This window comes from Pseudophryne corroboree, chromosome 6 (genome assembly GCF_028390025.1).
Source record: "Pseudophryne corroboree isolate aPseCor3 chromosome 6, aPseCor3.hap2, whole genome shotgun sequence".
NCBI lineage: Eukaryota > Metazoa > Chordata > Amphibia > Anura > Myobatrachidae > Pseudophryne > Pseudophryne corroboree.
In genome coordinates this window covers 242,047,640-242,624,355 of record NC_086449.1, presented here as the reverse complement: position 1 = coordinate 242,624,355, position 576,716 = coordinate 242,047,640, and the positions used below count along the sequence as shown (strand labels likewise).

Sequence of the window (576,716 nt, the reverse complement as noted above, 5' to 3'; positions counted from 1 at the left end):
TCTGAAAACCCCCCATGCAAATCCTGCGTTTGCCACTGATCACCTTTACATTGTGAACATCCTGCTGTTGTGTGCCTGGATGCTGTGCCAGAGAGAATAGAGGAGACTGCACCTTCACAGGGTACATCATCTGCCACATCACCTTTACATTGTGAATCTCCTGCTTTTGTGTGCCTGGATGCTGTGCCAGAGAGAATAGAGGAGACTGCACCTTCACAGGGTACATCATCTGCCACATCACCTTTACATTGTGAACCTCCTGCTGTTGTGTGCCTGGATGCTGTGCCAGAGAGAATAGAGGAGACTGCACCTTCACAGGGTACATCATCTGCCACATCACCTTTACATTGTGAACCTCCTGCTGTTGTGTGCCTGGATGCTGTGCCAGAGAGAATAGAGGAGACTGCACCTTCACAGGGTACATCATCTGCCACATCACATTTACATTGTGAATCTCCTGCTTTTGTGTGCCTGGATGCTGTGCCAGAGAGAATAGAGGAGACTGCACCTTCACAGGGTACATCATCTGCCACATCACCTTTACATTGTGAATCTCCTGCTGTTGTGTGCTTGGATGCTGTGCCAGAGAGAATAGAGGAGACTGCACCTTCACAGGGTACATCATCTGCCACATCACCTTTACATTGTGAACCTCCTGCTGTTGTGTGCCTGGATGCTGTGCCAGAGAGAATAGAGGAGACTGCACCTTCACAGGGTACATCATCTGCCACATCACCTTTACATTGTGAATCTCCTGCTGTTGTGTGCCTGGATGCTGTGCCAGAGAGAATAGAGGAGACTGCACCTTCACAGGGTACATCATCTGCGACATCACCTTTACATTGTGAACCTCCTGCTGTTGTGTGCCTGGATGCTGTGCCAGAGAGAATAGAGGAGACTGCACCTTCACAGGGTACATCATCTGCCACATCACCTTTACATTGTGAACCTCCTTCTGTTGTGTGCCTGGATGCTGTGCCAGAGAGAATAGAGGAGACTGCACCTTCACAGGGTACATCATCTGCCACATCACCTTTACATTGTGAATCTCCTGCTGTTGTGTGCCTGGATGCTGTGCCAGAGAGAATAGAGGAGACCAGTGGCGTAACTAGAAATTTTTCTCCCCCAAGCCAAAAAATTCTTTGGCGCCCCCCACCCCCACCCCCACCCGCCGCATAATTGGGAGCAAGAAAGGGATAAATATGCGCGCGCCTTCGGCGCGCGCTGCAAAAAAGGGGGCGTGGTTTTGTTGGAATGGGCGTGGTTTCTCATAAAGGGGCGTGGTATTGCAGGAAAAGACTACCTTATACCCCAGTTTTGCAACCTGCACGCCCAGACGTTAGCCACCACAGGAAAGAAAAATAATCCTGATTCATGCCCCTTACATTATTTGTCATTTTTCCTCCTTATAGTAATGCCCAGTATACATTATGCCACATACTGCAATGGCCCTTAGACATTATTCCACACACAATAATGCACATGACACATTATGCCACACACCGTAATGCCCCCGACACATTATGCCACACACCGTAATGCCTGTGACACATTATGCCACACACCGTAATGCCTGTGACACATTATGCCACACACCGTAATGCCTGTGACACATTATGCCACACACCGTAATGCCCCCGACACATTATGACAGGAATCGCAATGCCCGTTATACATTATGCTACACACTGCAATGCCCCTGATACATTATAGCACATACAATGCCTGTGACACATTATGACACACACCGCAATGACCTTGAGACATTATACCACAATGCCCGTGATATAGTATACCATACACTGTAATGCCTGTGACACATACCGCAATGCCCTGCCCGTTATACCCTATGCCACACACCGCAATGCCCGTTATGTATTATGCCACACTGCAATGACCCTGAGACATTATACCACATACCACAATGCCCGTGATATAGTATACCACACACCGTAATGCCTGACACATTATGACACACACCGCAATGTCCGTGATACATTATGCCACACACTGCAATGACCCTGAGACATTATACCACATTGCCCGCGATATAGTATACCATACACCGTAATGCCTGTGACACATTATGACACACACCGCAATGTCCGTGATACATTATGCCACACACCGTAATGCCCATTACACATTAAGTCCTACAGTAAGGCTTCTAATTACTTTTCAATTACCTTCTCGTTGTCAGGGGTTTCATGCACTGGGTGTCATGCTCGTTGCCAGGTGTTTCATGCACTGGGTGTCATGCTCGTTGTCAGGTGTTTCATGCACTGGGTGTCATGCTCGTTGCTAGGAGGTAGTCCTTGTTGCTAGGGCTGTGCTCCCAGTGCCACATATGACCCCAGTGCCAGATATTCCCCCACGGTGCCAGGTACTCACATGCCCCCGGTGCCAAATATAGCCCCCCCCCATGTGCCAGGTACACATATACCCCCCCCCAGTGCCACATATGCCCCCAGTGCCAGATATTCCCCCCCAGTGCCACATATGCCCCCAGTGCCAGATATTCCCCCCGTGCCAGATATGCCGCCAGTGCCATATATTCCCCCCCAGTGCCACATATGCCCCCAGTGCCAGATATTCCCCCAGTGCCAGATATCCCCCCTAGTGCCAGACATCCCCCCCCAGTGCCAGACATCCCCCCCAGTGCCATATATGCCCCAGTGCCAGACATCCCCCCCCAGTGCCAGATATCCCCCAGTGCCAGACATCCCCCCCCCCCAGTGCCATATATGCCCCAGTGCCAGACATCCCCCCCCAGTGCCATATATGCCCCAGTGCCAGACATCCCCCCCCCCAGTGCCAGATATCCCCCCAGTGCCAGACATCCCCCCCCCCCAGTGCCAGATATCCCCCCCCAGTGCCATATATGCCCCAGTGCCAGATATCCCCCCTAGTGCCAGACATCTCCCCCCCAGTGCCATATATGCCCCAGTGCCAGACATCCCCCCCCAGTGCCAGATATCCCCCCCAGTGCCAGACATCCCCCCCCAGTACCATATATGCCCCAGTGCCAGACATCCCCCCCCAGTGCCATATATGCCCCAGTGCCAGACATCCCCCCCCAGTGCCAGATATCCCCCCCAGTGCCAGACATCCCCCCCCCAGTGCCAGACAGTGCCATATATGCCCCAGTGCCAGATATCCCCCCTAGTGCCAGACATCTCCCCCCCAGTGCCATATATGCCCCAGTGCCAGACATCCCCCCCCAGTGCCAGATATCCCCCCCAGTGCCAGACATCCCCCCCCAGTGCCAGATATCCCCCCCCCAGTGCCATATATGCCCCAGTGCCAGATATCCCCCCTAGTGCCATACATGCCCCAGTGCCAGACATCCCCCCCCAGTGCCAGATATCCCCCCCAGTGCCAGACATCCCCCCCCCCCGTGCCAGATATCCCCCCCCCAGTGCCATATATGCCCCAGTGCCAGATATCCCCCCTAGTGCCAGACATCTCCCCTCCAGTGCCATATATGCCCCAGTGCCAGACATCCCCCCCCCCAGTGCCAGATATTCCCCCCAGTGCCGCCATCGCCGCCGCCGCTTTTTGGAGGGACACGGAGGGTACAGCCTCTCCTGTGTCCCTCCTGCTGCATCATCTCCGGCGGCCGCGGGTCTAATAGGGGGAAGTGCCGTCCGTGAGCCAATTAGAGCTCACGGACGGCACTTCCCCCTATTAGACCCGCGGCCGCCGGAGATGATGCAGGAGGGACACAGGAGAGGCACACGCTGTGCCGTCCGTGTCCCTCCAACAAGCGGCGGCGGGAAGGAGAAAGCAGACTGACATGCGGGCGCTCGTCCGCATGTCAGTCTGCTGTAATCAGTGGCGCCCCCGCAGCCCCTCGCCCCCAAGCCACCGCGAGGACTGCGGGGGCAGTAGTTACGCCACTGGAGGAGACTGCACCTCACAGGGTACATCATCTGCCACATCACCTTTACATTGTGAACCTCCTGCTGTTGTGTGCCTGGATGATGTGCCAGAGAGAATAGAGGAGACTGCACCTTCACAGGGTACATCATCTGCCACATCACCTTTACATTGTGAATCTCCTGCTTTTGTGTGCGTGGATGCTGTGCCAGAGAGAATAGAGGAGACTGCACCTTCACAGGGTACATCATCTGCCACATCACCTTTACATTGTGAATCTCCTGCTGTTGTGTGCCTGGATGCTGTGCCAGAGAGAATAGAGGAGACTGCACCTTCACAGGGTACATCATCTGCCACATCACCTTTACATTGTGAATCTCCTGCTGTTGTGTGCCTGGATGCTGTGCCAGAGAGAATAGAGGAGACTGCATCTTCACAGGGTACATCATCTGCGACATCACCTTTACATTGTGAACCTCCTGCTGTTGTGTGCCTGGATGCTGTGCCAGAGAGAATAGAGGAGACTGCACCTTCACAGGGTACATCATCTGCCACATCACCTTTACATTGTGAATCTCCTGCTTTTGTGTGCGTGGATGCTGTGCCAGAGAGAATAGAGGAGACTGCACCTTCACAGGGTACATCATCTGCCACATCACCTTTACATTGTGAATCTCCTGCTGTTGTGTGCCTGGATGCTGTGCCAGAGAGAATAGAGGAGACTGCACCTTCACAGGGTACATCATCTGCCACATCACCTTTACATTGTGAATCTCCTGCTGTTGTGTGCCTGGATGCTGTGCCAGAGAGAATAGAGGAGACTGCATCTTCACAGGGTACATCATCTGCGACATCACCTTTACATTGTGAACCTCCTGCTGTTGTGTGCCTGGATGCTGTGCCAGAGAGAATAGAGGAGACTGCATCTTCACAGGGTACATCATCTGCCACATCACCTTTCAATTGTGAATCTCCTGCTTTTGTGTGCCTGGATGCTGTGCCAGAGAGAATAGAGGAGACTGCACCTCACAGGGTACATCATCTGCCACATCACCTTTACATTGTGAACCTCCTGCTGTTGTGTGCCTGGATGCTGTGCCAGAGAGAATAGAGGAGACTGCACCTCACAGGGTACATCATCTGCCACATCACCTTTACATTGTGAACCTCCTGCTGTTGTGTGCCTGGATGCTGTGCCAGAGAGAATAGAGGAGACTGCACCTTCACAGGGTACATCATCTGCCACATCACCTTTACATTGTGAATCTCCTGCTTTTGTGTGCCTGGATGCTGTGCCAGAGAGAATAGAGGAGACTGCACCTTCACAGGGTACATCATCTGCCACATCACCTTTACATTGTGAATCTCCTGCTGTTGTGTGCCTGGATGATGTGCCAGAGAGAATAGAGGAGACTGCACCTTCACAGGATACATCATCTGCCACATCACCTTTACATTGTGAATCTCCTGCTGTTGTGTGCCTGGATGCTGTGCCAGAGAGAATAGAGGAGACTGCACCTTCACAGGGTACATCATCTGCCACATCACCTTTACATTGTGAATCTCCTGCTTTTGTGTGCGTGGATGCTGTGCCAGAGAGAATAGAGGAGACTGCACCTTCACAGGGTACATCATCTGCCACATCACCTTTACATTGTGAATCTCCTGCTGTTGTGTGCCTGGATGCTGTGCCAGAGAGAATAGAGGAGACTGCACCTCACAGGGTACATCATCTGCCACATCACCTTTACATTGTGAACCTCCTGCTGTTGTGTGCCTGGATGCTGTGCCAGAGAGAATAGAGGAGACTGCACCTCACAGGGTACATCATCTGCCACATCACCTTTACATTGTGAACCTCCTTCTGTTGTGTGCCTGGATGCTGTGCCAGAGAGAATAGAGGAGACTGCACCTTCACAGGGTACATCATCTGCCACATCACCTTTCAATTGTGAATCTCCTGCTTTTGTGTGCCTGGATGCTGTGCCAGAGAGAATAGAGGAGACTGCACCTTCACAGGGTACATCATCTGCCACATCACCTTTACATTGTGAATCTCCTGCTGTTGTGTGCCTGGATGCTGTGCCAGAGAGAATAGAGGAGACTGCACCTCACAGGGTACATCATCTGCCACATCACCTTTACATTGTGAACCTCCTGCTGTTGTGTGCCTGGATGCTGTGCCAGAGAGAATAGAGGAGACTGCACCTTCACAGGGTACATCATCTGCCACATCACCTTTACATTGTGAATCTCCTGCTTTTGTGTGCGTGGATGCTGTGCCAGAGAGAATAGAGGAGACTGCACCTTCACAGGGTACATCATCTGCCACATCACCTTTACATTGTGAATCTCCTGCTGTTGTGTGCCTGGATGCTGTGCCAGAGAGAATAGAGGAGACTGCATCTTCACAGGGTACATCATCTGCGACATCACCTTTACATTGTGAACCTCCTGCTGTTGTGTGCCTGGATGCTGTGCCAGAGAGAATAGAGGAGAATGCACCTTCACAGGGTACATCATCTGCCACATCACCTTTACATTGTGAACCTCCTGCTGTTGTGTGCCTCGATGCTGTGCCAGAGAGAATAGAGGAGACTGCACCTTCACAGTGTACATCATCTGCCACATCACCTTTCAATTGTGAATCTCCTGCTTTTGTGTGCCTGGATGCTGTGCCAGAGAGAATAGAGGAGACTGCACCTCACAGGGTACATCATCTGCCACATCACCTTTACATTGTGAACCTCCTGCTGTTGTGTGCCTGGATGCTGTGCCAGAGAGAATAGAGGAGACTGCACCTCACAGGGTACATCATCTGCCACATCACCTTTACATTGTGAACCTCCTGCTGTTGTGTGCCTGGATGCTGTGCCAGAGAGAATAGAGGAGACTGCACCTTCACAGGGTACATCATCTGCCACATCACCTTTACATTGTGAATCTCCTGCTTTTGTGTGCCTGGATGCTGTGCCAGAGAGAATAGAGGAGACTGCACCTTCACAGGGTACATCATCTGCCACATCACCTTTACATTGTGAATCTACTGCTGTTGTGTGCCTGGATGATGTGCCAGAGAGAATAGAGGAGACTGCACCTTCACAGGGTACATCATCTGCCACATCACCTTTACATTGTGAACCTCCTGCTGTGGTGTGCCTGGATGCTGTGCCAGAGAGAATAGAGGAGACTGCACCTTCACAGGGTACATCATCTGCCACATCACCTTTACATTGTGAACCTCCTGCTGTTGTGTGCCTGGATGCTGTGCCAGAGAGAATAGAGGAGACTGCACCTTCACAGGGTACATCATCTACCACATCACCTTTCAATTGTGAATCTCCTGCTTTTGTGTGCCTGGATGCTGTGCCAGAGAGAATAGAGGAGACTGCACCTTCACAGGGTACATCATGTGCCACATCACCTTTACATTGTGAATCTCCTGCTGTTGTGTGCCTGGATGCTGTGCCAGAGAGAATAGAGGAGACTGCACCTTCACAGGGTACATCATCTGCCACATCACCTTTACATTGTGAACATCCTGCTGTTGTGTGCCTGGATGCTGTGCCAGAGAGAATAGAGGAGACTGCACCTTCACAGGGTACATCATCTGCCACATCACCTTTACATTGTGAATCTCCTGCTTTTGTGTGCCTGGATGCTGTGCCAGAGAGAATAGAGGAGACTGCACCTTCACAGGGTACATCATCTGCCACATCACCTTTACATTGTGAATCTCCTGCTGTTGTGTGCCTGGATGCTGTGCCAGAGAGAATAGAGGAGACTGCACCTTCACAGGGTACATCATCTGCCACATCACCTTTACATTGTGAACCTCCTGCTGTTGTGTGCCTGGATGCTGTGCCAGAGAGAATAGAGGAGACTGCACCTTCACAGGGTACATCATCTGCCACATCACCTTTACATTGTGAACCTCCTGCTGTTGTGTGCCTGGATGCTGTGCCAGAGAGAATAGAGGAGACTGCACCTTCACAGGGTACATCATCTGCCACATCACCTTTACATTGTGAATCTCCTGCTTTTGTGTGCCTGGATGCTGTGCCAGAGAGAATAGAGGAGACTGCACCTTCACAGGGTACATCATCTGCCACATCACCTTTACATTGTGAACCTCCTGCTGTTGTGTGCCTGGATGCTGTGCCAGAGAGAATAGAGGAGACTGCACCTTCACAGGGTACATCATCTGCCACATCACCTTTACATTGTGAACCTCCTGCTGTTGTGTGCCTGGATGCTGTGCCAGAGAGAATAGAGGAGACTGCACCTTCACAGGGTACATCATCTGCCACATCACATTTACATTGTGAACCTCCTGCTGTTGTGTGCCTGGATGCTGTGCCAGAGAGAATAGAGGATACTGCACCTTCACAGGGTACACTATCTGCTACATCACCTTTCAATTGTGAATCTCCTGCTTTTGTGTGCATGGATGCTATGCCAAAGAGTGTGGAGGTGACTGCACCCTCGCAGGGTACATCATCTGCCACATCACCTTTACATTGTGAACCTCCTGCTGTTGTGTGCCTGGATGCTGTGCCAGAGAGAATAGAGGAGACTGCACCTTCACAGGGTACATCATCTGCCACATCACCTTTACATTGTGAATCTCCTGCTTTTGTGTGCCTGGATGCTGTGCCAGAGAGAATAGAGGAGACTGCACCTTCACAGGGTACATCATCTGCCACATCACCTTTACATTGTGAACCTCCTGCTGTTGTGTGCCTGGATGCTGTGCCAGAGAGAATAGAGGAGACTGCACCTCACAGGGTACATCATCTGCCACATCACCTTTACATTGTGAACATCCTGCTGTTGTGTGCCTGGATGCTGTGCCAGAGAGAATAGAGGAGACTGCACCTTCACAGGGTACATCATCTGCCACATCACCTTTACATTGTGAATCTCCTGCTTTTGTGTGCCTGGATGCTGTGCCAGAGAGAATAGAGGAGACTGCACCTTCACAGGGTACATCATCTGCCACATCACCTTTACATTGTGAATCTCCTGCTTTTGTGTGCCTGGATGCTGTGCCAGAGAGAATAGAGGAGACTGCACCTTCACAGGGTACATCATCTGCCACAAGAGATGTGCACTTGAAATTTTTCGGGTTTTGTGTTTTGGTTTTGGGTTCGGTTCCGCGGCCGTGTTTTGGGTTCGACCGCGTTTTGGCAAAACCTCACCGAATTTTTTTTGTCGGATTCGGGTGTGTTTTGGATTCGGGTGTTTTTTTTAAAAAAACACTAAAAAACAGCTTAAATCATAGAATTTGGGGGTCATTTTGATCCCAAAGTATTATTAACCTCAAAAACCATAATTTCCACTCATTTTCAGTCTATTCTGAATACCTCACACCTCACAATATTATTTTTAGTCCTAAAATTTGCACCTAGGTCGCTGGATGACTAAGCTAAGCGACCCTAGTGGCCGACACAAGCACCGTGCCCATCTAGGAGTGGCACTGCAGTGTCACGCAGGATGGCCCTTCCAAAAAACACTCCCCAAACAGCACATGACGCAAAGAAAAAAAGAGGCGCAATGAGGTAGCTGTGTGAGTAAGATAAGCGACCCTAGTGGCCGACACAAACACCGTGCCCATCTAGGAGTGGCACTGCAGTGTCACGCAGGATGGCCCTTCCAAAAAACCCTCCCCAAACAGCACACGACGCAAAGAAAAAAAGAGGCGCAATGAGGTAGCTGTGTGAGTAAGATAAGCGACCCTAGTGGCCGACACAAACACCGGGCCCATCTAGGAGTGGCACTGCAGTGTCACGCAGGATGGCCCTTCCAAAAAACCCTCCCCAAACAGCACATGACGCAAAGAAAAAAAGAGGCGCAATGAGGTAGCTGTGTGAGTAAGATAAGCGACCCTAGTGGCCGACACAAACACCGGGCCCATCTAGGAGTGGCACTGCAGTGTCACGCAGGATGGCCCTTCCAAAAAACCCTCCCCAAACAGCACATGACGCAAAGAAAAAAAGAGGCGCAATGAGGTAGCTGTGTGAGTAAGATAAGCGACCCTAGTGGCCGACACAAACACCGGGCCCATCTAGGAGTGGCACTGCAGTGTCACGCAGGATGGCCCTTCCAAAAAACACTCCCCAAACAGCACATGACGCAAAGAAAAAAAGAGGCGCAATGAGGTAGCTGTGTGAGTAAGATAAGCGACCCTAGTGGCCGACACAAACACCGGGCCCATCTAGGAGTGGCACTGCAGTGTCACGCAGGATGGCCCTTCCAAAAAACCCTCCCCAAACAGCACATGACGCAAAGAAAAAAAGAGGCGCAATGAGGTAGCTGTGTGAGTAAGATAAGCGACCCTAGTGGCCGACACAAACACCGGGCCCATCTAGGAGTGGCACTGCAGTGTCACGCAGGATGGCCCTTCCAAAAAACCCTCCCCAAACAGCACATGACGCAAAGAAAAAAAGAGGCGCAATGAGGTAGCTGTGTGAGTAAGATAAGCGACCCTAGTGGCCGACACAAACACCGGGCCCATCTAGGAGTGGCACTGCAGTGCCACGCAGGATGGCCCTTCCAAAAAACCCTCCCCAAACAGCACATGACGCAAAGAAAAAAAGAGGCGCAATGAGGTAGCTGTGTGAGTAAGATAAGCGACCCTAGTGGCCGACACAAACACCGGGCCCATCTAGGAGTGGCACTGCAGTGTCACGCAGGATGGCCCTTCCAAAAAACCCTCCCCAAACAGCACATGACGCAAAGAAAAAAAGAGGCGCAATGAGGTAGCTGTGTGAGTAAGATAAGCGACCCTAGTGGCCGACACAAACACCGTGCCCATCTAGGAGTGGCACTGCAGTGTCACGCAGGATGGCCCTTCCAAAAAACCCTCCCCAAACAGCACATGACGCAAAGAAAAAAAGAGGCGCAATGAGGTAGCTGTGTGAGTAAGATAAGCGACCCTAGTGGCCGACACAAACACCGTGCCCATCTAGGAGTGGCACTGCAGTGTCACGCAGGATGGCCCTTCCAAAAAACCCTCCCCAAACAGCACATGACACAAAGAAAAAAAGAGGCGCAATGAGGTAGCTGTGTGAGTAAGATAAGCGACCCTAGTGGCCGACACAAACACCGGGCCCATCTAGGAGTGGCACTGCAGTGTCACGCAGGATGGCCCTTCCAAAAAACCCTCCCCAAACAGCACATGACGCAAAGAAAAAAAGAGGCGCAATGAGGTAGCTGTGTGAGTAAGATAAGCGACCCTAGTGGCCGACACAAACACCGGGCCCATCTAGGAGTGGCACTGCAGTGTCACGCAGGATGGCCCTTCCAAAACACATTCCACAAACAGCACATGACGCAAAGAAAAATGAAAGAAAAAAGAGGTGCAAGATGGAATTGTCCTTGGGCCCTCCCACCCACCCTTATGTTGTATAAACAGGACATGCACACTTTAACCAACCCATCATTTCAGTGACAGGGTCTGCCACACGACTGTGACTGAAATGACGGGTTGGTTTGGACCCCCACCAAAAAAGAAGCAATTAATCTCTCCTTGCACAAACTGGCTCTACAGAGGCAAGATGTCCACCTCATCATCATCCTCCGATATATCACCGTGTACATCCCCCTCCTCACAGATTATCAATTCGTCCCCACTGGAATCCACCATCTCAGCTCCCTGTGCACTTTGTGGAGGCAATTGCTGCTGGTCAATGTCTCCACAGAGGAATTGATTATAATTCATTTTAATGAACATCATCTTCTCCACATTTTCTGGATGTAACCTCGTACGCCGATTGCTGACAAGGTGAGCGGCGGCACTAAACACTCTTTCGGAGTACACACTTGTGGGAGGGCAACTTAGGTAGAATAAAGCCAGTTTGTGCAAGGGCCTCCAAATTGCCTCTTTTTCCTGCCAGTATAAGTACGGACTGTGTGACGTGCCTACTTGGATGCGGTCACTCATATAATCCTCCACCATTCTTTCAATGGTGAGAGAATCATATGCAGTGACAGTAGACGACATGTCCGTAATCGTTGTCAGGTCCTTCAGTCCGGACCAGATGTCAGCATCAGCAGTCGCTCCAGACTGCCCTGCATCACCGCCAGCGGGTGGGCTCGGAATTCTGAGCCTTTTCCTCGCACCCCCAGTTGCGGGAGAATGTGAAGGAGGAGATGTTGACAGGTCGCATTCCGCTTGACTTGACAATTTTGTCACCAGCAGGTCTTTGAACCCCAGCAGACTTGTGTCTGCCGGAAAGAGAGATCCAAGGTAGGCTTTAAATCTAGGATCGAGCACGGTGGCCAAAATGTAGTGCTCTGATTTCAACAGATTGACCACCCGTGAATCCTTGTTAAGCGAATTAAGGGCTCCATCCACAAGTCCCACATGCCTAGCGGAATCGCTCCGTGTTAGCTCCTCCTTCAATGTCTCCAGCTTCTTCTGCAAAAGCCTGATGAGGGGAATGACCTGACTCAGGCTGGCAGTGTCTGAACTGACTTCACGTGTGGCAAGTTCAAAGGGCATCAGAACCTTGCACAACGTTGAAATCATTCTCCACTGCGCTTGAGACAGGTGCATTCCACCTCCTATATCGTGCTCAATTGTATAGGCTTGAATGGCCTTTTGCTGCTCCTCCAACCTCTGAAGCATATAGAGGGTTGAATTCCACCTCGTTACCACTTCTTGCTTCAGATGATGGCAGGGCAGGTTCAGTAGTTTTTGGTGGTGCTCCAGTCTTCTGTACGTGGTGCCTGTACGCCGAAAGTGTCCCGCAATTCTTCTGGCCACCGACAGCATCTCTTGCACGCCCCTGTCGTTTTTTAAAAAATTCTGCACCACCAAATTCAAGGTATGTGCAAAACATGGCACGTGCTGGAATTTGCCCATATTTAATGCACACACAATATTGCTGGCGTTGTCCGATGCCACAAATACACAGGAGAGTCCAATTGGGGTAAGCCATTCCGCGATGATCTTCCTCAGTTGCCGTAAGAGGTTTTCAGCTGTGTGCGTATTCTGGAAAGCGGTGATACAAAGCGTAGCCTGCCTAGGAAAGAGTTGGCGTTTGCAAGATGCTGCTACTGGTGCCGCCGCTGCTGTTCTTGCGGCGGGAGTCCATACATCTACCCAGTGGGCTGTCACAGTCATATAGTCCTGACCCTGCCCTGCTCCACTTGTCCACATGTCCGTGGTTAAGTGGACATTGGGTACAACTGCATTTTTTAGGACACTGGTGAGTCTTTTTCTGACGTCCGTGTACATTCTCGGTATCGCCTGCCTAGAGAAGTGGAACCTAGATGGTATTTGGTAACGGGGGCACACTGCCTCAATAAATTGTCTAGTTCCCTGTGAACTAACGGCGGATACCGGACGCACGTCTAACACCAACATAGTTGTCAAGGCCTCAGTTATCCGCTTTGCAGCAGGATGACTGCTGTGATATTTCATCTTCCTCGCAAAGGACTGTTGGACAGTCAATTGCTTACTGGAAGTAGTACAAGTGGGCTTACGACTTCCCCTCTGGGATGACGATCGACTCCCAGCAGCAACAACAGCAGCGCCAGCAGCAGTAGGCATTACACTCAAGGATGCATCGGAGGAATCCCAGGCAGGAGAGGACTCGTCAGAATTGCCAGTGACATGGCCTGCAGGACTATTGGCATTCCTGGGTAAGGAGGAAATTGACACTGAGGGAGTTGGTGGGGTGGTTTGCGTGAGCTTGGTTACAAGAGGAAGGGATTTACTGGTCAGTGGACTGCTTCCGCTGTCACCCAAAGTTTTTGAACTTGTCACTGACTTATTATGAATGCGCTGCAGGTGACGTATAAGGGAGGATGTTCCGAGGTGGTTAACGTCCTTACCCCTACTTATTACAGCTTGACAAAGGCAACACACGGCTTGACAAATGTTGTCCGCATTTCTGGTGAAATACTTCCACACCGAAGAGCTGATTTTTTTTGTATTTTGACCAGGCATGTCAATGGCCCTATTCCTCCCACGGACAACAGGTGTCTCCCCGGGTGCCTGACTTAAACAAACCACCTCACCATCAGAATCCTCCTGGTCAATTTCCTCCCCAGCGCCAGCAACACCCATATCCTCCTCATCCTGGTGTACTTCAACACTGACATCTTCAATCTGACTATCAGGAACTGGACTGCGGGTGCTCCTTCCAGCACTTGCAGGGGGCGTGCAAATGGTGGAAGGCGCATGCTCTTCACGTCCAGTGTTGGGAAGGTCAGGCATCGCAACCGACACAATTGGACTCTCCTTGTGGATTTGGGATTTCGAAGAACGCACAGTTCTTTGCGGTGCTTTTGCCAGCTTGAGTCTTTTCAGTTTTCTAGCGAGAGGCTGAGTGCTTCCATCCTCATGTGAAGCTGAACCACTAGCCATGAACATAGGCCAGGGCCTCAGCCGTTCCTTGCCACTCCGTGTGGTAAATGGCATATTGGCAAGTTTACGCTTCTCCTCCGACAATTTTATTTTAGGTTTTGGAGTCCTTTTTTTACTGATATTTGGTGTTTTGGATTTGACATGCTCTGTACTATGACATTGGGCATCGGCCTTGCCAGACGACGTTGCTGGCGTTTCATCGTCTCGGCCATGACTAGTGGCAGCAGCTTCAGCACGAGGTGGAAGTGGATCTTGATCTTTCCCTAATTTTGGAACCTCAACATTTTTGTTCTCCATATTTTAATAGGCACAACTAAAAGGCACCTCAGGTAAACAATGGAGATGGATGGATACTAGTATACTTATGGATGGACTGCCGAGTGCCGACACAGAGGTAGCTACAGCCGTGGACTACCGTACTGTGTCTGCTGCTAATATAGACTGGATGATAATGAGATGAAATCAATATATATATATGTATGTATATATAATATCACTAGTACTGCAGCCGGACAGGTAGATAATATATTTATTAGGTAATGATGACTGATGACGGACCTGCTGGACACTGTCAGCTCAGCAGCACCGCAGACTGCTACAGTAAGCTACTATACTATAGTAGTATGTACAAAGAAGAAAGAAAAAAAAAAAACCACGGGTAGGTGGTATACAATTATGGATGGACTGCCGAGTGCCGACACAGAGGTAGCTACAGCCGTGGACTACCGTACTGTGTCTGCTGCTAATATAGACTGGATGATAATGAGATGAAATCAATATATATATATGTATGTATATATAATATCACTAGTACTGCAGCCGGACAGGTAGATAATATATTTATTAGGTAATGATGACTGATGACGGACCTGCTGGACACTGTCAGCTCAGCAGCACCGCAGACTGCTACAGTAAGCTACTATACTATAGTAGTATGTACAAAGAAGAAAGAAAAAAAAAACCACGGGTAGGTGGTATACAATTATGGATGGACTGCCGAGTGCCGACACAGAGGTAGCTACAGCCGTGGACTAACGTACTGTGTCTGCTGCTAATATAGACTGGATGATTGATAATGAGATGAAATCAATATATATATGTATGTATATATAATATCACTAGTACTGCAGCCGGACAGGTAGATAATATATTTATTAGGTAATGATGACTGATGACGGACCTGCTGGACACTGTCAGCTCAGCAGCACCGCAGACTGCTACAGTAAGCTACTATACTATAGTAGTATGTACAAAGAAGAAAGAAAAAAAAAAAACCACGGGTAGGTGGTATACAATTATGGATGGACTGCCGAGTGCCGACACAGAGGTAGCTACAGCCGTGGACTACCGTACTGTGTCTGCTGCTAATATAGACTGGATGATAATGAGATGAAATCAATATATATATATGTATGTATAACATCTCATGTCCACGCAATAACATAGACAGGACCAGCACACTGTAGTTTTGTCAAAAAATGCTGTATTAATTCCTTAAACGTGAATGAAAATACAAGGCTCGTCATATACTCATCGTTTGATCAGCACAGAGAAACACAGTAGACCACCCAAACAGCCGTTTTCGGACTTAATCCTTCATCAGGGGAACAGTCATCAAAGTGCCATAGTGCCATGTGCAAAATAAGCCTGTATAAAGTGCCAAAAAATTCTATTCACTTGTGTGCTCTATTTAAACACACCTAATGGTGCTTACCTGTCACACCTGCGGTCCCCGCCATCCCCCTCCTCCGTTCAGACCCATCACCCCGCCCGGCCGGGGCACACCGCAGCTGGAGCGCACGCCAGCGACCCGTCAGGCCGGAAGTCCGGACACGCGACACGCACGCGTCACCCAACCGGAAGTCCGGACCCGTGGACCGCATCATGCGTCCCACCCACGATGCAAACACCAGCCGTTCAGGGCAACCTAAGTCCAAACCCAAGGGGAGCATGTCAGGGACCCAGTGCCACAGGCTACACTCATAACAGTATACAGATAACATATCATAATGCCCCAATCATATTCACCACCTAACACAGTGAATCCCCCTCAATACTGTCATGTATCGGGTCCATATATTGGTAAAATGTCAACTCTAATAATTACAACAAAAAGAAGTCGATCATCACATACCCCGATCCACGACAATATTGACGGAGCTAACAACCTAAAAATCTAAAACCTGGAGAATGATAATGAAATAACCCATTGGTTAAGCCCAGAGTACCTGCATTAACTCATTATGCATAACCTTATATTACCATTGGGATCTTCAGTCTATCACCAGTGCCAGCATTACAAAAAAGAAGCAAATGAACATTTCTCATTAAGTCCATTAGGGACCATCGCATCAAGTGTGTAAATCCACCGGCACTCTTGTTGTAATAACAGTCTATGCCTATCTCCTCCTCTTCTCAAAGGTGGTACATGGTCAATAGGCATAAATTTAAATTCACTTAACTTGTGTCCCATAGCCACAAAGTGCCTAGCTACCGGTGGCGTGCTTCCATCCATTTTTTGATACGCCTTTTTTATAGAGGATCTGTGCATCGCTATCCTCTCCTTCAACATACGTATCGTCTTCCCTATATAGATTTTCCCACAGGGACAGAGTATCAAGTATGTCACAAATTTAGTGTCGCATGACATCCGAAACCGTAGCGGGTACACTGTTCCTTTAGTAGGATGACTGCATGTCTTTCCTGTCATCATAAAGCTGCAATTCACACAGCCATGGCACTTAAAGGCACCCTTTTGTAGCTGCAGCCATCTGTTACCCCTGCCAACTCTGGGGCTGATATCAGAAAAAGTCACCTCCTCTTTCAGATTATGGCTACGGCGGTAGCCAAATAAAGGTGTATCTTTGCAAAAGTGTTTCATCACTGGATCGGTCTGCAGAATATGCCAGTGTTTCAAGATAGACTGACGAGCCTTGTTTGAGGAAATTGAGTATGTGCTGGCATACACCATTCTGTTATTCTTTTGTCTCTGTTGGGGTATCAATAGTTCTTCCCGGGGTAATTGTAAGCAACGAGTTATCGCCTCTTTCACTTCCCTCACATCATAACCCCTCTCGACAAATTTATCACCCATGGAATGTAGAGCCTCAGGCAATGCAGTTCTATCAGAGACTATTCTTGCGACCCGAATCAGCTGCGAATATGGCAGTCCTTTCTTTAATGCTACCGGATGGAAGCTCGAGGCAAGCAAAAGAGAGTTTTTATCAGTGGGCTTCCTGTACATGCCGGTCGTCAATGTCCCTTGTACTATACTATAGTAGTATGTACAAAGAAGAAAGAAAAAAAAAACCACGGGTAGGTGGTATACAATTATGGATGGACTGCCGAGTGCCGACACAGAGGTAGCTACAGCCGTGGACTACCGTACTGTGTCTGCTGCTAATATAGACTGGATGATAATGAGATGAAATCAATATATATATATGTATGTATATATAATATCACTAGTACTGCAGCCGGACAGGTAGATAATATATTTATTAGGTAATGATGACTGATGACGGACCTGCTGGACACTGTCAGCTCAGCAGCACCGCAGACTGCTACAGTAAGCTACTATACTCTATAGTAGTATGTACAAAGAAGAAAGAAAAAAAAAAACCACGGGTAGGTGGTATACAATTATGGATGGACTGCCGAGTGCCGACACAGAGGTAGCTACAGCCGTGGACTAACGTACTGTGTCTGCTGCTAATATAGACTGGATGATTGATAATGAGATGAAATCAATATATATATGTATGTATATATAATATCACTAGTACTGCAGCCGGACAGGTAGATAATATATTTATTAGGTAATGATGACTGATGACGGACCTGCTGGACACTGTCAGCTCAGCAGCACCGCAGACTGCTACAGTAAGCTACTATACTCTATAGTAGTATGTACAAAGAAGAAAGAAAAAAAAAAACCACGGGTAGGTGGTATACAATTATGGATGGACTGCCGAGTGCCGACACAGAGGTAGCTACAGCCGTGGACTAACGTACTGTGTCTGCTGCTAATATAGAGTCTAGACTGGATGATAAATTATTGATAATGAGATGAAATCAATATAATATCACTAGTACTGCAGCCGGACAGGTACTATATATATTTATTATGTAATGACTGATGACGGACCTGCTGGACACTGTCAGGTCAGCACAGCACCGCAGACTGCTACAGTAAGCTACTATAGTAGTATGTATAAAGAAGAATGAAAAAAAAAAACCACGGGTAGGTGGTATACAATATTATATATATATATATATATATTATATACAATTATATATATATATATATATATATATATTAAACTGGTGGTGATTGATTATTAAACTGGTGGTCACTTCAGGTCACGTTGCAACTTGCAACTAGTACTCCGAGGCCTAAGCAGACAATCACAAAATATATTATTATACTGGTGGTCAGTGTGGTCACAACAATGGCAGTGTGGCACTGACTCTGGCAGCAAAAGTGTGCACTGTACGTTATATGTACTCCTGAGTCCTGCTCTCAGACTCTAACTGCTCCCCACTGTCAGTGTCTCCCCCACAAGTCAGATAATACACTTACAGTCACACTATCTATTATCTAATCTATAAATATCACTTCAGCAAGTAGTATAGTAGTATACAGTATAGTAGTACTCCTCCTAATAATGCTCCCCAAAATACTGTGTCTCTCTCTTCTCTAAACGGAGAGGACGCCAGCCACGTCCTCTCCCTATGACTCTCAATGCACGTGTGAAAATGGCGGCGACGCGCGGCTCCTTATATAGAATCCGAGTCTCGCGATAGAATCCGAGCCTCGCGAGAATCCGACAGCGTGATGATGACGTTCGGGCGCGCTCGGGTTAGCCGAGCAAGGCGGGAACATCCGAGCCTGCTCGGACCCGTGTAAAAAACCTGAAGTTCGGGCGGGTTCGGATTCAGAGGAACCGAACCCGCTCATCTCTATCTGCCACATCACCTTTACATTGTGAACCTCCTGCTGTTGTGTGCCTGGATGCTGTGCCAGAGAGAATAGAGGAGACTGCACCTCACAGGGTACATCATCTGCCACATCACCTTTACATTGTGAATCTCCTGCTTTTGTGTGCCTGGATGCTGTGCCAGAGAGAATAGAGGAGACTGCACCTTCACAGGGTACATCATCTGCCACATCACCTTTACATTGTGAACCTCCTGCTGTTGTGTGCCTGGATGCTGTGCCAGAGAGAATAGAGGAGACTGCACCTCACAGGGTACATCATCTGCCACATCACCTTTACATTGTGAACCTCCTGCTGTTGTGTGCCTGGATGCTGTGCCAGAGAGAATAGAGGAGACTGCACCTTCACAGGGTACACTATCTGCCACATCACCTTTCAATTGTGAATCTCCTGCTTTTGTGTGCATGGATGCTATGCCAAAGAGTGTGGAGGTGACTGCACCCTCGCAGGGTGCAACATTTGCCACTTCACCCCAATATTGTGAATCTCCTGCTGTTGTGTGCCTGGATGTTGCGCCCAAGAGAATGGCAGGGAATGCTCCTGCGCAATTTCTGGACTCCTGGTCGATACCATTGCAAGTGCTCCTCCTGATTTTCCGACTACTTCTATTTGGAGACTTCCCTTGCCTGCTGTTGGATTTTATGCTGGGAGGACATCGTTCTTGACAGTTGGGGAAATGTGTTTCTTCTGAATTTATCTGTTGGGACTCATTCTCCTTTATGTGTCTGTCTGTGGGGCATTATGGTGCTGCTGGTCATGCGCGTTGATCCACCTTGAAGGATTTTGCTGCACTTCAGTTATGCCTCTTATTGCCACTGAATGCATTACCCTTTATTATGTTTGTTTGTTGTTTGCTATATTATCCTTTGTGTTTGTTAGAAGGCTTTGTCTTCCATATCTCGGAGTCTGCACACTGGCTCTTTGATCCGAGGCTGGGGTCACCACTCCTTTGTGGGGGGGTTTTGCGATATGTGTATGAGGGGTGTTTGGGGATCCAGGTAGACCATAAGTTGGGGGGTTCATTCTACAGGGTGGGGGGATTTTTTTGGGGGGGGTTTGTCTAGTCCATGCTTTAGGGATGTTGGGTTGACGCACATTTGTCGTACTCAGCTTTAATGGCAACACATTACTTATGGTCTGTGTAAGGGTTTGGGAGGACATGGTTACAGTGAACCACTGTACTCCTGTTCCAGTGAAGTGGGGGCTTGGATGGCGCCTCTCAGCCCCTGACTCGCTTCTTACATATATATTTGGGGGTTTTACTCACCGGTAAATCTATTTCTCGTAGTCCGTAGTGGATGCAGGGGACTCCGTAAGGACCATGGGGAATAGACGGGCTCCGCAGGAGACTGGGCACTCTAAGAAAGAATTAGGACTACTGGTGTGCACTGGCTCCTCCCTCTATGTCCCTCCTCCAGACCTCAGTTAAGGAAACTGTGCCCGGAAGAGCTGACATTACAAGGAAAGGATTTTGGAATCCAGGGTAAGACTCATACCAGCCACACCAATCACACCGTATAACTTGTGATAACCTATCCAGTCAACAGTATGAACAACAACAGAGCATCAAACAAACGGATGCCAACAAAACATAACCCTTAATTAAGCAATAACTATATACAAGTATTGCAGAAGAAGTCCGCACTTGGGACGGGCGCCCAGCATCCACTACGAACTACGAGAAATAGATTTACCGGTGAGTAAAATCTTATTTTCTCTAACGTCCTAGTGGATGCTGGGGACTCCGTAAGGACCATGGGGATTATACCAAAGCTCCCAAACGGGCGGGAGAGTGCGGATGACTCTGCAGCACCGAATGGGCAAACACAAGGTCCTCCTCAGCCAGGGTATCAAACTTGTAAAATTTTGCAAAAGTGTTTGAACCCGACCTGACGGCCTCTGCGCTGTAGGATCAGGCATGGGTTGAGACCCTGACTGTCCCAAGGCTTCAGCTTTATCCAACCTTTTATGCAAGGAGTTCACATTATCATTTAACACCTTCCACATATCCATCCAATCAGGTGTCGGCGCCGTCGGCGGAGACACCACATTCAACTGCACCTGCTCTGCTTCCACATAGCCTTCCTCGTCAAACATGTCGACACAATCGTACCGACACACCACACACACAGGGGATGCTCTATTTGAGGACAGAACCCCCACAAGGCCTTTTGGAGAGACAGAGAGACAGTATGCCAGCACACACCTCAGCGCTATATGACCCAGGAATCACACAGTAACTTAGTGTTTACCCAGTAGCTGCTGTATATATGATTAATGTGCTAAATTTATGTGCCCCCCCTCTCTTTTTACCCTCTTTCTACCGTGAGTCTGCAGGGGAGAGCCTGGGGAGCTTCCTCTCAGCGGAGCTGTGGAGAGAAAATGGCGCTGGTGAGTGCTGAGGAAGAAGCCCCGCCCCCTCAGCGGCGGGCTTCTGTCCCGCGATTTTGTGAAAAATAATGGTGGGGGCTCATGCAAATATACAGTGCCCAGCTGTATATATGCTCTATTTTTGCCAAGAGGTACTCAATTGCTGCCCAGGGTGCCCCCCCTGCGCCCTGCACCCTACAGTGACCGGAGTGTGTGGGTTAGTGTGGGAGCAATGGCGCACAGCTGCAGTGCTGTGCGCTACCTGATATGAAGACAGGAGTCTTCTGCTGCCGATTTTGATGTCTTCTTGCTTCACTCGCCGGCTTCTGTCTTCTGGCTCTGCGAGTGGGACGGCGGCGCGGCTCCGGGAACGGACGACCAAGGTTAAGTTCCTGTGTTCGATCCCTCTGGAGCTAATGGTGTCCAGTAGCCTAAGAAGCGCAACCTATCCGCAGTTAGTAGGTTTGCTTCTCTCTCCTCAGTCCCACGTAGCAGAGAGTCTGTTGCCAGCAGATCTCTCTGAAAATAAAAAACCTAACAAAATACTTTCTTATTAGCAAGCTCAGGAGAGCTCACTAAAATGCACCCAGCTCCTTCCGGGCACAGATTCTAACTGAGGTCTGGAGGAGGGGCATAGAGGGAGGAGCCAGTGCACACCAGTAGACCTAATTCTTTCTTAGAGTGCCCAGTCTCCTGCGGAGCCCATCTATTCCCCATGGTCCTTACGGAGTCCCCAGCATCCACTAGGACGTTAGATAAATATATATATAATGCAGTATTGGTAAACCTGACCCTATAGGTAAGTGCACAGTGGATCACATGCTTGTATCCTTCTAATGCGACACACAATTCAGTGGCTGACGATGTTGCAGTCTGCTGTTTCCTAAAGCATGGCTGCAAGACACATCACACACTTACACTGTCAACCCATATCTATCTCCTACCTTATAGCTATATAGATCATATCTACCTCCCTACCTTATATCTATATAGGTCATATCTATCTCATATCTATCTCCCTACCTTATATCTGTAAAGGTCGTATCTATCTCATATCTATCTCCTACCTTATATCTGTATAGATCATATCTATCTCATATCTATCTCCCTACCTTATATCTATATAGGTCATATCTCATATCTATCTCCTACCTTATATCTGTATAGATCATATCTATCTCATATCTATCTGCCTACCTTATATCTATATAGGTCATATCTATCTCATATCTATCTCCCTACCTTATATCTATATAGGTCATATCTATCTCATATCTCCCTACCTTATATCTATATAGGTCATATATATTTCATATCTATCTCCCTACCTTATATCTGTATAGATCATATCTTTCTCATATCTATCTATCTCCCTACCTTATATCTATATAGGTCATATCTATCTCATATCTATCTCCCTACCTTATATCTGTATAGATCATATCTTTCTCATATCTATCTCAATACCTTATATCGGTATAGATCATATCTTTATCATATCTATCTATCTCCCTACCTTATATCTATATAGGTCATATCTATCTCATATCTATCTCCATACCTTATATCTATATAGGTCACATCTATCTCATATCTATCTCCATACCTTATATCTATATAGGTCACATCTATCTCATATCTATCTCCCTACCTTATATCTGTATAGGTCATATCTATCTCATATCTATCTCCCTACCTTATATCTATATAGGTCATATCTATCTCATATCTATCTCCCTACCTTATATCTGTATAGATCATATCTTTCTCATATCTATCTATCTCCCTACCTTATATCTATATAGGTCATATCTATCTCATATCTATCTCCATACCTTATATCTATATAGGTCACATCTATCTCATATCTATCTCCCTACCTTATATTTGTATAGGTCACATCTATCTCATATCTATCTCCCTACCTTATATCTGTATAGGTCATATCTATCTCATATCTATCTCCCTACCTTATATCTATATAGGTCATATATATTTCATATCTATCTCCATACCTTATATCTATGTAGATCATATCTATCTCTCATATCTATCTCCCTACCTTATATCTATATAGATCATATCTATCTCATATCTATCTCCCTACCTTATATCTATATAGATCATATCTATCTCTCATATCTATCTCCCTACCTTATATCTATATAGATCATATCTATCTCATATCTATCTCCCTACCCAGAGCCGGCCCTAACCAATATGATGCCCTAGGCAAGATTTTGGCTGGTGCCCCCTAGCACCGCCACTAGTTCTTGCAGGAGATGCCTGGCATGAGTCAGTTGGCAGCTCTGCTAACGTCGGGCGCCTTTTGTTTATGAAAATGCATCTTATTTGCATTACTATGTGGCTAGGGTGCACAAGCAGCTTCTGCTGATTAAAATGATATGCAGCATACCTATATTTCTGTGTGTGACTGTGGCTGTATCTGCATACGAAATGCTACATTACAGTGATTTCCAGGAATACACTGCAACGTAGCATTTCGTATGCAGATACAGCTGCAGTCACACACAGAATATAGGCATGCCGCATATCATTTTAATCAGCAGAAGCTGCTGGTGCCCCTAAGCATACCAAATGCCCTAGGCATTTGGCTAGTTTGCCTATGGCCGGCTCTGTCCCTACCTTATATCTATGTAGATCATATCTATCTCTCATATCTATCTCCCTACCTTATATCTATATAGATCATATCTATCTCATATCTATCTCCCTACCTTATATCTATGTAGATCATATCTATCTCTCATATCTATCTCCCTACCTTATATCTATATACATCATATCTATCTCATATCTATCTCCTTACCTTATATCTATATAGATCATATCTATCTCATATCTATCTCCCTACCTTATATCTATATAGGTCATATCTATCTCATATCTATCTCCCTACCTTATATCTGTATAGGTCATATATATTTCATATCTATCTCCCTACCTTATATCTATATAGATCATATCTATCTCTCATATCTATCTCCCTACCTTATATCTATATAGATCATATCTATCTCATATCTATCTCCCTACCTTATATCTATATAGATCATATCTATCTCATATCTATCTCCCTACCTTATATCTATGTAGATCATATCTATCTCTCATATCTATCTCCCTACCTTATATCTATATACATCATATCTATCTCATATCTATCTCCCTACCTTATATCTATATAGGTCATATCTATCTCATATCTATCTCCATACCTTATATCTATATAGGTCACATCTATCTCATATCTATCTCCATACCTTATATCTATATAGATCATATCTATCTCATATCTATCTCCCTACCTTATATCTGTATAGGTCATATCTATCTCATATCTATCTCCCTACCTTATATCTGTATAGATCATATCTATCTCATATCTATCTCCCTACCTTATATCTGTATAGATCATATCTATCTCATATCTATCTCCATACCTTATATCTATGTAGATCATATCTATCTCTCATATCTATCTCCCTACCTTATATCTATATACATCATATCTATCTCATATCTATCTCCCTACCTTATATCTATATAGGTCATATCTATCTCATATCTATCTCCATACCTTATATCTATATAGGTCACATCTATCTCATATCTATCTCCATACCTTATATCTATATAGATCATATCTATCTCTCATATCTATCTCCCTACCTTATATCTATATAGATCATATCTATCTCATATCTATCTCCCTACCTTATATCTATATAGATCATATCTATCTCTCATATCTATCTCCCTACCTTATATCTATATAGATCATATCTATCTCATATCTATCTCCCTACCCAGAGCCGGCCCTAACCAATATGATGCCCTAGGCAAGATTTTGGCTGGTGCCCCCTAGCACCGCCACTAGTTCTTGCAGGAGATGCCTGGCATGAGTCAGCTGGCAGCTCTGCTAACGTCGGGCGCCTTTTGTTTATGAAAATGCATCTTATTTGCATTACTATGTGGCTAGGGTGCACAAGCAGCTTCTGCTGATTAAAATGATATGCAGCATACCTATATTTCTGTGTGTGACTGTGGCTGTATCTGCATACGAAATGCTACATTACAGTGATTTCCAAGAATACACTGCAACGTAGCATTTCGTATGCAGATACAGCCGCAGTCACACACAGAATATAGGCATGCCGCATATCATTTTAATCAGCAGAAGCTGCTGGTGCCCCTAAGCATACCAAATGCCCTAGGCATTTGCCTAGTTTGCCTATGGCCGGCTCTGTCCCTACCTTATATCTATGTAGATCATATCTATCTCTCATATCTGTCTCCCTACCTTATATCTATATAGATCATATCTATCTCATATCTATCTCCCTACCTTATATCTATGTAGATCATATCTATCTCCCTACCTTATATCTATATACATCATATCTATCTCATATCTATCTCCCTACCTTATATCTATATAGATCATATCTATCTCATATCTATCTCCCTACCTTATATCTATATAGGTCATATCTATCTCATATCTATCTCCCTACCTTATATCTGTATAGGTCATATATATTTCATATCTATCTCCCTACCTTATATCTATATAGATCATATCTATCTCTCATATCTATCTCCCTACCTTATATCTATATAGATCATATCTATCTCATATCTATCTCCCTACCTTATATCTATATAGATCATATCTATCTCATATCTATCTCCCTACCTTATATCTATGTAGATCATATCTATCTCTCATATCTATCTCCCTACTTTATATCTATATACATCATATCTATCTCCCTACCTTATATCTATATAGGTCATATCTATCTCATATCTATCTCCATACCTTATATCTATATAGGTCACATCTATCTCATATCTATCTCCATACCTTATATCTATATAGATCATATCTATCTCATATCTATCTCCCTACCTTATATCTGTATAGGTCATATCTATCTCATATCTATCTCCCTACCTTATATCTGTATAGATCATATCTATCTCATATCTATCTCCATACCTTATATCTATGTAGATCATATCTATCTCTCATATATATCTCCCTACCTTATATCTATATACATCATATCTATCTCATATCTATCTCCCTACCTTATATCTATATAGGTCATATCTATCTCATATCTATCTCCATACCTTATATCTATATAGGTCACATCTATCTCATATCTATCTCCATACCTTATATCTATATAGATCATATCTATCTCATATCTATCTCCCTACCTTATATCTGTATAGGTCATATCTATCTCATATCTATCTCCATACCTTATATCTATATAGGTCATATCTATCTCATATCTATCTCCCTACCTTATATCTATGTAGATCATATCTATCTCTCATATCTATCTCCCTACCTTATATCTATATAGGTCATATCTATCTCATATCTATCTCCCTACCTTATATCTATATAGATCATATCTATCTCATATCTATTTCCCTACCTTATATCTGTATAGGTCATATCTATCTCATATCTATCTCCCTACCTTATATCTGTATAGATCATATCTATCTCATATCTATCTCCCTACCTTATACTGGGTAATAACAGTCATAGCGATAGGAAGGCCCTGCTTGAGTCCCCGTGAGGTCCAGTGACATGCAAAAGCATCTCACCGCTGTGATCGCCTCTGCCTGATTGACAGGCGGAGGCAGTCACGGGGCAGGAGGGGGGCGTGCCAACAGCGTTAGAATGCCCTTGGTGGGGCACAGTTTGGACAGTGCAGGCGTGTCCAGACTGTTGCGGGGGCGGACAGAGACCTGGAACGCAGTGGGTAGCCGCCTGCCAGCACAGTTAGGCTGCGCAGGGAGGGAGCTACTTGGCGGGTGCAAAAGCATCGCCGCCGTGCAATACTTTCGTACCCGTGAGGGGGGGCAGGGCCTGGCATGGCCTGGCATGCGGGGCGGACTAGCCCTCTGTTGGGCGTCCCCCTGCATGTCAGAGAAACTGAACATAGATGTGCTAAATTTACCACATCTACGATCAGGTCTGAATCACCCCCCTGGTTATGTGTCTCCAGTGTTAACTGCAGTGTGAATATCAGTTGCATGGTGGATCTGGCTACAGAGCACAACATAAGCTCAGACTACACTGCTTTTTGCTGATAAAGAGTTAAACAGTACAATTAGAGCAATTGGGAGTCAGCAACTGTAATCATAGCTGTGCTTAGTTATTGTATTGTGATCTTCCATTATCCAAATAAACATCTGGATTGTCTGTGCTCAGCGTGCTTTATAATCTACAATGTCAAATAATCAGCCCATTTATATAATTCAATGTTTTTATTCCTGCACAGCTTGGTCCCCCCTTTTCGCCCACGTGTGACAGGTTCTAATTGCAATATTGAGAGCAAATAAATACAGAGAATGTATATATCCTGGGCCACAAAAGGGAGTTTGTGTGGTTTAGAATGATGTTTAGATTTCAGATTTCATCTTGTTATTGAAAACTGCTGTAGAGATGGCTGTTACATTTACATTATGAACACAATTACGTGTGATACACACCTCATGTCACAAAATATAAATCTTAGATACATAAGAAGTAAATATATATATATATATTATATATATTATATATATATATATATATACCGGCCCATCAACTTCAGCTAGCAAAAACTCTAATTGTGTGTAAGGTAACATAGAGCCCCAGTATGGCAGCTGTTCAGCCTCATAGGAAGAAAATTTCTTCTTGACCCCATAATGGCAATCAGATAAATTTGCTGGACTACTCATGTCATGTCCCTACTGAGACAGCTGTTTTCCCCATACTGAGCTACTGCTTTGATACATGCACCTAGAAAATCAATTCCACCTCATACTGTATATTTCACAGTGTGTTGTTCCACAAATATATTTAGTGTGGAAGGCAATTTGTTCTAAACTCGCGAGACCTAACACCTCTTCTAAATATGTCCCTTTTACTGGAAACCCTATGTTTCCACCAAGATTGGAGAATCCTAACTTCCAACAATGGAAACAGAAAGGAATTGAATTAATTAAAGACATATTTGATCCAGGAGGAGTTATTCTCCCATTTACTGCTCTCCACACTGAAGCAAATATTCCGCACAAGCAGGTTTATATGTATCTCCAAGCCACTCACTTTGTTCGGTCTCTTAAATCCCATTTTCATCTTTATAGTGACCCATTGACCTTATTATGGCCCTCATTCCGAGTTGTTCGCTCGCAAGCTGCTTTTAGCAGCTTTGCACACGCTAAGCCGCCGCCTACTGGGAGTGAATCTTAGCATAGTAAAATTGCGAACAAAAGATTCTCAAAATTGCGATTACACACCTCTTAGCAGTTTCTGAGTAGCTTCAAACTTACTCGGCATCAGCGATCAGTTCAGTGCTTGTCGTTCCTGGTTTGACGTCATAAACACACCCAGCGTTCGCCCAGACACTCCTCCGTTTCTTCAGCCACTCCCGCGTTTTTCCCAGAAACGGTAGCGTTTTTTCGCACACACCCATAAAACGGCCTGTTTCCGCCCAGAAACACCCACTTCCTGTCAATCACATTACGATCACCAGAACGAAGAAAAAAACGTGAGTAAAATTCCTAACTGCATAGCAAATTTACTTGGCGCAGTCGCACTGCGGACATTGCGCATGCGCATTCGCGACTAATCGCTCCGTTGCAAAAAAAAAATAACGAGCGAACAACTCGGAATGACCCCCTATGTGCTAACTTTACTAATTGGAATTTAGGCTCTGAAAAAATTAGCATAATCCATTTGCTATTATTGTCACTGTAGACGAGAAAGTTGTTTTATGCAGTTGGATCTCCTCTTCGTCCCCTTTTCTGGGTGCCGTTAAATCCATTATACTTTAGACTTTATATTTTGACAGGCAAGCAGTTTTTCCTGCAGGCTGGAGTTGCATCCATCTACAAGAAATGGGGCGCATATATTGAATCGCTCGACTCGCCTGCACAATCTCAGATCCTAAAAGTGTTTGAAACTACTTCTTGGTATTTACATAGACAACTGTCTTGATGTTTTGTGAGACTTCACCCAGAATTTGTTTTAAGTAAGCCCTAGGCTTGGATGTCTTTATTTATATATAATTGTTGATCACGTCCTGACCCTCTGCCTGGTCATGATTGCCTACTTCTTGCATCAATTACACTACGATGCTGCCTCTCTATTCCCCCCCCCCCCCCCCTTATTTTTATTTTTCCCTGTTAGGTCCCCATGTCCTGGTTTAGACATTTGTATGTAGTATTATTTTGATGTTATGGGATTACTTCTTGATTTTATTTGTGGTACTATAAGACCATCATTTGAATGGGAACCACTGTTTTGTTGCCCATATGGATTTCTTTACCTCTGATTATATATGCATGTCTGGTATTTTAATTTATCATTGTAAAACCATTGAATATTCTATTTTGATGTTTTTGACATCTGTCTGTAATCCTTTTCCCTACTTGTTTAACAAAACAAAATAAACAGATCTTTAAAAAAAATTGCTGGACTAATGAAGCTCACAAGTCCTCTACTTATAGCTAAAAGACACGGCCGGCCAGGCACACAAAGGTTCAGTAGAAGTCCCTGGTGGGGATTGATGCAGGCCATCACGGCCTCTAAGAAGAGGTTTATACTGACATTTCCTTGCTCCGCCAGCATAAGAAGATGTGTGAACGTGTTGTGTGAACGTGTTGATCAGGCTGTTGCTGGGAGGCTTCCCACTTTAGTCTCATTGATGTTCTGTTGTTCTAAGCTGTCTATGAAGGAGGTCAGTTTGTGGGATTGCCTGAGAAAGCTGAGGGTTCTCATCCACGGATATATCTAGAGAAATGGTTGAAGGACACTTCTGGTCATGAAAAATTCAAAACCCATTTTGCGGTGGAGAGGTCCCATTATCTTCCTACCTGGGCACAGCCCCCTAGTGCCCCTCCTCGCACCTTCATTGCCAAGCTGCTGCTTTACAAGAACAGAGATGCCTTGCTTTGCTTGACCCATCTGCAATATAATGGTGAAAGAGTTCTAGTCTGGATGTTTGTGTGAACAAAGATAATTCCCAGTCTCAATTCGTGTGTCAGGACCTGAATTTTTGCACGATGGTACATACCATTGCACTGGTGTGTTGACCTTGTCACGATCCGGGTAACTAAACACGTTTACTTACCATCCAAGTGCCTTCTGAGACTGTCCTTGCGCTCCAAGCCTGGATTCCATCTGCACTGTCTGCGTGCAGCACGCTGCACGGCATCTCCACAGTCTCTCCTCAGCGATCCTGACGACGCTGACCTGCCAGCCATCCAGCATGTCTCTCTTGTCATAATGGATGGCGTCTCCTGTTCTCCGCGGCCTCTGCCGTCGCCGCCATTGCCACAAGTTTCCACATGCTGTTTACAAACAGACTTTTCCCTCCAGTGCCAAACATGGGTGCAGCCATGTTTGGGCTAATCACATGACTCTCCACAGCCAATCTGCTGTACACAGAATCCTCTCTGATTGCTCAGCCAATACCTACTTCCCAGCAGGTATAAGTATCCTAGACCAAGGCTGCCTGTTGTCAATGCTATGGTTGTCTAACCCAGTGTTGGATGTCTCTGCATTCTGTGGTTGTTCCTGCTTGCTGTCTCAAGGTATTCCAGCTCCTGTGACCTTGCTCCACTTAACGAGACCTGCACCTATTTCCATCCTGCGGTGCTGCCTGACTCCAGCGGTGTTTCCACATTGCCTTCTGTTACCAGCAGTGTTCCATCACCGTCTCCAGCTCTCAGCCGTGTGCCCACATCGTTTCCAGCTATCATCGGTGCTTCCACATTGCCTTCGGTTAGCAGCAGTGTTTCTACACCGTCTCCAGTCGTCAGCGGTGTTCCTACATCGCTTCCATTCGTCAGTGGTGTTCCTACATCGCTTCCATTCGTCAGTGGTTTTCCCACATCAAACTCCAGTTCGGTGCTCCAACATCGAACTTTGTCACCATCTGTGAATTCCACTGCATCCTCACCATCTGTGCCAGTTCTACCCAGCATCCTTGGCAGTCCTCCAGCTCTCAGCCTACCTCGGTGCTCTGTCATCGACTCCAGCTTCCAGTGTGTCATCCTCTGGTCAGTATCAGTTTATCTCATCAGTACAGTGGTTAGCTGTTATTTCTATGTACTTACCATCTCAGTGTCTTCCAAGACTGTGCCATAGTGATTTCTTACCATACCAAACAGCATACTTATTACCACCACATCTGAGGGACTGTGCTGCTATAATTATACTGTGACTTCCAATTGCTGAGCTTTGATTCTTGCATCTAACTGCCGTGGTGATTATTGGACTGTGTGCATAATAAAGAACTTAACTTTTACTACGTTGTCGTCTTGGTTACGTCTTCTGGCGTCTGTGCTAAGGGTACCTTGTATGTCCAGGAATCCCATACTGCCACCCAGGTTCACATACACGTTAGCCCCTATGCCTGAGGCTTCCCCAGGTCAGCCTCAGCCCTCAGGTGTGACAGACCTGTGGAGATCAGGTGGGTGCACTTGATGTTCATTCCTTGGAGCCCTCTGCTGCCTGCAGTGTACCCCATTTTCCCCTGTGCGTACCCTGTAGCATGTCCTGCCATCTCCGGTGTGTGGACGTCACCATGAAACTTGCGGTCAGCTGATTCCTGATCCTCCAACCACAAGCACCGCAATGGTCAGTTGATTGAGTCCTTCAATCACCGCAAGGCAAGGGGGATAAATGTTGCTCACCATAGTTGCATCCCTCGGCCTGTGATTCTGTCTCAGTCTACAGTAGTTCTGTTCTCCTGCTTGTTGAACTGCAAGTCCCAGTCGGCACCACTCTGCTGAGTTCCCAGTACTTTAGCCTTAGTCTGCAATTATCATCAGCCTGCTGCCAGTTCCAGCCTGACTTCAGCATAATCTGCGATAAGTGCCCCTTAGACTCGCAATAAGTGGCGTGAGAATACATAGGTCCACGGCTTTAAAAGGGACATATGTATTTTCGCACGAAAAACAGGTGTTTTTCGCATGACCTAACTGATATGGGTGATAAAAAACGTGAAAAATAAGTTTTTCATGGCCGCGGCACTATCGCTGGTAATTGGATACTTCCCTATGTCTCTCTGGTAACTGGCCACCACACCCCCTTTTGTGACTGGTCACATCCCTTTGTGGGTCCCTATTAAGGCTTTTGCCATGTGAGCCTTGCATGCTGCAGTCCACCACTCTCTACCTTTAGTGAGTGGTGTCGGCTGATGAATGAAGTCATGGAAAGTTTATGTACACTAGATGTAATTGTTTCCATGAGTTTGATCGCATCTGGGGCTTTGGAACACTTCCCCCTATGGTATGGGTAATGCAGTCTTCACAGAGGGTTTGGCATCCGGAGATGCAGATATTTGACATTGCAGACCATATACATCTTCGTTTTTGTTTTCCTTAGCTTTCTGGCACTAGTGGACAGATTGTTCTATTACTCGTCTCTATTAAGTACAGTCATATTTTATTTTGAATGCACTTCTTTTGCATATTTCTAATTGTTCCACTACTATGGTGGTAATTCAGACCTGATCGCTGCTGTGCATTTTCACACAGCGGGCGATCAGGTCTGAACTGCGCATGCGTATGCACCGCAACGCACAGGCGCGATGGACCGCAGCAATGGGGATCGGCACGCTGCGACGGGATGGTGTGAAGGATCTATTCGCATGGGCGTTTGCAAAGAGATTGACAGGAAGAGGCCGTTTGTGGGTGTCAACTGACCGTTTCCAGGGAGTGTCTGGAAAAACGCAGACGGGACTCAGTGTTTTGAAGAAGGGTTTTTGACTTCAGCTCCGGCCCCGATCATCGCAGCAGCTGAGTAAGTCCCGGGCAGAGGAGAGACAGCACAAACTTATGTTTGTGCAGCTCTGCCAACGAATGCGATCGCACAACTGCAAAAAGGTAATACCCTCCCCCTGTAGGCGGCAAATACCTGATTGCAGGGATGCAAAAAATGCACCCCAGCGATCAGGTCTGAATTAGGCCCTATGGGGGTAATTCTGAGTTGATCATAGCAGGAACTTTGTTAGCAGTTGGGCAAAACCATGTGCACTGCAGGGGAGGCATATATAACATGTGCAGAGAGTTAGATTTGGGTATGGTGTGTTCAATCTGCAATCTAAATTGCAGTGTAAAAATAAAGCAGCAAGTATTTACCCTGCACAGAAACAAAATAACCCACCGAAATCTAACTCTCTCTGCACATGTTATATCTGCCTCCCCTGCCGTGCACATGGTTTTGCCCAACTGCTAACAAAGGGGGTCATTCCGAGTTGTTTGCTCGCTAGCTGCTTTTAACAGCATTGCACACGCTAGGCCGCCGCCCTCTGGGAGTGTATCTTAGCTTAGCAGAATAGCGAACGAAAGATTAGCAGAATTGCGAATAGAAAATTCTTAGCAGTTTCTGAGTAGCTCCAGAGCTACTCACAGATTGCGATCAGCTCAGGCCGTTTCCTTCCTGGTTTGATGTCACAAACACGCCCTGCGTTCGGCCAGCCACTCCCCCCGTTTCTCCAGACACTCCCGCGTTTTTTCCTGGCATGCCTGTGTTTTTCCGCACACTCCCAGAAAAACGGTCAGTTTCCGCCCAGAAGCACCCACTTCCTGTCACTCACACTCTGATCACTTCAACGATGAAAATTCTTCGTTCGGACGTGAGTAAATTTACTAAGTTTTGTGCTAAAATACTTAGCGCATGCTCACTGCGTACCATGCGCATTTTTGCCTTAATCGCTCCGTTGCGAAAATCGGCAACGAGCGAACAACTCGGAATGACCCCCAAAGTTCCTGCTGCGATCAACTCAGAATTACCCCCTATATACGGATCTGTGTTGAATGATATAAACCCAATCTGTTCTTCATGTTTGTTTTTCTCACATGGCAAGAGTTCTGATTATCTATTTCTTATATATTTGGCGGGTTTTGTGGAAGGTGGGTGGGAATGTGTTTTTTTTGTGTTTCTTTTATATTCTTTTCTGAAACTTTAATAAAAATATACCTAAAAAGAAAATGGACACAACTCACATACAGTAAAAGCAAACGCAAACGTGGCGTATTTTCTAACACATGCAGAGTGTAGACTATGGCATAAATGTGTCCCAAATGTTGGGCCTAATTCAGACCTGATTGCAGCAGCAATGTTTTTCTATAATGGGCAAAACCATGTGCACTGCATGTGGGGCAGATATAGCATGTGCAGAGAGAGTTAGATTTGGGTGGGGTGTGTTCAAACTGAAATCTAATTTGCAGTGTAAAAATAAAGCAGCCAGTATTTACCCTGCACAGAAACAATATAACCCACCCAAATCTAACTCTCTCTGCACGTTACATCTGCCCTACCTGCACTGCACATGGTTTTGCCCATTAGAGAAAGATTTTGCTGCTGCGATCAGGTCTGAATTAGGACCAACATTTGGGACACATTTATGCCAACTGATATAGGGGGTCATTCCGAGTTAATCGCTAGCTGCCATTGTTCGCAGCGCAGCGATCAGGCTAAAAAACAGCATTTCTGCGCATGTAGTCCTTTGTGGTTTTGCACTGGTTCTAGTGACGATTCCAAACGCACAGTCGATCGCAAGGAGATTGACATGAAGTGGGCGTTTCTGGGTGGCAACTGAACGTTTTCAGGGAGTGTTTGGAAAAACGCAGGCGTGGCTGGGCGGGTGTGTGACGTCAAAAGCCGTCCCTCCATCGTTAGAATCAACGCACACGAAGAGTAACTACAGGGTTGGTCTTGTTTTGCACAAAACGATTTTGCAGGCGCTCTGCTGCACAAGCGTTCGCACTTCTGCAAAGCGGAAAAATACACACCCCAGTAGGTGGCGACAATGCGTTTGCACGGCTGCTGTAAACTGCTAGCGAGCAATCAACTTGGAATGACCCCCTTAGTGCAGCTCTGCTGAGCTACTTACACATCACTTCAGTTAAGAGAGCTCACTCTCCTCATGCTTGCAACTGAATTAAGCTTGTGAGCAATCACACCCACAAACAGAATAAATATATTACTCAATTGGCTCAATATTGGAATGTTACACAAATTTCCCAAAAACAAAAAATAAGAATTTACTTACCGATAATTCTATTTCTCGGAGTCCGTAGTGGATGCTGGGGTTCCTGAAAGGACCATGGGGAATAGCGGCTCCGCAGGAGACAGGGCACAAAAAGTAAAGCTTTTCCAGATCAGGTGGTGTGCACTGGCTCCTCCCCCTATGACCCTCCTCCAGACTCCAGTTAGGTACTGTGCCCGGACGAGCGTACACAATAAGGGAGGATTTTGAATCCCGGGTAAGACTCATACCAGCCACACCAATCACACCGTACAACTTGTGATCTAAACCCAGTTAACAGTATGATAACAGAGGAGCCTCTGAAAGATGGCTCCCTAAACAATAACCCGAATTAGTTAACAATAACTATGTACAAGTATTGCAGATAATCCGCACTTGGGATGGGCGCCCAGCATCCACTACGGACTCCGAGAAATAGAATTATCGGTAAGTAAATTCTTATTTTCTCTATCGTCCTAGTGGATGCTGGGGTTCCTGAAAGGACCATGGGGATTATACCAAAGCTCCCAAACGGGCGGGAGAGTGCGGATGACTCTGCAGCACCGAATGAGAGAACTCCAGGTCCTCCTTTGCCAGGGTATCAAATTTGTAGAATTTTACAAACGTGTTCTCCCCTGACCACGTAGCTGCTCGGCAGAGTTGTAATGCCGAGACCCCTCGGGCAGCCGCCCAAGATGAGCCCACCTTCCTTGTGGAATGGGCCTTAACAGATTTAGGCTGTGGCAGGCCTGCCACAGAATGTGCAAGTTGAATTGTGTTACAAATTCAACGAGCAATCGACTGCTTAGAAGCAGGCGCACCCAACTTGTTGGGTGCATACAGTATAAACAGCGAGTCAGATTTTCTGACTCCAGCCGTCCTTGAAATGTATATTTTTAAAGCTCTGACAACGTCCAACAACTTGGAGTCCTCCAAGTCGCTTGTAGCCGCAGGCACTACAATAGGCTGGTTCAGGTGAAACGCTGATACCACCTTAGGGAGAAAATGCGGACGCGTCCGCAGCTCTGCCCTATCCGAATGGAAAATTAAATAAGGGCTTTTATAAGATAAAGCCGCCAGTTCAGATACTCTCCTGGCGGACGCCAGGGCCAGTAACATAGTCACTTTCCATGTGAGATATTTCAAATCCACATTTTTTAGTGGTTCAAACCAATGGGATTTGAGGAAATCTAAAACTACATTTAGATCCCACGGTGCCACCGGAGGCACCACAGGAGGCTGTATATGCAGTACTCCTTTGACAAAAGTCTGGACCTCAGGAACTGAGGCCAATTCTTTTTGGAAGAATATTGACAGGGCCGAAATTTGAACCTTAATAGATCCCAATTTGAGACCCATAGACAATCCTGATTGCAGGAAATGTAGGAAACGACCCAGTTGAAAATCCTCCGTCGGAGCACTCCGATCCTCGCACCACGCAACATATTTCCGCCAAATGCGGTGATAATGCTTCGCGGTGACTTCCTTTCTTGCCTTAATCAAGGTAGGAATGACTTCTTCTGGAATGCCTTTTCCTTTTAGGATCTGGCGTTCAACCGCCATGCCGTCAAACGCAGCCGCGGTAAGTCTTGGAATAGACACGGTCCCTGCTGAAGCAGGTCCTGTCTTAGAGGTAGAGGCCACGGATCGTCCGTGACCATCTCTTGAAATTCCGGGTACCAAGACCTTCTTGGCCAATCCGGAGCCACTAGTATCGTTCTTACTCCGCTTTGCCGTATGATTCTCAATACCCTTGGTATGAGAGGCAGAGGAGGAAACACATACACCGACTGGTACACCCAAGGTGTTACCAGCGCGTCCACAGCTATTGCCTGCGGATCTCTTGACCTGGCGCAATACCTGTCCAGTTTTTTGTTGAGGCGAGACGCCATCATGTCCACCATTGGTCTTTCCCAACGGTTTATTAGCATGTGGAAAACTTCTGGATGAAGTCCCCACTCTCCCGGGTGAAGATCGTGTCTGCTGAGGAAGTCTGCTTCCCAGTTGTCCACTCCCGGGATGAACACTGCTGACAGTGCTATCACGTGATTCTCCGCCCAGCGAAGGATCCTGGCAGCTTCTGCCATTGCACTCCTGCTTCTTGTGCCGCCCTGTCTGTTTACATGGGCGACTGCCGTGATGTTGTCCGACTGGATCAACACCGGTCTTCCTTGAAGCAGAGGTTCCGCCTGGCTTAGAGCATTGTAGATTGCTCTTAGTTCCAGAATGTTTATGTGAAGAGACTTTTCCAGGCTCGACCACACTCCCTGGAAGTTTCTTCCTTGTGTGACTGCTCCCCAGCCTCTCAGGCTGGCGTCCGTGGTCACCAGGATCCAATCCTGTATGCCGAATCTGCGGCCCTCCAATAGATGAGCCCTCTGCAACCACCACAGAAGAGATACCCTTGTCCTTGGAGACAGGGTTATCCGCAGGTGCATCTGAAGATGCGTGCATTGATGTACAGACACCTTTCCTGGTTTTAGGAGATTCCTGACCAGGTCGGATAACTCCTTGGCTTTTTCCTCGGGAAGAAAAACCTGTTTCTGAACCGTGTCCAGAATCATCCCTAGGAACAGCAGACGAGTTGTCGGCATTAATTGGGATTTTGGAATATTCAGAATCCATCCGTGCTGCTTTAGCACCTCTTGAGATATTGCTAATCCCATCTCTAGCTGTTCTCTGGACCTTGCCCTTATTAGGAGATCGTCCAAGTATGGGATAATTAATACGCCTTTTCTTCGAAGAAGAATCATCATCTCGGCCATTACCTTTGTAAAGACCCGAGGTGCCGTGGACAAACCAAACGGCAGCGACTGAAACTGATAGTGACAGTTTTGTACAACGAACCTGAGGTACCCCTGGTGTGAGGGGTAAATTGGAACGTGAAGATACGCATCCTTGATGTCCAAGGATACCATAAAGTCCCCTTCTTCCAGGTTCGCTATCACTGCTCTGAGTGACTCCATCTTGAACTTGAACTTCTTTATGTACAGGTTCAAGGACTTCAGATTTAGAATAGGCCTTACCGAGCCATCCGGCTTCGGTACCACAAATAGAGTGGAATAATACCCCTTCCCTTGTTGTAGAAGAGGTACCTTGACTATCACCTGCTGAGAGTACAGCTTGTGAATGGCTTCCAAAACCGTCTCCCTTTCGGAAGGGGACGTTGGTAAAGCAGACTTCAGGAAACGGCGAGGTGGATCTGTCTCTAATTCCAACCTGTACCCCTGAGATATTATCTGCAGGATCCAGGGATCTACCTGCGAGTGAGCCCACTGCGCGCTGTAATTTTTGAGACGACCTCCCACCGTCCCCGAGTCCGCTTGAGAAGCCCCAGCGTCATGCTGAGGCTTTTGTAGAAGCCGGGGAGGGCTTCTGTTCCTGGGAAGGAGCTGCCTGTTGCTGTTTCTTCCCTCGACCTCTGCCTCGTGGCAGATATGAATAGCCCTTTGCTCTCTTATTTTTAAAGGAACGAAAGGGCTGCGGTTGAAAAGTCGGTGCCTTTTTTTGTTGGGGAGTGACTTGAGGTAGAAAGGTGGATTTCCCGGCTGTAGCCGTGGCCACCAAATCTGATAGACCGACTCCAAATAACTCCTCCCCTTTATACGGCAAAACTTCCATATGCCGTTTTGAATCCGCATCGCCTGTCCACTGTCGCGTCCATAAAGCTCTTCTGGCCGAAATGGACATAGCACTTACCCGTGATGCCAGTGTGCAGATATCCCTCTGTGCATCACGCATATAAAGAAATGCATCCTTTATTTGTTCTAACGACAGTAAAATATTGTCCCTGTCCAGGGTATCAATATTTTCAATCAGGGACTCTGACCAAACTACCCCAGCACTGCACATCCAGGCAGTCGCTATAGCTGGTCGTAGTATAACACCTGCATGTGTGTATATACTTTTTTGGATATTTTCCATCCTCCTATCTGATGGATCTTTAAGTGCGGCCGTCTCAGGAGAAGGTAACGCCACTTGTTTTGATAAGCGTGTTAGCGCCTTGTCCACCCTAGGAGGTGTTTCCCAGCGCTCCCTAACCTCTGGCGGGAAAGGGTATAATGCCAATAATTTCTTTGAAATTATCAGCTTTTTATCAGGGGCAACCCACGCTTCATCACACACGTCATTTAATTCTTCTGATTCAGGAAAAACTATATGTAGTTTTTTCACACCCCACATAATACCCTGTTTAGTGGTACCTGTAGTATCAGCTAAATGTAACGCCTCCTTCATTGCCAAAATCATATAACGTGTGGCCCTACTGGAAAATACGGTTGATTCGTCACCGTCACCACTGGAATCAGTGCCTGTGTCTGGGTCTGTGTCGACCGACTGAGGCAAAGGGCGTTTTACAGCCCCTGACGGTGTTTGAGGCGCCTGGACAGGCACTAATTGATTGTCCGGCCGCCTCATGTCGTCAAACGACTGCTTTAGCGTGTTGACACTATCCCGTAATTCCATAAATAAAGGCATCCATTCTGGTGTCGACCCCCTAGGAGGTGACATCCCCATATTTGGCAATTGCTCCGCCTCCACACCAATATCGTCCTCATACATGTCGACACACACGTACCGACACACAGCAGACACACAGGGAATGCTCTAAACGAAGACAGGACCCACTAGCCCTTTGGGGAGACAGAGGGAGAGTCTGCCAGCACACACCAAAAAGCGCTATATATGACAGGGATAGCCTTATAATAAGTGCTCCCTTATAGCTGCTTTATATATATCAAGATATTGCCATTAAATTTGCCCCCCCTCTCTGTTTTACCCTGTTTCTGTAGTGCAGTGCAGGGGAGAGACCTGGGAGCCGTCCTGACCAGCGGAGCTGTGAGAGGAAATGGCGCCGTGTGCTGAGGAGATAGGCCCCGCCCCTTTCCGGCGGGCTCGTCTCCCGCTATTTTGTGAATACAGCCAGGGGTTAAATATCTCCATATAGCCTCTGGGGGCTATATGTGAGGTATTTTTAGCCTTTAATAAGAATTTACTTACCGATAATTCTATTTCTCGGAGTCCGTAGTGGATGCTGGGGTTCCTGAAAGGACCATGGGGAATAGCGGCTCCGCAGGAGACAGGGCACAAAAGTAAAGCTTTTACAGGTCAGGTGGTGTGTACTGGCTCCTCCCCCCATGACCCTCCTCCAGACTCCAGTTAGGTACTGTGCCCGGACGAGCGTACACAATAAGGGAGGATTTTGAATCCCGGGTAAGACTCATACCAGCCACACCAATCACACCGTACAACTTGTGATCTAAACCCAGTTAACAGTATGATAACAGAGGAGCCTCTGAAAGATGGCTTCCTAAACAATAACCCGAATTAGTTAACAATAACTATGTACAAGTATTGCAGATAATCCGCACTTGGGATGGGCGCCCAGCATCCACTACGGACTCCGAGAAATAGAATTATCGGTAAGTAAATTCTTATTTTCTCTATCGTCCTAAGTGGATGCTGGGGTTCCTGAAAGGACCATGGGGATTATACCAAAGCTCCCAAACGGGCGGGAGAGTGCGGATGACTCTGCAGCACCGAATGAGAGAACTCCAGGTCCTCCTTTGTCAGGGTATCAAATTTGTAAAAATTTACAAACGTGTTCTCCCCTGACCACGTAGCTGCTCGGCAGAGTAGTAATGCCGAGACCCCTCGGGCAGCCGCCCAAGATGAGCCCACCTTCCTTGCGGAATGGGCCTTAACAGATTTAGGCTGTGGCAGGCCTGCCACAGAATGTACAAGTTGAATTTTGTTACAAATCCAACGAGCAATCGACTGCTTAGAAGCAGGTGCACCCAACTTGTTGGGTGCATACAGTATAAACAGCGAGTCAGATTTTCTGACTCCAGCCGTCCTTTAAATGTATATTTTTAAGGCTCTGACAACGTCCAACAACTTGGAGTCCTTCAAGTCGTCTGTAGCCGCAGGCACTACAATAGGCTGGTTCAGGTGAAACGCTGATACCACCTTAGGGAGAAAATGCGGACGCGTCCGCAGCTCTGCCCTATGTCGAATGGAAAATTTAAATAAGGGCTTTTATAAAACAAAGCCGCCAGTTCAGATACTCTCCCGGCCGAAGCCAGGGCCAGTAACATAGTCACTTTCCATGTGAGATATTTCAAATCCACCTTCTTTAGTGGTTCAAACCAATTTGATTTGAGGAAATCTAAAACTACATTTAGATCCCACGGTGCCACCTTAGGCACCACAGGAGGCTGTATATGCAGTACTCCTTTGATAAAAATCTGGACCTCAGGGACTGAGGCCAATTCTTTTTGGAAGAATATTGATAGGGCCGAAATTTGAACCTTAATAGATCCCAATTTGAGACCCATAGACAATCCTGATTGCAGGAAATGTAGGAAAACGACCCAGTTGAAATTCCTCCATCGGAGCACTCCGCTGCTCGCACCACGCAACATATTTTCGCCAAATACGGCGATAATGCTTCGCGGTGACTTCCTTCCTTGCCTTTATCAAGGTAGGAATGACTTCTTCTGGAATGCCTTTTCCTTTTAGGATCTGGCATTCAAAACGCCATGCCGTCAAACGCAGCCGCGGTAAGTCTTGAAAAAGACAAGTACCCTGCTGAAGCAGGTCCCTTCTCAGAAGTAGAGGCCACGGATCGTCCGTGACCATCTCTTGAAGTTCCGGGTACCAAGTCCTTCTTGGCCAATCCGGAGCCACTAGTCTTACTCCACTTTGCCGTATAATCCTCAATACCTTTGGTATGAGAGGCAGAGGAGGAAACACATATACCGACTGGTACACCCAAGGTGTTACCAGCGCGTCCACAGCTATTGCCTGCGGATCTCTTGACCTGGCGCAATACCTGTCCAGTGTTTTGTTGAGGCGAGACGCCATCATGTCCACCATTGGTTTTACCCAACGGTTTAATAGCATGTGGAAAACTTCTGGATGAAGTCTCCACTCTCCCGGGTGAAGGTCGTGTCTGCTGAGGAAGTCTGCTTCCCAGTTGTCCACGCCCGGGATGAATACTGCTGACAGTGCTATCACGTGATTCTCCGCCCAGCGAAGGATCCTGGCAGCTTCTGCCATTGCCCTCCTGCTTCTTGTGCCGCCCTGTCTGTTTACATGGGCGACTGCCGTGATGTTGTCCGACTGGATCAACACCGGTCTTCCTTGAAGCAGAGGTTCCGCCTGGCTTAGAGCATTGTAGATTGCTCTTAGTTCCAGAATGCTTATGTGAAGAGACTTTTTCAGGCTCGACCACACTCCCTGGAAATTTCTTCCCTGTGTGACTGCTCCCCAGCCTCTCTGGCTGGCACCCGTGGTCACCAGGATCCAATCCTGCATGCCGAATCTGCGGCCCTCCAATAGATGTGCCTCCTGCAACCACCACAGAAGGGATACCCTTGTCCTCGGCGACAGGGTTATCCGCAGGTGCATCTGAAGATGCGACCCTGACCATTTGTCCAACAGATCCCTTTGCATGGAATCTGCCGAAAGGGATTGCTTCGTAAGAAGCTACCATTTTTTCCCAGGACTCTTGTGCATTGATGTACAGACACCTTTCCTGGTTTTAGGAGGTTCCTGACCAGGTCAGATAACTCCTTGGCTTTTTCTTCGGGAAGAAAAACCTTTTCTGAACTGTGTCCAGAATCATCCCCAGGAACAGCAGACGAGTTGTCGGCATTAATTGGGATTTTGGAATATTCAGAATCCATCCGTGCTGCTTTAGCACCTCTTGAGATAGTGCTAAACCCATCTCTAGCTGTTCTCTGGACCTTGCCCTTATTAGGAGATCGTCCAAGTATGGGATAATTAATACGCCTTTTCTTCGAAGAAGAAATATTATCTCGGCCATTACCTTTGTAAAGACCCGAGGTGCCGTGGACAAACCAAACGGCAGCGTCTGAAACTGATAGTGACAGTTTTGTACAACGAACCTGAGGTACCCCTGGTGTGAGGGGTAATTGGAACGTGGAGATACGCATCCTTGATGTCCAAGGATACCATAAAGTCCCCTTCTTCCAGGTTCGCTATCACTGCTCTGAGTGACTCCATCTTGAACTTGAACTTCTTTATGTACAGGTTCAAGGACTTCAGATTTAGAATAGGCCTTACCGAGCCATCCGGCTTCGGTACCACAAAAAGAGTGGAATAATACCCCTTCCCTTGTTGTAGAAGAGGTACCTTGACTATCACCTGCTGAGAATACAGCTTGTGAATGGCTTCCAAAACCGTCTCCCTTTCTGAGGGGGACGTTGGTAAAGCAGACTTCAGGAAACGGCGAGGTGGCTCTGTCTCTAATTTCAACCTGTACCCCTGAGATATTATCTGCAGGATCCAGGGATTTACCTGCGAGTGAGCCCACTGCGCGCTGTAATACTTGAGACGACCGCCTACCGCCCCCGAGTCCGCTTGCGAAGCCCCAGCGTCATGCTGAGGCTTTTGTAGAAGCCGGGGAGGGCTTCTGTTCCTGGGAAGGAGCTGCCTGTTGCTGTCTCTTCCCTCGTCCTCTGCCTCGTGGCAGATATGAATAGCCCTTTGCTCTCTTATTTTTAAAGGAACGAAAAGGCTGCGATTGAAAGGTCGGTGCCTTTTTCTGTTGGGGAGTGACTTGAGGTAGAAAGGTGGATTTCCCGGCCGTAGCCGTGGCCACCAAATCCGATAGACCGACCCCAAATAACTCCTCTACGCATCGCCTGTCCACTGTCGTGTCCATAAAGCTCTTCTGGCCGAAATGGACATAGCACTTACCCGTGATGCCAGTGTGCAGATATCTCTCTGTGCATCACGCATATAAAGAAATGCATCTTTATTTGTTCTAACGACAGTAAAATATTGTCCCTGTCCAGGGTATCAATATTTTCGATCAGGGACTCTGACCAAACTACCCCAGCACTGCACATCCAGGCAGTCGCAATAGCTGGTCGTAGTATAACACCTGCATGTGTGTATATACCTTTTTGGATATTTTCCATCCTCCTATCTGATGGATCTTTAAGTGCGGCCGTCTCAGGAGAGGGTAACGCCACTTGTTTTGATAAGCGTGTTAGCGCTTTGTCCACCCTAGGAGGTGTTTCCCAGCGCTCCCTAACCTCTGGCGGGAAAGGGTATAAAGCCAATAACTTCTTTGAAATTAGCAGTTTTTTATCGGGGCACCCCACGCTTCATCACACACGTCATTTAATTCTTCTGATTCGGTAAAAACTACTGGTAGTTTTTTCACACCCCACATAATACCCTGTTTAGTGGTACCTGTAGTATCAGCTAAATGTAACATCTCCTTTATTGCCAAAATCATATAACGTGTGGCCCTTTTGGAAAATACGGTTGATTCGTCACCTTCACTACCGGAATCAGTGCCTGTGTCTGGGTCTGTGTCGACCGACTGAGGCAAGGGGCGTTTTACAGCCCCTGACGGTGTTTGAGGCGCCTGGACAGGCACTAAGTGAGTGTCCGGCCGCCTCATGTCGGCAAACGACTGCTTAAGCGAGTTGACGCTATCCCGTAATTCCACAAATAAAGGCATCCATTCTGGTGTCGACCCCCTAGAAGGTGACATCCTCATATTTGGCAATTGCTCCGCCTCCACACCAATAACGTCCTCATACATGTCGACACACACGTACCGACACACAGCAGACACACAGGGAATGCTCTATACGAAGACAGGACCCACTAGCCCTTTGGGGAGACAGAGGGAGAGTCTGCCAGCACACACCAAAAAGCGCTATATATGACAGGGATAGCCTTATGATTAAGTGCTCCCTTATAGCTGCTTTTATATTAATATATTGCCATTTATTTTGCCCCCCCTCTCTGTTATACCCTGTTTCTGTAGTGCAGTGCAGGGGAGAGACCTGGGAGCCTTCCTGACCAGCGGAGCTGTGACAGAAAATGGCGCCGTGTGCTGAGGAGATAGGCCCCGCCCCTTTTCCGGCGGGCTCGTCTCCCGCTATTTAGTACATTTAGGCAGGGGTAAATATCTCCATATAGCCTCTGGGGCTATATGTGAGGTATTTTTAGCCTTTTTAAAGGTTTACATTTGCCTCCCAGGGCGCCCCCCCCCAGCGCCCTGCACCCTCAGTGACTGCCGTGTGAAGTGTGCTGAGAGGAAAATGGCGCACAGCTGCAGTGCTGTGCGCTACCTTAAGAAGACTGCAGGAGTCTTCAGCCGCCGATTCTGGACCTCTTCTTGCTTCAGCATCTGTGAGGGGGCCGGCGGCGTGGCTCCGGTGACCATCCAGGCTGTACCTGTGATCGTCCCTCTGGAGCTTCATGTCCAGTAGCCAAGAAGCCAATCCATCCTGCACGCAGGTGAGTTCACTTCTTCTCCCCTCTGTCCCTCGTTGCAGTGATCCTGTTGCCAGCAGGAATCACTGTAAAATAAAAAACCTAAGCTAAACTCTCTAAGCAGCTCTTTATGAGAGCCACCTAGAATTGCACCCTTCTCGGCCGGGCACAAAAATCTAACTGGAGTCTGGAGGAGGGTCATGGGGGGAGGAGCCAGTACACACCACCTGACCTGTAAAAGCTTTACTTTTGTGCCCTGTCTCCTGCGGAGCCGCTATTCCCCATGGTCCTTTCAGGAACCCCAGCATCCACTTAGGACGATAGAGAAATATAGGTTTACATTTGCCTCCCAGGGCGCCCCCCCCCAGCGCCCTGCACCCTCAGTGACTGCGTGTGAAGTGTGCTGAGAGGAAAATGGCGCACAGCTGCAGTGCTGTGCGCTACCTTTAGAAGACTGCAGGAGTCTTCAGCCGCCGATTCTGGACCTCTTCTTACTTCAGCATCTGCAAGGGGGCCGGCGGCGCGGCTCCGGTGACCATCCAGGCTGTACCTGTGATCGTCCCTCTGGAGCTGATGTCCAGTAGCCAAGAAGCCAATCCATCCTGCACGCAGGTGAGTTCACTTCTTCTCCCCTCTGTCCCTCGTTGCAGTGATCCTGTTGCCAGCAGGAATCACTGTAAAATAAAAAACCTAAGCTAAACTTTCTCTAAGCAGCTCTTTATGAGAGCCACCTAGAATTGCACCCTTCTCGGCCGGGCACAAAAATCTAACTGGAGTCTGGAGGAGGGTCATAGGGGGAGGAGCCAGTGCACACCACCTGATCTGGAAAAGCTTTACTTTTTGTGCCCTGTCTCCTGCGGAGCCGCTATTCCCCATGGTCCTTTCAGGAACCCCAGCATCCACTAGGACGATAGAGAAATAAATATTATCAGAATAAATAAATATTTCACAGCCCAAGGATGATGGAAATCCCCCCACCCCACCACAAAGTGTTGCTGTCCAATTGCAGTTGCACAGGAATTGAGGTGCTAGTGAAGCTGCTGGTATTGGAGAAGCTGCGCCATACTAGCAGGCAAGTCCTGGCAAGGTAAAAGCAACGCATCTGGGACGATATTGTCCAACACATCAATGCTGTGGCCTCCATTTATTGTAGCAATCATGATATAAAGAAGTATGGGTGGAAATACAGGAGACAGTGGAAGTCGCCAGCCCTGAAGGGGGCACATTGACCTCTTCTATTGCTCCAGGTTCTGCTTTTTGTGCTGCAGCGCAAAAATAAGCAGTGAGCCCAGGGGACATGTGCCGCAGTCCTCCCTCTGTCAGATATGTTGCTGAGGTGGTGGAAGTGAATGTGGAGGGGGAAGGTTTTTCACGTGCTGCACCACTTCTCTGGAATTCCCTACCTCTCCCCCTCAGACTCTACACCTCTCTACAAAACTTCAAACGGGCTCTTAAGACCCACTTCTTCCCCAAACCCAGCCAAATCTCATCCTAACCCTCTGTTCTACGCTCTCTATGTACCCCATCTGTGTCACCCCTGTCTGTCTACCCCTCCCCTTTAGAATGTAAGCTCTCACGAGCAGGGCCCTCTTCCCTCATGTGCTTATCCTTTCTTACTTTAATAATCTTCAACTGCACCAAATCCAGCAGTCTTCTGTCACCTGATACTTATTCCAGTGTCATCTGCTGATGTAACTATGTTTATTTACCCTGTACTTGTCCTATATTGTCATCAACTGTAAGTTGCTTTTTTCCTGTTTGATTATTTGTTTATGTACTCTGTAATTGGGCGCTGCGGAACCCTTGTGGCGCCATATAAATAAAGGCACAAATGGGGAGAGACCTCCTCTTGACTGCACACTCCCCCTCACCTTAACGTCCCCTCCTCCACGCAGTTGTACAGGGTGCACAGGCAGCCACACAGGGGGTCCATGTCCATCTTAGCAGGTGACCTGGGCTGGGAGCCTCTAACAAGGCTGGGCCCAGGTAATTAGTACCCACCCCCCATCTTGGCACCCCTGGAGAGAGTGTGTGTCTCGGTCCTGCTGGGACAGGGTATTGGTAGTGAATGCAAGCGGTAGGGGTGGGGGAGCACCAAAAACTATCTCGTCTCCAATGCTCCTAGTATGAATTTATGCCCCTGTAAAGAATAGGTATGTACAGTGAACACGTGTGCCAATAATGGGGGTCATTCCGAGTTGTTCGCTCGCAAGCTGCTTTTAGCAGCATTGCACACGCTAAGCCGCCGCCTGCTGGGAGTGAATCTTAGCTTATCAAAATTGCGAACGAAAGATTAGCAAAATTGCGAAAATACATCTCTGTGCAGTTTCTGAGTAGCTCGAGACTTACTCGGCATCTGCGATCAGTTCAGTGCTTGTCGTTCCTGGTTTGACGTCACAAACACACCCAGCGTTCGCCCAGACACTCCTCCGTTTCTCCAGCCACTCCCGCGTTTTTCCCAGAAACGGTAGCGTTTTTTCACACACTCCCATAAAACGGCCAGTTTCCGCCCAGAAACACCCACTTCCTGTCAATCACATTACGATCACCAGAACGAAGAAAAAACCGTGAGTAAAATTCCTAACTGCATAGCAAATTTACTTGGCGCAGTCGCAGTGCGGACATTGCGCATGCGCACTAAGCGGAAAATCGCTGCGATGCGAAAAAATTTACCGAGCGAACAACTCGGAATGACCACCAATGTACTTTGCAATGTGCACCTAGATTTCTTTTGAGTTTGCAGATGTAACAATAAAATGTTAGATTGGTGGAATAATGCTATCTCAGGTGTCAGTGAGATAAATACTATAGGGGGAATTTAGTTGTGGTCGAATGGATTCACCTGGCCAAATTAGCACAAACTCGTTGTGAGATCTTGCTTACAAGTGTTTACTACCCTATAGGGTAGCGAGCACTTCTAAGCTAAAAGGGCCGTTTAAACTGTTTCCCCCTTCACCCACAATTGAATTCCCCCCTATGAAAACATATGGGTGTTGGGCAGCACTAATTTATGTTTCTTGTTCATGTCATCAGTGGCAGGATTTAAAGAGAAGCTGTTCCATCTAGAGATGAGCGGGTTCGGTTCCTCGGAATCCGAACCCCCCCGAACTTCACCCATTTTACACGGGTCCGAGGCAGACTCGGATTCTCCCGTATGGCTCGGTTAACCCGAGCGCGCCCGAACGTCATCATCCCGCTGTCGGATTCTCGCGAGATTCGGATTCTATATAAGGAGCCGCGCGTCGCCACCATTTTTCATTCGTGCATTGGAAATGATAGTGAGAGGACGTGGCTGGCGTCCTCTCACTTTGTTTCAGGGGGCTGCATATCTTTATTCTGGGGACCAACAGTATTATAGGAGGAGTACAGTGCAGAGTTTTGCTGACCAGTGACCACCAGTATTATAAGTTGTCTGCCTGAAAAACGCTCCATATCTGTGCTCAGTGTGCTGCATATATCTGTGCTCACACTGCTTTATTGTGGGGACTGGGGACCAGCAGTATTATATAGGAGGAGTACAGTGCAGAGTTTTGCTGACCAGTGACCACCAGTATACGTTGTCTGCCTGAAAAACGCTCCATATCTGTGCTCACACTGCTTTATTGTGGGGACTGGGGACCAGCAGTATTATATAGGAGTACAGTGCAGAGTTTTGCTGACCAGTGACCACCAGTATACGTTGTCTGCCTGAAAAACGCTCCATATCTGTGCTCAGTGTGCTGCATATATCTGTGCTCACACTGCTTTATTGTGGGGACTGGGGACCAGCAGTATTATATAGGAGTACAGTGCAGAGTTTCGCTGACCAGTGACCACCAGTATACGTTGTCTGCCTGAAAAACGCTCCATATCTGTGCTCAGTGTGCTGCATATATCTGTGCTCACACTGCTTTATTCTGGGAACTGGGGACCAGCAGTATTATATAGGAGGAGTACAGTGCATAGTTTTGCTGACCAGTGACCACCAGTATTATAGGTTCTCTGCCTGAAAAACGCTCCATATCTGTGCTGCATTGTAGTATATAGTAGGAGTACAGTGCATAATTTTGCTGATCACCAGTATATAATATATAGGAGTACGGTACAGAAGGCCACTGCTCTACCTACCTCTGTGTCGTCAAGTATACTATCCATCCATACCTGTGGTGCATTTCAGTTTTGCACAGTTTGCTGACCACCAGTATATAATATATAGCAGTACGGTACAGTAGGCCACTGCTCTACCTACCTCTGTGTCGTCAAGTATACTATCCATCCATACCTGTGGTGCATTTCAGTTTTGCACAGTTTGCTGACCACCAGTATATAATATATAGCAGTACGGTACAGTAGGCCACTGCTCTACCTACCTCTGTGTCGTCAAGTATACTATCCACCCGTATATAATATATAGCAGTACGGTACAGTAGGCCACTGCTCTACCTACCTCTGTGTTGTCAAGTATACTATCCATCCATACCTGTGGTGCATTTAAGTTTTGCACAGTTTGCTGACCACCAGTATATAATATATAGCAGTACGGTACAGTAGGCCACTGCTCTACCTACCTCTGTGTCGTCAAGTATGCTATCCATCCATACCTGTGGTTCATTTAAGTTTTGCACAGTTTGCTGACCACCAGTATATAATATATAGCATTACGGTACAGTAGGCCACTGCTCTACCTACCTCTGTGTCGTCAAGTATACTATCCATCCATACCTGTGGCGCATTTCAGTTGTGCGCAGTATATATAGTAGTAGGCCATTGCTATTGATACTGGCATATAATTCCACACATTAAAAAATGGAGAACAAAAATGTGGAGGGTAAAATAGGGAAAGATCAAGATCCACTTCCACCTCGTGCTGAAGCTGCTGCCACTAGTCATGGCCGAGACGATGAAATGCCATCAACGTCGTCTGCCAAGGCCGATGCCCAATGTCATAGTAGAGAGCATGTAAAATCCAAAAAACAAAAGTTCAGTAAAATGACCCAAAAATCAAAATTAAAAGCGTCTGAGGAGAAGCATAAACTTGCCAATGTGCCATTTACGACACGGAGTGGCAAGGAACGACTGAGGCCCTGGCCTATGTTCATGGCTAGTGGATCAGCTTCACATGAGGATGGAAGCACTCATCCTCTCGCTAGAAAACTGCAGTGCCACTCCTAGATGGGCCAGGTGTTTGTGTCGGCCACTTGGGTCGCTTAGCTTAGTCACACAGCTACCTCATTGCGCCTCTTTTTTCTTTGCTTCATGTGCTGTTTGGGGACTATTTTTTTGAAGTGCCATCCTGCCAGACACTGCAGTGCCACTCCTAGATGGGCCAGGTGTTTGTTTTGGCCACTTGTGTCGCTTAGCTTAGCCATCCAGCGACCTTGGTGCACCTCTTTTTTTCTTTGCATCATGTGCTGTTTGGGGACTATTTTTTAAATATGCCATCCTGTCTGACACTGCAGTGCCACTCCTAGATGGGCCAGGTGTTTGTGTCGGCCACTTGGGTCGCTTAGCTTAGTCACACAGCTACCTCATTGCGCCTCTTTTTTTCTTTGCTTCATGTGCTGTTTGGGGACTATTTTTTTTAAGTGCCATCCTGCCAGACACTGCAGTGCCACTCCTAGATGGGCCAGGTGTTTGTGTCGGCCACTTGTGTCGCTTAGCTTAGCCATCCAGCGACCTTGGTGCACCTCTTTTTTTCTTTGCATCATGTGCTGTTTGGGGACTGTTTTTAAATCTGCCATCCTGTCTGACACTGCAGTGCCACTCCTAGATGGGCCAGGTGTTTGTGTCGGCCACTTGGGTCACTTAGCTTAGTCACACAGCTACCTCATTGCGCCTCTTTTTTTCTTTGCTTCATGTGCTGTTTGGGGACTATTTTTTTGAAGTGCCATCCTGCCTGACACTGCAGTGCCACTCCTAGATGGGCCAGGTGTTTGTGTCGGCCACTTGGTTCGCTTAGCTTAGTCATCCAGCGACCTCGGTGCAAATTTTAGGATTACAAATAATATTGTGAGGTGTGAGGTGTTCAGAATAGACTGAAAATGAGTGGAAATTATGGTTATTGAGGTTAATAATTCTATGGGATCAAAATGACCCCCAAATTCTATGATTTAAGCTGTTTTTGAGGGTTTTTTGTAAAAAACACCCGAATCCAAAACACACCCGAATCCGACAAAAAATTTTCAGGGAGGTTTTGCCATAACGCGTCCGAATCCAAAACACGGCCGCGGAACCGAATCCAAAACCAAAACACAAAACCCGAAAAATGTTCGGTGCACATCACTATTCCATCTCGAGTTGGACCATGTTTATCTATATTGAGGACCAGGAGGTTTATGGGGTCAGACAGAAGGCCGAACAGTGACGCAGGTCCCCCCGAATATCCATCCTCGCCAGCTAGACTCAGCACACCCCATGAAATTATACTATTATAAAAAAACAAAACAAAAACAAAGACTGTGCCCTTTGCATAAACATTAACTCACTGAATACCCATTTGGTTTATAATATAACTAACTACTACGCTGGTATATTAATTATAGCTGGACAGTGTTTTACTATAGTCCTTCTATACATAGCATGTACTGTGTGTCTCGACTCGTCCTATAGAGAGACCGGAATACATAATAGATACTTCCATGTGTATAGAAAAACAAGTAAAAGGTACATAAGAGTAAAGACTGCCTTATAGAAACATACAGTAAGACATAATTACTTGTTATTCCTCATAGATGCGGATGAAGCACTCACCGTGGTAGACCAGCATGATGATAATAAGCCCATACCACTAGCACTGGAGACTGAGGGGCACACCATCTGCCTAACTATCATATCTATTCAGCCACAAAAGACAGCAAGGCACTTCCTGGAGGCAGTAAGAGGTATCACAATAGAGGCTGGATAACATCAACATCAATTCAGAAACCCTAAGCACCACCATTGGAGATATCAAGTGCAGTCTCCAGGGGATCAAGGTAAACATGACCAACGTTATAATGGAGTTTTGCGTAACATTGACAAAACTCTGCAATAGACTAGTACCCGCAGATCCAGGTCCTGTGCCCGCATCTGTCCCTAAGGATTCTGAGCTGCTTGCATCTACAACTGCACCCCCTAGTGCTTGGCACACTCAGGAAAAATGCAGACAGGCAAATCTAACATTGCCCTGGAGCCAGTTACTAAGCTCTTCGATGTTGCTACTTGCTGCCGTTTCTGCCCACGGTATTTACAGGGTAATAATATTAAATGCAAAACCAGGAGTATTTGCCTTTTAATAGCATTGTCCTTTGAAATCCCGGAGTGAGAACTATTGATGAGCGGCAACTTTAAAAAAAAGCTGCTTAGTAAATATAGGTGTAGCTATCATGGGTGCAGGGGGTGCGGCTGCTATGGGGCCACAGCCAGTCCACCCAGGGCCCGCATTTCCCCTGCACCCAATCACACTGCAGCATACCTGGCCTGCTGAGAGTAAGTGACAACCAGGGGCCACTCCATCCAGCATCAGAGAGATGGACCGTACAGGGCAGCTCAGAGACTGAAGCTGAACGCACCTAGACGAGACTGTGGGCCTGGCCTGAAAGTATGCTGTAAAGACTCTCTAGCAGCTGCAGGGGGTAAGGGTTGTTTGTCCTTGCCCTTTCTCTATCTGGGGATCGGCAGCGCTGCGTGTCTTCCAGCCGTCGCTGAACCCGGAATGCTGCATTGGGCTCCACTCTCCTTCTAAGCCCGCCCCCAGACGCTTGTAAAAACTAGTGGGCTTAGCAAGAGGTGTTATGCTAAATGCCGAGTCCCGTGTTCAGCAGCGGCTGTAAGAAGACACGCAGCTCTGGTAATTCTCGGATACCTGCAGCCAGCACATATGTTACATACATCCCTGCATGTTTATATGGTGTTCAGGGGGGGCGTGGGGCTAGAAATACTTACACCCTCCGAATTAGGGATCTTCAATGTTGATACGCCGTGGTCGGTCTTGTGACCGCCGCCATCTCGACCGACGGGATATAGTATGTATTCCAGTATAAAGTCTGTGGCCACTTACGGCAGAAATTTATATTGTGTCCTTCAATAAGACTTACTCTGTACCATATCCTGGTCTTCTAGATGGGAACCAACCTAATAAGTCCCTTAGGACACGGGCATTTCAGAGTAATCCAAGCATAGTGGGTACTGGATTTCAGGTAATCCCATGCCCCATGCTGTGTCTCTGATAACATAAGAGTTATTTGGGTCACCTAATAGTTAAGATATTGAACTGTGTGTAAATAAAGCACCAGTAAATACTGGTGTTGTCTGACCTAGAATCTACATTGCTGAGTTGACTCACGAATGAGGCAGTCCTGTACAGACTCCTGGCTGGGGTGTACCAAACACCGGAATATAGCAGAGATGTGCACACAGAGCAAAAGGTCACCGCAGAGATGAATGATGATTGCTGTGTGATTTTCAAATAGACATTTTGATCTAAAAATAGAAAACAAGAGTTGCTAAACGTTCTTTAAATATCCAAATGTTTTGCAAACAGGAATATCTCCTCATACTAGTAAGTAAACAACTTGCTGAGCACAATGTGTACTAACACTGCACAGACACGTATTCTGAGAGCCATTTCTGCTGCAGACCTGATGGAGAGGAGCTCATCTGTCATGTGCTGTAACCGCTTACTGCTGGGATGGAATTCCGGTAACAAAGCTCCTTGTTGTATCTGATCCAGCACTGTGATATGCAAAACAAACCCAGCCAAACAGAACAAAACAAGTTCAATTTTTAATGTTAGGATTTGCTTAAGAGGCAAAAATGTGTTATGTCTCAATTAGTACATGACATAAGGATAACAAAAGCTAATAGGGGTATTTATGAAAGCTGGTACAGGTTGAGTATACCTTATACAAAATGCTTGGGACCAGAGGTATTTTGGATATCGGATTTTTCCGTATTTTGGAATAATTGCATACCATAATGAGATATAATGGCGATGGGACCTAAATCTAAGCACAGAATACATTTATGTTACATATACACCTTATACACACAGCATGAAGGTCATTTTAGCCAATATTTTTTTTATAACTTTGTGCATTAAACAAAGTGTGTTTACATTCACACAATTCATTTATGTTTCATATACACCTTATACACACAGCCTGAAGGTCATTTAATACAATATTTTTAATAACTTTGTGTATAAAACAAAGTTTGTGTACATTGAGCCATCAGAAAGCAAAAGTTTCACTATCTCACTCAAAAAAGTTTGTTTTTCGGAATATTACGTATTTCGGAATATTTGGATATGGGATACTCAACCTGTACAGAGAAATACTGTACATATTGCACATAGCAACCAACTGGTTCAAAGGCGTGAAAAGGTGGTACTGCCCATAGCAGCTAATCAGATTGGATCGGAATCTGCAGTTAAGAAAATTATGGTATTGTTATAACATCAGTTTTGACTCAACCATAGGGGCTCATTTATCAATGAGTGATAACACTCACTGTGAATGATGCAGTAGAACTCGTTGCGTGAGTTAAATGGTGCTCCAGCCAATCAGCTCCTGTCGTATTCGGTTCCTGTCATGTGTTTGAAAAATGACAATTGGGAGCTAATTAACTGGAGCTCCATTTATCATACACAACAAGTTTTATCATTCATAGCCAGAATCAAGTTCTTTATTCCCTCTGAAGATCTGCCAAAATGCATACATGCATTTGTATCATTTCTATTAGACTACTGTAATGCCCTCTACCTTGGTCTCCCAGCAAAAGAATTGCCTCACAGCTGGTACAAAATTCAGCTGCCAGGCTGTTAACCGACCAGCCCCGTTCTAGCCACATAACACCCTTTCACTACCCCCTCCAATGACTGCCTGTAAAATGGGGAATCATCTTCAAGATTGGCTTACTGACTTTCAAAGCACTGCACGACCAGGGCCCCAGGTACCTAAAGCAGCTTCTGATTCTATACTGAGCCACTCGATGACTGCGATCTGTAGATGAAGGACTATTAGCAGTACCTAGAAACTCCCGTAATTCATCTTGGGGCTCAAGCTTTTAGCCATGCGGCTCCAACTCTATGGAACTCACTTCCCTGTACAGTTCGAGAAGCCCCAACTCTAAAATCCTTGAAAAATTAACTCAAGACTTTCCTGTTTACTCAATCATTTCCATAATTGTCCCTTTAGTATCTCCATGCTCTCTGTATCTTATGAAACACTTTTCTGTTCTTCAGTGTTTCTGTAATGTATTATGTTAATTCTGTTAAGTGCCTTGAGTCCTATTGGAGAAAGAGCGCTATATAAATAAAAATAAGAGTTTACTCACCGGTAAATCTATTTCTCGTAGTCCGTAGTGGATGCTGGGAACTCCGTAAGGACCATGGGGAATAGCGGCTCAGCAGGAGACTGGGCACAACTAAAGAAAGCTTTAGGACTACCTGGTGTGCACTGGCTCCTCCCTCTATGACCCTCCTCCAGACCTCAGTTAGGATACTGTGCCCGGAAGAGCTGACACAATAAGGAAAGGATTTGGAATCCCGGGTAAGACTCATACCAGCCACACCAATCACACCGTATAACTCGTAATATTATACCCAGTTAACAGTATGAAATATAACTGAGCCTCACTAACAGATGGCTCATAACAATAACCCTTTAGTTAGGCAATAACTATATACAAGTATTGCAGACAATCCGCACTTGGGACGGGCGCCCAGCATCCACTACGGACTACGAGAAATAGATTTACCGGTGAGTAAAATCTTATTTTCTCTGACGTCCTAGTGGATGCTGGGAACTCCGTAAGGACCATGGGGATTATACCAAAGCTCCCAAACGGGCGGGAGAGTGCGGATGACTCTGCAGCACCGAATGAGCAAACTCAAGGTCCTCCTCAGCCAGGGTATCAAACTTGTAGACTTTTGCAAAAATGTTTGAACCCGACCAAGTAACAGCTCGGCAAAGTTGTAAAGCCGAGACCCCTCGGGCAGCCGCCCAAGAAGAGCCCACTTTCCTCGTGGAATGGGCTTTTACAGATTGAGGGTGCGGCAGTCCAGCCGCAGAATGTGCAAGTTGAATCGTGCTACAGATCCAGCGAGCAATAGTCTGCTTAGAAGCAGGAGCACCCAGCTTGTTGGGTGCATACAGGATAAATAGCGAGTCAGTTTTCCTGTCTCCAGCCGTCCTGGAAACATCTATTTTCAGGGCCCTGACTACGTCCAGTAACTTGGAGTCCTCCAAGTCCCACGTAGCCGCAGGCACCACAATAGGTTGGTTCACATGAAAAGCTGATACCACCTTAGGAAGGAATTGGGAACGAGTCCTCAATTCCGCCCTATCCATATGAAAGGGGGAAGAGAGATGCAGATGCACACTCTTAGCACTAAAAACACTGATAATAAAAATAATTTAAATAAACCCTCACAATTAACATGGAGTATAATTGAAGTTCTTAGCACACATTTGCGCAAATATGCGGGCCCATGTACCGCGGCCAGGTGACTTCATCACATGGGTCCCTAACATCCCTAATACTATCACATTCTATAAATTTATACAGGACTTACCTCTAAATAGGGCCTTATCAATGTGTGATCTGAAATGCAGGAACCCAGCTAATTAAAACACCTGAGGGTGAATGGGAGGAGTGCCAATCCAGAGGAAGGAAGCCTTGCCTTCCAGTGTACAATATATACACAAATATAGTGGAAAAAGGGGGGAACCTGGATTGCACATCCTATTACTAAAGATATCAAGAGGTGCTATCATGCTGAGGCTTCTAATACTATGCTGGGGGAAGAGAGATGCAGATGCACACTCTTAGCACTAAGAACACTGATAATAAAAATAATTTAAATAAACCCTCACAATTAACATGGAGTATAATTGAAGTTCTTAGCACACATTTGCGCAAATATGCGGGCCCATGTACCGCGGCCAGGTGACTTCATCACATGGGTCCCTAACATCCCTAATACTATCACATTCTATAAATTTATACAGGACTTACCTCTAAATAGGGCCTTATCAATGTGTGATCTGAAATGCAGGAACCCAGCTAATTAAAACACCTGAGGGTGAATGGGAGGAGTGCCAATCCAGAGGAAGGAAGCCTCGCCTTCCAGTGTACAATATATACACAAATATAGTGGAAAAAGGGGGGAACCTGGATTGCACATCCTATTACTAAAGATATCAAGAGGTGCTATCATGCTGAGGCTTCTAATACTATGCTGGGGGAAGAGAGATGCAGATGCACACTCTTAGCACTAAGAACACTGATAATAAAAATAATTTAAATAAACCCTCACAATTAACATGGAGTATAATTGAAGTTCTTAGCACACATTTGCGCAAATATGCGGGCCCATGTACCGCGGCCAGGTGACTTCATCACATGGGTCCCTAACATCCCTAATACTATCACATTCTATAAATTTATACAGGACTTACCTCTAAATAGGGCCTTATCAATGTGTGATCTGAAATGCAGGAACCCAGCTAATTAAAACACCTGAGGGTGAATGGGAGGAGTGCCAATCCAGAGGAAGGAAGCCTTGCCTTCCAGTGTACAATATATACACAAATATAGTGGAAAAAGGGGGGAACCTGGATTGCACATCCTATTACTAAAGATATCAAGAGGTGCTATCATGCTGAGGCTTCTAATACTATGCTGGGGGAAGAGAGATGCAGATGCACACTCTTAGCACTAAGAACACTGATAATAAAAATAATTTAAATAAACCCTCACAATTAACATGGAGTATAATTGAAGTTCTTAGCACACATTTGCGCAAATATGCGGGCCCATGTACCGCGGCCAGGTGACTTCATCACATGGGTCCCTAACATCCCTAATTGCTAAGAGTGTGCATCTGCATCTCTCTTCCCCCAGCATAGTATTAGAAGCCTCAGCATGATAGCACCTCTTGATATCTTTAGTAATAGGATGTGCAATCCAGGTTCCCCCCTTTTTCCACTATCCATATGAAAATCAGATAAGAGCTTTTGCATGACAAAACCGCCAATTCTGATACACGCCTGGCCGACGCCAAGGCCAACAGCATGACCACTTTCCACGTGAGGTATTTTAGCTCTACGGATTTAAGTGGCTCAACCCAATGCGACTTTAGGAAATCCAACACCACGTTGAGATCCCACGGTGCCACTAGAGGCACAAACTGGGGCTGAATATGCAGCACTCCCTTAACAAAAGTCTGAACTTCAGGCAGTGAAGCCAGTTCTTTTTGGAAGAAAATGTACAGAGCCGAAATCTGGACCTTAACGTAACCCAATTTTAGGCCCGTAGTCACTCCTGACTGTAGGAAGTGCAGAAATCGACCCAGTTGAAATTCCTCCGTTGGGGCCTTCCTGGCCTCACACCAAGTAACATATTTTTGCCATATGCGGTGATAATATTTTGCGATCACATCTTTCCTAGCCTTAATCAGCGTAGGAATGACTTCCTCCGGAATGCCTTTTTCCTTTAGGATCCGGTGTTCAACCGCCATGCCGTCAAACACAGCCGTGGTAAGTCTTGGAACAGGCAGGGCCCCTGCTGCAGCAGGTCCTGTCTGAGCGGCAGAGGCCATGGGTCCTCTGAGATCATTTCTTGAAGTTCTGGGTACCAAGCTCTTCTTGGCCAATCCAGAACCACGAGTATAGTTCTTACTACTCTCCTTCTTAGTATTCTCAGTACCTTGGGTATGAGAGGCAAAGGAAGGAACACATACACCGACTGGTACACCCACGGTGTTACCAGAGCGTCCACAGCTATCGCCTGAGGGTCCCTTGACCTGGCGCAATATCTTTTTAGCTTTTTGTTGAGGCGGGACGCCATCATGTCCACCTGTGGCCTTTCCCAATGGTGTACAATCATTTTGAAGACTTCTGGATGAAGTCCCCACTCTCCCTGGTGGAGGTCATGCCTGCTGAGAAAGTCTGCTTCCCAGTTGTCCACTCCGGGAATGAACACTGCTGACAGTGCTAACACATGATTTTCCGCCCATCGGAAAATCCTTGTGGCTTCTGCCATCACCATCCTGCTTCTTGTGCCGCCCTGCTGGTTTACATGGGCGACCGCCGTGATGTTGTCTGACTGGATCAGCACCGGCTGGTGTTGAAGCAGGGGTCTAGCCTGACTTAGGGCATTGTGAATGGCCCTTAGTCCCTGAATATTTATGTGTAGGGAAGTCTCCTGACTTGACCATAGTCCTTGGAAGTTTCTTCCCTGTGTGACTGCCCCCCAGCCTCGAAGGCTGGCATCCGTGGTCACCAGGACCCAGTCCTGTATGCCGAATCTGCGGCCCTCTAGAAGATGAGCACTCTGCAACCACCACAACAGCGACACCCTGGCCCTTGGAGACAGGGTTATCAGCCGATGCATCTGAAGATGCGACCTGGACCACTTGTCCAACAGATCCCACTGGAAGATCCTTGCATGGAACCTGCCGAATGGAATTTCTTCGTAAGAAGCTACCATCTTTCCCAGGACTCGCGTGCATTGATGCACTGACACCTGTATTTGTATTAGGAGGTCTCTGACTAGAGATGACAACTCCTTAGCCTTCTCCTCTGGGAGAAACCCTTTTTCCTGTTCTGTTTCCAGAACCATACCCAGGAACAGTAGACGCGTTGTAGGAACCAGCTGCGACTTTGGACTATTCAGAATCCAGCCATGCTGTTGTAGCACTTCCCGAGATAGTGCTACTCCGACGAACAACTGCTCCCTGGACTTCGCCTTTATAAGGAGATCGTCCAAGTACGGGATAATTATAACTCCCTTTTTTCGAAGGAGTATCATCATTTCGGCCATTACCTTGGTAAATACCCTCGGTGCCGGGGACAGAGCAACGGCAACGTCTGGAATTGGTAATGACAGTCCTGTACCACAATTTTGAGGTACTCCCGGTGAGGAGGGTAAATGGGGACATGCAGGTAAGCATCCTTGATGTCCAGTGATACCATGTAATCCCCTTCGTCCAGGCTTGCAATAACCGCCCTGAGCGATTCCATTTTGAACTTGAACCTTCGTATATAAGTGTTCAAGGATTTCAATTTTAGAATGGGTCTCACCGAACCGTCTGGTTTCGGTACCACAAACATTGTGGAATAGTAACCCCGGCCTTGTTGAAGGAGGGGTACCTTGATTATCACCTGCTGGAAGTACAGCTTGTGAATTGCCGCCAGTACTACCTCTCCTCGAGGGCAGCAGGCAAGGCTGATTTCAGGTAACGGCGAGGGGGACTCGCCTTGAAACTCCAGCTTATATCCCTGTGATACTACTTGCAGAACCCAGGGATCCACCTGTGAGCGAGCCCACTGGTCGCTGAAGTTCCCGAGACGCGCCCCCACCGCACCTGGCTCCACCTGTGGAGCCCCAGCGTCATGCGGTGGACTCAGAGGAAACGGGGGAAGATTTTTGATCCTGGGAACTGGCTGTCTGGTGCAGCTTTTTCCCTCTTCCCTTGTCTCTGTGCAGAAAGGAAGCGCCTTTGACCCGCTTGCTTTTCTGAAGCCGAAAGGACTGTACCTTATAATACGGTGCTTTCTTAGGCTGTGAGGAAACTTGAGGTACATTTTTTTTTCTTTTTCTTCCCAGCTGTTGCTGTGGATACGAGGTCCCAGAGACCATCCCCAAACAATTCCTCACCCTTATAAGGCAGAATCTTCATGTGCCTTCTAAAGTCAGCATCGCCTGTCTACTGCCGGGTCCCTAATACCCTCCTGGCAGAATGGACATTGCATTAATTCTGGATGCCAGCCGGCAAATATCCCTCTGTGCATCCCTCATATATAAGACGACATCTTTAATATGCTCTATGGTTAGCAAAATAGTATCCCTGTCCTGACAGGGTAATAGACCACGCTGCAGCAGCACTATCCATGCTGAGGCAATTGCAGGTCTCAGTACAGTACCTGAGTATGTATATACAGACTTCAGGATAGCCTCCTGCTTTTTATCAGCAGGCTCCTTCAAAGTGGCCGTATTCTAAGACGGCAGTGCCACCTTTTTTGACAAACGTGTGAGCGCCTCATCCACCCTAGGGGATATCTCCCAACGTGACCTATCCTCTGGCGGGAAAGGGTACGCCATCAGTAACCCTTTCTTATCGGGGGAACCCACGCTTCTTCACACACTTCATTCACTCATCTGATGGGGGAACAAAACACTGTCTGCTTTTTCTCCCCAAACATAAAACCCCTTTTCTCTGACGTCCTAGTGGATGCTGGGACTCCGTAAGGACCATGGGGAATAGCGGCTCCGCAGGAGACAGGGCACAAAATAAAAGCTTAAGGATCAGGTGGTGTGCACTGGCTCCTCCCCCTATGACCCTCCTCCAAGCCTCAGTTAGATTTTTGTGCCCGGCCGAGAAGGGTGCAATCTAGGTGGCTCTCCTGAGCTGCTTAGAATAAAAGTTTAGTTTAGGTTTTTTTTTTTTTTTTTTTCAGTGAGTCCTGCTGGCAACAGGCTCACTGCATCGTGGGACTAAGGGGAGAAGAAACGGACTCACCTGAGTGCAGAGTGGATCAGGTTTCTTAGGCTACTGGACATTAGCTCCAGAGGGACGATCACAGGTTCAGCCTGGATGGGTCACCGGAGCCGTGCCGCCGTCCCCCTTACAGAGCCAGAAGAGACGAAGAGGTCCGGTGAAATCGGCGGCAGAAGACATCCTGTCTTCAGTCTAAGGTAGCGCACAGCACCGCAGCTGTGCGCCATTGCTCTCAGCACACTTCACACTCCGGTCACTGAGGGTGCAGGGCGCTGGGGGGGAGCGCCCTGAGACGCAATATAACAGTATATACCTTAGGTGGCAAGAAGAATACATCACATATAGCTCCTGGGCTATATGGATGTATTTTAACCTCTGCCATTTTTACACAAAAAAGCGGGAGATAAGGACGTCGTGAAGGGGCGGAGCCTATCTCCTCAGCACACAAGCGCCATTTTCCCTCACAGCTCCGCTGGAAGGACGGCTCCCTGACTCTCCCCTGCAGTCCTGCTTCAGAATCAGGGTAAAAAAGAGAAGGGGGGGCATTTTTGGCAGCAAATAACGATAATAACAGCAGCTATAAGGGAATAACACTTATATAAGGTTATGCCTGTATATATATATAGCGCTGGGTGTGTGCTGGCAGACTCTCCCTCTGTCTCTCCAAAGGGCTAAGTGGGGTCCTGTCCTCTATCAGAGCATTCCCGGTGTGTGTGCTGTGTGTCGGTACGCGTGTGTCGACATGTATGAGGAGGAAAATGATGTGGAGGCGGAGCAGTTGCCTGTGTTGGTGATGTCACCCCCTAGGGAGTCGACACCTGACTGGATGATTGTATTTAAACAATTAAGTGATAATGTCAGCAATTTGCAAAAAACTGTTGACGACATGAGACAGCCGGCAAATCAATTAGTGCCTGTCCAGGCGTCTCAGACACCGCCAGGGGCGCTAAAACGCCCGTTACCTCAGTGGGTCGACACAGACCCTGACACAGATACTGAGTCTAGTGTCGACGGTGACGAGACAAACGTAATGTCCAGTAGGGCCACACGTTACATGATCACGGCAATGAAAGAGGCATTGAACCTTTCTGACACTACAAGTACCACAAAGAAGGGTATTATGTGGGGTGTGAAAAAACTACCAATAGTTTTTCCTGAGTCAGAGGAAATAAATGAGGTGTGTGATAAAGCGTGGGTTTCCCCCGATAAAAAACAGCTAATTTCTAAAAAATTATTAGCATTATATCCCTTCCCGCCAGAGGTTAGGGCGCGTTGGGAAACACCCCCTAGGGTAGATAAGGCGCTCACACGTTTATCTAAACAAGTAGCGTTACCGTCTCCTGATACGGCCACCCTCAAAGAACCAGCTGATAGAAGGCTGGAAAATATCCTAAAAAGTATATACACACATACTGGTGTTATACTGCGACCAGCAATCGCCTCAGCCTGGATGTGCAGTGCTGGAGTCGCATGGTCGGATTCCCTGACTGAGAATATTGATACCCTGGATAGGGACAATATTTTGTTAACTATAGAACATTTAAAGGATGCATTACTATATATGCGTGATGCACAGAGGGATATTTGCACCCTGGCATCAAGAGTAAGTGCTATGTCCATCTCTGCCAGAAGAGCGTTATGGACGCGACAGTGGTCAGGGGATGCGGATTCCAAACGGCACATGGAAGTATTGCCGTATAAAGGGGAGGAGTTATTTGGGGCTGGTCTATCGGACCTGGTGGCCACGGCAACGGCTGGAAAATCCACCTTTTTACCCCAGGTCACTTCACATCAGCAGAAAGAGACACCGTCTTTTCAAACTCAGTCCTTTCGTTCCCATAAGTACAAGCGAGCAAAAGGCCACTCTTTTCTGCCCCGGGGCAGAGGAAGAGGAAAAAGACTGCACCATGCAGCCGCTTCCCAGGAGCAGAAGCCCTCCCCTGCTTCTGCCAAGTCTTCAGCATGACGCTGGGGCTTTACAAGCAGACTCAGATATGGTGGGGGCCCGTCTCAAGAATTTCAACGCGCAGTGGGCTCACTCGCAAGTGGATCCCTGGATTCTACAGGTAGTATCGCAGGGGTACAAACTGGAATTCGAGGCGTTTCCCCCTCGTCGGTTCCTGAAGTCTGCTTTACCAAAGTCTCCCTCCGACAGGGAGGCAGTTTTGGAAGCCATTCACAAGCTGTATTCCCAGCAGGTGATAATCAAGGTACCCCTCCTGCAACAAGGAAAGGGGTATTATTCCACGCTGTTTGTGGTACCGAAGCCGGACGGCTCGGTGAGACCAATTTTAAATCTGAAATCCTTGAACACTTACATAAAAAGGTTCAAATTCAAGATGGAGTCACTCAGAGCAGTGATAGCGAACCTGGAAGAAGGGGACTATATGGTGTCTCTGGACATCAAAGATGCTTATCTCCACGTCCCAATATACCCTTCTCACCAAGGGTACCTCAGGTTTGTAGTACAAAACTGTCATTATCAGTTTCAGACGCTGCCGTTTGGATTGTCCACGGCACCTCGGGTCTTTACCAAGGTAATGGCCGAAATGATGATTCTTCTACGAAGAAAAGGCATTTTAATTATCCCTTACTTGGACGATCTCCTGATAAGGGCAAGATCCAGGGAACAGTTAGAAGTCGGAGTAGCACTATCTCAGGTAGTGTTACGTCAGCACGGGTGGATTCTAAATATTCCAAAATCGCAGCTGATTCCAACGACACGTCTACTGTTCCTAGGAATGATTCTGGACACAGTACAGAAGAAGGTGTTTCTCCCGGAGGAGAAGGCCAGGGAGTTATCCGAGCTAGTCAGGAACCTCCTAAAACCAGGCCAGGTCTCAGTGCATCAGTGCACGAGGGTCCTGGGAAAAATGGTGGCTTCTTACGAAGCGATTCCATTCGGAAGATTCCATGCAAGAACGTTTCAGTGGGATCTACTGGACAAATGGTCCGGATCGCATCTGCAGATGCATCAGCGGATAACCCTGTCGCCAAGGACAAGGGTGTCTCTCCTGTGGTGGCTGCAGAGTGCTCATCTACTAGAGGGCCGCAGATTTGGCATTCAGGATTGGATCCTGGTAACCACGGATGCCAGCCTGAGAGGCTGGGGAGCAGTCACACAGGGAAGGAATTTCCAGGGCTTGTGGTCAAGCATGGAAACATCTCTTCATATAAACATTCTGGAACTAAGGGCCATTTACAATGCCCTAAGTCAAGCAAAACCTCTGCTTCAGGGTCAGGCGGTGTTGATCCAATCGGACAACATCACGTCAGTCGCCCACGTAAACAGACAGGGCGGCACGAGAAGCAGGAGGGCAATGGCAGAAGCTGCAAGGATTCTTCGCTGGGCGGAAAATCATGTGATAGCACTGTCAGCAGTGTTCATTCCGGGAGTGGACAACTGGGAAGCAGACTTCCTCAGCAGACACGACCTTCACCCGGGAGAGTGGGGACTTCACCCAGAAGTCTTCCACCTGATTGTAAACCGTTGGGAAAAACCAAAGGTGGACATGATGGCGTCACGTCTAAACAAAAAACTGGACAGATATTGCGCCAGGTCAAGGGACCCTCAGGCAATAGCAGTGGACGCTCTGGTAACGCCGTGGGTGTACCAGTCAGTGTATGTGTTCCCTCCTCTGCCTCTCATACCAAAAGTACTGAGAATCATAAGAAGGAGAGGAGTAAGAACTATACTCGTGGTTCCGGATTGGCCAAGAAGGACTTGGTACCCGGAACTTCAAGAGATGCTCACGGACGAACCGTGGCCTCTACCTCTAAGAAAGGACCTGCTACTGCAGGGGCCTTGTCTGTTCCAAGACTTACCGCGGCTGCGTTTGACGGCATGGCGGTTGAACGCCGGATCCTGAGGGAAAAAGGCATTCCAGAAGAAGTCATTCCTACTCTGGTCAAAGCCAGGAAGGACGTAACCGCAAAACATTATCACCGCATTTGGCGTAAATATGTTGCGTGGTGTGAGGCCAAGAGGGCCCCTACAGAGGAATTTCAACTGGGTCGTTTCCTTCATTTCCTGCAAACAGGACTGTCTATGGGCCTAAAATTAGGGTCCATTAAGGTTCAAATTTCGGCCCTGTCGATTTTCTTCCAGAAAGAACTGGCTTCAGTACCTGAAGTTCAGACATTTGTAAAAGGGGTGCTGCACATACAGCCTCCTTTTGTGCCTCCAGTGGCACCTTGGGATCTCAATGTGGTGTTGACTTTTCTAAAGTCACATTGGTTTGAACCACTTTCCACTGTGGACTTAAAATATCTCACATGGAAGGTGTCGATGCTGTTAGCCTTGGCTTCAGCCAGGCGTGTGTCAGAATTGGCGGCTTTATCATATAAAAGCCCTTACTTAATTTTTCATTCTGACAGGGCGGAATTGAGGACTCGTCCTCAATTTCTACCTAAGGTGGTTTCTGCATTTCACATGAACCAACCTATTGTGGAACCTGCGGCTACCAGGGACTTAGAGGACTCTAAGTTGCTTGACGTTGTCAGGGCCTTGAAAATATATGTTTCCAGGACGGCTGGAGTCAGAAAATCTGACTCGCTGTTTATCCTGTATGCACCCAACAAGCTGGGTGCTCCTGCTTCTAAGCAGACGATTGCTCGTTGGATTTGTAGTACAATTCAGCTTGCACATTCTGTGGCAGGATTGCCACAGCCAAAATCAGTAAAAGCCCATTCCACAAGGAAAGTGGGCTCATCTTGGGCGGCTGCCCGAGGGGTCTCGGCTTTACAACTTTGCCGAGCAGCTACTTGGTCAGGGGCAAACACGTTTGCTAAATTCTACAAATTTGATACCCTGGCTGAGGAGGACCTGGAGTTCTCTCATTCGGTGCTGCAGAGTCATCCGCACTCTCCCGCCCGTTTGGGAGCTTTGGTATAATCCCCATGGTCCTTACGGAGTCCCAGCATCCACTAGGACGTCAGAGAAAATAAGATTTTACTTACCGATAAATCTATTTCTCGTAGTCCGTAGTGGATGCTGGGCGCCCATCCCTAGTGCGGATTGTCTGCAATACTTGTATATAGTTATTGTTACAAAAAATCGGGTTATTATTGTTGTGAGCCATCTTTTCAGAGGCTCCTTTGCGTTTATCATACTGTTAACTGGGTTCAGATCACGAGTTGTACGGTGTGATTGGTGTGGCTGGTATGAGTCTTACCCGGGATTCAATATCCTTCCTTATTATGTACGCTCGTCCGGGCACAGTATCCTAACTGAGGCTTGGAGGAGGGTCATAGGGGGAGGAGCCAGTGCACACCACCTGATCCTTAAGCTTTTATTTTGTGCCCTGTCTCCTGCGGAGCCGCTATTCCCCATGGTCCTTACGGAGTCCCAGCATCCACTACGGACTACGAGAAATAGATTTATCGGTAAGTAAAATCTTATTTTTTTTTGTGGTACCTGGGTTAATGTCAGAAATGTGTAACACATTTTTCATTGCCGAGATCATGCAACGGATGTTCCTAGTGGTTTGTGTATATGTCTCAACCTCGTCGACACTGGAGTCAGACTCTGTGTCGACATCTGTGTCTGCCATCTGAGGTAGCGGGCGTTTTTGAGCCCCTGATGGCCTCTGAGATGCCTGGGCAGGCGCGGGCTGAGAAGCCGGCTGTCCCACAGCTGTTACGTCATCCAGCCTTTTATGTAAGGAGTTGACACTGTCGGTTAATACCTTCCACCTATCCATCCACTCTGGTGTCGGCCCCACAGGGGGCGACATCACATTTATCGGCATCTGCTCCGCCTCCACATAAGCCTCCTCATCAACCATGTCGACACAGCCATACCGACACACCGCACACACACAGGGAATGCTCTGACTGAGGACAGGACCCCACAAAGTCCTTTGGGGAGACAGAGAGAGAGTATGCCAGCACACACCAGAGAGCTATATAATGCAGGGATTCACACTACCCACAGTGATTTTTCCCTTATAGCTGCTATAATACACAGATTTGCGCCTAAATTTAGTGCCCCCCCTCTCTTTTTAACCCTTTGAGCTTGAAAACTACAGGGGAGAGCCTGGGGAGCTGTCTTCCAGCTGCACTGTGAAGAGAAAATGGCGCCAGTGTGCTGAGGGAGATAGCCCCGCCCCTTTTTCGGCAGACTTTCTCACGCTTTTTTATGGATCCTGGCAGGGGTATTTTTCACATATATAGCCTCTGGGACTATATATTGTGATTATTTTGCCAGCCAAGGTGTTAATATTGCTGCTCAGGGCGCCCCCCCCCCCAGCGCCCTGCACCCATCAGTGACCGGAGTGTGAGGTGTGCATGAGGAGCAATGGCGCACAGCTGCAGTGCTGTGCGCTACCTTGTTGAAGACCGAAGTCTTCTGCCGCCGATTTTCAGGACCATCTTCATGCTTCTGGCTCTGTAAGGGGGACGGCGGCGTGGCTCCGGGACCGGACGATCGAGGTCGGGCCCTGTGTTCGATCCCTCTGGAGCTAATGGTGTCCAGTAGCCTAAGAAGCCCAAGCTACCTGCAAGCAGGTAGGTTCACTTCTTCTCCCCTTAGTCCCTCGTAGCAGTGAGTCTGTTGCCAGCAGATCTCACTGAAAATAAAAAACCTAAAATATACTTTCTTTTCTAGGAGCCCCTAGTGTGCATCCAGCTCAGCCAGGCACAAGATTCTAACTGAGGTCTGGAGGAGGGTCATAGAGGGAGGAGCCAGTGCACACCAGGTAGTCCTAAAGCTTTCTTTAGTTGTGCCCAGTCTCCTGCGGAGCCGCTATTCCCCATGGTCCTTACGGAGTTCCCAGAATCCACTAGGACGTCAGAGAAATGATGATGATGATTATTATTATCATCATCATTATTATCATCATCATCCACAACAAGTTTTATCACTCATTGATAAATGGGCCCCATAATATGGATCCTATATTATGAAACAATAAAATGAAGATCAGAGAGAGCTGACAGGTGGCTAAGCGTGCATGGAACAACACGTATGTGCAATAATGCTTTAGTTTGTGCCCGGAGGCTATGGCCACATCGTCAGTATCAGTACTTAGACATAACTGCATTATCTTCACCTGCCTGTGCACTTCTCTTTCATACATCTGGTATTACATCAATTGCTGGAGTCATTTGGCCTAAATTGGTCATTTATAGTTAACTGGATTTAACAGCTCATCATGCTGACTGATGATTCAGATTTACTGGAAAAACATATTTTGCTATGTCTAATACATTGTTGTATTTATATTTGTTTAACTGTTTCAAAAGGCTGTTATGTTGTCTTAGAATTCTGTTAGCATCTAAAGCAGCTTTTTCTAACCTCTTATTAACTAAAGATTATGCAGCATTTCTTGTGTATTGCTCCGTACCGAGTTAACTAAAGCTTATGAAGCATTGTGTATTGCTCCGTACCGCTGCGGATTCAGAGATGGACACAGTTCACATCACTGCGACAACTTTGAACGCAGCAGCGACGTGAGAATACGCTAATGCAGCAGGAGGCGTCTGAAGGAAAAGCATTGCAGATCTGAGCGCTGCATCCGAAAACTAAGCATCGGATCATCTGTGCGCTTACTTGGACTGGTCATCGCAGCTCCGTAGCCGAGGCCAGGAAGTCTGCGTATTTCAGTGTTCGGGAACGCTGCCCAGCTTCACCTACTTCCCATGTTTCAATTGTTGTACAGTTCTAAAATCTTCTATTTTTCCCTAGAACCAACTGTATGATAATCCTACTGAAGTTGGCATATACAGATACAGGCGCAATGCCGATGTATTCACAAATGGGCAGTTTTTACCGTGCATGTGTGTGAGTCACACTGCGCTTGTGCCGCAATGGTCTTGCGATGACACGTCATTGGCAGACAGGGGAAATTTGTGGGCAGTAACGGGGAGCGGTTGACTCAAACACAGGCATGCTCGCAACTATTTTGGGGACATGTCACTGTCTGTGAGCCCAAACACAATCAAAATGGCTCCAGCGCCTTGGTGCCAATGGCCATTCTGCGTGACCATAGGGTCACTCTGAATTTTTATGATCTATCGATCTGATGGTTGCGTCTTTGGTTATGAGCGTCTCCTTACAAATTCCAGCAGCTGCAACATTTGCATCTTTTTGGACAGCTGCTGTATATGGGATTGCAACAGCAGTGTGTCTGAATCAGGCCCTAAGCTCCGACTCCACAAGCTGGATATGGTCCTTACAGTAAAAACTTTTAGTGTAGACCCATTGGCCAGAACAGAATGTATCTTTACCTATTACTGATATACATGATTTACTGATGTAAAACTGAAACTGTAGCCAACACGGATGTGCTATAAAATGTTGACATTCAGAATGTCGTCATGTCAAATGACTGCATCAGGTTCTTTGCAACTCTGCGAACTTTGGGTGTCATTTTGCTGAAAATGCTTCTTAGTCACAACACAATGTGGCTAGAACGCACAATGTGACTGTGCTGATAAATTTGATATATGACACTTGTATATTGTGTGTGACAGAGTCTGTACACGGAGCAGAACAGAACTTGTATTGGAAAAATCTACGGCTGCTACATTGTAACACTTCGTATACAGATTCAGAGACTCAGTCGCACACAGATATATACAAGTGTCAAGTATCAAATTAATCAGCACAGTCTCCTTATGCATCCTAGTCATATTTTCAGCAAAGAGGATGCCTAGCACTGGAAGAGTCTCACGCCACCTTGTGTGCTAAGTTTGGCGTGACTGCAGCAAAGATGTATGAGGACACATTTGTAGTCCCTTTTTCCTGCAGTCCTCTTGACATTTTTATTTTGGACTTCTATTCATCCCTAGTAGAGATCTATCTGCAATAATTATTTCAAATGACAGATTTCCAGTGCCAAAAAGGTCCTGGGAACACTGGTAAAACCAAGGTCATGGTTCAGCAAGGGCTGAGTGACATGCCAGGGTAATTTAAGGCTTATGGTGAGTGTAGTAGTAAATTACCTTTGTAAGGGTGACTGCATTGGTTATGGGCACAAGGCGCCTGATTCAGGCCCCGCTGCTGTAGCGTTGCATGCAGCCAAGTACCGATATTCGGTACTTTGCACATGCGCCGCTCCTGTACTGTACATGTGCAGTATGAGTCTGCGATGACAGACGCAGTACACCATCAGACTGTTAGTGATTGACAGTTGATGCCATTTGGAGGTGGTGACAGCCTGTGTCCCAAACGGAGACGTGTCGCCGCTGTTCTTGAGGAGGGATGAGGCCAGGATCTCTGTCAGAGAAAGGACCTGCAGCGGCTGGCATGTGAGTCTCCATGGGTCAAACAGCCAGCCGATGGTGTCGCAGTTAATCCGATGCTGTGCCCTAGGACGCAGCTCGGATCAGTAATGCATGCAGGAGGTGTGACGCTTCCTGCTGCATTACCATATTCGAGTCATTGCTGCTGCTTGCATGTTAGCAGCAATGATAGCTCCTCTATCCACATCTGAGTCAGGTCCAAAGCACAAAATGATGGTTTAGCTGTAGATTGACTTCTTACAGTATCACTACCTGTCGGTTATATTTGGTAATCTGCAACATATACCTAAGACCTGTTACTAAACAAGAGTAATATATTTTTGGCAAGTTCAGCCAGGTAACTTGATAAGTGTGGACAACTGGATAACCTGAATCAGAGGCAGAATGGTCTTATCGTATCACTTGCTTTCTAAAGCTGGCCATACGTACACTGCATGGTAATGGTGCACACCAGCCAACCGAATCACTGATTGTTCACTGTTGAATAATTGGCCTGTATTGTTCTGTTTTATTTTCAAACCTGTCTTCAAACTGTGAATGGACATCGCCTCCATACATCATGTATTGTATAGACTATGGAGGCATTCCATCTATCAGGCAATTCATTTCTCCCATATCCCTGACTGCTGTTCTGCTGCAGTGCATGGCCTGTTTAGTAGCAGCATGTAAATATGTACATTAATGTAATCTACCAGAACATATGTATAAGATGCAATACAGAGGCCTGCCTTCAGAAACACTGGCATTATGCCCATAGTGTATGGTGGCATGGATCATTCCTTTTATACCTTGTACACTACAAAATATAGACAACTGTTACCACCCCATCCTCCCCCAAAAATGTATATTTTCCTGCCAGTCTAATAGGCCCTACACACTAGGCGATTTGACTGCAAGATATGAACGATCTCGTTCATTAATGAATGAGATAACGTTCATATCGTGCAGTGTGGAGGCACCAGTGATGAACGATGCGCGGCTCCGCGCTCGTTCATCGCTGGTGCCCCGTCGGCTGTGCATGCAGGTCAATATGGACGATCTCGTCCATATTTGCCTGCAGTTCAATGGAGCCGTGTGACGGGGGGAGTGAAGTACCTTCACTCCCCCCGTCACTGCCCCCCCGCCGCTGGATCGTCCGTCGGCCGTATCCGCCGTCGGGCAGCTCGGCGGCGGATCTTTAAAAGTGTAGGGCCCTAAAGAGTCTTTAAATACCAAACTTCTGCCACATTATTGGAATTCCCAGAAACCAGACAACTTTGGCATCCTCTTGTAAACCTACATTTGCCTTTACCATTTAAACCTACTTATGTAAAACATTGAACAATGGAAAAGTCATTATGGTTTATAAAATATAATCTTAAATGTAACATTTGTAATCAAGTCTTCCTTTAAAGCCGAGGTGGAAAATGTTGTAAGTGCCCATCTTGGTTTAGTTTAACACTGGCACAGGGAGGGATCTTTAATTTGATGACTGTATTGTACTCAGTTACATGCACTGAAGAAAGCACATCCGGCTGTTTGCATTTAGCCGGCGTAATGAGACAATCCCATGTGCTCAGATAGAGGGCATGTGACAGGAAACCTTCTACAATAGTATTGCTGGTCTAATATTTCATGGTGTTGGAAAATGGATTAAAAGATTACAAATCTTCCATATCGAAAGATTTTATGGAATAGAAATAAAAACGAGAGCAAATCTCCCTACTGTATATTTTGTTAATCAGGTGACATAGGGGGACTTTTACTAAGCAGTGATAAGAGCGGAGAAGTGAGCCATTGGAGAAGTTGCCCCATCAACCAATCGGCAGCTCTGTATTATTTTATAGTATGCAAATTATGGGATCAGTACGTAATCCCGCTGGACGGGATCCCGGCGGTTGAAATCCCGACGCCGGAATCCCGACCACACAATCCCGACAGGGGTGGCGAGCGGAACGCAGCCCCTTGCGGCCTCGCTTCGCTCGCCACGCTGCGGGCACGGTGCCTCGCTACGCTCGGCACACTATTATATTCTCCCTCTGTGGGTGTCGTGGACACCCACGGAGGGAGAATATGTCGGGATTGTGGCGGTCGGGATTCCGGCGTCGGTATTTCGACCGCCGGGATCCCGTCCAGCGGGATGTTGACCGCATCCCCAAATTATAGCTGTTACTTCAGTGCTGATTAGTTGCCATGGGCAACTTCTCCGCTCTTATCACTGCTTAGTAAATGTCACCCATAGGCACAAAATAAGTTAAATGTAGCTTTAATTATGCAGATGCCACTAATGAGAGTCGTTTAGACCAGATTCAGGAAAAGCCAGTCAGTGCATTAACTGTTATGACACTGAAACACACTGTCACAATTTTCACGCAGTGAATGAATTTCTAAATTGTGAGCGCTGTTAGACAATTGGACATTTCATAATAATTAGCACAACAATTCTGTATATGGAACATTCTGTTTTATCATCCAGTACATTGCAACATCTTCTTTTAAAGACTGAAGAAAGAGTATAGTAAAATGAATGGGCAAACTGTGATTAAACTGCTCAGCAGGGAAATTGTTATGCTGAAATAAATATAGTATTTAACATACAGAAATAATACCTACCTACCTAGTTTTTAAACCACACCTCTGAAGGAGTAGTCTAAGTCAGTGGTTCCCAAACTTCTTTGAATCACGGTGCCCTAGAGTATCAGAATTTTTTTTTTTTACGGCACCCCTAGGCCCAAAGTTTCTTATTGAGAAAAGAAAAAAAAAGAAAAAATATTAGATGACGTAAATTATGTTTATACGTTATCCTTAGGTTCAGTTATGTGGTGAGAGACAAGATTTGCTTCTGTAGTTTAAGATTGGAAGCCACCAGCATTGGTTTTGTCTATTACACTGACCATAAATAATTTGATTTCGTTCTGCCACACCAACCCAGGGCACCCCTGCAAGTGCTTCGAGGCACCCAGTTTGGGAACCACTGGTCTAATGGGTAATTGCAGGGAAAGTGATGACGCTGTTACATATGCTAATGTAAACTTGGTCCTCTGAGCATGTTAAGAGGAACAAGACACATATCAGGGGGCACCAGGACATTAGGAGACCCACTAAAATACAATACTGCCTTTTCTAATTGTGTTATTAACATTATTGCCAGTAAGTGGCACCTACAATAGAGGTGAGGGATCTATAAAGGAACATGAACTTCCTATGTACATGTAATTTTGTATTCCTGCTTTCCACCACTACGGGGCTCATCTATAGGTTTAATAAATCAATAAAACTGACATTATTGACGACATATATAGTGTATAAGGTTATCCTTGACTCCCTATTTATTATGGTCACAATATTATAAGTTAGTGTACACTTTATGCAGTGTTCCATTGTTTTTTCTTATTTAAAAAGGGGATGTAGTCAAAAGGTCGATAATCACAATGTTGATATTCATTATGTCAACAGTTGACGTCCACATTGTTAAAATGTTGACAGGAAACATGTCAACTTACTCAGAATGTCTCTCTCTTTACTCAGAATGTCGACAGGTGCAATGTCCACATTGTGTCAGATGGCCAGACATTAGGTCTAGGCTGCAGGTGGGAGAAGCATTCGATATCCCGGCTATTGGGATCCCGGCGCTCAGCATACCCGCCCCGGGATACCGACAACTATTCTCCCTTTTGGGGCGTCCACGACACTCCTGGAGGGAGAACAAAAGCCTCCGTGCCTGCAGTGTGGCGAGTGTAGCGAGCCCGCAAGGGGCTCTTTCGCACTCGCCCCACTGCCGGCATTCCGGCGGTCGGAATCCCGACGCTGGTATGCCGGGCGCCCAAAAGCTGGGATATTGGAGTACACCCAGTGGGAGGGTTAGGGTTAGGCTGTGGGGGGAGGGGTTAGACTTAGGCACTAGAAAGAGGGCTAGGGATTGGGGTTAGCAGAATGCTGGAGGATTGTAGGACTGACTTGGAAATGACGGTCACATGACCACCGGGGCCCAGAAGACACAGCTGGAGCCGGCGAGAGCAGGTAGGTCACCTCTTCGCTATCAGGGACGAGATGACTAAATTCTAACATGACTGTAAACATATTGTACCCAACCTCATATTTCCAATTAATCTTGCTGGGAAAACCCCTACTTTGTTCTTTCTTTTTTCAGGAAAATCACTCTTTTCACAATTACAATACAGGAAAACAAACTTCAGAGGATATCTCAAAGTGAACACAATGTATTTGGAAACAGCCTGTTCATATGACAGAACATTGGCCCTCATTCCGAGTTGTTCGCTCGGTAATTTTCCTCGCATCGCAGCGTTTTTCAGCTTAGTGCGCATGCGCAATGTTCGCACTGCGACTGCGCCAAGTAATTTTGCTATGAAGATAGTTTTTTTACTCACGGCTTTTTCTTCGCTCCGGCGATCGTAGTGTGATTGACAGGAAATGGGTGTTACTGGGCGGAAACACTGCGTTTTATGGGCGTGTGGATAAAAACGCTACCGTTTCCGGAAAAAATAAGAATTTACTTACCGATAATTCTATTTCTCGTAGTCCGTAGTGGATGCTGGGGACTCCGTCAGGACCATGGGGAATAGCGGGCTCCGCAGGAGACAGGGCACATCTAAAAAGCTTTTTAGGTCACATGGTGTGTACTGGCTCCTCCCCCTATGACCCTCCTCCAAGCCTCAGTTAGGTACTGTGCCCGGACGAGCGTACACAATAAGGAAGGATCTTGAATCCCGGGTAAGACTCATACCAGCCACACCAATCACACCGTACAACTTGTGATCTGAACCCAGTTAACAGTATGATAACAAAACGAAGTAGCCTCTGAAAAAATGGCTCACAACAATAGTAATAACCCGATTTTTGTAACAATAACTATGTACAAGCATTGCAGACAATCCGCACTTGGGATGGGCGCCCAGCATCCACTACGGACTACGAGAAATAGAATTATCGGTAAGTAAATTCTTATTTTCTCTAACGTCCTAGTGGATGCTGGGGACTCCGTCAGGACCATGGGGATTATACCAAAGCTCCCAAACGGGCGGGAGAGTGCGGATGACTCTGCAGCACCGAATGAGAGAACTCCAGGTCCTCTTTAGCCAGAGTATCAAATTTGTAAAATTTTACAAACGTGTTCTCCCCTGACCACGTAGCTGCTCGGCAAAGTTATAATGCCGAGACTCCTCGGGCAGCCGCCCAGGATGAGGCCACCTTCCTTGTGGAATGGGCATCTACATATTTCGGCTGTGGCAGGCCTGCCACAGAATGTGCAAGCTGAATTGTACTACAAATCTAGCGTGCAATAGACTGCTTAGAAGCAGGAGCACCCAGCTTGTTGGGTGCATACAATATAAACAGCAAGTCAGACTTTCTGACTCCAGCCGTCCTAACTATATATATATATATATATATATATATATATTTTTAGGGCCCTGACAACGTCTAGTAACTTGGAGTCCTCCAAGTCCCCAGTAGCCGCAGGCACCACAATAGGTTGTTTCAGGTGACAACGCTGACACCCCTTTAGGAAGAAACTGGAGACGAGTCCCAGTTCTGCCCTGTTCAAATGGAAAATTCTAATATGGGCTTTTGTAAAACAAAACCGCCCATTCTTTTTGACAATCGCCTGGCCGAGGCCAGGACTAACAACATGGTCACTTTCCATGTGAGATATTGGTCAACAGCATGGTCACTTTCCATGTGAGATATTTCAAATCCACAGATTTGAGCGGTTCAAACCAATATGATTTTAAGGAATCCCAACACTATGTTGAGATCTCACGGTGCCCCTAGAGGCACAAAAGAACTGTATATGGAATACACCCTTTACCATCTGGACTTCAGGAACTGAAGTCAATTTTTTCTGGAAGAAAATCTACAGGGCCGAAATTTAAATCTTAATGAACCCCAATTTGAGACTCAAAACACTCCTGTTTTCAGGAAGTGCAGAATCGACCTAGTTGAATTTCCTTCGTGGAGCCTTCCTGGCCTTACCCACGCAACATATTTTCACCACATGTGGTGATGACGTTGTGCGGTCACCTCCTTCCTGGCTTTGACCAAGGTAGGTATGACCTCTTATGGAATGCCTTTTTCCCTTCAGAATCCGGTATTCAACCGCCATGCCGTCAAACGCAGCCGCGGTAATTCTTGGAAAAGACATGGTACTTGCTGAAGCAAGTCCCTTCTTAGCTCCCCAGGCCCTTAGTCCTCTGTGAGCATCTCTTGAAGCTCCGGGTACCAAGTCCCTCTTGGCCCATCCGGAGCCACTAGTATAGTTCATACTCCTCTATGTCTTATAATTCTCAATACCTTGGTTATGAGAAACAGAGGAGGGAACCCATACACTGACTGGTACACCCACGGTGTTACCAGAACATCCACAGCTATCGCCTGAAGGTCTCATGACCTGGCGGAATACCTGTCCCGTTTTTCGGGCGGGACGCTATCATGTCCACCTTTGGTCTTTGCCAACGGTCCACAATCATGCTGAAAAACTTCCCTATGAAGTTTCCACTCTCCCGGGTGGAGGTCATGCCTGCTGAGGAAGTCTGCTTCCCAGTCGTCCACTCCCGGAAAGAACACTGCTGACAGTGCTATCACATGATTTTCCGCCTAGCGAAAAATCCTTGCAGTTTTGTCACTGCCCTCCTGCTTCTTGTGCCGCCCTTTCTGTTTACGTGGGCGACTGCCGTGATGTTATCCCACTGGATCAATACCGGCTGACCTTGAAGCAGAGGTCTTGCTAAGTTTAGAGCCTTATAAATTTGCTCTAAGCTTATTTATGCAGAGAGAATTCTCCAGACTTAATCACACTTCCCTGGAAATTTTTTCCCTGTGTGACTGTTCTCCAGCCTCTCAGGCTGGCCTCCGTGGTCACCGGCATCCAATCCTGAATGCCAAATCTGCGGCCCTCTAGAAGATGAGCACTCTGTAATCACCACAGGAGAGACACCCTTGTCCTTGGATATAGGGTTATCCGCTGATGCATCTGAGGATGCGATCCGGACCATTTGTCCAGCAGATCCCACCGAAGAGTTCTTGCGGGAAATCTGCCGAATGGAATTGCTTCGTAATAAGCCACCATTTTTACCAGGACTCTTGTGCAATGATGCACTGACACTTTTCCTGGTTTTAGGAGGATCCCGATTAGCTCGGAGAACTCCCTGGCTTTCTCCACTGGGAGAAACACGTTTTTCTGGACTGTGTCCAGAATCATCCCTATGAACAGTAGACGTGTCATCGGAAAAAGCTGCGATTTTGGAATATTTAGAATCCACTCGTGCTGACGTAGAACTACTTAAGATAGTGCTACTCCGACCTCCAACTGTTCTCTGGACCTTGCCCTTATCAGGAAAGCGTCCATGTTTCCTTTTAAGAAAAATCATCATTCCGGCCATTACCTTGGTAAAGACCCGGGGCGCCGTGGACAACCCAAACGGCAGCGTCTGAACTGATAGTGACAGTTCTGTACCAGGAACCTGAAGTACCCTTGGTGAGAAGGGCAAATTTGGACCTGTAGGTAAGCGTCCCTGATATCCAGTGACACCATATCGTCCCCTTCTTCCTGGTTCGCTATCACTGCTCTGAGTGACTCCATCTTGATTTGAACGCTTGTATGTAAGTGTTCAAATATTTCAGATCTCACCGAGCCGGTTGGCTTCAGTACCACAATATAGTGTGGGATACTACCCCCTTCCATGTTGTAAGAGGGGTACTTTGATTATCACCTGCTGGGAATACAGCCTGTGAATTGTGTGAGGGGGAGATGTCTCGAATTTCCAATGTACACCTGGGATACTACATGTAGGATCCCGGAGTTCCCTTGCGAGTGAGCCCCCTGCGTACTGAAACTCTTGAGATGACCCCCTACCGCACCTGAGTCCGCTTGTACGGCCCCAGCGTTATGCTGCGGACTTGGCAGAAGCTGTGAGGGGCTTCTGTTCCTGGGAATGGGCTGCTTGCTGCAGTCTTCTTCCCTTTCCTCTACCCCTGGGCAGATATGACTGGCCTTTGCCCGCCTGCCCCTATGGGGACGAAAGGACTGAGACTGAAAAGACTGTGTCCTTTTTTGCCGATATGTGATTCGGGGTAACAAAAAGTGGATTTTTCAGCTGTTGCCATGGCCACCAGGTCCGATGGACCGCCCCTTTATACGGCAATACTTCCACATGCCGTCTGGAATCTGCCTCACCTGACCACTGTCGTGTCTTCGTCTGGCAGATATGTAAATCACATTTACTCTTGATGCCAGAATGCAAATATCCCTCTGCGCATCACGCATATATAGAAATGCATCCTTAAAATGCTCTATAGTCAATAAAATCTTGTCCCTGTCAAGGGTATCAAAATTTTCAGTCAGGAAATCCGACCAAGCCCCCTCAGCGCTGCACATCCAGGCTGAGGCGATTGCTGGTCGTAGTATAACACCAGTATGTGTGTATATACTGTCATGATATTTTTCAGCTTCCTATCAGCTGGCTTCTTGAGGGCGGCCGTATCTAGAGACGGTAACGCCATGTTTTTATAAGCGTGTGAGCGCCTTATCCACCCTAAGGTGTGTTTCCCAACTCGCCCTTACTTCTGGCGGGAAAGGGTATACCGCCCATAACTTTCTATCGGAGGAACCCCACGTATCATCACACACTTCATTTAATTTATCTGATTCAGGCAAAACTACAAGTAGTTTATTCACACCCTACAAAATACCCTTATTTGTGGTACTTGTAGTATCAGAAATATGTAACAGCTCCTTCATTGCCCTTAACATGTAACTCGTGGCCCTAAAGGAAAATTACGTATGTTTCTTCACCGTCGACACTGGGGTCAGTGTCCATGTCTGTGTCTGTCGACCGACTGAGGTAAATGGGCGTTTTTACAAGCCCCTGACGGTGTCTGAGACGCCTGGACCGGTACTAATTTGTCCGCCGGCCATCTCATGTCGTCAACCGTCTTGCAGCGTGTTGACATTATCACGTAATTCCATAAGTAGACCATCCATTCCGGTGTCGACTCCCTAGAGAGTGACATCAACATTACAGGCAATTTGCTCCGCCTCCTCACCAACATTTTCCTCATACATGTCGACACACACGTACCGACATACAGCACACACACAGGGAATGCTCTGATAGAGGACAGGACCCACTAGCCCTTTGGGGAGACAGAGGGAGAGTTTGCCAGCACACACCAAAAGCGCTATAATGTATATAACAACCCTAGAAGGTGTTGTTTCTATATATGCGCTCTTAATATATCATTATATCGCCAATTTATGCCCCCCTTCTCTTTTAACCCTGTTTCTGTAGTGCAGTGCAGGGGAGAGTGGGAGCCTTCCTCACCAGCGGAGCTGATCAGGAAAATGGCGCTGAGTGCTGAGGAGAATAAGCTCCGCCCCCTTTTCGGCGGGCTTTTCCTCCCGGTTTTTTAATAACTGGCCTGGGTTAAAATACATACATATAGCCTTAATGGCTATATGTGATGTATTTATTTGCCAAATAGGTATTTATATTGCTGCCCAGGGCGCCCCCAGCAGCGCCCTGCACCCTCCGTGACCGTGTCAGTGAGCCGTGTGACAACAATGGCGCACAGCTGCAGTGCTGTGCGCTACCTCTCTGAAGACTGTGAAGTCTTCTGCCGCCTGTTTCCGGACCTCCGTTCCGCCGTCTTTCTTCAGCGTCTGTAAGGGGGATCGGCGGCGCGGCTCCGGGACGAACCCCAGGCTGACCTGTGTTCCGACTCCCTCTGGAGCTCAGTGTCCAGTAGCCTAAGACTTCAATCCTCCTGCACGCAGGTGAGTTGCCAGTCTCTCCCCTAAGTCCCTCGTTGCAGTGATCCTGTCGCCAGCAGGAATCACTGATTAGAAACCTAAAAAAAAAAAAACTTTACTAAATAGCTCCTTAAGAGAGCCATCCAGTTTGCACCCTTCTCGGACGGGCACAAAAACCTGAGGCTTGGAGGAGGGTCATAGGGGGAGGAGCCAGTACACACCATGTGACCTAAAAAGCTTTTTAGATGTGCCCTGTCTCCTGCGGAGCCCGCTATTCCCCATGGTCCTGACGGAGTCCCCAGCATCCACTAGGACGTTAGAGAAAACGCGGGAGTGGCTGGAGAAACGGAGGAGTGTCTGGGCGAACGCTGGGTGTGTTTATGACGTCAAACCAGGAACGACAAGCACTGAACTGATCGCAGATGCCGAGTAAGTCTGAAGCTACTCTGAAACTGCTAAGTAGTTTGTAATCGCAATATTGCGAATACATCGTTCGCAATTTTAAGAAGCTAAGATTCACTCCCAGTAGGCGGCGGCTTAGCATGTGTAACTCTGCTAAAATCGCCTTGCGAGCGAACAACTCGGAATGAGGGCCATTGGGCATAATTCAGAGTTGATCGCAGCAGCAAATTTGTTAGCAGTTGGGCAAAACCATGGTGGTCATTCCGAGTTGTTCGTTCGCTAGCAGTTTTTAGCAGCTGTGCAAATGCTATGCCGCCTCCCACTGGTAGTGTATTTTAGCTTAGCAGAAGTGCGAATAAAAGGATCGCAGAGCAGCGGCAAAGTTTTTTTGTGCAGTTTTAGAGTATCTCAAAACCTACTAAGCGCCTGCGATGACTTCAGACTGTTCAGTTCCTGTTTTGACGTCACAAACACGCCCTGCGTTCGCCCAGCCATGCCTGCGTTTTTCTTGGCACGCCTGCGTTTTAGCGAACACTCCCTGAAAACGGTCAGAATTGCCCACTTCATGTCAATCACACTGCGGCCAGCAGTGCGATTGAAAAGCTTCACTAGACCCTGTGTAAAACTACATCGTTCGTTGTAACAGTACAACGCGCGTGCGCATTGCGCCGCATACGCAGAAATGCAGTTTTTTTGCCTCAACGCTGCACAGCGAACGAATGTAGCTAGCGATCAACTCGGAATGGCCACCCATGTGCACTGCAGAGGGGGCAGATATAACATGTGCAGAGAGAGAGTTAGATTTGGGTGTGGTGTGTTCAAACTGAAATCTAAATTGCAGTGTACAAATAAAGCAGCCAGTATTTACCCTGCACAGAAACAAAATAAGTCACCCAAATCTAACTCTCTCTGCAAATGTTATATCTGCTCCACCTGCACTGCACATGGTTTTGCCCAACTGCTAACAAATTTGCTAGTGTGATCAACTCTGAATTATCCCCATTAACCAGCACCCAGAGTTGGAAAGAACGTGCAGCGATATAAGATTTAACAATAGACTTCATTAATAGACATTTTAGGTGGAAAAAAACCCAAAAACGTTTCGTTGATTGTCCATGTTGTGAGATCACACAGTATTTCCTTAGAGGTCCCGGATCTGGGTTGACACAGCCATACTACACAAGTTTCCTCAATGCTGGGAGTGTTACATTTATTATACATGGGTTAACAGAAAACAAAATGAGTTGTTTTATCAGTGAATGTCTCCAGTTCCCTCTGGGAGGGTTCAGGAACCCCAAAACAATCCTTGTTGAGAGGAAGAAGAACACAATGCAAGGACTGCTAGCTCTTGTGTTCACGTAATGACTAATTCTTTGCATGTATTTACACAGCTGGTATGAAACACTGTAGCTACCGGTAGGGTCTCTCCAATAAAGCAGTATAAGTATCATCTCTACACTTTCTGTTATACTATGCGTGTGAGTGTGTGTATATAATATATATATATATATATATATATATATATATATAATGCATAAACAGTTGTGGACCGGCACTCTGAACAGCAAAAATAGTGCCCTGGTGCCTTTCCCTGGAGTCTAAATACAAGTCATAGGAGATAGGACGACACTCATAGGCAAGGTTTTTAAAGAAAGAAACTAGACCAGAGGTCAATTAACATTTCAGTTTATCAACTTTCGTCAGACAGCATCAGGACAACGACCCTAAGCACACAGCCAAGATATCAAAGGAGTGGCTTCAGGACAACTCTGTGAATGTCCTTGAGTGGCCCAGCCAGAACCCAGCCTTGAATCCGATTGAACATCTCTGGAGAGATCTGAAAATGGCTGTGCACCGACACTTACCATGCAACCTGATGGAGCTTGAGAGGTGCTGCAAAGAGGAATGGGCGAAACTGCCCAAAGATAAGTGTGCCAAGCTTGTGGCATCATATTCAAAAAGACTTGAGGCTGTAATTGCTGCCAAAGGTGCATCAACAAAGTATTGAGCAAAGGCTGTGAATACTTAAGTACATGTGATTTCTTAGTTTTTTATTTCTAATACATTTGCAAAATTTCAAAAAATAAGATTTTACTTACCGATAAATCTATTTCTCGTAGTCCGTAGTGGATGCTGGGGACTCCGTCAGGACCATGGGGAATAGCGGCTCCGCAGGAGACAGGGCACAAAAGTAAAAGCTTTAGGATCAGGTGGTGTGCACTGGCTCCTCCCCCTATGACCCTCCTCCAAGCCTCAGTTAGGATACTGTGCCCGGACGAGCGTACACAATAAGGAAGGATTTTGAATCCCGGGTAAGACTCCTACCAGCCACACCAATTACACTGTACAACCTGTGATCTGAACCCAGTTAACAGCATGATAACAGCGGAGCCTCTGAAAAGATGGCTCACAACAATAATAACCCGATTTTTGTAACAATAACTATGTACAAGTATTGCAGACAATCCGCACTTGGGATGGGCGCCCAGCATCCACTACGGACTACGAGAAATAGATTTATCGGTAAGTAAAATCTTATTTTCTCTGACGTCCTAAGTGGATGCTGGGGACTCCGTCAGGACCATGGGGATTATACCAAAGCTCCCAAACGGGCGGGAGAGTGCGGATGACTCTGCAGAACCGAATGAGAGAACTCCAGGTCCTCTTTAGCCAGGGTATCAAATTTGTAGAATTTTACAAACGTGTTCTCCCCCGACCACGTAGCTGCTCGGCAGAGTTGTAATGCCGAGACCCCTCGGGCAGCCGCCCAGGATGAGCCCACCTTCCTTGTGGAATGGGCCTTGACAGATTTAGGCTGTGGCAGGCCTGCCACAGAATGTGCAAGTTGAAATGTGCTACAAATCCAACGAGCAATCGTCTGCTTAGAAGCAAGAGCACCCAGTTTGTTGGGTGCATACAGGATAACAGCGAGTCAGTTTTCCTGACTCCAGCCGTCCTGGAAACCTATATTTTCAGGGCCCTGACAACATCTAGCAACTTGGAGTCCTCCAAGTCCCTAGTAGCCGCAGGTACCACAATAAGCTGGTTCAGGTGAAACGCTGACACCACCTTAGGAAGAAACTGGGGACGAGTCCGCAGTTCTGCCCTGTCCGAATGGACAATCAGATATGGCTTTTGTGAGACAAAGCCGCCAATTCTGACACTCGCCTGGCCGAGGCCAGGGCCAACAGCATGGTCACTTTCCATGTGAGATATTTCAAATCCACAGATTTGAGCGGTTTAAAATGTGATTTGAGGAATCCCAGAACTACGTTGAGATCCCACAGTGCCACTGGAGGCACAAAAAGGGGTTGTATATGCAATACTCCCTTGACAAACTTCTGGACTTCAGGAACTGAAGCCAATTCTTTCTGGAATAAAATTTACAGGGCCGAAATTTGAACCTTAATGGACCCCAATTTGAGGCCCATAGACACTCCTGTTTGCAGGAAATGCAGGAATCGACCGAGTTGAAATTTCTTCGTGGGGCCTTCCTGGCCTCACACCACGCAACATATTTTCGCCACATGTGGTGATAATGTTTTGCGGTCACCTCCTTCCTGGCTTTGACCAGGGTAGGAATGACCTCTTCCGGAATGCCTTTTTCCCTTAGGATCTGGCGTTCCACCGCCATGCCGTCAAACGCAGCCGCGGTAAGTCTTGGAACAGACCTGGTACTTGCTGAAGCAAGTCCCTTCTTAGCGGCAGAGGCCATGAGTCCTCTGTGAGCATTTCTTGAAGTTCCGGGTGCCACGTCCTTCTTGGCCAATCCGGAGCCACGAGTATAGTTCTTACTCCTCTACGTCTTATAATTCTCAGTACCTTGGTTATGAGAAGCAGAGGAGGGAACACATACACCGACTGGTACACCCACGGTGTTACCAGAACGTCCACAGATATTGCTTGAGGGTCTCTTGACCTGGCGCAATACCTGTCCAGTTTTTTGTTCAGGCGGGACGCCATCATGTCCACCTTTGGTCTTTCCCAACGGTTCACAATCATGTGGAATACTTCCCGATGAAGTCCCCACTCTCCCGGGTGGAGGTCGTGCCTGCTGAGGAAGTCTGCTTCCCAGTTGTCCACTCCCGGAATGAACACTGCTGACAGTGCTATCACATGATTTTTCGCCCAGCGAAGAATCCTTGCAGTTTCTGCCATTGCCCTCCTGCTTCTTGTGCCGCCCTGTCTGTTTACGTGGGCGACTGCCGTGATGTTGTCCCACTGGATCAATACCGGCTGACCTTGAAGCAGAGGTCTTGCTAAGCTTAGAACATTGTAAATTGCCCTTAGCTCCAGTATATTTATGTGGAGAGAAGTCTCCAGACTTGATCACACTCCCTGGAAATTTTTTCCCTGTGTGACTGCTCCCCAGCCTCTCAGGCTGGCATCCGTGGTCACCAGGACCCAGTCCTGAATGCCGAGTCTGCGGCCCTTTAGTAGATGAGCACTCTGCAGCCACCGCAGAAGAAACACCCTTGTCCTTGGAGACAGGGTTATCCGCTGATGCATCTGAAGATGCGATCCGGACCATTTTTCCAGCAGATCCCACTGAAAAGTTCTTGCGTGAAATCTACCGAATGGAATCGCTTCGTAAGAAGCCACCATTTTTCCCAGGACCCTTGTGCAATGATGCACTGACACTTTTCCTGGTTTTAGGAGGTTCCTGACTAGCTCGGATAACTCCCTGGCTTTCTTCTCCGGGAGAAACACCTTTTTCTGGACTGTGTCCAGAATCATCCCTAGGAACAGCAGACGTGTCGTCGGAAACAGCTGCGGTTTTGGAATATTTAGAATCCACCCGTGCTGTCGTAGAACTACTTGAGATAGTGCTACTCCGACCTCCAACTGTTCTCTGGACCTTGCCCCTATCAGGAGATCGTCCATTTTCTTTGAAGAAGAATCATCATTTCGGCCATTACCTTGGTAAGGACCCGGGGTGCCGTGGACAATCCAACCGGCAGCGTCTGCAACTGATAGTGACAGTTCTGTACCACGAACCTGAGGTACCCTTGGTGAGAAGGGCAAATTGGGACATGGAGGTAAGCATCCCTGATGTCCCGGGACACCATATAGTCCCCTTCTTCCTGGTTCACTATCACTGCTCTGAGTGACTCCATCTTGATTTGAACCTTTGTATGTAAGTGTTCAACTATTTCAGATTTAGAATAGGTCTCACCGAGCCGTCTGGCTTCAGTACCACAATATAGTGTGGAATAATACCCCTTTCCTTGTTGTAGGAGGGGTACTTTGATTATCACCTGCTGGGAATACAGCTTGTGAATTGTTTCCACTACTGCCTCCCTGTCGGAGGGAGACGTTGGTAAAGCAGACTTCAGGAACCTGCGAGGGGGAGACGTCTCGAATTTCCAATCTGTACCCCTGGGATACTACTTGTAGGATCCAGGGGTCCACTTGCGAGTGAGCCCATTGCGTGCTGAAACTCTTGAGACGACCCCCCCCACCGCACCTGAGTCCGCTTGTACGGCCCCAGCGTCATGCTGAGGACTTGGCAGAAGCGGTGGAGGGCTTCTGTTTCTGGGAATGGGCTGCCTGCTGCAGTCTTCTTCCCTTTCCTCTATCCCATGGCAGATATGACTGGCCTTTTGCCCGCTTGCCCTTATGGGGACGAAAGGACTGAGGCTGAAAAGACGTTGTCTTTTTCTCCTTTATACGGCAATACTTCCATGTGCCGTTTGGAATCTGCATCACCTGACCACTGTCGTGTCCATAAACAACTTCTGGCAGATATGGACATCGCACTTACTCTTGATGCCAGAGTGCAAATATCCCTCTGTGCATCTCGCATATATAGAAATGCATCCTTTAAATGCTCTATAGTCAATAAAATACTGTCCCTGTCAAGGGTATCAATATTTTCAGTCAGGGAATCCGACCAAGCCACCCCAGCGCTGCACATCCAGGCTGAGGCGATCGCTGGTCGCAGTATAACACCAGTATGTGTGTATATACTTTTTAGGATATTTTCCAGCCTCCTATCAGCTGGCTCCTTGAGGGCGGCCCTATCTGGAGACGGTACCGCCACTTGTTTTGATAAGCGTGTGAGCGCCTTATCCACCCTAAGGGGTGTTTCCCAACGCGCCCTAACTTCTGGCGGGAAAGGGTATACCGCCAATAATTTTCTATCGGGGGAAACCCACGCATCATCACACACTTCATTTAATTTATCTGATTCAGGAAAAACTACAGGTAGTTTTTTCACACTCCACATAATACCCTTTTTTGTGGTACTTGTAGTATCAGAAATATGTAACACCTCCTTCATTGCCCTTAACAAGTAACGTGTGGCCCTAAAGGAAAATACGTTTGTTTCTTCACCGTCGACACTGGAGTCAGTGTCCGTGTCGACCGACTGAGGTAAAAGGACGTTTTAACGCCCCTGACGGTGTTTGAGACGCCTGGACAGGTACTAATTGGTTTGCCGGCCGTCTCATGTCGTCAACCGACCTTGCAGCGTGTTGACATTATCACGTAATTCCTTAAATAAGCCATCCATTCCGGTGTCGACTCCCTAGAGAGTGACATCACCATTACAGGCAATTGCTCCGCCTCCTCACCAACATCGTCCTCATACATGTCGACACACACGTACCGACACACAGCACACACACAGGGAATGCTCTGATAGAGGACAGGACCCCACTAGCCCTTTGGGGAGACAGAGGGAGAGTTTGCCAGCACACACCAAAAACGCTATAATTATACAGGGACAATACAGGAACAACTTATAGCATTTTAATATATATAGTCATATCGCCAAATAAGTGCCCCCCCTCTCTGTTTTAACCCTGTTTCTGTAGTGCAGTGCAGGGGAGAGCCTGGGAGCCTTCCCACCAGCATTTCTGTGAGGGAAAATGGCGCCGTGTGCTGAGGAGAATAGGCCCCGCCCCCATTTCGGCGGGCTTCTTCTCCCGTTTTTCTGAGACCTGGCAGGGGTTAAATACATCCATATAGCCCCCAGGGGCTATATGTGATGTATTTTTAGCCAGAATAAGGTACTATCATTGCTGCCCAGGGCGCCCCCCCCAGCGCCCTGCACCCTCAGTGACCGCTGCTATGAAGTGTGCTGACAACAATGGCGCACAGCTGCAGTGCTGTGCGCTACCTTATGAAGACTGAAAAGTCTTCTGCCGCCGGTTTCAAGACCTCTTCACTTTTCGGCATCTGCAAGGGGGTCGGCGGCGCGGCTCCGGGACGAACCCCAGGGTGAGACCTGTGTTCCGACTCCCTCTGGAGCTAATGGTGTCCAGTAGCCTAAGAAGCCAATCCATCCTGCACGCAGGTGAGTTCACTTCTCTCCCCTAAGTCCCTCGATGCAGTGAGCCTGTTGCCAGCAGGACTCACTGAAAATAAAAAACCTAACAAAACTTTTACTCTAAGCAGCTCTTTAGGAGAGCCACCTAGATTGCACCCTTCTCGGCCGGGCACAAAAATCTAACTGAGGCTTGGAGGAGGGTCATAGGGGGAGGAGCCAGTGCACACCACCTGATCCTAAAGCTTTTACTTTTGTGCCCTGTCTCCTGCGGAGCCGCTATTCCCCATGGTCCTGACGGAGTCCCCAGCATCCACTAGGACGTCAGAGAAAAAACTTTTTTCACGTTGTCATTATGAGGTATTGTATGTAGAATTTTGAAGGAAAAAAATAATTTATTCCATTTTGGAATAAGGCTGTAACAAAATGTGGAAAAAGTGAAGCGCTGTGAATACTTTAAAGATGCACTGTATATATAATGTACTGGACTTTTCTGTGACATATATCAATTCCTTCTGCGTGTATTTGTATTTAGTTTTTTTTTTGCATGTCCATGTTATTTATATGATGTTTAGTACAAGACCCGTGCATATTATTAGCTGATGACATGTTGTATATGTATCTATCTAAAACTGCATAGCCAGTCTGAAAATAAACATTGAAATTAAGCAATATGCACATTCCTTGTATACTTCAGATGAGTGAATAAGAACATTTGCTGTTAACCCTTCTTTTGTCTACATTTTTTGTAAGGTTTCAATAATGCTCAGTAATACTGTATCCTCTTATAACCTGATATTCAGTAACACAGGGCAATTGTTCCATTAAAAACAAACAAACAAACAAAAAAACCTACAGCAACCAACCAGATTTTTTAAATAAAGGTAGCGATCCCTACTGTTCCCTATACTTATTGTACATCAGTTGCAGGAAATGCACAGTGATAGTTGGACCTCCGTGTTCCTGTCACACTAGCACCAATAAGCTTTGTGTCTGCTGAAATACGCTGGGTGCTAAAAGCCTGATGTAACATTACCCATACAGCTTAAAAATGGCACATTTTTCAGTGAAAGAAATGCATAGGGTGTACCATGAATCAGTACGGTACAGCAGTTCTAGTATTAATAAACCCAGTCTGCATGAAGAACTATCAAGCATCATGTAAGCAATGCTCTATTGGATTGCTATGAATAATCTGGGCTAGACAGACCCATTTTAACTGAGTTTCCACCAAACTTTATAAATCATTTTGAATAACTCACCAACATCTATTTGCCGACTCTAGCGTCATTACCCGAATTGCCAAATCAATGAACAGAAACCTGGCACAGACATAAATAGTAATACAAAAACAAACATAACCCATGTCAACCTTTAATGAAATGACATTAGCAAAATACGGCATAGTAAGACTATGCAAAGAGTAATAGTACAGGACATTCAGTAGTACAAAATACACAATATATATGTTTCACATTAACATAACAGCTTGACAGATATGTAACCGTGTGATTGGTCACTTCAAAGAAACACGATGATTGTCCAATCCACCGCAGATTATGGACATACCCAGAAGATTACTGGAGAGGGAATAAGGGTTTAGATTATGCCATTTTGCTGAGGGCTGATGGACAAATCCAAGCGAAGGAATACATGACACTAGGGACTTTGACAGACGATTCCTGTACATTAATAGTGCCCACATAGAGCGCAATATACTCTATGCTTGTTCTTTTCCAGCTATAGGATACCATCACAGTGCCATTTGTATATCAGTTGATCACAATTTATTTTTGTTGATATGTTTACTTTTTGCTGTCAGAAGGACAGTCTGTATAATAAGATCCCCGATTCTTGCTTGAGATAAGAAAGTTACAACAAGTTTACATGAACCCTTCCAGCTTGTGCGAGGCGGGATCCATGCTGGAGTGACAGATGTTGGTCATTTGGAGGGAGCAGGTGAAAGTGCTGAGACCATAATGCAGCCTCTCTCCTTTGCTGCTGTACAAGCCACGCAGGGAATTAATTATTCAGAAAAAGGTGGGAACATCCCCAAGTCTGCAAAGTCTTCAATGTTGTAGTTACCAGTGCCTTGCGTGGGGTCTCCAGACATAGGAAGCATGTCCTGGGGAAACAGAGGATCTATACAGCCAGCCATATACGTCACTTTAACTCAGACACTATTTGCATCTCTTGATCCTTTGCCCAGCCCTAGCATTACCTTCCAAACAGACAAAATAGGATTTTGGTACTTACCGATAAATCCTTTTCTCCTAGTCCGTAGAGGATGCTGGGGACTCCAAAAGGACCATGGGGTATAGATGGGATCCGCAGGAGCTTGGGCACACTAAAAAGACTTAATCTGGATGTGAACTGGCTCCTCCCTCTATGCCCCTCCTCCAGACAACAGTTATAGGAACTGTGCCCAGGAGAGACGGACATTTCAAGGAAAAGATTTTTGTTTAAACTAAGGGCTACAAACCGACCGGCCCACACCACAAACATACCGTACAACCGGAGTAACCAGATAACAGTATGCATTAACACCAGCAACAAGCTGAAACAAAACAATACACAACCCGTGTATAAACTAATTTAACCAGCAAGAAAACACTGCGAGTAATAGTCCGCACCGGGACGGGCGCCCAGCATCCTCTACGGACTAGGAGAAAAGGATTTATCGGTAAGTACCAAAATCCTATTTTCTCTTACGTCCTAGAGGATGCTGGGGACTCCAAAAGGACCATGGGGATTATACCAAAGCTCCAGAACGGGCGGGAGAGTGCGGACGACTCTGCAGCACCGACTGCAGAGTCGTCCGCATAGGCCAGGGTATCAAACTTATAGAACTTAGCAAACGTGTTAGAACCCGACCAAGTAGCTGCTCGGCAAAGTTGTAACGCCGAAACGCCTCGGGCAGCCGCCCAAGATGAGCCCACTTTCCTGGTAGAATGGGCTTTCAACGACTTCGGCACCGGTAGTCCGACCGAAGAATGAGCCTGCTGGATCGTACTACAAATCCAGCGTGCAATAGTCTGTTTTGAAGCAGGATGACCAATCTTGTTGGCCGCATACAAGACAAACAACGCCTCAGTCTTCCTAGCAACAGCTATCCTAGTGACGTAGATCTTCAACGCTCTTACAACATCCAGAGATTTTGGAATCGCCACTGCTTCCGTAGCCACCGGAACCACAATAGGTTGGTTAATTTGAAATGAAGAAACCACCTTCGGCAGAAATTGTTGACGAGTCCTCAATTCCGCCCTATCCGAATGAAAAATCAAGTACGGGCTCTTATGGGATAAAGCCGCCAACTCTGACACCCGACCTGGCAGACGCCAGCGCCAAAAGCATAACTACCTTCCAAGTGAGAAACTTCAACTCAACATTACGCAAAGGTTCAAACCAGGAAGACATGAGAAACCGTAACACCACATCAAGGTCCCATGGAGCTACAGGAGGCACAAACGGAGGATTGATATGCATTACTCCTTTCACAAAAGTCTGAACCTCTGGGAGGGCAGCTAACTCTTTTTGAAAGAAAATAGACAAAGCCGAAATCTTCACTTTGATGGAACCCAATTTCAGGCCTTCATCTACCCCCGCCTGTAAAAAGTAGAGAAAGCGACCCAAGTGAAAATCTTCCGCAGGAGCCATTTTAGACTCACACCAGGAAACATACTTTCTCCAAATACGGTGATAATGTTTCGCCGTAACCTCCTTCCTAGCCTTAATGAGAGTTGGAATGACCTCCCTGGGAATACCCTTACGAGCTAAGATCTGGCGCTCAACCTCCATGCCGTCAAACGCAGCCGCGGTAAGTCTGGAAACACGCATGGCCCCTGCAACAACAGATCCTCTCTTAGAGGAAGCGGCCACGGATCTTCCACCAGTAAGTCCTGAAGATCCGGGTACCAGGCCTTTCTTGGCCAGTCCGGAACAACGAGAATCGCCTGAACCCTTGCTCGTCGAATGATCCCCAGTACCTTTGGAATGAGAGGAAGTGGAGGGAACACATACACCGACTGGAACACCCACGGAGACACCAGGGCGTCCACTGCAGTGGCTTGGGGGTCCCTTGACCTGGAACAATACCTCGGGAACTTCTTGTTGAGACGAGACGCCATCATGTCGATCAACGGAATTCCCCAGCGTCTTGTCACCTCTGCAAATACCTCTTGGTGAAGAGCCCACTCTCCCGGATGGAGATCGTGTCTGCTGAGGAAATCTGCTTCCCAGTTGTCCACTCCCGGTAGGAAGACTGCTGACAGGGCGCACACGTGTTGTTCTGCCCAGCGAAGGACTCTTGTGGACTCTGCCATTGCCGCTCTGCTCCTCGTTCCGCCTTGACGGTTTATATGCGCCACCGCTGTGATGTTGTCTGACTGCATCAGGACAGGTCGACCCTGAAGAAGGCTTCTTGCTTGCAGCAGGCCGTTGTAAATAGCTCCTAACTCGAGAACATTTATGTGGAGACAGGCTTCCTGAAGCGACCATTTCCCCTGGAAGTTTCTTCCTTGGGTGACTGCGCCCCAGCCCCGGAGACTTGCATCTGTTGTTAGAAGTACCCAATCCTGGATACCGAATCAGCGTCCCCCTAGGAGGTGATGACCTTGTAGCCACCACAGGAGAGAGATTCTGGCTCTGGGAGATAAACTTATCTTCCGGTGAATGTGCAGGTGAGACCCGGACCATTTGCTCAGCAAGTCCCACTGAAACACCCGGGCGTGAAACCTGCCGAATGGGATGGCTTCGTATGCCGCAACCATCTTCCCCAGAACCCGAGTACCTTGATGGATCGACACACTCGTCGGCCTCAGAAGTTCCCTGACCATCGTCTGCAGTTCCAGAGCCTTTTCTTCTGGAAGAAATACCTTCTGTAATTCCGTGTCCAGAATCATGCCCAGAAAAGGAAGCCGAGTGGTCGGAATCAACTGGGATTTTGGCAAATTGAGCACCCAACCGTGCTGTCGCAGAACCGACAGTGACAACTCTACACTTCTCAGCAACCGTTCCTTGGACCTCGCCTTTATCAGGAGATCGTCCAAGTATGGGATAATTGTAACCCCTTGTTTGCGAAGGAGAACCATCATTTCCGCCATGACTTTGGTGAAAATCCTCGGAGCCGTGGAAAGCCCAAACGGCAACGTCTGAAATTGGTAATGAGAATCCTGTATCGCAAACCTGAGAAAGGCCTGATGTGAAGGATATATCGGGACATGTAAGTAGGCATCCTTGATGTCGACTGACGCCATAAAATCCCCCCCTTCCAGGCTGGCAATCACCGCTCGAAGGGATTCCATCTTGAACTTGAAAACTTTCAAGTATGGATTGAGGGATTTTAGATTTAGAATTGGTCTGACCGAACCGTCTGGTTTCGGCACAACAAAGAGGCTCGAGTAGAAACCCTCCCCCCGCTGGGACGAGGGAACAGAAAAAATGACCCTCTGTAGACACCGTTTTTGAATCGCTGCTAGCACCACCTCCCTGTCCGGAAGAACTACTGGTAATGCCGAAACGAAGAACCGGTGAGGGGGCATCTCCTGAAACTCCAGTTTGTATCCCTGAGACACGATCTCTAGTACCCAAGGATCCAGGCCTGATTGAATCCAGACCTGACTGAATATTTGTAGACGGCCCCCCACCGGTCCGGACTCCCCCAGGGAATCCCCAGCGTCATGCGGTGGACTTGGTAGCAGCAGGGGAGGACTTTTGGTCCTGGGTGCCTGAGCCTGCAGGAGGTTTTCTTCCCCTTCCTCTACCCTTTGAAGCGAGGAAGGACGAACCTTTTCCACGCCTGTATTTATTGTGACGAAAGGACTGCATTTGCTGATGTGGTGCCTTTTTCTGTTGTGTGGGAACATAAGGAAGAAAGAGGACGTACCCGTAGTCGCGGTCGAGACCAGGTCAGCCAAGCGTCCCCAAACAAGACAGTACCTTTGAAGGGTAGCGCTTCCATAGCCCTCTTGGAGTCGGCATCAGCGTTCCATTGATGGATCCACAGCGCCCTCCTGGCTGATATCGACATGGCATTGGTTCTTGAACCCAAGAGACAGACGTCCCTCGCCGCGTCCTTTATGTAATCTGCAGCGTCCTTAATATAACCGAGAGTTAAAAGGACATTATCTTTATCAAGAGTATCCATATCATTAGCTAAATTCTCAGCCCATTTAGCAATAGCACTACTCACCCATACCGATGCCACAGCGGGTCTGAGCAATGCACCCGAATTAGCGAAAATGGACTTCAGAGACGTCTCCAGTTTGCGATCCGCCGGATCTTTGAGGGCTGCCGTGTCAGGAGACGGAAGTGCCACTTTCTTAGACAAACGAGATAGAGCTTTGTCAACATTTGGAGATGCCTCCCATTTTTCCCTGTCATCATAGGGGAAAGGATACGCCATGTAAATCCTCTTGGGAATCTGCCATTTCTTATACGGCGACTCCCAAGCCTTTTCACAAAGAGTATTCATTTCATGAGAGGTGGGAAACTTCACCTCAGGTTTTTTTCCCTTGAACAAGCAAATCCTTGTTTCCTGTACCGCAGGTTCATCAGAAATGTGTAAAACATCTTTTATAGCCACAATCATGTACTGAATACTCTTAACTAACCGTGGATGTAAAGCTGCCTCAGTGAAATCGACCTCGGAATCAGAGTCCGTGTCGGTATCCGTATCTACCACTTGAGTAAATGGCCTCTTTTGCGACCCGGATGGGGTCTGTACCTGAGACAAAGCCTCTTCCATGGACTTTTTCCACACCTGCGTCTGTGACTCAGACTTATCTAACCTCTTTGATAAGGAAGCTACATTTGAATTTATCGTACTGAGCAATGCTAGCAAATCAGGTGTCGGCTGCGTCGACAGTCCCAACTCTAGCCCCGCATCCGCTCCCCCAATAACCTCCTCCGGTGAATAACCTTCAGCCTCACACATGCCGACACGTAGTACCGACACACCACAACACACAGAACGTCCCAGCTAGGTGACAGGCCCACAATAAAGCCCAGATAGAGGACACAGAGGGAGTATGCCAGCTCACACCCCAGCGCCCATATATCGCCAGAAACGATATATGTACCCAGCGCTGCCTTATGTTAATATTAAGCACCACACTGCGGCCCCCCTCTGAAAATGCCCCCCATTACTTAGGAGAGAAGCGTGGAGGTCCCGGCAGCGTCTATCCCTCAGCCGCGTGTTGTAGGGAAAATGGCGCCCGTGAGCTGCGAGACGAAGCTCCGCCCCCTTCCCGGCGCGCTTCGGCCCGCCAATTTTAAATCTGAAAAAAGATGCCGGCAGGGGTCTGTAAACGGTGCCGAGGCACCTACAATCTTTAAGCCGCCCAACAAACTCCAGTAACATGCTGCCCAGGGCACCCCCCCCCCCAGCGCCCTGCACCCAGTGAAAACCGTTGGTGATGTGTGTGGGAGCATGGAGCACAGCGTTACCGCTGAGCTGTACCTTTACTGAAGTCTTCTGCCGTCCTGAAGTCTTCTGATCTTCTCATACTCACCCGACTTCTATCTTCTGGCTTCTGTGAGGGGGCGACGGCGTAGCTCCGGGAACAAGCAGCTAGGCGCACCAAGTGATCGAACCCTCTGGAGCTAATGGTGTCCAGTAGCCGAGAAGCAGAGCCCTTAACTAAGAAGAAGTAGGTCTGCTTCTCTCCCCTCCCTCCCACGCTGCAGGGAGCCTGTAGCCAGCAGGTCTCCCTGAAAATAAAAAACCTAACAAAGTCTTTTCTAGAGAAACTCAGTAGAGCTTCCCTAGTGTGCATCCAGTCACTCCTGGGCACAAAGTCTAACTGAGGTCTGGAGGAGGCGCATAGAGGGAGGCGCCAGTTCACACCCAGATTAAGTCTTTGTAGTGTGCCCAAGCTCCTGCGGATCCCGTCTATACCCCATGGTCCTTTTGGAGTCCCCAGCATCCTCTAGGACGTAAGAGAAATATGCATTATTGTTATTAACATTTGTTTATAAATTGTCACAAACCGTTCGTAGCGCCATAATGAATGAACTTTAAGCGGGGAACTGTGGGCGAATGGATTCGCCTGTCCGGATAGCGTGACCACCCGCTGCACTTTAATACAGTGGCAGGATCTCGTTCAGGTGTTCGCTGGCCATAGAGAAGAGAGCACTCTTAAGAGAAAAGGGGTGCGAACCCCATGGGTGAAGGATGCGTTTAAACGCAATGGCAGTTTGCCCCCTTCACCCACAACTGAATTACCCCCTAATTGTGCTTTACACAAACTGTCTCCTTTGTTAGCCAGTCACACTGTTCTTATGGGATCCGGTCACGCTGCGGGGTGAGGGGTTTAGGAACCCTCGGGGAAGGTTAGGGTTAGGCTGCAGAAAGGGGGGTTAGGCACCACTTAGGGAGGTTAGGGTTAGGCTGCGGGAGGGAAGGGGGGAGGGGGTTAGGGTCAGGCTGCGGGAAGGGGGGGGTTAGGAATTAGGGTTAACTTTATTTCTCACTGTCTGTTTTTTTATCACTGGGATGCTGCTGTCGGTATTTTGACAGCCAGCATCCCGACCATCGGGATCCCGATACCAACCCATCCCCATAGGTGCCATTCATAGGCTTGAATTTCTGAGATTGGTAGATATGATATATGGGTGTTAGTGTAGGTGCCAGACTTATAATATGACATTTCTTAAAAACGGTGAGAAAATATTTTAACAAGCACATAGCAACTAATACAATTCTCAGACATGAAAGCTAATGTCTCACTGGTTGCATTTTGTAAGTTACTTTTCATATGCCACTTTATCCATGTTATATAATTAGAACTATGATCAACTTCTCTATTAGTAAAATTGACAATACAAATAAAAAATAGAAAACTCCTTTCTGCAGCATGTCATCGCTAGCAACACCCCCCTGTCGGCCTTGCTGCATGAGGGGATGCTGCTAGCGATCCGCAGGATCGTTCATATCATGAGTACACACTAGATGATGTGTCGCTCTGATCTGTGGAAACGGGCGACATATTGTCTAGTGTGTACCTAGCTTTAGATTTGGTTGATTTTCTGTGTTTTTTGCAAATATCCCTGACTATTATAAAATGCCCCTCTAATTCCAAATGAAAAACACTTGTGAGTATCCCTGACAAATGATGCAGTATAAACCATAGAGCACAGGTTCTCAAACTCGGTCCTCAGGACCCCACACAGTGCATGTTTTGCAGGTCTCCTCACAGAATCACAAGTGGAACAATTAGCTTCACCTGTGGACCTTTTAAAATGTGTGAGTAATGAATGCATCTGTGCACTTGCTGGGTTACCTGCAAAACATGCACTGTGTGGGGTCCTGAGGACCGAGTTTGAGAACCTCTGCCATAGAGACATTAGGTACCTGGAAGACTTCTGCCTGGCCTGGCTGCTGGTGGGAGTGCTGCTCATTGCTCTGCTGGTTATGATGCTGACTCTGCCACTGAGACCACACTTCTGATGCCCGGCCCTGGAACTGACTACTGCTCTGTCCTGTTTCAGCTGAACATAGAGGAGAGAACAAAATACGGTTGGGTGAGTAAACATTAGGCTTGTAGCCTAATAATGTATTTTCTGTATACTTACCATAGTAACCACAAACACTATCCACATGTGCATGCAATATGAGGAACAGTAGTTACTGAATACTGGTAAAGACTGAAAAAAATAAGAATTTACTTACCGATAATTCTATTTCTCGTAGTCCGTAGTGGATGCTGGGACTCCGTCAGGACCATGGGGAATAGCGGCTCCGCAGGAGACAGGGCACAAAAGTAAAAGCTTTAGGATCAGGTGGTGTGCACTGGCTCCTCCCCCTATGACCCTCCTCCAAGCCTCAGTTAGGATACTGTGCCCGGACGAGCGTACACAATAAGGAAGGATTTTGAATCCCGGGTAAGACTCATACCAGCCACACCAATCACACTGTACAACCTGTGATCTGAACCCAGTTAACAGCATGATAACAGCGGAGCCTCTGAAAAGATGGCTCACAACAATAATAACCCGATTTTTGTAACAATACTATGTACAAGTATTGCAGACAATCCGCACTTGGGATGGGCGCCCAGCATCCACTACCGACTACGAGAAATAGAATTATCGGTAAGTAAATTCTTATTTTCTCTGACGTCCTAGTGGATGCTGGGACTCCGTCAGGACCATGGGGATTATACCAAAGCTCCCAAACGGGCGGGAGAGTGCGGATGACTCTGCAGCACCGAATGAGAGAACTCCAGGTCCTCCTCAGCCAGGGTATCAAATTTGTAGAATTTTGCAAACGTGTTTGCCCCTGACCAAGTAGCAGCTCGGCAAAGTTGTAAAGCCGAGACCCCTCGGGCAGCCGCCCAAGATGAGCCCACCTTCCTTTTGAAATGGGCATTTACATATTTTGGCTGTGGCAGGCCTGCCACATATGTGCAAGCTGAATTGTACTACACATCCAACTAGCAATCGTCTGCTTAGAAGCAAGAGCACCCAGTTTGTTGGGTGCATACAGGATAACAGCAAGTCAGTTTTCCTGACTCCAGCCGTCCTGGAAACCTATATTTCCAGGGCCCTGACAACATCTAGCAACTTGGAGTCCTCCAAGTCCCTAGTAGCCGCAGGTACCACAATAAGCTGGTTCAGGCAAAACGCTGACACCACCTTAGGGAGAAACTGGGGACGAGTCCTCAGCTCTGCCCTGTCCGAATGGACAATCAGATATGGGCTTTTGTGAGACAAAGCCGCCAATTCTGACACTCGCCTGGCCGAAGCCAGGGCCAACAGCATGGTCACTTTTCATGTGAGATATTTCAAATCCACAGATTTGAGCGGTTTAAAATGTGATTTGAGGAATCCCAGAACTACGTTGAGATCCCACAGTGCCACTGGAGGCACAAAAGGGGGTTGTATATGCAGTACTCCCTTGACAAACTTCTGGACTTCAGGAACTGAAGCCAATTCTTTCTGGAAGAAAATCGACAGGGCCGAAATTTGAACCTTAATGGACCCCAATTTGAGGCCCATAGACACTCCTGTTTGCAAGAAATGCAGGAATCGACCGAGTTGAAATTTCTTCGTGGGGCCTTCCTGGCCTCCCACCACGCAACATATTTTCGCCACATGTGGTGATAATGTTGTGCGGTCAGCTCCTTCCTGGCTTTGACCAGGGTAGGAATGACCTCTTCCGGAATGCCTTTTTCCCTTGGGATCCGGCGTTCCACCGCCATGCCGTCAAACGCAGCCGCGGTAAGTCTTGGAACAGACATGGTACTTGCTGAAGCAAGTCCCTTCTTAGCGGCAGAGGCCATGAGTCCTCTGTGAGCATTTCTTGAAGTTCCGGGTACCAAGTCCTTCTTGGCCAATCCGGAGCCACGAGTATAGTTCTTACTCCTCTACGTCTTATAATTCTCAGTACCTTGGGTATGAGAAGCAGAGGAGTGAACACATACACCGACTGGTACACCCACGGTGTTACCAGAACGTCCACAGCTATTGCCTGAGGGTCTCTTGACCTGGCGCAATACCTGTCCAGTTTTTTGTTCAGGCGGGACGCCATCATGTCCACCTTTGGTCTTTCCCAACGGTTCACAATCATGTGGAAGACTTCCCGATGAAGTCCCCACTCTCCCGGGTGGAGGTCGTGCCTGCTGAGGAAGTCTGCTTCCCAGTTGTCCACTCCCGGAATGAACACTGCTGACAGTGCTATCACATGATTTTCCGCCCAGCGAAGAATCCTTGCAGTTTCTGCCATTTCCCTCCTGCTTCTTGTGCCGCCCTGTCTGTTTACGTGGGCGACTGCCGTGATGTTGTCCCACTGGATCAATACCGGCTGACCTTGAAGCAGAAGTCTTGCTAAGCTTAGAGCATTGTAAATTGCCCTTAGCTCCAGTATATTTATGTGGAGAGAAGTCTCCAGACTTGATCACACTCCCTGGAAATTTTTTTTTTTTTTTTTTCCTGTGTGACTGCTCCCCAGCCTCTCAGGCTGGCATCCGTGGTCACCAGGACCCAGTCCTGAATGCCGAATCTGCGGCCCTTTAGTAGATGAGCACTCTGCAGCCACCGCAGAAGAAACACCCTTGTCCTTGGAGACAGGGTTATCCGCTGATGCATCTGAAGATGCGCTCCGGACCATTTCTTCAGCAGATCCCACTGAAAAGTTCTTGCGTGAAATCTGCCGAATGGAATCGCTTCGTAAGAAGCCACCATTTTTCCCAGGACCCTTGTGCAATGATGCACTGACACTTTTCCTGGTTTTAGGAGGTTCCTGACTAGCTCGGGTAACTCCCTGGCTTTCTTCTCCGGGAGAAACACCCTTTTCTGGACTGTGTCCAGAATCATCCCTAGGAACAGCATACGTGTCGTCGGAAACAGCTGCGGTTTTGGAATATTTAGAATCCACCCGTGCTGTCGTAGAACTACTTGAGATAGTGCTACTCCGACCTCCAACTGTTCTCTGGACCTTGCCCTTATCAGGAGATCGTCCATTTCCTTTGAAGAAGAATCATCATTTCGGCCATTACCTTGGTAAGGACCCGGGGTGCCGCGGACAATCCAACCGGCAGCGTCTGAAACTGATAGTGACAGTTCTGTACCACGAACCTGAGGTACCCTTGGTGAGAAGGGCAAATTGGGACATGGAGGTAAGCATCCCTGATGTCCCGGGACACCATATAGTCCCCTTCTTCCTGGTTCGCTATCACTGCTCTGAGTGACTCCATCTTGATTTGAACCTTTGTATGTAAGTGTTCAAATATTTCAGATTTAGAATAGGTCTCACCGAGCCGTCTGGCTTCAGTACCACAATATAGTGTGGAATAATACCCCTTTCCTTGTTGTAGGAGGGGTACTTTGATTATCACCTGCTGGGAATACAGCTTGTGAATTGTTTCCAATACTGCCTCCCTGTCGGAGGGAGACGTTGGTAAAGCAGACTTCAGGAACCTGCGAGCGGGAGACGTCTCGAATTTCCAATCTGTACCCCTGGGATACTACTTGTAGGATCCAGGGGTCCACTTGCGAGTGAGCCCACTGCGTGCTGAAACTCTTGAGACGACCCCCCACCGCACCTGAGTCCGCTTGTACGGCCCCAGCGTCATGCTGAGGACTTGGCAGAAGCGGTGGAGGGCTTCTGTTCCTGGGAATGGGCTGCCTGCTGCAGTCTTCTTCCCTTTCCTCTATCCCTGGGCAGATATGACTGGCCTTTTGCCCGCTTGCCCTTATGGGGACTTAGGCTGAAAAGACGGTGTCTTTTTCTCCTTTATACGGCAATACTACCATGTGCCGTTTGGAATCTGCATCACCTGACCACTGTCGTGTCCATAAACATCTTCTGGCAGATATGGACATCGCACTTACTCTTGATGCCAGAGTGCAAATATCCCTCTGTGCATCTCGCATATATAGAAATGCATCCTTTAAATGCTCTATAGTCAATAAAATACTGTCCCTGTCAAGGGTATCAATATTTTCAGTCAGGGAATCCGACCAAGCCACCCCAGCGCTGCACATCCAGGCTGAGGCGATCGCTGGTCGCAGTATAACACCAGTATGTGTGTATATACTTTTTAGGATATTTTCCAGCCTCCTATCAGCTGGCTCCTTGAGGGCGGCCCTATCTGGAGACGGTACCGCCACTTTGATAAGCGTGTGAGCGCCTTATCCACCCTAAGGGGTGTTTCCCAACGCGCCCTAACTTCTGGCGGGAAAGGGTATACCGCCAATAATTTTCTATCGGGGGAAACCCACGCATCATCACACACTTCATATAATTTATCTGATTCAGGAAAAACTACAGGTAGTTTTTTCACACTCCACATAATACCCTTTTTTATGGTACTTGTAGTATCAGAAATATGTAACACCTCCTTCATTGCCCTTAACATGTAACGTGTGGCCCTAATGGAAAATACGTTTGTTTCTTCACCGTCGACACTGGAGTCAGTGTCCGTGTCTGTGTCGACCGACTGAGGTAAATGGGCGTTTTAAAGCCCCTGACGGTGTTTGAGACGCCTGGACAGGTACTAATTTGTTTGCCGGCCGTCTCATGTTGTCAACCGACCTTGCAGCGTGTTGACATTATCACGTACTTCCTTAAATAAGCCATCCATTCCGGTGTCGACTCCCTAGAGAGTGACATCACCATTACAGGCAATTGCTCCGCCTCCTCACCAACATCGTCCTCATACATGTCGACACACACGTACCGACACACAGCACACACACAGGGAATGCTCTGATAGAGGACAGGACCCCACTAGCCCTTTGGGGAGACAGAGGGAGAGTTTGCCAGCACACACCAAAACGCTATAATTATACAGGGACAATCTTTATATAAGTGTTTTCCCTTATAGCATCTTAATATATAATCATATCGCCAAATAAGTGCCCCCCCTCTCTGTTTTAACCCTGTTTCTGTAGTGCAGTGCAGGGGAGAGCCTGGGAGCCTTCCCACCAGCAGTTCTGTGAGGGAAAATGGCGCTGTGTGCTGAGGAGAATAGGCCCCGCCCCCTTTTCGGCGGGCTTCTTCTCCCGTTTTTCTGACAACCTGGCAGGGGTTAAATACATCCATATAGCCCCAGAGGCTATATGTGATGTATTTTTAGCCAGTATAGGTACTTTCATTGCTGCCCAGGGCGCCCCCCCCAGCGCCCTGCACCCTCAGTGACCGTTGGTGTGAAGTGTGCTGAGAGCAATGGCGCACAGCTGCAGTGCTGTGCGCTACCACATGAAGACTGAGAAGTCTTCAGCCGCCGATTTCTGGACCTCTTCTCTCTTCAGCATCTGCAAGGGGGTCGGCGGCGCGGCTCCGGTGACCCATCCAGGCTGTACCTGTGATCGTCCCTCTGGAGCTAGTGTCCAGTAGCCTAAGAAGCCAATCCATCCTGCACGCAGGTGAGTTCACTTCTTCTCCCCTAAGTCCCTCGTTGCAGTGAGCCTGTTGCCAGCAGCACTCACTGAAAATAAAAAACCTAATAAAACTTTTACTCTAAGCAGCTCTTTAGGAGAGCCACCTAGATTGCACCCTTCTCGGCCGGGCACAAAAACCTAACTGAGGCTTGGAGGAGGGTCATAGGGGGAGGAGCCAGTGCACACCACCTGATCCTAAAGCTTTTACTTTTGTGCCCTGTCTCCTGCGGAGCCGCTATTCCCCATGGTCCTGACGGAGTCCCAGCATCCACTAGGACGTCAGAGAAAATGGATTTATGGTCTGTTTATCAGTAGCATTATCAGTAAAGCTGTAATGTATTCCACACCACCTGTTTTGTTGCATGTCAAGCTCCCTGCCCTGGTGGCAGCATGGTAAAGTGATGCACCCCAGTTGTGGCATTATGGCATAGAGAATTCTGCAGTGGAGAGACACCTTCTTGCTCGGTTGCACCAGTAACCCATTTGAGTCCCCCAAGCAGTGATGCCTGGAGGTGACATTTGTGGAGTGTGTAAGTCATGAGGGCAGATAACATACCACAATAAGACCCCCCACAAAGGACCCGGGAACAAATCAGGTTGTGCATCGGTGTGAATGGATAATCCTGGAGTTTGTGACCTGGGTCATCATCCCTGGTAATTACCTAGGACATGGGCCGACACCAGTGACGTGCGGTGGAGTGAGGCAGAGCCCATTTAGCTCACCGCATGTCCCTGGCCGACACACAACCTGGATTTTTCCTGGGAACTTACCTCGGTGTGAAAGGTGTACAAATAGATACAACACGGGTTTATCCTGTGTTCATTAAACTGTTTCTGACTTGTGTGTGAAAGTGGTATTAGGTGGCTATGTCACTTTCTGCTAGATGGAATAGATGTACAATAAGAGCTGAGTCAGCCGGTGCACGCTGGTCAGGAAGTTACACATACCGCATTCTGATGGGAACAGACATGTTGGGGTGATTCAGATGCCCCAGTAAAAGGGTGTGTATTATAGTAAGAGAGCGTGGATTAATGAAAGAACAGAACATTTCAATCAAAATATGAGAATGAAAATGTCAGTGTATTAATTTAGGGATTGCATCAATATCCTGGCGGTTGATATCCCAATGGTCAGTATGCCGACAGCGCCATCCCGGCGGTCAGAATGCTGATGGATCCCACTGAGTATTTTAACCCTTACCCTTGTCCTAACCATAACCCACCCCTCCCACAGACTAACCCTAACTGTCTCCTGCAGCCTAACCATAACCCACCCCCCCTGCAGCCAAACTCTAACCCTCCCCCTAGTCCCTAACACTAACCCAAGTACTTACCGTCGGGATTCTGACCATCGGCATGCCGCTGTCGGCATTGTGACTGACGGGATTTCAACCGCCGGATCCTGGACACATCCCTATCATATATAGATATCTATAAAGTAAACCTATTTCTCCAAGGTGTTTAACACTTCTCTCCTGATCCAGTGCAAGTAACGTGTGCTGGGCTAATTTCCCTTGGTCTGAGAGAAGACAATGTCACATTCTATCATCCTATCTAGAACTGTTCAAGTTAACAGGCTGCAACAGAAGAGATAATATAATATCATAAGATGACTGAAGTCACCAATGACATTATGTTGTAGTCTGTGGACTTTCCGTTTATATATAATAAAGAAAACATTCACATTGAAAAGAGATAACTATAGAAGATTTAGGACCTCATTCAGCTTGGATCGCTATTGAGACAGAAATTGCGATTTTCTCAATCCTGCTCCTGCTAAAAATCGCATGTGAAGAGCCATCCACACAGGTAAAAGATGCCACCGATGCAATCACAGAATTGCGATGCATTTGCAGAAATCGAGTACCATCGACAATTGCTGGTGACCCAGGGCTACTCAGAATAACAAGACTACGATTTTGCAATTTTACAACGGAAGCTGATAAGGCCCTTAGTGCTGTAATTTGATGACAATAAAATATACAATATGTTAAAACCATCTCCTGTCTTATTTGCCAGGCCCGACTGCCAGGCATTCAGATCTCTGCCAGATTTGGCCATGGGCATTCTTACATGTGTGCCTAAATCTAAAAGATCTTGTTGTCTGGCACTCTGGTAAAAAAAAAGTTGGATCTGACAGGGTACCATCAGTAAGATAGATGCGGCTAATTTCTAACTGTATTTAACGTCCATCCCAAGCAACATATCAAAGTTCCCAATCAGAAGTTTATTAGGTTTGGCTATCTTCATGGGTATATACATGCCCAGTTTGCAGTCAATTAGGTCTAAAACAATTGCAGTAGCTACAAGCAAAAGAAAGAGAGATACTCTCCGGAGCAGCGGTTCTTAACTTGGTGCATGAGTACCGTCAGGAGTACTCGCTGTGATGTCACTTGGCATATGAGTACCGCCAGGAGTACTCGCTGTGACGTTCAGGGATAAGCAAAAGCTTTTTCTTGTAATGGCAGGGTGGGGGGAATTAAATTGTATTACTATTGACCTTATTCAGCAGGAGTAGAAGATTCTGATTTTTAGAATCTGCTACTCTTGCAATCGCATGCTGGGGGCCACCCATCGCAGGGCAAGGCCGCCCAGCATGCTACCTGCTGCCCACCAACTGCAATCAGGCTCTAACTACGATCGCGCCACAATTAGAGCGTGCGCGCAGAAACTATGGACGCCTCTTGCAGTCATTTTTTCAATCAGAGCGGCTACATGTGGTGACATGCAGCCTCCCCAAAAATGCAGCCTACACGCCCCCGTTTCCCCGGCACCTCTCAGAAAAAACGCTCCGTCACTGAGGCGTTCGCAGTTAATGCGGCCAAATCGCATTAATGGCTTGTGCAGGGGTCTTCTCAAAATTTGCGTTCACATCGCAATCAGGCCCAATGTCTCTGTATTTATTAGAACATAACCTTACACAGTAGCTTTAAAATAAATACAAAAAAAAAGCATATGTTGGCTATAGTTTCAGTGTCAATTTAAAAAAATGTTTTAATTGTAATATGTGAGAAATACATATACTATATGGACAATGCATTTGGCCACACCTGTTAATTATTGAATTCAGGTGTTTCAATCAGACCCGTTGCCACAGGTGTATAAAATCAAGCACCTAGCCATGCAGTCTCCATTTGCAGATATTTGTTATACAAAATGGGTGGCACTGTGACAGGATACCACCTTTGCAATAAGACGGTTCATGAAATTTCATTCCTGCTGGATAGTCCACGGTCAACTGTAAGTGATATTATTAGAAAGTGGAAGCATTGAGAAAAAACAGCAACTCAGCCACGAAGCGGAAGACCGCATAAATCACAGAACGGTGACGGCTAAGGTGCATGGTGCGTAAGATTCGCCAACGCTCTGCTGATTCCATAGCTGAAGAGTTCTGAACTTCCACTGGAATTAATGTAAGCACAAAAACTGTGCGGCGGGAAATTAATGGAATGGGTTTCCATAGCCACGCAGCTGCATGCAAGCCTCACATCCCCAAGTCCAATGCCAAGCGTCGGATGAAGTGGTGTAAAAGAGACCGACACTGGACTGTGGAGCAGTGGAAACGTTTTCTTTGGAGTGACGAATCACACTTCTCTGTTTGGAAATCAGATAGGCGAGTCTGAGTTTGATGGATGCCGGGAGAACGTTACCTGCCTGACTGCATTGTGACAACTGTAAAGTTTGGTGGAGGAGGGCTAATGGTATAGGGCTGTTTTTTTAGGGTTTGAGCTAAGCCCATTATCTCCAGTGAAGGGCAATCTTAATGTTTCACCATATTAAGACATTTTGGACAATGCTATGCTTGCAACTTTGTGGCAAGAGTTTGGGGAAGGCCGTTTTCTATTCCAACATGACAGTGCTCCAGTACACAAAGCAAGGACTATAAAGACATGGTTTGATGAGTTTGGTGCGGAAGAACTTGACTAGCCCGCACAGAGCCTGACCTCAACATCATCGAGCACCTTTTGGATGAACTGGAACGGAGATTGTGAGCCAGGCCTACTTATCCAACATCAGTGGCTGTCCTCATAAATGCTCTAAAAAATGAATGGACACAGATTCCCACAGAATCACTCTAACATATTGTGGAAAGCCTTCAAAGCAGAATGGAAGCTGTTACAGCTGCAAAAATGGATTCCAACTCCATATCAAAGTATATGTATTTGAATACAATGTAATTACAGTCCCTGTTGGTGTAATGGTCAGGTGTCTGAATAATTTTGTCCATATAGTATATGTATAATTCATACTGTTTGTGTAATTTATATTTTAATCCTGTTTATAGTTCTATTATAGCTTATATTTAGTGTAGTGGCACATAAACATTTTATCTAATAGCAATTAAATTCATTAAAATATTTTTCTTTGAAAATGTTTGGGGTGCAAATTATGCAAATGGTCTACCAGAGGGTTCCAAGGTGGGAAATGATTGAGAACCACTTCTCTAGGGTAATAGACATTGATGCTGTGGTTATTAAAGGAATTTGCAGGTACTGTGATGGGGAGAAATAGCACATGAAGGCAGTGTCCTCCAGGGTACAAGGCGGCCATGGCTCACAGTGGAGATCTAAAGAACAGCTGTGTGGAGAAATATAAGACTTTTTATGCCATCATGTGTGTTAAGTATTACAATGCAAACCTATGAGTATTTCACTTCTTGCTTCATAGAGGTTTATATGGTGACCACAAAGAAACGGAATGCAGACTTACTGAACGCCGCGTTCCGTCCTCCTAAACCAGAGTAGGCATTTCCGCTGGGAGATGATGTGGCTGGGCTGGATAGTGGGCTGTACGTGGATGGATCTGATGTGTACGTGTGACTTGTTCCAATACCAAATGGAGAAGTTTGAGCTTTACCAGACTGTGATGTAATTTGCTGTGAATTTAACAAACACATATTTTGCCTTAAGGACAATCCAGCATTGTGCCTCCCACTTTCAGCACCTTCTGTGATTAAGAATACATTGATCTCTGGTGGTGCAAGTACCTGTCCTTGAAAAGGAGGCCGGCTTCCTGTCCAAACCTGTCCAGCATTAATCTGACGTGATATTTGGGTCAAGTTCTGCCCTGTGCCCGTTGGAGACTGGATCTCATTAACTCCGGACACATGGACTACTGAGGAGCTGAAATAACAAACAGTGAATCATTGACACCAGAACAGAACAGTAGAAAACAAGCAACAGTGTTCCCTCTTTGTCAAATGTGCTTCTATGCGAGCCAAGATGTCTCCAGGATCAAGTCACTATAGACAGTGCTGCCATTACTTTAGCAGTTTGTACTTTAATGGTGGTTACAATATATAAAATTGTCAGCAGCGGCTGTGCAGCACTGAATACACAGTGCAGGGGCTTCACTCTCCTTCTGAGCCCGCCCTCAGACTCCTGAGAAACTAGCTAATGGGAGTCTGGGGGAAATGTGAGAAGGAGAGTTAATCCTAATGCTGCTGAGTCCCGGGTGCCGCACGGTGGCTTAATCCACACACTGCCAATCACCGGGATAACCAGCAAGCACATATATTACAGCATAACATGTATGTGTATACAGTGGGGCAAAAAAGTATTTGGACAGCTACCGATTGTGCAAGTTGACCTACTTAAAAAGATGAGAGAGGTCTGTAATTTCCATCATAGGTACACTACAACTAAAAGAAAAACAACCAGGAAATCACATTGTATGATTTTTAAACAATTTACTTGAAAATTCTTGTGGAAATTTAATATTTGGACACCTACCAAGCAGCAAGATTTCTGGCTCTCACAGACCTGTTACTTCTTCTTTAAGAAGCTCTTCTATCCTCCACTCATTACCTGTATTAATGGCACCTTTTTGAACTGGTTATCTGTATAAAAGACACCTGTCCACACCCTCAAACAGTCAGACTGCTACCTCTCCACCATGGCCAAGACCAGAGAGCTGTCTAAGGACACCAGGGACAAAATTGTAGAGCTGCACAAGGCTGGGATGAGCTACTCCACAATAGGCTAGCAGCTTGGTGAGAAGAGATCAACTGTTGGCACAATTATAAAAAAATGGAAGAAATACAAGATCACTGACAATCTCCCTCGACCTGGGGCTCCATGCAAGATCTCACCTCGTGGGGTATTAATGATCTTGAGAACGGTGAGGAATCAGCCCAGAACTACACGGGGGGACCTGGTCAATGACCTCAAGAGAGCTGGGACCACAGTCAAAAGGTTACCATTAGTAACACACTACGTCGTCATGGATTGAAATCCTGCAGCGCCCGAAAGGTCCCCCTGCTTAAGCCAGCACATGTCCAGGCCCGTCTAAAGTTTGCCAGTGACCATCTGGATGATCCAGAGGAGGATTGGGAGAATGTAATGTGGTCAGATGAGAGCAAAATCAAACTGTTTGGTATAAACTCTATTCGCCGTGTTTGGAGGGAGAAGAATGATGAATGGCATCCCAAGAACATCATACCCACTGTGAAGCATGGGGGTGGAAACATCATGCTTTAGGGCTGCTTTTCTGCAAAGGGGACAGGACGACTGATCCGTATTAAGGAGAGGATGAATGGGGCCATGTATCGTGAGATTTTGAGCAAAAACCTCCTTCCCTCAGTAAGAGCATTGAAGATGGAACGTGGCTGGGTCTTCAGCATGACAATGACCCCAAATATACCACCCGAGCAACTAAGGAGTGGCTCCGTAAGAAGCATTTCAAGGTCCTGGAGTGGCCTAGCCAGTCTGCAGACCTCAACCCAATAGAAAATCTGTGGAGGGAGTTGAAAGTCCATGTTGCCCGGCGACAGCCCCAAAACATGACAGACCTAGAGAAGATCTGCATGGAAGAGTGGGCCAAAATACCTGCTACAGTGTGTGCAAACTTGGTCAAGAACTACAGGAAATGTTTGACCTCTGTAATTGCCAACCGAGGTTATGTTACAAAGTACTGAGTTAAACTTTTTGATTGTCCAAATATTTATTTTCCGCAAGAATTTACAAATAAACTGTTTAAAAATCATACAATGTGATTTCCTAGTTTTTTTTTCAGATTCTGTCTCTCACAGTTGAACTGTACCTATGGTGGAAATTACAGACCTCTCTCATCTTTTTAAGTGGGTCAACTTGCACAATCGGTGGCTGTCCAAATACTTTTTTGCCCCACTGTATGTGCTAAGCACCCCCAACCTCCCCCTCCCCTGCACTGTGTGTTCAGGGCTTCAGTCATCACTGTATATTATATATAATAAGATTTTACTTACCGATAAATCTATTTCTCGGAGTCCGTAGTGGATGCTGGGGTTCCTGAAAGGACCATGGGGAATAGCGGCTCCGCAGGAGACAGGGCACAAAAAGTAAAGCTTTTCCGATCAGGTGGTGTGCACTGGCTCCTCCCCCTATGACCCTCCTCCAGACTCCAGTTAGGTACTGTGCCCGGACGAGCGTACACAATAAGGGAGGATTTTGAATCCCGGGTAAGACTCATACCAGCCACACCAATCACACCGTACAACTTGTGATCTAAACCCAGTTAACAGTATGATAACAGCGGAGCCTCTGAAAGATGGCTTCCTTTAACAATAACCCGAATTAGTTAACAATAACTATGTACAACTTATGCAGATAATCCGCACTTGGGATGGGCGCCCAGCATCCACTACGGACTCCGAGAAATAGATTTATCGGTAAGTAAAATCTTATTTTCTCTATCGTCCTAGTGGATGCTGGGGTTCCTGAAAGGACCATGGGGATTATACCAAAGCTCCCAAACGGGCGGGAGAGTGCGGATGACTCTGCAGCACCGAATGAGAGAACTCCAGGTCCTCCTTAGCCAGAGTATCAAATTTGTAAAATTTTACAAACGTGTTCTCCCCTGACCACGTAGCTGCTCGGCAAAGTTGTAATGCCGAGACCCCTCGGGCAGCCGCCCAAGATGAGCCCACCTTCCTTGTGGAGTGGGCCTTTACAGATTTAGGCTGTGGCAAGCCTGCCACAGAATGTGCAAGTTGGATTGTGCTACAGATCCAACGAGCAATCGTCTGCTTAGACGCAGGAGCACCCATCTTGTTGGGTGCATACAATATAAACAACGAGTCAGATTTTCTGACTCCAGCTGTCCTTGCTATATATATTTTTAATGCTCTGACAACGTCCAGTAACTTGGAGTCCTCCAAGTCACTTGTAGCCGCAGGCACTACAATAGGCTGGTTCAGATGAAATGCTGACACCACCTTAGGGAGAAAATGCGGACGAGTTCGCAGTTCTGCCCTGTCCGAATGGAAAATCAGATATGGGCTTTTGTAAGATAAAGCTGCCAATTCTGACACTCTCCTGGCAGAAGCCAGGGCTAGAAGCATGGTCACTTTCCATGTGAGATATTTCAAATCCACCTTTTTTAGTGGTTCAAACCAATGAGATTTTAGGAAGTCCAAAACCACATTTAGATCCCACGGTGCCACTGGAGGCACCACAGGAGGCTGTATATGCAGCACTCCCTTAACAAAGGTCTGGACTTCAGGGACTGAAGCCAATTCTTTTTGAAAGAAAATCGACAGGGCCGAAATTTGAACCTTAATAGATCCCAATTTGAGACCCATTGACAATCCTGATTGCAGGAAATGTAGGAATCGACCCAGTTGAAATTCCTCCGTCGGAGCACTCCGATCTTCGCACCACGCAACATATTTTCGCCAAATTCGGTGATAATGTTGCACGGTTACTTCCTTCCTTGCTTTAATCAAAGTAGGAATGACTTCTTCCGGCATGCCTCTTTCCTTTAGGATCCGGCGTTCAACCGCCATGCCGTCAAACGCAGCCGCGGTAAGTCTTGAAACAGACAGGGACCCTGCTGAAGCAAGTCCCTCCTTAGAGGTAGAGGCCACGGATCTTCCGTGATCATCTCTTGAAGTTCCGGGTACCAAGTCCTCCTTGGCCAATCCGGAACCACTAGTATCGTTCTTACGCCTCTTTGCCGTATAATTCTCAATACTTTTGGTATGAGAGGCAGAGGAGGAAACACATACACCGACTGGTACACCCAAGGCGTTACCAGCGCGTCCACAGCTATTGCCTGCGGATCTCTTGACCTGGCGCAATACCTGTCCAGTTTTTTGTTGAGGCGAGACGCCATCATGTCCACCATTGGTCTTTCCCAACGGGTTACCAGCATGTGGAAGACTTCTGGATGAAGTCCCCACTCTCCCGTGTGAAGATCGTGTCTGCTGAGGAAGTCTGCTTCCCAGTTGTCCACTCCCGGGATGAACACTGCTGACAGTGCTATCACATGATTCTCTGCCCAGCGAAGAATCCTTGCAGCTTCTGCCATTGCCCTCCTGCTTCTTGTGCCGCCCTGTCTGTTCACATGGGCGACTGCCGTGATGTTGTCCGACTGGATCAATACCGGTTTTCCCTGAAGCAGAGGTTCTGCCTGGTTTAGAGCATTGTATATTGCTCTTAGTTCCAGAATGTTTATGTGAAGAGACGTTTCCAGGCTCGTCCATACTCCCTGGAAGTTTCTTCCTTGTGTGACTGCTCCCCAGCCTCTCAGGCTGGCGTCCGTGGTCACCAGGATCCAATCCTGTATGCCGAATCTGCGGCCCTCCAATAGATGAGCACTCTGCAACCACCACAGAAGAGACACCCTTGTCCTTGGAGACAGGGTTATCCGTAGGTGCATCTGAAGATGCGACCCTGACCATTTGTCCAACAGATCCCTTTGGAAAATTCTTGCGTGGAATCTGCCGAATGGAATCGCTTCGTAAGAAGCCACCATTTTTCCCAGGACTCTTGTGCATTGATGTACAGACACCTTTCCTGGTTTTAGGAGGTTCCTGACAAGCTCGGATAACTCCTTGGCTTTTTCCTCCGGGAGAAAAACCTTTTTCTGAACCGTGTCCAGAATCATCCCTAGGAACAGCAGACGAGTTGTCGGCATTAACTGGGATTTTGGAATATTCAGAATCCACCCGTGCTGTTTTAGCACTTCTTGAGACAGTGCTAATCCCATCTCTAGCTGTTCTCTGGACCTCGCCCTTATTAGGAGATCGTCCAAGTATGGGATAATTAATACGCCTTTTCTTCGAAGAAGAATCATCATCTCGGCCATTACCTTTGTAAAGATCCGAGGTGCCGTGGACAATCCGAACGGCAGCGTCTGAAACTGATAGTGACAGTTTTGTACAACGAACCTGAGGTACCCCTGGTGTGAGGGGTAAATTGGAACGTGGAGATACGCATCCTTGATGTCCAAGGATACCATAAAGTTCCCCTCTTCCAGGTTCGCTATCACTGCTCTGAGTGACTCCATTTTGAACTTGAACTTCTTTATGTACAGGTTCAAGGACTTCAGATTTAGAATAGGCCTTACCGAGCCATCCGGCTTCGGTACCACAAAAAGAGTGGAATAATACCCCTTCCCTTGTTGCAGAAGAGGTACCTTGACTATCACCTGCTGAGAGTACAGCTTGTGAATGGCTTCCAACACCGTCTCCCTTTCGGAGGGGGACGTTGGTAAAGCAGACCTCAGGAAACGGCGAGGTGGATCTGTCTCTAATTCCAACCTGTATCCCTGAGATATTATCTGCAGGATCCAGGGATCTACTTGCGAGTGAGCCCACTGCGCGCTGTAATTTTTGAGACGACCGCCCACCGTCCCCGAGTCCGCTTGAGAAGCCCCAGCGTCATGCTGAGGCTTTTGTAGAAGCCGGGGAGGGCTTCTGATCCTGGGAAGGAGCTGCGTGTTGCTGTCTCTTCCCTCGACCTTTGCCTCGTGGCAAATATGAATAGCCCTTTGCTCTCTTATTTTTAAAGGAACGAAAGGGCTGCGGTTGAAAAGTCGGTGCCTTTTTCTGTTGGGGAGTGACTTGAGGTAGAAAGGTGGATTTCCCGGCTGTAGCCGTGGCCACCAAATCTGATAGACCGACTCCAAATAACTCCTCCCCCTTATACGGCAAAACTTCCATATGCCGTTTTGAATCCGCATCGCCTGTCCACTGTCGCGTCCATAAAGCTCTTCTGGCCGAAATGGACATAGCACTTACCCGTGATGCCAGTGTGCATATATCCCTCTGTGCATCACGCATATAAAGAAATGCATCCTTTATTTGTTCTAACGACAGTAGAATATTGTCCCTGTCCAGGGTATCAATATTTTCAATCAGGGATTCTGACCAAACTACCCCCGCACTGCCCATCCAGGCAGTTGCTACAGCTGGTCGTAGTATAACACCTGCATGTGTGTATATACTTTTTTGGATATTTTCCATCCTCCTATCTGATGGATCTTTAAGTGCGGCCGTCTCAGGAGAGGGTAACGCCACTTGTTTAGATAAGCGTGTTAGCGCCTTGTCCACCCTAGGAGGTGTTTCCCAGCGCTCCCTAACCTCTGGCGGGAAAGGGTATAATGCCAATAATTTCTTTGAAATTATCAGCTTTTTATCAGGGGCAACCCACGCTTCATTACACACGTCATTTAGTTCTTCTGATTCAGGAAAAACTATAGGTAGTTTTTTCATACCCCACATAATACCCTGTTTAGTGGTACCTGTAGTATCAGCTAAATGTAACGCCTCCTTCATTGCCAAAATCATATAACGTGTGGCCCTACTGGAAAATACGGTTGATTCGTCACCGTCACCACTGGAGTCATCGCCTGTGTCTGGGTCTGTGTCGACCGACTGAGGCAAAGGGCGTTTCACAGCCCCTGACGGTGTTTGAGTCGCCTGGACAGGCACTAATTGATTGTCCGGCCGTCTCATGTCGTCAAACGACTGCTTTAGCGTGTTGACACTATCCCGTAGTTCCATAAATAAAGGCATCCATTCTGGTGTCGACCCCCTAGGAGGTGACATCCCCATATTTGGCAATTGCTCCGCCTCCACACCAATATCGTCCTCATACATGTCGACACACACGTACCGACACACAGCAGACACACAGGGAATGCTCCTAATGAAGACAGGACCCACTAGCCCTTTGGGGAGACAGAGGGAGAGTTTGCCAGCACACACCAAAAGCGCTATATATATATCAGGGATAGCCTTATAATAAGTGCTCCCCTATAGCTGCTTTGTTATATAAAAATATCGCCATAAATTTGCCCCCCCTCTCTGTTTTACCCTGTTTCTGTAGTGCAGTGCAGGGGAGAGACCTGGGAGCCGTCCTGACCAGCGGAGCTGTGAGAGGAAATGGCGCCGTGTGCTGAGGAGATAGGCCCCGCCCCTTTTCCGGCGGGCTCGTCTCCCGCTATTTTGAGAAATCAGGCAGGGGTTAAATATCTCCATATAGCCTCTAGGGCTATATGTGAGGTATTTTTAGCCTTTATAGGTACTTATTTTGCCTCCCAGGGCGCCCCCCTCCCAGCGCCCTGCACCCTCAGTGACTGCCGTGTGAAGTGTGCTGAGAGGAAAATGGCGCACAGCTGCAGTGCTGTGCGCTACCTTTAGAAGACTGCAGGAGTCTTCAGCCGCCGATTCTGGACCTCTTCTGTCTTCAGCATCTGCAAGGGGGCCGGCGGCGCGGCTCCGGTGACCATCCAGGCTGTACCTGTGATCGTCCCTCTGGAGCTTGATGTCCAGTAGCCAAGAAGCCAATCCATCCTGCACGCAGGTGAGTTGACTCCTTCTCCCCTCAGTCCCTCGCTGCAGTGATCCTGTTGCCAGCAGGAATCACTGTAACATAAAAAACCTAGCTAAACTTTCTCTAAGCAGCTCTTTAGGAGAGCCACCTAGATTGCACCCTTCTCGGCCGGGCACAAAAATCTAACTGGAGTCTGGAGGAGGGTCATAGGGGGAGGAGCCAGTGCACACCACCTGATCGGAAAAGCTTTACTTTTTGTGCCCTGTCTCCTGCGGAGCCGCTATTCCCCATGGTCCTTTCAGGAACCCCAGCATCCACTAGGACGATAGAGAAATGTGCATAAGTAGTGATCTTATTCATTCTGTATTCAGTGGGGGAATTTGTGTATCGAAGTTAGAACACCAATAGAAGTCCCTCCAATCAGGCCAGTGCGGACAGCTAAGTACCTGAAAGACTTGCCGCTGTGTCCAGGCTGGAAAGGGCTGCCTGTTGAGTACAATTGCTGAGTGCCGCTGCCAGATGCTGACAACATTTTCTTCTCAGCTAAGAGGTGAGCGAGACAGAAGTAAGAATGCACGTACATACTAACGCAGACACCATAGCAATCCCATTCCTTATGAAAATGCATTTATCCCAGAGTAAGAAGTGAAACTCAAATCACTCACAGCTGACTTCCACATATCATAATCGCATTACACGTGTAAGTGGAATTTACAGAGACAATCAATAAGACACAGAAATTCCATAGAAATAACTCACCTCCCTTACCCTAATCTAGTAAATCAACAGTCACCAATATATGTAGCCTCACAAACAATATATAAATAATTGACATGACCTTGGATCTCTTTCAGATGTTGACATGACCCTGGATCTGTTGCAGATGTTCCCCCTAATTCTAACAGAGACATGAGCCCTTGTTACCCCTGTAACTATGCACTGATGGCGACAGGCAGACTAGCGGAAGGCACCTTGGCTATGTTAACACTGCATTCCTTCTCAATGAAGACTCTGCGTTTGACCCTCTCACTGCATTTACAAACATACCTAAATGCTTATTAAAAACACACTTAACCAGGATCCCTGGAGCCCATGAGCACAACTCCACACACTGACCTGTCCTGATCTGAACCTGCTAGGTATCTAAGATCACGTAATCCCTTTTGAGATGCAATAAACTGTTGAAAGTAAGCAGACTGACTCTATTAGGGTTCCAATATAAAAGATGAACAGTGATAGTTCTCTTGGTACTGAGGCGTCAAGGTTGCGGGATAATGTCCTCATATCACACAAAATAGGCTGGCTGCCCAAATTTGATGTTTTTAAAAGCTATCACCTCTAGCAGAGATGTGTGACTGGTTGTGAGGGATAATACTGACAACTTACAGGCTGTGATTCCAGCAAACATCTCGGCAAAACGTGGGTCCCGTTCCTGGGAAAATATGGGATCAGGCTTATCAACCACAGATTTCCCCCCCTCGTGTACATTCCCTGCAAGGTTTGTGACAGGTACCTGCAATGACATACAGCATCTCAGTGACCCCAGGCTGAGCACACAGCAAGGTGGTGGGATGGGAGGAACATGTGTGAGATATTCGCTGTACAGCGCTGCTTATTTGCTGGTGCTATATAAATAAATACTACTACTAATAATAATAATACACACCTGGGACAGGTCATAGGAGGACAAGCTGTCCCTTGGATGAACCTCCAGCTCTGCCTGCTGCTGCTGGACCTGCCTGGGAACATAGGAACAGCTGCGGAAATGCTGTAGGCTATGGTTTATGTGACATGAAGAAATAAACAGCACTGCTTCCCTAGTTGTACCCTTTGCAGTGTCTTACAGAGCAATCCTAAACATATCCTGGTGACTCCAGAATGTGCACACATGTATCAGATTTACATGGTAAATACTAGAAACCAGATTGGTTTTAGCATTGATGTTATAATAACTTGAAATACAGTACAGATAACTAAATCATGCTCCAATTTGTGATGATAACCTACAAGTGCCATCAATAGCAAATGATATATACTGTGCTTCCAGAAAGAGCAATGCTAATTGCACCGATAGATTTTATTGCAACACCATACTGGGATTCATTTTAATATTATCAACCATCAGCATCTAAATTAAACAGGGCCTATCACAAATTAGCTCATATTCTCTGCTTAATCCATTTCCATTCTGCTCACTCTGTACATCTACATAGAGAGGTGATGCCTTGATCGCAGATCATTTGTTCTAAGTGGTTTGGAATGATGAAATTACATCATATTTTCATAATTTGGTTAACAGCATCTGGCCGAGGTCTCATACCTTTCTCTGGTGTCAGAACTCTTGGTGACTCCTAATATCCTTTTACAATAGGAGGTATATCACCCCATGTATTACATGCAGGGATCACAATAACATAAGGTCGTACATATAGCCTCCTCAGCTGCCGCAACTACAGCCACTTTGCATGCTATTCAGAATCAGCCTATTTGACGTGTATGCTCATCAGAAGTAGCCCATGTTTGGTCTCCAGGATGCCTAAATAAAGGAGCCGTGGGCTAGCTAACTGTGTGACAGCTACTTACTTCACATTGGTATTTGTACAGATAATGTATTCAATCTCATCAGAGTATGGGTTCTGGAAAGTGAAGCTGCTTGTGCGAAGTAGCATCCAATCTCGAGTCTTGGTGTGAAAGCGGTACATCACTGATAGCACCTGTCCTTTCAGCTTCACCACCTGGTGCAAAAAACTCTATTAATATATATTAGACAGACACTGATTAAATTGGATTCATTGTGAGATATCTTGATACTAGTGACTCATTGTCAGATGGCTACCACCATGACAGTTACAGTGCCTGTCCCATCACAATGATAACTCTGGCACACTGTCATGAGTGGTCTCATTTACCAGGAAAGGCAGCTAAGTAACTCACCTTTCCAACTGACTTGTGAGTGGGACTAAATACAGGAACTCATGTAGTATGCATTAGAGGCAAAATAATACTGCTTTGAATTTACAATTACATTGGATTACTGGGATTTCAGGGGAAATCTCTAGTAGGCCCCTCTGGCTGTGAGCCCCAGGATAGGAATAGTTATCTTGCCAATGCACTGACAATACCACCATTTAAAGTGTTGTTTTGCTGTGAGTACCACCACAGAGCACAGCACTCTGCAACACCATCCAATAGGGAAAAGAGAGCATACACAAAACAGACAACATAAGCATAAAGGGTAGGGAATGGCTCTGTGCATGAGAAATGGGTTGTGAGGGTGAATGGGAGCAGACGTGTAGGAGAGTCACTGGTTAGAAGCAGGACTAAGAGGGCATCAGGGAAAGTATTTTAAGATGGGATATGAGTTGTATGACGTGGCAATTTCATTGAGGCTTTGTATGATAACGAGTAATCTGAATTGGAATCTGAGAGATATGGAGAACTAATGCAGGGATTTGCTGAGCAGTGCATCATATCTGGAGCACGAAGAGAGAAAGATCAGTATTGCCACAGTATTTAGGACATGGTGAAACAGGGTAAGGGGAATGCAGAAGTCAAATCGAGAGAATAGAAGAGTTTTGGTTGTACTGTATAGGTGTGGTATGCTTGACCGGCGGTCAGCATACCGACACCAGGATCCCGGGGAGGGTGGGGGGGGGGGAAGGGCGAGCGCAAAACAAGCTCCTTGCGGGCACGGTGTTCTATACCCACTCTATGGGTGCCGTGGAAACTCACGAGTGGGAATAGTTCTTGTTCGGCATGCCGACCGTCGGGGTCTCCTGACCGCCAGTCACATGAGTACTGTATATATACTACTTAACTAATGGCTGGCTGTCATGGCTGTCTACACTACACAGCTCGGTGCGGCTCTCTCATACCACATGGCGTATTGAGACTAGATGTATATGAACACATCTGGAGGATGCTTGAATTGGAAAAGGTGCTTTGAGTGTGGGAGAGAAGTAGTTCATAAGCTGAATCGTGTGTTGGGCAAGTATCATCTAAAATGATTTGTTGTCTGCATAGCACTTTGCTTCCATGTTATACACAAATGACTTGCTGCATTGGGTACTTGTGTCAGTAAAATGTCTGATACACATGGATCTTTACCCTCCTCTGACAGATATCCATGAATATGGCTTTCCCATTGTATATTGCTATTTTTAAATGTGCAAAGTCACCTCCATATACCGCCACCTATCTACCAGCAGTAGATATCAGCAGTGACTACGCCTAAAGGACGCTATGGAAGTCCTATAAAATATTGGTAGGTCCCTTGGTAATTAGGTTTATTTTGTTGTTCACAAGTAATGACCATAAGCAATTACTGTTTTAATTCAGGAAGAAGTAACTTATGACAGCAAGTTTCAGAAAATTGATAATTCAGTACTGAAATCATTACAGTCTGTGATTAAACCACTGAGACTGAGGACAGGTGGCAGCTGAGCATTTCCTGGTCCATTACTGACAGTACCTGCTGGAAACTTTCTCGAAGATGACTCTGGTCTTCAGGGTGGCAGAACTCAATTATGTCCTTTCCAAGGAGGTCCTAGACAGACAGAAACTGTTTAGTATTCTTCAAGTACACAGCAATTCTGTATCTTTAGTCTATATCTGTTGGATTAAACATTCAGGAGAAATGTAAGCAGTTATCTAGGCCATGTCAATGCTAGAACAACCAAGTCAAGGCCATAAAAACACACATGGTCTGATCAAAGGCACAGACCATGAAACGGTAAATAGACAAAAGTAAAAGGCAGTAAACTGAGGCCAAACTGAATCAAGACATAACACTAGAATGAACCCTCACCCACAAAGCCAATCTGTTTTTTCAATCTCAGACATATGCCAGATGGTAACTGGTCACACCACTAACCTGTGGTTGATATCCAATCACGCTGATGCACCGAGGGTCCACAAATGTGATGACTCCGTCTGTGTTGTGTCGTGATAAGAACTCAGTGGGAAGAGACATTCCATTCATATCCAGGCTCCCCGGAGAACTTGTGACCTGTATAAGACAGCAACATACTTTATCCCGTTATTTATACTGAGCTGCAGAAGTAATATGGAAAGCTAGCACTTGGATCAGTGCATGTGTGTGAGAAATGAAGGGGCAGTGAGAGAATGACTGACTGCGTGGAAAATTGTTTTATTTGTACTGCTCAGGGTGGGCAAAGTAGCAAAGCTGATATAAGAGCAATGGAGATCTGGACACAGGTGCTTGATGAAGAGATGACAACATGCTTACTGACTATGTTATATGCAACAAGTGTCAGAGATGGATGTGAGCAGACGTGATTATGGAATGATGTGTGACAGATGTATGGCATGAATGAAGTGAGAGAATCAGACATAGTTTATACAATAAAATAAATACATTTTTGGCGGCCTTGGTAGCAGGATAACATTCATTGATTGAACCCTACTAGGACACAAAATCCAATGAGTAATTTACTAATAATGGGCATGATTCAGACATATATGGTAATCCCATCGCCACTGCGTCTTTGCAGTGTGAAATACACAAATGTCGCAGCCACTGGGATGTGTACTGAGATGCCCTCCGGTGGCTATGTAACCCCCTGCGGCTAATGCAGGATTTCTGAGCAGTCTTATGGGCGTGCAGGCATGGAGCAAGAGGTGAGATGCCGAAGCCACTGTAACTGTGTACAGAATCACTGTCACAGCCTCAAACAGGACTCTGATTTGCTTACACTGCCATGCTCAGTGGCAAAACATTTCCTCACGTCGTACAGGCCCAATGGCTGCAGCCATTAATCACGTCACTTTTTATATGCTTAATCTGTGACGTTATACACACTTTATACCAATTCTTTTGCAGCAAAATCAGCAACCTAGTGTCCCTGGTACACTGTGAGCAGCTCTGCATGTGGCTACGATGTGACCCATGACGGAGCATCTAAGACGTGCGCCACATGGCAAAGAGACACTAAATGTATGTGGACACATCTGTATGTAGTCAATTTTGAATGACGATGTCCCAACAATAGGCATGTTTCCTATTATATGCTGGAAATACAATCCTATATTCCAAAAAACGTATCAATTCCTTTTATTATGGATGGAAAAAAAAACCAATGCAAACCTATGGGCTGGATTCAGTTAGATGCAGTATGCACGCCGGGAAAAAGGTGGGATCGTCGAGCTTCAACACCCAGGGCTATTCAATTACGGCCCCTTTTCTTTGTGCGGTGAATTACCCGCTAACACACATTAACCCTTAGAATCCGGGATAAGTTCCTGGAGCTATGGGTTAACAATATAATCGCATAGTCCCAGCAAATCAATTAGCCTGCAGTAATTAACCGTGGCTAAATGTATCCGGCTCTACGATATTGAGAATTGGTGTACTTAGATCAGATTTATACTCTATTCACTTCTATGTGACAGAACTCTGTAATATGTCAGTGCTTTATAGATAATGGATAATATTATTAATAATAAAAGTTCAACCACATGGAATGTGTTCATTAAATAAATACAAATAATAAGCATCAGTAAAAGAGTGTATTGGGATTATTCACTGCTGCTGCAAGTCAGGAAGAATATAATGACGTGCCAAGAAACACAGCATATTTGGATTCTGGTGCACAATACACGTAGCATGGAACTTCACCCTGAGGTTTTCAGCATGTTTTACACTTGCCTAACAGAGACTGGGGTTAACGACAAAGCCATTTACACCCTGTAAGATATGGAAGGTGCTAGTACAACAAATGTGTTGTGTTGTGGTATCAGTCCTGCACTGATGCCATCAATTACTTTGTAGAAGGTAATCACTGCAGACGACCAACCAGTGCAATATGGGGATAACATTTCTAGGTGAGAAGTTTCCATCTATAGAGATGTGTTCACTACAGGATATATACTCCAAGAGCACAGATGAATGGACCTTTAGGGGCATATTCACTTGTGCATGTGTTCTTTTAAAAACCCCGCAGCCTCAGTTTTTTTCAAATGAATTGCAGGAGAGAAAATAAGCAGCGGGTGATTTTTATAAAAATCAATGCATCTTTTGTCTCTCACCCCCAGAGCAAGTCTGATTTTTCCTAAAATCGTTATTTTACGAAAAATTAGCAAAACTTTATCTGGCACCCTTGCGATCCCCCGCCCACGACTAATTAAGCAATTGGAAGTTTTCTATTATCTTAATTAGTAATTAATTACTCACCTTCCAAAGCAGTCTTCTTCCTCCTGCCTGTCAGGCTCTGGTCTTCTTCTGCAACGTGTGTGGTAAGTGTGTGTCTATAAGTATGTGTGAGACCCCCCTGTGTGTGACTCCCCCCCATGTATGTGTCCGGAGGCAGCAGCAAGGAGAACATCTCCCAGCAGCCCCTTCACCTCCCAGCAGCCCCTTCGCCTCCCAGCAGCCTCCTCACCAGTGGAAAGATGGAGGGGAGAGCCCACCGGACTGGTAAGTACAAATTTCTTTCTCGCACCGTGGGGTTCTCTGCAATTTTTTTAAATTGGATACTGCAGGTTTCGGAATCGCACATACCTGTGGTAATCCAATATTGGGCCTGAGGTCCGCAAGGTTTTTTGCGGTCAAAACCTCTTGCCCAGTTGGATATCCCCCTATGGATGCAAATTAAAATGGTGCAAATTAAAGGTGCAAAGAAGTCAGTGGGAATCTCCGTTTTGGCTTCTTACAAACATTAAATTATCTTGTTTTCTTTAACATATATTTGACACGATAACAAGTAAAGTGACAATAATTAGGGCAATCTCACCTGCAGTCTACCAATAGCAACAAGGCAGTACTTGCTCCCCTGGTTCACCTCAGCATCTTCTTCAGGGATAGTCATTCCTGTAACAGAGAAAATGCATATATTACTACAGTAATTATATATTTCAGTAGTGATTTACTGAATAGTTTTAGTTTTAAAAATAGGATATACAACTTCTTACTCCAAAAGTAATGCAAAAAGCTTTTTTTTAATATAATTTATCACTGAATGTCTCATAAACATGGCATTGCGCACTACTGTCCTGTGAATGACGTCTTGTGTGCAAATAATGTGGTGCAGGATAATTACCTTTAAACAAATTAACTTGCTAAAATTAACATCCAAAACTATGTTCGTGTGTACCGCATATGTGTATTACATCCTTATTTCCGCCCAGGGTTATTCATGTATATTTATAGCATCCTGCTTGGCCACTGTAACAAGCATTTACGTTACAGTAACTGAATACTAAGCCATCTTCTTGCATAACTAAACCGTTGTTAACATGCAAATGAGATTTCATTGTCAGTCAATGTGTCATGGTAGAAGGGGAAAGTATACAACATCTAATGCGTCAGTGTAAAATGTGGTAAGAGTTAATGCAAGCTCTTTGGTGGATATATAAGAACTTGCTGTCCCTGGTTCCCCCTGTTCAGCAGACACACAGCTCAAGAATGTTGTTTACTAGTAGCAAATCAGAGGCGATGGAGCACATTTGTGTCTCATTAGAGGTATTTTTATCACATGCAATTCTGCACTGCTTGAAGCCATCCAAACTTCCTGTTATGAATTTGGAAAAAATTCGATTTTTTTCTTTCTGCGGAGCTGGTTTCAGCATTTTCCAAGCCCATTTCACAAGGCTCCGAGTTCTGTGGTGACGGCACAGGGGTGAGTCAGCCAAGGCCCATCTTGTTTAAGAAAGAGGCTTCAGATTCGACCATCCTAAACAATAATAACATTTCGTGTGGCAATGCGCACATCTGTGGGTTTATTAGGTATGGGGAATTTTCAGTGACCTCATAGATTGCAGAACAGAATCACCATGTGGCCAGACGTAACTACCCATGGATTGTACTTCGCATTGCACCTTGTGTCCAGTACTATATGGGATTGGGTATGTGTGACCAGTGGTCAGGAGACTACCAGTCACCATACCGAAGCCGGTATCTCGGCATTGAGATGGCTGGCGGGGGGGCAAGCACAACAAGCCCCTTGCCGGCTCGGAGGCGAGCTGCGCTCGCCACAGGTTCTATTCCCACTCAATAGGTGTCGTGGACACCCACGAGTGGGAATAGTCCCTGCTAGTTGGCATGCCGACTGTCGGGATTCTAAGGGGGTGAGATGTAGGGGGAGGTATTGTGACCAGCAGTCTCCTGACCGCCGGTCACATAACTACATCCCACTATATGCAGTATTCATCTGGAGTTCTAGGCGTCGGGCTCCACGTTCTGTACAAACTTTATCAATGTCTGTGTATATAATGACACAGGTCATTTCTCTTTGTAATGTACAGTGTCTTATGTATGATTACAACATAAGACACGCATATGTAATTTTAAGACCATTCAAACATATGTCTTATTCTCTGGAGAAATGTGTAACGTACAGCAGATGTTAAATTAACTCACATTTTATAAATACAATTCAACTAGGCCATACTTTTTGCACCTATAAGAACAGCCCAGCTCTTCCTGAACGAGACATCTATATAGATGAGTGCAGGAGCTTCTGTGGCTGCCAGGAGCATGTCAGCCCTACCTACCTATAACAAATGAATGTTTTTCTTTTTTTTTTTTGCATCTTATTTCTAACTAATGTTTTAAGCTGCAGAAACTGCGGGGGTTTCGTGATGGAAAATGCTTCATTCTGTGATTTATAACATACATTTTATCATTCACTTTAGGTTGTCTGATGGTGATTGATTAAACAGGGAGCAGAAAACACACAAGTGAGGCTGAAATGCAACGTTTGAGGTGAGAAATAACTGACATTCTCAGTGATCATCCTTACTGCACAGCAGGAGTTGTATTAGCAACAGAAAGCATAGCGAGCCCTATATTAATAACTTACAGCAGGGGTGGCCAGACTTTTGGAGTCGGCGATCTACTTTGAAAGCTAAAAAGCTTTCGTGATCTACCTAGGAGGAATAATAGCGCGCGCCGCAAGTGTGCGTGCAAAAAAAGGGCGTGATAACAAAAAAGTGGGCGTGGCATAACAAAAAGTGGGCGTGGTATAACAAAAAAAGGGACGTAGCCTTGCTGCACAGAGTGTAATGACTGTCTCGCATGAAATAACACATTGGCCCCCACAGGTAAAAACCTCAAACACATATGCCCCCACAGTGCCAGATACACATATGCCCCCACAGTGCCATGTGCCCACAGTGCCAGATATGCCCCCACAGTGCCAGATACAGATATGCACCCACAGTGCCAGATATGACCCCACAGTGCCAGATACAGATATGCCCCCACAGTGCCAGATACAGATATGCCCCCACAAGTGCCATGTGCCCACACTGCTAGATATGCCCCCACAGTGCCAGATTACAGATATGCCCCCACAGTGCCAGATATGCCCCCACAGTGCCAGATTACAGATATACCCCCACAGTGCCATGTGCCCGCAGTGCCAGATATGCCCCCACAGTGCCAGATTACAGATATACCCCCACAGTGCCAGATACAAATATGCCCCCACAAGTGCCATGTGCCCACACTGCTAGATATGCCCCCACAGTGCCAGATTACAGATATGCCCCCACAGTGCCATGTGCCCGCAGTGCCAGATATGCCCCCACAGTGCCAGATTACAGATATACCCCCACAGTGCCATGTGGCCGCAGTTCCAGATATGCCCCCAGTGCCAGATATGCCCCCACAGTGCCAGATTACAGATATGCCCCCACAGTGCCATGTGCCCGCAGTTCCAGATATGCCCCCATTGCCAGATATGCCCACACAGTGCCAGATATGACCCCACAGTGCCAGATATGACCCCACAGTGCCACATATGCCCCACATTGCCACATATGCCGCCACTGTGCCATGTGCCCGCAGTGCCAGATATGCCCCCACAGTGCCAGATATGCCCCCACAGTGCCACATATGCCCCACATTGCCACATATGCCGCCACTGTGCCATGTGCCCGCAGTGCCAGATATGCTCCCAGTGCCAGATTACAGATATGCCCCCACAGTGCCATGTGCCCGCAGTGCCAGATATGCCCCCACAGTGCCAGATATGACCCCACAGTGCCCCACATTGCCACATATGCCGCCACTGTGCCATGTGCCCGCAGTGCCAGATATGCCCCCACAGTGCCTTATATGACCCCACAGTGGCACATATGCCCCACATTGCCAGATATGCCCCCACAGTGCTTACCGTGCTGTCTCCGGCGGTGACGGCAGCGTGTATAGCTCAAATCAGGCGCCGGTTCGCGAGCTCTGATTGGCTAACGAACCGGCACCTGATTTGAGCTATACACTCCGCCGTCACTGCCGGAGACCAGACTGAGGGGCAGGACGGCAGGCAGGAGAGGTGCTGCTTCGGGTGGATGGGCAGCGGATCGCGATCGACTGGTCGCATGTCCGCGATCGACCAGTCGACGATCGACTGTTTGGCCACCCCTGACTTACAGTGTGTAACCGCACCACATACTGAGGACCACAAACAAAAGGCATACCTAGCAATGAAATTATCTCTGGTATAGTCCCTGCACCACATTAGGAAAAGTATGGTGCAGGTAAACCATAGATAATCTATTGCAGTACTAATCCCACTCTCATAGTCAGTGTACCCGTTGTTCCATTATGATCTTTTGCTTTTTATACACATCTTTTTTTATTTTCACCTATACTACTTAAAAATCCTATGGTGAATTTTAGCTCTTTCACGGCACATGGGTGAGACAAAATGGTAAAAGCAGTAGGCAGGACCCTTGGGAATAGCCTTTGTGTGCATGTCAGGGAGATACAAAGCGACAGGCCCTAAGACAAATAAATAGTTAACATGAGTGTAATTTGCCAGTCATTACTTTGTTGTGTGTGCCAGATGTAATTTCAATTACACTTTCCTTTTATGGGACTTTCTTCAAGCTACTGCCGAATAAATCTAGGACGTTTAAAAAGCAGCCTGGAAGCGAAAGTCTTGGCAGGACAGCCGCTGCTCGGAATCTGGGATTTAACACAACGGAAAATCTGCAGCTTTCGGCCTGGCGCACGCAGCCTGGCGGGAGTGCCAGATATGTATGGTTATTGTAGTACAAAGATGAACACAATATGAAAGGACAGATTTAAAAGCTGAGGAACGGTTGCATGGGAGAAAGATCTGGTTTCTAATAAAGGGTTCTCCAGAAAACTGTTGGCTGGAGAGATTTATCATTCAGTCAACATCAACTTCACCTAGCTGCATCTATCTGGCTCGAATATCTGGTCATAGCTGGGGCATTAACCTGAGCCCACCTTCCTGTAATAAAACCTTGCAATGCCTAGCCAGTGTACTAACAGCACTTAAAGTCTATTGCTTTATTAATAATTGACTTATTATTGATTTTCAAACAGTGGGTGCAATTTTACACAGGAATATAAACAGAGTGACATCTCCAAGGTCTAAATGAGTTTACCTTCTGACTGGCCCGTCTTTATGTATGGGTTCACTGGGCAGCTGTCCAGGGTCCCACGATTCTAGGGGTCTTTGAGCAGGGCTGTTGCCTCTGCAGTTTCTTGGGAGGTAGGTAGAGAATGCAGCATTCTCTACTTGCCTGCAGCCAGACAGTGAATGGCTCTCAGTATGCTGATTGGTGCATGGTTGAAGCTATATACCATACACAGTGCAGCATTCTCAATATGCCTCCCAGCCTATAGCCAGACTGTGAATGGCTTTCAGCATGCTGACTGGTGCATGACTGGAGCTAACTACCAATCTGAGTGCAGCACTCTTTACCTGCCTCCCAGTATTTTTCAATCCCGGGTATCGTGATTGAAATATGGTCAATCCTGGGATTCCCAGGATTGGCTTTCTGCTTGTGTGTCCGTCTGGCCGCCCCGCCTCGCCACACCCGCCCATAAATCAACTCACCGAACTGCTGGGGCAGGTGGGAGGAAAATGTCCGCCAGCCGCGGAGACTGCAGGGGGAGCCGGGAGGAGGCGGCGGGTGATGGCCGGTTTAGCAGCGGCCTCAGTGGCAGGTGACTGCGCAGTGTGCCCTCACAGTCAGAGGTCACGCTGCGTTGGGGGAGCCGGGAGGAGGACGCTCAATGCTGCCCGGCATTAAAGGGCTACCTGATCCCGCAATCCCCGGGACTGGAGCTTCCAATCTCGGGATTGAATCCCGGACTATTTTTGGCCTAAATCCCGGAATCCCGCTGATCCCGATCCCGGGATTGGCCACTACATGCTGTTAGTATTCAACAGTACCTAGTACTGGCACGCTTTTATTCTGGAAACAGAAAATCCTTCTACTGTAATCACTGGTATAATTTATCTGGAATTTATATCACAAGACTACAGAGAGATATTTGAGGGATTATTTACTATGAGTGACATCTGAGGGATAATTTACTAAACAGCAGGCTTCCCGATGTGCTTAAACCTAAAATTTAGGTGAGCACTGCTTTTATTAGTAAACACTGGGTGTTTTGCTATTTAAAGCACGTTTTAAATTTCCAGTTTAAATACGCCAGGAAGTGGCTGCATTTACAAGCTACCACTTAGAAAATAAACCTCCTGGCCACAAGATCTTCAGAAAGCTGAAGGTGAGTTTAGATGAGTACTGGTCAGCGGCGGCTCCTACTTACACATAGTCTGGAGGCTGCCGCTACCCCAGTACCCAGAGAGAAGACAGCTAGCCCCGGGTCCTGGCAGCTGCACAATGGATCCAGCAGGTGCCAGGTCTGGCGTATGTGCAGAAGCCGTGGTGCAACTGTGCATGCATAAACCCCTGGCTTCTATGTACTGCACCAAGTGCAGCTCACAGAAGCCGGATTAGGCTACGCGAAAGGCAGAGAATGGCTTCCTACAGGCAGCCATATCTCTGCTTATCGCAGCCTGGTCTGGCAATCCCAGAGGGAGGAAACACCTCACAATGGGACTGCCTTGTGTGCCTGTGACTGACAAGTAGGACTTCCAATAGGAAGTCACTGCCAGTCACAGTGAAGCCAGTGTAATCAATCACAGACTGCATCTGGCTTCACTGACACTGAGCTGGGTGGCAGATTTTTACCTGGGGAGGGGGGGGGGGGGGGGGGGGGTGGCTGAAGTCCTGCAGCGCATAGGTGAAATCTGCCACTGGTACCAGTACCTCCTTTTTATGGAAATTATAGCTTTCTTTACAGTTCTTATCTTTGTTAAAGAAATATGCATTTACCCTACCAGTAACTAAAAAAGTATAATTTTCTGCAGATTCAAATAAAATGAGAGCCTAGCCTCAAAAATTAGACTGTATGTGAAAATGTAAGTTATATTCTACTCCTCTTCTTTTACCCCCAATTCCCCATCTACAGTATGTGGCCTTTTCTCAAATCTAGGCCTGCATGCACACTTTCTTGAGGCATTATTATAATACAGAAATTAGAAGAATAGTGGCTGCGCTAACTGGAGGAACAAGTAATACAACCATATAGGGTATGCTGCTTTTGGAATGGAGGGAATCCCCTGGTCCCCTTAGGAGGTGACTATGTGTGGAGTACTGTGTATTCCAGGGCAATGACATTCTATGGTAACGGTGTAGGAAAAATTATAAAAAATAAGAATTTACTTACCAATAATTCTATTTCTCGTAGTCCGTAGTGGATGCTGGGACTCCGTCAGGACCATGGGGATTAGCGGCTCCGCAGGAGACAGGGCACAAAAGAAAAAGCTTTAGGATCAGGTGGTGTGCACTGGCTCCTCCCCCTATGACCCTCCTCCAAGCCTCAGTTAGGATACTGTGCCCGGACGAGCGTACACAATAAGGAAGGATTTTGAATCCCGGGTAAGACTCATACCAGCCACACCAATCACACTGTACAACCTGTGATCTGAACCCAGTTAACAGTATGATTCGATTTTTGTAGCAATAACTATGTACAAGTATTGCAGACAATCCGCACTTGGGATGGGCGCCCAGCATCCACTACGGACTACGAGAAATAGAATTATCGGTAAGTAAATTCTTATTTTCTCTGACGTCCTAGTGGATGCTGGGACTCCGTCAGGACCATGGGGATTATACCAAAGCTCCCAAACGGGCGGGAGAGTGCGGATGACTCTGCAGCACCGAATGAGAGAACTCCAGGTCCTCCTCAGCCAGGGTATCAAATTTGTAGAATTTTGCAAACGTGTTTGCCCCTGACCAAGTAGCAGCTCGGCAAAGTTGTAAAGCCGAGACCCCTCGGGCAGCCGCCCAAGATGAGCCCACCTTCCTTGTGAAATGGGCATTTACATATTATGGCTGTGGCAGGCCTGCAACAGAATGTGCAAGCTGAATTGTACTACACATCCAACTAGCAATCGTCTGCTTAGAAGCAAGAGCACCCAGTTTTTTGGGTGCATACAGGATAACAGCAAGTCAGTTTTTCTGACTCCAGCCGTCCTGGAAACTATATTTTCAGGGCCCTGACAACATCTAGCAACTTGGAGTCCTCCAAGTCCCTAGTAGTCGCAGGTACCACAATAAGCTGGTTCAGGTGAAACGCTGACACCACATTAGGGAGAAACTGGGGACGAGTCCGCAGCTCTGCCCTGTCCGAATGGACAATCAGATATGGGCTTTTGTGAGACAAAGCCGCCAATTCTGACACTCGCCTGGCCGAGGCCAGGGCCAACAGCATGGTCACTTTTCATGTGAAATATTTCAAATCCACAGATTTGAGCGGTTTAAAATGTGATTTGAGGAATCCCAGAACTACGTTGAGATCCCCCAGTGCCACTGGAGGCACAAAAGGGGTTTGTATATGCAGTACTCCCTTGACAAACTTCTGGACATCAGGAAGTGAAGCCAATTCTTTCTGGAAGAAAATTGACAGGGCCGAAATTTGAACCTTAATGGACCCCAATTTGAGGTCCATAGACACTCCTGTTTGCAGGAAATGCAGGAATCGACCGAGTTGAAATTTCTTCGTGGGGCCTTCCTGGCCTCATACCACGCAACATATTTTCGCCACATGTGGTGATAATGTTGTGCGGTCACCTCCTTCCTGGCTTTGACCAGGGTAGGAATGACCTCTTCCGGAATGCCTTTTTCCCTTAGGATCCGGCGTTCCACCGCCATGCCATCAAACGCAGCCGCGGTAAGTCTTGGAACAGACATGGTACTTGCTGAAACAAGTCCCTTCTTAGCGGCAGAGGCCATGAGTCCTCTGTGAGCATTTCTTGAAGTTCCGGGTACCAAGTCCTTCTTGGCCAATCCGGAGCCACGAATATAGTTCTTACTCCTCTACGTCTTATAATTCTCAGTACCTTGGGTATGAGAAGCAGAGGAGGGAACACATACACCGACTGGTACACCCACGGTGTTACCAGAACGTCCACAGCTATTGCCTGAGGGTCTCTTGACCTGGCGCAATACCTGTCCAATTTTTTGTTCAGGCGGGACGCCATCATGTCCACCTTTGGTCTTACCCAACGGTTCACAATCATGTGGAAGACTTCCCGATGAAGTCCCCACTCTCCCGGGTGGAGGTCGTGCCTGCTGAGGAAGTCTGCTTCCCAGTTGTCCACTCCCGGAATGAACACTGCTGACAGTGCTATCACATGATTTTCCGCCCAGCGAAGAATCCTTGCAGTTTCTTGCCCTCCTGCTTCCTGTGCCGCCCTGTCTGTTTACGTGGGCGACTGCCGTGATGTTGTCCCACTGGATCAATACCGGCTGACCTTGAAGCAGAGGTCTTGCTAAGCTTAGAGCATTGTAAATTGCCCATAGCTCCAGTATATTTATGTGGAGAGAAGTCTCCAGACTTGATCACACTCCCTGGAAATTTTTTCCCTGTGTGACTGCTCCCCAGCCTCTCAGGCTGGCATCCGTGGTCACCAGGACCCAGTCCTGAATGCCGAAACTGCGGCCCTTTAGTAGATGAGCACTCTGCAGCCACCGCAGAAGAAACACCCTTGTCCTTGGAGACAGGGTTATCCGCTGATGCATCTGAAGATGCGATCCGGACCATTTTTCCAGCAGATCCCACTGAAAAGTTCTTACGTGAAATCTGCCGAATGGAATCGCTTCGTAAGAAGCCACCATTTTTCCCAGGACCCTTGTGCAATGATGCACTGACACTTTTCCTGGTTTTAGGAGGTTCCTGACTAGCTCGGATAACTCCCTGGCTTTCTTCTCCGGGAGAAACACCCTTTTCTGGACTGTGTCCAGAATCATCCCTAGGAACAGCCGATGCAAACGGCAGCGTCTGAAACTGATAGTGACAGTTCTGTACCACGAACCTGAGGTACCCTTGGTGAGAAGGGCAAATTGGGACATGGAAGTAAGTATCCCTGATGTCCCGGGACACCATATAGTCCCCTTCTTCCTGGTTCGCTATCACTGCTCTGAGTGACTCCATCTTGATTTGAACCTTTGTAAGTGTTCAAATATTTCAGATTTAGAATAGGTCTCACCGAGCCTTCTGGCTTCAGTACCACAACATAGTGTGGAATAATACCCCTTTCCTTGTTGTAGGAGGGGTACTTTGATTATCACCAGCTGGGAATACAGCTTGTGAATTGTTTCCAATACTGCCTCCCTGTCGGAGGGAGACGTTGGTAAAGCAGACTTCCGGAACCTGCGAGGGGGAAACGTCTCGACTTTCCAACCTGTACCCCTGGGATACTACTTGTAGGATCCAAGGGTCCTGTACGGCCCCAGCGTCATGCTGAGAAACTCGGCAGAAGCGGTGGAGGGCTTCTGTTCCTGGGAATGGGCTGCCTGCTGCAGTCTTCTTCCCTTTCCTCTATCCCTGGGCAGATATGACTCTTATGGGGACGAAAGGACTGAGGCTGAAAAGACGGTGTCTTTTTCTGCAGAGATGTGACTTAGGGTAAAAACGGTGGATTTTCCAGCAGTTGCCGTGGCCACCAGGTCCGATGGACCGACCCCAAATAACTCCTCCCCTTTATACGGCAATACTTCTTTGTGCCGTTTGGAATCTGCATCACCTGACCACTGTCGTGTCCATAAACATCTTCTGGCAGATATGGACATCGCACTTACTCTTGATGCCAGAGTGCAAATATCCCTCTGTGCATCTCGCATATATAGAAATGCATCCTTTAAATGCTCTATAGTCAATAAAATACTGTCCCTGTCAAGGGTATCAATATTTTTAGTCAGGGAATCCGACCAAGCCACCCCAGCTCTGCACATCCAGGCTGAGGCGATCGCTGGTCGCAGTATAACACCAGTATGTGTGTATATACTTCTTAGGATATTTGTCGTCGGAAACAGCTGCGGTTTTGGAATATTTAGAATCCACCCGTGCTGTCGTAGAACTACTTGAGATAGTGCTACTCCGACCTCCTTGAGGACGGCCCTATCTGGAGACGGTACCGCCACTTGTTTTGATAAGCGTGTGAGCGCCTTATCCACCCTAAGGGGTGTTTCCCAACGCGCCCTAACTTCTGGCGGGAAAGGGTATACCGCCAATAATTTTCTATCGGGGGAAACCCACGCATCATCACACACTTCATTTAATTTATCTGATTCAGGAAAAACTACAGGTAGTTTTTTCACACCCCACATAATACCCTTTTTTGTGGTACTTGTAGTATCAGAAATATGTAACACCTCCTTCATTGCCCTTAACAAGTAACGTGTGGCCCTAAAGGAAAATACGTTTGTTTCTTCACCGTCGACACTGAAATCAGTGTCCGTGTCTGTGTCGACCGACTGAGGTAAATGGGCGTTTTAAAGCCCCTGACGGTGTTTGAGACGCCTGGACAGGTACTATTTTGTTTGCCGGCCGTCTCTGTTGACATTTATCACGTAATTCCTTGAATAAGCCATCCATTCCGGTGTCGACTCCCTAGAGAGTGACATCACCATTACAGGCAATTGCTCCGCCTCCTCACCAACATCGTCCTCATACATGTCGACACACGCGTACCGACACACAGCACACACACAGGGAATGCTCTGATAGAGGACAGGACCCCACTAGCCCTTTGGGGAGACAGAGGGAGAGTTTGCCAGCACACACCAAAAACGCTATAATTATACAGGGACAACCTTTATATAAGTGTTTTTCCCTTATAGCATTTTAATATATATAGTCATATCGCCAAATAAGTGCCCCCCCTCTCTGTTTTAACCCTGTTTCTGTACTGCAGTGCAGGGGAGAGCCTGGGAGCCTTCCCACCAGCATTTCTGTGAGGGAAAATGGCGCTGTGTGCTGAGGAGAATAGGCCCCGCCCCCTTTTCGGCGGGCTTCTTCTCCCGTTTTTCTGAGACCTGGCAGGGGTTAAATACATCCATATAGCCCCCAGGGGCTATATGTGATGTATTTTTAGCCAGAATAAGGTACTATCATTGCTGCCCAGGGCGCCCCCCCCAGCGCCCTGCACCCTCAGTGACCGCTGCTATGAAGTGTGCTGACAACAATGGCGCACAGCTGCAGTGCTGTGCGCTACCTTATGAAGACTGAAAAGTCTTCTGCCGCCGGTTTCTGGACCTCTTCACTTTTCGGCATCTGCAAGGGGGTCGGCGGCGCGGCTCCGGGACGAACCCCAGGGTGAGACCTGTGTTCCGACTCCCTCTGGAGCTAATGGTGTCCAGTAGCCTAAGAAGCCAATCCATCCTGCACGCAGGTGAGTTCACTTCTCTCCCCTAAGTCCCTCGATGCAGTGAGCCTGTTGCCAGCAGGACTCACTGAAAATAAAAAACCTAACAAAACTTTTACTCTAAGCAGCTCTTTAGGAGAGCCACCTAGATTGCACCCTTCTCGGCCGGGCACAAAAATCTTAACTGAGGCTTGGAGGAGGGTCATAGGGGGAGGAGCCAGTGCACACCACCTGATCCTAAAGCTTTTACTTTTGTGCCCTGTCTCCTGCGGAGCCGCTAATCCCCATGGTCCTGACGGAGTCCCAGCATCCACTAGGACGTCAGAGAAAAGGGATATATACAATTAAAGTATGATAAAATGTTTATTAATTATACAAATTGGTTAAGCCTTATTAATTCAGATTTTTATGGTACATTGACATGTTCATGAGAGAGTGTAATAGATGAAAATAAAAGAAAAAGGAAAAAAAGAAGACTAGAGGACAGAAGAAAAAAAGAGAGAGGAAAGAAAGAAAGAAAGAAAGAAAGAAAGAAAGAAAGAAAGAAAGAAAGAGAAAGAAAGAAAGAAAGAAAGAAAGAAAGAAAGAAAGAAAGAGAAAGAAAGAAAGAAAAAAGGGAATACACAAAAATATATAAAAATGAAAAAGATACTTTCAAATGATATTAAAAATGTCTTTTTAAATGAAAAAAATCCTTTTTTATGGTGGTTTAATGACAATTGTGCATCAAAAATTAATAATTAATATAACACCAGTCACAGGTATATATAAGAGTCACAATTGGTGTATGTATTTTCAAGTATCCTGGTACTTTCAATTACCTATATGGTAGATACAAATGAAAAGTCTGGACATGTGGGACTTGTCCACTTCAGGTGTGTAGTTTTGTGTACATTCCGTACCTTGTGTGAGGATCCTCAAAACGTCCTGAAGAAGCCATACGGTGAAACATTGGTGAGAGGAGCTTGGATGTACCAGGATCAAGGTCATTTGGACACCCTAGTTTTGCCGGCAAAACACCCCTCTATCGATTGGGACACATAAGGTATGGAATGTACCTGTGGACCCTCTACTGGTGTTATATTAACTTTTTTAATTTTTGATGGACAATTGTCATTAAACCACCATAAAGAAGGATTTTTCTTCATTTTAAAAGACATTTTTAATATCATTTTAAATTAATTTTGTCCTTTTTATATATTTTTGTGTATTCCCTTTTTTTTTCTTCTTTCTTTCTTTCTTTCTTTCTTCCCTCTCTCTTTTTTCTTCTATCCTCTCCTTCTGTTTCCTTTTTCTTTTTTTTTCATCTTTTACACTCTCTCATGAACATGTCAATGTACCATAAAAATCTGAATTAATAAGGCTTAAGCAATTTGTATAATTAATAAACATTTTATTATACTTTAATTGTATATATACAATTTTTATAATTTTTCCTACACTGTTACCATAGAACGTCATTGCGCTGGAATACACAGTACTCCACACATTATTATAATACAGCAATTATTTATATTTAGAAGGATGCCACAGGGGATAGTGGGAAATACAGAATGACAGCCTGACTTTCAGCTGAATATAGACATGCACAGTTTAAGGTTAATTCAATTACATGTGAGCGGGGTCGTTTCAGTTGCAAGGGTATAGAATTGACAGAAACAGCAACTGAACTCGCCCCCTCTCACGGCTCGATCTTGCTCTGGACTCACTGATTTATGTACGCAGTCCTATAGATCTGCAACAAAAGTCAGAGAGTCCAGAGGTGCGGTAAGAGCAACATATAGCCGTACTTACTCGCACAGACTCGTGGGGGGTAAGATAACCGTTTGAGCAAATACTGTATCTTCCTACACACTTCTATTTTAATAGGTTACATTTATGTGACTGGCGGTCAGGAGACCGCCGGTCACAATACCGATGCTGGGATCCCGGCATCTGAAAATCCCGATGAACAGGAACTATTCCCACTTGTGCTTGTCCACAACACCCAACACCCATAGAGTGTTAAATAACCTGTGGCGTGCGCAGGGGCCACTGCGTGGCAAGCGCAGCGAGCCTGCAAGGGGCTTTGTTCCGCTCGCCCCCACCGGCCACCCGACAGCTGGGATCCCACCATCTGTATTGTGACCAGCAGTTTCCTGACCGCCGGTCACACATACCCAACGCTATTTTAATATATGCATCTTAATACAAGTACATCATCATCATCATCAATTCCCAAACTTGCATTTGATTAATGACTGTGAAACATGTATGTCTTGGACCTATTATATTTAAAAATATATCTGCTCTACATAAGACACATCTCAAGGGGTGTGCTTAACTTAACTGTGTATGGCATTATTGTGCTGCTTTTTCACATAAATTCCCTGAGTACATCACCAATCCCAATTAAAGGGGAAGACCAATGAGAAGAAGGTTGCAATAGTTGAAAAGAGAGATACTGAGGGAATGAACAAGTATTCTGGTAATGTCGAGTGAGAGGAAGGGGTGATTTTTGGAGATGTTCTAGAGATGGAACAGTCAGGAGTGTGTAAGTGAATTAATTTGAAGAGTGAATGAAAACGTGAAATCAACGGTAACACCCAGGCAGTGGACTTGATGAACTGAAGAGATGGAGGTGTTGTCGACAGTGAGGGTGAGATGGGGAGGGGTGGAGACACAAGATGGAGGGAAGACAATGAGCTCAGTATTGGACATAGTAAGCTTGAGAAAGTGTTGGAAATGCAAGAGAGGATGGAATGGGATAGGTCTGGGAAAAGACAGGTAGAGGTGAATGCAGTCATAAAAAAGATGATACTAAAGACAGGAAGAGTTGATAAGTTCACCAAGTGAGTATGTGTAGAATGAAAACAGAGGGGGGCCTAGGTCTGAACCTGGGAGGATAACCAAGGAAGTACCATTTTGGTGAGACTGAGTGAAGAGAATGGAGAAGTGGATGATCAACAGTGCAAAAGGCTGCAAAGAGGTAAAGAAGGATGAGGACAGGAAAATGACCCCTAGAGTTAATTTAGCTGAGGTCATTGGTGACTACAGTCTGTACAGTTTCAGTAGAGCGGAGGGGTTGAAGGCCAGATTGGAGGGGGTCAAGAAGGAAGTTAGCTGAGAATTAGTAGTGGTGGGTGTAGACAACCCTTTCAAGTGTTTTAGAGGTGAAGGGGAGCAGAGAGACTGGATTGTAGTTGGATAGAGAGGTGGAGCCGAGAGATGGTTTGTAAATGATTTGGGAAACAAGGGTATGTTTGATGGAGGATTGGAAAATGCCAGAGGAAAAGTAAAGGTTGAACAGGTGGGCAAGCTGTAGGCAGATATTAGGGGATAGAGAGCAGAGATGGTGGGAGGGAATGGGATCAAGTAATCATGTAGAGGGAGGAGAGGCAGAAATGAGAGGCTGAATTTCCTGCTCAGACTTAATTTCCTACCCAGTGGTGGATGGAAATTACAGCTATTGGGACCAGTTATACTGCCAGAAGTCTTATTGGGGCAGATGTATTAGGCCTGGAGAAGTGATAAAGTGGAAGGTGATAAAGCACCAGCCAATCAGCTCCTGTCATTTTTCAAATTCAGCCTGTAACTTGACAGTTAGGAGCTGACTGGCTGGTGCGTTATCACGTTCCACTTTATAACTTCTCTAGGCTTAATACACCAGCCCCATTGTTAGATTTCTGGCCCCTGAACTGAAGAAGCTGTTATTGTCTTGTCAATAATAATACATACAGTTTTGACTGGAGCTATTAGTAATACACAAACAGGAAGACCTATTTAAATGGAATCAATACGTGTTACTGGCAGATGGGATTCCGGCTGTCAGTATACCGACAGCAGCATCCAGTCTGTTGGAATCCCATCTGGGAGGCAGTAAGTCCCCTTGCGGGCTCGCTGCGCTCGCCAAGCTTTGGGCCCCACCAACCGAGTGGGAATACCGTGCAGCTGTTGGTATTTCGTCTGGTGGCATTTCACTGGCTATCGGGATTCCGGTGTCATTATCCTATACGCCGGGATCCCGACAGCTGGTATTTTAACTGCATCCATTTGAATTCCTGATTACTCCTAAGGGCCTGTCATGGATAAAAAGTGAAAAAAAAAATGTTTAAATAAACTAAAACAAACAAAAAACACCATAACCATGTTTCCACTATTATTTGTCAATAATAAGTACAAACATTTAGTAGTCTATATACTTGATTATATAAGACAAATACAATGCAATTTAATTTTTAGTGTGTAAATGTAACTGCTCCAAGAATAAATAAAAAGTGTTGTAAAAACGATTGTTTGCGTGTTTTTTTCCTGGCTAATTGCTGCAAACCAAGTTAAGTATTTCACTATGTTAATGTATCCCAAGTCTAAAATTGTCCCGGATAGAGTGTGGATTTGACACAATTCCCAGCAAAATTGAAGCAGCACAAAGCCATAAAAATGGGCCTGAATAAAGGACTAAGGGGGTAATTTAGAGTTGATCGCAGCAGCAAATTTGTTAGCAGTTGGGCAAAACCATGGGGGTCATTCCGAGTTGATCGCTCGCTAGCAGTTTTTAGCAGCCGTGCAAACGCTATGCCGCAGCCCACTGGGAGTGTATTTTAGCTTAGCAGAGGTGCGAACGGATGTATCGCAGAGCGGCTACAACATTTTTTTGTGTAGTTTCAGAGTAGCTCAAAACCTACTCAGCGCTTGCGATCACTTCAGACTATTCAGTTCCGGATTTGACGTCACAACCCACCCAGCGTTCGCCCAGCCACGCCTGCATTTTTCCTGGCACGCCTGCGTTTTTCCGCACACTCCCTGAAAACGGTCAGTTGCCACCCAGAAACGCCCACTTCATGTCAATCACTCTCCGGCAACCAGTGCGACTGAAATGCATCGCTAGACCCTGTGCAAAACTACATTGTTCGTTGAGTGCGTACGTCGCGCATGCGCAGAACTGCCGTTTTTTAGCCTGATCGCTGTGCTGCGAACAAATGCAGCTAGCGATCAACTCGGAATGACCCCCCCCCCATGTGCACTGCAGGGGGGGCAGAAATAACACGTGCAGAGAGATTTAGATTTGGGTGGGGTGTGTTCAAACTGCAGTGTAAAAATAAAGCATCCAGTATTTGCCCTGCACAGAAACAAAATAACCCACCCAAATCTAACTCTCTCTGCACATGTTATATCTGCCACACCTGCACTGCACATGGTTTTGCCCAACTGCTAACAAATTTGCTGCTGCGATCAACTCTGAATTACCCCCTAAATCCCCTATGGTCTTCAAGTGGTTAAAAAACATGACTTTATACAGAGGTCAAGAGCTGTGACTATAAAACTAGGATGGTGACGGATGCTGTCCAAATGATAAGTTTTATGCACAAATTCCAAAGCATAAATGTCTACAGTTTATTTACAATTAATAACTATGGTATGGACATGTCCCTATGTGATCCAAGAAAAGATGGTGGATAGCAGCAGTATAAATGTAATACATGTAATGAATATGAATAGAGAAAATAATAAAACTATAATGATGATTTAATGGTTAAGACGAAGATCAGCCAATGACTTTTGCCCCTGACATTTAGGAATTTAATTTGCTTACATTGAGCCTGAGTGTTTCCATTCTACAATTTTACATTTCTTTGTGTTAAAGCTGAGCCTGCTCGGTCTGGGGGTCTCACTCTACATGAGCTCACATCAGTGGCCTCTATGCGATCGGCACACACAAACAATGTGGATAATAAGTGATTCTTTGCGTGTGCTGGAACGCTGAATTCCCACCTGCCATATATTACAGAAGGGGCTGCTGGCTGCAGGCTAAACAATTCTATATATAGGATTTCTGAGCAAAAACCTTCATTCCCACAGGACAAAAGAGCATACGCCACAGCTAAGGAATTTCCACAGGTTATTGAGGGGCAACACTAACTTGATCTTGCATAGAAAGTCACAACCAGAAAATCTGATTACCTATACAGTATGTCTTGACTAAAAAAACCTTAGCATCAACCACAAATCACTGTGACAGTATAGTACTATCTATAATATATGGGAGAGGATTTATTGGGGGGATTCTCTTTTACATTTGAAAAGGAAATTCATAGCTTATTTATGAAGTATTTAGGGTATTTATGAAGTTCTGTAATTTCCAGATGTATAAAATACTAACACATGGCCACATATTGCCACATCGCCTTGGAGTTTGCATCCAAAATGCCAGATTTTTTATACAGCAGTGTGTAGGGTTAAACCTAATTTGTTGGTGATGTGAGGCGGTTTCAAAAACCCAAGCCAAACCACCAATAAAACTAACAGAAAAGAAGTTGTGAGTGACAAGACTGCTCCAGCTACCCGTTCATTCACAGCAAAATAAGGAGGCACAACACAATTGTGAAAACATTATCCTTGACCCCCCCCCTCATCCGCATTCATAATTTAATATTTCCCTTATTGACATTAAAAAATTATTGCTCTTGTAATATATTAAAAAAATAAATTCATAAGAATAATATCATGAAAAATGATATCAAACATACATAAAAACATAATTTGACAGCAGATAAGAACCACTTGGCCCATCTAGTCTGTCCCTTTTTGTTTTTTTTGTTTTTTTTTAACCTTTTTTGGTAACCATAACCCTATTTGATCCTTACTTCTTTGTAAGGATATCCTTGTATCTATCCCAAGCATATTTAAATTGCTCTACTGTTTTAGCTTCTACCACATCTGATGGGTGTATATTCCACCCATCTACTACCCTTTCCGTAAAGTAATGTTTCCTCAAGTTTCCTTTGAACCTACCACCTTCTAGTTTCAGCATGTGTCCTCGTGTTCTAATACATCTTTTCCATAGAAGAATGTCTCCACACTGTACCTTGTAAAAACCCTTGATATATATTGTCTTCTTAACTGTCAAAGTCAGAAAAATATCACGATGCACACTGCCATATTTGCACCTCACACAGGTCTGCGCTGCGCATGCGTGCGCTCTCCCGTGCGTGCGCATACTCGCTGTTGCGGGCACCCGCAGGCGCGCGGTATGTGCATTTACGGTAGAGTTCATGTGTTCGTAGCGTGCGACTCAATCGTTACATATTTCCACTATATAATGTATTTTGTAGATCATGGTCCCTTTGATAGAATCTGAAAGTTTGGTTAAGGTAGAATGTTCATGAACAGAGAAATCCCCCTTTGTTTGATACGAAGGGTCAGACAGGAGTAATACAGTGGTGTTTAGTATCCATCGGAAGAGTATTTAATTAGCAATATTCCGGTGTTGGTCTGAAGCGGATTAATCGCTTGTGCGAATAGTTATGGACATAAGAAGTTTATGTCCATTTACTATTATTTGCACTTACTTATCCATGCGGCGGGAAACCTAGTTTCCCACCCACCTGAGCAGTTGGAAATCGTCACAGCCCACCTGTATGAATCAACCTATGACCTTTTGTTATAATGCGAGGAGGAATTCCTGTGTCCAATGAACAATGAGATTGTAGGGACTATTGAATTGTATTGTGTGTGGGGCATAAATAGACAAGCCGATCACATCCAGCTCACTCTTCAACGGTTATCATTGCTGAAAATCGGGAGCTGGATGTCCAGAGGCGCATGCGATCGTTTCCTTTGTGCGTAAGTTTTCTCCGCAATCATATTGTCTTTCTTGTTATTATGGGCCATATCTCTCTCTCTCTCTCTCTCTTCTCTTTCTCTCGTATTCTCTTAAACGTAATAGTATTGTATTATATTTCATGTGTAGTTACCTGGTTAGTTAGTCTATGTTATATTGTAGTGTATGACTTGTATTGTATTAATTCTTTTGCAAGTATAACATTCATAATATATATATTAGGCGTTGGACCCTAAGCACGGTATCTGTGTATTTCTTATAGTGTTAAGTATTCTCAGAGCGTCGGTGACGCTCAAACAGCTTTTAAGTTAATAAGGTTACACTGTGTTGCATCTACACCCTATCTCTACACTAAGGTTTTACAGCATATTACATTGTTTATGGTTTAGATATAAAGGTTTAACATTGTGAGCGTCTGCGCCGCTCGTGATCTCCTCGTGGTCTCGAGCGTCCGCTACGCTGATAGCGTAGGATTACGGTAGTAACTCACCTATAAGTGTGCCCGATACCAACAGCGTATTCTCGTGAGCGTCTGTATCGCTCGAGCAGCCCGCTCCCGATACAGCGTCCGTTACGCTATAGTGAACCATTACGTTAGTCGGCAGCCAATAGCGTGCCTGCCTGTGATCTCTTGGCCGTGAGCGAACGTGACGCTTGAGCGTCTCGACCACGGCTAAGCGATTGCTACGCAACGAGCGTACCCTTACGGTACTCCATACGTAAATAGCGTACAGTGTTCTTAGACCTCATAAAGGGTTTTATATAAGATAAATATTTAGCTTTATCAATTGGCGGCTCGTCCTGTCCTTCACATATCTCTGCTGGGTAATTTCAGCAGACATTATCCATCAGCAAAGGGCGGGAGATCATATTCTTCGCAGTGCTGACGGGATAAGCGTCTGCTTCGCTTAGTAAAGGGTGCTGAAGGAATCCGGGAACCGGAGGTAAGAACAACACACTAGTGTCTTTTAAAACTGTTTATTTCTGTTTTGTATACACACGCATATATCTGCATTCCTTTTTCGTGTATATTCATATCACTCTCCTGTTTGCCATTGTATAATTGATAAACGTGCTAAGAGAGATTTGTCGCTATTTAAATAGTTAAAGTGTAAAAGTTATACACTAAGGGGTAATTTGTAAAATACACACACAGCTTTACCTGAGATACAAGAAAGACCTGTGTGGGGCTTGGTAGATGATTACAGTTAAAAGAATCATCTACATTAATAAACGTGCTAATTGTATTTTGTGGCCAGCGTACACGTGTCTCTAACAAAAGGCTGAGACTCGCGAACACAACCCAAAGGCCGACGCACGCAGCGTATATTACGCAACGGAGCGTCTGGGTACGCCCACCGAAACTCAAATCGCACAATAGCATTGTTTTAGTGGGGGCGGTATAGCATAGCCACGTGATAATAGCACAAATTGATTTCAGTTTTTCCAAAACTTAGTTTAAATACCTTACTTTACTGTAATGCCTCTGGGGACAGCTATCAGACTACGGGAAATGATTTTTCTGATCAGAAAACTATAAGAATGATAGTGGGTTGAAAACGGTATGAGTGTATTGAATCCCGCTTTGTGAACTGAGTGATCTGGGTGATCTTTGGTGGAACGTGATGAGCACGGTCTGAGTGAAAACGTGCAACAGAGTGTGATAAAGTTTTCGTTGTATTACGCTCTGGCTGTTTTGGAGCACAGTAGGGAGACTCCAATGATCCTACCATTTATGGGCAACAAGTGTCTATAAGTGGTACGATTGGACCGCACGGTTGTATGTGTGACCAATAACGCAACGTGATATGAGGTAGTATATCCATGCGTAAATCTTGCCCTCATACGTGTTGTAGGGAGCACATGCAAGCGTGATTTGTGTAAAGAAGGGAATTTTCACTGGTCACAGGAAAATCTCTAGAGATAGGGCCTGCAACGGTTACACGTGTCTGCTAGAAGGCGGACCGGAGATACCCGGAGCAGAAGAAGTTCAGTGGAAGAGCTTTAAGGATTTCCAACGTAGACTGTGTTTGGTGCATTTTAGGAAGTTTTTCTGTGTTAAAAGAGGTCCACAATGGAAGCCAAGTGCACAACACAGGGACGTTCAGCAGTCAGGGTTCAGACTGCAGAGGCTTGCAGACCCCGAGGGTCTGCTCGGTTAGTAATGTGGAGGAGGTATGGTCCCCACACTGAGACCTTTTGTGATGAATGGACACGAATGACTGCGGGGGATAAAGCACCATTTCCTGGGATAGGTAGTTTTGACTTAGAGGTATTGCATAATTTAAGGCGGAGGATCTGTCTCATAAAATCCTGGAAACAACGGGTTAAACATGATGATTGTTTGCAGTTATGGCTACAGGAAAGTGAAATGCAAAGAAATTTAACTTACATACCTAACTTTCATCTTGAGAGGAGAGACATGGCAATGGAGAGGATTATGGTTGCGGAGAAAGGCACAATGTTGTACGATAAAAAGGCACTTAGTAACTGTATTAAGAATGAATGTAACAAACGTAATAAGGTTTATAAAAATGAAAGTGTTAAATGTACAACTATTAACCAATGCAAGTCGCACCCCATGTTAAACTTTCCTCAGGAACACCAACAAGAAAGTGAGCCCAGCACAATGTCGGCACCTTTTCCAGCAGCCATCACACAAGACATCCAGGTGGACGCGACCAAATCGGTAAAGACTGTAATCAAACCCCCTAACGGAGGGTCAGGTGAGGTCGTGTCCACAGGTACGTATGGTATTATACATCACGCACAAACAAATGTACCTCATATCGTGGAATCAATTCAGAATGACGTTACTGGACTTAATCCTGTCAGGGTAATTGCAGTACCAAATGGGAAAACTGACTCTACAGGAGTCACTCCTGTCAGGAACGTCGCCATGTACTGCCCCTTTTCCCGAACAGAATTAAGAACAATTCTGTCTGAATTTCCTGATCCCAGGAAAGACTTAGTTGCTTGTCAAAAATACATAAGAGTGCTAGGAAACACTGCAGAGCCAAATAACAAAGATTGGAGGACAGTTTTGAGGGCATGTTTACCCCCCGATGTTGATTCATTGAAATTTATTGCTGACTGTAAGCTAGATGAGGAAGTACCACTAACAGACAAGTATAACCAAGATAATGTAAAAAGAATCAATCTACAGTTAGGAGTATATTTTCCTACAGTAGTAAAGTGGAATAAAATCTTTACAATAAAACAAAAAGAAGGTGAATCCGCATCAGAGTATTTTCACCGGGCTCTGCAAGATATGGCTAGGTACACTGGTATAGATGACATTGAAACTAACGTACATCACAGAGAGGTAGCTGTGTCTGTATTAATGGACAGCTTAAAAGACACACTAAAAATCAGGGTACAAACCTCCATACCTCACTGGAGAGGCATCTCGGTGGCTGCATTAAGAGAGTCCGCTATCGAGCATGACCGCAATATCCAAAGAACCAGGGAAGCGCAGGGAGAACGGTTGATGGCAATGAGCATCCAAGTACTAGAGGAGGCATCAAGTCGACCGGAGCCCCGGGCCCCTGGCACATGGAGAAAGCCAAGGATTTGTTATCATTGTGGAAGAGAGGGGCATTATGCCAGCAACTGTAATAACCCACATAAAGTCAGACCCCCTAGACCAAGAAATGAGCAAAATTATAACACACACAATTATAAACAGGGATCATATAGGAAGAATTTTGAGCCACACCCATAATGTGCAATCAGGAAAGGTGATCATTAGGACTGATGGTAAGCCTGAGGTTATAGTTAATAAATTGGGAGGTCATTCCCTGAAGACACAGGAATGACCGGGTGAAACGTTGTAAATGTATCTGTGAAATGTTTCTTTTTCTCTCTCCCCATCTCTGACGATTATTGGTAGGATTCAAACATTGCATATATACTTGGTCTTTGCAGAAGTCTACCAAACCCCAGCATGACCTATCCGCATCAATGTATTCTGGCCAGATACAGACAGTGGAATATGGAAGTGCTGGGGGGAGGGACTGCGCAAGGAAACCATTGGACATGTAGAGATGACAGCCTGATGATCTGACAATGTTTTAAAAATGTTTATGTTTGAAAAAAAATGTTTTTTTTCTGTTGTTTATTGATGTGTTATGTTATATATATATATATATATATATATATATATACATATGTGAACGGTTCTCTCTCTCTTGTTTTTTTTTTTTTTTCCTCTCCCTCTTCTCACCCATGTTTTTATGTTTTAAAGATGGTATGTCACACCTCAGTTAGGCAAATGGTAATGCAAGATTTTTTTGCTCCTTACAGAAAGATCGCTGGTTGGGAGGGAATATTGCATCACCAGAATGTTCGTTTGGAAGACTGAGAGACAGCACCTTTGAGATGACAGCAGAACAAGAAGAACAACAAGACTAGAGAACTTAATTATCGTAGCAAGTTTCTCTCCCCCTCAAACTGTTTTTCTGTACCCCCATTACAAATTTCTTCTTTTCTCCTCCTGTAAGATGGACTTGCCCCAAGAGACTGTGATATGGATTTTCCTGTTGACCATGATGTTGACCAGAGCAGTCTGTTCCGGCGAGAGTACCAGTGAGGTCGAGAAAGGATCCAGAAAGGTTCCGATGACTGAGACGGAGGTGTAAATTTCCAATAGCAACACAACCACCAAAACTGTATCTGTAGGCTCTGTGACAACGTAGTTGAGGATGGGTGCATTAAGAAATGCCAATCCAGTTTTAATATCCACATGGACCGGCATCCATTGAGTGACTATCACTCCTTAGTGGGTAGTGTGTTAAATCAAACAGATTGTTGGGTATGCTCTCAAGTACCTCGAGGTCATAGCAAATCAGGACTAGTACCATTTCCTTTAACGATAGGGGAGGTACTTGAGCTAAGTGGTGGGAGGCCGGTGGACAGGAGGTTTAATATCTCCAGTCCTCCTAGTTTGAAGCTCCACCAATATCATGTGGATAGATCCCTCATATGTTTTAACATTTCCAATCCCCGAAAGCCGGGAAATTGGGAAGTGTCATGGAGTAACCAAACCATGACCTTTTCATATAGAGCAGATAGAATGCCGACAGATACAGAACTTATACGCCACATAGCCAGTAGAGGAAAATCTTTCCGATATAGGTATACCCTAGGAAGTAGGATTACGAGAGTTGGAGAGGTATCACCAGGATACTGTGCACATATCGTACAAGCTGATACGTGTACTAGACAGATGGGAGAATTAGGGTTAGGAGATTTCACATGGAAGATGTGTAATATGGTTATGTCCTACTCCGTCCCATATGTTCTCCCCGATGATGCATATTTCATATGCGGGAGGAAGGCGTATAAGTGGCTTGCCCCAAACTCTGAAGGATTGTGTTATATTGGAAAAGTACTGCCTGAAGTAATGACTGTATCACATGCCAAAATGAAAGATATACACCGTGTTGCCCAAGCTCCTTATACTCATACCCACTACGAGCACGTAGTTAAACGGCACCTGATAGAAAGAACAGAGCATCCGGCCTCTGACATGATCCATGAATCCACCGGGATTCAGTTTCTAATCGCGTTAGACATCACTCGCACCGCCAGAGGAGTGTTGAATTACAAATACATATCTGCGCTCGCAAATTTATTAGACAATATCACAGAAATGTATGATGACACGTTTAGGTATACTGGAAGAGAACTTCAAGCTTATAAAACAGAACTGGTTCAGCATAGAATGATTCTCAATTATCTCACAGCAGTAACAGGTGGATATTGTGTCACACTGGCAACGCAGTACGGCGTGAAATGTTGCACATATATTACAAATAGTACCGAGGACCCGGTTGAGGTCATAGACCAAAAGATGGACGATATTCTCCAACTGAAGTGGGAATTTCGCAGGAGACACAATCTCACCCTTGCTGCTGTGAGTAATGAGCTGACTGGTTGGGTGTCATGGTTGAACCCGCGAAATTGGTTCTCCGGTTTAGGAGAATGGGCTCAAGGAGTCATAATGGATGTAGGGAAGTTTCTCCTATGTATCTTAGGTGTTATCATAACGATTGGCTTGATATTTAGATGCGGTCAGGCTTTAACGAAGTGCAAACGAAGTACCAGGGTGATGAGTTTAAGGAGTGAGGAAATTGTAATTCCAATGGATTTGATTTATGACCCAAATGTAGAAACAATGATGTGATGAAAATGCGATTTCTACGGTCCGTTTCTTTCACCTGTTTTTCCGTTTTCTCCAAGGTAAAAAGACCCACTTGGACGAGGAATTTGATGAGCCGATATACAGACAACAGATGGATTAAAGAAGAAGTTTTGACAACCTTATACACAGATTTTTGATGAACTATGCCATAGATCCCCAGTTTCCCTAGAAATTTTAAAATTACGCTAGCCCAACACTTTTGTAAATCTATGGACATTGACAAAGCTTTTGCTCGCACCTTATGGGCAAAAGCACAAAGAAGACTGCATTCAACAGACACCGAACAAGACTTCAACCGACAAATGTTCATTTACCTGACATAGAGTACCACTGCATTTACCGTAATTATGTATTTTCTTCATCTCTACAACCTTCAGGTAATTACACACATAGTATAGGGAATACAGGCACAGATATCAGCAATCACATATTCCCCCATTCATGTATCATCAACTAAAATGTGCTCCCCATTTTGTTCCGAAAAGAGCTCGGTAAAGTTTGACAGCCCATCCACAGACCCGTACCACGGGATAAGAAGGAATTCAAATGTATACTTCGCAATGCCTCGAAGCTTGATTTAAAACACGTACGGCATGATGATACATGACCCCCAAACACGGATTCATACACACATGCTTCTGCTATCTCACTAGGTCATACCCTTTTCCTACCTTCTCCTCTCCTCCCCTACCCAACCATGTAAATGTATTAACCCCTGACATATATTTTTCTCTTTTTGAAATGTTTTAGGAAGTGGCAGTTATTGTTGACTGCCAAAGGGTGGACTGTCAAAGTCAGAAAAATATCACGATGCACACTGCCATATTTGCACCTCACACAGGTCTGCGCTGCGCATGCGTGCGCTCTCCCGTGCGTGCGCATACTCGCTGTTGCAGGCACCCGCGGGCGCGCGGTATGTGCATTTACGGTAGAGTTCATGTGTTCGTAGCGTGCGACTCAATCGTTACATATTTCCACTATATAATGTATTTTGTAGATCATGGTCCCTTTGATAGAATCTGAAAGTTTGGTTAAGGTAGAATGTTCATGAACAGAGAAATCCCCCTTTGTTTGATACGAAGGGTCAGACAGGAGTAATACAGTGGTGTTTAGTATCCATCGGAAGAGTATTTAATTAGCAATATTCCGGTGTTGGTCTGAAGCGGATTAATCGCTCGTGCGAATAGTTATGGACATAAGAAGTTTATGTCCATTTACTATTATTTGCACTTACTTATCCATGCGGCGGGAAACCTAGTTTCCCACCCACCTGAGCAGTTGGAAATCGTCACAGCCCACCTGTATGAATCAACCTATGACCTTTTGTTATAATGCGAGGAGGAATTCCTGTGTCCAATGAACAATGAGTTTGTAGGGACTATTGAATTGTATTGTGTGTGGGGCATAAATAGACAAGCCGATCACATCCAGCTCACTCTTCAGCGGTTATCATTGCTGAAAATCGGGAGCTGGATGTCCAGAGGCGCATGCGATCGTTTCCTTTGTGCGTAAGTTTTCTCCGCAATCATATTGTCTTTCTTGTTATTATGGGCCATATCTCTCTCTCTCTCTCTTCTCTTTCTCTCGTATTCTCTTAAACGTAATAGTATTGTATTATATTTCATGTGTACTTACCTGGTTAGTTAGTCTATGTTATATTGTAGTGTATGACTTGTATTGTATTAATTATTTTGCAAGTATAACATTCATAATATATATATTAGGCGTTGGACCCTAAGCACGGTATCTGTGTATTTCTTATAGTGTTAAGTATTCTCAGAGCGTCGGTGACGCTCAAACAGCTTTTAAGTTAATAAGGTTACACTGTGTTGCATCTACACCCTATCTCTACACTAAGGTTTTACAGCATATTACATTGTTTATGGTTTAGATAATAAGAATTTACTTACCGATAATTCTATTTCTCGTAGTCCGTAGTGGATGCTGGGGACTCCGTCAGGACCATGGGGATTAGCGGCTCCGCAGGAGACAGGGCACAAAAGTAAAAGCTTTTAGGATCAGGTGGTGTGCACTGGCTCCTCCCCCTATGACCCTCCTCCAAGCCTCAGTTAGGATACTGTGCCCGGACGAGCGTACACAATAAGGAAGGATTTTGAATCCCGGGTAAGACTCATACCAGCCACACCAATCACACTGTACAACCTGTGATCTGAACCCAGTTAACAGCATGATAACAGCGGAGCCTCTGAAAAGATGGCTCACAACAATAATAACCCGATTTTTGTAACAATAACTATGTACAAGTATTGCAGACAATCCGCACTTGGGATGGGCGCCCAGCATCCACTACGGACTACGAGAAATAGAATTATCGGTAAGTAAATTCTTATTTTCTCTGACGTCCTAAGTGGATGCTGGGGACTCCGTCAGGACCATGGGGATTATACCAAAGCTCCCAAACGGGCGGGAGAGTGCGGATGACTCTGCAGCACCGAACGAGAGAACTCCAGGTCCTCCTCAGCCAGGGTATCAAATTTGTAGAATTTTGCAAACATGTTTGCCCCTGACCAAGTAGCAGCTCGGCAAAGTTGTAGAGCCGAGACCCCTCGGGCAGCCGCCCAAGATGAGCCCACCTTCCTTGTGGATTGGGCATTTACAGATTTTGGCTGTGGCAGGCCTGCCACAGAATGTGCGAGCTGAATTGTACTACAAATTCAACGAGCAATCGTCTGCTTAGAAGCAGGAGCACCCAGCTTGTTGGGTGCATAAAGTATAAACAGCGAGTCAGACTTTCTGACTCCAGCCGTCCTGGAACATATATTTTCAGGGCCTTGACAACGTCTAGCAACTTGGAGTCCTCCAAGTCCCTAGTATCCGCAGGTACCACAATAGGTTGGTTCAGGTGAAACGCTGACACCACCTTAGGAAGAAACTGGGGACGAGTCCGCAGTTCTGCCCTGTCCGAATGGAAAATCAGATATGGGCTTTTGTAAGACAAAGCCACCAATTCTGACACTCGCCTGGCCGAGGCCAGGGCCAACCGCCTGGTCACTTTCCATGTGAGATATTTAAAATCCACAGATTTGAGCGGTTCAAACCAATGTGATTTGAGGAATCCCAACACTACGTTGAGATCCCACGGTGCCACTGGAGGCACAAAAGGGGCTGTATATGCAATACTCCCTTAACAAACGTCTGGACTTCAGGAACTGAAGCCAATTCTTTCTGGAAGAAAATCGACAGGGCCGAAATCTGAACCTTAATGGACCCCAATTTGAGGCCCATAGACACTCCTGTCTTCAGGAAATGCAGGAATCGACCGAGTTAAAATTCCTCCGTGGGGGCCCTCCTGGCCTCACACCACGCAACAATTTTTCGCCAAATACGGTGATAATGTTGTGCGGTCCCCTCCTTCCTGGCTTTGATCAGGATAGGAATGACTTCCTCCGGAATGCCTTTTTCCTTCAGGATCCGGCGTTCAACCGCCATGCTGTCAAACGCAGCCGCGGTAAGTCTTGGAACAGACAGGGTCCCTGCTGAAGCAGGTCCCTTCTTAGCGGCAGAGGCCATGAGTCCTCTGTGAGCATCTCTTGAAGTTCCGGGTACCAAGTCCTTCTTGGCCAATCCAGAGCCACGAGTATAGTTCTTACTCCTCTCCGTCTTATAATTCTCAGTACCTTGTGTATGAGAGGCAGAGGAGGGAACACATACACTGACTGGTACACCCACGGTGTTACCAGAGCGTCCACAGCTATTGCCTGAGGGCCTCTTGACCTGGCGCAATACCTGTCTAGTTTTTTGTTCAGGCGGGACGCCATCATGTCCACCTTTGGTCTTTCCCAATGGTTCACAATCATGTGGAAGACTTCCCGATGAAGTCCCCACTCTCCCGGGCGTCGGAATGAACACTGCTGACAGTGCTATCACCTGATTTTCCGCCCAGCGAAGAATCCTTGCAGTTTCTGCTATTGCCCTTCTGCTTCTTGTGCCGCCCTGTCTGTTTACGTGGGCGACTGCCGTGATGTTGTCCCACTGGATCAATACCGGCTGACCTTGAAGCAGAGGTCTTGCTAAGCTTAGAGCATTGTAACTTGCCCTTAGCTCCAGTATATTTATGTGGAGAGAATTCTCCAGACTTGATCACACTCCCTGGAAATTTTTTCCCTGTGTGACTGCTCCCCAGCCTCTCAGGCTGGCATCCCTGGTCACCAGGACCCTTCCTGAATGCCGAATCTGCGGCCCATTAGTAGATGAGTACTTTGCAGCCACCGCAGAAGAAACACCCTTGTCCTTGGAGACAGGGTTATCCGCTGATGCATCTGAAGATGCGATCCGGACCATTTTTCCAGCAGATCCCACTGAAAAGTTCTTGCGTGAAAACTGCCGAATGGAATCGCTACGTAAGAAGCCACCATTTTTCCCAGGACCCTTGTGCAATGATGCACTGACACTTTTCCTGGTTTTAGGAGGTTCCTGACTAGCTCGGATAACTCCCTGGCTTTCTTCTCCGGGAGAAACACCCTTTTCTGGACTGTGTCCAGAATCATCCCTAGGAACAGCCGATGTGTCGTCGGAAACAACTGCGGTTTTGGAATATTTAGAATCCACCCGTGCTGTCGTAGAACTACTTGAGATAGTGCTACTCCGACCTCCAACTGTTCTCTGGACCTTGCTCTTATCAGGAGGTCGTCCATTTTCTTTGAAGAAGAATCATCATTTCGGCCATTACCTTGGTAAAGACCCGGGGTGCCGTGGACAATCCAAACGGCAGCGTCTGAAACTGATAGTGACAGTTCTGTACCACGAACCTGAGGTACCCTTGGTGAGAAGGGCAAATTGGGACATGGAGGTAAGTATCCCTGATGTCCCGGGACACCCTATAGTCCCCTTCTTCCTGGTTCGCTATCACTGCTCTGAGTGACTCCATCTTGATTTGAACCTTTGTAAGTGTTCAAATATTTCAGATTTAGAATAGGTCTCACCGAGCCTTCTGGCTTCAGTACCACAACATAGTGTGGAATAATACCCCTTTCCTTGTTGTAGGAGGGGTACTTTGATTATCACCTGCTGGGAATACAGCTTGTGAATTGTTTCCAATACTGCCTCCCTGTCGGAGGGAGACGTTGGTAAAGCAGACTTCAGGAACCTGCGAGGGGGAAACATCTCGACTTTCCAATCTGTACCCCTGGGATACTACTTGTAGGATCCAGGGGTCCTGTACGGCCCCAGCGTCATGCTGAGAAACTTGGCAGAAGCGGTGGAGGGCTTCTGTTCCTGGGAATGGGCTGCCTGCTGCAGTCTTCTTCCCTTTCCTCTATCCCTGGGCAGATATGACTCTTATGGGGACGAAAGGACTGAGGCTGAAAAGACGGTGTCTTTTTCTGCAGAGATGTGACTTAGGGTAAAAACGGTGGATTTTCCAGCAGTTGCCGTGGCCACCAGGTCCGATGGACCGACCCCAAATAACTCCTCCCCTTTATACGGCAATACTTCTTTGTGCCGTTTGGAATCTGCATCACCTGACCACTGTCGTGTCCATAAACATCTTCTGGCAGATATGGACATCGCACTTACTCTTGATGCCAGAGTGCAAATATCCCTCTGTGCATCTCGCATATATAGAAATGCATCCTTTAAATGCTCTATAGTCAATAAAATACTGTCCCTGTCAAGGGTATCAATATTTTTAGTCAGGGAATCCGACCAAGCCACCCCAGCTCTGCACATCCAGGCTGAGGCGATCGCTGGTCGCAGTATAACACCAGTATGTGTGTATATACTTCTTAGGATATTTTCCTTGAGGACGGCCCTATCTGGAGACGGTACCGCCACTTGTTTTGATAAGCGTGTGAGCGCCTTATCCACCCTAAGGGGTGTTTCCCAACGCGCCCTAACTTCTGGCGGGAAAGGGTATACCGCCAATAATTTTCTATCGGGGGAAACCCACGCATCATCACACACTTCATTTAATTTATCTGATTCAGGAAAAACTACAGGTAGTTTTTTCACACCCCACATAATACCCTTTTTTGTGGTACTTGTAGTATCAGAAATATGTAACACCTCCTTCATTGCCCTTAACAAGTAACGTGTGGCCCTAAAGGAAAATACGTTTGTTTCTTCACCGTCGACACTGAAATCAGTGTCCGTGTCTGTGTCTGTGTCGACCGACTGAGGTAAATGGGCGTTTTAAAGCCCCTGACGGTGTTTGAGACGCCTGGACAGGTACTATTTTGTTTGCCGGCCGTCTCTGTTGACATTATCACGTAATTCCTTGAATAAGCCATCCATTCCGGTGTCGACTCCCTAGAGAGTGACATCACCATTACAGGCAATTGCTCCGCCTCCTCACCAACATCGTCCTCATACATGTCGACACACACGTACCGACACACAGCACACACACAGGGAATGCTCTGATAGAGGACAGGACCCCACTAGCCCTTTGGGGAGACAGAGGGAGAGTTTGCCAGCACACACCAAAAACGCTATAATTATACAGGGACAACCTTTATATAAGTGTTTTTCCCTTATAGCATTTTAATATATATAGTCATATCGCCAAATAAGTGCCCCCCCTCTCTGTTTTAACCCTGTTTCTGTAGTGCAGTGTAGGGGAGAGCCTGGGAGCCTTCCCACCAGCATTTCTGTGAGGGAAAATGGCGCTGTGTGCTGAGGAGAATAGGCCCCGCCCCCTTTTCGGCGGGCTTCTTCTCCCGTTTTTCTGAGACCTGGCAGGGGTTAAATACATCCATATAGCCCCCAGGGGCTATATGTGATGTATTTTTAGCCAGAATAAGGTACTATCATTGCTGCCCAGGGCGCCCCCCCCCAGCGCCCTGCACCCTCAGTGACCGCTGCTATGAAGTGTGCTGACAACAATGGCGCACAGCTGCAGTGCTGTGCGCTACCTTATGAAGACTGAAAAGTCTTCTGCCGCCGGTTTCTGGACCTCTTCATTTTTCGGCATCTGCAAGGGGGTCGGCGGCGCGGCTCCGGGACGAACCCCAGGGTGAGACCTGTGTTCCGACTCCCTCTGGAGCTAATGGTGTCCAGTAGCCTAAGAAGCCAATCCATCCTGCACGCAGGTGAGTTCACTTCTCTCCCCTAAGTCCCTCGATGCAGTGAGCCTGTTGCCAGCAGGACTCACTGAAAATAAAAAACCTAACAAAACTTTTACTCTAAGCAGCTCTTTAGGAGAGCCACCTAGATTGCACCCTTCTCGGCCGGGCACAAAAATCTAACTGAGGCTTGGAGGAGGGTCATAGGGGGAGGAGCCAGTGCACACCACCTGATCCTAAAAGCTTTTACTTTTGTGCCCTGTCTCCTGCGGAGCCGCTAATCCCCATGGTCCTGACGGAGTCCCCAGCATCCACTTAGGACGTCAGAGAAATAAAGGTTTAACATTGTGAGCGTCTGCGCCGCTCGTGATCTCCTCGTGGTCTCGAGCGTCCGCTACGCTGATAGCGTAGGATTACGGTAGTCGCTCACCTATAAGTGTGCCCGATACCAACAGCGTATTCTCGTGAGCGTCTGTATCGCTCGAGCAGCCCGCTCCCGATACAGCGTCCGTTACGCTATAGTGAACCATTACGTTAGTCGGCAGCCAATAGCGTGCCTGCCTGTGATCTCTTGGCCGTGAGCGAACGTGACCCTTGAGCGTCTCGACCACGGCTAAGCGATTGCTACGCAACGAGCGTACCCTTACGGTACTCCATACGTAAATAGCGTACAGTGTTCTTAGACCTCATAAAGGGTTTTATATAAGATAAATATTTAGCTTTATCATAACAGAACAAAATAGTACTTTGCCCTTCATAATATATCATTGTGACATTACCTGTACAGATAATTATGAACTGTACTGGCAATTTTACATTGCCAGTACAATTCATGAAGGGATGTAGTCAGTTGATGATGTTGGCGTCTGCAAAATGTTGACATGTTTAAATGTTGTCATCTGAAATGTCGTCATTCTGCAGAGTGCCGACATTAGGGTTAGGCTGCAGGAGAGGAGGGTTAGGGATAGGCACTAGGGGAAGGGTTAGGGGCGTTACTGGATGACAGCTGGAAGTCATCATCACCTGACAGACGAACCTAGAAGACACTGCCACAGATGACAGAGACCCACTAGCAAGTAAGTGATTGCTGCACCACCTGGACTGTTTTGTCGACATTCTAATAATATCAACATTTCATCATATTTTGCCTCTCACCCTCTCACCCCTAGTTTCTCTAAGTTTTTCCACTGGGTTTTGTGGCAGTTTGTGAAGCAACAGCGTAATAACATTTTTTATTCTTAACTTGTAAAAAGATTGCTGGGTTCAGAATGGCGGCTTTGAGGCTAATTTTCAATGATTTTTCCCTTGATACAGTTATGCTCATAAGTTTACATACCCTAGCAGAATTTGTGATTTTCTGGCCATTTGTCAGAGAATATGAATGATAACTCACAAACTTTTCTTTCACTCATGGTTAGTGGTTGGGTGAAGCCATTTATTGTCAAACAACTGTGTTTACTCTTTTTAAATCATAATGACCAGAGAAACTACCCAAATGACCCTGATCAAACGTTTACATACCCCAGTTCTTAATACTGTGTATTGCCCCCTTTAACATCAATGACAGCTTGAAGTCTTTTGTGGTAGTTGTGGATGAGGCTCTCTATTTTCTCAGATGGTAAAGCTGCCCATTCTTCTTGGCAAAAAGCCTCCAGTTCCTGTAAATTCTTGGGCTGTCTTGCATGAACTGCACGTTTGAGATCTCCCCAGAGTGGCTCAATGATATTGAGGTCAGGAGACTGAGATGGCCACTCCAGAACCTTCACTTTATTCTGCTGTAGCCAATGACAGGTCGACTTGGCCTTGTGTTTTGGATCATTGTCATGTTGGAACGTACAAGTACGTCCCATGCGCAGCTTCCGGGCTGATGAGCGCAAATTTTCCTCCAGTATTTTCTGATAACATGCTGCATTCATCTTGCCATCAATTTTGACCAAGTTTCCAGTGCCTTTGTAGCACACACATCCCCAAAACATCAGCGATCCACCTCAGTGTTTCACAGTAGGAATGGTGTACCTTTCATCATAGGCCTTGTTGACTCCTCTCCAAATGTAATGTTTATGGTTGTGGCCAAAAAGTTCAATTTTGGTCTCATCACTCCAAATGACTTTGTTCCAGAAGTTTTGAGGCTGGTCTCTGTGCTGTTTGGAGTATTGTAAGTGGGATGCTTTGTGGCATTTGCGTAGTAATGGCTTTCTTCTGGCGACTCGACCATGCAGCCCATTTTTCTTCAAATGCCTCCTCATTGTGCATCTTGAAACAACCACACCACTTTTTTTCAAAGAGTCCTGTATTTCAGCTGAAGTTATTTGTGGATTTTTCTTTGCATCCAGAACAATTTTTCTGGCAGTTGTGGCTGAAATGTTTGTTGGTCTACCTGACCGTGATTTGGTTTCCACAGAATCCCTCATTTTCCACTTCTTAATTAGAGTTTGAACACTGCTGATTGGCATTCTCAATTGCTTGGATATCTTTTTATATCCCTTTCCTGTTTTATACAGTTCAATTACCTTTTCCCGCAGATCCTTTGACAATTCTTTCTCATACGTCCTAGAGGATGCTGGGGTCCACTTCAGTACCATGGGGTATAGACGGTTGCGCAGGAGCCATGGGCACTCTTAAGACTTTTCATGGGTGTGAACTGGCTCCTCCCTCTATGCCCCTCCTCCAGACCTCAGTTTTAGAAATGTGCCCAGGCAGACTGGATGCACTCCAGAGGCGCTCTACTGAGTTTCTCTGAAAAGACTTATGTTAGGTTTTTTATTTTCAGGGAGAACTGCTGGCAACAGTCTCCCTGCTTCGTGGGACTGAGGGGGCAGAAGTAGGAACCAACTTCCTAAAGAGTTTCATGGCTCTGCTTCTGGCTGACAGGACACCATTAGCTCCTGAAGGGAACTGAACGCTAGCCGTACCTAGATGCTCACTCCCACAGCACGCCGTCACCCCACTCACAGAGCCAGAAGACAGGTGAGTGTTAGAAGACAGATCTTCAATCAAGAAAGTGACGGCTAAAGGTACCGCGCGGCTGGCGGGAGCGCAGCGGGCCATGTTGCCCACACATACACAGGCACTGCAGGGTTCAGGGCGCGGGGGGGGCGCCCTGGGCAGCATGAAACCTATGAAAACTGGCATAAATAAGGGGCATAAGTTGCTGAGGCCCAGTCCTACCCCCGCCAGTATAAAAAATTACCTCATAAAAGCTGAGGAGAAACACACCATTGAAGAGTGGAGCTTCCTCCTCAGTGAGCCAGCACACTGCTCAGCACCATTTTCTCTCTCTCCTCAGGCTGCAGAGATAACGCTGGTCCTCCTCCACTACTGAACAAGTATCAGAGTGCAAAACAGGGGGGGCCACAGTGAATTTGGTGCTATATAATTGTGTGATTAACATTATAAAAGCGCTGCATGTAAGTGGGCATTTTGTGTTCACAGACATTGAGTTACTGGCGCTGGGTTGTGAACTGGCAAATCTTATCTGTGTCCCTCTGACAGATTTTACTGTGGGTCTGTCCCCTATAAGTCCCGGAGTGTCTGTGGTGTGGTTGTGCACGTGTGTGACATGTCTGTGGCAGGGAACTCTGTGGAGACATGTTAGGGACACAGAGGTGTAATATGACACCAAGAGCCTGACTGGATGAAAGGTTACATGATAGTGTGAATCATATCAGTAAGAGGTTGGACTGAATCTCATACAGAAACTTGAAAATAATCTGTTGAAGATGTGATTTTTAATAGTTCTGCCTTTCATCCACAGGGACCTTTCTGGATCACATACAAATTTGCACAAGTAGTACAAACTGATACTGACACAGACTCTGATTCCTGTGTCGACACTAGTGATTCCAGGGGAATAGGTCCTAAGTTAGCAAAAAAGCATTCAAAACATGTTTTAGCTATAAAGGAGGTGTTAGAAGTTACGAAGCCCCCTCTTTTACCACAAGGAGAGGGTTTACTGTAGTAAAGAAGTAATGTAATTTTCCCTCCACCTCAGGAGTTGAACAGTCTCTTGGAGGGAGTCTGATTTAACCTGAAAATAAATTTCAGCTTCCCAAAAGGAATTCAGGCAGCTTACCTTTTTTCCAAAAAAGGTGGGAGTCACCCCGCATTTTAGACAGGGCCCTGTCATAAAAGAGAAAAGGTGTTTCTCCCTGAGCCTGGAATGGCTTCACTTAAGGAGCCGACAGACCGCAAGTGAGTGAGGTGATCTATTGATATGGCCAATGGGACACTACTCAGGCCTACCATTGTCTGTGAGTGGGTGAGTAGTGCTATTGAAAAGTGGTCAGAAAACTTGTCATTAGACATTGACACAATAGATGGAGACGAGATACTCATAACGTTAGGTCATATCAAAGACGCTGCTGCGTATGTACTAGAAACCATGAAATATATTGGTTTCTTGGGATCAAGAACCACTACCATGGCAGTATCGGCTCGGAGGGCGTTGTGAATTCGCCAGTGGAATGCTGATGCAGATTCCAAAAGAAATATGGAGGCTCTCCCGTATAAAGGTGAGGCCTTGTTTGGTGATGGGCTGGATGCGTTAGTCTCGGCGGCTACCGCAGGTAAGTCGACATTCTTGCCTTATGCTCCTACACCGGCGAAAAAGACACATTACTCTCACATACAGTCCTTTCGGCCCAACAAATACAAAGAGGCCAAAGATTCCCCCTTTTTTGCAGGAAGGGGAAGGGGAAAAGGAAAGAAATCTGCAGTGTCTCCCGGATCGCAGGAGCAGAAGTCCACCCCTGCTTCTGCCAAATCTGCAGCATAACGCTGGGGCTCCCTTGCGGGAGTCTGCTCGGGTGGGAGCACGTCTGAAACTTTTCAGCAAAATCTGGTTTCAATCTGGCCTGGACCAATGGGTCTTACAAATAGTGTCCCAAGGGTACAAACTAGAGTTTCAAGATGTCCCCCCATGCCGATTTTTCAAATCGACCTTGCCAGCTTCTCTTCCGGGAAGAGAGGCAGTAACAACGGCAATTTAAAAATTATGTCAGGATCAGGTCATTGTCCTGGTACCCTTGGCACAGTAAGGAGAAGGTTTTTTATTCAAGCCTCTTCGTAGTTCCGAAGCCGGACGGCTCGGTCAGACCGATTTTAAACCTGAAAAATCTGCATCTCTACCTGAAAAGGTTCAAGTTCAAGATGGAATCCCTGAGGGTAGTGATTTCCAGTCTGGAAGAGGGGGACTTCATGGTGTCAGCAGACATAAAAGATGCTTACTTGCATGTTCCCATTTATCCTCCTCACCAAGCTTATGTGAGATTCGCAGTACAGGATTGCCATTACCAGTTTCAGATGTTGCCGTTCGGACTCTCCATGGCACCGAGGGTATTCACCAAGGTGATGGCGGAGATGATGGTCCTACTTCGTTAAAAAGGAGTCAATATAATTCCTTATCTGGACGATCTCCTGATAAAAGCGAGATCCAGGGAACAGTTGGTGCAGAACATCGCACTCTCCCTGTCAATACTCCAACAACACGGTTGGATCATGAATTTTTCAAAGTCGCAGTTGGAACCGACAACAAGGTTGTCCTTTTTAGGGATGATTCTGAACACAGAAGTACGGAGAGTATTTCTTCCAGTGGAGAAGGCTCTGGAAATCCAGAGAACGGTCAAACAAATATTGAAACCAACAAGCGTGTCGATCCATCAATGCATTCGGTTGTTGGGGAAAATGGTAGCGGCCTACGAGGCCATACAGTTTGGCCGATTTCATGCCAGAGTATTCCAGTGGGACCTGTTGGACAAGTGGTCCGGATCCCACCTACACATGCACCGGAAAATAATCCTGTCCCCCAAAGCCAGGATTTCGCTCCTGTGGTGGCTACACAGTTCTCACCTACTAGAGGAACGCAGGTTTGGGATTCACGACTGGATCCTAATAACAACGGATGCAAGTCTCCGAGGCTGGGGAGCTGTCACACAGGGAGAAAGCTTCCAAGGAAAATGGTCAAGTCAGAAAGCCTGCCTTCACATAAACGTTCTGGAATTGAGAGCCATTTACAACGTCCTTCTACAAGCGGTACATCTTCTTCAAGATCCCGTGCAGATCCAGTCGGACAATGTAACAGCAGCCGCATACATAAACAGGCAAGGCGGAACGAAAAGCAGAGCGGCAATGGCAGAGGTGACAAGGATTCTCCTCTGGGCAGAAAGACATGTTAGAGCTCTGTCAGCAATTTTCATTCCGGGAGTGGACAACTGGGAAGCAGACTTCCTCAGCAGACACGATCTCTATCCAGGAAAGTGGGGCCTCCACCAAGAAGTCTTCGCAGAGGTGACAAGTCTTTGGGGAGTTCCTCAAGTAGACATGATGGCATCTCGTCTAAACAAGAAGCTTCAGAGATATTGTTCCAGGTCGAGAGACCCTCAAGCAATAGCAGTGGATGCACTGGTGACCCAGTGGGTGTTTCGGTCGATATATGTTTTCCTTCCACTTCCACTGATTCCAAAAGTTCTCAAAATAATAATAAGGACAAGAGTTTGAGCAATCCCCATTGCCCCAGACTGGCCACGGAGGGCTTGGTATCCAGATCTTCAGGAGTTGCTCATAGAAGATCCTCGGCCTCTTCCTCCTCGAGAGGACCTACTACAGCAGGGGCCGTGTGTGTATCAAGACTTACCGCGGCTACGTTTGACGGCATGGCTGTTGAGCGTCGGATCCTAGCCCGAAAGGGTATTCCCAAGGAAGTCATCCCCACTCTTATTCAGGCCAGCAAAGGAGTAACGTCTAAACATTACCTCCGTATTTGGAGAAAATATGTGTCTTGGTGTGAATCCAAGAAGGCTCCTACGGAAGAGCTTGAGTTGGGACGTTTTCTCCATCTTCTGCAGGCTGGTGTGGATTTGGGCCTTAGATTAGGGTCAATCAAGGTCCAGATTTCGGCCTTATCAGTTTTCTTTCAAAAACAATTGGCCTCCTTTCCAGAAGTTCAGACGTTCGTGAAAGGGGTTCTGCACATCCAGCCTCCATTTGTGCCTCCAGTGGCACCATGGGACCTTAATGTGGTGTTGCAGTTCCTTCAATCAGATTGGTTTGAACCTTTGCAGGAGATAGAATTGAAGTTTCTCACTTGGAAAGTGGTGATGCTTTTGGCCTTGGCATCCGCAAGGCGGGTGTCTGAGTTGGGGGCCTTGTCTCACAAGAGCCCTTACCTGATCTTCCATGAAGATAGGGCAGAGTTAAGAACTCGTCAACAATTTCTTCCAAAGGTGGTTTCGTCCTTCCACATAAACCAACCTATTGTGGTGCCAGTAGCTACTGACATTTTCACTGAGTCACAGTCTCTAGATATGGTTAGAGCTTTGAAGATTTATGTCGCAAGAACAGCTCGATTATGGAAAACAGAGGCTCTGTTTTTCCTGTATGCTCCCAGCAAGATTGGGTGTCCTGCTTCTAAGCAGACTATTGCGCACTGGATCAGAGGGACAATTCAGCACGCTCATTCTACGGCAGGCTTGCCGGTACCGAAGTCGGCGAAGGCCCATTCTACTAGGAAAGTGGGCTCATCCTGTGCGGCTGCCTGGGGCGTCTCGGCTTTACAACTTTGCCGAGCAGCTACTTGGTCAGGGTCAAACACATTTGCTAAATTTTATAAGTTTGATACCTTGGCCGATGAGGACCTCAAGTTCGGTCAATCGGTACTGCATGGTCATCCGCACTCTTCCGCCCGTACTGGAGCTTTGGTATAACCCCATGGTACTGAAGTGGACCCCAGCATCCTCTAGGACGTATGAGAAAATAGGATTTTAATACCTACCGGTAAATCCTTTTCTCCTAGTCCGTAGAGGATGCTGGGCACCCGACCCAGTGCGTACTTTACCTGCAGTTTGTTCTTTATAGTTACACAAGTTGCGTTTCATTTGTTTTCAGCATGTTGCTGTAAATGGTTCATGCCTGTTGGCGTGTGTCATGTTGAATGCCATGTTGTGCGGCATGGTTGAGGTGTGAGCTGGTATGAATCTCACCATTAGTATAAAAGTAAATCCTTTCCTCGAAATGTCCGTCTCCCTGGGCACAGTTCCTATAACTGAGGTCTGGAGGAGGGGCATAGAGGGAGGAGCCAGTTCACACCCTTGAAAAGTCTTAAAGTGCCCATGGCTCCTGCGGAACTGTCTATACCCCATGGTTCTGAAGTGGACCCCAGCATCCTCTACGGACTAGGAGAAAAGGATTTACCGGCAGGTATTAAAATCCTATATTTGCTTTCCCCATGACTCAGAATCCAGACACCTCAGTGCAGCACTGGATGAAAGATGCAAGGGTCTTTCAGTAGTCCAGAAACTCACTGCCCTTTTATACACACACACTGATTACAAGCATACAGATCACAGGTGAGGATGGTTACCTTTAGTAGCCATTCAAACCCGTTTGTGTCAACTTGTGTGCATGTTATCAGGCCAAAATCTCCAGGGTATGTAAACTTTTGATCAGGGTCATTTGGGTAGTTTCTGTTGTCATTATGATTTAAAAAGAGTAAACACAGTTGTTTGACAATAAATAGCATCACCCAACCACTAACCATGAGTGAAAGAAAAGCTTGTGAGTTATCATTCATATTCTCTGACAAATGGTCAGAAAATCACAAATTCTGCTAGGGTATGTAAACTTATGAGCACAACTGTATATCTGAACCCAAAACACAATACGAACGGGTGAGTTTAACAAATTGCTGTTAGATAAATCTGCCCCTAGATTCTACATATCAGACTGTGCATGTGCAATATGCCCCACATTTTAAGATGTTAATACGTACTCAACTTAAGTGCTTATCTGTGTGATGCTGGAGCAGTCACACTTCCATGTCAGCAAATAATGGAACATGTGTTCCTGTGACAAGTCAGTAAACAGAGGGATTGGAACAACCTGACTAAAATAAATGGTGTGTTGATCGTTTATATACAGTAATAACATCAGAGTAGAGTAACAGAGTATAAACAATCCAGGAATAAAAATGCATTCCTCAAAATGTGTTACAGGCCCTTATGGTTGTATAAGGTTTAAAATAAGATTTTACTTACCGGTAAATCTATTTCTCGTAGTCCGTAGTGGATGCTGGGGACTCCGTAAGGACCATGGGGAATAGACGGGCTCCGCAGGAGACATGGGCACTTTAAGAAAGAATTTAGATTCTGGTGTGCTCTGGCTCCTCCCTCTATGTCCCTCCTACAGACCTCAGTTAGAGAAACTGTGCCCGGAAGAGCTGACAGTACAAGAAAAGGATTTTGGTAATTCAGGGCAAGATACATACCAGCCACACCAATCACACCGTATAACTTGTGATAAACTTACCCATTCAATAGTATGAACAACAACAGAGCATCAGTTCAACCCTGATGCAACTATAACATAACCCTTATTGCAGCAATAACTATATACAAGTATTGCAGAAGAAGTCCGCACCTGGGACGGGCGCCCAGCATCCACTACGGACTACGAAAAAATAGATTTACCGGTAAGTAAAATCTTATTTTCTCTAACGTCCTAGTGGATGCTGGGGACTCCGTAAGGACCATGGGGATTATACCAAAGCTCCCAAACGGGCGGGAGAGTGCGGATGACTCTGCAGCACCGATTGAGCAAACACAAGGTCCTACTCAGCCAGGGTATCAAACTTATAGAACTTTACAAAAGTGTTTGAACCTGACCAAGTAGCCGCTCGGCACAGCTGTAATGCCGAGACCCCTCGGGCAGCCGCCCAAGAAAAGCCCACCTTCCTAGTGGAATGGGCCTTAACTGATTTTGGCAGCGGCAATCCAGCCGCAGAATGAGCCTGCTGAATCGTGTTACAGATCCAGCGAGCAATAGTTTGCTTTGAAGCAGGAGCACCAAGCTTGTTGGAAGCATACAGGATAAACAAAGACTCTGTTTTCCTGACCCTAGCCGTTCTGGCTACATAAACCTTCAAAGCCCTGACCACATCAAGCAACTCGGAATCCTCCAAGTCAGTAGTAGCCACAGGCACCACAATAGGTTGGTTTATATGAAAAGATGAAACCCCTTTTGGCAGGAATTGTGGACGGGTCCTCAATTCTGCTCTACCCGCATGGAAAACCAGATAGGGGCTTTTATGTGACAAAGCCGCCAATTCTGACACACGCCTAGCCGAAGCCAAGGCTAGTAGCATGATGAGATATTTAAATTCCACCGTTTTTAGTGGTTCAAACCAGTGGGATTTCAGGAAACTCAACACCACGTTAAGATCCCAAGGTGCCACTGGAGGCACAAAAGGGGGCTGAATATGCAGCACTCCCTTTACAAACGTCTGAACTTCAGGTAGGGAAGTCAACTCCTTTTGAAAGAAAATGGATAGGACCGAAATTTGGACCTTCATGGAACCCAATTTTAGGCCCAAATTCACTCCTGACTGTAGGAAGTGAAGGAAACGGCCCAGCTGATATTCCTCCGTAGGGGCATTCCTGGCCTTATACTAAGCAACATATTTTCGCCATATACGGTGATAATGTTGAGCTGTCACCTCTTTCCCAGCCTTTATCAGCGTAGGAATGACCTCATCCGGAATTCCTTTCTCTGCTAGGATCCGGCATTCAACCGCCATGCCATCAAACGCAGCCTCGGTAAGTCTTGGAACAGACAGGGCCCCTGTTGCAACAAGTCCTGTCTTAGGGAAAAAGGCCACGGGTCCTCTGTGAGCATTTTTTGCAGATTTGGATACCAAGTCCTTCGTGGCCAATCCGGAACAATGAGTATTGTTCTCACTCCTCTTTTCCTTATGATTCTCAGCACCTTGGGTATGAGAGGAAGAGGAGGAAATACAGAGACCGACTGGAACACCCACGGTGTCACCAGGGCGTCTACAGCTATCGCCTGAGGGTCTCTTGACCTGGCGCAATACCTCTGTAGTTTTTTGTTGAGGCGGGATGCCAACATGTCCCCTTGTGGCAGTTCCCACCGACTCGCAATCCGTGCGAAGACTTCCTGATGAAGTCCCCACTATCCCGGGTGGAGGTCGTGTCTGCTGAGGAAGTCTGCTTCCCAGTTGTCCACTCCCGGGATGAACACTGCTGACAGTGCGCTTACGTGATTTTCCGCCCAGCGAAGAATTCTGGTGGCTTCTGCCATCGCTACCCTGCTCCTTGTGCCGCCTTGTCGGTTTACATGAGCCACTGCGGTAATGGTGTCTGACTGAATCAGAACCGGTCGGTCGCGAAGCAGGGTCTCCGCTTGACGTAGGGCGTTGTATACGGCCCTTAGTTCCAGGATGTTGATGTGAAGGCAAGTCTCCTGACTTGACCACAGACCTTGGAAATTTCTTCCCTGTGTGACTGCTCCCCACCCTCGGAGGCTTGCATCCGTGGTCACCAGGACCCAGTCCTAAATGCCGAATCTGCGGCCCTCGAGAAGGTGAGCATTCTGCAGCCACCACAGGAGAGACACCCTGGCCCTGGGGGATAGGGTGATTTACCGATACATCTGAAGATGTGATCCGGACCACTTGTCCAGCAATTCCCATTGAAAGGTCCTCGCTCTAGAATCATGCCTAGGAAAGGCAGACGAGCCGTAGGAACCAACTGCGACTTTGGAATATTTAGAATCCGGCCATGTTGCCGTTACACTTCCAGAGAAAGTGCTACGCTGATCAGCAACTGCTCTCTTGATCCCGCTTTTATGAGGAGATCGTCCAAGTATGGGATAATTGCGACCCCTTGCTTCCGCAGGAGTACCATCATTTCCGCCATTACCTTGGTAAATATTCTCGGTACCGTGGAGAAACCAAACGGCAACGTCTGAAATTGGTAATGACAATCCTGTACCACAAATCTGAGGTACGCCTAATGAGGTGGATAAACGGGGACATGAAGGTATGCATCCTTTATGTCCAGAGACACCATAAAATCCCCCCTTTCCAGGCTTGCGACGACCGCTCTCAGTGATTCCATCTTGAACTTGAACCTTTTCAGGTATATGTTCAGGGATTTAAAATTCAATATGGGTCTGACCGAACCGTCCGGTTTCGGGACTACAACATGGTCGAATAATAACCCCCTCCTTGTTGAAGGAGGGGAACCTTGACCACCACCTGTTGAAGATACAATTTGTGAATTGCAGTTAACACTATTTCCCTCTCGTGGGGGGAAGCCGGCAGGGCCGTCGGTGAGGGGGCATCTCCTCGAAGTCCAGCTTGTATCCCTGAGACACAATATCTATTGCCCAGGGATCCAACAGGGAGTGAACCCACTTGTGGCTGAAATTTCGAAGACGTGCCCCCACCGGGCCTAGCTCCGCCTGTGGAGCCCCAGCGACATGCGGTGGATTTTGTAGAGGCCGGGGAGGACTTCTGTTCCTGGGAACTAGCTGTGTTGTGCAGCTTCTTTCCTCTGCCCCTGCCTCTGGCAAGAAAGGACGCACCTCGGACTTTCTTGTTTCTTTGTGATCGAAAGGCTGCATTTGATAATGTCGTGCTTTCCTAGGCTGTGCGGGAATATAAGGCAAAAGATCAGAATTACCAGCCATAGCTGTGAAGACCAGGTCCGAGATCCCTTCTCCACACAATCCTCAGCCTTGTAAGGTAAACCTTCCATATGCCTCTTAAGTCGGCAGCCCCTGTCCATTGCATGTTCCACAGGGCACGTCAAGCAGAAATCAACATAGCGTTGACTCTAGAGCCCAGTAGACTAATGTCTCTTTGGGCATGTTTTATAGATATATATATATATATATATATATATATATATATATATATATATATCTAAGACAGCATCTTTAATATATATATATATATATATATATATATATCTATATCTATATATATATATCTATATCTATATCTATATAAATATACATACTAGGGTCTCAATCTCTGCTGATAAGGTATCTGTCCACGCTGCTACAGCGCTATAAACCCATGCCGACACAATCGCCGGTCTGAGTAGTGTACCAGAATGTGCATGCTATCTGCAGGATCCCTGAGGATAGCTGTTAAGTCAGCGCTACCTTTTGGGCAAACGTGACACCCTAGGGGAAGATTCCCATCGTATCCTGGCCCTAGTAGGTAAAGGATACTCCCTGAGAATTCTTTGTGGGAAACTGCAGTCTCTTGTCTGGAGATTCCTGCACTTTTTCTTCATGAGAGGAGGGAAATTTACCTCAGCTTTCTTCCCCTTAAACATGTGTACCCTTGTGTCAGGGACAGATGAGTCATCAGTGATATGCAAAACATTTTTTATTACAATAATCATATATTGAATACTTTCCTGCCATTTTGTCTGTAACTTTGCATTATCGTAGTCGACACTGGAGTCAGACTCCGTGTCGATATCAGTGTCTATTATTTTGGATAGTGAGCACTGAGAGACTCTGAAGGTCTCTGCGACATAGGGACAGACATGGGTAGATTCCCTGTCTGTTCTCTAATCTTTTGTGCAATAAATTTACCTTAGCACTTAATTACACATATCCAAACAGGTATCGGCGTTGTCGACGGAGACACCACTCACACACACATTTGCTCCATCTCCTCCTTAGGGGAGCCTTTTACCTCAGACATGTCGACACACACGTACCGACACTCCACACACTCAGGGAATGCTCATCTGAAGACAATTCCCCCACAAGGCCCTTTGGAGAGACAGAGAGAGAGTATGCCAGCACACACCCCAGCGCTATAAACCAAGGAATAACACAGTAACTTAATGTTAACCCAGTAGCTGCTGTTTATATTGATTTTTGCGCCTAATTATGTGCCCCCCCTCACTTTTTACCCTCTTCTACCGTGTATCTGCAGGGGAGAGGCTGGGGAGCTTCCTCTCAGCGGTGCTGTGGAGAAAAAACATGGCGCTGGTGAGTGCTGAGGAAGAAGCCCCGCCCCCTCGACGGCGGGCTTCTGTCCCGCTTAAAATAAGATTTTACTCACCGGTAAATCTATTTCTCGTAGTCCGTAGTGGATGCTGGGACTCCGTAAGGACCATGGGGAATAGCGGCTCCGCAGGAGACTGGGCACAACTAAGAAAGCTTTAGGACTAACTGGTGTGCACTGGCTCCTCCCACTGTGACCCTCCTCCAGACCTCAGTTAGGATACTGTGCCCGGAAGAGCTGACACAATAAGGAAGGATTTTGAATCCCGGGTAATACTCATACCAGCCACACCAATCACACCGTATAACTCGTGATATGATACCCAGTTAACAGTATGAACATAACAGAGCCTCTCAACAGATGGCTCAACAATAACCCTTTAGTTAACAATAACTATATACAAGTATTGCAGACAGTCCGCACTTGGGACGGGCGCCCAGCATCCACTACGGACTACGAGAAATAGATTTACCGGTGAGTAAAATCTTATTTTCTCTGACGTCCTAAGTGGATGCTGGGACTCCGTAAGGACCATGGGGATTATACCAAAGCTCCCAAACGGGCGGGAGAGTGCGGATGACTCTGCAGCACCGAATGAGAGAACTCAAGGTCCTCCTCAGCCAGGGTATCAAATTTGGAGAATTTTGCAAACGTGTTTGCCCCTGACCAAGTAGCAGCTCGGCAAAGTTGTAAAGCCGAGACCCCTCGGGCAGCCGCCCAAGAAGAGCCCACTTTCCTCGTGGAATGGGCTTTTACAGATTTAGGCTGCGGCAGGCCAGCCACAGAATGCGCAAGCTGAATCGTGCTACAAATCCAGCGAGCAATAGTCTGCTTCGAAGCAGGAGCACCCAGTTTGTTGGGTGCATACAGGATAAATAGCGAGTCAGTCTTCCTGACTCCAGCCGTCCTGGAAACATAAATTTTCAAGGCCCTGACTACGTCCAGTAACTTGGAGTCCTCCAAGTCCCTAGTAGCCGCAGGCACAACAATAGGTTGGTTCAAGTGAAAAGCTGATACCACCTTAGAGAGAAACTGGGGACTAGTCCTCAATTCTGCTCTATCCATATGGAAAATCAAATAGGAGCTTTTACATGACAAAGCCGCCAATTCTGACACTCGCCGAGCCGAAGCCAAGGCCAAAAGCATGACCACTTTCCACGTGAGATATTTTAAATCCACGGTTTTTAGTGGCTCAAACCAATGTGACTTCAGGAAACCCAACACCACGTTGAGGTCCCACGGTGCAACTGGAGGCACAAAAGGAGGCTGAATATGCAGCACTCCCTTAACAAATGTCTGAACTTCAGGCAGTGAAGCCAGTTCTTTTTGGAAGAAAATCGACAGAGCCGAAATCTGGACCTTAATGGAACCCAGTTTTAGGCCCATAGTCACCCCTGACTGTAGGAAGTGCAGAAATCGACCCAGCTGAAATTCCTCCGTTGGGGCCCTCCTGGCCTCACACCACGCAACATATTTTCGCCATATGCGGTGATAATGTTGTACGGTTACATCTTTTCTAGCTTTAATGAGCGTAGGAATGACTTCCTCCGGAATACCTTTTTCTTTTAGGATCCGGTGTTCAACCGCCATGCCGTCAAACGCAGCCGCGGTAAGTCTTGGAACAGACAGGGCCCCTGCAGCAGCAGGTCCTGTCTGAGCGGCAGAGGCCATGGGTCCTCTGAGATCAATTCTTGAAGTTCCGGGTACCAAGCTCTTCTTGGCCAATCCGGAACAATGAGTATAGTTCTTACTCCTCTTTTCCTTATTATCCTCAGTACCTTGGGTATGAGAGGAAGAGGGGGGAACACATAAACCGACCGGTACACCCACGGTGTCACTAGAGCGTCTACAGCTATCGCCTGAGGGTCCCTCGACCTGGCGCAATATTTTTCTAGCTTTTTGTTTAGGCGGGACGCCATCATGTCCACCTGTGGCCTTTCCCAACGGTTTACAATCAGTTGGAAGACTTCTGGATGAAGTCCCCACTCTCCCGGGTGGAGGTCGTGCCTGCTGAGGAAGTCTGCTTCCCAGTTGTCCACTCCCGGAATGAACACTGCTGACAGTGCTAACACGTGACTTTCCGCCCATCGGAGAATCCTTGTGGCTTCTGCCATCGCCGTCCTGCTTCTTGTGCCGCCCTGTCGGTTTACATGGGCGACTGCCGTGATGTTGTCTGACTGGATCAGAACCGGCTGGTTTTGAAGCAGGGGTTTTGCCTGACTTAGGGCATTGTAAATGGCCCTCAGTTCCAGAACATTTATGTGTAGGGAAGTCTCCTGACTTGACCAAAGTCCTTGGAAGTTTCTTCCCTGTGTGACTGCCCCCCAGCCTCGAAGGCTGGCATCCGTGGTCACCAGGACCCAGTCCTGTATGCCGAATCTGCGGCCCTCTTGAAGATGAGCACTTTGCAGCCACCACAGCAGAGATACCCTGGTCCTTGGAGACAGGGTTATCAACCGATGCATCTGAAGATGCGATCCGGACCACTTGTCCAACAGGTCCCACTGAAAAGTTCTGGCATGGAACCTGCCGAATGGAATTGCTTCGTAGGTAGCTACCATCTTTCCCAGGACTCGCGTGCAGTGATGCACCGACACCTGTTTTGGTTTCAGGAGGCCTCTGACTAGAGATGACAGCTCCTTGGCTTTCTCCTCTGGGAGAAACACTTTTTTCTGGACTGTGTCCAGAATCATCCCCAGGAACAGTAGACGTGTCGCAGGAACCAGCTGTGACTTTGGAATATTTAGAATCCAACCGTGCTGGTGTAGCACCTCCTGAGATAGTGCTACACCGACCAACAACTGCTCCCTGGACCTCGCCTTTATCAGGAGATCGTCCAAGTATGGGATAATTAAAACTCCCTTTTTTCGAAGGAGTATCATCATTTCGGCCATTACCTTGGTAAATACCCTCGGTGCCGTGGACAGGCCGAACGGCAACGTCTGGAATTGGTAATGACAATCCTGTACCACAAATCTGAGGTACTCCTGGTGAGGATGGTAAATGGGGACATGCAGGTAAGCATCCTTGATGTCCAGTTATACCATGTAATCCCCCTCTTCCAGGCTTGCAATAACCGCCCTGAGCGATTCCATCTTGAACTTGAATTTTTTTATATATGTGTTCAAGGATTTCAAATTTAAAATGGGTCTCACCGAACCGTCCGGTTTCGGTACCACAAACATTGTGGAATAGTAACCCCGTCCTTGTTGAAGTAGGGGCACCTTGACTATCACCTGCTGGGAATACAGCTTGTGAATTGCCTCTATCACAGCCTCCCTGCCTGAGGGAGTTGTTGGCAAGGCAGATTTGAGGAAACGGCGGGGGGGAAATGTCTCGAATTCCAGCCTGTACCCCTGAGATACCACTTGAAGGATCCAGGGATCTACTTGTGAGCGAGCCCACTGATTGCTGAAGTTTTTGAGACGGGCCCCCACCGTACCTGGCTCCGCCTGTTGAGCCCCAGCGTCATGCGGCGGACTTAGAAGAAGAAGTGGGGGAGGACTTTTGCTCCTGGGAACTGGCTGTATGCTGCAGCTTTTTTCCCCTACCTCTGCCGCTGGGCAGAAAGGACGCGCCTCTACCCCGCCTGCTCTTTTGGGGACGAAAGGACTGTACCTGATAATACGGTGCTTTCTTTGGTTGTGACGGGACATGTGGTAAAAATGCTGACTTCCCAGCCGTTGCTGTGGACACTAGGTCTGAAAGACCATCCCCGAACAACTCCTCACCCTTATAAGGCAAAACTTCCATGTGCCTTTTAGAATCTGCATCCCCTGTCCACTGCCGAGTCCATAACCCTCTCCTGGCAGAAATGGACAGTGCACTTATTTTAGATGCCAGCTGGCAAATATCCCTCTGTGCATCTCTCATGTATAAGACAGCGTCTTTAATATGCTCTATGTTTAGCAATATAGTGTCCCTGTCTAGGGTGTCAATGTTTTCCGACAGGGAATCTGACCACGCAGCTGCAGCACTGCACATCCATGCTGAAGCAATAGCTGGTCTCAGTATAATACCAGTGTGTGTATACTGTATATAGCCTTCAGGAGAGCCTCCTGCTTTCTATCAGCAGGTTCCTTTAGGGCGGCCGTATCCGGAGACGGTAGTGCCACCTTTTTTGATAAGCGTGTAAGCGCTTTATCCACCCTAGGGGGTGTTTCCCAACGTGACCTATCCTCTGGCTGGAAAGGGTACGCCATTAGTAACTTTTTAGAAATTACCAATTTTTTATCTGGGCAAGCCCACGCTACTTCACACACTTCATTTAATTCTTCAGGGGGTGACAACACCGCAGGGGGTGACAACACATTTATAGGCATCTGCTCCCCCTCCACATAAGCCTCCTCATCAAACATGTCGACACAGCCGTACCGACACACCGCACACACACAGGGAATGCTCTGACAGGAGACAGGACCCCACAAAGCCCTTTGGGGAGACAGAGAGAGAGAGTATGCCAGCACACACCAGAGCGCTATATAATACAGGGATTAACTAAGTTATATCCCCTTATAGCTGCTATATATGTATATTGCGCCTAAATTTAGTGCCCCCCCCCCTCTCTTTTTTACCCTTCTGTAGTGTAGACTGCAGGGGAGAGCCAGGGAGCTTCCTTCCAGCGGAGCTGTGAGGGAGAAATGGCGCCAGTGTGCTGAGGGAGATAGCTCCGCCCCTTTTTCGCAGAATTCTCCCGCTTTTTTCAGGAATTCTGGCAGGGGTAATTTATCACATATATAGCCTCTGGGGCTATATATTGTGATGATTTTGCCATGCAAGGTGTTTATATTGCTGCTCAGGGCGCCCCCCCCCCAGCGCCCTGCACCCATCAGTGACCGCAGTGTGAGGTGTGCAATGAGGAGCAATGGCGCACAGCTGCAGTGCTGTGCGCTACCTTGTTGAAGACAGGAGTCTTCTGCCGCCGATTTTCCGGATCACTTCTTGCTTCTGGCTCTGTAAGGGGGCCGGCGGCGCGGCTCCGGGACCGAACATCAAGGCCGGTTCCATGCGGTCGATCCCTCTGGAGCTAATGGTGTCCAGTAGCCTAAGAAGCCCAAGCTACCACCAGTTAGGTAGGTTCGCTTCTTCTCCCCTTAGTCCCTCGCTGCAGTGAGTCTGTTGCCAGCAGATCTCACTGTAAAATAAAAAACCTAAAATATACTTTCTCTCTAGGAGCTCAGGAGAGCCCCTAGTGTGCATCCAGCTCAGCCGGGCACAAGATTCTAACTGAGGTCTGGAGGAGGGACATAGAGGGAGGAGCCAGAGCACACCAGAATCTAAATTATTTCTTAAAGTGCCCATGTCTCTGCGGAGCCCGTCTATTCCCCATGGTCCTTACGGAGTCCCCAGCATCCACTAGGACGTTAGAGAAAATGGATAGTCGCTTTCAGGTCAGGCCCGTTTACATTTACAGACTGCCTGGCCTTCTAATACATGACCCTGGTTAGGAGGGAAAGCTGAGATGCCCGTCTGACTGAGTTTGGCAGACACGTCCAGCATCTTTAATTTTCCTGTGAGAATCCCAACTTCCAGATTGATTTTCAGAAAAAAGACTCACTTTTATATTGGAACAGACCATTCTGATCTGCCAAATATAACAATACCTCTAATAGCAAACAAAGACATTCACAGTTAATTCTCTAGTGAACGCTAACAAATGTAGAGTAATACTTTCTTTACACTCCTCCAAACAGAAGGTATAAGGATATGAACTCCTGACACTGCGGCATATGATAGAATATTGTATCTTCTCTCAGACCACATAAACAGCAAATTACATCACAATAGGGTATCTGCCAGTTGAGCGCACCAATAAATCTTAGTATATGTGTGTTACTGTGAAAGGAATTATCTATACATTCTGTCAGTCATCTTTACTGTATGATGTGAATGTTACGTGTCAGTTCCCTGCAATATGTGTAAATCTAGACTATTCATCTTTGTTCAGGATTTCTTTTCTATAATTATACAACAAATATAAAAACTTTCTCCAAAAAGAATATTTGCGGTTAGCAGCACGGTTGGCATTACTGCCCTGCAACAGTTAGCATTACTGCCCTGCAACACTGAGTTCCTGGTTTCTAGTCCCACCATGGTGTGGAGTTTATATAGTCTCCCTGTACTTGGGTGGGTTTCCTGTGGGTACTCCAATTACCTTCCACACTCCAAAAATATACTGGTAGGCTAACTGGCTCCTGACTCCAATGCCCCTCCCCTCCATTGTTACCTACTTACAAAATGACTTTCACCCCTTAAAGCTGGGCACATAATATTCACCAAACGTTCACTCAACACATGGCATGTGTATCTACCAGGTCAGACTGGCATCAATCAGAAGACTTACCCATGGACCAAAAGCCTACATGGGGTATTGCTTAAGGAAAATATTCTAAAGGGGGTAATTAAATTAAAAGTGATGGCTGCAATGTATCAGAAACACAGTGGTAACGCCTGCACATTGCCACCATAAACACTGCACATTTTATCTTGCACCCTACTGCATCTACCGTAATTCCCTGGAATGTGCACAAGCAGGACATTGGTGCTGCACATCACGGAAAATTTAATTGCCTACTAAAAAATAAGATTTTACTTACCGGTAAATCTATTTCTCGTAGTCCGTAGTGGATGCTGGGGACTCCGTAAGGACCATGGGGAATAGATGGGCTCCACAGGAGACATAAGCACTTTAAGAAAGAATTTAGATTCTGGTGTGCTCTGGCTTCTCCCTCTATGTCCCTCCTCCAGACCTCAGTTAGAGAAACTGTGCCCGGAAGAGCTGACAGTACAAGGAAAGGATTTTGGTAATCCAGGGCAAGATTCATACCAGCCACACCAATCACACCGTATAACTTGAGATAAACATACCCAGTCAACAGTATGAACAACAACATAGCAACAGGTCAACCCTGATGCAACCATAACATAACCCTTATTCAAGCAATAACTATATACAAGCATTGCAGAAGAAGTCCGCACTTTGGACGGGCGCCCAGCATCCACTACGGACTACGAGAAATAGATTTACCGGTAAGTAAAATCTTATTTTCTCTAACGTCCTAGTGGATGCTGGGGACTCCATAAGGACCATGGGGATTATACCAAAGCTCCCAAACGGGCGGGAGAGTGCGGATGACTCTGCAGCACCGATTGAGCAAACACATGGTCCTCCTCGGCCAGGGTATCAAACTTGTAGAACTTTGCAAAAGTGTTTGAACCTGACCAAGTAGCCGCTCGGCAAAGTTGTAATGCCGAGACCCCTCGGGCAGCCGCCCAAGAAGAGCCCACCTTCCTAGTGGAATGGGCCTTAACTGATCTTGGCAGCGGCAATCCAGCCGCCGAATGAGCCTGCTGAATCGTGTTACAGATCCAGCGAGCAATAGTCTGCTTTGAAGCAGGAGCACCAAGCTTGTTGGAAGCATACAGGATAAACAAAGACTCTGTTTTCCTGACCCTAGCTGTTCTGGCTACATAAACCTTCAAAACCCTGACTACATCAAGCAACTCGGAATCCTCCAAGTCCGCAGTAGCCACAGGCACCACAATAGGTTGGTTTATATGAAAGGATGAAACCACTTTTGGCAGAAATTGTGGACGGGTCCGCAATTCTGCTCTATCCGCATGGAAAACCAGATAGGGGCTTTTATGTGACAAAGCCGCCAACTCTGACACACGCCTAGCCGAAGCCAAGGCTAATAGCATGACCACCTTCCACGTGAGATATTTCAACTCCACCGTTTTGAGTGGTTCAAACCAGTGGGATTTCAGGAAACTCAACACCACGTTAAGATCCCAAGGTGCCACTGGAGGCACAAAAGGGGGCTAAATATGCAGCACTCCCTTTACAAACGTCTGAACTTCAGGTAGAGAAGTCAAATCCTTTTGAAAGAAAATGGATAGGTGCCGAAATCTGGACCTTAATGGACCCCAATTTTAGACCCAAATTCACTCCTGACTGAAGGAAACGGCCCAGCTGGAATTCCTCCGTAGGGGCTTTCCTGGCCTCACACCAAGCAACATATTTTCGCCATATACGGTGATAATGTTGAGCTGTCACGTCCTTCCTAGCCTTTATCAGCGTAGGAATGACCTCATCCGGAATGCCTTTCTGTGCTAGGATCCGGCGCTCAACCGCCATGCCGTCAAACGCAGCCGCGGTAAGTCTTGGAACAGACAGGGCCCCTGTTGCAACAAGTCCTGTCTTAGAGGAAGAGGCCACGGGTCCTCTGTGAGCATTTCTGGCAGATCTGGATACCAAGTCCTTCGTGGCCAATCTGGAACAATGAGTATCGTTCTCACTCCTCTTTTCCTTATTATTCTCAGCACCTTGGGTATGAGAGGAAGAGGAGGAATTACATAGACCGACTGGAACACCCACGGTGTCACCAGGGCGTCTACAGCTATCGCCTGAGGGTCTCTTGACCTGGCGTAATACCTCTGTAGTTTTTTGTTGAGGCGGGATGCCATCATGTCCACCTGTGGCAGTTCCCACCGACTTGCAGTCTGTGCGAAGACTTCCTGATGAAGTCCCCACTATCCCGGGTGGAGGTCGTGTCTGCTGAGGAAGTCTGCTTCCCAGTTGTCCACTCCCGGGGTGAACACTGCTGACAGTGCGCTTACGTGATTTTCCGCCCAGCGAAGAATTCTGGTGGCTTCCGCCATCGCTACCCTGCTCCTTTTGCTGCCTTGTCGGTTTACATGAGCCACTGCGGTGATGGTGTCTGACTGAATCAGAACTGGTTGGTCGCGAAGCAGGGTCTCCACTTGACGTAGGGCGTTGTATACGGCCCTTAGTTCCAGGATGTTGATGTGAAGGCAAGTCTCCTGACTTGACCACAGACCTTGGAAATTTCTTCCCTGTGTGACTGCTCCCCACCCTCGGAGGCTTGCATCCGTGGTCACCAGGACCCAGTCCTGAATGCCGAATCTGCGGCCCTCGAGAAGGTGAGCACTCTGCAGCCACCACAGGAGAGACACCCTGGCCCTGGGGGATAGGGTGATTAACCGATGCATCTGAAGATGTGACCCGGACCACTTGTCCAGTAAGTCCCATTGAAAGGTCCTCGCATGGAACCTGCCGAAGGGAATGGCCTCGTATGATGCCACCATCCTACCCAGGACTCGAGTGCAGTGATGCACCTACACCTGTTTTGGTTTTAATAGGTTCCTGACCAGTGTCATGAGCTCCTGAGCTCTCTCTATCGGGAGATAAACCCTTTTCTGGTCTGTGTCTAGAATCATGCCTAGGAAAGGCAGACGAGCCGTAGGAACCAACTGCGACTTTGGAATATTTAGAATCCAGCCATGTTGCCGTTACACTTCCAGAGAAAGTGCTACGCTGATCAGCAACTGCTCTCTTGATCCCGCTTTTATGAGGAGATCGTCCAAGTATGGGATAATTTTGACCCCTTGCTTCCGCAGGAGTACCATCATTTCCGCCATTACCTTGGTAAATATTCTCGGTGCCGTGGAGAGACCAAACGGCAACGTCTGAAATTGGTAATGACAATCCTGTACCACAAATCTGAGGTACGCCTGATGAGGTGGATAAATGGGGACATGAAGGTATGCATCCTTTATGTCCAGAGACACCATAAAATCCCCCCCTTCCAGGCTTGCGACGACCGCTCTCAGCGATTCCATCTTGAACTTGAACCTTTTCAGGTATATGTTCAGGGATTTTAAATTTAATATGGGTCTGACCGAACCGTCCGGTTTCGGGACTACAACATGGTCGAATAATGACCCCCTCCTTGTTGAAGGAGGGGAACCTTGACCACCACCTGTTGAAGATACCATTTGTGAATTGCAGTTAACACTATTTCCCTCTCATGGGGGAAAGCCGGCAGGGCCGTCGGTGAGGGGGCATCTCCTCGAAGTCCAGCTTGTATCCCTGAGACACAATATCTATTGCCCAGGGATCCAACAGGGAGTGAACCCACTTGTGGCTGAAATTTCGAAGACGTGCCCCCACTGGGCCTAGCTCCGCCTGTGGAGCCCCAGCGACATGCGGTGGATTTTGTAGAGGCCGGGGAGGACTTATGTTCCTGGGTACTAGCTGTGTTGTGCAGCTTCTTTCCTCTGCCCTTGCCTCTGGCAAGAAAGGACGCACCTCGGACTTTCTTGTTTCTTTGTGATCGAAAGGACTGCATTTGATAATGTCGTGCTTTCCTAGGCTGTGCTGGAATATAAGGCAAAAGATCAGAATTACCAGCTATAGCTGTGGAGACCAGGTCCGAGATCCCTTCTCCACACAATCCTCAGCCTTGTAAGGTAAACCTTCCATATGCCTCTTAAGTCGGCATCACCTGTCCATTGCATGTTCCACAGGACACGTCAAGCAGAAATCGACATAGCGTTGACTCTAGAACCCAGTAGACTAATGTCTCTTTGGGCATGTTTTATATATATATCTAAGACAGCATCTTTTATATATATATCTATATATATACATATATATATATATACATACTAGGGTCTCAATCTCTGCTGATAAGGTATCTGTCCACGCTGCTACAGCGCTATAAACCCATGCCGACACAATCGCAATCGCCGGTCTGAGTAGTGTACCAGAATGTGTGTAAATGGACTTCAAAGTACTTTTACTGCATGCTATCTGCAGGATCCCTGAGGATAGCTGTTAAGTCAGCGCTATCTTTTGGGCAAACATGACACCCTAGGGGAAGATTCCCATCGTATCCTGGCCCTAATAGGGAAATGATACTCCCTGAGAATTCTTTGTGGGAAACTGCAGTCTCTTGTCTGGAGATTCCCGCTCTTTTTCTTCATGAGAGGAGGGAAATTTACCTCAGCTTTCTTCCCCTTAAACATGTGTACCCTTGTGTCAGGGACAGATGAGTCATCAGTGATATGCAAAACATTTTTTATTACAATAATCATATATTGAATACTTTCCTGCCATTTTGGCTGTAACTTTGCATTATCGTAGTCGACACTGGAGTCAGACTCCGTGTCGATATCAGTGTCTATTATTTTGGATAGTGAGCATTGAGAGACTCTGAAGGTCTCTGCGACATAGGGACAGACATGGGTAGATTCCCTGTCTGTTCTCTAATCTTTTGTGCAATAAATTTTCCTTAGCGCTTAATTTCACATATCCAAAGAGGTGTCGGCGTTGTCGACGGAGACACCACTCACACACACATTTGCTCCATCTCCTCCTTAGGGGAGCCTTTTACCTCAGACATGTCGACACACACGTACCGACACACCACACACTCAGGGAATGCTCATCTGAAGACAATTCCCCCACAAGGCCCTTTGGAGAGACAGAGAGAGAGTATGCCAGCACACACCCCAGCGCTATAAACCCAGGAATAACACAGTAACTTAATGTTAACCCAGTAGCTGCTGTTTATATAGATTTTTGCTCCTAATTATGTGCCCCCCCTCTCTTTTTACCCTCTTCTACCGTGTATCTGCAGGGGAGAGCCTGGGGAGCTTCCTCTCAGCGGAGCTGTGGAGAAAAAATGGCGCAGGTGAGTGCTGAGGAAGAAGCCCCGCCCCTCGACTGCGGGCTTCTGTCCCGCTTAAATATACATTTTCTTGGCGGGGGCTCATACATATATACAGTGCCCAACTGTATATATGTGTACTTTTGCCAAAAGAGGTCCATATGCTGCCCAGGGCGCCCCCCCCCCCCCCCCCTGCGCCCTGCACCCTTACAGTGACCGGAGTATGTGAGGTGTGTGGAAGCAATGGCGCACAGCTGCAGTGCTGTGCGTTACCTCAGTGAAGAACGGAGTCTTCTGCCGCCGATTTCGAAGTCTTCTTGCTTCTCATACTCACACGGCTTCTGTCTTCCGGCTCTGCGAGGGGGACGGCGGCGCGGCTCTGGGATCGGACGACGAGGGTGAGATCCTGTGTACGATCCCTCTGGAGCTAATGGTGTCCAGTAGCCTAAGAAGCAGGACCTAGCTTCAGAGAGTAGGGCTGCTTCTCTCCCCTCTGTCCCACGATGCAGGGAGTCTGTTGCCAGCAGAGCTCCCTGAAAATAAAAAACCTAACAAAATACTTTCTCACAGCAAGCTCAGGATAGCTCACTGAACAGCACCCAGCTCGTCCGGGCACAGATTCAAACTGAGGTCTGGAGAAGGGACATAGAGGGAGGAGCCAGAGCACACCAGAATCTAAATTCTTTCTTAAAGTGCCCATGTCTCCTGCGGAGCCCGTCTATTCCCCATGGTCCTTACGGAGTCCCCAGCATCCACTAGGACGTTAGAGAAATTTTATTTTAATCTTCCATAAAGCAAAAACATGTAAAAGAATAACCTCTAAAATAAAAGTAAATATGTACATATAGGGTAAATAATATGTGCTGCATGTAATATATTATTTCATATTACAGTGGGCTGATTGACCCATAGAGGTGTATTCAATTCTTGTAGGAAACTGCCCTCTTGTCGGAAAGACAGCAGTTTCCGACTTTTTTAGGTCGGAAGGGGTTCCAACCTATTCAATGCCCCCTCAGATTTTTTGACAAATTGGGAATTCCAACTTGTTGGAAAGCATGCGGATCAGTAGCTTAAGCCGCTGATCCGCGCGTTTTGTCAGAAACACGGCCAAATCCGACACGTTTTAGCCCCGTTTCAGACAATGTCAATCCGACTTTAAAAAAAGTCGGGTTGGCATTGTCGTGAACGGCCAAATCCAACACTCATTGAATACTCAGATGTCGGATCCTTTCCATCTATTGAATATACCCCTTAATGTGCCAACACAGCATCTGTCATTCTCCTTGGTAATACTTTTCTTCCTCTGTACCCACGTAACATATTTCCCCCACTCATCCGCTCAATCCACCAGGTACTCATACAAACATGGAATCTTACTATTTGGACCTTCTAGTCTACTTACTTCAAGTCTTCAAGCATAACTTTAAAACTAATCTTTCCCAACAAGACATACAGCTAGCTCAGTAGTGTACAGCAAGAAGGTGCTCGCTGGCATGCTGCTATGAAACAGACTAGCTAAGCAATAAAATGCTGACCATGGAATTCATTGTATAATGGTGGTACTAGGGGCCTAATTCAGACCTGGTCGCTGCAATGGCTGCATACGCAGGCTGAAGCCAAGTCATGTGTGCACACTCGCAGCAGCAGCACTGCACGTGCGCACACAGTGAAATACAATGGTATCTCGCTTGTGCGATCACCTCTGCCTGATTGACAGGCAGAGGCGATCACGGGGCATGTCGGCGGCATTTGGGGGGTGCGGTCGGCAGCCGCTGCGACCCTAAATATGACAGGTAGTCGCCTGCCTTCACAGCTAGGCTACATAGGCAGAGAACTACTCATCAGATGCGAAACCATCGCTGATGTGTAATGCTTTGCATGTCTGTGGGGGGGGAAGCAGGAGGACAGGACTTGCCCTGTGCTGGGCATCCCCCCGCATGCCAAAGATTTTGATCGTAGATGTGAGTTTTTTTGCACATCTACGATCAAGTCTGAATTAGGCTCTATGAGCCTGATTCAGACCTGTTCGCTAGGGTGCGTTTTTTGCATCCCTGCGATCAGGTAGTCGCCGCCTACAGGGGGAGGGTATGGAGAGTGTGCAGGTGTGCGATCACATTTGTAGCAGAACTGCACAAACCTAAGTTTGTGCAGTTTCTGCTCAGCCCAGGACTTACTCTGCTGCTGCGATGATCTGGGCCGGAGCTGACGTCAGAAACCCTCCCTTCAAATGCCTGGTCCCTCCTGCGTTTTCCCAGACACTCCTTGTAAACGGACAGTTGCCACCCACAAACGCCCTCTTCCTGTCAATCTCCTTGAGATCGCCGGTGCATTCGTTATTTTCGCACCATCCCGTCTCTGGCCGGCGATCCCCGTTGCTGTGGCCTGTTGCGGTGACCATGCAGTGCAGTCCTGATCGCAGACTGTGAGAAAATGCACAGCAGCGATCAGGTCTGAATACATTATGAACATCTATATTAAAGAAGTAGTAGTGGTAGTGGTGGTGGTGGTGGTAGTAGTAGTAGTAGTAAAGTGTAACTAATATCACAGTAGAGAACCAATGCCATGTGAGTGGGAATTTCAGAACACTGATTAGTTACTTTGAGTAAGCGGGAAGGGGGGAGGGATTTCTTGTGCCAGACACTTGGTTTGTCTCTAGGATCACTAATGTCCATATTCACGGATTCCAGATCCCAGATCTGTGTCATGGTCCCAGCTGGACGGACATGACTCTTTGTTCTAACTTCACACACCTTTCTTACCTGCTGGAGGCCATGCCTTAATGTATCCTGTACAGTGAACTACAGAATACTGTGCCTCTCCTTCTTTCACTGGTCCAAGGCCATTCCTAAAAGAGACAGTAGAGTGCTTTGTGCCAAGACAGAGTAACTGCTATGAAAAACATAGTGAAAAACTAAAAATATGTGGAAAGCTTACCTGTATCTCTTTCGCATTGTGCTAATTCTGTTATGAGGTAGGTGATCCAGTTGGGCATTACCACACCTACAGTAAAACACACTGGCACATTTAGAATACTGAGAGCAGGCAGAACAGGGTGACCTTGGAGGCAGCATGCTATTTAGTTTATATATATACACACACACACACACACACACACACACACACACACACACACACACACACACACACACACACACACAGTATATATATATATTATGTTAGTACTGCAGAAAAAATCATGAGTAAAATATTCACTGTTTGTATGCTTGCTACATGTCCAGTAACAGACACTAATGTGGACACACAGCATGTTAGATTATAGGCACACATATACGTTGACATTACCTCATCCGGCAAATGAAGGAACGCCGGGATCCCATACACATTCTCATAGATGACTGCTGGCCCTCTTTTTTTACTGTACCGGTCTTCAAGTCCAAAATCCGTCCTAAATACAGAAAAATACAGAAATTGAATTATTTTTTCTTCTCTGTACCTTATTAAATTAATGTTTTCAACATGTTGACTATAAAAGGAGAGTCCTATTTCTGTCAGTTGTTACATGGGAAAAATGAGAGTGAGGAACCTTTTTTTTTTGTTACTATATCGTAGAGGTCCAATTTGTTTATTTGGTGTGTTCCCTCTTAAAGAATACTTGAAACAACACAAGGAGTCATCTATAAAAGGAGGCAGAGCACTGTGACTTTATGAGGTGAATCCCTTAGCGTTGATGGCTGAGACGTGCTATGCCATAAGAGTGCATTGTGGCTAGTAACACCACTAATATTCCTGGCACCCCATAGACATGCACAGGAAAATTAGTGATTTTGAGCTACCGTATTAGGTGAATATTTGCACAGTTGAACATTGTGTTGATATTTTGCGGCACACTGACTGCAGCTGAATTGCCCACTCCTGTGTGACTACTTTTGTCCATGTTGTCTTTAGTCCTTATGATGCAGTTCAGGAAATGATGCAGCACAATGTTACTTTTAGCAAAACAATGAATTAAGGACCTGATTCAGGCTATCACAGTAGAATGAAGATGTTTTCACAATACTGCAATGTTTTCCAATTTGCACAGAAGCCGCACTGCGCAGATCCTGATCTGTGATTTCGCTTGCAGTGCCCCAAAGCCACATCGCTGCTTAGGGACAGGTGGCACTGTGCAGCATTCCTGAAAATGGGGGCGTGTCTGCCCCATTTTGTGGGATTGGCTAGGCCAGTGGTTGCGTCCTTGAATGCAGCCTCACAGGCCCAGGCAGCGTAAAACCATTGGCCCTCCTGAGTAACGTGAGGTTACTCATATTACAGATGGTCACCTAGATGATTGTATGCGGGGTCCTCGGTGATGCCGTGGGCGTCTTTCTACAACAGCATCGCCCCCGCAGCTTTTACATATTTTCACATCACAAAGACTCAGCAGTGATATCATTACCGTGATAGTCTGAATCAGGCCATAAGTGCTAAAGTTGATAAAATTAGATTTCATGCCGTTGGCAAGTTACAAAGAGCAGTGGAATGAAGCACATAATGTCTCATTTTGGGGACAAGTGCAGAATGTTTAGCCAAATTAACAAACAAACAATTGAACAGATTTCAGCACAGGTGGCAATATTCATTATTCACAATCCCAACTGCTCCACACAGGACCATGTACAGTAGGAGCATAACATAAATAACATAGATGCACGATGCTGCACATAAAAACTAATACAAAACTCTGAAAAAGTATTGCAAGTAAGATATACGCAGCCTTGATGTTATACTTTACTGACCTATATAACCATTACATGACATAAAAAAATAGGATTTTAATTATCTACCGGTAAATCCTTTTCTCGTAGTCCGTAGAGGACACTGCGGTCCATTTAGTACCATGGGGTATAGACGGGTCCACTAGGAGCCATGGGCACTTTAAGAATTTAATAGCGTGGGCTGGCTCCTCCCTCTATGCCCCTCCTACTAGACTCAGTCTAGGAAACTGTGCCAGAGGAGACGGACATACTTTGAGAGGAGAGATAAGGATAGTGGTGAGCTAACCAAACTTGAAACAGGAACAACAACGGCTGAACCAACATTACTTAACCAAGTAACAGTGCAGGAAGAACAAAGCACTGGGCGGGCGCCCAGTATCCTCTACGGACTACGAGAAAAGAATTTACCGGTAGGTAATTAAAATCCTATTTTCTCTTACGTCCTAGAGGACTGGGGTCCATTTAATACCATGGGGATGTACCAAAGCTCCCAAACCGGGCGGTAAAGTGCTGAGGTTCCTGCAGAACTGATTGACCAAACTGAAGGTCCTCGGAGGCCAAAGTATCGAACTTGTAGAACTTAGCAAACGTGCTCGAACCTGACCAAGTAGCTGCTCGGCAGAGCTGTAAAGCCGAGACACCCCGGGCAGCCGCCCAGGAAGCACCCATCGACCCAGTAGAGTGGGCCTGTACAGATACTGGACATGGCAAACCTGCCGTGGAATAAGCATGTTGGATAGTAAGCTTGATCCAGCGTGCAATGGACTGCTTTAACGCAGGACACCCAATTTTATTGGGATCATAAAGAACAAACAGCGAGTCCGATTTTCTGTGATGAATTGTTTGCTTGACATACACCTTCAAGGCCCTCACAACATCCAAAGACTTTGAAGTAGCAGAGGTGTCGGTGACAACCGGAACCACAATAGGTTGGTTGATGTGAAACGCAGACACCACTTTAGGAAGAAATTGCTGACGAGTTCTGTGTTCAGCTCTGTCCTCATGGAAAATTAAATAGGGACTTTTGTGAGACAAAGCCACCAGCTCCAACACATGTCTTGCTGAAGCCAAGGCCAACAGTGTGACGGTTTTCCATGTAAGATATTTTACTTCCACCCCCTGTAATGGTTCAAACCAGTCCGATTGGAGGAATTGCAGCACCAAATTGATAACCAATGTGCCGTGGGAGGCACAAAGGGAGGTTGGATGTGTAGAGCACCTTTCAAGAACGTTTGGACCTCAGGGAGAGTAGCCAATTGTTTCTGAAAGAAAATGGACAAGGCCAAAATCTGGACTTTTATGGAGCCTAGACGCAGGCCCACATTCACACCTGACTGCAGAAAAAGCAGGGAAACGTCCCAGATGAAATTCCTCCACAGAATAATTTCTGCTCTCACACCAAGAGATGTATTTCTTCCAAATACGATGGTAATGCTTAGACGTTACCCCCTTCCTGGCTATTCTGTGAACCCTGAGTACCCAGTAGTAAGCCCCCTGGTGAAGAGGAACACTCCGCTGTACAAGAAACACACTCTTTGCCTGACATAAATGTAAATGTGACAGCGCACACACACACACACACACACACACACACACACACACACACACACACACACAAGGTTAAGCACAAGTAACCAACAAAGAGCCCATCAGGGAGACACAGAGTTGTTTGGAGCGAGCCCCCACCGCGCCCTTACCGCTAATGCCAAGCTTAGCCAGGTCGCGGACTAAGTACCCTGATAGGGGACTTAGTACACTAGTAGTCACTCCCCCCTGCTATGACTTCCTGGTACCGCTGAGGTAATTTGGAGTCACACCGGAGGAGCTGCGCGTCTGTGTCTACTGCAGAGGGAAAATGGCGCTGGTGAGCTGCTGGATCCTCTCATAGTGAAGCCCCGCCCCTTCAATGGCGCGCGGTCTTCCAGCTTTTTTTATACTGGCTGAGGTAATTTTAGAAATCGCAGTCTAGGTCAGAGCATCCCAAACTCCGCAATTACAGTCCAGGTTTTATTGATATCCATGCTTGAGTACAAGTGACTCTGGGCCTAATTCAGCATGGATTGCTAAATTGCAAAAAAGGCAATCGGCCGATTATCGTCAGACTACGCATGCACAGGCTCAGTGAGATGCGATCGCAAAGTGACTAACAGAGAGTGACCGTTTGTGGGAGACAACAAGGTGTTTGTGGGGAGTGGGTGGGAAAATGCAGACGTGGCATGGCTATTTTCGGGGCGTGCATCTGACGTCAGCTGCGGTGGCTAAGACTTAAAACACGGCGCCTTGTGCAACTGCATTCTAATTATTCTGAGTAGCTCTTGGTCTACCGCAACTGTCGATAGTGCTCGATTTCTGCGTATGCATCACAGTTATGTGACTGCATATACGCAAATTTATAAATGCAGCGGTGAGCGTCTTTTTCCTTTCTGGGCAGCTCTTCACATGCGTTTTTCAGCAGAAGCAGGATTGAGAAAATCACAGTTTCTGTCTCAATAGCGATCCATGCTGAATTAGGCCCTTAATTAATATTTCAGTTATTTTGATTTGACCATCTGGACTCAAACATGGATATCCTTAAAACCTGGACTGTAATGGCGGAGTTTGGGAAACTCTGATTTAGGGTGTGGGTGGACACATGGAGGGAGAGGGAAGTACAGATGGGGAAAGCATACTTTGGGCAACTAGTAGGAATGGTACTAGGCTTGAATGTAGAGATGAGTCTTGAGAGCATAATGGAAACAAGTCTTATTGCGAAGTCATTCTAAAGGTTGGGGATGGCACAGAAGAAACCCTGAAGGTGAGAGTAGGAGGTGGTACTAATGGTGCAGGCAGAGGCTGTCACTGGCAGAGAGAAGTAAATGGGAGGGAGTATAAGTGAAAATGATACTGGAGATGTAGGGGGAGAGGAGTGGTTCAGGGCTTTAAGGGCGAGTGTGAAGCATCAAAATTTGATGTTGTGGGGGACAGGTAGCCAGTTGACCAACTGAAAGATGGAGCAGAAGGGGTAGTGCGAGAAGACAAGAAAATTATGGTAACGGCATTGGTAAGGATATATTGAAAATACTTGAGTTGGAAGGCTAGAGAGGAACAGACTGCAGTAATGTGGGCAGAAGATAAGAGTGTGAATATAGATTTTAGTGGCCCCCATGAAGAGAAAGGGCCTGATCCTGGAGACGTTGAGGAGGTGGAAGCGACATGACTGAAAGGGACTGAATGTGAGTGTGGAAAGCCTAGGATGACAGTGAACCTGGAGAACAGGGAAGATGCAGGCGATGGAACCTTGGCGAGGGAATCTCCCTTCACTTATTTCCTGAACACTATCACTATAGGAGTACTCCATTAATTTCTAGCCTACAACCAGTATGAAAACACTCCATTCAATGTCAGCTTACAACCTTCATTCACTGTATGCCTATTACCAGAATAGGAGTGCTCCACTCATTAGTTTCCTGCCTACTCAAAGATGTGTTACTAATATATATTTGCAGGACAGGTTACAATAATGACTACACATATGTCCTCATACATCTTTGCTGCTGACCACCAGGTAGTGTGAGAATCTTCTAGTGTCGGGTGTCTTTTTTTTTTTTTTGCTGAGAATGCGTCTTCGTTGCAACATAATGCAACTAGGATGCACGGGGAGACTGTGCTGATTAATTTGATATATGACACTTGTATATCTGTGTGTGACTGAGTCTCTGAATCTGTATACAAAATGCTACAATGTAGCAGCGGTATCTTTTTTCCAATACAAGTTCTGTTCTGCTACGTGTATAGTCTCAGTCACACACAATATACAAGTGTCATAATTCAAATGAATCAGTACAGTCTCCCCGTGCATCCTAGTAGCATTGCATTGTGCATAAGATGCATTTTCGTCAAACCAAAAAAAATTACGAACGACGCTAGCAGAGTTGCACGGGACCTGGCGGATCACTCATGCCAGGCATCTCGCGCTGTATGGCGTACTGAGGCTAGATGTATGAGGACTCATCTGTACATCTAAAGGTGCGTACACACGGTGCGATGTGCATAGCACCCGACTATGGGGTAAATTTACTAAGATTCGTATTTTCCCGTTTGAGGTCAAAGTTCAATCACGAATGACATCGAAAGTGTAAATATGCAACTTTTTGAATTGATTACGACTAAATTACTAAGCTGCCGTATTCTGCATTTTCGGGTTTTCCGATGTCGATGTCATTCGTTTTTTTTGGCAGTGTTTTACGTGAGTGACTTGTAAAACACTGCCGACTTTAACACAATGAATCTCGGCCGGATCTGAGAGATCCGTGCTGGGCTTCATTGTGCACCTTGTAAAAAAAAATAAAAAAAAATGTTTAAATGTAAAAAAAAAATTGCGTGGGGTCCCCCCTCCTAAGGCAAACCAGCCTCGGGCTCTTTGAGCCGATCCTGGTTGCAGAAATATGGGGAAAAAATGAACAGGGGTTCCCCCATATTTAAACAACCAGCATCGGGCTCTGCGCCTGGTCCTGGTTCCAAAAATACGGGGGACAAAAAGAGTAGGGGTCCCCCGTATTTTTGAAACCAGCACCGGGCTCCACTAGCTGGACAGATAATGCCACAGCCGGGGGTCACTTTTATACAGTGCCTTGCGGCCGTGGCATCAAATATCCAACTAGTCACCCCTGGCCGGGGTACCCTGAGGGAGTGGGGACCCCTTCAATCAAGGGGTCCCCCCCCCCCCAGCCACCCAAGGGCCAGGGGTGAAGCCCGAGGCTGTCCCCCCCATCCAATGGGCTGCGGATGGGGGGCTGATAGCCTTTGTTCAAAGTGAATGATATTGTTTTTAGTAGCAGTACTACAAGGCCCAGCAAGCCTCCCCGCAAGCTGGTACTTGGAGAACCACAAGTACCAGCATGCGGCGGAAAAATGGGCCCGCTGGTACCTGTAGTACTACTACTAAAAAAATACCCCAATAAAGACAACACACACACACCTTGAAAGTATAACTTTAATACATCCATCCACACCTCCATATACACATACTTACCTTATGTTCCCACGCAGGTCGGTCCTCTTCTCCAGTAGAATCCATGGTGTACCTGTAGAAAAAATTATACTCACATAATCCAGTGTTTTAGGCTCCTCTGTAAATCCTTTTGTAATCCACGTACTTGTAAAAATAAAAAAACGGATACCCGACCTCGCACTGAAAGGGGACCCATGTTTCCACATGGGTCCCCTTTCCCCGAATGCCAGGAACCCCCTCTGACTTAAGTCCAAGAAGGTTCCATCAGCCAATCAGGGAGCGCCACGTTTGGCACCCTCCTGATCGTCTGTGTGCTCCTGTACTGACTGACAGGCGGCACACGGCAGTGTTACAATGTAGCGCCTATGCGCTCCATTGTAACCAATGGTGGGAACTTTGTAGTCAGCGGTTGACCGAAAGTGACCTCACCGCTGACCACAAAGTTCCCACCATTGGTTACAATGGAGCGCATAGGCGCTACATTGTAACACTGCCGTGTGCCGCCTGTCAGTCAGTACAGGAGCACACAGACGATCAGGAGGGTGCCAAACGTGGCGCTCCCTGATTGGCTGATGGAGCACACAGCCGATCAGGAGGGTGCCACAACGTGGCGCTCCCTGATTGGCTGAAGAAACCCACTTAGACATCAGTCAGAGGGGGTTTCTGGCATTCGGGGAAAGGGGTCCCATGTGGAAACATGGGGCCCCTTTCAGTTCGTGGTCGGGTGTCCCGTTTTTTTATTTTTACAAGTACGTGGATTACAAATGGATTATCCGAGGAGCCCTCTACACTGGATTTGGTGAGTAGGATTTTTTCAACAGGTACACCATGGATTCTACTGGAGAAGAGGACCAACCCTCGTGTGAACATAAGGTAAGTATGTGTATATGGTGGTGTGTATGTCTGCATTAAAGTTATACTTTCAAGGTGTGTGTGTAATGTCTTTATTGGGGTATTTTTTTAGTAGTAGTACTACAGGTACCAGCGGGCCCGGTTTTCCGCCGCATGCTGGTACTTGTGGTTCTCCAAGTACCAGCTTGCGGGGGAGGCTTGCTGGGACTTGTAGTACTGCTACTAAAAACAATATTCATTACTTTCAACAAAGGCTATCAGCCTCCCATCCGCAGCCCATTGGATGGGGGGGACAGCCTCTGGCCCTTGGGTGGCTGGGGGGGGGGGGGGGGGCCTTGATTGAAGGCACTGTATAAAAGTGACCCCCGGCTGTGGCATTAGCTGTCCAGCTAGTGGAGCCCGGTGCTGGTTTCAAAAATACGGGGGACCCCTACGCTTTTTGTCCCCCGTATTTTTGGAACCAGGACCAGGCGCAGAGCCCGGAGCTGGTTGCTTAAATATGGGGGAACCCCTGTCAATTTTTCCCCCATATTTTTGCAACCAGAGCCGGTTCAAAGAGCCCGAGGCTGGTTTGGTTTAGGAGGGGGGACCCCACGCATTTTTTTTTTTTAAATTATAACATTTCCCACCCCTTCCCACTGAAAAACATGCACAGATCTCATGGATCCGTGCATGCCTATACAAACACGGGATAAAAAAGCAGGTCTGTTTTTTTTTAGCACTTTTTCACGATTTGTATTTTAGCACGGCAGTGTTTGGCTATTGTCGGCAGTGTTTGTGTTTTGCACTTTTTAGTAAATGACCGATTTCTACCAAATTGCAGGCGTATTTGACCGATGGTGTATTGATTCGTGATTTTTTCCTAGCACTTCCAAAATATTACGAATGCCCTCATCACTGCCGTGATTTTTGCTTAGTAAATTACCGAGATGACACTTTGAAGAAAAAACGGCATCTCGGTCAAAATCGGGACCTTAGTAAATATACCCCATTGACTATGCAATGTGGCCGGAGCCTGGCACCACCAATACATACCCTCAAACTGTACCTTTTTGGCAGGTACAGTACCTTTTTTTTATGGTCTATACCAATTTTTTGCTCTCCAAACTTTCATTGAAAGTATAGAAAAATGGGAGTGGTTACACACCCTTTACCCGTGGCCATGCCCCCTTTTCAAATTTGTACCGATTTTTATGTGTAAAATGTTGGAGGGCATGCCAATATAGTCAGTGGGGTATATTTACTAAGCTCCCGATTTTGACCGAGATGCCGTTTTTTCTTCAAAGTGTCATGTCGGGAATTTACTAAGCAAAAATCTCGGCAGTGATGAGGGCATTCGTAATATTTTGGAAGTCCAAGGAAAAAATCACGAATCAATACACCATCGGTCAAATACGCCTGCAATTTGGTAGAAATCGGGAATTTACTAAAAAGTGCAAATCACAAACACTGCCGACAATAGCCAAACACTGCCGTGCTGAAATACAATTCGTGAAAAAGTGCTAAAAAAAAACAGACCTGCTTTTTTTTCCCGTGTTTGGATAGGCATGCACGGATCCATGAGATCCGTGCATGTTTATCAGTGGGAAGGGGATGGGAAAGTGTTTATTTTTTGAAAAAAAATTGCGTGGGGTCCCCCCTCCTAAGCAAAACCAGCCTCGGGCTCTTTGAGCCGGACCTGGTTGCAAAAATATGGGGGGGAAAAATTATAGAGGTTCCCCCATATTTCAACAACCAGCACCGGGCTCTGCGCCTGGTCCTGGTTCCAAAAATACGGGGGACAAAAAGCGTAGGGGTCCCCCGTATTTCTGAAACCAGCACCGGGCTCCACTAGCCAGATACATAATGCCACAGCCGGGGGACACTTTTATATAGCTCCCGGCGGCCCTGGCATTACATAACCAACTAGTCACCCCTGGCTGGGGTACCCTGGAGGAGTGGGGACCCCTTCAATCAAGGGGTCCCCCCCCCTCCAGCCACCCAAGGACCAGGGGTGAAGCCCGAGGCTGTCCCCCCCATCCATGGGCTGCGGATGGGAGGCTGATAGCCGTTTGGAAAAAAAAAAATAAGATTTTACTTACCGGTAAATCTATTTCTCGTAGTCCGTAGTGGATGCTGGGAACTCCGTAAGGACCATGGGGAATAGCGGCTCCGCAGGAGACTGGGCACAACTAAAGAAAGCTTTTAGGTCACCTGGTGTGCACTGGCTCCTCCCACTATGACCCTCCTCCAAGCCTCAGTTAGGACACTGTGCCCGGACGAGCTGACATAATAAGGAAGGATTTTGAATCCCGGGTAAGACTCCTACCAGCCACACCAATCACACCGTATAACTCGTGATACTATACCCAGTTTAACAGTATGAAAACAACTGAGCCTCTCAACAGATGGCTCAACAATAACCCTTTAGTTAACAATAACTATGTACAAGTATTGCAGACAATCCGCACTTGGGATGGGCGCCCAGCATCCACTACGGACTACGAGAAATAGATTTACCGGTAAGTAAAATCTTATTTTCTCTGACGTCCTAGTGGATGCTGTGAACTCCGTAAGGACCATGGGGATTATACCAAAGCTCCCAAACGGGCGGGAGAGTGCGGATGACTCTGCAGCACCAAATGAGAGAACTCAAGGTCCTCCTCAGCCAGGGTATCAAATTTGTAGAATTTTGCAAACGTGTTTGCCCCTGACCAAGTAGCAGCTCGGCAAAGTTGTAAAGCCGAGACCCCTCGGGCAGCCGCCCAAGATGAGCCCACCTTCCTTGTGGAATGGGCTTTTACTGATTTAGGATGCGGCAGTCCAGCCGCAGAATGTGCCAGCTGAATTGTGCTACAAATCCAGCGAGCAATAGTCTGCTTAGAAGCAGGAGCACCCAGTTTGTTGGGTGCATACAGGATAAATAGCGAGTCAGTTTTCCTGACTCTAGCCGTCCTGGAAACATAAATTTTCAAGGCCCTGACTACGTCCAGTAACTTGGAATCCTCCAAGTCCCTAGTAGCCGCAGGCACCACAATAGGTTGGTTCAAGTGAAAAGCTGATACCACCGTAGGGAGAAACTGGGGACGAGTCCTCAATTCCGCCCTATCCATATGGAAAATCAGATAAGGGCTTTTACATGACAAAGCCGCCAATTCTGACACACGCCTGGCTGAAGCCAAGGCCAATAACATGACCACTTTCCACGTGAGATATTTTAGATCCACGGTTTTAAGTGGCTCAAACCAATGTGATTTTAAGAAACTCAACACCACGTTGAGATCCCAAGGTGCCACTGGAGGCACAAACGGGGACTGAATATGCAGCACTCCTTTCACAAACGTCTGAACTTCAGGTAGTGAAGCTAGTTCTTTCTGGAAGAAAATCGACAGAGCCGAGATCTGTACCTTAATGGAGCCTAATTTCAGGCCCATAGTCACTCCTGCTTGTAGGAAATGCAGAAATCGACCTAGTTGAAATTCCTCTGTTGGAGCCTTTTTGGCCTCACACCAAGCAACATACTTCCGCCATATGCGGTGATAATGCTTTGCAGTTACATCTTTCCTGGCTTTAATCAGCCTAGGAATGACTTCCTCCGGAATGCCCTTTTCCTTCAGGATCCGGTGTTCAACCGCCATGCCGTCAAACGCAGCCGCGGTAAGTCTTGGAACAGACAGGGCCCCTGCTGCAGCAGGTCCTGTCTGAGCGGCAGAGGCCATGGGTCCTCTGAGATCATCTCTTGAAGTTCCGGGTACCACGCTCGTCTTGGCCAATCCGGAACCACGAGTATTGTTCTTACTCCTCGTTTTCTTATTATTCTCAGTACCCTTGGTATGAGAGGCAGAGGAGGGAACACATAAACTGACTGGTACACCCACGGTGTCACTAGAGCGTCCACAGCTATCGCCTGAGGGTCCCTTGACCTGGCGCAATATCTCTCTAGTTTTTTGTATAGGCGGGACGCCATCATGTCCACCTATGGCCGTTCCCATCGATTTACAATCAGCGTGAAGACTTCTGGATGAAGTCCCCACTCTCCCGGGTGGAGGTCGTGCCTGCTGAGAAAGTCTGCTTCCCAGTTGTCCACTCCCGGAATGAACACTGCTGACAGTGCTAGTACGTGATTTTCCGCCCATCGGAGAATCCTTGTGGCTTCTGCCATTGCTATCCTGCTTCTTGTGCCGCCCTGTCGATTTACACGGGCGACTGCCGTGATGTTGTCTGACTGGATCAGTACCGGCTGGTGTAGAAGCAGGGATTTTGCCTGACTTAGGGCATTGTAAATGGCCCTTAGTTCCAGAATATTTATGTGTAGGGAAGTCTCCTGACTCGACCACAGCCCTTGGAAGTTTCTTCCCTGTGTGACTGCCCCTCAGCCTCGAAGGCTGGCATCCGTGGTCACCAGGACCCAGTCCTGTATGCCGAATCTGCGGCCCTCTAGAAGATGAGCACTCTGCAGCCACCACAGCAGAGACACCCTGGTTCTTGGAGACAGGGTTATTAGGCGATGCATCTGAAGATGCGATCCGGACCATTGGTCCAACAGGTCCCACTGAAAGATTCTGGCATGGAACCTGCCGAAAGGAATTGCTTCGTAAGAAGCCACCATCTTTCCCAGGACCCGCGTGCAGTGATGCACTGATACCTGTTTTGGTTTCAGGAGGTCTCTGACTAGAGATGACAGCTCCTTGGCTTTCTCCTCCGGGAGAAACACTTTTTTCTGGACTGTATCCAGAATCATACCCAGGAACAGTAGACATGTCGTCGGAATCAGCTGTGATTTCGGAATATTCAGAATCCAACCGTGCTGGTGTAGCACCTCCTGAGATAGTGCTACTCCCACCAACAACTGCTCCTTGGACCTCGCCTTTATTAGGAGATCGTCCAAGTACGGGATAATTAAAACTCCCTTTCTTCGAAGGAGTATCATCATTTCCGCCATTACCTTGGTAAACACCCTCAGTGCCGTGGAGAGTCCAAACGGCAGCGTCTGGAATTGGTAATGGCAATCCTGTACCACAAATCTGAGGTACTCCTGGTGAGGATAGTAAATGGGGACATGCAGGTAAGCATCCTTGATGTCCAGGGATACCATGTAATCCCCCTCGTCCAGGCTTGCAATAACCGCCCTGAGCGATTCCATCTTAAACTTGGATTTTTTTATGTATGTGTTCAAGGATTTCAAATTTAAAATGGGTCTCACCGAACCGTCCGGTTTCGGTACCACAAACAGTGTGGAATAGTAACCCCGTCCTTGTTGAAGTAGGGGCACCTTGATTATCACCTGCTGGAAAAACAGCTTGTGAATTGCCGCTAGCACAGCCTCCCTGTCTGAAGGAGTAATCGGCAAGGCAGATTTTAGGAACCGGTGGGGTGGAGACGCCTCGAATTCCAGTTTGTACCCTTGAGATACTATTTGCAGGATCCAGGGATCCACCTGTGAGCGAGCCCACTGATCGCTGAAATTTTTGAGGCGGCCCCCCACCGTACCTGGCTCCGCCTGTGGAGCCCCACCGTCATGCGGCGGACTTGGAAGAAGCGGGGGAGGACTTTTGCTCCTGGGAACCTGCTGTTTGTTGCAACCTTTTTCCCCTACCTCTGCCTCTGGACAGAAAGGACCCGCCTTTTCCACGCCTGTTTTTCTGAGTCCGAAAGGACTGTACCTGATAAAACGGCGCCTTTTTAGGCTGTGAGGGAACATGGGGTAAAAATGCTGACTTCCCAGCAGTTGCTGTGGAAACTAGGTCAGAGAGACCATCCCCAAATAACTCCTCACCCTTATAAGGCAAAACTTCCATGTGCCTTTTTGAATCTGCATCCCCTGTCCACTGGCGAGTCCATAAGCCTCTCCTAGCAGAAATGGACAATGTCAATATTTTCTGACAGGGAATCTGACCACGCAGCGGCAGCACTGCACATCCATGCTGACGCAATAATGCCTGAGTGTGTATATACAGACTTCAGGATCGCCTCCTGCTTTCTATCAGCAGGTTCCTTGAGGGCGGCCGTATCCGGAGACGGTAGTGCCACCTTTTTAGACAAACGTGTGAGCGCTTTATCCACCCTAGGGGGTATCTCCCAACGTGACCTATCCTCTGGCGTGAAAGGGAACGCCATTAGTAACTTCTTAGAGATTACCAATCTTTTATCAGGGAAAGCCCACGCTTCTTCACACACTTCATTTAATTCTTCTGATGGGGGAAAAACTACGGGTAGTTTTTTCTCTCCAAACATAATACCCTTTTTAGTGGTACCTGGGTTTATATCTGAAATGTGTAACACCTCTTTCATTGCTTCAATCATGCAACGAATGGCCTTAGTGGACATTAGACTAGACTCATCGTCGTCGACACTGGTGTAAGTATCCGTGTCGACATCCGCGTCTGCCATCTGAGGTAGCGGGCGTTTTAGAGCCCCTGATGGCCTTTGAGACGCCTGGACAGGCACGAGCTGAGAAGCCGGCTGTCCCGCATTTTTGTCAATTTTTTTGTGTAAGGAGTCGACACGTGCACGCAATTCCTTCCATAAGTCCATCCACTCAGGTGTCTGCCCCGCAGGGGGTGACATCCCTTCTATAGGCATCTGCTCCACCTCCACATCATTATCCTCATCAAACATGTCGATACAGCCGTACCGACACACCGCACACACACAGGGAATGCTCTAACAGAGGACAGGACCCACAAAAGCCCTTTGGGGAGACAGAGTGAGAGTATGCCAGCACACACCAGAGCGCTATATAATGCAGGGACTAACTGAATTATGTCCCCTATAGCTGCTGTTATATATACTGCGCCTAAATTTAGTGCCCCCCCTCTCTTTTTTACCCTTTTCTGTAGTGTAGACTGCAGGGGAGAGCCAGGGAGCTTCCTTCCAGCGGAGCTGTGAGGGAGAAATGGCGCCAGTGTGCTGAAGGAGATAGCTCCGCCCTTTTCGCTGACTATTCTCCCGCTTTTTTATGGATTCTGGCAGGGGTAATTATCACATATATAGCCTCTGGGGCTATATATTGTGGTATTTTTGCCAGCCAAGGTGTTTTTATTGCTGCTCAGGGCGCCCCCCCCTAGCGCCCTGCACCCTCAGTGACCGGAGTGTGAAGTGTGTATGAGGAGCAATGGCGCACAGCTGCAGTGCTGTGCGCTACCTTGGTGAAGACTGATGTCTTCTGCCGCCGATTTTCCGGACCTCTTCTTGCTTCTGGCTCTGTAAGGGGGACGGCGGCGCGGCTCCGGGACCGAACACCAAGGCCAGTTCCATGCGGTCGATCCCTCTGGAGCTAATGGTGTCCAGTAGCCTAAGAAGCCCAAGCTAGCTGCAAGCAGGTAGGTTCGCTTCTTCTCCCCTTAGTCCCTCGCTGCAGTGAGCCTGTTGCCAGCAGATCTCACTGTAAAATAAAAAACCTAATTATATACTTTCTTTTTAGAAGCTCAGGAGAGCCCCTAGTGTGCATCCAACCTCGGCTGGGCACAAAATCTAACTGAGGCTTGGAGGAGGGTCATAGTGGGAGGAGCCAGTGCACACCAGGTGACCTAAAAGCTTTCTTTAGTTGTGCCCAGTCTCCTGCGGAGCCGCTATTCCCCATGGTCCTTACGGAGTTCCCAGCATCCACTAGGACGTCAGAGAAATAAGATTTTACTCACCGGTAAATCTATTTCTCGTAGTCCGTAGTGGATGCTGGGGACTCCGTAAGGACCATGGGGATTAGCGGCTCCGCAGGAGACTGGGCACAACTAAAGAAAGCTTTAGGACTACCTGGTGTGCACTGGCTCCTCCCACTAAGACCCTCCTCCAGACCTCAGTTAGGATACTGTGCCCGGAAGAGCTGTCACAATAAGGAAGGATTTTGAATCCCGGGTAAGACTCATACCAGCCACACCAATCACACCGTATAACTCGTGATACTATACCCAGTTAACAGTATGATAACAACTGAGCCTCTCAACAGATGGCTCAACAATAACCCTTTAGTTAGGCAATAACTATATACAAGTATTGCAGACAATCCGCACTTGGGATGGGCGCCCAGCATCCACTACGGACTACGAGAAATAGATTTACCGGTGAGTAAAATCTTATTTTCTCTAACGTCCTAAGTGGATGCTGGGGACTCCGTAAGGACCATGGGGATTATACCAAAGCTCCCAAACGGGCGGGAGAGTGCGGATGACTCTGCAGCACCGAATGAGCAAACTCTAGGTCCTCCTCAGCCAGGGTATCAAACTTGTAGACTCTTGCAAGAGTGTTTGACCCCGACCAAGTAACAGCTCGGCAAATTTGTAAAGCCGAGACCCCTCGGGCAGCCGCCCAAGAAGAGCCCACTTTCCTCGTGGAATGGGCTTTTACAGATTTAGGGTGCGGCAGTCCCGCCGCAGAATGTGCAAGTTGAATCGTGCTACAGATCCAGCGAGCAATAGTCTGCTTAGAAGCAGGAGCACCCAGCTTGTTGGGTGCATACAGGATAAATAGCAAATCAGTCTTTCTGACTCCAGCCGTCCTGGAAACATATATTTTTCAGGGCCCTGACTACGTCCAGAAAACTTGGAATCCTCCAAGTCCCAAATAGCCGCAGGCACCACAATAGGTTGGTTCACATGAAAAACTGATACCACCTTAGGAAGGAATTGGGAACGAGTCCTCAATTCCGCCTTATCCATATAAAATACAGATAAGGGCTTTTGCATGACAAAGCCGCCAATTCTGATACACGCCTGGCCGACGCCAAGGCCCAAAGCATGACCACTTTCCACGTGAGGTATTGTAGCTCCACGGATTTAAGTGGCTCAACTCAATGCGACTTCAGGAAATCCAACACTACGTTGAGATCCCACGGTGCCACTGGAGGCACAAACGGGGGCTGACTATGCAGCACTCCCTTAACAAAAGTCTGAACTTCAGGCAGTGAAGCCAGTTCTATTTTGGAAGAAAATCGATAGAGCCGAAATCTGGACCTTAATGGAACCCAATTTTAGGCCCATAGTCACCTCTGACTTGTAGGAAGTGCAGAAATCGACCTAGCTGAAATTCCTCCTTTTGGGGCCTTACTGGCTTCACAGCACGCAACATATTTCCGCCATATGCGGTGATAATGGTTTGCGTTCACTTCTTTCCTAGCATTAAATAGCGTAGGGATAACTTCCTCCGGAATGCCCTTTTCCTTCAGGATCCGGCGTTCAACCGCCATGCCGTCAAACGCAGCCGCGGTACGTCTTGGAACAGACAGGCCCCCTGCTGCAGCAGGTCCTGTCTGAGCGGCAGAGGCCATGGGTCCTCTGAGATAATTTCTTGGAGTTCTGGGTACCAAGCTCTTCTTGGCCAACCCGGAACAATGAGTATAGTTCTTACTCCTCTCCTTCTTATTATTCTCATTACCCTGGGTATGAGAGGCAGAGAAGGGAACACATACACCGACTGGTACACCCACGGTGTTACCAGAGCATCCACAGCTATCGCCTGAGGGTCCCTTGACCTGGCGCAATATCTTTGTAGCTTTTTGTTGAGGCGGGATGCCATCATGTCCACCTGTGGCCTTTCCCAACGGTGTACAATCATTTGGAAGACTTCTGGATGAAGTCCCCACTCTCCCGGGTGGAGGTCGTGTCTGCTGAGAAAGTCTGCTTCTCAATTGTCCACTCCGGGAATGAACACTGCTGACAGTGCTAACACATGATTTTCCGCTCATCGGAGAATCCTTGTGGCTTCTGTCATCGCCATCCTGCTTCTTGTGCCGCCCTGTCGGTTTCCCTGAGCGACCGCCGTGATGTTGTCTGACTGGATCAGCACCGGCCGGTGTTGAAGCAGGGGTCTAGCCTGACTTAGGGCATTGTAAATGGCCCATAGTTCCAGAACATTTATGTGTAGGGAAGTCTCCTGACTTTTCCATAGGCCTTGGAAGTTTCTTCCCTGTGTGACTGCCCCCAGCCTTGAAGGCTGGCATCCGTGGTCACCAGGACCCAGTCCTGTATGCCGAATCTGCGCCCCCCTAGAAGATGAGCACTCTGCAGTCACCACCACAGCGACACCCTGGCCCTTGGAGACAGGATTATCCGCCGATGCATCTGAAGATGCGACCCGGACCACTTGTCCAACAGATCCCACTGGAAGATCCTTGCATGGGACCTGGCGAATGGAATTTCTTCGTAAGAAGCTACCATCTTTCCCAAGGTTCGCGTGCATTGATGCACCGACACCTGTATTTGTATTAGGAGGTCTCCGTCTAGAGACGCCAACTCCCTGGACTTCTCCTCCGGGAGAAACCCTTTTTATCCTTTTCTGTGTCCAGAACCATACCCAGGAACAGTAGACGCGTCGTAGGAACCAGCTGCGACTTTGGAATATTCAGAATCCAGCCGTGCTGTTGTAGCACTTCCCGAGATAGTGCTACTCCGACGAACAACTGCTCCCTGGACCTCGCCTTTATAAGGAGATCGTCCAAGTACGGGATAAGTACTTCGGCCATTACCTTGGTAAATACCCTCGGTGTCGGGGACAGACCAACGGCAACGTCTGGAATTGGTAATGACAATCCTGTACCACAATTTTGAGGTACACCTGGTGAAGAGGGTAAATAGGGACATGCAGGTAAGCATCCTTGATGTCCAGTGATACCCTGAAATTCTCCAGGCTTGCAATAATCGCCCTGAGCGATTCCATTTTGAACTTGAACCTTCGTATATAAGTGTTCAAGGATTTCAATTTTAGAATGGGTCTCACCGAACCGTCTGGTTTCGGTACCACAACATTTTGGAATAGTAACCCCGGCCTTGTTGAAGGAGGGGTACCTTGATTTCACCTGCTGGAAGTACAGCTTGTGAATTGCCGCCAGTACTACCTTTCTCCAAGGGCAGCAGGCAAGGCTGATGTGAGGTAACGGCGAGGGGGAGTCGCCTCGAACTCCAGCCTGTATCCCTGAGATACTACTTGCAGAACCTAGGGATCCACCTGTGGGCAAGCCCACTGGTCCTTGAAGTTCCCGAGACGCGCCCCCACCGCATCTGTCTCCACCTGTGGAGCCCCAGCGTCATGCGGTGGACTCAGAGGAAGCGAGGGAAGATTTTTGATCCTGGGAACTGGCTGCCTGGAGCAGCTTTTTCCTTCTTCCCTTGTCTCTGTGCAGAAAGGAAGCGCCTTTGACCCGCTTGCTTTTCTGAAGCCGAAAGGACTGTACCTGAAAATACGGTGCTTTCTTAGGCTTTTGTGAGGAAACCTGAGGTAAAAAATTTTCTTCCCAGCTGTTGCTGTGGATACGAGGTCCCAGAGACCATCCCCAACCAATTCCTCACCCTTATAAGGCAGAATCTCCATGTGCCTTTTAAAGGCCGCATCACCTGTCCACTGCCGGGTTTCTATTTCTAATACCCTCCGGGCAGAATGGACATTGCATTAATTCTGGATGCAAGCTGGTAAATATCCCTCTGTGCATCCTTCCTATATAAGACGACGTCTTTAAAATGCTCTATGTTAGCAAAATATTATCCCTGTCTAGGGTATTAATATCATCTGACAGGGTATCAGACCACGCTGCAGCAGCACTATTTTGCTGAGGCAATTGCAGGTCTCAGTATAGAACCTGAGTGTGTGTATATACAGACTTCAGGATAGCCTCCTGCTTTTTATCAGCAGGCTCCTTCAAGGTGGCCGTATCCTAAGACGGCAGTGCCACCTTTTTTGACAAACGTGTGAGCGCCTTATCCACCCCAGGGGATATCTCCCAGCGTGACCTTTCCTCTGGCGGGAAAGGGTACGCCATCAGTAACTGTTTAGAAATTACCAGTTTCTTATCGGGGGAACCCACGCTTCTTTACACACTTCATTCATTCATCTGATGGGGGAACAAAACACTGGCTGCTTTTTCTCCCCAAAAATAAAACCCCTTTTATGTGGTACTTGGGTTTATGTCAGAAATGCGTAACACATTTTTCATTGCCGAGATCATGTAACGGATGTTCCTAGTGGATTGTGTATATGTCTCAACCTCGTCGACACTGGAGTCAGACTCCGTGTCGACATTTGTGTCTGCCATCTGAGGTAACGGGCGTTTTTTTTTGTTTTTTTTGAGCTCCTGATGGCCTTTGAGACGCCTGGGCAGGCGCGGGCTGATAAGCCGGCTGTCCCACAGCTGCTACGTCATCCAGCCTTTTATGTAAGGAGTTGACATTGTCGGTTAATACCTTCCACCTATCCATCCACTCTGGTGTCGGCCCCACAGGGGGCGACATCCCATTTATCGGCCTCTGCTCCGCCTCCACGTAACCTTCCTCATCCAACATGTCGACACAGCCGTACCGACACACCGCACACACACAGGGAATGCTCTGACTGAGGACAGGACCCCACAAAGTCCTTTGGGGGGACAGAGAGAGAGTATGCCAGCACACACCAGAGCGCTATATAATGCAGGGATTAACACTATAACTGAGTGATTTTTCCCCCAATAGCTGCTTGTATACATATATTGCGCCTAAATTTAGTGCCCCCCCTCTCTTTTTAACCCTTTGAGCCTGAAAACTACAGGGGAGAGCCTGGGGAGCTGTCTTCCAGCTGCACTGTGAAGAAAAAATGGCGCCAGTGTGCTGAGGGAGATGGCCCCGCCCCTTTTTCGGCTGACTTTCTCCCGCTTTTTCTGGAATACTGGCAGGGGTAATTTTACATCTATATAGCCTCTAGGACTATATATGATGTAGATTTGCCAGCCAAGGTGTCATATATTGCCCTCAGGGCGCCCCCCCCCAGCACCCTGCACCCATCAGTGACCGGAGTGTGAGATGTACATGAGGAGCAATGGCGCACAGCTGCAGTGCTGTGCGCTACCTTGGTGAAGACCGAAGTCTTCTGCCGCCGATTTTCCGGACCTTTTCTTGCTTCTGGCTCTGTAAGGGGGACGGCGGCGCGGCTCCGGGAACGAACACCAAGGTCGGGTCCTGCGGTCGATCCCTCTGGAGCTAATGGTGTCCAGTAGCCTAAGAAGCCCAAACTACCACCTGTTAGGTAGGTTCGCTTCTTCTCCTCTTAGTCCCTCGCTGCAGTGAGTCTGTTGCCAGCAGATCTCACTGTAAAATAAAAAACCTAAATATACTTTCTCTCTAGGAGCTCAGGAGAGCCCCTAGTGTGCATCCAGCTCAGCCGGGCACAAGAATCTAACTGAGGTCTGGAGGAGGGTCTTAGTGGGAGGAGCCAGTGCACACCAGGTAGTCCTAAAGCTTTCTTTAGTTGTGCCCAGTCTCCTGCGGAGCCGCTAATCCCCATGGTCCTTACGGAGTCCCCAGCATCCACTTAGGACGTTAGAGAAAATAAGATTTTACTTACCGATAAATCTATTTCTCGTAGTCCGTAGTGGATGCTGGGGACTCCGTCAGGACCATGGGGATTAGCGGCTCCGCAGGAGACAGGGCACAAAAATAAAGCTTTAGGATCAGGTGGTGTGCACTGGCTCCTCCCCCTATGACCCTCCTCCAAGCCTCAGTTAGGATACTGTGCCCGGACGAGCGTACACAATAAGGAAGGATTTTGAATCCCGGGTAAGACTCATACCAGCCACACCAATCACACCGTACAACTTGTGATCTGAACCCAGTTAACAGTATGACAAACGTAGGAGCCTCTGAACAGACGGCTCACAACAATAACAACCCGATTTTTTTGTAACAATAACTATGTACAAGTATTGCAGACAATCCGCACTTGGGATGGGCGCCCAGCATCCACTACGGACTACGAGAAATAGATTTATCGGTAAGTAAAATCTTATTTTCTCTGACGTCCTAGTGGATGCTGGGGACTCCGTCAGGACCATGGGGATTATACCAAAGCTCCCAAACGGGCGGGAGAGTGCGGATGACTCTGCAGCACCGAATGAGAGAACTCCAGGTCCTCTTTAGCCAGGGTATCAAATTTGTAGAATTTTACAAACGTGTTCTCCCCCGACCACGTAGCTGCTCGGCAGAGTTGCAATGCCGAGACCCCTCGGGCAGCCGCCCAGGATGAGCCCACCTTCCTTGTGGAATGGGCCTTGACAGATTTAGGCTGTGGCAGGCCTGCCACAGAATGTGCCAGTTGAATTGTGCTACAAATCCAACGAGCAATCGTCTGCTTAGAAGCAGGAGCACCCAGCTTGTTGGGTGCATATAGTATAAACAGCGAGTCAGATTTTCTGACTCCAGCCGTCCTTGAAATATATATTCTCAATGCCCGGACAACGTCCAGCAACTTGGAATCCTCCAAATCGCTAGTAGCAGCAGGCACCACAATAGGCTGGTTCAGATGAAACGCTGACACCACCTTAGGCAGAAAATGAGGACGCGTCCGCAGTTCTGCCCTGTCCGAATGGAAAATCAGATATGGGCTTTTATACGATAAAGCCGCCAATTCTGATACTCTCCTGGCTGAAGCCAGGGCCAGTAGCATGGTTACTTTCCACGTAAGATATTTCAAATCCACCGATTTGAGTGGCTCAAACCAATGGGATTTGAGAAAATCCAAAACTACATTAAGGTCCCACGGAGCCACAGGGGGCACCACCGGGGGCTGTATATGTAGTACTCCTTTAACAAAAGTCTGGACTTCAGGAACTGAAGCCAATTCTTTCTGGAAGAAAATCGACAGGGCCGAAATTTGAACCTTAATGGACCCCAATTTGAGGCCCATAGACAATCCTGTTTGTAGGAAATGCAGGAATCGACCCAGTTGAAATTCCTCCGTGGGGACCTTCCTGGCCTCACACCACGCAACATATTTTCTCCAAATGCGGTGATAATGTTGTGCAGTCACCTCCTTCCTGGCTTTAACCAGTGTAGGAATGACCTCTTCCGGAATGCCTTTTTCCTTTAGAATTCGGCGTTCAACCGCCACGCCGTCAAACGCAGCCGCGGTAAGTCTTGGAATAGACACGGTCCCTGCTGAATCAGGTCCCGCCTTAGAGGTAGAGGCCACGGATTTTCCGTGAGCATCTCCTGAAGTTCCGGGTACCAAGTTCTTCTTGGCCAATCCGGAGCCACGAGTATCGTTCTTACTCCCCTTTGCCGTATAATTCTCAGTACTTTGGGTATGAGAGGCAGAGGAGGAAACACATACACTGACTGGAACATCCACGGTGTTACCAGAGCATCCACAGCTATTGCCTGAGGGTCTCTTGACCTGGCGCAATACCTGTCCAGTTTTTTGTTGAGGCGAGACGCCATCATATCCACCTTTGGTTTTTCCCAACGGTTCACAATCATGTGGAAGACTTCTGGATGAAGTCCCCACTCTCCCGGGTGTAGATCGTGTCTGCTGAGGAAGTCTGCTTCCCAGTTGTCCACTCCCGGAATGAACACTGCTGACAGTGCTATCACATGATCTTCCGCCCAGCGAAGAATCCTTGCAGCTTCTGTCATTGCTCTCCTGCTTCTTGTGCCGCCCTGTCTGTTTACGTGGGCGACTGCCGTGATGTTGTCCGACTGGATCAACACCGGCTGACCCTGAAGCAGGGGTTTTGCCAGACTTAGAGCATTGTAAATCGCTCTTAGCTCCAGTATATTTATGTGAAGAGACATCTCCAGGCTTGACCATACTCCCTGGAAGTTTCTTCCCTGTGTGACCGCTCCCCAGCCTCTCAGACTGGCATCCGTGGTCACCAGGACCCAGTCCTGTATGCCGAATCTGCGGCCTTCTAACAGATGAGCACTCTGCAACCACCACAGAAGAGACACCCTTGTCCGTGGAGACAAAGTTATCCGCTGATGCATCTGCAGATGCGATCCGGACCATTTGTCCAGCAGATCCCACTGAAAAGTTCGTGCGTGGAATCTGCCGAATGGGATTGCTTCGTAAGAAGCCACCATCTTTCCCAGGACTCTTGTGCATTGATGCACAGACACTTTTCCTGGTTTTAGGAGGTTCCTGACAAGTTCGGATAACTCCTTGGCTTTCTCCTCCGGAAGAAACACCTTTTTCTGAACCGTGTCCAGAATCATTCCCAGGAACAGCAGACGTGTTGTCGGGGTCAACTGAGATTTTGGAAAATTCAGAATCCACCCGTGTTGTTGCAGCACTACTTGGGTTAGTGCTACTACGTCCTCCAGCTGTTCTCTGGACCTTGCCCTTATCAGGAGATCGTCCAAGTAAGGGATAATTAATACGCCTCTTCTTCGCAGAAGAATCATCATTTCGGCCATTACCTTGGTAAAGACCCGAGGTGCCGTGGACAATCCAAACGGCAGCGTCTGAAACTGATAATGACAGTTTTGCACCACGAACCTGAGGTACCCTTGATGTGAAGGGCAAATTGGGACATGCAGGTAAGCATCTTTTATGTCCAGGGACACCATAAAGCCCCCTTCTTCCAGATTCGCTATCACTGCTCTGAGTGATTCCATCTTGAAACTGAATTTTTGTATGTACAGGTTCAAAGATTTCAGATTTAGAATAGGTCTTACCGAGCCGTCCGGCTTCGGTACCACAAATAGCGTGGAGTAATCCCTGTTGTAGGAGGGGTACCTTGACTATCACCTGCTGAGAAAACAGCTTGTGAATGGCTTCCAATACCGTCGCCCTGTCTGAGGGAGACGTTGGCAAAGCAGACTTTAGGAACCGGCGAGGGGGAGACTTCTCGAATTCCAACCTGTAACCCTGAGATACTACCTGCAGGATCCAGGGGTCCACCTGTGAGCAAGCCCACTGCGCGCTGAAATTCTTGAGTCGACCCCCCACCGTTCCTGAGTCCGCTTGTAAAGCCCCAGCGTCATGCTGAGGGCTTTGCAGAACCCGCGGAGGGCTTCTGTTCCTGGGAAGGAGCTGCTTGCTGCCCTCTCTTACCCTTTCCTCTGCCTCGGGGCAGATATGACTGTCCTTTTGCCCGCTTGTTCTTATAGGACCGAAAGGACTGCGGCTGAAAAGACGGTGTCTTTTTCTGTTGGGAGGGGGTCTGAGGTAAAAAGGTGGATTTCCCGGCCGTTGCCGTGGCCACCAGATCCGATAGACCAACGCCAAATAATTCCTCCCCTTTATACGGCAATACTTCCATATGCCGTTTGGAATCCGCATCACCTGACCACTGTCGTGTCCATAAACTTCTTCTGGCAGATATGGACATCGCACTTACTCTCGATGCCAGAGTGCAAATATCCCTCTGAGCATCTCGCATATAAAGAAAAGCATCCTTTAATTGCTCTAAAGTCTGTAAAATACTGTCCCTATCCAGGGTATCAATATTTTCAGTCAGGGAATCCGACCAGACCACCCCAGCACTGCACATCCAGGCTGAGGCGATGGCTGGTCGCAGTATAACACCAGTATGTGTGTATATACTTTTTAGGGTAGTTTCCAGCCTCCTATCAGCTGGATCCTTGAGGGCGGCCGTATCAGGAGACGGTAACGCCACTTGTTTTGATAAGCGTGTGAGCGCCTTATCCACCTTAGGGGGTGTTTCCCAGCGCGCCCTAACCTCTGGCGGGAAAGGGTATAATGCCAATAACTTTTTTGAAATTAGCCCTTTTCTATCTGGGTTAACCCACGCTTCATCACATACATCATTCAATTCCTCTGATTCAGGAAAAACTACAGGTAGTTTTTTCACCCCCTACATAATACCCCTTTTTGTGGTACTTGTAGTATCAGAGATATGCAAAGCCTCCTTCATTGCCGTGATCATATAACGTGTGGCCCTACTGGAAAATACGTTTGTTTCTTCACCGTCGACACTAGATTCAGTGTCCGTGTCTGGGTCTGTATCGACCGACTGAGGTAAAGGGCGTTTTATAGTCCCTGACGGTGTCTGAGACGCCTGGGCAGGTACTAACTGGTTTGACGGCCGTCTCATGTCGTCAACTGATTTTTGTAATGTGCTGACATTATCACGTAATTCTATAAACAAAGCCATCCATTCCGGTGTCGACTCCCTAGGGGGTGACATCACCATTACCGGCAATTGCTCTGCCTCCACACCAACATCGTCCTCATACATGTCGACACACACGTACCGACACACAGCAGACACACAGGGAATGCTCTATTGAAGACAGGACCCCACTAGCCCTTTGGGGAGACAGAGGGAGAGTTTGCCAGCACACACCCAAGCGCTATAATATATATGGGAACAACCCTATATAAGTGTTGTATCCTTATAGCAGCTTAAATATAGTAATATCGCCAAAAAAAGTGCCCCCCCTCTCTGTTTTACCCTGTTTCTGTAGTGCAGTGCAGGGGAGAGTCCTGGGAGCCTTCCTCACAGCGGAGCTGAGCAGGAAAATGGCGCTGTGTGCTGAGGAGAATAAGCCCCGCCCCCTATTTCGGCGGGCTCTTCTCCGGAGTTTGTGAGATCTGGCAGGGGTTAAATACATCCATATAGCCTCAAGGGCTATATGTGATGTATTTTTAGCCATAAAAAGGTATTATACATTGCTGCCCAGGGCGCCCCCCCAGCGCCCTGCACCCTCCGTGACCGCTGTGTGAAGTGTGCTGACAACAATGGCGCACAGCTGCAGTGCTGTGCGCTACCTCAGGAAGACTGAAAAGTCTTCTGCCGCCTGCTTCTGGACCTCTTCCATCTTCGGCATCTGCAAGGGGGGTCGGCGGCGCGGCTCCGGGACGAACCCCAGGGTGAGACCTGTGTTCCGACTCCCTCTGGAGCTAATGGTGTCCAGTAGCCTAAGAAGCCAATCCATCCTGCACGCAGGTGAGTTCACTTCTCTCCCCTAAGTCCCTCGATGCAGTGAGCCTGTTGCCAGCAGGACTCACTGAAAATAAAAAACCTAAAAACTTTTTCTAAGCAGCTCTTTAGGAGAGCCACCTAGATTGCACCCTGCTCGGACGGGCACAAAAACCTAACTGAGGCTTGGAGGAGGGTCATAGGGGGAGGAGCCAGTGCACACCACCTGATCCTAAAGCTTTATTTTTGTGCCCTGTCTCCTGCGGAGCCGCTAATCCCCATGGTCCTGACGGAGTCCCCAGCATCCACTAGGACGTCAGAGAAATTAATATTGTTTTTAGTAGCAGTACTACAAGTCCCAGCAAGCCTCCCCCGCAAGCTGGTACTTGGAGAACCACAAGTACCAGCATGCGGAGGAAAACCGGGCCCGCTGGTACCTGTAGTACTACTACTAAAAAAATACCCCAATAAAAACATAAGACACACACCTTGAAAGTATAACTTTAATGCATACATACACACCACCATATACACATACTTACCTTATGTTCACACGAGGGTCGGTCCTCTTCTCCAGTAGAATCCATGGTAGAAGCATCTTCTTCTTGTAATCCATTTGTAATCCAGGTACTTGTCAAAATAAAAAAACGGACACCCGACCTCGCACTGAAAGGGGCCCCATGTTTTCACATGGGACCCCTTTCCCCGAATGCCAGAAACCCCCTCTGACTTATGTCTAAGTGGGTTTCTTCAGCCAATCAGGGAGCGCCACGTTGTGGCACCCTCCTGATTGGCTGTGTGCTCCTGTACTGTATGACAGGCGGCACACGGCAGTGTTACAATGTAGCGCCTATGCGCTCCATTGTAACCAATGGTGGGAACTTTGTGGTCAGCGGTGAGGTTACTTTCGGTCACCCGCTGACCACAAAGTTCCCACCATTGGTTATAATGGAGCGCATAGGCGCTACATTGTAACACTGCCGTGTGCCGCCTGTCATACAGTACAGGAGCACACAACCGATCAGGAGGATGCCACAACGTGGCGTTCCCTGATTGGCTGATGGAACCCACTTAGACATAAGTCAGAGGGGGTTCCTGGCATTCGGGGAAAGGGGTCCCATGTGAAAACATGGGTCCCCTTTCAGTGCGAGGTCGGGTGTCCGTTTTTTTATTTTGACAAGTACCTGGATTACAACTGGATTAAAAGAAGAAGAGGCTTCTACACTGGAGTATGTGAGTATAATTTTTTCCACAGGTACACCATGGATTCTACATGGAGAAGAGGACCGACCCTCGTGTGAACATAAGGTAAGTATGTGTATATGGAGGTGTGTATGTATGTATTAAAGTTATACTTTCAAGGTGTGTGTCTTATGTTTTTATTGGGGTATTTTTTTAGTAGTAGTACTACAGGTACCAGCGGGCCCGGTTTTCATCCGCATGCTGGTACTTGTGGTTCTCCAAGTACCAGCTTGCGGGGGAGGCTTGCTGGGACTTGTAGTACTGCTACTAAAAACAATATTCATTTTTTTACACAACGGCTATCAGCCTCCCATCCGCAGCCCATGGATGGGGGAGACAGCCTCGGGCTTCACCCCTGGTCCTTGGGTGGCTGGAGGGGGGGACCCCTTGATTGAAGGGGTCCCCACTCCTCCAGGGTACCCCGGCCAGGGGTGACTAGTTGGTTATGTAATGCCAGGGCCGCCGGGAGCTATATAAAAGTGTCCCCCGGCTGTGGCATTATGTATCTGGCTAGTGGAGCCCGGTGCTGGTTTCAGAAATACGGGGGACCCCTACGCTTTTTGTCCCCCGTATTTTTGGAACCAGGACCAGGCGCAGAGCCCGGTGCTGGTTGTTGAAATATGGGGGAACCTCTATCATTTTTTTCCCCATATTTTTGCAACCAGGACCGGCTCAAAGAGCCCGAGGCTGGTTTTGCTTAGGAGGGGGGACCCCACGCAATTTTTTTTTTAAATTTAACACAGATTTTTTTTTTTTTTTTAAAGTGCACAATGAAGCCCAGCACGGATCTCTCAGATCCGGCCGAGATTCATTGTATTAAAGTCGGCAGTGTTTTACAAGTCACTCACGTAAAACACTGCCAAAAAAAACAAATGACATCGACATCGGTAAAACGGAAAATGCAGAATACGACAGCTTAGTAAATTAGCCGTAATAAATTCAAAAAGTTGCAATTTTACACTTGCGATGTCATTCGTGATTGAACTTTGACCTCAAACGGGAAAATACGAATCTTAGTAAATTTACCCCAATGTTGGGCTGCCTGCACAGTCTATTCTTTCTTGCGATATACACACGCTGCGATATGCACTATATTTTCCTGCGATATGGACTATATAGTCCATATCGCAAGGAAAATCGTACCATGTGTATGCACCTTGAGCAGCAAGGAACTCCCATTTGTGAATGCAGAAAAAACATGCAAGTAAAGAAATGTGCGGTTACTGTGGTTTAATGGTTTGTTTACAAAAACATTAATGGACAAATATGCTAATTATTATTAGGGTATACAGGTTGAGTATCCCATATCCAAATATTCCGAAATACGGAATATTCCGAAATACGGACTTTTTTGAGTGAGACTGAGATAGTGAAACCTTTGTTTTTTGATGGCTCAGTGTACACAAACTTTGTTTAATACTCAAAGTTATTAAAAATATTGTATTAAATGAACTTCAGACTGTGTGTATAAGGTGTATATGACACATGAATGAATTCTGTGAATGTACACACACTTTGTTTAATGCACAAAGTTATAAAAAATATTGGCTAAAATGACCTTCAGGCTGTGTGTATAAGGTGTATATGAAACATAAATGCATTCTGTGCTTAGATTTAGGTCCCATCACCATAATATCTCGTTATGGTATGCAATTATTCCAAAATACAGAAAAATCCGATATCCAAAATTCCTCTGGTCCCAAGCATTTTGGATAAGGGATACTCAACCTGTATTTGACTTCAGATTGATGATTTAATTCTCATAAATGCATTTGACTATTTATAAAAATATCTACTATACATACAGTAACTGGATGTTTCTCACATTTTTTGATGCCCAATAAATCTGCTCTTGTTGATCTATATGCCTTTACTTGGATTCTGGTCTTCTCTGCCAGATATAATATACGTAGACTGGTGTCAACAGCGCTAGTATCTTTCATTAAAACTGTCACATTGCATAAATCACACCATCATACATTGACTACACGGCTGCACAGGATGGTCAGGAAAATACCATTGTTCAGGTCCACCCTTCCTTTTGTGTCACTGCTGTTAAGAGCCTGAGATATGTCCAGGGCTTACACTCTAGTGCCAGGGAAATGCAACCTCCTTTTACATTATACGCATAGTCAGCAGTACACAGAGACAAAACACATTTATGTACTTCCTGCGCTGTAACTGCTATAGGTGCCTGTTTTTATGCAAATGTATATGCAACACACTTAGATGTGCTAAGTGGCAGCATCTGCTATGGTGCAATATTTTGTATGTTGTGAAGGAAAAGCTGGCTCCATGTGTTCCCTGCCAGGTGTGCAATAGACACATGAGCACACCTATGTTTACACTAACACTCCAAAACAAAATTCCGTTTTGTGTTTCAAGATATTTCAATCAGATTCAAAGGTGACAAAATGTTTACAGGGCTGTTTATTGGAGGTCACAGAGCATTTTCTTCTCGCCATGTTCTCAGTGAATGTGATAACCAGATGTTGTCCTTTACTAACAATTTTAGGGCTTTGGCTAAGGTTGGCCATCAACCATCAACTGTTAACAGCCGACAGTAGATGGGTTTGTTTGTCATCAATGGCGCTGATCAAATGTTTCACCGCCATCGATGTTATAGAGCCCCCGTTGGGCTTATTTTTTTTTCTACACAGAGCCTAGCTCCAACCCAAGAAGCACCGCCCCCACATCTGACTGGCCTGTAGCTTGGCAAATAATACAGCAGGGATGACTATCGGTGGCTAAAACCATCAATGGTTCCCCTGTCGATTGTTTTAAACCATTGAGGTAAACCACCAGTGGTACAATCTATGGTTAACATACCGATGGCCAACCCTAGCCTTGGTACCTTCCTTACAAATTTACTATTAAAAGGCATTCCTAATTACAAAAGTGTCACATGTCATAAAGACAGTCCTGTAGAAGTTAAAATGAGTTGCGCTTTACAATTGGAAACAACAGTGATAGAACAAAAACTGGGTAACAACAGACAGTCATAGAGGTAGGAGGCAGTGGCGTGCGGTGAGGTCATTGGCTGGTGAGGCACTGCAGCCATAATGATCCGCAAAGTCCGTCGATGAACCTTACCGCCACTTGTGATGTCATGGAAGTAGGCTGACAGTGCCTGCCTACTTCTATTTTTTTATTTAAACATTTATTTATTTTTTGCAAATAAGTGTTTTAGGTAGCCCTTGAGTTTAAATAGTTGGGGCATTGGGATCAGAGGTACCCCTTTTTTACATATTACGGCAGACAGCGTCCATTTTTTACACATTACGGCAGACAGACCCCCTCTTTTACTCATTGCGGCAGACAGCGTCCCCCTTTGTTACACATTACGGCAGACAGCGTCCCTTTTTATACATTACGGCAGACAGTCCCCCTTTTTTTTTACACATTACAGCAGACAGCATCCCCCTTTTTACACGTTACAGCAGACAGCGTCCCCATTTGTTACATATTACGGCAGACAGCGTCCCCCTCTTTACATGTTACGGCAGACAGCGTCCCCCTTTGTTACACATTACGGCAGACAGCGTCCCCCTTTGTTACACATTACGGCAGACAGCGTCCCCCCCCCTTTTTTTTTTTACACAGTACATCAGCAGACGAGAGAGAGTGAGAGAGAGAGTGAGAGTGAGAGAGAGTGAGTGTGTGTGTGTTGTTGTTGGTACTCGCCTTGGGGGGGGGGGTCACGATCCACCATCCACAGACACTCTCCTCGGGTCCTGGCAGCTGCGGCGACGCTCCGGAGCAGACAGCCGGCGGCAGCAGGAAGCAGGTCTCAGGGGCTGAGTAAGGACGGCGGTGGCGGGACTCAGGTAAGATGTCGGTGGCGGGACAAGGGGAAGGCGCGCCTCACACTGGTAACAGCGGCGGGACAGAGACTTGGCCAGAGACCGGGACTCGCAGCTCCCCTCCTGCTCTGCGGATTCCGGCCTGACAGAAGCAGCCGGCAGGTTCACTTCCCGCTCCACCGCTGCTGCTGGTGGTAGTGGTCAGTCTTAGCGACAGGGGCGTGCTATGGGTTGAAAGCACGCCTCTGTCACTCCCCTGTCAAAGCGGCACTTCCACTAAGTGCAGCTTCAGCTTCATTTTTTAATGGGCTTTCACTGCCCAATTCTTGGTCCCGCCTCCCCGCTTCCTGCCCTCTGCACTTACAGCGGGAGGCACCGACAGCGATGCCTCCTAACCTCATTTAAACAAATATTTTACACACTAGGAATCATTAAAATAATATAAAGCCTAACGCATATACTTATGACACAGAATATGTGTCATAAGTATTTTCTTTATATTATTTTAATGATTATGAGAGGGGAGGCACTGCCTCCCCTGACTGCACGTCCATGGTAGGAAGGCCCTTTTCACAAGCTTACAATCTATAGGGAAATAGGGATTGATACACAAAGGTAGGTGTTATTCATTGCATAATGGTCCACCAGATTGCAAAGGTTCTTGGTGATATGGTCACACAGCAATGTTGGCCAGTGGTCAGGAGGATAACAGAATAAAGAAAGAGAAAATGTGAGGACATGTGTGGACTGTACAGTGGGGATGCAATTGGATAGGAAAGTTTATGAAGGTTATGTGGGCGGTTCCAGAATTTGATAAGCTTGCCTGAAGAAGTGAGGAGAGTCTATTGTGCGTGGGGGCATTCCACAGAGTGGGTGCTGTCCGAAGAAAGTCCTGCAATCGTAAATGGGAGTGAATAATGAGCTTGGATGAGAGATGTAGATCTTGTGAAGAGTAAAGAGGTCGGGTTGGGAGATATTTTGAGCTAAGTGAAGAGATGTACGTTGGTGTAGTTTGGTTAATGGCCTTGTGTGTGAGTAAAAATAATATTGAATAAGGGTAGAATACAGGTAACCAGTGGAGGGACTGACAGTAGATCCGCAGACGATGAGCATCTAGTGAGGAAGATTAGCCGCGCAGCTGCATTCAGAATGGACTGTAGTAGTGAGAGTCTCTTTTTGGTAAGACCAGTAAGAAGACTACTGCAATATTCAATGTGAGCATGTATTAGAGTTTTTGCAGTGTCTTGTGTAAGGTATGGCCAGGACGGTAACTACCTATGGGCAGGGCTGGATTAACAATGGGGTGGATGGAGCTGCAGCTCCAAGCTCCCCATTGGAAATATGCCCACAGAGTTCCCTGCAGTGCATGCAGCCAGTGCTGACAGGAAAAAAATATTTCCTGTCATCATCCACAGCAGCCCTCTTACCTCAGCAGCCCTCTTATCATCCACAGCAGCCCTCTTCACCCCCACCCCAAACTGTTTAGCCTGTGTTGTGTCCCGACCACCCCACCACGGAATGAAACTGCCTTCTTTCCTCAGTTTCCGGTAGCCGAGGCTCCGCCCCGTGCCCGTCTGAAGCTCCACCCCTTGCAACCAGGCCCCACCCCCTGCCCATCAAAAAATAAGAATTTACTTACCGATAATTCTATTTCTCGGAGTCCGTAGTGGATGCTGGGGTTCCTGAAAGGACCATGGGGAATAGCGGCTCCGCAGGAGACAGGGCACAAAAAGTAAAGCTTTAGGATCAGGTGGTGTGCACTGGCTCCTCCCCCTATGACCCTCCTCCAAGCCAGTTAGGTACTGTGCCCGGACGAGCGTACACAATAAGGGAGGAATTTTGAATCCCGGGTAAGACTCATACCAGCCACACCAATCACACCGTACAACTTGTGATCTAAACCCAGTTAACAGTATGATAACAGCGGAGCCTCTGAAAAGATGGCTCACAACAATAATAACCCGATTTTTGTAACTATGTACAAGTATTGCAGATAATCCGCACTTGGGATGGGCGCCCAGCATCCACTACGGACTCCGAGAAATAGAATTATCGGTAAGTAAATTCTTATTTTCTCTATCGTCCTAGTGGATGCTGGGGTTCCTGAAAGGACCATGGGGATTATACCAAAGCTCCCAAACGGGCGGGAGAGTGCGGATGACTCTGCAGCACCGAATGAGAGAACTCCAGGTCCTCTTTTGCCAGGATATCAAATTTGTAGAATTTTACAAACGTGTTCTCCCCTGACCACGTAGCTGCTCGGCAGAGTTGTAATGCCGAGACCTCTCGGGCAGCCGCCCAAGATGAGCCCACCTTCCTTGTGGAATGGGCCTTAACCGATTTAGACTGTGGCAGGCCTGCCTCAGAATGTGCAAGTTGAATTGTGTTACAAATCCAACGAGCAATCGACTGCTTAGAAGCAGGCGCACCCAACTTGTTGGGTGCATACAGTATAAACAGCGAGTCAGATTTTCTGACTCCAGCTGTCCTGGAATATATTTTCAGGGCCCTGACAACTTCTAGCAACTTGGAGTCCTCCAAGTCCCTAGTAGGTGCAAGGCACCACAATAAGCTGGTTCAGGTGAAACACTGACACCACCTTAGGGAGAGAACTGGGGACGAGTCCGCAGCTCTGCCCTGTCCGAATGGACAAACAGATATGGGCTTTTTTGAGAAAAAACCACCAATTTGACACTCGCCTGGTCCAGGCCAGGGCCAAGAGCATGGTCACTTTTTATGTGAGATGCTGCAAATCCACATATTTGACTGGTTTTAAACCAATGTGATTTGAGAAATCCCAGAACTACGTTGAGATCCCACAGTGCCACTGGAGGCACAAAAAAGGGGTTTGTATATGCAATACTCCCTTGACAAACTTCTGGACTTCAGGAACTGAAGCCAATTCTTTCTGGAAGAAAATTTACAGGGCCGAATTTGAACCTTAATGGACCCCAATTTGAGGCCCATAGACACTCCTGTTTGCAGGAAATGCAGGAAACGACCGAGTTGAAATTTCTTTGTGGGGCCTTCCTGGCCTCACACCACGCAACAAATTTTCGCCACACGTGGTGATAATGTTGTGCGGTCACCTCCTTTCTGGCTTTGACCAGGGTAGGAATGACCTCTTCCGGAATGCCTTTTTTCCCTTAGGATCCGGCTTTCCATCGCCATGCCGACAAACGCAGCTGCGGTAAGTCTTGGAACAGACATGGTACTTGCTGAAGCAAGTCCCTTCTTAGCGGCAGAGGCCATAAGACCTCTGTAAGCATCTCTTGAAGTTCCGGGTACCAAGTCCTTCTTGGCCAATCCGGAGCCATGAGTATAGTTCTTACTCCTCTACGTCTTATAATTCTCAGCACCTTAGGTATGAGAAGCAGAGGAGGGAACACATACACCGACTGATACACCCACGGTGTTACCAGAACGTCCACATCTATTGCCTGAGGGTCCCTTGACCTGGCGCAATACCTGTCCCGTTTTTTGTTCAGACGGGACGCCATCATGTCCACCTTTGGTATTTCCCAACGGTTTACAATCATGTGGAAAAAACTTCTCAATGAAGTTTCCACTCTCCCGGGTGGAGGTCGTGCTGAGGAAGTCTGCTTCCCAGTTTCCATTCCCGGGATGAAAAACTGCTGACAGTGTTATCACATGATTTTCCGCCCAGCGAAAAGTCCTTGCAGTTTCTGCCATTGCCCTCCTGCTTCTTGTGTCGCCCTGTCTGTTTACGTGGGCGACTGCCGTGATGTTTTTCCCACTGGATCAATACCGGCTGACCTTGAAGCAGAGGTCTTGCTAAGCTTAGAGCATTATAAATTTACCCTTAGCTCCAGTATATTTATGTGGAGAAAAGTCTCCATACTTGATCACACTCCCTGGAAATTTTTCCCTTGTGTGACTGCTCCCCAGCCTCTCAGGCTGGGCTCCGTGGTTACCAGCATCCAATCCTGAATGCCGAATCTGCGGCCCTCTAGAAGATGAGCACTCTATAACCACCACAGGAGAGACACCCTTGTCCTTGGATATTGGGTTATCCGCTGATGCATCTGAAGATGCGATCCGGACCATTTGTCCAGCAGATCCCACTGAAAAGTTCTTACGTGAAATCTGCCGAATGGAATTGCTTCGTAGGAAGCCACCATTTTTACCAGGACCCTTGTGCAATGATGCACTGTTTTTAGGAGGTTCCTGACTTGCTCGGATAACTCCCTGGCTTTCTCTTCCGGGAGAAACACCTTTTTCTGGACTGTGTCCAGAATCATCCCTAGGCACAGCAGACGTGTCGTCGGGATCAGCTGCGATTTTGGAATATTTAGAATCCACCCGTGCTGATTGTAGCAGTATCCGAGATAGTGCTACTCCGACCTCCAACTGTTCCCTGGACTATGCCCCTATCAGGAGATCGTCCAAGTAAGGGATAATTAAGACGCCTTTTCTTCGAAGAAGAATCATCAATTCGGCCATTACCTTGGTAAAGACCCCGGGGTGCCGTGGACAATCCAAACGGCAGCGTCTGAAACTGATAGTGACAGTTCTGCACCACGAACCTGAGGTACCCTTAGTGAGAAGGGCAAATTTGGGACATAGAGGTAAGCATCCCTGATGTCCCGGGACACTATATAGTCCCCTTCTTCCTGGTTCGTTATCACTGCTCTGAGTGACTTCATCTTAATTTGAACCTTTGTAAGTGTTCAAAAAAATTTTTTTTTTTTTTTTTTTAGAATAAGTCTCACCTAGCCTTCTGGCTTCAGTACCACAATATAGTGTGGAATAATACCCCTTTTCTGTAGTAGGAGGGGTAATTTAATTGTCACCTGCTGGGAACACAGCTTGTGAATTTTTTCCCATACTACCTCCTTGTCGGAGGGAGACTTGGTAAAGCAGACTTCAGGAGCCTGCGAAGGGGAAACGTCTCGACATTCCCATCTGTACCCCCGGGATACTACTTGTAGGATCCAGGGGTCCTGTACGGTCTCAGCGCCATGCTGAGAACTTGTCAGACGCGGTGGAACGCTTCTGTTCCTGGGAATAGGCTGCCTGTTGCAGTCTTCTTCCCTTTCCTCTATCCCTGGGCAGATATGATCTTATAGGGACGAGAGGACTGAGGCTGAAAAGACGGTGTCTTTTTCTGCAGAGATGTGACTTAGGGTAAAAAACGGTGGATTTTCCAGCAGTTGCCGTGACCACCAGGTCCGATGGACCGACCCCAAACAAGTCCTCTTCCTTTATACGGCCATACTGTGCCGTTTGGAATCTGCATCACCTGACCACTGTCGTGTCCATAACATCTTCTGGCAGTTATGGACATCGCGTTTATTCATGATGCCAGAGTGCAAATATCCCTCTGTGCATCTCGCATATATAGAAATGCTCTATAGTCAATAAAATACTGTCCCTGTCAAGGGTATCAATATTTTTAGTCAGGGAATCCGACCAAGCCACCCTAGCTCTGCACATCCAGGCTGAGGCGATCGCTGGCCGCAGTATAACACCAGTATGTGTGTATATACTTTTTATTATATTTTCCAGCCTTGTCAGCTGGTCCTTGAGGACGGCCCTATCTATAGACGGTACCGCCACTTGTTTTGATAAGCGTGTGAGCGCCTTATCCACCTTAAGGGGTGTTTCCCAACGCGCCCTAACTTCTGGCGGGGAAGGGTATACCGCCCATAATTTTCTATCGGGGGGAACCCACGCATCATCACACACTTTATTTAATTTATCTGATTCAGGAAAAACTATGGTAGTTTTTTCACATCCCACATAATACCCTCTTTTGTGGTACTTGTAGTATCAGAAATACGTAACACCTCCTTCATTGCCTTTAACGTGTGGCCCTAATAAGGAATACGTTTGTTTATTCACCGTCGACACTGGATTCAGTGTCCCTGTCTGTGTCTGTATCGACCGACTAAAGTAAACGGGCGTTTTAAAACCCTTGACGGTGTTTTTGAGACGTCTGGACCGTACTAATTGTTTGTCGGCCGTCTCATGTCGTCAACCGACCTTGCAGCGTGTTGACATTATCACGTAATTTCCTAAATAAGCCATCCATTCCGGTGTCGACTCCCTAGAGAGTGACATCACCATTACAGGCAATTGCTCCGCCTCCTCACCAACATCGTCCTCCTACCTGTCGACACACACGTACCGACACACAGCACACACACACAGGGAATGCTCTGATAGAGGACAGGACCCACTAGCCCTTTGGAGAGACAGAGGGAGAGTTTGCCAGCACACACCAAAAACGCTATAATTATATAGGGACAACCTTATATAAGTGTTTTCCCTTATAGCATCTTAATATATATATAAGCATATCGCCAAATTAGTGCCCCCCCTCTCTGTTTTAACCCTGTTTCTGTAGTGCAGTGCAGGGGAGAGCCTGGGAGCCTTCCCTCCAGCCTTTCTGTGAGGGAAAATGGCGCTGTGTGCTGAGGAGATAGGCCCCGCCCCTTTTTCGGCGGCCTCGTCTCCCGCTCTTAACGGATTCTGGCAGGGGTTAAATATCTCCATATAGCCTCCGGAGGCTATATGTGAGGTATTTTTAGCCAAAATAGGTATTCATTTGCCTCCCAGGGCGCCCCCCTCCCAGCGCCCTGCACCCTCAGTGACTGCCGTGTGAAGTGTGCTGAGAGGAAAATGGCGCACAGCTGCAGTGCTGTGCGCTACCTTTAGAAGACTGAGGAGTCTTCTGCCGCCGATTCTGGACCTCTTCTTACTTCAGCATCTGCAAGGGGGCCGGCGGCAAGGCTCCGGTGACCATCCAGGCTGTACCTGTGATCGTCCCTCTGGAGCTGATGTCCAGTAGCCAAGAAGCCAATCCATCCTGCACGCAGGTGAGTTCACTTCTTCTCCCCTAAGTCCCTCGTTGCAGTGATCCTGTTGCCAGCAGGACTCACTGTAAAATAAAAAACCTAAGCTAAACTTTCCTAAGCAGCTCTTTAGGAGAGCCACCTAGATTGCACCCTTCTCGGCCGGGCACAAAATCTAACTGGCTTGGAGGAGGGTCATAGGGGGAGGAGCCAGTGCACACCACCTGATCCTAAAGCTTTACTTTTTGTGCCCTGTCTCCTGCGGAGCCGCTATTCCCCATGGTCCTTTCAGGAACCCCAGCATCCACTAGGACGATAGAGAAACCAGGATTTTGATACCTACCGGTAAATCCTTTTCACCTAGTCATAGAGGATGCTCGGGACCACATCAAGACCATGGGGTATAGGCAGTTCCGCAGGAGCCATGGGCACTATAAGACTTTTCAATGGGTGTGAACTGGCTCCTCCCCCTATGCCCCTCCTCCAGACCTCAGTTATAGGAACTGTGCCCAGGGAGACAGACATTTCGAGGGAAGGACTTACTTTAATACTAGTGGTGAGATACATACCAACTCACACCCCCAACCATGCCGCATAGGGAGGCCAATCCCGGGCCTTTTTTCAATCCCGGGATTCGGGATTGAAAAACGGTCAATCCCGGGATTCCCGGGATCGCAGTAGGGATCAGAGAAAGTTGTAGGGAGCAGCGCTGGAGGGAGGGTGTAGGTAGCGGTGCGGGAGGTAGGGAGGGTGTAGGTAGCGGTTCGGGAGGTAGGGAGGGAGTAGGTAGCGGTGCGGGACTCAGGAGGGAGGGTGTAGGTCGCGGCAGGGAGGGTTGGTAGCAGCGCGGGAGGGAGGAAGGCTGTAGGGAGCACCACTGAATGCACGGACGGAGGGAGGGAGGGTGGGTGTAAGTAATAGTACTTACTATTAGACGGGCGGCAACCATTAACACACTGAACGCGGCGGCATTTCAAATGAAGCGCCGGCCGCCAGCCAACCAGCTTCCCTGATTGGCTGCCGGTCCGCCAGCTCTGATTGGGTGGCGGCCGGCGCTACATTTGAAGTGCCGCCGCGTTCAACTTGTTCATGGCTGCCGCCCGCCTAATATTAGTAAGTACTATTACTTACACACCAACCCTCCCGCCGCCGCGCATGCGCAGTATAATCCCGTGAATCCCGGGATTGGATGCTCCAATCCCGGGATTCAAATCCCGGCATTTTTGGGCCCAAATCCCGGGATCCCGCCGATCCCGATTCCGGGATTGGCCTCCCTAATGCCGCACACATGGCATTTAACATAACACACGCCAACAGGCATGAATTAATTGCAGCAACATGCTGAACTAAGATAACACAACTAGTGTAACTCTAATAACTAAACTGCAGGTAAAGTACGCACTGGGACGGGCGCCCAGCATCCTCTACGGACTAGGAGAAAATAAGAATTTACTTACCGATAATTCTATTTCTCGTAGTCCGTAGTGGATGCTGGGGACTCCGTCAGGACCATGGGGATTAGCGGCTCCGCAGGAGACAGGGCACAAAAGTAAAAGCTTTAGGATCAGGTGGTGTGCACTGGCTCCTCCCCCTATGACCCTCCTCCAAGCCTCAGTTAGGATACTGTGCCCGGACGAGCGTACACAATAAGGAAGGATTTTGAATCCCGGGTAAGACTCATACCAGCCACACCAATCACACTGTACAACCTGTGATCTGAACCCAGTTAACAGCATGATAACAGCGGAGCCTCTGAAAAGATGGCTCACAACAATAATAACCCGATTTTTGTAACAATAACTATGTACAAGTATTGCAGACAATCCGCACTTGGGATGGGCGCCCAGCATCCACTACGGACTACGAGAAATAGAATTATCGGTAAGTAAATTCTTATTTTCTCTGACGTCCTAAGTGGATGCTGGGGACTCCGTCAGGACCATGGGGATTATACCAAAGCTCCCAAACGGGCGGGAGAGTGCGGATGACTCTGCAGCACCGAATGAGAGAACTCCAGGTCCTCCTCAGTCAGGGTGTGCCCCTGACCAAGTAGCTGCTCGGCAAAGTTGTAAAGCCGAGACCACTCGGGCAGCCGCCCAAGATGAGCCCACCTTCCTTGTGGAATGGGCATTTACATATTTTGGCTGTGGCAGGCCTGCCACAGCATGTGCAAGCTGAATTGTACTACACATCCAACTAGCAATCGTCTGCTTAGAAGCAAGAGCACCCAGTTTATTGGGTGCATACAGGATAACAGCAAGTCAGTTTTCCTGACTCCAGCCGTCCTGGAAACCTATATTTTCAGGGCCCTGACAACATCTAGCAACTTGGAGTCCTCCAAGTCCCTAGTAGCCGCAGGTACCACAATAAGCTGGTTCAGGTGAAACACTGACACCACCTTAGGGAGAAACTGGGGACGAGTCCGCAGCTCTGCCCTGTCCGAATGGACAATCAGATATGGGCTTTTGTGAGACAAAGCCGCCAATTCTGACACTCGCCTGGCAGAGGCCAGGGCCAACAGCATGGTCACTTTCCATGTGAGATATTTCAAATCCACAGATTTGAGCGGTTTAAACCAATGTGATTTGAGGAATCCCAGAACTACGTTGAGATCCCACAGTGCCACTGGAGGCACAAAAGGGGGTTGTATATGCAGTACTCCCTTGACAAACTTCTGGACTTCAGGAACTGAAGCCAATTCTTTCTGGAAGAAAATCGACAGGGCCGAAATTTGAACCTTAATGGACCCCAATTTGAGGCCCATAGACACTCCTGTTTGCAGGAAATGCAGGAATCGACCGAGTTGAAATTTCTTCGTGGGGCCTTCCTGGCCTCACACCACGCAACATATTTTCGCCACATGTGGTGATAATGTTGTGCGGTCACCTCCTTCCTGGCTTTGACCAGGGTAGGAATGACCTCTTCCGGAATGCCTTTTTCCCTTAGGATCCGGCGTTCAACCGCCATGCCGTCAAACGCAGCCGCGGTAAGTCTTGGAACAGACATGGTACTTGCTGAAGCAAGTCCCTTCTTAGCGGCAGAGGCCATGAGTCCTCTGTGAGCATCTCTTGAAGTTCCAGGTACCAAGTCCTTCTTGGCCAATCCGGAGCCACGAGTATAGTTCTTACTCCTCTACGTCTTATAATTCTCAGTACCTTGGGTATGAGAAGCAGAGGAGGGAACACATACACTGACTGGTACACCCACGGTGTTACCAGAGCGTCCACAGCTATTGCCTGAGGGTCTCTTGACCTGGCGCAATACCTGTCCAGTTTTTTGTTCAGGCGGGACGCCATCATGTCCACCTTTGGTCTTTCCCAATGGTTCACAATCATGTGGAAGATCCCGATGAAATCCCCACTCTCCCGGGCGTCGGAATGAACACTGCTGACAGTGCTATCACCTGATTTTCCGCCCAGCGAAGAATCCTTGCAGTTTCTGCTATTGCCCTTCTGCTTCTTGTGCCGCCCTGTCTGTTTACGTGGGCGACTGCCGTGATGTTGTCCCACTGGATCAATACCGGCTGACCTTGAAGCAGAGGTCTTGCTAAGCTTAGAGCATTGTAACTTGCCCTTAGCTCCAGTATATTTATGTGGAGAGAATTCTCCAGACTTGATCACACTCCCTGGAAATTTTTTCCCTGTGTGACTGCTCCCCAGCCTCTCAGGCTGGCATCCCTGGTCACCAGGACCCTTCCTGAATGCCGAATCTGCGGCCCATTAGTAGATGAGTACTTTGCAGCCACCGCAGAAGAAACACCCTTGTCCTTGGAGACAGGGTTATCCGCTGATGCATCTGAAGATGCGATCCGGACCATTTTTCCAGCAGATCCCACTGAAAAGTTCTTGCGTGAAAACTGCCGAATGGAATCGCTTCGTAAGAAGCCACCATTTTTCCCAGGACCCTTGTGCAATGATGCACTGACACTTTTCCTGGTTTTAGGAGGTTCCTGACTAGCTCGGATAACTCCCTGGCTTTCTTTTCCGGGAGAAACACCCTTTTCTGGACTGTGTCCAGAATCATCCCTAGGAACAGCCGATGTGTCGTCGGAAACAACTGCGGTTTTGGAATATTTAGAATCCACCCGTGCTGTCGTAGAACTACTTGAGATAGTGCTACTCCGACCTCCAACTGTTCTCTGGACCTTGCTCTTATCAGGAGGTCGTCCATTTTCTTTGAAGAAGAATCATCATTTCGGCCATTACCTTGGTAAAGACCCGGGGTGCCGTGGACAATCCAAACGGCAGCGTCTGAAACTGATAGTGAAAGTTCTGTACCACGAACCTGAGGTACCCTTGGTGAGAAGGGCAAATTGGGACATGGAGGTAAGTATCCCTGATGTCCCGGGACACCCTATAGTCCCCTTCTTCCTGGTTCGCTATCACTGCTCTGAGTGACTCCATCTTGATTTGAACCTTTGTAAGTGTTCAAATATTTCAGATTTAGAATAGGTCTCACCGAGCCTTCTGGCTTCAGTACCACAACATAGTGTGGAATAATACCCCTTTCCTTGTTGTAGGAGGGGTACTTTGATTATCACCTGCTGGGAATACAGCTTGTGAATTGTTTCCAATACTGCCTCCCTGTCGGAGGGAGACGTTGGTAAAGCAGACTTCAGGAACCTGCGAGGGGGAAACGTCTCGACTTTCCAATCTGTACCCCTGGGATCCTACTTGTAGGATCCAGGGGTCCTGTACGGCCCCAGCGTCATGCTGAGAAACTTGGCAGAAGCGGTGGAGGCTTCTGTTCCTGGGAATGGGCTGCCTGCTGCAGTCTTCTTCCCATTCCTCTATCCCTGGGCAGATATGACTCTTATGGGGACGAAAGGACTGAGGCTGAAAAGACGGTGTCTTTTTCTGCAGAGATGTGACTTAGGGTAAAAACGGTGGATTTTCCAGCAGTTGCCGTGGCCACCAGGTCCGATGGACCGACCCCAAATAACTCCTCCCCTTTATACGGCAATACTTCTTTGTGCCGTTTGGAATCTGCATCACCTGACCACTGTCGTGTCCATAAACATCTTCTGGCAGATATGGACATCGCACTTACTCTTGATGCCAGAGTGCAAATATCCCTCTGTGCATCTCGTATATATAGAAATGCATCCTTTAAATGCTCTATAGTCAATAAAATACTGTCCCTGTCAAGGGTATCAATATTTTTAGTCAGGGAATCCGACCAAGCCACCCCAGCTCTGCACATCCAGGCTGAGGCGATCGCTGGTCGCAGTATAACACCAGTATCTTAGGATATTTTCCAGCCTCCTATCAGTTGGCTCCTTGAGGACGGCCCTATCTGGAGACGGTACCGCCACTTGTTTTGATAAGCGTGTGAGCGCCTTATCCACCCTAAGGGGTGTTTCCCAACGCGCCCTAACTTCTGGCGGGAAAGGGTATACCGCCAATAATTTTCTATCGGGGGAAACCCACGCATCATCACACACTTCATTTAATTTATCTGATTCAGGAAAAACTACAGGTAGTTTTTTCACACCCCACATAATACCCTTTTTTGTGGTACTTGTAGTATCAGAAATATGTAACACCTCCTTCATTGCCCTTAACAAGTAACGTGTGGCCCTAAAGGAAAATACGTTTGTTTCTTCACCGTCGACACTGAAATCAGTGTCCGTGTCTGTGTCTGTGTCGACCGACTGAGGTAAATGGGCGTTTTAAAGCCCCTGACGGTGTTTGAGACGCCTGGACAGGTACTATTTTGTTTGCCGGCCGTCTCTGTTGACATTATCACGTAATTCCTTGAATAAGCCATCCATTCCGGTGTCGACTCCCTAGAGAGTGACATCACCATTACAGGCAATTGCTCCGCCTCCTCACCAACATCGTCCTCATACATGTCGACACACACGTACCGACACACAGCACACACACAGGGAATGCTCTGATAGAGGACAGGACCCCACTAGCCCTTTGGGGAGACAGAGGGAGAGTTTGCCAGCACACACCAAAAACGCTATAATTATACAGGGACAACCTTTATATAAGTGTTTTTCCCTTATAGCATTTTAATATATATAGTCATATCGCCAAATAAGTGCCCCCCCTCTCTGTTTTAACCCTGTTTCTGTAGTGCAGTGCAGGGGAGAGCCTGGGAGCCTTCCCACCAGCATTTCTGTGAGGGAAAATGGCGCTGTGTGCTGAGGAGAATAGGCCCCGCCCCCTTTTCGGCGGGCTTCTTCTCCCGTTTTTCTGAGACCTGGCAGGGGTTAAATACATCCATATAGCCCCCAGGGGCTATATGTGATGTATTTTTAGCCAGAATAAGGTACTATCATTGCTGCCCAGGGCGCCCCCCCCAGCGCCCTGCACCCTCAGTGACCGCTGCTATGAAGTGTGCTGACAACAATGGCGCACAGCTGCAGTGCTGTGCGCTACCTTATGAAGACTGAAAAGTCTTCTGCCGCCGGTTTCTGGACCTCTTCACTTTTCGGCATCTGCAAGGGGGTCGGCGGCGCGGCTCCGGGACGAACCCCAGGGTGAGACCTGTGTTCCGACTCCCTCTGGAGCTAATGGTGTCCAGTAGCCTAAGAAGCCAATCCATCCTGCACGCAGGTGAGTTCACTTCTCTCCCCTAAGTCCCTCGATGCAGTGAGCCTGTTGCCAGCAGGACTCACTGAAAATAAAAAACCTAACAAAACTTTTAGGAGAGCCACCAAGATTGCACCCTTCTCGGCCGGGCACAAAAATCTAACTGAGGCTTGGAGGAGGGTCATAGGGGGAGGAGCCAGTGCACACCACCTGATCCTAAAGCTTTTACTTTTGTGCCCTGTCTCCTGCGGAGCCGCTAATCCCCATGGTCCTGACGGAGTCCCCAGCATCCACTTAGGACGTCAGAGAAAAGGATTTACCGGTAGGTATCAAAATCCTGTTTTCTCATACGTCCTAGAGGATGCTAGGGACCACATCAAGACAATGGGGTTTATACCAAAGCTCCAGTATGGGCGGGAGAGTGCGGATGACCCTGCAGCACCGATTGACCAAACTTTAGGTCCTCATCGGCCAAGGTGTCAAACTTGTAGAACTTTGCAAATGTGTTTGACCGTGACCAAGTAGCTGCTCAGGACAGTTGTAATGTAATGCAGCCGCCCAGGATGAGCCCACCTTCCTAGTGGAGTGGGCCTTTACCGACGTCGGTGACGGCAATCCAGCCGTAGTATGAGCTTGCTGAATCGTATTTCTGATCCAACGTGCAACAGACTGCTTGGAAGCAGGATACCCAATTTTGTTGTGAGCATACAGGACAAACAGGGCCTCTGTTTTCCGTATACGAGCCGTTCTAGCAACATAGATTTTCAAAGCTCTAACCACATCTAGAGACTTTGATTCAGTGAATGTGTCAGTAACTACTGGCACTACAATAGGTTGGTTTATGTGGAACGATGAAACCACCTTAGGAAGAAAATGTTGTCGAGTTCTCAACTCTGCCCTATCTTCATGGAAGATCAGGTAAGGGCTCTTGTGAGACAAGGCCCCCAACTCAGACACCCGCCTTGCAGATGCCAAGGCTAAAAGCATCACCACTTTCCAAGTGAGAAACTTCAACTCTATCTCTTGTAGAGGCTCAAACCAATCTGATTAAAGAAACTGCAAAACCACGTTAAGGTCCCATGGTGCCACTGGAGGCACGAATGGAGGCTGGATGTGCAGAACCCCTTTCACGAAAGTCTGAACCTCTGGAAGAGAGGCCAATTGTTTTTGGAAGAACACTGACAAGGCCGAAATCTGGACCTTGATTGATCCCAATCGGAGGCCTGCTTCCACACCAGCCTGTAGAAAATGGAGGAAACGTACTAAGTGAAACTCTTCCGTAGGAGCCTTCTTGGATTCACACCAAGACACATATTTTCTCAAAATACGGTGGTAATGTTTCGACGTTACCCCTTTCCTGGCCTGAATAAGAGTGGGGATGACTTCCTTGGGAATACCCTTCCTGGCTAGGATCCGGCACTCAACAGCCATGCCGTCAAACGTAGCCGCGGTAAGTCTTGATACATGCACGGCCCCTGCTGAGGAGGAAGAGGCCGAGGATCTTCTATGAGCAACTCCTGAAGATCCGGGTACCAGGCCCTCCTTGGCCAGTCTGGGGCAATGAAGAGTGCTCGAACCCTTGTTTTTCTTATGATCTTGAGTACCTTTGTGATCAGTGGAAGTGGAGGGAAGACATATACTGACGGAAAACCCACTGGATCACTAGTGCATCCACTGCTACTGCTTGAGGGTCTCTCGACCTGGAACAGTATCTCTGAAGCTTCTTGTTGAGGCGAGATGCCATCATGTCTACTTGAGGAACTCCCCAAAGACTTGTCACCTCTGCGAAGACTTCTTGGTGGAGGCCCCACTCTCCTGGATGGAGATCGTGTCTGCTGAGGAAGTCTGCTTCCCAATTGTCTACTCCCGGAATGAATATTGCCGACAGAGCGTGTATATGTTTTTCTGCCCAGCGGAGGATTTTTGTCGCCTCTGCCATTGCCGCTCTGCTTTTCGGAACGCCCTGCCTGTTTATGTACGCGACTGCTGTTATACTGTCTGCCTGGATCTGCACGGGACGGTCTTGAAGAAGATGTACCGCTTGTTGAAGGCCGTTGTAAATGGCTCTCAGCTCCAGCACGTTTATGTGAAGGCAGGCTTCCTGGCGTGACCGTCTTTGGAAGTTTTCTACCTGAGTGACAGCTCCCCAGCCTCGGAGACTTGCATCCGTGGTTACCAGGACCCAGTCCTGAATCCTGAACCTGCGTCCCTCTAGTAAGTGAGAGCTGTGTAACCACCACAGGACCAAAATCCTGGTTTTTGACGACAGGATTATCTTTCGGTGTATGTGCAGGTGTGACCCTGACCACTTGTCCAACAGGTCCCACTGGAATACTCTGGCATGGAACCTGCCAAACTGTATGGCCTCGTAGGCCGCCACCATCTTCCCCAACAACCGAATGCACTGATGGATCGACACACAGGATGGTTTCAGTATCTGTTTTACCATTTCCTGTATTTCCACAGCCTTTTCTAACGGCAAAAATACTCTCTGAACTTCCATGTCCAGAATCATCCCGAGGAAAGACAACCTTGTCGTCGGTTCCAACTGTGACTTTGGATAATTTATGATCCACCCGTGTTGTTGGAGTATCGACAGAGAGAGTGAGATGTTTTGTAACAACTGCTCCCTGGATCTCACCTTTATCAGGAGATCGTCCAGATAATGAATTATATTGACTCCTTTCTGACGGAGGAGGACCATCATCACCGCCATCACCTTGGTGAATACCCTCGGCGCTGTGGAGAGGCCAAAAGGTAACGTCTGGAATTGGTAATGGCAATCCTGAACCGCGAATCTCAAATACGCCTGGTAAGGAGGATAAATGGGAACATGCAGGTAAGCATCCTTTATGTCCACCGACACCAAGTAGTCCCCATCCTCCAGACTGGAAATCACCGCCCGAAGTGATTCCATCTTGAACTTGAACTTTTTTAGGTAGCAATTCAGATCTTTTAGGTTTAGGATCGGTCTGACTGAGCCGTCCGGCTTCGGAACAACAAAGAGGCTTGAATAGAAACCCCGTCCTTGTTGTGACAACGGTACCAGGACTATGACCTGGTCCTGGCATAATTTTTGGATTGCTGCTGTTACTGCCTCTCTCTCTGGCGGAGAAACTGGCAAGGTCGATTTGAAAAATCGTCATGGGGGAATGTCTTGAAACTCCAGCTTAAATCCCTGGGATACTATTTGCAACACCCAGGGATCCAGGCCAGACAGAATCCAACCTTGACTGACCAGTTTGAGACGTGGCCCCACCCGAGCGGCCTCCCGCAAGGGAATTCCAGCGTCATGCTAAGGATTTGGCAGGAGTAGGGGTAGACTTCTGCTCTTGGGAGCCAGGAGCCGCTGCTGACTTCTTTCCCCTTCCCCTCCCCCTACCTGCAAAGAAGGGGGAACCTCTCGTCTTTCTGTATTTATTGGGCCGAAAGGACTGCATGTGCGGGTGATAGGTCTTTTTTGCCGATGCAGGCGCAGAGGGCAAAAATGTCGACTTACCTGCGATAGCCGTTGAGGCTAATGCATCCAGGCCATCGCCAAATAAGGCCTCACCTTTATATGGGAGAGCCTCCATGTTTCTTTTGGAATCTACATCTGTGTTCTACTGGCGAATCCACAACACCCGCCTAGCTGACCCTGCCATGGTAGCGGCTTGTGAACTCAAGAGTCCAATATCCTTCATTGCTTCCAGTATGTAGGCGGCAGCGTCCTTGATATTCCCTAACTTAAGGAGTATCTCATCTTTATCAATTGTGTCAATTTCTGATGACACGCTTTCTGACCATTTTTCAATAGCGCGACTCACCCACGTGCAGGCAATAGTGGGCCTGAGCAGCGTACCATTGGCTACATAAATGGATTTCAATGTCGTTTCCATTTTACGGTCTGCTGGCTCTTTAAGTGAAGCCGTGCCAGGTGCAGATAAATTACCTTCTTTGTCAACCTGGAAAGTGCACTGTCTAACACAGGGAGTGATTCCCATTTTTTTCTGTCCTCAGCCGGGAAAGGGTAAGCTATCTGAATCCTTTTGGGAATACGAAATTTCTTATCAGGATTCACCCACATCCCTTCAAAGAGAGCGTTTAGTTCGTGTGTAGGAGGGAACGTGAGTTTGGATTTCTTTTCCTTATAAAAATAAGCCTTCTCCTGAGGTACAGGAGTGGTTTCTGTAACCTCCAACACGTCCCTTATAGCCACAATCATATATTGTATACTTTTCGCCAATTTATGATCTACAGTATCTCTCTGGAATCACTATCATCGACACAGGAATCAGAGTCCGTGTCGGTATCAGTGTTTATAACATTCGCAAATGGTCTGTTATGTGACCCAGAGGGGCCGCCTGCATAAGGAATAACAGAATCCTGAAAAATCACATCTTCCACAGATTTTCTCCAGCATGCAGCCTTAGATTCAGACTTATCTAATCTTTGGTTAATCAGATGCATACTGTCACGTATCTCTTTCACCCATGCAGGCTCTTGGTGTGCCGGCAGCGCCACCACATTACAAGTCTGTGTCCCTAAAATGGCTTCCTCCAGGGAGGAACTCCCTGCCTCAGACATGCCTCACACGTGTACAGCACACTCACAGACACACTGGGACTTATTTGGGGACAGACCACAGTAAAATCTGTCAGAGGAACACAGTATAGGAGCAGCCAGTTCACAATCCCAGCGCCCGTAATGAGTGTGAACACAGAATGCCTACAGCCAACTAGCGCTTTTATACAGTTAATCACACTATAAAATTGCACCACAACGTCCTGTGTCCCCCCAAATATCACCCTGTACGTGTCAGAAGTGGAGGAGAGGACCAGCGTGTTCTCTGCAGCCTGAGGAGAGAAAATGACGCTGAGCAGTGTGCTGGCTGCCTGAGGAAGAAGCTCCGCCCCCGCGATGGCGCGTCCTTACACTCAGTAATCACAGGAATATTTATATTGGCGGGGGTAGGGCTGTGCCAGCGGCACCGTATGCCCCCTTTTAGCCAGTTTTGAGGTATGTTTTTGCTGCCCAGGGCGCCCCCCCCGCACCCTGCAGTGCCTGTGTGTGGGCAGCAATGGCGCGCTGCGCTCCCGCCAGCCGCGCCGAACCTCAGCTGTCACTTACTTGATAGAAGTTAATTCTTCTCATACTCACCTGTCTTCTGACTTCTGGCTCTGCGAGGGGGGTGACGGCGTGCTGTGGGAGTGAGCATCTAGACACGGCTAGCGTTCAGTACCCTTAAGGAGCTAATGGTGTCCTGTCAGCCAGAAGCAGAGCCATGAAACTCTTTAGGAAGTTGGTTCTGCTTCTGCCGCCTCAGTCCCACGAAGCAGGGAGTCTGTTGCCAGCAGATCTCCCTGAAAATAAAAAACCTAACAAGTCTTTTCAGAGAAACTCAGTAGAGCTCCTCAGAGTGCATCCAGTCTGCCTGGGCACATTTCTAAAACTGAGGTCTGGAGGAGGGGCATAGGGGGAGGAGCCAGTTCACACCCATTGAAAAGTCTTAAGAGTGCCCATGGCCCCTGCGGAACCGCCTATACCCCATGGTCTTGATGTGGTCCCCAGCATCCTCTAGGACGTATGAGAAATAAATGCTTATGCTGCGGAGTTACAGGCAGCTTCCCCCCAATAAAATGCCTCATGAAAGAGTGGAAGGGTCTGGCCAGGAGGCTCCTGTCTTTTAGGAGAGCTGGGTCCCTGGATGTCAAAGCTAAGGTAGCATGCAAAACCATGTCAGTCGCAGCCCACACCAGGCTCTGAGGTGTCCTATGTTAGTGGTGTCTATGCCAGTAAGGTGTGTGTGTGTGTGTGTGTGTGTGTGTGTGTGTCAGTAAGTAGTGTCTGTGTCAGTAAGTTTTGTGTGTGTGTCAGTAAGTAGTGTCTGTGTCAGTAAGTTTTGTGTTGTGTGTGTCAGTAAGTAATGTCTGTCGGTAAGTGGTGTCTGTGTCAGTACGTTTTGCGTTGTGAGCGTGTCAGTAAGTAGTGTTGTCAGTAAGTGATGTCTGTGTCAGTAAGTCTTGTGTTGTGTGTGTGTCACTCAGTCCTGCAAGTGTGGCGGTACGCTCCAATATGGTGTACCGTTAAGACTGTGTCCATCGGTACGCCCTACCCCCGCAACACTGTAAAACACTACCACCAAGCTCCCAGGTCTTGCTCGAGGGCGCCACTGGCACCTTCGCCTTTTTCAGGACCAGGGCTGCTGGGAGCGTGAATGTGATGTCATCACCCTCTCGCACCTGATGCGAAGGGAACCCTAAGGGCTGGGTGGCATGGGCGCACGCTGCACATTTGCATTCCCTCTTGCTGCAGGGCATACAGACTGGCAGAGAAAAAGTCACAGCAGGGTGCCGGCCCAGCGTTGAGTAATTCTAACGGTCGGGTCTCCTCTCCACAAGTACAATGAGGCGGCACGCCCGAGTCTTGCTGGTGCAGTAAGATTTATTGATCTAAAATCTTACTTAATAAAGCAAACTGCACCAGCAAGACTCGGGAGTGCCGTCTCATTGTACTCTATGCACAGCTTGATTTTTTATTCTATATCCAGTGTCACGTACTGCTGTCCTTGTCTCTGTAGTCTGCAGGGACAGGGGGTGTCTGTGCCATGGATTCACATAATATATAACAACTCCACCTAGAGTCACATGGCCATACCCCCTAATGACATTTTTTGGTGAATGCCTACGCCGCGCGAGCACAGTACCACTGAGGAGACAATTCTATTTGCACCACTGGTGTCAGTAAGTAGTGTCTGTGTCAGTAAGTTTTGTGTTGTGCGTGTGTGTCAGCAAGTAGTGTCTGTCAGTAGTGTCTGTGTCCGTAAACTTATCTGTGTTGTGCGTGTGTCAGTAAATAATGTCGATCAGTAAGTGGTGACTGTGTCACTCACATGGCATAGACCACACACCCTATTTAGACCACACCCACACCACACCACACACTCACATCAGATTTGGGTTGGTGCACTCCGTCCCTTTAAATTTTATTGTTTAACATACAATTTATTAGATTAATTTTAAAATTGAGGTATTGACATGCCACCCTTTTCAGATAACCTGTGGGGCTTATGTGTTAGTGACTGTTCGGCCTAATACTAGGCTGAATAGAGCGAAGTATGGGGTGGGCGCCCTACGAGAGCAGCATATACACAAAGTCCATTAGAAAATACAGAGTTTAGAAATATAAAGTGTGGCATTACTGTACAGCGATTCATCTATGTGCGCAGGAAACAAGTAGCGCACATGGAGGGGAGCTTGCTTGTGTGATGAAATCTGCTTGCATAATAGACTAATAAAAGCACTGTTTATAATACAATTATCTGCAAATGACATCTTATCAACAACAACCCACTAAAGAGCTGTCAGTTATTTGGCTGGACAGCCAGTGCAGTATAATCGTATACTTGTTAAGAAAGCATTGCAGGATTCTAAACTGTTATTAACATATACATACATATACAATTTAATTATCTGCTTCCGTAAATCAGGTATACTTTGTAGTTGATACAATTGTAGCTTTATCCCATAGAGATTTGTAAAGGGGATTCAGTTCTCCAACAGTAAGGAATAATGTTGGATACAACGATACACACACAAGCCTGTAATAAGAACTGAGGATACAAATGTATCAATCAGCAGGATAACACTCTGTGGCCCTCATTCAGAGTTGTTCGCTCGCTAGCTGCTTTTAGCAGCCATGCAAACACTAAGCTGCCGCCCTCTGGGAGTGTATCTTAGCTTAGCAGAAGTGCGAACGAAAGGATCGCAGCGCTGCTGCAAAAAAAATTTCCGAGCAGGTTCTGAGTAGCTCCAGACCTACTCCTATCTTGTGATCACTTCAGACTATTTAGTTCCTGTTTTGACGTCACAAACACGCCCTGCGTTCGGCCAGCCACTCCCCCGTTTCCCCAGGCACGCCTGCGTTTGTATCTGACACGCCTGCGTTTTTCAGCACACTCCCTGAAAACGGTCAGTTACCTCCCAGAAACACCCACTTCCTGTCACTCACTCAGCGATCAGCAGTGCAACTGAAAAGCGTCGTTAGACCTTGTGTGAAATTGCATCGGCTTTTGTGAAAGTACGTCGCGCGTGCGCACTGCGACGCATACACATGCGCAGAAGTGCCAATTTTTAGCCTGATCGCTGCGCTGCGAACAACGGCAGCTAGTGATCAACTCGGAATGACCCACTGTGTGTGAATAACTGTTTCTCAGTTCTTAAGCTCAAATAACAGGAGCTACAAATGGTATTAGGGGATGTTATAATTTGTATTTACAATAAAGAATAGAATACAAGTCATATATTTTTTATATTTTATTCACCAACACACACATATTCTTTATTACACTACTTTTGTCATAATTTCTTTTTTATTTCTTTTCTTTAATACTTCACTCTATTCAGACTAGTATTAGGCCAAACAGTCACTAACACATAAGCCCCACAGGTTATCTGAAAAGGGTGGCATGTCAATACCTCAATTTTAAAATTAATCTAATAAATTGTATTTTAAACAATAAAATTTAAAGGGACGGAGTGCACCAACCCAAATACGATTCTTTTTCTTGTAAAATTTCCTCAACCTGTTGTTTAAATCGGACGGTAGCACCCACAGAAGTGGTCATAATCAGAAAGAGATCATAACCCTATAAAATAGGACCACTACTCCCTAGTTTGAAAATCAGTAAAAAAAGTCTCTGGTGCGGATGAAACTCTTTCTTACACCCCCACATCACTAGTCACACCTCCTGCTGAGGCACACAATAGATCCTTCCTAAATTTCAGCTCCAGGCCCATGTGGACTTTACTCTGGCACTGCCTATGGGCAATCGGTGCGCTGCACACAGTGCAAATGCGCTGAGGGCGCAGCCGCTGCCATCTCTCCTTGCCAGAACCTGCTGAGATTAATGTTGCCAGCGGAGCTCCCACCCTCAGTAAATTGCCTGCAAGGCAGCATCAGGTGGCCGGGGATAGTGCTGCTGTCAGTGCTGTGTGAGTGTGTGTTCCCGGGGATAGTTATTATTGTCCCTCTGCTGACTGCAGGTCTCGGAGTCCCCCCTCTGATTGGTGCCCAGGGTAAGGTGATTTTTGTCCTGCTGGGCTCAGTGTCAGGCTGATGTGAATGGGGCACCGGGGAAAGAGGCAGGGAGGAGAGAGTGGCCATGTGCATGGTGCCTGTGGCTCTAGGGTGGTATGTATGTATTTATGAATTAACAGAGTACTGTATGTGTGTGTATGTAAGAACATTGTCTATGTATGTACAGTGTATATGTGTGTGTATAGTGTATATGTATGTACAGTGTGTATAGTGTATATGTGCAGTGTATATGTATAGTCTGTGTGTACAGTTTACTGCATATCTATGTGTCTACAGTTTATAAGTATGTATGTATGTATGTATGTATGTATGTATGTACAGTCTGTATAGTGTATATGTGTATGTACAATGTATATGTATATGTGTGTATAGTGTATCTGTATGTACAGTGTGTATATGTGTATGAACAGTGTATGTGTGTATACTGTATATATGTATGTACATGGTATATGTATTTGTGTACAGTGTATGTGTGTACAGTGTATATGTATATAGTGTATATTTGTATGTACAGTGTATATGTATGTGTGTATAGTGTATATGTACATGGTATGTGTATACAGTGTATGTGTGTACAGTGTATATGTATGAGTGTATAGTATGTATGTATGTATGTATGTATGTGTGTATAGTGTATATGTGTATGTACAGTGTATATGTATGTGTGCATAGTGTATATGTATGTATTTCCAGTGTGTATAGTGTATATGTACAGTGTATTTGTATGTGTTTATATGTGTATGTACAGTGCATATGTATATACAGTGCATATGTATGTGTGTACACTGTACAGTGTATATGTATGTACAGTCTGTATGTGTGTATAGTGTATATGTACAGTGTATATGTATGTGTGTATATATATGTGTACAGTGTATATGTATGTATGTACAGTGTATATGTGCATTGTATATATATGTGTGTATAATGTGTGTGTACAGTGTATATGTATGTGTGTACAGTCTAGATGTACAGTACCAGTCAAAAGTTTGGACACACCTTCTCATTCAATGGTTTTTACTTATTTTAATTATTTTCTACATTGTAGATTAATAATGAAGACATCAAAACTATGAAAGAACACATATGGAATTATGTTGTAAACAAAAAAGAGCAAGTTTCATCATATCGTTTGATGGCTTTTGCAACTGCACTTGAGGATACATTCCAAGTTCTTGAAATTTTCCATATCGACTGACCTTCATGTCTTAAAGTAATGATGGACTGTTGTTTCTCTTTGCTGAGTTGAGTGGTTCATGCCATAATATGGATTACAACAGTAGTCAAATAAGGGTGTCCACTGTGTACTAATCCTACCACTGCACAACACAACTGATGGTCTCAAACACATTAAGAAGGCAAGTAATTCCACAGATTGACTCTTGACAAGGCACACCTGTTAATTCAAAACCATTCCAGGAGACTACCTCATGAAGCTGATTGAGAGAATGCCAAGAGTGTGCAAAGCTGTCATCAACACTTTATTTGTTTACAACATAATTCCATATGTGTTCTTTCATAGTTTTGATGTCTTCAGTATTTATCTACAATGTAGAAAATAATTAAAATAAATAAAAACCATAGAATGAGAAGCTGTGTCCAAACTTTTGACTGGTACTGTATGTATGTACAGTGTGTATATATGTGTACAGCTGGGCCATAGTTGCCTACCCTCCCACTTTCTGCGGTAGACACTCAGTTCACAGTGGAGTCTCCCGCCACCCCAGATTTTACATAAAATCCCCCAAATTAAATTGCACCATCCTGAATCCGAATTGCACAAGTGTAAGTCCGTATATGACAGGGTGGGTCCTGGACGAGAGGACTGAACCATAAGCTTTGACACCAGAAGCAAACCCTATCCGCGAGCCTGCTGGTTCTCCCATCCACCTCCTGACTAGAAAGCATCTGACAACAGCCGTCAAGGAAGGATCCACCTCCCCCCATCTAGAACATTGCTGCACCGGTAAGTACTGCTTATCATCTGCACTTCCCCAACTCTGTGGGTACCCGCCTGCTTTACCAACCCTAAAGACTTAAACTAATGTGTAAAAGGGAGCTCTGCCTGCTGTAATGTGTAAAAGGGAGCTCTGCCTGCTGTAATGTGTAAAAGGGGACTCTGCCTGCCGTAATGTGTAAAAGGGGACTCTGCCTGCCGTAATGTGTAAAAGGGAGCTCTGCCTGCCATAATGTATAAAAGGGGACTCTGCCTGCCTTAATGTGTAAAAGGGGACTCTGCCTGCCGTAATGTGTAAAAGGGGACTCTGCCTGCCGTAATGTGTAAAAGGGAGTTCTGCTTGCTGTAATGTGTAAAAGGGGACTCTGCCTGCCGTAATGTGTAAAAGGAGGCTCTACCTGGCGTAATGTGTGATAGGGGCTCTGCCTGCCATAATGTGTAAAATGGGGCTCTACCTGCCGTACTGTGTGATGGGCTCTACCTGGCGTAATGTGTGACAGGGGCACTACCTGGCGTAATGTTTGACAAGGGCTCTACCTGGCGTAATGTGTGACAGGAGCTCTACCTGGCGTAACGTGTGACAGGGGAACTACCTGGCGTAATGTGTGACAGGGGCTCTACCTGGCGTAACGTGTGACAGGGGCTCTACCTGGCGCAATATGTGTAAGTGGTGCTACTGTGTGGCGTAATTTGAATAATGGAGACTACTGTGCAGCGTAATATGAATTGGTATTATTTGTGGCCACGGCCCCTTCCCAGTGAAGCTATGCTCCTATATTTTTGCCGCGCACCTGCGCTGCGCATTGGCACTGTTTTAAATATTATGGGGGGCACCGATACTGTTTCTTGCACACAGCGATAAAATGTCTAGTTACGGCACTGGGTATGGTCGTATTTTGGAAATGTTTTTTTAGATGCATGTAACATGATTTTGAGATAGATTGAATGTCGGGGGAATGGTGTCAATGTGGGGGTCAGAGTCAAGGATGACACCTGGGCAGCGAATTTGTGGGGTAGGATTGATTGTAGAGTTCTTAACAGTGACAGAGATATCAGGTTGGTAACTACTATTGGTGGGTGGAAATATAATTAATTCTGTTTTGGAAATATTAAGTTTAAGGTGGCAAGATGACTTCCAAGACGGCAGAAATGAGTTCAGTGACACGGACCATTACCGATGGTGACAAATCTGGGGAGGATAGGTAGATTTGATGCCAACTCCCAGCATGCTATACTCCTGGTGCAGTAAGGAGCAGATGAACTAAGATTTGGAGAGTGATAGAGTGGAGAGAGATAAACTACCAACCAATCAGCTCTTGTCATTTTTTTAAACACGGCCTGTAACATGGCGGTTAGGAGCTGGTTAGAGAGTGTCTATTCATGAAGCAGTGAAGAGTGCAGAAGTGAGCCTGTGGAGAAGTTACTCATGACAACCAATCAGCTGTTCCGTACAACTGTATAGTATGCAAATTATAAAATGTTAGTTCAATGCTGATTGGTTGCCATGGGCACCTTCTCCACTGGCTCACTACTCCACACTTTTCACTGCTTCATGAATAGACCCCTTAGTACTTTATCTCTGTCCAAGGCTTAGTACATCTCTCCCTAAGTCACTAAATCCATTTCTCATGACTAAGAGGACCTAGCTATTAATGGTGTGCTTTACCATTGCCCTCATTCCGAGTTGTTCGCTCGCTAGCCGCTTTTCGCAGCAGTGCACACGCTAAGCCGCCGCCCACTGGGAGTGAATCTTAGCTTAGCAGAATTGCGAACGAAGTATTCGCAATATTGCGAAAAGATTTTTCTCTGGTTTGACGTCACAAACACACCCAGCGTTCGCCCAGACACTCCCCCGTTTCCCCAGCCACTCCCGCGTTTTTCCCAGAAACGGCAGCGTTTTTTCACACACTCCCATAAAACGGCCAGTTTCCGCCCAGAAACACCCACTTCCGGTCAATCACACTACGATCACCAGAACAAAGAAAAAACCTCATAATGCCGTGAGTAAAATACCAAACTTCTTAGCAAATTTACTTGGCGCAGCCGCAGTGCGAACATTGCGCATGCTCAGTTAGCGGAAAATCGCACCGATGCGAAGGAAAAGAACGAGCGAACAACTCGGAATGAGGGCCCATATCTCCAGGCTTAAATACAAAGATTTATGCAACTACACACTCATTTTTGAAGTGCAGTGTCCAACTGGTAACAAGGGTCCACTTTTTCAGATTCACGGAGAAGAGATGTGACAAGGGGTATTACTTAAACAGCAGTAGAGTTAAAACCATTTTATCTCCCCGATTTCAGGTGCTCACATGCTCCTTTATATACCATCAGAGCCACCATATTCTCCTTTACATGCCATCAGAGCCACTCTTTGTAAGCCCGAAGACCCCATCTACATGCTCTATAGGGTATCTGTTTGAAGAGCTCCGTCATATGCATCACTCCTCCACCACGTGCCGCTTCATATGACAGAGCACCCTCATTCCCCTTTATATGCCATTAAAGTACTAGAGGTCCCTCATGTCCCTTTATGTGCCAATAATGTGCCAGAGCTCCCTCGTGTCCCTTTATATACCAATAATGAGCTAAAGCACCCTCATGCCCCTTTACATGCCAATAATGTGCCAGAGCACCCTCATGCCATCTATATATGCCATCAGATCAGAGCCCTAGTCTTGGCTTACCTCCTACCTTCTGTAACCAAAACAGCAAAGTATGTGTAACTGTTAAGTGTATTGGGACGACACAGCAGAGTGCTTGCCAGTTGTACCCTAGTCCTGCGGGACCAGTCTAATTGCCACTTCTGGAGGAATCTGACGGGTGGTAACGCTAGCTGGCAAGTAAATAGACAACTGTAGGGAGCATGGGTTAAAAATAAAATAGTGCCAGAGGTGTGCTGCTGTGGCGGGTTGGTAGGGCCCAAAAAAGTAATGAATGAACAGTCTGCTTTGTACATTTGGATAGCAATTTACCTAAATAGTTTACATGATTTCATATCACGATGCATGGTACATCATCTGTTTGACGCAAATGGATCAGTTTCAAACAATGTCATGCAGCAAGTAGGAGTGCGAAATGCACCTGCGCGACATACTATTACAACGAACTATGTAGTTTCACACAGGGTCTAGCGATGCTTTTCAGTCGCACTGGCTGCCGCAGAGTGATTGACATGAAGTGGGCGTTTGTGGGTTTCAGGGGGTGTTTGGAAAAACACAGGCATGGCAGGAAAAACGCAGGCGTGGCTGGGCGAAAGCAGGGCATGTTTGTGACGTCAAATCAGGAACTGAACAGTCTGAAGTGATCGCAAGTGCTGAGTAGGTTTTTAGCTACTCTGAAACTGCACAAAAAAACTTTGTAGCCGCTCTGCGATCCTTTCGTTCGCACTTCTGCTAAGCTAAAATACGCTCCCAGTGGGAGGCGGCATAGCGTTTGCTCGGCTGCTAAAAACTGCTAGCGAGCGATCATCTCGGAATGACCACCTATGCTCCAATGGTTCAGGTAGTAATGTTATTGGTTATCTTTGTACAGTGCTATGTAATATGGCGGCACTACAATAACCATAATAAATGAATATGGGCAGATCATTCCAGCAAGAACATTATGGGCTTATTGCCTTTTATAATATTCGCCTTATAATGGCTTGATTTCTTTTGAAGAATCTGACAAACGCTTCAGCAACCTGCCTCTTCATCAGCTATGCGCTTGAAGACCCTACTTATAAATAGGGTTTTCAGTTTCCACCAGGAATGCTGGGAGTTGTATACACATCCCTACGCTTGTTATAGTGTTAGACCACGTTTCGTTATAGAGAATTGCTCTGATTAAACTTAAATATAAATTCTATCATGCACAGTATAACTTTACATTTTCTGGCTGGTGCACAGTCACATCTGACTTAATTTGGACTTTCAGTAGCTGAAGAACATATGAAATTTCAGCTACATGTTTTGTCAATTAATTACAAAGTAGTTATAAAACCAAGACTTGTGACATGTGGCTTGTGTGAGCCCTTTCCAGATTTTTCCTGTTATGTGCGGTGCTGGTTAGGGGAACACATGTGTCTAGCAGAGCCCTGCCACCTGTGACAGATTATAGTACAGTGGACAGCCAATAACGGTTTATATTTCTCGGACCTGTCTCCGAATACAGTTCTGCACAACACATAATTTGGCCCCTGAGAAGATACACGTATGCTGTACAGGGTATTGGACTTGTAAAATATTTAACCTGTCAGCAGCTCAAGTCAGACCCAGCCTGATTGCTACTGACGTCTATCTGGATGTCTTTATCTTTCCCTAACTCATCCCTCAGTTCTGGCCTTGATTTCTGTTCCTTGCAATACATGGCTTACAGTAGGGTTAGGCAAAGTTCAGCACTCTAGCTGCTGTGGAACTACAGATCCCAACATGTTCTGCCAGTTTTAGAATTACATAACAGCATAACAGGGCAGGGCATGCTGGTATGTGTAGTTCCAAACTAACTGGAGTGCCACACCTTTCCTACCCGTGGCTAGAACCATGATCACAGAGTGGATAGAGCAATGGAGTTGTTTAATATAGTCTTCTAATACGTGTTTCTTAATGTTTTACTGAAAATGATTCTTACAGTGGGCCTAATTCATACCCGATCGCTGCAGTGGCAGCGATCGTAGCCTGGTGCCCTTTATGGAATGCGCACACGCAGTGGCCGCACTTCGCATGCACACCCAGTGAGATGCGAAGCATCTCACTGCTGCAATTGCCTCTGCCTGATTGAGAAACAGAGGCGGCCGCGGGGTGGAAGGGGGCGTGCCAACGGAGTTAGAACGCCGTTGGGAGGGGGGGCGTGGTCCGGACAATGCAGGCATGTCCAGACCGTTGCTGGGGCGGGCCGCGGCGACTGCTTGACGTTACACGCAGCCGCTGCGACCCAGAATGTGGTGGGCAGCCGCCTGCCAGTGCAGCTAGGCTGCGAAGGCAGGGAGCTACTTGGCGCCGCCGTGCAATGCTTTCTCACCTGTGCGGGGGAAGGGGGGGGGTGGAGGGGTACGGCCTGATATGCGGGGCGGACTAGGGTGCCCCCCCCCCCCCTGTATGTCAGAGGTTCTAATCATAGATGTGCTATTTTTAGCACATCTACGATCAGGTCTTAATCACCCCCAGTATCTGTGAAAGTGTCTGTTTATTCTAGAGGGATGTAATGCTAGGTCCACACCTGAACAATCCAATGAACTTTATGATTTTCTCAGCAATGAAACACTCCTGAGAACATTAGATTTCTAGTGTACTCATTAATGGTTTATAGTTCCAATCTGAACATTAGCCCTCTTTCAGTTGTAAATTAGCAATAATCGCAAACGGATGCTTTGCGCAGTGTCCACAGCGTGCGTGCACAGACTTTCACTTTGCGATCACATCCTGGAAGGATGTCCGGCATGCATTTGGGTGCGGTGCCTGCGTTTCCTGCAATATGGAAACATGGTAGCAGTGTGCCTGTATACGCAGTCTGGCTGCGTATGCAGGGGGCTTTCATTATTCACCAATTTATGCGATGCATCACAAGTGAATTGTGATTGCATTTCTAGGCGGCACTTAACATGCAGGGCAGCCAGACTGACCTTCAGGACAGCTATAAATATTCCTGAATAGTAATAAGTCATACTTGCCTACCTGACCCTCTCCATGAGGGAGAAAATGCTCTGTTCCTGGACTTTCCTGGTAATGTATGATTGCCATCACCTGTGGTGAAACACCTTTCTTATCAATTAACTCGCTCACCACAGGTGATGGCAAACATACATTACCAGGAAAGTCCAGGAACAGAGCATTTTCTCCCTCATGGAGAGGGTCAGGTAGGCAAGTATGTAATAAGTGTTGTCAGACCATATACTGGCAGGGGCATGTTCACTATGGGGGTAATTCCAAGTTGATCGCAGCAGGAATTTTTTTAGCAGTTGGGCAAAACCATGTGCACTGCAGGGGGCCCCCCGGCAGATATAACATTTGCAGAGAGAGTTAGATTTGGGTGGGTTATAGTGTTTCTGTGCAGGGTAAATACTGGCTGCTTTATTTTTACACTGCAAATTAGATTGCAGAATGAACTCACCACACCCAAATCTATCTCTCTCTGCACATGTTATATCTGCCCCCCTGCAGTGCACATGGTTTTGCCCAACTGCTAACAAAGATCCTGCTGCGATCAACTTGGAATTACCCCCTATGCTCCAGAGAAACATCTAGTGCACAGGTTCTCAAACTCGGTCCTCAGGACCCCACACGGTGCATGTTTTGCAGGTCTCAAAAAATCACAAGTGAAATAATTAGCTCCACCTGTGGACCTTTTAAAATGTGTCAGTGAGTAATTGATACACCTGTGCACTTGCTGGGTTACCTGCAAAACATGCACTGTGTGGGGTCCTGAGGACCGAGTTTGAGAACCCCTGATCTAGTGACATCACCAAAGTGCCAGCTTACAGTACATTGGCTCAGAATGTCCATATGTAACTTCTGTACCAGAACCAATAGGCTAAAAATAGGATTTTAAACCTACCGGTAAATCTTTTTCTCGTAGTCCGTAGAGGATGCTGGGACTCCGTAAGGACCATGGGGATAGACGGGCTCCGCAGGAGACATGGGCACTTTAAGAAAGACTTTGGATCTGGGTGTGCACTGGCTCCTCCCTCTATGCCCCTCCTCCAGACCTCAGTTAGAGAAACTGCCCAGAGGAGACGGACAGTACGAGGAAAGGATTTTAGTTAATCCAAGGGCAAGATTCATACCAGCCACACCAATCACACCGTATAACTTGTGATATACTAACCAGTTAACAGTATGAAAACAACATAGCATCAGTCCAAGACCGATGAAAACTATAACATAACCCTTATGTAAGCAAAACTATATACAAGTCTTGCAGAAGTAGTCCGCACTTGGGACGGGCGCCCAGCATCCTCTACGGACTACGAGAAAAAGATTTACCGGCAGGTTTAAAATCTTATTTTCTCTAACGTCCTAGAGGATGCTGGGACTCCGTAAGGACCATGGGGATTATACCAAAGCTCCCAAATGGGCGGGAGAGTGCGGATGACTCTGCAGCACCGATTGAGCAAACAGGAGGTCCTCCTCAGCCAGGGTATCAAACTTATAGAACTTTGCAAGGTGTTTGACCCCGACCAAGTAGCAGCTCGGCACAGCTGTAGTGCCGAGACCCCTCGGGCAGCCGCCCAAGACGAGCCCACCTTCCTAGTGGAATGGGCCTTAACCGATTTTGGTAACAGCAATCCTGCCGTAGAATGCGCCTGCTGAATCGTGTTACAGATCCAGCGAGCAATAGTCTGCTTTGAAGCAGGGCCGCCGACCTTGTTGGCAGCATACAGGACAAACAGTGCTTTTGTTTTTCTGATCCTAGCCGTTCTGGCCACGTAAATTTTCAAAGCCCTGACCACATCAAGGGACTCGGAATCCTCCAAGTCACGTGTAGCCACAGGCACGACAATAGGTTGGTTCATATGAAAGGATGAGACCACCTTAGGTAGGAATTGCGGACGGGTCCGTAATTCCGCTCTATCCATATGGAAAACCAGATAGGGGCTTTTATGTGATAAAGCCGCTAATTCCGAAACTCGCCTTGCCAAAGCCAAGGCTAACAACATGACCACCTTCCAAGTGAGATATTTCAACTCCACTGTTCTAAGTGGTTCAAACCAATGTGACTTAAGGAAACTTAACACCACGTTAAGGTCCCAAGGCGCCACCGGAGGTACAAAAGGAGGCTGAAAATGCAGTACTCCCTTCACAAAAGTCTGTACTTCAGGTAGAGAGGCCAATTCCTTTTGAAAGAAAATGGATAAGGCCGAAATCTGAACCTTAATGGAGTCTAATTTTAGGCCCAAATTCACTCCAGTTTGTAGGAAGTGAAGAAAACGGCCTAGATGGAATTCTTCCGTAGGAGCATTCCTTGCCTCACACCAAGAAACATATTTTCGCCATATTCGGTGATAATGTTTAGATGGCACGTCCTTCCTAGCCTTTATTAGCGTAGGAATGACCTCATCCGGAATACCTTTTTCCGCTAGGATCCGGCGTTCAACCGCCATGCCGTCAAACGCAGCCGCGGTAAGTCTTGGAACAGACAGGGACCCTGTTGCAACAGGTCCTGTCTTAGAGGAAGAGGCCACGGATCTTCTGTGAGCATTTCCTGCATATCCGGATACCAGGTCCTTCGTGGCCAATCCGGAACAATGAGTATTGTTCTCACTCCTCTTTTTCTTATTATTCTCAACACCTTGGGTATGAGAGGAAGAGGAGGAAATACATAGACCGACTGGAACACCCACGGTGTCACTAGGGCGTCTACAGCTACCGCCTGAGGATCGCTTGACTTGGCGCAATACCTTTGTAGCTTTTTGTTGAGACGGGACGCCATCATGTCTATTTGGGGCAGTCCCCACCGACTTGCAATCTGTGCGAAGACTTCCTGATGAAGTCCCCACTCTCCCGGATGCAGGTCGTGTCTGCTGAGGAAGTCTGCTTCCCAGTTGTCCACTCCCGGAATGAACACTGCTGACAGTGCGCTTACATGATTCTCCGCCCCGCGAAGAATTCTGGTGGCTTCCGCCATCGCCACTCTGCTCCTTGTGCCGCCCTGGCGGTTTACATGAGCTACTGCGGTGACGTTGTCTGACTGGATCAGAACTGGTCGGTCGTGAAGTAAGGTCTCCGCTTGACGTAGGGCGTTGTATATGGCCCTTAGTTCCAGGATGTTGATGTGAAGACAAGTCTCTTGACTTGACCAAAGGCCTTGGAAATTTCTTCCCTGTGTGACTGCTCCCCAACCTCGGAAGCTCGCGTCCGTGGTCACCAGGATCCAATCCTGAATGCCGAACCTGCGGCCCTCTAGAAGGTGAGCACTCTGCAGCCACCACAGGAGAGATACCCTGGCCCTGGGGGACAGGGTGATCCGCTGATGCATTTGCAGATGTGACCCGGACCATTTGTCCAATAGGTCCCATTGGAAAGTCCTTGCATGGAACCTGCCGAAGAGAATTGCTTTGTACGTCGCCACCAATTTTCCCAGGACTTGAGTGCAATGATGTACTGACACTTGTTTTGGCTTCAACAGGTTCTTGACTAGAGTCATGAGTTCCTGCGCTTTTTCTATCGGAAGAAAAACCCTTTTCTGGTCTGTGTCCAGAATCATGCCCAAGAAGGGCAGACGAGTCGTAGGATTCAGCTGCGACTTTGGAATAGTGAGAATCCAGCCTTGTCGCTGTAACACCTTCGCTTTTAAGAGGAGATCGTCCAAGTACGGGATAATTGTGACACCCTGCTTGCGCAGGAGCACCATCATTTCCGCCATTACCTTGGTGAAAATTCTCGGGGTAATGGAAAGCCCAAACGGCAACGTCTGAAATTGGTAATGGCAATCCTGTACCGCAAATCTCAGGTACGCCTGATGAGGATATATGGGAACATGCAGGTATGCATCCTTTATGTCTAGAGATACCATAAAATCCCCCCCTTCCATGCTGGCGATGACCGCTCTGAGCGATTCTTTTTTGAATTTGAACCGTTTTAAGTAAAGGTTCAGGGATTTTAAATTCAAAATGGGTCTGACCAACCGTCCGGTTTCGGGACCACAAACAGAGTTGAGTAGTACCCCTTTCCTCTTTGAAGCAGGGGAACCTCGACCACCACTTGTTGAAGACACAATTTGTGAATCGCATGTAACACTATCTCCCTTTCCAGGGGAGAAGTCGGTAGCGCCGATTTGAAAAACCGGCGAGGAGGCACCTCTTCAAATTCCAGCTTGTATCCCTGGGAAACAATTTCTATTGCCCAGGAATCCACCTGTGAGTGAACCCAGATGTGGCTGAAAAGTCAAAGACGTGCCCCCACTGGAGCGGACTCCCTCAGGGGAGCCCCAGCGTCATGCGGTGGATTTTGCAGAGGCCGGGGAGGACTTCTGTTCCTGGGAACTAGCTGTGTTGTGCAGCTTTTTCCCTCTGCCCTTACCTCTGGCAAGAAAGGACGATCCACGGACTCTTTTGCTTTTATTTGAACGAAAGGACTGCATTTGATAATGAGGCGCTTTCTTAGATTGTGAGGGAACATAAGGCAAAAAATTTGATTTACCTGCCGTAGCTGTGGAGACGAGGTCCGAGAGGCCCTGTCCAAACAATTCCTCACCCTTGTAAGGCAATAACTCCATATGCCTCTTTGAGTCGGCATCACCTGTCCACTGTCGGGTCCATAAGACTCGCCTAGCAGAAATAGACATAGCGTTTATTCTGGAACCCAGTAAACTAATGTCTCTTTGAGCATCCCTCATATATAAGACAGCATCTTTTATATGCCCTAGGGTCATTAAAATGGTATCCTTATCAAGGGTCTCAATAACCGCTGATAAGGAATCTGTCCATGCTGCTACAGCACTACAAACCCAGGCCGACGCAATTGCCGGTCTGAGTAACGTACCAGAATGTGTGTAAATGGACTTCAAGGTAACCTCCTGCTTGCGGTCAGCAGGATCCTTGAGGGTAGCCGTATCTTGGGATGGGAGCGCTATCTTTTTTGATAAGCGCGTCAAAGCCTTGTCTACCCTAGGGGAGGATTCCCACCGTATTCTGTCCTTTGGCGGGAAAGGATACGCCATAAGAATCCTTTTGGGAATCTGCAGTTTTTTGTCTGGAGTTTCCCACGCTTTTTCGCATAATTCGTTCAGCTCATGTGAGGAGGGAAAGGTGACCTCAGGCTTCTTTCCCTTATACATGTGTACCCTCGTGTCAGGGACAATGGGTTCCTCTGTGATATGCAAAACATCTTTTATTGCAATAATCATATATCGAATACATTTAGCCACTTTTGGCTGTAATTTTGCATCATCGTAGTCGACACTGGAGTCTGAAACCGTGTCGGTATCTGTGTCTACTATTTGGGATAGTGGGCGCTTCTGAGACCCCGAAGGTCCCGGCGACATTGGGACAGACATGGGTTGATTCCCTGACTGTACCCTAGCTTCAGCTTTGTCTAATCTTTTGTGCAATAAATTAACATTAGCACTTAAAACATTCCACATATCCATCCAGTCAGGTGTCGGCGCTGCCGACGGAGACCTTACATTCATACACTCCCCCTCCTCCTTAGGTGAGCCTTCAACCTCAGACATGTCGACACACGCGTACCGACACACCACACACACACACGGAAGCTCTTTTCTGAAGACAGGTTCCCCACCAGGCCCTTTGGAGAGACAGAGAGAGAGTATGCCAGCACACACCCCAGCGCTATATGACCCAGGAAAAAACACAGAATGTTTACCCAGTAACGCTTTTCAAGTATGTATGTGCGCCAAATCTGTGCCCCCCCTCTACTTTAAAACCCTCTTTCACCGTGGTATCAAGCAGGGGAGAGTCCGGGGAGCTTCCTCTCAGCGGTGCTGTGGAGAAAAATGGCGCTGGTGAGTGCTGAGGCGGCGGGCTTCTGTCCCGCTCAAAATTCTTAAAAACATGGCGGGGGCTCTTTATATACATGTACAGTGCCCAGCTGTACATGTATATATGTACATTTGCCACAGGAGAGGTTTATATTGCTGCCCAGGGCGCCCCCCCTGCACCCTTACAGTGACCGATGTGTGTGAGGTGAATGGGAGCAATGGCGCACAGCTTCACTGCTGTGCGTTACCTCTATGAAGATTAAGCTGTCTTCTGCCGCCTCTGAAGTATTTTCCTCTCATACTCACCCGGCTTCTATCTTCCAGCTCTGCGAGGAGGACGGCGGCGCAGCTCTGGGACGGACGGCAAGGGTGAGACCTGTGTACCGATCCCTCTGGAGCTAATGGTGTCCAGTAGCCTAAGAAACAGAGCCCTGAAACTCAGAGAAGTGGGTCTGTTTCTCTCTCCTCAGTCCCTCGATGCAGGCAGTCTGTTGCCAGCAGACTCCCTGAACATAAAAAACCTAACTAAAATACTTTCTTTACAGGAAACTCAGGAGAGCTCCCTGAAATGCACCCAGTCTCCACTGGGCACAGTATCAAACTGAGGTCTGGAGGAGGGGCATAGAGGGAGGAGCCAGTGCACACCCAGATCCAAAGTCTTTCTTAAGTGCCCATGTCTCCTGCGGAGCCCGTCTATCCCCATTGTCCTTACGGAGTCCCAGCATCCTCTAGGACGTTAGAGAAAGTGGTTACTACAAGAAATTAGATGATGGTAAAAAAGTCACCGAACTTGATAAAGACTTACTATAAGTCAAAACGTTTCAGAGAGAGCACAGACCATAGAAGCATCTATGGCAGAGTTAGCACCCCCCTGAACCGCATGACCACACTGCAGGTAATATGCTGTGACCTTTCTGCCATCATCTCTGTCCTTTAATTAACCACTTATAGCCTATTGGTTCTGTATTTTTGTGTTTTTAGTAAACTGAGTTTATACATATTCCAAATATATGCCATATATCCTCTGTATAAGAAGACGATGCTTTCTGGGAAAAGATAAGCGAAGGTATCACAAAGAAACCTCTATGTGATTGAACTCACTTGTCATGTGAGTATGGTATGCTTATTCATTTGAGGAGTCTGCTTGTTATGGTGAATAGCCTTACTCTCATATACAGTACACGTGGATCCACGTTAAAGAAACCTTTATGTGCACAATATACTGGTTTCCAGTGTAAGAGGGGTTGCTACCTTCTTGTTCTCTACTTTCGTATCCAATGACATTTAAAAGGGGATGTGTAGTTATATATCTATAAACACCTTTTCAGATTCAGACATTGGAGGTGTTATATTTATCTGAACTTACTACACTTCTATGACATACTTTGAAACATGAACGAATTCCACATCAATTGTCCGTGGAGAACTATTAATACTTCTGGGATCGACTGAACTTTTAATCAAGCGTATGGATATTGAAATATCTGGGTAACATTGGTGATGCTGCTTATGGAACTAAACTGAACACCAGACCTGTTTTTTTCTGTTGTACTGTTTTCACATTTAGAGGATTTGCTGGTCCTTTGTTGATAGGTGGCTCCATAAGTTAATTACAGTATTTGTAACTTCAGACTTTTCATTCAAATTTACCTACTGATTGACAGGAAGTGACTATTTGGGGGAGTTAATGGGCAGTGGCAGCAAAAACACATGCGATCATGTACGCACAGAAACATAGCACCGGCGTTGCTACTACTGCGGCCAGTCTGCTTAGCCATAAACCTTGATGTCCCTCCTTTTCGCATATAGGCTGTGAATGTGTACACAATTGCGAATTAATCTGTGATGGCTCTGAGGCGCGTCTCTTCTCATTTCTGGGCGGCAGCTTCACTTGCTAACATTAGCAGTTCCGTAGCACTGAAAATCACAATTATGTACAAACGTGAATTAGGCCTTTTGTGCTAAATAGTGAATTTTTTGGTAGCAAATAAAAGCTATTCACGCTTATTAGTTCAAACCCGGTGATGTTGGGTTTGAGAAATGCAGGTAAAGCCTTGGCATAGACAGAGAATGGGCATATGTCTGGCCCACAGAACATGGCGTAAATGTAATATACTCTCAACTAGAGAGATTACAAATAAGAATAGGTGTTATACATGCAAAGTAGAACCTAATACAAACATGTTCAAACTGTGGCCCTCCAGCTGTTGAGAAACTACACATCCCAGCATGCCCTGACACAGCTTTAGCATTCTCTGACAGAAAAACTGTGTCAGGGCATGCTGGGATATGTAGTTTCACGACAGCTGGAGGGCCGCAGTTTGGACATGCCTGACCTAATAGTTCCATCAAGCATTAAAACCTTCTCGTTCTTTGGGTGGAGCACAGAGCTCAAATAAAATAATAATAATAATTTAAAAAAACAAAACACATACATGCTTGGTGTAATCCATTTGCTGGAGTTACAGTGACCCCGTTATGTCTAGCGGTCCCATGCCACATCCTCTTCTACTACAGAGGTGAATAGGAAATTCAAGGTGTAGGGACCAGGGAGGAAGAGGAGAGTGATTGTGATGCGAGACCATTAGAACCATCTGGCAGTACATATATAAATAAAAGCTGTCATTTAAAGTTAGTGTAAAGTTCGCAAGTGGTTAACAAGAGGAAGCTGTCTTAGTCCTCCTATGTTGCCAGCATTGGGCCTGATTCACAGATGTACGATACTACACAGACGCAGGAAAGCGGCTGTGCAATAAAGTGCAACTAAAATGCTAATACTGTAGGAGGTGTCAGTAGGAAAAAGATGCCTCCTGCATGCACCGCTAATCCGAGTGCTGCGTCCTTGGCCATCTCAGTACGCCGAAGCTAACTCAGACAGGCCATCAAAATTCCACTGAGAGGGCCATCCAACGATGCAGGCCCTGAGCTTGGCAAATCAACACAACGGGGGACGACTCACTCTCATTTTGTAGAACGGTCCCCGTCACCACCTGCGCTCTGCTCCTCAAACACCACAGCAATTCATGCTGCGGCTAAGGGGGGAATGAAAGCATCATGCAGAACTCGTTGTGCACATGCGTAGAATGAGTCGAGTGCATACGCAGTTCCCCCACAATCAGGTTAGTATGTAAACCATCAGTTTTACCTACGAACCTGAATCAGGCCTGGTGTTTGGTTCATTATAAACTGAATCTAAGAGTAGCTGACATGTTAGAGCACGCTTAGAGACAGCAGTTAAAAATAATATTTTACTCACCGGTAAATCTATTTCTCGTAGTCCGTAGTGGATGCTGGGGACTCCGTAAGGACCATGGGGAATAGCGGCTCCGCAGGAGACTGGGCACAGCTGAGAAAGATTTAGGACTACCTGGTGTGCACTGGCTCCTCCCACTATGACCCTCCTCCAGACCTCAGTTAGGATACTGTGCCCGGAAGAGCTGACACAATAAGGAAGGATTTTGAATCCCGGGTAAGACTCATACCAGCCACACCAATCACACCGTATAACTCGTGATATGATACCCAGTCAACAGTATGAACACAACAGAGCCTCTCCACAGATGGCTCAACAATAACCCTTTTAGTTAACGATAACTATATACAAGTATTGCAGACAGTCCGCACTTGGGACGGGCGCCCAGCATCCACTACGGACTACGAGAAATAGATTTACCGGTGAGTAAAATCTTATTTTCTCTGACGTCCTAGTGGATGCTGGGAACTCCGTAAGGACCATGGGGATTATACCAAAGCTCCCAAACGGGTGGGAGAGTGCGGATGACTCTGCAGCACCGAATGAGAGAACTCAAGGTCCTCCTCAGCCAGGGTATCAAATTTGTAGAATTTTGCAAACGTGTTTGCCCCTGACCCAGTAGCAGCTCGGCAAAGTTGTAAAGCCGAGACCCCTCGGGCAGCCGCCCAAGAAGAGCCCACTTTCCTCGTGGAATGGGCTTTTACAGATTTAGGGTGCGGCAGTCCAGCCGCAGAATGTGCAAGTTGAATCGTGCTACAGATCCAGCGAGCAATCGTCTGCTTAGAAGCAGGAGCACCCAGCTTGTTGGGTGCATACAGGATAAATAGCGAGTCAGTCTTCCTGACTCCAGCTGTCCTGGAAACATATACTTTTCAGGGCCCTGACTACGTCCAGTAACTTGGAATCCTCCAAGTCCCAAGTAGCCGCAGGCACCACAATAGGTTGGTTCACATAAAAAACTGATACCACCTTAGGAAGGAATTGGGAACAAGTCCTCAATTCCGCCTTTCCCATATAAAATACAGATAAGGGCTTTTGTATGACAAAACCACCAATTCTGACACACGCCTGGCCGACGCCAAGGCCCACAGAATGACCACTTTCCACGTGAGGTATTATAGCTCCACGGATTTAAGTGGCTCAACCCAATGCGACCTCAGGAAATCCAACACCACGTTGAGATCCCACGGTGCCACTGGAGGCACAAACGGGGGCTGACTATGCAGCACTCCCTTAACAAAAGTCTGAACTTCAGGCAGTGAAGCCAGTTCCATTTTGGAAGAAAATCGATAGAGCCGAAATCTGGACCTTAATGGAACCCAATTGTAGGCCCATAGTCACCTCTGACTGTAGGAAGTGCAGCAATCGACCTAGCTGAAATTTCTCCTTTGGGGCCTTCCTGGCCTCACAGTACGCAACATATTTCTGCCATATGCGGTGATAATGGTTAGCGTTCACTTCTTTCCTAGCTTTAAATAGCGTAGGGATAACTTCCTCCGGAATTCCCTTTTCCTTCAGGATCCGGCGTTCAACCGCCATGCCGTCCAACGCAGCCGCGGTACGTCTTGGAACAGACAGGCCCCCTGCTGCAGCAGGTTCTGTCTGAGCGGCAGAGGCCATGGGTCCTCTGAGATCATTTCTTGGAGTTCTGGTTACCAAGCTCTTCTTGGCCAACCCGGAACAATGAGTATAGTTCTTACTCCTCTCCTTCTTATTATTCTCATTACCCTGGGTAAGAGAGGCAGAGAAGGGAACACATACACCGACTGGTACACCCACGGTGTTACCAGAGCGTCCACAGCTATCGCCTGAGGGTCCTTGACCTGGCGCAATATCTTTGTAACTTTTAGTTGAGGCGGGACGCCATCATGTCCACCTGTGGCCTTTCCCAACGGTGTCCAATCATTTGGAAGACTTCTGGATGAAGTCCCCACTCTCCCGGGTGGAGGTCGTGTCTTCTGAGAAAGTCTGCTTCTCAGTTGTCCACTCCGGGAATGAACACTGCTGACAGTGCTAACACATGATTTTCCGCCCATCGGAGAATCCTTGTGGCTTCTGCCATCGCCATCCTGCTTCTTGTGCCGCCCTGTCGTTTACATGAGCGACCGCCGTGATGTTGTCTGACTGGATCAGCACCGGCCGATGTTGATGCAGGGTCTAGCCTGACTTAGGGCATTTAGTTCCAGAATATTTATGTGTAGGGAAGTCTCCTGACTTTTCCATAGCCTTGGAAGATTCTTCCCTGTGTGACTGCCCCCCAGCCTCGAAGGCTGGCATCCGTGGTCACCAGGACCCAGTCCTGTATGCCGAATCTGCGGCACCCTAGAAGATGAGCACTCTGCAGCCACCACAACAGCGACACCCTGGCCCTTGGAAACAGGGTTATCCGCCGATGCATCTGAAGATGCGACCCGGACCACATGTCCAACAGATCCCACTGGAAAATCCTTGCATGGGTCTGGCGAATGGAATTTCTTCGTAAGAAGCTACCATCCTTCCCAGGACTCGCGTGCATTGATGCACCGACACCTGTATACGTATTAGGAGGTCTCTGTCTAGAGACGACAACTCCTTGGACTTCTCCTCCGGGAGAAACCCTTTTTATCCTGTTCTGTGTCCAGAACCATACTCAGGAACAGTAGACGCGTCGTAGGAACCAGCTGCGACTTTGGAATATTTAGAATCCAGCCGTGCTGTTGTAGCACTTCCCGAGATAGTGCTACTCCGCCGAACAACTGCTCCCTGGACCTCACCTTTATAAGGAGATCGTCCAAGTACGGGATAATTATTTCGGCCATTACCTTGGTAAATACCTCGGTGCCGGGGACAGACCAACGGCAACTTCTGGAATTGGTAATGACAATCCTGTACCACAATTTTGAGGTACTCCTGGTGAAGAGGGTAAATAGGGACATGCAGGTAAGCATCCTTGATGTCCAGTGATACCATGAAATTCTCCAGGCTTGCAATAATCGCCCTGAGCGATTCCATTTCGAACTTGAACCTTCGTATATAAGTGTTCAAGGCTTTCAATTTTAGAATGGGTCTCACCGAACCGTCTGGTTTCGGTACCACAACATTTTGAAATAGTAACCCCGGCCTTGTTGAAGGAGGGGTACCTTGATTTCACCTGCTGGAAGTACAGCTTGTGAATTGCCGCCAGTACTACCTTTCTCCGAGGGCAGCAGGCAAGGCTGATGTGAGGTAACTGCGAGGGGGAGTCGCCTCGAACTCCAGCCTGTATCCCTGTTATACTATTTGCAGAACCTAGGGATCCACCTGTGGGCAAACCCACTGGTCCCTGAAGTTCCCGAGACGCGCCCCTACCGCACCTGTCTCCACCTGTGGAGCCCCAACGTCCTGCGGTGGACTCAGAGGAAGCGGGGGAAGATTTTTGATCCTGGGAACTGGCTGCTGGTGCAGCTTTTTCCTTCTTCCCTTGTCTCTGTGCAGAAAGGAAGCGCCTTTGACCCGCTTGCTTTTCTGAAGCCGAAAGGACTGTACCTGAAAATACGGTGCTTTCTTAGACTGTGAGGAAACCTGAGGTAAAAAAAAATTCTTCCCAGCTGTTGCTGTGGATACGAGGTCCCCGAGACCATCCCCAAACAATTCCTCACCCTTATAAGGCAGAATCTCCATGTGCCTTTTATAGGCAGCATCACCTGTCCACTGCCGGGTTTCTAATACCCTCCTGGCAGAATGGACATTGCATTAATTCTGGATGCCAGCCGGCAAATATCCCTCTGTGCATCCTTTATATATAAGATGACGTCTTTAATATGCTCTATGTTAGCAAACTATTATCCCTGTCTTAGAGTATAAATATTATCTGACAGGGTATCAGACCACGCTGCAGCAGCACTATTTATGCTGAGGCAATTGCAGGTCTCAGTATATAACCTGAGTGTGTATATACAGACTTCAGGATAGCCTCCTGCTTTTTATCAGCAGGCTCCTTCAAGGTGGCCGTATCCTAAGACGGCAGTGCCACCTTTTTTGACAAACGTGTGAGCGCCTTATCCACCCTAAGGGATATCTCCCAACGTGACCTATCCTCTGGCGGGAAAGGGTACGCCATCAGTAACTTTTTAGAAATTACCAGTTTCTTATTGGGGGAACCCACGCTACTTTACACACTTCATTTATTCATCTGATGGGGGAACAAAACACTGGCTGCTTTTTCTCCCCAAAAATAAAACCCCTTTTATGTGGTAATTGGGTTCATGTCAGAAATGCGTAACACATTTTTCATTGCCGAGATCATGTAACGGATGTTCCTAGTGGATTGTGTATATGTCTCAACCTCGTCGACACTGGAGTCAGACTCCGTGTCGACATCTGTGTCTGCCATCTGAGGTAACGGGCGCTTTTTTGAGCCCCTGATGGCCTTTGAGACGCCTGGGCAGGCGCGGGCTGAGAAGCCGGCTGTCCCACAGCTGTTTTACGTCATCCAGCCTTGTAAGGAGTTGACATTGTCGGTTAATACCTTCCACCTATCCATCCACTCTGGTGTCGGCCCCACAGGGGACGACATCCCATTTATCGGCCTCTGCTCCACCTCCACGTAACCTTCCTCATCCCACATGTCGACACAGCCGTACCGACACACAGCACACACACAGGGAATGCTCTGACTGAGGACAGGACCCCACAAAGTCCTTTGGGGAGACAGAGAGAGAGTATGCCAGCACACACCAGAGCGCTATATAATGCAGGGATTAACACTATAACTGAGTGATTTTTCCCCCAATAGCTGCTTGTATAAACAATATTGCGCCTAAATTTAGTGCCCCCCCTCTCTTTTTAACCCTTTGAGCCTGAAAACTACAGGGGAGAGCCTGGGGAGCTGTCTTCCAGCTGCACTGTGAAGAGAAAATGGCGCCAGTGTGCTGAGGGAGATAGCTCCGCCCCTTTTTCGCGGACTTTTCTCCCGCTTTTTTATGGATTCTGGCAAGGGTATTTATCACATATATAGCCTCTGGGGCTATATATTGTGATATATTTGCCAGCCAAGGTGTTTTTATTGCTGCTCAGGGCGCCCCCCCCCCCCCCCCCCCAGCGCCCTGCACCCTCAGTGACCGGAGTGTGAAGTGTGTATGAGGAGCAATGGCGCACAGCTGCAGTGCTGTGCGCTACCTTGGTGAAGACTGATGTCTTCTGCCGCCGATTTTCCGGGCTCTTCTTGCTTCTGGCTCTGTAAGGGGGCCGGCGGCGCGGCTCTGGGACCAAACATCAATGGCCGGTTCCATGCGGTCGATCCCTCTGGAGCTAATGGTGTCCAGTAGCCTAAGAAGCCCAAGCTACCACCAGTTAGGTAGGTTCGTCTCGCTGCAGTGAGTCTGTTGCCAGCAGATCTCACTGTAAAATAAAAAACCTAAAATATACTTTCTCTCTAGGAGCTCAGGAGAGCCGCTAGTGTGCATCCAGCTCAGCCGGGCACAGGATTCTAACTGAGGTCTGGAGGAGGGTCATAGTGGGAGGAGCCAGTGCACACAAGGTAGTCCTAAATCTTTCTTAGCTGTGCCCAGTCTCCTGCGGAGCCGCTATTCCCCATGGTCCTTACGGAGTCCCCAGCATCCACTAGGACGTCAGAGAAATGTAAGATTTACTCTGTAGTTCACTCACCATTCTTGACTAAGAAGGTTTTCCACGATGACATCATCACTAAAGATTTTCGTTACCAATTCAGAAGTACAAGAGCACTATGTACCACAAATATGTGGCGAGTAATGGTTCCTAGTCACATATGTGGAACTTGAGGCTATTACAGCTAGAGTCCTAGAATTAAACTTTGCACTACTGCAGTGGTTCCCACACTTTCTTCAATCATGACGCCCTACAGTATCAGTATTTATTTACGACAGACTTAGGCAAAAAGCATAAGTTAAACATTCTGAACCAAAAAGAAATTTTCCGCATTGTTATTATTTCTTTGACTGATGTATGCAATAAATTGAGTGAGCTATATTGAATAGGTATTTTTAGCCACAATCAATTTGTATCTTGTATATAAAATTCTTTGGTCTGTTTGTTTGTGTGTCTGTCTGTCCGGTTATGCATTTGGACACACCTGTACCGACTGGGATGAAGCCAACGAGAGGTGGTCCAGTTAAATCCAGGCCACGTTTTAGGGGGGTTAGAGTCCCGGTCGTACCTCCCGTTGGTGTATGCTGGGCAGAGCTTTGACCCAAGGAGCCTGTTCTGGTCCTTCCACTGTATGGATTTGGTCAAAAACTTCAGAGTGGTAATACTGGATACCAGAAGACATACTAGGAGGTTGGGGTCCTGGTTGGACTTCCTGTTAGTGTTCACAAAGTGTAACTTTGACCCGGTGAGCCTGTTCTGGGCCTTCCACTGTATAGAATGGATGAACATTTCACAGAGTGATAACACTGGGTCCAAGAAAACATGCAAAAGGGTTGAGGTCCTGGTCGGACCTCCCACTGGTATATGCCAGACAGAACTTTGACACAGGGAGCCTGTTCTGGGCCTTCCACTGGATGGATTTGGATGAAAACTTTAATGAACTTTAATAACTGACAGAAATAACCATATTTAATTACCTGAAAAAAACATAAATCAATGGACTGAAATAACTGACAGAAATGGAGGTGGGAAGGCAAAAAATATTGTGCACCCACAAGCCTTGGAATAGCAACATTGGTGACACAAGGAGAGCTTTAAACCTATCTCGCAGTGTAAAAGTGATTATAAAACTGAACAAAAAGGAAAGCTGGGGATTAGGGCTACAGTACTTGCGACACTGCCCCCACCCAAAACAATAAAAAAAACACTATGCAGCCACCGCATTGGGTGTGTTGGAAGAGCTGCTAAATTGTTAATTATTTTTAAAATATTGACAGTTACATCCAACTCATTGACAAGTTAATAACTTGAAGATTTAAACCTGGGCAATGCCGGGTACTTCAACTAGTTATATATAAACCTGATACTGCACTCAAAGATTGCACGCACAGCAAAATGGAATACCTTTCTAACAGAAAACCAGCCTGCAGGGAGCGAAAGGTGGCTGTTCAGAGTTCAATATCGAGCTCATCAATGCTCTGCAAGTTCATGTACAATAAATCACACCACGGTTCTGGTTAACAAGGATGATTACTCTAACAGCAACAGGACAGAAATAAAAATATGGGTCAACAGCTGTGATTAGCTAAAGCTTTCTATTTTATGAGTCCCCCATGATAAAAACTAAAAACATTTTGCATAACTGAAACTGTGTCATTACACAAGAAACACTTCAAAACTTAAACTTAAGCGAAAAGGAAAAAGCCAGACGACAGCACAGGAAAACAACAAGGAAATGAGCGGCCAGTGGGGCAGCGCAGGTGTTTGATTCTCTGCCAGAAATGAGTAGGACTTGAGAGGAAGAGTCTCAGGAACTGCCAAGACGCATGTCATTATTCCAGGAGATGAGAGAGAAGGGAAAGGATTAATATGAGTGAACTGAGAGGAGGGTGTGAGAGATGGAAATTTGCTAAACCAGCTGACTAAAACCATAATAAATCAAAACAAGAAAAGGGTTAATAATGGTAAAATTACAGCAGGCAGAGTACATCTAGAACTACAGACATGAAGGAGACTCAGGAAAACGAGACCACTGTGTTATGCAGCTCCCACAATTATTACTTCAGAGGTCCTGCAGCATAATGGCAGTTACAGTGGAGAGTCTAAAGCGCACTAAAGAGGAAAGAACATCTTTGACTAAATGAGAGGGAAGGATGAGCAGCACACAACAGAATGAAACATAGATAAAGGTCAAAAGATCAATGTTCTATACAAGTACAGGTGCAAATAACAACAAATACACATACTAATGAACACAGATTAAAATAAGAAAAAGTCCTGCAGGTACTGTAGCAAGAGAGAGCGAAGAGGAGAGCTGAAGAGCCAGTACAGGAGAGTAAAATGAAAAGACATACCCCTTTCTGGCATAGGCTTTCAACCCGGGATATTACCGGGGCTTGCGGCTCAACCTGGGTCTTGGCTACGTGTGAACAGACTCGACCCTTGTTGGATTGCTCAGTACCAGGGTTATTCCCGAGACCAACCAAAGTTGCCTGAAGTGTGAACAGTAGGACCCAGGTTTTTAGGCCAGGTTGTGCTGAAAATACTGGCTGTTTGGGGCTCTTGCAGATGACTTCATCTGCAGGTGCCAAGAGCACAATGAGAAATGACTCACACTGAATGCCAGGGCAGACACGGGAATTCCCAGGTCCAAGGTGTAATGTAAAAGGGGGTCCCTAGCTGAGACACGGATTGAAGCCATGTTCAAAAACCCGAGTCAGGTTTGAAAAGGGGTATTAGAGGGAAATGTATCAAACCTTCTAAGACTGGAGAAGTGGCAAGTAGAGTAGTTGTCCATAGCTACCTACCAGATTCTAGCTAACATTTATCAAGAATATTCTATATTATAGGTATAAGCTAATTTGTTGCTATGAGCAACCTCTCCACGTGTCCACTCTTTAGAAGGTTTGATACATTTCAAAGTGAATAGCAGAGAACACTCCAGAGATATCTAGAAGAACCCAACATAACAAGGAGGAAGAGATAAGGCCAATAAAGACCAGAGCAGCTGCATAGAAAGTCTCAGTGCAAACTTGCACATAGGGGTGGTTTACTGTTTTCTAAACGGCCTGATTCTAGTGTTTCACCCTAGAGTAACCTCATGCATTTTTACATGCATAGAGCTAATCTGGCTGCCTGTTGACGCCCCAGAATGCCCATCATTCATACATGCTCAAAGATTGTATGTTTACAGTTTCTTTTTGATAGGAGTAAGGAGTGGCAGCAGGATGTTGCAGACAGAGGAAATAGAGGAGGACTATCAGGAGGCATATTATTGAGAGATACGAGAGGTTTCGTAGGGATACACCTGCAGAGCTATATAGTAATAATAACTGTTATATTTTCTTCTGAACAACATATATGGAAATTCCCCTCTAGAAATCATGCGCTTCCCACTGACATTGAAGAGTGAGGGAAGCCAGAGAGCTGCAGAGAATGTGAGCTAGAAACTAGAGATGTGCACTTGAAATTTTTCGGGTTTTGTGTTTTGGTTTTGGGTTCGGTTCCGCGGCCGTGTTTTGGGTTCGACCGCGTTTTGGCAAAACCTCACCGAATTTTTTTTGTCGGATTCGGGTGTGTTTTGGATTCGGGTGTTTTTTTTCAAAAAACACTAAAAAACAGCTTAAATCATAGAATTTGGGGGTCATTTTGATCCCAAAGTATTATTAACCTCAAAAACCATAATTTCCACTCATTTTCAGTCTATTCTGAACACCTCACACCTCACAATATTATTTTTAGTCCTAAAATTTGCACCGAGGTCGCTGGATGACTAAGCTAAGCGACCCTAGTGGCCGACACAAACACCTGGCCCATCTAGGAGTGGCACTGCAGTGTCACGCAGGATGGCCCTTCCAAAAAACACTCCCCAAACAGCACATGACGCAAAGAAGAAAAAAAGAGGCGCAATGAGGTAGCTGTGTGAGTAAGATAAGCGACCCTAGTGGCCGACACAAACACCTGGCCCATCTAGGAGTGGCACTGCAGTGGCACGCAGGATGGCCCTTCCAAAAAACACTCCCCAAACAGCACATGACGCAAAGAAAAAAAGAGGCGCAATGAGGTAGCTGTGTTAGTAAGATAAGCGACCCTAGTGGCCGACACAAACACCTGGCCCATCTAGGAGTGGCACTGCAGTGTCACGCAGGATGGCCCTTCCAAAAAACACTCCCCAAACAGCACATGACGCAAAGAAGAAAAAAAGAGGCGCAATGAGGTAGCTGTGTGAGTAAGATAAGCGACCCTAGTGGCCGACACAAACACCTGGCCCATCTAGGAGTGGCACTGCAGTGGCACGCAGGATGGCCCTTCCAAAAAACACTCCCCAAACAGCACATGACGCAAATAAGAAAAAAAGAGGCGCAATGAGGTAGCTGTGTGAGTAAGATAAGCGACCCTAGTGGCCGACACAAACACCTGGCCCATCTAGGAGTGGCACTGCAGTGGCACGCAGGATGGCCCTTCCAAAAAACACTCCCCAAACAGCACATGACGCAAAGAAAAATGAAAGAAAAAAGAGGTGCAAGATGGAATTGTCCTTGGGCCCTCCCACCCACCCTTATGTTGTATAAACAGGACATGCACACTTTAACCAACCCATCATTTCAGTGACAGGGTCTGCCACATGACTGTGACTGAAATGACGGGTTGGTTTGGACCCCCACCGAAAACGAAGCAATTCATCTCTCCTTGCACAAACTGGCTCTACAGAGGCAAGATGTCCACCTCATCATCATCCTCCGATATATCACCGTGTACATCCCGCTCCTCACAGATTATCAATTCGTCCCCACTGGAATCCACCATCTCAGCTCCCTGTGTACTACTTTGTGGAGGCAATTGCTGCTGGTCAATGTCTCCACGGAGGAATTGATTATAATTCATTTTAATGAACATCATCTTCTCCACATTTTCTGGAAGTAACCTCGTACGCCGATTGCTGACAAGGTGAGCGGTGGCACTAAACACTCTTTCGGAGTACACACTTGTGGGAGGGCAACTTAGGTAGAATAAAGCCAGTTTGTGCAAGGGCCTCCAAATTGCCTCTTTTTCCTGCCAGTATAAGTACGGACTGTCTGACGTGCCTACTTGGATGCGGTCACTCATATAATCCTCCACCATTCTTTCAATGGGGAGAGAATCATATGCAGTGACAGTAGACGACATGTCCGTAATCGTTGTCAGGTCCTTCAGTCCGGACCAGATGTCAGCATCAGCAGTCGCTCCAGACTGCCCTGCATCACCGCCAGCGGGTGGGCTCGGAATTCTGAGCCTTTTCCTCGCACCCCCAGTTGCGGGAGAATGTGAAGGAGGAGATGTTGACAGGTCGCGTTCCGCTTGACTTGACAATTTTGTCACCAGCAGGTCTTTGAACCCCAGCAGACTTGTGTCTGCCGGAAAGAGAGATCCAAGGTAGGTTTTAAATCTAGGATCGAGCACGGTGGCCAAAATGTAGTGCTCTGATTTCAACAGATTGACCACCCGTGAATCCTTGTTAAGCGAATTAAGGGCTCCATCCACAAGTCCCACATGCCTAGCGGAATCGCTCCCTTTTAGCTCCCCCTTCAATGCCTCCAGCTTCTTCTGCAAAAGCCTGATGAGGGGAATGACCTGACTCAGGCTGGCAGTGTCTGAACTGACTTCACGTGTGGCAAGTTCAAAAGGTTGCAGAACCTTGCACAACGTTGAAATCATTCTCCACTGCGCTTGAGACAGGTACATTCCACCTCCTATATCGTGCTCAATTGTATAGGCTTGAATGGCCTTTTGCTGCTCCTCCAACCTCTGAAGCATATAGAGGGTTGAATTCCACCTCGTTACCACTTCTTGCTTCAGATGATGGCAGGGCAGGTTCAGGCGTTTTTGGTGGTGCTCCAGTCTTCTGTACGTGGTGCCTGTCCTCCGAAAGTGTCCCGCAATTCTTCTGGCCACCGACAGCATCTCTTGCACGCCCCTGTCGTTTTTAAAAAAATTCTGCACCACCAAATTCAAGGTATGTGCAAAACATGGGACGTGCTGGAATTTGCCCATATTTAATGCACACACAATATTGCTGGCGTTGTCCGATGCCACAAATCCACAGGAGAGTCCAATTGGGGTAAGCCATTCCGCGATGATCTTCCTCAGTTGCCGTAAGAGGTTTTCAGCTGTGTGCGTATTCTGGAAACCGGTGATACAAAGCGTAGCCTGCCTAGGAAAGAGTTGGCGTTTGCGAGATGCTGCTACTGGTGCCGCCGCTGCTGTTCTTGCGGCGGGCGTCCATACATCTACCCAGTGGGCTGTCACAGTCATATAGTCCTGACCCTGCCCTGCTCCACTTGTCCACATGTCCGTGGTTAAGTGGACATTGGGTACAACTGCATTTTTTAGGACACTGGTGAGTCTTTTTCTGACGTCCGTGTACATTCTCGGTATCGCCTGCCTAGAGAAGTGGAACCTAGATGGTATTTGGTAACGGGGGCACACTACCTCAACAAATTGTCTAGTTCCCTGTGAACTAACGGCGGATACCGGACGCACGTCTAACACCAACATAGTTGTCAAGGCCTCAGTTATCCGCTTTGCAACAGGATGACTGCTGTGATATTTCATCTTCCTCGCAAAGGACTGTTGGACAGTCAATTGCTTGGTGGAAGTAGTAAAAGTGGGCTTACGACTTCCCCTCTGGGATGACCATCGACTCCCAGCAGCAACAACAGCAGCGCCAGCAGCAGTAGGCGTTACACGCAAGGATGCATCGGAGGAATCCCAGGCAGGAGAGGACTCGTCAGAATTGCCAGTGACATGGCCTGCAGGACTATTGGCATTCCTGGGGAAGGAGGAAATTGACACTGAGGGAGTTGGTGGGGTGGTTTGCGTGAGCTTGGTTACAAGAGGAAGGGATTTACTGGTCAGTGGACTGCTTCCGCTGTCGCCCAAAGTTTTTGAACTTGTCACTGACTTATGATGAATGCGCTGCAGGTGACGTATAAGGGAGGATGTTCCGAGGTGGTTAACGTCCTTACCCCTACTTATTACAGCTTGACAAAGGCAACACACGGCTTGACAAATGTTGTCCGCATTTCTGGTGAAATACTTCCACACCGAAGAGCTGATTTTTTTTGTATTTTGACCAGGCATGTCAATGGCCCTATTCCTCCCACGGACAACAGGTGTCTCCCCGGGTGCCTGACTTAAACAAACCACCTCACCATCAGAATCCTCCTGGTCAATTTCCTCCCCAGCGCCAGCAACACCCATATCCTCCTCATCCTGGTGTACTTCAACACTGACATCTTCAATCTGACTATCAGGAACTGGACTGCGGGTGCTCCTTCCAGCACTTGCAGGGGGCGTGCAAATGGTGGAAGGCGCATGCTCTTCACGTCCAGTGTTGGGAAGGTCAGGCATCGCAACCGACACAATTGGACTCTCCTTGTGGATTTGGGATTTCGAAGAACGCACAGTTCTTTGCGGTGCTTTTGCCAGCTTGAGTCTTTTCAGTTTTCTAGCGAGAGGCTGAGTGCTTCCATCCTCATGTGAAGCTGAACCACTAGCCATGAACATAGGCCAGGGCCTCAGCCGTTCCTTGCCACTCCGTGTGGTAAATGGCATATTGGCAAGTTTACGCTTCTCCTCCGACAATTTTATTTTAGATTTTGGAGTCCTTTTTTTACTGATATTTGGTGTTTTGGATTTTACATGCTCTGTACTATGACATTGGGCATCGGCCTTGGCAGACGACGTTGCTGGCATTTCATCGTCTCGGCCATGACTAGTGGCAGCAGCTTCAGCACGAGGTGGAAGTGGATCTTGATCTTTCCCTAATTTTGGAACCTCAACATTTTTTTGTTCTCCATATTTTAATAGGCACAACTAAAAGGCACCTCAGGTAAACAATGGAGATGGATGGATACTAGTATACTTATGGATGGACCAGCGACTGCCGACACAGAGGTAGCTACAGCCGTGGACTACCGTACTGTGTCTGCTGCTAATATAGACTGGATGATAATGAGATGAAATTAATATATATATATATATATATATATATATATATATATATATATATAATATCACTAGTACTGCAGCCGGACAGGTATATATATTTATTATGTAATGACTGATGACGGACCTGCTGGACACTGTCAGCTCAGCAGCACCGCAGACTGCTACAGTAAGCTACTATAGTAGTATGTATAAAGAAGAAGAAAGAAAAGAAAAAAAAAAACACGGGTAGGTGGTATACAATTATGGATGGACCAGCGACTGCCGACACAGAGGTAGCTACAGCCGTGGACTACCGTACTGTGTCTGCTGCTAATATAGACTGGATGATAATGAGATGAAATTAATATATATATATATATATATATATATATATAATATCACTAGTACTGCAGCCGGACAGGTATATATATTTATTATGTAATGACTGATGACGGACCTGCTGGACACTGTCAGCTCAGCAGCACCGCAGACTGCTACAGTAAGCTACTATAGTAGTATGTATAAAGAAGAAGAAAGAAAAAAAAAAAAAAACATGGGTAGGTGGTATACAATTATGGATGGACCAGCGACTGCCGACACAGAGGTAGCTACAGCCGTGGACTACCGTACTGTGTCTGCTGCTAATATAGACTGGATGATAATGAGATGAAATTAATATATATATATATATATATATATATATATATATAATAGCACTAGTACTGCAGCCGGACAGGTATATATATTTACTATGTAATGACTGATGACGGACCTGCTGGACACTGTCAGCTCAGCAGCACCGCAGACTGCTACAGTAAGCTACTATAGTAGTATGTATAAAGAAGAAGAAAGAAAAAAAAAAAAAAAAAAAACACGGGTAGGTGGTATACAATATTATATATATATTATATACAATTATATATATATATATATATATATATATTAAACTGGTGGTGATTATTAAACTGGTGGTCAGGTCACTGGTCACACTATCAGCAACTTGCAAGTAGTACTCCTAAGCAGACAATCACAATATATATTATACTGGTGGTCAGTGTGGTCACAATGGCAGTGTGGCACTCTGGCAGCAAAAGTGTGCACTGTACGTTATATGTAGTACTCCTGAGTCCTGCTCTCAGACTCTAACTGCTCCCCACTGTCAGTGTCTCCCCCACAAGTCAGATATACATTATACAGTCACACTATCTATCTATCTATCTATCACTTCAGCAAGTAGTAGTACTCCTCCTAATGCTCCCCAAAATTACTACTGTGTCTCTCACTTCAGCAAGTAGTAGTACTCCTCCTAATGCTCCCCAAAATTACTACTGTGTCTCTCTCTACTCTAGTCTCACTCTCTTCTTCTCTTCTCTATAAACGGAGAGGACGCCAGCCACGTCCTCTCCCTATGAATCTCAATGCACGTGTGAAAATGGCGGCGACGCGCGGCTCCTTATATAGAATCCGAGTCTCGCGATAGAATCCGAGCCTCGCGAGAATCCGACAGCGGGATGATGACGTTCGGGCGCGCTCGGGTTAACCGAGCAAGGCGGGAAGATCCGAGCCGCTCGGCCCCGTGTAAAAAAAACTGAAGTTCGGGCGGGTTCGGATTCCGAGGAACCGAACCCGCTCATCTCTACTAGAAACCTAAATGGGGCACAGACAGCATAAGAAAGAACTGCAGAAAACAGAAATATAACTACAGTCACACAAAGCACAGGAGAACTAGAACATGAGCGTCACATAGAGCAGGAGAGAGAAATGCAGCCAGCAGGAGATAGATATGAATAGCGACACAACGACCACCACAGAGAGAGCAAGAGAGGAAAGATAACTACAATGAGCACACAATAGGCAGCAATGTGAAAGGACTGAGGAAAAGAATAAGGATACCAAAGGACGATTTATCATTCAATATTTCATGCATATCTCCGGAAACACACATTTTTGGCGGATACCTGCAAATATTAAGTATCACACTCAGGGCTTAAAGTGGTCCTGGAGAGGTGGGGGAACTCACCTCCCCCACGACCCCTCCCGGTTAGCGCAGAAAGGGGTGTGGCCTCACAAGGAAGGGGCGTGGCCATACAACAGTTTATAACTGTGTAATGTGTTGGTCTCCAGCAGGGGCGTAAGTTATTACCAGACGCCCGGAGGCTAAAAAGTTTATATTGCCCCCCCTCGGCCCAGTCTAGGTATACACTCACAGCCACATATACACGCACTCACATATATACCATACCTCCCAACATTTCGTCTCTGTGAAGAGGAACACACGCGTGGACTGTCCCGCAAAAATCGGGACAGTTGGGAGGTATGATATACAAATACACACCCAACCAGCTATACACACAGCATATACACACACACACAAACACACATTATACCACTTATACACACATAGCCACATATATACACACACATAGCCACATATCTACATACTTACAGCCACATACACATCTATACAAATACACACATACATACACACACACACACACACACACACACACACACACACATCCACATTGACACACACACTGTCCCCACCCTGACACTATCCTCCATCAGTTACCTCTTCTCATCTGGCTTGGTGTCAGCATGCAGGAGCTGGACAGCGGCACTGTGGGGCAGGAACCGAAGCCGGGCAGCTGTGCTGTGGTGCGGGAGCTGGGCAGCTGCTCTCTGGGGCGGGAGCCGGCCAGCCCTGATGTTATCAGGCTGAAGCCGGAGCTGGGCAGCTGTGCTATAAGGGGGAGGGAACTGACGAAACGCAGAATTGTTATGCGGGAGCCGGGCTTGGCAGCTTCTCATTGGCTGGCGGTCCGCGAGCCGTGATTGCTGCACGCCAGATTTTTAAAAAGCCGTCCCTTCTTTTAATTGGTGCTGCAGCCGGTCTGCAAGCCGGGATTGGCTGGCGGCCGCTGCCACCTTTACAATGCAGCAGGGACCTGATGTTGTGGGCGGGCGGAGGCGGAACTGGTTCTGCCTGCAATTAGAGGTGACGGAACGCAGTTCCACCCCGTTCTGGCCCACTTTAACCACTGATTACACTAATGTATGAAGGAAGATCTCCATTTTCAACAGCAACCGTACAGTAGCTCAAATATGTTTCTATCTACAGATAGCGTTAGATTATGTAACCTATGGGTTACATTCCGTAAAAATTACCAGAAGAGAGTTCCACAAGAACTTTACGTGGCAATGGGTGCCACATATGCGTGTTCAGCAGACCACACATGCGCAGTAGCGCTGCAGAGGCACAAAACAGAATGTCCCTGCATGTTATTTGGTACATGAATGTTTATTTCTTATGGCAATGAAAAGCACAGATCAGAAATTACATTACTGAGTCTAAAACCCCATAATTGATACATATGCCCCGCAGAGAGAGAACACAAAATTGTCCCAAATAAAAGGTAAATGCTGAAAGCACAAAACATAAACTAATGTTAATTCAATTTGGGAGCGATGTGCCGTATATCATGTTCCAGAACAGCCCATCAGGACTCTTACATGGGCAATTTTGCTTTGGAGCTATAGAGGTGTGCTGAAAAATCTGTGCTACCATGGGAAAAAGTGTAGATAAAAATTGCACTGGCACACGGCAGAACATTGCCCCAAACTTAACTGACCCCATGGAGTACGTATAACCAAGAGAGAGCAAATAAAACAAATCAAGAGCAAGGGACTAATGTAGCCCATACATCAACAATCACAAAAAAAATGATTCAATGAGTCCACGTTATTTTTCCTGATTTAGCGTTTCTCTAATATACCAATATGCATCCATTGATTGCAGATATTTTACAGTGATTTGCAGATCATTATCATCCAAAGATCACATGAACGAATCATGAAAGTGCCTATATATCAACTGAAAGGGTCGTCGTTTTACTAGCCTAGGATTTTTCTATCGTCAAAAGGGTCTGCAAAACAGCTGGTTGGTCTGCAACATCCAGCATGTTGAACAAGCTGTCACCGATTCGGATAATTTTTTTGGTTAGAATCGGCAATCGGTGAACCCCATATATTGCTTCTGCAAAACACTGAGTAGGCCCAATAGATTGTTTATGTATGGGCCCCTTTAAGATGATTTTTTAAACTGATTTGTCTGATTCCATCAAATCAAACAATTGTTGAAAACGTGTGTAGCCACTATGTCGCTGACGATGCGTGCTCCCGCAGGTCATCAGCGACATTGCCCGTCAGACCTGCATGTAGCTCAGTCTAGCGATATCGCTAGTGAGGGCAATGCTGCAGAACGCAGCGTGGCCCGGTTCCGCTCACCCCCACTCCGTCTCTGCTGGCATCGGCAAGTGTGTATAAATAGAACTGAAAGGCAGTTCAAGGATGATCTAGATATTATTAGCAACCACAATCACTAGGCACAACAGTAAAGATGTAGGGTGTCTATACGGAGGAAAGGGAGAAGAGCGGATTGTTACATATAAGACTCAGATGCTGAGATAGAGGCGAGAAGAAGAAAGAGACGCCAGGCATATAAAGAGAAATACGAATGCATTGACAGAACATCCAGCTGATAAGGAATTTCACCCAGCCCTTTCGGGAAAGTTGAGGAATTTTTCTGCAACAAGTTAAGAAAGAAAAATAAACGTTTGGGGGACCTTCTTTTTCTATTTCAGCACTCGGAAATATTACAACTAAAATAAAACAAAGCCAGAGAAAAGTTGCTGAACTTTAAACATTTTTCAAGTACCATCAAATAGAGAGGCAAAACAAGGCAGGGCGAATAAATATTTTACTCTAAAGAGCAGCAGAACTAGATCCAGCAAAACATCTGCCATAACAAACTGCAGGAAGAAAGCGTGAAACCTTAAACCTAGACTGTTGTGAACTGTCAGGAACTCTCTGTTGCCAGAGCCCTGCCGAGCACTGTGGGGCTCTTCGGAACAAGCTGTGTGGAGACTGTGCCGTAGAACTTACTCAGCCATGCCCATAGATCAATGCTCTTGCCTATATACAGTGTGTGCTGTCTAAAATGCCTACAGGTGCTTGGTCTTGTTCTTGGAGTCTGCATAAACAACACATAATAGAACAGAAGCAAATATCCTATTTCATAGACAGACTAAAACTGTAAAATAGCCGTGCGCCTATGAATAAATATCTCAAACAGAGTATCCCAATGGTATTGGGATCCCGGCACTTGGGATGCCGATGGTCACAATACCGATAGTGGCATCCCGACTCACAGAATCCTGTCACCTGGTAGGTAAGTAGTGTAACCCTCCCTGTCTCCACCCCTAACCCTACCCCTCCCGCCCCCCACCACTAACCCTCCCACCTCCACAGCCTATCACTAACTCTCCCCGATGGTGCGTAACTCTGACCCTCCCTCCCCGCATCCTAACCCTAACCATCCTCCCGTAGTGCTTAACCCTAACCCCCCCCCTTCTTAGTGCCTAACTCTAACCCTGACTGCAGCCTAACCCTAACCTTCCCCCTCACCGCAGGCCTATCCCTCCCCACAGCCTAAACCTAACCTCCCCGGAATACTTACGATCGGGATGCCGGCACCGGTCTTCTGACCAGTGTTGGTATTCTGACGTCAGTATTCCGACTGCCGGCATTCCGAATGCTGGTATACTGACCGAATCCCTCTGAAATACTACCTATATCATGCTCCACAAATACTTTCGGTCTTTAAATGGGTTTGTTATCTCCACTCATTTGCAAAGGAAATATAATTGAATTAAGGGATATTTAAAGGCAGATAAACTGTTGCCAAGGGACTATCTATCCAGTCTATCCAATGTTACTAATTCCTGCAGAGAAACACAGAATTTGACGGCAGATAAGAACCACTTGGCCCATCCAGTCTACAGTACAAGTGGAATAATTATCAAAAATAAGAGAGAGATCCAGAGGAAAAAAATAATAAAAACTGAAAACAAAATATCCCTAAACATCATTACCCAGTGCATCATTTGTGACCGTCAATTTTACATTGTGTCATATTCTGCTTAAAACGAAGTATACTATTAGTGCAGATAAATCAGACTACCATGATACCACACCACTCGTCAAGTGACACACTGGGCTCAGTATGATTAGATGCAAGTTTAGAAAAATACATATGCATAATACAACTCACGTACATTGCGGCAACGTGCGTACATGATAAATGCAAGATTCAATTAAAACTGGCCACTTTTCTACAAAAAGCAACCTGGAAGAAGTGCATGAAAAAGGGAAAATCATCCTGGACCCCAAATAAGTGGCAACTAAGACCGAGGCAGGACCTTAATGAAGACAGTTAGTGGCCATAAGGAAAGTACTGGAGGTTTTTAAAAGGTGTCAAATGGCTGATTTTTACATTTTTAATTGCTGGTGGAAAAATGAAAGCAAGTGTCTTTTTTTCTGCAAAATAAAGTCTTTACAGTATTTAGGGTACAGAAAATGTCTGTAAAGTGATTGTTCATTGCTGTTATACAAGTTTGTAAACAGTTTGAAAAACACTGCTCCCACCTTCAAGTTCAAAAAGCCCCTCTCCTATCAATAGAACGCCACTTACCTGCCCCACATCATGGGACACATTACAGAGCTTGTAAGGGAAATTCACCTAAAACTGACATGCTTTTACTAGCCAAATGACGCTATTTAAACTGAGAGGGGTGCACCAGAGGTTCTGTACCGTGTCCTGGCATTTTTACTTGAATTAAACGCAAATATGCTAGGAAAATACAATGCGAATTTCGGTAATGTGGTGTGAATTCAACGTGAAATCAGCTTGCAGGGCTCAAATTCGCTCCTAACTGAATTTACCCCATTACGTCACATTCAGACATTCAGGTGAGTAGTACAACTCAACCCTTCTGCTTTTAATATATATGACCACTATAGAAATATATTTACATTTAAGGCAAAATCTAAGCTTGAACATACCTAAATCAGAATATTAAATAAAGCTACAAACACGTGGTTTAATTGTTCTTAAAAGACTGTACATCGCTGAGGAAAAACATTTTCTCCACTGTGGTTAGGGGGCCTGATTCAGATCTGATCGCTGCTGTGCGTTTTCGCACTGCGGGTGATTAGCGAAAGACTGCACATGCGTATGCACTGTAATGCGCACGCGTGTCGCCAAACAAAAAAAGGCATCGCTGAACAGCGACAGGCTGGTGCGAAAATTTCAGTCACACAGCCATTGGCATGCTGATTGACAGGAAAAGGCAGTTTGTGGGTGGTAAGTGACCGTTTTCTGGGAGTGTCAGGGAAAACGCAGGTGCTCCCTAGCATTTTCAGGGAGGGTGTGTGACATCAGCTCCGGACCCGATTAGCCTGTTCTCTTTGCACTGTAGGAGTAAGTCCTGGGCTGCGCACAGACTGCACACAGTGGAAAAATCATTTGATGGTGAGTGTGGTGCGATCGGATTTGCAGCTGTCCGCTGACTGAGGGACATCTGTAGCAAGGCGTACACACGCGTACACACTTGAACAGCGAATATACGCTGGGCGGGGACTATCTGAACGCAGGATAACAAATTTACCAGCCCAGCAATCAGGTCTGAATCACCCCCTGGATCTTGTTTTACAAGAGAAGTATTTGACTTACTAAGGAAATGTCATACAAGAGATTGTCCGAGGTGCAGATGCATTGGCTCTTCACTGATTATATACAGTTACTATAGCAATATGATTAGTGCTTACTTACTCCCTTCTGCCTTAACATTCTTTAGGCATAACAGAGGTAAATGATAGAGTGTGAATGCTGGTGTGTAATGACTGCATATCTAATATAAAAAGACAGTGCCATGCCTCAGTGTGGGCAAGTGTCCCTAGATTTCCACTAATACACATAGGTGTCGTCTGAGCGACCTGAATAATCTATAACATCTGCCAGTGCCGGTTTATGTGGGAGTGCATTCCACAGTTTCACTGCTCTTACCATAGAAAAATCTTTACACTAATGAAGACTACATTTTCACATTAAAGGGGGATATTTAATTGGTCCCAATAATTTTTTCGGGAGAAAAAAAAGGGGGTTGATCGTGATTTATTGTGCTTTTTGCCTGATGTTTAGCTATGGACAATTCAAATGATCCCCTTTTTTTTCTCCCCTAAAATTTCAAATTTTCGTGTGAAAACACATAAGATACGGGATTAGTTCCCAGACCTATGTGTTTTTACGAAAATGGGGCTGATAGGGCTGGTTACTGTGGATTTTCTGTCGCCTGTCTCAGGCATGCGGACAGTTGAATATTCCAAGGGGGATCAATTAGCTGCAGTAAATTACTGCGGCTTATTAAATATCCCCCTACATCTCTTTTCTGCGAATGGAAAGGGCTGACCTACAGATGATTCCTAGCTCGTCTTACACACTAATCGTGGCTAACGTGACTTCTTTGCCGTAATTAGCAAGCCTACAGATGTGCGCATGCACTGCCTAGGCCCCCGAGATCCATAGTATCGCATGTGTGCATACACTCCCACAAATGGTTCACAACCGGGCGTGAATAGTGGTAACTGCTGCAAATCTGCACCACCGACCTGATCGCGGGGATAATGAGGGAGGACACATCTGTACACACCAGGTTTAATATAATGCATTTTATCACTTTGATAATATCTCCCTTAAAAGGAAATTCTGTAGGGAATTAAATATACGTCAAATAGTCTTGCCTCACAATTGAGGGCCTCTATGTCCCTTATTAGAGCCCATCACTTAAATTTAATTAATTAGGTTGAAATAAGAGTACAAACATAATTGTAAAACGTAAGGACAAATGATGGTAAGTATATCAAATAACACAGATATGTTTCAAATGGGGAAGATTTCTCAAAGCTTGGAGAGAGCTAAGGCAGAAAGGGATAAAGTACCCAGCAATCAGCTCTGTCATTGGATAGGCTGGGTTTGAAAAATTAGTCTCCAAGCTTCTCCCTCTAGTGACCATTTAAGCAATATGGGGGGGGTCATTCCGAGTTGATCGCTCGCTAGCAGTTTTTAGCAGCCGTGCAAACGCTATGCCGCTGCCCACTGGGAATGTATTTTAGCTTAGCAGAAGTGCGAACGTTTTTATCGCAGAGCGCCTGCAAATAATTTTTGTGTAGTTTCAGAGTAGCTCAAAACCTACTCAGCTCTTGCGATTACTTCAGACTATTCAGTTCCGGATTTAACGTCACACGCCTGCGTTTTTCCGAACACTCCCTGAAACGGTCAATTGCCACCCAGAAATGCCCACTTCATGTCAATCACTCTGCGGCCACCAGTGCGACTGAAATGCATCGCTAGACCCTGTGCAAAACTGTATTGTTCGTTGTGCCCGTACGTCACGCGTGCGCATTGCGCCGCATACGCATGTCCAGAACTGCCGTTTTTAAGCCTGATCGCTGTGCTGCGAACAAATGCAGCAAGCTATCAACTCGGAATGACACCCATAAGCAATAATCATTTGTATACTTCATTGGATCCAACCCATTAACACTGTTTTGTAACTTGCTTACTGTGACCATAGATCATGGGTCTTCAACATGTGTCCCTCCAGCTGCTGTGGAACTACACATCCCAGCATGCCCTTCCTCAGTTTTAGCATGCCTTTATAGCAAAACTGTGGCAGGGTATGCTGGGATGTGTAGTTCCACAGCAGCTGGAGGGCTACAGGTTGAAAACCCATGCCTTAGATCAGGCATGTCCAAACTGCAGCCCTCCAGCTGTTGAGAAACTACACATCCCAGCATGCCCTGACACAGCTTTAGCATTCTCTGACGGCAAAACTGTGTCGGGACATGCTGGGATATGTACTTTCACAACAGTTGGAGGGCCGCAGTTTGGACATGCCTACCTTAGATGGTTAGTTTTAACCAAAATATATCACTGAACTCCACAGGGAATAAGGAGAATATTTAGGACTACATTTTTGTATTGGTAGTGAATAACATTATGATATCAGCCATTATACATACATTCTACCACTAGGACATACCTGTCATGGAATTCTCTGAAGTGCATAACTGCTCTCTGAGCTTCTCAATGTCATCCGGGTGCGTCTGCTCATATAGCGTGCTCCCAAACCATTCTGATTGAGATTGGTTTAATACAGGAGTGACAGAGTCTGACACATAGATCACTCGTCCAGTCTCAGCTGCCACCACAAACAGAAATCCATCTGCGGCCTCCAGTATAAGATGCTTCAGCTCCTGGTCAGAGGGAAACAGGGGAAGTAAGAGCCATAGTAATGTCTGTTCATTTGTTTTTATATTAGTATAGCATCAAAGCACAAATAAAACATTATTCTACATAAAAAAAAAATCCTTAAAAAATGTATTCACAATGTAGAGATTCTACAGTGTAAATGCATCAAGCAGCTATTGTCCTCTTCCATGTTTTATATCAGGTTATTAGGTTATAAAATATATGGTACTTGTACTAGACAAAGCAGCATTAAGATTAAATAAATCAATACATAAAACTATGGGGTATATTTACTAAAGTGCGGTCTTTCAAATGTGGAGATATTGCAGACAGCAACCAATCAGATTCTACTTATCATTTATCTAGCAATATCTAAAAGATAATAGTCAGAATCTGAGTGGTTGCTATGGGCAACATCTCCACATTTGAAAACCCGCACTTTAGTAAATATAACCCTAAGTGTATTTAGCAGTGTCAGGTGAAAAGCATTAACATTGTCTATTTCAGGGAAAAAAAATATGTTAAAATGTTCATGGCTATGCAGGATTTCCCAAACTCAGTCCTCAAGGCACTCTAACAGCCCAGATGTTAAGGATATCCATACTTGAACACAGATAGATAAATCAAACTGACTAAGCTATTAATTAAATCACCTGTGCTTAAGCATGGCTATCTTTAAAGCCTGGACTGTTAGGGTGCCTTGAAGACTGAGTATTGGAAATTCTTGGTGTTGTGTGCTAACAAATGCACTACGAGAAAACTTAATACAAGGCTTTCAGCTATAATAATGGTAAAATAGCACTGTGCGGTATACTGCTACAGTATTTCCTAACTGGGCACGTCTCAATTATAAGATATGTTTATTTCAGTTTAAAGGAAGTGATTTAATTATACGTGCTCCACTTTCCCTCTCCACCGCCATTCAGTGTAACTAAATCATGTTTTGTAACTGGCATCGCTTTCTTTGTCTACGTCTGAATTTGTTAACACTCATCTCTTCCAGAGTCCCAGTTATTATTAACTCTACACAATCGCCTTTGCTGAAGTGCATATAGTTCTAATAGCTTTCAGAGCAGCAGCACCTGTTCTGTTAAGAAGGAGGGTTTATAAGCTCCGTCCGTAGATTTATTTCCTGTCCCTCTCATGGATTTCATGTGGGACACAGCCATGCGCAGGATGGTGAGCTTGTCAGGTTTGCGTGCGAGGGCACTGCAGGTGGGAACCATGTCGGACAGCTCTGTGATGTATTGTGTCATCTTATTCCTCCGACGTCTTTCAATTTCACTGTGATTCTCTCTGAAAGCAGAATCAGAGCAGGAGAAAAAAACGGAAGAGTATAAGAATCAGCACCAAGCAGAGCCGTCCAGGGACACGGTCCCCGCAACCCAACGAACACACGTGTGAGAGGCTGTAGATGATGTGTGCACACAAGAGTCTTTGTCAGTGTCTGTTCAGCTTCCAAATTACTTTCCATACTTTTTCAATGGCATCGGGTCTTGTTAATGGTTTGGTTCTCCTTTGCTTGGTCAACGTCTGATTAGCTTTTTTCCTTTAAGGTTTTGTTTCAAATGGTAGGAATGCTTGTTTATTTTATGGAATTTGATGCTGGGCTGCTAGTGTATTAAACTGCAAGACCCTCCAGCAGTAAATATACAGATGTGTGTAAATCAAAGTTAAATTATAACTTCCCGGGAAGGTTAAAAGTCACTGCACAGTCACTGTGCTAAAAATGGTTTTGTTTTGTTTTTTATAATCCTTTTGCTTCCAGGAGGCCCAGAAACCAATACAATGGAAGCGACCATTGGCTACAAACAGCATCCATGTAACCATTTCTACTTTTCTGAGTTATTTATTGAAATAATATTACGTTTTCCAGATCATGGAGCCACCAAGACCAAATAAATAAAGCAAAAAAATAACTTAATTTATAATTTTCTTATTCAGTGGAATAACTGATTAACGGAATTTTGGTTTGTCAGCTGAAAAAACACTGGCAACTGTTTTTATCGTGTAGTGTAACAAACATTCCTGAGTGCCATACATGTCAGCAAGATACATTGTATGTTAGTGTGCCCCGTCAAACTTAGTGTGACACACAAACACACATACTGCTCAGAGCTGATGTAGCGCACTCACGGAATCTTGAGAGAAACATAGATTCATAAAACACTGTAAATGGTTCCCTAAAGTACTTGTGTAGCAACAAAAAAAATAATTCTAACTGCTGTCTTCTGTACAACACCAGTTCAGCCAAACTGGGACAAAACTGAAGCAAACGAACAAACCTCTCCTTTACCGATAGCTCAGCACGGCCCTGTACCATTTAGGTGGGATGATGTCTTGACCAAATAAGAGAGAAAGATGCAGCACTTTGACAAGCAACTAAATGGGCTCTTCATGAATAGGAATTACAATCTTAATGACAACACAAAAAGAGACATCAGGGAAATAGGACACATACAGAGATGCAAGATAAAGAAAACATTTATTTCATCGAATTGCGGAGTATACAAAAAACACACAACCCGTTGTTAGATGCCAAGATATATCTTTTATCTAGAGTCCTAGAATCATTGCTATAGCAATTCCGCTTAGCTTTGTCATTATCTAAGGCATGCATGTTGTTTGATTTACTTTACTTTGTTTGCATATTGTGCAACATGTTTTCTTTTTATTTTCTTGTCCCGCAGCAGGGGAGATACAGCAAATGTTTAGTTTTCAAAAGGTTTTGATTAAAGAAATATTTATATTGGTGCACACAAGCTCTCTTGCTGACCGCACAAGCCAGCAGGTGAAGGCCTATAGAAATGTGTCCCCTTCCCACACTGCGCTGTCCTAAGCTGCTTTTAGACCTGAGCCATGTGAATGACTGAAGCCAAGAGGTGATCTATGTGACTGTGATTTGCTCATGACTATGGTTGAAGGGTGGTATGGTGCAATAATATGTAGGAGATAGCAGTGTATACACAGCTGGAGGATTTCAACACTAGCAATCTATTAGTGCACACAATCAGCAATCTTATTTTCCCGAAACCTATGACATACAGTATAATATACCAATGGGTGAACTTGTGCATGTGCTTACCCTTTTTAAACTTAGAAGCATGCAAATACCTTTTTCTTAGTGTAGGCTTTTCCATCGGTTGCCCCAGGAATCTATATTTTGTTTGTTATTTACCAGATGTTGTAGCTATGTTTTAAGTAATATATATCAAGTGGGTAAAATAAATCTTTCTCCACTGCTGCTTTAGGTAGCACTGGGTAAAAAATGGCTCTTTATGCTATATAGGAGTTCAAGTGCACATTCTGAGGGATCAGGCATTACTGAGTGCACATGACGTCATCACTTTTGAACGCTGCAGCGTGCAGCCACACTAAGGGGTCTATTTACTAAGCCTTGAACGGAGATGCAGTGGCTGGAGATAAACTAAGCAAGAGCAACTAAGTTGTAGGGGCTCCCACTAAAACATAGATGCCATACCCTCCCCGACAGTGGCTGTCAATAGGAAAAAAAACACATGCACGCGCACACACACCAGACATGGACACACACACTTGACATGCACACACACTGGAAACACACAGCAGCATTACCTGTCTGGACACCCTGCTGTTATAGAGCGAGGGCCCAGGAGAGCAGGGAGCCGGGACAGCACACTGAGTCCCAACATCTTGGAAGCTCCTCCGTCATTGCAGCGGCTGCGGGTATGCCCAGGACAGTGTCTCACAGGATTTAATGTCACTATCCCGTGAGACTGTGTAGTGAGGAGCTCCTCTACGGTTACTGTTAATGAACAGCTGAGCCATAGAAGACGTGGGGGAATGGAGACACAGCTAAATGCTGTGCTCCACAGAGAATAGCTTTGGCCAATTCTGAGGGCACAGTGTGTTGGGGCACCTAATGTGTGGGGGTCCCGGGAGGTCAGCCCCTGTTGCCCCTCCTATAATCCGTCCCTGATTATGCCAATCAGTGGTGAGGTGTAGGGTAGGTGGTGTATTATTTACAACTGAGCTCAGTTAAATGAATGGCCAAGTTGTTGTCAATGATTGTGCCCTGTGGAAGTGGATGGGATTAAAACCGTTCAATATGCAAATGAAAAGATGAAGTAAGGGTGGTTATAATAAGAATTTACTTACCGATAATTCTATTTCTCATAGTCCGTAGTGGATGCTGGGGACTCCGTCAGGACCATGGGGAATAGCGGCTCCGCAGGAGACAGGGCACATCTAAAGAAAGCTTTTAGGATCACATGGTGTGTACTGGCTCCTCCCCCCATGACCCTCCTCCAAGCCTCAGTTAGGTACTGTGCCCGGACGAGCGTACACAATAAGGAAGGATCTTGAATCCCGGGTAAGACTCATACCAGCCACACCAATCACACTGTACAACTTGTGATCTGAACCCAGTTAACAGTATGATAACAAACGAAGTAGCCTCTGAAAAGATGGCTCACAACAATAATAATAACCCGATTTTTGTAACAATAACTATGTACAAGTATTGCAGACAATCCGCACTTGGGATGGGCGCCCAGCATCCACTACGGACTATGAGAAATAGAATTATCGGTAAGTAAATTCTTATTTTCTCTAACGTCCTAGTGGATGCTGGGGACTCCGTCAGGACCATGGGGATTATACCAAAGCTCCCAAACGGGCGGGAGAGTGCGGATGACTCTGCAGCACCGAATGAGAGAACTCCAGGTCCTCCTTAGCCAGAGTATCAAATTTGTAAAATTTTACAAACGTGTTCTCCCCTGACCACGTAGCTGCTCGGCAAAGTTGTAATGCCGAGACCCCTCGGGCAGCCGCCCAAGATGAGCCCACCTTCCTTGTGGAGTGGGCCTTTACAGATTTAGGCTGTGGCAGGCCTGCCACAGAATGTGCAAGTTGGATTGTGCTACAGATCCAACGCATACAATATAAACAACGAGTCAGATTTTCTGACTCCAGCTGTCCTTGAAATATATATTTTTAATGTTCTGACAACGTCCAGTAACTTGGAGTCCTCCAAGTCGCTAGTAGCCGCAGGCACCACAATAGGCTGGTTCAAGTGAAAAGCCGAAACCACCTTAGGGAGAAAATGAGGACGTGTCCGCAGTTCTGCCCTGTCCGAATGGAAAATCAGATATGGGCTTTTGTACGATAAAGCCGCCAACTCTGAAACTCTCCTGGCTGAAGCCAGGGCCAGTAGCATGGTTACTTTCCATGTAAGATACTTCAAATCTACAGATTTGAGAGGCTCAAACCAATGAGATTTGAGAAAATCCAAAACTACGTTTAGATCCCACGGTGCCACTGGGGGCACAATCGGGGGCTGTATATGTAGTACACCCTTGACAAAAGTTTGTACTTCAGGCACTGAAGCCAATTCCTTCTGGAAGAAGATTGATAAGGCCGAAATATGAACTTTAATAGACCCCAATTTGAGGCCCATAGACAATCCTGCCTGCAGGAAATGTAAGAATCGACCCAATTGAAATTCTTCCGTTGGGGCCTTCTTGGCTTCACACCACGCAACATATTTTCTCCAAATGCGGTGATAATGTTGTGCGGTCACTTCCTTCCTAGCCTTAATCAAGGTAGGAATAACTTCCTCTGGAATGCCCTTTTCTTTTAGAATCCGGCGTTCAACCGCCATGCCGTCAAACGCAGTCGCGGTAAGTCTTGGAACATACAAGGTCCCTGCTGAAGGAGATCCCTTCTTAGAGGTAGAGGCCACGGATCCTCCGTGAGCATCTCTTGAAGTTCCGGATACCAAGTTCTTCTTGGCCAATCCGGAGCCACTAGTATTGTTCTTACTCCCCTTTTCCGAATAATTCTCAGTACCTTTGGTATGAGAGGCAGAGGAGGAAACACATACACTGACTGGTACACCCATGGTGTTACCAGAGCGTCCACAGCTATTGCCTGAGGGTCTCTTGACCTGGCGCAATATCTGTCCAGTTTTTTGTTGAGGCGAGACGCCATCATATCCACCTTTGGTTTTTCCCAACGGTTCACAATCATGTGGAAAACTTCCGGATGAAGTCCCCACTCTCCCGGGTGAAGGTCGGGTCTGCTGAGGAAGTCTGCTTCCCAGTTGTCCACTCCCGGGATGAACACTGCTGACAGTGCTATGACATGATTTTCCGCCCAGCGAAGAATCCTTGCAGCTTCTGTCATTGCTCTTCTGCTTCTCGTGCCGCCTTGTCTGTTTACGTGGGCGACTGCCGTGATGTTGTCCGACTGGATCAACACCGGCTGACCCTGAAGCAGCGGTTTTGCCAAGCTTAGAGCATTGTATATCGCTCTTAGCTCCAGTATATTTATGTGAAGAGACGTCTCCAGGTCTGACCATACACCCTGGAAGTTTCTTCCCTGTGTGACTGCTCCCCAGCCCCTTAGGCTGGCATCCGTAGTCACCAGGACCCAGTCCTGTATGCCGAACCTGCGGCCCTCTAACAGATGGGCACTCTGCAACCACCACAGGAGAGACAACCTTGTTCTTGGTGACAGTGTTATCCGCTGATGCATGTGCAGATGCGATCCGGACCATTTGTCCAGCAGATCCCACTGAAATGTTCGTGCATGGAATCTGCCGAATGGAATTGCTTCGTAAGAAGCCACCATCTTTCCCAGGACTCTTGTGCATTGATGTACTGACACAGTTCCTGGTTTTAGGAGGTTCCTGACCAGTTCGGATAACTCCCTTGCTTTCTCCTCCGGGAGAAACACCTTTTTCTGAACCGTGTCCAGAATCATTCCCAGGAACAGCAGACGTGTTGTCGGGGTCAATTGAGATTTTGGAAGATTCAGAATCCACCCGTGTTGCTGAAGCACTACTTGGGTTAGTGCTACACCGACTTCCAGCTGTTCTCTGGACTTTGCCCTTATCAGGAGATCGTCCAAGTAAGGGATAATTAATACGCCTTTTCTTCGTAGAAGAACCATCATTTCGGTCATTACCTTGGTAAAGACCCGAGGGGCCGTGGACAAACCAAACGGCAGCGTTTGAAACTGATAATGACAGTCTTGTATCACGAACCTGAGATACCCTTGGTGTGAGGGGTAAATTGGGACATGCAGATAAGCATCTTTTATGTCCAGGGACACCATGAAGTCCCCTTCTTCCAGATTCGCTATCACTGCTCTGAGTGACTCCATCTTGAACTTGAATTTCTGTATGTACAGGTTCAAGGATTTCAGATTTAGAATAGGTCTTACCGAACCGTCCGGCTTCGGTACCACAAATAGTGTGGAATAATACCCCTTTCCCTGTTGTAGGAGGGGTACCTTGACTATCACCTGCTGAGAATACAGCTTGTGAATGGCTTCCAATACCGTCGTCCTTTCTGAGGGAGACGTTGGTAAAGCAGACTTTAGGAACCGGCGAGGGGGAGACCTTTCGAACTCCAACATGTAACCCTGAGATACTATCTGCAGGATCCACGGGTCCACCTGTGAGCGAGCCCACTGATTGCTGAAAATCTTTAGTCGACCCCCCACCGCTCCTGAGTCCGCTTGTAAAGCCCCAGCGTCATGCTGATGGCTTTGTAGAACCCGGGGCGGGCTTCTGGTCCTGGGCAGGGGCTGCTTGCTGCCCTCTCTTACCCTTTGCTCTGCCTCGCGGCAGATAAGACTGTCCTTTTGCTCGCTTGTTTTTATAGGAGCGAAAGGACTGCGGCTGAAAAGACGGTGTCTTTTTCTGTTGGGAGGGGGTCTGAGGTAAAAAAGTGGATTTGCCGGCAGTTGCCGTGGCCACCAGATCCGATAGACCGACCCCAAATAATTCCTCTCCTTTATATGGCAACACTTCCATATGCCTTTTGGAATCCGCATCACCTGACCACTGTCGCGTCCATAAACTTCTTCTGGCAGATATGGACATCGCACTTACTCTTGATGCTAGAGTACAAATATCCCTCTGAGCATCTCGCATATAAAGAAACGCATCCTTTAATTGCTCTAGAGTCAATAAAATACTGTCCCTATCCAGGGTATCAATATTTTCAGTCAGGGAATCCAACCACACTACCCGAGCACTGCACATCCAGGCTGAGGCTATTGCCGGTCGCAGTATAACACCAGTATGAGTGTATATACTTTTCAGGTTAGTTTCCAGCCTCCTATCCGCTGGATCCTTGAGGGCGGCCGTATCAGGAGACGGCAACGCCACTTGCTTTGATAAACGTGTGAGCGCCTTATCCACCCTAGGGGGTGTTTCCCAGCGCGTCCTAACCTCTGGTGGGAAAGGGTATAATGCCAATAACTTCTTAGAAATTAGCAGTTTTCTATCTGGGTTAACCCACGCTTCATCACACACGTCATTCAATTCCTCTGATTCTGGAAAAGCTACAGGTAGTTTTTTCACCCCCCACATAATACCCCTTTTTGAGGTACCAGCAGTATCAGAGATCTGCAAAGCCTCCTTCATTGCCGTGATCATATAACGTGTGGCCCTGTTGGAAAATACGTTTGTTTCTTCACCGTCGACACTAGATTCATCTGTGTCGGTACCCGTGTCGACTGACTGGGGTAAGGGACGTTTTACAGCCCCTGACGGTGTCTGAGACGCCTGAGCCGGTACTGACTGGTTTTCCGGCCGTCTCATTTCGTCTACTGACTTTTGTAATGTACTAACATTATCACGTAATTCCATAACTAAAGCCATCCATTCCGGTGTCGACTCCCTAGGGGGTGACATCACCATTACCGGCAATTGCTCTGCCTCCACACCAACATCGTCCTCATACATGTCGACACACACGTACCGACACACAGCAGCCACACAGGGAATGCTCTAATCGAAGACAGGACCCCCTTAGCCCTTTGGGGAGACAGAGGGAGAGTTTGCCAGCACACACCAAAAGCGCTATAAATGTATATAAACAACCCTAAAAGGTGTTGTTTTTGTTATAAGCGCTTTTAATATATAAATATCGCCAATTTATGCCCCCCTTCTCTTTGTTACCCTGTTTCTGTAGTGCAGTGCAGGGGAGAGTCCTGGGAGCCTTCCTCACAGCGGAGCTGAGCAGGAAAATGGCGCTGAGTGCTGAGGAGAATAAGCTCCGCCCCCTTTTCCGGCGGGCTTTTCTCCCGGGTTTTGAGAAATCTGGCCTGGGTTAAATACATACATATAGCCTTAATGGCTATATGTGATGTATTCTTTGCCACTAAAGGTATTTAATATTGCTGCCCAGGGCGCCCCCAGCAGCGCCCTGCACCCTCCGTGACTGGTCAGTGAGAAGTGTGTAGCAACAATGGCGCACAGCTGCCGTGCTGTGCGCTACCTTCATGAAGACTGAAGAGTCTTCTGCCGCCTGTTTCCGGACCTCCGATCTTCAGCATCTGTAAGGGGGGTCGGCGGCGCGGCTCCGGGACGAACCCCAGGATGACCTGTGTTCCGACTCCCTCTGAAGCTATGTCCAGTAGCCTAAGACTCCAATCCATCCTGCACGCAGGTGAGTTGAAAATCTCTCCCCTAAGTCCCTCGATGCAGTGAGCCTGTTGCCAGCAGGACTCACTGAGATTTAAAACCTAAAAAAACTTTTTCTAAGCAGCTCTTTAGGAGAGCCACCTAGATTGCACCCTGCTCGGACGGGCACAAAAACCTAACTGAGGCTTGGAGGAGGGTCATGGGGGGAGGAGCCAGCACACACCATGTGATCCTAAAAGCTTTCTTTAGATGTGCCCTGTCTCCTGCGGAGCCGCTATTCCCCATGGTCCTGACGGAGTCCCCAGCATCCACTAGGACGTTAGAGAAAAAGGGGTTAATTTACAAGTTTACATGCAACCGCGCATGCATATGTTTATGTATACATTTTTAAGTATCTTTGACTTGTGTCTCCTACATCTGACGCAGCAGAACAGGGTACGACAGAAGCAATCAACCATAAGCGGAGTACAGTAAGGTCAGATTCACATACAGTAACTGCAACACAATCAGAAGTGGATGTATCCGCAGCGGCACCGTTTAGATGATGTCATCACCGACATAGATGGTGACTGATAGTAACACTCTTTAGATTGCTTTGATTGGATGATTGCATATAAAACCCCCTCCCTCACTTACCCATCACCTGCTTAGAGTATTTAATTACTCAGCATTACAGCTACAGTATATTTAGAATGGTGCAGGGAAGAAGATTCCTTTTGAAGTTTTAGACAAAACAATAGATGATTGTATTTAATTTACTTTTTGTATTTAATTATATTTTATATTGAAAATTCAGCTTTTGTTACGACTTTATTCTCTCTGCTGTATATGTCCCTTCATTACATGTTCATATTGTGTACAAATAGGGTCATGCAACTTTAGCATTTACTTCTAACACTGTCAATCCATATCTCTACCCTATCATAAGCTTAAGTATACCAACTTGTACATGTGACATACAGTATGTTGGGCGCAAATGCAACCATTGTATGGATGGGCACAGGTTTATATGCATCAACTGCATATATCCTGTAAAAGCACTTTCCATACATGTGTCTTTTCTGTACAATCAGGCACACAATGTTAATTTTAAAATAAAATATGAAACTTTGCATGATCTTCCTCTTTAAGGACATTACAGTTCTGCAGAATATCCATCCTTAGTTTTGTAGTGGCAGAAAGACCTGCAGATTACCAGTATGTAAAATGCTTTCCTGACAGCGGAATGCAGGGAGGGATATGAGTGCAGTAAGCGGCTGGGAGATAGGAATGATAACAAGCTTGGAATCTAACTCCTACATGGCAAGCTAGGGCAGTACACCCCAAAACCTGCTGTCTGGGATCCACGCTCACACACACACTATATGTATATATATTACATTAGAATATAGGTATATAAGTGCAGTATAAAATATTATAGACAGGGTGAGGCAAAAAACAACCTCACAGATTTTAAAGGTTAACAAAAAAGGCATGGTAAATGCTATTCACAATGTAGTAAGTAATCTACAAGTGCATGGAATACAGTTTATTTTCAATTGGTTTTGAATATGATATCGTCCAGATGGTGGTCTTCATTCATGATACACATCTGTAGTCGATTTCTGAAGTTTCGCATCACTCTGCGGGTCATTTCCAGCATTATTTCTTGCCGAAGCTCGCTTTCATTTGTCTGCCTACATTAACAAGCAGAATTTTCCATACTGGGTGGAAAACAATCCTTCATGAAAGGCCTCTACACAATGCAACGGAAATTGAGGTCTACAAACATTGACCAAGAACCATTAATGAACTGAAGGCTGCCATACTAAGTGTGCCATATTGTGTTTTGAGTTTTAGGTGTACTCTGTTGATCAGTTTACCAGAAGCAGCACATTATTGGGAAGCACAGGGTTAAAGACTTTCCAATTTAAATTGCTATACGCCAAGAAATGACGATACCATATTCTAAACCAACTGAAAATAAACTGTGCTCCATGCACTTGTAGATTACTTACTACAATTTTAAATAGCATTACATTACTAAGGACTGCAGCGCTTCCTGCTAGTGTTGCAGGGGGATGCGGTCAACATCCCGCTGGACGGGATCCCGGCGGTCGAAATACCTACGCCGGAATCCCGACCGCCACCCCTGTCGGGATTGTGTGTCAGCAAGCTAGGGACACGCTGCTCTGCTGATTGGGAGTATTAACCCTATCAGCAGGGTGATTGTACAGGTGTATACCCAGCTTTTCCCTCTGCTTAACCTCAACCTTTATTTTGCATGGCAAATCACATGTCCTGTAACATGCTTCCCATCATACATTTTATAACCCCAGCTCTGTTTCTACAATATACCACTATCATACCTCCCAACATGACCCTCTCCAGGAGGGACACAATGCTCTGCTTCTGGACTTTTCTCTTAATTTATGATTACCAGCACCTGTGTTGAAGAGATTAATGGATAAGAAAGGTGTTTCAGCACAGGTGATGGCAATCATACATTAAGACGGAAGTCCAGGAGCAGAGCATTCTGTCCCTCCTGGAGAGGGTCACTTTGGGAGGTGTGCCACTGCTGTGTATTGTATAGAACTAAACATATACTAGGGCACGCATTCCAAACCCCGGTCCTCAAGGAACATTAACAGTCCAGGTTTTAGTGATATCCATGCTTGAGCACAGGCCAGTAACACAGTAATATTGATTTAACCATCGGCGCTGAAGTCTGGATCACATCAGTAGGCTTATGCTACCTTATTATATGGACCTTCTTAGCCTATCTATAAATGTTTCTAATAAAAAATGTACATAGGTGTACAACTCCTTTCAATAATTATTGTACATATGAGACTTTATTCTGTGCAGCTTTCCAACAAAACATCCTCCTACTACACAGTTTCAAGCAGGTGCCAATACACTATACAGTGATACAAATGATCTGTGGGGGTAATTCCAAGTTGATCGCAGCAGGAATTTTGTTAGAAGTTGGGCAAAACCATGTGCACTGCAGGGGAGGCAGATATAACATGTGCAGAAAGAGTTAGATTTGGGTGGGTTATTTTATTTCTGTGCAGGGTAAATACTGGCTGCTTTATTTTTACACTGAAAATTAGATTGCAGATTGAACACACCACACCCAAATCTAACTCTCTCTGCACATGTTATATCTGCCTCCCCTGCAGTGCACATGGTTTTGCCCAACTGCTAACAAAATTCCTGCTGCGATCAACTTGAATTACCCCCTGTATGTGTAGACATAATGCGCGGTCACCAGAGACTGTGGGAAAGTTTTACATGAGTATCCAAGTAGCTGTGCTCCTTTATTAGCCAAAAAGAAAACCTGGGTTATTATTGCAATTTTAGCCCAATGGTCATTATTGGGCTATCAAATAATAGTCTGTTAACGCATGGGATCCGGGAAAAGTTTCCAATCCCATGTGTTATAGCGGCTCTGAGGGCTGGTTATCGGGGATTATGCTTTGGGTGCCTGAGGCGCGCAAAGTATAATTCCTGATAAGTGCCACGTTCAGCGCTAATTGGATAGCCCCCTGCTAATCCACTAGCTGTGGAAAATCACTGCAGCTAATTGGACACCTCCCTAAAGGGGGGTACTCACGGGAGAGATGTGTGCTGAACGATCTTAACACAGACCGCTCAGCACACATCTCTCACCCCGCTCAGCACAGCGCGATGTGCTGAGCGAGGGGGAAAGCCGACGGGGGGCCGCTCACTTCACACAACGGTGAAGTGAGCGACCCGCTAGATTGAGCCTGCATGCAGGCTCAATCTAGCATCGGCGATAGCGATGCGCGGGGCCGCGCATCGCTATCGCTGGAGGGCATACACACGGCAGATCCGTGCTTAAAATCTAAGCAATCTAGCAAGATTGCTTAGATTTTAAGCACGGATCTCTCCGTGTGTACCCCCCTTAACAGTGCTGGCCTGCAGAGGCAGTTGAAAATTAAGATAGGTTGCTAGTAGTCAATGTGTTTTACTTCCTGTCAACCCAAGCGCTAGCTGTTTGCCCTACCTGCATAGCTGGTCTCTGTCCAGTAAACTTTTGTCATCTTCCAGCTTGGAAACAAACAATCAGCTCACTCATAAGACGCAATCTCCTACCTTATGGTTCAAACCATTCAACTTGCAGTCATACCTATAAGAGGGGACAGAATAGGACATTAGATAACCTGTGACTTCTCCAGTGTCACATTAGGGCAGCAAGATTCTAGTTATCACTAACCTTGAAAATTTGCTTGGTCCCTCTCCATCTTCATCATCAAAGTCCATTCTATTACAAACAAGAGGAGTGTGAGCTGGGCCACTTAGCAGACAGAAAATACTTATTCTAATGTTCAAAAACAAACTTCAGTTCTCATTAATGGACACAGCGAGTCTAACAAACAGGCACACATTAATGTAATTGTGTGGATCCAGAGGAACTATATACTTAACACAGCCACAGACACAGACACTCCTCTATATATAATCATCAGCATCATCATCGTTTATGCTAAGGTGCCACAAAACCCTGTTGGGATAACAAACCATACATAGGGGCATGTGTATCAAAGCTTGGAGAGAGATAAATTGGAGAGCGAAAAGCTTCTAACTGACATGTTACAGGCTGTGCTTTAGAAATGACAGGAACTGATTGGTTGGTACTGTAGTTCTCTCCACTATAGCACTCTCCAAGATTTAGTACATCTGCCCACATCTCTGTCTCCAAGCTTTGATACATATGCCCCATAGACAAATAATAAAGGTCAAATGAACTTGACAAAGAACCTGACATGAAACAGAGCTCATTGAAGCTAATTCTATGGCCTAATAATGCCTTTTCACTAATAGCACTGCATGCCCCCTTATTACCAGTGCAGTACACATTGGGGGTAATTCAGAGTTGATAGCAGCAGCAAATTTATTAGCATTTGGGCAAAACCGTGTGCACTGCTGGGGGAGATATAACATGTGCAGAGAGAGTTAGTTTTGGGTGGGATATTTTGTTTCTGTACAGGGTAAATACTGCCTGCTTTATTTTTATACTGCAATTTAGATTTCAGTTTGAACACACCACCCAAATCTAACTGTCTCTGCACATGTTATATCTGCCCCCCCCCCCCCCCCCGCAGTGCACATGGTTTTGCCCAACTGCTAACAAATTTGCTGCTGCGATCAACTCTGAATTAGGTCCATTGCTGCATTTATGGCCCTCATTCCAAGTTGATCGCTCGCTAGCTACTTTTTTCAGCTGTGCAAACGCACAGATTGTAAGCTTGCGAGCAGGGCCTTCCTACCTCTATATGTTTGTTTTTACCCAGTTTTGTTCTATTACTGTTGTTCTATTGTAAAGCGCAACGGAATATGCTGCGCTATATAAGAAACTGTTAATAAATAAATAAATAAATAGTCGCCGCCCACGGGGGAGTGTATTTTCGCTTTGCAAGTGTGCGATCGCATGTGCAGCGGAGCAGTACAAAAACATTTTGTGCAAAACATGACCAGCCCTGAAGTTACTTACGATGATCCCAGCGACGGAGGTCCCGGAATTTACGTCAGACACCTGCCCTGCAAACACCTGGACACACCTGCGTTGTCCCTACCACTCCCAGAAAACGGTCAGTTGACACCCATAAACGCCCTCTTCCAGTCAATCTCCTTGCGATCGGCTGTGCGAATGGATTCGCCGCTAGAAGCATTGCACAGCAACAATGCTGTTTGTACCCGTACGAAGCGCGTGCGCATTGCGGTTCATACGCATGCGCAGTTTTGCCATTTTTTTACCTGACGGTGCGCTGCGAAAATCAGCAGCGTGTGATCAACTCGGAATGACCCCCTATGTACGACTGACTTATAAATGCATATCATACTATATGATTACATTTGAATGCAACACAAAAGTTATCTGTGTTAAAAGCACTATGAGGCCTTTAAATCATCCACAGAATCTAAAACTGAATATTACGTATTGTTGCATTAGGCAGCAGTGGCGTAAGTTCGTGCCAGTTTTCCGGAGGCAAGATAAATATTGGTGCTTCCTATTTCCTATATTAAGATAAATATATGTATGTATGTATGTATGTATGCGTGCGTGCGTGCGTGCGTGCGTGCGTGCGTGTGTGTAGTGTTCTGAAAAAAAAAAGTATATACTGTATTTAATACATTTAATTGTCTTTTATTTTAAATCACACATTTCTTAGCAGTCATACCCAGGATTAGAACCCATGACCTGTTACACTAACAGCAGACACTTTACTGATGGAGTTATTTGCTCCTGTACAGGAAGCATGAGAATTCTAACTATGGAGGTCATTCCGAGTTGTTCGCTCACGCTAAGCCGCCGCCTACTGGGAGTGAATCTTAGCATCTTAAAATTGCGAACGATGTATTCGCAATATTGCGATTACACACCTCGTAGCAGTTTCTGAGTAGCTTCAGACTTACTCGGCATCTGCGATCAGTTCAGTGCTTGTCGTTCCTGGTTTGACGTCACAAACACTCCCAGCGTTCGCCCAGACACTCCTCCGTTTCTCCGGCCACTCCTGCGTTTTTTCCGGAAACGGTAGCGTTTTTTCCCACACGCCCATAAAACGGCCTGTTTCCGCCCAGTTACACCCATTTCCTGTCAATCACATTACGATCGCCAGACCGATGAAAAAGCCGTGAGTAAAATTCCTAAGTGCATAGCAAATTTACTTGGCGCAGTCGCAGTGCGCACATTGCGCATGTGCATTAAGCGGAAAATCGCTGCGATGCGAAGATTTTTACCGAACGAACAACTCGGAATGAGGGCCTATATGTGTAATTGTCAGAGAAGTATCTTCATATAGTTAAAATTCTCATATTTCCTATACAGGAGCAAACAGCTTCATCAGTAAGGTGTCTGCTTCCTGTGTAATAGGTCGTGGTTTCTAATCCTGGGTGTGATACTTGTAAAATGTGTATTTTCAGTATAATAAAGAGGGTGTGATTTGTAAGGTGCAGGGACCAGTGAGGAAGTCGGCCACTGAAAAGACAGCGTCAGCTATCAATTAACTTAATTCAATAGTGTCACAGAATGGGAGGAGAGGTGCCCCCCTTCTGAGCAGGAGCTCGGCGGCAGATGACTCTGTTGCCTCCCAGAGTTCTGCCTCTGTTAGGCAGTTAAATGGCAGTATAGTAGAATACTGCAGGACTATGAGATGGGGACATGTGGCTGCTGAAAAGAGGCAGATAATATTGTACATCTGTAGAAACACATGATGATTAGTATGCCTGAGGTAGGACTTTTCCCACCATCCTGGTCCAGGAAACAGGAAACAAAGAGGAGATGTGAGACATGGGCTGGTTTTAAACAAACACACGCCTCTCTTCCCACTGATAACCGGACAATTCCTCACTCACACGGAAGGGAGGAGAAATATTTATTCCCAAATGAATCTTTGTAAGGTAGAAAAGTGTTTGACAGCTCACATCCTACTCAGCAACCACCAACAAGGAGATGTGTTTCACCGATTGATCCTACAGTGTTCCTCCCTCGTTGTAAGATACTAAACGGGGCTGTGCCTGTTCATGCACAGATAAGCATCGCATACTACCTAATGCATTGGCAGCTGTTTGTTTAGGTGCCTTCTGCCCAAGCCAAGAACCAGAAATGGTGCTCTCTGCATCTTTCTGATTATAAAAGGAGCAGCACACATAAAGGATGTGTTTTATGAGGGTGCATAGAAGCCAGAATATTTCTAGATCCTGGGAATACATTTAGCAGTTTAATAAAGACATAATGCCACTGGCATGTTATGCTAACCAACAAAATGGAATACATGATATATAATTTGTATGACAAAAAAAATTATAATAAATTTTATGCCACTGCATAGCTGAACAAATGGTTAATTCTGTTACATGAAGAAATATTTTATTCTGTTATCCAATAATACATTTCCCCAAAATGTGCAAAAATCAGGGGAGGAGGGGTCACATTTGGCCATTGTACAGAAGCCTCCCGTCACATGGATAGCCTGGCAGCAGCTGTAGGATTAATGTGGGGACAAGAGGATAATACAGCAACAGTATAAAGCCATATCTCTTTCTCAGTAGTAAGATGCAGTCATGATCAAGTCCAGAATAACAGTCACTAGTGACTTGAAAAAAAGCTTGGCCTGGAAATTTGCCTTGTTTTTTTATGTAATAAAGTCCATTTGCACTTCATCATACTATTATAGATGCTTGAAGCCTTTCTGGAAAGTCTGTTTTCTGGACCATGTATTGTCCAAAGAAACAGTCTAACAACAACTGCAAAAGTGCCCTATACGGCAGCAGTTGCAGCACTCCTCAGAGTTGATACTCGTCTATTTAAATAAATAAATAAATAAATAAAGCCAGAGGAGCAGTCAACCTTGTGCTTCTCACCCAACCATCATGGAAGTACATTTGTAAGTAAAATAAAGTTGATGACAAATTAATTGATTCCTATGGATATTGCAGAAAATCTGGATTTGTTTAGTTGGATGTAACTGTACTTAATCGCTAAAATGAGAAGCCAAGATACAACAGCGTGCCAGTACATTTTATGGGTATTATGTGGTATGGTGGTGTCCTCTAGTGGCAGTTCTTCTACATTGCACAATCCAATAAAATCTGTGTAACTGCAATAGTGGCTCATGCTGATTTAGATGGAATTTGCGCCTAAATTGCATGCGACTTGGACAAATGTGTATTCTGCTTAGTATACAGTAGTTTATGTAGTAGTATATGCACCTGGTTTAGATCAACAGAGAACCGTAGTATATGCACCTGGTTTACTCCAGGAAAGAACAGTAGTATATGCACCTGGTTTAGATCAACAGAGAACACTAGTATATGCACCTGGTTTATTCCAGGAGAGAACACTAGTATATGCACCTGGTTTACTCCAGGAGCGAACACTAGTATATGCACCTGGTTTAGTCTAGGAAAGAACACTAGTATACTATATGCACCTGGTTTACTCCAGGAGAGAACACTAGTATATGCACCTGGTTTACTCCAGGAGAGAACACTAGTATATGCATATTATGCACCTGGTTTACTCCAGGAGAGAACACTAGTATATGCACCTGGTTTAGTCTAGGAGAGAACACTAGTATACTGTATGCACCTGGTTTACTCCAGGAGAGAACAGTATTATGCACCTGGTTTACTCCAGGAGAGAACACTAGTATATGCACCTGGTTTAGTCTAGGAGAGAACACTAGTATACTGTATGCACCTGGTTTACTCCAGGAGAGAACAGTATTATGCACCTGGTTTAGTCCAGGAGAGAACATTAGTATACTGTATGCACCTGGTTTACTCATGGAGAGAACAGTATTATGCACCTGGTTTAGTCCAGGAGAGAACAGTAGCATGATATACACCTGGTTTACTCTTGGAGAAAATATTAGTATATGCACCTGGCTTACATCAGATATGGATGCACAGTGGTAGTAGTAAATGCTAAAATGCAGTACACAATACAGAACATGACTTAACAGTGTTATAAATAACTAGAAAAAAATATAATAAATAAGATCAATAGATCAATTTATCAAGAAAGCGCATTAGTAATTTATTATATCAATAAATTTCCATAAAAGTGACACTGTTTAAAATAAACACACACGTACAATAGAAAATGACATACAATATTACTCTGTAAAAGCAATAAAAACTATAGCTCCTATAATGAATAAGGAGTGGTTATAATTACTATTTGTTTATAAATTCCTTAATTCAGCTGGATCCAATCCTTTTGATGTGCATAAAAGGGCTAAATGTTAAATGCTTGTAACAAACAGTATACCATTCATGTCTCCTTTAGGGTACACCTGTTATTACCAAGTTGAATCCCTGGTGCTAGAATCAATGAGCATTGTCCACCTTATGATGCTTTCACAGGTAATAGCACAGAAGGACTATATGTGATGAGGAGACACACAGTGTAGTACGATTCAAGGCCCTGATTGCGGTCAGATAATGTCTCTAAGAGGCAGGGCAGGGAGGATGCTGTAAGTGCTGGAAATCACAGCGTTATGCTTGACCCATCTCTGCAGAATACAGCTGCACTTGTCATGTATAGGAGCCCTCCCTGCGCCGCATACTTTCTGAGCCCCTAAGCCTCCTCTGCGCGTGATGTCACAGAAGTGCCTCCCCGCCACAGCTGCGTCCAGATCCCCAGAGGCCCTGAGTCTGCAACACAGCACCTGGGCTGCCAGCCTGGAAGCCCCGAGATGGCTAATGTAATGGATAGAGTGGGTGATATCGCGGAGGGTAATGTCTGGATGCTGAATCAGTGTAAAAGGTAACAGTGCTGTGCAGTGCAGTGGGTGTGCTCATAGCACTCTCACCTTTTACATTGATTCAGCGAGTCAGTCAGTTTTGCCAACCAGTCACTATTGTTAGCGCCGGTGTCCCAACGCTCCGCATTACAGCGAAGTAGACGCACTAAATAAACTACAGCTTCCAGCAGCCCTTAGCGCCGAAGCATTCTGGTGCTAAGGCCTGCTGGGAGCTGTAGTTTATTGAGTGCATCTTCCTCCCTGTAATGCGGCGTGTTGGGACACCAGCGCTAACAATAGTGACTGGCTGCTTGGCTGCTGTGAGAGTCTCCGGGAGAGCCACTGCCAAAGGGAGGACAGCAGCTGAGCTGCTTCCAGGAGGAGAAGCAGGAGAAGTATTACCTGCCACTCCCCCACTCGCAGTACCTCCGGGCCCCATCCACAGCACCCCCACACCCCTACTTCCACCGGAGCAACCCGCAGCACCCCCGCACCCACCCCTCCCCCACCAGAGGCACCCCTACAACCACTTTTCCCCCACCCACGGTGGCTCCGGACCAGCCCCTCCCCCACCCGTGGCACACCCGCAACCGCCCCTCCCCCACCCGCTGCGCACCCCTTCCCCATCCGCGTCTACCCCACACCCACCACTCCCCCAACTACAGCACCTACTAGGTGATTCATCAGGCCCTGCGTGCGCAGTTCACACCGTTGCAAGGGGCTACAACCCCTTAACCATCGCACACCCTCTGTCCATGCAATATTTAACCACTCACACAATTATGATTGGAGGCAATACTCCATATAATACAAATATTGCACGCCACAAAAGCGTGCAAAGGTTAAGGGGGCGTAGCCCCTTACGACGGTGTGAAGAGCTCCCGTAGGGGGCGATGAATCACCTAGTAACTATATATTTATGAAGTATATATTTTATGAAAGGACTGACCTTATTAAAAAAAATTAATATGCACTTTGATATATATGTACATCTATATGCAAAGTCACAAAATAACATCATAACAGATATATGGCAGTGGTCGGTTAGGATTCCAGGTGAAGCATTTGATGGATTTCCCCACTTCCAGCTATGATTGATTATAATGTATTATACTATAACATCTAAGTATTATAATCTACTATGCTCTAATATATTGTCATAGCAAATCACGGTGTTATCTGGTAAATATAGATAGATGGCTAGATTTCTAAAATGGTGTGGTATATTGAGCAGACTTGCTTACTTTTGAAAAAGCACTGGTTTATCACTTCCTTGTGCCTTCTCCAGGTTAATACATCTGCCTGATTTACCCCTATGACTGATATTTCTGACAGAAACATTTCCCAAAATGTCAAAGTTACCACATAACTCAAATGATATCACATCAGACCTCATCACACATGACTTGTACAATAATGATCTATTCAAGCAGCCACTTCAGAATCAGTAAACATCTGTGTCACCCTACATTATCTCCACATAGAACTATTTTGTCACAACAGGGACCATTTTATAAGATAGATATACCACTCTTGGGTGTGCGGTCACGCTCCAATAAACGCACACCTTGGGTGGTTGACCAGAGTGCGACTGCACACCCAAGAGTCATATATCTATTACATATATACACGGTCGAGTCACATAATTATGACCATCAGCTAATATCCAGAGTAACCGCCTTGTTCAGCACGGACAGCGGCTAGACAGGCTGGGAGTGACTTAATAAGGTGCTGGTAGGTTGTCACAGGTATCTGTGCATCCAACAGCTGCTGGAGGGTACGTAGCGGAGGAGCCGACGTTCACCTCTCACATCAATGGAACGTGGTTATTCGCAATGGTGCCATTTGTCCAGTCATGATACACCTTCACCACAGCAGCACACAAACAGTTCACAAACTGCGCTGTTTCAGAAATACTGCCACCGTTGGCCAGAAAGCCGATAATCATCCCTTATTGCAACTCCCCTTTTACCCAAGACAACAACAAGTGATATGCGTGCAGACGGCCTATCGCACACCTTATATATCCACCAAGCCAGGACACAACACGTGACAAAGTTGTGATATAGTCAAAATATTTACAAGTATGCAGTATATGTCTGTAATGGTGTCCAAACACGTTGCTATCTGTGCTAGGTGTGATTTGAGCTACACTATTTGTGCTATGCAATTTGTACTTTAGTGGTATGCGATTTGAACTACATGCAATTTGAACTACACCTGAATTTGACTACATTACAATATGTAATGTATGCAATGTAGTTCAGAAATACCTGCCTGCAAATACTATTTTGCCTTGCGATATTGACTACACGGGAGAGCGCATCGCAAAGGAAACTAAACACAGTGCAATGTGAACTAGACGCTATGCTATTTGAACTAAAAAGATCAAGCGATAACCGCACCATGTGTGGGCACCTTTAGTTTCTATGACACTGGGGCAGATGTATTAAGCCTGGAGACATCATAAGGAAGTGATAAACCACTGACAAGTGCAAGGCGATAAACGCACCAGCCAATCAGCTCCTGTAAATGTACATATTGGAGCTGATTGGCTGGTGCGTTTATCACCTTGCACTTATCACTGGTTTATCACTTCCTTATGCATTCTCCAGGTTAATACATCTGCCCCTGAGTTACAAATGTTCTAAGTACGGCTGCTACGCTGGTAGAGCAGACTTTTTGTGTGCTAGAATTAGTGAAAACAAACTCTGATACTGTTGTAGGCATTTTAAAAAGCGGTATGGGAAATTTATGAACACTGGTTGTTCATGCAAAGAGAAAAGTTTTGGGAAGCCATCTGTATCAGAGGAACAAGTGGCTCCTGTCTGTGAGATGTACATATGCAGTGCAAGTTTAGAATTACAGATTCCACAACAGACGAATTGGATTATCGCATTGACAAAAGGCTCACACATAGAACATTTGTAACTTATAGAAATTTACAGGCATAATACTCCATGTAAATATTTTGACTATATCAATAATACTTTGGTTTATATAAAATGTTGAAAGTGTCTATATCTTTTATAGTAGCCCTGTATACATAAATTAGTTGGATACACTCTACTAGACAGTGTATCTAATGGAGTGTATTGTAGCTAATGTAGCTAATATTGTTTGAGTCGATTTTCAGGTGCCAGGCGTATGTAATGCTTTGTGACTCATAACAAAATGTTTTTACATACTTAGAAGACTGTCCAGAAGAATGTTCAACTAGCTTTCCTCAGTACAGGTACAGGTTGAGTATCCCATATCCAAATATTCCGAAATACGGAATATTCCGAAATACGGACTTTTTTGAGTGAGAGTGAGATAGTGAAACCTTTGTTTTTTGATGGCTCAATGTACACAAACTTTGTTTAATACACAAAGTTATTAATAATATTGTATTAAATGACCTTCAGGCTGTGTATATAAGGTGTATATGAAACATAAATGAACTCTGTGAATGTACACACACTTTGTTTAATGCACAAAGTTATAAAAAATATTGGCTAAAATTACCTTCAGGCTGTGTGTTTAGGGTGTATATGTAACATAAATGCATTCTGTGCTTACATTTAGGTCCCATCATCATAAGATCTCATTATGGTATCTAATTATTCCAAAATACGGAAAAATCCGATATCCAAAATACCTCTGGTCCCAAGCATTTTGGATAAGGGATACTCAACCTGTATACCATATTTGTATACTTATTTATTTATTTATTTATTAACAGTTTTTATATAGCGCAGCAAATTCCGTTGTGCTTTACAATTTCTTTTTTATTAAGCACATCACAAGTAAAAGAAGGCATGTGCATCCCACTGAGCTTATTTTTTCAAGGCACAAACCTTTGTGTATACCATACTTGCCTACTCTCCCGGAATGGCCGTGAGGCTCCCGAAAATCGGGTGACGATTCACGGGGTCCCCCCTGTCCGTCCGCCCACTTAGTGTGTAAAGTGGGCGGTCCAGGCAGTCGATGACGCGATTCTTGCTGAATTGCGTCATCATAGCCACGCCCCCTGCAGTGTAATGCCGGTGATCGCGGCATTACAGAGCGGGGGCATGGCTTAAAGGAGTCGTCATCGTGGCCCCGCCCTTGCTCCGCCTCCATCCTGCCCCCGGCCCACCCCCTCCTCTTCTCACAGCCTCCCCTGCCCGCCCTCTGAGCCGACCTGGCTGCTCTCTCCCGCAGAGAGCAGCCAGAATGTCGGTAACTATGGTGTATACTATCTAACATGCACAATAATGATCACAGATATTAAGTAATCTAATGGTGATCAAACAAGGAGTGGGGCTGTTAGGTCATCAAACAGAGATAGATAGAGAGTGAGAAATCGTCCTAATAACTGTAACTGTCTTTAATACTATCAACCAATAGTCATGGCAAATTATGCAGGTGATAGAACCAGTAAACCCAGAAAGAAAGAGAGCTGATGGAGGACAATGCAATAGTTACGGGAATAAAGTGCTAATGCCTGCTGAGGTGTGGCCTCTGCCTTGCTGCATGCTGTGGTGCCTCCGGGGCTGCCCTGTGGTGCTTCTCTGGCTTGTGCGCTCTGAGCCTGGAGGGAGGAAGATCTGCAGGAGACGCTGCACTCTGCTCTGACCGCATTGAGCTCCAGCGGCCATCTTTCTTTCTCCACAGTTCCTGCTGCCTTGTGCTTCCAGAGGCTGCAGGGTGTAGAATTAAAGAAGCTGTGTACCACCACTGGGGTCTAGCCTGCTGTCTGGCTCCCTGCTAGTATTACATATTCAGACAGCAATTCTCCTTGTCTCCTGAGTATTTTCTCCACTTTCTGAGACTGCTTCTTTGTCTATATATTATCCCTGTAACACAGCATGGGGAAAACACTGTGGCTCCAGCTGACACCTCTGATGCTGCTATTCAACGGGTCCTTGATGCTGTAGCTGCCTGTGAAAATCGCCTTGCAGACAAGATCGGAAAGGTGCAATCCGATTTGTCCATTATACATCACGATCTTCAGCAAGTCCATGAACATGTGGGGGAAGTGGAAACCCACAATTCTACAGTGGAAGATAAAAGGAGTCCTCTGGGTACGTGTGTAGACATGCTTGATACTCAGATGGCCGCTGTCCATGGCAAATTGTCGGATATGGAAATAATGTCCGTTTTGTGGGTCTGCCAGAAAAGGAGGAAGGCGTCTGCCAGGAGAAATTTCTGGGAAAAATGGCTTACAGACACCTTTTATTTGGAGACTCTCTTCGCACTTCGCAGTGGAAAGGGCCCACCAGGTGCCTACTCGAGCATTGATTTCAGGTGTGCCCCTACGTACCTTTATTGCAAAGTTTCTCTATTATTCTGATCGGGATGTGATCCTGCGGCTTGCACGCACGAAAGGTCCCCTGCAGTGGAATGGATAGCAGATATCCGTGTTCCCAGATTTTGCTGTTGAGGTCTAGAAGGACAGGCCCAATTTCTCACAATTAAATGACGCCTTAGAGAGCTTGGCTTGCCGTATGCTATTTTATTTCTCTCCAGGCTTCGGGTTGTCCACGATGGAGAGACCAAGTTTTTTACGACTCCCAGGGAGACAGCTGCGTGGCTGGATCGGAGGCTGCCGGCTGCCCGTGCCCTGGACAATACCAATGACTACTTTATACATTTCTCAGCTGGACTATCCTTTATGTAACTATTTTTGAACTGCATGCTATGTGTATGCCTATGTACTATTCTTTCTTCCTGATATACTGTTTATTCTGTCTTGATTCAGTTGCTTCTGGTGACCGTATTCCTTTTTACAGATCTGCCGGAGGTTGTTACACATTTTTATATACAATTTTGGCTTTTACTCCTTCTATAACTGTTTACTTTATCTATGTGTGGATAGTATGCTGCCTTATTGAATAACAGAATATTATTATCCTTGCACCTATCCAGTAGGCCACGATGCAAGTTTATTACTGTGGAAGTCTCGACTGTGAAATAATAGTTGTTTGTGACTGTTCTTGAAGGGCCTTCCCCTGGCGTTGTGCATTTATCCTGTCTAGATGCCTAGGGGAGCATCCTCTAAGCCTGCTCCTCAACCGGGTAAGGATATTTATACTTACTTTGTTTAGGTAACTAACTGGGTTAGTTAATGGGGGAAGGGTGTTTAATTTTGGGGGCTTCAGGTAAGGTGTGCCAAGGTTGGGCTGGTATGCGGGGGTGGAGGTTTTTAAGGTTGGGTCTTTTTGGGTATTGTTGGTTTTGGCTCTGATGGCCTGCTGTATTATTTTTCTATTGTAGTCTCATGTTTACAACTGTGGTATAGTTTGGGGGAAAATAAGAATGATATAGCTAGCTACCTACCAAAGAAACACTTCACAAAAATACACATGATAACAATGTTGGTTACTCACTGATTGCAGGGTAATCTATGAAGGTATAATATCGAAGAAAAAAAATTTGGTTAAACAAGATAAAATATCAGTAACATAATCGGATGGCAAAAAAATCTCAACTGCCCTCACTGAACCTGGGCAAGGTGGAAGCTCGATCAAAGAAAGTTATTGATAGAAGAAGGAGAATTGAGAATAAGTAGGGGAAAGCCGAAGTGATAACTGGGTTATTGCAACTGCATATCATAAAGAAAAAATGTAATAAAGAATACACAGAAGTAGTCATATCAGGAAACTACAGTAACAGTGTGCATTATACTTAATATATATGTAGGGCCGGACTAAGCCTTTGGGGGGCCCTGATAAGACAGGGGGAAGGAGGGGGGGGGGGGGGGGTGCATACCTTACAATATGACCCATTCCAGGAGGGTCAAAATGCTCTGTTCCTGAACTTTTCTTCTTTATATGTGATTGGCGTCACCTGTGTTAAACTATTTAATTGATAAGAAAGGTATTTCAACACAGGTGATTACAATCATCAATTAAGAGGGAAGTCCAGGTAGGTAGCATCTTGTCCCTCCTGGAATGGGTCATATTGTAAGGTTGGGAGGTATGGGAGGTACTGAGAGGCAACTATAAAGGGAGGATATAACCTATGCCTGCAGACTAGTGAGCCCGCATGGGGCTTTCTAGCTCTCACCCCGCTGCCGGCATACTGGTGGCCGGGATGCCGCTGTCGGTATACGGACGGCCGGCATCTTGGCCGCCGGTAATTCATTCATTCAGTGGTAGCACCTTCCCTCAGATCTAAGAAGAAACTTTCACCCAGTAATGAGTGAAAGGATATGCACATAACCACAGGAATTATAATATGGCGCAGTGACAACTTTGAGGTTTACTAGAGACCCAAGCCCGAAATCAACTCACCCTGACCGCCTTTTTCCTCCTCGTGCTGACATTGGACCAGTCATCCTCACCTGCCCAGCTGCCATAGCAGCCCCTGGCAAAGTCACTGATCCTGGGATGTCTGTGGTCATCTCTATAAATCAAAAACGATTATTATCAGTCACATCATTAACAATAAATTATCCAATAGAAGTGTCATTAGTTAAACAACAAACTGTACAATATCTGTAACGTATAAGATCTTTATTCCTCACCCTTTAGCCCAACACCCATCAAGTTTGTGAACATTCTCTTTCTTTATTTCGTTTCTATCTACAGCTTATATTTAGAAGCAACAAGCACATAAAGGTTATAGCCTATACTGTACTTCTGATTACTTACACAGTACAACCATTTATAGTTGCACCTCTCCATAAACCAGCTTCTACCCTGACACTATGCAGATGAGTGAGATACTCAGATCTCTTCTTCCTACAATCACAGTTATTATGAAGTCTCCGAGCAGCCAACAGAAAATATACATGACAAGGCTATTGGTGATGCCATCTGTAATGCCAGAGGGGCACAGACAATCCAAGCAGGGAAGAGAATATACTGACATTTCATTTTAACACGTATCACCCATTGAAGATGCTCCTCTATTACACAGATGAATTAGCACTAATGTTGGAAGATGCAATCTCTCCGATAAAGCCAGGCAGTGATTGATCTACTTCCATAGATGAGCACCACAGACAGACAAAGGCTGACATTAGCTATGACAATATGACATGTACATCAGCAGTGTGGAAAGGAGAACTGGCTGAGGCTGAAGATACACAATCACTGTAAAACTTTTACCTCCAATAAAGTGAATGAAATGGGGCTGCTGGCGATTCCTCCTAGCAGAGAATGTTGCACTGAGAACGGAGCATCATCAGTATGCAAGAAATCTGGCAGTAATGGCTGAATGGAGGAGGGGGCGAGAATTTGTATTCAGCTCAGAACAAGAAAACATCCCTATCTACCTCTGTTCAGCGTGATCGTGATGCAGCTGCCCACACAAAGCACCATTCCAGCAGCAACCCCACACTATCCGCCGATAGCGGCCACTGAATCACACAGGTTGGACATAGTGGCAGAGTGCTTCATGTATGATGCACAGCAATTCTAAAGACACGCTAATATCCAGTACACTTCCCCAGGGAAGACTTACATATCAACAACGCGTGCAGCAAAGTATGGCAGACTCAATAATTTTTACATAGTTAGCACTAGCTTTAACATAACAAAGACCAATAATGGAACAGATATGATAGATCTAGAAATAAAAGAAGAAAACTGTAGAATAGTGCACCTGCTGCCTGTGTACAGGAAACCACACATTGTGCCACTCAGAATAATGCAGTCTATCAATATACTAGGAGATAGTGACAGCACTGAGATATAAAGTACTTTGGGACTAATTTAGCATGGATCGTATATCTACGATCATTACACTGACATGCTGGGGGATGCCCAGCACCGGGCAAGTCCAGCCCGCATGCCGGGTTCCGCCCCTCCTCCGCTAACATGCGAAAGCATCGCACGGTGGCAATGCTTTGGCATGTTTAGGGCAGCACTCTGCCTACGCAGCAAAGGCAGGCGGCTACCCGTCATGTTTTGGGTCGCAGTGGATGTGTTTGATGTCACGCTACCGCCGCAACCCGCCCCGCAAACAGTCCGGACATGCCTGCGATGTCCGGAACGCGCCCCCCAATGCCACGCGAACGCCCCTTTTACGCCGCCATGGCCCCCCTCCCTCCACGCGATTGCCTCTGCCTGTCAATCGCCTGATTGTGGCGTTTCCACAAGTGAGATGCTTTCGCATCTCACAGCGTGCGCACGTGCAGTGCGGCTGCTGCGTGTGCGCACACTTCACAGGGCTTCAGCATGCAAACGGATAAAGGTAAAAGGATTTGTGCAAAGTCACAATGACACCCATGTTCATTTATGGATATTTGTAACATTGGAAATGACCAATATTGTCTTACTCCAGGAAAGAAACACTCAAAAGTTTAACCATTCAGGGATCTCTAATAACAGTGTTGCCAGAAGTTTTGAGATCTTTGCACTAACCCTGGCTAATGCCGAATGCACATGTGCAAATTTGGTTAGGTCATTTGGATGTTTCTAACCACGCCGCCATCCTTGTATAGTGTGTCGCCTAATGCTAAATGACAAAAATCACCTGAAAACTGTATGGAAAACCAAGGGCCTAATTCAGACCTGATCACAGCAACAAAATCTCTCTCTAATGTGCAAAACCATGGGGGTGATTCCGAGTTGTTCGCTCGTTGCCGTTTTTCGCTATACTGCGATTATCCGCAATGTTCGCAGAGCGCATGCGCTTAGTTATTTTACACAAAAGTTAGGTATTTTACTCACGGCATAACAAAGCTTTATCATCGCTGTGGTGATCGTAGTGTGATTGACAGGAAGTGGGTGTTTCTGGGCGGAAACTGGACGTTGTATGGGAGTGTGCGGAAAAACGCAGGCGTTCGAGTTCCAAAACGCGGGAGTGGCTGGATAAACGGGGGAGTGGCTGGGCGAACGCTGGGTGTGTTTGTGACGTCAAACCAGGAACGAAAAGGACTGAGCTGGTCGCAATGGCTGAGTAAGTCTGGAGCTACTCAGAAACTGCGGGGTAATCGTTACAAGAAAATTAGCGAAGCTTTCGTTCGCAATTCTGCTATGCTAAGATACACTCCCAGTAGGCGGCGGCTTAGCGTGTGCAATGCTGCTAAAAGCAGCTAGCGAGCGAACAACTCGGAATCACCCCCCATGTGCACTGCAGGGGGGCAGATATAACATGTTAGATTTGGGTGGGTTATTTTGTTTCTGTGCAGGGTAAATACTGGCTGCTTTATTTTTACACTGCAAGTTAGTTTTCAGTTTGAACACACCCCACCCAAATCTAACTCTCTCTGCTCATGGTATATCTGCCCCACCTGCAGTGCACATACTGTAGGGGGTAATTCAGATCTGATCGCTGGGCTGCGTTTTTTGATGCCCTGCGATCAGATAGTCGCCGCCTACAAGGTGAGGGGAAATTGCTGTGCAAGTGTGCGATCCCTTCATTAGCAGAGCTGCACAAAAATCAGTTTATGCAGTCTCAGAGCAGCCCAGGACTTTCAGCCACTGCGATGTAATCCTGCTGATCGGGGCTGGAGCTGACGTCAGACACCCTCCCTCAAAACGCCTGAGCCCGTCTGCGTTTTTCCGGACACTCTTGGAAAATTGTCAGTTTCCACCCACAAACGGCCTCTTCCTGTCAATCACCTTGTGAACGCCCGTGACTGGATTTTTTGCACCATCCCGTCACTAGGCGCCAATTCCTGTCACTGTTGTGCGACACGCCGGCGCATAGTGGTGCATACGCATGTGCAGTTCAGATATGATCGCGCGCTGTGCGCCGATCAGATCTGAATTACCCCCATGGTTTTGCCCATTAGATAAAAATTCTGCTGCTGCGATCAGGTCTGAATAAGGCCCCAAATCAGGTTCTGAATGACGCCATCTGCATCCAGCTTTCCACTGTGATCTGGTTGTATGTACTCATGCCTAAAAGACCAGATATGTGAAAGTTTATCCCAGAAGTAACTAAATTGCTCACAGATCATTTTGAAATAAGGCTGAAAGGATTTCAAAATATGTGTTCTGCATTCATTTCTCATTGACTGAAAGTAAGGGCACTACAATATACAACAGGTATGCATTATACAAGAGCTGCTAGCTAGGCAGCAATACTGCAATGGTAGAGTGGAACATGAATACCACTAGGTCTCTTCCTCTGCTATCTCCCATTTCCATCTCCTATATAATAGCCCAGATCTGCGACTCTGTGCCTCTATGTATAACGCTGGGCGTGGCTAGGAGCTCTCATTGGGTTAGTGCCAGGTCTATCACACCCAATCCACAGCTGATTGGTCGAGAAATACCCTCCCACACAGGTTACATCCAATGGGAGGCTCTGCCCTTTGGCTGCTGTGTGTTCCCAAAGCAGGATTAACAATGGGGCTGATGGAGCTGCAGCTACAGGCCCACACCCCAAAATAGGCCCACTGCATCTGCAGCAACATACCCTCCAACAATTTACACATAAAAATTGGTTCAAATTAAAAAGGGGGTGTGGACACAGATAAAGGGGCGTGGTCACACCCCTTATCCTATACTTTCAATGGAAGTTTGGAGAGACAGAAATCGGTACAGATCATTAAAAAAAAAAAAGACATACCCTCCAACATTTTACAGATAAAAATCGGTACAAATTCGAAAAGGGGGCATGGCTACGGGTAAAAGGTGTGGCCACGCCCATTTTTCTATACTTTCAATAGAGGTTTGGAGAGCCAAAAATCGGTACAGACCATAAAAAAAGGTAATATACCTGCCAAAAAGGCACAGTTGGAGGGTATGAAAAGATACTGTACCTGCCAAAAAGGTACAGCTGGAGGGTATGAGGCAAGTCTCTGTAGATAGGGAAGAAAAAAAATCGGATTTTAATTACCTACCAGTAAATCCTTTTCTCGTAGTCCGTAGAGGATGCTGGGGTCCACATTAGTACCATGGGGTATAGACGGGTCCACTAGGAGCCATTGGCACTTTAAGAGTTTGAGAGTGTGGGCTGGCTCCTCCCTCTAAGCTCCTCCTACCAGACTCAGTCTAGAAACTGTGCCCGAGGAGATGGACATCTTCGAGAGAAGGATTTTACACAGATAGTGGCGAGATTCACACCAGCTCACACACAAGGCAAACCAAGCTAACTAGCTTGAAACATCAGCAACGGCTGAATAATATTACTTACCAAGTAACGAAACAGTACTTAACAAGAACTAAGCAGTACTGAACTAAGTAACCACTGCAGGATCACGAAGCGCTGGTTGGGCGCCCAACATCCTCTACGGACTACGAGAAAAGGATTTACTGGTAGGTAATTAAAATCCTATTTTCTCTTACGTCCTAGAGGATGCTGGGGTCCACATTAGTACCGTGGCGATGTACCAAAGCTCCCGGAACGGGAGGGAGAGCGCGGAGGCTCCTGCAGAACTGATTGACCAAACTTCAGGTCCACAGAGGTCAAAGTATCGAACTTGTAGAACTTTGCAAACGTGTTTGACCCCGACCAAGTAGCCACTCGACAAAGCTGTAAAGTCGAGACGCCCCGAACAGCCGCCAAGGAAGAACCCACCTTACGAGTAGAGTGGGCCTTAACAGACGTAGGACACGGCAATCTTGCCGTAAAATACGCATGCTGGATAGTGAATCAGATCCAGCAAGAGATTGTCTGCTTAGAAGCAGGACACCCAAATTTCTTGGGATCATACAGGAGAAACAGAGAGTCCGATTTTCTGTGACGAGCAGTCCTCTTCACATAGATTTTCAGAGTCCTTTCAACTTTGATGAAATTGAGGAGTCAGTAGCAACTGACACCACAATAGGTTGGTTGATATGAAATGCCAACACAACGTTCGGAAGGAACTGCGGACGTGTCCGGAGCTCAGCTCTATCTTCATGGAAGATCAAGTATGGGCTTTTACAAGACAAAGCCCCCAACTACGACACACGTCTAGCAGAAGCCAAGGGCAACAAAGTGACAGCCTTCCACGCGAGAAACTTGACCTCAACCTCCTGTAGAGGCTCAAACCAGTCCGACTGGAAGAAATTGCAAAACCATGTTAAGATCCCAGGGCGCCTTAGGTGGCACAAAGGGAGGCTGGATGTGCAGAACTCCTTTCAAAAAAAGTCTGAACCTCAAGGAGGGCAGCCAACTGTTTCTGGAAGAAAATGGATAGGGCCAAAATCTGAACCTTCACGGATCCTAATCTCAGGCCCATATCCACACCTACTTGCAGGAAGAGGAGAAAACGTCCCAGTTGAAACTCCACCGTAGGAAATTTCTTGGATTCACACCAAGATACATACTTTTTCCAAATGCGATGATAGTGTTTAGACGTTACTCCTTTCCTAGCCTGTATCAGGGTAGGAATGACTTTGTTCGGAATGCCCTTCCGAGCTAGTATATGGCGTTCAACCTCCATGCCTTCAAACATAGCCATGGTAAGTCTTGATAAGCGAATGGCCCCTGCTGCAGCAGGGCCTCCCGAAGAGGACGAGGCCTCGGCTCTTCTAGCAGTAGATCCAGAAGATCCGCATACCAAGCCCTTCTTGGTCAGTCCGGAACAATGAGGATTGCCAGAACTCTTGTTCTCCTTATGAGTTTTAGAACTCTTGGAATGAGTGGAAGTGGAGGAAACACCAAAGATCTGTTACCTCCTTGAACACCTCCGGATGGAGAGCCCACTCTCCTGGATGGAGGTCGTGTCTGTTGAGGACGTCCGCTTCCTAGTTGTCTACTCTCGGAATGAAGATTGCAGCTCTGCTCTTCGTTCCGCCCTGTCAGTTTATGTAAGCCACTGTCGTTACATTGTTCGACTGCACTTGAATGGCCCGATTTCTCAGAAGATGGGCCGCTTGGAGGAGACCGTTGTAGATGGCTCTTAGTTCCAGAATGTTTATCGGCAGGCCGGCTTCCTTGAAAGGTTTCCCCTTGCGTTACTGCGCCCCAGCCCCGGAGACTTGCATCCGTGGTTAGAAGGATCCAGTCCTGAATCCCGAACCTACAGCCTTCCAGAAGGTGAGGTAATTGCAGCCACCAGAGGAGTGAGATCCTGGCCTTCGGCGACAGACGTATTCTCTGGTGCATGTGTAGATGAGATCCCAACCATTTGTCCAGGAGATCCAGTTGGAAGGACCGAGCATGAAATCTCCCGTACTGCAGAGCCTCGTAAGAGGCCACCATCTTCTTCAGAAGGCGAATGCACTGATGAACCGACACCCGGGCTGGCTTCAGGACATCCTGGACCATTGTTTGTATCACCAACGCTTTTTGCTTTGGAAGAAACACCCTCTGCACTTCCGTGTCGAGGATCATTACCAGGATCCAACCATGTTCCCTGAAAAACTGGGTCATGAGAGCAATGGTGTCACAACTGAGGGCCTGAGCTGACGGGAGGCAGCCTCAGTTGTAGGGGCTGAGATGTACCGGAACCTGGGAGGTTGTATCAGACCCCTGGACATGTAAGTAACATGAATAATAACTGCCCGAAGGCGTGACCACGACAACTTGGATAAAAGTCAATGATGTTTATTATGACAACTCCGCAACACAGCAGCAGTAAAAGAAAACGTAAAAGTCAGCAAAGAATAAATACAGTTCCTGGGTACTACAGGATGGCAGGAGCCACAGGGCACTGGTAGTGTGAGATAGTTCTTATGATCTTCTAGATGGAAAGTCCTTACCAGGCCCGACTGTAGCAATGGAGATAACCCAGGATTGTGCCAGCTGGTGTTCCAGGAAAAGCTGGGTTGCTGAAGATAAAACAGCTGCTGTGGATACTGGCTGGAACCAGACTGTTGTTAGCACGGAGTGGATACTGGCTGGAACCAGTTAAATAATAAATGAACTTGGGAGCGATGAAATATGAACTGAAATGTAGAACTTGAGAGCGGAGAAATAATAATACCGGTGGAGAGTGGTAAAGTGTAGAAAGGACACCGGCCCTTTAAGGGAAGCTGTACTCTGCTGGAAGCTGAGCTGGAAGCAGGTAATGTTGTAGCTGGAAACAGATGAATCCACAATGGATTGGAGAGTCAGGCTACACCGCAGGTGGAATGCTGGTGCGGGTCTCTATGGTGGAAGTCTTGAGACAGGAGCTGGAACCTGGAAGACAATCACAGGAGAGAGACAAACAGGAACTAGGTTTGACAACCAAAGCACTGACGCCTTCCTTGCTCAGGCACAGTGTATTTATACCTGCAGCAAGGAAGGGATTGGCTAGGCAATTATGCAGATTATCAATACTGAGAACAGATTGGTGGAAATGATCAGCTGACAGAATCCAAGATGGCTGCGCCCATGCAGACACTTGGAGGGAAGTTTGGTTTGTAATCCATGTGGTAATGAAAACAGTAATGGCGGCGCCGGCCACCGGAGACAGGAGGCGCCAGGCTGACAGATGCACATCCAACCACGCGGACACAGCGGAGGCCGCGGCTGACGTAATCGCCACTCAGACACTCTGCATGCAGAAGTTCAGGGACGGCGGCGGAGGCCGCGGGAGACGCCATGCCAGGTGTAATATGGCGTTTTACTGTGACAGCGTCCCAGAGTGACAGGAGAGGATACAGGAATGTACACATCAGGATAACAGATGGGATCCGGTACTGGAGCGCTGAGCCAGCCTTAGGAGGCATCTGATGGGTAAGAAATGGCGTCCAGATACCCGGATCGTGACAGCACCCCCCCCTTTAGGAGTGGCCCCAGGACACTTCTTTGGCTTTTGAGGAAACTTGGAATGGAATCTCCGGACCAAGGCAGGAGCATGGACATCAGAAGCATTGGTCCATGAACGTTCCTCAGGACCATAACCCTTCCAGTCAATAAGATATTGTAGTTGACCGTAACGGTGACGTGAGTCCAGGATCTTGGCCACTTCATACTCAACGCCTCGTTGAGTTTGGACTTTCGGAGTTGGAGGAAGTGAGGAATGAAACCGATTCAAGATCAGCGGTTTCAACAGGGAAACATGGAATGTCCTGGGTATTTTTAAGAAGGGAGGCAACTGGAGTCTGTAAGCAACAGGATTGATGACTTGTTCAATCTTGAAAGGACCGATATAGCGAGGTGCAAACTTCATACTGGGAACTCTTAACCTCAAATTCTTCGTGGATAACCATACCCGATCACCCACCTTGAGAGCAGGAACTGCTCGACGCTTCTTATCCGCAAACTTCTTGTACCTGAACGATGCCTTGAGCAGAGCTGATCGTACGCTCTTCCAGATATTGGCAAACTGATGCAAGGTGATATCCACTGCGGGAACAGAAGTTGCTGGAAGCGGTTGGAACTCAGGGACTTTAGGGTGGAATCCAAAGTTAGTGAAGAATGGTGTTGAAGCAGATGAAGAATGATTCTGGTTGTTATGACAGAACTCGGCCCAGGGAAGTAATTGAACCCAGTCATCTTGAGAGGAGGACACATAGATGCGGAGGAAGGCCTCCAAGTCCTGATTCACCCTCTCGGTTTGACCATTGGTCTGAGGATGGTAAGCCGTGGAAAACTTTAGCTTGACTTGGAGGACTTGACATAAACTTCGCCAGAATTTGGCTGTGAATTGAACTCCTCGATCTGAGATAATTTCTTCAGGAAGACCGTGGAGTCGGAAGATCTCTTGTATGAATACTTGAGCCAACTTGGAAGCTGACGGAAGACCGGTGAGAGGAATGAAGTGTGCCATCTTGGTGAACCGGTCAACTACCACCCAGATGGTATTGAACTTGTTGCACATGGGTAAGTCTGTAATGAAATCCATCGACAAGTGGGTCCATGGTCGACGGGGAACGGATAGTGGAACCAGTTGCCCCGCAGGCGACTGGCGGGATACTTTATGTTGGGCACACTTTGGGCAAGATGCAATAAACTCCAAGACGTCCTTTTTCAGAGTTGGCCACCAATAGGACCTAGAGATAAACTCCAGGGTTTTTTGGATACCTGTATGTCCGGCAAAACGGGAAGCATGGGCCCAATGCATGAGCTTCTTCCTTAGCATCGGCTTCACAAAACTTTTCCCTGATGGGGGCGTAGAGTCCATCCCTACCGTGGAGAATGCCAACGGATTTATAATAGGATGCTTGTCTGAAGACTCTGACTCATTTTCTTGCTCCCATGAGCGGGAAAGGGCATCGGCCTTGCGATTCTGAGAGCCCGGACAGAACTGGAGTTTAAAGTCGAACCTGGAAAAGAAAAGTGCCCATCTGGCCTGACGAGGGTTGAGACATTGTGCGCCCTTCAGGTATAAAAGGTTCTTGTGGTCTGTAAGTATGGTGATTGAATGAGAAGCTCCCTCCAACAGATACCTCCACTCTTCTAGAGCGAGCTTGATGGCTAGCAACTCCTGGTCGCCAATGGCATAGTTGCGCTCAGCTGGGGAGAACTTCCGGGAGAAGAAACTGCAAGGGTGTAAATGGCCATCTTTAGCCCTCTGAGATAACACCGCTCCTACTCCAACGGAGGAGGCATCCACCTCTAAGATGAAAGGAGAGTCGATGTCAGGCTGTTTCAGAACAGGCGCAGAGATGAACCTTTGTTTTAAAAGATGAAATGCTTGCATGGCTTCTTCAGACCACTTGGACGGGTTAGCACCCTTCTTAGTGAAAGCAGTAATAGGCGCCACAATGGTGGAAAAGTCTCGTATAAACTTTCGGTAATAGTTGGCGAACCCTAAGAACCTCTGGACCCCTTTGAGGGTTAAGGGTACCGGCCAATTTTGGATTGCTTGTAGTTTCTCAGGATCCATCTCTAGTCCGGAACCGGACACAATGTACCCTAGAAACGGAATGGACTTGACTTCAAAGACGCATTTTTCTAATTTGCAATAGAGATGATTGACACGGAGACGGGACAGAACCTCTTTAACCCAAAAACGATGTTCCTCTAAATCGTTGGCAAAAATGAGGATATCGTCTAGATAGACCACGACATGACGGTATAGAATGTCTCTGAAGATCTCATTGACAAAATGCTGGAAGACAGCTGGAGCATTGCTCAATCCGAAGGGCATGACGAGGTACTCATAATGTCCGTCACGGGTGTTAAAGGCGGTCTTCCACTCGTCACCCTCACGGATCCGGATGAGATTGTATGCACCTCGCAAGTCCAGCTTTGTAAAGATGGTAGCTCCGCTAACTCTGTCAAAGAGCTCAGTAATCAGGGGTAAAGGATAACGGTTCTTGATGGTAATGTCGTTCAAACCTCTGTAGTCGATGCACGGCCGCAGACCACCATCTTTCTTTTTTACAAAAAAGAAGCCTGCGCCGGCTGGAGAAGAAGAAGGTCGAATGAACCCCTTTGCTAGGTTCTCTTTAATATATTCCTCCATAGAATGCGTCTCAGGCAGAGACAACGGATAAGTTCGGCCTCGAGGTGGAACCTTCCCTGGAACGAGATCAATCGGACAGTCCCATTCTCTATGAGGAGGAAGGATATCAGCAGAAGCTTTACTGAACACATCCGTGAAATCTTGATATGGAGGAGGTGGAACATCAGACGACCTGGGGGAGGAAGAACAGACAGGCAATACTTTAAACAAACATGTCTCAGCACAGGAGGAACCCCATGCCAGGATTTGCGTAGTCGTCCAATCAATTGTAGGATTGTGAAGACGGAGTCATGGAAGGCCCAGGACCACAGGATGTGTGGCTCTTGGAATCACTAAAAAAGAAATAAGTTCGGAATGAAGAACTCCCACTCTCAGACGAACTGGTAGAGTCCTTAAAGAAATAACTGCATCAAAAATTTTGCTGCCATCCACGGCAGTTAAAGAAATGGACGAAGGAAGTCTCTCGGTGGGTAGGGACCACCGTTTAACATAGGCTTCGGTAATAAAGTTCCCAGCTGCTCCGGAATCAAGGAGGGCAATGACGTTCCGATAACGTTGAGCAACTTGAAGCGAGACTGGGAGATTACAATCTTGAGGAGATGGAGAGGAGATCATTACTCCTAGCCGGCCCTCTCCTTGGCGAGCTAGGATTTGGAGTTTCCCGGACGTTTGGGACAGGCATTAATGGTGTGAGACGGAGCTGCACAATAGAGACAGAGAAACTCGGAGAGACGTCTTCGGCGCTCAGCAGGAGTTAAACGGGAACGGCCAAGTTGCATGGGCTCATCTTTAGATGGTGACAGTTGACGAGGAGGAGGAGCAGAAGATTTTGGAGCAGATGATCTTCCACGCTCAGTTGCTCTCTCTCTGAAACGTAAATCCACTTTCGTGCAGAGTGAGATTAGCTCATCTAACTTAGAAGGTAAGTCTCTGGTAGCTAACTCATCTTTAATACGCTCAGATAAGCCATGCCAGAATGCAGCATACAGGGCCTCGTCGTTCCATGCCAGTTCGGATGCCAGGATCTGGAACTGTATCAGATATTGTCCTACAGTACGTGACCCCTGGCGTAAACGGAGAATCTCGGATGAAGCTGAGGTTACCCGGCCTGGCTCGTCGAAGATGCGCCTGAATGTTGACACAAAGGCAGTGTAGGAAGATAGCAGGGTGTCGGACCTCTCCCATAACGGTGATGCCCAATCAAGGGCTGAGCCACTGAGAAGAGAAATAATGTAGGCAATTTTTGTACGGTCACTGGGAAAATTGCCAGGTTGTAGCTCAAACTGAATCTCACACTGGTTGAGAAATCCCCTGCAGAATCTTGGAGATCCGTCAAATTTTGCTGGCGTTGGAAGATGAAGACGTGGAGCAGAAATGGGTAAGGTGGGTGGGTTTATAGCTGGAGTCACTGTGGTTGACGCACCAGACGCGCCTGATCCACGGAGAGTTGTCTGAATCCCATCCAGCCGAGTAGAGAGATCCTGGAGACAGCGGATGATGTGGCCCTGTGCAGCCTCCTGATGTTCTAGTCGGGCTGCCAGTTCTTGCATCGGCCTGGCCGCTTGATCCTGGTCTCCGGCTGGATTCATTAGGTCAGTGCTTACTGTCACAACTGAGGGCCTGAGCTGACGGGAGGCAGCCTCAGTTGTAGGGGCTGAGATGTACCGGAACCTGGGAGGTTGTATCAGACCCCTGGACATGTAAGTAACATGAATAATAACTGCCCGAAGGCGTGACCACGACAACTTGGATAAAAGTCAATGATGTTTATTATGACAACTCCGCAACACAGCAGCAGTAAAAGAAAACGTAAAAGTCAGCAAAGAATAAATACAGTTCCTGGGTACTACAGGATGGCAGGAGCCACAGGGCACTGGTAGTGTGAGATAGTTCTTATGATCTTCTAGATGGAAAGTCCTTACCAGGCCCGACTGTAGCAATGGAGATAACCCAGGATTGTGCCAGCTGGTGTTCCAGGAAAAGCTGGGTTGCTGAAGATAAAACAGCTGCTGTGGATACTGGCTGGAACCAGACTGTTGTTAGCACGGAGTGGATACTGGCTGGAACCAGTTAAATAATAAATGAACTTGGGAGCGATGAAATATGAACTGAAATGTAGAACTTGAGAGCGGAGAAATAATAATACCGGTGGAGAGTGGTAAAGTGTAGAAAGGACACCGGCCCTTTAAGGGAAGCTGTACTCTGCTGGAAGCTGAGCTGGAAGCAGGTAATGTTGTAGCTGGAAACAGATGAATCCACAATGGATTGGAGAGTCAGGCTACACCGCAGGTGGAATGCTGGTGCGGGTCTCTATGGTGGAAGTCTTGAGACAGGAGCTGGAACCTGGAAGACAATCACAGGAGAGAGACAAACAGGAACTAGGTTTGACAACCAAAGCACTGACGCCTTCCTTGCTCAGGCACAGTGTATTTATACCTGCAGCAAGGAAGGGATTGGCTAGGCAATTATGCAGATTATCAATACTGAGAACAGATTGGTGGAAATGATCAGCTGACAGAATCCAAGATGGCTGCGCCCATGCAGACACTTGGAGGGAAGTTTGGTTTGTAATCCATGTGGTAATGAAAACAGTAATGGCGGCGCCGGCCACCGGAGACAGGAGGCGCCAGGCTGACAGATGCACATCCAACCACGCGGACACAGCGGAGGCCGCGGCTGACGTAATCGCCACTCAGACACTCTGCATGCAGAAGTTCAGGGACGGCGGCGGAGGCCGCGGGAGACGCCATGCCAGGTGTAATATGGCGTTTTACTGTGACAGCGTCCCAGAGTGACAGGAGAGGATACAGGAATGTACACATCAGGATAACAGATGGGATCCGGTCCTGGAGCGCTGAGCCAGCCTTAGGAGGCATCTGATGGGTAAGAAATGGCGTCCAGATACCCGGATCGTGACAAATGGACTGTAACAGCTTCTCCTTGGATGATGCCTTTATCAGCAGATTGTCCAGATATGGAACCATGTTCACCCCGACTGCGGAGAACCATCATTTCCGCCATCACCTTGGTGAATACACTCGGTGCTGTGGAGAGGCTGAATGGCAGGGCCTGGAATTGAAAATGACAGTCCAACAGTGCTAATCGGAGATAAGCATGATGCGGCGGCCAAATCGGAATGTGGAGGTACGCATTCCTGATATCCAGGGATACCATGAATTCCCCCTCCTTCAGACCTGTTATCACTGCCCTTAGAGACTCCATCTTGAACTTGAACTCCCTCAGAATGAGGTTTAGTGATTTGAAGTTCAGAATGGGCCTGACCGAACCATCCGGTTTCGGTACCATGAAAAGGATCGAATAGTAACCCTTGTTTTGCATCAGGGGAGGATCTGGTACAATAACCTGTGCCTCCCCCAATTTCTGGATGGCTCCCTGTAGGATAGCCCTGTCTGCCGGCAAAGCTGGCAAGCCCGATTTGAAGAACCGGTGAGGAGGGAGATCTTGAAATTCCAGCCGGTACCCCTGGGACACAATATCTTGTACCCAGGGATCCAGGCCGGACGACACCCAGACATGACTGAAATGTCTGAGTCTCGCCCCCACCGGCCCTATCTCCAGGCCGCGCGGTCCACCGTCATGCTGAGGACTTTGGTGTACCTGAAGCAGGCTTCTGTTCCTGGGAATCCGCAGCAGCAGGTTTCTTGGATTTTGGTCAACCTCCTCTAAAGAAGATGTTGGACGGTTTGGCCTTTCTTGTTTTATCAACCTGAAAGGACTGTGACGCAGCTGAAGAAAAAGGTTTCTTCGTAGCAGGTGCAGCTGAGGGAGATCCACGCATCTAACACTTCCCCAAAGAGAGCCTGACCTGTGTAGTGTAGGGTCTCCACACCTCTCCTGGATTCCGCGTCGGCAGACCACTGGCGCAGCCAGAGTCCCCTACGAGCTGAGACAGACATGGAAGATATCCCTGCAGCCATGGAACCCAGGTTTTTCATGGATTCCACCATATATCCTGCAGAATTCTGAATGTTACTTAAAAACAATTCAACATCACTTTTATCCATAGTATCCAAATCCTCAAGTAATGTGCTTGACCACTTTACTATAGCTTTGGAAATCCATGCACAAGCAATAGTGGGACGTAGATTCGCCCCTGAAGCTGTGAATATGGATTTGAGCGTATTATCAATCTTGCGATCAGCCGGCTCCTTTAAGGCGGTAGATCCTGGAACAGGTAAAACCACCTTTTTTTGAGAGTCTGGATACAGACGCGTCCACTATGGGTGGGTATTCCCATTTTTCTCCTACCCTCCTCAGGGAATGGGAAAGTTACCAGAACCCTTTTAGGGATCTGGAATTTTTTCTCCGGGTTTTCCCATGCTTTCTCAAAAATATAATTTCATTCTTTGGACGCAGGGAAGGTTAGCGAGGCTTTCTTATTCTCAGTGAAGTAAGCCTCCTCAACCTGCTCAGGTATTGTATCAGCAATATTCAACACATTCCTAATAGCCTCTATCATCAACTGCACCTCTTTAGCAAGAGATGCGGCCCCCTTGAGCTCATCCCCATCACTGTCTGCCGTGTCAGAATCGGTATTCGTGTCATCTTGCATAATCTGGGCAAGAGCACGTTTGTGGGAACCTATAGAGGGGGGCCCTGAGGTAACAGACCCAGACCAAACTGCCATAGAGGTCTGTAAAACCTGAGTTGCAGATTCATTTTGTGTAACCCTCGTAGAAATCTGAGAAATCATAGATTTGATAGAGGATAACCATTCAGGCTCCCTTGCTGGTATCTGCACTAAAAAAAGTGCAATCCTGATTACATGGAATGAGATCATCCTGAGCGGACATATCCTCTGCAGTATATGACACAGAGTCCCTGGACATAGCTAAAAGGAGACCCCAAACACTCCACACACACACACACACACACACACACACACACACACACACACACACACACACAGGTGAGGATAGACAGAGTTTCACCCCCAAGAATGGCAAGAGAGACACAGAGAATGGAGCGAACCCACACACAGAGCTTTCAAGGTATAGGGATACCCCAACCAGCGCTGACTGTGCACCTTAATAGGTTACACAGTCTGCACACAGCCTCTCCCCACCCCCCTTCTACAACCCCCTGGTACCGTAAGAGATAGCTCGAGTTGCTCTGGAGGGACTGCTCTTCACTGACTGCGTTTCTGCAGGCAGGAAAATGATGCTGAAAGCTGCTGGGTCCGCTCTGAGGAGAAGCTCTGCCCCCTTAATGGCGCTGTCTTCCCGCTCTTCAGAAGATTATACTGGCCTGAGGATTCATGCTGGCAGCGATCCCAGGACCCTGACAGGCTTTAGAGGTCAGTGTAGGGTGTAGGCGCTGGCTCAGGGCGTCCCTCACAGCGCCGCACTATGTACCACTGAGCCCCGGAGCGCAGTTAGTACTGCGCTCCATACCCTGCTGCCGCCATTTTCACACTGGCTCCCCGCTTGCTAGGGGGGACGGTGACTCACTTGCCACTGATCTTCTGGCTCTGTAAGGGGGTGGCGGCATGCTGCCGGGGTGAGCGATCCCCTGTGGCGGGGAACTTTCTATACCCTCAGGAGCTCAGTGTCCTGTCAGCGGAGATAGTGGCTCAGACCCCGCAGGACGGACACTACCCCCCCCCCCCCCCCCCCCCTTAGTCCCACGATGCAGGGAGGCTGTTGCCAGCAGCCTCCCTGTAAAAATAAGATTTTAAACCTACCGGTAAATCTTTTTCTCCTAGTCTGTAGAGGATGCTGGGGACTCCGTAAGGACCATGGGGTATAGACGGGTTCCGCAGGAGACATGGGCACTCTAAAGACTTTAGAATGGGTGTGCACTGGCTCCTCCCTCTATGCCCTTCCTCCAGACCTCAGTTAGAGAACTGTGCCCAGAGGAGACGGACAGAACGAGGAAAGGATTTTTGTTAATCTAAGGGCAAGATACACACCAGCCCACACCATCCACACCGTACAACTTGGAACAAACGAACCAGTGAACAGTATGAAACAAAACAGCATCAGCCCGAGACTGATCAAAACTGTAACATAACCCTTATGTAAGCAATAACTATATACAAGTTTTGCAGAATTTAGTCCGCAATGGGACAGGCGCCCAGCATCCTCTACGGACTAGGAGAAAAAGATTTACCGGTAGGTTTAAAATCTTATTTTCTCTTACGTCCTAGAGGATGCTGGGGACTCCGTAAGGACCATGGGGATTATACCAAAGCTCCAGACCAGGCGGGAGAGTGCGGATGACTCTGCAGCACCGATTGAGCAAACATGAGGTCCTCCTCAACCAAGGTATCAAACTTGTAGAATTTAGCAAAAGTGTTTGAACCCGACCAAGTAGCCGCTCGGCAAAGTTGCAATGCCGAGACACCTCGGGCAGCCGCCCAAGAAGAGCCCACCTTCCTAGTGGAATGGGCCTTTACCGAATTAGGTACCGGCAATCCAGCCGTAGAATGAGCCTGCTGAATCGTGTTACTGATCCAGCGGGCAATAGTCTGCTTAGAAGCAGGGGCGCCAATCTTGTTGGCAGCATACAGGACAAACAGTGCCTCTGTTTTCCTAACTCGAGCCGTCCTGGCTACATAAACTTTTAAGGCCCTGACTACATCAAGAGACTTGGAATCCTCCAAGTCCCCCGTAGCCACAGGCACCACAATAGGTTGGTTCATATGAAACGATGAAACCACCTTAGGCAGAAATTGAGGACGAGTCCTCAACTCTGCTCTATCCACATGGATAATCAGGTAGGGGCTTTTGTGAGACAAAGCCGCCAATTCGGACACCCGCCTCGCAGATGCCAAGGCCAACAACATGACCACTTTCCAAGTGAGAAATTTCAACTCAACTGTTTGAAGAGGTTCAGACCAGTGTGACTTAAGGAACTGTAACACCACGTTAAGGTCCCACTGGGGGCACAAAAGGAGGCTGGATGTGCAGCACTCCCTTTACAAAAGTCTGGACTTCTGGGAGAGAAGCCAATTCCTTCTGAAAGAATATAGATAGGCTCCATTAAGGTACAGATTTCGGCCCTAACTTCAGGCCCATATCCACTCCTGTCTGTAGGAAGTGGAGAAAACGGCCCAGGTGGAAATCTTCCGTAGGAACATTCTTGGCTTCACACCAAGAAAGATACTTCCTCCAGATACGGTGATAATGTTACGCCGTCACCTCCTTCCTAGCCCTTATCAGAGTAGGGATGACATCCTCCGGAATACCTTTCCCAGCTAGGATTCGGTGTTCAACCGCCATGCCGTCAAACGTAACCGCGGTAAGTCTTGGAACACGCAGGGCCCCTGCTGCAACAGGTCCTCCCTGAGAGGAAGAGGCCATGGATCTTCTGTGAGCATTTCCTGAAGATCTGAATGCCAGGCCCTTCGAGGCCAACCTGGAACAACGAGTATTGTCTGCACTCTTTTTCTTCTTATGATTCTCAATATTTTGGAGATGAGAGGAAGAGGAGGGAATACATAGACCGACTGAAACACCCATGGTGTCACCAGGGCGTCTACAGCTACTGCCTGAGGGTCCCTTGACCTGGCACAACACCTCCGAAGCTTCTTGTTGAGGCGTGACGCCATCATGTCTATTTGAGGAAGTCCCCAAAGACTTGTTATCTCTGCAAAAACTTCTTGATGAAGTCCCCACTCTCCTGGATGGAGATCGTCTCTGCTGAGGAAGTCTGCTTCCCAGTTGTCCACTCCTGGAATGAAGACTGCTGACAGAGCGCTTACGTGATTTTCCGCCCAGCGCAGAATCCTTGTGGCTTCCACCATTGCCACTCTGCTCCTTGTCCCGCCTTGGCGGTTTACATGAGCAACGGCTGTGACGTTGTCCGATTGAATCAGAACCGGTAGGTCGCAAAGAAGATTCTCCGCTTGTCGTAGGCCGTTGTATATGGCCCTTAATTCCAGAATGTTGATGTGTAGACAAGCCTCCTGGCTTGACCATGTTCCCTGAAAATGTCTTCCTTGTGTGACTGCTCCCCATCCTCGGAGGCTCGCGTCCGTGGTCACCAGAACCCAGTCTTGAATGCCGAACCTGCGACCCTCTAGAAGGTGAGCACTCTGCAGCCACCACAGGAGAGACACCCTGACCCTGGGGAACAGGCTTATTTTCTGATGAATTTGAAGATGGGACCCGGACCACTTGTCCAGAAGGTCCCACTGAAATGTCCTCGTATGAAATCTACCGAAGGGGATGGCCTCGTAGGTCGCCACCATTTTTCCCAGTACACGAGTGCATTGATGGACCGACACGCTTTTAGGTCTTAACAGGTCTCTGACCATGTTCTGGAGTTCCTGGGCGGGAGAAAAACCCTCTTTTCTTCTGTGTCCAGAATCATGCCTAAGAAAGATAGCCGAGAAGTTGGAACCAACTGTGACTTTGGTAGATTTAGAATCCAGCCATGTTGCTGCAGCACTCTCAGGGAGAGCGACACGCTTTTCAGCAACTGATCTCTCAATCTCGCTTTTATCAGGAGATCGTCCAAGTATGGGATAATTGTGACTCCCTGCCAAGAGCACCATCATTTCCGCCATTACCTTGGTGAAAATCCTCAGGGCCGTGGAAAGCCCAAACGGCAACGTCTGAAACTGGTAATGACAGTCCTGTACAGCGAATCTCAGGTACGCCTGATGAGGAGGATATATGGGGACATGAAGGTATGCATCCTTTATGTCTAGTGACACCATAAAATCCCCCCCTTCCAGGCTGGAGATAACCGCCCGAAGCGATTCCATCTTGAATTTGAACTTTTTCACGTACAGGTTTAGGGATTTTAGATTTAGAATGGGCCTGACTGAGCCATCCGGTTTTAGAACCACAAACAGGGTTGAATAGTACCCCTTCCCCTGCTGAACTAGGGGAACCTTGACAAACAAAAGCTGTTGATACAGCTTTTGAATTGCAGCTAAAACTATCTCCCTCTCTGGGGGAGACCCCGGTAAAGCCGATTTGAAAAATCGGCGCGAAAGCACCTCTTCGAATTCCAGCTTGTATCCTTGGGATACAATTTCCATCGCCCAAGGATCCACGTCTGATTGAACCCAGACGTGGCTGAAGAGTCGAAGACGTGCCCCCACCGGGGCGGACTCCCTCAGTGGAGCCCCAGCGTCATGCGGTGTATTTAGTAGAAGCCGGGGAGGACTTCTGCTCCTAGGAACTAGCCGTAGCAGGCATTCTTTTCCATCTACCCTTACCTCTGGCGAGGAAGGAAGAGCCCCGACCTCTTCTGGACTTATGCGACCGAAAGGACTGCATCTGATATTGTGGTGTTTTCTTTTGCTGTGGGGGAACATAAGGTAAAAAAGTAGATTTACCCGCGGTAGCTGTGGAAACCAGGTCCGCGAGACCTTCCCCAAATAAAACCTCACCCTTGTAAGGCAAAACTTCCATATGCCACTTTCAGTAGGCATCACCCGTCCATTGGCGGGTCCACAGGCCTTGCCTAGCAGAAATCGCCATGGCGTTGGCTCTTGAACCTAGAAACCCAACGTCTCTCTGAGCGTCTCTCATATATAAGACTGCGTCTTTAATGTGACCTAAGGTCAATAAAATGGTATCCCTATCTAGGGTATCAATGTCAGCTGGCAAGGTATCTGCCCAAGCAGCTACAGCGCTACAAACCCAAGCCGAAGCTATTGCCGGTCTGAGCAAGGCACCCGTATGTGTATAAATTGATTTCAAGGCAGTCTCCTGTCTGTGATCAGCAGGATCCTTGAGGGCCGCCGTGTCTGTAGACGGTAGCGCCACCTTTTTGGACAAGCGCGTTAAAGCCTTGTCCACCTTGGGCGAGGATTCCCACCGTAACCTGTCCTGTACAGGGAAAGGATACGCCATAAGAATTCTCTTGGGAATCTGCAGTTTCTTGTCTGGAGTTTCCCAAGCTTTTTCAAATAACTCATTCAGCTCAAGAGATGGGGGAAAGGTTACCTCAGGTTTCTTTTCCTTAAACATGCAGAGGGGTCATCTGTGATATGCAAAACATCTTTTATTGCAATAATCATATAATGAATACTTTTGGCCACCCTTGGGTGTAACCTCGCATCGTCGTAGTCGACACTGGAGTCAGAAATTGAATCCGTGTCGGAATCAGTGTCTGCTACTTGGGACAGGGGACGTTTATAAGACCCTGAAGGGCCCTGTGATACAGCCAAAGCCATGGATTGACACCCTGTTTTATCCCTGGACTCTGCTTTGTCCAATCTCTTATGTAATAAAGACACATTTGCATTTAAAACATTCCACATATCCAACCAATCATGTGTCGGCGTTGCCGACGGAGACACCACAATCATCTGCTCCACCTCCTCCTTAGATGAGCCTTCCGCTTCAGACATGCCGCAACACACGTACCGACACCCCCACACACTCAGGGATATATCTAAATGGAGACAGTCCCCCAATAAGGCCCTTTGGAGAGACAGAGAGAGAGTATGCCAGCACACACCCAGCACCACCGGACACTGGAATAAAATCTCAGTTAGTACAGTGCTTTTATATAAATATATACAATTACACTCACTGCGCCAATTAAATGTGCCCCCCCCCCTCTTTGTTACCTCAGTGAAGATCTGAAGTCTTTTGCCGCCTTTGAAGTCTTCTTATCTTCTTAATACTCACCCGGCTTCTATCTTCCGGCTCTGTGAGGAGGACGGAGGCGCGGCTCCGGGACGAACGGCGAGGGTGAGAACTGCGTTACGACCCTCTGGAGCTAATGGTGTCCAGTAGCCTAAGCAGCAGAGCCTATCATTTAAGTAGGTCTGCTTCTCTCCCCTCAGTCCCACGATGCAGGGAGCCTGTTGCTAGCAGCGCTCCCTGAAAATGAAAAACCTAACAAAAGTCATTTTCAGAGAAACTCAGGAGAGCTCCCCTGCAGTGCACCCAGTCTCCTCTGGGCACAGGATCTAACTGAGGTCTGGAGGAGGGGCATAGAGGGAGGAGCCAGTGCACACCCATTCTAAAGTCTTTAGAGTGCCCATGTCTCCTGCGGAACCCGTCTATACCCCATGGTCCTTACGGAGTCCCCAGCATCCTCTAGGACGTAAGAGAAATAATAAACTCTAATATAAACTTTTACTAAAGATGCTCTGTAGAGCTTCCCTAGCTGTGACTGGCTCCTCCGGGCACATTTTCTAAACTGAGTCTTGTAGGAGGGGCATAGAGGGAGAAGCCAGCCCACACTCTCAAACTATTAAAGTGCCAATGGCTCCTAGTGGACCTGTCTATACCCCATGGTACTAATGTGGACCCCAGCATCCTCTAGAACGTAAGAGATATCCTTTTACTACAGCGTCCTATGTCCTGCTGCCAATCCGCCTGCCCCCTCCGGCATCAACAATCCCCACTCCCTAGCCGCGCCGCAGGTGGAACAAAAGCTGCTGGGCCCACCGGCATAGATGTGTTTGAAAGCGGCACAGCGGAAGGTTTTCATAGCCCTCCCTGTGCCTCATACTCTCTGAGCCCCGGAGCCTCATCTGCGCGGGATGTCACAGAAGTGCCTCCCCACCACAGTCGCGCCCAGATCCCCAGAGGCCCTGAATCCGCAACACAGCACCTGGCCTGCCGGCCTGGAAGCCCCGAGATGGCTAATGTAACGGATAGAGTGGGTGATATCATGGAGGGTAATGTCCGGACGCTGAATCAATGTAAAAGGTGACAGTGCTGTGCAGTGCAGTGGGTGTGCAGTGTCACTGACACTGCAGTGTCACTGACAATAAATGAACTACAGCTCCCAGCAGCCCTTAGCGCAGGAGCATTCCGGCTCTAAGGCCTGCTGGGAGCTGTAGTTTATTGAGTGCATCTTCTTCCCTGTAATGTGGCACGTTGGGACACCGCTGCTAACAATAGTGACTGGCTGCTTGGCTGCTGTGCGAGTCTCCGGGAGAGCCACTGCCAAAGGTAGAACAGCAGCTTAGCTGCTTCCAGGAGGAGAAGCAGGAGATGCATTACCTGCCCCTCCCCCCACTCTCAGTACCTGCGGGCCCCATCCGCGGCACCCCCATACCCCCCCTCCACCACCCGCAGTGGCTCCGGATCCCCTCCCCCACCCGCGGCACCACCGCACCCGTCCCTTTGCCACCCGCGACACCCCCCGCATCTGCTCCTCCCCCACCCGCGGTTGCTCCAGACCCTCTCCCCACCCGCGGCATACATGCACCCTCCCCCACCCGCAGCACCCCCGCAACCGCCCCTTCCCCACCCGCGGCACCCCCGGACCCCATCCGCGTCTCCCCCGCACCAGCCACTCCCCCAACCATAGCACCTACTAGGTGATTCATCAGGCCCTGCGTGCGCTGTTCAGGCCATTACAAGGGGCTACGACCCCTTAACCATTGCACGCCCTTTGTCCGTTCAATATTTAACCACTCACACAATTATTATTAGAGGTAATACTCCTTATAATAAAAATATTGCACGTCACACAGGCGTGCAAGGGTTAAGGGGGGGTAGCCCCTTACGACAGTGTGAAGAGCGCCTGTAGGGCGCGATGAATCCCCTAGTAATAATATAATATTCACAGTACGAGTGACATACATCAAAATATAACTGTTTGAATGCATGTCAATATACATAGACACACATATAAGTGTATCTCACATAAAAATGAAAGAGGCTACTTTATAATCTATAAAAATATACATTATTTTCCAAACACCTGATATCCTGCTTAGGGCAGCAAGAACTGTTCAAAGCTTTTAGTAAAGTTATAGCTCACAGCTGATCACACCCATACCTCCCAACTTTCTTATGTCCTAAAGAGGGACACGAAAAGGGGGCATGGCCTGTGAAAAGGGGGCTTTGCGGGAGGACCCGCGATCGCTAGCCACGCCCCCGTTTTCGTCACTGAGGGGGCATGCCCAGCGCTCTGTGAGCTGCTGGCATGCCCCCTCCCCTCTCCTCCTGTGTCCCCTGAATAGACGCTGTGCGCATGCGCACAGTGTCTATTCACCGCTGCTCTAAGCAGGGCAGCGAGAGACAGAGCCTCCCAACTGCCCCCCCACCCGCGGGACACTGCAGCCCGCGGGTGTGACAGCGGGACAGTCCCCAAAAAACGAGACTGTCCCGCGAAAATCGGGACAGTTGGGAGGTATGCACACCTTCCACAGGTAAGTGGCTTGTGCTAATTTCCATTGTTGCCGAATCAGTAAGGAGAAGTAGAGGAGTGGGAGGAATCTATTAAAATAGAAGGAGGTCAGCAGATCAGAGCGTTACTAGCTAAATGTGTGCTCCGCATACGAAAATGAGATTTATTTCTGGAGGACGTTAATTTACGAAAACATTAAATGCCAGTTATCATCTTCAAGCTAATTGTGATGACTGGCATCTCTCTAGCGCACAATACGATTAAAGCCTTTTTTCATCCAGCAATTGTAGTCCACGTGGATGGTAAAATATGTTTAAGTTAAAATAAATGGGGAAAAATACAGGTACTTGTGTCTACCGTATGTGTGTCGACCATTGTCATGACCCTGTCGACTTGTTGAACTGCCTACCTTTTACATGTTGATCTTTTAACCCTGTCGACCTTTTGACCCTGTCAACCTAATGCATGTCTACCATTAGTGGTAGACCTATTGACTGTAGACCTTTTTAGTGTAGATCTATAGTGCAGATACCGTTCAGCTTACCCAAGCAATTACGTCCTTCCTAGGATGCATTTTATGTCTGAGCATTTCACGCTAAAATCCATCAAACACTACATGAGGCCCAACGAGAGCAGCTATATATAATCAGAGAAACTTTCCTTTTACAATCTGTTTGCAAAAACAAAACAAAAAAACATGCCACTAGTACTGAAAGGGCAAGCCATTTATTAATCCAAGTCGGTAAGGCTCATGTACAAGTCATGATCAGTGTACACCTGCTGTGTTTTTATATGCAGAGATGTGTCTACTTGTCAGCATAGCATATTTCCAATGTCTTCAGAAACATTCCTCCAAATAAACCTGTGCCTACATATGTGGCTGCCCTGGATAATATGCATGGTGAAAACATTCTTCACATCATACAAAAGTGTTTTCATATACTCTTGTCACAGCCACGCCAAACAGCGTTTCTCGGCGCACCAGGTCCTGTGCGACTCGGCTTGTGCTGAGCATCTCGAATGTGCGTCTTAGTCACACTTACAAGTTCAATTGTGCTTCAATATGTACATATTTAAAATTCATTCCTGTGTGATTAAAGTGGCAGCCCGGCGTCTCTGGTACAGACTGAGTGGAGTTTTGCTGCGTTATTTAAAGAATAAGTCACTATGCTACAGCACTCGGAGTAGCTGACTCGCACCGGGCACCTCGCATCACATGGCGTATTGAGCCTGGGTGTATGAGGACACATCTGTATCTAAATATTTACCAGGTTCAGTTTTTCTTCTTAAATAACGCTACATAATGAAGGCAAATAAGTTAAATGCTATGGGGCTGATTTACAGTTGCACTCAAGTCCACCTTGTGGACTGTACGATCTCCACCATACGGAGCTTATAATTGTTAGCTGCGTGTGCGTTGGGCCCTGTATATGCAACTCTGACCAGCTACAAACTATTCAGAGTGCTGCATCTCCACTGGCAACTTAATGGGTGTAACAGTACAGCAATGAGCATTTGCACATGAGCGTGTCGCTGGAACTGGAGGCTATTCAGAGTTGTGCGTATGCAGAAATCCATATGATTTTAACAGATCTCTTGCTCCAAATATAGGGCAGGTGCAAATGATGATATTGATGTGGCTACTTTCACAAGAAAATAGTCAGGGACAGACGGTGTGGCCACACAGAAACAGTCAACTCTGAATGCAGGTGGAGACATTTATTCCTAAGCACGCAATGCAGCTGCAGTTGTGCCCAATTTCAAGCAACTCTAAACCAGCCGCTATGACCATATAGGGTAAATACAGCAAAATTCCTATGCCTTTATTTGGTGGGGGGTTTTTTAAATATAACCTGAGGGGCATATGTAGAGGTGGGCACAAACATGTCTCACACATTAATACCTATTTTTAAAGGAAGAAAAAAGAAAGCAGTACATTTTAATGTGGTGCACTCTGGACAACAAAATTATTATTAAGTAACATTCAATGATTGATTATCTTCCCCTTTTTATTAATTCAAAGTGCTATAGGTCATGAATGTTACCATATAGCATAAATTATCCAATAATCCCGTTATAGGGTCATAGCTGATTTCCTCCCTTATTCCTCATATTGTTACACAGTGTGTGTCTCCAATACTTAGGGCCAGCAAGTTGGGTCCTGTGAGACGTTTTACAACAAATTCACAATGCAATTTCCATTTGCAATTCAATTCCAAACTCGCATTGCGCTTTCCCAACAAAGTCACATATTTTTGCGCGGATGAATTTAGTAGGAGCAGTTGAAAACATCTGGTACATCCATCCCAATGAATGATAAGGTATTTGATAAAGAAATAAAGACTTATCATTTTCCAGGTGATCTTCTCTAACAAGCTGAAAAATGTGTTAAATGATGTGGGACAATGATGTGAGACAAGTATGTTAAGGGGGGTACTCACCGAGCGATATTCTAAGCAATCTGACTAGATTGCTTAGAATTTCAGCATTATCGCTCCGCGTGTACCCCTTACAGCGATAGCGATGCGCAGCCCCGCGCATCGCTATCGCTGCTGCTAGATTGGCCTGCAAGCAGGCCAATCTAGCGGGTCGCTCACTTCACCCGCTGGGTGAAGTGAGCGGCCCCCCCGTCTCCCCCCGCACGCTCAGCACAGAGCGTGCTGTGCTGAGCGGCGGGAGAGATGTGTGCTGAACGGTTCGCTCAGCACACATCTCTCCTGCATCGGCCCGTCTATATGGGCCTTTACAATGAAAAGGATATCTCCTGCACTCCAACAATGGGCACAGCCTTGTTCCCAGGTGGAGATCACCAACCACAGTACATATTATAAAATCAAAAATCAATGAACAAGCGCTCCCTATTTAGGATAAGTCCAATAATAGTCCACAATGTAACTGGAGTCTCCAAATCCCTCCTTGTAACAATGGAATTTGAAGGCCTAATTCAGCATGGAATGCAGGTACGATTGTGTTTGCAGGCTGAAGCCCTGTGAAGTGTGCACATGCAACAGCATCTCACTAGTCCGAACGCCTCTGCGTGATTGACAGGCAGAGGCATTCGTGGGGTGAGATAGGGTGGGGTGAGATAGGGCGTCAACTCGATGTTTAAGGGACGTCGCAGTGGTGTTGGGGGGGGCGTAGTCCGGCAGACGCGTCCACACCGTTTGCTTGACGGACCGTGGAGGCTGCATGACATCACACGTAGCTGCTGCGACTGGAAACATGGCGGGTAGCCGCCTGCCTTCACAGCTAGGCTGCGTAGGCAGAGGGCTACCCTAAACATGTGAAAGAATGGCTTTCACATATTTACATATTTGCGGAAGGGGGGGGGGGGGTGGCAGGACCCGTCATGTGGGGCGGACTTGCCCTGGCTGGGCGTTCCCCCACATGTCAGTGTAATTGATCGTAGATGTGCAATTTTTCGCACATCTACGATCCATGCTGAATTAGGCCCTGAGTGCGTTGACATTTGCCAGTTCCTGGCTTAGTCTCTTTTAAAATGTGCAATGAACCTTTCTGATACCAGTAAACTACACAAAGGTCTGAAAGTGCAGACCCCTTTGTGAAAGCATCACTATACATTTTACTAATCCACAGCAATCAGTCAAGTATGTTATTTGAATTTGCAGACGCAACAGTGTTTTTTTCCAACATTTTACAATCTTGTATAAAATCACTGAAAAGTCACATAACATACATGTTAATGTACCACAAAATATTGTAACAACTTTAATTTACCGAAAACACTTGCTGGCTATCATTAATCTCCCAGTGGTGGACACATGTACATATCAGCGAGAATACACATATATATCGTTTTACCAATAAGTATCAATACATATTTCTGCCGTTGCTGTTCCTGCAGTTACAATTTCTGCTGAGCCTGTTCTAGTTTAGGTCTGCACCCCATGTAGATACACTCTGTGCCTGATTCACAGAAGGACGCTGTAAACATCACTGCTGTGAAAATATACCAATGTCACAGGTATCTGAAGACAAAATATGTCTTCTGCCGACATTGCAGATCTAAGTGCTGCGTCTAAAGACAAACATTAGGTCACGCCATGATGTCACAGTTTTCACCCATCTGTGTTAGTCTAAGCTCAGAATGGGCAATGGAACTCCTGTGCCAGGGCCAGGAAATCTATGTCGGAAGACGTAGACCCTGGCCTCCGTGTGACTACAAAACGGGAGGGGCATCATGTCACTGTTTTGAGAAAGTGTCCCTGCTGCCACCCCCCCAAACAGCCGCAACATGTCAATCATGCTGCAGCTTTTGGTCAGTGCGAGCAACCTCTTAGAGATAGGCACATACACAGTACAGATCCTGTGCAGTTGTGCATAAACCATTAGACTTAGGTTTATGTTTTAACACGTATGTTACAACATATATGCATATGTAGATTCAGATACATTTTCCACTTAAGCCTCCTAAGCTTATCAGATGGAATGGAAGCTGGAGGGGGTATGCAAGTATTGGCCGAGTACTGTAAGCGCATTCACGCAAATGCAATTCATGTAGACCAGTGGTTCTCAAACTCGGTCCCCAGGACCCCACACGGTTCACGTTTTCCAGGTTACCTGGCAGGTGCACTGTGTATCACCAACTGTCATATTTTAAAAAATCTGCAGGTGACCTGCAAAACATGAACCGTGTGGGGTCCTGAGGACCAAGTTTGAGAACCTGTGATGTAGACAACAACAAAGACGCATATGCACCTGTCAGGAGACCTGTCACATGGTGGTGCTCGACCCTGATGCAAAATACTAAGATGACGATCAACACCTGCTGATTGGTTGAGCGCACATTGATCCCTCCCACAATTACTACTGTTAGTGTGGCTACTGCGACCTATTAACATGATTATTAACATGATTATACATTTGCAATCAGTCCAAAGCAGGAAAACTCTCCATGTTTTTATTTAACAGAACTGAATTAGCACTTTATTGTTGTTTTGCACCTGTTTGTAAATATATTTTACATGGTAAATGCTAATTAGCATTTGTTAATAACATTGTTCGAAGACATATATGATACAAGGAATGATTGCATTGTATACAAATTGTGTACTGTTATGATTCACTATTACCCCTGACAAACCACATCTCCAGGTGCATACTGCTTTACTGTCCTGGCATCACCGTGGCACATATGACTATGTGTATGTATGCGTTATTGTTCTCTTATGTAAATAAGCAGTATATCCGCTCATTTATTAAAGAAATAAAAATCTGCCAGCAAATCTGTACTGTGGTGTTGATTTTATATGTGTTTAACTGGTATTTGTTAACAAACATCAACTTTCATGCGTCTAAAGTAACAAATTAATAACTATTTATTATATTTTGGGAACACTGTACTATTACCATGTTAGTTTACTAAAGAACACTGTAAACATCATTGATTTGTCAGCAACACCTTTCACCACCTACAGCCACATGTTGCTATTTTGGCGAATAATCCCAATCTTGATGACAAAAAATCACCAGTACATGACAATATCCAGGTTGTTATAATGAAACATTACAGCAAATTCTAGTATTGCAACAAATGAGTACTTACCGCTGGGGTTAACGGCTGCTGGTGTTGCCATTGTTCAACGTGAGAACTGCACAGATTATCCCTAGAAATAATTAACAAACATGAACACCAAGGAAAGAGAGAGAGCGCAGTGGTGCGCTCAGTTCCAGATGAGTGACTGGGAACTAGTCATTGTACAAATGCAGCACGGAAGTAGCTGAAAGAGCAATTGGCTGGTTAGTATGGCTTACAAAGGGACAGGTACATGGGGTGCACTCGGGGTTGGCAAATGGCAAACTTGTGACACTGAAAGTCCCAGCATACTAATGCATTTTTTCAGACTGCAAAGCACAGGATGATAATGAGGACACCTCATAACTGTGCATACCAGCATGACAAAGGGGGTTACAAATAGGAGGACACAACAATGAAATGGAAAGTGTTCTCAGATATGTTTCTGTCTGTCTAACTGCGGATTTCAGTGTTGATGATGCTGAGTGGTCCAACACTGATCTGTTAGTAGTGACAGGCGGGGAGAATGGGGCAGCACAGGCAGGGGCAGAGCATTGTTCAGCAGAGGTGACAGAGACAGGGGCACATTGCAGACAGATGAAGCAGTGAGGCTCGCATAAGGGAGGAGGGTGGCACAGTGGGCGGTACAACTCGGTATATAGGGATGTGAGAGCATTGCACATTGCTGCTGCATGGAGGTGGCAGGGAGCTCGGTGCTATATATGGGCGCAGGGCTGGATACTCACGGTGCTCCCTCCCCCTCCTGGCCAGTGTCCGGTCCCTTTGTGCGGCTGCCGGTGTCCGGAGCTGAGGGGAGAAGATACCGCGAGAGCTGCGAATCTCTTTAGGGGGGAATCAGGAGGGGGAGACTGCGGTGTTACCACAGCAACAAGTCACTGTCGGACCAGGGAGGGAGCATCCCCATGGCAACCCCGAGAGGCGGGGAGGAAGGAACTTTGAGGGACAAAGCGGGGCACCAGATCCTGTGTGTGTGGTGTATTGTACCGCATATTCCACATATACAGATACTGTGCCCATCACCAGCACTGGTGCTCACACATACAATGGTGTGGCGCCATCTAGTGGTAAAAAACCAAAGCGACAACAGTGGGCGAACACTTTATAGATAATGCGAATATGTATAAGTAGTTGTTCTATCCCTTGTGAGGCCGTTTGCGGTATTTGTACTCCTAATATTTTCAATGCAAAATATTTGTAATGAATATAATTGCGATACAAGTTCGGGCGTGACTAAATATCCATTTTAACACTCTATATATATATATATATATATATATATATATATATATATATATGGATTTCTTCTTGATAGTACCTATATATATACAGGTTGAGTATCCCTTATCCAAAATGCTTGGGACCAGAAGTATTTTGGATATGGGATTTTCTCTGACGTCCTAGTGGATGCTGGGGACTCCATAAGGACCATGGGGAATAGCGGCTCCGCAGGAGACTGGGCACAAAAGTAAAGCTTTAGAACTACCTGGTGTGCACTGGCTCCTCCCCCTATGACCCTCCTCCAAGCCTCAGTTAGATTTTTGTGCCCGAACGAGAAGGGTGCACACTAGGTGGCTCTCCTGAGCTGCTTAGTGAAAAGTTTAGTTTTAGGTTTTTTATTTTCAGTGAGACCTGCTGGCAACAGGCTCACTGCATCGAGGGACTAAGGGGAGAAGAAGCGAACTCACCTGCGTGCAGAGTGGATTGGGCTTCTTAGGCTACTGGACATTAGCTCCAGAGGGACCGATCACAGGCCCAGCCATGGATAGGTCCCAGAGCCGCGCCGCCGGCCCCCTTACAGAGCCAGAAGACAGAAGAGGTCCGGAAAATCGTCGGCAGAAGACGTCCTGTCTTCAACAAGGTAGCGCACAGCACTGCAGCTGTGCGCCATTGCTCTCAGCACACTTCACACTCCGGTCACTGAGGGTGCAGGGCGCTGGGGGGGGGCGCCCTGAGACGCAATAAAAACACCTTAGATGGCAAAAAAATGCATCACATATAGCTCCTGGGCTATATGGATGAATTTAACCCCTGCCAGAATACACAGAAAAACGGGAGATAAGGCCGCCGAGAAGGGGGCGGAGCCTATCTCCTCAGCACACTGGCGCCATTTTCCCTCACAGCTCCGTTGGAGGGAAGCTCCCTGGCTCTCCCCTGCAGTCACTACACTACAGAAAGGGTTAAAAAAGAGAGGGGGGCACTAATTACGCGCAGTATTAAAAATACAGCAGCTATAAGGGGAAAAACACTTATATAAGGTTATCCCTGTATATATATAGCGCTCTGGTGTGTGCTGGCAAACTCTCCCTCTGTCTCCCCAAAGGGCTAGTGGGGTCCTGTCCTCTATCAGAGCATTCCCTGTGTGTGTGCTGTGTGTCGGTACGTTTGTGTCGACATGTATGAGGAGAAAAATGATGTGGAGACGGAGCAGATTGCCTGTAATAGTGATGTCACCCCCTAGGGGGTCGACACCTGAGTGGATGAACTGTTGGAAGGAATTACGTGACAGTGTCAGCTCTGTATAAAAGACAGTGGTTGACATGAGACAGCCGGCTACTCAGCTTGTGCCTGTCCAGACGTCTCATAGGCCGTCAGGGGCTCTAAAGCGCCCGTTACCTCAGATGGCAGATATAGACGCCGACACGGATACTGACTCCAGTGTCGACGGTGAAGAGACAAATGTGACTTCCAGTAGGGCCACACGTTACATGATTGAGGCAATGAAAAATGTTTTACACATTTCTGATAATACGAGTACCACCAAAAAGGGGTATTATGTTCGGTGAGGAAAAACTACCTGTAGTTTTCCTGAATCTGAGAAATTAAATGAGGTGTGTGATGATGCGTGGGTTTCCCCCGATAACAACTGATAATTTCTAAAATGTTATTGGCATTATATCCTTTCCCGCCAGAGGTTAGGGTGCGTTGGGAAACACCCCCTAGGGTGGATAAAGCGCTCATACGCTTGTAAGAACAAGGGCTCTACCCTCTCCTGAGATGGCCGCCCTTAAGGATCCTGCTGATAGAAAGCAGGAGGGTATCCTAAAATGTATTTACACACATACTGGTGTTATACTGCGACCAGCAATCGCCTCAGCCTGGATGTGCAGTGCTGGGTTGGCGTGGTCGGATTCCCTGACTGAAAATATTGATACCCTAGATAGGGACAGTATATTATTGCCTATAGAGCATTTAAAAGATGCATTTCTATATATGCGTGATGCACAGCGGAATATTTGCCGACTGGCATCAAGTCTAAGTGCGTTGTCCATTTCTGCCAGTAGAGGGTTATGGACACGACAGTGGTCAGGTGATGCGGATTCCAAACGGCATTTGGAAGTATTGCCTTATTAAGGGGAGGAGTTATTTGGGGTCGGTCTTTCAGACCTGGTGGCCACGGCAACAGCTGGGAAATCCACGTTTGTACCCCAGGTCGCCTCTCAACATAAGAAGACGCCGTATTATCAGGCGCAGTCCTTTCGTGGGCAAGCGGGCAAAAGGTTCCTCATTTCTGCCCCGTGACAGAGGGAGAGGAAGAAGGCTGCAGAAATCAGCCAGTTCCCAGGAACAGAAGCCCTCTCCCGCCTCTGCCAAGCCCTCAGTATGACGCTGGGGCTTTACAAGCAGAATCAGGCACGGTGGGGACCCGTCTCAATGAATTTCAGCGCGCAGTGGGCTCACTCGCAATTAGACCCCTGGATCCTTCAGGTGATATCTCAGGGGTACAAGTTGGAATTCGAGACGTCTCCCCCTCGCCGTTTCCTAAAGTCGGCTTTACCGATGTCTCCCTCTGACAGGGAGGCAGTTTTGGAAGCCATTCACAAGCTGTATTCCCAGCAGGTGATAATCAAGGTACCCCTCCTGCAACAGGGAACGGGGTATTATTCCACACTGTTGTGGTACCGAAGCCGGACAGCTCGGTGAGACCGATTCTAAATCTAAAATCTTGAACACTTACATACGGAGGTTCAAATTCAAGATTGAGTCACTCAGAGCAGTGATTGCGAACCTGGAAGAAGGGGACTACATGATGTCTCGGGACATCAAGGATGCTTACCTTCATGTCCCAATTTACCCTTCTCACCAAGGGTACCTCAGGTTTGTGGTACAGAACTGTCACTATCAGTTTCAGACGCTGCCGTATGGATGGTCCACGGCACCCCGGGTCTTTACCAAGGTAATGGCCGAAATGATGATACTCTTTCGAAGGAAGGGAATTTTAGTTATCCCTTACTTGGACGATTCCCTGATAAGGGTAAGATCCAGGGAACAGTTGGAGGTCGGTGTAGCACTATCTCAGGTAGTGTTGCGGCAGCACGATTGGATTCTCAATATTCCAAAATCGCAGCTGATTCCGACGACTCGTCTTCTGTTCCTAGGGATGATCCTGGACACAGTCCAGAAAAAGGTGTTTCTCCCGGAGGAGAAAGTCAGGGAGTTATCCGAGCTAGTCGGGAACCTCCTATAACCGAGCCAAGTCTCAGTACATCAATGAAAGGGTTCTGGGAAAAATGGTGGCTTCCTACGAAGCAATCCCATTCGGCAGATTCCACGCAAGAACTTTCCAGTGGGACCTGCTGGACAAATGGTCCGGGTCGCATCTTCAGATGCATCAGCGGATAACCCTGTCACCAAGCACAAGGGTGTCTCTCCTGTGGTGGTTGCAGAGTGCTCATCTTCTAGAGGGCCGCAGATTCGACATTCAGGACTGGGTCCTTGTGACCACGGATGCCAGCCTGCGAGGCTGGGGAGCAGTCACACAGGGAAGGAATTTCCAGAGCTTATGGTCAAGCCTGGAGACATCACTTCACATAAATATCCTGAAGCTAAGGGCCATTTACAATGCTCTAAGCTCAGCAAGACCTCTGCTTCAAGGTCACCCGGAGTTGATCCATTCGGACAACATCACGGCAGTCACCCACGTAAACAGACAGGGTGACACAAGAAGCAGGAGGGCAAGGCAGAAGCTGCAAGGATTCTTCGCTGGGCGGAAAATCATGTGATAGCACTGTCAGCAGTATTCATTCCGGGAGTGGACAACTGGGAAGCAGACTTCCTCAGCAGACACGACCCCCACCCGGGAGAGTGGGGACTTCACCCAGAAGTCTTCCACATGTTTATAAAACTCGACAAGTATTGCGCCAGGTCAAAGGACCCTCAGGCAATAGCTGTAGACGCTCTGGTAACACAGTGGGTGTACCAGTCAGTGTATGTGTTCCCTCCTCTGCCTCTCATACCCAAGGTACTGAGAATTATAAGATGGAGAGGAGTAAGCACTATATTCGTGGCTCCGGATTGGCCAAGAAGGACTTGGTAACCGGAACTTCAAGAGATGCTCACGGAGGATCCGTAGCCTCTACCTCTAAGAAGGGACCTGCTCCAGCAAGGACCCTGTCTGTTCCAAGACTTACCGCGGCTGCGTTTGACGGCATGGCGGTTGAACGCCGGATCCTGAAGGAGAAAGGCATTCCGGATGAAGTCATTCCTATCCTGATCAAAGCCAGGAAAGATATAACCGCAAAACATTATCACCGCATTTGGCGAAAATATGTTGCGTGGTGCGAGGCCAGTAAGGCCCCGACGGAGGAATTTTCAACTAGGTCGATTCCTACATTTCCTGCAAACAGGAGTGTCTATGGGCCTGAAATGGAGGTCCATTAAGGTTCAAATTTCGGCCCTGTCAATTTTCTTCCAAAAAGAACTAGCTTCAGTCCCTGAAGTTCAGACGTTTGTGAAAGGGGTACTGTATATACAGCCTCCTTTTGTGCCTCCAGTGGCACCTTGGGATCTAAATGTAGTTTTTGGGTTCCAAAAGTCACATTGGTTTGAACCACTTAAATATGTGGAGTTAAAATATCTCACATGGAAAGTGGGCATGCTGTTGGCCCTGGCCTGGGCCAGGTGCGTGTCAGAATTGGCGGCTTTATCCTGTAAAAGCCCTCATCTGATTTTCCATTCGGACAGGGCGGAATTGAGGACTTGTCCTCAGTTTCTCCCTAAGGTGGTTTTCAGCGTTTCACCTGAATCAACCTATTGTGGTGCCTGCGGCTACTAGGGACTTGGAGGACTCCAAGTTGCTAGACGTTGTCAGGGCCCTGGAAATATAGGTTTCCAGGACGGCTGGAGTCAGAAAATCTGACTCGTTGTTTATTCTGTATGCACCCAACAAGCTGGGTGCTCCTGCTTCTAAGCAGACTATTGCTCGTTGGATTTGTAGTACAATTCAGCTTGCACATTCTGTGGCAGGCCTGCCACAGCCAAAATCTGTAAAAGCCCATTCCACAAGGAAGGTGGGCTCATCTTGGGCGGCTGCCCGAGGGGTCTCGGCTTTACAACTTTGCCGAGCAGCTACTTGGTCAGGAGCAAATACGTTTGTAAAATTCTACAAATTTGATACCCTGGCTGAGGAGGACCTGGAGTTCTCTCATTTGGTGCTGCAGAGTCATCCGCACTCTCCCGCCCGTTTGGGAGCTTTGGTATAATCCCCATGGTCCTTACGGAGTCCCCAGCATCCACTAGGACGTCAGAGAAAATAAGAATTTACTTACCGATAATTCTATTTCTCGTAGTCCGTAGTGGATGCTGGGCGCCCATCCCAAGTGCGGATTGTCTGCAATACTGGTACATAGTTATTGTTACCAAAAAATCGGGTTATTGCTGTAGTGAGCCATCTTTTCTAGAGGCTCCTCTGTTATCATGCTGTTAACTGGGTTTAGATCACAAGTTATATGGTGTGATTGGTGTGGCTGGTAAGAGTCTTACCCGGGATTCAAAATCCTTCCTTATTGTGTACGCTCGTCCGGGCACAGTATCCTAACTGAGGCTTGGAGGAGGGTCATAGGGGGAGGAGCCAGTGCACACCAGGTAGTTCTAAAGCTTTACTTTTGTGCCCAGTCTCCTGCGGAGCCGCTATTCCCCATGGTCCTTACGGAGTCCCCAGCATCCACTACGGACTACGAGAAATAGAATTATCGGTAAGTAAATTCTTATTTTTCCGTATTTTGGAATAATTGCATACCATAATGAGATATCATGGTGATGGGACCTAAGTCTAAGCACAGAATAGATTAATGTTTCATATACACCTTATACACACAGTCTGAATGTAATTTTAGCCAATATTTTTAATAACTTTATGCATTAAACAAAGTGTGTGTACATTCACAGAGTTCATTTATGTTCATGTACACCTTAAAGACACAGCCTGAAGGTCATTTAATACAATATTTTTAATAACTTTGTGTATTAAACAAAGTTTGTGTACATTGAGCCATCAGAAAACAAAGGTTTCACTATTTTACTCTCACTCAAAAAATTCCGTATTTCGGAATATTCCGTATTTCGGAATACAGGTTGAGTCTCCCTTATCCAAAATGCTTGGGACCAAAGGTATTTTGGATATGGGATTTTTCCGTATTTTGGAATAACTGCATACCATAATCAGATATCATGGTGATGGGACCTAAATCTAAGCACAGAATGCATTTATGTTACATATACACCTTATACACACAGCCTGAAGGTCATTTTAACCAATATTTTTTTATAACTTTGTGCATTAAACAAAGAGTGTGTACATTCACACACAGAGCCGGCCTTAACCAATATGATGCCCTAGGCAATATTTTGGCTGGTGCCCCCTAGCACCGCCGCTAGTTCTGCAGGAGATGCCTGGCATGAGTCAGCTGGCAATTCTGCTAACGTCGGGCGTCTCTTTCGTTTATGGAAATGCATCCTATTTACATTACTATGTGGCTAGGTTGCACAAGCAGCTTCTGCTGATTAAAATGATATGCGGCATGCCTATATTCTGAGTGCGACTGTGTCTTTATCTGCATACGAAATGCTACATTACAGTGATTACCAGGAATTAACTGCAATATAGCATTTCGTATGCAGATACAGCCGCAGTCACACACACAATATAGGCATGCTGCATATCATTTTAATCAGCAGAAGCTGCTGGTGCCCCCAAGCATACCAAATGCCCTAGGCATTTGCCTAGTTTGCCTATGCCTAAGGCCGGCTCTGTTCACACAGTTCATTTATGTTTCATATACACTTTATATACACAGCCTGAAGGTCATTTAATACAATATTTTTTAATAACTCTGTGTATTAAACACACTTTGTGTACATTGAGCCATCAAAAAACAAAGGTTTCACTATTTCACTCTCACTCAAAAAAGTCCGTATTTCGGAATATTCCGTATTTCGGAATATTTGGATATGGGATACTCAACCTGTATTTGGATATGGGATACTCAACCTGTGTGTATATATATATATATATATATATATATACACAGCAGCGTTTCTAGAGAGGAGGGGACTCCTCCTGAGTCTGCAGACTCAGTGTGCGGGCTCCCTCCTCTCCTGTAGCCATCACCGATCACCGCCGCTGCTAGCGCTCTCAGCTCTGAGACTCTGGCTCGCGCCATTTTTCCGGAGTCCTGCTCATGCGCTGTAGACTCTGGCACTGTGCCAGAGTCTCTAGTGCTCAGTGCGCTAGCAGTGGCGGTGACGGTTACGGGAGAGAAGGGGGCCCACACTCAGTCGCCGATGGACACCGGAAAGGTGAGTATAGAAGAAATGGGTGCGGTGTGGGCCCCCTCTGGACCCAGGGGCCCGTATATATATATATATATATATATATATGTGTATGTATATGCAGTGCCTTGCTAAAGTATTCACCCCCCTTGGTTTTTTACCTATTTTGTTACATTACAACCTGCAATTTTTTTTATTTATTTATTTTTTATCTGAATTTTATGTGATGGATCTGCACAAAATAGTCTAAGTTGGTGAAGTGAAATGAGAAAAATTTATATAAAAAATAATTTTTATAAATAAAAATCTGAATATTGGCATATGTATTCACCTCCTTTGCTACGAAGCCTCTCAAAAGCTCTGGTGCAACCAATTACCTTCAGAAGTCACATAATTAGTGAAATGAAGTCCCCCTGTGTGCAATTTAAGTGTCACATGATCTGCCAGTATAAACACACCTTTTCTGCAAGACCCCAGAGGCTGCAACACCACTAAGCAAGAGGCATCACACCATGAAGACCAAGTAGCTCTCCAAACAAGTCAGGGAGAAAGTTGTTGAGAAGTACAAGTCACTGGTTTGGTTTCTAAAAAAATATCCAAATCTTTGACGATCCCCCGGTGCACCATCAAATCCATCATCTTCAAATGTAAAGAACATGGTACAAACCTGCCAAGAGAGGGCCGGCTACCAAAACTCACAGACCGGGCAAGGAGGGCATTAATTAGAGGGGCAGCACAGAGACCAAAGGTAACCCTGAAGGAGCTGCAGAGTTCCACAGCCGAGACTGGTGTATCTGCGCATGTGACCACAATAAGCCGTACACTTCATAGAGCTGGGCTTTATGGAAGAGTGGCCAAAAAAAAGCCATTACTTAGTGTTAAAAATAAGAAGGCACGTTTTGAGTTTGCCAAAAGGCATGTGGACGACTCCCCAATTGTATGGAAGAAGGTGCTCTGGTCAGTTGAGACTACAATTTTACTTTTTGGCCACCAAGGAAAACGCTATGTCTGGCGCAAACCCAACACATCCCATCACCCCGAGAACACCATCTCCACAGTGAAACATGGTGGTGGCAGCATCATGCTGTGGGGATGTTTTTCAGCAGCAGGGACTGGGAAACTGTTTCAAGTCGAGGGAAAGGTGGATGGTGCTAAATACAGAGATATTCTTGAGCAAAACCTGTTTCAGTCTGCCTGGGATTTGAGACTGGGACGGAAGTTCACCTTCCAGCAGGACAATAACCCGAAGCATACTGCTAAAGCAACACTCGAGTGGTTTAAGGGGAAACATTTTAATGTGTTGGAATGGCCTAGTCAAAGCCCAGATCTCAATCCAATTGAGAATCTGTGGTCAGACTTGAAGATTGCTGTTCACAAGCGAAACCATCCAACATGAAGGAGCTGGAGCAGTTTTGCCTTGAGGAATGGGCAAAAATCCCAGTGGCAAGATGTGGCAAGCTCATAGAGACGTAGCCAAAGCGACTAACAGCTGTAATTGCCGTAAAAGGTAGCTCTACAAAGCAGGGACATGCGGTGAGCTAAATAGCTCAGGAGGCACTGGCTAGCGCCAGAGCCAGATTTACACGCAATATATGAGCTAAAGAGTACATCTGGGCATTATATACAGTTGCAGCAGTATAAACTCCTGGAAATCTGGTGAGTTTTGATCAGAGATGTGCGGAAAAGATTAGCAGGTGAGGCACTGCCTCACCTGCCATAGACTTTTTACTCCGGAGTTTTGGCTATAACAATGATTAGAACAATGCAAAGAAGATATTTCAAACATAGTCTTTGTATTTTTCAAATACTTTATACAGTAAAAACTCTGGCACAAACGTTAGTATGACAGGAAAGGCTCTGCCTCACCCCACCGCATGTCACTGCTACAAAGTACTGACTTTAGGGGGGTGAATAGTTATGCACACTGAAGATTACTGTTGTTCTGACCTATTTGTTGTTTGCTTCACAAAAAAAAAAATCTTTAAAGTTGTAGGCATGTTCTGTGAATGAAATAATGCAAACCTTCAAACAATCATTTTAATTCCAGGTTGTGAGGCAACAAAACATGAAAAATGCAAAGGGGGGTGAATACTTTAGCAAGGCATTGTATGTATATATATTAGTGATGAGCGGATTCGGTTTTACTCGGTTTTACTCGGTTCTCAAAACGGCATCTTATTGGCTCACGGATGTCACGTGTTTTGGATAGCCAATAAGATGCCGTTTTGAGAACCGAGTAAAACCGAGTAAAACCGAGTAAAACCGAACCTCGCTCATCACTAATATATATATATATATATATATATATACATGCAGATAATCCCGGCACTATTCTTATAAAGGTGTAAAAGATGCTGCGGTGCCCTCCCAAAGGTATTGCTCCTCAATGAATATGGTGAAGAATAAGGGTGGCACTCACGCAGACTGGTGCAGGTGTAGAAAAGGTCAGTTTATTATTGTTCCGACATGTTTCGGGGACTAGCCCCATCCTCAGGGCCTTAGCCCTGAGGACGGGGCTAGTCCCCGAAACATGTCGGAACAATAAACTGACCTTTTCTACACCTGCACCAGTCTGCGTGAGTGCCACCCTTATTCTTCACCATATATATATATATATATATATCCATACAGCGTAACGCCGGCACTCTGGATGCCCCCTAGGGCTTGCTTACTCTGGTGCCCTCCATCTGGGTTTGGCAACCCCCATATGTAGATCAAAAAATGAGGCGGCACTCAGAGATTTGTTGAAAAGCAAACAGGTGTGTATTCAAATCATCACATCACATCAACGTTTCGGGGAACAAATCCCCTTCATCAGGATGAACAAACAGTGCAGAAAGTGAAATATATAGACAGACTCACCCAAGGAGACTTCCCATTGCACATCACCGCAGTCCCAGCATACCTGGCTCCGCCTCCCTCACTTCCGGGTATGTCACTTCCTGCAGAAGTGACAAAACGGGCCCCTGGCTGGTAACCACGGTGATGCTGTAAACAAAACAGAGGATCATCAATGGGACCAATAATCAGCACTCCGTGACAGAAATTTCCAAGTCTTATTCTATATTATAATTCATCAAAAAAGCTTATTTAGAGTAAGACCCACTCTGGGGATAGAAAGTGCATCTAGTGCTTTTGGAAGCCACCTGGCTTAACATTAAAGGTGCATAAAGTAAACATCAGGTAAAATTTATAAAGTGGCTCTGTGTAAAGTGTATTAAAAGCGCTGATTCATATCCACATGAAAATTCCTCCTTAGTGCATTACCAAATTACATAAAAAGCACTTAGTGACATAAAGTTAAAAAAGAGAGAACATGTAAACATTACACAGATGTACTGACAAGGCATAAAAACAATAAAACTGCACCTCTTTTTGTAAACAACAGCAGTACATTTAGTAACAGCACCACTTAGTGTGAAAACTTGTTCAATATAACTTAGCAGTCATTACTTTCAGATTGATAAACATACATTTTCGCCGTTTAAAGGAAGTGGCTAAGGCCCAGTGTCTCATTCAGCCCTTTTGGTCGCAGAGTATCCAATCTATGGATGCACCTAGATTCTAATTGGAGTAATTTTTTGGCTCTGTTACCCCCCCCCCCCCCCCCCCCCCCCGTATGGATTCAGGCACGTGATCTATAATGCGATATTTTAAAGTGGCCATATTATGTTTCCATAACGCAAAATGCTGTGCCACTGGTTGTTCACTGTTACCCGTTTCTATGGCAGCACTTATGGCCTGCCAGTGCTGTGCCATACGGACTTTAAACTGGCACACCGTCTTGCCCACATATTATAGCCCACATGGGCAGATGATCACATAGACCACAAACTTGGAGTGACAGGATAAAGGCCAATTAATTGTGTATTTTTTAGCCGAGTGAGGGTGCAGAATAACATCACTAGCTGACATATATGTGCATGTAGCAGAGGCAGAACTCTGGGAGGCAACGGAGTCATCTGCCGCCGGGCTCCTGCTCTGAAGGGGGGCACCTCTCCTCCCATTCTGTGACACCATTGAATTAAGTTAATTGATAGCTGCCGCTATCTCTTCAGTGGCCGACTTCCTCACTGGTCCCTGCACCTTACAAATCACACCCTCTTTATTATACTGAATATACACATTTTACAGGTATCACACCCAGGATTAGAAACCACAACCTATTACACTGGAAGCAAACACCTTACTGATGAAGCTGTTTGCTCCTGTATAGGAAATATGAAAATTTTAACTATATGAAGTCACTTCTCTGACAATTACACGTAACTTCATATAGTTAGAATTCTCATGCTTCCTGTACAGGAGCAAATAACTCCATCAGTAAAGTGTCTGCTGTCAGTGAAGCAGGTCATGTGTTCTAATCCTGATAAAAGACAATTAAGTGTATAAATACTAGTGATGAGCGGGTTCGGTTTCTCGGAAACCGAACCCCCCCGAACTTCAGCTTATTTTACACGGGTCCGAGCAGGCTCGGATCCTCCCGCCTTGCTCGGTTAACCCGAGCGCGCCCGAACGTCATCATCCCGCTGTTGGATTCTCGCGAGGCTCGGATTCTATCGCGAGACTCGGATTCTATATAAGGAGCCGCGCGTCGCCGCCATTTTCACACGTGCATTGAGATTGATAGGGAGAGGACGTGGCTGGCGTCCTCTCCGTTTAGACTAGAGTAGAGACACTTGATTGTTGATTTACTAATTTTGGGGAGCATATTAGGAGTACTACTTGCTGTTGCTGATAGTGTGACCAGTGACCACCAGTTTAATTAATCCGTTCTCTGCCTGAAAAAAAACGATACACAGTGTGACACAGTCACATACCATATCTGTGCTCAGCCTCAGTGTGCTGCATCATATGTAATAATGTATATCTGACTGTGCTGAGTGCTCACTGCTCACACAGCTTAATTGTGGGGGAGACTGGGGAGCAGTTATAGCAGGAGTACTGTACATATTTTAAGTACAGTGCACACTTTTGCTGCCAGAGTGCCACTGCCAGTGTGACTGACCAGTGACCACTGACCACCAGTATATTGTGATTGTCTGCTGACCACCAGTATATTGTGATTGTCTGCCTGAAAAAGTTAAACACTCGTCGTGTGGTGTTTTTTATTCTATAAACGCATTCTGCTGACAGTGTCCAGCAGGTCCGTCATTATATAATATATACCTGTCCGGCTGCAGTAGTAATATATATATTTTTTATATCATTATCATCCAGTCTATATTAGCAGCAGACGCAGTACGGTAGTCCACGGCTGTAGCTACCTCTGTGTCGGCAGTCGCTCGTCCATCCATAATTGTATACCACCTACCCGTGGTGTTTTTTTTTTCTTCTATCTTCTTGATACTAGTAGCTTACTTTAGGAGTCTGCAGTGCTGAGCTGACAGTGTCCAGCAGGTCCGTCATTATATAATATATACCTGTCCGGCTGCAGTAGTGATATATATATATTTTTTATATCATTATCATCCAGTCTATATTAGCAGCAGACGCAGTACGGTAGTCCACGGCTGTAGCTACCTCTGTGTCGGCAGTCGCTCGTCCATCCATAATTGTATACCACCTACCCGTGGTGTTTTTTTTTTTTTTCTATCTTCTTGATACTAGTAGCTTACTTTAGGAGTCTGCAGTGCTGAGCTGACAGTGTCCAGCAGGTCCGTCATTATATAATATATACCTGTCCGGCTGCAGTAGTGATATATATATATTTTTTATATCATTATCATCCAGTCTATATTAGCAGCAGACGCAGTACGGTAGTCCACGGCTGTAGCTACCTCTGTGTCGGCAGTCGCTCGTCCATCCATAATTGTATACCACCTACCCGTGGTGTTTTTTTTTTTTTCTATCTTCTTGATACTAGTAGCTTACTTTAGGAGTCTGCAGTGCTGAGCTGACAGTGTCCAGCAGGTCCGTCATTATATAATATATACCTGTCCGGCTGCGGTAGTGATATATATATATTTTTTATCTCATTATCATCCAGTCTATATTAGCAGCAGACGCAGTACGGTAGTCCACGGCTGTAGCTACTTCTGTGTCGGCAGTCGCTCGTCCATCCATAATTGTATACCACCTACCCGTGGTGTTTTTTTTTTCTATCTTCTTGATACTAGTAGCTTACTTTAGGAGTCTGCAGTGCTGAGCTGACAGTGTCCAGCAGGTCCGTCATTATATAATATATACCTGTCCGGCTGCAGTAGTGATATATATATATTTTTTATATCATTATCATCCAGTCTATATTAGCAGCAGACGCAGTACGGTAGTCCACGGCTGTAGCTACCTCTGTGTCGGCAGTCGCTCGTCCATCCATAATTGTATACCACCTACCCGTGGTGTTTTTTTTTTTCTATCTTCTTGATACTAGTAGCTTACTTTAGGAGTCTGCAGTGCTGAGCTGACAGTGTCCAGCAGGTCCGTCATTATATAATATATACCTGTCCGGCTGCAGTAGTGATATATATATATTTTTTATATCATTATCATCCAGTCTATATTAGCAGCAGACGCAGTACGGTAGTCCACGGCTGTAGCTACCTCTGTGTCGGCAGTCGCTCGTCCATCCATAATTGTATACCACCTACCCGTGGTGTTTTTTTTTTTTTCTATCTTCTTGATACTAGTAGCTTACTTTAGGAGTCTGCAGTGCTGAGCTGACAGTGTCCAGCAGGTCCGTCATTATATAATATATACCTGTTCGGCTGCAGTAGTGATATATATATATTTTTTATCTCATTATCATCCAGTCTATATTAGCAGCAGACGCAGTACGGTAGTCCACGGCTGTAGCTACCTCTGTGTCGGCAGTCGCTCGTCATCCATAAGTATACTAGTATCCATCCATCTCCATTGTTTACCTGAGGTGCCTTTTAGTTGTGCCTATTAAAATATGGAGAACAAAAATGTTGAGGTTCCAAAAATAGGGAAAGATCAAGATCGACTTCCACCTCGTGCTGAAGCTGCTGCCACTAGTCATGGCCGAGACGATGAAATGCCATCAACGTCGTCTTCCAAGGCCGATGCCCAATGTCATAGTACAGAGCATGTAAAATCCAAAACACCAAATATCAGTAAAAAAAGGACTCAAAAATCTAAAATAAAATTGTCGGAGGAGAAGCGTAAACTTGCCAATATGCCATTTACCACACGGAGTGGCAAGGAACGGCTGAGGCCCTGGCCTATGTTCATGGCTAGTGGTTCAGCTTCACATGAGGATGGAAGCAGTAGCGGATCTTGCCACGGGCAAGCAGGACTTTTGCCCGGGGCGCCGCCTTCCGGAGGGCGCTGGCGCCATCCGGAGGGCGCCACACCGTGGCAAGATCCGCCACTGCTGCCCGCTGTGTCCCCCGTCCGCCTCAAATGCCCGCTGCCCGCTGCCGTCCCCTGTGAAGGGAACTAGACGCTATGCGTCTAGTTTCCCTTCGTGGAGAGTAACTTTGCTGAGCGGTGCGCGATGATGTCACCGCGCACCGCACAGCAAAGGTCCTCTCCACGAAGGGAACTAGACGCATAGCGTCTAGTTTCCCTTCGTGGAGAGGACCTTTTGCTGTGCGGTGCGCGATGACATCATCGCACATCGCTCAGCAATCAAGCGGCGCTAGAATGTACAGGGGGCGTAACTGACCATGCCCCCTGTATTAGGCCACGCCCCCTTTCCTGCCCGGGTCGCTATGCGCCCTTGAACCGGCCCTGGATGGAAGCACTCAGCCTCTCGCTAGAAAAATGAAAAGACTCAAGCTGGCAAAAGCACAGCAAAGAACTGTGCGTTCTTCGAAATCACAAATCCACAAGGAGAGTCCAATTGTGTCGGTTGCGATGCCTGACCTTCCCAACACTGGACGTGAAGAGCATGCGCCTTCCACCATTTGCACGCCCCCTGCAAGTACTGGAAGGAGCACCCGCAGTCCAGTTCCTGATAGTCAGATTGAAGATGTCAGTGTTGAAGTACACCAGGATGAGGAGGATATGGGTGTTGCTGGCGCTGGGGAGGAAATTGACCAGGAGGATTCTGATGGTGAGGTGGTTTGTTTAAGTCAGGCACCCGGGGAGACACCTGTTGTCCGTGGGAGGAATATGGCCATTGACATGCCTGGTGAAAATACCAAAAAAATCAGCTCTTCGGTGTGGAAGTATTTCAACAGAAATGCGGACAACATTTGTCAAGCCGTGTGTTGCCTTTGTCAAGCTGTAATAAGTAGGGGTAAGGACGTTAACCACCTCGGAACATCCTCCCTTATACGTCACCTGCAGCGCATTCATCATAAGTCAGTGACAAGTTCAAAAACTTTGGGCGACAGCGGAAGCAGTCCACTGACCAGTAAATCCCTTCCTCTTGTAACCAAGCTCACGCAAACCACCCCACCAACTCCCTCAGTGTCAATTTCCTCCTTCCCCAGGAATGCCAATAGTCCTGCAGGCCATGTCACTGGCAATTCTGACGAGTCCTCTCCTGCCTGGGATTCCTCCGATGCATCCTTGCGTGTAACGCCTACTGCTGCTGGCGCTGCTGTTGTTGCTGCTGGGAGTCGATGGTCATCCCAGAGGGGAAGTCGTACTCGTAAGACCACTTTTACTACTTCCACCAAGCAATTGACTGTCCAACAGTCCTTTGCGAGGAAGATGAAATACCACAGCAGTCATCCTGCTGCAAAGCGGTTAACTGAGGCCTTGGCATCCTGGGCGGTGAGAAACGTGGTTCCGGTATCCATCATTACTGCAGAGCCAACTAGAGACTTGTTGGAGGTACTGTGTCCCCGGTACCAAATACCATCTAGGTTCCATTTCTCTAGGCAGGCGATACCGAAAATGTACACAGACCTCAGAAAAAGACTCACCAGTGTCCTAAAAAATGCAGTTGTACCCAATGTCCACTTAACCACGGACATGTGGACAAGTGGAGCAGGGCAGGCTCAGGACTATATGACTGTGACAGCCCACTGGGTAGATGTATGGACTCCCGCCGCAAGAACAGCAGCGGCGGCACCAGTAGCAGCATCTCGCAAACGCCAACTCTTTCCTAGGCAGGCTACGCTTTGTATCACCGCTTTCCAGAATACGCACACAGCTAAAAACCTCTTACGGCAACTGAGGAAGATCATCGCGGAATGGCTTACCCCAATTGGACTCTCCAGTGGATTTGTGACATCGGACAACGCCAGCAATATTGTGTGTGCATTAAATCTGGGCAAATTCCAGCACGTCCCATGTTTTGCACATACCTTGAATTTGGTGGTGCAGAATTATTTAAAAAACGACAGGGGCGTGCAAGAGATGCTGTCGGTGGCCAGAAGAATTGCGGGACACTTTCGGCGTACAGGCACCACGTACAGAAGACTGGAGCACCACCAAAAACGCCTGAACCTGCCCTGCCATCATCTGAAGCAAGAAGTGGTAACGAGGTGGAATTCAACCCTCTATATGCTTCAGAGGTTGGAGGAGCAGCAAAAGGCCATTCAAGCCTATACAATTGAGCACGATATAGGAGGTGGAATGCACCTGTCTCAAGCGCAGTGGAGAATGATTTCAACGTTGTGCAAGGTTCTGCTGCCCTTTGAACTTGCCACACATGAAGTCAGTTCAGACACTGCCAGCCTGAGTCAGGTCATTCCCCTCATCAGGCTTTTGCAGAAGAAGCTGGAGACATTGAAGGAGGAGCTAACACAGAGCGATTCCGCTAGGCATGTGGGACTTGTGGATGGAGCCCTTAATTCGCTTAACAAGGATTCACGGGTGGTCAATCTGTTGAAATCAGAGCACTACATTTTGGCCACCGTGCTCGATCCTAGATTTAAAACCTACCTTGGATCTCTCTTTCCGGCAGACACAAGTCTGCTGGGGTTCAAAGAACTGTTGGTGACAAAATTGTCAAGTCAAGCGGAACGCGACCTGTCAACATCTCCTCCTTCACATTCTCCCGCAACTGGGGGTGCGAGGAAAAGGCTCAGAATTCCGAGCCCACCCGCTGGCGGTGATGCAGGGCAGTCTGGAGCGACTGCTGATGCAGGGCAGTCTGGAGCGACTGCTGATGCAGGGCAGTCTGGAGCGACTGCTGATGCTGACATCTGGTCCGGACTGAAGGACCTGACAACGATTACGGACATGTCGTCTACTGTCACTGCATATGATTCTCTCCCCATTGAAAGAATGGTGGAGGATTATATGAGTGACCGCATCCAAGTAGGCACGTCAGAAAGTCCGTACTTATACTGGCAGGAAAAAGAGGCAATTTGGAGGCCCTTGCACAAACTGGCTTTATTCTACCTAAGTTGCCCTCCCACAAGTGTGTACTCCGAAAGAGTGTTTAGTGCCGCCGCTCACCTTGTCAGGAATCGGCGTACGAGGTTACATCCAGAAAATGTGGAGAAGATGATGTTCATTAAAATGAATTATAATCAATTCCTCCGTGGAGACATTGACCAGCAGCAATTGCCTCCACAAAGTACACAGGGAGCTGAGATGGTGGATTCCAGTGGGGACGAATTGATAATCTGTGAGGAGGGGGATGTACACGGTGATATATCGGAGGATGATGATGAGGTGGACATCTTGCCTCTGTAGAGCCAGTTTGTGCAAGGAGAGATTAATTGCTTCTTTTTTGGTGGGGGTCCAAACCAACCCGTCATTTCAGTCACAGTCGTGTGGCAGACCCTGTCACTGAAATGATGGGTTGGTTAAAGTGTGCATGTCCTGTTTATACAACATAAGGGTGGGTGGGAGGGCCCAAGGACAATTCCATCTTGCACCTCTTTTTTCTTTAATTTTTCTTTGCATCATGTGCTGTTTGGGGAGTAGTTTTTTGAAGGGCCATCCTGCGTGACACTGCAGTGCCACTCCTAGATGGGCCAGGTGTTTGTGTCGGCCACTTGGGTCGCTTATCTTAGTCACAGAGCTACCTCATTGCGCCTCTTTTTTTCTTTGCGTCATGTGCTGTTTGGGGAGTAGTTTTTTGAAGGGCCAGCCTGCGTGACACTGCAGTGCCACTCCTAGATGGGCCAGGTGTTTGTGTCGGCCACTTGGGTCGCTTAGCTTACTCACAGCTACCTCATTGCGCCTCTTTTTTTCTTTGCGTCATGTGCTGTTTGGGGAGTAGTTTTTTGAAGGGCCATCCTGCGTGACACTGCAGTGCCACTCCTAGATGGGCCAGGTGTTTGTGTCGGCCACTTGGGTCGCTTAGCTTACTCACACAGCTACCTCATTGCGCCTCTTTTTTTCTTTGCGTCATGTGCTGTTTGGGGAGTAGTTTTTTGAAGGGCCATCCTGCGTGACACTGCAGTGCCACTCCTAGATGGGCCAGGTGTTTGTGTCGGCCACTTGGGTCGCTTATCTTAGTCACAGAGCTACCTCATTGCGCCTCTTTTTTTCTTTGCGTCATGTGCTGTTTGGGGAGTAGTTTTTTGAAGGGCCAGCCTGCGTGACACTGCAGTGCCACTCCTAGATGGGCCAGGTGTTTGTGTCGGCCACTTGGGTCGCTTAGCTTACTCACACAGCTACCTCATTGCGCCTCTTTTTTTCTTTGCGTCATGTGCTGTTTGGGGAGTAGTTTTTTGAAGGGCCAGCCTGCGTGACACTGCAGTGCCACTCCTAGATGGGCCAGGTGTTTGTGTCGGCCACTTGGGTCGCGTAGCTTACTCACACAGCTACCTCATTGCGCCTCTTTTTTTCTTTGCGTCATGTGCTGTTTGGGGAGTAGTTTTTTGAAGGGCCAGCCTGCGTGACACTGCAGTGCCACTCCTAGATGGGCCAGGTGTTTCTGTCGGCCACTAGGGTCGCTTAGCTTACTCACACAGCTACCTCATTGCCCCTCTTTTTTTCTTTGCGTCATGTGCTGTTTGGGGGGTGTTTTTTGGAAGGGCCATCCTGCGTGACACTGCAGTGCCACTCCTAGATGGGCCAGGTGTTTGTGTCGGCCACTTGGGTCGCTTAGCTTAGCCATCCAGCGACCTCGTGCAAATTTTAGGACTAAAAATAATATTGTGAGGTGTGAGGTGTTCAGAATAGACTGAAAATGAGTGGAAATTATGGTTTTTGAGGTTAATAATACTTTGGGATCAAAATTACCCCCAAATTCTATGATTTAAGCTGTTTTTTAGGGTTTTTTGAAAAAAACACCCGAATCCAAAACACACCCGAATCCGACAAAAAATATTCGGTGAGGTTTTGCCAAAACGCGTTCGAACCCAAAACACGGCCGCGGAACCGAACCCAAAACCAAAACACAAAACCCGAAAAATTTCCGGCGCTCATCACTAATAAATACAGTATATAAATTTTTCTCTGACGTCCTAAGTGGATGCTGGGACTCCGTAAGGACCATGGGGAATAGCGGCTCCGCAGGAGACTGGGCACAACTATAAAGAAAGCTTTAGGTCTAACTGGTGTGCACTGGCTCCTCCCACTATGACCCTCCTCCAGACCCCAGTTAGAATCTTGTGCCCGGCTGAGCTGGATGCACACTAGGGGCTCTCCTGAGCTCCTAGAAAGAAAGTATATTTAGGTTTTTTATTTTACAGTGAGATCTGCTGGCAACAGACTCACTGCAGCGAGGGACTAAGGGGAGAAGAAGCGAACCTACCTAACAGGTGGTAGTTTGGGCTTCTTAGGCTACTGGACACCATTAGCTCCAGAGGGATCGACCGCAGGACCCGACCTTGGTGTTCGTTCCCGGAGCCGCGCCGCCATCCCCCTTACAGAGCCAGAAGCAACGAAGAAGTCCGGAAAATCGGCGGCAGAAGACTTCGGTTTTCACCAAGGTAGCGCACAGCACTGCAGCTGTGCGCCATTGCTCCTCATGTACACCTCACACTCCGGTCACTGATGGGTGCAGGGCGCTGGGGGGGGGGGGCGCCCTGAGGGCAATATATGACACCTTGGCTGGCAAATCTACATCATATATAGTCCTAGAGGCTATATAGATGTAAAATTACCCCTGCCAGTATTCCAGAAAAAGCGGGAGAAAGTCCACCGATAAAGGGGCGGGGCCATCTCCCTCAGCACACTGGCGCCATTTTTCCCTCACAGCTCCGCTGGAAGGAAGCTCCCTGGCTCTCCCCTGTAGTCTGAACACTACAGAAAGGTAAAAAAGAGAGGGGGGGGGGCACTAAATTTAGGCGCAGTATAAGATATATATATAAGATATATAAAAAAGCAGCTATAAGGGAAAACACTCATTTATAGTAGAGATGAGCGGGTTCGGTTCCTCGGAATCCGAACCCGCCCGAACTTCAGCTTTTTTTACACGGATCCGAGCGACTCGGATCTTCCCGCCTTGCTCGGTTAACCCGAGCGCGCCCGAACGTCATCATGACGCTGTCGGATTCTCGCGAGGCTCGGATTCTATCGCGAGACTCGGATTCTATATAAGGAGCCGCGCGTCGCCGCCATTTTCACACGTGCATTGAGATTGATAGGGAGAGGACGTGGCTGGCGTCCTCTCCATTTAGATTATAAGAGAGAGAGATTTACTGGAGCTTAGGACTAGGAGGAGTACTGTAGAAGTGTAGAGAGTGCAGAGAGTTTACTAGTGAGTGACCACCTGACAGTGCAGTTTATTTAATATATCCGTTCTCTGCCTGAAAAAAGCGATACACACAGTGACTCAGTCACATACCATATCTGTGTGCACTGCTCAGGCTCAGCCCAGTGTGCTGCATCATCTATATATATTATATATCTGTCTGACTGCTCAGCTCACACAGCTTATAATTGTGGGGGAGACTGGGGAGCACTGCAGTGCCAGTTATAGGTTATAGCAGGAGCCAGGAGTACATAATATTATATAGTGAGTGACCACCAGACAGTGCAGTTTATTTAATATATCCGTTCTCTGCCTGAAAAAAGCGATACACACAGTGACTCAGTCACATACCATATCTGTGTGCACTGCTCAGGCTCAGCCCAGTGTGCTGCATCATCTATATATATTATATATCTGTCTGACTGCTCAGCTCACACAGCTTATAATTGTGGGGGAGACTGGGGAGCACTGCAGTGCCAGTTATAGGTTATAGCAGGAGCCAGGAGTACATAATATTATATTAAAATTAAACAGTGCACACTTTTGCTGCAGGAGTGCCACTGCCAGTGTGACTGACCAGTGACCTGACCACACTGACCACCAGTATAGTTAGTAGTATACTTATATTGTGATTGCCTGAAAAAGTTAAACACTCGTCGTGTGACTTCACTTGTGTGTTGTTTTTTTTTTTATTCTATAAAAATAAAACTCATTCTGCTGACAGACAGTGTCCAGCAGGTCCGTCATTATATAATATATAATATATACCTGTCCGGCTGCAGTAGTGATATATATATATATTTTATATCATTTATCATCCAGTCGCAGCAGACACAGTACGGTAGTTCACGGCTGTGGCTACCTCTGTGTCTGCACTCGGCAGGCAGTCCGTCCATAATTGTATACCACCTAACCGTGGTTTTTTTTTCTTTCTTCTTTATACATACATAGTTACATAGACATCTCTTTATCAACCAGTCTATATTAGCAGCAGACACAGTACAGTACGGTAGTTCACGGCTGTGGCTACCTCTGTGTCTGCACTCGGCAGGCAGTCCGTCCATAATTGTATACCACCTAACCGTGGTTTTTTTTTCTTTCTTCTTTATACATACATAGTTACATAGACATCTCTTTATCAACCAGTCTATATTAGCAGCAGACACAGTACAGTACGGTAGTTCACGGCTGTGGCTACCTCTGTGTCTGCACTCGGCAGGCAGTCCGTCCATAATTGTATACCACCTAACCGTGGTTTTTTTTTCTTTCTTCTTTATACATACATAGTTACATAGACATCTCTTTATCAACCAGTCTATATTAGCAGCAGACACAGTACAGTACGGTAGTTCACGGCTGTGGCTACCTCTGTGTCTGCACTCGGCAGGCAGTCCGTCCATAATTGTATACCACCTAACCGTGGTTTTTTTTTCTTTCTTCTTTATACATACATAGTTACATAGACATCTCTTTATCAACCAGTCTATATTAGCAGCAGACACAGTACAGTACGGTAGTTCACGGCTGTGGCTACCTCTGTGTCTGCACTCGGCAGGCAGTCCGTCCATAATTGTATACCACCTAACCGTGGTTTTTTTTTCTTTCTTCTTTATACATACATAGTTACATAGACATCTCTTTATCAACCAGTCTATATTAGCAGCAGACACAGTACAGTACGGTAGTTCACGGCTGTGGCTACCTCTGTGTCTGCACTCGGCAGGCAGTCCGTCCATAATTGTATACCACCTAACCGTGGTTTTTTTTTCTTTCTTCTTTATACATACATACTACTACGACATCTCTTTATCAACCAGTCTATATTATTAGCAGCAGACACAGTACAGTACGGTAGTTCACGGCTGTGGCTACCTCTGTGTCTGCACTCGGCAGGCAGTCCGTCCATAATTGTATACCACCTAACCGTGGTTTTTTTTTCTTTCTTCTTTATACATACATAGTTACATAGACATCTCTTTATCAACCAGTCTATATTAGCAGCAGACACAGTACAGTACGGTAGTTCACGGCTGTGGCTACCTCTGTGTCTGCACTCGGCAGGCAGTCCATAATTGTATACTAGTATCCATCTCCATTGTTTACCTGAGGTGCCTTTTAGTTGTGCCTATTAAAATATGGAGAACAAAAATGTTGAGGTTCCAAAATTAGGGAAAGATCAAGATCCACTTCCACCTCGTGCTGAAGCTGCTGCCACTAGTCATGGCCGAGACGATGAAATGCCAGCAACGTCGTCTGCCAAGGCCGATGCCCAATGTCATAGTACAGAGCATGTCAAATCCAAAACACCAAATATCAGAAAAAAAAGGACTCCAAAACCTAAAATAAAATTGTCGGAGGAGAAGCGTAAACTTGCCAATATGCCATTTACGACACGGAGTGGCAAGGAACGGCTGAGGCCCTGGCCTATGTTCATGGCTAGTGGTTCAGCTTCACATGAGGATGGAAGCACTCAGCCTCTCGCTAGAAAAATGAAAAGACTCAAGCTGGCAAAAGCAGCACAGCAAAGAACTGTGCATTCTTCGAAATCCCAAATCCACAAGGAGAGTCCAATTGTGTCGGTTGCGATGCCTGACCTTCCCAACACTGGACGTGAAGAGCATGCGCCTTCCACCATTTGCACGCCCCCTGCAAGTGCTGGAAGGAGCACCCGCAGTCCAGTTCCTGATAGTCAGATTGAAGATGTCAGTGTTGAAGTACACCAGGATGAGGAGGATATGGGTGTTGCTGGCGCTGGGGAGGAAATTGACCAGGAGGATTCTGATGGTGAGGTGGTTTGTTTAAGTCAGGCACCCGGGGAGACACCTGTTGTCCGTGGGAGGAATATGGCCGTTGACATGCCAGGTGAAAATACCAAAAAAATCAGCTCTTCGGTGTGGAGGTATTTCACCAGAAATGCGGACAACAGGTGTCAAGCCGTGTGTTCCCTTTGTCAAGCTGTAATAAGTAGGGGTAAGGACGTTAACCACCTCGGAACATCCTCCCTTATACGTCACCTGCAGCGCATTCATAATAAGTCAGTGACAAGTTCAAAATCTTTGGGTGACAGCGGAAGCAGTCCACTGACCAGTAAATCCCTTCCTCTTGTAACCAAGCTCACGCAAACCACCCCACCAACTCCCTCAGTGTCAATTTCCTCCTTCCCCAGAAATGCCAATAGTCCTGCAGGCCATGTCACTGGCAATTCTGACGATTCCTCTCCTGCCTGGGATTCCTCCGATGCATCCTTGCGTGTAACGCCTACTGCTGCTGGCGCTGCTGTTGTTGCTGCTGGGAGTCGATGGTCATCCCAGAGGGGAAGTCGTAAGACCACTTTTACTACTTCCACCAAGCAATTGACTGTCCAACAGTCCTTTGCGAGGAAGATGAAATATCACAGCAGTCATCCTACTGCAAAGCGGATAACTGAGGCCTTGGCATCCTGGGTGGTGAGAAACGTGGTTCCGGTATCCATCATTACTGCAGAGCCAACTAGAGACTTGTTGGAGGTACTGTGTCCCCGGTACCAAATACCATCTAGGTTCCATTTCTCTAGGCAGGCGATACCGAAAATGTACACAGACCTCAGAAAAAGAGTCACCAGTGTCCTAAAAAATGCAGCTGTACTCAATGTCCACTTAACCACGGACATGTGGACAAGTGGAGCAGGGCAGGAGGGTCAGGACTATATGACTGTGACAGCCCACTGGGTAGATGTATGGACTCCCGCCGCAAGAACAGCAGCGGCGGCACCAGTAGCAGCATCTCGCAAACGCCAACTCTTTCCTAGGCAGGCTACGCTTTGTATCACCGCTTTCCAGAATACGCACACAGCTGAAAACCTCTTACGGCAACTGAGGAAGATCATCGCGGAATGGCTTACCCCAATTGGACTCTCCTGTGGATTTGTGGCATCGGACAATGCCAGCAATATTGTGTGTGCATTAAATATGGGCAAATTCCAGCACGTCCCATGTTTTGCACATACCTTGAATTTGGTGGTGCAGAATTTTTTAAAAAACGACAGGGGCGTGCAAGAGATGCTGTCGGTGGCCAGAAGAATTGCGGGACACTTTCGGCGTACAGGCACCACGTACAGAAGACTGGAGCACCACCAAAAACTACTGAACCTGCCCTGCCATCATCTGAAGCAAGAAGTGGTAACGAGGTGGAATTCAACCCTCTATATGCTTCAGAGGTTGGAGGAGCAGCAAAAGGCCATTCAAGCCTATACAATTGAGCACGATATAGTAGGTGGAATGCACCTGTCTCAAGCGCAGTGGAGAATGATTTCAACGTTGTGCAAGGTTCTGATGCCCTTTGAACTTGCCACACGTGAAGTCAGTTCAGACACTGCCAGCCTGAGTCAGGTCATTCCCCTCATCAGGCTTTTGCAGAAGAAGCTGGAGACATTGAAGGAGGAGCTAACACGGAGCGATTCCGCTAGGCATGTGGGACTTGTGGATGGAGCCCTTAATTCGCTTAACAAGGATTCACGGGTGGTCAATCTGTTGAAATCAGAGCACTACATTTTGGCCACCGTGCTCGATCCTAGATTTAAAGCCTACCTTGGATCTCTCTTTCCGGCAGACACAAGTCTGCTGGGGTTGAAAGACCTGCTGGTGACAAAATTGTCAAGTCAAGCGGAACGCGACCTGTCAACATCTCCTCCTTCACATTCTCCCGCAACTGGGGGTGCGAGGAAAAGGCTCAGAATTCCGAGCCCACCCGCTGGCGGTGATGCAGGGCAGTCTGGAGCGACTGCTGATGCTGACATCTGGTCCGGACTGAAGGACCTGACAACGATTACGGACATGTCGTCTACTGTCACTGCATATGATTCTCTCAACATTGATAGAATGGTGGAGGATTATATGAGTGACCGCATCCAAGTAGGCACGTCACACAGTCCGTACTTATACTGGCAGGAAAAAGAGGCAATTTGGAGGCCCTTGCACAAACTGGCTTTATTCTACCTAAGTTGCCCTCCCACAAGTGTGTACTCCGAAAGAGTGTTTAGTGCCGCCGCTCACCTTGTCAGCAATCGGCGTACGAGGTTACATCCAGAAAATGTGGAGAAGATGATGTTCATTAAAATGAATTATAATCAATTCCTCCGCGGAGACATTGACCAGCAGCAATTGCCTCCACAAAGTACACAGGGAGCTGAGATGGTGGATTCCAGTGGGGACGAATTGATAATCTGTGAGGAGGGGGATGTACACGGTGATATATCGGAGGGTGATGATGAGGTGGACATCTTGCCTCTGTAGAGCCAGTTTGTGCAAGGAGAGATTAATTGCTTCTTTTTTTGGGGGGGGTCCAAACCAACCCGTCATATCAGTCACAGTCGTGTGGCAGACCCTGTCACTGAAATGATGGGTTGGTTAAAGTGTGCATGTCCTGTTTTGTTTATACAACATAAGGGTGGGTGGGAGGGCCCAAGGACAATTCCATCTTGCACCTCTTTTTTCTTTTCTTTTTCTTTGCATCATGTGCTGATTGGGGAGGGTTTTTTGGAAGGGACATCCTGCGTGACACTGCAGTGCCACTCCTAAATGGGCCCGGTGTTTGTGTCGGCCACTAGGGTCGCTAATCTTACTCACACAGTCAGCTACCTCATTGCGCCTCTTTTTTTCTTTGCGTCATGTGCTGTTTGGGGAGGGTTTTTTGGAAGGGACATCCTGCGTGACACTGCAGTGCCACTCCTAGATGGGCCCGGTGTTTGTGTCGGCCACTAGGGTCGCTAATCTTACTCACACAGCTACCTCATTGCGCCTCTTTTTTTCTTTGCGTCATGTGCTGTTTGGGGAGGGTTTTTTGGAAGGGACATCCTGCGTGACACTGCAGTGCCACTCCTAGATGGGCCCGGTGTTTGTGTCGGCCACTAGGGTCGCTAATCTTACTCACACAGCTACCTCATTGCGCCTCTTTTTTTCTTTGCGTCATGTGCTGTTTGGGGAGGGTTTTTTGGAAGGGCCATCCTGCGTGACACTGCAGTGCCACTCCTAGATGGGCCCGGTGTTTGTGTCGGCCACTAGGGTCGCTAATCTTACTCACACAGCTACCTCATTGCGCCTCTTTTTTTCTTTGCGTCATGTGCTGTTTGGGGAGGGTTTTTTGGAAGGGACATCCTGCGTGACACTGCAGTGCCACTCCTAGATGGGCCCGGTGTTTGTGTCGGCCACTAGGGTCGCTTATCTTACTCACACAGCGACCTCGGTGCAAATTTTAGGACTAAAAATAATATTGTGAGGTGTGAGGTATTCAGAATAGACTGAAAATGAGTGTAAATTATGGTTTTTGAGGTTAATAATACTTTGGGATCAAAATGACCCCCAAATTCTATGATTTAAGCTGTTTTTTAGTGTTTTTTTAAAAAAACACCCGAATCCAAAACACACCCGAATCCGACAAAAAAAATTCGGTGAGGTTTTGCCAAAACGCGTTCGAACCCAAAACACGGCCGCGGAACCGAACCCAAAACCAAAACACAAAACCCGAAAAATTTCAGGCGCTCATCTCTAATTTATAGTGGGATCCCTGTGTTATATAGCGCTCTGGTGTGTGCTGGCATACTCTCTCTCTGTCTCCCCAAAGGGCTTTGTGGGGTCCTGTCCTCTGTCAGAGCATTCCCTGTGTGTTTGCGGTGTGTCGGTACGGCTGTGTCGACATGTTTGATGAGGAGGCTTATGTGGAGGCGGAGCAAATGCCTGTAAACGTGATGTCACCCCCTGCGGGGTCGACACCTGAGTGGATGGTGCTGTGGAAGGAATTACGCGACAGTGTCGACTCCTTGCATAAAAGGTTTGACGATATACCTAATGTGGGACAGCCGGCTTCTCAGCCTGTGCCTGCCCAGGCGTCTCAAAAGTCATCAGGGGCTCTAAAACGCCCGCTACCTCAGATGACAGACACAGATGTCGACACGGATACTGACTCCAGTGTCGACGACGATGAGACTAATGTAACTTCCAGTAGGGCCACACGTTACATGATTGAGGCAATGAAAAATGTGTTGCACATTTCTGATGTTACCCCAGGTACCACAAAAAAGGGTATTATGTTTGGAGAGAAAAAACTACCAGTAGCTTTTCCTCCATCTGAAGAGTTAAATGAAGTGTGTGAAGAAGCGTGGGCTTCCCCTGATAAAAAGCTGGTAATTTCTAAGAGGTTACTAATGGCGTACCCTTTCCCGCCAGAGGATAGGTCACGCTGGGAAACATCCCCTAGGGTGGATAAAGCGCTCACACGCTTGTCAAAGAAGGTGGCACTACCGTCTCCGGATACGGCCGCCCTGAAGGAATCTGCTGATAGAAAGCAGGAGGCTATCCTGAAATCTATATATACACACACAGGTGTTATACTGAGACCGGCTATTGCTTCAGCCTGGATGTGCAGTGCTGCTGCTGCGTGGTCAGATTCCCTGTCAGAAAATATAGATACCCTAGACAGGGACACTATATTGCTAAACGTAGAGCATATAAAAGATGCACTTTTATACATGAGGGATGCACAGAGGGATATTTGCCGGCTGGCATCCAAAATTAGTGCAATGTCCATTTCTGCCAGGAGAGGGTTATGGACTCGGCAGTGGACAGGAGATGCAGATTCCAAACGACACATGGAAGTTCTGCCTTATAAGGGTGAGGAGTTGTTCGGGGATGGTCTCTCGGACCTCGTTTCCACAGCAACAGCTGGGAAGTCTACATTTTTACCCCATGTTCCCTCACAACCAAAGAAAGCACCGTATTATCAGGTACAGTCCTTTCGGCCCAATAGGGGCAAGCGGGTTAAAGGTAGGGGAAAGAAGCTGCAGCATACAGCCAGTTCCCAGGAGCAAAAGTTCTACCCCGCTTCCTCTAAGTCCACAGCATGACGCTGGGGCTTCACAGGCGGAGCCAGGTACGGTGGGGGCCCGTCTCAAATATTTCAGCAATCAGTGGGCTCGCTCACGGGTGGATCAAGTAGTATCTCAGGGGTACAAGCTGGAATTCGAGACGTCTCCCCCCCCCCCCCGTTTCCTCAAATCTGCCTTGCCAACCACTCCCTCAGGCAGGGAGGCAGTGTTACAGGCAATTCACAAGCTGTATTCACAACAAGTGATAGTAAAGGTGCCCCTACTTCAACAAGGAAGGGGTTACTATTCCACAATGTTTGTGGTACCGAAACCGGACGGTTCGGTGAGACCCATTTTAAATTTGAAATCCTTGAAAACATATATAAAAAAATTCAAGTTCAAGATGAAATCGCTCAGGGCGGTTATTGCAAGCCTGGACGAGGGGGATTACATGGTATCACTGGACGTCAAGGATGCTTACCTGCATGTCCCCATTTACAATCCTCACCAGGAGTACCTCAGATTTGTGGTACAGGATTGTCATTACCAATTCCAGACGTTGCTGTTCGGTCTATCCACGGCTCCGAGGGTCTTTACCAAGGTATTGGCCGAAATGATGATACTCCTTCGAAAGAAGGGAGTTTTAATTATCCCGTACTTGGACGATCTCCTGATAAAGGCGAGGTCCAGAGAGCAGTTGTTGGTCGGGGTAGCATTATCTCGGGAAGTGCTACAACAGCACGGCTGGATTCTAAACATTCCAAAGTCACAGCTGGTCCCTACGACACGTCTACTGTTCCTGGGGATGGTTCAGGACACAGAACAGAGAAAAGTGTTTCTCCCGGAGGAGAAGGCCAAGGAGCTGTCATCTCTAGTCAGAGGCCTCCCAAAACCAAAACAGGTGTCAGTGCATCACTGCACGCGGATCCTGGGAAAAATGGTAGCTTCCTACGAAGCGATTTCATTCGGCAGGTTTCATGCAAGAACCTTTCAGTGGGACCTGTTGGACAAGTGGTCCGGATCGCATCTTCAGATGCATCGTCTGATAACCCTGTCTCCGAGGACAAGGGTGTCTCTGCTGTGGTGGCTGCAGAGTGCTCATCTTCAAGAGGGCCGCAGATTCGGCATACAGGACTGGGTCCTGGTGACCACGGATGCCAGCCTTCGAGGCTGGGGGGCAGTCACACAGGGAAGAAACTTCCAAGGACTATGGTCAAGTCAGGAGACTTCCCTGCACATAAATATTCTGGAACTAAGGGCCATTTACAATGCCCTAAGTCAGGCAAAACCCCTGCTTCAAAACCAGCCGGTACTGATCCAGTCAGACAATATCACGGCGGTCGCCCATGTAAACCGACAGGGCGGCACGAGAAGCAGGACGGCGATGGCAGAAGCCACAAGGATTCTCCGATGGGCAGAAAATCACGTGTTAGTACTGTCAGCAGTGTTCATTCCGGGAGTGGACAACTGGGAAGCAGACTTCCTCAGCAGGCACGACCTCCACCCGGGAGAGTGGGGACTTCATCCAGAAGTCTTCCAACTGATTGTAAACCGTTGGGAAAGGCCACAGGTGGACATGATGGCGTCCCGCCTAAACAAAAAGCTAGAAAAATATTGCGCCAGGTCAAGAGACCCGCAGGCGATAGCTGTGGACGCTCTAGTGACACCGTGGGTGTACCGGTCGGTTTATGTGTTCCCTCCTCTTCCTTTCATACCAAAGGTACTGAGGATAATAAGGAGAAGAGGAGTAAGAACTATACTCATCGTTCCGGATTGGCCAAGACGAGCTTGGTACCCGGAACTTCAAGAAATGATCTCAGAGGACCCATGGCCTCTGCCGCTCAGACAGGACCTGCTGCAGCAGGGGCCCTGTCTGTTCCAAGACTTACCGCGGCTGCGTTTGACGGCATGGCGGTTGAACACCGGATCCTGAAGGAAAAGGGCATTCCGGAGGAAGTCATTCCTACGCTGATTAAAGCTAGGAAAGAAGTAACCGCAAACCATTATCACCGCATATGGCGAAAATATGTTGCGTGGTGTGAGGCCAGGAAGGCCCCAACGCAAGAATTTCAGCTGGGCCGTTTCCTGCTCTTTCTACAGTCAGGGGTGACTATGGGCCTAAAATTGGGTTCCATTAGGGTCCAGATTTCGGCTCTATCGATTTTCTTCCAGAGAGAACTGGCTTCACTACATGAAGTTCAAACTTTTGTTAAGGGAGTGCTGCATATTCAGCCCCCTTTTGTGCCTCCAGTGGCACCTTGGGATCTCAACGTGGTGTTGGATTTCCTAAAGTCACATTGGTTTGAGCCACTTAAAACCGTGGATTTGAAATATCTCACGTGGAAAGTGGTCATGTTGTTGGCCTTGGCTTCGGCCAGGCGTGTATCAGAATTGGCGGCTTTGTCATGTAAAAGCCCTTATCTGATTTTCCATATGGATAGGGCAGAATTGAGGACTCGTCCCAAATTTCTCCCTAAAGTGGTATCAGCGTTTCATCTGAACCAACCTATCGTGGTGCCTGCGGCTACAAAGGACTTGGAGGCTTCCAAGTTGTTGGACGTAGTCAGGGCCCTGAAAATATATGTTTCCAGGACAGCTGGAGTCAGAAAGACTGACTCGCTATTTATCCTGTATGCGCCCAACAAGTTGGGTGCACCTGCTTCAAAGCAGACTATTGCTCGCTGGATCTGTAGTACGATTCAGCTTGCACATTCTGCGGCTGGACTGCCGCATCCTAAATCAGTGAAAGCCCATTCCACGAGGAAGGTGGGCTCTTCTTGGGCGGCTGCCCGAGGGGTCTCGGCTCTTCAACTTTGCCGAGCAGCTACTTGGTCGGGGTCAAACACGTTTGCTAAATTCTACAAGTCTGACACCCTGGCTGAGGAGGACCTACAGTTTGCCCATTCGGTGCTGCAGAGTCATCCGCACTCTCCCGCCCGTTTGGGAGCTTTGGTATAATCCCCATGGTCCTTACGGAGTCCCAGCATCCACTTAGGACGTCAGAGAAAATAAGAATTTACTCACCGGTAATTCTATTTCTCGTAGTCCGTAGTGGATGCTGGGCGCCCATCCCAAGTGCGGATTGTCTGCAATACTTGTATATAGTTATTGCTTAACTAAAGGGTTATTGTTGAGCCATCTGTTGAGAGGCTCAGTTGTTATCATACTGTTAACTGGGTATTGTATCACGAGTTATACGGTGTGATTGGTGTGGCTGGTATGAGTCTTACCCGGGATTCAAAATCCTTCCTTATTGTGTCAGCTCTTCCGGGCACAGTATCCTAACTGAGGTCTGGAGGAGGGTCATAGTGGGAGGAGCCAGTGCACACCAGTTAGACCTAAAGCTTTCTTTATAGTTGTGCCCAGTCTCCTGCGGAGCCGCTATTCCCCATGGTCCTTACGGAGTCCCAGCATCCACTACGGACTACGAGAAATAGAATTACCGGTGAGTAAATTCTTATTTTTTCAGAACACTCCATACACACACACACACACACACACACACACACACACACGTATGTGTATATATATATATATATATATATATATATATACACACACACACACATACACACGCACACATACATACATATATTTATCTTAATATAGGAAATAGGGGGCACCAATATTTTTCTTGCCTCCGGGCAACTGTGATGAACTTACGCCACTGGCATGTAGTGCACCCTATACACTTGAAACAGCCATTGCCACGACTTAAAAAGTGTTTGGGGGCTTGATTTTTTTATATATATATATATATATATATATATATATATATACCGCAACTACCACCAAAGTGGAAGGTGCACTCGCGCCGAAATCAGTCTCTGAAAACGCTTGTAGGATCAACTTGTTTTAATCAGGTTCAATGATGTTGCCATTTTTCATCAACGTTTCGGTCTATATTTAGACCTTTATCAAGATAGGCACTACAAAACATCTAAACAATAAGCATTAAACACAATTAAAATCAATATACATAAAAAAACGGATTATTTTCACCATCACCACCAGTGCCTCCCAGGCCCTAATAACAGCCACACAACAGCACAACTGTGCTACAATAGAATCCAGAGTATATATACTCAAGTACTTTTAGAGAGACCTCCACCCTCATAAATCACCTCTAAGGAAAAGTAGTGAACAACATCTTACCCAGAAAAAATTACCTGAACAAAATGCTACAGCATAGTAGTGTGGTTAATTGCTTCCTTAAAATACAAACATCTCTGCAATAGAAATATAGCATAAAGACTATTAGAAAAACACCCAAGGTGCTTTAAAGTATAAAACAAGGCACCTGACGGCCACCCAATAGGGGTCATACCTGGTAATTTATAGGACAACAAGTGGCAGCTGAGGGCTCAAAAAGCTTTGTTCAGCACTAGATCTGTAATTCAAAAACACAAATAACCTTACAACCAACCTTAATAGAATATCAGGGGAAGCTGCAGAGGAAACATACTCACAGTCCAAGTGCCAAGAGCCAAATGACAGCTGCATGTTTTTCTACCAGAACCTGAGGCTATTTAAGGCTCTGACACAGGAAGTACCACTTAATGTAGCAAGCCAGGCAATTAAGGGAACCAGCACAATTTGCACAAAACCCAAAGCGCTAATGAAATGTAGTATTACCTTAAGGTCAAAACTAAGTTAATTTCAGCTACACAAAGCGAGACAAAGAGGCACAAACTACAACTAAAGATACAAACGCCGGGGACGCGGCTTCCGCGTTCCACCGGCAGGAAGTTCATGCGTTCCACCGGCCGGAAGTGCCGCGGCTCCGCCGCAGACGAACATTTCTGCTGCTATATGTGAACACACTAGTAGATGAAACTAACAAACGGAGGGCAATCTTGCCAAGGGCACACATACCAAACTCTAAGTTCAACATAGAACACGTGTAAATCACGCTAATAGTAGCAACGTGGTACCGCCCCACCGGAGGTGGTGTCATAACTCAAACTCTACATACCAGAGGTGTAGGAGGCTGTCAATCACAGGAGGAATCTTAGTTAACTCAAAACATAAGGGAAACAATACTAGAGAGCCGAAGAATCAATTATCTCACTAACTCAATGTAATATAAATCACAATACACCCTGCCAAGCAAAACAAATAAAATACAAATATTATAAAGTAATCTGATAAACAATAATAATTAAGGCATGCGGAGTAGTGAGATAATTGACTCTATTAGCCCTCATGGCTAGTCAAGGACCTGGGATAGCTCCAGGAAACATACAAACAAACAAACAAACAAACAAATACATATTATTATACACAAAACACTCATTACTCACAAGAGTTACTGTAGTATAACAATAAAAAATAGACAAAACTCAGGACTGTACATAAACATTTTTTGTGCTATTAGACCCTTCACACCGTGTCATCAGTGGACCATGGGGACAATCAAAAATAAAGGGAAATGCCCTTTATAAAAAGATGTTAAGGGGATTAGCCTCATTGAGGCCCCTCGGTGCCACCGTACTAAGTTTATGAATCCAGAAATTTTCCCTCTGTTTGAGCAGTAATGTACGGTCACCCCCACAATGATACGGGGGAACCCAATCAATAAGCTGACATTTCAAAGCGGCTACTTGATGTCTAGCAGACACAAAATGCCGTGCCACCGGTTTGTCAGACTGGCCTGAGAGTAAGGCCGAATGGATAGAGGACAGGTGGTTGGCCATCCTATCACGAAAAGGGCGTGTGGTCAATCCGACGTAACACAACCCGCAGGGACACTTTAAGAGGTATGTTACGTGGTCCAATCGACAATGAAGATGATACCTAATGGATATCTTTCTACCAGTGTGTGGGTGGTATATGGTGGAGCCAGTTATCATAGATCTGCACGTAGTGCATCCCCCACAAGAAAAGCTACCAGGTTTTTCCTGCATAAGCTGGATATTAGACTTCCTCTGATCGGGAAATAAAGTGGGTCTCATTAGCAATTGTTTCAAATTGGCTCCCCGTTTATATGCCACCATTGGTGCTGGAGTCTTTAAAAAAGGTAGATTAGTGTCAGATGCTACAATTGGCCAATGTTTTTGTATGCTTTTCTAGTTACATCCGAAGAACCATCGAATTGAGTAGAAAAAATCATACGGTTACTACGTGTAGTATTTCTAGCCTGTTGTCCATAAAAGATGTGATTCGCCTTATTTAGACAACGTGTGAGAACTGCTCTAGAGTATATATATATATAAAACATTTCTTTCCTATTGCATGTGGGTGGACCAGCATGTCCACAAGGAAGGGCACCTCAGCAAGTTATTAGGAGGAGTGCCGGGGCAAAATTTTGGATATATATAAAACATTAAATGTGCTACAAACAAGATATAAATAAGAACGAAACAAGAATAGAATGAATTGTTTCTATATACTTTTCAGAAAAGGAATGATTCTTTACACTTACTTAGCCACTTACTGTACAAGACAGTTTTTAAATGCTACAGACATAACTAATTATCCAGCACTATAATTATTTTGAATTAGCTTAAGGCAGTGGCACATGTGTGGGAATGTGTCCTGTTTTACAGGACACATTCCAGCAGCAGCCAGGGTGCCTGTGTCCCCTGCGGGACAACGTCGCTGACAGCGCTGGGACAGCTTGTCTGTCCCCAGCGCCTGTCAGTGTGTGGCGGCGGGTGTCCGGTGCAGGGATTACCCTTTTCTCTAACGTCCTAAGTGGATGCTGGGGACTCCGTAAGGACCATGGGGAATAGCGGCTCCGCAGGAGACTGGGCACATCTAAAGAAAGCTTTAGGACTATCTGGTGTGCACTGGCTCCTCCCCCTATGACCCTCCTCCAAGCCTCAGTTAGATCTCTGTGCCCGAACGAGAAGGGTGCACACTAGGGGCTCTCCTGAGCTTCTTAGTGAAAGTTTTAGTTTAGGTTTTTTATTTTCAGTGAGACCTGCTGGCAACAGGCTCACTGCATCGAGGGACTAAGGGGAGAAGAAGCGAACTCACCTGCGTGCAGAGTGGATTGGGCTTCTTAGGCTACTGGACATTAGCTCCAGAGGGACGATCACAGTAGAGATGAGCGCCTGAAATTTTTCGGGTTTTGTGTTTTGGGTTTGGGTTTGGTTCCGCGGCCGTGTTTTGGGTTCGACCGCGTTTTGGCAAAACCTCACCGAATTTTTTTTGTCGGATTCGGGTGTGTTTTGGATTCGGGTGTTTTTTTCAAAAAACCCTAAAAAACAGCTTAAATCATAGAATTTGGGGGTCATTTTGATCCCATATTATTATTAACCTCAAAAACCATAATTTCCACTCATTTTCAGTCTATTCTGAATACCTCACACCTCACAATATTATTTTTAGTCCTAAAATTTGCACCGAGGTCGCTGGATGACTAAGCTAAGCGACCCTAGTGGCCGACACAAACACCTGGCCCATCTAGGAGTGGCACTGCAGTGTCACGCAGGATGGCCCTTCCAAAAAACACTCCCCAAACAGCACATGACGCAAAGAAAAAAAGAGGTGCAATGAGGTAGCTGTGTGACTAAGCTCAGCGACCCAAGTGCCCGACACAAACACCTGGCCCATCTAGGAGTGGCACTGCAGTGTCACGCAGGATGTCCCTTCCAAAAAACCCTCCCCAAACAGCACATGACGCAAAGAAAAAAAGGCGCAATGAGGTAGCTGTGTGAGTAAGATTAGCGACCCTAGTGGCCGACACAAACACCGGGCCCATCTAGGAGTGGCACTGCAGTGTCACGCAGGATGTCCCTTCCAAAAAACCCTCCCCAAACAGCACATGACGCAAAGAAAAATAAAAGAAAAAAGAGGTGCAAGATGGAATTGTCCTTGGGCCCTCCCACCCACCCTTATGTTGTATAAACAGGACATGCACACTTTAACCAACCCATCATTTCAGTGACAGGGTCTGCCACACGACTGTGACTGATATGACGGGTTGGTTTGGACCCCCACCAAAAAAGAAGCAATTAATCTCTCCTTGCACAAACTGGCTCTACAGAGGCAAGATGTCCACCTCATCATCATCCTCCGATATATCACCGTGTACATCCCCCTCCTCACAGATTATCAATTCGTCCCCACTGGAATCCACCATCTCAGCTCCCTGTGTACTTTGTGGAGGCAATTGCTGCTGGTCAATGTCTCCGCGGAGGAATTGATTATAATTCATTTTAATGAACATCATCTTCTCCACATTTTCTGGATGTAACCTCGTACGCCGATTGCTGACAAGGTGAGCGGCGGCACTAAACACTCTTTCGGAGTACACACTTGTGGGAGGGCAACTTAGGTAGAATAAAGCCAGTTTGTGCAAGGGCCTCCAAATTGCCTCTTTTTCCTGCCAGTATAAGTACGGACTGTGTGACGTGCCTACTTGGATGCGGTCACTCATATAATCCTCCACCATTCTTTCAATGTTGAGAGAATCATATGCAGTGACAGTAGACGACATGTCCGTAATCGTTGTCAGGTCCTTCAGTCCGGACCAGATGTCAGCATCAGCAGTCGCTCCAGACTGCCCTGCATCACCGCCAGCGGGTGGGCTCGGAATTCTGAGCCTTTTCCTCGCACCCCCAGTTGCGGGAGAATGTGAAGGAGGAGATGTTGACAGGTCGCGTTCCGCTTGACTTGACAATTTTGTCACCAGCAGGTCTTTGCACCCCAGCAGACTTGTGTCTGCCGGAAAGAGAGATCCAAGGTAGGTTTTAAATCTAGGATCGAGCACGGTGGCCAAAATGTAGTGCTCTGATTTCAACAGATTGACCACCCGTGAATCCTTGTTAAGCGAATTAAGGGCTGCATCCACAAGTCCCACATGCCTAGCGGAATTGCTCCCTTTTAGCTCCTTCTTCAATGCCTCCAGCTTCTTCTGCAAAAGCCTGATGAGGGGAATGACCTGACTCAGGCTGGCAGTGTCTGAACTGACTTCACGTGTGGCAAGTTCAAAGGGCATCAGAACCTTGCACAACGTTGAAATCATTCTCCACTGCACTTGAGACAGGTGCATTCCACCTCCTATATCGTGCTCAATTGTATAGGCTTGAATGGCCTTTTGCTGCTCCTCCAACCTCTGAAGCATATAGAGGGTTGAATTCCACCTCGTTACCACTTCTTGCTTCAGATGATGGCAGGGCAGGTTCAGTAGTTTTTGGTGGTGCTCCAGTCTTCTGTACGTGGTGCCTGTACGCCGAAAGTGTCCCGCAATTCTTCTGGCCACCGACAGCATCTCTTGCACGCCCCTGTCGTTTTTTTTTAAATTCTGCACCACCAAATTCAAGGTATGTGCAAAACATGGGACGTGCTGGAATTTGCCCATATTTAATGCACACACAATATTGCTGGCGTTGTCCGATGCCACAAATCCACAGGAGAGTCCAATTGGGGTAAGCCATTCTGCGATGATCTTCCTCAGTTGCCGTAAGAGGTTTTCAGCTGTGTGCGTATTCTGGAAAGCGGTGATACAAAGCGTAGCCTGCCTAGGAAAGAGTTGGCGTTTGCGAGATGCTGCTACTGGTGCCGCCGCTGCTGTTCTTGCGGCGGGAGTCCATACATCTACCCAGTGGGCTGTCACAGTCATATAGTCCTGACCCTGCCCTGCTCCACTTGTCCACATGTCCGTGGTTAAGTGGACATTGGGTACAACTGCATTTTTTAGGACACTGGTGAGTCTTTTTCTGACGTCCGTGTACATTCTCGGTATCGCCTGCCTACAGAAGTGGAACCTAGATGGTATTTGGTAACGGGGGCACACTGCCTCAATAAATTGTCTAGTTCCCTGTGAACTAACGGCGGATACCGGACGCACGTCTAACACCAACATAGTTGTCAAGGACTCAGTTATCCGCTTTGCAACAGGATGACTGCTGTGATATTTCATCTTCCTCGCAAAGGACTGTTGGACAGTCAATTGCTTACTGGAAGTAGTACAAGTGGGCTTACGACTTTCCCTCTGGGATGACCATCGACTCCCAGCAGCAACAACAGCAGCGCCAGCAGCAGTAGGCGTTACACGCAAGGATGCATCGGAGGAATCCCAGGCAGGACAGGACTCGTCAGAATTGCCAGTGACATGGCCTGCAGGACTATTGGCATTCCTGGGGAAGGAGGAAATTGACACTGAGGGAGTTGGTGGGGTGGTTTGCGTGAGCTTGGTTACAAGAGGAAGGGATTTACTGGTCAGTGGACTGCTTCCGCTGTCGGCCCAAGTTTTTGAACTTGTCACTGACTTATTATGAATGCGCTGCAGGTGACGTATAAGGGAGGATGTTCCGAGGTGGTTAACGTCCTTACCCCTACTTATTACAGCTTGACAAAGGGAACACACGGCTTGACACCTGTTGTCCGCATTTCTGGTGAAATACTTCCACACCGAAGAGCTGATTTTTTTGGTATTTTCACCAGGCATGTCAACGGCCCTATTCCTCCCACGGACAACAGGTGTCTCCCCGGGTGCCTGACTTAAACAAACCACCTCACCATCAGAATCCTCCTGGTCAATTTCCTCCCCAGCGCCAGCAACACCCATATCCTCCTCATCCTGGTGTACTTCAACACTGACATCTTCAATCTGACTATCAGGAACTGGACTGCGGGTGCTCCTTCCAGCACTTGCAGGGGGCGTGCAAATGGTGGAAGGCGCATGCTCTTCACGTCCAGTGTTGGGAAGGTCAGGCATCGCAACCGACACAATTGGACTCTCCTTGTGGATTTGGGATTTCGAAGAACGCACAGTTCTTTGCGGTGCTACTGCTTTTGCCAGCTTGAGTCTTTTCATTTTTCTAGCGAGAGGCTGAGTGCCTCCATCCTCATGTGAAGCTGAACCACTAGCCATGAACATAGGCCAGGGCCTCAGCCGTTCCTTGCCACTCCGTGTGGTAAATGGCATATTGGCAAGTTTACGCTTCTCCTCCGACAATTTTATTTTAGGTTTTGGAGTCCTTTTTTTACTGATATTTGGTGTTTTGGATTTGACATGCTCTGTACTATGACATTGGGCATCGGCCTTGGCAGACGACGTTGCTGGCATTTCATCGTCTCGGCCATGACTAGTGGCAGCAGCTTCAGCACGAGGTGGAAGTGGATCTTGATCTTTCCCTAATTTTGGAACCTCAACATTTTTGTTCTCCATATTTTAATAGGCACAACTAAAAGGCACCTCAGGTAAACAATGGAGATGGATGGATACTAGTATACAATTATGGATGGACTGCCGAGTGCCGACACAGAGGTAGCTACAGCCGTGGACTACCGTACTGTACTGTGTCTGCTGCTAATATAGACTGGTTGATAAAGAGATGTAGTAGTAGTATGTATGTATAAAGAAGAAAGAAAAAAAAAACACGGGTAGGTGGTATACAATTATGGACGGACTGCCGAGTGCCGACACAGAGGTAGCTACAGCCGTGGACTACCGTACTGTACTGTGTCTGCTGCTAATATAGACTGGTTGATAAAGAGATGTAGTAGTAGTATGTATGTATAAAGAAGAAAGAAAAAAAAACCACGGGTAGGTGGTATACAATTATGGACGGACTGCCCAGTGCCGACACAGAGGTAGCTACAGCCGTGGACTACCGTACTGTACTGTGTCTGCTGCTAATATAGACTGGTTGATAAAGAGATGTAGTAGTAGTATGTATGTATAAAGAAGAAAGAAAAAAAAACCACGGGTAGGTGGTATACAATTATGGACGGACTGCCGAGTGCCGACACAGAGGTAGCTACAGCCGTGGACTACCGTACTGTACTGTGTCTGCTGCTAATATAGACTGGTTGATAAAGAGATGTAGTAGTAGTATGTATGTATAAAGAAGAAAGAAAAAAAAACCACGGGTAGGTGGTATACAATTATGGACGGACTGCCCAGTGCCGACACAGAGGTAGCTACAGCCGTGGACTACCGTACTGTACTGTGTCTGCTGCTAATATAGACTGGTTGATAAAGAGATGTAGTAGTAGTATGTATGTATAAAGAAGAAAGAAAAAAAAACCACGGGTAGGTGGTATACAATTATGGACGGACTGCCCAGTGCCGACACAGAGGTAGCTACAGCCGTGGACTACTGTACTGTACTGTGTCTGCTGCTAATATAGACTGGTTGATAAAGAGATGTAGTAGTAGTAGTATGTATGTATAAAGAAGAAAGAAAAAAAAACCACGGGTAGGTGGTATACAATTATGGACGGACTGCCCAGTGCCGACACAGAGGTAGCTACAGTCGTGGACTACCGTACTGTACTGTGTCTGCTGCTAATATAGACTGGTTGATAAAGAGATGTAGTAGTAAGTAGTATGTATGTATAAAGAAGAAAGAAAAAAAAACCACGGGTAGGTGGTATACAATTATGGACGGACTGCCCAGTGCCGACACAGAGGTAGCTACAGCCGTGGACTACCGTACTGTACTGTGTCTGCTGCTAATATAGACTGGTTGATAAAGAGATGTAGTAGTAGTAGTATGTATGTATAAAGAAGAAAGAAAAAAAAACCACGGGTAGGTGGTATACAATTATGGACGGACTGCCGAGTGCCGACACAGAGGTAGCTACAGCCGTGGACTACCGTACTGTACTGTGTCTGCTGCTAATATAGACTGGTTGATAAAGAGATGTAGTAGTAGTATGTATGTATAAAGAAGAAAGAAAAAAAAACCACGGGTAGGTGGTATACAATTATGGACGGACTGCCGAGTGCCGACACAGAGGTAGCTACAGCCGTGAACTACCGTACTGTGTCTGCTGCGACTGGATGATAAATAATGATATAAAAAATATATATATATCACTACTGCAGCCGGACAGGTATATATTATATAATGACGGACCTGCTGGACACTGTCTGTCAGCAGAATGAGTTTTTTATAGAATAAAAAAAAAAACCACACAAGTGAAGTCACACGACGAGTGTTTAACTTTTTCAGGCAATCACAATATAGTATACTATACTACTAACTATACTGGTGGTCAGTGTGGTCAGGTCACTGGTCAGTCACACTGGCAGTGGCACTCCTGCAGCAAAAGTGTGCACTGTTTAATTTTAATAATAATATGTACTCCTGGCTCCTGCTATAACCTATAACTGGCACTGCAGTGCTCCTCAGTCTCCCCCACAATTATAAGATGTGTGAGCTGAGCACAGTCAGATACGAGTGTTTAACTTTTTCAGGCAATCACAATATAGTATACTATACTACTAACTATACTGGTGGTCAGTGTGGTCAGGTCACTGGTCAGTCACACTGGCAGTGGCACTCCTGCAGCAAAAGTGTGCACTGTTTAATTTTAATAATAATATGTACTCCTGGCTCCTGCTATAACCTATAACTGGCACTGCAGTGCTCCCCAGTCTCCCCCACAATTATAAGATGTGTGAGCTGAGCACAGTCAGATATATACATAGATGATGCAGCACACTGGGCTGAGCAGTGCACACAGATATGGTATGTGACTGAGTCACTGTGTATCGTTTTTTTCAGGCAGAGAACGGATATATTAAATAAAACTGCACTGTCTGGTGGTCACTGTGGTCAGTCACTAGTAAACTCTGCACTCTCTACAGTTCTACAGTACTCCTAAGCTCCAGTAAATCAGGTCAATCTCTCTCTCTCTCTCTTCTAATCTAAATGGAGAGGACGCCAGCCACGTCCTCTCCCTATCAATCTCAATGCACGTGTGAAAATGGCGGCGACGCGCGGCTCCTTATATAGAATCCGAGTCTCGCGAGAATCCGACAGCGTCATGATGACGTTCGGGCGCGCTCGGGTTAACCGAGCAAGGCGGGAAGATCCGAGTCGCTCGGACCCGTGAAAAAAAAAAAAGTTCGTGCGGGTTCGGATTCAGAGAAACCGAACACGCTCATCTCTAGATCACAGGCCCAGCTTGGATGGGTCCCAGAGCCGCGCCGCCGGCCCCCTTACAGAGCCAGAAGGCAGAAGAGGTCCGGAAAATCGGCGGCAGAAGACGTCCTGTCTTCAACAAGGTAGCGCACAGCACTGCAGCTGTGCGCCATTGCTCTCAGCACACTTCACACTCCGGTCACTGAGGGTGCAGGGCGCTGGGGGGGGGCGCCCTGAGACGCAATAAAAACACCTTGGATGGCAAAAAATGCATCACATATAGCTCCTGGGCTATATGGATGCATTTAACCCCTGCCAGAATCCATAAAAAAGCAGGAGAAAAGTCCACGAAAAAGGGGCGGAGCCTATCTCCTCAGCACACTGGCGCCATTTTCCCTCACAGCTCCGTTGGAGGGAAGCTCCCTGGCTCTCCCCTGCAGTCACTACACTACAGAAAGGGTTAAAAAAGAGAGGGGGGCACTAATTAGGCGCAGTATTAACTATACAGCAGCTATAAGGGGAAAAACACTTATATAAGGTTATCCCTGTATATATATAGCGCTCTGGTGTGTGCTGGCAAACTCTCCCTCTGTCTCCCCAAAGGGCTAGTGGGGTCCTGTCCTCTATCAGAGCATTCCCTGTGTGTGTGCTGTATGTCGGTACTTTTGTGTCGACATGTATGAGGAGAAAAATGATGTGGAGATGGAGCAGATTGCCTGTAATAGTGATGTCACCCCCTAGGGGGTCGACACCTGAGTGGATGAACTGTTGGAAATTACGTGACAGTGTCAGCTCTGTATAAAAGACAGTGGTTGACATGAGACAGCCGGCTACTCAGCTTGTGCCTGTCCAGACGTCTCATAGGCCGTCAGGGGCTCTAAAGCGCCCGTTACCTCAGATGGCAGATATAGACGCCGACACAGATACTGACTCCAGTGTCGACGGTGAAGAGACAAATGTGACTTCCAGTAGGGCCACACGTTACATGATTGAGGCAATGAAAAATGTTTTACACATTTCTGATAATACGAGTACCACCAAAAAGGGGTATTATGTTCGGTGAGGAAAAACTACCTGTAGTTTTCCTGAATCTGAGAAATTAAATGAGGTGTGTGATGATGCATGGGTTTCCCCCGATAACAACTGATAATTTCTATAATGTTATTGGCATTATATCCTTTCCCGCAAGAGGTTAGGGTGCGTTGGGAAACACCCCCTAGTGTGGATAAAGCGCTCACACGCTTGTAAGGGCTCTACCCTCTCCTGAGATGGCCGCCCTTAAGGATCCTGCTGATAGAAAGCAGGAGGGTATCCTAAAATGTATTTACACACATACTGGTGTTATACTGCGACCAGCAATCGCCTCAGCCTGGATGTGCAGTGCTGGGTTGGCGTGGTCGGATTCCCTGACTGAAAATATTGATACCCTAGATAGGGACAGTATATTTTTGCCTATAGAGCATTTGAAAGATGCATTTCTATACATGCGTGATGCACAGCGGAATATTTGCCGACTGGCATCAAGTCTAAGTGCGTTGTCCATTTCTACCAGTAGAGGGTTATGGACACGTCAGTGGTCAGGTGATGCGTATTCCAAACGGCATTTGGAAGTATTGCCTTATTAAGGGGAGGAGTTATTTGGGGTCGCTCTTTCAGACCTGGTGGCCACGGCAACAGCTGGGTAATCCACGTTTGTACCCCAGGTCGCCTCTCAACATGAGAAGATGCCGTATTATCAGGCGCAGTCTTTTCATGGACAAGCGGGCAAAAGGTTCCTCATTTCTGCCCCGTGACAGAGGGAGAGGAAAAAGGCTGCAGAAATCAGCCAGTTCCCAGGAACAGAAACCCTCTCCCGCCTCTGCCAAGCCCTCAGTATACACTGGGGCTTTACAAGCAGAATCAGGCACGGTGGGGGGCCCGTCTCAATGAATTTCAGCGCGCAGTGGGCTCACTCGCAAGTAGACCCCTGGATCCTTCAGGTGATATCTCAGGGGTACAAATTAGAATTCGAGACGTCTCCCCCTCGCCGTTTCCTAAAGTCGGCTTTACCGATGTCTCCTTCTGACAGGGAGACAGTTTTGGAAGCCATTCACAAGCTGTATTCCCAGCAGGTGATAATCAAGATACCCCTCCTGCAACAGGGAACGGGGTATTATTCCACACTGTTGTGGTACCGAAGCCGGACGGCTCGGTGAGACCGATTCTAAATCTAAAATCTTTGAACACTTACATACAGAGGTTCAAATTCAAGATTGAGTCACTCAGAGCAGTGATTGCGAACCTGGAAGAAGGGGACTACATGATGTCTCGGGACATCAGGGATGCTTACCTTCATGTCAAAATTTACCCTTCTCACCAAGGGTACCTCAGGTTTATGGTACAGAACTGTCACTATCAGTTCAGACGCTGCCGTATGGATGGTCCACGGCACCCCGGGTCTTTACCAAGGTAATGGCCGAAATAATGATATTCCTTCGAAGGAAGGGAATTTTAGTTATCCCTTACTTGGACAATTCCCTGATAAGGGTAAGATCCAGGGAACAGTTGGAGGTCGGTGTAGCACTATCTCAGGTAGTGTTGCGGCAGCACGATTGGATTCTCAATATTCCAAAATCGCAGCTGGTTCCGACGACTTATCTTCTGTTCCTAGGGATGATCCTGGACACAGTCCAGAAAATGGTGTTTCTCCCGGAGGAGAAAGCCAGGGAGTTATCCGAGCTAGTCAGGAACCTCCTAAAACCGAGCCAAGTCTCAGTGCATCAATGCACAAGGGTTCTGGGTAAAATGGTGGCTTCCTACGAAGCAATCCCATTCGGCAGATTCCACGCAAGAACTTTCCAGTGGGACCTGCTGGACAAATGGTCCGGGTCGCATCTTCAGATGCATCAGCGGATAACCCTGTCACCAAGGACAAGGGTGTCCCTCCTGTGGTGGTTGCAGAGTGCTCATCTTCTAGAGGGCCGCAGATTCGGCATTCAGGACTGGGTCCTGGTGACCACGGATGCCAGCCTGCGAGGCTGGGGAGCAGTCACACAGGGAAGGAATATCCAGTGCTTATGGTCAAGCCTGGAGACATCACTTCACAAAAATATCCTGAAGCTAAGGGACATTTACAATGCTCTAAGCTTAGCAAGACCTCTGCTTCAAGGTCAGCCGGTGTTGATCCAGTCGGACAACATCACGGCAGTCACGCACGTAAACAGACAGGGTGGCACAAGAAGCAGGAGGGCAATGGCAGAAGCTGCAAGGATTCTTCGCTGGGCGGAAAATCATGTGATAGCACTGTCAGCAGTATTCATTCCGGGAGTGGAAAACTGGGAAGCAGACTTCCTCAGCACGACCTCCACCCGGGAGAGTGGGGACTTCACCCAGAAGTCTTCCACTTGTTTATAAACCGTTGGGAAAAACTCGACAGGTATTGCGCCAGGTCAAGGGACCCTCAGGCAATAGCTGTAGACGCTCTGGTAACACCGTGGGTGTACCAGTCAGTGTATGTGTTCCCTCCTCTGCCTCTCATACCCAAGGTACTGAGATTGATAAGATGGAGAGGAGTAAGCACTATATTCGTGGCTCCGGATTGGCCAAGAAGGACTTGGTAACCGGAACTTCAAGAGATGCTCACGGAGGATCCGTGGCCTCTACCTCTAAGAAGGGACCTGCTCCAGCAAGGACCCTGTCTGTTCCAAGACTTACCGCGGCTGCGTTTGACGGCATGGCGGTTGAACGCCGGATCCTGAAGGAAAAACGGCATTCCGGATGAAGTCATCCCTATCCTGATCAAAGCCAGGAAGGATGTAACCGAAAAACATTATCACCGCATTTGGCGAAAATATGTTGCGTGGTGCGAGGCCAGTAGGCCCGACGGAGGAAATTCAACTGGGTCGATTCCTACATTTCCTGCAAACAGGAGTGTCTATGGGCCTGAAATTGGGGTCCATTAAGGTTCAAATTTCGGCCCTGTCAATTTTCTTCCAAAAAGAACTAGCTTCAGTCCCTGAAGTTCAGACGTTTGTAAAAGGGGTACTGCATATACAGCCTCCTTTTGTGCCTCCAGTGGCACTTTGGGATCTCACTGTAGTTTTGGGTTCCAAAAGTCACATTGGTTTGAACCACTTAAATCTGTGGAGTTAAAATATCTCACATGGAAAGTGGTCATGCTGTTGGCCCTGGCCTGGGCCAGGCGCGTGTCAGTATTGGCGGCTTTATCCTGAAAAAGCCCTTATCTGATTTTCCATTCGGACAGGGCGGAATTGAGGACTCGTCCTCATTTTCTCCCTAAGGTGTTTTCAGCGTTTCACCTGAACCAACCTATTTGTTGTGCCTGCGGCTACTAGGGACTTGGAGGACTCCAAGTTGCTAGACGTTGTCAGGGCCCTGAAAATATATGTTTCCAGGACGGCTGGAGTCAGGAAATCTGACTCGCTGTTTATCCTGTATGCACCCAACAAGCTGGGTGCTCCTGCTTCTAAGCAGACTATTGCTCGTTGGATTTGTAGTACAGTTCAGCTTGCACATTCTGTGGCAGGCCTGCCACAGCCAAAAATCTGTAAATGCCCACTCCACAAGGAAGGTGGGCTCATCTTGGGCGGCTGCCCGAGGGGTCTCGGCTTTACAACTTTGCCGAGCAGCTACTTGGTCAGGAGCAAATACGTTTGTAAAATTCTACAAAATTGATATCCTGGCTGAGGAGGACCTGGAGTTCTCTCATTTGGTGCTGCAGAGTCATCTGCACTCTCCCGCCCGTTTGGGAGCTTTGGTATAATCCCCATGGTCCTTACGGAGTCCCCAGCATCCACTTAGGACGTTAGAGAAAATAAGAATTTACTTACCGATAATTCTATTTCTCATAGTCCGTAGTGGATGCTGGGCGCCCATCCCAAGTGCGGATTGTCTGCAATACTGGTACATAGTTATTGTTACCAAAAAATCGGGTTATTGCTGTAGTGAGCCATCTTTTCTAGAGGCTCCTCTGTTATCATGCTGTTAACTGGGTTCAGATCACAAGTTGTACGGTGTGATTGGTGTGGCTGGTATGAGTCTTACCCGGGATTCAAAATCCTTCCTTATTGTGTACGCACGTCCGGGCACAGTATCCTAACTGAGGCTTGGAGGAGGGTCATAGGGGGAGGAGCCAGTGCACACCAGATAGTCCTAAAGCTTTCTTTAGATGTGCCCAGTCTCCTGCGGAGCCGCTATTCCCCATGGTCCTTACGGAGTCCCCAGCATCCACTACGGACTATGAGAAATAGAATTATCGGTAAGTAAATTCTTATTTTCCCTGCACCGGACCGGAGGCTGCGGGTAGATTCAAACGTTGGCGCCCTCCGGGAGCCAATCGCGGCTCCCGGAGCGGCAGCCAATCAGAGAGGGACGCGGCGAGCCAATCGGCGCTCGCCGCGTCATAGGCCCCGCCCCCGGCGTCTGACGTCAGACGCCGGGCGGGAGCCTGAAGAAAAGACCGCGCGCGGGGGCGCGAAGTCAGAAGAGGACGCCGGGCGGGAAGAGCAGAGAGAAGACGCCGGGAGAAGACGCCGGGCCGCGCCGAAGAGCGGTGAAGAGGTCCTGAGGCCGCGGAAGAGGCCAGGAGACGCCAGGCCCCTTGAAGAAGATGTCCAGCGGCGGCTGGATGCGGAGAAGAGACGGAGGCGCCGCTGGCCAGGACGGGCCAGCGGCAGAAGAGGGTGCCGGAGACCCCTGGATCAGGTGAGGCCTCAGTGAGGCTACCCTCACCCCCTCCCCTTTTCCTCCCTCGACCACCAGGGACGGGCATTAGGCCCGAGGGCACAATTCGGGCACTAGGCCTGGGCGCAGATAGGAGATTGGGGGCCATTATTTGATTAGGTGGTTTGGGCATTAGGCCCAAGCCACCCTCTCCCTGTGGCACCAGTTAGGCGGGCACTAGGCCCGGGGGCATATCAGGCAATAGGCCTGTGGGGCATTAGAGGGCATTAGGCCCTAGGGTATTTTGGCCAGCTAGGGATATCTAAAGGTGACGCTGGGTACTAGGCCCAGGTCACCCCGCGTGTGACAGGTTAGGCGGGCGCTAGGCCCGTGGGTGAAATCAGGCCTCCGGCCTGTGTGCAGCTAGGGGGCGCTAGGCCCAGTGAATAAGATCCCCGAGGTGAGTACAGGTGGCACTGGGCGCTAGGCCTAGGCCACCCTGAGGTATTTAGGTAGGCAGGCCTGGGGCCCACATAAGGGAAGGTACAGGAGGTGGGTAGGCCGTGCGGCGCCCACCCCCTTTCCAGAGGTAGGGATTTAAAGGGACAGCACCGTGTGATCTTGTATTCCGATATTGTGATGTAGGTTGTTACCGTGCAGGGCAAAGTGTATGCGTTGTTTAAGTTGTGCTTAGTTGTGTTGCACCACCCACACGAGCTAGTTTGAGGGCTCTGTTTATGTAGCTAGTGTAGCGGACGCACACTAGGGTAGTTCTTGGCCCTGCACGGCTGTTTCTCTTTGCCTCCTTACAGGGACCTGTAAGTGGAGAAGATCGGAGTGCAAGACTTGTGACGGTGAGTAGCATCCATGTACGTTTGTCCCTTGTCTGTCCCCGAGCGCCGGAGTCGGGATTGCTCACGGACGTGAGAATCCTTTTCATCACACTACGTGCGAGAGCGCGGGTGTGTGAAAGCTGGGTGGCTGAGGCTTTGTGCCAGTGATGATCTTTCACCCAACCGGTGAAGGTCGCGGTCACCCCTGGGGTATCCCCTGTTCCAGTGGAAGAAGGGTCGATACCCCCTTTAAGGTAAACTATTCTCTCCTCAGTTCGGTCGTCGGTCAGCTCCGAGAGGGAATCGCCGTGTCCGGATCCGACTGAAGATTTCCAGGTCCGTTGAAGGTTCCGGTACCTGAAGGTGAGAGAGAGCGGCGCCTGGTGAGTACCGAATCTACACCTGCACGGCAGCAGGCACCACCACACGCAGCCGCACCTCTTACACATGCCCACTCACACAGTATGAGGCTGATAACAGGATGGCTAATATAATATGCATGAAAAAGGGTAGACGCATTACTTCCTGCATCACTATTAATTGATAACACATGTAACCCCCATTTGTCAGGAGACGTATTAACAGCAGTGCTTACAGTGGTCCTAGAGAGGTGGTGGAACTCACCCCCCCCCACCCCCCTCACACACACACACACACACACACACACACGTGAAATAAAGGGATTGAGCGTGGTCACCCAATAGTATCCCTAATTCAAATTATGCCGCACAGTAGCACAATCTTATTCACATTACACCACATAGTAGTGTCCCTTATTCTTCTTATGACACACATTAGTGCACCTTATACACAAAGCCTACAGTAGTAGCACCTCTAAATACAGATAATGCCCACAGCAATAGTGCCCCTTATACAGTGCCCTCAGTACTAGTGCCCCTTACGCAATGCCCACTGTAGTGGTAGTACCCACAGTTGTAGTGCCCCTTATGTATAGCCCAAAGTATTGGTGTCCCTTATATAGTACCCCCAGTAGTAGTGCCCCTTATGTCCCCAGGAGTGATGCCCCTTATTAAATGCCCCCTATGCAATGTCCTCATTAGTAGTGGCTCCAGTAGTAATGCTCCCAGTAATAATGCCCCCGTAGTTATGCCCCCAGTAGTTATGCCCCCAGTCAGTAGTTATGCCCCCCAGTAGATATGCCCCCAGTAGATTTGCCCCCAGTAGTTATGCCCCCCATAGTTATGCCTGCAGTCAGTGGTTATGCCCCCAGTCAGTAGATATGCCCCTAGTAGTTATGCCCCTTGCAGTTATGCCCCCTGTAGTTATGTCCCCAGTAGTTATGCCCCAGTAGTCGTGCCTCCAGATGTGCCCCCAGTATTTGTGCCCCCAGTAGTTGTGCCCTCAGTAGATGTGCCCCCAGTAGTTGTGCCCTTGTAGATGTGCCCCTAGTAGTTGTGCCCCCAGTAGATGTTCCCACAGTAGTTGTGCCCCCTATAGTTATGTCCCCAGTAGTTATGCCCCAGTAGTCATGCCCCCAGATGTGCCCCCAGTATTTGTGCCCCCAGTAGTTGTGCCCTCAGTAGATGTGCCCCCAGTAGTTGTGCCCCCAGTAGATGTTCCCCCAGTAGTTGTACCCCCAGTAGATGTTCCCACAGTAGTTGTGCCCCCAGTAGATGTGCCCCCAGTAGATGTGCCCCCAGTAGATGTGCCCCCATTAGATATGCCCCCTGTAGTTATGCCCCCTAGTAGCGCCGCTTACACACATACACACACAAACAAAAGAAAACACAATACTCACCAGCCCAGCTCCTGCTTCTGGACCGCTGACCTCCGCCTGGCCGTCCGCTCCTCGGAACTGTGGGGGAGACATCATGACGTCTCTCCCATAGCGTTGCACAGCCGCATAGTGCACACTGCCTGAGCCGAAATCCGGAGCTCAGGAGTGAGCTCCGGCCTCCGGCAGCCACTGAGGGAAAGAAGCTGGCGCCTGCTGGTAACAAAATCTCAGCGGCCGCCCGACTTCTCCCTGGGTTCGGTGAGCTGTAGGAGGCGAAACTGCGTTCCAGCTCCAAATGGAACTGACATAACGCAGTTCCGCCCCGTTCCGGGTCATTTTAACCTCTAATTAACAGTATGTTATCCTTAGGCTGGGTACACATCAAACAATCCGGGTATCGTGGCCGATGCCACGACCGACTGTACGAGATGTTCGTCGGCCGTACACACTGAACGATAAAGTGCATGACAGTGGGCTATATAATTCATGGCCACATTCAGCAGCATGACATCGGCAACAGGGTTGTCCCATCTGCCGTGTAGTACAGCAGATGGGACGACCAACATGTCGGCAGACGGGAGCGCACAGTAGTTGGTACACACTACCCGATGTGCACTAAATGGCGGTCTGATCGCCTAGTGTGTACCCAGCCTTAATTCCCACCCTTCAGCACATGCTGGTTAACCACTCAGCAGCTGTAGCTCAGGATTTTTAGTAACATGGAAGCAGATTCAGCAAATGAAATAGCGCCAACATCTTACACAGCATTTTATGGGTACAAAGAGGATCGGTGCTGGGCTATGGATTTAACAAAGAATCCATCGCACAGCCGATCGCAAGGTTATTGACAGAAAGGGGGCGTTTGTGGGTGTCAACTGACCGTTTTCTGGGAGTGTTTGCAAAAACGCAGGCGCTTCCAAGCATCTGCAGGGCGGGTGTCTGACGTCAATTCCGGGACCAAAAAGACTGAAGTGATCGCAGCGGCTGAGTAAGTCCAGAGGTACTCAGAAACTGCAAAAAACTTTTTTGTGCCATCGGCTACAAAAACGTTCGCACACTTGCAAAGCTAAAATACACTCCCCCATAGGCGGCGACTATCTGATCACAGCACTGCAAAAAGTTGCTAGCGAGCGATCAACTCGGAATGACCCCCTATGTCCTGCTGCCAGTCCGCCTGCCCCCACCGGCATCAACAATCCCCACTCCCTAGCCATGGCGCAGGTGGAACAAAAGCTGTTGCGGCCACCGGCATAGATGTGTATGAAAGCGCCACAACGGAAGGCTTTCATAGCACTCCCTGTGCCGCATACTCTCTGAGCCCCGGAGCCTCCTCTGCGTGTGATGTCACAGAAGTGCCTCCCTGTCACAGCCGCGCCCAGATCCCCAGACGCCCTGACTATGCAACACAGCACCTGGGCTGCCGGAGTGGAAGCCTCAAGATGGCTAATGTAACTGATAGAGTAAGTGATATCACGGAGGGTAATGTCTAGACGCTGAATCAATGTAAAAGATGACAGAGCTGTGCAGTGGGGTGTAGTATGTCTGACCGGCGGTCAGGAGACCGCCGGTCAGCATACCGACGCAGGGATCCCAGGAGCATACCGACGCCGGGATCCCGGCGGGGAGGGGCGAGTGCAGCAAGCCCCTTGCGGACTCGCTGCGCTCGCCACGCTGCGGGCTCGGTGGCGATCTATTCCCACTCTATAGGTGTCGTGGACACCCACAAGTGGAAATAGTCCCTGTTGGTCGGCATGCCGACCATCGGGATAGTGAGGGGGCGGGATGTCGGTGGAGGTCATGTGACCGTCGGTCTCCCGACTGCCGGTTACAAGAATACCACCCGTGCAGTGCAGTGGGTGTGCATTGTCACTGACACTGCACAACACTCTCACCTTTTGCATTGATTCAACCAGTCAGTTCTGCCAGCCAGTCACTATTGTTAGCGCCAGTGTCCCAACGTGCTGCATTACAGGGAAGCAGACGCACTAAATAAACTACAGCTCCCAGCAGCCCTTAGCGCCGGAGCATTCCGGTGCTAAGGCCTGCTGGGAGTTGTAGTTTATTGAATGCATCTTCCTCCCTGTAATGCGGCGCGTTGGGACACTGGTGCTAACAATAGTGACTGGCTGCTTGGCTGCTGTGCGAGTCTCCGGGAGAGCCACTGCCAAAGGGAGGACAGCAGCTTAGCTGCTTCCAGGAGGAGAAGCATTACCCGCCCCTCCCCCTCTCGCAGTACCTCCGGGCCCCATCCTCTGCACCCCCTCCACCACCTGCAGTTGCTCTGGAACCCCTCCCCCACCCACATCACCGCCGCCCCCGCCCCTCCCCCACCCACGGAACCGCTGCATCCACCCCTCCGCCACCCGTGGCACCCCTGCAACTGCTTCTCCCCCACCCACGGTGACTCCGTACCCCCCCTCACCCGCTGCACCCACCCCTCCCCCACCCGTGGCACTCCCGCAACCACCCCTCCCCCACACACAGCACCCCCGGATCCCCTCCCCCATCCGCCTCTCCCCCACACCCGCCTCTCCCCCAACCACAGCACCTACTAGGTGATTCATCAGGCCCTGCGTGTGCTGTTCACGCAGTTGCAAGGGGCTACGACCCCTTAACCATTGCACGCCCTTTGTCCGTGCAATATTTAACCACTCACACAGTTATAATTGGAGGTAATACTCCATATAATACAAATATTGCACACCACAAGTGCGTGCAAGGGTTAAGGGGGTGTAGCCCCTTACAACGGTGTGAAGAGCTCCTGTAGGGCACGATAAATCACCTAGTGTTTCATATACACCTTATACACACATCCTGAAGGTAATTTTAGCCAATATTTTAACAACTTTGTGCATTAAACAAAGTTTGTGTACATACACACAATTCATTTATGTTTCATATACACCTTATACACACAGCCTGAAGGTCATTTTTATTTCTTATATAGGTCTTATATGCTTTTATATATATTCTATGTCCAATGCTCTCTTTTTTTATATAGTCCAATATGTACTTTTTATTTACCTATATATAAACCTTTTTATTGGATTGTTTCTGTATTTAAATTAAAATATTGTTATTTTCTTTTACCTAAAAACTGGGTTTGCTCTTATCTCCCATCTTTTATTTGTATTTTATTCTCTGACTTTTTTAGCCTTCTAACTTAGATTATAGTAGCTTAAACACCACTGGTCACTGTTATCCCTATTCCTATACCTATATTTAATTCCATGGCATCTTACCCATGCTAAACATTTAGAGATCAGCTGACACCCTATATTGTCTAAGGGAGTGTTTGTAGCAGTCAATATTGACAAAGATTTTTATAGTGTTATCTCATACGCATCTGGCGCCATACTCCTATTGTCTTTATATATATATATATATATATATATATATATATATATATGCATACCCTCCAACATGACTCGCCCCACTAGGTACAAAATGTTCTGTTTCTGGACTTCCCTCTTAATTTAGGATTGCCATCACCTGTGAAGAAACAGCTTTCTTATAATTTAATTAGTTCAACACAGGTGATGGAAACCATAAATTAAGAGGGAAGTCCAGAAACAGAGCATTTTGTACCTAGTGGGGCGGGTCATGTTGGAGGGTCTGTATATATATATATATATATATATATATATATATATATGTCTCGCACAGATTTAGAGGCCACTACCAGAATATAGATTTGAACACAAATCCCCTTTATACCACATTCATGCACTTAACTTGAGAGTTCATTGTTATTCAGTTACAATACCCTTTATTAAATAACACATTTCAATATACTGCCATACTCAGGATTTAAACCTATAACCTGTTGAATTCTAATCAAACACCCTACTCATTGAGATATTTGATCCTGCATAAAAACTATGAACACTATTTGAAGCTACTGGTATTCTGTAAAAATAAAATAATCAGAACTTCCGGGTCCGGCAGTGCATGGAGTAGTGACACTCCCTGCTAGCTACGGTGCCTGCCGCCTCATATCCCGCTTATTGCCCTGTCGAAGTCGAAAAATATTGCAGTACACACATCACGTACAAACTACACACAGATGGCCTCCATGCGCATACTTTTTCTACCGTGCGTGCGCATATTTGCAATTTGCGTATGGTCGCTCCCGTGGTCCTGCACGTTAGCGCGTGGTATGAGTATTTACGGTAGTGTCTGTAGTCGCATGGAAAAGCCATAAAAACACATTACATATTTAATCCAAATAGTGCACAATGTACACATAGGCCCTCATTCCGAGTTGTTCGCTCGTTATTTTCCTTCGCATCGGTGCGATTTTCCGCTAACTGCACATGCGCAATGTTCGCACTGCGGCTGCGTCAAGTAAATTTGCTAAGAAGTTTGGTATTTTACTCACGGCATTACAAGGATTTTTCTTCGTTCTGGTGATCGGAGTGTGATTGACAGGAAGTGGGTGTTTCTGGGCGGAAACTGGCCGTTTTATGGGTGTGTGTGAAAAAACGCTGCCGTTTCTGGGAAAAACGCGGGAGTGGCTGGAGAAATGGGGGAGTGCCTGGGTGAATGCTGGGTGTGTTTGTGACGTCAAACCAGGAACGAAACTGACTGAACTGATCGCAGAGTAAGTCTTGAGCTACTCAGAACTGCTAAGAAATTTCTATTTGCAATTTTGCGAATCTTTCGTTCGCAATTCTGCTAAGCTAAGATTCACTCCCAGAGGGCGGCGGCTTAGCGTGTGCACTGCTGCGAAAAGCGGCTAGCGAGCGAACAACTCGGAATGAGGGCCATAGTCTCCCTGCATCACACCAGCAAGTTACAACAGTTTAAATGGTATCAGAACAAAGGGATTCACCTTTACAGGATAGGAGGGGACAGAACAAGGTTATAAGGTGGTGTTTGGTATCCATCTGTAGGGTATTTTAAGGGCAATATTCCGGTGTTGGTTTGCAGAAGATCGCACGCTCCTGCGAATAGTTATGCGCAGGAGCAGAATATAAATATAAACTGTATTTACTGTACATTTGTTATGCGGCGGGAACCCAGAGGAGACCACCTGCAAGTGCACCTGGAACAGACATCGCCCACCTATTCAAACCAAACTATGACCTCTCCTGTACTGTAAATGACCATCCCTGTGTCCAATGGACAAAGAGATTACAGTATCCATTGTGTTAGGTTTTGGAAGATAGTATAAAAGAGCCAGCTGCATGCCTGGTCACACACAGACTCTTAAGGTCATCTACCCTGATGACTGAGGACCAGACTGGGAAGCGCAGGAGAAACTAAACAAGTATGTACCATTGACTGTAGCCATTATTCTATTGTATTGTATTGTTTATATTGTTACCCCCTGCAAGTAAAGAACCGTTGGTGGGTTAGACCCCAACCTAGTTTTGAATTACAATTGGTGTTGTTTTCCATTTCCTTGCTAAGGTTTAAAGTGTATTTACAGCCACTCGGGCTGCTGCATTGTGCTAACAGCGTATAGGCCTGTGTACACAAACTGTGTAGTCCTGTTAAAGTCGAAAAATATTGCATAACACACAGCACGTATAAACTGCACACACATGCCCACTGCGCGTGCACTTGTTCTGCAGTGCGTGCACATGTACGCACTTTGCGTATGGTCGCTCCCGCGGTCCTGCGCATCGGCGCGTGGCATGGGTATTTACGGCAGGGTTTGTGTACGCATGGAGGGCCATCAGAACGCATTACATATTTAATCCAAATAGTGCACAATGTACACATAGTCTCCTTGCACCACATCAGAAAGTTATAGCTGTTTAAATGGTTGCAGAACAAAGGGATTCACCTTTACAGGATAAGAGGGGACAGACTACGGTTATAAGGTGGTATTTGGTATCCAGCTGTAGGGTATTTTAAGGGTAACATTCCGGTGTTGGTCTGTGGAAGATCGCATGTTCCTGCGGATAGTTATGTGCAGAAGCAGAATATAGATATAAACTGTAATTACTGTATATTATGTATGCAGCGGGAATCGAGAGGAGACCACCCACAAGAGCAGTTGAGAAAGACATCGCCTACCTTTTCAAATCAACCTATGACCTCTCCTGTAATGTAAAAGTGCATCCCTGTGTGCTATGGAAAAAGGGATTACAGTATCCATTGTATGCCTTTTGGAAGACTTGTATAAATAAAGCCTGCTGCAGGCCAGCCAGACACAAGACTGACAACGTTATCTATTTGATTACGGAGGACTGGACCAGGAAGCGCACGCGAATATTCTCACGTATGTACATTGACTGTAGCCATTATTCTGTTATATATATATTGTCTTGTATTGTAGTGTATAATTTGTATTGTAAACCCCCTTTCAGAAATAATCCACTGTGGAGTCGGAACCCAGCGGTAAACTCACAATTGGTGTCGTGTGCTCATTGCCCTGCTAAGGTTTAAAGTGTATTATTACTATTATTGCATAGCATTGCTATAGAAGGTTTAAAGTGTATCTCTGGGTGTGTATGCGCTGCGAGTACTTTGTACCGTCAGCGTGGCGTGTGTACGCAAAGTCCGTACACTACGGAACCCTTTTACGCTAATAGCGTAAAAGGTGCGTAGTGTGAATTAAGTATAGCGGCCACAGCGGCTAAAGGTTTAAAGTGTATTTAAGGTGTGTTTAAGGTATAGCTTTCATTCCTGTAAAGATAATCAGCTTTATCAGTCCCTACGCCCTTTCGGCGTACATACGCAGAGTGCGTACACTGTGCAACCTTGTGTACGTAAGGTTTGTAAATAATATAAAGGTGAAAGGTTAATTACTGAGGCCGCAGCAGCTCAATAGTAAAGTGTATCAAGTGTTTTTAAGATATATGCTTTTTAGTCCTGTAAGTAAACCAGCATTTACAAATGGGGGCATCGTCCAGTTTTCACATGCTCACAGCCTAACAGGTCATAGCAGACTTAATCTATCAGCAAAGGGCGGAAAGTTATCCTACGTAACCTTTTCCTGGTCTATGGATGTGCTGAAAACCCTATTTGTGTGCTGTTAGATTGCGTCTGCTCTGTCTGGTCTGCAGAGGTGCTGATAGAACCCGTAAAACAGGAAAAAAAGCTATTTAAAAATCTGTGAATTTTTTTTTGTCGCCAAAAGCTTACACAAAGGCACCGATACTTTGCATACCCTCTCACATTGTTGCAGCAAGATTCATATTGCTAGAGTCATTTAGATCTGTGTGAAATCGAATACATTTGTTGCTATAGAGTTAAAATTGAAATAACAGTGTTTTAGGAAGTAAATCTAAAGCACAACACGCAGGTCTGGCCTTGTCGTTAAAGGTTACACAGAACAAGCGGTTGTGCGTGTGAGCGATTATAGTTAGTATTGCTCACATTTATAGAGTTGTGGGATTTGTTTTATTGCGGATGCACGGTTTTGTACACGTGTCTCGGACAAAGTACAGGACTGCGCACGCAGCGTAAAAGACACGCACGGTCACGTGTTTACGCAAAGTGCGTAAGAGTGCAGACGATAAGTACAAATTACATGATAGTTTTTGTTCAGTTAAAAGGTGGGACAGTAGCCATGCTACAATAGCACATAACTATCCGGTTTCTAAAGCAGCTTAGTATAAAACTTTTGTTTAAACTGTATTGCCTCTGGGGGTAAAGCTGCCAATCAGAATGCGTGAAAATTTTTCTGTACAGAAAAACAAAGCATATTTGAGTGATTGAAAGTAAGAGTGAACGTATTGAACCCCGGGAATTCGGGATCCCGTCGTGTGGTACACCAAGTGAGTGGAGGCTTGGCGGTGTAAGGCGGCTGACTCACGTTAGTATAGATTGGAATACGTAAGTTGTGAGGAGACTTACATAGGAGCTTGGTAGGGAATTATGAACTCTGTGACCCATATAGTGTTTTGATACGCTCCGGCTGAGGTTTCGCAGCTTGGGATTTGATTCCAGTGGTCGTAGGGTGGATAGGTAACAAATACCTATACGCTGAGCGATTGGACCGTGCGTTTGTGTGTGCGATATATAGCGCAACTTGATACCCCTTTTACAAGCTTTTGCGTAAAATCGTGGTATCATTAGCGCCGTGTAGAGCATATGCAAGCGTGATTTGTGTATAAAAAGTGAATAGGGGGTTTTCGCTGGTCTCTCTCAGGAAAATCTCCAACAACAGATATTTACTGGAAAGGGTAAGTTACTCCTAAAAACTTCCAGTAAATATAGGTCAATTAGGGGCCCTAAGTTGGGTACATCGCCTTCGCTATCGACAGTGTATGTAGTACCGACCAACGTTGGCGAGAGTGGGTGGAAGCGCTCGGAGAACTTTCACCGTCGCCTTATATTGAGTATTTTGGTATTTGTGGGAATAGCCGAGAAGGCAAAACCCACAAATTATGGGAGCCAGTTCCTCAACTAAGGGACGTATGGTAGCCAGGGTTCAGGCAGAAGAGTTGGGACCGAGAAGGTCAGAATTGCGGCCGAGAGGGTCAGCAAGGTTTATTATGTGTGGAAAATATGGTCCACACGCTGAAGTTTACTGTGACGAATGGGTACGTATGACTGACAACGATAGGGTATCATTCCCTAGGGTGGGCAGCTTTGAGCCAGAGGTATTACAGAACCTAAGGATAAGGATATGTCTGATAAAATCCAGAAAACAAAGGATTAGACATACAGATTGTTTAAATTTATGGCAGCAAGAGGGGGATGTGCAAAGGGAATTAGCTTGCGCAGCAGGTTCCAAACCTAGTGGGAAAACAATGGCGACCGCACCACCACCACCATATATTGATGGGGAGAAAGTGGCTACAAGCAATGGTGCATTGGTACAGGATAGGAATGTGATTGATAAATGTACTAACGCTAACCCTTGCCAGTTGTATCCCATTTTAAATTTTCCCCAGGACTGTGAGCAGGAAGATGAGCCCAGCACAATATCGGCACTCTCTCTAGCAGCCACCATACAGGACACCCAGGTGGGCACTGCCCAGCCACCAAGAGTTGTAGCAAGGCCCCCTAGCGGAGGGATAAGTGAGGTCGTGTCCGCAGGTACGTACAGGTGTCCCCACCGTAACCTCACCGTTACCTCAGCCTCCCGGGAGTCTCCCTCCACGTGTATAGAGAGGTTTCTGGCCAAAGGCATGCCCGGAAAGCCTCCCCATTCTAAACAAGACAGCGACTGCAGTGTCACACCTAAGATGGCCATTGCAGCAACATCAGGTCCCAGAGCTTCAGAGCCTGCAGCTCACACGGAGACACAGGTACACAAGAGGCCACCTAAGTCCTCCAGCTCAGATATAGCCCCTGTCACCCCTGCTTGGTCTGCTCTGTCATATGGGGACATTGTAAAGGCTGTGAAGAAAACTGTCCAGCCATTATTACAAGAACAAGCTCAGGCTCAAGCTGCAGCACTGCAGCAAGCAGTGCTGGACATTAAAAGTCAATACAAGCAATTAATGAAGAGAGTTGTTCAGGTTGAGCAAAAAGTGGGCAATCATTTTCAAGATATAACTGAATTAAAGGAGTTTACTGTCAAACTCCAAAAATCAGATCTTCAAGTTTGGGCAAAGCTAGACGACATAGAAAATAGGTCACAAAGGATTAACTTGCGTCTGATTGGCCAACCTGAATCGGCCCTAGCACGCCCTTCAACTCCGACGCTAGACCACGTGCAGTGTTGTTTAAATGCTTCAACTTTCTTCACAAAGAGGCCTTATGGTCAGAGTCCCGTCGTAAAAAAAATCTGTGGGAAGGTTTTAAATTGCTTCTATTCCAAGATTACTCCCAAGAGCTGATGAAATTGAGGAAAGCCTTTTCGCCAACCTGCTCAAAGCTGGTAGCTGCAGGCCGGAAATTTGCCCTCCTCTACCCGGCACGATTGAGAATCTTTGACGGTAATTCGATAAAAGACTTTAATTCCCCCGTATGATGCGTAAGCCTTTATTTCAGATGAAGAATCCTCAGCAAATGCAGATCTGGGCTGACTTTTATTTTTACCCTATTTTCAGTATACTTATTTCTCAGCTGACAGTCCTGGGAGCTAGATGCTTCATGTGACTCTGTAGTGTTATCCGTTCTACCTTGGATTATGCACATGACGTGAATTATATAAGGCAATGTTTATCTTTGATGCAACGTACATCTGATAATATTGGGTTTTGGTCTCTTTATTGCACTGCAAATTTATATTTTTCCTTGTTGTGATACTTATTTAGAACGGTTCTATGATTGTATACATTTACAGTTTTGCTTTCCCTAGAATGTCACCATGTTAGAGGTTATGGTACTCGTTTACCCTTATGTGTATATACAGTATGGCGGTCGTGGCTAGGGGCTACTAGTGTTAGGATTACTGGGTTTCTCTGTGTGTGCATACCTGAAATGAGGTCAGCTGAAGCCAGGTGAAAATTAAAACAAGGTTTATTGCGGAAAAGAACCAGTAAAATATCAGCATACAGAAACTGGATCCTTGATTAACATGGAACAGAACACAATATTCCAAGATAATTGTAATGGCTTGTTATAGAAACAGGGAGGATGATTATGCTCCAATATAGGTATAGTCCAGGTTAATTACAGAGGTGAAATAAACATGAAGAAATCCGTGTTTAAACCAAGCAGGGGGAAAATAACATACCAAAACGTAGTAATCAGGCAGGGGTGGAAACAGACTGCAAATAATAATACAGGAATGCAGATGTTGATCCAGCAGGGTTAGAAGTTTTGTAGCAAGGCATGTGTAACGGCAAACTGCAGGAAATGTCTCCAAGATGTAGGTATGGCAGAAGCAGGACAGGATAACTGGAGAGAGCCTAGTCACACTCCAGACGGAACCACAATGATCTGCACATGAATGCTGGTGAGCTGGAGCTAAATAGCAGTACAAGGTGTTGGCCACAGCTGCTCACAATCAGGTAATCAACCTGCAGGGACAGAGTGTGCAACTGCCATTCAGACCTAAGGCAGCAAGTGAGACCCCTAGAGGCAGGAATGAGACAATGCAAGGCAACACAAACACAGACATTCCTAACATTATCTCCCCCTTAAACAGGTGGATTCCAGACGCCTAAAAATTCACCTTCTCTTCTTTTTTCCTCTCCTCTTTTTGGGTTGCCTAGACCTATTTGAAGGTGTCACAAAGACACTACTCGGCAGTACAGGTCCATCAATTACAAGTCTAGGATCCTCCAGAAGCTCGCTCTCAGAATCAGAGCCACAACCCAACGGCAGTAGTGACCCCTTATTTTCTTGGATCGTATCAAGAGCGGATGGTAAATTTGAAGAAACCAAACTTGCCGAGCAATCTGCGTGAACACCTAAAGATACGTGCCCACATCTCAAAAACTGAGGGTGCTGCCCACACTGCAAAGGCAGGTTCTCAGACGGGCACACTTTAACAGATTCATCCAGGAGAGCGAGGACAGTTGGTGGACTGAATCTTTCGGACACTGCCTTGAGGAAAGCGGGCAAATCTTGTAAAACTGGATCTTCCGCATCTATAAGACCATTTACCCACTTCAAGGCCCTCCCTCTGAACCTCATACATATGTTAGCAATGATATCAATAGGGGAAAAGTCATCAAAACTCAGATAATACTTGGAGAGCTAAACACTGAGAGATATCTCCATCAGAGTAAGGCACTTCCTCAATGACTCGGCTTTCCAAATTAGATGTTACATCAGGGAGGATAGACAACCGTGGCCTCTCAGACAAGATGGACTCTTCTTGCACCTTAGACAGGGAAGTCTCAGATGGCCCCGGCTGGGCTGACACCTCGGACAAATTTTGGATCTCGGGCATGGCAGGCACCTCTATCTGGTGCTGGACAGGCGGAGCCCCCTCCTGGGGCTGGACAGGCAGAGCCCCCTCCTGGGGCTGGACAGGCAGAGCCCCCTCCTGGGGCTGGACAGGCAGAGCCCCCCTCCTGGGGCTGGACAGGCAGAGCCCCCCTCCTGGGGCTGGACAGGCAGAGCCCCCTCCTGGGGCTGGACTGGCAGAGCCCCCTCCTGGGGCTGGACTGGCAGAGCCCCCTGCTGGGGCTGGACAGGCAGAGCCCCCTCCTGGGGCTGGACAGGCAGAGCCCCCTCCTGGGGCTGGACAGGCCTTGGAACGACCTCTGGCAAGGCGGACACCTCTTGGACCTCTGGCAAGGCGGACACCTCTCGGACCTCTGGCAAGGCGGACACCTCTCGGACCTCTGGCAAGGCGGACACCTCTCGGACCTCTGGCAAGGCAGACACCTCTCGGACCTCTGGCAAGGCGGACACCTCTCGGACCCCTGGCAAGGCAGACACCTCACGGACCTCTGGCATGGCAGACACCTCACGGACCTCTGGCATGGCAGACTTGGATGACTGAGTGACCCTGAAAGACAAAATAACATTTGGACTGACCATTGACACGGCCGTCCTAATTTGCCTAATAGACGGAAAAACAGCATCCTCGTGCCATGAGGCAAGGGCAGACAGGTCCTCATGCCGTGAGGCAAGGGCAACAGAGACCTCATGCCGTGAGGCAAGGGCAACAGAGACCTCATGCCGTGAGGCAAGGGCAACAGAGACCTCATGCCGTGAGGCAAGGGCAACAGAGACCTCACGCCGTGAGGCAAGGGCAGTAGGGACCTCACGCCGTGAGGCAAGGGCAGCAGGGACCTCATGCCGTGAGGCAAGGGCAGCAGGGACCTCATGCCGTGAGGCAAGGGCAGCAGGGACCTCATGCCGTGAGGCAAGGGCAGCAGGGACCTCATGCCGTGAGGCAAGGGCAGCAGGGACCTCATGCCGTGAGGCAAGGGCAGCAGGGACCTCATGCCCGAAGGCAAGGGCAGCAGGGACCTCATGCCCGAAGGCAAGGGCAGCAGGGACCTCATGCCCGAAGGCAAGGGCAGCAGGGACCTCATGCCCGAAGGCAAGGGCAGCAGGGACCTCATGCCCAAAGGCAAGGGCAGCAGAGTCCTCATGCCCAAAGGCAAGGGCAGCAGAGTCCTCATGCCCAAAGGCAAGGGCAGCAGAGTCCTCATGCCCAAAAGCAAGGGCAGTAGAGTCCTCATGCCCAAAGGTAAGGGCAGTAGAGTCCTCATGCCCAAAGGCAAGGGCAGTACAGTCCTCATGCCCAAAGGCAAGGGCAGTAGAGTCCTCATCCCCTCCTGGGGTCGCTGGGCCGGACACCCCTCCTGGGGTCGCTGGGCCGGACACCCCTCCTGGGGTCGCTTGGCCGGACACCCCTCCTGGGGGTCGCTTGGCCGGACACCCCTCTTTTTGAAATTTGAGCACCACAGTGGCATAACGGAGCAGAATTAGGCACTATGGCAGAATGAGGAAAGCTCTTTTTAGGTTTGCGAGCAGGACATAATTGAATAAAATGTCCAGACCTGCCGCAATAAAAACAAAGTTTTTTAACCCTTCTGTGTCTTTTTTCTTCCTCAGAGAGGCTGGGTCGTGGAGAGCTCCAGAACTTGCCTTTGCTTGGGATTGGAAAACAGCGGCCAGAATTGAGAGCACCAGACTCATATTTTTCCCTTTTCCCCTGCGTCTCCTTAAAGGGAACTGGTAATCTTATTGAATATTCAGGCAGAGCAGACAATATCTCTGAAGATAGGGTTTGAATATTCTCCAGTTTCTCTCTGAAATCCAGTGGCAATGTAGAACCCACGAACGGCATAAACTCGAGAGGCAGGGAATTTTTTTTAAATGAAGCCATTTTATGAAATTCAGCTATACCTCAAACTCCTGCACACGTTTATTTGGGCAGATCATTCTGTTAGGATTACTAGATTTCTCTGTGTGTGCATACCTGAAATGAGGTCAGCTGAAGCCAGGTGAAAATTAAAACATGGTTTATTGCGGAAAAGAACCAGTAAAATATCAGCATACAGAAACTGGATCCTTGATTAACATGGAACAGAACACAATATTCCCAGATAATTGTAATGGCTTGTTATAGAAACCGGGAGGATGATTATGCTCGAATATAGGTATAGTCCAGGTTAATTACAGAGGTGAAATAAACATGAAGAAATCCGGGTTTAAACCAAGCAGGGGGAAAATAACATACCAAAACGTAGTAATCAGGCAGGGGTGGAAACAGACTGCAAATAATAATACAGGAATGCAGATGTTGATCCAGCAGGGTTAGAAGTCTTGTAGCAAGGCATGTGTAATGGCAAACTGCAGGAAATGTCTCCAAGATGTAGGTATGGCAGAAGCAGGACAGGATAACTGGAGAGAGCCTAGTCACACTCCAGACGGAACCACAATGATCTGCACATGAATGCTGGTGAGCTGGAGCTAAATAGCAGTACAAGGTGTTGGCCACAGCTGCTCACAATCAGGTAATCAACCTGCAGGGACAGAGTGTGCAACTGCCATTCAGACCTAGGGCAGCAAGTGAGACCCCTAGAGGCAGGAATGAGACAATGCAAGGCAACACAAACACAGACATTCCTAACATTATCCCCCCCTTAAACAGGCGGATTCCAGACGCCTAAAAATTCACCTTCTCTTCTTTTTTCCTCTCCTCTTTTTGGGTTGCCTAGACCTATTTGAAGGTGTCACAAAGACACTACTCGGCAGTACAGGTCCATCAATTACAAGTCTAGGATCCTCCAGAAGCTCGCTCTCAGAATCAGAGCCACAACCCAACGGCAGTAGTGACCCCTTATTTTCTTGGATCGTATCAAGAGCGGATGGTAAATTTGAAGAAACCAAACTTGCCGAGCAATCTGCGTGAACACCTAAAGATACGTGCCCACATCTCAAAAACTGAGGGTGCTGCCCACACTGCAAAGGCAGGTTCTCAGACGGGCACACTTTAACAGATTCATCCAGGAGAGCGAGGACAGTTGGTGGACTGAATCTTTCGGACACTGCCTTGAGGAAAGCGGGCAAATCTTGTAAAACTGGATCTTCCGCATCTATAAGACCATTTACCCACTTCAAGGCCCTCCCTCTGAACCTCATACATATGTTAGCAATGATATCAATAGGGGAAAAGTCATCAAAACTCAGATAATACTTGAAGAGAGCTAAACACTGAGAGATATCTCCATCAGAGTAAGGCACTTCCTCAACGACTCGGCTTTCCAAATTAGATGTTACATCAGGGAGGATAGACAACCGTGGCCTCTCAGACAAGATGGACTCTTCTTGCACCTTAGACAGGGAAGTCTCAGATGGCCCCGGCTGGGCAGACACCTCGGACAAATTTTGGATCTCGGGCATGGCAGGCACCTCTATCTGGTGCTGGACAGGCGGAGCCCCCTCCTGGGGCTGGACAGGCAGAGCCCCCTCCTGGGGCTGGACAGGCAGAGCCCCCTCCTGGGGCTGGACAGGCAGAGCCCCCTCCTGGGGCTGGACAGGCCTTGGCACGACCTCTGGCAAGGCGGACACCTCTTGGACCTCTGGCAAGGCGGACACCTCTCGGACCTCTGGCAAGGCGGACACCTCTCGGACCTCTGGCAAGGCGGACACCTCTCGGACCTCTGGCAAGGCGGACACCTCTCGGACCTCTGGCAAGGCGGACACCTCTCGGACCTCTGGCAAGGCGGACACCTCTCGGACCTCTGGCAAGGCGGACACCTCTCGGACCGCTGGCAAGGCGGACACCTCTCGGACCGCTGGCAAGGCGGACACCTCACGGACCTCTGGCATGGCAGACACCTCACGGACCTCTGGCATGGCAGACTTGGATGACTGAGTGACCCTGAAAGACAAAATAACATTTGGACTGACCATTGACACGGCCGTCCTAATTTGCCTAATAGACGGAAAAACAGCATCCTCGTGCCATGAGGCAAGGGCAGACAGGTCCTCATGCCGTGAGGCAAGGGCAACAGAGACCTCATGCCGTGAGGCAAGGGCAACAGAGACCTCATGCCGTGAGGCAAGGGCAACAGAGACCTCATGCCGTGAGGCAAGGGCAGTAGGGACCTCATGCCGTGAGGCAAGGGCAGCAGGGACCTCATGCCGTGAGGCAAGGGCAGCAGGGACCTCATGCCGTGAGGCAAGGGCAGCAGGGACCTCATGCCGTGAGGCAAGGGCAGCAGGGACCTCATGCCGTGAGGCAAGGGCAGCAGGGACCTCATGCCGTGAGGCAAGGGCAGCAGGGACCTCATGCCGTGAGGCAAGGGCAGCAGGGACCTCATGCCATGAGGCAAGGGCAGCAGGGACCTCATGCCCGAAGGCAAGGGCAGCAGGGACCTCATGCCCGAAGGCAAGGGCAGCAGGGACCTCATGCCCGAAGGCAAGGGCAGCAGGGACCTCATGCCCGAAGGCAAGGGCAGCAGGGACCTCATGCCCGAAGGCAAGGGCAGCAGGGACCTCATGCCCGAAGGCAAGGGCAGCAGGGACCTCATGCCCAAAGGCAAGGGCAGCAGAGTCCTCATGCCCAAAGGCAAAGGCAGCAGAGTCGTCATGCCCAAAGGCAAGGGCAGCAGAGTCCTCATGCCCAAAGGCAAGTGCAGCAGAGTCCTCATGCCCAAAGGCAAGGGCAGCAGAGTCCTCATGCCCAAAAGCAAGGGCAGTAGAGTCCTCATGCCCAAAGGCAAGGGCAGTAGAGTCCTCATGCCCAAAGGCAAGGGTAGTAGAGTCCTCATCCCCTCCTGGGGTCGCTGGGCCGGACACCCCTCCTGGGGTCGCTGGGCCGGACACCCCTCCTGGGGTCGCTGGGCCGGACACCTCTCCTGGGGTCGCTTGGCCGGACACCCCTCCTGGGGTCGCTTGGCCGGACACCCCTCCTGGGGTCGCTTGGCCGGACACCCCTCCTTTTGAAATTTGAGCACCACAGTGGCATAACGGAGCAGAATTAGGCACTATGGCAGAATGAGGAAAGCTCTTTTTAGGTTTGCGAGCAGGACATAATTGAATAAAATGTCCAGACCTGCCGCAATAAAAACAAAGTTTTTTAACCCTTCTGTGTCTTTTTTCTTCCTCAGAGAGGCTGGGTCGTGGAGAGCTCCAGAACTTGCCTTTGCTTGGGATTGGAAAACAGCGGCCAGAATTGAGAGCACCAGACTCATATTTTTCCCTTTTCCCCTGCGTCTCCTTAAAGGGAACTGGTAATCTTATTGAATATTCAGGAAGAGCAGACAATATCTCTGAAGACAGGGTTTGAATATTCTCCAGTTTCTCTCTGAAATCCAGTAGCAATGTAGAACCCACGAACGGCATAAACTTGAGAGGCAGGGAATTTTTTTTAAATGAAGCCATTTTATGAAATTCAACTATACCTCAAACTCCTGCACACGTTTATTTGGGCAGATCATTCTGTTAGGATTACTAGGTTTCTCTGTGTGTGCATACCTGAAATGAGGTCAGCTGAAGCCAGGTGAAAATTAAAACAAGGTTTATTGCGGAAAAGAACCAGTAAAATATCAGCATACAGAAACTGGATCCTTGATTAACATGGAACAGAACAGAATATTCCCAGATAATTGTAATGGCTTGTTATAGAAACAGGGAGGATGATTATGCTCGAATATAGGTATAGTCCAGGTTAATTACAGAGGTGAAATAAACATGAAGAAATCCGGGTTTAAACCAAGCAGGGGGAAAATAACATACCAAAACGTAGTAATCAGGCAGGGGTGGAAACAGACTGCAAATAATAATACAGGAATGCAGATGTTGATCCAGCAGGGTTAGAAGTCTTGTAGCAAGGCATGTGTAACAGCAAACTGCAGGAAATGTCTCCAAGATGTAGGTATGGCAGAAGCAGGACAGGATAACTGGAGAGAGCCTAGTCACACTCCAGACGGAACCACAATGATCTGCACATGAATGCTGGTGAGCTGGAGCTAAATAGCAGTACAAGGTGTTGGCCACAGCTGCTCACAGTCAGGTAATCAACCTGCAGGGACAGAGTGTGCAACTGCCATTCAGACCTAAGGCAGCAAGTGAGACCCCTAGAGGCAGGAATGAGACAATGCAAGGCAACACAAACACAGACATTCCTAACAACTAGCCTTCTTGTCTCATCTGTCCAATTCTTCACGCCGTGAAGTCAATATGCTTGCTTTATTAGTGAAAATTCAATTACAGGGTTTCTTTTGTTTTTTGTTTTTATTTGTGTGTATTGTGATCCCCCTCCTTTTGTGTCACTTATTGTCGTTTTGGGTTGCAATATTTTCATATTACTGACACTATGGCTGATTGTGATTCATCTGTTGGGGTGTTAGCGGAACTTCGCCCTGCCGGTAGGATCCAATGATGTTATGAATATATTATGAATATATTATAATGTATATATTCAAGGGTGGTTCATGGAATGTAGGTGGTATACACTCACCAAACAAAAGGAAATAATTATTATTGTACCTTAACAAACTTCGTTTAGATCTTTAGAATCTTTCTGCCCTGAGGCTCAAAAATTGGATATGTTAGGTTGGAAAGTGGTGGCGGATGCACCCTTTTCGTCCAAATCTTTTAGCTAAGAGCACTCTGGGACTGCAGGTGATCTCTCCTATAATTGACCCCAAGGACAGATTCCTTGTTTTGGAAGTCAATATATTTGCTACCTGTTATGTTTTATGTACAGTATATGCTCCTAATACCTACTCCAAAGATTTTTTTAGATTGCTGTCAGCAAAACTTTAACCTTTTTCCTCTCTTCGCCTGATAGTTGGGGGTGATTTTAATATTATTGCGTCAAAGTATATGGATTCTAACTCCTCTTCACACAATCGCTCTCCCCCTACAATAGGTATCTCATATATAGAGCAACAGCTCAAAGTAACAGAGATTCTTTCACCCCATTGACAAGGAGTACACCTGCCTCTTCGCAGCTCATCATTCACTCTCTAGAATCAAATTTTTACTGTTATCTGATTCCTTGGTTATTAATGCTATTGGCCCTCATTCCGAGTTGTTCGCTCGGTAAATTTCATCGCATCGCAGCGATTTTCCGCTTAGTGCGCATGCGCAATGTCCGCACTGCGACTGCGCCAAGTAAATTTGCTATGAAGTTAGGATTTTTACTCACGGCTTTTTCTTCGCTCAGGCGATCGTAGTGTGATTGACAGGAAATGGGTGTTTCTGGGCGGAAACAGGCCGTTTTATGGGCGTGTGGGAAAAAACGCTACCGTTTCCGGAAAAAACGCAGGAGTGGCTGGAGAAACGGGGGAGTGTCTGGGCGAACGCTGGGTGTGTTTGTGACGTCAAACCAGGAACGACAAGCACTGAACTGATCGCAGATGCCGAGTAAGTCTGAAGCTACTCTGAAACTGCTAAGAAGTTTGTAATCGCAATATTGCGAATACGTCGTTCGCAATTTTAAGATGCTAAGATTCACTCCCAGTAGGCGGCGGCTTAGCGTGAGCAACTCTGCTAAAATCGCCTTGCGAGCGAACAACTCGGAATGACCTCCATTGATTCCACCATAGAGCCAATGGCGCTGTCCGATCATTCTGTTGTTTGGGTTTCTATTTCCACCAAGCTAGATGTGGGTTCCTATAAATGCTGGCACTTTCCCACTGACTTCTCATCCTCCATAGATTTTCACAAAGAATTGGAGGTATTTTGGGATGAATATAGTAATATATGAATATAGTACTGACAATGCACAGATGGCTCATGCCGACCCGTTAACTTTTTGGCAGGCCTCTAAAGAAGTTCTTTGTGGACGTATTATAGAATATATTGTTTTGATATAGAGACGTTTAAATCACAAGCTAACGAACTTTTAGAATCTCTTAGAAATAGGGACTATCCACCTAATCTTTTGAATAAGGCTCTAGAAGAAGTGATCAACATGAATAGACAAGATCTACTTTGCCCACCCTCTTCTAAAAAGATGGAGAAACAGGATACAAAGGAGAGAGATATGGCCTTTATTTGTAAATATAATAACTGTGCGAAAGAGATTGAGATTAAAACCATAATTGAAAGAAATTATAGAGTATTGAAACATGACAACATCCTTGGGAGTCTTTTACCTAATAAACCACAGGTTATATACAGAAAAAACAGGGCTTTAAAAACCATACTGGCCCCTAGTTTCTTCAAAATTTCAACAATAGAGAAAAATAGAGAAGGTACAAGTTGGTTGACAAAGAAACCTTTAGGCTTCCATAAATGTGGAAAGAGTAGATGCACTATGTGTCACCATATGGAACGTAAAACTACCTTTATTTCAATTCCATTCTCTAATGAAAAATATTATTTGAAATCCTATCTAAACTGTGACTCCAAATTCGTGATATACGTGTTGACATGTGGGTGTGGTCTGAATTACGTAGGACGTACCACAAGATCGTTGCATATACGATTTATGGAACATCGACGGAACATAATACGTAAATATATGGCCCATAGTGTATCACGACATTATTCTAATGAACACAACAACAATCCTGCATGTCTCTCAATAACCTGTCTTGAATATATTGCCCCCACAGATAGAGGAGGTGATAGATTCAATAAGCTCTGTCGGAGAGAAGTCTTCTGGATGTTGAAGTTTAATTCTTTACATCCAGATAGACTTAATGAAGCAATTGAATTAAATTCGGTTCTCTAATTAGAGATTTATGTTCTTGTTCCGGTCCTAATAATTGGAGTTCTTCACCCTTTGGATGTAGTATTAGAATATAGAGGTCATTTAAGTATACTAAAAAAGGTAAAAGTGTAGTCCCATCTATACAATTTTCTGATAAATAAATTGGATTAAATCACATTACTGAGATGATTATTATTATAAGATATACAGTTTTATGTATACATATATTTATTACAACTGCCAGATTGGGGTCGATATTTATAAACTATCTTTCTTTATATATACGTATGTATGTGTATGTATATGTTTTATATATATATATAACATCTGGAAAGTTTGTGCTCTTTGAGAATTGTATATTCACCAACTGAAAATTATACACATGCTGGTATTTTTAAATGAGTTTATATGTTGATATGATTTATGTATTTATATACATGCAGGTCTCTATAGAGACAGCATTTGTGGGAGAGACACGTATACACATATGTGTATGGGCACATAGACATGCTGTGTACATCTATGTATGTGTGTATATTTTCCCCATACGGTTGCGATAAACCTTTTTCCACATCTATAATCATACTTGAATGTATGAGGATTTGGGCTAGATCCATCATTTGCCAAAAAGAAAACGTCCATTGACACAAATATTGATGATCGAATGTAGGGGATTATGGGAATGATTTTAGTCATGGTATAAATTAGTTTCAATATATTATATACAATGTATCTCTTCTAGGGATTGCGGTCACGTGATCGGGGGATTTGGGTGACGTGTAGGGAATACATAGGTATAGAAAGAATATCCAGTACTCTATATGAAGGGGATTTATGTCCGTATCACGTGACTCCCGTCATGTGGCTAAAAAGGACCAATGGGATCGCGGTCACGTGACTGAGGAATTGAGTCACGTGTGTTAAGGACGTCCTTCTAAACTTTAGAAATAGCATCGAGTACTTCCCAAGAAGGGAACAACAGAATCTCCGATCACGTGACCGGGATCACGTGCTTCAGTCGGACCAATGGGATTGCAGTAAATCCGGATCACGTGCTACACAGTATCGCGTGACCGGCTTTACTTGAATTTAGTTTTATGTTCAATTATAGTATCGATACTCGTTTTAGGGTGAGATTCACCTTGATGGAAGGAATAGAATGTTATGATACTAATTATGTTTTTAAATGTATATTATTAGACGGTTTGCTGTGTTTTTAATTAAGCACTGAACAGGTGCAGATTATCAATCTATTAAGAAGGTGTCACAACTGAGGGCCTGAGCTGACGGGAGGCAGCCTCAGTTGTAGGGGCTGAGATGTACCGGAACCTGGGAGGTTGTATCAGACCCCTGGACATGTAAGTAACATGAATAATAACTGCCCGAAGGCGTGACCACGACAACTTGGATAAAAGTCAATGATGTTTATTATGACAACTCCGCAACACAGCAGCAGTAAAAGAAAACGTAAAAGTCAGCAAAGAATAAATACAGTTCCTGGGTACTACAGGATGGCAGGAGCCACAGGGCACTGGTAGTGTGAGATAGTTCTTATGATCTTCTAGATGGAAAGTCCTTACCAGGCCCGACTGTAGCAATGGAGATAACCCAGGATTGTGCCAGCTGGTGTTCCAGGAAAAGCTGGGTTGCTGAAGATAAAACAGCTGCTGTGGATACTGGCTGGAACCAGACTGTTGTTAGCACGGAGTGGATACTGGCTGGAACCAGTTAAATAATAAATGAACTTGGGAGCGATGAAATATGAACTGAAATGTAGAACTTGAGAGCGGAGAAATAATAATACCGGTGGAGAGTGGTAAAGTGTAGAAAGGACACCGGCCCTTTAAGGGAAGCTGTACTCTGCTGGAAGCTGAGCTGGAAGCAGGTAATGTTGTAGCTGGAAACAGATGAATCCACAATGGATTGGAGAGTCAGGCTACACCGCAGGTGGAATGCTGGTGCGGGTCTCTATGGTGGAAGTCTTGAGACAGGAGCTGGAACCTGGAAGACAATCACAGGAGAGAGACAAACAGGAACTAGGTTTGACAACCAAAGCACTGACGCCTTCCTTGCTCAGGCACAGTGTATTTATACCTGCAGCAAGGAAGGGATTGGCTAGGCAATTATGCAGATTATCAATACTGAGAACAGATTGGTGGAAATGATCAGCTGACAGAATCCAAGATGGCTGCGCCCATGCAGACACTTGGAGGGAAGTTTGGTTTGTAATCCATGTGGTAATGAAAACAGTAATGGCGGCGCCGGCCACCGGAGACAGGAGGCGCCAGGCTGACAGATGCAGATCCAACCACGCGGACACAGCGGAGGCCGCGGCTGACGTAATCGCCACTCAGACACTCTGCATGCAGAAGTTCAGGGACGGCGGCGGAGGCCGCGGGAGACGCCATGCCAGGTGTAATATGGCGTTTACTGTGACAGCGTCCCAGAGTGACAGGAGAGGATACAGGAATGTACACATCAGGATAACAGATGGGATCCGGTCCTGGAGCGCTGAGCCAGCCTTAGGAGGCATCTGATGGGTAAGAAATGGCGTCCAGATACCCGGATCGTGACAGCACCCCCCCCTTTAGGAGTGGCCCCAGGACACTTCTTTGGCTTTTGAGGAAACTTGGAATGGAATCTCCGGACCAAGGCAGGAGCATGGACATCAGAAGCATTGGTCCATGAACGTTCCTCAGGACCATAACCCTTCCAGTCAATAAGATATTGTAGTTGACCGTAACGGTGACGTGAGTCCAGGATCTTGGCCACTTCATACTCAACGCCTCGTTGAGTTTGGACTTTCGGAGTTGGAGGAAGTGAGGAATGAAACCGATTCAAGATCAGCGGTTTCAACAGGGAAACATGGAATGTCCTGGGTATTTTTAAGAAGGGAGGCAACTGGAGTCTGTAAGCAACAGGATTGATGACTTGTTCAATCTTGAAAGGACCGATATAGCGAGGTGCAAACTTCATACTGGGAACTCTTAACCTCAAATTCTTCGTGGATAACCATACCCGATCACCCACCTTGAGAGCAGGAACTGCTCGACGCTTCTTATCCGCAAACTTCTTGTACCTGAACGATGCCTTGAGCAGAGCTGATCGTACGCTCTTCCAGATATTGGCAAACTGATGCAAGGTGATATCCACTGCGGGAACAGAAGTTGCTGGAAGCGGTTGGAACTCAGGGACTTTAGGGTGGAATCCAAAGTTAGTGAAGAATGGTGTTGAAGCAGATGAAGAATGATACTGGTTGTTATGACAGAACTCGGCCCAGGGAAGTAATTGAACCCAGTCATCTTGAGAGGAGGACACATAGATGCGGAGGAAGGCCTCCAAGTCCTGATTCACCCTCTCGGTTTGACCATTGGTCTGAGGATGGTAAGCCGTGGAAAACTTTAGCTTGACTTGGAGGACTTGACATAAACTTCGCCAGAATTTGGCTGTGAATTGAACTCCTCGATCTGAGATAATTTCTTCCGGAAGACCGTGGAGTCGGAAGATCTCTTGTATGAATACTTGAGCCAACTTGGAAGCTGACGGAAGACCGGTGAGAGGAATGAAGTGTGCCATCTTGGTGAACCGGTCAACTACCACCCAGATGGTATTGAACTTGTTGCACATGGGTAAATCTGTAATAAAATCCATCGACAAATGGGTCCAAGGTCGACGGGGAACAGATAGTGGAACCAGTTGCCCCGCAGGCGACTGGCGGGATACCTTATGTTGAGCACACTTTGGGCAAGATGCAATAAACTCCAAGACGTCCTTTTTCAGAGTTGGCCACCAATAGGACCTAGAGATAAACTCCAGGGTTTTTTGGATACCTGTATGTCCGGCAAAACGGGAAGCATGGGCCCAATGCATGAGCTTCTTCCTTAGCATCGGTTTCACAAAACTTTTCCCTGATGGGGGCGTAGAGTCCATCCCTACCGTGGAGAATGCCAACGGATTTATAATAGGATGCTTGTCTGAAGACTCTGACTCATTTTCTTGCTCCCATGAGCGGGAAAGGGCATCGGCCTTGCGATTCTGAGAGCCCGGACAGAACTGGAGTTTAAAGTCGAACCTGGAAAAGAAAAGTGCCCATCTGGCCTGACGAGGGTTGAGACATTGTGCGCCTTTCAGATATAAAAGGTTCTTGTGGTCTGTAAGTATGGTGATTGAATGAGAAGCTCCCTCCAACAGATACCTCCACTCTTCTAGAGCGAGCTTGATGGCTAGCAACTTCTGGTCGCCAATGGCATAGTTGCGCTCAGCTGGGGAGAACTTCCGGGAGAAGAAACTGCAAGGGTGTAAATGGCCATCTTTAGCCCTCTGAGATAACACCGCTCCTACTCCAACAGAGGAGGCATCCACCTCTAAGATGAAAGGAGAGTCGATGTCAGGCTGTTTCAGAACAGGCGCAGAGATGAACCTTTGTTTTAACAGATGAAATGCTTGCATGGCTTCTTCAGACCACTTGGACGGGTTAGCACCCTTCTTAGTGAAAGCAGTAATAGGCGCCACAATGGTGGAAAAGTCTCGTATAAACTTTCGGTAATAGTTGGCGAACCCTAAGAACCTCTGGACCCCTTTGAGGGTTAAGGGTACCGGCCAATTTTGGATTGCTTGTAGTTTCTCAGGATCCATCTCTAGTCCGGAACCGGACACAATGTACCCTAGAAACGGAATGGACTTGACTTCAAAGACGCATTTTTCTAATTTGCAATAGAGATGATTGACACGGAGACGGGACAGAACCTCTTTAACCCAAAAACGATGTTCCTCTAAATCGTTGGCAAAAATGAGGATATCGTCTAGATAGACCACGACATGATGGTATAGAATGTCTCTGAAGATCTCATTGACAAAATGCTGGAAGACAGCTGGAGCATTGCTCAATCCGAAGGGCATGACGAGGTACTCATAATGTCCGTCACGGGTGTTAAAGGCGGTCTTCCACTCGTCACCCTCACGGATCCGGATGAGATTGTATGCACCTCTCAAGTCCAGCTTTGTAAAGATGGTAGCTCCGCTAACTCTGTCAAAGAGCTCAGTAATCAGGGGTAAAGGATAACGGTTCTTGATGGTAATGTCGTTCAAACCTCTGTAGTCAATGCACGGCCGCAGACCACCATCTTTCTTTTTTACAAAAAAGAAGCCTGCGCCGGCTGGAGAAGAAGAAGGTCGAATGAACCCCTTTGCTAGGTTCTCTTTAATATATTCCTCCATAGAATGCGTCTCAGGCAGAAACAACGGATAAGTTCGGCCTCGAAGTGGAACCTTCCCTGGAACGAGATCAATCGGGCAGTCCCATTCTCTATGAGGAGGAAGGATATCAGCAGAAGCTTTACTGAACACATCCGTGAAATCTTGATATGGAGGAGGTGGAACATCAGACGACCTGGGGGAGGAAGAACAGACAGGCAATACTTTAAACAAACATGTCTCAGCACAGGAGGAACCCCATGCCAGGATTTGCGTAGTCGTCCAATCAATTGTAGGATTGTGAAGACGGAGCCATGGAAGGCCCAGGACCACAGGATGTGTGGCTCTTGGAATCACTAAAAAAGAAATAAGTTCGGAATGAAGAACTCCCACTCTCAGACGAACTGGTAGAGTCCTTAAAGAAATAACTGCATCAAAAATTTTGCTGCCATCCACGGCAGTTAAAGAAATGGGTAGGGACCACCGTTTAACATAGGCTTCGGTAATAAAGTTCCCAGCTGCTCCGGAATCAAGGAGGGCAATGACGTTCCGATAACGTTGAGCAACTTGAAGCGAGACTGGGAGATTACAATCTTGAGGAGATGGAGAGGAGATCATTACTCCTAGCCGGCCCTCTCCTTGGCGAGCTAGGATTTGGAGTTTCCCGGACGTTTGGGACAGGCATTAATGGTGTGAGACGGAGCTGCACAATAGAGACAGAGAGACTCGGAGAGACGTCTTCGGCGCTCAGCAGGAGTTAAACGGGAACGGCCAAGTTGCATGGGCTCATCTTTAGATGGTGACAGTTGACGAGGAGGAGGAGCAGACGATTTTGGAGCAGATGATCTTCCACGCTCAGTTGCTCTCTCTCTGAAACGTAAATCAACTTTCGTGCAGAGTGAGATTAGCTCATCTAACTTAGAAGGTAAGTCTCTGGTAGCTAACTCATCTTTAATACGCTCAGATAAGCCATGCCAGAATGCAGCATACAGGGCCTCGTCGTTCCATGCCAGTTCGGATGCCAGGATCTGGAACTGTATCAGATATTGTCCTACAGTACGTGACCCCTGGCGTAAACGGAGAATCTCGGATGAAGCTGAGGTTACCCGGCCTGGCTCGTCGAAGATGCGCCTGAATGTTGACACGAAGGCAGTGTAGGAAGATAGCAGGGTGTCGGACCTCTCCCATAACGGTGATGCCCAATCAAGGGCTGAGCCACTGAGAAGAGAAATAATGTAGGCAATTTTTGTACGGTCACTGGGAAAATTGCCAGGTTGTAGCTCAAACTGAACCTCACACTGGTTGAGAAATCCCCTGCAGAATCTTGGAGATCCGTCAAATTTTGCTGGCGTTGGAAGATGAAGACGTGGAGCAGAAATGGGTAAGGTGGGTGGGGTTATAGCTGGAGTCACTGTGGTTGACGCACCAGACGCGCCTGATCCACGGAGAGTTGTCTGAATCCCATCCAGCCGAGTAGAGAGATCCTGGAGACAGCGGATGATGTGGCCCTGTGCAGCCTCCTGATGTTCTAGTCGGGCTGCCAGTTCTTGCATCGGCCTGGCCGCTTGATCCTGGTCTCCGGCTGGATTCATTAGGTCAGTGCTTACTGTCACAACTGAGGGCCTGAGCTGACGGGAGGCAGCCTCAGTTGTAGGGGCTGAGATGTACCGGAACCTGGGAGGTTGTATCAGACCCCTGGACATGTAAGTAACATGAATAATAACTGCCCGAAGGCGTGACCACGACAACTTGGATAAAAGTCAATGATGTTTATTATGACAACTCCGCAACACAGCAGCAGTAAAAGAAAACGTAAAAGTCAGCAAAGAATAAATACAGTTCCTGGGTACTACAGGATGGCAGGAGCCACAGGGCACTGGTAGTGTGAGATAGTTCTTATGATCTTCTAGATGGAAAGTCCTTACCAGGCCCGACTGTAGCAATGGAGATAACCCAGGATTGTGCCAGCTGGTGTTCCAGGAAAAGCTGGGTTGCTGAAGATAAAACAGCTGCTGTGGATACTGGCTGGAACCAGACTGTTGTTAGCACGGAGTGGATACTGGCTGGAACCAGTTAAATAATAAATGAACTTGGGAGCGATGAAATATGAACTGAAATGTAGAACTTGAGAGCGGAGAAATAATAATACCGGTGGAGAGTGGTAAAGTGTAGAAAGGACACCGGCCCTTTAAGGGAAGCTGTACTCTGCTGGAAGCTGAGCTGGAAGCAGGTAATGTTGTAGCTGGAAACAGATGAATCCACAATGGATTGGAGAGTCAGGCTACACCGCAGGTGGAATGCTGGTGCGGGTCTCTATGGTGGAAGTCTTGAGACAGGAGCTGGAACCTGGAAGACAATCACAGGAGAGAGACAAACAGGAACTAGGTTTGACAACCAAAGCACTGACGCCTTCCTTGCTCAGGCACAGTGTATTTATACCTGCAGCAAGGAAGGGATTGGCTAGGCAATTATGCAGATTATCAATACTGAGAACAGATTGGTGGAAATGATCAGCTGACAGAATCCAAGATGGCTGCGCCCATGCAGACACTTGGAGGGAAGTTTGGTTTGTAATCCATGTGGTAATGAAAACAGTAATGGCGGCGCCGGCCACCGGAGACAGGAGGCGCCAGGCTGACAGATGCAGATCCAACCACGCGGACACAGCGGAGGCCGCGGCTGACGTAATCGCCACTCAGACACTCTGCATGCAGAAGTTCAGGGACGGCGGCGGAGGCCGCGGGAGACGCCATGCCAGGTGTAATATGGCGTTTACTGTGACAGCGTCCCAGAGTGACAGGAGAGGATACAGGAATGTACACATCAGGATAACAGATGGGATCCGGTCCTGGAGCGCTGAGCCAGCCTTAGGAGGCATCTGATGGGTAAGAAATGGCGTCCAGATACCCGGATCGTGACAGAAGGGTATAAATAGACACCTAATATACACTGAACTTATGCTCCTGAGGAAGCTGGATCACTTTGTTGCCAGCGAAACGCGTTGAGCCTATTCACCTACCTGGACACCACTCTCTGACATTACATTGGGACTCTGATACTTTTGGCTACAATTGGACACTGTTCCTATCACTGGGAAATTACTACAAATAAAGACCGATCCACACCTGCAGCTAGCAATGGACTCTTCCTAAAGCTGATGCCATCATATACGTCTAATGTGGAACTGGTAACTATTTCTGCTACAGTGAGTGCCATCTGGAGATTGTCCTAGCCTAATAATATATGTCTCAGAGTAGAGTGGACTTTTAATATATCTCATCCAGGGAGAGATTATGATCACAAGTGTTATCTATCAGATAATAGGAATCGATTCCTGTTTTTTAATGGTTTAATAAATTGTTATTTTTTATTCAGCAAACCGTCTTTTTCTAATTTGTACAGCCAGCGCTGGTATCCTGTGTTTTTTCTCCTTTAGTCTATTGGGGAACTGACCATCCCCTTACCAGCTGCTGCTGACTGCGCACTTATATATTCTTTATTTATTTGTATTATAGAATATGTATCTCGCAGAAAGAAAAAAATGCTACAGAATTTAAACACTCACAACAGCAGCTAACAGAGGCCTACCAGAAATTGAAACAGTCCCCCTCTCCTCTTTCGAAGCGACACTATCTTGATTGCTAAGGTTGCGTTTGATGTGATTCTGACTTCTTTGGGTGAAAAACACACCTTTTATAAAAATCACGGGTTTTATCGTTTCGGAAATAAAACAAGCAGGCTCCTCTCCAACTTGTCGAAGGGAGCCTCTCTGGACTCACTTACACAACCGGACAGACGCCCAGATGGCACTTTAGCCTCAAAGTCCAAAGACATAGCACAGGTTCCTTCTGAGTTTTATGCAGACATATAACTCCCCATCTATTGATATTGATGCCAAATCGACATTCTGGGATTCAGTTACACTACCACCATTAGTGCCATCCATGGCGGCGACTATTTGCTCTCCTATTACTGCCCAAGAGGTAGAAAAAGCTATAAAGCAACTGAAATCTCTCAAATCCCCGGGTCTGCATGGCCTGTCAGGGGAATATTATAAATTGATATTGTCTAAACTGATAAATCCTCTGACAACGGTATTTAATGCTATACTACTTCCCCATAAAATTCCTGCATATATCAATTATGCCATAATCCGTCTCCTTCCCAAGCCGGGTAAAGATCCGCATCTTCCTGGTTCATACAGGCCAATATCCCTTTGAAATGTGTATTACAAATTACTCACAAAAATGATTGCAGATAGACTGAACACCATGCTCCCTACTGTAATCCACTCAGATCAAACAGGCTTCATTACGGGTAGGCATTCTACGGGTAATGGCCCTCATTCCGAGTTGTTCGCTCGTTCTTTTTCATCGCATCGCAGTGAAAATCCGCTTAGTACGCATGCGCAAAGTTCGCACTGCGACTGCGCCAAGTAACTTTACTATGAAGAAAGTATTTTTACTCACGGCTTTTTCTTCGCTCCGGCGATCGTAATGTGATTGACAGGAAATGGGTGTTACTGGGCGGAAACACGGCGTTTTAGGGGCGTGTGGCTGAAAACGCTACCGTTTCCGAAAAAAACGCAGGAGTGGCTGGAGAAACGGTGGGAGTGCCTGGGCGAACGCTGGGTGTGTTTGTGACGTCAACCAGGAACGACAAGCACTAAACTGATCGCACAGGCAGAGTAAGTCTGGAGCTACTCTGAAACTGCGAAGTAGTTTGTAATAGCAATATTGCGAATACATCGGTCGCAATTTTAAGAAGCTAAGATTCACTCCCAGTAGGCGGCGGCTTAGCGTGAGCAACTCTGCTAAATTCGCCTTGCGACCGACCAACTCGGAATGAGGGCCAATATACGTAAGGTCTTAGCAGCGGTGCACTAGTTGAGCTCCACAAGAAACCCAGATTCGCACTTTATCTTGTCTCTTGATGCCGAAAAAGGCTTTTGACCTAGTGAGTTGGGATCATCTGTATTCCACTTTAGCAAGGTTTGGGTTCCCGCTGGGTCTGTCCAATGTGCTGCAAGCTTTATATTCTTCCTCCAGCTCTTGTATCTTGTGAAATGGTTACCTCTCCAACACAGTATTGCTAGGGAGAGGAACTAGACAGGGATGCACCCTATCCCCTCTATTATTCACAATCACAATTGAACCATTAGCAATTGCCTTGCGAAACCTTCCATCTTACTTTGGAATCAAAATAGCAGATTTTGAATTAAAAGTTAGTCTTTTTGCAGATGATATGCTGCTTTTTGTTTCCAAACCTGAGGTTTCCGTCCTAGCTATCATGGAAAAAATAAATTTATTTAGTTTATTTGCGGGGTATCGAGTTAACACGGCTTAATCAGAATTTCTTTCACTGACACTAGCAGTTTCTGATCTGTCTTCTTCCCTTTTCTCATACGTCCTAGAGGATGCTGGGGATGCTTCAAGAACCATGGGGTATAGACGTGATCCGCAGGAGACATGGGCACTTTAAGACTTTGAATGGGTGTGAACTGGCTCCTCCCTCTATGCCCCTCGTCCAGACTCCAGTTAGATTCTGTGCCCAGAGAGACTGGTCACACACTGAGGAGCTCTACTGAGTTTCTTGGAAAAGACTTTATGTTAGGTTTATTATTTTCAGGGAGAACTGCTGGCAACAGGCTCCCTGCATCGTGGGACTGAGGGGAGAGAAGCAGACCTACTTCTGTGAGTTCAAAGGCTCTGCTTCTTAGGCTACTGAACACGATTAGCTCCAGAGGGTCTGATCACTTGGTATAGCCTAGCTGCTCGTTCCAGGAGCCGCGCCGTCACCCCCCTTGCAGAGCCAGAAGAAAGAAGCCGGGTGAGTAAAAGAAGAACAGAAGACTTCAGTGACGGCAGAAGAGTTTAGTGTCTGAGGTACCGCGCAGCGGGCGCGCTGCGCGCCATTGCTCCCACACACAAGCGGCACTATAAGGGGGCGCCCCGTGCAGCATGTATACCTCAGATAGAGACTGGCAAGAGAGATATTAAGTGCCTGGGCACTAAATACAGACCCCCCCAGTATAAATATATAGAAAATAGCGGGGCTGAAGCGTGCCATTAAGGGGGCGTGGCTTAGCCCTCACAGCTCTAACCAGCGCCATTTTCTCCTCAGAGGCGCTGGCCCTGCCAAAGCACTGCTGAACAGATCACAGTGAAAAACGGGGGGGGGGGGGGGGGGGGGCACAGTTGTTTAGTGCAATATATGTTAAAAATAAAGCACAATATGTAATGAACGTTGTGTAAAAGAGCTGGTAAACGTCTTCTGTGTTTCCCTGAAACTATCCCTTATAGTCGGTATGTCTGAGGCTGAGTGCTCTGCCACAAACGCCTATGGGAATGTCTCTGTCGGCACCGCCGACTCCTGATGGTACTTGGTTCATGTAAATAAGTGTCAACATGTCAGTAGATGTATGCTTTTCCAAAGAGAAAACTATATGGGAGACACAGACGTGTGTGGGTGACCCTGTCGGCACCAACAAATCTGACTGGGTAAAAATTGACATGATAATGTGGGGTTCACTACGATATGCCGGCGGTCGGGCTCCCGGCGACCAGCATACCGGCGCCGGGAGCCGGACCGCCGGCTTACCGACAGTGTGGCGAGCGCAAATGAGCCCCTTGCGGGCTCGCTGTGCTCACCACGCTACGAGCACGGTGGTGCGCTATGCGCGCCACGCTATTTTATTCTCCCTCCAGGGGGGTCGTGGATCCCCACGAGGGAAAATAAGTGTCGGTATGCCGGCTGTCGGGATCCCGGCGCCGGTATACTGTGCGCCGGGATCCCGTCAGTCGGCATACTGAAGACCACCCGATAATGTGATGCATTTCAGAAAGCTATACCTGTATGTATATATATATATATATATATATATATGTATGGTACGGTTGCATAGATCTGTGGCTCGAACACAGACGTAGTAATTTTTGTGGAGGGCGTAATATTAACTATACATTTCCCTCAGACCCCTCGGGTCGCAAAAATTTTATTTTGCCCAGTTACTACTCCCTGATATCGACACGAATACTATTTCTTATGTCGACCATGATGTTTCCTGATTAGATCCACAACATCGGCATTCAGTACATGTTTCATACACATTAAGAACGTATTAACGTCACTAGGGACCCTGCTGTTCCTGACAAAAATACATATATAAGATATGTATATATATATAGATATATGTGTGTATATGTGTATTTAAATGTGTATATTCATATTAAAATTTATAATGAATGCTGAAGTAAAGTTATTCCTTCTCATGTGCTGGTCGCTCTGTTGAAAAAGCTCTAGGTCAGCCGTGACAAGATGGTTTCAAATCCTCACGAGGAGTCTGAATGTTTATTCTTTTCCCGCCGTGGATAGAATAAAGTGAGTCAAGGCCTGTTCTGCACGGGGCCCTGTCACAAAGGATCGTATACAAGAAGCTAAGTGATATTTTAATTATATGCTTGATTATACTTGCATTACATGCGCATGGGGAAGTGCTTGTATTCAGAAATGGTCGGTTACCTTGTCATCCGATATAATTACCCTGGGGAGAGATGGGATAATCCTTAAGTTGGGTCATATCTAGAACATTGCAGCATACTGCCGTGCGACTACAAGAGGTATGGGACTCTTGGGTTTGCGGGCCAATTCCATGGCGGTCTCGGCTAGGAGGGCGTTGTGGATTCACCAATGGAATGCTGATGCTGACTCCGAGAAGAAATGGAGTCTCTTCCCTATGAAGGTGAAGCCTGGTTTGGTGTTGGCCTTGTTCAGTTGATCTCGGCAGATGCCACTGGTAAGTCTACCTTCGTGCCCTATGTTCCCTCACAATGGTTGGTGACGCATTCTTGTAGGATGCAGTCATTTCGTCCGAATAGATACGGATTTCCCTTTTTCTTTGCAGGTAGAGGAAGGTAAGATCCACCGCATGACGTTGGGTCTATCTTGCGGGAGCCCACACCGGTGGGACCACGTCTAAAACTTCTCAGTCAGTCCTGGAAAGAACAAGGACCAGTGAGTTTTAAGAATAGAGTCCCTAGGGGGACATACTGGAGTTTCCAGACGTTTCCCCTCACCGCTTTTTCAAATCGACCTTACTGATTCTCCTCCGGACGGGAGGTATTATGCGACGCAATACGAGAGTTGTGTTAGGACCAGGCCATTGTCCTGGTGTCCCGGTCACAAAAAAATAATATTTTTAAAAATAAATAAAAGGGCTGTTATCCAAGCTTTTTCGTGCTCCCGAGGCCGGACTGTTCAGTCAGACCAATTCTATATCTGAAATCCCAGTATTTCTGCTTAAAGAAGTTAAAATCCAAGATGGAATCTCTCATGGCAGGGATCTCCAATCTGAAAAACGGGAAAGGAGGTCTAATTACGGTCTCTTTCGCATTAGGCTCACCTGAGGTTTGCAATTCAGGATTGTCATTACCAATTTCACCAAGGTGAGGGCGGTATGATGGTTGTCCTTCGAGAAAAAGGAGTCATTATTATTCTGTAAGGGGACGCTCGCCTGATTACGGCAAGGTCAAGTAACCAAGTGGTTGTTGTCTTCCAGTGGAAAAGGCTCTGAGGATCCAGAGTCTGCTCAGACCTGCAACAGTGTCAATCCATCAATAAATTCAGTTGTTAAAAAAGATGGTTGCGGCCTGCGAGGCCGTTCAGTGGGCAGGTTACATGCCAGGGTGTTTTTAGCAGGATCAGTTGGACAAGTGGTCCGGTTCCCACCTGGGATAATCCTGTTTTTCAAGACCAGAATCTCACTCCTGTGGTGGCGGCGCAGTTCTCATTTCTTAAGCGCAGGTTCGGGTTCCAGGACTGGATCCTAGTGACCACAGATCCATGCCTCCGAGGCGTGGGAGCTTTCTCACAGGAGGAATACTTCCAAGGAAGAGGGTCAAGTTAGGATAATTCTCACCACATTAACGGTCTAGAGTTAAGGGCCGTTTATAACGGTTTTCTACAAATGAAAAACGGAGCAGGAATGGCAGAAGCCAGAAAAAATTTCCGCTGCGAGACGAAACATGTACGCGCTCTGTCAGCGATGTTCGTTCCAGGTGTAAACAACTGGGAAGCAGACTTCCTCGGCAGACACGTTCTCCATCCAGGAGAGTGGAGTCTTCATCAAGAGGTTTTCACAGAAGTGACAAGTCATTGGGGAATTCCTCAAATAGACATGATGGCGTCTCGCCTCAATAAGAAACTTCAGGGATATTGTTCCAGGTCGAGAGACCCCCAAGCAATAGCGGTGGACGCCCTAGTGGGTTTTTTCAGTCGGTCTATATGTTCCCTCCACGTCCACTCTTTCGAAAGATGCTAAAGATCATAAGAAGAACAAAGGTTCAGGTGATCCTCATTGTTCCAGACTGGTCAAGGAGGGTTGGTATCCGGATCTTCAGGAATTACTCATAGGAGATCCCTGGCCTCTTCCTCTACGAGAGGATCTGTTACAGCAGGGGTCGTGCGTGTACCAAGAATTACCGCGGCTTCATTTGACAGCTTGGAGGTTGCACGCTGGATCCTAGCCCGAAAGGGTATTCCCAGTGAAGTCATCCCTACTCTTTTTCAGGCAGAAAAGGAGTAACGTCAAAACATTACCACCGTATTTGGAGAAAGTATGTGTCTTGGTGTGAATCCAAGAAGGCTCCTATGGAAGAATTCCAGTTGGGTCGTTTTCTCCAATTTTATTACAAGATCGAGTGGATGCGGGTCTTAAGTTGGGCTCGGTTAAGGTTCAGATTTCAGCCTTATCGGGTTTCTTCCAAAAACAATTGGATTCCTTTCCAGAAGTTCATACTTTCGTAAAAGGAGTGTTACACATCCAACCTCCCTTTGTGTGCCCCCTGTGGCACCATGGGATCTTAACGTGGGGTTGCAGTTCCTGCAATCTCATTGGTTGAACCTGTACATAAGGTTGAGTTGAAATTCCTCACTTGGAAAGTGGTCATGCGGTTGGCCTTGAAATCCGCAAGGCAGGTGTCTGAATTAGCGGCTTTGACTCACAAGAGCCCCTGTTTAATCTTCCGTGAAGATGGAGCGGAGTTGAGAACTTGTCAGCAATTTCTGCCGAAAGTAGTTTCATCGTTTCACATGAACCAACCTTTATTGTGGTACCGGTGGCTACTGACGCCTTGGCGGAATTGAAGTCTCTCAATGTGATCAGAGTTTGAATATTTATGTCGCCAGAATGGCTCAGATCAGGAAAACGGAGGATCTGTTTATCTTGTATGCTCCCAACAAGATTGGGACGCCTGCTTCCAAGCAGACTATTGCACGCTGGATCTATAATATGATTAAGCATGCTCATTTTACGGCTGGATTGCCGTTACCGAAATCGGTGAAGGCCCATTCTACCAGAAAGGTGGGCTCCTCCTGGGCAGCGGCCCGAGGGGTCTTGGCATTGCAGCTTTGCCGAGCAGCTGCTTGGTTGGGTTCAAACACTTTTGCGAAGTTTTACAAGTTTGATACCCTGGCTAATGAGGAACTCTTGTTTGGTCAATCGGTGCTGCAGAGTCATATAACTCTCCCGCCCGTTTTAGAGCTTTGGTATAAACCCCATGGTTCTTGAAGCATCCCCAGCATCCTCTAGGACGTATGAGATAATAGGATTTTAATACCTACCTGTAAATCCTTTTCTCTTAGTCTGTAGAGGATGCTGGGCGCCGGTCACAGTGCGTACTATATCCGCAGTTATTGGTTATGGTTACACACATGTTGTGTTGCGTTTAAGTCAGCCTGTTGCTGACGTTATTCATGCTGTAACATACGTTATGCTGTTATTGGTTGTATTTGCACACAGGTTGTGTTACGTTTTATGTCAGCATATTGCTGCATATTTTTCATGCCGTCGGCTGGTGTTCTATTGAATGCCACGTTCTGTGGCATGCTTGAGGTGTGAGCTGGAAAGGCGCTCACCGTGGTTTAACAATAAATTCTTTCCTCGAAATTTCCATCTCCCTGGGCACAGTTCCTATAACTGGAGTCTGGAGGAGGGGCATAGAGGGAGGAGCCAGTTCACACCCATTCAGTCTTAAAGTGCCCATGTCTCCTGCGGATCCCATCTATACCCCATGGTTCTTGAAGCATCCCCAGCATCCTCTATGGACTAAGAGAAAAGGATTTACCGGTAGGTATTAAAATCCTATTTTCTCTCAATTCTCCCTCAACACTACCAAATTGAAATACCTAGGAGTGTTTATTCCGACTAAACTGTCTGACCTATACACAGTAAACTATCCGCCAATACTAAATAACATTTCCCTCCTTCAGACATCTTGGGCTATTCTGCCTTTATCCTTGTTAGGACGTACCACCGTTCTAAAAAGTGTCATATTCCCGAAAATTTCATATGCGCTCCAAATGCTACCCTTAAAACTCGCTAAAGTTGATTTGACATTATATGATAAACTATTTACAAAATTTCTATTGGCAGATAAAAAACCGAGAATAGCTCTTGCAAAACTTAAATTAAAACATGAAGACGGTGGACTGGCTGTCTCAGATTTATTAGCGTTCTATATATTTCAGATTGGTTGATGATGAAATCTGTATACTCAAATTACCATATAGAACAAGCTCTGGTATACCCCTATGATTTGAGAGCACTATTACACACACCAGCTATAGCTATGCCTTCAATAGCACAAGATAATCTGCTGTTTTGGGACACATATCTGGCATGGAAAGCAAGCTTTAGGTAGAAACCCTGAATTATCAATTTTTATTCCATTTGGTGGAAACCCATGTTTTTTACCTGCTATGGAAAATAACAAATTTGCGCAATGGCAAACTAAAGGAATCAGTAGTATCAAATATGTATTTGATCAAGGGGGTACTTTGCTCTTTCTTAATGATATGATAGAGAGGTGTGGTGTACTTCCATCAGAATTTTTGATGTATCGCCAAGTCAGGCATTATGTACAGTCTTTGCCTCCTGTACTGGAAACATCTCAGGGCATAGAGCCTTTATTGTCTTTAATTATGCGTATCTCCAAATTGCCATTTAAAACTCAGTGGCTGTATTGGGATCTGTTTCTAATGAGGATTGAAAAAGTATGGCACTCTATGTATGTTAAATGGCCTGATTTGTCTTTACAGGGCAATATTATTGAATTTTTCTATGCTCTTTACCACATATTTTGAAAGCTCTTCATTCCTCTAATCTTCCGAAAACTCATGTAAAATTTTTGAACCGAGCATATATATCCCCACATCAGAGAAGTTATATGGTCGCATCAGAATCTAGATCAGGCTTTTTCAACCAGTGTGCCGTGGCACACTAGTGTGCCGCGACCAGTTGCAAGGTGTGCCGCGGAGCCAAGCAGCTTCCTGCACCTTCAGAGTGAACTGTTGGCCTGGGCTCTTCTAAGAGGATCATTCATAATCCGTCTGTGTCCTGTGCCTTGATGACGCGGCAGTGTGATATCATAGGTCAATACACATCTTCCAATTTCCACCTGCATCCACAGCTTTCCTTGCCCACCCACATCCACACCTGCCCAACCATCCGCTGCTCAGTATTCGCAGTACTCCACTATGAACAACCCCTGCCACTGAGGGACAGGGAGGAGGACAGCTGACCGGTAGGGGCTAATATTTGTTATGCTATTTCTCCTGTGGGGAGCAATAGGATTTATGGATTTATGGGGGGAACAATGTAAATAATTCATGTGGGGAGCAATAGGATTTATGTGGGGATAAATGTAATTGATTTATGTGTGAGCAACATGATTTATGTGGGGAGCAATGTGATTGATTTATGTGGGGAGCAATAGGCTGTATGTAAGGAGCAACATGATTTATGTGGGGAGCAATGTCATTGTTTTTTTCTGTGTAGGCCAATGTATGTGTGGATTTTTTATTATTGTGACAGCCAATGTGTGTTTTTTGGGGGGTTTTCTGTGGGGAACGGATGGTGTGCCTTGGCAATTTTAAAACATTGTTCGGTGTGCCGCGAGTAAAAAAAGGTTGGAAATCACTGATCTAGATGCTGCCCCAAATGTAGTGCACCCAAAGCTTTATTGATGCATGCTTTTTGGCACTATCCTAAGGTGAAACAATTTTGGAACAAGGTGTTATGGTACGTAAATTCCAAGTTTAAACTCAGGCTGCCCCTCTCACCTGCAGCTTTATTGAGTCTCCAATTCCATGACTGGGGATTACCCTTACACCTTCGTTCGTTCCTATATGTATTACTTACGTTGGCAAAGAAACTTATTTTAACTCAGTGGATCCATACAAACTGCCCCTAGACTGGAACATTTACTGACTATGGTTAATACTACCATACACTTTGAACGTCAATATACTCTTTCTGATTTGGAAAAAAAGTGTCCCTCCCTTTTGTAAAAAGTGGGGACCATATATAGAAATTATAGAAGCTCCACTCCGGACCCATCTTCTGAGTATTTTTTACTCTTTAAATTGGAGCTCCTTTCAGCGGATTAGTTCTCCCTAATCTTTAGACAAATTCATGAGTTTGTCTGCCAACGTCTGATTGTTTATATTGGCATATTCTGACTGAAGATGCTTCCCTTGCTACAGTGTAACCTAATACTACTTTTATTTTCCCTACCCCTTCCTTGTCTTTTCCTGTCTGATTTTTATTAGTGTTTGTTGTTTGTGTTTTTTTTATGAAGGATAATCTAATTTTGGTATATTGTATGTGGAGCAATTGTGTATATATACTGGATTATGTCTTCATTTTGCTGTATGTATGAAAAAACTCAATAAATGCGTAAAAAAATAAGCATTGCAATTGAACAGATCTATGTAGTGTGCAGCCACACATCCAATCTCTTGTAGCCATGCACTACATAGATCTGTTCTGCCACAATGCTGATCATTTTTTCCCAAAGTACAAGGTACAGTAAGTTTCAAATAGTTAGAATTCTCTATCTTAGAATTATCTACTTTTCTATGCAAGGGCAGATAGCTCAATAAATAGATTGTCGGACTGCAATGCCACAGGCACTGGGTTCAAATCCCAGATATGTTAGCATCTTGAAATGTAATAAAGGACAGTGTGACTGAATAACAAAGAAATCTCAAGTTGAGTTCATGAATGTTGTATAGGTATTAGCGACAGAAGCGGTTAGGGTAGGAGACAGGGGCGGTCAGGAGATGCTGGGCTTCAAAAAGAGGGGAAGCTGCAAGTGAAAGTAATTAAAACAGATAGTTGACAAGTGCCGCCAACAGCGACCCCTACCCTGCAGCGCTATGTGCGGTGGGTAAAGCCCGAGGCGATGGATGGGGGGCTGATACCAAAATTGTGTAAAATAGAGATGTGCGGCGGGTATTTTTCGTGTTTTGTGTTTTGGTTTTGGTTCTGGTTCCATCCTCGTGTTTTGGATCTGGATTGGTTTTGCCAAAACCACCCTTTCGTGTTTTGGTTTTGGATCTGGATGATTTTTGAAGAAAAAGAAAAAAAACCAGCTAAAATCACAGAATTTGGGGGTAATTTTGATCCTACAGTATTATTAACCTCAATAATATTCATTTCCACTCATTTCCAGTCTATTCTAAACACCTCACACCTCACTATATTGTTTTTAGGACAAAAGGTTGCACGGAGGCTCTGTATGACTAAGCTAAGCGACACAAGTGTGCGGCACAAACACCTGGCCCATCTAGGAGTGGCACTGCAGTTGCAGCCAGGATGGCACTTACAAAAACTAGGCCCCAAACAGCACATCATGCAAAGAAGAAAAAGAGGTGCAATGAGGTAGCTGTATGACTAAGCTAAGCGACACAATTGTGCGGCACAAACAACATGGGACGTGCTGGAATTTGCCCAGATGTAATACACGCACAATATTGGTGGCATAGGAGAGCGTATCCTTAAACCACACAAACGGCAAAGCCTGTAAAATTTATTTGGTTAATAATAACCCTTTTATTTGGAGCTATTATAATAATATGCAGCACAGGTGAGCGTACCCCTACACCACACAGGGCAAACCCTGTAAAAATTATATTTGGATTTAATGTTAATAACCCCTTTATTTGGAGTAAATAATATACAGCACAGGATACTACCACTAGTCTGATGCAGGACAACACAGGAACACTGTAAGGGACTTATTATACAGCAGCACTGGACTTGTATGGCAGCAGAGGACACCACCACTGTGACTGGTCACTAGACTGACTGATGCACAGGACACTACCACTGGTCTGATGCAGGACAAAACAGCGACACTGTAAGGGACTTATACAGCAGCACTGGACATATGGCAGCAGAGGACACCACCACTGTAACTGGTCACTAGACTGACTGATGCACAGGACACTACCACTGGTCTGATGCAGGACAACACAGCGACACTGTAAGGGACTTATTATACAGCAGCACTGGACATATGGCAGCAGAGGACACCACCACTGTGACTGGTCACTGGACTGACTGATGCACAGGACACTACCACTGGTCTGATGCAGGACAGCACAGCGACACTGTAAGGGGCTTATTATATAGCAGCACTGGACATATGGCAGCAGAGGACACCACCACTGTGACTGGTCACTGGAATGACTGATGCACAGGACACTACCACTGGTCTGATGCAGGACAACACAGCAACACTGTAAGGGACTTATTATACAGCAGCACTAGACATATACAGCAGCACAGGGACACCCCCACTGGACTGATGCAAGATAACACAGCACCACTGGAATGGACAGGACTTATACAGCAGCACTGGACATATGACAGTAGAGGACATCACCACTGTGACTGGACTGATACAGAACAAGACACCACCACTGGACTGATGCAGAACAAGACACCACCACTGGACTGGATTTATACAGCAACACTGGCCATATGGCAGCAGAGGACACAACCACTGTGACTGGACTGATGCATTACAAGACACTACCACTGAACTGATCCAGGACACTGAGGACGGAGACACGTCCTCTCTCTACACTCTCCAATGCTGGAGTGAAAATTGCGGCGATGCACGGCTCCTTATATGGAATCCAAACCCCGCAAGAATCTGACAGCGGGAAGAAGACGTTTTGCCTCTTTCTGGTTTCTGAGTCAGGCGGGAAAACCCGAGCCTGACTCGGATCCGGGCTTGGGTAGTGAAGTCCAGTAGGGTTCGGTTCTCAGGGAACCGAACCCACTCATCTCTAGTAAAAAATAAAGAATATTGTACTTTGTTGTGGATCTACAAGTCCAAGCAAGCCTCCCCCGCTTGCTGGTACTTGGAGAACTACAAGCACCAGCATGTGGGGAAATAATGGGCCTGCTGGTACCTGTAGTTCCACAACAAAAGAAATACCCAAATAAAAACACAACACACACCGTCACAGTATAAGTTTATTTACACTTACAGTACATGCACACTTACACACTCACACATACTTACCTAGTGTCCCACGGAGTCCATTGGTCCCCTTGTTTAGTAATATCCATTGGGGTACCTGTAAAAAAGAAACCAATATACTCACCTATAATCCAGTGAAGATCGGTCCTCTTCAGTCCAAGTTCTACAACAAAGGACAATATTCTTTATTTTTACACAATTTTGGCTATCAGCCCCCCATCCACTGCCCAGGGATCGGGGGGACAGCTTTGGGCTTCACCCCTGGCCCTTGGGTGCCTGGAGGGGGGGTACCCTTGATTTAAGGGGTCCCCACTCCCCCAGGGAACCCCGGCCAGGGGTGACTAGCAGGGCCGGATTAAGGCTTCAGGGGGCCAGGGGTACTTTAGACAAGGACTAAATATAGTGTATATAGGAAGGAGGTTACTTACATGTATATATATATATATATATATATATATATACATACATATGCATGGATAGGCACTCCAAAATGCTTAGATGTGAATAATGCCGGTGCCTCCGTGAAGGTACAACATAGAGAGAAAAAGACGTGGCACTCACGGCAAATTTGCAAAGAATCACAAGGACATCAGTCGCTGAGGTAGAGCAACGTTTCAGTGGCAATACACAGGTCGTCAGGCTTTATTAAAATACATTAAAAGACATCTTACCTTTATAGAACCCCACGTGCATGTTAGGAAACAGTCAGGACCCGAACTTCCGGTCGGGCGGACGGAAATGACGTGATAGTGCCGTCAGCGCACTGAAAGAAGAAACCATCCCCATGGTAACCAAAAACGCTCATATACAGATATCATTGAAATGTTACTAGTTAGAACAAACTGCAATCAAGTAGCTATCAAAAGCAATACGGTTAGGTAATATCAAACAAGGAACACTCCTATAGATTAATTTTTTAGATGCACGATCACAGCAGCACAATTCATTCTAAGCGGTCTATTTAAATGATACTGACATATTCCTCATAACCAATAATCATTTAAACAAAATACTTGTATCCCAACATAAGCCCACAATGATCACTGTAATCAACCTGATTATGTCTCAATACAGTATATAATTATAAGGATGGTATATTGTTATAAAAAACAAGAATAAGATAAATACTCATTCAAACCTTTTGGGTGAATCACCCCCAGATAAGCAATCCATTTTGTCTCCAAAATTTGCCATTTGCAAACATCCTATCAATAGTATACGGTATAGGATGATAGATCACATCCCTAATAATATCAGGGGTGGTGATCGGGCGTCCAAATTTCTCCAAATGGAGACAAAATGGATTGCTTATCTGGGGGTGATTCACCCAAAAGGTTTGAATGAGTATTTATCTTATTCTTGTTTTTTATAACAATATACCATCCTTATAATTATATACTGTATTGAGACATAATCAGGTTGATTACAGTGATCATTGTGGGCTTATGTTGGGATACAAGTATTTTGTTTAAATGATTATTGGTTATGAGGAATATGTCAGTATCATTTAAATAGACCGCTTAGAATGAATTGTGCTGCTGTGATCGTGCATCTAAAAAATTAATCTATAGAAGTGTTCCTTGTTTGATATTACCTAACCGTATTGCTTTTGATAGCTACTTGATTGCAGTTTGTTCTAACTAGTAACATTTCAATGATATCTGTATATGAGCGTTTTTGGTTACCATGGTGATGGTTTCTTCTTTCAGTGCGCTGACGGCACTATCACGTCATTTCCGTCCGCCCGACCGGAAGTTCGGGTCCGGACTGTTTCCTAACATGCACGTGGGGTTCTATAAAGGTAAGATGTCTTTTAATGTATTTTAATAAAGCCTGACGACAGTGGATTGCCACTGAAACGTTGCTCTACCTCAGCGACTGATGTCCTTGTGATTCTTTGCAAATTTGCCGTGAGTGCCACGTCTTTTTCTCTCTATGTTGTACCTTCACGGAGGCACCGGCATTATTCACATCTAAGCATTTTGGAGTGCCTATCCATGAATATGTATATGGTGGAACACAGCATTGTGTTTTCCCTGATTATGGCAACCAGCTTATATGAACATTGAACTGTCCACGCAGCTTGTCTGTAAATGGTCCATATATTGGACATTTTTAAACTGAACACCTGCCATAGGTGTTTATTTCTGGAAACCTTTACCTTATATCAGTGAATTTTAGTTCAGTGACTGATTTAATATAATGGAGGATACGTATGAGCAATGGGGGCACTTTAACTTCCCTGTGGGGGACGTGCACTCGTTCTCCGAATCAGATGCGGAGGCGATCCTGCGAAAGATGGGATTACGGGATGAAGCACAAGCTATGGCCCCGAATATTATTTTCAGGGATTTACTGAATCTCAAAAAGAAAGAGGTTGATTTTGATCTTCATGGGCTGACCTTTAGTGACTATTTTAGATCTAAAAAAATACCAAGGGGCTTCCGTGTTCATAATTGTCCCACCATAGGCAGATACGATGCAAACTTCTGCCGACGATGGATTGCCATCTTAAATAAATGTTCACTGGACTTAATTTTATTAGTTATCGAACAATCTACTAAGGAACTGGAACTAGTTAGATCTAAAATCACAGCCTTTGAAAATAGCAATTTATCTGTCCTCACTGCGGATGCAGAGGGTGAGTGGATGAAAAAGTTACAAACACAAATCACCCAGTATAAAAAAGAACTTATTGATTTCAAAAAGAAAAAGTTGTCCAAAGTGGAGGAAGATTATGAGAGACACACGGTGTACAGGTGGCTGTCCGGCACCAATCCTACGGATAAGAAACGTCCCTTTTTCCGTCGCCAATTTAAGCAAAATTATAGGTTAGACACGGATTCATCGGTAGAATCCACTAGTGAATCTGAGAGACCGAATCAAGCATCAGCCCCTTTAGGGGTTGCGATGAAAGATCGAGCCAATTTAGAAAGCGGCGGTTCACCTGCAGAGGCCGCCAATGGCAGAGGCAGGGGTCGAGTCGTCAGGCCACCACGATACAAAAAGAAATGATTTGCAACTTATCGTCATATGAGCTATCGGATACCGAAATAAAGTTGCTGAACAAAGGACTATCATTTGTGCCGTCTGTTCCGTTTAATGATCTTCAATGGAATATAGAGAAATACAAACTTCAACGCAAGGTTAAACTAAGGGAACATTTTGGCAATCACACCAATACCAGTATGCAGAAATCTTTGCCTACCAAACTTCTTCCTTTCCGTCAAAAATCTGTATTTGACCCTTTATCAAACAACTCAAGTCTGAAAACTTTCATGAGAATTTTTGAGCATGAGGTGAAAAGTGTTGTGGGCTCCGGTGAGCAAATACATCCAAATCTCACGAAAGCTGAACGGGATGCTCTACAAGGTTTATCCAAGAATGAGAAACTGATTATTAGGCCATCGGACAAAGGGGGTGTAATAGTGTTACAAGATTTTAAGGATTACAACACGGAAGCATTACGACAATTGTCTTGTGTTGAGTTGTATATAAAGTTACATGCTAATCCATCTGCGAGTTGTAAGAAACGGCTTATAGAAATTCTCTCACAAGCCTTAATGTTGAGTTAATTACACAAGAGATTATGGAAGTTTTGGTACCGCAGTTCCCTATAGTGCCTATATTTTATCTATTGCCCAAGATCCACAAGGGAACAAACCCTCCCCCCGGCCGACCTATTGTGTCGGCGAAGGGTTCTCTTTTGCAACCCTTGTCGGTCTTTCTAGATTGCTTGTTACAACCTTTGCTTTGTGAAGAATCCAGTTATTTGGTTGACACCACTGCATTTTTAAATAATCTTCAATCTATTGAATTATTACCCGATAATTGCTGGCTGGCAACCGTGGATGTTGTCAGTCTTTATACATCAATTCCCCATGATATGGGGTTAGCAGCGGTTAGAAGATTTCTCCTCAGAAAGGCAGTGTTTGATATAGATAAAATAAATGTAATCTTGTCATTATTGGAACTAGTATTGTCTAACAACTTTTTTCTATATGGGAAACAATTTTATTTACAAGTCCAAGGGTGTGCGATGGGATCTGCGGTTTCTCCCACGTATGCAAACATCTTTATGTTTTCTATTGAGGAAGATTTGTTTTATAGCAGTGATTGCTTTAGATCAGGGGCAATTCTTTTCAATCGTTACATAGATGATTTATTTATTTTGTGGAAAGATGACATAGTGGCACTGACAGAATTGTTGGAGGGCTACAATGCAGGTGTTGGCCCTATTAAATTCACTTTTGAGTTTAACCAGAAGGTAATTAATTTTCTGGATGTTTTGGTAAAAATTTATAATAATAAGATCAATACTACCATCTATGTAAAACCCACTGATTGTAACCAACTATTACACGCACATAGTTGTCATCCTCCCTCACTAAAAAGAGGATTACCATACTCGCAAATGATCAGGATCAGAAGCATCAACAGTAATGCAGAGGTGGCCTCAGCTCAGATTGATGCGTTAATCACTAAACTACTTGGAAGAGGTTACTCTAAAGAGTTGCTAAAATCAGCTAAATTGAAGGTTATGAGTATGGATAGGAGGTCTTTGTTACAGAATAAGATCAAGAGGGATGAACAACATCAAACTAAATTCCCATGGGTAAATACATGTAATACTAAGTCCAATGCTATAACACAAATTGCTAAAAAACACTGGCCCTTATTAGAAACAGATGCACAGTTACATTTGTCCGGTTCGAGGCTAATGCCCTGTTATTCCAAAGGGAAAAACTTGAGAGACTATTTGGTAAAAACCGATGTCTCAGGTATTTCAGAGGATCCATTAACATCAACCACACATTTTTTGTCTCAAACAACCTCCAAATTAGGTTGTTTTAAATGCACATGTGTTACCTGTCAATATTTATTGACAGGGGATGCATTCAATCACCCACAGACGGGTAAAAAGATTTTGATACGACACCGTCTAACTTGCAATTCGACATTTATTATTTATCAGATTGTATGCCCATGTGGGCTCAGTTATGTCGGTAAATCCGAACGTAAATATAAAGAAAGGATGACCTGTCACAGGTCGGCCATTAGAAAAGCTTTGGAGACTGGCAGCAGCGATCAGCCCGTAGCCAGACATTTTGCCATTTGCAAACATCCTATCAATAGTATACGGTATAGGATGATAGATCACATCCCTAATAATATCAGGGGTGGTGATCGGGCGTCCAAATTACTCCAAATGGAGACAAAATGGATTGCTTATCTGGGGGTGATTCACCCAAAAGGTTTGAATGAGTATCTATTTTATTCTTGTTTTTTATAACAATATACCATCCTTATAATTATATACTGTATTGAGACATAATCAGGTTGATTACAGTGATCATTGTGGGCTTATGTTGGGATACAAGTATTTTGTTTAAATGATTATTGGTTATGAGGAATATGTCAGTATCATTTAAATAGACCGCTTAGAATGAATTGTGCTGCTGTGATCGTGCATCTAAAAAATTCATCTATAGAAGTGTTCCTTGTTTGATATTACCTAACCGTATTGCTTTTGATAGCTACTAGTAACATTTCAATGATATCTGTATATGAGCGTTTTTGGTTACCATAGTGATGGTTTCTTCTTTCAGTGCGCTGACGGCACTATCACATCATTTCCGTCCGCCCGACCGGAAGTTCGGGTCCGGACTGTTTCCTAACATGCACGTGGGGTTCTATAAAGGTAAGATGTCTTCTAATGTATTTTAATAAAGCCTGACGACAGTGGATTGCCACTGAAACGTTGCTCTACCTCAGCGACTGATGTCCTTGTGATTCTTTGCAAATTTGCCGTGAGTGCCACGTCTTTTTCTCTCTCTCTCTCTCTATATATATATATAGGATAGATAAAAGTATAAGCAGAGAGCTGTTAGAGGCAGTAACAAAATATAGCACATATTATTCAATAGAAAATTTGAGTATGTATACACTGTAGAAAAACAATATCACACTGTAGTGCTCAGCTAGACTCAGAGGATTGGACGTTGTGGCTAGTCTGCGAGGCACAGGGTCACTGCAAACCTGTCACACAGTAGGTGGTGATAGTATGATGTGGGGACATGATCTGCTAGCGTCTAGGGGTATGCAAGCTGCTGGTTACAACAGTACAGGTTTGTATAATCTGCCTGTCACAAAATTATGTATATCAACTAATCCTAAATCCTACAGTACTACTAGAAGAAAACTGTTAACATACACACACAGCATACCTACATCCACACAGCATACATACATACATACATACATACATACACACAGAGCATATACACACATACAGTACACACATACATACATACATACATACATACAGGCAGACAGACACACACACACACGCATACACATTCCATACCAACATAAACACACATAGCATACATGCAGTACATACATACACATTACCACACACACACACACACACACACACACACACACACACACACCCAGCATACATACATACACACACACACACTGCACACCTACAAACACAGCATATATACACACACAACACACACACAAACAGCATGCATACATATACACACACTACACACCTACAAACAAACAGCATATCTGCAGAAAGAAACACACACACACACACACACACACACACACACACACACACACACACACACGCACACACACACAGCACTAACCAATTTAAGAGAAGAGAAAGAGATTCTGACAGAGTTAGTTAAGCACAGGAGCACAGAGTTAGTTAAGCACAGTGCACATGCTCAGCAGCTCCTTCCTCTGTGAGTCATGTGTCCAGTACAGAGAGCTCTGCTGATCAGAGCTCTCTGTGAGGAGAATTCACGGCAGCTCGTTAGTGCCTGTGGGTGGTCATGCCGGGTGCAGAGACGGAGACAAGGCTGTCTCCGTCTCTGAAACACACAGTTTACTGAACTTCATAAAAACAACAAAAATATGCAAAACTGCCAGTGCTTGATGGCAGGCACTTGGGGGGGGGGGGGGTTAAATTTGGGGGTCCCATGGTAATGTATCCCCTGGGCTCCCCCCTTAATCCGGCTCTGGTGACTAGTTGGGGGGGAGTGATGCTTTGGCCCGAAGAGACCTATATAAAAGTGTCCCCTGGCTGCGGCATCACCTCCCTGGCTAGTGGAGACTGATGCTGGTTTCAAAAATACGGGGGACCCCTACTTTTTTTCCCCCCTGTATTTTTGGAACCAGGACCGGTCCAAGAGTCCGGTGCTCGTTGTTTAAATACGAGGAACCCCCAATCATTTTTTCCCCTGTATTTTTGCAACCAGGACTAGCTCAAAGAGCCCGAGGCTGGGTATGCTTTTGGGGGGCACCTGCACATCGTTTTTTTTAAATATTTTTTCTTGAAGATACACTCCACTAATGCATTCTGGGGCAGATGTATTAAGCCTGGAGAAGAGATAAAGCAGTGATAAGTGCAAGGTGATAACGCACCAGCCAGTCAGCTTCTAACTGTCAATTTACATATTGGAGCTGACTGGCTGGTGCGTTATCACCTTGCACTTTTCACTGCTTTATCACTTCTCCAGGCTTAATACATCTGCCCCAGAATGCATTAGTGCAGTGTTTCCTCAAGGTACCCTAACAGTCCAGATTTTAAGGAAATCCATGCTTAAGCACAGGTGACTTAATTAGTACCTCAGTCAGTTTGTAAAAACCAGTGGCGTCACATGCCAGGTGCAGGGGTGCGGCCCACACCCGGGGGTCACCCTCGGAAGGGGTGTCACCAAAGTGTCGGCTCTTCTGCAGTGACAGGAGCCGAGTGCTGCAGTGTGATATTCACCTGCAGCACTCCACTCCTGTAACACATTAAGAGCTGGCACTGCACTCAGCCCAGTCTCTGGGGGCAGCCAGTATCTTTGGAGATGCTGGACATGCCCCCGGAGTGAAGAAACGGAGACCCAGCGAGACCATGCCCACCTTTTCAGGTGGCTGTGCCAGAGGCGCAGGGGGACAGTGCAGAGTGCTCACTGGATGTCACCACATCTGGTGATGCCTCTGGTTTTAACCATACTGTATGTGCACAAGTTTGGATATCCTTAAATCCTGGGCTGTTAGGGTGACTTGAGCTTGAGGACAGAGTTTGGGATTCTTTGCATTTAGTAAATAGCTTAATTGCTGATAAAACATGTCATTTGAAAGAAAAAGTATATATAAAGTATATAAATAAAAACCTCTTTAGTATTTATGTAGAGTGTATGCAAAATAGACCTGTGGTGTAGTTAGTGTAATGGAAGGTGCTATATAATAGGATTACTTGTGCATACACACTTACCGATTGTCAGCCCTGTGTATTGTGCCTTGCGCTACAACTAGACAGGCATTTACAATATGCCCGCCAGTTGTGATGCCCATCACCGCCGGCCTGTGCTGCAAGTGTACTGGTGGCAGTGGCGTGCAGTGAGGTCAGTGGCTGGGGAGGCACTGGCAGCTAACCATTCCCCCCCCCCCCTTCCCCCCATACAATGGGGGGGGAGTGTAGTCCCCCATACATTGCTAAAACCAGCACCAGGCAGAACCAGCCAGGGGGAATAATGCCATAGCAGGGGAGACACTCGGTATGGGGTCCCCTTGCCATAACATTAATCTGCCCCCCAAACTAGTCAGCCCAGGGCTGGAATTTCTCGGAAGTGGGGACCCCAAAAAATAAAAATGGGGTCCACCTCCCGAGCAATAACCAGCATTGGGCTGATAACCCAGTGCTATGCCCCACACCCCTGGTAGCGGTGGGTGCGGTGCTCATTGTTAATATTATTCTTTACAGGTGGCCTACAGGTCCCAGCAAGCCTGCCCCAGCATGCTGGCACTTGGAGAAACACAAGTGCCAGCATGCCCGGACATAATGTGCCTGCTAGCTCCAGTAGTCCACCTGTAAAGAATAGTAATATTGTTCTTTACAGGTGGCCTACAGGTCCCAGCAAGCCTGCCCCAGCATGCTGGCACTTGGAGAACCACAAGTGCCTGGACATAATGGGCCCGCTGACACCTGTAGTCCACCTGTAAAGAAAATATTAAAATAAAGACGCCACACTAGCTTTAAAAAATTAGTTTATTTGTCAGGGTGTTCACCTGGGGGCGGCGGCCTTTAAGCTCTTTTGCATGGCCGCCGCCTCCCCAGGGCTTCCGGCGTCTTCATCTGGGGGGGCCGCCGCCTCCCAGGGCTTCCAGCGTCTTCACCTGGTGGGCGGCGGCTGTTAAGCTCTTTTGCATAGCCCCTGCCCATCCAGGACTTCCGTCGTCTTCTGTCTTCAGGAGCTCTTCACTGCTCCTCCTCTGCCGTCGGACTGACGTGCCGCTGCCTCGCGCTGACTTATATAAGTCAGCCAGAGGGGGCGGGGTGATGATGCTGCGGGCCGTGATTGACTCGCGGTGGCCATCTTGAATTTCAAAAATGACGCTGAGGCGCCATTTTTTAAATTGGTACCGCTCCTCTGCCAAACTTTGCAGAATGGCAGGCAGGGATCTTGGATCCCTGCCTGCCGCTAATAGTCTCACTGCTGCGCGCACCTCCACCGCCTCCCACCACCTGCACCTCTGCCGCCCGCACCTCCGCCGCCACCGCTGCCCGCACCTCTGCCACGCCCACACAGTGATTGACAGAGGATCCAGTGACGGATCCGCTGGCCAATCACTGTGGCCTCACTGACAGGGGCGTGCTTTCATGGGTTGAAAGCACGTGCCTCTATGAAAGCGGCACCTCTAATGGTGCCACTTTCCAATGCATTTTCATTGGCCTTTTAATGCCCATTGCTAGGCCCCGCCTGTGCCCGCCCCCCGCTCCCATACCTTTCCCATTAACACCGGGAGGCACCACGATCGGTGCCTCCCAACCCCATTTAGACAGGGATAATGATTACATTTATATAAAGGAGATACTTATGACACAGAATATGTGTCATAAGTATCTTCTTTACATTATTTTAGTCATTAATGACAGGGGAGGCACTGCCTCCCCTGCCTCCCCTGACTGCAAGTCCCTGACTGGCGGTCTGCAGATATAGCGCCCATCGGCTGTGCTGCAGGGCCGACACAATATGTTTGTGAACTACGTCGTTCACAGACATATCAGGGGTACACACCAGCCAACGCACCCACCATATATCTGTCATTCAATTTAACGGCCGATATATCGGCCAGTGTGTACCCAGCTTAACCCTGTAGTTCTATAAATGTTTATCAAATACCTTAGATTTTATACATGTTTACCAAGTACCTCTTTGTGTCAGGAAATAATTACCAAGTAACGCATTTGTCTACAAATATTTCTCCATTACAGCCTTACAGTTTATTCCATTACCTCTTATTTCCATAAATATTTAACATGTACCCATTATACTACATAGGACTTATACTTATGTCTCTAGTATTCCTCTACTTTTCTTTAAACATTTTGCTCATTACAGTGAATATTATTTTGAATTCTGTAACACATTGAAGAACCCACTTAAACATATCACTGATCCCCTGAGGGCGCGCATACTGTAGAATGTAAAACCCTGTAATGTTCTTTATGAAACAAGTAGTCCTAAAATATATTTTCCATTTTACACTCAAATGAAATAACTAATGATATAGAATATAAAGATCTTTAATAAATAAATATATGCTATTAAATATTTCCAAATGTCATGACAGAATCAAGACATAACAATATTGATCCATATATAATAAAAGATAATCTATGTACATAATGAAAACACAATAATTTAATTGAGTTGGCTTTTGTGAGCGTTGGATGCTGTCCTCCAGTTCAGGCATGAGATTGTTCTTTCCTCCACATCTCCACCAGATTCGTGTACTCTTCACATGTGACCTAACAAATATATTATAACATTACATTTAATATTAAGAATATATGCATGTATATTATTACTTCAGCATGTGACTGCATATTGTGCCTGAACTATTATATTATTATACTGGAATCTACATTCTCTAGCATAGCAGGCTGTGGCTGTAAATCAGCTGTATACTGTCCGTAAACTACAGGTGTCAAACACAATGGGAGATGTGGTTCAAAGTCATGTTAGAATATTACATTATATAGAATATTATATTATATTATATATAAATGGATAATTTCACTTTTATCAAGCCTGCAGTCACTGACAACAAATGCGTCCAAGTAAAGTCCAATAGTAAAGTGCAACGGAATTTGCTGCGCTATATAAGAAACTGTTAATAAACAAGTAATACATTACTTTCATTCACTGAATGCAGGCATTCTATAAAATGGCACACATTACAATATTAAGACTTCTCAGTTTAAATAAAAATGTTACTGGATCTCACAGTGGATTAAATATTAGTATCAGTATATTACACTATGTGTAAGAGACACTTACCATCTGCTGATGACCTGTGACATCATATTCATTAGTTATCTGGGACAACGCCGTACTTGTTGTTGGATACTGATGTAGAGGGGTCAGTGGTGGCAACTCGTATTGCAGCTGGTAGCTTGTGTGTGTATTCTGCAGCCCAGATTCAACAGGCATAGGTCTTGTCGCAGCAATGGGCTCTGCTGATGCTGCAAAATGTATAATATTTTCTTCTATCGGCTCTGAGCAAAGTGGATGAGTCATATCCATGCAAAAGTTAAGGCCTTGTGGGCATCTGTTAGTTCTCTGCATTGTAGTTAGTCTTCTTTGCTTCAGGACGTCTTCGCTAAGTCCCAGCTGTGCAGACAGATGAGAGATATAGAGGATTGTCAACTGAAGAGTTTCAATTTTGGTCAAGGTCTTGTCTGCTGGAGCCACTGAAGGAGGGAGATATCTTCTGAGATTCTGCAGTGCTTTGGAGAGGTTCCTCATCCTCATCTTCTCTCGTTCACTTGCACTTTGCCTTTGACCATATGGCAGCTTTCCTTTCATCTTCTTGCTTTTCTTTTCTAAAGAAGTTTTAGGTTGAGCTATGGTATGAGGACAACTTGAAGAAATATTAACATAGGCCTCCTGAGATGATGGGTAATGGAGATATGGTGGAGAAAGGCAACAGCAGTCAATGGAAGATGCAGGAGAAAGACTGCTGTATCCCTCAGAGCTGAGGTAGCCGCATTGGTACAAGGTGGTACAGGTCTGGTGCATGCTGCAGTCCTGGTGATGGAGAGGTACAGATGAGCTTTCCATGCCTTCCTTTCCTCTCTCAGTGCTTGTGCAATAGTGAACAGAGTCAGACAGCCTCTGTCTTTATCCAGTTTGCAGAGGTGTGAATTGTCACCTTCACCACGATCATCAACACTTCAAAGCTTCATGGGGTAGAGGAAAACAAGCAGGGGGTCTCTGGGAAGAAGACTTAGTTGAGAGCCAAAAGTGAGGGATTTCACCCCTGCGGCCACGAAATGTAATTCAGTTTGTCTGAGTATTTTGAAATATTCTTATATAGTCCGAAGGATTTCTCTGAGAAATGTTAGAAAGTTCTCTCCCAGGTATAATTTAGTAACATGGTGGGAAATACACTTTTGTGTTTGTATGCAGTTATCCCTCATTTCAAAACTGTTAGAATTAGCCCCTGTAGTGTGGTTTGTACTGATGGGTCCACATTATTTAAGAAACAGATTCGTTGTAAAGTTGTACATATATGTTTTTAAATGTACAGTATACCATAGTGTCCTATATTGATGCATTAAGCTTATATTTTTTATGTTTTAATTAGCCTACTACATAATGGCTATTTATTGTATATAGCATACCAGTTATATTTTTAAATGCATTGCATAAATGTATTACTGTTATATTATTATAATGTTTACTTTTATATAAATATACATTTTTTTCTGGTACAATATCACTCTAAAAGTGGTTTTGAAATTGAAACTGTAGACAAAATGTATAGATTATTTAAGTAATGTGCATATTTGCATAACTGGCAAAGCAGCAATTACCCATGATGTACCTGGTGCAAGATGATGGCAGTAATGATGACCACTTCTCAATGCACTGCGATTGAATGCCTGGCTGGTAGGTTTCTTACAACTGGAGAGCTAGCTGGTCACCTGCCTATGCTCTAAATGAATGCATCCTTTTGTGTTATAGCTGTTGTGCTCATTCATTAATGATATTATTTATTTATTTATTTATTTATTTATTTATTTATTACCAAAAAATGTATATAGCACACACATATTCAGCAGAGCTTTACAGAGACTTGGCCATTTACATCATGGTAGAGAACATTCCAAAGGCCATTAGATGAAATGCTACCCGAATTGTGCTCTGTGAACGTGTTGTACATACATGCAGGGTGGCAAGATTAATAAAGTTAATTTGGGGGTTGCAGGCTAAGGGGTCTCTGTACTAAGACTCAGAGAAAAATAAAGTGGAATAGGATAAAGTACCAGCCAATCGGCTCCTAACTGCCATGTTACAGGCTGTGTTTGAAAAATGACAGGAGCTGGTTGGCTGGAACTATTTTTGTCCACTTTATTTCTCTCAAAGTGCATAGACCACTAGACCATTAAGTTACCTGTGAGGGTTCATGGCACATTAATTGTTTTGAAGAAGAACATTGATGTTTTGTTATTTTGTGATTATTATGGTCTTACCTTTCCTGCATGCCCCTACAGAGATGCAGAGCCAGGGTAACCAACCGACCCCCTCTCAACACCACTGATGATGACTGATGACTAGTAGCAAACCGTGGTGGAGATGCAGCAAAGCTTTTGAAGCATGGAGAACTGGACAGATGCAGAAGTTGCTCATAGAAACCAATAACCTTCTACATATTACATAGAATGTACTTGATAAATGCTAGATATAAGCTGATTGGTTGCTATAGGAAACTTCTCCACTTGTCCTTTCTTTAGAGAGCTTGATAGTTACATCTCCCCACAAGTGTACGCATAGCAAGTGGGTGAACTGCAAGATGCGTACAACCCTACATACAGGTGAGTATACACATTTCCATGCACGCCATTTGGGAGCACATACGCCTATCTTCTTGCAACTCTGCGACAGCCCCTTTATAGCTTCCTGTCTGTATAATACATCCAATGCCTATGGCTGTTGGCCAGGCCCAAAGTGACTATTTATGTTACCAGTAGAATCACTGCTTGATCACAACCTATAGTGGCCCTTTATAACATGCAGAACAGAAGGACAACATGTGACTGGTAATGTGATTTTCCTTTTGTGTCTCATAATGTCACACAGTCATGTTAATGTGTATTATTGACAATGTAAATGTACATGTTACATATTTGCTGGAGTTACCTCTGGATGCCGTTAATGTTATTAAGAAGCTTTATTCATCTGTACATTGGGGGATATTAAGATGTGGATGAAGTTGCTTTTCATGCAAGAAAAGTATCAATTATCGGTACTTTGTGCATGCGCAGGACTCATTCTGTATATGCGCGAACGGGTCCTGCAACATCGGATGGTGATCGACTGATGCCATTTGGAAGGCGAGGAGGGGGGAGCGACGGCTTCCATGACTCCAAACAGAGGTGTATCACCGCTGTTTATGGGTTAGGAAGAGGCCAGGGATCTCTGTGGTTGCTGGTTGGATTTCCTGGCCTCTGTAACGGGTGGCTTGCTTGTCACCGTGGGTGCCACAAGCCACCCAATGGCGAGTGATGAATCCGATGGTAAGTGACTGATCCGATGCTGCGTTCTGTATGCAACACCATGCAGCGCTCTCACTGCTGCTTGGAAGCAGCAGTGATAGCACCATCAACCACATCTAATGACCCTCATTGCCCGCATTAGATTGTTCTGCGTTGATCACAAGTGTAACGTTACACTAAATGGTATTCACACCTACTTTACCTGTTCCTGATAGAAAAGGCAGTGGACGATACATAACAATGAGCAGACTTACTATCCATATTTAAATGATGTGTGTGCTGAAAGTCCCGAGACAGTGAATGAAGAATGACTGTACAAATATGTAATTTGGTGTATCCTATGTGCCGTTAGATCCAGGATGTATTATCCACTACCAGGGCTACTCTGCCTACCATTAGTGCAGTCTCACTGCGCACCAGCTAGTAAGCAGCATAAACATGGGTTATCCCACTTATTCCTCTTCTTCAGATCCGTCACTTATGCTTAGAGGAGGATGGATCATCCAGCAGTATCTCAATTGGGCGTTCCAGGCCTCCATCCATTCTGCTGCCAGAGGGCACATATCTTCTGTGCTCGCACATACTTAGATGTGGATGTGGCCCCTACTCTAAGAGCAAAGTGAGTAATGTGTAGAGTAGAGCACTGGGTAGTGTGTAATATATATATATATATATATATATATATATAGTTGCGTGTAGAAGTGGCACTCCGGGACCTGTTGTAATGCCAGGGTGCCTTCCCAAATAGAATTGCATACGATACCAATATCCTTACAGAGAAGGAAAGGTGGCACTCATCTGGTCTTGTAGTAGAATCAAAAGGGTTGCTATTTATTAACACAACGTTTCAAGGCTGGAAAGCCTTTTCATCAGGTGCACCTGATGGTATCGTATGTATATATATATATATATATTCATTTAGCGCTATTGTTAGGTCTACCCCACTTTCCATATATATGTATGTGTATATATATATATATATTATAATTATATATCATTTATGGAACAGCCCTATATAATGTGCAGAGTAAAATAAGGACAAGAGGTTGCCAAGCTGTTTCTTACAGTGGCAACATGTTTTGTGCCAGAGTTATTCATATAGAGTCAATACGACTATGCTTGTACCATTACCAGTATGAACAAAATGCATATAGTATAATAACATAGCGTTATTATTAGTTAGAAACATGCCGTACATCCTGATAAAATTTTAACTTAATGCTTTCTAGTTGGTATTGTCCATCACTGGATCCTGGGAAAGAGCACACAGGTGCCCCACACCATTTACAGTTGCTGTATGAAGGGTTCACAGTAAAGCGGCACATTCCCACACTATACAGACCAAAAGGTGACCAGTTTGCCTCCTTTGGTGACAAATTCTTTAAGAAGGAGTAAAACATGAGGGCTTCAAAATATAATTCTCAGCGTCTCAATTATCATCCAGAGGCTTTATTTTTCTTTGGATTTTTTTTATTTTTTTTTATTATTCTAGTCTTCCGCCATGAAGTAGTACATTAACTTCTTCACTGCCAGACTAAATGACATATTTCTATGGTGGTAAATATAAGCAATATACCCAACACCAGGATTCCTCCCAGACGGGAATAACTTATCTGGAGCCCAGTCAGATTGCAGACTGGTTGGTACATAACATACGAGATTACAAGAGATCACAGTGAGATGCTTGCATTTCAAACATTGCAAGTCACAGACTGACAGGAATGAAAGTTTTTCACAGAGAACTGCTGTTCATTAGTGTTCTTTAGTTCATTTCCAGATCCTCCCTAACTCCTGAATTGCACAGTGCCTATCTAATTGTGTATTGGCATCCTGGTGCAAATTCCCAGTGACACCCTGGCTTGTATGCCCAGACGGAAACCCTAGTCACTAGGCTAGTCTGCAATATACAGTCTGTAATAATGCCCATGCACATATAACCATGTCAGTGGGATATTTATGGATAGTAAAATGAGCCATTACGCAACTCTTTATAACTAATATATACACATTCGTTACCAGGAGTACACACTCAGGTGAACTATAGCAATATTTAAAGCACGTTACAGTTTACACAGTTTGCAAATGATAGTAGCAGTAATATCATATCACTACGTTTTTTTTTCAGTTATGTTCCACAAAAACAAAATTATGCATTTTTTTCGAGCTATAAACTAATACTCTTTGTGAGCCTAATCTGAAATGAAAAACTGACATGCATGTAAGGGACATATGGGGTCATTCCGAGTTGATCGCTAGCTGCATTTGTTCTCTTTGCAGCGATGATGCACAAATAGGCACTTCTGCGCATACGTATGCGGCACAATGCGCACGCATGTCGTACTATTGCAATGATGTAGTTTCACACAAGGTCTAGCGAAGCTTTTCAGTCGTACTGCTGGCCGCAGAGTAATTGACAGGAAGTGGGCATTTCTAGGTGTCAACTGACTGTTTTCAGGGAGTGTTCGGAAAAACGCAGGCGTGCCAAGAAAAACGCAGGCGTGGCTGGGCGAACGCAGGGCGTGTTCGTGACGTCAAAATAGGAACTGAACAGTCTGAAGTGATCGCAAGCGCTGAGTAGGTATTGAGCTACTCTAAAACTGCACAAAAAAAGTTTGCCGTCGCTCTGCGATCCTTTCGTTCGCACTTCTGCTAAACTAAAATAAACTCCCAGTGGGAGGCGGCATAGCGTTTGCTTTGCGCGGCTGCAAAAAACTGCTAGCGAGCGAACAACTCGGAATGACCCCCATAGACAGGTATCCTATTTGCAGCAGGAATTTTCCACTGGTAACAGGTTCTCCGGGGGCGATCCAATTACCTCCGTAAACCGGCATTTATCTGGGATTATGTGAGGCACCCGGCGCATAATAATCTGCAATAAACAGCTGCTGGAGCCTTGATAACACATGGGATCAGGAGCTTATCCCAGATCCCATGTGTTATCACACGATCGTGGGTCCTTTTTCAGCCAATAAAAATGGCCTATAATTGGATAGGATGATAATGACAATCGGTCAAAAAGGAGGCTGTTTTTATCGGCAGAAAAAGTATCGCACCTAATAGGATATTCCCCATAATTACTATTCTGTAAGAGTGAATGAAGCAATATGCTAATGCCAATGTTAGGCTCTTATTGACCCCACTGATATAGTATAAATGGACCATCAAAGATATAGGACAGTACATAGTGATCAACCTTCTAATGACTTCACCAGATGCTCTGGTGTGTGTGTGTGTGTGTGTGTGTGTGTGTGTGTGTGTGTGTGTGTGTGTATATATATATAAGGAGATTTATGGTAGATTTACCATAGTTAAATCTCTTTCTGCGAGGCACACTGGATTCCACAGGGATTAATATCGGGTTGAAGAGTTGGATCTTGATCCGAGGCACCAACAGGCTAAAGTTTTGACTGTTTCCAGGATGCATTGCACCGCCTCCTCTATAACCCCACCTCCAGGCACTGGAGTTCAGCTTCGTTAACCAGTCCAATGCAGCAGCAGGCAAAAGAGACAGTAGATGTTAGTCACATGGGGGTAATTCTGAGTTGATCGCAGCAGGAATTTTGTTAGCAGTTGGGCAAAACCATGTGCACTGCAGGTGAGGCAGATATAACATGTGCAGAGAGAGTTAGATTTGGGTGTGGTGTGTTCAATCTGCAATCTAAATTGCAGTGTAAAAATAAAGCAGCCAGTATATTTACCCTGCACAGATACAAAATAACCCACCCAAGTCTAACTCTCTCTGCACATGTTATATCTGCCTCCCCTGCAGTGCACAGGGTTTTGCCCAACTGCTAACAAAATTCCTGCTGCGATCAACTCAGAATTACCCCCAGAGAACCACATTCTCACGACAGGAGAAGGGACTAGCGGCTAATGCCATACAAACCCAAAGAAGCTAAGTGTGTCAGGGTGGGCGCCCTGTGGAATCCAGTGTACCTTGCAGAAAGATATTTAACTATGGTAAGTCTACCATAAATCTCCTTTTCTGCAGCGGGGTACACTGGTATTCCACAGGGAATAACATTGGGGATATCATAAAGCAGTTCCTCATGGGAGGGGATACACTGTAACAGGTACAAGAACCCGGAGTCCAAAGGAAGCATCCTGGGAGGCGGAAGTATCAAAGGCATAAAACCTGATGAACATGTTCACTGAGGACCACGTAGCCACCCTGCCCAATTGTTCAGCGAACCGCCCAAGAAGGTTAAACAGACTGAGTAGAATGGGCCTTGAGCGCAGCAGGAGCTGGTAAACCAGTCTGCACATAAGCTTGTGCAATCACCATTCTAATCCATCTGGCCAAGGTTTGCTTATTCGCAGGCCAACCACGTTTGTGAAAAGCAAAAAGTACAAAAAGGGTATCTGACCTCCTGATGGAGGCAGTCCTCTCTATGTAAATACGGAGAGCCCATACCACATCCAAAGACCGCTCTTTGGAGGACAAACCAGGAGAGATGAAGGCCGGAACCACAAGCTCTTGGTTAAGATGAAAAGATGATACCACCTTAGGTAGATAACCAGGGCGAGTTCGAAGAACTGCACGGTCACGGTGAAAAATCAGAAAGGGTGGACGACAGGACAGGGCACCTAAGTCCAACACCCTCCTAGCAGAGGCAATAGCCAGTAAAAACATGACCTTCAGTGTAAGACATTTAAGATCCACAGACTCAAGAAGTTCAAATGGAGACCCTTGTAGGGCATTTAAGACAACAAACAGATCCCATGGAGCCACAGGAGGGACATAGGGAGGTTGAATCCATAAAACTCCCTGAGTGAAAGTATGAATGTCAGGAATAGACTTAATTTTTCTCTGAAACCACACCGACAAGGCAGATATATGAACCTTGAGGGAGGCCAGACGAAGGCCTAAATCTAGGCCTTGTTGCAGAAATGCCAAAAGCCTAGAAGTACTGAACGAATAGGCATCATAATTCTTAGCAGCACACCATGTGAAGTAAGAGTTCCAGACCCTGTAATAAATCCGTGCAGAAGCCGGTTTGCGGGCCTTCAACATAGTTTGAATAACCGCCTCGGAGAATCCCTTGGCCCTCAGGAGTAAAACTTCAAGAGCCACGCCGTCAAAGCCAGTCTGGCCAGGTCCGGATAGACACAAGGGCCCTGAACAAGGAGGTCTGGGCATTGAGGAAGTAGAAGAGGACGCTCTATCGACAGACCCTGCTGGTCTGAGAACCAATGCCGTCTTGGCCACGCTGGAGCGACTAGAAGTAGTATTCCTCTTTCTTGCTTGAACTTCCGTAGAACCCTGGGCAGGAGTGACACTGGAGGGAACACGTATGGCATCCGAAAGTTCCATAGAATTGCCAGTGCGTCCACGAACGCTGCTTGAGGATCCCTTGTACTTGATCCGAAGACCGGAACCTTGTGATTGTGTCGAGACGCCATCAGGTCTACATCTGGTAGGCCCCACTTGTCCACTAGGAGTTGAAAGACTTCCGGATGAAGACTCCACTCTCCGGCGTGAATGTCCTGGCGACTGAGGAAATCTGCTTCCCAGTTGAGGACTCCAGGGATGAACACTGCTGATATTGCTGGCAGATGGCGTTTCGTCCAACAGAGGATTTTTGATACTTCCATCATTGCCATGTGGCTGTGAGTGCCGCCTTGATGATTTATGTATGCCACTGTGGTGGCGTTGTCTGATTGTACTTGAACAGGCCTGTTCTGTACTAAAGGCAGGGCCAGTGTCAATGCATTGAACACTGCCCGAAATTCCAGAATGTTTATCGGGAAGAGAGATTCCTCCCTGGTCCACCGACCCTGGAGAGAGTGTTGCTCCAACACCGTGCCCCAACCCCTCAGACTGGCATCTGTTGTCAAGAGGACCCAGTTGGAGATCCAGAAGGGACAACCCCTGCTCAATTGTTGGTCCTGTAGCCACCAGCTTAGTGACAGACAAACCTCCGGAGTCAAGGAGATCATTTGAGACCTGATCCGATGAGGCAGGCATTCCCACTTGGAAAGGATTAACCTCTGCAGAGGGTGGGAATGAAATTGAGCATACTCTACCATGTCGAAAGCCGACACCCTGAGGCCTAGTACTTACACCGCTGAGTGTATCGACACTCTTGGGCAAGAGAGGAAATATCTGATCCTGTCCTGAAGTTTCAGGACTTTCTCTGGAGACAAAAACAATCGTTGGTTGTGTGTGTCCAGTAGTGCCCCCAGGTGCACCATGCTCCAAGCAGGAACCAGCCAGGACTTTTTCCTGTTGATGAGCCACCCATGGGCTTGTAGGAATTGGACCGTCAGTTCCAGATGAATGAGGAGAGTTTCTTGGGAGTTCACCAGGATCAGCAAGTCGTCCAGATACGACAGGATCCTGATTCCCCGACGGCGGAGAAGAGTCGTCATCACGGACGACCTTGGTGAAGATCCGAGGGGCTGTAGCCAATCCAAAAGGCAGTGCCTGGAATTGATAATGTAGGTTGCCAATAGCAAACCGTAGATATTGCTGATGCAACATGGCAATAGGTACATGCAGGTAAGCATCCTGTATGTCCAGGGATACCATATAATCTTCAGGTTCCATGGCCAGCACTATAGAGCGCAGAGTTTCCACACGGAATTTGGATACTCTCACAAACTTGTTCAATGATTTGAGGTTGAGTATAGGCCGGAAGGACCCATTTGGCTTCGGAACTAGAAACCGGGTCGAATAGTATCCCCTGCCTTTCTGAGACAGAGGCACTGGCACTACCACTCCTGTATCCAGGAGGGATTGTACAACCAAGTGTAGAGCTTGCGCTTTTAACGGATCCACAGGGATAACCGTGGTGCAAAACTGGCGAAGGGGACGTCTCTTGAAAGAGAGACAGCTTCCCGCACCTAGGCGTCCGAAGTAGTCTCTAACCAGGCCTGGGCAAACTACAGAAATCGGCTTCCCACCCTGAGGTCCCCTAGGGGGAGGCCCGCCCCGTCATGCAGTAGGCTTCTCCTGTTTGGAAGAAGGCTCAGGTTTGTTTAGATTTAGGTTTAGTGGTTTTGGAAGCACGAGCCTGTCGCGGATACGCCTGACCCTTTGCTTTTCCTGGTGGTTGAAAGGAACGAAAGGTGGTACTCTTAGCCTTCGAAACAGAAGGATTAGTATTTGGGAGACACGCAGTCTTGGCAGTAGCCAAGTCAGTTACAATCTTGTTCAGATCCTCCCCAAATAGGATGTCTCCCTTAAAAGGGAGCACCTCCAAAGTCTTTTTGGAGTCCAGGTCCACCTTCCAGGACTTCAACCACATAATTCGACGAGCCGGGATGGACGTAGTAGACGCCTTAGCCGCCATTACACCTGCATCAGAGGCCGCCTCCTGAATATAGTGGGAGGCTGTGGTAATATAAGACAGATATTGTCTGGCAGTGTCAGAAAAATCCTGAGGTAGCTCATCCTCAATTGCCTGAACCCATGCTTCAATACCTTCCGCAGCCCAGGAGGCTGCCACAGTGGGTCTATGTACAGCACCAGTAAGGGAGTAAATAGACTTCAGGCATCCCTCCACACGCTTATCCGTCAGTTCCTACAGTTAGGTGACAGTGGTGACAGGTAGAGTAGACGACACCACAAGAAGGGCGACATGAGAGTCCATCGGCGGTGGAGTTTCCCACTTGTTACACAACTCAGCGGAGAGAGGATAACGAGCTAGCATTTTTTTAGACAGGGAAAATGTATTTCCTGGAGACGACCAGGATTCCTGATGAATGTCAATTAAATGGTCAGAATGTGGTAAGACTACATTAGCAACCTTCTGACATTTGAACTTATCAGGTTTCTTAGACGCAGTAGTGGGCTCGATCTCATCAGCTATTTGAAGAATTAGCTTGATAGCCTCCACTAGGTCAGGAGCATCAACCTGGCCTGTACAGTCCTCATCAGAAGCAACTGTATCAGTGTCTGACGGAACAGTATATTCCCCATCCTCATCGGAATAATTATCCGAAATATTAGTGGATTGTGAGGAAGAAATGGCCCGTTTAGATGACCCCTTGGCCCCAGAGGGGAGTGGGGTACACTTTTAACATAGGCTGACATTTAACATAGATATTCTTCAGGTGGGAGATAGGAAAACTACATAATTAGAATTGTAATAAACCTCCCGTTAGGGGATGAAAAGAAGGTTGACATACTGACATCATTACCAATGTGTGGCTTGCCTTGCATGAACGATAACACCCAAATGGACAATCAGATCTAAATTTGGATTGCATCTCCAGTGTGTAGAATGTAATAAACTACAAAAATGGTCCTGTCATGTTTTTACCGTATCTGCTACAGGTGCTCCGGGTATGGGTCGTTGGGTTGACCCGACTTAGGTTGATACTCATTAGGTCGACCACTGAAGGTCGACATTGCCATTAGGTCGACATGCATTAGGTCGACATGGGTGTTAGGTCAACATGTACTAGGTCCCATGAGGTTTTTGACTGTTTTTCGTGTCGTTTTGTCCGTAAAGTGACGGAGAACCCAAATTAGGTATCAGTGACGTGCGGTGAGGTCTGTGGCTGGGGAGGCACTGGATGAATCCCTAGCGCCGCCCCCCCCCCCATCCCCCCATTTAATATATTTAAAAAAAAAAAGGGGGCCTCCCCCTATTTAAGAAAAACCAGCACCAGCCAGGGGGAGTAATGCCATAGCAGGGGAGACACTCAGTATGGGGTTCCCCTTCCATAGCATTAAACACCCTTAAACCAGTCAGCCCAGGGCAGAACTAACACGGAAAGTGGGGACCCCAGAAAAATTGAATGGGGTCCCCCTCCCGAGCAACAACCAGCACTGGGCTGAAAGCCCAGTGCTATGCCCCACATCCCTGGTGGTGGTGGGTGTGGGGTTCATGCCATGCTAATATTGTTCTTTACAGGGGGTCTACAGGTCCCAGCAAGCCTGCCCCAGCATGCCGGCACTTGGAGAACCACAAGTGCCAACAGCCCGGACATAAAGTGCCTGCTGGCACCTGTAGTCCTCCTGTAAAGAAAATATTAAAATAAACACACAACACATTTAAAAAAAAAAAAGTTTATTGTACAGGTTCTTCACCTGGGGTGCGGCGGCCTCTGGGCAGCTCTTTCGCATGGCCGCCACCCATCCAGGACTTCCACTGCGTCTTCTTGCTTCAGGAGCTCTTCTCTGATCCTCCTCCGCCGTCGGACTGACAGCTGCTCCCTCGCGCTGACTTATAAGTCAGCCAGAGGGGGCGGAGCGATGACGCAGCGAGCCGTGATTGGCTCACGGTGGCCATCTTGAATTTCAAAAATGGCGCTGAGGCACCATTTTTGAAATTGGAAGCCGCTCCCTGCTGCCGAACTCTGCAGAGTGGCTGGCAGGGGCTGGATCCTCTCGGATCCAGGTCTGCCGCCAGCCACCCTTTCCCTGCCAGGTCCCGCCGCCAAGATGCCCGCCGCATATGCCCGCTGGCCAGCGGATCCAGTAGATCCGCTGGCCCAATCACATCTGGGGGACTGACAGGGGCGTGCATTCATGTGGGCTGAATGCACGCCCCTGTCATTGAGGCACCAGTATAGGTGCCGCTTCACCATGCATTTTCAATTGGCTTTTACAGCCCATTGCTTCGCCCTGCCCCCTGCCCGCCCCCCGCTGCCCGGACTTTAATGTTAGCAGCGGGAGGCACCTCTCCCGCTGCCTCTCACCCTAAGATGCAGGGATTTTCTAGGGGGGGAATGGTTAAAATAATAAAAGAAGATATTTATCACAGACTCTGTGTTATAAATATCTTTTTATTTTAATCATTATGACAGGGGAGGCCCTGCCTCCCCTGACTGCACGTCCCTGGTAGGTAGTTATAATTACGGCTTAGAAGCAGAAAAACACTCTTAGTAGTTACATTTTATTGTTTATATTCGTTACTCGTTACAACAGAATGGATATATAAATTGAGGGGACTTATATATTTATTTTAACCTATTCACCTAATTATTTTTTCAATATGATTGTTATACTATACACTTATAAGACCATAAACTTATGATTGACACACATTTCTGTCCCCAGTAAAAGGGCTCTGATACAAATTACTCAAACCTGTAGAATCCACATGCATTACTCACTGTAGACCTTTTTATCTTCCTGATTAACTATATCGATTTTCAATTATCACACAATGGGGCTCATTCTGACCCGATCGCTCGCTGCAGTTTGCCGCAGCGCAGAGATCAGGTCGGAACTGCGCATGCACCGGTGCCGCAGTGCACCAGCGCATGGCAGCTTTCATTACCTAGCGATCGCCTCTGAGACAGAGGCGGTCGCTAGGCGGGAGGGGGCTGAACGGCGGCCTTAAGCAGCCGTTTAGGGGGAGCGGTCCGGCCAACGCGGGCGTGGCCGGACTGTTGGAGGGGCGGACTGCGGCGGCTGCGTGACGTCTCACGCAGCCGCTGCAGCCAGCGGGAGCGACGAGCAACTCCCGGCCAGCCGCAGGAGCTGCACTGGCCGGGAGTTACTCCTCAAATACAAAGGCATCGCCTCTGTGCGATGCTTTTGTATTTGTGCGGGGGGGGGGGGGGGGGGGGCGGCACTGACATGCGGGGCGGACTAGCCCTGTGCTGGGCATCCCCCCGCATGTCTGTGTTAACGATCGTAGCTGTGCTAAACTTAGCACAGCTACGATCAACTCGGAATGACCCCCAATATACTACAATCTTTTAGCAGCATAAATATACTAAAATGTTAGCGGGTATTCAGAATTGGATGCAGCCGCTGCGTTTGCATGCAGCTGACGCGTCATAGGGTCTGCACAAACGCACTGGCAATAGTGTGCGTGTGCGACCTGTCACCATGCGATCGCATCCTGGAAGGATGCGATCGCATAGCAATTGACAGTCGCAAAGACATGCCAACTCCATAGATAGATGGAGAGGAACAGGGCTGGACTAGCTATCTGACACTTCTGGCAAAGGATACTCACGGGAAGAATGTACAAACTCCACACAGTTAGGACCGTGGTGGAAATCAAACCCATGACCTTAGTGCTGTGAGGCAGTAAGACTAACCATTATACCATCCACACTGCCATATTTGATTATTCTTATTACTATGCACAGGGCAGGACTAGCCACCTGACACTTCTGACAAATGTGTAAAGGAACAATGGCCTGATGAGCTGGTCCAGATTAAAAGCCTGGCTGAGCAACTGGGAGACAGAGTTGCTCGGCAAGCCCCTGTCTCTGTGCCGTGCAGCTCTGCCTCTTGGTTGCCGGCATACAGAGTGACGGGGGGGGATACCAATTGGAATGTGCTATAAAGTGTGGGGAACAGTATTCTATCAGCAGTCTGGTTTGGTGGGGCATGTTGACCCAATCAATAATAGGATATATTCTTTAGGTCTGGGAGTGATTTAGTATGGTGAGTCAAATGTCTTAGCATAGGGTTAGTAGATGTTATTAATACATAATGTAGCATACCATATGTTTATCTCAGGGATTTGTACTGTGGTATGTGTTGTGGTCATTCCACACATGCTATGAAGGATAAGATTTGGTTATCCCAGGCATAGACATCTCTAATAAGTAATAATATCCTTGCACACTGTGTTTTTTGTATTTACTGTATGTTATATGTGGTATTGGTTATGTAATTATTCGTGTTTATGTTGGTATTATGTTTTATAGGTCCAGCCAGTCCCTTACTGCAGACACGGAGTGCGTCCCCTCCTGGCTGTAACGCATCCGAGACCCTCTACTTCCGGGTGGTGGAGCCGGTGACACGCATGTATTGCGTAACCATGGCAACAGTGACATCAGGAGTGGAGGGGAACTGGGAGGCGATGGCCGGAAACGGGAACCAGGTGTGCGGCGGTGAGGATGGCGCGGACCTTTACAGGTATTTAAGTGTTTGTTTGTTTTGTGTATTGTGATTGTATGTGGTAGTGAGGACGGGGCACTTGCTCCGAAACATCTACCTCGTAATACAATTTGTTTGCTACATGAGAGTCTCCAGTGCCGTTTATATGGACGTGTATGCTTGAGGTTTCATACTTTCATTCAGGCACGGAGCGCAGTTGTCTATATTTATTGGAGTGCCGGCTGCTATATATATATATATATATATAGATAGATAGATAGATAGATAGATAGATAAACACACACACACACACACACACACACACACACACACACACACACTTATTGTTAATCTCTTTATCACTGTAAATGTGCCTGTATCTTGCATAAGGGAGGTTTGGGGTATTGGGTCGTGTTTTGATCAAAACATTAACGTCTGTAAACCCAAATCCAAAGGTTCCCATATTTTGCAAGTTCTACACCTACAAGTTTTCAGTTCACAAAAAGATAACGCAAAGAAGAAGAATAAACAGAGACAATATTTTAGATGCGTAATCATGATTTTAATTTATTATTTTGGAACAAATTCTTAATTCCCTCAAAGATATATTTGATATGCAGAAGGTTCACTATACAAATGTGGAGAGTTTATATTAATTTAATATACATTTAATTTATGATTATAATTATTAATAATATTAATGTGAATGAATCACAATGTGGTGATAACTGTGAAAATAAGACAATAAGTTATAAAATAAGAATATGAGCTACGGACACAGCACCCTGAAATGGATGGAGCACTGGGAGGATACAGCACAAAATATTAATTTAAATCAAAAGAAATATATAAATATATATATATATATATATATATATATAGAACGCAAAGAATCCTGCACTCGCATCAAAAAGTGTTAACAACAGTGGGGTGCTCCTAGTGGGGATCTCCCTCAACAGGTGAGCCCACAGTATATAGAAAAGAGTCCAACAATGTGAAGGTGCACTCGTCCAATCACACGATTTCCAACAGCTTCAATTTTTCACAATAACTTTATTGTAGTCGATATCAGGCTTATTTTGGTCGACGTTTGGATCCTCAGTTTAGGATCTTTATCAAGACAAGCTTCCATTTATACACAATAGTTTGAAAGCATCACATATTGATTACTACAAAAAAACGGGTTCAGTACGATCTGCCGGCGGCCGGCCTCCAGGTGACCAGCATACGGGCGCCGGGAGGCCGGCCGCCGGCTTACTGACAGTGTGGCGAGCGCAAATGAGCCCCTTGCGGGCTTGCTGTGCTCACCACGCTACGGGCACGGTGGCGCGCTACGCGCGCCACACTATTTTATTCTCCCTCCAGGGGGGTCGTGGACCCCCACGAGGGAGAATAAGTGTCGGTATGCCGGCTGTCGGGCTCCCGGCGCCGGTATGCTGGTCGCCGGGAGCCCGACCGCCGGCATACTGAAGACCACCCCAAAAAAACACAGACGAAACACATAAGTATACATACAGTAACAAAAAACAAAAACATAGATAGACTACCGGGCCCCAACAACTTTTAATCACAATTAACACCCAATACGGGTCATAAAGACAATACCACGTCTCTGCCCGTGATCACCGTGCGCAAACCACAACACCAAGGGCGTGTGTCACCAGGGACTGATGTACAATACTCACACCACAACATATAGTGCAGCTAAACCACAACACCCCTGTGTCACTGACATCATGCACTTACTCAGAAAAATCAATGAGTCGTATTCAGACAGTATCGAGGCTGTACAGCTTACAAGTCAACAGTCAGATGAAGATTCTGCAGTAATGAATCAAAAAATGTAGAGATATACACACATCTATACACACACACACACACATGCGTATACACCTAAACATATACACATGTGTATGTAAGGGGCCACCAATAGATATGAACAAATAGTGATACTTACTCAAAAAGTTACCTAACTCTCAGTCATGGAACAACTCAGACAACCATGGTAATAACTGTTAAACAAATACCAAAAGCTGTAACAACAATCAAATAGAGGACCAAGTGCATGTAAATCCTAACATATAAGAAGTTTCAATACTCACCCATAGGGATCAGACCTCTCCCTCACAGCATCTACAGCCACACAGCTAAGGAGCTCATGTGGTAACCTTATATACCCCCTAACAGGAAGTGAGCGGTGTGCATGTGAAAAGGGACCTACCTCATGCTCTTCTACGTTATAGTAGAAGTTCAATATGCACCAACGTGCCTACCACCTCCTACATGCTCTCATTGGCCAAGATACATACGCAATATGGAATAAAAACCAACATAAACCCCTACAGCCGCTAATCGTGATGTCCGTGGAACGCATTGCATTCCACGTCCCGGAAACCGGAAGCGCCATGTAATCAAGTGTATACTTCAACAGAAGCCGCTAGGGCTCAAAACAAGTCACAGACAGCGCTGACAAAGTGCGCACAGCTGAACAATAGCACACTTAGGCGGAAAAACACTCCATACATGCGCCTACCACACATCAGAAAGCATCATAGGCTGTGCATTCCAGCACAATGTAATTCAAGTTCACCTACATAGACTCAACAATACCAAAGAGACTATACTAAAAGTGATAGTCACAGGTGGTGATACAAAGTAACAGAACCATCATGCAAGGAAAACATCTAGATGGACTACTGGATCTATGTTGCATACTGCCCAATAATAACTCACTGTTCACATATGAAACTCAAACTACATACGACTTTCTCATGCTCAGGATGACCACGGATCAGAGACGGATACTAAAACAAAAATAAAAATAAAAGTAATGGGGACATGGGAGTCATTGTTTACAGACAAAAAAATTTTTTACAGACAAATTTTTTTTTTACAAAAGACAGTACATAATTTGTGGAAAATATAAAAAATTACAAAAGAATTACACAGCTAGTGCGGCACCGCACAGTACACTTAACTCAAACCTCTCGGGTACAATTTATTCATATTAAACATCACTCAGTCTTATTAATCTCTCATATGCTATATGTATATCGCATATGTAATGTATACTAATAGAGATTATTTAATTGTGAACCGTGTAGTGCCGCTACTGGCTGGAAATTCATGGTAAGTATAAACTCCATAACACTACAGAGTACCACGGCATGAACCAGCACCCAGGCCATTACACGTGCGTAACACATAACAATATAATTCATAAGAAGGCATTCATAGCTGAATGTTCGTTAAGGCCTTTTGGTGAAACAGTATTGAGGTGTGAAATCCAGAAACTCTCCCGTTTACGTAAAGCTAAAGTGCGGTCCCCTCCATACGGTAGTGGTGGAACCCAATCAATCAACCTACATTTTAAATTTGCAACCTGATGTCCTCTTTGTAGGTAATGTCGAGCTACAGGCTTATCGGTAATGCCTGTTTGGATTGCCGTTCTAATAGATAACCGATGGTTTGCCATTCGTTCCCTAAAACAACGGGTAGTGAGCCCTACATAATACAGTCCACATGGACATGTAAGGGTGTATACCACAAAGTCGAGCTTACAATGTAGATGAAACCTGATTTTTATGTTCCTCCCAGAGTGTGGATGGGGAAATGTGGGACCGGTAAGGAGGGATCTACAGGTAGTGCACTTCCCACAGGAAAAACATCCCGGTTTACAACTCATGATCTTCAGAAAGTTCAATTTGGTCTCGGGTACCAATGCTGGCCTCATCAGCATCTGTCTTAGATTGGGTCCTCGCTTATATGCCATCATTGGCGGATCCATATGTGTAAAGGGTAACCCTTGGTCGGATTTTAAAATCGGCCAATGTTTACGCAATGTTTTTCTCGTGAAATGTGCATAGTTGTCAAACTTAGTGGTAAAAACCATACAGTTGTCCTTTGCAGCAACCCTGGGTACAGTACAACTAAATATGTTTCTGGCTTTATGTAGACTGTTACTAATCACCTTGGATGAATATCCTCTTTCGATGAACCTCTATTTAATTTCATCCAACTGTTTCTCCCTGATTACTCCATCATTGTTAATACGCATTGCACGCAAAAATTGCGAAATGGGTAAATTATCCTCACAGAGAGAGCACCCCTTTTTCACATATAGTAGACAGAGTTCCCCTTTTTCAGATACAGCAGACAGAGAGAGCACACCTTTCAGATACAGCAGAGAGTGAGCACCCCTTTTTTAGATACAGCAGACAGAGAGTACCCCTTTTTCAGATACAGTAGACAGAGAGAGCACCCCTTGTTCAGATACAGCAGAGAGAGTACCCCTTTCAGATGCAGCAGACAGAGAGAGCACCCATTTTTCCGATACAGCAGACAGAGAGAGCACCCCTTTTTCAGATACAGCAGAGAGAGTACCCCTTTCAGATGCAGCAGAGAGAGCAACCCTTTTTCTGATACAGCAGACAGAGAGAGCACCCCTTTTTCACATACAGCAGAAAGAGCACCCATTTATCACATACAGCAGACAGAGAGAGCACCCCTTTTTCAAATACAGCAGACAGAGAAAGCACCCCTTTCACATACAGTAGACCGAGAGAGAGCACCCCTTTTTCATATACAGCAGACAGAGAGAGCACCCCTTTTTCAGATACAGCAGACAGAGAGAGCACCCCTTTTTCAGATACAGCAGAGAGCACCCATTTTTCAAATACAGCAGACAGAGAGAGCACCCCTTTCACATACAGCAGACCGAGAGAGAGCACCCCTTTTTCATATACAGCAGACAGAGAGTGCACCCCTTTCAGATACAGCAGGCAGAGAGCACCCCTTTTTCAGATACAGCACAGAGATCACCCCTTTTTCAGATACAGTAGACAGAGAGAGCACCCCTTTTTCAGATACAGCAGAGAGCACCCATTTTTCAAATACAGCAGACAGAGAGAGCACCCCTTTCACATACAGCAGACCGAGAGAGAGCACCCCTTTTTCATATACAGCAGACAGAGAGTGCACCCCTTTCAGATACAGCAGGCAGAGAGCACCCCTTTTTCAGATACAGCACAGAGATCACCCCTTTTTCAGATACAGTAGACAGAGAGAGCACCTCTTTTTTTTTTAGATATAGCAGAGAGCACCCCTTTTTCAAATACAGCAGAGAGAGCACCCCTTTTTCATATACAGCAGACAGAGAGTGCTCCCCTTTCAGATACAGCAGGGAGAGAGAGCACCCCTTTTTCAGATACAGCAGACAGAGAGAGCACCCCTTTTTCAAATACAGCAGACAGAGAGAGAGCACCCCTTTCACATACAGCAGACAGAGAGAGAGCACCCCTTTTTCATATACAGCAGACAGAGAGTGCACCCCTTTCAGATACAGCAGGCAGAGAGAGCACCCCTTTTTCAGATACAGCAGAGAGATCACCCCTTTTTCAGATACTGTAGACAGAGAGAGCACCTCTTTTTCAGATACAGCAGAGAGCACCCCTTTTTCAAATACAGCAGACAGAGAGAGCACCCCTTTTTCATATACAGCAGACAGAGAGTGCACCCCTTTCAGATACAGCAGGCAGAGAGAGCACCCCTTTTTCAGATACAGCAGACAGAGAGAGCACCCCTTTTTCAAATACAGCAGACAGAGAGAGAGCACCCCTTTCACATACAGCAGACCGAGAGAGAGCACCCCTTTTTCATATACAGCAGACAGAGAGTGCCCCCCTTTCAGATACAGCAGGCAGAGAGAGCACCCCTTTTTCAGATACAGCAGACAGAGAGAGCACCCCTTTTTCAAATACAGCAGACAGAGAGAGAGCACCCCTTTCACATACAGCAGACAGAGAGAGCACCCCTTTTTCATATACAGCAGACAGAGAGTGCACCCCTTTCAGATACAGCAGTCAGAGAGCGCACCACTTTTTTAGATACAGCAGAGAGGGCACCCCTTTTTCAGATACAGTAGACAGAGAGAGCACCCCTTTCAGATACAACAGAGAGAGCACCCCTTTCAGCAGAGCCGGCCCTAGCCAATATGATGCCCTAGGCAAGATTTTGGCTGGTGCCCCCTAGCACCACCGCTGGTTCCGCCTCTGACCTTGCACCTCTTTCCCAGCACCGTCACCCCTCATCCATAGCAGTCCTTATTTTGGGGTTTGTACCCCCTATACTTTAAATAGGAACAGTTCGCCCATTTGGCGCACAGCCCAAAAAGGGGTGTGTTTTTGCTGGTAAGGGGCATGGCCACACAATAGTAACCCCAATTCCAATTACGCTACACAGTACTGCAACCTTATTAACATTTGATCATGCGATAGTGTCCATAATTCATATTACAGCCCACAGTAGTATCACTTTACCTTATAAACGTTACTCCTCACAGTAGAGCCCCTTATTCACATTACATCACACTGAATTGCTCCTTATTCACATTACACCACACCCTATTGCTCTTTATTCACATTAGACGACACAGTAGTGCCCTTTCTAAATGCAATGCCACATAGTAGAGCACCTTATACACATAATGCCACACAGTAATGCCCTTTACACATATGAGACACATTATTAATGTCCTTATAAACATAATGCGCCTTACACATTATGACAACCTTTATTAATGCCCTTTTACACGTAATGTCCCTTACACATATGCCGCACATTATTAATGCCCTTATACACATAATGACACACATAGTGCCCCCTACACATTTGCTGCACATTATTAGTGCCCTTATACACATAATGACACACATACAGTAGTACCCTGTTACACATATGCCGCACATTATTAATGCCCTTATACACATAATGACACACATAGTGCCCCTTACACATTTGCTGCACATTATTAATGCATTTTTACATGACACACATAATGCTCCTTACACATATTCCGAACACTACTGCACAACCAACCCACTCACATGCACACAGCACTCACACTGCCACTAACACTGTGACCTCTGCCTCTGCTTGAATACAGATGTGTCCTCATAAATCTTGCCTCAGTGCTAACGTCGGGCACCTTTTTTTTCTATGAAAATGCATCTTATTTGCATTGCTATGTGGCTAGGATGCACAAGCAGCTTCTGCTGATTAAAATTATATGCAGTATGCCTATATACTGTGTGAGACTGTGGCTGTATCTGCATATGAAATGCTACACACAGAATATAGGCATGCCGCATATCATTTTAATCAGCAGAAGCTGCTGATGCCCCATGGCATATCAAATGCAATAGGCAATTGCCTAGTTTGCCTATGCCTATGGTCGGCTCTGCCTTTCAGATACAGCAGGCAGAGAGAGCACTCCTTTTTCAGATACAGCAAACAGAGAGAGCACCCCTTTCAGATACAGCAGACAGAGAGAGCACCCCTTTCAGATACAACAGACAGAGAGAGCACCCCTTTCAGATACAGCAGACAGAGAGAGCACCCCTTTCAGATACAGCAGACAGAGAGCACCCCTTTTTCAGATACAGCAGAGAGAGCACCCCATTCAGGTGCAGCAGACAGAGAGAGAACCCCTTTTTCAGATACAGCAGAGAGAGCACCCCTTTTTCAGAAACAAGAGACAGAGAGAGCACTCCTTTCAGATACAGCAGACAGAGAGAGCACCCCTTTCAGATACAGCAGAGAGAGCACCCCTTTCAGGTGCAGCAGATAGAGATAGAACCCCTTTTTCAGATACAACAGAGAGAGTACCCCTTTCAGATGCAGCAGACAGAGAGAGCACCCCTTTTTCCGATACAGCAGAGAGAGCACCCCTTTATCAAATAATCAAATACAGTAGACAGAGAGAGCACCCCTTTCACATACAGTAGACCGAGAGAGAGCACCCCTTTTTCATATACAGCAAACAGAGAGTACACCCCTTTCAGATACAGCAGGCAGAGAGAGCACCCCTTTTTCAGATACAGCAGACAGAGAGAGCACCCCTTTCAGATACAGCAGAGAGTGCACCCCTTTCAGATACAGCAGGCAAAGAGAGCACCCCTTTTTCAGATACAGCAGAGAGAGCACCCCTTTTTCAGATACAGTAGACCGAGAGAGCACCTCTTTTTCAGATACAGCAGAGAGCACTCCTTTTTCAAATACAGCAGACAGAGAGAGCACCCCTTTCAGATACAGCAGACAGAGGGAGCACCCCTTTTTCATATACAGCAGACAGAGAGTGCACCCCTTTCAGATACAGCAGGCAGAGAGAGCACCCCTTTTTCAGATACAGCAGACAGAGAGTGCACCCCTTTCAGATACAGCAGGCAGAGAGAGCACCCCTTTTTCAGATACAGCAGACAGAGAGAGAGCACCCCTTTCACATACAGCAGACAGAGAGAGCACCCTTTTCACATACAGCAGACCGAGAGAGAGCACCCCTTTTTCATATACAGCAGACAGAGAGTGCACCCCTTTCAGATACAGCAGACAGAGAGAGCACCCCTTTTTTAGATACAGCAGAGAGGGCACCCTTTTTCAGATACAGTAGACAGAGAGAGCACCCCTTTCAGATACAACAGACAGAGAGAGCACCCCTTTCAGATACAGCAGGCAGAGAGAGCACCCCTTTCAGATACAGCAGACAGAGAGAGCACCCCTTTTTCAAATACAGCAGACAGAGAGAGCACCCCTTTCACATACAGCAGACCGAGAGAGAGCACCCCTTTTTCATATACAGCAGACAGAGAGAGCACCCCTTTTTCAGATACAGCAGACAGAGAGTGCACCCTTTTCAGATATAGCAGATAGAGAGAGCACCCCTTTTTTAGATACAGCAGAGAGGGCACCCCTTTTTCAGATACAGTACACAGAGAGCACCCCTCTCAGATACAGCAGGCAGAGAAAGCACCCCTTTTTCAGATACAGCAGAGAGAGCACCCCTTTCACATACAGCAGACCGAGAGAGAGCACACCTTTTTCAGATACAGCAGACAGAGAGAGCACCCCTTTTTCAGATACAGCAGACAGAGAAAGCACCCCTTTCAGATACAGCAGACAGAGAGCACCCCTTTTTTAGATACAGCAGAGAGAGCACCCCTTTTTCAGATACATTAGACAGAGAGAGCACCCCTTTCAGATACAGCAGACAGAGAGAGCACCCCTTTCAGATACAGCAGACAGAGAGAGCACCCCTTTTTCAGATACAGCAGAGAGAGCACCCCATTCAGGTGCATCAGAGAGAACCCCTTTTTTAGATACAGCAGACAGAGAGAGCACCCATTTTTCTGATACAGCAGACAGAGAGACTCAAGAGCACCTCTTTTTAAGATACAGCAGGGAGAGCACCCCTTTCAAGTGCAGCAGGCAGAGAGAGCACCCCCTTTTCAGATACAGTAGACAGAGAGAGCACCTCTTTTTCAGATACAGCAGAGAGAGCACCCCTTTCAGATACAGCAGACAGAGAGAGCACCCCTTTCAGATACAGCAGACAGAGAGCGCACCCCTTTTTCATATACAGCAGAGAGAGCACCCCATTCAGGTGCAGCAGACAGAGAGAATCCCTTTTTCAGATACAGCAGACAGAGAGAGCACCCCTTTTTCAGATACAGCAGAAAGAGCACCCATTTATCACATGGGATCCGGTCTGAAGATCGACAGTGTCTAGGTCGACAATGTTTAGGTCGACCACTATAGGTCGACAGTCACTAGGTCGACATAAATGGAAGGTCGACAGGGTTTCTAGGTCGACATGTGCTAGGTCGACAGGTCTAAAGGTCGACATGAGTTTTTCACATTTTTTTCTTTTTTTACATTTTTTCATACTTAACGATCCACGTGGACTACGATTGGAACGGTAAAGTGTGCCAAGCGAAGCGGTAGCGGAGCGAAGGCAACATGCCCGAAGCATGGCGAGCGAAGCGAGCCATGCGAGGGGACGCGGTGCACTAATTTGGGATCCCGGTCACTCTACGAAGAAAACGACACCCAAAAAAAAAAATCCTCATGTCGACCTTTAGACCTGTCGACCTAGCATATGTCGACCTAGAAACCCTGTCGACCTTCCATCCATGTCGACCTAGTGACTGTCGACCTATAGTGGTCGACCTAAACATTGTCGACCTAGACACTGTCGATTTGATGAACCACACCCTTATCACATACAGCAGACAGAGAGAGCACCCCTTTTTCAGATACAGTAGACAGAGAGATCACCCCTTTTTCAGATACAGCAGAGAGCACCCATTTTTCAAATACAGCAGACAGAGAGAGCACCCCTTTCACATACAGCAGACCGAGAGAGAGCACCCCTTTTTCATATACAGCAGAGTGCACCCCTTTCAGATACAGCAGGCAGAGAGAGCACCCCTTTTTCAGATACAGCAGAGAGAGCACCCCTTTTTCAGATACAGCAGAGAGCACTCCTTTTTCAAATACAGCAGACAGAGATAGCACCCCTTTAACATACACCAGACTGAGAGAGAGCACCCCTTTTTCATATACAGCAGACAGAGAGTGCACCCCTTTCAGATAGAGCAGGCAGAGAGAGCACCCCTTTTTCAGATACAGCAGACAGAGAGAGCACCCCTTTTTCAAATACAGCATACAGAGAGAGAGCACCCCTTTCACATACAGCAGACCGAGAGAGAGCACCCCTTTTTCATATACAGCAGACAGAGAGTGCAACCCTTTCAGATACAGCAGACAAAGAGAGCACCCCTTTTTTAGATACAGCAGAGAGGGCCCCCCTTTTTCACATACAGCAGACCGAGAGAGCACCCCTTTTTCATATACAGCAGACAGAGAGAGCACCCCTTTTTCAGATACAGCAGACAGAGAAAGCATCCCTTTCAGATACAGCAGATAGAGAGCACCCCTTTTTCAAATACAGCAGAGAGAGAGAGAGAGAGCACCCCTTTCCCATACAGCAGCCGAGAGAGAGCACCCCTTTTTCATATACAGCAGACAGAGAGTGCACCCCTTTCAGATACAGCAGACAGAGAGAGCACCCCTTTTTTAGATACAGCAGAGAGGGCACCCCTTTTTCAGATACAGTAGACAGAGAGAGCACCCCTTTCAGATACAGCAGGCAGAGAGAGCACCCCTTTTTCAAATACAGCAGACAGAGAGCGAGCACCCCTTTCACATACAGCAGACCGCGAGAGAGCCCCCCTTTTTCATATACAGCAGAGAGAGCACCCCTTTTTCAGATACATTAGACAGAGAGAGCACCCCTTTCAGATACAGCAGACAGAGAGTGCACCCCTTTCAGATACAGCAGACAGAGAGCACCCCGTTTTCAGATACAGCAGAGAGAGCACCCCATTCAGGTGTAGCAGACAGAGAGAGAACCCCTTTTTCAGATACAGCAGACAGAGAGCGCACCCCTTTTTTAGATACAGTAGACAGAGAGAGCACCTCTTTTTCAGATACAGCAGAGAGAGCACCCCTTTTTCAGATACAACAGACAGAGAGAGCACCCCTTTCAGATACAGCAGACAGAGAGAGCACCCCTTTCAGATACAGCAGACAGAGAGTGCACCCCTTTCAGATACAGCAGACAGAGAGTGCACCCCTTTCAGATACAGCAGACAGAGAGAGAGCACAGACACAGCAGACAGGGAGAGAGCACCCCTTTCAGATACAGCAGACAGAGAGAGCACCCCTTTCAGATACAGCAGACAGAGAGAGCACCTCTTTTTCAGATACAGCAGAGAGAGCACCCCTTTTTCAGATACAACAGACAGAGAGAGCACCCCTTTCAGATACAGCAGACAGAGAGAGCACCCCTTTCAGATACAGCAGACAGAGAGTGCACCCCTTTCAGATACAGCAGACAGAGAGTGCACCCCTTTCAGATACAGCAGACAGAGAGAGAGCACAGACACAGCAGACAGGGAGAGAGCACCCCTTTCAGATACAGCAGACAGAGAGAGCACCCCTTTCAGATACAGCAGACAGAGAGAGCACCCCTTTCAGATACAGCAGACAGAGAGAGCACACCTTTCAGATACAGCAGACAGAGAGAGAGCACAGATACAGCAAACAGGGAGAGAGCACAGATACAGCAGACAGGGAGAGAGCACCCCTTTCAGATACAGCAGACAGAGAGAGCACCCCTTTCAGATACAGCAGACATAGAGAGCACAGATACAGCAGACAGAGAAAGCATCCCTTTCAGATACAGCAGACAGAGCACCCGCCTCACGCCACGCCAGACAACACAGTACTGAGACGGACACGTCTGTCCAGTACACTCTCCACAGCCGGGGTGCAGATGGAGATGATGTACGGGACTTATATAGAATCCAAAACCCTCGAGAATCCGACAGTGACCGCGCTTTGGGATCCAAGTAAGGCGGGAAGTCCCGAGCCAAACTCGGATCCCGGCTCGGATTCTCCCTGAGAACCGAAACCCGTTCATCCCCACTTGGTGCAAATCTTCATTTTAGTACACCTTACACTGTCCTGGCATCTGGTATATGTAGAAATAGCTGGGTAAGCCGCTCTTTTGGACAGTTTTCCCTTTCCCGTCTACCTTCAAAAAAGGGAACTCTACACAAAGAGATGTGTATAAATAGTAGTGATGAGCGGGTTCGGATCCTCGAAATCCGACTCGCCCGAACTTCACCTTTTTTTTACACGGGTCCGAGCGACTCGGATCCTCCCGCCTTGCTCGGTTAACCCGAGCGCGCCCGAACGTCATCATCCCGCTGTCGGATTCTCGCGAGACTCGGATTCTATATAAGGAGCCGCGCGTCGCCGCCATTTTCACACGTGCATTGAGATTGATAGGGAGAGGACGTGGCTGGCGTCCTCTCCGTTATAGTAGAACACAGAGTGACTTAATTAGTTATAATTGTGGGGAGGATTGGGGACGGGGAGCAGCTGTTAGGGAGTACAGTGCAGGGTTTTGATTATACCACCAGTGAGTTTAATCCTTTGTTTCTCTGCCTGAAAAAAACGCTCCGACCACCATATCTGTGCTCACTCAGTGTGCTGCACTGCTGCATGATATATCTGTGCTGAGTGCACTGCTCTGCTCACACTGCCTAATTGTGGGGACTGGGGAGCAGTTATAGCAGGAGTACAGTGCACAGTTTTGCTGACAGTGACCACCAGTCCAGTATACGTTTGTCTGCCTGAAAAACACTCCTGTGTTTTTTGTTTTTTTTCTTCATACTAGTTTAGCAGTCTGCTGACAGTGTCCACCAGGTCCGTTATACAGTATATTATATATATAAGCAGCAGTACGGTAGGCCACGGCTGTACCTACCTCTGTGTCGTCAGTGCACTCGTCGTCCATAAGTAATATAATACTATACTATCCATCCATCTACATTGTATACCTGTGTTGTTGTTTTTTTCTTCATACTAGTTTAGCAGTCTGCTGACAGTGTCCACCAGGTCCGTTATACAGTATATTATATATATAAGCAGCAGTACGGTAGGCCACGGCTGTACCTACCTCTGTGTCGTCACTCGTCGTTCATAAGTAATATAATACTATACTATCCACCCATCTACATTGTATACCTGTGGTGGCTTTTAGTTGTGCGCAAAATATGGAGAACAAAAATGTGGAGGTTAAAAAAATAGGGAAAGATCAAGATCCACTTCCACCTCGTGCTGAAGCTGCTGCCACTAGTCATGGCCGAGACGATGAAATGCCATCAACGTCGTCTGCCAAGGCCGATGCCCAATGTCATAGTACAGAGCATGTAAAATCCAAAGCACAAAAGATCAGTAAAAAAATGACCCAAAAATCAAAATTAAAAGCGTCTGAGGAGAAGCGTAAACTTGCCAATATGCCATTTACGACACGGAGTGGCAAGGAACGGCTGAGGCCCTGGCCTATGTTCATGGCTAGTGGTTCAGCTTCACATGAGGATGGAAGCACTCATCCTCTCGCTAGAAAAAAAAAAAGACTTGCGGCAAAAGCACAGCAAAGAACTGTGCGTTCTTCGAAATCACAAATCCCAAAGGAGAGTCCAATTGTGTCGGTTGCGATGCCTGACCTTCCCAACACTGGACGGGAAGAGCTTGCGCCTCTTTTTTTCTTTGCGTCATGTGCTGTTTGGGGAGTATTTTTTGGAAGGGCCATCCTGCGTGAGATGGGCCAGGTGTTTGTGCCGGCCACTCGGGTCGCTTAGCTTACTCACACAGCTACCTCATTGCGCCTCTTTTTTTCTTTGCGTCATGTGCTGTTTGGGGAGTATTTTTTGGAAGGGCCATTCTGCCTGACACTGCAGTGCCACTCCTAGATGGGCCAGGTGTTTGTGTCGGCCACTAGGGTCGCTTAGCTTACTCACACAGCTACCTCATTGCGCCTCTTTTTTTCTTTGCGTCATGTGCTGTTTGGGGAGTATTTTTTGGAAGGGCCATCCTGCCTGACACTGCAGTGCCACTCCTAGATGGGCCAGGTGTTTGTGTCGGCCACTTGTGTCGCTTAGCTTAGCCATCCAGCGACCTCGGTGCAAATTTTAGGACTAAAAATAATATTGTCAGGTGTGAGGTGTTCAGAATAGACTGGAAATGAGTGTAAATTATGGTTATTGAGGTTAATAATACTATGGTATCAAAATGACCCCCAAATTCAATGATTTAAGCTGTTTTTTAGGGTTTTTTGAAAAAAACACCCGAATCCAAAACACACCCGAATCCGACAAAAAAAATTCGGTGAGGTTTTGCCAAAACGCGTTCGAACCCAAAACACGGCCGCGGAACCGAACCCAAAACCAAAACACAAAACCCGAAAAATTTCCGGTGCACATCACTAAATTAAATAGGTTTCCTCTCTAGCTTCAAATAGTGTCTGTCTATCATCTAAATTACACACACACACACACACACACACACACACACACACACACACACACGGTTATTTTAATTGTTGTTTGCAATGTATGCACTTGTATATTGTCATATGTAGATTTGTGTCTAGAAGCCTACTGTGATGAGATGATCAAATTGATACTGATTCTGAAATTTAAGTGGATTTCAGAGTGTCAGGCCAATCACAATGCATGGAACACAGAGATGCAAATCAGCATACATCAAAAATGTCACGTCTACAGTAAAAAATAAAATAAAAAAAGAAGCAGAAGTTTACAGATTTGTGGCATTTATTCTTTGTAGACTGCCCTATATACAGAAGCTATTCTATGACACATACTGATATATACCAGTAATTACCACCTGTTCATTATATGGCAGTTGTGACTGTATCCCTCCATATTACAGCTCTGTCCTCCCTTTTATATAGCAGACACATTCCAAAGGCTATAAAAAACTAATTGATCATTAATTAATTAAATAGCTGGCTAAACAAATTTGTCAGTTTCGGGAATATTAGGGGCCTATTTGTCAAGTTTTTTCAGGCAATTTCAGAAGGCTAATTAGCACTGCAGACTGCAGTCCACAGTCCATACTTTTTGGAGTATGGGCCCATTGGTTTTCGCCAGATGGCGTAAACCTCTTTATGCTTATAAAGGCATTCTCGCAGGAGAGGTATCCTACTGATTAGGTAACTCAACCTCCTTTTGGGCCTACATCGCTATGAATACGTTTTGTGCCAATCAAAGCAAGTGTTATATTGTGTGCAAAGCAGCAGCATGGAAGGCAAGCTCTCCAAACCCAATAAACCCAATAGCATGCCATTTTGAGTAAGTCATTTGTGAAAAGTGTGTCTACATTTTAAAAACCGGTGCCTGCAATGGGATACATTAAATAACAGCAGCAGAGGGCACTGTGCAGACTTCCACTCGCCTGATTAAAATGAAGGCACTGGGAAAAGCTTTAAGGGTCCTCACTCTGACTATTAATATCCTAGGTTACTGTACACTCATATGCAGGTTGCATTTGCTACATAATTTAGTAGAAATACAGAGACATATTGGGCCTGATTCAGACCTGATCGTAGATGAGGTCGCCCAGCACAGGGCTAGTCCGCTCCGCATGTCAGGCCCGATTCCACTGCACAAATACAAAAGCATCACACAGCGGCGATGCTTTTGTACTTTAGGAGTAGTTCCCTGCCAGCGCAGCTCCTGCGCACTGGCAGGAGCTACTCATCGCTGTGAGGGTCGCAGCGGCTGCGTGTTACATCACGCAGCCGCCGCAGCCTACCCCCCAATGGTCCAAGCACGCCTGCGTTTCCCGGACTGCGCCCCCTAAACGGCGGCCAAACACCACCGGCCCGCCCCCTCCCGCCCTGTGACCGCCTCTGCCTGTCAATCAGGCAGTGGCGATCGCAGGGCTGGAACAGCCGTCGGCTGTCTGGCATGCTCCGGCGTACTGCGGCATCGGCGCATGCGCAGTTCAGACCTGATCAGCTGCTGTGCAAAAACGCACAGCAGTGATCAGGTCTGAATTAGGCCCATTATTGCATACCTCCCAAATGACATGGGAACAGGCCAGTCAGCAAGACGTACATGAAGAGTTAGTGATACGGATATGACGTAAGGGATAGATGTAATCAGTGCAACGGCAGGTAGAGAGATCAGTGAAATAACTAGAGATGAGCGGGTTCGGTTCCTCGGAATCCGAACCCGCCCGAACTTCAGCTTTTTTTACACGGATCCGAGCGACTCGGATCTTCCCGCCTTGCTCGGTTAACCCGAGCGCGCCCGAACGTCATCATGACGCTGTCGGATTCTCGCGAGGCTCGGATTCTATCGCGAGACTCGGATTCTATATAAGGAGCCGCGCGTCGCCGCCATTTTTCACACGTGCATTGAGATTGATAGGGAGAGGACGTGGCTGGCGTCCTCTCCATTTAGATTAGAAGAGAGAGAGTGAGATTGAGACAGAGACACTTGATTTACTGGAGCTTAGGAGTACTAGAGAGTGCAGAGTTTACTAGTGACTGACCACTGACCAGTGACCACCAGTGCAGTTTTATTTAATATAATCCGTTCTCTGCCTGAAAAAAACGATACACAGTGACTCAGTCACATACCATATCTGTGCTCAGCCCAGTGTGCTGCATCATCTATGTATAATATCTGACTGTGCTCACACAGCTTAATTGTGGGGAGACTGGGGAGCAGTTATAGGTTATAGCAGGAGCCAGGAGTACATATTATTAAAATTAAACAGTGCACACTTTTGCTGCAGGAGTGCCACTGCCAGTGTGACTGACCAGTGACCTGACCACACTGACCACCAGTATAGTATACTATATTGTGATTGCCTGAAAAAGTTAAACACTCGTCGTGTGACTTGTGTGGTGTTTTTTTATTCTATAAAAAACTCATTCTGCTGACAGACAGTGTCCAGCAGGTCCGTCATTATATAATATATACCTGTCCGGCTGCAGTAGTGATATATATATATTTTTTATATCATTATTTATCATCCAGTCGCAGCAGACACAGTACGGTAGTCCACGGCTGTAGCTACCTCTGTGTCGGCACTCGGCAGTCCATCCATAATTGTATACCACCTACCCGTGGTTTTTTTTTTCTTCTTTATACATACTACATCTCATTATCAACCAGTCTATATTAGCAGCAGACACAGTACAGTACGGTAGTCCACGGCTGTAGCTACCTCTGTGTCGGCACTCGGCAGTCCGTCCATAATTGTATACCACCTACCCGTGGTTTTTTTTTCTTTCTTCTTTATACATACTACATCTCATTATCATCCAGTCTATATTAGCAGCAGACACAGTACAGTACGGTAGTCCACGGCTGTAGCTACCTCTGTGTCGGCACTCGGCAGTCCGTCCATAATTGTATACCACCTACCCGTGGTTTTTTTTTCTTTCTTCTTTATACATACTACATCTCATTATCATCCAGTCTATATTAGCAGCAGACACAGTACAGTACGGTAGTCCACGGCTGTAGCTACCTCTGTGTCGGCACTCGGCAGTCCGTCCATAATTGTATACCACCTACCCGTGGTTTTTTTTTCTTTCTTCTTTATACATACTACATCTCATTATCATCCAGTCTATATTAGCAGCAGACACAGTACAGTACGGTAGTCCACGGCTGTAGCTACCTCTGTGTCGGCACTCGGCAGTCCATCCATAATTGTATACCACCTACCCGTGTTTTTTTTTTTCTTCTTTATACATACTACATCTCATTATCAACCAGTCTATATTAGCAGCAGACACAGTACAGTACGGTAGTCCACGGCTGTAGCTACCTCTGTGTCGGCACTCGGCAGTCCGTCCATAATTGTATACCACCTACCCGTGGTTTTTTTTTCTTTCTTCTTTATACATACTACATCTCATTATCATCCAGTCTATATTAGCAGCAGACACAGTACAGTACGGTAGTCCACGGCTGTAGCTACCTCTGTGTCGGCACTCGGCAGTCCATCCATAATTGTATACCACCTACCCGTGGTTTTTTTTCTTTCTTCTTTATACATACTACATCTCATTATCATCCAGTCTATATTAGCAGCAGACACAGTACAGTACGGTAGTCCACGGCTGTAGCTACCTCTGTGTCGGCACTCGGCAGTCCATCCATAATTGTATACCACCTACCCGTGGTTTTTTTTTTCTTCTTTATACATACTACATCTCATTATCATCCAGTCTATATTAGCAGCAGACACAGTACAGTACGGTAGTCCACGGCTGTAGCTACCTCTGTGTCGGCACTCGGCAGTCCATTCATAATTGTATACCACCTACCCGTGGTTTTTTTTTTCTTCTTTATACATACTACATCTCATTATCATCCAGTCTATATTAGCAGCAGACACAGTACAGTACGGTAGTCCACGGCTGTAGCTACCTCTGTGTCGGCACTCGGCAGTCCATCCATAATTGTATACCACCTACCCGTGGTTTTTTTTTTCTTCTTTATACATACTACATCTCATTATCATCCAGTCTATATTAGCAGCAGACACAGTACAGTACGGTAGTCCACGGCTGTAGCTACCTCTGTGTCTGCACTCGGCAGTCCATCCATAATTGTATACTAGTATCCATCCATCTCCATTGTTTACCTGAGGTGCCTTTTAGTTGTGTCTATTAAAATATGGAGAACAAAAATGTTGAGGTTCCAAAATTAGGGAAAGATCAAGATCCACTTCCACCTCGTGCTGAAGCTGCTGCCACTAGTCATGGCCGAGACGATGAAATGCCAGCAACGTCGTCTGCCAAGGCCGATGCCCAATGTCATAGTACAGAGCATGTCAAATCCAAAACACCAAATATCAGTAAAAAAAGGACTCCAAAACCTAAAATAAAATTGTCGGAGGAGAAGCGTAAACTTGCCAATATGCCATTTACCACACGGAGTGGCAAGGAACGGCTGAGGCCCTGGCCTATGTTCATGGCTAGTGGTTCAGCTTCACATGAGGATGGAAGCACTCAGCCTCTCGCTAGAAAACTGAAAAGACTCAAGCTGGCAAAAGCACCGCAAAGAACTGTGCGTTCTTCGAAATCCCAAATCCACAAGGAGAGTCCAATTGTGTCGGTTGCGATGCCTGACCTTCCCAACACTGGACGTGAAGAGCATGCACCTTCCACCATTTGCACGCCCCCTGCAAGTGCTGGAAGGAGCACCCGCAGTCCAGTTCCTGATAGTCAGATTGAAGATGTCAGTGTTGAAGTACACCAGGATGAGGAGGATATGGGTGTGGCTGGCGCTGGGGAGGAAATTGACCAGGAGGATTCTGATGGTGAGGTGGTTTGTTTAAGTCAGGCACCCGGGGAGACACCTGTTGTCCGTGGGAGGAATATGGCCATTGACATGCCTGGTGAAAATACCAAAAAAATCAGCTCTTCAGTGTGGAGGTATTTCAACAGAAAAGCGGACAACAGGTGTCAAGCCGTGTGTTGCCTTTGTCAAGCTGTAATAAGTAGGGGTAAGGACGTTAACCACCTCGGAACATCCTCCCTTATACGTCACCTGCAGCGCATTCATAATAAGTCAGTGACAAGTTCAAAAACTTTGGGCGACAGCGGAAGCAGTCCACTGACCAGTAAATCCCTTCCTCTTGTAACCAAGCTCACGCAAACCACCCCACCAACTCCCTCAGTGTCAATTTCCTCCTTCCCCAGGAATGCCAATAGTCCTGCAGGCCATGTCACTGGCAATTCTGACGAGTCCTCTCCTGCCTGGGATACCTCCGATGCATCCTTGCGTGTAACGCCTACTGCTGCTGGCGCTGCTGTTGTTGCTGCTGGGAGTCGATGGTCATCCCAGAGGGGAAGTCGTAAGCCCACTTGTACTACTTCCAGTAAGCAATTGACTGTCCAACAGTCCTTTGCGAGGAAGATGAAATATCACAGCAGTCATCCTGCTGCAAAGCGGATAACTGAGGCCTTGACAACTATGTTGGTGTTAGACGTGCGTCCGGTATCCGCCGTTAGTTCACAGGGAACTAGACAATTTATTGAGGCAGTGTGCCCCCGTTACCAAATACCATCTAGGTTCCACTTCTCTAGGCAGGCGATACCGAGAATGTACACGGACGTCAGAAAAAGACTCACCAGTGTCCTAAAAAATTCAGTTGTACCCAATGTCCACTTAACCACGGACATGTGGACAAGTGGAGCAGGGCAGGGTCAGGACTATATGACTGTGACAGCCCACTGGGTAGATGTATGGACTCCCGCCGCAAGAACAGCAGCGGCGGCACCAGTAGCAGCATCTCGCAAACGCCAACTCTTTCCTAGGCAGGCTACGCTTTGTATCACCGCTTTCCAGAATACGCACACAGCTGAAAACCTCTTACGGCAACTGAGGAAGATCATCGCGGAATGGCTTACCCCAATTGGACTCTCCTGTGGATTTGTGGCATCGGACAACGCCAGCAATATTGTGTGTGCATTAAATATGGGCAAATTCCAGCACGTCCCATGTTTTGCACATACCTTGAATTTGGTGGTGCAGAATTTTTTAAAAAACGACAGGGGCGTGCAAGAGATGCTGTCGGTGGCCAGAAGAATTGCGGGACACTTTCGGCGTACAGGCACCACGTACAGAAGACTGGAGCACCACCAAAAACTACTGAACCTGCCCTGCCATCATCTGAAGCAAGAAGTGGTAACGAGGTGGAATTCAACCCTCTATATGCTTCAGAGGTTGGAGGAGCAGCAAAAGGCCATTCAAGCCTATACAATTGAGCACGATATAGGAGGTGGAATGCACCTGTCTCAAGTGCAGTGGAGAATGATTTCAACGTTGTGCAAGGTTCTGATGCCCTTTGAACTTGCCACACGTGAAGTCAGTTCAGACACTGCCAGCCTGAGTCAGGTCATTCCCCTCATCAGGCTTTTGCAGAAGAAGCAGGAGACATTGAAGGAGGAGCTAACACGGAGCGATTCCGCTAGGCATGTGGGACTTGTGGATGGAGCCCTTAATTCGCTTAACAAGGATTCACGGGTGGTCAATCTGTTGAAATCAGAGCACTACATTTTGGCCACCGTGCTCGATCCTAGATTTAAAGCCTACCTTGGATCTCTCTTTCCGGCAGACACAAGTCTGCTGGGGTTGAAAGACCTGCTGGTGACAAAATTGTCAAGTCAAGCGGAACGCGACCTGTCAACATCTCCTCCTTCACATTCTCCCGCAACTGGGGGTGCGAGGAAAAGGCTCAGAATTCCGAGCCCACCCGCTGGCGGTGATGCAGGGCAGTCTGGAGCGACTGCTGATGCTGACATCTGGTCCGGACTGAAGGACCTGACAACGATTACGGACATGTCGTCTACTGTCACTGCATATGATTCTCTCCCCATTGAAAGAATGGTGGAGGATTATATGAGTGACCGCATCCAAGTAGGCACGTCACACAGTCCGTACTTATACTGGCAGGAAAAAGAGGCAATTTGGAGGCCCTTGCACAAACTGGCTTTATTCTACCTAAGTTGCCCTCCCACAAGTGTGTACTCCGAAAGAGTGTTTAGTGCCGCCGCTCACCTTGTCAGCAATCGGCGTACGAGGTTACATCCAGAAAATGTGGAGAAGATGATGTTCATTAAAATGAATTATAATTAATTCCTCCGTGGAGACATTGACCAGCAGCAATTGCCTCCACAAAGTACACAGGGAGCTGAGATGGTGGATTCCAGTGGGGACGAATTGATAATCTGTGAGGAGGGGGATGTACACGGTGATATATCGGAGGATGATGATGAGGTGGACATCTTGCCTCTGTAGAGCCAGTTTGTGCAAGGAGAGATTAATTGCTTCTTTTTTGGTGGGGGTCCAAACCAACCCGTCATTTCAGTCACAGTCGTGTGGCAGACCCTGTCACTGAAATGATGGGTTGGTTAAAGTGTGCATGTCCTGTTTATACAACATAAGGGTGGGTGGGAGGGCCCAAGGACAATTCCATCTTGCATCTCTTTTTTCTTTAATTTTTCTTTGCGTCATGTGCTGTTTGGGGAGGGTTTTTTGGAAGGGACATCCTGCGTGACACTGCAGTGCCACTCCTAGATGGGCCCGGTGTTTGTGTCGGCCACTAGGGTCGCTTATCTTACTCACACAGCTACCTCATTGCGCCTCTTTTTTTCTTTGCGTCATGTGCTGTTTGGGGAGGGTTTTTTGGAAGGGACATCCTGCGTGACACTGCAGTGACACTCCTAGATGGGCCCGGTGTTTGTGTCGGCCACTAGGGTCGCTTATCTTACTCACACAGCTACCTCATTGCGCCTCTTTTTTTCTTTGCGTCATGTGCTGTTTGGGGAGGGTTTTTTGGAAGGGACATCCTGCGTGACACTGCAGTGCCACTCCTAGATGGGCCCGGTGTTTGTGTCGGCCACTAGGGTCGCTTAGCTTAGTCATCCAGCGACCTAGGTGCAAATTTTAGGACTAAAAATAATATTGTGAGGTGTGAGGTATTCAGAATAGACTGAAAATGAGTGTAAATTATGGTTTTTGAGGTTAATAATACTTTGGGATCAAAATGACCCCCAAATTCTATGATTTAAGCTGTTTTTTAGTGTTTTTAAAAAAAAACACCCGAATCCAAAACACACCCGAATCCGACAAAAAAAATTCGGTGAGGTTTTGCCAAAACGCGGTCGAACCCAAAACACGGCCGCGGAACCGAACCCAAAACCAAAAAATTTCCGGCGCTCATCTCTAGAAATAACTGCAAATGAATTAGAAACCCCAGAAAAGCCAACAGGATAGATAACTGGGGAAAGTGAATTATAATATAGATTGCAATAGATGGTGGAAGATTGCTGAAGTGCTTACTGAACAAATCCTGCATAATACAAAAAGAGAATAGAGAGCCAGAGGGAGCATTGTAATGTCCCAGAGATGGAGGCATAATTTAGACTCTAAGTTCTAGAGATGAGCGGGTTCGGTTCCTCGGAATCCGAACCCGCCCGAACTTCATGTTTTTTTACACGGGTCCGAGCGACTCGGATCTTCCCGCCTTGCTCGGTTAACCCGAGCGCGCCCGAACGTCATCATCCCGCTGTCGGATTCTCGCGAGACTCGGATTCTATATAAGGAGCCGGGCGTCGCCGCCATTTTCACACGTGCATTGAGATTCATAGGGAGAGGACGTGGCTGGCGTCCTCTCCGTTTATAGAGAAGAGAGTGAGACTAGAGTAGAGAGAGACACAGTAGTAATTTTGGGGAGCATTAGGAGGAGTACTACTACTTGCTGAAGTGATAGATAGATAGTGTGACTGTATAATGTATATCTGACTTGTGGGGGAGACACTGACAGTGGGGAGCAGTAAGAGTCTGAGAGCAGGACTCAGGAGTACATATAACGTACAGTGCACACTTTTGCTGCCAGAGTGCCACACTGCCATTGTGACCACACTGACCACCAGTATAATATATATTGTGATTGTCTGCTTAGGAGTACTACTTGCAAGTTGCTGATAGTGTGACCAGTGACCTGACCACCAGTTTAATAATCACCACCAGTTTAATATATATAATTGTATATAATATATAATTGTATATAATATATATATAATATTGTATACCACCTACCCGTTTTTTTTTTTTCTTTCTTCTTCTTTATACATACTACTATAGTAGCTTACTGTAGCAGTCTGCGGTGCTGCTGAGCTGACAGTGTCCAGCAGGTCCGTCATCAGTCATTACATAATAAATATATATACCTGTCCGGCTGCAGTACTAGTGATATTATATATATATATATTAATTTCATCTCATTATCATCCAGTCTATATTAGCAGCAGACACAGTACGGTAGTCCACGGCTGTAGCTACCTCTGTGTCGGCAGTCGCTGGTCCATCCATAATTGTATACCACCTACCCGTGTTTTTTTTTCTTTCTTCTTGATACATACTACTATAGTAGCTTACTGTAGCAGTCTGCGGTGCTGCTGAGCTGACAGTGTCCAGCAGGTCCGTCATCAGTCATTACATAATAAATATATATACCTGTCCGGCTGCAGTACTAGTGATATTATATATATATATATATATATATATATATTAATTTCATCTCATTATCATCCAGTCTATATTAGCAGCAGACACAGTACGGTAGTCCACGGCTGTAGCTACCTCTGTGTCGGCAGTCGCTGGTCCATCCATAATTGTATACCACCTACCCGTGTTTTTTTTTTTTTTCTTTCTTCTTGATACATACTACTATAGTAGCTTACTGTAGCAGTCTGCGGTGCTGCTGAGCTGACAGTGTCCAGCAGGTCCGTCATCAGTCATTACATAATAAATATATATACCTGTCCGGCTGCAGTACTAGTGATATATATATATATATATTAATTTCATCTCATTATCATCCAGTCTATATTAGCAGCAGACACAGTACGGTAGTCCACGGCTGTAGCTACCTCTGTGTCGGCAGTCGCTGGTCCATCCATAATTGTATACCACCTACCCGTGGTTTTTTTTTTCTCTTTCTTCTTTATACATACTACTATAGTAGCTTACTGTAGCAGTCTGCGGTGCTGCTGAGCTGACAGTGTCCAGCAGGTCCGTCATCAGTCATTACATAATAAATATATATACCTGTCCGGCTGCAGTACTAGTGATATTATATATATATATATATATTAATTTCATCTCATTATCATCCAGTTTATATTAGCAGCAGACACAGTACGGTAGTCCACGGCTGTAGCTACCTCTGTGTCGGCAGTCGCTGGTCCATCCATAATTGTATACCACCTACCCGTGGTTTTTTTTTTTCTTCTTTCTTCTTGATACATACTACTATAGTAGCTTACTGTAGCAGTCTGCGGTGCTGCTGAGCTGACAGTGTCCAGCAGGTCCGTCATCAGTCATTACATAATAAATATATATACCTGTCCGGCTGCAGTACTAGTGATATTATATATATATATATATATATTAATTTCATCTCATTATCATCCAGTCTATATTAGCAGCAGACACAGTACGGTAGTCCACGGCTGTAGCTACCTCTGTGTCGGCAGTCGCTGGTCCATCCATAATTGTATACCACCTACCCGTGTTTTTTTTTTTCTTTCTTCTTCTTTATACATACTACTATAGTAGCTTACTGCAGCAGTCTGCGGTGCTGCTGAGCTGACAGTGTCCAGCAGGTCCGTCATCAGTCATTACATGATAAATATATATACCTGTCCGGCTGCAGTACTAGTGATATTATATATATATATATATATATATATATTAATTTCATCTCATTATCATCCAGTCTATATTAGCAGCAGACACAGTACAGTAGTCCACAGCTGTAGCTACCTCTGTGTCGGCAGTCGCTGGTCCATCCATAATTGTATACCACCTACCCGTGGTTTTTTTTTTTTTCTTTCTTCTTGATACATACTACTATAGTAGCTTACTGTAGCAGTCTGCGGTGCTGCTGAGCTGACAGTGTCCAGCAGGTCCGTCATCAGTCATTACATAATAAATATATATACCTGTCCGGCTGCAGTACTAGTGATAATATATATATATATATATATATATATATATATATTAATTTCATCTCATTATCATCCAGTCTATATTAGCAGCAGACACAGTACGGTAGTCCACGGCTGTAGCTACCTCTGTGTCGGCAGTCGCTGGTCCATCCATAAGTATACTAGTATCCATCCATCTCCATTGTTTACCTGAGGTGCCTTTTAGTTGTGCCTATTAAAATATGGAGAACAAAAATGTTGAGGTTCCAAAATTAGGGAAAGATCAAGATCCACTTCCACCTCGTGCTGAAGATGCTGCCACTAGTCATGGCCGAGACGATGAAATGCCAGCAACGTCGTCTGCCAAGGCCGATGCCCAATGTCATAGTACAGAGCATGTAAAATCCAAAACACCAAATATCAGTAAAAAAAGGACTCCAAAATCTAAAATAAAATTGTCGGAGGAGAAGCGTAAACTTGCCAATATGCCATTTACCACACGGAGTGGCAAGGAACGGCTGAGGCCCTGGCCTATGTTCATGGCTAGTGGTTCAGCTTCACATGAGGATGGAAGCACTCAGCCTCTCGCTAGAAAAATGAAAAGACTCAAGCTGGCAAAAGCACCGCAAAGAACTGTGCGTTCTTCGAAATCCCAAATCCACAAGGAGAGTCCAATTGTGTCGTTTGCGATGCCTGACCTTCCCAACACTGGACGTGAAGAGCATGCGCCTTCCACCATTTGCACGCCCCCTGCAAGTGCTGGAAGGAGCACCCGCAGTCCAGTTCCTGATAGTCAGATTGAAGATGTCAGTGTTGAAGTACACCAGGATGAGGAGGATATGGGTGTTGCTGGCGCTGGGGAGGAAATTGACCAGGAGGATTCTGATGGGGAGGTGGTTTGTTTAAGTCAGGCACCCGGGGAGACACCTGTTGTCCGTGGGAGGAATAGGGCCGTTGACATGCCTGGTGAAAATACCAAAAAAATCAGCTCGTCGGTGTGGAAGTATTTCAACAGAAATGCGGACAACATTTGTCAAGCCGTGTGTTGCCTTTGTCAAGCTGTAATAAGTAGGGGTAAGGACGTTAACCACCTCGGAACATCCTCCCTTATACGTCACCTGCAGCGCATTCATAATAAGTCAGTGACAAGTTCAAAAACTTTGGGCGACAGCGGAAGCAGTCCACTGACCAGTAAATCCCTTCCTCTTGTAACCAAGCTCACGCAAACCACCCCACCAACTCCCTCAGTGTCAATTTCCTCCTTCCCCAGGAATGCCAATAGTCCTGCAGGCCATGTCACTGGCAATTCTGACGAGTCCTCTCCTGCCTGGGATTCCTCCGATGCATCCTTGCGTGTAACGCCTACTGCTGCTGGCGCTGCTGTTGTTGCTGCTGGGAGTCGATGGTCATCCCAGAGGGGAAGTCGTAAGCCCACTTTTACTACTTCCAGTAAGCAATTGACTGTCCAACAGTCCTTTGCGAGGAAGATGAAATATCACAGCAGTCATCCTGTTGCAAAGCGGATAACTGAGGCCTTGACAACTATGTTGGTGTTAGACGTGCGTCCGGTATCCGCCGTTAGTTCACAGGGAACTAGACAATTTCTTGAGGTAGTGTGCCCCCGTTACCAAATACCATCTAGGTTCCACTTCTCTAGGCAGGCGATACCGAGAATGTACACGGACGTCAGAAAAAGACTCACCAGTGTCCTAAAAAATGCAGTTGTACCCAATGTCCACTTAACCACGGACATGTGGACAAGTGGAGCAGGGCAGGGTCAGGACTATATGACTGTGACAGCCCACTGGGTAGATGTATGGACTCCCGCCGCAAGAACAGCAGCGGCGGCACCAGTAGCAGCATCTCGCAAACGCCAACTCTTTCCTAGGCAGGCTACGCTTTGTATCACCGGTTTCCAGAATACGCACACAGCTGAAAACCTCTTACGGCAACTGAGGAAGATCATCGCGGAATGGCTTACCCCAATTGGACTCTCCTGTGGATTTCTGGCATCGGACAACGCCAGCAATATTGTGTGTGCATTAAATATGGGCAAATTCCAGCACGTCCCATGTTTTGCACATACCTTGAATTTGGTGGTGCAGAATTTTTTTAAAAACGACAGGGGCGTGCAAGAGATGCTGTCGGTGGCCAGAAGAATTGCGGGACACTTTCGGAGGACAGGCACCACGTACAGAAGACTGGAGCACCACCAAAAACGCCTGAACCTGCCCTGCCATCATCTGAAGCAAGAAGTGGTAACGAGGTGGAATTCAACCCTATATATGCTTCAGAGGTTGGAGGAGCAGCAAAAGGCCATTCAAGCCTATACAATTGAGCACGATATAGGAGGTGGAATGTACCTGTCTCAAGCGCAGTGGAGAATGATTTCAACGTTGTGCAAGGTTCTGCAACCTTTTGAACTTGCCACACGTGAAGTCAGTTCAGACACTGCCAGCCTGAGTCAGGTCATTCCCCTCATCAGGCTTTTGCAGAAGAAGCTGGAGGCATTGAAGGAGGAGCTAAAAGGGAGCGATTCCGCTAGGCATGTGGGACTTGTGGATGGAGCCCTTAATTCGCTTAACAAGGATTCACGGGTGGTCAATCTGTTGAAATCAGAGCACTACATTTTGGCCACCGTGCTCGATCCTAGATTTAAAACCTACCTTGGATCTCTCTTTCCGGCAGACACAAGTCTGCTGGGGTTCAAAGACCTGCTGGTGACAAAATTGTCAAGTCAAGCGGAACATCTCCTCCTTCACATTCTCCCGCAACTGGGGGTGCGAGGAAAAGGCTCAGAATTCCGAGCCCACCCGCTGGCGGTGATGCAGGGCAGTCTGGAGCGACTGCTGATGCTGACATCTGGTCCGGACTAAAGGACCTGACAACGATTACGGACATGTCGTCTACTGTCACTGCATATGATTCTCTCCCCATTGAAAGAATGGTGGAGGATTATATGAGTGACCGCATCCAAGTAGGCACGTCAGACAGTCCGTACTTATACTGGCAGGAAAAAGAGGCAATTTGGAGGCCCTTGCACAAACTGGCTTTATTCTACCTAAGTTGCCCTCCCACAAGTGTGTACTCCGAAAGAGTGTTTAGTGCCGCCGCTCACCTTGTCAGCAATCGGCGTACGAGGTTACTTCCAGAAAATGTGGAGAAGATGATGTTCATTAAAATGAATTATAATCAATTCCTCCGTGGAGACATTGACCAGCAGCAATTGCCTCCACAAAGTAGTACACAGGGAGCTGAGATGGTGGATTCCAGTGGGGACGAATTGATAATCTGTGAGGAGCGGGATGTACACGGTGATATATCGGAGAATGATGATGAGGTGGACATCTTGCCTCTGTAGAGCCAGTTTGTGCAAGGAGAGATTAATTGCTTCTTTTTCGGTGGGGGTCCAAACCAACCCGTCATTTCAGTCACAGTCATGTGGCAGACCCTGTCACTGAAATGATGGGTTGGTTAAAGTGTGCATGTCCTGTTTATACAACATAAGGGTGGGTGGGAGGGCCCAAGGACAATTCCATCTTGCACCTCTTTTTTCTTTCATTTTTATTTGCGTCATGTGCTGTTTGGGGAGTGTTTTTTGGAAGGGCCATCCTGCGTGACACTGCAGTGCCACTCCTAGATGGGCCAGGTGTTTGTGTCGGCCACTAGGGTCGCTTATCTTACTCACACAGCTACCTCATTGCGCCTCTTTTTTTCTTTGCGTCATGTGCTGTTTGGGGAGTGTTTTTTGGAAGGGCCATCCTGCGTGACACTGCAGTGCCACTCCTAGATGGGCCAGGTGTTTGTGTCGGCCACTAGGGTCGCTTATCTTACTCACACAGCTACCTCATTGCGCCTCTTTTTTTCTTCTTTGCGTCATGTGCTGTTTGGGGAGTGTTTTTTGGAAGGGCCATCCTGCGTGACACTGCAGTGCCACTCCTAGATGGGCCAGGTGTTTGTGTCGGCCACTAGGGTCGCTTATCTTACTCACACAGCTACCTCATTGCGCCTCTTTTTTTCTTTGCGTCATGTGCTGTTTGGGGAGTGTTTTTTGGAAGGGCCATCCTGCGTGACACTGCAGTGCCACTCCTAGATGGGCCAGGTGTTTGTGTCGGCCACTAGGGTCGCTTATCTTACTCACACAGCTACCTCATTGCGCCTCTTTTTTTCTTTGCGTCATGTGCTGTTTGGGGAGTGTTTTTTGGAAGGGCCATCCTGCGTGACACTGCAGTGCCACTCCTAGATGGGCCAGGTGTTTGTGTCGGCCACTAGGGTCGCTTATCTTACTCACACAGCTACCTCATTGCGCCTCTTTTTTTCTTTGCATCATGTGCTGTTTGGGGAGTGTTTTTTGGAAGGGCCATCCTGCGTGACACTGCAGTGCCACTCCTAGATGGGCCAGGTGTTTGTGTCGGCCACTAGGGTCGCTTATCTTACTCACACAGCTACCTCATTGCGCATCTTTTTTTCTTCTTTGCGTCATGTGCTGTTTGGGGAGTGTTTTTTGGAAGGGCCATCCTGCGTGACACTGCAGTGCCACTCCTAGATGGGCCAGGTGTTTGTGTCGGCCACTAGGGTCGCTTACCTTACTCACACAGCTACCTCATTGCGCCTCTTTTTTTCTTTGCGTCATGTGCTGTTTGGGGAGTGTTTTTTGGAAGGGCCATCCTGCGTGACACTGCAGTGCCACTCCTAGATGGGCCAGGTGTTTGTGTCGGCCACTAGGGTCGCTTATCTTACTCACACAGCTACCTCATTGCGCCTCTTTTTTTCTTTGCGTCATGTGCTGTTTGGGGAGTGTTTTTTGGAAGGGCCATCCTGCATGACACTGCAGTGCCACTCCTAGATGGGCCAGGTGTTTGTGTCGGCCACTAGGGTCGCTTATCTTACTCACACAGCTACCTCATTGCGCCTCTTTTTTTCTTTGCGTCATGTGCTGTTTGGGGAGTGTTTTTTGGAAGGGCCATCCTGCGTGACACTGCAGTGCCACTCCTAGATGGGCCAGGTGTTTGTGTCGGCCACTAGGGTCGCTTATCTTACTCACACAGCTACCTCATTGCGCCTCTTTTTTTCTTCTTTGCGTCATGTGCTGTTTGGGGAGTGTTTTTTGGAAGGGCCATCCTGCGTGACACTGCAGTGCCACTCCTAGATGGGCCAGGTGTTTGTGTCGGCCACTAGGGTCGCTTATCTTACTCACACAGCTACCTCATTGCGCCTTTTTTTTTCTTCTTTGCGTCATGTGCTGTTTGGGGAGTGTTTTTTGGAAGGGCCATCCTGCGTGACACTGCAGTGCCACTCCTAGATGGGCCAGGTGTTTGTGTCGGCCACTAGGGTCGCTTATCTTACTCACACAGCTACCTCATTGCGCCTCTTTTTTTCTTTGCGTCATGTGCTGTTTGGGGAGTGTTTTTTGGAAGGGCCATCCTGCGTGACACTGCAGTGCCACTCCTAGATGGGCCAGGTGTTTGTGTCGGCCACTAGGGTCGCTTATCTAACTCACACAGCTACCTCATTGCGCCTCTTTTTTTCTTTGCGTCATGTGCTGTTTGGGGAGTGTTTTTTGGAAGGGCCATCCTGCATGACACTGCAGTGCCACTCCTAGATGGGCCAGGTGTTTGTGTCGGCCACTAGGGTCGCTTATCTTACTCACACAGCTACCTCATTGCGCCTCTTTTTTTCTTTGCGTCATGTGCTGTTTGGGGAGTGTTTTTTGGAAGGGCCATCCTGCGTGACACTGCAGTGCCACTCCTAGATGGGCCAGGTGTTTGTGTCGGCCACTAGGGTCGCTTATCTTACTCACACAGCTACCTCATTGCGCCTCTTTTTTTCTTCTTTGCGTCATGTGCTGTTTGGGGAGTGTTTTTTGGAAGGGCCATCCTGCGTGACACTGCAGTGCCACTCCTAGATGGGCCAGGTGTTTGTGTCGGCCACTAGGGTCGCTTATCTTACTCACACAGCTACCTCATTGCGCCTTTTTTTTTCTTCTTTGCGTCATGTGCTGTTTGGGGAGTGTTTTTTGGAAGGGCCATCCTGCGTGACACTGCAGTGCCACTCCTGGATGGGCCAGGTGTTTGTGTCGGCCACTAGGGTCGCTTATCTTACTCACACAGCTACCTCATTGCGCCTCTTTTTTTCTTTGCGTCATGTGCTGTTTGGGGAGTGTTTTTTGGAAGGGCCATCCTGCGTGACACTGCAGTGCCACTCCTAGATGGGCCAGATGTTTGTGTCGGCCACTAGGGTCGCTTATCTTACTCACACAGCTACCTCATTGCGCCTCTTTTTTTCTTTGCGTCATGTGCTGTTTGGGGAGGGTTTTTTGGAAGGGCCATCCTGCGTGACACTGCAGTGCCACTCCTAGATGGGCCAGGTGTTTGTGTCGGCCACTAGGGTCGCTTAGCTTAGTCATCCAGTGACCTCGGTGCAAATTTTAGGACTAAAAATAATATTGTGAGGTGTGAGGTATTCAGAATAGACTGAAAATGAGTGGAAATTATGGTTTTTGAGGTTAATAATACTTTGGGATCAAAATGACCCCCAAATTCTATGATTTAAGCTGTTTTTTAGTGTTTTTTGAAAAAAACACCCGAATCCAAAACACACCCGAATCCGACAAAAAAAATTCGGTGAGGTTTTGCCAAAACGCGGTCGAACCCAAAACACGGCCGCGGAACCGAACCCAAAACCAAAACACAAAACCCGAAAAATTTCAAGTGCACATCTCTACTAAGTTCCTGTGTGAATGAGAAATATCCTCTATACATCGCTATGTAAAAGGATGGTGCTATACAGTATAAATAAATGATAAGATTTAAGCGAGATTACTAAAGTCGAATGGATAAACCCTCAAAATAGGAACCCAATACCATTTGCGGTGAGGGGTGATTATATTTATGTTCCTTCCTTATATAAACAAATGCACTGTATGTGACAAATTGTAGGTGTTATAGATCAGTCCATACTGTACAAGAAGCAAAGTAATCTATCTTAAATATGCATTCTTGCTGAGTAACACAATAGTGATACCAGTTATTATTAAAGAAGGTATGCTTATGTATAAGTCATACTTACCTACTCTCCCGGAAAGACCGCGTGGGGAGCATAATGCGACCACAGCGGCATAAACGCACCGTCCAGGGCCTCCGCAGCGCCGCTCGAGGCACCGCATGGCCTGTGAGGGGTTAATGTTTTCGGCTGGGAGGAACTCAGAGAGTGGGCCGGGGGGCCCATTGGCTGCAGCATGATAGGGGGCTGGCCTGTCATGCATATAGGCAGCCGGCAGGATACTTCCTGCCTCTCTTCAGCCTTTTCGTTAGGACTGCAAGTATCACCCTCCTTACATTTAACTAATCTCCTTATTCTCTGCTCACATCTCATTATTCTTTTTACATTTCCCTTCCTCTGATATTTAACCCCTCTTTCTGCTATTACTATCCTTATAATCTTTCTAATTTTGCTGTCCTCACTTCTCTTAGTATATCTCTTACTGTATCTCAGCTCTCCTCCCCTCAGGCATGGCCGCTAGACGCCCCACCCGCTCCGCTGGCCTCCCCGCCCGGCTCATGGACGCGTCTGCTGTCCAGCCGGCACGGGGAAGACAGGCTGCAGCGGCCGTACGGGAACCCCAGGGCGCGCGCGGCCGGGCTCAGCCGCCCGCCCGGGCTCCCCCGCGCGTGCGCTCTCCGTCCCCGCTGCTAGCCGCGGCGGGGAACGGAGCGCTGGGCGGCCGAAGAGGTACGCGGCAAAGAGCCAGGGATGGTGTCCTGCTATCCCTGAGCTCGCCGCTCGCTACACGCGGCTGCCCTGATCACGTGGGGCCGGGACAGAGCTCCCGGCCCGCAGATCAGCAGCCGCAGGCCAGCAATGAACACGTGGGAAGTGGGGGTCGGGAGGGGGGTCGTGCGGCTGCCAGACCTGCACAGGGCAGGCAGCGCGCGCGTGGCACTAGGAATACTGCCACTAGGGGGGCCCAGATGAGGCCTGTCCCCACTGTTCACCCCTCATCAAGTCAGGTCCAGCCCGCGCCCCCCCACGACAGGGAGGGGCGTCGCCCCCGCCCCGCTACTGCACACCCTCCTCTACCTATCTCCGCTAGGGAGGGGCCCATACGTCGGGGGCGTTCTGCGTCCGCCCGCGGCGGCGTGCCCCACCGGGCCTCTCCTGCCGGGGGTGCCCCTGTGGCGCCCCTCCCCTCCAGGATACCGCGTCTGGCTCGAGGCGCTGCGGCCGCCGTCCACGGCCATGCGCCTCCGACGGGGGTTCCTCACCCCAGGGGGCGGCGTGCGCAGTCGGGGGGTGTCCGTTCCGCACCTCCTCGCGGCCGGTCATCTCCTGCTAATGTGGATACGGAGGGGTCACATGCCTACATTGCGCCCCTCCCGCCAGTAGCGATGACTGTTCAGTTTCTCCTCCGGTGGCCAATACGCGAGATCGGAGAAGATCGCGGCGGGAGCAATTGGCGCGGGATTTCTCCCAGCGGGACGGCGATACCGTGACGCCCGACAGTGAGGGATCATCGGGGTCCTTGCTCCCAGCGGGGGGTTTACGATCCTCCCGTAGGGAACACGACCCGCGTGGCGGCTCTGAATTTCCTACGCAGGCCACGGCAGCGGCACCCTTGGTGGACCCCACTGTTCTGTCCGCCATTTGTGCGGCTGTTGTGTCGGCAGTGGCGCCCTTGTTATCCCCCGTACCCGGGGGACTTGGGCGGTCCCCCACTTCTTTGGCGGATAGCATTGCGCAGGCTCTTGCCCCGCTTCTGTCCTCTGGCGCGACCGTTCCCCCGCCTGCCCCGCTCCCGGCTGCGGCAAACTCGGTGGAGGAGCGGGAAAACCATGTCTCTTTTGTCCCCCCAGCCGCGGACGTCAGGAGAGAAATGGAGTCTGTCGGCGCTTCCGCGAGTCGACCAGTGGCCGTCGAGACGGACGGTGTTCCCTCTCGTGCAGGTGAGTCTTCATCGGACCCCGACTGGTCCCGGGGAAGCGCGGTTACACCCCTTAGCGGCTTAGGATCAGTTTCTCACTCCGGCTCCTCTAGTGCTGGCGGCAGGGTGCGTACGGTTTCTAGCAAGCGCAGCAGGCGCAGCCGCAGGCGTCGGTACACGGACTCTTCCCTTGCCTCCACGTCCTCGGAGGGCCTGTCCTCCTCTGATGGCGGACTGCACAGGGTTAAGCGCCGCAGACTACGCGAGCGTCGGTATTCAACCTCGTCCGCCTCCCAAGTCTCGGTGGAATCGGACACCGTGCACTGCGCTAATACGGCGGTGCAACGTGGTCTTAGGCCCCGGGTCCGGGATAGAATCCGCAAGGGCCAATATGTTAATATTTTCGCTCTCACTAGTGACGATAGAAAAGCCTTACTTTCCGCCAAGAAAAAGGGGCAGGGCAGCGAGGACGCTCTGCGCTCCTACCCGAATTGGGTACGCTGCATGTTGATATTTGCGGCATGTTACCTAGAGACCCGCCCGGACGAACATATGAACATAGTTCGATATCAATTCCTCATACATGTTCTGTACCACAAGTATAAAGGGTCGGCCTGGCGTCGTTATGATGAGGATTTTCGCCGAAAACAACACAGGCGGCAGATCTATAACTTCGGCAAGAAGGATGTGGAACTGTGCTCGGAACTGACCCAGGGTTCGGCCGGCGCTGAGGAGAGCGGCACAGCGAGGAGATGGGCTAAGCGTCCCACCCCTCGTTCTGCCGGCTTTCGCGGCGGTTCAGGGCGCGCGGGGCATGGAAAATGCTTCGCTTTTAATAATGCACAATGCGACTTAGGTAGCCGCTGTCGTTTTCGTCACTCCTGTATCCGATGTGGGGGGGGCCACGGGATTAAGGACTGTTCCAGTCCTGGGGTCGGAGGTGCGTCCGGTCCTCAGACCCGGCAGAGCCGCGCGCCCGCGGCCTCTGGCGTTGGCCACAGCCCCCACCCCAATTAGGCTTCGGGCACTCCTTCCCTGGCTGCGACGGTACCCGCGCCCGGCTGACGCCCATTTCCTACACTCGGGATTCGCGTCGGGCTTCCCTTTACCTATACATGGGCGTGTGGGCCCCGGGACGGGCACGAACCTGCGCTCGGCCAGGGAATTTCCGGAAGTGCTCCGCCAGAAGGTCGAGGCCGAGGTGTCGCTAGGTAGGATGGTGGGCCCTTTCCGGGAACCCCCCTTGCCGGACCTCGTATTGTCCCCCGTTGGCATAGTTCCCAAAAAGACCATGGGAAAATTTCGCCTTATCCAGCATCTGTCCTGCCCTCCAGGGTCGTCGGTTAATGATGCCATCCCCCCGGATCAGTGTAGGGTTGTTTATCTATCCTTTGACTCAGCCATCGACACCATCCGGTCCTTTGGTCCTGGGGCAATGATGTGTAAATTGGACATCCAGTCAGCGTTCCGCCTCCTCCCGCTGCACCCGTCCGCCTTTCGGTTTATGGGTTTTCAGCTGGACGATGGTTTTTACATCGATCGGTGCCTCCCTATGGGGTGTTCCATCTCTTGCGCCTACTTCGAGCGTTTCAGTTCTTTCCTCCACTGGTGTCTCCAGCAGGAGACGGGCGAACGGGGCATTTCGCACTACTTAGACGATTTCCTTTTTATCGGCCCTTCAGATTCGGATCGCTGCCTCCTTTTGCTGCAGGGGGCTCTCGCCCTCTTCGCGCACTTTGGTGTTCCGGTGGCACCTGAGAAGACGGAGGGTCCCTCCGCCTCCTTGGTTTACCTCGGGATTCAGATTGATACGGTCGGTGGTTTGTGTATGCTCCCCGCGGACAAGGTGTTGCGTTTGCACGATGGTATCCTATATGCGCTGGCGGCGGGCAAGCTCACGCTCAAACAGGCTCAATCCTTATTGGGCCTGTTTAACTTTGCTTGCAAGGTGATACCCATGGGTAGAGTCTTCTGTAGAAAATTGGAACGGGCTACCGTGGGGGTTAGACGCCCACATCATTTTCTTCGATTGTCTCTTGAAATCCGAAGGGATTTGCGCATTTGGGACGAATTTCTTATTCGTTTCAACGGCATCTGTATTTGGCAGGAGGCGGCTGTGTCTAGCCCAGCCCTGGAGCTTTTCACGGACGCCTCTGGCGGTTACGGGTTCGGAGCTTATTTTGCAGGCCGTTGGTGCGCGCGTCCCTGGCCTCGGGCCTGGCTTAGCGGGGGCCTTACGTCAAATATGCTGTTGCTGGAAATATTTCCCATTTTAGTCGCTCTGGAATTGTGGTGCGCGGCCCTGCGGAACAAACAGGTTATCTTCTGGTGCGACAATTTGGGCGTGGTCTTTGCCATAAACCGGCAAAAATCCACTTCCTTGCCGGTTCTGCGGGTCCTTGCACAGATAGTCTTGCTCTGCTTGGTGAACAACATTACGGTGCGAGCAAAACATGTCCCTGGCGTGCGTAACGAAATTGCGGATGCCCTGTCGCGCGGCGATTGGCAGCGGTTTCGGCGCTTGGCTCCTGCAGCGCTACTCCATGGGGAATTATGTCCTGCTTATGTGTGGCAGGTCATCCACCCGGATTGGAGGAGTTAGCACACAGATCGTTGGCCCCTGCTACGTTTGCGGCCTATCGTACCGCCTGGGAACGGTGGAGTCGCTTCCTCCTGGAGCGAGGCCAGAGTGGTAAGACCTCTCACACTTTACTCTTAGAATATATCTGGATGCTGTACTCCGACGGGATTTCGCGGGCGTCTGTTAACAGGATTCTGGCGGGTATATCATACTTTCTGCAGCTGCGGGGGGAAGCGGATTTTACGAAGTCCTTTTTCCTCCGGCGGGTGTTGAAAGGTTGGGCACGGGCGTCCCCGCCCCTCCCAGATACTCGTCTGCCGATCACTGGGGCTTTGCTGCGGCGGATTTTGGGATCCCTCCGGAGTATTTGCTCCTCGGGATACGAAGTTCGCCTCTTCATGGCGGCCTTTACGATGGCCTTCCACGGCGCGTTCAGGGTGGGCGAGCTGGTGGCCGTCTCTCGGACTTCTGCCTCGCCCATGCTGGCGGCCCACGTCGTCATACGTCCCGACGGTTTGTGGTGCAGGATTCAGCGCTCCAAGACTGACGTAGCCGGCAGGGGGCAGTGGGTTCGAATGGGCCGGGCCAGTTCGCGGGGCATTTGTCCGGTTTCCGCGGCCCTGGCTTATTCGTCCCTTCGGCCTCCAACGCCCACTGGGTGGCTCGTCCATAGCGATGGGTCCCCGTTGACCAGATATCAATTCCGGTCGGTTTTGGGGCGTTGTATCTTGTACCTGGGTCTATCTCCGGCCGACTATGGGACTCACTCTTTCCGCATCGGCGCGGCTTCAGCAGCTGCTGCGGCGGGTTGGTCCGAAGTCGAAGTCCGGGCACTGGGTAGGTGGAGGTCTGGTGCAGTCAGACGCTATATCAGGCCTTTTCCTCCCAGTGCACCCATTTGAGGACTAGCCGCTCGTCGCAACTGCATTTTGCGGTTGTGGGGGCCTTGAGGAATTTTTGTTTTATCGTTGGTTTTACTACGGCTTTTGCCGGCTAACGAAGTTTCGTTTTTGCCTCAAGTCAAATTGGGTGGCCCAACCCCCCCCCACCCCTTTCCACTCCCCGTTAGGGACGTAGATAGGTTCCCCATTTAGCAATGCCGTATTTTATGTAATTTCTGACCTTCATTACACCCTTCTTTTACAGGACGGCGGTTAGATCCGCGCTTTATATGGTTCGTGGGCCATTCGTACATCTATTGGCTGTCCGTGTCGGCTCTGGCCTACGACACAACCCGTTTTCCTGAACTGCGGGCCGTGCGCTGGTTGGGGCGTAGAGGCCTCCGCTGGGACGGCCTGCGGGACTGGCTTAGGGCGGCAGTTGGCCGTTTTGGGTATCCGCTGTTCTTGGTGGTACATCTCGGGGGCAATGATTTGGTACACCGCACGGGCCTTGACATTCGCCTCGTGATCCGGCGCCAGCTGCTGGCACTTATGGCTGAGTGGCCGTTTTGCCTGATCCTCTGGTCGGACATGGTCCCCCGGCGATCTTGGCGTGCATGGCGATCTTCTGGGATGACTTTATGCACGTCCTTCGGTCCCCTTCGGTAGTTGTTTAGGTAACATTAGTTAAGGTTTAGTCGTTCATTAGTGTCTAGTTAGTTTTGTCGGTTTTTTAGCCCCTCCTCTAGTTAGTTGTTAGTTCGGTGGCGGCGGCAGGTTGGTAACCTGGCAGTTGGCCGGTTTAGGAACGGTTACTTAATTTTTAACCATGACTTCAAGGTGAGAAGTTGGGGTGTGTTTTAGAAACATTTTCTTAGTCGTTTGAATTAGTTTCCAGGCATCACTTTACCAAGTGGAGCCCATTAAGTGGTAAAAACATATGTGGATGGCGGGGCTGGTGGCCCGAATTTTTTACCTCATAGGGGCGGAGCGTACCTCCGTCCCTACAACTGTTGGTGGGCAGGGGTAGTGGCAGAAGGTCGACCCCTGTCCTTGGATTTTTGAATTTTTAATGTCCAGGATGCAGGCAGGAGGCCGATCCCGGAACATTGGGGGCAGAAGGCTCCCTCACACATATGTTTTTATTGCTTATTTTTTATGTATTACAATGTTTTTTCACCCATGCTACTTTATTATGTTAACCGTTCTTCTCCCCGCCACCTTAGTTAGAGAGGGAAGTCTACATTTTAGTTTTAGCATTTAATAGGCCTTCCTCTCAGTCAGAAAATAAAAGCTGACCCCTTTCACGCCAATTACAGTTGTGGTGTTTTTATTTCATAGAATAGGTGTGCTTGAGTGGTGAGTGGATGCATCTGACGTGTGGGGTTTAAGACCGCGTAGGGAGCATAATGCGACCACAGCGGCATAAACGCACCGTCCAGGGCCTCCGCAGCGCCGCTCGAGGCACCGCATGGCCTGTGAGGGGTTAATGTTTTCGGCTGGGAGGAACTCAGAGAGTGGGCCGGGGGGCCCATTGGCTGCAGCATGATAGGGGGCTGGCCTGTCATGCATATAGGCAGCCGGCAGGATACTTCCTGCCTCTCTTCAGCCTTTTCGTTACCCACCCTCCCTCCCTGGGGACTTGTTTTTCTGCTTTGCAGCTGTGTTCATTGTGTCGGCTTTGGGGTGGCCGGTTTAGGAACGGTTACTTAATTTTTAACCATGACTTCAAGGTGAGAAGTTGGGGTGTGTTTTAGAAACATTTTCTTAGTCGTTTGAATTAGTTTCCGGGCATCACTTTACCAAGTGGAGCCCATTAAGTGGTTAAAACATATGTGGATGGCGGGGCTGGTGGCCCGAATTTTTTACCTCATAGGGGCGGAGCGTACCTCCGTCCCTACAACTGTTGGTGGGCAGGGGTAGTGGCAGAAGGTCGACCCCTGTCCTTGGATTTTTGAATTTTTAATGTCCAGGATGCAGGCAGGAGGCCGATCCCGGAACATTGGGGGCAGAAGGCTCCCTCACACATATGTTTTTATTGCTTATTTTTTATGTATTACAATGTTTTTTCACCCATGTTACTTTATTATGTTAACCGTTCTTCTCCCCGCCACCTTAGTTAGAGAGGGAAGTCTACATTTTAGTTTTAGCATTTAATAGGCCTTCCTCTCAGTCAGAAAATAAAAGCTGACCCCTTTCACGCCAATTACAGTTGTGGTGTTTTTATTTCATAGAATAGGTGTGCTTGAGTGGTGAGTGGATGCATCTGACGTGTGGGGTTTATGACCGGGAGGATCCCGAAAATCAGGTAGCACTACCGGCCACCCGGAAAAGTGGGCATGTCTACCGCAAGTTGCTTGCACCCCGCCACCCTCCCCCCTTTCCGCAGATGCCTGTACCCGCCATCACCGAGTGAAAGTGGGCGGGGTGATGATGCAATTTGCGGTGAATCATGTAATCGTAGCTTCGCTCCCCGCTTTGCAATGCTAGTAATGTGGACATAGTCGGGAGCATGGCCACGATCGCATCTCCACGCACTCGGACCACACTCGGATGATGAGACCCGCCCCCTGGTGAGCCGGGAGGAGCTGCCAGAAAGTCAGCAAGTATGGTAATCATGCATACGTACGCTGACCATACTTATGCATGAATGCTCAATAACAAAGAACAATTCCATACAACACATTGGAAATATTAAGGCGACATAGGGCCTGATTAATTAAGTATTGCAAATGCAAAGCTGCTTACATTCTTTACCAATGCAAATGCAGGAGGAGGTGCATACCACCGCTTCCCTGAATTTGCGATGCAATCGCATATCAGATGAACATCGCAAATATTTTTCGCGATGTTCATCTGCAACGGCAGATGGCTTACTCAGGCTTGCCATCGCAGTGCGACTTGTGGGGCCAAGAAAAATGGTGGCGTTTTCTCCCCATTTTCCTAAACGCTAGCTGCCCCCGCCCCTATCCCTCCCTGCAAACACCTCTGCCTGTCAGTCAGGCAGAAGCGTTCGCATATCTTTGCAGCGACCGCAGGACCTGTTCTGCAGATGCGCAGAACAGGTCCTGCGCATGTACAGTTTCTCCACCATCGGGAAACTGCACATAATCGGGCCCTTAGTTCAGAAGGTATGCAGCCAGAATATGTAGACATTCACAATGTAATACGTAGCTAAAATGTCAACATCATTAATGTCAACACCTGCAAAATGTCGACACTGACAAAATGTTAACCTTGAAAGATGTCAACATCATAATGTTGACATTTCCATTGGGGTTATGATTAGCATCAGGTGTGGAGTCATACTAAGGACCTGATTCATGGTGGACACAATGTTGATGTTGAACTCAGTGGAGTGATGTTTTACTACTGGTCATGTGACAGGTCGTAGTGAGGATTTTATTAGCAACATTTGTATATTTTCACACAGTTGCTTCATAAAGGTGAGTACACACTGGCTGATATATCAGCCGTTCTCTTGAACGGCCGATATATCGCGGGTCTGTCGGCCAGTGTGTACGGGCGATATGTCTGTGAACTCCGTCATTCACAGACATATTGCGTCGGCCTCCACAGCACAGCCAACGGCCAATATATCTACCGATATATTGGCAGGTCGCTGTGTGTGTATGGGCTGTCGGCCGACCGCCCGTACACATGCTGCGGCAGCCGACGGTGATTGACAGCTGAACTTGCCCAGTTCATGATGTCAGTCCCTGATGGATCGGGCAGTGTGTATGCTCAACACACTGCCCGATCCGTCCATAGATATATCTGCCGATCAATTGATCGGCAGATATATCTATCAGTGGGTACCCACCTTATGGGACCATAGCTGCAAAGGCATTTGTGTCCATCCATGACTCAGGCCCTGGCTGGTGGCGGGGACCAGGGCAGCTCGTAATACGACAGGGACTAGGCCGCACAGCCAGCGGTAGCCCTCTCTTCCACCGAGGTAGGAGCCACAATGATTATTATCCAGAAATCATCCAGGGTAGTGATGGTCAACAATCCTCCATGTCCCTACAAGAGAGGCACAGGTGCTGCCAGGACAGTACCTCATATGTGCACTGAAGAGTATTAGTATTAGTACTGGTGGCATGTTTTCTTTCTAGTATATATACATTTATATGAGAACTTATAATTTATTTTTTTGTATATTTTGTATATTAAATGGTGGTTTAAAATAAACTATAAATTATAAGGGGATTGCAATTTGCTGACTTGTACAAGAGCATTCAGTCTTTGGCTTTTATCTTCTGTTTAATAGTAAATTTATCCATGTATTATTATTAATAGTAGTACCATATATATTTAGTTTATTAAAGTAAATTTATTTGCCAATAATTGAAATGAAATTATTCTAAAAATATATTTGATTAAATAAAATTTAGAGATGTGCGGGTTCGGTTTTACTCGGATTTACTCGGGTATTTCGGGTTTTGCTTATTGGCTATCCAAAACACGTGACATCCGTGATCCAATAAGATGCCGTTTCGAGACCCGAGTAAATCCGAGTAAAACCGAACCCGCTCATCTCTAAATAAAATGTCTCTTATTTTCATTTTATTTCCATTTCTTACCTTCGTCCATACAGCAGTGAGTATAAGAAAATGTATGAACCCTGAACCACCAATGTGTCAGCTTAAGGTCAGGTCACTTGGGCTCTTTTGTAAACTATTTCCAAGCATGCTCACTTTCCCAAGCCTGTCTCAGTCCCCGTTACGTGTGTGTGCCTCTGACTGCTTAGAAGTGTGACCACTTCACACCTCGCACCCATGTTGACACAAGTGCCTAAAAACCTGTCCTCCTGGCAGCCAAATGTGTTAACCTGGGAATCGCTTCATTAAACAGTATATCTATTCTAAACTACTTTTCCAGACTATAGCCAGTATGACTATGAACTATTCGTTATTAATATGGAACTATTCATCTTTCAAGACCTAATGTGAAAGTAGCATTCAATGTGAATTATTAATATTTATTACCAGTTATTTATATAGTGCACACATATTCCACAGCGCTTTACAGAGAATCTTTGGCTATTCACATCAGTCCCTGCCCCAGTGGAGCTTACAATCTATATTCCCTACCACATGTACACACATACACGCTAAGGTTAATTTGTAGGGAGCCAATTAACCTACCAGTATATTTTTGGATTACTCGGAGGAAACCAACACAAGCAGAGGGAGAATATATAAACTCAACACAGTTAGGGCCATGGTGGGAATTGAACCCATAACCTCAGTGCTGTGAGGCAGTAATGCTAACCATTACACCGCATGTGCTGCCCGTAATTCAGTTAAGTGTTTTAAAACGTGCTTTATTTCTTAAAAGGATGATCTCTATACTGTCTAACTAAATCAATATATTTTTTTTTACATAATCAAATATATTTGTGATAATACACTTCTATGTGCATCATTACAGAACATGTTGGGTTAATGTATTATTATTATTTTTTTTATATACCAATAATAATATTTATTATTATTATTATTATTTAATAATAGCATTTAAGGAGAGGGCCATCAAAGTATAATACAAAATCTGAGCAACTACCACAAATGGGTCATGTTTTGGGGTGGTCTTCTGTATGCCAAATGTCGGGATCCCGGCGCACAGTATACCGGCGCCGGAATCCCGACACCCGGCATACTGACAACTATTCTCCCTCGTGGGGGTCCATGACCCCCCTGGAGGGAGAATAAAATAGTGTGGCGCGCGTAGTGCGCCACCGTGCCCGCAGCGTGGCAAACGCAGCAAGCTCGCAAGGGGCTCCTTTGCGCTCGCCACGCTGTCGGTATGCTGGCGGTCGGGCTCCCGGCGCCGGTATGCTGGTCGCCAGGAGCCCGAGTGCCGGCATACCGTACTACACCCCATGTTTTGTGTGTTACCTTACTCATAAACAGGTGACTTTGTCTATTTGACTCACACAGCAAACACTCAGGACATAAATTGTTGGTGGTATCTGATGACAGATTCCAGAAACTCTATTCTAAAGTGTAAACCTTTCAGATCAGTGTATTCTAAACTAAATTGTTAGGGCTTTTTTGTACATGTTGCTACTTTGTTGACCTTCCCCAGTAAAATACAGCTCCGTGGAACATATTATCATTATGTGGTGCTGTAGATCATACACAAGGGGTGAATGTTTGAATACACTTAGTTAAAGTATGAAGGGCCCCATTTAACAATGCAACATAAGCACCCACAAAGTCATCTAATGATGAAATGTGTTTAGGGCGGGACTAACAGACGCTGACATAGTATAGTTACGGAGACCGGAAACGAGACCAGACACGCAGTGCGGACGACGGTTGTGCCAATGGCTGTGGATGGACTATGGAGTTCAGTTTTAAAAGAAGCGCTATTGTGATACCTTGCTATATCACATGTTCTTATGTGAGCATTTTATCTGTAGAAGTAAAAGTCAAAGTTTTTAAACGTACTTCAACATTGTGTGTGAGTGTGTGTGTGTGTGTGTGTGTGTGTGTGTGTGTGTGTGTGTGTGTGTGTTAAACATACATTGCTGGCTACATAACAGATATTTTTGTTATTCTTTGTAGTTTTTTATGTACATCTTGGTCACTTGTGAAATTAATACAATATACAGTAAAGCCTCACTGATATAATGGTTTCCAGTGATTCAGTTGGTTCAGGCCACAAAATGACTGCCACCACAGTGTGTAGCTAATGGGTGCTACTCTATCATGACCTCTCATCCAGTGTTGAACTCTTCAACATTATTTTCCCAAATAAAATGGCTCTTCGCTGCCCCTTGACCTCTTCAGATGCCTCTGCTAGTGTGAAGATTTCTCACCTTGTATTTGGACAAGTGCCGAGACTCAGACATTTTCTGATTCTCCCTGTCAGTGCCCTCATCTCTATTAGTCATTGAGTGTGGGAACCGGACAGGTTGTCTAATATATTTACGTGTGACAGGCATTACAGGTATATAGCTATACCGAGGTGAACTTCTGTTGTGAAAGGTATTGCATCATTTCATAATTACCATACCTGTACCATGTTCACATTTTTACTAACTGGGAAAGGTCTCTCTATGAACAGCCTGAGAATCACCATCACCCATGATCTTTACCACATTCAGAGGGCCTGATACTGCCTATGTCAGACACAATGGAGAGATTTCTTTTCCTGAGTGATTGTGTCTGTCACACTGCGCATGCGTCCAGTTAGAGCTGTGATTGGGGCACACAGGAGACACATACAGTCTGCGGTGACAAGGAGGTGGCTTAGCAGACACACAGAGATGGTCCATCTTATGGGCATGTTATGGGAGTGTCGCAGGCATCACATGACGCTGATAGTGGTGGAATACAGAGACGCTCAACTGCTCACATAGGCGGCCATACTCTGATGGAGAAACAGTACCTGCCATAGGGCTGGTGCAAGTTTTGATGATGCACCGATGGTGTGACCGATGGTGTGTCTAAAGAAATAAGCCGTATTTCAGCATCTACGGGTGCACAACGTGGGTGTATCAGTCCTGGCACATTCGGACGCACGCTTGTACACTAGGGAAGGACTTTGTAGTGGCATTTGCATAAAGTCTCAGACAGGAAACCGCTAACAGATGCAGACATGGACGGGGATACATCCGACATAGCCCCCGAATCTCTATCTACTATGTCAAAGAATAAATGCAGATTAAATAAAATAATAATGATTTATGCTAAATTAGAAAATTCAATAATCAATGTGTATTTGTATAATGATTATTATTACCTTTATTATTATTAGTTATCTTTTATTTTTAAAGTGCAAATATATTGTATTTTATAGCATTGTACGTGATAAGTATAAATAGCATACATTACAATGACATTAGAGAGCTGCCCAAACTGGCAACAATCTAATTGAGGTGTAAAAAGGGGGACGTATTCATGTGACCGATTAAATCAAATAAACACTCGCCCCCCACCGGGACTCTGCTACTGGGACCCCGGCATCGGTATGCTGACCACCGGTCAGCCATACCACACCCGTGAAAAGGTATGGGAATAATGCTGGACATGCACTGTTCAATTATTGGCCCGTTCAGCCTATAATCATCTGATTGGGCTGTTGAACAGCGTGTTGCCGTGACCGAAGAGTAATTATCGGTCTGTCAGACATGTTCAAATCTTCCAGCATATCCGAACGATCCAATCCTTGGTCAGCCTCATCTGGTACTGTATGCGCTGCCACAGCGGCCTGCCTGCATTTCCCCTGTGCTATTACAGGGGAGGAACAGGAAAATGTTTCCTCCCCAGGGGAGAAACGCAGATACTATGGCTATACACTGTGCTATATCTCACTTTCGTGTATGGCCATGATATCTGATGGTGTCAGCATGTCAGATAAATGTCTCACAGGCCAATATTTACTAAAAATCCGAGTTTGTCAGATTTGTGTTTTTTTTTCTAAGTCCCAACACGGGAATTCACTAAGCACAAATCTCGGCAGTGTTTGGGCTATTCGTAATGGTTTGATTGGTTCTCATTGTTTGACCCGTAGCTTCTAGCTAAACCCTCCCCCCAGGCTCCTAGTTTAAAACCTCCTCCAACCGTCTAACCATCCTTCCCCCCCAGCATCGCAGCCCCATCCTCATTCAGGTGCAATCCATTGCGACAAAAAGATGGCGTCTGACTGAGAAGTCCGCCCAGTGTTCCAGGAACACAAACCCCTCTTTCCTGCACCAGTCTCTAAGCCACACATTTACCTCCCTAATCTCCCTCTGTCTCCCTGGACTAGCGCGTGGCACTGGTAATATTTTGGAGAATATTACCCTAGATGTCCTTGCCTTAAGTTTCTTGTCTAATTCCCTATAGTCTTTCTTAAGGACATCCCACCTAACACTAACTTTGTCGTTGGTGCCGACATGCACCAAGACTGCCGGGTCTTTACCAGCCCCTCCCAACAATCTGTCTACCCGGTCTGCGATGTGCCGTACCTGAGCACCCGGGAGACAACAGACCGTATGGTGATCACTGTCCCGGTAGTAGATTTCCCTGTCTGTCTTCCTGATAACAGAATCCCCTACCACCACAACTATCTTTTTTCCCTTCTGTACCGGAGGGACCGCTCCTCTGGTTGCTAGAGGGAACAGTCTCCTCCGGCTCCGTCATTTCCTCACTGCCATCCCCAGAATCCTCGTCCAGTCGGGCAAATTTATTGGGGTTTGGCAGATCGGTGGTGTCCTGTCTTTCCCTCTTCTTCTTTCTTCTAACCGTGACCCAGCTGTCTACCTGGTCATCCTCATCTACCAGTGTTCCCCCCTGCAACTCCTCCACTGTTCTATCTAAACTTTGCTCGAGATTGTGAATACTCCTCAGTCGCGTAACGGTCTGCTCTAGATCAGTCAACTGGGCTTCCAGGGCAGCCGTTCACCCACATCTCGCACAGATGTAACAGCAGTCGGACTGTTGTTCCAGGTGCGCATACATCATACACGATATGCACTGAGTGAGATTTTAATTACGGTACACAGAATTGCTCAGCAGCTTCCTTGTGGTTGTGCAGCTCAATACAAAGAGGAATCAGGCCCTGTGTCTGTACGTATTATTGTTTGTGTATTCCTTATTTCCTGCATTTACAGCCATAACATCATAACTGCATCAGTACAAACCAACAAATAGCTACTGTACATGTCACACATTTCCAGACTAGTAAATATATGTTCCTCCTATTATTTCCATGTACTGTCATGACTTAGCATAATAAATAATCAAATACTTTACTGCGTGTGTTTTGCTTGCTGGTATCTACATTAAGGAAATGTTACTGTTACTTAATATACAGTATATTGTACCTGTTGTATGGCTTGTTAGTAAATAAATACAGCGTCGGAGCGTTAGTACTTCCCTTAACTCATATGCAAATAAGGTTCACAGTTTTCACTTCCCACATAACTACTTACCATCTTGAGTGTCTTAAGGATAGGATAAAAAAAAAGATGACCCTAGGGCATGTATTTGTCTGTGCTAGAGTTAGTGGAGAACTGGAGATCATTTATCAAGAGCAAAAAGTCCACTGCACAGAGCAAAAGCAGCTTAAGTTTGTGCAAGTGCATCTAGATTTCCACCAAGCATGTATTTAGGTAAGAGTGTGATTAATTGTGGCTTTGTTTTATATAACACTATGGATTTTCCTGGTACCTCTTGGCTGGTGGAATAGTGTATTGTACAAAACAGATTATGTACTGCTCTGGAACTACAAGTCACTGCTGGCAGCCATTACTGCTTGGGCATGTAGAATTATGCCTGGCAAAGATTGCTGGAATTTTAAGTTCGGCAACAGTATCTACCCCTTTATTGACAATTCATTATTAGCCTGGTTCTATATACTCCAAAGGGTGCCAAGAAGAGCCTTATTGCAATTCAACACTAATATTCAATGAGGGTGTATGGTGGCTATGGAGGAGGCAACAACATTCCTTTTGCTGACTTGAAAAGCCTAGATTCCCCTTGCTGACAGAGCTGGGAGTGTGGCTCTCGCTGCATGGTGCTGGTGGCTAAAATTGTAGGTGGAATCCGACATTGCCTCCTTGCTTTAGCTATATCCAACCCAGACATGGTATAACTCCGACGGCAGATGTGTGTGTGTCTGGGGGGTAGGGGTTGCACCGGCAAAGGTTGCTGAGACAGGGAGAGGACATTGGTAGAGAATTATGGGGTCCACAGCTCAGGTCACTGAGTCTTGAGCCAGCAGTTTTGTAGACTGGGTCATGTGCTGCCTGCTATCTATTAGCCTTTGAAAACTTGTGATGAGGGCGATGGGAATGAAGTTCTGCCACTGCATTCCAGGCTTTAACACTGGTGATAGTTAAATTTAAGTGTGGTATGTTAGGTTGTCAGTTCTCATGTCAACATGCATTAGGTCAACATGAAAATGTCAACATGGTCTAAATGTTGGCATGCAGTATGTCAGCATGCTTAGCATGTCAATACTGACCTTGTTGACATTCATCATGTCTACATGGATAGCATGTCAACATGGTAGAATGTCGACATGTGACTCAGAGATCATTTACTTGTTCCCAGCGGCACTGGTGACTTCGGTATTGTCTAGCGGGTCCCAGTGGTCATATGTGCAGGACTTCTGGTGCAGACATCTGATGAGTGGTGGTTCCAATAAGTATTTTTCCCCTTCAACTAGTGCCTCACACTAACCGTCGGCATTCTGAGAATGTTGACATTACACGCGTAGACATTTTAAACATGTCAACATTCTAAGGATGTTGACATTATGAATGCCAACATGGTAACTTCCAAATAATTTAGGGCTGGGGTAATCATGTAAGGGCTTACTCTAAGTCCAATGCAAAGCAGCTGTATGTGCAAGCAAAATGTGCGCATTGTCACCATCCATTTCCCAACCCGAAAAGCCCAATGTCGCAGAAAGATGGATTTGGACAAGTTCTGTCCGCATCTGGGCGTGTGCTGTATGCTAAAACTCGCCGTTTGCGTCCATTCACAGAGATCTGTCTGACTCCGAATCAGTCCCGTAGTCGTCTCTTCAATGTAATTCTTATTTTTATTAATACAGCAGTAATCATCATCTTTTCCTATAGCTGCATCAGAGTTCATATACACAGACCTAGAGAGATAAAGTACCAACCAACCAGCTCCTAACTGTCACCGTACAGTCTGTATTCAAAAATGACAGGAGCTGACTGATAACTTGATCCAGCTGCATATTTACACTGGAACAGTGCCAATCGACATATGTACCAATAGGTATTACTGCATGTACGGTCTCTGAAAGTAGGCATCTCAAGCTTTGCACGTTCTGAAGCACGGATGAACACAAGGAATGAACATAAGATAGCTGCATTTTCATAAATTCATAGTCTTGGCTGTAACTAAGGTTGTATGAGCTGTGTTGCTGCCCAAGGCACATGGCTGAGGGTTGATCATGTTGTTCCTCCATTGGCATTGGTATTTGGCTTGCCGGGTGCCTATAAAGGCACCTTTGAGCCTTGAACCTGCAAGCCACCTTGTGTATCCGTAGGGCATGCCCAGCTCTCAGTTTCCAGGTTTCAGACCCACTTTGTATCAAGAGCAATGACCCTTGACATTTAGTAAACATTGATAGTTTGCTATCGATGATCACCAGGGAAGGTGGTTCATCAAAGTCTATCGACCATCGATGGCTGAATACCGATGGTAAAGCTGCTATGGGTTTATTATTTACACTTGTTTCTCATCCCTGGCCTTCTTCTCCTGGCACGTGTCTACATTTGTGCCACTCACTGATGGTTGAAACAAACATTGGTTTCCAGAGATGGTTTCCTGCTAGCAAGGAATATTACAGATAGTGCCATCAATGGAGACCGTTGATGATGAATCATTCAAAGTCCATCCCTACTGCTATGACAATGCTTTCAGCTGACTGTTTTACCTTTGCATCTCATATAAATTTAATCACAGTTTGGGGGATAGAGCGGTGTGGCACCCATCACCATTCTTCAAAACGGGGGTCGCGTCACAACCATTTTGAAGGCATAATGGGTCCAGGGTCTGTATCTGCGCAGACTTCATGGACCCTGGTGTCTGAATCCTACGGCCAGCCTGAATAAACTGTAGCTTACACAGGCTAGCCAGAGCCTGTAATCATTGCGACTTGTGACCTATGGACGCAATGGTGATCCAAGGCAATGGTGATCCTAATGCTAACAGGAGGCATCTATCTCCTACAGATGCCTCCCGCTGCATTAGAATTTTGATTAGACATAATTGCACAGCCGCTTCCTTGTGATTGTGTAATTCCATGCAAACATGAGTCAGGCCATATGTGCGTAGGATCAATACAAATGCAAATCAGCTGAGTAAAATTTGCCTATAATAAAGATCACTACTCAACATAAATGTATTTCTGCACAGATTTACCAGATTAGCCATTTAAAAGGTAAAAATGGCCATTTCAAAACTACACCTGCTGAACGGCACCATTACAATTAATAATTTTTGCAGCTGATTTTGATCAGTCGGCACTGTGTACTGCCTCAGGGGCACCCATAATTCCCAAAAGATCCTATTGAAATTGATGGAATCATCATCTTACATAGTAGAAAATGCAGGTGAAAGATGGCCGCTATTGACCTATGTGTACGGTCATCCTTCAACACACTAGCTAGTACACTAGTAGGCTGCAGCAAAGCCACAAGTCATCCAACTACAGGACTCGAACATCACATGGCTGGTTCTCAACCAATGTGACCAAACAATGATCCTATATAAGTCAACTGTTGTTATGCTGTCCAAAACATTAGTTCAACGGTAAATCCATCGAAAACTAATTATTGTCAGCAGCTTTATATAAAAGTGCTAGAAAAGTGATCCAACATTTGCAGAGTCACCTCGGCCTGCATCCTGCTCTGTCCCATCCTACCCCACTGCACAGAGTGGTCCTCCGCTGTCTATGGCTGGCCTGTCCCGTCCCTGCAGGGGGAGCCGTTGGGAGTGGGGGAGGCAGCATGCCACTTGCATAATTAAAAGGCCACAGTCTTACCAGCAGTGTCCCTGCACACCAACACAGCCCCCATGCTTAACTATTGCACATGTGTATTGCGTGCCACGTTCACACTCATACAATCGCCTTGGTTACTAACTTTGTCATCCTGCCTTGGAGCATTGCTCCTCTATGGTTGTTTTTCTCAGATGATCTTGCTCATTATGGAACACATAAGTGATGCACTCAATCTGTTTAATTATAGGTTTAATGATGAATCACAACATTTTTGGATGAAGATAAAATGTATAAATTTGCTTTAATATTAATTTACCCTTTTCAGTCATTGCTATCTTATTATTATAATCTAGTTAATTAGCATCATCTGACATACAGATGACTGTGACTGAAAAGTCTGAGTCAGACTGATATATATTGCCCATACAGTGTCATGCTCCTCTGATATTCTGATTTATATTAACCTAATCTCTTGATTCTGTTAAATGCTGTGTGCATAACGTGACTACAGGATACTTACTTTATTAAATATGCCCACTTTACTATGTCACTTCTTTGCAGAAGTTGCCATGTTAAGATGGAGTTGACTCTCTATCTTCGCAGACCAGGCGAAGCCAAGGGAAGCTGTAGGTCAGGCCTGGCCAACCTGTGGCTCTCCAGCTGTTGTAAAACTACAAGTCCCATCATGCTTTGCCACAGTTTTGCTATTACGGAAGGCTCAAACTGTGGCAGGGCATGCTGGGATGTGTAGTTTCACAACATCTGGAGAGCCACAGGTTGGCCAGGCCTGCTGTAGGTGCTCCCACGAAATAGAAAGTGGCTCCTCCCCACAGGAGTGGCATCCCCAATTTCTTACACTGGAAGTGTGGCCCTTGGTTGTAACATCATAGCCAAGGGCCACACACTCCCTACTGGCATACAGGGCATGTAAGAAGCTGCTGGTTGCTTTTCTTTTGTGTCAATGGTCAGTGCTCCATGTGGGAGCATCACAGTGGCATTACAATAACTGGATGAGTGACATTATGCCACTCATTCAGTGTTTTAGATGTTCCCTAACCATTGGTTCTCTAGGTTTGTTTGATGCATACTTGTCTACTGTATGTTTCATGTTATGTAAAGAAAATCCACACCAGACACAACTGTACAAAAGTATATATCACCATCACCAGGGATGTCAGAACATTTCTCAGTTTGGGCCTTTTAGCTTACACTGTAAGCCTAATAGCCACCTTAGACGGTGCACATGTGGTGCTGCTTGGCTTGTGAGTCCTGGTGGCAGAGCCACTGAGGCGGAGGGGGCGGGGCCACTTTAGAGGAGGAGGCAACACCACAGAGGAGGCCAGGAGTCTGCAACCAGAGGAGATGGAGGGAGGCGGTACGATGGGAGGAAGAGGTGGCCGGCAGTGGTTCCATGGCACACTGACAGCACCATGGGAGAGGTGAGCCCGGCTGCCGGGACCATTGGTAAGTGGGACGGACTGTGCATTATAGGAATAGGCTCTCGCTGCACAGCCCCTGCACTGCTGCTGCTGCGGAGGTGTAATGTGCAGCAGTGGATTTTCACCTGACCGGCCGCCGTTCCTCTGCTCCTCCAGTGTCGGCGCCTCTGTTTGGGGGGAGCAAGCTTCCCTCTTGACCCCCTCATTCTGACACTCCTGACTAGAATGTATTATACCTAGAATGTATTATAGATTGAAGGTTCAGATTACCTATTCTACAGTTCTTTGGGAGGTATCCTGTAATATATAATATTATGTGGGTATCTTGTCAACAGCGGTAATTTTAGCACAGAAAAAATGGTCTTTTAACGCAATTTTTGGGTGATGGTCAGTATTTGTCTATCACACTCTAGTACATTTTTTCTGTGCAAAATATTACCTGTTTTCACATGGAAACACAGGATCTGGGGAAAAAACATGGACATATATGTTTTGTATTTGGAGAAAAGGATTCTATTGTGGGGAACACTAAACGAGTTCCAGTGATACAATGTTTATGTACCTCCTCTCATCGCATCACTAGGCCCTGCCCTAGCAAAATGCTATGAATTGCGGGTCTGTGGAAAAGGGGCGTGGCTAAAACAATCCAATCTGTGTTATTTTAGGCATGCCCCCCCTCTATATGGACTCTTGATTCATGTATTATCTCATGATGGGATGTGGGAGATCCACCCAATCTACCGGGGTATCCAGTGGACTACCTGAAAGACTGTGAGTCTCCCTTACCTTCAGGGAGAGTTGGTAAGTGTTGTTTAATGGTAGCCCCGAAGCAGAATAAAAATGAGTGACAATGTGGCACCCTTGTTTTGCAGAATTGCACTGTGTGGATTGGTAGATTAATACATTTATAGGGATAGGTAGACTATCTAAGGTAGTCACAAACAGTGCTGTAACTGGGTGTCACGGCACCCTCTGCCGGTCATGCCCTTTGAGCTTATGACATCATGATGTCATGCAGAGGGGGCTGGGTCACCATTGCCGGGAATTACATTATGCTCAGGATGCTCCAGGGGGAAGGGAGGGGGAGTGGCAGTGTAAGAAGTGTTGTGTTCATGTCTAATGCGTCCTAAGGATGCTCTGGGCAGCACTGGAGCAGTGACACAGGCTGCAGGGTGCTATTCCAGGCACCCTGCTCACCAGATGCAGGGACCGTGGGGCAGTGGCGCTTGCACACCCGTAGTTACTGTCCTGGTCACAGATCACTACTGTCTCAGCTTATGACCTTTGTCAGATGCCAATAGGACAGTGTGCATGATCCAAAGGTGCAACTGTGGTATCAGATGCAGTGGACTTGCGAAATCTGCTAATGACTCAGCAGCCGTCTTGTGCACAGAGACCCCCACTTCCGGCGTCTCACACCCGATTATGTATCACTGAACTTCTGAGCAACACTACGGTGACTTAGACTCAACATACACATCGGGGCAAGTCCAATTGTGAACAAATTTGCAGTGGCTGACTCGGACAAGTCCAGAAAATGGTGGAGACATGCCTGCATTATTGTAGCCACCCTGTTACCGCCACGAAATGGGCACTGCAAATTAATCCTTACTGCATCCACCATTGCTAATACATTACTGTGACAGGAGTGAAAGGTGTGATTTGTATTTTGTGTGTGGGTATAATGGGTATTAATAATAGTAGGGTCACCAGTGGGTGAAATTAATATGAATTACTGTAGCTGGCATTCTGCACAAAAGCAAATGGGTCTTTAGTTAAGCCATATATTGACCATATTATCCCTAGAGATAAAAATCTGGGTTCAGTATGATTTCCTGATAGACGGGATGTCGGCGGTCAGAATACCGACAGCAGCAACCCATCCATCAGAATCCCAACAGCCCCCCAGAAAGCCCCCTTACCCTCACCTGTTCCCTACCCTAACCCTCCTTTGTCGGTGCCTAACCCTAACCCTCTGCGGTGGTGCCTAACCCTAACCCTCCATGCTTGGTGCCTAACCCTCCCTTCCCCGCTGCCTAAACCTAACCCTCCCTGCTTTGTGCCTAACCCTAACCTCTCCTACTAAGTGCCTAACCTTCCCATCCCTTAACCCTTAACCCCCCACACACGTGCAGCGGGATGCAAGCGTGTCCCGCTGAAAGAAGGATCAAAATTCCGAGCGTTATTATTTAGACACCGGAATACTAAGTACTGTCGGTCTTTAGATGCCGGAGTTCCTGCGGGGGACCAGATTCCGGCGTTGGTATTTCGAACGCTGGGATCCCGTCCGTCGGGAAGCTGAAAGCTTCCCAAAAGTCTTGCTTGCCACTGTAAAGAAGGAGTCTTCAACATGCAGTCCTCCATCTGCTGTGGAAGTACTACACTTCCCAGCATTCCATGCTACAATTTTGCTATTGGGGCATGCTAAAACTGTGGTGAGGCATGCTGGGATGTTTATGCTGAATAGTCCTGCTGTAGAGCATTACATTATAAGCAAAGCATCTGTCTAGTATGGAAACCATTTTATTTCATTCAGCAAATGTGTAAAAATAAAATGATTGGCTAGATTGTCATGGTACCTATTATGCCTACATAGAACCACCGTAGAGCTGGGATCTGGTCAGCATACCGTTGTTCAGGATGCCGGCAGTCAGAATCCCGACACTGGTCACAACATTGATGCCGGGATCCCGACCATCGATCACAATGCCGGCACTGTAATCCTGACTGTCGGCTACCCGAACGTAAGTATGCTGGGGCTGGTTAGGGTTAGGCCGCAGGGGTTAGGTGTGTGTTAGGTTTTGGCAGTATAGGGGGGGTTAGGATTAGGTTGGCGGGGAGGATATGGGTTAGGCTGCGGGGAAGGAGGGTTAGGGTCAGGAACTAAGCAGGGAGGGTTAGGGCTAGGCTACAAGGGGTTGGAGGGTTAAGGTTAGGCTGTGGGGAGGGGGGGTTAGGTTTAGGCAACACCGGGGAGGATTAGGGTTAGGCTGTGGAGGGGGGGAGTTAGGGTCAGGCTGTGGAGAGGAAGAGCTAGGATTACTGAGGTTGAGGGTTAGGGTTAAAATACTCACCCAACAGGGGAATTCTGCATGCCAGGATGCTGCTGTCAGTATTCTGACCGCCGGCATCCCAAGCGTCGGGATCATGATACCATCCTGTAGAACTATATTGAGAGAAGCACCATAGGGGGTCATTCCGAGTTGTTCGCTCGTTGCCGATTTTCGCAACGGAGCGATTAAGGCAAAAATGCGCATGCGCATGGTTCGCAGTGAGCATGCGGTTAGTATTTTAACACAAAACTTAGTAGATATACTCACGCCCGAACGAAGATTTTTCCTCGTTGAAGTGATCGTAGTGTGATTGACAGGAAGTGGGTGTTTCTGGGCGGAAACTGGCCGTTTTCTGGGAGTGTGCGGAAAAACGCAGGCGTGCCAGGGAAAAACGCGGGAGTGTCTGGAGAAACGGGGGACTGGCTGGCCGGACGCCGGGCGTGTGTGTGACATCAAACCAGGAACGAAACTGACTGAACTGATCGCAATGGCTGAGTAAGTCTCGAGCTATTCAGAAACTGCTAAGAAATTTCTTTTCGCTATTCTGCGTATCTTTCGTTCGCAATTCTGCTAAGCTAAGATACACTCCCAGAGGGTGGCGGCTTAGCGTGTGCAATGCTAAAAGCAGCTAGCGAGCGAACAACTCGGAATCACCCCCATAGTGCCAGATAAAAACAACCATGGACTGGATGCTCTGAGTATTATGCAGTGAACAACAGTAATATCTCACCAAGTTCATCATTGGACTACACAGCCAGCATCCTCATTCTTCTATCACATCTAAAGGTGTGTCTGGCTCAAAAGCAGTAACATTTGCACCAGGTGTATGAAGCACAAAGTGTGTCACTTCCATGCCAGAACAGCAACTAGCGAAGAGGAAGTGTAGAGATAACATTACCTTATTTGCACACTGTCATATACACAAGACAGAGAACATTAATATAAGTAACATTTACAGAGAAAATGTAGTTAACTACAAATATAAATACAATTTAAATTAAAATAAACTTCATAAAATTATGAAATTTTTATTTCAAAATGAAATTAAGTTATATAAGTAGACACATATTTTGTTTTGCCCTTCCAGAATCTTCTTTTTCTGCATAAGACCAAATAGAAATGCTTCAACTTTATATTATATAGCCGCAATGCAAACAAATTCATAATCACACAAATAGCCAATCAGGAGCTGCTAGATACTTATCTTTGTTCTCGCCATCACATTTACCGGAACGTACCCTCGCTGCATCTGCCTTTCTTGTTCCACATCTCCCCCCACTATTCCGCCTGTGTCCTTGCGCAGTTCAAAGTTGTGTCTTACACACACATACAAAAACAGGTGTACTCCCAACTTTAAATGAGCCCCATTATTACTTTAGTTTTGGTCAGTTAATTAGAATAATTAAAGTGTGGTCTTTTATTTTAGGCACTGGTCTATTCTAGATGACGGAGTAATCACATAATAACTAAACAATGTCACCACCACTGATAATAATTTGTAATCTATTTATATTTCATGACTTGTTCCTATACTGCTTATGTTCATACTGCCATATTATGTCTATTCCTATATTTCCCTCTATGTAGAGCGAGAAATAAATGAATTAGCATTATCAATGAATATATTTTATTGATGTTAATGTCTAACTACAAGGCAAAAAGCTGAGCAATGCAAAGGCAAATATGTGTCATAAAACTGGTAAGAACAGTCCTTTATTTCTATAGAGCACACTGTAATAAATGTACTGTACATTACTAGCTAACATTGTGTACTAACAGATATCTAAAAGCTTTATGTAACTACTATATTAGAGCATTCATTTAGTGTAAGCATCTTGCAGTGGCCTGGTACAGACACATGAAGTAAGAAAGTTAGCAGTTGTCATATATATAATAATTGTTCCCACCACACATAAGGAGTCCACTGTAGCATCAATTAGAAACATAAGGAGACAAAATTCACACATTTGCAAATGGGGCTCACTTTCCCAGAGACCCCCTGCATCTGACCCATTCAAAAGGCTGATGATTTTGACACATCTCTAGTCCTGGGAAGAAGACTGTTTACACCTCTGGACACCATATATAAACCAGTGGAAGCTCAGAGCTTTCATTACTTGTACTGGCTGCCAGAGCTCCGGAGAAGGAAATAAGTAGACTCTTCTAGGTTACATGATGCCACAAGACTGCTCTTTCCTCCCTGAGTGGGTCTGTCCTTCATCGTGCTCACAGTCTCCAGATTCTGAAACCTACAGTCTGTCTCCCAGCTATTCCTGTACATCCATGCACAACAAACCTTTTACCAATGTCCATCAAGATCCGATGTTCAACATGGCCTGTCATCAGACGGAAAAGTCTCCTCTGACATCTACGAGAACAAGGTGCAAAATGATTGGTCCTCAAAGACATAATGCCAGTGAACGGGAGAAGATGAGGATGAGAAACCTTTCCAAGGCTCTCCATAACCTGAGAAGATACTTGCCACCTTCACTTGTGCCTGCAGGCCGTAACCTAACCAAAATTGAAACATTGAGGCTGACCATAAGCTACATTTCCTATTTGACACAACTGCTTGGCTTTGATGAAAACACCACAAGTCAGAGGAGAGAGCCTCAACAAGACGTGAAGGCTGCATATCTAAAGGTGCCTGAGGGATACCAAGAAATGACATGTAGACACTATCAACACCACCAGCAGTTGCAGCAGTCACAAAGTCTCTTCTTCCATGAAACGCCCCATCAGTGTGAGGACTTCAGAATTTCTCCCACACAACGTAAACATGCCCAGATGGAAGGAGAACCTATACCATCATCAGCGTATCACAAAAGACCTGCACCAGTCACTGACTGCAGCCTGACATCTCCATATAGCTCAAGGTTTACACATTATCAACAGGTAACATAACTCTATTCCGCTGTATAATAGATATTGTATACTGAATATAGTTACAATGTTAATTTTCTATTTTGTTTTCTTAGCTTTGTATTGTGTGCTATCCCAGGTCTACATCTAGCAGTGTTGAAATTGCAATGGGCCACAAATGACACATTTTATAAAAATGTGGCTACCTGTGTGGTCTTAGTTAGTTTTCCATTTTTGGCTAATCTGAAAGATCTTAAAGAACTTTAACCTTGTAAAAAAATGTAGAAGAATCTACAATATTTAAATAATATGAGGTCATACATAATGCAGATGCAATTCCAGACAGCTGCGGTGAACGCATGCACAGTTTGCTAACAATGGGGGTAATTCCAAGTTGATCGCAGCAGGATTTTTTTTAGCAATTGGGCAAAACCATGTGCACTGCAGGGGGGGGGGCAGATATAACATGTGCAGAGAGAGTTAGATTTGGGTGGGTTATTTTGTTTCTGTGCAGGGTAAATACTGGCTGCTTTATTTTTACACTGCAAATTAGATTGCAGATTGAACACCCCCCACCCAAATCTAACTCTCTCTGCACATGTTATATATGCCTCCCCTGCAGTGCACATGGCTTTTCCCAATTGCTAAAAAAAATCCTGCTGCGATCAACTTGGAATTACCCCCAATAGCTGAATACATCTACATGCAGCCTTGGATGAGACTCAGACCTACAAAAAGTATTTTTATACCATTAAAACTTGACTTAAGACATGTATATTAATTGGATATAAAATGTACTGGTGATGCTAAGAAATGCCCCTATTTTATAACACCTAAAAAAACATCTAAAGGGTTAAAATTTAAATCACATATTATGGAATTTACTATGTCAACAAAATGTAGAGCGTAATTCATCAATTATAAAATATATTCAATGTATATAGAAAACACCCAAGTGTATGTTAAACAATTAACTTTTTTCATAGTAAAATCCCTGAGTTGTGATAAAAATTGCATATGGTATTTAAGGGATTTATTTACAAAGTGAGTAAAACCTCAAAATTTAAAGTGGCATGAGTATGAAGTGCAGAACGCCAGGCTTTATACTTACCAATAACAGCACCCATGAGAAGACACCCTAACAATCCAGGTTTTAAGGATGTCCTTGCTTAAGTATAGGTGACTCCATCTGCTTGATTATGCCAACATAGAAATCCATAAAACATGAACCAAGTTTGACAAACCCTGCCTTAGACCGACACTGTATTGTAAATTGATATGTATATTTGTATAAGGTACTTTTTATAGCAGCAATTACAGTATATGCTGCAGTTTTGATGGTAGTCTAGTTTATATGACAGGGGGGGGGGAAATATTTGCATTGGTAGACGCAAATACATTTATGGAAAATAGTAAGAAACACAGTGACATCATTTGTGGGATGAATCATTATTCTCTTCCTGATAGATCATTAGTCAGCTAATGTGTACAATGTGATTTTTTTTTAAATTATTTTTCAATTCTAAAAGAGCTAATGATAAAAGGTGGATTATCTGAACTCACTCACTATTCTTTTAATGCAGGTTACAGAACATCTTGCATCGGACCTGCACTCTGCACATCTGCCATATGTCAGAGAAAGAGACAGCAGTCTGAGAAGCACAGACCCCCGACTCACCTTCATCAATGCTTTGCAGGCATCTTAGTTACTACACTAAAAAGACTGTTATACAAAGAAACAAATGAAATATCTGACTACCTAGCCCACTTGTTCAAGTTTATTGCATTCAGACCATAATAGGTAAAGTTTATCAGACTTGCTGGCTGATTACTATATCACACAAATGCTACCATGCCTGTACTCATTCCAGCCTGATTGCAATTAATCTTCACTGCTTTTCACTGCTACCCAGATGTGATGTTACCTACAAACAAAATCCAGACGGTCAAAATACCAACAACCATTGACCGACGGACAAAATCTCGACAAGGTCAAAATCCCGACATTTAAAATACCGACAAGGTCAAAATACTGATATTTAAAATGTCAACAGGTCAAAAAGTCTACATGAGTTTTTCAAGAATTTGGCGAGTACAGCAAGTCATGCGAGGGGACGCAGTACATTTATACATGTCCATGTCGACCTATGTCGACATACACACATAACACAATGAAAAACTTGTGTCGACTTTTTGGTCTGTCGACATTTTAAATGTCGGTATTTTAACCTTGTCGGTATTTTAAATGTCAGTATTTTGACCATGTCGGGATTTTGACCTTGTCGGGATTTTGAGCATCGGTCAATTGTCTGTATTTTGACCGTCAGGATTTTGATTGCAGGTATTTTATACTAAACCCGTGGAGACACAGTCTGTGCAAATAGTGTGTATGGTTTGCAAGGATCAGGTACAGGGCTTATTTTTCCTGATGTTACCTGAATAAATGCTGGAAGGTATATTTTATGTATAAACTAAATACTACTTCCTTTTAAAATTGTCATGTGGCGTTGCCTGGGCACCTTCAGTTTATCAGCAGTAAAATATACTAAAGTCCCTTCCTTACAATTTTCTCAGACTAACGCTAATCTGCAAGTAGCAAAGGGTCTAAATCAGAGTTGATCGCAGCAGCAAATGTTAGCAGTTGGGCAAAACCATGTGCACTGCAGGGGGGGCAGATATAACATGTGCAGAGAGAGTTAGATTTGGGTGGGGTGTGTTCAAACTGAAATCTAAATTGCAGTGTAAAAATAAAGCAGCCAGTATTTACCCTGCACAGAAACAAAATAACCCACCCAAATCTAACTCTCTCTGCAAATGTTATATCTGCCCCTCCTGCAGTGCACATGGTTTTGCCCAACTGCTAACAAATTTGTTGCTGTGATCAACTCTGAATTATCCACTGTTAGAGCTCTTAGCCACTGGCATCATAGATCATGCTTTTTTTACTAGCGTTCTCTAATGAAAATTAAAGCATGGAAACAGATATGGGATTGGAACCCATTGCTTACAATGACACTGTACCCACTTGCACAATACACTTGCGCCCGTGGTAAGGAGCATTTGTGGCATGGCTGCAGTTTTGGAAGTGGTCTGCTCTATTTATTACTTTTACACAACTGAACACACTAGGGTCAATGGAATGTCTTCCAGTGGCTCCACCAACTGCAATCTCTGGTTATTAGGGTGTGTTTTCTAGTTATATCTGTAAAAAGTACCTCAGTCCATGCCCCTCTTGTGATAATGTCAGGCAGAGTCCATATATAACACTATGCTGTGAAATATGATCAATGTCACAATATTGGTTGGCATGTAGCAGAATTTGTGGCCAGCTTTATACTTGTACAGTTTATACTTTTCTTTACAGTGTCACTGTAGCTACTGAATATATTATGTTTTGATGTTTGAAGTGAAAAATGGCCTTATATAAAATAGATCTATGTATTTCCAGTATTTAACTTCTTTTGTGTTATGTTGGCAAATGAGTATGTTTATTTATTTGTATCAAAAAGAAATATTAAAAATAAAAAAAAATATATTCTATATGATTTAAAGAACCTTGTAATTCTGACTAACTAGCATTTGGACATAGTGCTAATTTGTAATAAATTGGGTCAAGGGCATCTTTGGAGAAGAGCTGGGCCTGTGTACAGTCTCCGTCTGGGCACCTTCCTCTCTAGCTGGCAGCGCAGTAGAACTCTGAGTACTAGGGTCACTAGGAGACCCAAGCGCTGTACCAGAATCCAGTGCACAAGTGTAGGTCTCTGGGAAAATGGCCGGCACACATTTTGCTGTTGATTTATTTACTGCACATCCACAAAACGCTGGGTAAATGGCCACTGTGCCATTTTCCCGGTGATCTGTGCAGTGCTGCTGACGAAACAGGACTCCGGAGGGGTATGGTGCAGGGTGTGCAGTATGTTATATTTGGGAATACAAAGTGGTTTTCCACCTTCAAATTATTTATTGTATTGGCTTCCACAAGCCTTCTTAACTGTACATTGTTTTTTTGTAATTTGTGGCTATGTTTTATCATCTCTGTGTTATATTATCAGAAGCTTGTCTTTTCTTGTACCTCAAGAATATGACTTGTTTCCAAAGATTAATGGGCATGGTTACCAATATTCTAAATTTTGCCCTATTTTATGTAATTCCTCATTGCCACATATTGCAGCAAAATAATTTTTTTTTATAAAATTTGAATTTTACCAAATGACCCTTGATCGGACATGGGCTCTAATAAGAGTAGAGAAGAGAGTTAAAAAGCAAAGTGATAGCCAAATGCACATGTGTTGCCAATAGGATGCGTAAGCACCAGTTTTGGTTAATGGGAAAAAAAATCAGTACAGTAACCCATAAGCTCTCGGGGCCAAGTGCCGTTTATTATAGCTTCTCATACTGGAGCTTGGTAAAATTCAAGAATTAGTAGCCCCAATAGAAACCAATGGGAAATGCTTTTGTAATTGAATATGGGAAACATCAGCTATCTACTGATTTTTCCCCTGCACATATTTTGGGGATACTTAATATTTGTAAGTACCCCTGGAAACAGATGTTTTTGAGAGATTCCCGCTAAATAACTTTGCTAAATAATTCCTAAATACAGTATGAGTCATATCCAAGGCTTTAAAATTAGCAACTCAACTACAAAGCACACTATATAATATTGCTGTGCAAAGTGTCTTCTTTTCCATGATGTTGAATTGTGAATATTGCTAAAGTATCATAAATGCATTAAAATGCCATAAATAATTCAATTTTTGAAGTTTAAAAATAAAATCTAAGGGGTAAATTTACTATGTAGTTCTTTGCAAAGCCATCACAACTTTGAATTTAAAGGGGCAATAATATTAAATAGAAAACCATTTCAAATTATTTTCCCTTTAAATCTGTCTGGTGTCTGGTATTGCTAATGACACGACTGCTTTGAATAGCACCACTTAGTAAATGTATCCCTAAAGACATCATAGGGAAAGGTATTTGCCAACCAAGCATAAAGATGCAGCTACTAACAATACAGTTAGTGAAATGTGTGAGCTGATAATCACAAACTTATGCATATTTACACTTTGCTTTTTAGCTTCCTAATTAAATAAGTTTGTTAATGTTACTTCCTGCCCTGAAGTCCCCATTCACAAGCTCATGTCTCATGTCATCTGTCTGTCTCCCCTAGATTGTAAGCTCCTAGAAGCAGGGTAAACTCACTTCTGTTCTCACAGCCCTCTTCTCTAGCACTTCATTAATGGCCTTCACCTACTCAGTGGCCATTTAGCCTGGAATTCCTCTCGCTCATAGCTGTTCGTCTCTTCCAGCGGCTCTACCCCTGCTATTCTTGTCATCACTATTGGAGGGGTGTAGTATGGTATGCCGGCGGCCGGGCTCCCGGCGACCAGCATACCGGTGCCAGAATCCTGACCGCCGGCATACCGACAGCGTGGCGAGCGCAAATGAGCCCCTTGCGGGCTCGCTGCGCTCGCCATGCTGCGAGCACGGTGGCACGCTACACGCGCCTCACTATTTATTCTCCCTCCAGGGAGGTCGTGGACCCCCAAGAGGGAGAAAAAGTGTCGGTATGCCGGCTGTCGGGATCCGGCACCGGTATACTGTGCGCCGGGTTCCCGACAGCCGGCAAACTGAAGACCACCCCTATTGGAGACAGGTTCCACCCTTTGCCGATTATTCCTTCGCTCTGCTTGGTTCCCAGCTGTTTTGTGTATTGAGAATTGTGGTGCTAATTGTTACTCGTGCTCTGTTTATGTTTTGGTTACTGTAATGTAATGTTCTGTGTACCCTGTACTGCCTACTGCTACCAGATGTACGGTGCTGCGGACCACTTGTGGCACCTATAAATAAAATATAATAATAATAATACTTGCCATTGTTGTGATTTGAACAACGTAGCCGGCTCCTGGCGCAATAGAAGATTTCTGGCAGTACATTCGAATCTCCACAAGTTTTGCCATCTACAGTATGTTTATGTGACTGCATTGAGCATTGACTCTATCACTCTGAACTTGGGCTAAGTGCCTCGATAAGCTCATGTGTAGCCAGCACTATAGACTATAATCAGGGGCGTTTTAAGACAGGAGAAAGCCCTCATGCAGGCCTCCTCCTCTCTTGCAGGGCAGTAGACTCTGGATTTGTGTTTTCTGCCTGCAGCACTGGCCATTGCAGGACTCCGGAGGGTGTGTGGTGTGGGCCCCCCTGGACCCAGGGGACTTTGTGCACCGCATACCTTGTACCCATTATAGATACGCCAATAATTATAATACTGGTATAAGGTTCATGTATTTTGCACAAAATTATTCTGAAGGTTGATATAACTCATTATTTTGTGGGGGAAGGAGGGGGGAGTAGGCTACTCACAAAAATAGAAATAAAGATGTGGACAAATTTGTTGGTACCCGTAGAGCTCATTTAAACAATGCCTCATACTTACTGGAAAGTGATAACCTTTGGTAAATCATTGAATAAAGCAAATAAACTGTGAAAAGATACATTACTGCTTATTCTCCAAAGATATTCTAAAATGGCATGGAAAGATTTGTTGGTGCACCTTAGAAGAGATAATAAACAATTGGATTATAGTGATATTTCAAGCTAAGTAATTTCTTGAATTAGTATTACACGTCTTCAATCTTCTAATTCCGACGATTTAAATGGAGAAAGGTCATCACTTTGCTGTTTGGTATCATCATGTGCACCACTCTGAACATGGACCAGAGAAAGTAAAAGGAGAGTTTTCTGAGGTGATCAGAAACAAAATTGTAGACGGGCACTTTAAAGGCAGGACACACAAAAAAAGAGGAATCGGGCACCTCAAGCAGTTAACTGATTGACCCTAATGCTGATCACACAAAATAGGATGTTGGGCCCTAAAAAACCCCAAGGTGCAAAAGGAAAACAATAAAAGTAAGCGAAAAAAGGTAATGATCCAGAAAACAGTGTAATTCGAGATGATAGCCGTATTGTTGGTTTGTTCTTATGTGGTTTATTCAATAAAAGTAACCAGTGCTATCTGTGCTACTTTAATCTGCCATTGATAAACTCATAGCTCTTATATAGTCCCCGGAGTTCAAATGCAGCTGAACAATGAATATTTACTGACCATTCCAAAGGTTTAGGAGGTCAGGCAATGGAGGATGATAATATGTATGTTGTACTTACCATGTTCCGGCATGGGGGTATAAGAAGAAGGGACATCAATCCTTTAGCTGCAGTGGGCTGATCACTGATAGTTTAGACATGCAGGTAGACACAGCTGCATGCAAACCACTGTCAGACTGACCCTCTCATTGTCCGATGGTATTTATTATTTTTTGTATACATGTTTGTACAAATGACAGATTAATTGCATATTTTAACAGATTTGGTTTATAATAAATCTTAATAATTACCACTTTTATTGTTTTACTAAGCATGTTAAAGGTAAAGGCTATCAGTTCATGTCCAAGCAGCTTGATGTTCCTGTGACTAAAGTTGCAAATATTATTAAGACGTTTACAGTCTATACAAGCCAACCTCCCTGGTCGCAGCCACAGGAGAATCAGCCTCAGATTAAACAGAAGATGGGGGGTAATTCCAAGTTGATCGTAGCAGGAAATTTTATAGCAGTTGGGCAAAACCATGTGCAGTGCAGGGGAGGCAGATATAACATGTGCAGAGAGAGATAGATTTGGGTGTGGTGAGTTAAATCTGCAATCTAAATTGCAGTGTAAAAATAAAGCAGCCAGTATTTACCCTGCACAGAAACAAAATAACCCACCCAAATCTAACTCTCTCTGCAAATGTTATATCTGCCACACCTGCAGTGCACATGGTTTTGCCCAACTGCTAAAAAATTTCCTGCTGTGATCAACTTGGAATTACCCCCATAGTGAGAATCGTCGAAAAAAAAACAAGGAAAAAGAGCCTAAGAAGTATCTCCAAGCTGAACTCCAAGGTTAAGATATGTCTGTCTGATTGTACCACCCATCTGGAAATACATAGATATGTTTTATATAAAGCCATTTCTTAAGTGAAAGTGGGCTCCATGGAAGAAGACCCAGGAGTACAACCAGTGGCGGATCCAGGGGGGGGGCACTCGGGCCCGTGCCCCCCCTGTCATTTGTGGCTTCCCCCCCCCGTCCCCCGTCCCCACCCCCTCCCCGCGGCGCCGCACAGGGAGATGACGGGCGCCCGCTGAGATTGTGTTACCAGCGGGCGCCCGTCTCCCTGCACAGTGGTAGCCGGAGGCAGGAGCTCAGTACTGAGCTCCGGCTTCCGGCGCTGTCACTGCGCCGTGCGCTATGGGAGAGACGTCAGTCATGACGTCTCTCTCATAGTACTGAGGAGAGGACGCCAGCCAGAAGGAGGACTGCAGCGGCGCGGGAACGGGGCTCGGTAAGTATTATGTTTTTTTCTTCCTTAATGCAGCGGGGGCATCTCCTGGGGGAAACTACGGGGGGACATTACTACTGGGGGGGGCACCAATAAGGGGCATTACTACTGGGGGGGGCATCAACAAGGGGCATTACTACTGAGGGGGGGCATTACTACTGGGGGCATTATAACTGGGGGCATCACTACTGGGTGGGCAGCTACTGGGGGCATTATTACTGGGGGGGGCAGCTACTGGGGGCATTACTACTGAGGGGGGGCATTACTACTGGGGGCATTATAACTGGGGGCATCACTACTGGGGGGGCAGCTACTGGGGGCATTATTACTGTGGGGGCAGCTACTGGGGGCATAACTACAGGGGCCAAACTATTGGGGGCATTACTACTGGAGGCTAAACTATAAGGGGGGCATAACTACAGGGGCTAAACTGCAATGGGGCAACCTACAGGGGGGCATTACTACTGGTGGCTAAACTATAAGGGGGGCATAACTACAGGGGCTAAACTACAATGGGGCAAACTATAGGGGGGCATTACTACTGGTGGCTAAACTACTGGGGTCATAACTGCAGGGGCATTACCACTGGGGGCATAATGACTGGGGGCATTACTACAGGCAACATTACTACTGGGGGCAATACGGGCATTGCATAAGGGACACCACTACTATGGGGTCTATATAAGGGGCACTACCAGTACAGTGGACATTGCATAATGAGCGCTACAACTGTGGGCATTGTATAAGAAGCGCCACCTCACATGCACCGAAGCCGCACGCAAATGTACTTGCCCCTTCCATGGTGCCCCCCCTATCATTTTCTTCTGGATCCGCCCCTGAGTACAACTCTAAATTAGGTCCATAGATCTAGCAGAATCACAAACGGCGTAGACCAGTGTTTTTTTTAAGTATGCTTTAATTAATATTGTCACTCCAAACTACTGAAAGGTGACTAGTTAGAAACAAAATACAGGTTGAGTATCCCATATCCAAATATTCCGAAATACAGACTTTTTTGAGTGAGATAGTGAATCCTTTGTTTTCTGATGGCTCACTGTACACAAACTTTGTTTAATGCACAGTTATTAAAAATATTGGAGGTAATTCCAAGTTGATCGCAGCAAGATTTTTTTTATCAGTTGGGCAAAACCATGTGCACTGCAGCGGGGGCAGATATAACATGTGCAGAGAGAGATAGATTTGGGTGGGGTGTGTTCAATCTGCAATCTAATTTGCAGTGTAAAAATAAAGCAGCCAGTATTTACCCTACACAGAAACAAAATAACCCACCCAAATCTAACTCTTTCTGCACATGTTATATCTGCCTCCCCTGCAGTGCACATGGTTTTGCCCAACTGCTAAAAAATTTCCTGCTGCGATCAACTTGGAATTACCCCCATTGTATTAAATGACCTTCAGGCTGTGTGTGTATATGGTGTATATGAAACATAAATTAATTGTGTGAATGTTCACACACTTTGTTTAATGCACAAAGTTATTAAAAATAATGGCTAAAATGACCTTCAGGTTATGTGTATAAGGTGTATATGAAACATAAATGCATTCTGTGCTTAGACTTGGGTCCAATCGCCATGATATCTCATTATGGTATGCAATTATTCCAAAATACGGAAAAATCCGATATTCAAAATTCTTCTGGTCCCAAGCATTTTGGATAAGGGATACTCAACCTGTATTGGAAAGGGGGCAGAGCAATCAAAATGTTATCCCTAAAAAATATAACCAATTTCAAAGCTAATTGCTTTAAATAGCAATGTTTTGCCTACAAACTTTAAGGCAAATTCTACTATACTATAGGCCTAATTCAAGGTTGATTGCAAAACAATATTTTCTTTCCTCTTATGGGCAAAACCATGGGGATAATTCCAAGTTGATCGCAGAAGCAGAAGCAATTTTTTTTAGCAGTTGGGCAAAACCATGTGCACTGCAGGGGGGACAGATATAACATGTGCAGAGAGAGATAGATTTGGGTGTGGTGAGTTCAATCTGCAATCTAATTTGCAGTGTAAAAATAAAGCAGACAGTATTTACCCTGCACAGAAAAAATATAACCCACCCAAATCTAACTCTCCCTGTACATGTTATATCTGCCCCCCCCTGGGTGGGGTATTTTGTTTCTATGCATGGTATATACTGGCTGCTTTATTTTTACACTGCAATTTAGATTTCAGTTTGAACACACCCCACCCAAATCTAACTCTCTCTGCACATGGTATATCTGCCCCACCTGCACTGCATATGGTTTTGCCCATTAGAGGAAAATTTTGTTTTGCAATCAACCTTGATTTAGGCTCTATGTGCAGGAGATTATGCCTCTGCTATCCCACTCTTTATACTTTTTTTTTCAACATAAAAATACCACTTAATTGCCCCTTCCTGGTGATAAAAAACATCAGTATGACTTACTGACAGTAAGGTCTAATTATACGGACTATTAATTAGAAAGAAAAAATTGCAAGGGCATCTGAGCGATGCTCAGCTCTCCTGCATTACGGGCCAGCAGTGGGTGTAGTATGGTATGCCGGCGGCCGGGCTCCCGGCGATCAGCATACCGGTGCCGGGATCCCGACCACCGGCATACCGACAGCGTGGCGAGCGCAGAGGAGCCCTTTGCGGGCTCGCTGCACTCGCCACGCTGCGGGCACTGTGGCGCTTATGCGTGCCACGCTGTTTATTCTCCCTCCAGGGGGGTCATGGACCCCCAAGAGGGAGAAAAAGTGTCGGTATGCCGTCTGTCAGGATTCCGGCGCTGGTACACTGTGGACCGGGATCCCGACAGCCGGCAAACTGAAGACCACCCGCCAGCAGCAGTAAGCACAGACGATACTGCATCACTGGCCAGTCAGCACTGGCGTATTTATAATGGGTGCAGTGTGTGCAGTGCACTGCCAGATAATACATGCACACGACACCTGGAGCCTATTCTGTACTAAAAAAAAATCCAAATAAATAAAATCTTTACGTAGAAAATTAAATATTACTTTAATATGAGTTAAACAAGAAAAGAAAATGCTTTATTTGAGTACTAAAGCATTTTCCCCACTTTATCATATCCTCATAGAAGACAGCTGACTGCACAGGTAATGCTGCTGCCCTTCTAAAATATGTGATAACAAGCCAACCCACGCTGTGCATAGGGATCTATTACATCATAAAGCCTGCGATACACAGCTGATACCTGGTGGTGTCCAGCACATTCTGTGGGCATTGATAAAAAGGGAGTTTTTGACAGATTCAGGGCTGTAGAGAGCTGGGCTGGGCCCCGGGCACTTATTGTGGGTGTGTCCAATTAGTCGGAGGTGTGGCTACACTCACTTATTATTATTATTTTTTTTTTAAAGAAAGCTGTGAGCTCCTCAGCTAGGGGCAAAATCAGAGGGATCAGTGTGATTGATACTCCCCAAGATTAGAGGGTGGGCAGGGGGTGGCGGTGGACCTGGGTCCCTCCAGCAAGGCCCGAGAATAAACTACAAAACCACAAATAGTATCTGCCCCATGGCCAGATTTAGAAATTCACAGTAGTAAAACAAGTCTGATTAGTAACACACAGATAAAGAGGTAAGACAGTTCTGCTCTCAAGCTTGCAAATTGTTATCTCTAAAATACATTTTAAAGTGGTGTAAGTGATCTGCTAACGTACATATTTACCTGTCCGCGATAACAAAGATATTCTATCATTACTTATCACAGTGATACTATATATTGCTTTGCCCAATTTACAGTACTTGGTTTTTCCAGCCAGTCCTGCAAGCAACTTGACATGTGCCATACTATTTATTATAGGAAAATCCTGCGTTTTTTAAATAAAAAAGCATTTTCATGTAAAGGTCCATTGCGATAACCATTTGGCAATAGTGATGAGGACAAAATTACAGTTGTCCTTGTTATAGCGAGATGTACTAAGCCTTGGAGAGTAATATAGCGAGAGAGAGAGAGAGATAAAGTACCAACTAACCTGCACCTGTCATTTTTCAAACACAGGGGTATATTTACTAAAATTCGTATTTTTCGGAATGAGGTTAAAGTTCAAACACGAATGACATCGAAAGTGTAAATTTGCAACTTTTTGAATTTATTACGACTAATTTACTAAGCTGTCGTATTCTGCATTTTCGTATTTACCGATGTCGATGTCATTCGTATTTTTTGGCAGTGTTTTACGGGAGTGAATTGTAAAACACTGCCGACTTTAACACAATGAATCTCGGCCGGATCTGTGTGATCCGTGCTGGGCTTCATTGTGCACCTTTCGTAAAAAATGTATAATTTTTTAAAATGGAAAAAAAAATTGCGTGGGGTTCCCCCTCCTAAGCAAAACCAGCCTCGGGCTCTTTGAGCCGGTCCTGGTTGAAAAAATATGGGGGAAAAATTGTCATGGGTTCCCCCATATTTAATTAGCCAGCACCGGGCTCTGCGCCTGGTCCTGGTTCCAAAAATACGGGGGACAAAAAGCGTAGGGGTCCCCCGTATTTCTGAAACCAGCACCGGGCTCCACTATCCAGATACATAATGCCACAGCCGGGGGACACTTTTATCTTGGTCCCTGCGGCCCTGGCATTACATACCCAACTAGTCACCCCTGGCCGGGGTACCCTGGAAGAGTGGGAACCCCTTCAATCAAGGGGTCCCCCCCTCCAGCCACCCAAGGGCCAGGGGTGAAGCCCGAGGCTGTCCCCCCATCCATGGGCTGCGGATGGGAGGCTAATAGCCTTTTTGTCAAAATGTGAATATTGTTTTTAGTAGCAGTACTACAAGTCCCAGCAAGCCTCCCCCGCAAGCTGGTACTTGGAGAACCACAAGTACCAGCATGCGGAGGAAAACCGGGCCCGCTGGTACCTGTAGTACTACTACTAAAAAAATACCCCAATAAAAACAGAAGACACACACACCTTGAAAGTAAAAGTTTATTACATACATCCACACCACCAAACATACATACTTACCTATGTTCACACGAGGGTCGGTCCTCTTCTCCATGTAGAATCCATGGGGTACCTGTTGGAAAAATTATACTCACATAATCCAGTGTAGATAGGTCCTCTTCTGTTCTATTTGTAATCCACGTACTTGGCAAAATAAAAAAAACGAACACCCGACCACGCACTGAAAGGGGCCCCATGTTTTCACATGGGACCCCTTTCCCCGACTGCCAGGAACCCCCCTGACTTCTGTCTAAGAGGGTTCCTTCAGCCAATCAGGGAGCGCCACGTCGTGGCACCCTCCTGATTGGCTGTGTGCTCCTGTAGTGTCTGACAGGCAGCACACGGCAGTGATACAATGTAGCGCCTATGCGCTCCATTGTAACCAATGGTGGGAACTTTGCGGTCAGCGGTGAGGTTACTTTCGGTCAACCGCTGACCTCAAAGTTCCCACCATTGGTTACAATGGAGCGCATAGGCGCTACATTGTATCACTGCCGTGTGCTGCCTGTCAGACACTACAGGAGCACACAGCCAATCAGGAGGGTGCCACGACGTGGCGCTCCCTGATTGGCTGAAGGAACCCTCTTAGACAGAAGTCAGGGGGGGTTCCTGGCAGTCGGGGAAAGGGGTCCCATGTGAAAACATGGGGCCCCTTTCAGTGCGTGGTCGGGTGTTCGTTTTTTTATTTTGTCAAGTACGTGGATTACAAATAGAACAGAAGAGGACCTATCTACACTGGATTATGTGAGTATAATTTTACCAACAGGTACCCCATGGATTCTACATGGAGAAGAGGACCGACCCTCGTGTGAACATAGGTAAGTATGTATGTTTGGTGGTGTGGATGTATGTAATAAACTTTTACTTTCAAGGTGTGTGTGTCCTGTTTTTATTGGGGTATTTTTTTAGTAGTAGTACTACAGGTACCAGCGGGCCCGGTTTTCCTCCGCATGCTGGTACTTGTGGTTCTCCAAGTACCAGCTTGCGGGGGAGGCTTGCTGGGACTTGTAGTACTGCTACTAAAAACAATATTCACATTTTGACAAAAAGGCTATCAGCCTCCCATCCGCAGCCCATGGATGGGGGGACAGCCTCGGGCTTCACCCCTCGCCCTTGGGTGGCTGGAGGGGGGGGACCCCTTGATTGAAGGGGTTCCGACTCCTCCAGGGTAGCCCGGCCAGGGGTGACTAGTTGGGTATGTAATGCCAGGGCCGCAGGGACCAAGATAAAAGTGTCCCCCGGCTGTGGCATTATGTATCTGGCTAGTGGAGCCCGGTGCTGGTTTCAGAAATACGGGGGACCCCTACGCTTTTTGTCCCCCGTATTTTTGGAACCAGGACCAGGCGCAGAGCCCGGTGCTGGTTGATTAAATAAGGGGGAACCCCTGTCAATTTCCCCCCATATTTTTTCAACCAGGACCGGCTCAAAGTGGCCGAGGCTGGTTGTGCTTAGGGGGGGGGGACCCCACGCATTTTTTTTTCAAGAAATGTAACACTTTCCCACCCCTTCCCACTGATAAACATGCACGGATCTCATGGATCTGTGCATGCCTATCAAAACACGGTAAAAAAAAGCAGGTCTGGTTTTTTTAGCACTTTTTTACACTTTGTATTTTTTCACGGCAGTGTTTGTGAATTACACTTTTTAGTAAATGACCGAGTTCTACCAAATAACAGGCGTATTTGACCGATGGTGTATTCATTCGTAATTTTTTTCCTGCACTTCCAAAAAAATACGAATGCCCTCAACACTGCCGTGATTTGAGTTTGGTAAATTCCCGAGATGACACTTTGAAGAAAAAACACCATCTCGGTCAAAATCGGGACCTTAGTAAATATACCCCACAGCCTGTAACATGGCAGTTAGGAGCTGATTGGCTGATACTTTATCTCCGATCACTTTATCTCTCTTCAAGGCTTAGTACATCTCCCTCTAGACTCCCTCAAGCTTTTCTCAGAAGATTCCCGTTGATCGTCTCACCAGCCTGAAGCCTTTAAAACATAAGAAAATGATTATTATTAACAATAGGGCTCTCTTCCTATAATAAATAGTCCCACCAGTGACATTGATTCTGTCGCTCAGCTCATAAGCTTTGTGCATGAATGAAGCATGCGGGGCGATGGCAATCTTAACTCAGTCACCACTTATTATCATGAGGGAAAGCATTTCCAACTGCAAACGAGACCTCCAGTGTAGTAGTAACTGTATCAAAGCCACACTCTACTTAAATATACTGAACAAACAAGCTGGCTTTGAGGTGCTTTGTGAGTTAGATAGCCAGCTTTGAACTCTTGGATTACCATTTTAAAAGTTTAATTAGCATGTAATCATGAGACATTAGCAGGCATGTCTTAAACTCTGTGCTGCATCATTTAGAGCAGTGTGTGTGTGTATTAGTGTCTCTCTATCTCCCTGGCCAGACTTCTAGTCTGTGCCCCCTATAAACATCCAAGCAGCTGGATTGCAGAATATCATTGCAGGTAGCTGATTTATTTACTAACTCATTTCCATTTGAACAGGTATTTCACAACTATCTGTATGTGATCAAGGTAGGCGGACATTTCTAATGACACTAATTCCAAGAAAATAAATAAATACAGCAATTATGCTAATTATACTACAGACATCTTCTCGTTATGCTTGGAAATGTAGCTTCTCTCCACCCAGGGGGGCTGATACCCCTGGTAACACTAACCTACCAGTGAGCAATGTCTGTGCATACTGTATGTACCTTTATTTGAATTGTGCCAATGAGCAGGCAGCTGCATATATAGGCAAGACGTGGAATAACAGTTTACAATTCAGGATTTCATGCCACCCTGTCACAAAAAGCTTCCAATCTAATTAGTTAAAGAAGAATGCAAAACAGAAATGTTACATAACAATAGATCATGCCTGATTGCAGACTGAGCACATGCATATCATATCCAATTCTGTCAGTCACGTGGAGGTCCATATTGCACAGTCTTAGGGCCTTAGTCAGGTTGCATCGCTATTGCGATGCGACCGAAATTTGCTATGTCTGGTGCAGGTCCCATCCTGCACGTGCGCGGGCCGCCCAATGCAATTGCATCGCATTGGCTGCAAACATCTCTGCATGATTGGCGTTGCGGGTAGGGAGGCCAATCCCGGGCCATTTTTTCAATCCCGGGTATCGGGATTGAAAAATGGTCAATCCCGGGATTCCCGAGATTGGCTATTTCCTATGTGTCTGCCCCCACACCCCGCACACACAATACTCACCATACAATGGGGGCAGGCGGATGGGAAACATCCGTCGCTCTCGGCAGGTGATGGCGCAGCGTGACCTGTCACTGCACGTCATGCTGCACTGGGGAGCCGGAAGGGGGGAGCTGGGCAGCTGATTCCTCAATCCCCAGGATTGGAGCTTTCAATCCCGGGATTGAATCCCGGACGTTTTTGGGTCTAAATCCCGGTATCCCGCCTATCCCGATCCCAGCATTGGCCTCCCTAGTTGCGGGGGTAGGGCGCTCCAAACGGGGGCAGTTTGACGCCATTTTTGGGGCGGCTGTGTGACATCACACGCTGCCGCTCCGATGGAAAGGATCGCCGCGAAGGCAGGGATCGTCCACAGTTGCTGCGACCACAAATTAAATTGCGGTCACAGCCTCTGGGAGGAACAGTCAGAAAGCTGGGTGGCCTTGCCCTGCGCTGGGCAGCCTGCTCATTATGCTGCCCCCCAATCAGTGTATGCTCCCAATCTGCCCCCTGCCGATTATAGCAGGCGGATGGTAGTTGTACTAGAGTATAATTATTTATTACCAGTCATTTATATAGCGTGCACACATATTCCACAGCGCTTTACAGAGAACATTTGGCCATTCACATCAGTCCCTTCCCCAATGGATCTTACAATCCATATTCCCTACCACATGTACACATTCACAGTAGGATTTATTTTGTTGGGAGCCATTTAACCTACCAGTATATATTTTTGGATTGTGGGAGGAAACCGTAGTACCCGGAGGAAACCCACGCAAGTACAGGGAGAATATACAAACTCCACACAGTTAGGGCCATGGTTGGAATCGAACCCATGACCTGAGTGCTGTGAGGCAGTAATGCTAACCATTGCACCATCCGTGCTGCCCTTAAAATCACACATAGCAGCTATCTAGTCACTGACAACCTGCCAGGATTATTCAGCCAGCCAAGCACTCAGACATTTTCGGCGGAAATCAGACATGCCCTCCTGACTCCATGATCTGTCGGTGAGCCCCCTGGGACCCGATGGGCCCTTGCGGTTGGCTAATGGTAAATTTGCTACTGCGTGGTGGTGAGTTCGCAAACATAATTGTAAGACCTCGTATAATGCAGTCACACTAAAGGCACTGATATATAGTCAATACAGTCACTGACTGAGGGGTGCAATAATGGATATTATATGGGATGGGGGATCTGCTAATAGTGGATGGGAGACGTGCTACAATCAGTGTGGGGGGGGAGGGGGGGCACTTATATATAATCCATTCACCCATACCATATAAGAATAGGCGTGCGCATGGGGCATGCCTGGTGCGCACAAGCACCCCCTAATCTCCGGCACCCCCCCCTAGCATGTCACGCCGATCATCGCTGTCTGTGTGCAGTCAGCCTACTACAGCAGCACACTGATAGAGCGATGATCGGATAACCTCCTGAGTCCTGGCTGCATCGCTCGCTGCCCTAACAGCATTCACCCCCTCCCAAGTCACGCTGCGCTGCCGGCCGCCGATCACACTCACACACAGCTCCCTGTCAGCTGCGCGGCTTCTTCATGGACGAGTGGGCTGGCCGCACACAGCCCACCCACCGCCACCGTCATAATCCGACTGCCTCGCGGTGTGAGTGTGACGTCAGCATGTCACACCGCGCGCCCTCCATCCCTTCCCGCTCTGGCTGCACTGTCGGCTGTCCTCCGAGTCCCGGCTCCCGCCCCTGCTCATTTCTAGTGTGTGCCCTGCTCTGCCGCCCTGCCCTGCCATTTTCGACCGCTGGAGGACATCCTGCCTGAGCCTGCCCTTCAGAATGTGAGTGAGATACACACTCACTGTCTCTGTGTGCAGCAGGGCAAAGTTCAGGCCAAGCGGGGATTGGGATAAAATTTGGTACAAGAAAATAAGGGTTTATTATTATTATTATTACTACTATATATATATATATATATATATATATATTGGTCCATAAATAACTGCCACTCAGAGACAGCAAAATGATTCAAAAGCAATATGTAATATCCATTCTTGACAGCACGTTATGCTTTTATGGGAGTGCCGGCTGCTGCTGTAAGGATAGAGGGGGTCATTCCGAGTTGTTCGCTCGCAAGCTGCTTTTAGCAGCTTTGCACACGCTAAGCCGCCGCCTACTGGGAGTGAATCTTAGCTAATCAAAATTGCGAACGAAAGATTAGCAAAATTGCGAATAGACACTTCTTAGCAGTTTCTGAGTAGTTCCACACTTACTCGGCATCTGCGATCAGTTCAGTGCTTGTCGTTCCTGGTTTGACGTCACAAACACACCCAGCGTTCGCCCAGACACTCCTCCGTTTCTCCAGCCACACCCGCGTTTTTCCCAGAAACGGTAGCGTTTTTTCGCACACACCCATAAAACGGCCTGTTTCCGCCCAGAAACACCCACTTCCTGTCAATCACATTACGATCACCAGAACGAAGAAAAAACCTCGTAATGCCGTGAGTAAAATACCTAACTGCTTAGCAAATTTACTAGGTGCAGTCGCACTGCGGACATTGCGCATGCGCATTAGCGACTAATCGCTCCGATGCAAGAAAAAAATAACGAACGAACAACTCGGAATGACCCCCAGAATCTGAATATATATATATATATATATATATATATATATATATATTCATATTCTATCCGGCACTCCCATGAAAGCATAACGTGCTCAGAAAGATAGATATATAAAGGTAGGAGGGGCTAGGCACGCCACTCCAGTCGTGCAGCCCCTAATAAAATGTGTTGCGCACGCCTATGCATATAATACTAATTATTACTCCCAAGTACATTGGTGTTGACTGCATTATATATGAGTGCCCCATCCATTATAATACCCATTATTACACCCCTCAGTCAGTGTGACTGTATTTATTATATATCAGTGCCCCACTAATTGTGGCAGGCATCTCCCATACACGATAGTACTTAAAATAAAGTATTATAGCATATAGATATATCACCAGTCAGTGAGTGTAGCAGGCAGATGTTAATCTCTGCAATTAAAATAACACTGTCCAATTTAACCCCCCCCCCCCCCCCCATCCCCCACTGCGGCATGATTGGAATTTGTAGGTGGATGTTATATAGAATTAAAAAAAATACTGTAATAAAGTACACTGAAAGACACCATGTATTTTTCTGTGCGCATCCCGGCTCTTCTCTCTAAGCATCTGACGTCATACACACATGTCATGACTGGTCACATGCACAGTACTGCAGGACTAGAGACACAGGCATGTGCTGGAGCCGGCACTCAACAGCTGTTTAATCACTGACAGCCAAGGGCGTAGCTACCATAGGTGCAGGCAGTGCAGCTGCTATGTGGTCCAGAGATGGGAGGGGCCACCTTCCCTGTCACAGTTACATGGGTTAGTGACAGCCTGCCGGGAGTATTCAGCCAGCCCAGCTCTCTGACAATTTCGGTGAAGCTCGTCGTCCCCCAGAAATGCGCTTTATACAGCCTTGTCGGCAGGCCCCCTGAGACCAACAGGGCCCTAAGCAGCCACTTTGGTTGCCTTGTGGTAAATCCTCCTCTGAGTGTAGTTGTGCTTCCTTTTTTCCTGTGAGTTGCTTTGTAGTGATGAGCGGGTTCGGTTCCTCGGAATCCGAACCCGCCCGAACTTCAGGCTTTTTTACACGGGGCCGAGCGACTCGGATCTTCCCGCCTTGCTCGGTTAACCCGAGCGCGCCCGAACGTCATCATCCCGCTGTCGGATTCTCGCGAGGCTCGGATTCTATCGCGAGACTCGGATTCTATATAAGGAGCCGCGCGTCGCCGCCATTTTCACACGTGCATTGAGATTGATAGGGAGAGGACGTGGCTGGCGTCCTCTCCGTTTAGACTAGAGTACTAGAGAGAGACACTAATTTTGGGGAGCATATTATTAGGAGGAGTACTACTTGCTGCTGATAGTGTGACCAGTGACCACCACCAGTTTAATTAATCCGTTCTCTGCCTGAAAAAAAACGGTACACAGTGTGACACAGTCACATACCATATCTGTGCTCAGCCCAGTGTGCTGCATCATATGTAATACTGTATATCATTATCTGACTGTGCTGAGTGCTCACTGCTCACACAGCTTAATTGTGGGGGAGACTGGGGAGCAGTTATAGCAGGAGTACATATTTTAAGTACAGTGCACACTTTTGCTGCCAGAGTGCCACTACCAGTGTGACTGACCAGTGACCACTGACCACCAGTATTGTGATTGTCTGCTGACCACCAGTATATTGTGATTGTCTGCCTGAAAAAGTTAAACACTCGTCGTGTGGTGTTTTTATAAACGCATTCTGCAGACAGTGTCCAGCAGGTCCGTCATTACATAATATATACCTGTCCGGCTGCAGTACTAGTGTGATATATATATATATTTTAATTTTATCTCATTATCATCCAGTCTATATTAGCAGCAGACACAGTACGGTAGTCCACGGCTGTAGCTACCTCTGTGTCGGCACTCGCTCGTCCATCCATAATTGTATACCACCTACCCGTGGTTTTTTTTTTTTTCTATCTTCTTGATACTAGTAGCTTACTTTAGGAGTCTGCAGTGCTGACAGACAGTGTCCAGCAGGTCCGTCATTACATAATATATACCTGTCCGGCTGCAGTACTAGTGTGATATATATATATATTTTAATTTTATCTCATTAAAATCCAGTCTATATTAGCAGCAGACACAGTACGGTAGTCCACGGCTGTAGCTACCTCTGTGTCGGCAGTCGCTCGTCCATCCATAATTGTATACCACCTACCCGTGTTTTTTTTTTTTTCTATCTTCTTGATACTAGTAGCTTACTTTAGGAGTCTGCAGTGCTGAGTCTGACAGACAGTGTCCAGCAGGTCCGTCATTACATAATATATACCTGTCCGGCTGCAGTACTAGTGTGATATATATATATATATATTAATTTTATCTCATTATCATCCAGTCTATATTAGCAGCAGACACAGTACGGTAGTCCACGGCTGTAGCTACCTCTGTGTCGGCAGTCGCTCGTCCATCCATAATTGTATACCACCTACCCGTGTTTTTTTTTTTTTTTCTATCTTCTTGATACTAGTAGCTTACTTTAGGAGTCTGCAGTGCTGAGTCTGACAGACAGTGTCCAGCAGGTCCGTCATTACATAATATATACCTGTCCGGCTGCAGTACTAGTGTGATATATATATATATATTTTAATTTTATCTCATTATCATCCAGTCTATATTAGCAGCAGACACAGTACGGTAGTCCACGGCTGTAGCTACCTCTGTGTCGGCACTCGCTCGTCCATCCATAATTGTATACCACCTACCCGTGGTTTTTTTTTTCTATCTTCTTGATACTAGTAGCTTACTTTAGGAGTCTGCAGTGCTGACAGACAGTGTCCAGCAGGTCCGTCATTACATAATATATACCTGTCCGGCTGCAGTACTAGTGTGATATATATATATATTTTAATTTTATCTCATTATCATCCAGTCTATATTAGCAGCAGACACAGTACGGTAGTCCACGGCTGTAGCTACCTCTGTGTCGGCAGTCGCTCGTCCATCCATAATTGTATACCACCTACCCGTGGTTTTTTTTTTCTATCTTCTTGATACTAGTAGCTTACTTTAGGAGTCTGCAGTGCTGAGTCTGACAGACAGTGTCCAGCAGGTCCGTCATTACATAATATATACCTGTCCGGCTGCAGTACTAGTGTGATATATATATATATTTTAATTTTATCTCATTATCATCCAGTCTATATTAGCAGCAGACACAGTACGGTAGTCCACGGCTGTAGCTACCTCTGTGTCGGCAGTCGCACGTCCATCCATAATTGTATACCACCTACCCGTGGTTTTTTTTTTCTATCTTCTTGATACTAGTAGCTTACTTTAGGAGTCTGCAGTGCTGAGTCTGACAGACAGTGTCCAGCAGGTCCGTCATTACATAATATATACCTGTCCGGCTGCAGTACTAGTGTGATATATATATATATTTTAATTTTATCTCATTATCATCCAGTCTATATTAGCAGCAGACACAGTACGGTAGTCCACGGCTGTAGCTACCTCTGTGTCGGCAGTCGCTCGTCCATCCATAATTGTATACCACCTACCCGTGGTTTTTTTTTTTCTATCTTCTTGATACTAGTAGCTTACTTTAGGAGTCTGCAGTGCTGACAGACAGTGTCCAGCAGGTCCGTCATTACATAATATATACCTGTCCGGCTGCAGTACTAGTGTGATATATATATATATTTTAATTTTATCTCATTATCATCCAGTCTATATTAGCAGCAGACACAGTACGGTAGTCCACGGCTGTAGCTACCTCTGTGTCGGCACTCGCTCGTCCATCCATAATTGTATACCACCTACCCGTGGTTTTTTTTTCTATCTTCTTGATACTAGTAGCTTACTTTAGGAGTCTGCAGTGCTGAGTCTGACAGACAGTGTCCAGCAGGTCCGTCATTACATAATATATACCTGTCCGGCTGCAGTACTAGTGTGATATATATATATATTTTAATTTTATCTCATTATCATCCAGTCTATATTAGCAGCAGACACAGTACGGTAGTCCACGGCTGTAGCTACCTCTGTGTCGGCAGTCGCTCGTCATCCATAAGTATACTAGTATCCATCCATCTCCATTGTTTACCTGAGGTGCCTTTTAGTTGTGCCTATTAAAATATGGAGAACAAAAATGTTGAGGTTCCAAAAATAGGGAAAGATCAAGATCGACTTCCACCTCGTGCTGAAGCTGCTGCCACTAGTCATGGCCGAGACGATGAAATGCCATCAACGTCGTCTGCCAAGGCCGATGCCCAATGTCATAGTACAGAGCATGTAAAATCCAAAACACCAAATATCAGTAAAAAAAGGACTCAAAAATCTAAAATAAAATTGTCGGAGGAGAAGCGTAAACTTGCCAATATGCCATTTACCACACGGAGTGGCAAGGAACGGCTGAGGCCCTGGCCTATGTTCATGGCTAGTGGTTCAGCTTCACACGAGGATGGAAGCACTCAGCCTCTCGCTAGAAAAATGAAAAGACTCAAGCTGGCAAAAGCACAGCAAAGAACTGTGCGTTCTTCGAAATCCCAAATCCACAAGGAGAGTCCAATTGTGTCGGTTGCGATGCCTGACCTTCCCAACACTGGACGTGAAGAGCATGCGCCTTCCACCATTTGCACGCCCCCTGCAAGTGCTGGAAGGAGCACCCGCAGTCCAGTTCCTGATAGTCAGATTGAAGATGTCAGTGTTGAAGTACACCAGGATGAGGAGGATATGGGTGTTGCTGGCGCTGGGGAGGAAATTGACAAGGAGGATTCTGATGGTGAGGTGGTTTGTTTAAGTCAGGCACCCGGGGAGACACCTGTTGTCCGTGGGAGGAATATGGCCATTGACATGCCTGGTGAAAATACCCAAAAAATCAGCTCTTCGGTGTGGAAGTATTTCAACAGAAATGCGGACAACATTTGTCAAGCCGTGTGTTGCCTTTGTCAAGCTGTAATAAGTAGGGGTAAGGACGTTAACCACCTCGGAACATCCTCCCTTATACGTCACCTGCAGCGCATTCATAATAAGTCAGTGACAAGTTCAAAAACTTTGGGCGACAGCGGAAGCAGTCCACTGACCAGTAAATCCCTTCCTCTTGTAACCAAGCTCACGCAAACCACCCCACCAACTCCCTCAGTGTCAATTTCCTCCTTCCCCAGGAATGCCAACAGTCCTGCAGGCCATGTCACTGGCAATTCTGACGAGTCCTCTCCTGCCTGGGATTCCTCCGATGCATCCTTGCGTGTAACGCCTACTGCTGCTGGCGCTGCTGTTGTTGCTGCTGGGAGTCGATGGTCATCCCAGAGGGGAAGTCGTAAGACCACTTTTACTACTTCCACCAAGCAATTGACTGTCCAACAGTCCTTTGCGAGGAAGATGAAATATCACAGCAGTCATCCTGCTGCAAAGCGGATAACTGAGGCCTTGGCATCCTGGGTGGTGAGAAACGTGGTTCCGGTATCCATCATTACTGCAGAGCCAACTAGAGACTTGTTGGAGGTACTGTGTCCCCGGTACCAAATACCATCTAGGTTCCATTTCTCTAGGCAGGCGATACCGAAAATGTACACAGACCTCAGAAAAAGAGTCACCAGTGTCCTAAAAAATGCAGCTGTACCCAATGTCCACTTAACCACGGACATGTGGACAAGTGGAGCAGGGCAGGGTCAGGACTATATGACTGTATGACAGCCCACTGGGTAGATGTATGGACTCCCGCCGCAAGAACAGCAGCGGCGGCACCAGTAGCAACATCTCGCAAACACCAACTCTTTCCTAGGCAGGCTACGCTTTGTATCACCGGTTTCCAGAATACGCACACAGCTGAAAACCTCTTACGGCAACTGAGGAAGATCATCGCGGAATGGCTTACCCCAATTGGACTCTCCTGTGGATTTGTGGCATCGGACAACGCCAGCAATATTGTGTGTGCATTAAATATGGGCAAATTCCAGCACGTCCCATGTTTTGCACATACCTTGAATTTGGTGGTGCAGAATTATTTAAAAAACGAGAGGGGCGTGCAAGAGATGCTGTCGGTGGCCAGAAGAATTGCGGGACACTTTCGGTGTACAGGCACCACGTACAGAAGACTGGAGCACCACCAAAAACGCCTGAACCTGCCCTGCCATCATCTGAAGCAAGAAGTGGTAACGAGGTGGAATTCAACCCTATATATGCTTCAGAGGTTGGAGGAGCAGCAAAAGGCCATTCAAGCCTATACAATTGAGCACGATATAGGAGGTGGAATGCACCTGTCTCAAGCGCAGTGGAGAATGATTTCAACGTTGTGCAAGGTTCTGCTGCCCTTTGAACTTGCCACACGTGAAGTCAGTTCAGACACTGCCAGCCTGAGTCAGGTCATTCCCCTCATCAGGCTTTTGCAGAAGAAGCTGGAGACATTGAAGGAGGAGCTAACACAGAGCGATTCCGCTAGGCATGTGGGAGTTGTGGATGGAGCCCTTAATTCGCTTAAAAAGGATTCACGGGTGGTCAATCTGTTGAAATCAGAGCACTACATTTTGGCCACCGTGCTCGATCCTAGATTTAAAACCTACCTTGGATCTCTCTTTCCGGCACACACAAGTCTGCTGGGGTTCAAAGACCTGCTGGTGAGAAAATTTAAAAGTGAAGCGGAACGTGACCTGTCAACATCTCCTCCTTCACATTCTCCCGCAACTGGGGGTGCGAGGAAAAGGCTCAGAATTCCGAGCCCACCCGCTGGCGGTGATGCAGGGCAGTCTGGAGCGACTGCTGATGCTGACATCTGGTCCGGACTGAAGGACCTGCCAACGATTACAGCCATGTCGTCTACTGGCACTGCATATGATTCTCTCCCCATTGAAAGAATGGTGGAGGATTATATGAGTGACCGCATCCAAGTAGGCACGTCAGACAGTCCGTACTTATACTGGCAGGAAAAAGAGGCAATTTGGAGGCCCTTGCACAAACTGGCTTTATTCTACCTAAGTTGCCCTCCCACAAGTGTGTACTCCGAAAGAGTGTTTAGTGCCGCCGCTCACCTTGTCAGCAATCGGCGTACGAGGTTACTTCCAGAAAATGTGGAGAAGATGATGTTCATTAAAATGAATTAGAATCAATTCCTCCGTGGAGACATTGACCAGCAGCAATTGCCTCCACAAAGTACACAGGGAGCTGAGATGGTGGATTCCAGTGGGGACGAATTGATAATCTGTGAGGAGCGGGATGTACACGGTGATATATCGGAGGATGATGATGAGGTGGATATCTTGCCTCTGTAGAGCCAGTTTGTGCAAGGAGAGATTAATTGCTTTTTTTTTCGGTGGGGGTCCAAACCAACCCGTCATTTCAGTCACAGTCGTGTGGCAGACCCTGTCACTGAAATGATGGGTTGGTTAAAGTGTGCATGTCCTGTTTATACAACATAAGGGTGGGTGGGAGGGCCCAAGGACAATTCCATCTTGCACCTCTTTTTTCTTTCATTTTTCTTTGCGTCATGTGCTGTTTGGGGAGTGTTTTTTGGAAGGGCCATCCTGCGTGACACTGCAGTGCCACTCCTAGATGGGCCAGGTGTTTGTGTCGGCCACTAGGGTCGCTTAGCTTACTCACACAGCTACCTCATTGCGCCTCTTTTTTTCTTTGCGTCATGTGCTGTTTGGGGAGTGTTTTTTGGAAGGGCCATCCTGCGTGACACTGCAGTGCCACTCCTAGATGGGCCAGGTGTTTGTGTCGGCCACTAGGGTCGCTTAGCTTACTCACACAGCTACCTCATTGCGCCTCTTTTTTTCTTTGCGTCATGTGCTGTTTGGGGAGTGTTTTTTGGAAGGGCCATCCTGCGTGACACTGCATTGCCACTCCTAGATGGGCCAGGTGTTTGTGTCGGCCACTAGGGTCGCTTAGCTTACTCACACAGCTACCTCATTGCGCCTCTTTTTTTCTTTGCGTCATGTGCTGTTTGGGGAGTGTTTTTTGGAAGGGCCATCCTGCGTGACACTGCAGTGCCACTCCTAGATGGGCCAGGTGTTTGTGTCGGCCACTAGGGTCGCTTAGCTTACTCACACAGCTACCTCATTGCGCCTCTTTTTTTCTTTGCGTCATGTGCTGTTTGGGGAGTGTTTTTTGGAAGGGCCATCCTGCGTGACACTGCAGTGCCACTCCTAGATGGGCCAGGTGTTTGTGTCGGCCACTAGGGTCGCTTATCTTACTCACACAGCTACCTCATTGCGCCTCTTTTTTTCTTTGCGTCATGTGCTGTTTGGGGAGTGTTTTTTGGAAGGGCCATCCTGCGTGACACTGCAGTGCCACTCCTAGATGGGCCAGGTGTTTGTGTCGGCCACTAGGGTCGCTTAGCTTACTCACACAGCTACCTCATTGCGCCTCTTTTTTTCTTTGCGTCATGTGCTGTTTGGGGAGTGTTTTTTGGAAGGGCCATCCTGCGTGACACTGCAGTGCCACTCCTAGATGGGCCAGGTGTTTGTGTCGGCCACTAGGGTCGCTTAGCTTAGTCATCCAGCGACCTCGGTGCAAATTTTAGGACTAAAAATAATATTGTGAGGTGTGAGGTGTTCAGAATAGACTGAAAATGAGTGGAAATTATGGTTATTGAGGTTAATAATACTTTGGGATCAAAATGACCCCCAAATTCTACGATTTAAGCAGTTTTTTAGGGTTTTTTAAAAAAAACACCCGAATCCAAAACACACCCGAATCCGACAAAAAAAATTCGGTGAGGTTTTGCCAAAACGCGGTCGAACCCAAAACACGGCCGCGGAACCGAACCCAAAACCAAAACACAAAACCCGAAAAATTTCAAGTGCACATCTCTATTGCTTTGTATATGAATTTAATGAAAAATTACTTTCCCAGGTAATACACTAGGGCAAGCTTTAACTGTGATCATTTTCAGTTTTGGATGTTCTAAATTAGTGTAAATAGCATGTAACTAAAATGTTTTGCAAAAGTGGATATTTAAAAGTTATAAGTCTCTCAGGATCAGGAACACAGTAAATACATTACTTGAGCACTAGCTCATGGAAAATGTAATCTATCACTGTCTAGATATCACATTGTTTCCCAGCAGTACTTTAATAAAAGTCAGTTTCAATTCTCATCTCAGGCTGTAACTGTTCCTCTAGTAAGGACATCTACTGTACAGAAATTTTCAGTGGCAGATTTTACATATGGGCTACAGTGGCGTAACTAAGGCAGGGTGAGCGGGGCATGTGCCCAGGGCACTGCGGAGACCCGGCAGAGGAGGGCGCCGCCGTCCATGTAGTGTATGCGCAGTACTACCCGGAGCTGGCGGCAGTGTGTTTTTTATTTAACAGTGTACATAGTACTGTACCGGCAGCCGCGATATACCATTGCCATCCCTGCTTCCTGAATTGCACAGGGGACTGGGAGGGGAACGCAGTACCAGCCGGACGAATGTCAGGTTTTACCAAGAAGGCAGTAGTTAAAGCCACCCAGCCAATAGCAGCGGATATTGGACAGTGTTTCCTCCAAGGCAGCGTCATTGGGTGTGCGGGGTGTTGGGAGGCCATCATAGGTTTCCTATAGCCTATTGGAAGTCTATGATGGCCTCCCAACACCCCATCCAATGACGCTGCCTTGGAGGAAACGCCACCCAATCCCGTTGCTATTGGCTGGGCGGCTTTAATTATAGCCTCCATGGAAAAAGCTGGCATTCGCCCGGCGGAGTCTGCGTTCCCCTCCCAGTCCCCTTTGCAATTCAGGTAGCAGGGATGGCAACGCTGACAGTACTGCACACTGACTGTCACTGCAGTGATCAGGTTACATTAAAAACTAGAGATGAGCGGGTTCGGTTTCTCTGAATCCGAACCCGCCCGAACTTCATGGTTTTTTTCACGGGTCCGAGCAGACTCGGATCCTCCCGCTTTGCTCGGTTAACCCGAGCGCGCCCGAACGTCATCATGACGCTGTCGGATTCTCGCGAGACTCGGATTCTATATAAGGAGCCGCGCGTCGCCGCCATTTTCACACGTGCATTGAGATTGATAGTGAGAGGACGTGGCTGGCGTCCTCTCCATTTAGATTATAAGAGAGAGAGATTTACTGGAGCTTAGGACTAGGAGGAGTACTGTAGAAGTGTAGAGAGTGCAGAGAGTTTACTAGTGAGTGACCACCAGACAGTGCAGTTTATTTAATATATCCGTTCTCTGCCTGAAAAAAGCGATACACACAGTGACTCAGTCACATACCATATCTGTGTGCACTGCTCAGGCTCAGCCCAGTGTGCTGCATCATCTATATATATTATATATCTGTCTGACTGCTCAGCTCACACAGCTTATAATTGTGGGGGAGACTGGGGAGCACTGCAGTGCCAGTTATAGGTTATAGCAGGAGCCAGGAGTACATAATATTATATAGTGAGTGACCACCAGACAGTGCAGTTTATTTAATATATCCGTTCTCTGCCTGAAAAAAGCGATACACACAGTGACTCAGTCACATACCATATCTGTGTGCACTGCTCAGGCTCAGCCCAGTGTGCTGCATCATCTATATATATTATATATCTGTCTGACTGCTCAGCTCACACAGCTTATAATTGTGGGGGAGACTGGGGAGCACTGCAGTGCCAGTTATAGGTTATAGCAGGAGCCAGGAGTACATAATATTATATTAAAATTAAACAGTGCACACTTTTGCTGCAGGAGTGCCACTGCCAGTGTGACTGACCAGTGACCTGACCACACTGACCACCAGTATAGTTAGTAGTATACTTATATTGTGATTGCCTGAAAAAGTTAAACACTCGTCGTGTGACTTCACTTGTGTGTTGTTGTTTTTTTTATTCTATAAAAATAAAACTCATTCTGCTGACCGACAGTGTCCAGCAGGTCCGTCATTATATAATATATAATATATACCTGTCCGGCTGCAGTAGTGATATATATATATTTTTTATATCATTTATCATCCAGTCGCAGCAGACACAGTACGGTAGTTCACGGCTGTGGCTACCTCTGTGTCTGCACTCGGCAGGCAGTCCGTCCATAATTGTATACCACCTAACCGTGGTTTTTTTTTCTTCTTTATACATACATACTACTACGACATCTCTTTATCAACCAGTCTATATTAGCAGCAGACACAGTACAGTACGGTAGTTCACGGCTGTGGCTACCTCTGTGTCTGCACTCGGCAGGCAGTCCGTCCATAATTGTATACCACCTAACCTTTTTCTTTGCATCATGTGCTGATTGGGGAGGGTTTTTTGGAAGGGACATCCTGCGTGACACTGCAGTGCCACTCCTAAATGGGCCCGGTGTTTGTGTCGGCCACTAGGGTCGCTAATCTTACTCACACAGTCAGCTACCTCATTGCGCCTCTTTTTTTCTTTGCGTCATGTGCTGTTTGGGGAGGGTTTTTTGGAAGGGACATCCTGCGTGACACTGCAGTGCCACTCCTAGATGGGCCCGGTGTTTGTGTCGGCCACTAGGGTCGCTAATCTTACTCACACAGCTACCTCATTGCGCCTCTTTTTTTCTTTGCGTCATGTGCTGTTTGGGGAGGGTTTTTTGGAAGGGCCATCCTGCGTGACACTGCAGTGCCACTCCTAGATGGGCCCGGTGTTTGTGTCGGCCACTAGGGTTGCTAATCTTACTCACACAGCTACCTCATTGCGCCTCTTTTTTTCTTTGCGTCATGTGCTGTTTGGGGAGGGTTTTTTGGAAGGGACATCCTGCGTGACACTGCAGTGCCACTCCTAGATGGGCCCGGTGTTTGTGTCGGCCACTAGGGTCGCTAATCTTACTCACACAGCTACCTCATTGCGCCTCTTTTTTTCTTTGCGTCATGTGCTGTTTGGGGAGGGTTTTTTGGAAGGGACATCCTGCGTGACACTGCAGTGCCACTCCTAGATGGGCCCGGTGTTTGTGTCGGCCACTAGGGTCGCTAATCTTACTCACACAGCTACCTCATTGCGCCTCTTTTTTTCTTTGCGTCATGTGCTGTTTGGGGAGGGTTTTTTGGAAGGGCCATCCTGCGTGACACTGCAGTGCCACTCCTAGATGGGCCCGGTGTTTGTGTCGGCCACTAGGGTCGCTAATCTTACTCACACAGCTACCTCATTGCGCCTCTTTTTTTCTTTGCGTCATGTGCTGTTTAGGGAGGGTTTTTTGGAAGGGACATCCTGCGTGACACTGCAGTGCCACTCCTAGATGGGCCCGGTGTTTGTGTCGGCCACTAGGGTCGCTTATCTTACTCACACAGCGACCTCGGTGCAAATTTTAGGACTAAAAATAATATTGTGAGGTGTGAGGTATTCAGAATAGACTGAAAATGAGTGTAAATTATGGTTTTTGAGGTTAATAATACTTTGGGATCAAAATGACCCCCAAATTCTATGATTTAAGCTGTTTTTTAGTGTTTTTTGAAAAAAACACCCGAATCCAAAACACACCCGAATCCGACAAAAAAAATTCGGTGAGGTTTTGCCAAAACGCGTTCGAACCCAAAACACGGCCGCGGAACCGAACCCAAAACCAAAACACAAAACCCGAAAAATTTCAGGCGCTCATCTCTATTAAAAACACACTGCCACCGGCGCATTGAGCTCTCGCTCCTATGACCGCCTCACTACTATTTCAAATCTGCCATGGACTGGCAGCCCATCAGGAGCGGCTGCTGCTGATTGGCTGCCGGTCCGCTGCAGATTTGAAATAATAGCACCACGGTCATAGGAGCTGCAGTGCCGCGACCTCAGCCTCCTACTCCTTACACCGCCGCTGCCCTCTGCCTCCTCCTCTGCTACACCGTCGTTGCCTTCAGTCCTTCTCTGCACCTCCACACCATGCCGACCACAGCCTCCTCATCCACCGCAGACCACAGCATCCTCAGCACCGCCGCTGCGAAATAGGAAATCTTATCCTGCTGCCTTTCACTCTCCCTAGTATGCCCTTGCTGTCCCTCTCTCTGTCACTCTCCCTGTCCCTATGTCCCTGCTGTCACTTTCTCTGTCCCTGCTGTCACTTTCCCTGAATTTTGTCTCATCCCATGTGGCATAATGTAAATTTGGTCTTATTCTGTGTGCTATAGGGGGCATTCCGAGTTGTTCGCTCGCAAGCTGCTTTTAGCAGCTTTGCACATGCTAAGCCGCCGCCTACTGGGAGTGAATCTTAGCATAGTAAAATTGCGAGCGAAAGATTTGCAATATTGCGAAAAAGACTTCTCTGTGCAGTTTCTGAGTAGCTCCAGACTTACTCGGCATCTGCGATCAGTTCAGTGCTTGTCGTTCCTGGTTTGACGTCACAAACACACCCAGCGTTCGCCCAGACACTCCTCCGTTTCTCCAGCCACTCCCGCGTTTTTCCCAGAAACGGTAGCGTTTTTTCACACACTCCCATAAAACGTCCAGTTTCCGCCCAGAAACACCCACTTCCTGTCAATCACATTACGATCACCAGAACGAAGAAAAAACCTCGTAATGCCGTGAGTAAAATTCCTAACTGCATAGCAAATTTACTTGGCGGACATTGCGCATGCGCATTAGCGACTAATCGCTCCGTTGCGAGAAAAAAATAACGAGCGAACAACTCGGAATGACCCCCATAATGCGAATTTTGACTCATACCGTGCGCTATAATGTGAATTTCAGCTCATACCGTGTGCTATAATGTGAATTTCAGCTTATACCACGTGCTATAATGTGAATTTCGGCTCATACTGAGTGCTATAATGTGAATTTTGACTCATACCGTGCGCTATAATGTGAATTTCAGCTCATACCGTGTGCTATAATGTGAATTTCAGCTTATACCACGTGCTATAATGTGAATTTCGGCTCATACCGTGTGCTATAATGTGAATTTCAGCTCATACCGTGTGCTATAATGTGAATTTCAGCTTATACCACGTGCTATAATGTGAATTTCGGCTCATACTGAGTGCTATAATGTGAATTTCGGCTCATTCCACGTGCTATAATTTGAATTTCGGCTTATTCCGCGTGCTATAATGTGAATTTTGGCTCATACTGCGTGCTATAATGTGAATTTCGGCTCATACCGTGTGCTATAATGTGAATTTCGGCTCATACTGCATGCTATAATGTGGATTTCGGCTCATTCCGTGTGCTATAATGTGAATTTCGGCTCATACCGCGTGCTATAATGTGAAAGGGGCACCAGTACTAGATAGTATAAGGGGTCCTACTACACTGAAGGGCTTGCCCCCTTTGAGTGGCCACGCCCCCTTTCCCAGAGTGCACGCATAAGTGCACCCTTCACTTTTCCATACCCCCACTTCAAAAATTCCACTTCAACCACTGCACCTACATCTATACATACACACCCTGACATCTTTATATACAGTGACACCTATTTGTGCAGGAGATGATGATGGTAAGGTGCATGTGGAACTGAAAAGAATGTTCCCATTATGACATGAAACAGCTGGCGTTTCATGCTGGCACATCCCATTTTCAATGTCCACGCCCCCTTCTGGTGCGCGCGCCGGTGGTGTGCACACATACTTTCCTTTGTAGGCTTTTTTTTGGGGGGTGGGGTGCCCTTATTGATCTTGCCCTGCGCTCCAAAAACCCTAGTTACGCCTCTGATGGGCTGTGCCTCCCAGGCAAAATTTACCACCCAGCTCAGTGTTAGTGAAGCCGGTTGCAGTTTGTGACTGCACTGGCTTCACTGTGACTGGCAATGACTTCCTACTGGAAGTCCTACCTGTCATTCACAGACACACAAGGCAGTCCCATTGGGAAGCGTTTCCTCCCTATGGAACTGCCAGACCAGGCTGCGATAAGTAGTGAGCTGGCTACCTGTAGGAAGCCACTCCCTGCCTTTCGCGCAGTCCATAGAAGCTGGGGGGTTGTGCATGTGCAGTCGTACCATGGCGTCTGTGCATGTGCCTGTCCCGGCATGGGCTGGATCCACTGCACAGGTACTGATATCCGGGGAGCCTGGATGTAGCCTCTCCTCTCCGGGCACAGGGGCAGCTGCAGCTTCCCTACCAGATGTAAGTAGCAGCTGTCAGGGCAGCCATCAGAGGGGGGTCGGTGGGGAATGGAGTCCCAGGCCCTTACAGAGAGGGGGGCCCACCCGTGGCTCCTTCCGCCAATAACTGGAGAGCTGTACCAGGCTGCACAACAACCGCGGGCTGATGCCCAGGAACGACCTCTTAAAACAAGCATTCCCTGTGCATCAGCTCTCCGGTGAATCATTTCTGCAGGTCCGCAGATCTATGACATCACATATTGGGTGGAGTGGTGCGGTGGAAACTTTTTTTTTTTTTTTTTGGGGGGGGGGGGGGGGGGGGGACGACACACGACTGTCTGTTTTGTCAGTCCCGGGCCCCACAATTTCTGATGGCAGCCCTGGGAGCCGTCGCTGTGTGTACAGTGCATCTAATTTTAGCTCTGGCAGACCAAGCATACTGCGTATCCAAAACTTACCAGTTGTCAGAGAGTTCCAGCAAACACTAACTTTTTAGCTTCAGTGGCATTATCTTTTTAAAAGCGATGGACCTACGGAGATATTACACAGAAGTATTTACTTTGTACAATTTTTATCATGTGCACTTTTAGGTAGATCAGCAAACTTGCAGAACTAGACAGTAGACACCTCCCTAAACATCCTAGTGATATTTGGTGGACCCCCTTCTTTTAAAGTAAAGCATTCATTACCTTCAAAACCAGAAATAAAGACACAGAGACTTGAATTTTGGCAGAAAAATTGCTAGCTATTTATTTGACCCTAACCAGTAGCAAACCTGTAATAGAAAATTTTATTAAGATGCCGATCCAGCCGGCATATGGTGGCAGCAAAAAGAACGGCTCTATTAACCTAAATTAACCTTAAAATACAAAAAATTCGAGACCATCCTAATTTTACTACAACTATCACAAACCGGTAATAGGTGACAACTCAACCCCCACAGTGACTACCCACCGCTCCTGGGTGCCCTGCCGCTGCCTTCCCGGACGGGTGGTCAAGCGGCCAATAAGTCGATGGAGGTGAGTGCACCTAAACCACACCAAACTGTAAAACACTACAGCTTACCATACAAATACAAACTGCCGTTCTTTTCCGCCAATAAATAGCCAACGATAAAACCAGCCAACAACTTAACGCCAAGGCACCACGTGCCAGAATTTCTGACCACAGGGGCGGGAGGGTGGGAAGGCAAATCACCACAAGAGAGAGCTAAAATGGCCTCACCTTCCCTATATATATCAAACCCTCCCCTTCAAAAAAGGCTGTACTTTCCTCACAGCTAGGTCCACCCCTCACCAGATGTTTAACTCTTTCCTCTCCTATGCAGTCAATTCTCTCTCCTTCTCTCCAGACACCCAGAAAGAGGATATGCATGTATTACTCTTTCAGGCATCTATTTCTTAGATTTCTCGTGTTTGCTGTGGTACATTCTGTATTGCTTTATTTCACAGGTATACAGAATGTAGGGGGTCATTCCGAGTTGATCGCACGCTGACGATTTTCGCTGCAATCAGATCTCTATTGCGCATGCACCACAATGCGCACGCGCGTCGTACGGGTACAGTGCGAATCGTTGCTCAGCTATGGATTTAACGAAGCATCCATACGCACAACCGATCGCAAGAAGCTTGACAGAAAGAAGGCGTTTATACTAGAGATGTGCACTTGAAATTTTTCGGGTTTTGTGCTTTGGTTTTGGGTACGGTTCCGCGGCCGTGTTTTGGGTTCGACCGCGTTTTGGCAAAACCTCACCGAATTTTTTTTGTCGGATTCGGGTGTGTTTTGGATTCGGGTGTTTTTTTCAAAAAACACTAAAAAACAGCTTAAATCATAGAATTTGGGGGTCATTTTGATCCCAAAGTATTATTAACCTCAAAAACCATAATTTCCACTCATTTTCAGTCTATTCTGAATACCTCACACCTCACAATATTATTTTTAGTCCTAAAATTTGCACCGAGGTCGCTGGATGACTAAGCTAAGCGACCCTAGTGGCCGACACAAACACCGGGCCCATCTAGGAGTGGCACTGCAGTGTCACGCAGGATGGCCCTTCCAAAAAACACTCCCCAAACAGCACATGACGCAAAGAAAAAAAGAGGCGCAATGAGGTAGCTGTGTGAGTAAGATAAGCGACCCTAGTGGCCGACACAAACACCGGGCCCATCTAGGAGTGGCACTGCAGTGTCACGCAGGATGGCCCTTCCAAAAAACACTCCCCAAACAGCACATGACGCAAAGAAAAAAAGAGGCGCAATGAGGTAGCTGTGTGAGTAAGCTAAGCGACCCTAGTGGCCGACACAAACACCTGGCCCATCTAGGAGTGGCACTGCAGTGTCACGCAGGATGGCCCTTCCAAAAAACACTCCCCAAACAGCACATGACGCAAAGAAAAAAAGAGGCGCAATGAGGTAGCTGTGTGAGTAAGATAAGCGACCCTAGTGGCCGACACAAACACCTGGCCCATCTAGGAGTGGCACTGCAGTGTCACGCAGGATGGCCCTTCCAAAAAACACTCCCCAAACAGCACATGACGCAAAGAAAAAAAGAGGCGCAATGAGGTAGCTGTGTGAGTAAGATAAGCGACCCTAGTGGCCGACACAAACACCGGGCCCATCTAGAAGTGGCACTGCAGTGTCACGCAGGATGGCCCTTCCAAAAAACACTCCCCAAACAGCACATGACGCAAAGAAAAAAAGAGGCGCAATGAGGTAGCTGTGTGAGTAAGATAAGCGACCCTAGTGGCCGACACAAACACCTGGCCCATCTAGGAGTGGCACTGCAGTGTCACGCAGGATGGCCCTTCCAAAAAACACTCCCCAAACAGCACATGACGCAAAGAAAAAAAGAGGAGCAATGAGGTAGCTGTGTGAGTAAGATAAGCGACCCTAGTGGCCGACACAATTGGACTCTCCTTGTGGATTTGGGATTTCGAAGAACGCACAGTTCTTTGCGGTGCTTTTGCCAGCTTGAGTCTTTTCATTTTTCTAGCGAGAGGCTGAGTGCTTCCATCCTCATGTGAAGCTGAACCACTAGCCATGAACATAGGCCAGGGCCTCAGCCGTTCCTTGCCACTCCGTGTGGTAAATGGCATATTGGCAAGTTTACGCTTCTCCTCCGACAATTTTATTTTAGATTTTGGAGTCCTTTTTTTACTGATATTTGGTGTTTTGGATTTGACATGCTCTGTACTATGACATTGGGCATCGGCCTTGGCAGACGACGTTGCTGGCATTTCATCGTCTCGGCCATGACTAGTGGCAGCAGCTTCAGCACGAGGTGGAAGTGGATCTTGATCTTTCCCTAATTTTGGAACCTCAACATTTTTGTTCTCCATATTTTAATAGGCACAACTAAAAGGCACCTCAGGTAAACAATGGAGATGGATGGATACTAGTATACTTATGGATGGACGAGCGACTGCCGACACAGAGGTAGCTACAGCCGTGGACTACCGTACTGTGTCTGCTGCTAATATAGACTGGATGATAATGAGATGAAATCAATATATATATATATATAATATCACTAGTACTGCAGCCGGACAGGTATATATATTTATTATGTAATGACTGATGACGGACCTGCTGGACACTGTCAGCTCAGCAGCACTGCAGACTGCTACAGTAAGCTACTATAGTAGTATGTATAAAGAAGAAAGAAAAAAAAAACACGGGTAGGTGGTATACAATTATGGATGGACGAGCGACTGCCGACACAGAGGTAGCTACAGCCGTGGACTACCGTACTGTGTCTGCTGCTAATATAGACTGGATGATAATGAGATGAAATCAATATATATATATATAATATCACACTAGTACTGCAGCCGGACAGGTAGATATATTTATTATGTAATGACTGATGACGGACCTGCTGGACTATGTCAGGTCAGCAGCACCGCAGACTGCTACAGTAAGCTACTATAGTAGTATGTATAAAGAAGAAAGAAAAAAAAAACCACGGGTAGGTGGTATACAATTATGGATGGACGAGCGACTGCCGACACAGAGGTAGCTACAGCCGTGGACTACCGTACTGTGTCTGCTGCTAATATAGACTGGATGATAATGAGATGAAATCAATATATATATATATAATATCACACTAGTACTGCAGCCGGACAGGTAGATATATTTATTATGTAATGACTGATGACGGACCTGCTGGACACTGTCAGCTCAGCAGCACCGCAGACTGCTACAGTAAGCTACTATAGTAGTATGTATAAAGAAGAAAAAAAAAAAAACACGGGTAGGTGGTATACAATTATGGATGGACGAGCGACTGCCGACACAGAGGTAGCTACAGCCGTGGACTACCGTACTGTGTCTGCTGCTAATATAGACTGGATGATAATGAGATGAAATCAATATATATATATATATATAATATCACACTAGTACTGCAGCCGGACAGGTAAATATATTTATTATGTAATGACTGATGACGGACCTGCTGGACACTGTCAGCTCAGCAGCACCGCAGACTGCTACAGTAAGCTACTATAGTAGAATGTATAAAGAAGAAAGAAAAAAAAAACCACGGGTAGGTGGTATACAATTATGGATGGACGAGCGACTGCCAACACAGAGGTAGCTACAGCCGTGGACTACCGTACTGTGTCTGCTGCTAATATAGACTGGATGATAATGAGATGAAATCAATATATATATATATAACATCACTAGTACTGCAGCCGGACAGGTATATATATTTATTATGTAATGACTGATGACGGACCTGCTGGACACTGTCAGCTCAGCAGCACCGCAGACTGCTACAGTAAGCTACTATAGTAGTATGTATAAAGAAGAAGAAAGAAAAAAGAAAAAAACGGGTAGGTGGTATACAATATTATATATATATTATATACAATTATATATATATATATATATATATATATTAAACTGGTGGTGATTATTAAACTGGTGGTCAGGTCACTGGTCACACTATCAGCAACTTGCAAGTAGTACTCCTAAGCAGACAATCACAATATATATTATACTGGTGGTCAGTGTGGTCACAATGGCAGTGTGGCACTCTGGCAGCAAAAGTGTGCACTGTACGTTATATGTACTCCTGAGTCCTGCTCTCAGACTCTAACTGCTCCCCACTGTCAGTGTCTCCCCCACAAGTCAGATATACATTATACAGTCACACTATCTATCTATCACTTCAGCAAGTAGTAGTACTCCTCCTAATGCTCCCCAAAATTACTACTGTGTCTCTCTCTACTCTAGTCTCACTCTCTTCTCTATAAACGGAGAGGACGCCAGCCACGTCCTCTCCCTATGAATCTCAATGCACGTGTGAAAATGGCGGCGACGCGCGGCTCCTTATATAGAATCCGAGTCTCGCGATAGAATCCGAGCCTCGCGAGAATCCGACAGCGGGATGATGACGTTCGGGCGCGCTCGGGTTAACCGAGCAAGGCGGGAAGATCCGAGTCGCTCGGCCCCGTGTAAAAAAAAATGAAGTTCGGGCGGGTTCGGATTCCGAGGAACCGAACCCGCTCATCTCTAGTTTATACATACCTCCCAACTTTCTTTTAGTAAGAAGAGAAAGAAGTAAGAAGAAGAAAGAAGAGAAAGAAGTAAGAAGAAGGCGGAACCATGCGCACTCCCGAAAAAGGGGCATGGTCTATGAAAAGGGGCGTGGCTTCGCTGAGGACCCGCGATCGTGAGCCACTCACCCGTTTTCGTCACTGAGGGGGCATGCCCAGCGCTCTGTGAGCCGCTGGCATGCCCCCTCTCCGTTTGACTCCAGTGAATAGACGCTTTGCGCACAACATCTATTCACCACTGCACTGCTAAGCAGGGCAGCGAGAGACAGAGCCTCCAAACTGCCCCCCCCCCACCGCGGGACACTGCGGCCCGCGGGAGGGACAGCGGGACAGTCCCCAAAAAACGGGACTGTCCCGCGAAAATCGGGACAGTCCCATTTTTTGGGGACTGTCCGTTTTCTGGGAGTGGTAGAGAAAACGCAGGCGTGTCCGGGCGTTTGGAGGGCGGGTGTGTGACGTCAATTCCGGCACCAAAAAGACGGAAGTGATCGCAAGGGCTGAGTAAGTTCAGATATACTCTGAAACTGCACAAAATATTTTTGCAGAGCTCGGCTGCACATGCGATCACACACTTGCAAAATTAAAATACACTCCTCCGTAGGTGGCGACTATGCATTTGCACGGCTGCTAAAAACAGCTAGCGAGCGATCAACTCGGAATGACGCCTGTAGTGCTGCTACAATCACTCAACTAGGGTTACCACCTCATCCCTTTAATTTTGGACACATTAATTACACATATTCTGAGCCTGGCTGACTTCAAGACTCCATTTCATCTGATTTTAATCAGCCAAAGAACCTGTGTAATTAATATGTGTCCAGAATTAAAGGGGTGAGGTGGTAACCCTACAATCAACCGAGAACAACCTTGCAATGTCCACTGAAAATTGAAGGCCCCTGCAATGTTTTAAACAGCCGGTTATGCAATGATGTGCCAAAAGCATACCTCCCAACTGTCCCGATTTTGGCGGGACAGTCCCGTTTTTCACGGTTTATCCCGCTATCCCACCCGCAGGTCGCAGTGTCCCACGGGTGTGGGGGGGGCAGTTGGGAGATCCCTCCTGTCACTCGCTGCTCTGATCAGAGCAGTAGTGAACAGATGCTGTGCGCATGTGCACAGCATCTATTCCTGGCAGAGAGGGACAGGGAGCATGGTCAGCAGCTCTCTCAGCGCTGTTCATGCCCCCATAATGATGAAAATGGGGCGTGGCTTGCGATCGCGGAACTTGCTGCAAGGCCATGCCCCTTTCCGATAGGCCATAACCCCTAATTCCAGTAAATTAATTTCAGCTGGCTACTTGTATTTTAGAAACCCAATGCACACATATACTTCAGGCATACCTCCATAGAGTTGTTACACTTTCACATGAATAAAATAAATTAATTTAATTAATTTAATTCAATCATTATACAGGCCTTCCTTACACTAAATTACAAAACATTAATCCGATGGTGGGACAGCACATTCATTATTAAAAATATTAAAATGAATAACTAAATCCTTCATAATCATTAAAGATATGGAATTCTTATATAATATTCACACAATATATAAACCTTATGCATTAAGAGTGTGAATATCTATTTACATCTATATTTGTAAAATGATTTAACACAGCGCCAGGAGTGTCAGTGTTGGCTCCCTTTTCTGAAATATATAATTACTAATCCCCACAGAATCCGACTGGGGGCTGTGTTGCAGTCGGAAATGGAGTGACCACCACGCAAAGGCTGGGGATCATTAAAATTTGCCGGGTACCCCATACCCAAAAAACATGTTTTCAGTGCATTGATTAATAAATATGCCCATTAGAAGTTTAATGTAATAAAACAGGAACAGTTTCACATCTGAAAGTCTGTTTGTACAGTTAGTTTTATTTGCAATGGTCTACATACACTTTTCATGACATTTCGTCACCTTGACGAATTGTCCCATCTGTGGAAAGTATTTTATTTTCGATGTTACCTAAAACAATGAAAACATGCTTTACTCAAAGACTAGAGCATTCATTTTAATCGCTTTCATCAATAGAAGAAATACAGAGGCGGTGCATGTACTGCTATAATAACTGTACCATAGGATTACGCATGCTATCGACAGTTAATAAGCCAGAGCTGTACTGCTATGGCTGGTGCTATTATTAACACAGCAGATGTATTTTGCCTGGAGCAGTGATAAAGCAGTGATAAGTGGAAGGCAATAACGCACTAGCCAATCAGCTCCTAACAGTCAACTTACATATTGGAGCTGATTGGCTGGTGCGTTATCACCTTGCACTTATTACTGCTTTATCACTTCTCCGGGCTTAATACATCTGCCCCACTGTGCACAGTCATAGCTCATATATACATCAGGGGGCCATACCGCCCAACTGTCCCGATTTTGGTGGGACAGTCCTATTTTTCATGGTCTGTCCCGCTGTCCCACCCGTGGGTCGCAGTGATCAGAGCAGCGGTGAATAGATGTTGTGCACATGTGCACATATCTACTCCCCAACAGAGAGGGACAGGGGGCATGGCCAGCAGCTCACGGTGCGCTGTCCATGCCTCCAAAGTGACAAAAATGGGGGGGGTGGTTTGCGATCGCGGTGTTAGCCACGAGGCCATGACCCCTTAGCGCAAGGCCACACCCCTTACCACAAATCCACGCCCCCAAATTTGGAGGCACGCGTTACTGTCTCTCCTCAGCTTGCTCAAAAGTTGGGAGGTATGGGGGGCTGATTCTGATTAATACTGTTAAGGAGAAAATACATGAATGTGCTTAGGTATACATAATCCTGTACATAATGAATTCTGAAATAAATGTTATGGATAGCTGGATGTCATTTTATTTAGGAATAAAAATGCATTTTTGTGATGGGATCCGGTCTGAAGATCGACACTGTCTAGGTTGACAATGTTTAGGTTGACCACTATAGGTCGACAGTCACTAGGTCGACAGGGTTGGAAGGTCGACAGGGTTTCTAGGTCGACATGTGCTAGGTCTACAGGTCAAAAGGTCGACATGAGTTTTTCACATTTTTTTTCTTTTTTTGAACTTTTTCATACTAAACGATCCACTTGGACTACGATTGGAATGGTAATGTGTGCCGAGCGAAGCGAGCCATGCGAGGGGACACGGTGCACTAATTGGGGGTCCCGGTCACTCCACGATAAAAATGACACCAAAAAAAAAAAAAAACGAATCAATAATACTCTTTATTTTAAGCAAGCTTTTAAGTTGACAATGATATATTTTGCAATTGTAGCAATTTAAGATTTTGGCCAGGATGCAGGAAGCCAAAAAATGCGGCCAAACCTCAGAAAATGCAGTTTTCAGAGGTTTGGCCGCGTACCGCATATGCCCCAAGCAGAGCCGGCCCTAACCAATATGATGCCCTAGGCAAGATTTTGGCTGGTGCCCCCTAGCACCACCGCTAGTTCTGCCTCTGACCCTGCACCGCTATCCCAGCACCATCACCCTCCACACATAGCAGTCCTTTTTTTGTTTTCCTACCCCCTGTAATTTAAATAAGAACAGTGTGCACATTCGGCGCACAGCACCAAAAAGATATGTGTTTTTGCTGGCAAGGGGCATGGCCACACAATAGTACCCCCAATTCAAATTATGCCTCACAGTAGTGCAACTTTATTCACAATTTATAATGCAATAGTGTCCCTTATTTACATTACATCACACAGTAGTACCACTTTACCTTATATACATTACTCCTCACAGTAGTGCCCATCATTCACATATCATACTGAATTGCTCCTTATTCAAATTACACCACACCATATTGCTCTTTATTCTCATTACACCAAACCATATTGCTCCTTATTCACATTACACCACACCATATTGCTCTTTATTCACATTAGACCACACAGTTGTGCCCTTTCTATAAATTACGCCACACAGTAGAGCACCTTATACACATAATGCCACACATTGGGAATGCATTTATACACATAATACCACACAGAAATGCCCCTTACACATATGACACACATTATTAATGTCCTTATAAACATAGTGCGCCTTACACATTATGCCAACACTTATTAATGCCCTTATACACATAATTTCCCTTACACATATGCCGCACATTATTAGTGCCCTTATACACATAATGACACACATAGTGCCCCTTACACATATGTTACACATTATTAATGCTCTTATACAAATAATGACACATATAGTTCCTGGCGTGAGTCAACTGGCAGCTCTGCTAACGTCGGGTGCCTATTTTTTATGAAAATGCATCTTATTTGCATTGCTATGTGGCTAGGATGTACAAGCAGCTTCTGCTGATTAAAATGATATGCAGCATGCATATATATTGTGTGCGACTGTGGCTGTATCTGCATCCGAAATGCTGCACACAGAATATAGGCATGCCGCATATCATTTTAATCAGCAGAATCTGCTTGTGCCCCTAGACATACCAGATACCCTAGGCAATTGCCTAGTTTGCCTATGCCTAAGACCGGCCCTGGCCCCAAGCCCCGTAATGCAATACATTCCAGGGCTTGGATGCGGTGGGCAGCACCATCTTTAGATGGCACTGCCCAATAGAAGCCCATGGGCTTCTATCGTACTGCTCCTATGAGAGGGATCCCTACCAGCACCCCCAGAGGTGTGTGCGTCACTCAACGCATGCGCAGATAGATCTCCGTGTCCTACACACCGCAAAGGACAGCTCTTACCATGAGGAGTTGTCCTTTGCGATTTTCTTCATGCATACGGTGGTAATAAATTCCAATATGCATGCGGTGAGTGACGGGATGTTACATGCGATGCTTGATGTATGCTGCCCCTTGTCATTTGTAAGGTGATAGCTTGATGTAAGTTTTGTTACACTTCCTATGTAAGCTGCCGCTGAGGGGGTCTACTATGTTATTCCAGCTGTCGGGATCCCGGCGCTCAGCATACCGGCACTGGGATCCTGACCGTCGGCATGCCGGCAGCGGGGCGAGCGCAAAAGAGCCCCTTGCGAGCTCGCTATTTATTCTCCCTCCAGGGGGGGTCGTGGACACCCCAAGAGGGAGAATACTGGTCGGTATGCCGGCTATCGGAATCCCGGTGCCCGTATGCTGAGCGCCGGGATCCTGACAGCCGGCATATCAAATACTTCCCCTCTGAGGATCTTTAGGGGAAATTGTCTGCAAGATGACATTTCGTTCAGCATGCAATATGTGCAGATATGATCAGTTTATAGTGGTCTGAAGGTGTTGTCGTTAGCTTTTGTAGATGATGCAGATAAGTCACTGGTGACGTGTCTGCGGTGACCAAGATGGAGCTAACACAGAGTTTCGCCATTGTTGGCATCTGTTATCTCCTATATATTCTCCCAGATCTGTCACTCTGTGACTAACGCTGGGGGGAGTCACAGCAATGGGGTGGAGACAGCATCTGCAGGGAGATACACTAGTGCCAGCAGCAGACGTAGTCACAGAGTGACAGATCAGGGAGAATATATAGGAGATATGGAGGTGACCATGGTACATGGCTGGCCAAGGGACGCTAGCTCATGTACCCCTATACTGCTGAGGCTGGCCACCAAGGACGGACCTGTCACCAGTGCACATGTAATAACCTCTTCTGCTGCCCTCTCTGCATCTCTGATTGCCCAGCGCTTCCCTTCGCTAACAGTCCACGTAGTTTCCCCATCTCGCGATCTGCCTCCTCACCACCACGGCCACTTTCATATCTAGGGCGCATATCATACAAGATCCCGTCATGTGCACGTAGGTCTGTGAGACGCTGGAGGGAGGTTGGGTGAAATGCGCATGCGCCAGCGACACCACACAACTCACAGTGACCGCAGCGGAGAGGAGCCGCAACAGGACAATATACCGGACCTGGGAGCAAGGACCTGCGCCGGTCAGGAGGAGAAGAACCATTTGAACAGCATAAAAAGGTTAGTGCATCCCACCCTACGGACACCAGACTCAAGTCACTGTTGCCAGAGTCTCAGAGAATGACTCTGAACCTCTAAGCACACTATTTGACTGTCCACATCCTGCTGCGCCTATTACCCATCTCCTCCACCACCCTCAACACTGACCCACACATCACTCACCCACCTGAGGCACCCACCCACACACCCCTACCCCACCCACAGCAGCCACACCTCACACCATGGCAACACCCTCACACCTGCCCCTCCACCAAACACATCACCCCCACACCCTCTTCACCCCCGTCCGCAGCACCACTCCTGCCATCACTTCCACAACACAAACAGTCATGCTACCTACCCAAACCCCAGCCCACCCAAATCCCCCGCCCCATCCTCAACAAACATCCACCCACAACACCTCCTCAACCCCTACCCCGACTGCAACACCAACCCAACAACGGCAGCTCACGCGCAACCGCCCCTCCCCCACCCTCTGTACCCCCGCACCCGCCCCTCTGCTTCTCCCTCGCACCCGCCACTCCCTTAACCACAGCACCTACTAGGTGATTCATCGTGCCCTGCGTGCGCTGTTCACACCATCGCAAGGGCCTACGCACCCAAGGGCATGCAAGGGTTAAGGGGGCGTAGCCCCTTGCGACGGTGTGAAGAGCACCCGTAGGATGCAATGATCACCTAGTGTTATAATAATGAGCTAGAGATGATGGCTGGACATTTCCAAGAAGGACTTGGACTGTCTGACCGATGACATTTGAATGTCTATTGCCACAAACTCTTTTCCACCAGTGATATTACAGACTTTTCCCTTTAAGAGATTGTATCTGTCTGAGTTTGGATCACCACATCATATATAATAATGAATAATCATGAGCTGATAAACTGCAAGGCAATAAAATCCAACGCGCACAAGCTCTTCAGAGCTTTCTGGACTGAAAGCTCAATGTAAATGCGGTTACAATGTGATGGCTGCATTTGCTGTAATACTTTTATATAAATATGAAAGACTTTTTTTAAACCTTCAAACTCTTTATTGTGCAGACAATCAGTTATTATTAATTGAATGAGTAGCTTCATTAACATGCGAGTCTAGAGGTAGGTACACACTAGGCGATGTGCTCCATGAGCGGCATTGCCTAGTGTATGCCGTCCGGCCCGGGCGATGTGCTCCATGAGCGGCATTGCCTAGTGTATGCCCTCCGGCCCGGGCGATGTGTTCCATGAGCGGCATTGCCTAGTGTATGCCGTCCGGCCCGGGCGATGTGTTCCATGAGCGGCATTGCCTAGTGTATGCCGTCCGGCCTGAGCGATGTGGTCCATGAGCGGCATTGCCTAGTGTATGCCCTCTGGTCCGGGCGATGTGCTACACGAGTGGCATTGCCTAGTGTATGCCCTCCGGCCCAGGCTGCCCGGCGGTGGGCATTCACACTGTACAATATCGCACAGTGATTTCATGCCGCTGCTAGGTTGTTCATGGAGCTTTGGATGACCTGAATTGAGCTGCATCCTTTGGATGCATCCAGTACCATTCTTCCTGCTTCTTGCACTGGTTCTGTGACTTCATGATGTCATGTGCGCTAGAGGTGGGAGTCTGCCCCGCGCTCATAAGCACTCTGAGCCGGCACTGCAGCTATCACTGCACTGTCATTTTTACATGTCTGTAGATAACTGACTGCGCTTTATAATTACAATGCAGTGAATGCTCTGGTAGCACTGGCCACACGATCAGACAATACAGCAGAACAGGAAATCTATTCAATGGGAAATATATTACTATGGTCACTGGCCAAGCTCCTTCTGCTAATATACCAATAAGGTGGAAGCACTATGGAGCAGTTCAGGCATGCTTCCCCCCATTCCCCCTGGCTGCAGAATAAGAGTGCAGCAATTACACTTGTAGGGAACACAACGCTTTGCATGTGTATTTATGCTTACATAGGTTATAGCACTAGCAAATAATATCACAGGCCCGGTATACAAAACAACTGAGCTTTGCAGCAGTAAGTGCTTTGTGGTTAAGCAACTCTTACCAAGTTGTGTCATTAACTTCTGCCCCGCTCCCCTCGCTAGGGAAGTGGGCATGATTTGAAAAGGTTGCCCGCTGTTCCTGGAGTCCGGTAGTACTCCCCATAATTCCGAGAATCCCGTACATTCTGTGAAAGTGGTAAAGTATAAGTTAATGTTTAAAATATGAACGAATACAAGGAAAAATATAGATCTATTGTTACAAAGCCATTATGACATACTCATCGCATCACGCACCTTTCACATATGAGTCATTTTCATGTTTATATTTTAGAGTGATACATTCTCCTTATTTCCAGCTAGCAAGTGCAACGTACAGTTCTGTAGGTTACCAACAGTCATAGGGGTAAATTTACTAAGATTCGTATTTTCCCGTTTGAGGTCAAAGTTCAATCACGAATGACATCGAAAGTGTAAATATGCAACTTTTTGAATTGATTACGACTAATTTACTAAGCTGCCGTATTCTGCATTTTCGGGTTTTCCGATGTCGATGTCATTAGTTTTTTTTGGCAGTGTTTTACGTGAGTGACTTGTAAAACACTGCCGACTTTAATACAATGAATCTCGGCCGGATCTGAGAGATCCGTGCTGGGCTTCATTGTGCACTTTGTTATAAAAAAAAAAAAAAGTTTAAATGTAAAAAAAAAATTGCGTGGGGTCCCCCCTCCTAAGGCAAACCAGCCTCGGGCTCTTTGAGCCGATCCTGGTTGCAGAAATACGGGGGGAAAATGGACAGGGGTTCCCCCATATTTAGGCAACCTGCATCGGGCTCTGCGCCTGGTCCTGGTTCCAAAAATACGGGGGACAAAAAGAGTAGGGGTCCCCCGTATTTTTGAAACCAGCACAGGGCTCCACTAGCTGGACAGATAATGCCACAGCCGGGGGTCACTTTTATACAGTGCCTTGCGGCCGTGGCATCAATTATCCAACTAGTCACCCCTGGCCGGAGTACCCTGGGGGAGTGGGGACCCCTTCAATCAAGGGGTCCCCCCCCCAGCCACCCAAGGGCCAGGGGTGAAGCCCGAGGCTGTCCCCCCCCATCCAATGGGCTGCGGATGGGGGGCAGATAGCCTTTGTTCAAAGTGTTTGATATTGTTTTTAGTAGCAGTACTACAAGGCCCAGCAAGCCTCCCCCGCAAGCTGGTACTTGGAGAACCACAAGTACCAGCATGCGGCGGAAAAATGGGCCCGCTGGTACCTGTAGTACTACTACTAAAAAAATACCCCAATAAAGACAAGACACACACACCTTGAAAGTATAACTTTAATACATCCATCCACACCTCCATATACACATACTTACCTTATGTTCCCACGCAGGTCGGTCCTCTTCTCCAGTAGAATCCATGGTGTACCTGTAGAAAAAATTATACTCACATAATCCATGGTTGAAGGCTCCTCTGCTTGTAATCCTTTTGTAATCCACGTACTCAGTGGCGTAAATTTATCCCAGTTGCCCGGAGGCAAGAAAAATATTGGTGACCCCCCCCATATATCATCCATGAGCCAATAAGATGCTGTTTTGAGATCCGAGTATCACAGAGTAAAACCGAATCCGCTCATCTCTAATTCTAACTATATGAAGCTACTACAAAACCGTTGCAACTAGGCAGATCTATGTAGGGGTCCAGCCACACACTGCATAGATCTGCTCAGTCACTCACAATGCTGATTATTTCCCTGACAATTAATTTGCAAGTGTCATATCCAGGATTAGAACCCACAACCTTATAAACTGGAAACATGCACCTTACTGATGGAGATATCTGCTATTGCATAGGAAGTATGAGAATTCTAACTATACATGTAATTGTCAGAGAAATAACTTCATATAGTTAGAATTCTCATGCTTCCTTTATAGGAGCAAATAGCTTCATCAGTAAGGTCTCTGCTTCCAGTATATCTATAATAAAGAGAGTGTGATTTGTAAGGTGCAATGACTAGTGGGAAAGTCAGCTACAGAAGAGATACTGGCTGCTGTCAATTAACTTAATTGATTAATGTAGCTGAGCACATAGAACAGGAGAAGAGGTGCCCCCCTTCAGAGCAGGAGCCCGGCGGCAGCGGACTCCGTTGCCTCCCAGAGTTCTGCCTCTGCACGTACTTGAAAAACTAAAAAAACGGATACCCGACCACGAACTGAAAGGGGACCCATGTTTTCACATGGGACCCCTTTCCCCGAATGCCAGAAACCCACTCTGACTGATGTCTAAGTGGGTTTCTTCAGCCAATCAGGGAGCGCCACGTTGTGGCACCCTCCTGATCGGCTGTGTGCTCCTGTACTGTATGACAGGCGGCACACGGCAGTGTTACAATGTAGCGCCTATGCGCTCCATTGTAACCAATGGTGGGAACTTTCAGGTCAGTGGTTGACCGAAAGTGACCTCACCGCTGACCTGAAAGTTCCCACCATTGGTTACAATGGAGCGCATAGGCGCTACATTGTAACACTGCCGTGTGCCGCCTGTCATACAGTACAGGAGCACACAGCCGATCAGGAGGGTGCCACAACGTGGCGCTCCCTGATTGGCTGAAGAAACCCACTTAGACATCAGTCAGAGTGGGTTTCTGGCATTCGGGGAAAGGGGTCCCATGTGAAAACATGGGTCCCCTTTCAGTTCGTGGTCGGGTATCCATTTTTTTAGTTTTTCAAGTACGTGGATTACAAAAGGATTACAAGCAGAGGAGCCTTCAACCATGGATTATGTGAGTATAATTTTTTCTACAGGTACACCATGGATTCTACTGGAGAAGAGGACCGACCTGCGTGGGAACATAAGGTAAGTATGTGTATATGGAGGTGTGGATGGATGTATTAAAGTTATACTTTCAAGGTGTGTGTGTGTTGTCTTTATTGGGGTATTTTTTTAGTAGTAGTACTACAGGTACCAGCGGGCCCATTTTCCGCCGCATGCTGGTACTTGTGGTTCTCCAAGTACCAGCTTGCGGGGGAGGCTTGCTGGGCCTTGTAGTACTGCTACTAAAAACAATATCAAACACTTTGAACAAAGGCTATCAGCCCCCCATCCGCAGCCCATTGGATGGGGGGGACAGCCTCGGGCTTCACCCCTGGCCCTTGGGTGGCTGGGGGGGGACCACTTGATTGAAGGGGTCCCCACTCCCCCAGGGTACCCCGGCCAGGGGTGACTAGTTGGATATTTGATGCCACGGCCGCAAGGCACTGTATAAAAGTGACCCCCGGCTGTGGCATTATCTGTCCAGCTAGTGGAGCCCGGTGCTGGTTTCAAAAATACGGGGGACCCCTACTCTTTTTGTCCCAAGTATTTTTGGAACCAGGACCAGGCGCAGAGCCCAATGCTGGTTGCTTAAATATGGGGGAACCCCTGTCCATTTTTTCCCCATATTTCTGCAACCAGGATCGGCTCAAAGAGCCCGAGGCTGGTTTGCCTTAGGAGGGGGGACCCCACGCAATTTTTTTTAACATTTTTTATAACATTTCCCCCCCCTTCCCACTGAAAAACATGCACGGGTCTCATGGATCTGTGCATGCCTATACAAAAGCAGGTCTGGTTTTTTTTAGCACTTTTTCACGATTTGTATTTTAGCACGGCAGTGTTTGGCTATTGTCGGCAGTGTTTGTGTTTTGCACTTTTTAGTAAATTCCCGATTTCTACCAAATTGCAGGCGTATTTGACCGATGGTGTATTGATTCGTGATTTTTTCCTAGGACTTCCAAAATATTACGAATGCCCTCATCACTGCCGTGATTTTTGCTTAGTAAATTACAGAGATGATACTTTGAAGAAAAAACGTCATCTCGGTCAAAATCGGGACCTTAGTAAATATACCCCATAGAGAGCATACACGGATTCAGAGGTGCCTGCTGTTGAGGCATCAGTCACATAAAGCAGATGTTTGCAGTCTGCCCATGGTACTGTGGGTTTGTCGCTGCCAGCTTTTGCGGCAGCTGCACTGGTACCGGTGACCATGTTCCGATGGACATTCTGCGCCTTCATATGGCTGATGCAGTGTCTGATGGTGCAACTGATGGGGTGTCTTTGTAAGCACAGCGGCAGATTATCTCGTGGACGTCTTAGTAGGCAGCCCACTGGCTCCGGCATTAGCATAAAGTGATCCTGGTGACGGGGTCACGTGCCCACGAAACGTTGAGCACAATAAAGCAGTTAATGCTTCTATGACAAGTCTTGGAGTGCTGCCCACATCTTTTGCTGTTGAATATATATATATATATATATATATGTATGTATATATATATATATATATATATATATATAATATAATACACGAAAACTGAGGTGCACCATGGTTAAAAAGCAAATCTTTACTAAAGGATTGAAAATCATTCACATAAGAACATGTGATATTTGGGAATATCACAAACAGTGGATGATTATCACATCATACCTGAGGTCCAAACACATAAAAGGCATAATGCTGTCTGTGCCACCACATTCACAAGCCTGGCTTCAACGTCCTCACATCAGTGTCTTTTCGCACCGCTGTTTGTGATATTCCTATAGGGCATATGTTCTAATGTGAGTGACTTTTAAACCTTTTAGTAAAGATTTGTCTTTTAAAACGTACTATACCATGGTGCATCTGCGTTTTCTTGTATTATGAATTTTAGATGCGGTCACTTTAAGAGCCATAAAGAGGACTATATATACTACGGACCACATGTGTCTTTTTTGCGCAATACGGGGATATTGTGAATTATATATATATATATATAGGCACACGTCTGTGGCAGGAATGATGGCTCACGTTACTCATGGAGGGCAGTGTCGGGTTATCTATACACAGACTATGGGTTCAGGGCAGTTATTTTGGAAGTGAGACTTTATCACGAGGAGCACAGAGGGAGGCTGGCTCGGGCACATGTGCAAACACAATTCAGGACAAGGTGTGAAATGGTCACACATCACGGGAGGCAGTGACCTGTGGAAACAGGGTGACCTGGAAGCCACCACACAGTAGACATGATGGTTTTATTTTTTCCCTACAGAGCAGCCTATAGAAAGCATTTATAGCATACTCCATGTAGGCAGAATAGTAAAAATTTTGAAAAAGAATTAAAAATATATTTTCAGCAAAATAATTAAAAATATATATTTTTTGTGCTGTGCGTACGAAGACATCTATGCACAAAATGTAACCAGCTTATATACAGCCCCAATAATAATCATTACTTGCCCTGCATATTATACAACCCAGGGTTGTTGAGTGTATTATGCAGTGTCCCAACTGCCTGGCATTACTAATGGGTGTGATTACATGATCCTGGCGTTCGGGAAGCGCATCCCTTACTAACACTACGTAGGTAACATTAAATAGTCTGACACTGATAGCAATTAGTTTTACCATCAATCAATGTATTCCGATGGTGAATATCGCCCATGGAAGTCCGATGTTGGACAGCAGCTGCAATCTGCGCATGTGTGACTGTGGTTTGCACACGTGCAATTGGGGACCTTCTGATGGTTAAAAACCATCGACCTTCGATGGTAAATCCTGTTGCTTGCCATCTCTATCACTATGGCTGCTTCATCAGCTGTGAACTTTCTTTTTCTGGTGGATTTCACTTATGTCTGTGCTAACAGATATCGAACCTCATTCCGAGTTGTTCGCTCGCTAGCTGATTTTAGCAGCATTGCACACGCTAGGCCGCCGCCCTCTGGGAGTGTATCTTAGCTTAGCAGAATAGCGAACGAAAGATTAGCAGAATTGCGAATAGAAAATTCTTAGCAGTTTCTGAGTAGCTCCAGACCTACTCACAGATTGCGATCAGCTCAGCCCGTTTCGTTCCTGGTTTGACGTCACAAACACGCTCTGCGTTCGGCCAGCCACTCCCCCGTTTGTCCAGATACTCCCGCGTTTTATCCTGGCACGCCTGCGTTTTTCCGCACACTCCCTGAAAACGGTCAGTTTCCGCATAGAAACCCCACTTCCTGTCACAGCACACTCCGATCACTTCAACAATCAAAATTCTTCGTTCGGACGTGAGTAAATCTACTAAGTTTTGAGCAAAAATACTTAGCGCATGCGCACTGCGCACCATGCGCATTTTCGCCTTAATCGCTCCGTTGCGAAAATCGGCAACGAGCGAACAACTCGGAATGACCCCCATCGTGCATTGCCACATATCGCAGTGATGCAGGTTATTAGCGCAGCAATCTTTTAAAAGAGAGTTCCTGGACTGGTGTTATGGTAACTCATCTTCCAACTGTATCGTATCAGCATAGTTCTCATACAATACATAATGGCTACTAGGTAGCCCCCATTGTGCATATGATATGGAAATAAACACAAAATCTCAATGCAAACGGGATGCACATGTGCAAGGAGCATTCTGATTTATCCATGGAATACATTTTAATATATCCTAGAGAATCCGTAATAACCCCTCTTTCCTGCAGAAACACAGAAAAAGGGGTAAGTACTGCTTTCTACATTGACCTGTGTATTCTCCAAACTTAACAGAGGTATGTGAAAAACATTTTAATGATAACCACTAGAGGGAGCCAAAGAATATAATAAAACCACCATGTTGTCCTTATTCTGGGAAAGTCTCAGGGTAAAGAGATATATTTTTTTCAAACCACAATTTAAACAGTGTTTGTTAGTAGAGTTTTAAAACTGTGTGTTATAAATTATTTCAGAGCACAAATCTCACACATCAATCCGCGCCATTCTAAACTGTAATTTAACTGTAAATGTAACTACAAACCCCATTGTCGGTTCTGTAACCTCGGATCCGTACAAACCCCACAATGTACTAAACAGCAGTTTGAAAAACTGAATGTGCTATCCATGAGTTTGTTCAAATCACAAGCTGTTTGACTATGATAGAAATCTGACTGATATACAAGTGAAGTTATCATTAATAAAGCTGCAAAATAGATTCAGATACATCTGTCTTCTAATATGTACAACTTCAACTACTGTATAACATATATATGTATACAGAGGGCAAATGTGGCAGTCATCAAAGTCAAGTAAATTTGCACAGGCCTGGCCATCAAGTCTGCTAGTCAACATACACAGGGTCTTATGACGTCGCAGACCTATACAGTACGAGTCTGGCGCATTAGCAAAAGTACCGGACATCGGTTCTTTGCAGCATGTGCTGCACATTCATTGGGACCTGAAACAGGCCCAATGATTTTCAAGAAGAAGACATGGGGGTATATATCATACAGGATTATTTTCCTTCATTTAGACTTTTAAACAAAAAAAATAAAAAAATAAAATAAAAGTCTAAGTCGATGTTGTGTTTATAGGGCTGTAACACACATTTAGTAACAGCCGATTTTTGACATTGATTTTTAAATGTATATTTTTTGGCCCCTTAAACACAACATCGATTTAGATTTTAATCAATTTATAATTAGTCTAAATCGATCATTAGTAAATATACCCCCCTGTCTGCATTTTGCATTTTAAAAGTTTGGGTGGGTCCCCACTGTCTAATCCTTGGCATAATGCTAGAGGTATATATGATGCTTACTGCTGTACCTCTAGTATGGGCAGTGGTGCAAGTAGAAAAAATGCCTTACAGGTACTGGGTGTGGCCAAATGCCACATGGGGCATGGCCAGTGAAAATGGGGGTGTGGTACACATATGGGGGGGGGGGGGGGCAGATACACATTTGAACCCATTAGTGCCAGGTACACATTGCCCCACAGTGCCAGATACACATTGCCCCACAGTGCCAGATACACAAATGCCCCCACTGTGTCAGATATACATTGCCCCCCAGTGCCAGATACAGAAATGCCCCCATAGTGCCAGATATGCCCCCAGTGCCAGATACAGAAATGCCCCCAGTGCCAGGTACACATGTCCCCACAGTGCCAGATATGCCCCCAGTGCCAGATACAGAAATGCCCCCACAGTGCCAGATATGCCCCCAGTGCCAGATACAGAGATGCCTCCAGAGCCAGATATGCCCCCAGTGCCAGATACACATGTCCCCCCAGTGCCAGATACAGAAAAGCCCCACAGTGCCAGTTATGCTCCCAGTGCCAGATATGCCCCCAGTGCCAGATAGAGATGCCCCCAGTGCCAGATACAGAGATGCCCCCAGTGCCAGATACACATGTCCCCGCAGTGCCAGGTACACATGTGCACCCTCCCCCCCTTCTCCTGCTGCTTATCACGCTGCTCCTGTCCTGTTCCTGTGTGTGAGGGGAGGAGAGTGCAGCGTGTGCCTTTCCTGCCCCTCAGTCTCCGGCGGCAGTGCGGGTGTCACTCTACCTTCAATTAGGCGCCGATCCGTGAACCAATCAAAGCTTGCGGTCCAGCAGCCAATCAGGAGCCTTGGCTGCCGGTCCACGAGCTCTGATTGGCTCACGAGCCAGCACTGAATTGAAGGTAGACACTGAGGGTCAGTAGAGGCGCACGCTGCGCTCTCCTCCCCTCATGCAGCAGCGGCGTGGTGAGCAGCAGCGGAGGGAGGGAGCGGCGGCCCGGCGGCGGTAGGTACGGCGTACCCACGGCTAAATTCTTAAGGGTACGCTGTACCCACGTGTACCCGCTCACTTGCACCACTGATTATGGGAGGCAGTCAATTTAACAGCTGTCGGGATCCTGACCTCCGGCTGGAATCCCCACTTGGGTAATGGTCCACGCCACCACCCGAGGGGGAATCACCACTGGGCCCGAAGCTTGGCGAGCGCAGCAAGCCCTCGAGTAGACAGGCTGTGCTCGCCACCGATATCCCGACTGTCGGGATCCCAGTGTCGGTCTCCTGACGCCGGGATCCCGACAGCCGGGATATCATACTGATCCCTCTAGTACTACCACATTGTCTCTCGGGGGTGAATGTAATAGAGTATATAAACTTGTAATAGTAATGAGTTTTCTGCTATTTGCCATTATTACCCCAAAAATCTGCACTATTACATACCCTATGACAATCCCCCATTTATGTTGTACTGTGGTCATTTGGTCCATTTCTAAATTGATAGTCATATTTTTCTTAGCTTGGGATGTTCTACAGTTGCGCTGTCCATGTTTGATATGGAATGTTCCTGATTGTACATTATACATGCCTGATTAAGAAGTTAAAAAATATATATATATAAGAGAACAATGTATACAACCCATCAGGTAGCACAGTCACCATTTGTCAGTAACTCAGAACCTGTAAATGATCAATTCCTGTAAATGATCAATTCCTGATGTAAACGTATATCTTCCAACATGTTACGTGCCTCTCCTCGCATTTGCATCAGTCCTCAGACACCTGCAAGGGATGCGGTTACTAACAGGAATATACAGTGCATCCGGAAAGTATTCACAGCACTTCACTTTTTCCATATTTTGTTATGTTGCAGCCAAAATGTTATACATTTATTTTTCCCCTCAAAATTCTACACACAATACCCCATAATAACAATCTGAAAAAAGTTTTTTGAGATTTTTGCAAATTTATTAAAAATAAAAAACGAAGAAATCACATGTACCTAAGTATTCACAGCCTTTGCTATGAAGCTCAAAATTGAGATGTTTCTACAGCTTAATTGGAGTCCACCTGTGGTAAATTCAGTTGATTGGACATGATTTGGAAAGGCACACACCTGTCTATATAAGGTACCACACTTGACAGTGCATGTGTGAGCACAAACCAAGCATGAAGTCAAAGAAATTGTCTGTAGACCTCTGAGACAAGACTGTCTCAGGCACAAATCTGGGGAAAGGTACAGAAAAATATCTGCTACTTTGAAGGTCCCAATGAGCACAGTGGCCTACATCATTTGTAAATGGAAGAAGTTTGGAAACACCAGGACTCTTCCTAGAGCTGTCCGGCAGTCTAAACTGAGCGATCGGGGGAGAAGGGCCCTAGTAAGGGAAGTGACCAAGAACCCGATGGTCACTCTGTCAGAGCTACAGCATTCTTCTGTGGAGAGAGGAGAACCTTCCAGAAGGACAACCATCTCTGCAGCAATCCACCAATCAGGCCTGTATGGTAGAGTAGCCAGACGGAAGCAACTCCTTAGTAAAAAGCACATGGCTGCCCGCCTGGAGTTTGCCAAAATGCACCTGAAGGACTCTCAGACCAAGAGAAACAAAATTCTCTGGTCTGATGAGACAAAGATTGAACTCTTTGGCATGAATGCCAGGCGTCATGTTTGGAGGAAACCAGGCACCGCTCATCACCAGGCCAATACTATCCCTACAGTGAAGCATGGTGATGGAAGCACCATGCTGTGGGGATGTTTTTCAGCGACATCCTGGATGAAACCCTGCTCCAGAGCGCTCCTGACCTTAGACTGGGGTGCTGGTTCATCTTTCAGCAGGACAATGACCCTAAGCACACAGCCAAGATATCAAAGGAGTGGCTTCAGGACAAATCTGTGAATGTCCTTGATTGGCCCAGACAGAACCCAGACTTGAATCCGATTGAACATCTCTGGAGAGATCTGAAAATGGCTGTACATCTACGCTTCACATCCAACCTGGTGGAGCTTGAGAGGTGCTGCAAAGAGGAATGGGTGAAACTGCCCAAAGACAGGTGTGCCAAGCTTGTGGCATCATTTTTAAAAAGACTTGAGGCTGTAATTGCTGCCAAAGGTGCATCAACAAAGTATTGAGCAAAGGCTGTGAATACTTACAGTATGTACATGTGATTTCTTAGTTTTTTACGTTTAATAAATTTGCAAAAATCTCAAAAAAACTTTTTTCATGTTGTCTTTATGGGGTATTGTATGTAGAATTTTGAGGGAAAAATTAATTTATTACATTTTGGAATAAGGCTGTAACATAACAAAATGTGGAAAAAGTGAAGCGCTGTGAATACTTTCCGGATCCACTGTATATATCAGTGACGTGCGGTGGGGTGAGGCAGGTGAGGCAGAGCCTTTCGTGTCATACTTACGTTTAAACCAGAGTTTTAATTGGATAAAGTACATGTAAAATACTAATAATTTTTTGAAATATCTTCTTTGCATTATTCTTATAATTTTTATAGCCCAAACTCTGGAGTAAAAAGTCTATGGCAGGTGAGCTTATCTTTTCAGCACATCTCTGATCAAAACTCATCAAATTCCCAGGAGTTTATAATACTGTACCTGTGTATAATCAGGGCTGTAGCGAGGGTGGCTCCAGTGGAGTGCGAGCTCCAGGCGCCAAAAAAGTTAGAGGGCGCATTGTCGCCCACCACCCCACATTCTCGCAGGCCACTGTACTGGCAGCCACAGAGCAGGAGGAGAAGAAGCAGAGGGGGTGCACACTGACTAGGAGGCTAGATAGGGAACAGGGCAGGCCAGAGGCGACAGCAGGAGACACTGTCAGCCGACACATGCCAGAGCTCTGCCCACACTCTTTATAGTGCTGTGAGGCAGTAATGCTAACCATTACACCGTCCGTTCTGCTATACCCCTAAATTGTTGTTGCAAGCCTTGGTACGAACTAACCCTATTTTAAACATAGGGGGCACCCAAAGGAAATATTCGCCCTGAGCTCCAAATGGTCTATAACCGACACTGTCACCAATTTAGGATGTTTAAATATTGTTTCTTTTCAAATGTATCATGCCACCACATGTTGGCTAGGCCCCCAATTCAGTACAGGGGAGGGGGCGCCAAAACATACCCTTGCTCCGGGCACCATGGCGCCTAGCTACACCACTGTGTATAATGCCCAGATGTACCCTTTGGCTTATATATTGCATGGGGTTAGCCAGTGCCTCCTGAGCCATTTAGCTCACCGCACGTCCCTGGTATATATAGTAGTCTTCTTGCGAGTCTTAGTTTTCAATTCCATGAACATGCGCTTATAGTACTTGGATGGCATGTGCAAGACCCTTACCTCTCATATTTTGCCTCTGCTGCTAGTGTAGGGAGGTGAGAATAACAAACATGCACACTGGAGCAGGCGCAGACTATTTTAATGGCTGTACGCTGCACACCCAACTCGGCATGAGCCAGTAGTGTGTACAAAGATATGTCTAAAGTCAAATGTATTTTTTTTTACAATATATATTATAAACGTACAATATATAGCATAATATACCTGTATTATGCTCTCTCTCTCTCTATATATATATATATATATATATATATATACATACACACACACACACACACACACACACACACACACACACACACACACACACAGTCAATAAAGTCTAATATATATTTGGCATTGAAAAGTAGAATAAGAAAGGGGTGAGTATTAGAAAAGGATTAATAAAAACCCTGTATAGAATAGATTGCCATTTTAAATGCTAAATGAAACATATGGTAAAAGCTATGGACTAAATGGGTCTGCCAGACTTTGAGTGGACCTGAAGTTATTTTGCTAGTCACCGTTCCCATGAAGTATATTTGATGGGTTGAGACAGAGACCTAGTAATTATGGAATGAATTCAATCACTGCTAGAGGTTCTGAGGTTAAGTCATAGCGAGGGTAAAGTCAGTTCCCAAGTTGACACCTTAGCCCTGTGCAGAGAAGGTGCAAATGTCATGACGAGGTTCTGCCACTTGCATAAACACAGGGATCTGGGGTGTGAAGTGGCCACACTTCTTCTATGAGTCAGTGAACTGGAAGTTACTGGAAATATCAGGGAAACAGATTACATGCAACATGTGCTTTCTCCATCATCTCTGTAGTCTTAGAATCATTTGTATTATATACACACACATATTAATAATATAAACTGCTTGTACATGTATTGCACTCATGTTACGCAGCACTGTGCTAATCTTTGGCATGTATGATTATGTTCTCCAACCACATTACTGACGCATACCTCCCAAATTTTACAATGACCATGGAGAAACACATGGAAGGTTCAGTGATACATGTTTTCCTATGCTATCAAACACGGACATAATGTAATTCTTTCTAATATCAATCAATAAAAACAGATCTCATTATATACCACTATAAAATGCAATCTCACAGATACATGCATGGTCACATGATGTTTTGGGCGCAGCTTTGGTTGTAGTGTAGCTATATAGGTGTGCATTTCCCTTTTATATGTAGGATAATGATAGCACTTGTTTTTATTTTATAAATTGGGGGTTGCCTTTGGGTGATGGGTGATGGTGGTGAGGGGCTTGGGCTTAAGTGGAACATAGGTAGGAACAGTTTGAAGGTCATTGTAATGGTTGGGAAGGAACTGGGGATGTACAGAGAGTACACAATTAGCAGGGCGACTCAGTACTTTGCCAGTATATGCTGCATTTTTCTCAATGCATCTTTTATTACTATTACTGTTAGTAGTAGTAGAATTAGTATGCTTTTTTATTGCGTCTTGTAAGGAAAGAGAAAGTGAGACCATTCCATAGCAAGAAGTTTTCCCAAGAACATATCATAGACCTCAGTTCATGGCTTCAAGCAGAGATGAAAATAGTGATATACAGTAAGTATCTAATAGAGCACTGTGTGATATGAGAAACCTGAGACTTTCAACTTTAACTTCTGAAAAGAAAATGTGATCATGGTTTTATTGAGCCAGCACTCAGCCTCTACAGGAGTCTGCCCTGTAGGTGGTAAGGTTTGTCACCTTTTGGCACACTTTGCATGCAAATGTTACGAGCCTCTGGGAATCACTTGTGCTCTGGGCAAATAACTATAGCAGAAGAGGAACAGCTGATGACACCTCCATCAGTGTCTGCAAAATGATGGACATAATAATTGAAAATTGTAATCCAGCACTACGGCTCAATAATCATAATTAGTACCCTACTAAGATAGAGAAGTACCTGGTAGCTTACTGTATGTAAGTGGTAAGAAGAGTATCATTCTAGTAGACTTAAATAACAGCTATTTATATAGCGCACACATATTATGCAGCACTCTACAAAGGATATTTTCCTCATTTGCATAAAGCACGGCTACAGTGAAGCTTGCAATCTATATTTCCTTTGACATGTGCTAAAGTATATACTAGGGATATTTTTTATTTGTCGGAAGCCAGATAACCTACTAGTATGTTTTAGGAGTTCTTAAAAAAAACAGAGTACCTCTGGAGGAACCCAAGCAATCACTGGGAGAACATACAAATGCCACACAGATAGTGCCTTGGTCCAGAATTGAATTCATGTCCTCAGGGCTGTCAACCAGTAATATTAACTACAATGCCAACCATGCTGTCAAATTACAATATGATTAGTTTTGCGGATATGCCAATAAGATGCCCTTATTGCTTTTCAATGCATATCTCTATTACCAGGCCCGATGAGGCTAATATGCAATATAATACTAATCTGAGTCTTTCAACAAATGACAGGCCTCCTGTGAAGCAATACATGCGTTGAGCTTTTAGACCACTTAAGAGTTTTTTTTTTCTTTTCAC

General features: G+C 46.6%; 3 protein-coding genes across 7 annotated transcripts; 1 reads left to right on the top strand and 2 right to left on the bottom strand.

Moving 5' to 3' along the window:
• Positions 1-90,454: 90,454 nt before the first annotated feature.
• ARNT2 (aryl hydrocarbon receptor nuclear translocator 2) lies at positions 90,455-347,134 on the bottom strand. 5 transcript variants are annotated; one of them, XM_063925807.1, is made up of 21 exons: positions 347,027-347,134; positions 336,343-336,675; positions 335,627-335,687; positions 306,047-306,158; positions 292,754-292,801; positions 280,196-280,409; positions 278,905-279,118; positions 185,444-185,546; positions 185,075-185,140; positions 184,900-184,985; positions 124,270-124,346; positions 121,392-121,526; positions 120,990-121,064; positions 119,102-119,253; positions 118,185-118,257; positions 117,905-118,031; positions 116,965-117,061; positions 108,967-109,102; positions 108,690-108,855; positions 98,449-98,585; positions 90,455-91,221 (listed from the first exon to the last, which is right to left on the bottom strand). In XM_063925807.1, exons 3-21 carry the CDS (start codon positions 335,655-335,657, stop codon positions 91,123-91,125), a joined length of 2,148 nt encoding a protein of 715 aa, XP_063781877.1. In that variant the 5' UTR covers positions 335,658-335,687; positions 336,343-336,675; positions 347,027-347,134; the 3' UTR covers positions 90,455-91,122. The 5 variants fall into 5 exon arrangements, with proteins under 5 accessions (XP_063781877.1, XP_063781875.1, XP_063781879.1 ...); XM_063925805.1 differs by having other exon boundaries at positions 184,891-184,985; positions 347,027-347,133; XM_063925809.1 differs by lacking the exon at positions 292,754-292,801 and having other exon boundaries at positions 184,891-184,985.
• A 93,173-nt stretch (positions 347,135-440,307) lies between these two features.
• Positions 440,308-441,685, bottom strand: MESP1 (mesoderm posterior bHLH transcription factor 1). Its single transcript, XM_063929956.1, has 2 exons — positions 440,903-441,685; positions 440,308-440,370 (listed from the first exon to the last, which is right to left on the bottom strand). The coding sequence occupies exons 1-2, from the start codon at positions 441,683-441,685 to the stop codon at positions 440,308-440,310; spliced, it is 846 nt and encodes a 281-aa protein (XP_063786026.1).
• A 48,530-nt stretch (positions 441,686-490,215) lies between these two features.
• Positions 490,216-494,648, top strand: LOC134931924 (uncharacterized). The gene is made up of 2 exons (XM_063925804.1): positions 490,216-490,597; positions 493,151-494,648. The coding sequence occupies exons 1-2, from the start codon at positions 490,528-490,530 to the stop codon at positions 494,056-494,058; spliced, it is 978 nt and encodes a 325-aa protein (XP_063781874.1). The 5' UTR covers positions 490,216-490,527; the 3' UTR covers positions 494,059-494,648.
• Positions 494,649-576,716: the final 82,068 nt, after the last annotated feature.

Excerpts from the sequence above, each read along its gene's own strand:
- ARNT2 (XM_063925805.1), bottom strand. The coding sequence starts at position 335,657 with ATGGCAACACCAGCAGCCGTTAACCCCAGCG. Across the intron at positions 279,119-280,195 it reads CCTCCTTCTTAACAGAACAG|GAGCTGAAGCATCTTATACT; the intron begins GTGCTGCTGCTC and ends CCCTCTGACCAG. Across the intron at positions 108,856-108,966 it reads GGCCTCCTTTTCAAGGACAG|CAAATTACATCACAGTCTGG; the intron begins GTACTTGCACCA and ends TTAAATTCACAG.
- LOC134931924 (XM_063925804.1), top strand. The coding sequence starts at position 490,528 with ATGGAGTCTGTCGGCGCTTCCGCGAGTCGACCAGTGGCCGTCGAGACG. Across the intron at positions 490,598-493,150 it reads CGGTGTTCCCTCTCGTGCAG|GTCATCCACCCGGATTGGAG; the intron begins GTGAGTCTTCAT and ends TATGTGTGGCAG.
- MESP1 (XM_063929956.1), bottom strand. The coding sequence starts at position 441,685 with ATGGAAAGCTCATCTGTACCTCTCCATCACCAGGACTGCAGCATGCAC. Across the intron at positions 440,371-440,902 it reads TCACAGGTCATCAGCAGATG|GTCACATGTGAAGAGTACAC; the intron begins GTAAGTGTCTCT and ends TATATTTGTTAG.